At 43.4% G+C, this 576,716-nt stretch overlaps 1 protein-coding gene across 7 annotated transcripts; it reads left to right on the top strand.

The window, feature by feature from the left end:
• The first annotated feature begins 107,956 nt into the window (after positions 1–107,956).
• NLGN3 (neuroligin 3) lies at positions 107,957–436,191 on the top strand. 7 transcript variants are annotated; one of them, XM_056540336.1, is made up of 10 exons: positions 108,027–108,104; positions 168,912–168,970; positions 203,810–203,967; positions 315,475–316,083; positions 351,636–351,695; positions 418,784–418,843; positions 420,137–420,286; positions 421,432–421,617; positions 430,458–431,247; positions 434,774–436,191. In XM_056540336.1, exons 4-10 carry the CDS (start codon positions 315,645–315,647, stop codon positions 435,618–435,620), a joined length of 2,532 nt encoding a protein of 843 aa, XP_056396311.1. In that variant the 5' UTR covers positions 108,027–108,104; positions 168,912–168,970; positions 203,810–203,967; positions 315,475–315,644; the 3' UTR covers positions 435,621–436,191. The 7 variants fall into 7 exon arrangements, with proteins under 7 accessions (XP_056396312.1, XP_056396310.1, XP_056396316.1 ...); XM_056540335.1 differs by lacking the exon at positions 168,912–168,970 and having other exon boundaries at positions 107,963–108,104; XM_056540339.1 differs by lacking the exon at positions 203,810–203,967 and having other exon boundaries at positions 108,019–108,104.
• The last annotated feature ends 140,525 nt before the right edge of the window (positions 436,192–576,716 follow it).

Raw genomic sequence — 576,716 nt, 5'->3', positions numbered from 1 at the left:
AACCATTATCGCAACTCAAAACTCACAGTATGGTATACTAAGTTTACTCATGAGTTTTAAATGGGCACTGTCACCAACTTTATTTTTTGATATGTTGTAGTACTTATGTACTACAACATATCTCTAATAAACTTTTATTCTTTTTTTTTTTTTTATTTTATTAAAAAGGTTTAATTTACATTTAAAAACCGGCCACTGAAAAAGGACTGATTTTGGAGTGGCAATCAGTCCTTTTTCAGTTAGGCTGCACTCGCTCCCTGCCTGTCAATCAGACAGGCGGGAGCGAGCGCATTGGCTCCCCAGCCACTGGCTGGGAGATCACTCCTCCCGCACATCGCCGCCGCTACCTCTTTGCCGCCGCTGTCCCTGCACGCCCGCTGCCGGACTCTGCAGTAGCTGCAAGTGTAATGAGGGAACGAGGTATGCGGGGGGGAAGGGGGGTTAGGAGGGGAGGAGTGAACGGGCTAGTGCCATAGCGGGAGGGGGGAAACGGGCTAGCAAAAAAAAAAATAGGATGGTGGGAGCTACCCTTTAACTATTTTGATGTCATGAAGTTTTTATGTGTTTTTATTAAGTAGGACAATGCGAAACTTTTGTGTTCATCACTGGCCTGGAGTTGGCGGCCACACCCAGGAGGCGGGGCTAACTACTCTTTGGTGCAAATTTTGAACATAAAGAGCACTCTTTCACCCAGTACTGTCATACTGCCATGTTTACCTGACGAAGGAGCTCCAAAGCTCTGAAACGCGTTGTTTTTTTGGCAAATAATAATTCTTTTGAAGAAACTGTGACCCATCCTTGGTGGATTGCGCCAAAAACCTGGTAAATTTTTACCCTCATATTTACCATTCTACCAATCGGCCAGGAGCATTCCAAGATCCGGAACCAGGAGGCTGCACCACCTACATGATTATCCAAGCGCATGTGTAGTTGTGTCAATATACACAACTAAGCAAGGTGAGTGGTTTACTAACACCCACTACACATTACTTGCTTGACAATATATTGTGTATCAAACGATACTCATCCCATGAGGAGCTCTGCCGTTTCTTCCTCTCCAGATTTACGCTTTGAGAAGCAGTGTCAGTTCCGCAAGGAGTCAACAGACCTTGTGCTTAGACTCTGCTGCCCCCCCCACAACTCCACCAAACCTCCCGACCCCCCCTTATCACTCCCTGTACATAGTTTTAAATTATTTTTATAAAAAAAAAAAAAAACAGAATTAAATTTTTATTCTATTAATAATATTCATTGACTTTGTCTATTTTTTACAGAAATCAAGGGTTTGCTTTCAGGATAGTAAAGGTCTTCTACCACCCAGTGTTTAATTCACAATGGTGTGGTAGAAGGTACTACTGTACTATCTTGAAATCAAAATTTACACAAAATGGGGATATAAGCACATTGCTAGCATCATAGGGGAGGTGGCATTTTGTACGCTACACCCTCTACCATCTACACCCTCCAACATCATGCAAGCAATGTGTATAAACATACAATGATATATACATAAGCACAAAAAAAAAATCCTGCCAGCTTCTGTCAGGAAATACTGTGAAAATCGTCTCTGAGACACATGATGGCCTGGTAGATCTTCTGCATGTCTTCTGTAGTCCAGGCAGAGCTGATTCAACTTCTTCTGGATCACTGGGGGAAGGCTCCTTGGTTAGGATGAAGTTGTGGAGAACAACAGCTGCCTTAACAACCTGATCAACCACGTCCGTGTGCAATTGGATTGGCTGTGTGAAGATCAGCCATTTGCCAACCAAAATTCCAAAGGCACACTTCACATAGCGTACTGCACATGACAGTCTGTAGTTAAAGATTCGCTTGCGGTGGTCGAGTTTTCGCCTGGAGAAAGGCTTCAGCAAGTTGCCACGCATCTTGAAGGCCTCATCCCCAATTAAAACAAAAGGCATTGGAGGTACATCAGTCCCAGGAAAGGCCCTTGGTTCAGGAAGTCCCATCTCACCAGAGTAGATCCTCATCCCCATGACAGAGTTCCTGAACACATTGGAGTCGTTGGTTCCACAGCGATGAATCTGTACTGCGCTTCCGCAATGGCCATAGGTATGGTGGAGAAGAACTTCTTGTAGTTGAAATACTCCAACCCTGTGTGCGCTGGCTTCTGGATCCTGATGTGCTTCCCATCGATTGCTTCTGCACAGTTTGGAAACTGTGGTACTTCCTGGAACTTCTCTGCTATGTGAAGCCAAAGTTCTGGAGAAGGTTGTGGGAGAAATTCTTCTAGAAGGCAATCCCACAGGGCATCACAGGTGGTCCGTACAATCCCAGAGATGGTGGAAATTCCCAGGCAAAAATGGAAGTGGAGCGACGACAAACTCTCACCGGATGCTAGGAACCTAAACAATAAAAAAATAAATAAAAAAAAAGGGGTTTAGTATTTTGTAGAACACAATGGAAAAAAAGCCAATTTTTTTTTATTATAATACATACCTCAGGGTTACCATGAGGCGTTCCTCTGGTGAGATGCTCCTTCTGAGGTGGGTGTCTTGGCGACGGATCCGTTCACTGATGCATGCTAGAAGTTCATCGAATGTTGCTACAGACATCCGTACGTAGCTTGCAAACTTCTCGGGGTGCTGGTAAAGCTCCACATACAAAGTGCTGTGAACCCCATGGGTCATCTGTGCCACAGTGATGGGATGGATCAAATATCTTCGGCGACGTTGTCGACGTCTTTCATCATCTCGTATTCTTCTTCTCATTCTTTGGGCACGCCACAGCAGAACAGCGTAACTGTAGGAAAGGTAGGTGGGAAACATGGTGAAATTCAATATGGTCAAGTCTGACAGTACTCACCCTCTCAGTGCTGAAATTCAGACTTCTGCCAGATCATTGTAGCACCCTTTTTATACCCTACACTTTGAATAGGAGGCGGAGCTTCAATTGTTTCAAGGTGTGAACAGGTAGGAGAGGTCGAAAAAGGGTGAAAGGGTTTTAACCTCCTGAGCGGTATTCCCGAGCGTCACTCGGGGTTAATTTTCCCTGCCAGGATCGGTAACCCCGAGTCACGCTCGGGGTAGAATTGCAGAGTTCCCGGCCGGGCTGCACGATATATCGCAAAAGCAATGCGATATAGCGATGCGGCCCCCGGGAAAACATGCGATTATCTGCTCTGGTCGGCTCCCGTTGCGGGGGCCGGCCAGAGCAAGTAAAGAAAAATACTAAAAGTCAGTGTTTCCCTACCAGGGGGCCTCCAGCTGTTGCAAAGCTACAACTCTCAGCATGCCCGAACAGCCAAAGGCTGTCCGGGCATGCTGGGAGTAGTAGTTTCACAACAGCTGGAGGCCCCCTGGTAGAAAAACACTGAGCTAAGTGTAAAAGGAAGAAGTAGTAAAATAAAAAAAACTTTTGCTCACCTAGTCCCGGTCCCTGCAGATGCCGTTCCCCTCCGTGCGGTCCGGGGTGTCCTCTCTTCACTATTCATCTTCTAGGACCTTTCACTTTTCAGCCAATCACAGGCCGCAGTGGTGTAAAGCCTGTGATTGGCTGAAGGGGAAAGGGCTTGTTCTGCAGCAAATACACTAGGTTTGAAATCTGCCGGCAAACCTAGTGTATACTGCTGCAGGACAAGGTGACAAAGGGGGGAATGTGACAGGGGGGGAATGTGACAAGGGGGGAATGTGACAGGGGGGGGGAATGTGACATGAAGGGGGGATGTGACAGGGGGGGAGGGGAATGTGACATGAAGGGGGGATGTGACAAGGGGGGGATGTGACAGGGGGAGGGGAATGTAACATGAAGGGGGAGAATGTGACAAGGGGGGAAGAATGTGACAAGGAGGGGGGAGAATGTGACAAGGAGGGGGAGAATGTGACAAGGAGAGGGGAGAATGTGACGGGGGATGTGACAAGGGAGAGGGGAATGTGATGGGGGAGATGTGAAATGGGCGGAGGGAGATGTGAAATTCAGTTAAAAAAAATTGTACCGCTTTTGGTACAAATTTCCAGACAGAATCATACCGCCAGGGAGGTTAATAACGGACATTATAAATACATGCTATAACGGATGTTAACGGATAAACAATTATTTACAATAACAGAAGAATGAAAAAATATTCATCCGTATGTATCCGTTAATTCATCCGTTAATAAACATCCGTTTTTAGATTTTAAAATACTAAAAATGGATGTTTAAAAACGGAAGAACACTCATAGTGTGAAGGAAGCCTTACAGGGAAGACAATCCGGTGGCAATAGATGCTTGGTCAATCCTGTGGAGCCTGGCCTACATCATCCCTCCAATTTCCTTGATTCTGAGGGAATTCATTATAATCAGACAGGATCAAGAATCAGTCATCACCGTTATTCCAAATTGGCCGAAAAGAACTTGGTTTACCCAAAACACAGATGAGTCAGGGACAATTTTGGAGGCTTCCCCCAGAGCTGAGTACTGGTGTCGGGGACACTCTCTCCTAGCCTGGAGGTTGATGAGTTCCTTCCAAAATTAGAAGGGCTTTTAAGGCCAGTCTTCAGAACGTTGTCACACACAACATCTGAAGCCGCCAAAACATCTTACAAGAGAATCTGGAAGATTTTTTTTTTCTCATGGTGCTCGAGTCATGAGCTACCGTCTATGAATCCTCCTATGTAGGCTATGCTTCAGTTCCTACAGGACAACTTGGTTAAAGAGTTATCACCATCTACCCTAAGATATAAGCAATTTCAACCTTCCTCAACAGGTCAGTTTCTCAGTTTCTCTTGTCAAGTGATTCCTGAAAGGAGCCTTAAATGGGCACTGTCCTCAAAACAAATGTTTACTATTGCACTCCTTATGGTAAATAAAAAATCTTTCTAATGTAGTTTGTTTAAAAAAAAAAAAGTTTTCTGTTTTATTTGTGTTTAAAAAAGCTGGCATGACTTCCGGTTTAGGTGTGGACTGACTGGCCCCTCACCACTGCCCTTCCTTCCCCCTCACCTCAGGGTTGATGGACCAATACGTGGTGCGCAACAGCCAGGGTCTGGCGTTCCAGCTCCTCTTCAGTGCTGAGGAAGCTCCCTCAGCTACAACAGGCAGCCTGTAGTTAAATAAGCAGGCTGCTAGAGGTGCAGACCCCTGGCCTGCGTATCTGCAGGCACTGGCAGCTAAAATGGTGCAGCTCATCCTGCCAGATATCCAAACTGCCATTGAGAACACCATGAAGGCCACAGTACTGCAACAGCAGAAAGATATGCAAAGCCATGCTGGCCATCTAGATAAGGTGGAAATCGCATAGTGTCCCTGGAGGATGAGAAAAGCGGTCTGGCAATCTGTTTGTGCCACGCAGAAACCAATTTGTCATTGTGAATGAGAAATTGGAGGACCTGGAAAACCGCTCTCATCGCAATGACTAGTGTTGCTCACGAATATTCGCAATTCGAATATTATTCGCGAATATCGCATATTCGCGAATTCGCGAATTTCGCGAATATAGCGCTATATATTCGTAATTACGAATATTCGTTTTTTTTTTGTTGTTTTTTTTTCACAGTACACATCACAGTGATCACCCCTCTCTGCTTCCAGCTTGTGTGGTGTAAAGAAGGCTGTAATACTACTGTGTGAGACTGGCGGGCGAAAATTCGCATATGCGAAATTTCGTGTATGTGTAAATTCGCATATGCGAATTTCCGCGTATGCTAATTTTGTATATGCTAATATTCACATATGGTAATTTTCGTATACGCGAATTTACGCATATGCGAAAATAAAACGAGAATATGCGAATATTCGCGAATATATGACGAATATTCGTCCACATATTCGTGAATATTCGCGAATTCGAATATGGCCTATGCCGCTCAACACTAGCAATGATCTACACATTGTGGGGGTGAGTGAATCGGTCCCCCACTCTGAACTGCAAAGGTTCTGTGAACATGACCTGCCGAAAGCCCTGGGACTGTCGCACCTTTGCCTGGTGGAGCGAGCACACCATCTGGGCCCCAATCCACCCTCTGAGTCGCACTCCAGTCGCCATGACAGTGGGCAGTCTCGGCCGCTGCAAGTGATTTTCAAGCTTCTGGATTACATGAAAAGCTGGACCCTCTCCGTGCTTTCTGCAAACACACGTCACCACTAGAGTTCCACAACAGGTGTCACCTGCTGTTTGAAGATTTCTCTGTGGAAGTGGCGAAAAGGAGGCGTGCGTTCAGCAAGGTGTGCTCGTCATTATACAAGGCAAAGCAACGTTTCCAACTGTTGTATCCAGCCACGTTGAAGGTTCACGACCTTGATGGAAGATAAGTAAAAAAGATATGCGCTCCTAGTGAAGTACTTTGGGTAGAAATGTTCGGGTGTGCAGGTAATTGCACCTTACCGTGTAGGGTTGTACTTAGAGTACAATACCTTAATGCGCATGTAGACTCGCTTAAGGAGTGGTGTAGAAAAGGTGGCAGCCTTGGTGTACTTGCCGTGACCTCCAGGTACGGTAAGAAATAGGGTAAAAGTAAAAACTGGACTGTCCGGATGGCGCCTTCCTTGCAAAGATGAAAGATTGCCTGTGTGTTTAAAAGGCAATTTCATTCAAATAAAAGGGTGCCACTTAAAAGTTTCGAACCCGGACCGGATTCTTCATCAGGCAGTGTATGTTACAGAAAGAAAATGTGCCAACTTTAAATGTACAGGGCTGAAGTGCCGCCGGGTCACAAGGTCATGGGGGAGGGTCCATGTACTGTATAATGAAGAACATTAAAAACAAAATTTTTAGGATTATAAATTTACAGATGGTTATTAAAAGAACAATGTATGTATAGGGTTAATACTAGTGTTGAGCGGCATAGGCCATATTCGAATTCGCGAATATTCGCGAATATATGGACGAATATTCGTCATATTCGCGAATATTCGCATATTCGTAATGTTCTCGTTTTATTTTCGCATATGCGAATATTCGCATGTGCGAAAACTAACATATGCGAACATTTGCATATACAAAATTAACATACGCTAAAATTCGCATATGCGAAAACTATCATATGCAAATTTTCGTATATGCGAAAATTCGCGCACCAGTCTCACACAGTAGTATTACAGCCTTCTTACACCACATAAGCTGGAAGCAGAGAGGGGTGATCACTGTGATGTGTACTGTGAAAAAAAAAATAAAAATAAAAAATAAAAAAACGAATATTCGTAGTTACGAATATATAGCGCTATATTCGCGAATAAAATTCGAATTGCGAATATTCGCGAGCAACACTAGTTAATACATGAGAAGCGCATTAGGATCGGGTACATTAGCATGTTCGGCAGCGCTGGAGACCATTATTTTGCTGCCCACTATGCTCGATGTTGTGCTTTTTTATTTAGTTTTTTGTAGTTGGTCTGTGTAGTTCCCGGTTGATAAACTTAGTGAAATCAGTCTGTTTGTCCGCAGTTCAGTGACAGGGTGCACGGAGTTCACAGAGCGAACACGGTGTCTAGGTTATTAGCAGTCATGCTCAAGGTTCTTCTCGATGCCGTGCACACAGGGCAAACTCAGGACAGGGTATGTTTCCAGTTTGTTATTATTTAGATTTATTTAGGTTTGTTTGTTGCTTGTGGTTTGAAGAATAATTACTGTTACAATACTGTAATCGGTGGTTCACTCTTGGAGCAATAAGAGGAACGGGCACCCTTGTTAGTGACTCTGAGTGAAGCGCTGGAGACGCATTTTCCTGGGACCTCTTTTTTAGATATATATATTTTTCTTCATTGCACTATAGTGCTGTGCATCCGTGAGTGTTGCCGAAATTGGGCAGACCCTTGGGTTATTCCTGATGCCGTTGTGTGATGTAGCTGGTCACAGTTGGTTACATAGGGTTCATTTAACAATGGGTATGTGTTTTAACCTGTTGCGTTCTGGTACTTAAGGACGAAGGGCGAAGGCATAAGCCCGTGGGAATTTCGTTCCCTGCCGAGCGGGGACCGGACCGGCGTGACTGCTGATATCGATCAGCAGGCACCCTGCCCAAATGCCCAGGGGGGTCATCAGCCCCCCCCCCCATGTCGGCGATCGGCCCAAATCGCAAGGGAATTCACACTGCGCCGTTTCCGGGTCATACGGGATCTATGGTGACCCGGAATATAAGGGGGATCGCGGTTGTCTAAGACACCTACGATCCCCCTGAAGGGATAGGAGTGAGGTGGCAGGGGTGCCACCCCTCCTATCCCTGCTATTGGTCATCAGAAGCGACGACCAATAGCAGATCAGGGGTGGGGGGGGGGGTTAACTTTCATTTTCCCCGTCCTGCCCACCCACAATAGGCGGGGCAGAACTGGGAAACTGAAGAGGACCTACAGCAGAAGATCCACTTACCCATCCAGAGGTATTGGGCGACTGTGATCGGCTGACGGCGATGTCGTGCGGCAGAAGAGGATGGCTCCCTGGATCCTACGGAAGCCGGTAAATTGCCTAGCAACATCTGGAGGGCTACAGTCTGAGACCACTATACAGTGGTCTCTAACCTGTAGCCCTCCAGATGTTGCAAAACTACAACTCCCAGCATGCCCAGACAGCTGTTTGGGCATGCTGGAATATGTAGTTTTGCAACAGCTGGAGGGCTACAGTTTGAGACCACTATACAGTGGTCTCTAAACTGTATCCCTCCAGATCTTGCAAAACTGCAAATCCCAGCATGCCCAAAGAGCAAAAAGCTGTCTCGGCATGCTGGGAGTTGTAGTTGCGTACCTCCAGCTGTTCCCAAACTACATCTCCCAGCTTGCATTTCGATGATCAGTACATGCTGGGAGTTGTAGTTTTGCAACAGGTGGAGGTTTGCCCCCCCATGTGAATGTACAGGGTACATTCACACAGGCAGGTTACAGTAAGTTTCCTGCTTCAAGTTTGGGCTGCGGCAAATGTTTCGCTGCAGCAGGAAACCGTAACACGCCAGTGCGAATGTACCCTAAAAACACTACACTTCACTACACAAACACATAATAAAGGGTAAAACACTACATATACACCCCCTTACACTGCCCCCCCCCCCAATAAAAATGAAAAACATATTGTACGCCAGTGTTTCCAAAATGAAGCCTCCAGCTGTTGCAAAACAACAACTCCCAACATTTCTGGAAAGCCACTGACTGTCCAGACATGCTGGGAGTTAAGCAACAGCTGGAGGCACCCTGTTTGGGAATCACTGGCATAGAATACCCCTATGTCCTCCCCTATGCATTCCCTAATTTAGTCCTCAAATGTGCATGGCGCTCTCTCATTTCGGAGCCCTGTCATATTTCAAGGAAACAGTTTAGGGCCACATATGGGGTATTTCCATACTCGGGAGAAATTGCACTACAACTACAAAATATTTTCACTAAAATGCTGGTGTTACCCTAAATTTTTCATTTTCACAAGGAAAAATAGGAAAAAGCCCCCAAAATTTGTAACCCCATTTCTTCTGAGTAAGAAAATACCCCATATGTGGATGTAAAGTGCTCTGCGGGCGAACTACAATGCTCAGAAGGAGCGTCATTGGGATTTCGAAGGGAAAATTTGTCCGGAATTGAAGGCCACGCGTGTTTAAAAAGCCCCATAGTGCCAGAACAATGGACACCATTTTGGAAACTGCACCCCTCATGTAATGTATTAAGGGGTGAAGTGAGCATTTACGCCCCACAAGTGTCTGGCAGATTTTTGGAACAGTGGTCTGTGAAAATGAAAAATGAAATTTTTTTTATGAGGTATTTCCTTACTCGAGAGAAATTGGGTAACAAATTTGGGGGGGGGGGCTTTTTCTCCTATTACCACTTGTAAAAATTCAAAAACTGGGTCTACAAGAACATGCAAGTGTAAAAAATGAAGATTTTGAATTTTCTCCTTCACTTTGCTGCTATTCCTGTGAAACACCTAAAGGGTTAACACACTAACTAAATGTAATTTTGGATACTTGGAGTGGTGCAGTTTTTATAATTGGGTCAATTGTGGGGTATTTCTAATATGAAGGCCCTTCAAATCCACTTCAAAACTGAACTTGTCCCTGATTTAGAAAATTTTGTGAAAAATTGGAAAAATGCTGCTGAACTTTGAAGCCCTCTGATGTCTTCCAAAAGTAAAAACATGTCAACTTTATGATGCAAATATAAAGTAGACATATAATATGTGTGAATCAATATATAATTTATTTGGAATGTGTAGTTTCCTTACAAGCAGAGAGCTTTAAAGTTGGAAAAATGCAAAATTTTCAAATTTTTCATCAAATTTTAGAATTTTTTTACCAAGAAATGATGCACGTATCGACGAAAATTTACCACTGCCATAAAGTAGAATATGTCACGAAAAAACTAACTCTGAATCAAATTTAGAAGTAAAAGCATCCCATAGTTATTAATGCTTAAAGTGACAGTGGCCAGATTTGCAAAAAAAAAGCTCCTATCCTTAGGGTCATAATGGGCTCCGTCCCCAAGGGGTTAATGAGGAATTGTCGGTCCGACTTTGTTTTGTAGAGGGGCCTTATTAAAAATTGGGCAGGTAGTGTTAGCTCGTCCGGTATTAAGAAATGGCATTATGAAATAGCATTATAAAATATTATGAAGAAAAATTGTGGTAGATTAAGAGTAAATAGGTAAATAGGGAGTAGGGAATTAGGATAAAACCATTGATGGCATTATAAAATAGCTTTATAGTATATGAATAAAAATGTATATACAGATATGCAAACTTTTCAAGATGGGTGGTTACCATGGCAGCCATTTTGAAGTCGGCCACTTTGAATCCAACTTTTGTTTTTTCAATAGGAAGAGGGTCATGTGACACATCAAACTTATTGGGAATTTCACAAGAAAAACAATGATGTGCTTGGTTTTAACGTAACTTTAGGGTGCGTCCACACGGAGAAATTCAAGAGGAATTTACTCGATTAATTCCTCTTGAATTTTCCACTACAAATTAATGCACATCCCTTCTGCCCATTGACTTTAATGTTATTTCTGCTGGCCTGTTCACACTGCGGAAATTCTGCTAACAGAATTCCGACACTGAATTCCATTCCGCTTGAAGAAAGAACATGTTCATTCTTCAAGCGGAATCCGCTAGCAGAAATCAATTGAAGTCAATGGTAAAAAAAAATTCCGCCCAACATCGTTTTCACGGGGAATTCACGCGCAATTTGCGCGGAAATGGCTGAAAAACCCTTCACTTCTTTCTCCCCCATGTCCCCTCGCAATTACGCGCGCAATTCCGCACAAATTGCGTGCGAATTTCCCACGAATTTTGCGCGAAATAAAAATTATTTTTTATGCCCGTAAATTTTTCAGCGTGAATTACTCTTCATTTACTCCGTGTGAACGCACCCTTATACTTTCATGAGTTATTTACAAGTTTCTGACCACTTATATAATGTGTTCAATGTGCTGCCCATTTTGTTGGATTGTCAATGCAACCCTCTTCTCCCACTCTTCACACACTGATAGCAACGCTGCAGGAGAAATGCTAGCACAGGCTTCCAGTATCCGTAGTTTCAGGTGCTGCACATCTCGTATCTTCACAGCATAGACAACTGCCTTCAGATGACCCCAAAGATAAAAGTCTAAGGGGGTCAGATCAGGAGATCTTGGGGGCCCCCGATGACCAATCCACTTTCCAGGAAACTGTTCATCTAGGAATGCTCAGACCTGACACCCATAATGTGGTGGTGCACCATCTGGCGGGAAAAACTCAGGGAACGTGCCAGGTCCGAGCATTCCTAGATGAACAGTTTCCTGGAAAGTGGATTGGTCGTCGTGGGCCAGTTGAATGGCCCCCAAGGTCTCCCGATCTGACCCCCTTAGACTATCTTTGGAGTCATCTGAAGGCAAATGTCTATGCTGTGACGATACGAGATGTGCAGCACCTGAAACTACAGATACTGGAAGCCTGTGCTTGCATTTCTCCTGCACTGTTGCTATCAGTGTGTGAAGAGTGGGAGAAGAGTGTTGCATTGACAATCCAACACAATGGGCAGCACATTGAACACATTTTATAAGTGGTCAGAAACTTGTAAATAACTCATGAAAGAATAAAGTTACGTTAAAACCAAGCACATAATTGTTTTTCTTGTGAAATTCCCAATAAGATTGATATGTCACATGACGCTCTTCCTCTTGAAAAAACAAAAGTTGGATTCAAAATGGCCAACTTCAAAATGGCCGCCATGGTCACCACCCATCTTGAAAAGTTTCCCCCCTCACATATACTAATGTGCCACAAACAGGAAGTTAATATCACCAACCATTCCCATTTTATTAAGGTGTATCCATATAAATGGCCAATCCTGTGTGTGTGTGTGTGTATATACATATATATATATATATAGATATATAGATATATAGATATATAGATATATATAGATATATGCAAATATATGCGTGAATTATACACATTACACACATAATGTATTTATAGAAAAACACATATATCTATGTAATGTAAAGTATGTGTGTGTGTGTGTGGGGGGGGGTTAAAAGAACTGAAATGGAAAATATAAGGAGAGTTCAGATGATTATCTCCACGAGTTTGTTGAGCCCACGAGGTGAAACTGTCCTGAGTTTGAACATCCAGTAAACTTCACGCTTTTTTAGAAGTTCGAAGCGGTTAGAGGTGTCTTCACTGATGTGGTCAACGGGAGTAACTCTGATGGAATTGTGGTCGTTAGGGTGGTGAGTTTGGCAGTGTCTGGATAATCCATGGAGTAGAAACTGTTTTCTGATGTTTTGGCGGTGTTTATTGATTCTACAGTGCAGTGGTTGGATTGTTCGCCCTATATATTGTAATCCTCAGGTACAGTCAATGAGGTAAATGAGATATGAGGACTGACAGGTAAGTCAGCATTTTAATTGAAATTTTTCTTTGGTGGTGTTTGATGTAATCTCATAGGGGGAGATTTATCAAAACCTGTGCAGAGGAAAACTTGCCCAGTTATCCATAGCAACCAATCAGCTTGCTTCTTTCATTTTTATGAAGGCCTGTGAAAAATTAAAGAAGTAATCTGATTGGTTGCTATGGGCAACTTGGCAAGTTTTCCTCTGTACAGGTTTTGATAAATCTTCCCCATTAAGTTTATGTCTAATTTCTTAGCAGCACATACATCGCTTCAAACCACACTTGTAGCTTCCCGGTGGTAAGTCATGGTCATGGTTTTGTGTTGCCAAATTTGGCTTGCAGCCAGTAGATTTTTGAGGGTGAGGCCCTCCGAAATGTTATCTGTGGGTGGTTTGGTATCTTCCCTTTGAGATTTACATCATTCAGCAGAATATGCCAGTTTTTATTCAGGACTTCTCTTATTCTGCTTGCCGCATTGCTGTAGGTAGTGACGAAATTCGTTTTTTGCTTATGTATCTGTTTCTCGAGTAACTCTTGGTTTGTTGTTTTTCCTGAGTTCAGGCATTCTTTTTGTGTTTTTGTCTTTGCTCGTGTATGCTTAACTATCATATTTGGGTACTTTTTTTCTTTGAACCGCCTTTCAAGAATTTCTGCTTCCTTTTTGAATGTGTCTTCTTCCATGCAATTTTTGCGAATTCTTTGGAACTGGCTGTAGGGGACATTTTTGAGCCATTGCTTGTAGTGGGCACTGTTAAATTCTAAGTAGCTGTTCACATCAACAGTCTTGAAGAAAGTGGAGGTGATGAATTCCGTGTTGTTATGAGAGACAGAGAGGTCTGGGAAGTAGATTTTCTCATAGCTGGTTTCCAAAGTGAATTGTAGGCCCCAGTCATTTGCATTTAGTGTCTTCAGGAGAATTTCAGATGTGCCTTCTGGTCTGTCCCATATGAAGAATAAATAATCTATATATCTTTTATATAAAATAATGTGGGGTATTAGACTGGAGTTTTGCAAAATATGATGGGACTCAAAGGCGCCCATAAATAAATTAGCATAAGCAGGTGCGACCTTCGAGCCCATCACGGTGCCTTTGCACTGTTGGTAGACTTTCTTGTTGTAGAAGAAGAAATTATTTTAAAGAATTAACTCTAAACTTTTAATCAAGAACTCTTTGTATAGAGGGGAGTTTTGCATCATTTTCAAGGTAGTGTTGTACACATTTTAAACCCAGGTTGTGAGAGATATTCATATATAGTGATGTAACATCGCAGGTAATTAGTTGATAACCCGATTTCCAAGGTATTTTCACTAGTGTGTGTGGAGTGTGTGGAGTCACGTAGGTAGCTTGGCAGGTCCAGAACATAAGGTAGTAGAGAGAGGTGAATATAGTGAGCCAGGTTACTACTGAGGGAGTTGGTGTTTGAGATTATGGGACGTCCGGGGGGGGGGGGGGGGGGGATGGGGAGGGGTTGCTGAGGGATTTGTGAATTTTGGGTACAAAGTAGAAGTATGATTTGTTGGCATTGGAGGTTTTCAAATATTCTCCCTCTTCTTTGTTGAGAATATTGTTCTGTATCCCTTCCTCAATCAGGATATGCAGGTTCTTTTTGATTTGTGGGAAGAGGTTGTAGGTGATGACCTGGTAAAATATTTTATCTGACAGTATTCTGCTTGCTTCTTTTTCATAGTATGCATAGTCAAGTATGACCAGACCTCCCCCTTTGTCAGCACATCTGATAACAATTTTGAAGTTATTTTGAAGTTCTTTTATTGCCATATGTTCTTTTTTGGTAAGGTTGTGGTTCTTGTTTCTTTCTGGTTTCATGAGTTCCTGTGAAACAAGTTCATGGAACACTTCAATGTTTGGGCCTCTTGCATGGGTCGGGTAAAAGGTGGATGGTGGCTTGATTGCTTGGTGTATTATTCCATCTTCATTGTTCGTCAGTTGATCTGGATTTGTATCTGTTTCCTGGTTTTTCATGGCGAAGAACCTCTGGAGGGTTATTTTTTTGATAAACCTGTTGAGGTCTAGGAAGAGTTTCAAGTAATCCCCTTTGTTAGAGGGGCAGAAGGACAAACCTTTTTCAAGTAATGATGTTTCATATGGAGTGAGATGATATTTTGAAAGGTTGAAGATTTTTATTGCTCCACTGTTAGTAATGTCTGCTCCTCTGTTACTTCTTTTTTCTCTCTTTCCTTTGCCCCCTCACCTTCCTCTACATCTTCTATTTTCCTTTTGTTCTTCTTTTTTCTGAAATGTTATCGGGACGCTGTGTTGTTTGGTTCTGCCCATCTGCCCATCTGCCCAAAAAGAAGAGTCCAAGGGGGTTGTGCTGGTTCCAGCTTGAGTTGCAACACTTGGTAAGTCCTGTTCCTGGTTTATTCCGTCTCTTTGTAAGTCCTGCTCCTGTTTTTTTTTCTGTCTTTTAGATAAAGAGCCAGGGAGCATCTGTTGTCTGTGTTATCAATGATAACTATATTCTCATCTCCATGGATCCCATTGGGGGATGTTCCTGGGGGGATGATGATTTTTGGGGGGGAGATTGCTTTATGGATGGAGAGGTCAAAATTTATCAAATCCGATATGCCCCATTTTTTTTGTGGGTGGCGTATCCTGGGTAAATGGAAAATTCCATGATTGGCCTTCCCTTTTTTTCAAAATTTTTGGCACTTCTTTACTGACATTTATGTATTTCTTGAATAAATTTTGGCTGGTATGGATAAAGAGGGATTTCGGGGTGCTTAGGAATACCTGTCTGTTGTTCCCTGTTTTTCTTTCAGGGGTTTGGAACAGCATTCCGTTTTTTGGCAATGGAGATATGTCTGTGTGGTCATATTCTCTTTGGGTAACGGGAACTTGCTTGCTCTTCTGAGTGTTGCTGTGTAAGAGGGGGCGTGAAAGAGGAGTTTCAAAAACTGCGATTATCTGTTGTGCAGAGTGAATCTGTGGAGTGGGTGCGACTGCCTATAGCCCACATTCATATTTTGGGTAAGTTTTTCTCTTTTGCACATAGTGGGATAACTGTTAGAGTTTAAACACCCTTTTTCATTTTTTTTTTCTCTGTTCCACCTCTAGGGGAAGGAGGAGTAGATTGGGCACAGGTGTATAAATCTTAGCTTGGGACTCTTATTGAGAGCTTGCTCTTCTGAGTGTTGCTATGTAAGAGGGGGCGTGAAAGAGGAGTTTCAAAAACAGGAGTTTGAAAGCAGGAGGTTGAGATCGCTGTGAGTGTTAATTTCTAAACCCACAAGGTCTACAAAAAATTTTAAGTGTAATTTTGACTGTCTGTTTTTTCCTATACATTTGTGAAATCCCCATAACAAGATGGCCTCCATGTTGGAAAATGCAGTCCAATGTACATCCTGTTCAATGTATGCAATCCTTGAACAACAGTTTGAGGGTGCATATTGTTGTGCGAGATGTGTGCTAGTTGTCAGTTTGGAAGCCCAGATCCTGCATCTAGAGGGGCGACTGCCAACAATGAGAAGCATTAACAACATGGAGAGGAGTCTCCTGCTCAATGAGCAGGCACTCTCGGGAATAGAGGTGGGGGAGGACAGTGGGACGGAGTTGCAGGACAGTCAGGCAGTTAGCTGGGTTACAGTTAGAAAGAGGGGTAGGGGAAAAAGTGTCAGGGAGGCTAGTCCTGAACTGGCACACCCCAACAAGTTTGCCCGCTTGGCAGATGAGGGGGATGCCATTACAGAGCTAGCAGAACTGCAGCAGGATACCGCCTCTGACCGCCAGGGGGGTGTCTGCTCCAGTAAGGAGGGAGGGAGGAGTATAGGGCAGGCCAGACAGGTACTAGTGGTGGGGGACTCAATTATTAGGGGGACAGACAGGGCAATCTGTCACAAAGACCGGGATCGCCGAACAGTGTGTTGTCTGCCTGGCGCACGAGTTCGGCACATCGCGGATCGGGTTGACAGGTTGCTGGGCGGGGCTGGAGAGGACCCAGCAGTCATGGTACATATTGGCACCAATGACAAAGTAAGAGGTAGGTGGAGTGTCCTTAAAAATGATTTCAGGGACTTAGGCCGCAAGCTTAAGGCAAGGACCTCCAAGGTAGTATTTTCTGAAATACTACCAGTACCATGAGCCACACCAGAGAGGCAGCAAGAGATCAGGGAGGTAAACAAGTGGCTCAGAAGCTGGTGTAGGAAGGAAGGGTTTGGGTACATGGAGAACTGGGCTGACTTCGCTGTCGGTTACCGGCTCTACCGTAGGGACGGGCTGCACCTCAATGGGGAGGGTGCAGCTTTGCTTGGGGAGAAGATGGCTAGAAGGGTGGAGGAGTGTTTAAACTAGGGACTTGGGGGGAGGGAACCTACAGCAAAGAGGGGGAAGATAGTGTAGATAGAGAGGTGGGAATTATAAATGTACCTGGGGGTGGAGCGGAGGGAGGGGTTAGAATAGTTAATAGGAATAGGCTTCATAGGAAAATAAAACTTACACCCTTGAATCCCATTAAGCCCAATAACATAAAGGATGGAAATGTAAAGTGTATGTTCACAAATGCCAGAAGCCTAGCAAATAAAATGGGGGAGCTTGAGGCCTTGATACTGGAGGAACATATTGATATAGTTGGGGTCACTGAGACATGGCTGGACTCCTCGCATGACTGGGCTGTCAATCTGCAGGGGTTTACATTGTTTCGCAAGGATAGAATGAACAGAAAAGGTGGTGGAGTCTGTCTTTATGTAAGAAGTGGTATGAAAGTCAGTGTGAACGATGCCATAGTGTGTGATGATTTTGAGGAGGTGGAATCACTGTTGGTAGAATTACAAAAGGAGGGAAATACTGAAAAAATAATATTTGGGGTAATCTACAGACCCCCTAATATCACTGAAGAGATAGAAGTTCGGCTTCATAAACAAATAGAGAGGGCCGCCCGGGCAGGTACAGTGGTAATAATGGGAGATTTTAACTATCCAGATATAGATTGGGTTCCGGGGTTGGCTAAAACTACAAAGGGGCGACAATTCCTAAATTTATTGCAGGATAATTTTATGGGCCAGTTTGTGGAGGACCCAACAAGAAGTGATGCCTTGTTGGATCTGATCATTTCCAACAACGCAGAGCTGGTTGGTAATGTAACTGTGCGGGAAAACCTTGGTAATAGCGACCACAATATAGTTACTTTTGACTTAAAATGTAGAAAACAAAGACAGGCGGGGAAGGCAAAAACATATAACTTTAAAAAGGCAAATTTCCCTGGGCTGAGGGCTGCACTACAGGACATAGACTGGGGGGAGGTGTTCTCAAATACTGATACAGAAGGTAAATGGGACATCTTTAAATCAACTCTAAATAACTATACAACTAAATATATACCAAAGGGGAACAAATATAAACGATTAAAACTAAATCCTACATGGATGACACATGATGTTAAAAGAGCAATAAACAACAAAAAAATAGCCTTCAAAAAATACAAATCTGATGGGTCAGCTATAACATTTAAACAGTACAAGGAGCTTAATAAAATCTGTAAAAATGTAATAAAAACAGCAAAAATTCAAAATGAGAGACAGGTGGCCAAAGAAAGCAAAACTAATCCTAAATATTTTTTTAGATATATAAATGCAAAAAAACCAAGGACAGAGCATGTAGGACCCCTTAATAATGATAATGGGGAGGTTGTCTCAGGCGATCAAGAGAAAGCGGAGCTACTGAATGGGTTCTTTAGTTCTGTATACACTATGGAAAAAGGAGCTGACATTGGCCAGGTCAGTGCTGGTAACACATCATGTAATGTACTGAACTGGCTTAATGTAGAGATGGTACAAGGTAAGTTAAGTGATATAAATGTAAGCAAATCCCGAGGGCCGGATGGACTACACCCAAGAGTTCTTAGAGAGGTAAGTTCAGTAATATCTGTACCCCTGTTCATGATATTTAGAGATTCTCTGGTGTCTGGTATTGTGCCAAGGGACTGGCGCAAGGCGAATGTGGTGCCAATCTTCAAAAAGGGCTCTAGGTCTTCCCCAGGAAACTATAGACCGGTAAGTTTAACGTGCATTGTGGGTAAATTGTTTGAAGGACTTATAAGGGATTACATACAGGAATACATAGGGGATAATTGTATTATAATTGATAGACAGCATGGGTTTACTAAGGATAGAAGTTGTCAAACCAATCTAATTTGCTTTTATGAAGAGGTGAGTAGAAGCCTTGACAGAGGAATGGCTGTGGATATAGTGTTTCTGGATTTTGCTAAAGCGTTTGATACTGTCCCTCATAGACGTCTGACAGGTAAGTTAAGGTCTTTGGAAATTTTAGTTTGTAACTGGATTGAACACTGGCTCATGGATCGTACCCAGAGAGTGGTGGTCAATGATTCATACTCTGATTGGTCCCCGGTTATTAGTGGTGTACCCCAAGGTTCAGTACTGGGCCCGCTGTTGTTTAATTTATTTATCAATGATATAGAGGATGGTATTAACAGCTCTGTTTCTATCTTTGCAGATGACACCAAGCTTTGTAGCACGGTACAGTCTATAGAGGATGTGCATAAGTTACAAGATGACTTGGATAGACTAAGTGTCTGGGCATCCACTTGGCAAATGAGGTTCAATGTGGATAAATGTAAAGTTATGCATCTGGGTACTAATAACCTGCATGCATTGTATGTCTTAGGGGGGATTAAACTGTCAGAGTCACTGGTAGAGAAGGATCTGGGTGTACTTGTAGATCACAGACTACAGAATAGCATGCAATGTCAGGCTGCTGCTTCCAAAGCCGGCAGGATATTGTCATGTATCAAAAGAGGCATGGACTCAAGGGACAGGGACATAATACTCCCCCTTTATAAAGCATTGGTACGGCCTCACCTGGAATATGCTGTTCAGTTTTGGTCGCCTGTTCATAAAAGGGACACTGCGGAGTTGGAAAGGGTGCAGAGACGCGCGCCTAAACTAATATGGGGCATGGAACATCTTAGCTATGAGGAGCGATTAAAGGAGTTACAATTGTTTAGTCTTGAGAAGAGACGTTTAAGGGGGGATATGATAAACGTATATAAGTATATTAATGGCCCATACAAAAAATATGGAGAAAAACTGTTCCAGGTTAAACCCCCCCAAAGGACGAGGGGGCACTCCCTCCGTCTGGAGAAGAAAAAGTTTAGTCTCAAGGGGCGACATGCCTTCTTTACCGTGAGGACTGTGAATTTATGGAACGGTCTACCTCAGGAACTGGTCACAGCAGGAACAATTAACAGCTTTAAAACAGGATTAGATAAATTCATGGAACAAAATAACATTAATGCTTATAAAGAAATATAAAATCCCATCCCTTCCCCAATATCGCGCCACACCCCTACCCTTTAATTCCCTGGTTGAACTTGATGGACATATGTCTTTTTTCGACCGTACTAACTATGTAACTTTGGTCCTGTCTGTTTCGTCTGGTTTGGTGGTGTCCTTTTTTGGGGTTTGATCCCTAATTTTGTTTGTGATCTCCTTTGCACCTCCGTTTTTATCCGGATTTACAGTGATTTGTTTGTGTTCTTTTCCCATCTTATTTTTAATTTCTGGTGCATTTCTCCTTTTTTCCATCTCTGGTTTGACCCCTCCTTTATTCCTGTATAGAGTGTTGCTGAAGTGCTTGCTGTTATATGCGGTTGCCATTGTTTGATGATTCCTGGGAGTCCCTTCTCTTTGTGTTGTTTTTTGGTTTGTTTTATTATTGTTTTTACCATTCTTCTCATCGGTGTGTTTTCCCCTCCTGGGGTAATTGTTAATCCAAGACCAGGGGTCCCATTGCGCATAATCCTGTCTATCTCTGTGTAGTTTTCCGGCCAGGTGACCCCCCCCGTGTAGTCTGAAAGATAAGTGAAAAAGAGGTGCGCTCCTAGTGAAGTACTGTTGGTAGAAAGGTTCGGGTGTGCAGGTTATTGCACCTTACCGTGTAGGGTTGTACTTTGAGTACAACACCTTGATGCGCATGTAGACTCGCTTATGGAGCGGTATGCTTCGCAAGTATTAAACCCATACATACATTGTTCTTTTAATAACCAGCTCTGTCTGTGAGTGGGCCTTGCAAAGTGTGGTATTGCTAAGAGAGTTATCATTCTGAAATATCTCTGCTGTATGGAGTGAATATCTGCTGTGCGGAGTGAATTATGAGTAAAGTTGCACATAAGGGATCACTGCTAGAATCTAAACAGTCTTCTGACCTTTAACTTTTTTTTTTCTCTTCAGTCTACCTCTAGGGGGAGGGGTAGTCACACACAGGTGCATAAATCTTAGCTTGGAACTCTGTGTGAGCGAGCTCTGTCTGTGAGTGGGCCTTGCAAAGAGTGGTATTGCTAAGAGAGTTATAATTCTGAAATATCTCTGCTGTATGGAGTGAATATCTGCTGTGCGGAGTGAATTGTGAGTAAAGTTGCAAGATCAAGGGGGACAACGGACAGCCCTGCCTGGTGCCATTGCAGATAGTAATAGGAGTAGAGGAGGGAGAGGGCAGTTTAAGAGAAGCAGTAGGGGATGAATAAAGACCCCGCAGCACAGTGAGAAAGCTAATGGTGATTCCAAATTTCTGGAGCGTAGCAAACATGAATGGCCAACCCAGCCTATTAAAAGCCTTTTCAGCATCTAGACTCAAAAGTAAGGCCTGTTCGGAACGTTTGTTGACCAGGTCAATGAGGTGGACCACACTTCTCGTATTGTCACCCCCCTGATGACAGGGAATAAAACCAACCTGGTCTTTATGGATAAGAGCAGGCAAGAAATTACAGAGGCATGTAGCCAACACCTTGGTGAACAATTGTAGGTCTGAGTTCAGCAGGGCAATAGGTCTATAGCTAGCGCAATCATGGGGGTCTTTATTCAGCTTCGGAATCAGCGTAATCAGAGAATGCAATAAAGTCTGCGGGATCCCCTCCCCCCATAAAGGAGTTGTACAGAGGGACAAGTTTAGGAAGAGGAGTAAGTCTTATAATACAGGTAGGTAAACCCATCAGGGCCCGGAGAGTGTCCCGGCGGAAGTGTCTTAAGGACCTCGGAGAGCTCTTCAGGAGTAATAGGAGCGTTCAAGATCTCCCTGTCAGATGCAGAGAGAACTGGAAGGCTACATCGAGATAGGAAAAAATCCAGAGCCTCAGCACGCTCCCCAGGGTCCAAAGGAAGCTGGGATGGGAGGGAGTAAAGTCTTGAGTAATTGTCATGAAAAAGGTGAGAGATAGAATCAGGATGATAATGTAGAGTCCCCACAGTGTCCCTCAGAGCGGAAGGGGTCTGGGCCGCAGCACGGTCACGCAAGCGTCTAGCTAGCATGGTGTGAGCCTTATTGCCCTTTTCATAAAACCGTTGCTTAGCATGAAGCAGTTGACGCTCCACTTTGTGGAGAGCCAAGTCCCCTAAGTGCGCCCGTGCAGCGACCAGACGCCTCAATATGGAAAGGGAAGGGGTAGTAAGTAGGAGAGCCTCCAGGGATGAAATCTGAGCCTTAGTTCCCGAGAGCGGATCAGCATAGACCTCTTCAGTCCAGCGCCCAATGCAATACAATGGTTTCTGATCATCGCTTTGTGAGCCTCCCACAGAACAGCCGGGGAAGACACAGAGCCCTCATTATCCGCAAAATAGTCCGTGATACAAGTCAGGATCGAGTCTCGGGAAGTAGGGCTCTTCAGTAAAGAATCATTAAGCCGCCAGTGGCAGCGTCGTAAAGAGGAAGTAAAAGGAGAAAAGGAGATAAGTACAGGACTATGATCAGACCAGGAGATAGGCTCCATAGAGGCAGATGAGAGCATACGCACCATCGGAAGGTTGACAAAAAAATTGTCTATACGCGTGTGGAGTTTATGGGGGTGCGAATAAAAAGAGAAGGATCGGTCTGATGGGTGGTTAATGCGCCAGAGGTCATAAAGCACAGCCGAACGCACCAGCTGCTGAAAAAGCATGGACAAGCGCACCTGGGCAGAGGGAGGCAAAGCATCGTTCAGGGAGTGTCGATCGGCAGCGGGGGAAAAGACTACATTAAAATCACCCCCTAACAACCAGGCTGAAGGAGGGTGTTTATGAAGACGTGCCAAAACCCTGCGAAGAAAGGGGATCTGCGCAGAGTTAGGGGCATAAACATTACAAAGGAGCATGGGCTTCCCCCCAAGTGATCCCTGGAGAATGACAAATCTACCCGATGGGTCTAAATAGGAGGAAGAAGCCTGGAAGGGGCAGGTCCTTAGGATCGCTACTCCCGTGACCTTCCTATCAGCAGAGGCAACAAACGCCTGGGGGTAAACATGGTGTATGAAATCAAAAGTGCCTGTCCTGTCAAGTGCGTCTCCTGAATATAAACATTATCAGCCCTAAGGGCCACCAGTTCCCGCTGCAGCAGACGCCGCTTAGTGGGGGTCTTAAGACCCCTCACATTCAGAGAGGCGCACTTAGCCATGAGAGGTCCAGGAAATGTAGAACAGGTGCAATACACAGTACTCACTCAACAAATCGGGCGGCATACAGGCCATTAGTTCTGAGATAGGAGACCACCACAGTTTGCCACTAGACCTGAAAGAAAAGAAAACAAGAAGAAAAAGAAACATACCACAGAAGAGGCCAACAAAACCATAAACAGTAGTAGCAGAGAGACAATAGACAAACGGACATAAGAGGAGAGAGACAAGGGGTAAACAATGCCAAAAACAAACCAATGGCACATAGGCCAAAGCAGAGACCAATACGGCAACAAAGAAGTATAGAAATAAAATAATCAATAACATCCCTACAGTATCCATGGCCCCAGAGGGGGAGGTGGAAGAACGCATCAGAGAGGACCTCCCGTAATACCAGAGTCCCCCTCAGAGGCAACGCTAAATGGCAGCCCTAAATAAAATACCCCATATTATCAACCCACACATAGGAGAAGTCAACAATGCATGCAAACATGGGTAGGCAATAAAACAGTATAACATGGCAAATGGGAGAGGAAAGAAAATCCCGCCAATCAACTGTAACATTCAGGGGCACCCCACATCAGAGTTCTCACGAAGGGTTCAAGTCCCGACCCAAAGGGCTAGAAGGAAAGGCCACTCCCCGTCTTCCAGAATGCCTCCCACGGACCGGCTGCCAAACTTGCGGTAAAGGGGGGGAGGAATAAGACCGCAGTCCTGAAGCCGTGGAGGTGGAACATCCAGAGTGGCACAGAAATCCGGTAGATCAGCAAAGGTGTGAAGTACAGCAGAATGTCCATCTCTCCTGGCTTGCAAGACAAATGGGAAGGACCATCTATATGGAGTCTGTGCAGAACGCAGAGTAGATAACAGGGGCTGTAATAATCACCTTTTACACAGCGTCCATCACAAGTCCTGGAAAAACTGGATAGGAGCACCATCAAAGTCAAAAGACTTCAGGGAGCGAGATTTAGCCATGATCCTCTCTTTCAGTTGGAAGTCCGCCACACAACAGACAACGTCCCGAGGAGGACCATTTGCAGGACGAGGGCGCAGAGCCCGATGGGCGCGGTCCAGTTTGATCTTGTGTGAGGAGGGTTCCCCCAGAATCATGTTAAAGATGGCCTCCAGGGTAACATGTAGATCCTCAACCTCAACCCCCACCCACGGATGTTGTTGCGCCGACCCCTATAATCCAGGTCTTCAACATCCGAATAGAGATCATTAAGGAAGTCAGTTTGAGAGAACATGGTATCCTGAATCTTCGCTATGTAGGACCTGGTAGAGTCATGCGCTCCCTCAAGATCATCAACCTTTTGTGAGACATGCTGGAGGTCTTGGCGCATCTGGGCACTTTCAGCGCGGCAAGCATCCTTTACCTCCTCAATAAGCACCTTGAAGTCCTCCTTAGAGGGGAGATGAGCGAGTAGCTGGCCAAAATCCATGGGAGGCAGAGCTATGGTGGGCAACCCGGAACACGCTACGTCCATATTCGGACCCTCAGCCCAGGCAGTGTCACTGACCCCCGGTCGGGGAGCACCCGGAGAGCCCAGCAGCGAGGGAGAGTCCCTCAGCAGTACCACCCCAGGGGGTTCCACAGCAGACTTATGGGTGGACATGTCCCTTCGAGGCTTAGGGGGAGCAACAGTGTGGTTATCAGGGGGTACTGAGGCCCAATCACACATCTCCGCAGGGGACAAATGCACAGCTGGAGACAAGGCAAGAGGGGACCCAGGAGCACTCGAAGGAGGGGGGCCCCCACTACAGCAGACCCCTTAATAAGAGAGGAGGGGTAAACAGGAGTCCCATCAGCAGGATGGGCAAGCAGAGCCCCGGTGGAGTAGAGTGGAGGACGGCCGTATACAGGGCTTTGGTGGCAGTGGGCTCAGGAGAGGGTGCCTCCAGCTGTTGCACCTTATGCGGCTGTATAGGGCTAGCCAGACAGAGGGGAGAGGAGGTACACACCGTTGTACCTGACTGTATTCCGGAATCCGGGTCCTGCTACAGCAGCAGGGGACTGGCGGGTAGGTCTTGCAGGGTGTCAGAGGCCATCCACTGCCGGACCGCTGCAAAGGTATGTTCCGTAATGGCCGCCGCTCCGACTGAGAGGGAGTGCAGGCCTCACACTGGAGTTGGAGATGCCGGAGGGAAGGCCGGGCTGAAGAATAAGTCCTGAGCAGGTACCTGGTGATTCCTCCAATCGCAATCTGAGCAGGTAATTCAGGAGCGGGCACCTTCCGGCGCTTGCGGGTACCCCTCAGCATGGGGTAGAAGACTTAGGGCAGCAAATGTAGATTAAAGGGGTATTCCAGGCCAAAACTTTTTTTATATATCAACTGGCTAAGGAAAGTTAAATAGATTTGTAAATTACTTCTATTAAAAAATCGTAATCCTTCCAATAGTTATTAGCTTCTGAAGTTGAGTTGTTGTTTTCTGTCTAAATGCTCTCTGATGACTCATGTTCCGGGAGCTGTGCAATTCCTATGGGGATATTCTCCCATCATGCACAGCTCCCGGGACGTGACATCATCATTGAGCAGTTAGACAGAAAACTTCAGAAGCTAATAACTATTGGAAGGATTAAGATTTTTTAATAGAAGTAATTTACAAATCTGTTTAACTTTCCGGAGCCAGTTTATATATATATATATAAAAAAAAAAGTTTTTGCCTGGAATACCCCTTTAACCCCTTGGGGACGGAGCTCATTATGACCCTAAGGACGGGAGCATTTTTTGCAAATCTGACCACTGTCACTTTAAGCATTAATAACTCTGGGATGATTTTACTTATAAATTTGATTCCGAGATTGTTTTTTCGTGACATATTCTACTTTATGTTAGTGGTAAATTTTCGTCGATACTTGCATCATTTCTTGGTGAAAAATTCAAAAATTTTATGAAAAATGTGAAAATTTAGCATTTTTCTAACTTTGAAGCTCTCTGCTTATAAGGAATATGGATATTCCAAATACATTATATATTGATTCACATATACAATATGTCTACTTTATGTTTGCATCATAAAATTGATGAGTTTTTACTTTTGGAAAACATCAGGGGGCTTCAAAGTTCAGCAGCAATTTTCCAATTTTTCGCAAAATTTTCAAAATCAGAATTTTTCAGGGACCAGTTCAGGTTTGAAGTGGATTTGAAGGGTCAGGTTAGAAATACCCCATAAATGACCCCATTATAGAAACCATATATATGTAGAAACAGACATAGACTGGGAATTGCACTTAAAAAGTTCTTTATCTCCAAATTTATCCATGTACAAAATAGCAGAGAGATATACAGAACATAATCACCCGGTGCTCAATAGACTGCTTAGAGGTTATTCCACTCGGTGTCTTCAGAACCTTCCATCCCAGACTTGCTGCTTGCTGGACGGTGTGTTCCTGGCCATGTGGACGCTAATTCTGAGGGGGTGTGGAAACGCTCGCTAGCATGCGAGCTGCTGGACGTTTCAGGAGTCTCCTCCCTTTCTCAACATGTTTCTCAAGATGGTGAGAAAGGGAGGAAACTCCTGAAACGTCCAGCAGCTCGCATGCTAGCGAGCGTTTCCACACCCCCTCAGAATTAGCGTCCACATGGTCAGGAACACACCGTCCAGCAAGCAGCAAGTCTGGGATGGAAGGTTCTGAAGACACAGAGTGGAATAACCTCTGAGCAGTCTATTGAGCACCGGGTGATTATGTTCTGTATATCTCTCTGCTATTTTGTACATGGATAAATTTGGAGATAAAGAACTTTTTAAGTGCAATTCCCAGTCTATGTCTGTTTCTACATATATATGGTTTACTGCACTCAGGAGACGGAGCCCTGAGATTAGACATAGGGAAGCCACCCATTACGTGCACACCTGTGGTCTGATTATGTTGAGAAGTTGATGCCCATTATAAAAACTGCACCCCTCAAAGTATTCAAAATGACATTCAGTAAGTGTGTTAACTCTTAGGGTGTTTCACAGGAATAGCAGCAAAGTGAAGGAGAAAATTCAAAATCTTCATTTTTTACACTGGCATGTTCTTGTAGACCCAGTTTTTGAATTTTTACAAGGGGTAAAAGGAAAAAAATCCTCTCAAAATTTGTAACCCAATTTCTCTTGAGTAAGAAAATACCTCATATGTGTATGTCAAGTGTTCGGCGGGTGCACTAGAGGGCTCAGAAGCGAAGGAGCAACAATGGGATTTAGGAGAGTGAGTTTTTCTGAAATGGTTTTTGGGGGGCATTTTGGGGGGGCCCATTTAGGAAACCCCTATGGTGCCAGGACAGCAAAACCCCCCACATCGCACACTATTATGGAAACAACACCCCTCAAGGAACGTAACAAGGGATACGGCGAGCCTTAACACCCCACAGGTGTTTGACAACTTTTTGTTAAAGTCGGATGTGTAAATGAAAAAAAAAAATTCCATTAAAATGCTGGTTTTTCCCCAAATTTTACTTTTTTACAAAGGGTAATAGGAGAAAATGCCCCCCAAAATTTGTAACCCCATTTCTTCTGAGTATAGAAATACCCCATGTTTGGACGTCAAGTGCACTGCGAGCGAACTACAATGCTCAGAAGAGAAGGAGCGCCATTGAGCTTTTAGAGATATCATTTGTTTGGAATGGAAGTCGGGGGCCATGTGCATTTACAAAGCCCCCCCGTGGTGCCAGAACAGTGGACCCCACCACATGTGACCCCATTTTGGAAACTACACCCCTCACGGAATGTAATAAGGGGTACAGTGAGCATTTACACCCTACTGGCGTTTGACAGATCTTTGGAACAGTGGGCTGTGCAAACAAAAAAATTACATTTTTCATTTTCACGGACCACTGTTCCAAAAATCTGTCAGACACTTGTGGGGCGTAAATGCTCACTGTACCCCTGGTTACATTCCGTGAGGGGTGTAGTTTCCAAAATGGGATCACATGTGGGTATTTATTTTTTGGGGTTTATGTCAGAACCGCTGTAAAATCAGCCACCCCTGTGCAAATCACCAATTTCGGCCTCAAATGTACATAGTGCGCTCTCACTCCTGAGCCTTGTTGTGCGCCCGCAGAGCATTTTACCCCTACATATGGGGTATTTCCGTACTCAGAAGAAATTGCGGTACAAACTTTGGGGGTCTTTTTTTTCCTTTTACCTCTTGTGAAAATAAAAAGTAAAGGGCAACACCAACATGTTAGTGTAATTATTTTTTTTTTTTTTTACACTAACAGGCTGGTGTAGACCCCATCTTTTTTTTTCATAAGGAGTAAAAGGAGAAAAAGACCCCCAAAATTTGTAGTGTAATTTCTCCTGAGTACAGAGATACCCCATATGTGTCCCTAAACTGTTTCCTTGAAATACGACAGGGCTCTGTAGGGAGAGAGCGCCATGCGCATTTGAGGACTAAATTAGAGATTGCATAGGGGTGGACATAGGGGTATTCTACGCCAGTGATTCCCAAACAGGGTGCCTCCAGCTGTTGCTAAACTCCCAGCATGCCTGGACAGTCAGTGGCTGTCCGGAAATGCTGGGAGTTGTTGTTTTGCAACAGCTTGGGGCTCCGTTTTGGAAACACTGCCGTACAATACGTTTTTCCTTTTTATTGGGGGGGGACAGTGTAAGGGGGTGTATATGTAGTGTTTTACTCTTTATAAGGTGTTAGTGTAGTGTAGTGTTTTTAGGGTACAGTCACACTGGCGGGTTACGGTGAGTTTCCCGCTAGGAATTTGCGTTGCGGCGAAAAATTTGCCGCAGCTCATACTTGAAGCAGGAAACTTGCTGTAAACCCGCCCGTGTGAATGTACCCTGTACGTTCACATGGGGGGGGGGCAAACCTCCAGCTGGTTCGAAACTACAACTCCCAACAAGGTACTGACAGACCGTGCATGCTGGGAGTTGTAGTTTTGCAACAGCTGGAGGCACACTGGTTGGAAAACCTTCAGTTAGGTTCTGTTACCTAACTCAGTATTTTCTAACCAGTGAGCCTCCAGCTGTTGCAAAACTACAACTCCCAGTATGCACGGTCTGTGAGTACATGCTGGGAGTTTTAGTTTTGCAACAGCTGGAGGCACACTGGTTAGAAAACCTTCAGTTAGATTCTGTTACCTAACTCAGTATTTTCCAACCAGTGTGCCTCCAGCTGTTGCAAAACTACAACTCCCAGCATGCACGGTCTGTCAGTACATGCTGGGAGTTGTAGTTTTGCAACAGCTGGAGGCATACTGGTTGGAAAACCTTCAGTTAGGTTCTGTTACCTAACTCAGTATTTTCCAACCAGTGTGCCTCCAGCTGTTGCAAAACTACAATTACCAGCATGTACTGATCACAGAAGGGAATGCTGGGAGATGTAGTTATGCAACAGCTGGAGGTACACAACTACAACTCCCAGCATGCCGAGACAGCTGTTTTCTGTGTGGGCATGCTGGAATTTGTAGTTTTGCAACATCTGGAGTGCTTCAATTTAGAGACCACTGAACAGTGATCTCCTAACTGAGGACCTCCAGATGTTGCAAAACTACAACTCCCAGCATGCCCAGACAGCAAACAGCTGTGTGGGCATGCTAGGAGTTGTAGTTTTGCAAGATCTAGAGGGCAGTATAGAGATCACTGTGCAGTGGTCTCTAAACTGCAGACCTCCAGCTGTTGCAAAACTTCAAATTCCAGCATGCCCACACAGTAAACAGCTGTCTGGGCATGCTGGGAGTTGTAGTTTTGCAACATCTGGAGGGCTACAGTCTAGAAACCACTATAGTGGTCTCAGACTGTAGCCCTCTAGATGTTGCTAGGCAAATACTCACCGGCTTCCGTCGCATCCAAGGAGCTGTCCTCATCTGCCGCACGCCGCCCGCCGCCCGCCGTTGCTCCGCTGCCTCCGGACGGGTAAGTGGACTCCGGCGCCGCTCCTCTTGGTTTTCCCCGTCCTGCCCCGCCTATTGTGGGTGGGCAGGACGGGGAAAACTAAAGTAACCCCCCCCCCCCCCCGCCCCAGATCTGCTATTGGTGGTCGCGTCTAGACCACCAATAGCAGGGATAGGAGGGGTGGCACCCGTGCCACCTCACTCCTATCGCTTTAGGGGGATCGTGGGTGTCTTAGACACCCGCGATCCCCCTTCTATGCCGGGTCACCGGGTCACCATAGACCCGTAATGACCCGTAATCGGCGCAAATCGCAGTTGTGAATTCACTAGAGATTTGCGCCAATCGCCGACATGGGGGGTCCAATGACCCCCTTGGGCATTTGCACGGGGTGCCTGCTGATGGATATCAGCAGTCACCCCAGCATGGTCCCCGCCCGGCGCGCGGCGGGGACTGAAATTCCCATGGGCGTATGGATACGCCCTTCGTCTTTAACCTCTTCAGGACATAGGGCGTATCCATACGCCCGTGGGAATTCTGGCCCCCACTGCTAGCCGGTTGGGGACCGGAGCCGGATGCCTGCTGAAATCGTTCAGCAGGCATCCCGGCATATCGCCCAGGGGGGTCATTATGTCCCCCCATGTCGGCGATCGCCGCAGATCGCTGGACAATTCAGTCCAGCGATCTGCGGCGATTCCGGGTCAATCGGGTCTCCAGTGACCCGGTGACTCGGAATTACTGGCTGTTCGGGGCCGTCTCTGACGGCCCCGAACAGCCAGAGCCTGCAGGGGTGAGGTGGGACTGGTGCCACCTCACGATCGCCCTGATTCGTCGGCCGGATTACCGTCCGACCAATCAGGGCGCCTGCTGCGGGTGTCACTCCCGCACCCGCTCCGCCCCTCTTCTGGAGGACGTGAGCGGGTGCGGGACGTGCACCCCGGGTGCTGGGGACCCCGATCCCCGGTGCCCCTGTTGGGATCGGGGCCCCAGGAGCAGCTGCGGCGGCGGAGACGACGAGGGACTGACCTGTGCGGCTGGATCGTTGGAGGTGAGTGACAGCCTCCTGCTGTTGCTTAGCAACAGCTCCCAGCATGCAAAAAGGGCATGCTGGGAGCTGTAGTTATGCAACAGCAGGAGGCAGACCACCACAACTCCCAGCATTCCCTTATGGGCATGCTGGGACTTATGGTTTTGCAACAGCTGGAGGCACATTCTTTCTATGGAAAAGTGTACCTTCAGCTGTTGTATAACTACAACTCCCAGCTTGCACAAACAGCTAAAGTGCATGCTGGGAGTTGTAGTGGTGCATCTGCTGGTTGCATAACTACAACTCCCAGCATGCCCGTTGGCTGTCGGTGACTGCTGAGAGTTGTAGTTTTGCAACAGCTGAAGGCACACTGGTTGTGAAACTCAGAGTTTTTTTTTACCTAACTCAGTGTTTTACGACCGGTGTGCCTCCAGCTGTTGCAAACTACAACTCTCAGCAGTCACCGTACACCATGCACCGTACATGCTGGGAGTTGTAGTTTTGCAACAGCTGGAGGCACACTGGTTGTGAAACTCTGAGTTAGGTCACAAACTCAGTGATACATAACCAGTGTGCCTACAGCTGTTGCAAAACTGCAACTCTCAGCAGTCACCGACAGCCAACGGGCATGCTGGGAGTTGTAGTTATGCAACAGCTGGATGTCCCCCCCAATGTGAACGTACAGGGTACACTCACATGGGCGGAGGATTACAGTAAGTATCTGGCTGCAAGTTTGAGCTGCCGCAAACTTTCTGCTGCAGCTCAAATTGCCAGCGAGAAACTACTGTGAACCCCCGTCCGTGTGACTGTGCCCTAAAAACACTATACTACACTAACACAAAAAATAAAATAAAAAGTAAAAAACACTACGTATACACATACCCCTACACAGCCCCCCTCCCCTCCCCAATAAAAATGAAAAACGTCTGGTACGCCACTGTTTCCAGAACGGAGCCTCCAGCTGTTGCAAAACAACTCCCAGTATTGTCGGACAGCCGTTGACTGTCCAGGCATGCTGGGAGTTTTGCAACAGCTGGAGGCACCCTGTTTGGGAATCACTGGCGTAGAATACCCCTATGTCCACCCCTATGCAATCCCTAATTTAGGCCTCAAATGCGCATGGCGCTCTCACTTTGGAGCCCTGTCGTATTTCAAGGCAACAGTTTAGGGCCACATATGGGGTATCGCCGTACTCGGGAGAAATTGTGTTACAAATTTTGGGGGGTATTTTCTGCTTTTACCCTTTTTAAAAATGTAAAATTTTTGGGAAAACAAGCATTTTAGGTAAAAAAAAAATATTTTTTTTACATACGCAAAAGTCGTGAAACACCTGTGGGGTATAAAGGTTCACTTAACCCCTTGTTACGTTCCCCGAGGGGTCTAGTTTCCAAAATGGTATGCCATGTGGGTTTTTTTTTTCTGTCCTGGCACCATAGGGGCTTCCTAAATGCGGCATGCCCCCAGAGAAAAATTTGCGTTCAAAAAGCCAAATGTGACTCCTTCTCTTCCGAGACCTGTAGTGCGCCAGCAGAGCACTTTTCACCCCCATATGGGGTGTTTTCTGAATCGGGAGAAATTGGGCTTCAAATTTTTAGGGGTATTTTCTGCTATTACCCTTTTTAAAAATAAAAAATTTTTGGGAAAACAAGCATTTTAGGTAAAAAATTTTTTTTTTTTTTACATTTGCAAAAGTCGTGAAACACCTGTGGGGTATTAAGGTTCACTTTATCCCATGTTACAATCCCCGAGGGGTCTAGTTTCCAAAATGGTATGCCATGTGGTTTTTTTTTGCTGTTCTGGCACCATAAGGGCTTCCTAAAGGTAACATGCCCCCCAAAAACCATTTCAGAAAAACGTACTCTCCAAAATCCCCTTGTCGCTCCTTCCCTTCTGAGCCCTCTACTGCGCCCGCCGAACACTTTACATAGACATATGAGGTATGTCCTTACTCGAGAGAAATTGGGCTACAAATACAAGTAAAAATTTTGTCCTTTTACCCCTTGTAAAAATTCAAAAATTGGGTCTGCAAGAACATGTGAGTGTAAAAAATGAAGATTGTGAATTTTCTCCTTCACTTTGCTTCTATTCCTGTGAAACACCTAAAGGGTTAAAACGCTGATTGAATGTCATTTTGAATACTTTGGGGGGTGTAGTTTTTATAATGGGGTCATTTATGGGGTATTTCTAATATGAAGACCCTTCAAATCCACTTCAAATTTGAACTGGTCCCTGAAAAATATTGAGTTTGAAAATTTTGTGAAAAATCGGAAAATTGCTGCTGACCGTTGAAGCCCTCTGGTGCCTTCCAAAAGTAAAAACTCGTCAATTTTATGATGCAAACATAAAGTAGACATATTGTATATGTGAACCAAAAAAAAATGTATTCGTAATATCCATTTTCCTTACAAGCAGAGAGCTTCAAAGTTAGAAAAATGCAAAATTTTCAAATTTTTCATCAAATTTACGGATTTTTCACCAAGAAATGATGCAAGTATCGACAAAAATTTACCACTATGTTAAAGTAGAATATGTCACGAAAAAACAATCTCGAGAATCAGAATGATAACTAAAAGCATTCCAGAGTTTTTAATGTTTAAAGTGACAGTGGTCAGATGTGCAAAAAACGCTCCGGTCCTTAAGGCCAAAATGGGCTCCGTCCTGAAGGGGTTAAGTACCAGGACCCAAGGGCGTATGCATATGCCCTTCGTCCCCAACAGGTTAAGAGGCCATGAGTGACGGAGCTCCGGACTCAGGCAGCCATTCTCCCCAGCAGCAAGCCACGCCCCCACACTGTACACTTTACGGTAGAAATGACATGTGTTCTTTATTCTGTGGGTGAATACGATTAAAATGATACCCATGGCTAGATACTTTTATATTTTTGTACCGCTTAAAAAAAATCTAAAACTTTTTGTACAAAATCAGTAATCTAAAATTGCCCTATTTTGACCACCTACAACATTTTTCCGTATATAGGGCAGTATGAGGGCTCATTTTTTGCGCCATCATCTGTACTTTTTATTGATACCACATTTGCATATATAAAACTTTTAGATAATTTTTTATAATTTTTTTTTAAATAAAATGTGACAAAAAAAGCAGCATTTTTGGACTTTTATGTTTATGCCGTTCACCGTACGGGATCATTAACATTATATTTTCATAGATCGGACATTTATGCACGCGGCGATACCAAATATGTTTATAAAAAAATTATTTGACTCTTTTTGGGGGTAAAATGGGAAAAACTGACAATTTTCATTTTTATTGGGGGAGGGGATTTTTCTCTTTTTTTTTTTTTTTTTTTTCATTTTTACAACTTTTTTGTACACTTTTTATGTCCCCATAGGGGACTATCTATAGCAATCATTTGATTGCTAATACTGTTCAGTGCTATGCATAGGACATAGCACTGATCAGTATTATCGGTGATCTTCTGCTCTGGTCTGCTTGATCTCAGACCAGAGCAGGAGACACTGGGAGACGGACGGAGGCAGGTGAGGGGACTTCCGTCTGTCATTACAGATGATCGGATCGCTGCGGCAGCGCTGCGGGCAATACAATCATCTATTTTAACGTGCGCTTTGCCGCAGATGCCGTGATCTGTACTGATCACGGCATCTGAGGGGTTAATGTCGGCCATTACCGGCACATCCATGGCTGCTAATAGCAGCCGGAACCTGCCGTGTATGACACGAGCACCGCTCCGATGCTCGTGGTCATACCTGGGGGTGTCAGTAGCGCCCTCTCACATCCAGTATTTAGGCATCAAAATCTGTAAGACACCTGATTCCCTGTATTCCCTTAATTATCCACCCTTCTTCTCTAAAATCATCTCCGAATTGCATAAATGGCAGACCTTGCCACTGACATTTTATTGGCTGTTGTCACCTTTTGAGGATGCCACAAAAAACTCCCCTAGGGGTCTCTGGGCCAACTTAATATACAACAACCTACTGGGGAATGAATCCCCTCAGGGAAACCCTGACTAAAGAACCCCTACAGAAATAAAGTTAAAATTTTAATTTTATTAATTCAATTTAAAATGTGTACTTTTTCATATTAGCCACAAGATGGCAGTGGTGCTTTGAAATTACTCAACACTGTGCACTAATATGTTCCATGTACTGAAAAATGTTTTTGTGTCATGCCTAATTTTTTGAGAAAGCCATTGTAATATGGCGAAACGTTAAAGAGGAGAGGTGTAATGTTTTAATTTCACATTGTGCTACTGTTCCATGTAGTTAGAGCATTTCTGGTGCTGAGCTGCAGCTGCATCATATTTGAATAAACGTAGTCTGGATGCAGACACAAAAAAAAATTTCAGTACATGGAACATATTAGTGCACAGTGTTGAGTAATTTAAAGCACCACTGCCATCTTGTGGCTAAAAAGTAAAAGTACACATTTTAAATTTAATTAATAAAAGTTAAATTTGTAACTTTATTTCTTTCTATAGGGGTTTTTAGTCAGGGTTTCCCTGAGGGGATTCATTCCCCAGTAGGTTGTTGTATACCTTTTGAAGATGGTTACTTTCCCTAGATTGGTGTACCCTCTCCAGACCCTCCCCAACCTACTCAATCACGTCGATGTGAAAAGCCTCAAGTTAGTGATCACATGCTTTATTTGGCAGGGAAAGCACCATTGCATTGCTTTGCAGAAGCTAATGTTATATAAGGCTGAGGGTGGCCTTAACTTGCCCAATGTGAGGGGCTATAACCTGGTGTGCTTGTTTAGGCATGTGATGGACTGGCTTCATGGATCCTCCTTTTACTCTAATGTGCTGCTGGAATGAGAACTGGCGTCCCCGTGGGATTTGGTGTCCCTACTTCATACGCCCTACTCAAAGTTCCCCCCCCCCAAGGTGAAACGGTCAGTTCTACTGTGTGATACTATTGTTTCTTGGAAGGAGACACACAAGTTTTTTGGCCTTCCCTTTCTCCTTTCCAAAAGGATGCCTCTGCTACATCACTCCGAATTTCCACAAGGGGGCTCCTCTTCTTGGTTATCTCTCTGGAAGGAGAAAGGTGTGTTGGTGGTGGGGGACCTTAAGAATAGGGAGGATCGTCGGTGGTATTCGCCCGCTGAAATGTTGTCCAAGTTAGCTCTCCCCGATTTTCATATGTTCTATGCTAACCAGGTGCACACATTGGCCCTGATTTACTAAAACCCGAGTGTTTAATGTTTAAAAAATTTCTCTTTTTACTCTGTTTTTTTCCCCTGATTTACTAATCTGTCACCCCCCTCTTCTTTTTTTTTTTTTTTTTTTTTTTTTTTTTTTTTTTGTGTCGCATAGGTTTAAATCTGTCTGACGAAATTTATTCTGCCCTGACAGACGGTATTTTATCAAGATGATTACAGAAACATCCAATTAAAGATAGGAAAGTAAGAAGCAAACACACAGAACAGATTAAGATATATGGGTCAAAAAGAATTTTAAAAAGTTGTAAAATGTAGCATGTTGAAAGGCTGCATTCACACAGCCATCTGTCTCTGTAAATTCAGACAAAATTAGTGTTTGTACTACTACCCCCATCATGGAACAAGGTCTGTTCCATGTAGGGGGCAGTAGTAGAGGGGCTGAGAGATTGATCGCAGCGGGTCTCACTTCTGAGACCCAATCTGATCAGAAGTTATTAAGCAGGGGAGCAGGCGGCATGCTCCTCCCCAGCGATGTACAGTGTACTTTTACTTTCATTTGTAAATTCCCCACCGGGAGCCCTGAATGGCCGGTACTGAGGAGCCATTCAGGGCTCCTGACGGGGTTTTCAAATAGAAGTGCTGCAGCAGGGAAAGATATATAGATGAGCTCTTCTATTTGAAAACCCCACCAGAATTCCTGAATGGCCATTCAGGGCTCCCGGTGGGGAATTTAAAACGAAAGGAAAGTAGAAGTACTCTGTACATCACTGGGGAGCGGAGCATGCCGCCCGCTCCCCTGCTTAATAACTTCTCTTCGGATCGGGTCTCAGAAGTGAGACCCGGTGAGATGAATTCCTCAGCCCCTGTACTACTGCCCCCAACAGACCCTGTTCCATGATGAGGGTAGGATTCACTTGGTTTTGAGTAATTTCCCAACAGCTCAGGATGTCGAGTTTTGGTGAAGCAAAATTCACACGTTTTCCTGTGCGTTTTTCATCGTACTCGGTGTGTTTTTTCTTTTTTTTTTTTTCTCGGGAACACGCCCCTTTTTCGTCTATCCCCGCCTATTTTGACGGGTTTAAGAAACACTCTGAGTAATGGTATTTTGTGTCAGGATATTGTTGCACAAAGTGTCGCATGACACAAATTGGGTTGACATTAGTATATCAGGGTCATTCTGTACTAGCAAGCTCTGCGATCCCACACGTGAATATCAAACTCACACTTTAGATGATGTGATCGGTATGGGACCTAGACATTCTTCCATCTCACTCCCATATTTAGCCTGTAGTAACAGGTTCCTGAAAGTTGACGCTAAAAAACTGTTCTGTACGTGGGAGAGATGAACTGGTGATGGGGATCTGAGTCAGGTCATCCTCTCTGGGTGGATGATGGTGCGTAAATGTGTCACAATTGAACGATTGAGAGAGACGTACTTTAATATGGCTCACGCTGCACTGTATGTATTAATATTATTCCCTCCCCAGACTTTCCAGATAGAATAACGAGCTGCCCTAAGTGTCAGACCCCCTGACTAATCTGTATCATGAAGTATGGACATGCACACATTATAGGTCCTTGGCGTATTAGGGTCCCTGTCACTCAGAGGGGCATGCTTTTCCATCAGCTTCACCCACCGGGGTGGAGAGGGAAGGAAGCCCCCTAGATTGTCCATGTGGCCTTGCTGGTGGCATTCCACTGCCTCTTAGCCAGATGGCTCTCCAACACAACACCAAACTTGCCTATGATGATCTCTCAAATAAAAGTCTTGCTGGGGGAGGATAGGTTCGATGTGGAACTGCATAAACTCATTGGCACTAAGAATTTCTTCCAGAAGTGGATGTCGTTTATAGTGACGCACTTTAGTGTGTGGGAGAGCCTACATAGTAAGCCCCTTTTATTACACTGAATGTTATAGTATGGAGGCTCTCATGGGCTCTTTGGGTCTGCTGAGGTTGCCTAGACTTTTTCTCCCTTCGGGTGTACCTGCAGCTTCTCTCCCTACACATCACAGTTCGTCTTCCTAGCTGTCCCTTTAGACTTAGACTTTTTCTACTTAAACCTCTTAAGGACGCAGGGCGGACCTGTACGCCCTGCACCCGGTCCCGGTATATAAAGTGGGGTCACGCTGTGACCCCGCGTCATACCGGGTCGGTCCTGGCAGCTAATGACAGCCGGGACCCTGGGCTAATAGTGATCAGCACCGATCGTTGTGCCGCCCGCTATTAACCCTTTAGATGCAGCGTTCAAAGTTGATCGCCGCATCTAAAATGAAAGGGAAAGCTTCCGTAAGCTCAGTCGGGCAGATCGGGACCATGGCTGTGAAATCGTGATGTCCCGATCATCTAGTAGGTCCCCTTACCTGCCTCCGTCGCGTCGGATCGGCGATTGATTGCTCCAAGCCTGAAATCCAGGCTTGAGCAATCGACTTCTGATAACACTGATCTTTGCCGTGTCAATGCATGGCAATGATCTGTGTATGAGATCGGGATGTACAGTGTAAAAGCCACTAGGGGGGCTATAACACTGCAAAAAAAGTGTGAAAAAACAGTTAATAAAGATCATTTAACCCCTTCCCTAATAAAAGTAAGAATCACCCCCCCCCCCTTTTCCCATTTAAAAAAAAACTGTGTAAATAAAGATAAAAATAAACATATGTGGTATCGCCACGTGTGGAAATGTCTGAACTCTAAAAATATATAATTAATTAATCGGTCAATGGCGTACGCGCAAAAAAATTCAAAAGTCCAAAATAGCGTGTTTTGGTCTCTTTATAGCATGAAAAAATGAATATAAAGCAATCAAAAAGTCTGATCAATATAAAAAGTGTACAGATAAAAACTTCAGAGCACAGCGCAAAAAATGAGCCCTCATACCGGCCCGTACGTGGAAAAATTAAAAAAGTTATAGGGGTCAGAAGATGACAATCTTAAACATAAATTTTCCTGCATGTAGTTATGATTTTTTTCAGAAGTAATACAAAATCAAACCTATATAAGTAGGGTATCATTTAAATCGTATGGACCTACAGAATAAAGATGTAATTTTTACCGAAAAATGCACTGCGTAAAAACGGAAGCCCCCAAAAGTTACAAAATGGCATTTTGTCTTCAATTTTGTCGCACAATGAATTTTTTTCCCACTTTGCCGTGAATATTTTTGTAAAATGACTAATGTCACTGCAAAGTAGATTGGGGTGCAAAGAATTAGCCATAATATGGAATCTTGAAAGCGTTATGATTTTTAAAATGTGATGAGGAAAAAATTTAAACAGAAAAACCCTGAGTCCTTAAAGGGGTTATCCAGGAAAAACCTTTTTTTTATATATCAACTGGCTCTAGAAATTTAAACAGATTTGTAGATTATTTCTATTAAAAAATCTTAATCCTTTCAGTACTTATGAGCTTCTGAAGTTTAGGTTGTTCTTTTCTGTATAAGTAATCTCTGAAGACACGTGTCTCAGGAACCGCCCAGTTTAGAAGAGGTTTGCTATGGGAATTTGCTTCTAAACTGGGCGTTTCCCGAGACACGTGTCATCAGAGATTACTTAGACAGAAAAGAACAACCTTAACTTCAGAAGCTCATAAGTACTGAAAGGATTAAGATTTTTTAATAGAAGTAATTTACAAATCTAAAAAAAAATTGGGGTATGTGCAGCTCACAATATAAATTAATCGAGGCTAAATGGAAAGTATTTACACCAAAAAAATACTAGTACAAGATAATATATAAGGAAAAAAAGGGGGGGGGGGGGTACCAAATGCCTCTAGACTAATACCATAAAATGGTACATGATGATGGAATTACAGAAAAAATTAATAAATCGGACTGTGCTTCACTTTAAATGATGTACAAATTTAATATAAAAAATAAATAAGACATAAAATAAATAATACATAAAATAAATAATGCAAATCTAATACATAAATGCCTCCTACCACAGGGCCCTTGTGGGGAGGTATGATATTTGAATACAAAGCATATATTAAAAAATTTTAAAATATAGCATGTGAATTACGTTCTACCGCTATCCCAATATATTGCAAACCGACATAGTGTACTTTTGTGCGGTACACTCCGTTCTCATGTGATTTAGAACAGTTCACAAAGTGATATAGTTACCAACTCCTAAGGGTAGTTTTGGCTGGACGTCCGAGAGATGGATATGTGAGGGCTGTGTCCAGCGCTAGCGTGCGCATACGGTGACGGGCCCGGATGCCACAGGCCAAAAAGGTCACCGGTCACGGAGTAATTGCAGGCTCGATGGCAGATGTAGTGGAGGCTGTGTCCAGCGCTGGCATGCGCTTGCGGTGACGGGCCCGGTTGCCGCAGGCCGAAGAGAAGTCACCGGTCACGGAGTGGCTCCGGAGGTGGAGATATACTCGGAGATAGATGGATCTTGCTCCGGAAACAAGGAAAGGAAAGCCTCGTGGAAGATCTCTCGGCGTCTGGTGGAATGGCGGATGAATTACAGCCAGGTGTAAAATCAGCAGATGATGGAGTTGTGTCGGAGGTAAATGATGGCGGTTTGTGGATTGCGGTGGTCATGCGGTAAATATTTATTTCTCTAGACGCGTTTCAGGGTACTTTATTTATGACCCTTTCCTCAGTAGAGATATCTTTAACAGTGAAGCTCAAAGTCCTTTTATACATGTTGCCTGTCTAATTGTTACAGGTGTGTTTCTGTTTAGATCTTCCGCAAATAGCGGAATGGAATGGGAAACATGGGGTTGTTTCATCTTGATAAAGCAGTGTTCACATTTAGAATCAGTATGTATGCGTTCTTATTTAAATATAGTATTATATATATTGTAAACATTGGAATGGTACATATAGCATACAGTAAGATGTACAGATAAAGTGTATAATACTGAGATAGAGATATTGACAAAAATAAAAATAAATAAAAATAATAATAATAATAAATATAAAAATAAAAATAAAAAATAAATAAAGAATAATAAATGTAAAAATAAGGATGATAAGAATATAAAAAAATAAAATATAGAAGTAGAAATAAAAGAAAATAAAAATAAGATTAGAAATAAAATAGAAAAATACAAAAAATGGGGTAATAAATAAAAGGATGTAAAATAAATATAAAATAGGTGCATAAGTAAAATAAAATGCTATAGATTTACGTGAAAATAATTAGTGTACAGGAAGGTTGAAGGATGGCCAGTCTGCGTGACTGGCCATCCTTCAACCTTCCTGTACACGGTGACTTCTCTTAGGCCTGCGGCAACCGGGCCCGTCACCGCAAGTGCATGCCAGCGCTGGACACAGCCTCCACTACATCTGCCATCGAGCCTGCAATTACTCCGTGACCGGTGACCTTTTTGGCCTGTGGCATCCGGGCCCGTCACCGTATGCGCACGCTAGCGCTGGACACAGCCCTCACATATCCATCTCTCGGACGTCCAGCCAAAACTACCCTTAGGAGTTGGTAACTATATCACTTTGTGAACTGTTCTAAATCACATGAGAACGGAGTGTACCGCACAAAAGTACACTATGTCGGTTTGCAATATATTGGGATAGCGGTAGAACGTAATTCACATGCTATATTTTAACATTTTTTAATATATGCTTTGTATTCAAATATCATACCTCCCCACAAGGGCCCTGTGGTAGGAGGCATTTATGTATTAGATTTGCATTATTTATTTTATGTATTATTTATTTTATGTCTTATTTATTTTTTATATTAAATTTGTACATCATTTAAAGTGAAGCACAGTCCGATTTATTTATTTTTTCTGTAATTCCATCATCATGTACCATTTTATGGTATTAGTCTAGAGGCATTTGGTACCCCCCCCCCCCCCTTTTTTTCCTTATATATTATCTTGTACTAGTATTTTTTGGGTGTAAATACTTTCCATTTAGCCTCGATTAATTTATATTGTGAGCTGCACATACCCCAATTTTTTTTCGATTTAATCTATTACACCTTTGTGAACGTGCTCCACTATTTCATGATGAACATTTGGTCACATTTAGAGAATAAGAAAAAATCAATAGATAATTTTACATTTTCAAACATTGACAAAAATTCTATAAAACCAGATGAAGGTATAGATTTACAGACAATTCAAAATTTCAAAAGGTTGGAGAATGTCTTGTCGCGCAGATTAAGAAATCAGTGGGAAATCAAAAGTTTGTCCCACCTACTAGAGATAGACCATATCCCAAAAGGTCTATATCTAAACAAAACCCCTGCAGGGGACTTAGAAAGTGAACAGTTTAATTCCAAATGGGATAAAACCCTCAAAGAATATTCTAGGGGACTGGTCAGATTGGTCATAGAAAGAAGAAAAGAACTTATAGTCACCCAAGATAATGAAATCAATCAAATCAAAATACTACTAGACCAATATGACCAATCCCCGGAATATCTTAAACAACAAGAATATTTATGTAAAAAATTGGATAGATTAGAAGAAGAAATTATCAGTAGAAAAACAAAAAAACTCTTATGGCAAACCACGATTAAACCTTCTAGATCAGCCACATCAGAGAAAGTAACCACTTACAATATCAATACTCAGAACAGATATGCCCCTTTGACAGATAAAAAACATTTTTTTGGGGAAGAACACCCTCAGACCAATCTCAATTACACACAAAACCCAACTCCATACACCAGAAAGAAATATCCTCCTTATACCAACCATCACCAATCTCACTACACTTATCAAACACAACACTACTCCCCCAAGTGGAGAAAATACCCACAATCTCCATACAGACACAATCAGTACCAAACACACCGACCACAACCAACAGGACCAACACAGAGAACACAGACAGTAACAGTGGAGATGCATCCCATACCTGGGAAAAACCACATAGAACCAATTGCAACACCGAACCCCCCCAAAAAAAGAGGACACGAAGAAAATTTAGAACTAGAAAATCTATCACAACCACCTCAGAAAATAGGAAAGACACATCCACACCAATAGACAATGTCATTATTAATTTAAGTAATCATACTTTAACTCCTGCCCAGACTAAATTGTTGAATAAGGGCTTAAAATTTGCTCCATCTTATCCTTTAAAAAAATTCGACACATATGTCGGTCTTGAAAAATTTATTAGAACTATTTGTTTAAAAAAATACTTCATTAAACACCCTTTTCAATATGAATCCAAACCTACGGAATTTGTACACACGAATCTTAAACCACAATCTTGGTTCTATCCCAAAAATATGATGGGTCCAGATATTGTGACTTTTAAAAATCTAGTAGAAAAAGATATTAGACAACTAAAATATAGCCACAAACAAAAATCTAATATCAATTTTTCAGAAAAGAAAGCAATTCAAGAACTACAGGCCAATAATGAAATCACAATACGTCCCGCCGACAAGGGGGGAGGTATTGTGATTTTAAATACAAAAGACTATATAAACGAATGTCAAAGACAGTTGAATGATGATACGACATATAAAAAATTAACAAAGGATCCCACTGCAGAATACAGTGCCCAATTATTAAATATCTGTAAAAAAGCTTTAGAGGAAGATATCCTCAATGACAACGAATATAAATTCATCTTGAGCACTCATGAGAGACTTCCTGTTTTTTACTGTCTACCCAAGACACATAAGAGCTTAATTAGCCCTCCGGGTAGACCTATCATATCTGGGATCGGGTCTATGACTTCAAACCTGTCCCAATATGTAGACAAATTTTTACAAGATATGGTACAAAGTACCAAATCTTATATTAAAGATACCACCCAAATTGTCAAAATTATTGAATCATTTAACTGGTCTGATAATCATATTTTAGCCACTCTGGATGTATCATCTCTCTATACAAATATACGTCACAATTTAGGTCTGGCAGCAACTCAGAAATTTTTACTCAAACACAATCACAAACCCCCACAGATTGAATTTATCCTCACAGCTATTAATTTTATTCTTACTCACAATTATTTCTACTTTAATGGTGATTATTTTTTACAGTTAATCGGTACCGCGATGGGCACCAGATTTGCGCCAAGTTATGCTAATTTGTTTATGGCATCTTGGGAAGAGGATACCATCACCCCCCACCTTGGCGCAAATCTGGTGCTCTGGAGACGTTACATTGATGATATTATTTTAATTTGGGATGGGTCCATCACAGATTTAGAATTATTTATTAATAATTTAAACACTAATAGTCACTTTCTCAACTTTACCTCACACATTAGCACACAATCTATCACCTTTCTTGACTTAGAGATCAAAGTGAGTCCGGATAAAACTAGATTAAATTGCAATACTTATAAGAAACCTACTACGAAAAACAGTTATATCGACTATACAAGTTGCCACCTGTCTAGTTGGCTTACAAATATCCCTAAAGGACAGTTTCGCCGTTTAAAACGTAACTGTACATCGAACAATACTTTTTTGGAAGAAGCAGAAGATATGACTTCTCTTTTCAAAGACAAAAATTATCCGGACACACTTTTAACCCAGTCCCTTAATCATGTTAAACTTCTAGATAGAACCACATTTTTTACACCAAAAGATAATGACACTATATCCACTGAACATTCAATTAAATAAATTTTACCTTATAATTATGAATATAAAAAAATTGAACAAATCATCAATAAGCACTGGTATATGGTTAAACAAGATAAGGATATAGGAGGATTGCTGCCAGACCGAGCCCCCATTGTATATAAAAAGGCCCCCAATTTGGGGATAACGATTGCACCAAGTATAAAACCACCCATAAAAATTCATAATATGTCTGAGACGTGGCTAAACACAAAAGGCTTTTTTAGATGTGGAATATGCCCCAACTGTATGAAAGTGAAGGGCCCTAAAAAAACGACAGAAATTTCATCATGTACTACTGACTTTAAATGGATCATTAAAGAACACATTTCGTGCCACACAAGTGGAGTACTATATTTGATACAGTGTGGATGTATGAAACAATACATTGGGAGAACAAAAAGACCATTAAAGACTAGAATTGCTGAACACCTAACAAACATAAAAAATGGAAACCTAAAACACCCTTTATCAGCCCACTTTGCAAAATTTCATAATAAAGAAATTACTACCTTCTTCTACACAGGCTTACAAACTATTAAGAAAGATTGGAGAGGAGGCAGCTTCATTGTTAAAATGTCTAAGGCTGAAAGTCAGAAGATTTATGAATTTAATTCTCTAGAGCCGAATGGCCTGAACTCGAATTTTGAACTTTTTGGATTTCTGTAGAGTGTGTCCCGCTCTCCCCATGGAGGCCCCCTTTTTTACTTGGGGGCCCCCATGGAGGGGTCGGACCCACTCTATCTTTGTTCTGCGTGACTGGCCATCCTTCAACCTTCCTGTACACTTATTATTTTCACGTAAATCTATAGCATTTTATTTTACTTATGCACCTATTTTATATTTATTTTACATCCTTTTATTTATTACCCCATTTTTTGTATTTTTCTATTTTATTTCTAATCTTATTTTTATTTTCATTTATTTCTACTTCTATATTTTATTTTTTTATATTCTTATCATCCTTATTTTTACATTTATTATTCTTTATTTATTTTTTATTTTTATTTTTATTTTTATATTTATTATTATTATTATTTTTATTTATTTTTATTTTTGTCAATATCTCTATCTCAGTATTATACACTTTATCTGTACATCTTACTGTATGCTATATGTACCATTCCAATGTTTACAATATATATAATACTATATTTAAATAAGAACGCATACATACTGATTCTAAATGTGAACACTGCTTTATCAAGATGAAACAACCCCATGTTTCCCATTCCATTCCGCTATTTGCGGAAGATCTAAACAGAAACACACCTGTAACAATTAGACAGGCAACATGTATAAAAGGACTTTGAGCTTCACTGTTAAAGATATCTCTACTGAGGAAAGGGTCATAAATAAAGTACCCTGAAACGCGTCTAGAGAAATAAATATTTACCGCATGACCACCGCAATCCACAAACCGCCATCATTTACCTCCGACACAACTCCATCATCTGCTGATTTTACACCTGGCTGTAATTCATCCGCCATTCCACCAGACGCCGAGAGATCTTCCACGAGGCTTTCCTTTCCTTGTTTCCGGAGCAAGATCCATCTATCTCCGAGTATATCTCCACCTCCGGAGCCACTCCGTGACCGGTGACTTCTCTTCGGCCTGCGGCAACCGGGCCCGTCACCGCAAGCGCATGCCAGCGCTGGACACAGCCTCCACTACATCTGCCATCGAGCCTGCAATTACTCCGTGACCGGTGACCTTTTTGGCCTGTGGCATCCGGGCCCGTCACCGTATGCGCACGCTAGCGCTGGACACAGCCCTCACATATCCATCTCTCGGACGTCCAGCCAAAACTACCCTTAGGAGTTGGTAACTATATCACTTTGTGAACTGTTCTAAATCACATGAGAACGGAGTGTACCGCACAAAAGTACACTATGTCGGTTTGCAATATATTGGGATAGCGGTAGAACGTAATTCACATGCTATATTTTAACATTTTTTAATATATGCTTTGTATTCAAATATCATACCTCCCCACAAGGGCCCTGTGGTAGGAGGCATTTATGTATTAGATTTGCATTATTTATTTTATGTATTATTTATTTTATGTCTTATTTATTTTTTATATTAAATTTGTACATCATTTAAAGTGAAGCACAGTCCGATTTATTTATTTTTTCTGTAATTCCATCATCATGTACCATTTTATGGTATTAGTCTAGAGGCATTTGGTACCCCCCCTTTTTTTCCTAATTTACAAATCTGTTTAACTTTCTGGAACCAGTTGATATATATAAAAATAAGTTTTTTTCCTGGAATACCCCTTTAAGGCAGTGGTTCTTAACCTGGGTTCGATCGAACCCCAGAGGTTCGATGAGTCAGTCCCGGGGGTTCGGTGGGGAAGTCGCAACAGGACAGGCAAACCAAGCAATTGCTTGGGGCCCCGAGCAGAGCTGGTGTTTACCCGTCCTGTAGCGACGGGGCAATTCCCCCCATCACTATTAACTCCCTGCGGCCCCGCGTTAAGTTTAAAAATGCAGGGCCGCCGGGACATAGCGCACACCGGGACGTCACTCTGTCTGCCTAATGTGGGGGAACACTGCCTGCCTAATGTGGGGGAACACTGCCTGCACCTAATGTGTGGGGGAACACTGCCTGCACCTAATGTGGGGGGAACACTGCCTGCGCCTAATATGTGGGGGAACACTGCCTGCGCCTAATGTGTCTTAATGGTTTTGTTTGTTAATGGTTTTGTTCATTTTGTGCACCTATGTATAAATATATACAGTGGTCCCTCAACATACGATGGTAATTCGTTCCAAACGACCCATCGTTTGTCGAATCCATCGTATGTTGAGGGATCCGTGCAATGTAAAGTATAGGAAGCTGTACTCACCTGTCCCCCTCGCTCCGGACCAGGTCCTCACCGCTCTCGATGGTGTCCCAGAGGCTCCCGATGCTGTCCCGCTGCTCCGGTGTCTTCTTCACGATCCTCCGGTGTCTTGCGCATCTTCTGCAGGGTCCGGGCCTCGCTTTCTGGTGACGTTATTACGCTGCTGCGCCGGCGCGGCGTGCGTAGTGACGTAATAACGACGCCGGAAAGCGAGGCCCGGACCCTGGAGAAGATGCGCAAGACATCGGAGGATTGCAAAGTGGACCCGGAGCAGCGGGAATAGGTAAGCGAACCTGCCAGGGATGCTTAAACTGCTATCCGACAGCAGCTTAAGCATTTTGCGCTGTCGGATAGCAGTTTATGCGATGGCCCCGACATATAAAAGCATCGTATGTCGATGCTGACATCTACATGCGATGGCCTCTGAGAGGCCATCGTTTGTCGATTTTATCATATGTCGGGGCCATCGTAGGTCGGGGGGTTACTGTACTTAAATATATACCTCCTATGTTTTGAATTTGAAAAAATCATATTTTATTTTTCCAATTAAGAGGGGTTCGGTGGATGCGCATATGAAACTGATGGGGTTCAGCACCTCCAACAAGGTTAAGAACCCCTGCCTTAAAGGGGTTGTGCGCTGCCCTGCAGTTCGGAGCTCCACTCACAGCATCCGGAAGTTCATTACTCCGAACGCTGTGTGCGGGCTTCCATGTTCGTAGCCGCCGGGTGTGACGTCATGCCCGGCCCCTTCGTGACGTCTCGCCCGCCTCAACGAAAGTCTATGGGAAGGGGGCGCGACCGCTGTCACTGTCCCTTCCCATAGACTTTGGTAGAGGGGGCAGGCGAGCCGTCACGAAGGGGCCGGGCGTGACATCACGCCCGGCGTCTGCGAACACGGAAGCCCGCACACAGCGTTCGGAGTAATGAACTTCCGGACGCTGTGAGCGGAGCTCCAAACTGCAGGGCAGCGCACAACCCCTTTAAGGGGTTAATGTTTTGGATTGAGTGGGTCATTGGTGGGTGGGGGCGACCTGCTGCCCTGGTCCTACCTTGCCTGGCCTTGCTGTTCAACTATTCAACCTTCCCTGGCTCCCTGGGGGTTGGGCTGACTTGCCTGCCTCACTTTTTAATAGTCAAACCATGAAGCTTCAATGAACAGCACCGCTCCAGAGACCGAAGTAACACAATACAAAATATACAGTGGTACACTTACATAACAATCATAGAGAAATGGCTCCCATAAAAAAAACACAAGAAGGGTAATAGTAGCATAAAAGAGTAAACCAGCTGGCTAACCCCCCACACAACTGGAAAAGATGCTCCCTCAATAAAGGTTCAGACAGTGAGTCATGGTAGGACTATGTGGGGATAGCAAACACGGCTCCCACACGATATTAAAGTTATCAACCTTATCATCCCTAACTGCTGACAGCTTTTCATTAAGCATAATAAGGTTAACCTCGAGATCACGGTGCCCAGATGTAAACTTGATTGTTTCCACTGGGAAGCGAGGTGAATCCTAGCTGCCATCAGGATGTATTGTGCCAAACAAAAGGTTTTATAGCGCTTTCTAATGGGGCGGACGCCAAGTAGGCAAAAGGCAGGAGTCCTCGGGACATGACTAGGTAGAATGGAGTCCAGCAGATCCAGTACACGTGTCCAGAAAGGGGAAGCTACAGGACAAGACCACCATACATTGTAGAAGGTGCCGAGCATGCCACAGGAACAAAAACAGAGCGGTGAAACTGCTGGAAATATGGAATGTAACCGTACTGGAACTAAGTAAGTCCTGTGTAGGACTTTCAAAGCAGTCTCAGCTAAGGATACCTGCCAACTACCACGGCTCAATGCGGCACATCCGTCTCGCCATTGGGACATAGACATGTTCACATGTAAATCAGTTTCCCAAGCGAGCATAAACTTCAATTACGTGTCAGATGGAGGTGCATTTAGTTGGGAATACAGTAAAGACAAAAGACCAGGGAGGAGAGGAGTGTAGAAAGAGGGAGCTTCAAAGAAAGGGGGATGAACAGTCTGAGAGGAGGTAACATATGAGCGGAAGAAAGAAAATTTCTAATGAGCTCTAAAGAGTTCAGAAGTAGGGACAGAGTGAGACAAACAAAAGGATTCAAAGGAGGGTAATCCCTGTCGAGTAAGGAAATCATATAGCCTAGTAAGCTTGGCCGAGGTCCACCAATGGAAGTTCGACGGAGTCAAGCCCGGAGGGAAGAGAGGATTAGACAGAATAGGCAATAGAGGGGAGACAGGAGACTGAAGGTGAAACTTAAAGCCAAACTGACGCCAAAGAGACAATGTTCCCTGCCTCACTTTTTGTTCTATACCCCTGGATTCCCTTCGTATTTGTGATTGATTTTACAACCTTTTTATGCTTGCTTAGTTTTGTATTTTCTGTATTGTTTGGAAAATCCTAATAAAAAGATTTGACAAAGAAAAAAAAAATACTGCCACTAGGTGTCTCCCTACTTGTCCAGAGCACAAACCTCCCAACCAATTCCTCGCACAGACTTTGGACTCCTCCTGGCCTGGCAAAAGTCCAAAATCAGGAAATGCAGTTTCTAGTGTGCAGCCTTAGCCAGTCATCCCTCATCTCACACTGAAACTCTTTTATTATAAGATAAAAAACAAAACAAAAAAAACAACACAAAAACAAGTCCAATTGACTGTAACTAAAAGGAGAAAAACTGAACATAAATACAGACTTTCTGTCTCAAAATAAGCACTTAAATTTTTCTAACAGGCCAGCCCAGGTAATCTAACACATAATGACCTACCGATAATGTTCAAAACACCCACACCCACACACACACTTTGCTTATAAACATAAATAAAGCTTTCCTCGCCATAACAAAAAAAAAAAAAAAACTTAGAAACATTACCTCACATTCAACTTTATATATATATATATATATATATATATATTTGTAGTCAGTGCTCAATCGTATAGCGAGCCTACCTAACTGAACCTCTTGCTAAACTCCTGTTCCCTACTATCCTGTAACCTATCTAGGCAGTCTGAGTTATGCTATATACTGCCACGTAGGAGTACACCTGAAAAATAGAGGGCATACCCTGATGTATAATGATAGTCATGGCATAAAAAATTAAGTTGAGGGAGGGTTGGGTGGGACATGACGAACCCACAGCGTCAAGCACAGGTACTGCTGCGGGTTCTTATAGCGAAATCCCGCCCCTCCCACAAATACAGGCTTAATAAATTAGCCTTAACAATTGTAGTCAGTGCTCAATCTTATAGCGAGCATACCTAACTGAACCTCGTGCTAAACTCCTGTTCCCTACTATCCTGTAACCTATCTAGGCAGTCTGAGTTATGCCATATACTGCCGCGTAGGAGTACACCTGAAAAATAGACGGCAAAACTCATAATGAGAACAAAGCGCTATTAACTCGTGCAACAACCCCGTGATCAATGACTGAAATGCATCGTGCGTTACCGACTATGGAATGGAGGTATAGCGCATGTAGGTACTGGCTCCCCAGCACCCCTATTACCTAACCACGTATGCTGGCACACCATGATGTGACGCCGGTGCAGCAGGCCTAATGCTAAGGGAATGACTGGATATAATGGGCGGATTGCTATAAAGAATTAACAAGAATACGAACATGCTTGACAAACAACTTGCAATGAGTGCCGCCCCCTAAACTATGGCATCTGCTGACCCCATTGGACCCTTGACATGTGGAAGCGAAGATTGCAATACTCAGCTGAGCATCACTCGTGGGACTTGAGAAAATGCCGTATGATAGTAACCTGCCAATAACATTCATCTGCTATACAATTTCAATAAGTAATTATTTTCATCCCTGTAAAGTTATTGTAACTACGGCCATGCACCTGCATGTAATTCCTCTAACCTTAGGAAACCATGACAACTGAAGGACAGCGCGTTAAGCTGTCCTGATGTCCCAATGAGGAATTACCTAGATGTCAGCTAGCCAACTAATTAAGCCAGCTGCCAGGGCTGACGGCTAGAGGGGCTGGATTCAAAGAAGAGTGGCAAAACTCAATAAATGCAAGTAAGAACGAAACGCAGTTGAGACATCCTCTGAGTGTCTGTCGTAAACATAGTGTAGGTATTCCAAACTGCGTGTTAGAAGATCTCTGTGGCTGTGGACGTGAAAAAGTCTCAACAGGGAACAACCCTATGCCCGTATGCACAACTCCAAGTGCTACCAACATGCATACACAAATGACCACCAAGTCACTTACCTAAACTGTGTGAGGTTACCTCTGTAACCAGCCTGTGGATGTGACCGGCAATGAAACCACTAACGCAGCAAACATGACGATGAAACTCGATCAACACGTGATCCCTAACGTCAACCTGAAGCCGAGACAACATGACCAACCACACAGAGCCAAGTCACTGTATGCACAACCCAAATGTTAAGTAAACCTATGGACCCATAACGACGTTTCCGCCAACCTGAAGTCGTGTCAGGTTGCGACTGGACCAACCTGTAGACGTGACAGGCCGAAAATAATTGGCAATCAACAACGAAAAATAAAGCTATATCCCTGTGCATAACCCAACGGGTGAATAACATGACGCATATAATGACACTGTCGCCAACCTGAAGTCGTGTCAGGTTGTATCCGGACTGACCTGTAGACGTGACTGGTCCAGCCGAATTTAAAGCCTCAACCAAAGTATATGACTAACCTGAAGCCAAGAGAAGACGTAAACATACTTAACCTGTCGACTAGGCAAATAACAAATCGAAACCCAGATATGTATACGTATGCGCAGCTAAAAAGGGTGACCCACCAAATTATCCGTGCACAGATTCACCCAATGCCATGAAACCTGCGCAGAGTCAAAGACATAGATGAATGGTCTAAACACCATAACATAACAAAACATCATGAAACATATGTACCTAATGAACCTATGAATGTATGCCGAATATGAATACCATAAATGTAAGCCTAGCATGACCCCTATGCAGACCATGACCATGTGAACGTAGGTCCAGCACGACCAACAAGGCCATATGCACCTTACTAACACCACGACCGCATGCTCAATAATCTACGACCATATGCACAGACAAACTATATGGACGTATGTACAAAACTGAGCGTGCGCCCCGAACAACTTATGAACGTATGGCTAGAATGAACTACATGAGCGAATATGCACTGAACCAACTATATAAGCAGATACACAGACCAACTTGTCTACACATATGGCCCGAACGAGTAAAATAATTGCATTAAGCACTAATCTATAACACAACACATGAATTTAAATATCCGATGTCTGTCGCACTGTACAATAACTACACCTATGTGTTGTGTTATTATTGTTCTGAAAACGTGTCAGTAACAACAATTATGCAATGTATCCCCCTACAGATGTGGCAGGTATAATGGGTATATGCCGCCTATGTGTCGTGTTATCGTTGTTCTGAAGACGTGTCCGTAACAACAATTACGCAATGTACCCCCCCCAGACGGGGCAGGTATAATGGGTTTACACCTCCTATGTGTCGTGAGGCTGTTGCTCTGGAAATGTGTCAGTAATAACTACTGAGCCCCATCCCCTGCTGACATGGTAGATATGAGGCCCCGACTGCCACAGCTGTATAAACACTAAAGTGAGGAACGCATGTGCCCCAATGCTATGCAACTATACACTGCAGAAACTACAATGCACCTACAAAGTGCATCGTAAACACTATAACGTATGAACTACATGAACTAATCATTAGCATGAAACCCTGAGCGTATAGCCCAAATGAACTGTGTGTGCGTATATACCAGTGATTCCCAACCGCGGTGCCGCGGCACACGTGTGTGCCGTTCAGCACTGCCCGTGGTGCCGCAGGATTTTGCCGTGATTTTTTTAAAAATTATTATTATTATTATTTTTTTTAAATGTCCCGCCCCGGCCTGACGGCGCAGGGGGGAAGGGAAGTCTGCGTGCGCAGTGCGCACACAGCGTCCCCCTGCGTCTCCTGCGTTTCCTGCGTTTCCTGCGTTTCCTGTGTTTCCTGTGTTCCCCTGCGTCTCCTGCGTCCCCCGTGTTCCCCCTCCTTCCTCCTCTGTTCCCTGTGTACCCTGCGTCCCCCTCCTTCACCTTCGATCTCCTGCGTCTCCCTCCGTCCCCCTATCCCTTACGGTGCAGTGGGCCGAAAATGGGTCCCTGTGGCGGAACGAGCTGCACCTGCGCCGGACTCCCGTGTCTGCTGTGGAACTGCAAGCTGCGCCGGCTTGCTTAAGGTACCGTACCCTTTCCACCCCTCTGTTCACCTTCTCAACCCTATCTAAACCCCCCACCGTCACCCAGGTCCACCCTCTACCCCCCCCGTCACTCATATCCACCCCCCCCCCTGTCAGCCATGTCCGCCTTGTCCACCTCCCTGTCCATCTCTATCACCCATGTCCACCCCCCCCCCCCTGTCACCCATGTAATCCCTCCCTTTCACTCATGTCTACCTCCCCGTCACCCATGTCTACCCCCCCTGTCACCCATGTCTACCCCCCCCTGTCACCCATGTCTACCCCCCCCTGTCACCCATGTCTACCCCCCCCTGTCACCCATGTCTACCCCCCCTGTCACCCATGTCTACCCCCCCCCTGTCACCCATGTCTACCCCACCCCTGTCACCCATGTCTACCCCCCCTGTCACCCATGTCTACCCCCCCTGTCACCCATGTCTACCCCCCCTGTCACCCATGTCTACCCCCCCTGTCACCCATGTCTACCCCCCCCTGTCACCCATGTCTACCCCCCTGTCACCCATGTCTACCACCCCCCCCTGTCACCCATGTCTACCCCCCTGTCACCCATGTCTACCCCCCCTGTCACCCATGTCTACCCCCCCTGTCACCCATGTCTACCACCCCCCCCTGTCACCCATGTCTACCCCCCCTGTCACCCATGTCTACCCCCCCCTGTCACCCATGTCCACCCCCCCTGTCACCCATGTAATCCCTCCCTTTCACCCATGTGTACCCCCCCTGTCACCCATGTGTACCTCCCCCGTCACCCATGTCTACCCCCCCCCTGTCACCCATGTCTACCCCCCCTGTCACGCATGTCTACCCCCCCCTGTCACCCATGTCTACCCCCCCCCCTGTCACCCATGTCTACCCCCCCCCTGTCACCCATGTCTACCCCCCCCCGTCACCCATGTCTACCCCCCCGTCACCCATGTCTACCCCCCCCGTCACCCATGTCTACCCCCCCCCCCCTGTCACCCATGTCCACCCTCCCCCTGTCACCCATGTCCACCCTCCCCCTGTCACCCATGTCCACCCTCCCCCTGTCACCCATGTGTACCCCCCCCCGTCACCTATGTCTACCCCCCCTGTCACCCATGTCTACCCCCCCTGTCACGCATGTCTACCCCCCCTGTCACCCATGTCTACCCCCCCCGTCACCCATGTCTACCGCCCCGTCACCCATGTCTACCCCCCCGTCACCCATGTCTACCCACCCCCCTGTCACCCATGTCCACCCTCCCCCTGTCACCCATGTAATCCATCCCTTTCACCCATGTCTACCCCCCCCCGTCACCCATGTCTACCCCTCCCCCCATCACCCATGTTCCCCCCCGTCACCTATGTCCACCCTCCCCCTGTCACCCATGTAATCCATCCCTTTCACCCATGTCTACCCCCCCTGTCACCCATGTCTACCCCCCCCTGTCACCCATGTCTACCCCCCCCTATCACCCATGTCTACCCCCCCTGTCACCCATGTCTACCCCCCTACACCCATGTCTACCCCCCCTGTCACCCATGTCTACCCCCCTGTCACCCATGTCTACCCCCCCTATCACCCATGTCTACCCCCCCTGTCACCCATGTCTACCCCCCTACACCCATGTCTACCCCCCCTGTCACCCATGTCTACCCTCCGTCACCCATGTCTACCCCCCCCTGTCAGCCATGTCCACCCCCCCTGTCAGCCATGTCCACCCTCCCCCTGTCAGCCATGTCCACCCTCCCCCTGTCAGCCATGTCCACCCTCCCCCTGTCAGCCATGTCCACCCTCCCCCTGTCAGCCATGTCCACCCTCCCCCTGTCAGCCATGTCCGCCATGTCCGCCCTCCCCCTGTCAGCCATGTCCGCCCTCCCCCTGTCAGCCATGTCCACCCCCTCTCACACATGTCCCCCACCTGTCATCCCCGTCACCCATGTCCACCCTCCTGTCATCCATGTCTGCCTTGTCCACCCCCTCAGTCATCCATGTCCACCCCCTCAGTCACCCATGTCCACCCCCTCAGTCACCCATGTCCACCCCCTCAGTCACCCATGTCCACCCCCTCAGTCACCCATGTTCACCCTCCCTGTCACCCATGTCCACCCCCCTCTCACACATGTCCCCCCACCTATCATCCCAGTCACCCATGTCCACCTCCCCTCTCACCCATGTCCACCCTCCTGTCATCCATGTCTGCCTTTTCCACCCCCCTGTCCATCCCTGTCACTCGCTTACCCCCCTGTCTACCCCCGTAGTCTACCCTGTCACCCATGTCCACCCTCCTGTTCACCCATCTGTCCCTTTGTCACCCCAGTCCACCCCTCTCTGTCACTCCTGTCCCTCTTTTACTCCCTTGTCCACCCCCCCACCCCCTGTCACCCATGTCCACCCCCCTGTCACCCATGTACACCCCCCCGTCACTCATGTCCACCCCCTCTCACACATGTCCCCCCACCTATCATCCCAGTCACCCATGTCCACCTCCCCTCTCACCCATGTCCACCCTCCTGTCATCCATGTCTGCCTTGTCCACTCCCCTGTCCATCCCTGTCACTCATGTTTACCCCCCCAGTCTACCCCCGTAGTCTACCCTGTCACCCATGTCCACCCTCCTGTTCACCCATCTGTCCCTTTGTCACCCTTGTCCACCCCTCTGACCCCCTGTCTCCCATGTCCACTCTCCTGTCATCCATGTCCACCCCCATCCAACCCTCTGTCACCCCTGCCCATCCCTGTCACCCACGTTCACCCTCCATTGTCCACCCCTCTAACCACATCCTTGTCACCCATGTCCACACCCCCTGTCACCCATGTCCACACCCCCTGTCACCCATGTCCACCCCCCCTGTCACCCATGTTCACATTCCTGTCACCCATGTCCACCCCCCCATCACTCATGTCCACCCGCACTAACACATGTTCCCCCACCTATCATCCCCGTCACCCATGTCCACCCCCCCTCTCACCCATGTCCACCCTCCTGTCATCCACGTCTGCCTTGTCCACTCCCCTGTCCATCCCTGTCACTCATGTTTACCCCCCTGTCTACCCCTGTAGTCTACTCTGTCACCCATGTCCACCCTCCTGTTCACCCATCTGTCCCTTTGTTACCCCAGTCCACCCCTCTGTCACTCCTGTCCCTCTTTTAGCCGCTTGTCCACCCCTCTGACCCCCTGTCCACCCTCCTGTCACCCATGTCCACCCCCTGTCCACCCCTCTGTCACCCCTATGCCCCCGTCACCGATGTTAACTCTTCTACACCCATCTATCACCCTTGTACACCTCCCTACACCCCTCTGTACACTCCTCTACACCCCTCTGTCACCCAGGTACACTTCTCTACACCCCTCTGTCATCAATGTACACTCCTCTACACCCCTCTGCCACCCATGTACACTCCTCTACACCCCTGTCACCCATGTACACTTCTCTACACCCCTCTGTCATCCATGTACAGTCCTCTATACCCCTCTGTCACTCATGTACACTCCTCTACACCCATCTGTCCACTCCTCTACACCCCTGTCACCCATGTATGCTCCTCTACACCCCTGTCACCCATGTACACTCTTCTGCACCCCCTCTGTCACCCATGTACACTCCTCTATACCCCTCTGTCACCCATGTACACTCCTCTATACCCCTCTGTCATCCATATACCCTACTCTACACCCCTTTGTCACTCATGCACACTCCTCTACACCCATCTGTCCACTCCTCTACACCCGTCACCCATGTATGCTCCTCTACACCCCTGTCACCCATGTACGCTCTTCTGCACCCCCTCTGTCGCCCATGTACACTCCTCTATACCCCTCTGTCACCCATGTACACTCCTCTATACCCCTCTGTCATCCATATACCCTACTCTACACCCCTTTGTCACTCATGCACACTCCTCTACACCCATCTGTCCACTCCTCTACACCCGTCACCCATGTATGCTCCTCTACACCCCTGTCACCCATGTACGCTCTTCTGCACCCCCTCTGTCACCCATGTACACTCCTCTATACCCCTCTGTCACCCATGTACACTCCTCTATACCCCTCTGTCACCCATGTACACTCCTCTATACCCCTCTGTCACCCATGTACACTCCTCTATACCCCACTGTCACCCATGTACACCCATCTGTCACCCATGTACACTCCTCTATACCCCACTGTCACCCATGTACACTCCTCTACACCCCTCTGTCACCCATGTACACCCATCTGTCACCCATGTACACTCCTCTATACCCCACTGTCACCCATGTACACCCATCTGTCACCCATGTACACTCCTCTATACCCCTCTGTCACTCATGTACAGTCCTCTATACCCCTGTCACCCATGTACACTCCTCTACACCCCTCTGTCACCCATGTACACCCATCTGTCACCCATGTACACTCCTCTACACCCATCTGTCACCCATGTACGCTCCTCTACACCCCTGTCACCCATGTACACTCCTCTACACCCCTCTGAACGCTCCTCTACACCCCTCTGTCACCCATGTATGCTCCTCTAAACCCCTCTGTCACCCATGTACACCCCTCTAAACCCCCTGTCACCCATGTACACTTCTCTACACCCCTCTGTCATCCATGTACAGTCCTCTATACCACTCTGTCACTCATGTACACTCCTCTACACCCATCTGTCCACTCCTCTACACCCCTGTCACCCATGTATGCTCCTCTATACCCCTGTCACCCATGTACGCTCTTCTGCACCCCCTCTGTCACCCATGTACACTCCTCTATACCCCTCTGTCATCCATATACCCTACTCTACACCCCTTTGTCACTCATGCACACTCCTCTACACCCATCTGTCCACTCCTCTACACCCGTCACCCATGTATGCTCCTCTACACCCCTGTCACCCATGTACGCTCTTCTGCACCCCCTCTGTCGCCCATGTACACTCCTCTATACCCCACTGTCACCCATGTACACTCCTCTACACCCCTCTGTCACCCATGTACACCCATCTGTCACCCATGTACACTCCTCTATACCCCACTGTCACCCATGTACACTCCTCTACACCCCTCTGTCACCCATGTACACCCATCTGTCACCCATGTACACTCCTCTATACCCCACTGTCACCGATGTACACCCATCTGTCACCCATGTACACTCCTCTATACCCCTCTGTCACCCATGTACACTCCTCTATACCCCTCTGTCACCCATGTACACTCCTCTATACCCCTCTGTCACTCATGTACAGTCCTCTATACCCCTCTGTCACCCATGTACACTCCTCTATACCCCACTGTCACCCATGTACACCCATCTGTCACCCATGTACACTCCTCTATACCCCACTGTCACCCATGTACACTCCTCTACACCCCACTGTCACCCATGTACACCCATCTGTCACCCATGTACACTCCTCTATACCCCACTGTCACCCATGTACACCCATCTGTCACCCATGTACACTCCTCTATACCCCTCTGTCACTCATGTACAGTCCTCTATACCCCTGTCACCCATGTACACTCCTCTACACCCCTCTGTCACCCATGTACACCCATCTGTCACCCATGTACACTCCTCTACACCCATCTGTCACCCATGTACGCTCCTCTACACCCCTGTCACCCATGTACGCTCCTCTACACCCCTCTGAATGCTCCTCTACACCCCTCTGTCACCCATGTATGCTCCTCTAAACCCCTCTGTCACCCATGTACACCCCTCTAAACCCCCTGTCACCCATGTACACTTCTCTACACCCCTCTGTCATCCATGTACAGTCCTCTATACCACTCTGTCACTCATGTACACTCCTCTACACCCATCTGTCCACTCCTCTACACCCCTGTCACCCATGTATGCTCCTCTATACCCCTGTCACCCATGTACGCTCTTCTGCACCCCCTCTGTCACCCATGTACACTCCTCTATACCCCACTGTCACCGATGTACACCCATCTGTCACCCATGTACACTCCTCTATACCCCTCTGTCACCCATGTACACTCCTCTATACCCCTCTGTCACCCATGTACACTCCTCTATACCCCTCTGTCACTCATGTACAGTCCTCTATACCCCTCTGTCACCCATGTACACTCCTCTATACCCCACTGTCACCCATGTACACCCATCTGTCACCCATGTACACTCCTCTATACCCCACTGTCACCCATGTACACTCCTCTACACCCCACTGTCACCCATGTACACCCATCTGTCACCCATGTACACTCCTCTATACCCCACTGTCACCCATGTACACCCATCTGTCACCCATGTACACTCCTCTATACCCCTCTGTCACTCATGTACAGTCCTCTATACCCCTGTCACCCATGTACACTCCTCTACACCCCTCTGTCACCCATGTACACCCATCTGTCACCCATGTACACTCCTCTACACCCATCTGTCACCCATGTACGCTCCTCTACACCCCTGTCACCCATGTACGCTCCTCTACACCCCTCTGAACGCTCCTCTACACCCCTCTGTCACCCATGTATGCTCCTCTAAACCCCTCTGTCACCCATGTACACCCCTCTAAACCCCCTGTCACCCATGTACACTTCTCTACACCCCTCTGTCATCCATGTACAGTCCTCTATACCACTCTGTCACTCATGTACACTCCTCTACACCCATCTGTCCACTCCTCTACACCCCTGTCACCCATGTATGCTCCTCTATACCCCTGTCACCCATGTACGCTCTTCTGCACCCCCTCTGTCACCCATGTACACTCCTCTATACCCCTCTGTCATCCATATACCCTACTCTACACCCCTTTGTCACTCATGCACACTCCTCTACACCCATCTGTCCACTCCTCTACACCCGTCACCCATGTATGCTCCTCTACACCCCTGTCACCCATGTACGCTCTTCTGCACCCCCTCTGTCGCCCATGTACACTCCTCTATACCCCTCTGTCACCCATGTACACTCCTCTATACCCCTCTGTCACCCATGTACACTCCTCTATACCCCTCTGTCACCCATGTACACTCCTCTATACCCCTCTGTCACCCATGTACACTCCTCTATACCCCTCTGTCACTCATGTACAGTCCTCTATACCCCTCTGTCACCCATGTACACTCCTCTATACCCCACTGTCACCCATGTACACCCATCTGTCACCCATGTACACTCCTCTATACCCCACTGTCACCCATGTACACTCCTCTACACCCCTCTGTCACCCATGTACACCCATCTGTCACCCATGTACACTCCTCTATACCCCACTGTCACCGATGTACACCCATCTGTTACCCATGTACACTCCTCTATACCCCTCTGTCACTCATGTACAGTCCTCTATACCCCTGTCACCCATGTACACTCCTCTACACCCCTCTGTCACCCATGTACACCCATCTGTCACCCATGTACACTCCTCTACACCCATCTGTCACCCATGTACGCTCCTCTACACCCCTGTCACCCATGTACGCTCCTCTACACCCCTCTGAACGCTCCTCTACACCCCTCTGTCACCCATGTATGCTCCTCTACACCCCTCTGTCACCCATGTACACTACTCTACACCCATCTGTCACCCATGTACACCCCTCTAAACCCCTCTGTCACCCATGTACACCCCTCTAAACCCCTCTGTCACCCATGTACACCCCTCTAAACCCCCTGTCACCCATGTACGCTCCTCCACACCCCTGTCACCCATGTACACTCCTCTACACCCCTCTGTACACTCCTCTACACCCCTCTAAACCCCTCTGTCGCCCATGTCCACCCCTCTGTCACCCATGTCCACTCTTCTACACCCCTCTGTCACCCATGTAAACAAAAAAAAAGAAAAAAAAAGTTTGGCGCCTAATAGGTTCGTTTTGCAGGTTTAAAGGTGAAGAACTGTGTGTGGAAGAAATCGTGATGATGGCCCGGACCAGATGGAGAAGAGAAGGCAACGATGCAAATTAGAGAAGACGTCATTGGTGAGTTACTGTATAAAGCAGCACTTTAAACTACATAAATAGATATAGTGCATTGCATTTTTTACCGTCTTTCCTTTTTTTTTTTTTCTTTCTTGTCAACCTCGGTAGCGGTGTCCCTTGGAAAAAAAAATTTCCGAGGTGTGCCCCGACCCGAAAAAGGTTGGGAAACACTGGTATATACAAACGAACTATATGAATGAATGCCCACTATAAATGCTACCATGGCAATAAATACTTATCCATAGTATCAAAGTAACAAGCGGATATAACGTGTAACAGCACCAGCGGATCTGTGAGCGTACGTATGTGAGAGTGTTATGTACAGTATACTTCCTATGAGCGTATGAGCGACATGAAACCTACAAGTGTGTGTGCAGCATAAGTACTACCAGCGAGTGTACAGCATGAACCCTCTGAGCGAATGTACAGTATAAACCTGCGGGCGTGTATACCGCATAAATCATACAAGCAAGTATACTGTATAACCCCTACGAGCGTGTATACTGTATAACCCTACGAGCGTGTGTAAAGTATGAATACTACCAGCGAGTGTACCGTATGAACCCTGAGCGTATGTACGATATAAATCCTACAAGCATGTGTACAGCATAAACACTACCAGCGAGTGTACAGTATAAACCCTCTGAGCATATATATGTACAATGTAAATCCTATGAGCGTGTATACTGTAAAACCTATGAACGTGTGAACAGTATAAATCCTGCGAGCATGAATACAGTACAAATCCCACGAGTGTGAGTACAGTATAAACCCTGCGAGCGTGTGTACAGTATATATCCTGTGAGCGTGAGGACAATATACACGTACCCTTGAGTGACCCTTCAACTACCATGGACCAACCTTGCTGACGAAGTGTTTGTCACGGAGGATCGGTAAAGCCTAGATGGGGACCGTAGCACCTAAGGAAATAATTTATCTAAATTTCACATAAACACAATTTATTTATTTTTAATGCTTCCGCATAATTATATCTGTACACGGGTGGCAGAAGAATGCTAGGCATAACACACACCCAATACGTAAAACACGCTAAAGCTGAACCTACCTAAACACCCTGACACGAATAATTAAGTACGTGTATGATGTGCTCGATCATCTGATACCTTGAAGAAACCCTCCCCTTTTTCTTTTATTTTAATTTAAACCTGTAAAGAGAATATATATCACTAAACTTTCATAGCATAGCCATGCATTCGCTGCATGTATCTAACAAAGCCCCTGCAGTCAGGAAGTGTGCCGGCATATAATTAACCCTTACTTGTAATGTGCAGAGCGGAGCAGCCAGAAAACGCGCTGGCATATGATTAACCCCTTAGTTAAATGTGCAGAACGGAGCAGCCAGAAAACGTGCTGGCATATGATTAACCCCTACTTGTCAAGTGCCGAGCGGAACGGTCAGAGAGCGTGCTGGCATATAATTAACCCCTACTGTAATACGCAGAGCGGAGAAGTCAGAGAACGTGCTGGCATATAATTAACCCCTACTGTAATATGCAGAGCGGAGCAGTCAGAGCGTGTCGGCATGTGATTAACCCCTACTGTAATATGCAGAGCGGAGCAGCCAGAGAGCGTGCTGGCATATAATTAACCCCTTACAGTAATGCGCAGAGCGGAGCAGTCAGTGAGCGTGCTGGCATATAATTGACCCCTAACAGTGATGCGCAGAGCGGAGCAGTCAGAGAGCGTGCTGACATGTAATTTACCCCTACTGTAATATGCAGAGCGGAGCAGTCAGTGAGCGTGCTGGCATATAATTAACCCCTACTGTAATGTGCAGAGCAGTCAGAGAGCGTGCTGGCATATAACTGACCCCTTACTGTAATGTGCAGAGCGGAGCAGTCAGAGAGCATGCTGGCATGTAATTAACCACTTACAGTAATGTACAGGGCAGAGCAGTCAGAGAGCAAGCTGGCATATACTTAACCCCTACTGTAATGTGCAGAGCGGAGCAGTCAGAGAGCGTGCTGTAAAATAATTAACCCCTACTGTAATGTACAGAGTAGTCAAAGAGCATGCTGGCATATAATTAACCCCTACTGTAATGTGCAGAGCGGGACAGTCAGAGAGCGTGCTGGCAAATAATTAACCCCTATTGTAATGTGCAGAGTAGAGCAGTCAGAGCGTGTCGACATATAACTAACCCCTTGCTGTAATGTGCAGAGCAGTCAAAGACGTGCTGGCATATAAGTAACCCCTACTGTAATGCACAGAGCGGAGCAGTTAGAGCATGCCGGCATATAATTACCCCTTGCTGTAATGTGCAGAGCAGTCAGAGAGCATGCTGGCATATAAATAACCCCTACTGTAATGTGCAGAGCAGAGCAGTCAGAGCGTGCCGGCATGTAATTAACCCCTTGCTGTAATGTGCAGAGCAGTCAGAGAGCGTGCTGGCATATAAGTAACCCCTACTGTAATGTGCAGAGCGGAGCAGTCAGAGCGTGCCGGCATGTAATTAACCCCTTGCTGTAATGTGCAAAGCAGTCAGAGAGCGTGCTGGCATTTAAGTAACCCCTACTGGAAGGTGCAGAGCGGAGCAGTCAGAGCGTGCCGACATATAATTAACCTCTTACTGAAATGTGCATATCGAAGCAGAGTATGAATAATATGGGTACAGGTACGGTACTACCAGCGTCCACGCAGCACTGGTACTACAAGCGCATGCGCTGAACGCTACTAGCACAACATTGTAGCGTGGCCTGAGCTGGCCCATATGTAAATTGCATGGCCCTAGCTGGCCATATCCAGCCCCAGGCCCTACCATATAACAAAACATAATAGCGTGGCCCGAGCTGGCGAATACCCCATAAAAATGCCGCGTTTCTGTAACGTGGCCCGAGCCGGCAGTTACCTACTTGCTAAATACCGCTCTATGTAGCGTGGCCCGAGCAGGCACATCCGTCAAAACCTGTGTAGCGTGGCCCGAGCCGGCTGCAGTATGGGCCGGGCTGAACGGGGGGACCCCTCCGCTCTGACTTACCTCCAGAGCAAGGGAAGATCAGGATTCGCTACCCCCGCACAGTCCGGCCACTTACCAGCTCCCACGCCGACCATGTCTGCAACTTCCGGGTTCGGTCAGCTGACACAACAAGTCAGCTGATCGGAAGCACGTGACGAACCCGCGGCGTCAAGCACAGGTACTGCCGCGGGTTCTTATAGCGAAATCCCGCTATAAGTTATATATTTTTTTATGTATATATTTTTTATTGTTATTATTTTTTCCCCCTCTCTAAGATAACAAAAGAAAAACATGGCTAACTGCCTTAACTAAAATTAATCCAACTTGAAAAATGAAAAATATTTTTTATTTTTTTGATTATAAACATAAATACAGCTTTCCTCGCCATAACAAAACAAAAAAAATTAGAACCATTACCTCACATTCAACTTGGTACCACTGGTATTGGAGGTTGTACTCATGTGTCCCCGCCGCTCCGGACCGTCACCGCTCATCACCGCTGCCCTGGATGTCGCCCTCCATCGCTGTTGCCGCGTCCCCGGGGTGTCCCCGACGCTCCGGCAAGCCCTCTGCTTCCCTGGCATCCTCGCTCTCCGTTGCCGACATCACATCACTACGCACGCCGCTCCTATTGGATGATGGGACGGCGTGCGCAGCGTCGTGATGACGATGATTAAGAGCGCCGACGATGCAGGGGATCCTGAAGAGGACGCGCAAGAGCCCCGAGGACAGGTAAGGGATCATCAGTGGACTACACGGGGCACCGTAAACAGCTATCCGGTGGCAGCTGAAGCAGTCTGCGCTGCCGGATAGCTGTTTATGGGATGGCCCCGACATACAAAAGCATTGTATGTTGATGCTGCCTTCAACATGCGATGGCCTCTGAGAGGCCATTGTATGTTGAAATGATCGTATGTCGGGGCCATCGTAGGTCGGGGGTCACTGTGTGTGTGTGTATATATATATATATGTATATTATATATTTATTCTTTTATTATTATTATTTTTTCCCCCTCTCTAAGATAACAAAAGAAAAACATGGCTAACTGCCTTAACTTAAAATAATCCAACTTGAAAAATGAAAAAAAAAAAATGTTTTCCTCCCTTCTTTTCTCTCCTTTCTTCCCAATAACAAAAGTAAAATATGGCTAGTTGCCTTAACCTAAAATAATTCCAACTTAGAGAAAAACAATTTACACTAGGACATAAAAAAAAAAAAATACCATAGAACTATGAAACTGAAAACTGGCCTTCCTCTCCCAAAATAACCATAACAATGCACAAAATACTCAAATACCTATACAAAAATACATATACATAAATACTTATACACAAGAACCTAAAATATACATATAATGTGGTGAACAACAAGAAGAAAAAAAAAAAACAAAGAACAGAATTACAACCTATACAAACAGCAAACAGAGAGAATGTTCAGCTCACTCCCCAAGCCTGCAGCGCCCGGACTGGCCTTCAATGCAGAAATGTAGAACAGACGAATGTCCAGCGCAGGTTATTGGTAAGGGAATGCTTGATTTCTGAAAATTCAGCACATGGATGACAAAGACACAAGTGACGCGTGTCGGCCCTGGAGTCGGGCCTTAGTCATACACAGGTATAAGGTATGTACAGGCTTTATATATGGAGTACCTCTCATGACCCTCCAATCACAGGCCATGACCATGAGGTGAACTCCCCCCTTTAGTTCCGGACAGGTGTGATGCAGCCTCCAATTCTGGCACAACACACCTGTACAGTAGGGGACAGCACAGGACTTAGATCATGCGATAAAATACAAGGTGGCAAAAGAAAAAAACTATTGTTCTGCAACTATCCTTGTACATGTTAAATACATAAATGATTTTAAAAAAATGCAGTGAATTTAAAAGAAAAAAACATGTTATGATAGGAGACTTTCTGGGGACAAGGCAAGAAAAGAGGGTTGCATTTATATCCATACATATATTTGTTTTAAATAGCACATTGATCATATAGATGGAATTGCAATTGACCCCAAACAGTGTACTGTACATACAAATGTAAAAAGAAGATATGTGAGCACAGAGGAGGTAAGATATATCTATAACAACAATATAACTATGTAAATATTAAATACTAATAGCTAGGAGGACACAAAACCTGAGGGGTACAAGAGAGCATAGGGGAAGGGGCAGTGATCGTCTTCGTCATCCATGTTCTGAAGTTTCTGAAATGAAGCATTCCCTTACCACTTACCTGCGCTGGACATTCGTCTGTTCTACAACCTATACTGATCTATCCTATCACCCACCACCCACTCTGGACATGGGTCAGAGTCCATAGAACCCTGTATGTCCACGTTTTGTCCATAACTGACCTATACCAGACCACCACCACACCCCAAAAACCCCCGTCCAACCTAAAATACACCCCTACACACCTAATGCAAACAGAACAATATATACAAAACAATATATACATACTCTACAACAAAACAATATTAACAATACAATTGACAAAAAAAACACAGGCCCAAGTTTGGTTGCCTGCAAGCCCTTTACAATCTATCCATAAAAAACAAAACAAAAGGATAAGGGGACATGAATTACCCCCACACCAGGAAGAAGGATTGCAATCCTGATAAAAAAAAATAATAATTACTTCCTCTCATCAACCTCTAACCCTATCGCTATCCCTTCATGAAACTGACCCTATACTCACCATAACATATACCATATTTATCGGCGTATAACACGCACTTTTTAGGCTAAATTTTTTAGCCTAAAGTCTATGTGCGTGTTATACGCCGATACACCCCCAAGAAAGGCAGGGGGAGAGAGGCAGTCGCTGCCGGCTTCTCTCCCCCTGCCTTTCCTGGGGTCTAGAGCCCTGCTGCCGGCCCTTCTCTCCCCCTGGCTATCAGCGCCGCTGCCCGTTCTGTCCCCCTGACTATCGATGCCGGCGCCCCATTGCCGGTGCCGCTGCCCCGTTGCCTCCCCCCCATCCCCGGTTGCATAATTACTTGTTGCCGGGGCGGGTGCGCGCTGCTTCAGGCCTCCGGTGTGCGTCCCCTGCGTCGTTGCTATGCGCTGGACGGCGCGGCGCATGATGTCAGTGTGCCGCGCCGTGCATAGCAACGACGCAGGGGACACACACCGGAGGCCTGAAGCAGCGCGGTCCCGACCCCGGCAACAGGTAATTATGCAACCGGGGATGGGGGGAGGCAACGGGGCAGCGGTGCCGGCAATGGGTGCCGCTTCCCCTTCTCTCCCCCTGGCTGTCGGCGCCGGCAATGGGGCGCTGGCACCGATAGTCAGGGGGACAGAACAGGCAGCGGCGCCGATAGCCAGGGGGAGAGAAGGGCCGGCAGCAGGGCTCTAGACCCCAGGAAAGGCAGGGGGAGAGAAGCCGGCAGCGACGGCCTCTCTCCCCCTGCCTTTCCTGGGGGTGTATCGGGGTATACACGCGCACACGCACCCTCATTTTACCATGGATATTTGGGTTAAAAAAAAATTTTACCCAAATATCCTTGGTAAAATGAGGGTGCGTGTTATAGGCCGGTGCGTGGTATACCCCAATAAATACGGTATATACACTATCCCTGGCCAAAATTAAGGTACTTCAACTTAAGGGCCTAGTACCTAGGGCACATTAAAAGAAAAACCTCTCCATAGGAGAGAAGCCGTACTGGTACCAAGACTGCCATACTCCAAAGACCTGATCTTCCCAAGGTCACCGGTGATATTCCTACAGACCTCCACCACAGAGAGGATTTTCTGTTGGGTCGACACTAAACGCTGTGCATTCCATGTGTAGTACCTAACCATTAAACTAAGAATAAAGTGCCCCGGTCTCGGCCACACAGGGTCCTGAATGCCCCATAAGCCCACTCCGGATAGGTAAGGCCAGCAAGTTGACTGTAGCCGATGTAAGCACCCATGCTGTTGTAAACTTATATTAAAGGGACAATGAAGCAGGAAGTGGTCCATGCTTTCCAGCGTATCCCCGCACTCTTCTCGGGGACATCCTCAGTCATCAGAGTTCCTGTACTTCAGGTTGTCCCTTACATATAGCTTCCCCTGAAAGCAGCGCTAGGCCAAGTCCCAAAACTTCTGGGGGAATCTTTTCATGTTTAAAAGGTACAACCCTGACCTGGAGGCTTGAGCGCTAGAGGCTTCTGGAAGTGGGTCAACAGAACCCGTTTGTCAAGGAACAGCCTTGACTGGGTCCTGATCTCCCCACAGACGTAACGCCTTCAGAGTCGGGGTAGCTTAAGCCGCAAGATATCCAGGGGGCGTACGGAGGTCCTTCATTCACCCTCCTCTCTCCCATTCCTGGAAGAAAGGCCGAAACCATTCCCTGCTGGAGAGTACCCATGGAGGAGCCCTCTCTTTCCAGAGGTTTGGGATGTTAGCTTTCAAGAAGGTGTTCGTAAAGAACACCACCAGGTTTACCATAGATAAACCCTAAGATGGTTCTTTGTGTCTGTGGCAATTTAAATAGGAGGTACCCTGACTAGATCAGGAGAAGCGTAACTGCCTCACTGCCAGTGTAAAGAGTAAGTCACAGTATATTGTGTAAAGTTGTACCACATAGTCAGTCTAAGTATAACTAATTTAGTCTAGCCATATGTCATGTCTAGATTAGGACTGTAGCAAAACATATATTCCCAGTCCACAAGTATCAAATGTGTGTATACATGTCTAACATTTCTTCCTGTCCACGTGTACAAGGTACTCTACTGGCCAGAGGGTTCCCCTGCAATTTAAGTAAAGGAGGTAGAGTGAAAGAAATGCTGTATATAGAGTTAACCAGGGTATGTTGTATAAAGTATGTATGGAGTTCTGGGGAGTAGTGTTTAGTGCCGATGGGCCCCAGCAGCCAAAGCATTGGGTGGAAAGCCTCTGGCAGCCCAATCCGCAACCTATGTGTTTTAGTAACCAGATTGTGTTATTAATGCAGTTCCAAGGTTCGTCAACCCCACATGTTTACTACCCTAAAATACAGGAGCATGTATGGACACTTTTCGTAAGATGCTACATGGACTCATTATTGCTTTGTTTACCTCAATCAGACCTGTAACGGACATTACACCAAATGCACCAGGAACTGTTGTCACTAGGCTCAAGTGGCCACTGTTAGTCATCCGCCCTCCCTGACTGGGCACTGAGGACGACTGTGCTAAAGAGGGAAAGTTTGTGGTGGCCCAGTATGGGAGGTGTTACCCCGTACCCTTGCTGCCCTGTCAGGCAGCCTCCCTTCAGTGTCCCCTGGGCCCCCTTGCATCTGCTCCCCATGTACGTATATGTTTATTATTTAGTATACTGTATAAGATGTATAAAAAGTGTTGTCACTTTAACTCCTTAAGGACGTAGGGCGTACCTGTACGCCCTACGCCCGGTCCCCTGGGCCAACAGCGCACGGCATCGATCGTTGTGCCACGCGCTGTTAACCCTTCAGACGCGGCGATCAAAGTTGACCGCCGCGTCTGAAAATGAAAGTAAACGCTTCCCGGCAGCTCAGTCGGGCTGATCGGGACATCCCAATAAAATCGCGATGTTCCGATCAGCTGGGACGCAGGCGAAGGTCTCTTTACCTGTCTCCGCGGCATCCGATCGTCGATTGATTGCTCCAAGCCTGAGCTACAGGCTTGAGCAATCGAGCCCCTATCTGACTGATCCATGCAGTGCTATAGCTCCCTATGGGAGTTATAACACTGCAAAAGAAAGTGAAAAAAAAAGTTAACAAAGGTAATTTAACCCCTTCCCTATTAAAAGTTTGAATCACCCCCCTTTTCCCGTTAAAAAAAAATTGTGTAAATAAAAATAAACATATGTGGTATCGCCGCGTGCGAAAATGTCCGATCTATAAAAATATATTGTTAATTAAATCGCACGGTCAATGGCATGCGCGCAAAAAAATTCCAAAGTCCTAAATAGTGCATTTTTGGTCACTTTTTATATCATGAAAAAATGAATAAAAAACGATCAAAAAGTCCGATCAATACAAAAATGGTACCGATAAAAAAATGAGTTCTCATACCGGCCCGTACGCGTAAAAATAAAAAAAGTTATAGGGGTTAGAAGATCAGAATTTTTAACATATAAATTTTCCTGCATGTAGTTATGATTTTTTTCCGAAGTACGACAATATCCAACCTATATAAGTAGGGTATCATTTTAATGTTATTTTTACCGCAAAATGCACTGCGTTCAAACAGAAGCCCCCAAAAGTTACAAAATTAAATTTTTTCTTCAATTTTGTCGCACAATTTTTTTTCCCCCATTTCCCCGTGAATTTTTGGGTAAAATGACTAATGTCACTGCAAAGTAGAATTGGTGGCGTAAAAAAATAAGCCATCATATGGAATTTTATGTGCAAAATTGAAAGCGTTATGATTTTTAGAAGGTGATTAGGAAAAAATGAAAATGCAAAAATGGAAAAACCCTGCGTCCTTAAGGGGTTAATACTGTTAACATGGGAGTTGTCATGTGATTGTTACCCAGGAGGTATCAGTGACCATGTGACTTAAAGGTGACCAATAGGACCCCTGCTAGCCTCCCCTATAAAAGCCCTGGGGGGAGCAAGCTCTCTCTCTCTTTGAGCTTAGAGCCCTTGTTGTCAGGTCCAGTGCAGTCAAGTCAAGCCTAAGTGTGTGTGTCCAGAGTCAAAGGAGGTCTCAAGTCCAGTCTGCAAAATCTGCCTCAAATCCATCTACAAAATCTGCAAGTAAGCCACAGTCAGTGTTGTCAGTCACCAGTCAAGTCAGTCACAGTCATCATTTGTCAAGTCAATGTGGCCTGCATTTAATTCACCCCATCTACTACAAGTCCCAGGAAGCCCTTAAGGTCTCTTAAGTCACTGGTCACCTGAACTGTATAGACTTTTCTGGCTGAACTGTATAGACTTTTCCACTTGTCTAACCTCAGTAAAGCTACAGTTGTCTGTAACTTGGCGTCGGAGTCATTATTGCCCCCCGTGCCTAGCCCAGGATCCAGCGGTATACCTTTGGGTGGTATTGAGGATAAACCACGCCCTGGCGTCACGAATACAAGAGGTTAATGCCATCTGCCCCTAGGGTAATTCCATCTGCCCTTTGCAACACACCCTCTACTGCATTTTGTTCTTGGAATTTATCTAACCCTGTTTTGAAGCCCTCAACTGTTTCTGTTGTGACCAGTTCCTGAGAAAGACTGTTCCATAAATTCACAGTTCTTATGGTAAAGAAGGATTGTCATCCCTGAAGACTAAACCTTTTTTTCTCAAGACGGAGGGAGTGCCCCCTTGTCTTTTTAGGGGTTTTACCTGGAACAGTTTTTCCCCATAATTTTTGTATGGTACATTTATATATTTCAATAAGTTGATCATGTCCCCCCCTTAAACGTCTCTTTTCAAGACTAAACAAATTAAATTATTTTAATATTTCCTCATAGCTAAGATATTCCATGCCCCTTATTAGTTTAGTTGCACATCTCTGTACCTTTTCCAGCTCCAGAACATCCCTTTTATGAACCAGTGCCCAAAACTGAACAGCATAGTCCAGGTGAGGCCATACCAATGCATTATGAAGCTGAAGTATTATGTCCCTATCCCAGGAGTCCATGCCTCTTTCAATACATGACAATATCCTGCTGGCCTTAGTAGCAGCTGCTTGACATTGCATTGTATTTTGTAGTCGATGATATACAAAAACATCCAGATCCTTCTCTACCAGTGACTCTCCCAGTTTTAATCGCCTTAGGACATATCATGCATGCAGGTTTTTTTTTGTACCCAGAGGCAAACTTTACATTTATCCAAATTAAACCTCATTGTATAAGTGGATGGTCAGACATTCAGTCTGTCTAAGTCAGCTTGTAACTTATCCATGTCTTAAATAGTCTGTATTGTGCTACAAAGCTTGGTGTTATCTGCAAAGCTAGAAACAAAGATTAGTCCCAACTTCTATATCATTAATAAGTTAAACAAAAGCGGGCCTAGTACTGAACCTTGGGGTACACCACTAATAACCGGGGATTAATCAGAGTACGAATCATTGACCACCACTCTCTGGGTAAGGTCCTTAAGACAATTTTCAATCTAGTTACAAATTAAAATTTCTAAACTCAAAGACCTTAATTTACCAGACGTCTATAAGGCACAGTGTCAAATGCCTTTACAAAATCAAAAAACACTGCAGGGGACATTTATCAAGGTATTTAGAGCCTTTTTTTGCTTACTCTGGGTACACAAAAAGTTTTTTGTGCAACTTTTGTGGGTAAGCAAAAAGTTACAAACTTCCTTACCTACGCAAATTTCATCTTTCACTTTGCAGTGGTCACGAATTTATGATGTGCGAAAGTCCCACCTAGGCAAAAAAAAAGTTGCAAACCCCTAACAAAAAGTTGCAAGTCTGCTCCAGGTCTGGCCTGGAATACAAAACTCCTGTACATGAGTAAATTTAACCCCTTAACGACGCAGGACGTATATTTACGTCCTGCGCCGGCTCCCGCGATATGAAGCGGGATCGTGCCGCGATCCTGCATCATATCGCGTCGGTCACGGCGCTCATCAACGGCCGGGACCCGCGGCTAATACCACACATCGCCGATCGCGGCGATGTGCGGTATTAACCCTTTTGAAGCAGTGGTCAAAGCTGACCGCCGCTTCTAAAGTGAAACTGAAAGTGACCCGGCTGCTCAGTCAGGCTGTTCGGGACCGTCGCAGTGAAATCGCGGCGTCCCGAACAGCTGATCCAACACCGGGAGGGCCCTAACCTGCCTCCTCGGTGTCCGATCGACGAATGACTGCTCCGTGCCTGATATCCAGGCAGGAGCAGTCAAGCGCCGATAATGCTGATCACAGGCGTGTTAATACACGCCAGTGATCAGCATAGGAGATCAGTGTGTGCAGTGTTATAAGTCCCTATGGGACCTATAACACTGCAAAAAAAAGTGTTAATAAAGGTCATTTAACCCCTTCCCTAATAAAAGTTTGAATCACCCCCCTTTTCCCATAAAAAAATAAAACATATGTGGTATCGCCGCGTGCGTAAATGTCCGAACTATAAAAATATATAATTAATTAAACCGCACGGTCAATGGCATACGCGCAAAAAAATTCCAAAGTCCAAAAAACCATATTTTGGTCACTTTTTATACCATAAAAAAAATGAATAAAAAGTGATCAAAAAGTCCGATCAAAACAAAAATCATACCGATAAAAACTTCAGATCACGGTGCAAAAAATGAGTCCTCATACCGCCATGTACGTGGAAAAATAAAAAAGTTATAGGGGTCAGAAGATGACATTTTTAAACGTATAAATTTTCCTGCATGTAGTTATGATTTTTTCAAGAGGTGCGACAAAATCAAACCTATAAAAGTAGGGTATCATTTTAACCATATGGACCTACAGAATAATGATAAGGTGTCATTTTTACCGAAATATGCACTGCGTAGAAACGGAAGCCCCCAAAAATTACAAAATGGCGTTTTTTCTTCGATTTTGCCGCACAATGATTTTTTTTTTCGTTTCGCCGTGCATTTTTGGGTAAAATGACTAATGTCACTGCAAAGTAGAATTGGCGACGCAAAAAATAAGCCATAATATGGATTTTTAGGTGGAAAATTGAAAGGGTTATGATTTTTAAAAGGTAAGGAGGAAAAAACGAAAGTGCAAAAACGGAAAAACCCTGAGTCCTTAAGGGGTTAAAGTCGCAAAAACAAGTCTCATCTATGACTGAAAAGTCTGTATATCTGTAGTTTGCATAGTTTGCTTTTGGTCCTGTTCAGTCATTAGCTTGTGTCTGAACAGTTTCCTGTGTTAATTTCACCCTGGGATGAGAAGAGTTAACCTTCTTCTACTTCAGCACTGGGAGGATTTATAAGACCTATTCAGGTGCTGTTTTCTGCTGGTAATTAGACTTGTATTCCGGCCATGTTGGCATGATTTTAACTTTATCTCTGTGCACATATCCTGAGTTTTAACCATGGTTATCTGCCCTGTTTGATTTATAGATAGATTAGCCTGCTTTGTTTTAGTACATTTGTCAAGTTTTAGTATTTGTGTATGTTTATCCTGCATTTGCATTGTGTTGCCTTAGTCTGTATTCCCACTGTGTGTTATGTCAGTCCTGTTTTGACCTTGTTGTCCTGCAACTCCAAGGATAGAATCCTGATAACTCGGTGGAGAGTGACCACTGGCTCGGAGCCTATTTGTCTTTGGTATTGGTGTCCCTCCATGCTTAGATTGGGGTGTCTGGTGTGTTCCTTGTCTTGAGTCCAGTGTGAACAGTGCTCTTGATTTCCTGACCCATTTAGTGTTCTTGCATTCAGCTTACCTGTTCATCCCCTGCATCTCCTGGTTTTGTCTGCTATAAACTTATCCTTATATCTAGTCTTGTTCATATTATCATATCTGCCGTTAATCTTGATTCCGGTTTCTGAACTGTACGTTAGTATGCTATATCCTGCCTTGTTTGTATTTATATATGTTTTTTGGTTATTGTATTACTGGTATTTTCCTTACTTGTTCCCCAACATGTACAATTCTGTTTGTTTTGTTGACTTCGACGCCCATGCACTTTAGCGCTAGGAAGGGACCGGCTCCAAGTTCTCGATCTGTCATTTAGAGCAGATGGGCGAGTAGGCAGGGAGAGTGGTTTATAGGGACAGCTTTAGGGCTCACTTCTCCCTGCCCACCCCTGTTCATGACAGTGACTTCTTTTGTTTTGCTTATGTGCTCGAAATGTATCAACCCCTTGTGATAGTATGATAAATATGTAGCACATAAGCAAAACTAAAGCAATAATAAAAAAAATGCCTTCAGAACTTGCTTACCAAAGCCAACAATGATAAATGTCATCCTAAATCCACAGCCACCACTGTGTCGAGGCTTCTGCTTACATATTCATAAAAACAAATTTGGTTGGTTTGACAACTTCTATCCTTACAACCATGCTGGTTATCACATATAATACTATTACAATTATGTATTCTGTATGTAGTCCCTTATAAGCCCCCATTAACTGGAGAAGATCTAGAGCCTTTTAAAAGATTGATATTTCAGTGCGCCAGTCCCTCGGCACAATCCCAGACACCAGAGAATCTCTAAATATTATGAACAATGATACAGAAATAACTGAGTGCTCGAAGAACTGGATTGTGAGATAATTCTTACAGCGGTTCTCTTTCATCATTGGCAGCATATGCCCTGTTTAGACAAGATGTGGTGTCAACAGACTATAATTTATAGGCCTCTACAATACTGCGACTAGGTGAAGATCAAGTGTTTGCTCAATCATAAGCTGACTGCTGTACAAAATAGAAAATCATAAGCTCACTCTACAAAATAGTAAAATCAAGTAACTAGAGTAAGTAACTAGGAGTAAGTAACTAGAACTACATAAGGAAAAAATAAGTAGCAACAAAGTTTTCATTTGCTCATCTTTCACAGACACACCCTGTAACAAGTTGTCCAAAAAGGAATACACATCCCATGTGACAAAGGTTGCCTGTACTAAACAAAATCAAAATGACATTGCTTTGTGATATCTGCGCTATTATCTACCTCTAGTATTATATATCTCATTTAAAGGTGTTTTCCCATTTAAATGGGCACTGTCAGATACCAAAACTTTTTATGTTGTACATCTTGGCAAAACATTAACCTTTCTAATATACTTCATAAGAAAAATATATTTCATTTTTTATAGAAATCATGGCTTTGTCCAAGCTGAAGCACAGGCATGGACAAAGTCCAGTAAGGGATGGTGGGCTAGCACTCCTATGGTCTCTCTTCTGTCTGATAGTACTCCTCTGTCCTCTCTCCTGTCTGATAGTACTCCTTTGTGCTCTCTCTTGTCTGATAGTTCTCCTGTCCTCTCTCCTGTCTGATAGCACTCCTCTGTGCACTCTCCTGTCTAATAATACTTCTCTGTGCTCTCTCCTGTCTGATAGTACTTCTCTGTGCTCTCTCCTGTCTGATAGCACTCCTCTGTGCTCACTCCTGTCTGATAGCACTCCTCTGTGCTCTCTACTGTCTGATAGTACTCCTCTGTGCTCTCTCTTGTCTGATGTACTCCTCTGTCCTCTCTCCTGTCTGATGGTACTCTTCTGTGCTCTTTCTTATCTGATAGTACTCCTCTCTCCTGTCTGAAAGAACTCATCTGTGCTCTCTCCTGTCTCATATTACTCTTCTGTGCTCTCTTCTGTCTGATAGTACTCCTCAGTGCTCTCTCTTATCTGATGGTACTGCTCTGTCCTCTCTCCTGTCTGATTAACCTTTCTAATATACTTGATAAGAAAAATATATAAAATTTTTAATAGAAATCATGGCTTATAAAATAATGGCTTTGTCCAAGCTGAAGCACAGGCATGGACAAAGTCCAGTAAGTGAGGGTGGGCTAGCATTCTTCTGTTCTCTCTTCTGTCTGTTAGTACTCCTTTGTGCTTTCTCTTGTCTGATAGTACTCCTCTGTTCTCTCTCTTGTCTGATAGTACTCCACTGTCCTCTCTCATATCTGATGGTACGCCTCTGTGCTCTCTCCTGTCTGATAGTACTCCTCTGTGCTCTCTCTTGTCTGATAGTACTCCTGCCCTCTCTCCTGTCTGAAAGCACTCTCCTGTGCACTCTCCTGTCTAATAATACTCCTCTGAGCTCTCTCCTGTCTGATAGTACTCCTTTGTTCTCTCTCCTGTCTGATTGTACACCTCTGTGCTCTCTCCTGTCTGATAGCACTCCTCTGTGCTCACTCCTGTCTGATAGCACTCCTCTGTGCACTCTACTAACTGATAGTACTCCTCTGTACTCTCTCTTGTCTGATAGTACTCCTCTGTGCTCTCTCCTGTCTGATAGTACTCCTCTGTGCTCTCTCCTGTCTGATAGTACTCCTCTGTGCTCACTCCTGTCTGATAGCACTCCTATGTGCACTCTATTGACTGACAGTACTCCTCTGTGCTCTCTCTTGTCTGATAGTACTCCTCTGTCCTCTATCCTGTCTGATTTGTACTCCTCTGAGCTCTCCCCTGTCTGATAGCACTCCTCTGTACTCACTCCTGTCTGATAGCACTCCTCTGTGCTCTCTACTGTCTGATAGTACTCCTCTGTTCTCTCTCTCTTGTCTGATAGGAGAGAGGACAGAGGAGTACTATCAGACAAGAGAGAGCATAGAGGAGTACCATCAGACAGGAGAGAGGACAGAGGAGTACTGTCTGATGGTACTCCTCTGTGCTCTTTCCTGTATGATAGTACTCCTCTGTGCTCTCTTCTGTCTGATATCAATCCTCTGTGCTCTCTACTGTCTGATAGTACTCCTCTGTTCTCTCTCTTGTATGATAGTACTCCACTGTCCTCTCTCATGTCTGATAGTTTTCCACTGTCCTCTCTCATGTCTGATGGTACTCCTCTGTGCTCTCTCCAGTCTGATAGTACTCCTCTGTGCTCTCTCTTGTCTGATAGCACTCTTCTGTGCACTCTCCTGTCTGATAATACTCCTCTGTGCTCTCTCCTGTCTGATAGTACTCCTCTGTTCTCTCTCCTGTCTGATAGCACTCCTCTGTGCTCTCCTGTCTGATAGCACTCCTCTGTGCTCACTCCTGTCTGATAGCACTCCTCTGTGCACTCTACTAACTGATAGTACTCCTCTGTGCTCTCTCTTGTCTAATAGTACTCCTCTGTCCTCTCTCCTGTCTGATAATACTCCTCTGTGCTCTCTCCTGTCTGATAGTACTCATCTGTTCTCTCTCCTGTCTGATTGTACTCCTCTGTTCTCTCTCCTGTCTGATTGTACTCCTCTGTGCTCTCTCCTGTCTGATAGCACTCCTCTGTGCTCACTCCTGTCTGATAGCACTCCTATGTGCACTCTACTGACTGACAGTACTCCTCTGTGCTCTCTCTTGTCTGATAGTACTCCTCTGTTCTCTCTCCTGTCTGATTTGTACTCCTCTGAGCTCTCTCCTGTCTGATAGCACTCCTCTGTACTCACTCCTGTCTGATAGCACTCCCCTGTGCTCTCTACTGTCTGATAGTACTCCTCTGTTCTCTCTCTCTCTTGTCTGATAGAAGAGAGGACAGAGGAGTACTATCAGACAAGAGAGAGCATAGAGGAGTACCATCAGACAGGAGAGAGGACAGAGGAGTACTGTCTGATGGTACTCCTCTGTGCTCTTTCCTGTATGATAGTACTCCTCTGTGCTCTCTTCTGTCTGATAGTACTCCTCTGTCCTCTCTCCTGTCTGATAGCACTTATCTGTGCTCTCTCCTGTCTCATATTACTCCTCTGTGCTCTCTTCTGTCTGATAGTACTCCTCAGTGCTGTGCTCTCTCTTATCTGATAGTACTCCTTTGTCCTCTCTCCTGTCTGATTAACCTTTCTAATATACTTCATAAGAAAAATATATTTCATTTTTTATAGAAATCATGGCTTATAAAATAATGGCTTTGTCCAAGCTGAAGCACAGGCATGGACAAAGTCCAGTAAGTGAGGGTGGGCAAGCATTCCTCTGTTCTCTCTTCTGTCTGTTAATACTCCTTTGTGCTTTCTCTGGTCTGATAGTACTCCCCTGTCCTCTCTCCTGTCTGATAATACTCCTCTGTGCTCTCTCCTGTATGATACTACTCCTCTGTGCTCTCTCCTGTCTGATAGTACTCCTGTGTGCTCTCTCCTGTCTGATTGTACTCCTCTGTGCTCTCTTCTGTCTGATAGCACTCCTCTGTGCTCTCTCTTGTCTGATAGTACTCCTCTGTGCTCTCTCTTGTCTTATAGTACTCATGTCCTGTCTCCTGTCTGATAGCACTCCTCTTTGCACTCTTCTGTCTGATAATACTCCTCTGTGCTCTCTCCTGTCTGATAGTACTCCTCTGTGCTCTCTCCTGTCTGAGTGTACTCCTCTGTGCTCTCTCTCCTGTCTGATAGCACTCCTCTGTGCTCACTCCTGTCTGATAGCACTCCTCTGTGCTCACTCCTGTCTGATAGTACTCCTCTGTGTTCTCTCTTTTCTGATAGTACTCCTCTGTCCTCTCTCCTGTCTGATAGCACTCATCTGTGCTCTCTCCCATTTCATAGTACTCCTCTGTGCTCACTTCTATCTGATAGTACTCCTATGTGCTCTCTCCTGTCTGATAGTACTCCAAAAAGTTTGAGATTTTTTTCAGCAGTACAAATGATATATGATAACTAGTTAGCCTGCATTTGTGGAAGGAGCGGGAGGTACATAAGAACCCACGGCTTACCTTCTCTGCATGCCGTGGGTTCTTCACTGACTTCTGATCAGCTGACTAGTCGGCTCAGCTGATCACTTCCGGTAGCGACGAGCGCAGGCGGCGTGCAAACAGGTAAGTGGCAGGACTGAGCGGGGGGGGGGGGGCACGTGTATTACTTTCCCTCGTTCCGGAGGTAAGCCGGGAGCTAGACGGATCCCCCGTTCAGTCCAGCCTGGTCTTTACACTTATTTGCTTGATTTATGCTGCGAGGCAGGCCGGCCTCGGTTCACGCTACTGGGAGAGAATTCCGTTGTACGCTACTGCCACTTTACAATTTGTTGCTCCTTTAACAGGCCAGCTCGGTCACGCTACGGAGGGGGGTTTTCTTATGTTTATGCGGCAAGCCTGCTCGGTGCACGCTACAGGAGGGGGGTCACATTGTGGCCAAACAGCAGGCCAGCTCGGTGCACGCTACAGGGGGGGTGTTTTTGTGTACTCTCTATTGTAGGGCAAGTCGCAGGCGTTTGCTATGTTATATCAGGGGGTGGGGAGAGGGGGAGGGGGGGCTTGCCAGAATGAAGTGGTTCTCGGCCGGACCATGCTTCAGTGGCCATTACCTCAGGCTTGGCTGGTCTCCTCCCCCTCCCCCACTCTCACACACTCTTATCAAGTGATATAAGTGAGGGTGTGTGTCAATATGTGAGAGTACACATAAGTACATAAGTATCTGTATATCGTGGGTTGTGTTCCTTTGTGTACGTATGTATATATATGTGTATATATATGTGCATATTTATACATGCTTTTAAAAAAAAAAGAAAGAAAAAAAAAGAGAGCAGGAGTGTACAGTGAGAGTTAATTTAGTCATGTTTCTGCAGGATCAAGCTCATCATTGTTGTCTACGTTCGGGACATCAGATAACTTTCGGTACGTTTGATAATCCGCTTAGTTAAGTTGGATATATTAGAACAGGTTGTTAACATATATTTTTATAGGCATAGCTTCTTGTGTTAATCGTTCGGCACAAATAGACCAGTTGCAGTCTTCGTTCCAGCACACACTTATTATTCAGTTGTCGGTACGTACAGCTTGATCACATGCAGTATCAAGTAATTCACTACAGAGTTTTTAGTATGTTCTCATGTCTTGTCATGTTTGCTCCTATCAAATAGGTATTCTTCCGTCCTTTCAAGTACTTAGTGACTGGTTACGTCTTCTCGCATGTTTTGTTCGGTACGTATGTGGTAGCTTTGGTTTAGGTAGGGTCATATGGTATATTAAGTTGTGTGTTTATGTCATAGGTTGCCTCTTTGGTCGTGTGAATTGGAGTCATCCAGTTATAGTGTTGTCGGCTAGTTTTGTCTACTGGTTACAGGTGGGTACACTGTAGGTAGTTTAAAGTGCTTATTTTCTGTTTTATCAATAGTATGTATAGCAAGTTTCTTGTCTATTTCAGAGATTCGGTATTCCGGCAGGTTGCTGTTTCAGTTCATTTAGGCCATCGTAGCTGGTGTTTACAGCTCTCTGTTTTTAGGTAGGTACGCTGGGGTTGTTATGTCGTTAGTTCGATTTCTCGTTAAATTTGTTTTGTTATCTCCAGGTTTAACGGTTGGTCAGTTTGTATCTGTGCAAGGATCTACATTCGTTCCGTTTTTCAGTCGGCTCATCTTTTGCTGGTACGTCCATAGGGCAGTCCCTTGTAATCGCCTCATGAACCTGACACGCCTTCGGGTTGCGATTACCTCAGGGATTTCGGTTTTCGCTTCAGTCACGAGTTTATGTTTTTGTTTTTCAGGTTGGTCAGTCAAGTCAGCTAGGTGTCCGTAACACCTGAAGTTTGTGTGGTCATCATATTGACTCGTCTTCAGTTGGTATGTATTCAGGCCTAACGATCATGTTTATATTTTCTTTCTCTTGATAACCTCAATGTCGTTTGGTTGAAGTCCAAGTACAGGTGAGGTAGTTCGGATTATGTTTCTAATGTCAAGTTATTTTGTTGTTTTAGCTTCAGGAGCTTCAGCTTCGTCTTTTCCCGGGTAAGATTTCTTGTTCATTTCCTGGTAATCAACTCATGAACCCAACACGCCTTTGGGTTGCGATCACCTAGTTGGTTTCGGGCACGTCAGTCACGGTTACAGTCACTAAACGTCTCTTTTGATTATAAGGTATGGTTTGGGGTAATTCACAAGCATGCATGGTCACCTGCGGCGCTCAGTTACGTCACAAGATTGTCTTTCAGTATTTGTTTGGTAGTTGCTTTGTCTTAGGTGAGTAAGCAGGTGAGTATTTCAGGTAAGGGTAGTGATCTGGTGGTGGTCACTAGTTTACATATTTATAGTCAGCAGTAGTTTTTCCTTATGGTTTTTGGGGTTATTTTTTTCAGTATGTCGCATGCTTCAGACATAGAGGAATCGGCATCGGTCATGGAGAATGGGGCTAGATCTTCTGAGCAGGACAGCGTGTCATCTCTGTGGAATTGGACTATTCTGAAGATCACGGCCGAACTCGTTAAGAGGGGGATCCCCTTCCCAGCGACTGCAAGGAAGGCAGAACTTTACAGACTCATGACGGCTGATACCACTGGCCCCTCTAATGAGGAGGTCTCCATGAACACGATACATACTTCATTAACGCAGCTTCATGCTCTCATTAACAATATGTCCAACAGCATGTCAGATATGCAAACTAGAGTCAAAGCATTAGAAAGCCGCAACATGTCGAGTCCTACAGCTCCTCCCACCACTCAGTTGCCAGCGCAGCAAGTTAGCTGTCCAGGTACAGTGGCAGTCATTCCTAATATAGCTCCAGTTCATTTTATACCGGCGTATATCAGGAAAGATATCATAGAAGGCAAAGATGTGAACCTAGCTTCCCTGTTGATAGCCACACATGACTTGTCTGAAAACAAAACTATAGCTTGTGGTGAGGTGTCAGTCATCCTGAAATCCAAGGATGTAAGGCTTAACAGGAAGTTAACGCTGTCTGAGTTCATAATGTCTTTCAGTATTTATAGAGACATTATCTGCACAGTCAAGCCGGGTAGGAGGGAGGAGTTAGACCAGTATCTGTACAAAATGACTGAATTCTATCATAAGTATGGGGGTCACACCTTTTATGATTATCAGAAATCTTTTTCTGCCAAAGCTGCAGCAGCATTGAGTGAGTTTAACTATGAAGTCAATTAGGCAGTGGTGGACACTGAGATCTACTGCAATCATTTTGCGGGTCTTAAAGGGGTTGTGCGCTGCCCTGCAGTTCGGAGCTCAGCTCACAGCGTCCGGAAGTTCATTACTCCGAACGCTGTGTGCGGGCTTCCGTGTTCGTGGCCGCCGGGCATGACGTCACGCTCGGCCCCTTCATGACGTCTCGCCCGCCCCCTTCGTGATGTCTCTCCCGCCCCCTCGTGACATCACGCCCGCCCCCTCTACCAAAGTCTATGGGAAGGGGGCGTGACAGCGGCCGCGCCCCCTTCCCATAGACTTTCATTGAGGGGGCAGGCGAGAGGTCACGAGGGGGCGGGTGAGACGTCACGAAGGGGCCGGGCGTGACATCATGCCTGGCGGCTGCGAACACGGAAGCCTGCATACAGCGTTCGGAGTAATGAACTTCCGGATGCTGTGAGCTGAGCTCCGAACTGCAGGGCAGTGCACAACCCCTTTAAAGCCCCGGCATGCGCTAGATGTCAGTCTACCACCCATTCCTCAGAGTGGTGTCATCTGGCAAATTCTGACACAGCAGAGAGTCAGCCCAGCACTTCAGGTTCCTATTTTAAGAGTTTTAAAGTGTCAAGTTTGACAGATAAGCTGGAATGGCCCATCCGTTTTTTGGGAAAGTCACAAATATGCAATAACTTCAATTATACATCATGTAACTTTGGTCAATGCAGGTTATTGCATATTTGCACAATCTGTTTCCGTATTCACCCTAAGACCTCTTGTTCCAAAAAAACTGAGAAGTCTTGACTAGGCGTGGCAAATACGGAGTTCTTAGGTTTGTTCTTATAAGATCACCCTGACCAGCACTTTGTTCAATTCCTGCTCAATGGGTTCCGCGCTGGATTCTACATAGGGTTGGTGACGCTCCCCCAGGCAACTTATGAGTGTGATAATCTGTTGTCATCCCTGGCGGATCCAGATACTGTTTCCCTTCTCATACAGGCAGAGTTGGACAAAGGCTTCATTATAGGCCCCTTTTCCCGGCCCCCCCTTTGACATGTGGAGAGTAAGTCCCATTGGTTTGGTTACGGGCAAATTTTCAAATAAAAAAAGATTGATTTATGATTTGTCCGCGCCATATTCTAAGCTCACTCCTAGTCTCAACTCCCTCATACCTGCAGAAGAGTTTTGGTTAAAGTATGCATCCATTGATAGTGCCATTGCTATCATCCTCAGCATGGGGTGGGGAGCTTGGCTTGCAAAGGCAGACATATCTGATGCTTTCAAGCTCCTGCCTATACAGCCTCAGTTGTGGAAATGGCATGGCATCATATGGATGTCTAAATATTATTTTGCAGTCAAGCTCACTTTTGGGGCTAGGAGCAGCCCGTGGTTATTTAATAAGTTTGCGGAAGCGCTTCATTGAATTCTGGAAAATAGGTTTTCGTGTGGTCACGTTATTCATTATTAAGTTGATTTTTTGCTTATTGAACCAGCGCATAAACCTCCACGAGAACTAGACATGTTATTAGCAGTTTTTGAACATTTGGCAGTTCCAGTTTCCCCTAAGAAAGTAGAGAGCCCATTGAAGGTTATCACATTTTTGGGGGTTGTGCTAGATTCACAAAAAATGGAAGCCAGATTACCTCAGGAGAAATTGCAGAGAGTCAGAGCAGTTATTTCCAGATTTAAAGACAATCCACACATACCGAAAGTCGAACTTCAGTCAGTTTTAGGAATGTTGAATTTCGCAATGTGAATCATTCCACAGGGTCGCACTTTCATTTCCCGACTCTTAGAACTTCTGCCTACAGTCCCAGAACAGCACAGTATTCAGTTAGACCAGCATGCTATATCTGATTTAAATATGTGGGAATTATTCTTACGTGACTGGAATGGTGTGTCTTTTTTCATTCCGCAAGTAAGTGATCAATCTCCCGTAGTTATTTCAGATGCCTCTGCAATTTCAGGGTTTGCTGCTATCTGTGGCAGAAAATGGTTGGCGGGCTCTTGGCCCCCAGAAGTTAGCATGCTGCCAGGCTTTCAGCGCAGTTCAGCATTCTTTGAGTTGTATCCTATAGTGGCGGCAGCCCAAGTATGGGGTCAATAATGGAAAAAGACCACGGTATTGTTCGTGTCTATTCGTGCCATTGTGGAGGTGCTTTTGAAGGGCAGGTCAAAATGTCCTCTGATAATATCTTTCGCTAGAAGATTAGTGTGGTTATCGTTAGTATGGATGGATTCAATTTTATTGATTCAATTTTACTTGCGCTCACATTAGTGGTATACAGAATGTGGCTGCCGATGCTCTCTCTAGAAGTAATCTCTCACTTTTATTTCAGGTGATGCCAGAAGCAGAGCAAACAGGGTCTCAGATCCCAGCGCTGCATACACTGATGTTCGATTAGAGGGACACTGGCAAGTAGCCAAACAACTTATCGTTAATTCATTGTCAGCTAATACTCGCAAAGTTTATGACACAGCTTGGAGAGCATTCTCCAAATTCCATGGTGATTTTCCAGAAGGGGACGTCAGATCAGTGTCTTTTATTTTAGCATTCATTGGGTTTTGCCACACTGAATTACATCTTACCCATAACACCATAAAGTTATATCTGACGGGTATCCAACATCATCTGTCTTTAACTGACCCAGATAGGGGGTCATTGTTTTCCTCCCAGTTAGTCAGGGCAGCGTTGAAGGGTGTTGTTAAAGGGGAAGTTCCTAGGGCACCAGTTAGGCAGCCTATTTCTGGTGATGTCTTTAGGAAACTTTCCGATATATTAGATAATGCCCCATTTGGTTTAATTAATAGTCTAGCTTTAAAAGCGGCTATGTATCTGGGGTATTATGGATTTCTAAGACCTGGGGAGTTTACCAGTCGCAATTCCGGTAGCTCCTATCTGAAGTCTAGTCAGCTTGTACATGAGGCAGAGCATTATGTACTGTCCTTGACCATGACTAAGACATCTCTTCCAGGTCAAGTGGTAAAGGTCCGGTATTTCCCCACTACTCACAAATGGTGCCCTTTGAAAGTTTTCGACACGCTGTTGGGACAATGTCAATTTAGTAGGCCTGACACTCCTCTGTTATTGTTTAATAATTATTCTTTAACCATGTCTGTTTTTATTAAGTACTTACGTGTTCTGATCAGGTCTATGGGAGGTGATCCAACTTCTCTTTCAGGTCATTCATTTCGTATAGGGGCAGCCACCTCAAAACGAAGTTCCGGCACACGTCATTAAACAACTCGGTCACTGGAAATCTGCTAGTTACATGAAATACATACCTAATCCTCGTAAGGAGATGGCATCCGCTTTTCAGTCTCTTGCCATGTGATGTTATGTAAATAAAGTATTATGATTTACATTTCTGAGTTTTGCCCTCTTTATTCAGGCTTACTCTATACGCTGCAGTATGGGCACATTTCAGACTGCTTAGATTTCAGTTAGGTAGGGGTTGTTGTCAAGGTAACTGAATACGCTCACGGCATTGGTGAGCTCCGACCACAAGTATTAAGGCTAACTAGTTAGCCTGCATTTGTGGGAGGAGCGGGAGGTACATAAGAACCCACGGCTTACCTTCTCTGCAGGCCGTGGGTTCTTCACTCCCACCCACCCTCCCTTAATAACACATATTTACTACAGGGTATGCCCTCTTTATTCAGGCTTACTCTATACGCTGCAATATGGGCACATTTCAGACTGCTTAGATTTCAGTTAGGCAGGGGTTGTTGTCAAGGTAACAGAATACGCTCACGGCATTGGTGAGCTCCGACCACAAATGAAAATAAGCCATGGGTATAATTTTAATTGTATTGACAGAATTTTCACTGTGAAGAACCCACGGCCTGCAGAGAAGGTAAGCCGTGGGTTCTTCACTCCCACCCACCCTCCCTTAATAACACATATTTACTACAGGGTATGCCCTCTTTATTCAGGCTTACTCTATACGCTGCAATATGGGCACATTTCAGACTGCTTAGATTTCAGTTAGGCAGGGGTTGTTGTCAAGGTAACAGAATACGCTCACGGCATTGGTGAGCTCCGACCACAAATGAAAATAAGCCATGGGTATAATTTTAATTGTATTGACAGAATTTTCACTGTAAAGTGTACAGTGTGAAAACAAAACTTTCAAAAGTGTGCAAAATTGTGGTTTTCACTTAAATTTCCTCCCTAAAAAAATTATTCTTTGGGTCCGCCATAAATCTTCTAGTAAAATTAGAGGTTTCATTACAAAGTACAATTGGTCAAGCAAAAAACAAGCTCTTATATGGGTCTGTAGATGGAAATATAAAAGAGTTATGGATTTTAGAAGGCGAGGAGGAAAAAACGAAAATGCTAATATAAAATTGGGCTGGTCCTTAAGGTTAAAATGGGCTTTGCCCTTAAAGGGGTACTACCATGGAAAACTTTTTTTTTTTTTAAATCAACTGGTGCCAGAAAGTTAAACAGATTTGTAAATCTTAATCCTTTCAGTACTTTTTAAGGGCTGTATACTAAAGAGAAATCCCAAAAAAGAAATGCATTTCCTGTGATGTCCTGACCACAGTGCTCTCTGCTGACCTCTGCTTTCCATTTTAGGAACTGGAGAAAATCCCCATAGCAAACATATGCTTCCCTGGACAGTTCCTAAAAGGGACAGCAGAGGTTAGCAGAGAGCACTTGTGGTCAGGACATCACAGGAAATACATTTCTTTTTTTATTTATCTTTAGTATACAGTCCCTAAAAAGTACTGGAAGGATTAACATTTTTTAATAGAAGTTATTCACAAATCTGTTTAACTTTCTGGCACCAGTTGATTTAAAAAAAATAATAAGTTTTCCACGGTAGTACCCCTTTATTTTTAAAGAATTTGTGTGATGTTTTTTCTAGTTTTCCATTTTGCTATCTATATTTTACAATAATCATGAAATCTTGCTATTTCTATTCTGGCCATTAAGTCTTAAACTAAGCCGAGACTTCCTGTTCTGTAGAGATCACTTCCTTTTAATGCTTTTTTTCCACAGTAGAGACAGGAGTACAGTGAAAGGTGACACAAGTAGAGAGATAACTCTGGATCCACTGCCATTCACAGCAGAGATCAGCATCCCTCTCCCTGTATGGCCTTTTGAAAATGTCATAGAGAATGCTTAGTGCTGTCTCCATTTTATTTAAATAGGACAGGTCCAGTCCATTGTTGTCTATGGTCCATGGGTCACTAATGTCACAAAATGCTGATAAAAACAGTCCAAGTAAGATGGCAGCCACCATAATAATGTACAAAAAAAGTTATAAAAAAACTTGGATAGCTGTTACAGTATTAAGGAAAACTGACAGATGAATCAACCCTAATAACGTTAATATACAGGTGGTTAGTAAGGGTGATCCTGAGTAAAACTATGTATAGCACAATCTTGCACTATGCAAATAAATTCTTAACTGCACTGGCGGCGGGTTTGAAGACTAACTGCACATCTGATGCCATCCACTATGTCCCAATTGCGCCAACCCGCTTATCAAGGAGATGAACACTGATGAGCATCGCAAATAAGACCCAGGGGATGGCGTCATAAGTGGAGATAATCTTCCAACTCGCCTCTGGTGAAGTAAAATTTATTTGCATATTGCAACATTGTGCTATATCTAAGGGACTTCAAAACGAATTAGGGTAAGGAATACATTGTGTTACTCAGGATCACCCACACCAACCGCTGATAGTGGTTGGCAAACATGAAACTGCCTTTCTATTTCTTAGCTAAGTGTCAGGGATACAGGGCCGAGCTGCTTGTGAGACAGCTTGGCACACCTCCTCGCTCGTCCACACCTTCCAGCCCCTTGATGATGGACATACAGGGCTTTTTACATTCTCCTGATATCCTCATTGATACTGCGCAGAGCACACTAGGTCCCGATCTGCCCACTCACAACTGATTGGCAGCTGCCTGTCTATATTGTATAAAGACAGACTGGTGTAAATTAGCTGCCAGTAGGCACGGACGCAGCATGACCCTTTTCATTCTCCTTTTTCAGGAAAACGACAGCACAGAGCAATGTAAATGATACATCATTCTGTTCGGCAGCTCTGTCACTAGCTTATGTTGCATTCTTGTTTGCCCAACAAATGATTCACTTGTGATATCTTCCCCAATGTTCCTTCCTGGCTTGGCCAGGTGTGCATATGTCTGAAATGAGTAGTGCTGGCCATATGCTTCAGATAGCACAGATATCACAGTACATAAAGCTATCTCTGTGATAGCTGCTGTAAGCATATTCCTCCAGCAACAGCTTTTTTCTCTCCTGACCTGTAAGGACTGGGCATGTTGAAATCCAACTGCATGATCCTTCTCTGCTCCAATATGTACATTAGGGGGGAATCAGTAGGCCCCTAAACACATACATTGTCAGCGAGTATCGCCAAAATCATCTGGATTAGCTGACCTTAAAGGAAAACAGTCATCTGTTCACCCACTCTAAACCCAATACACTGGGTTATAGTGTGGGTGAACAGGAGACTGATGAGAGGTTAACCTATCAATTACGCAGGGCGTACCTTTACGCCCAGCACCCGGTTCCGGTATATAACGCGGGGTCACGCTGTCGATCCCGTCGGCTAATGACAGCCGGGACCCTGGACTAATAACGTGAGGCACCGATCGATAAAGCATATATGGTATCAATAAAAAGTAAAGATCATGGCGCAAAAAATGAACCCTCATACCGCCGCTTATACGAAAAAATGAAAAAGTTATAGGTCTTCAAAATAGGGGGATTTTCAACATACTAATTTGGTTAAAAAGTTTGTGATTTATTTTAAGCACAACAGTAATAGAAAAGTATGTCATCATGGGTATCATTTTAATCGTATTGACCCAAAGAATAAAGAACACATGTCATTTTACCGTAAATTTTACGACGTGTAAACGAAACCTTCCAAAATTAGCAAAATTGCGGGTTTCTATTTAATTTCCCCACACAAAGTATTTTTTTGGGTTGCGCCATACATTTTATGGGAAAGTGAGTGATGGCATTACAACGGACAACTGGTCGCACAAAAAACAAGCCCTCATACAAGTCTGTGGATGAAAATATAAAAGAGTTATGATTTTTTGAAGGCGAGGAGGAAAAAACTAAAACGTAAAAATAAAATTGTCTGAGTCCTTAAGGCCCAAATGGGCTGAGTCCTTAAGGGGTGAAAGAGGACCTGTCAGCAGTCAAACAGGGGTAAAAATAAGTCCACAGATACATAAGGATCAAGAGTATCACTACTATCAGAAAGCCAAAGTTTCAGCCGTTTGCGGCATCTCATAGATTCTCTTTGATGATAACTCTATTTAGTCATACTGAGAAGTAATGAGGGTACGGACTGTATAGGTACCATACTATTGCCTTAGTAATTTTTCTGTTGACCTAACCATCAGTGTGCAGGACATTACGCTACATAGATGGGAAGCATGTATGCTGGCTATATGGGTCAATATGTAATATGTTCATTTTTAAGTACATGGTACTGACTAATTCTTCTAAGGTATCATGGGCTTTATTACATCACTTACCGCCCACTTACCCGCGTACTGATTAATTCTGAATAACTACCAATATGGTACTGCCGGACTCTGTGTGTACCCAATTATAAATACAAGATATAACCTCTCTGCAGTAGTGTCTATAATATCCACCTCTACATGTGCCTTTATTATCTTGATGTACAGTAGAACAGGTGTTAGGGTAAGATAGAGAGTTTTTTTCTAAGTAAGAGAGGTACCGTAGTTCATGATAGGGCAAAACAGCACAATAGGGGAGGTTCCAGTGCAGGGCCGTCCTTATCAGGACGCTAACTTCATAATTGAAAGAGCTTTATTGATCGTTCAGTCATTACAAGTCATACAATAAATTACAATCATACAAAGTATGACAGTACGATACACAGCAAAGGTTCCCTAAGCTATACATCGCACAGCATGCTACTCTAACACTCCACTCAATCCTGTAAGAGAAAAGCACAAGAGATCGATAAACCAAACAATACGATCTATGATCGGGTAGGGGCGTGGGCTATGGGGCGGGGCTGGGGGCATTGGGGAGTGGGCAAACTACTGGGCTATAACTTCAGGGGGACATGGGGAAGGAGAGGGGTCTTCACTCCTCTTGTTCATCGAATGCCAGGCTGTCCAAGATGGAATAGTCTCTGAGAAGGCTCCGGATGAACCTGTGGCAGCTCCGGACGAACATGTTCGTTCTCCCTGTTGATCATGATGGTGGTTCCTGGCAAGCCACACAGTGTCCTTAAAACAGTTCATAAGGTGCCAGGCCTGGATGGCCTCCACGTCGTGGGTCCCAGGGAACAGACTGTAAAGCACCGAATGGTATGATAGGCAGTTCCTGGGTACAGAGTTTCTGAGTTCATGTTCCAGGGCATCCAACAGACCCTGTGCAAAGGGGCACTGCCAAAGCAAGTGTAAAGATGTTTCCTCTACATAGGGGCACCGCGGGGCAGTACCGGGTTCTGCACAGGTCGCAGGCATGCATGAACAACCTAAGAGATAGTCCTCCCTTAATGGCCATCCATGACGAGTCCTTATGTCCATTGGTAAGCCGTCTTGAAGCCACATTAGTCCAAGCAGTCTCTGCCGTGGCTGCGGGGAGCCCCGAAACAATCTCCAACAAGTCCTTAGCTCGGATGAACTTGTAGATGGTCTTTGGCTTCCACAGGTCGGGTGTCAGTCAATCCAGCTGGTGCTCCCTCACAAACAGGACAACATCGCCATAGAACCAGGGAGTGTTCCAGTTGTAAGGGATGGAGCTGTCCCACTTGTCCCAGCCGAGCTGTCTCTAGAGGGGCAAGAGAAACAACAACAAAGACGTGGTCTCAAATGGCAAGAGTTGCTCAACTCCAAATGCAGTTGTGCATATATACTGGGGAAGCAGATCCTGCCCTTGTGGTCTGTTGCTAAGGGTGATCCCCAGCATAAAAATGCATATGTGGTGTCCTGGTACCGTATGTTATCCGGTACCTTTTATTGTGGGTCCCCATAGCCAGAGTCCATAGGACGTCGGGGTCTCTATTGTCTTATCCACCCCTAATCACCTCTCATCCCTATAGTGCTTATCCAGTAGCCATTTAGGATTTGTATGTGTAAGATTGTATAAATGTAAATAAATAGTTAATTACCTGTCCATAGCGTAGCGGGACCTGTGGGTCACGTGGTCAGGTGAACTCTATGGTATTTCTGCTTGAGGACCTTTGGAGGTCCTTGTGATGTAGTCAATCCCATCACACTGTGTAACGGTGAGTGACGGGTGTTCGGACCAATCAGATTAGTCCCGCCCCCTGCCCATATAAGGGAGCGGCGGCCATGTTCTCGCTCTCTTGTTCCTGTGCAGCCAAGCTGTAAGCATCTCTCTTGTTCCTGTGCAAGCAAGCGAGAAGCATCTGCGCTGCTGAGATCAGTGAGTCTAGGCCTGAACCTTGTGGCGACAGCCGATAACTTCTAAATTCTGAGTGTATCAATCCCCACGCACTCTGCAATATCACCGGACCATATCTATCCCCTAAATCCGGACGGATCTGCAATAATTACCCTAAATTCAGAGACTTTAGTCTATTTAAAGGTCCGCAACAATTGTCAGTCATTGAGCTATATAAAGACTGCATTCCTGAGACTGTCATTGTTCACTGGATGTATCGCAAGCACTTAAGTAAAGTTACCCAAGTTCAAGTACCTTGTGGACCTTCAGTCATTTTATTACATGCACCTATCGTTTCTGGGAAGGGCGGCGATAGGCCGGAGAATTACCTCAGTATACTAGCCCTCAGCCTGGCGTCACGAACTATAGGGTTAACATTAACCCCTTATCTACTACAACATCCCAACTACCCTACACCCCCCAAGGCTACCACACATACAATGGGGGATGCCTGCAACAGACTACAAGTGCCACAATGGCATCCTACACCAGATAAACAGTGTGGATGTATAACAATTAGAATACAATACAGGAGTTTAGGTGTACTACTGTGGTAGATGTATACAATGATATTGGCTATCCCTCAACACTGATGTTAAAATTGAGACATTTGCCAGTATATCCTTAGATGAAGGACATACCAGAGCCCGCACACCAACGCCAAGGTTTCTCAAGTGGCACAGGACTTAACACTAAACCTACCTGTGCGTGATAAGCAAAACCAGGGGCCAGTGGGCAATTACGGTAGCATTAGGTCCACTCACAGAGTCCTCCCAGGTACCCTCCAGCGTGGCTAAACACACATACAATGGGAGGAGGGAGGCAGACTAAAAGCCCCACCCAAGTTGGATAGTATGTTGCCAGCCTCACAGGTGGACCTTAATGCCGCCTTAAAGGGGTACTCCGGTGTTTTTTTTGTTTTTTTTTACTATATGGCATCTTCTTAAATTTTTTTTTTCTTTTTGCAATATACATGTGTTATATGTTTTGGCAGCATGTGTGTGTTTTGCTTACCTGTTTGTTGGGCAGGAAGTTCTGTAGTTCAGAGTGTTTTCTTTAACTGTTGTCCAGATGTCATAGCTTTTTTTCCCTCTTTGTCTGCATGAGAGAAAGAAGCCACGCCCCCTCATCTCCCCCTCCCGAGGTCTGCATGAGAAGCCATAGTACACAGCCCCTCACCTCCCCTCCCCCTGCACTGCTTCTGAGGACGCAGGTCTGCATGAGAAGCCAGAGTGCACAGCTCCTCCCCTCCCCCTACTCTGTATTCTAAGGACACAGGTCTGCATAGGAGAAGGATCACAGAGAAGATAAGTGTGTTGTCTGAAGGGGAGGATGACAAGGTTCACAGGCTGAGGATGTATGGACTGCAGGGGAATAAATCTCATACTGGGAATGATCTCTATATGTGAAGGGGAGGGGGGGGGACTCCTGAATGACACATGCTGGGAGTTGTAGTCCCTGTTATGTGTGTATGCTAGTGATTACAAACCAGTGTGCCTCCAGCTGTTGCAAAACTACAACTCCCAGCATGCCCTGACATACTTTGGGCATGCTGGGAGTTGTAGATTTGCAACAGCTGGAGGCACACTGGTTGGGAAACACTGTTCTAGCCTATTCAGCATACACATCATGTTACACCAGTGTTTCCCAACCAGTGTGCACCCAGCTGTTGCAAAACTACAACTCCTAGCATGCCCAAAGGCTGTCAGAGCATGCAGGGCATGCTGTTTTTCAACACCTGGAGGCACCCTGGTTGTGAAACACTGGTGTATGCCCTACAGAGGTGTGGTGAACTACAACCCCCAGGAGACTACAGAGGCAACATACTGAAGTTATACAACAGACTGAAGACTCCTGAAGGACACATGCTGGAAGTTGGAGTCCCTTTTGTGTGTATGACAGTGTATCGCAACCAGGGCTGATTATATTAGTGTGCTGTGTATAAGAGGGCCGACCCGGGAAAATAGTAGGGTGGGTAAAGGGCGGAACAAACAAACAAAAAAGGGAGCTGCCCCAAACCAGCAAGGCATGTGGCATGCTGGGATTTGTAGTTTTCAGCACAACAAGAAACAGGAAATAGAAGCAAACATAGGAAAACAAAGTGGGGGATAAAAAGACAAAAGAACGGAAATAGAGTAGCTTAAGCAACAAGAATAGAAATGAAACAAAACAAATAGGGTAAGTCAAAACACGTTGCCCACTGGAGTACCCCTTTAATAGTGATCAAGGCGCATTAAATATGGAGTTTATACACCTCCAAGTATAAGATTTAAACAACAACAAAGACTTGGTCTCAAATGGCAGGAGGTGCTCAACCCCAAATGCAGTTGTGCATATATACTGGGGGAGCAGATCCTGCCCTTGTGGTCTGTTGCTAAAGGTGATCCCCAGCATAAAAATGCATACAATGGGGGATGCCTGCAACAGACTACAAGTGCCACAATGGCATCCTACACCAGATAAACGGTGTGGATGTATAACAATTAGAATACAATACAGGAATTTAGGTGCACTACTGTGGTAGATGTATACAATGACACACCAAAATTCCTGCATTGTATTCTAATTGTTATACATCCACACCGTTTATCTGGTGTAGGAGGCCATTGTGGCACTTGTATGCATTTTTATGCTGGGGATCACCCTTAGCAACAGACCACAAGGGCAGGATCTACTCCCCTAGTATATATGAATAACTGCATTTGGGGTTGAGCACCTCCTGCCATTTGAGACAACATCTTTGTTGTTGTTTAAATCTTATACTTGGAGGTGTATAAACTCTATATTTAATGTGCCTTGATCACTATTAAGGCAGCATTAAGGTCCACCTGTGAGGCCGGCAACATACTAGCCAACTCAGTTGGGGCCTATAGTCTGCCTCCCTCCTCCCATTGTATGTGTGCTCAGCCACACTGGAGGTCTCTGGAAGCAGGCTGTAAGTCGGGCCTTATGCTGCTGTAATTGCTCACTGGTCCCTGGTTTTGCTTATCACGCACAGGTAGGTTTAGTTTTAGGTCCCATGCCACTTTAGAAACCTTGGCGTTGGTGTGCGGGCTCTGGTATGTCCTTCATCTAAGGATATACTGGCGAATGTCTAAATTTTAACATCAGTGTTGCGGGATAGCCAATGTCATTGTATACATCTACCACAGTAGTGCACCTAAATTCCTGTATTGTATTCCAGAGGGGTAAGAGAAACAAGCGAGACATGGACCTTCCCGCTGAGCCAGTCTTTTCAACAAGAGTTCGCTACAAGCTGACACATGCAAAGTGGGGATATCGGGAAGTCCTTTCCCACCCTTGCTGGGCTCCTTATACATCACAGTCCACTTGACTCTGTCCATTTTGCCCCAGATGAAGCGAAACACGGTCCGAATTATGGCCTTGCAAACTGTGGCATGGGGAGGCAAGGCCTGTGCGGTCTATTGGAGCACCGGAAAAAATTCACTCCGCAAGACTTTCTGGAGCTCCACAGTCCAATCTTAGAGTTCATCTTTGCCAGTCGGTCTTGCCAAGACTTAAGGGCCGCTCCTTCCTTCCCGAACCAGACTCCCAAGATTTGGATGAGGTCTGGTTTAACAGTAAAGGGGAAGGGGCGGAAGAAGCCAGATGAAATTCCTCAAAGAGCATAGCTTCCGACTTCCCGCAGTTGATTTTTTCCCCCAAAGCTTTGCTAAAGTCTTCATAGGTCTGGATGAGTACAGTCACTGAAAGCTGGTCAGCGCAGAAGACGGTCACATCGTCCATGTTGAGTGAGCACCTCGTGGTGATCTTGTCCTGGTACGGTGCTTCCTCTGATCTCTCCATTCTGCCAGATAGACTCAGCGAACAGCTCTTTAACACAAACAAAAATAAGAGGTGAAAGAGGGCAGCCTTGTCTGACCCCTGAATGGATGGGGAAGGGGTCAGTCCTCCAGCCGTTCACCAACACGAGCTGAAAAGTACAAGATGTTAACAAAAGAGCAAAACATCTTCCCCAGACCCAGCCTGTGCAAAGCCCTGCCCAAGAAAGCATGGGAGACACGGTAAAACACCTTCTCCTGATCCAGACTGACCAGGGCGGCACGAGCACGACGGTCCTGGAAGTAAAAGACCATGTCTCTCACTAGGGCAAGGCTGTCGGCGATCCTGTGACCAGGAATGCCGTAGGTCTGTTCCGGATAGACGATCTGCTTGATGACAGATTTCAGCCTGTTGTCTAGCACCTTGGTGAGGATCTTGTAGTCCACGTTCAGGAGAGAGATGGGACGACAATTTTTTAAGTCACATCTGTCCCCCTTCCGCTTATACAAGATCATGATCATCCCTTCCCTCAATAACAGAGGCATTCTTCCCCCCACCACCTTCTCCTCGTACACCTCCAACAGGTCCAGACAGATCAGGTCCCCCAGCATTACATAGAGCTCGGCCAGGAGACTGTCACTGCCTGGGGTCCTGCCAGGCTTAAAGGATTGCCGCGGCACCTCTGGGATCAACAACATTAGTGATATTTGACAGGAACCTCTTGATGACTTTGGGGCATATAGATTGCTGTAGAAGTCCGAGACAACCCCCATCACCTCCTCCTTGCCCCTCCTCAAGTCTGGCCTCATCTCGCAGTTCAGTCAGGGCGTGTGGCCAGTATGGAGCTTCCTGAAAAAGAAAGAGTTACACTTCTCACCCCTTTCCAGATTCTCCACCTTGGAACAAAAGACAATTTGCTTGGATTCCTCCTTAAAGTGTCTTTTTCAACCTCTTTTTGGTCTCCTCCAGCTCCTCCCTGACATCCCAGCCACACTGGAGTAGGTCTTGCAGTGACCGCAACTCGTGCTTCAGCCTCCTGAAGTCCCACTTCTTCTCACACCTGTTGTCTGCCTTTTGCCTGAAAGAAGCAACTAACTCAACTTTAACATATTCCAACCAATCGCTGATGCAGTTAAACAGACATTTATCATTACACCATCCCTAAGTTCCTCCATGACCTCTGCACCAACAGGACACAATTCAACTTCCAGGAGCCTGGGCCAGATGGAAATCAATGGCCCAGAGTCTCGCAACATCGAATGGCCCTGTGGTCAGAGAAGAACCAGGGGACCATAGAGTACAACACCTTTCTAACTGCTCTTGAAGTGAAGATGAAGTCTATCTGCCTTCTTACCCTCCTTGGTCCGTTTGGCCTTCTGTGCCGCTGGCTCCGGAGCTGGGGCTGGCTTCGGTGCTTTCGCTGCCACAGATGCCCATGTTCTCTCCCTCTGGGGGCAGTCCTTGTAGCTGTGGGCTGCCAGTCTGCAGAGGTTGCAGGTCTTGCTCTTCGGGCAATCCTTCGTCATGTGACCTGTCACTTGGCAAAACCTGCAGGCATCTTCCTTACAGTCCTTACAGTCCTTACTCTCGTGGCCCTTCTTGCCACATCTCCTGCAGGTCAGCGGCATGACCGGGTTGAAAATAAATCCTGTGGCGTTGCCCAAGGAGAATGTTGGTGGCAGGTGTTGCAGTCCGTCTGGAGAGGCAGGGTCCTTTTGAGTCTGATGACCACAGACCACTGGCAGGTCCAGAATCCGAGGGAGTTCAGGATGTGAGTGGGCTCCCTCACCACGGTGCAGAAGCACCTCAGGAACGTCGAGATGTCCTTGCTTAGTGTGTGGGTTCTGCATTGAGACCATCACCCACCTCTCCACTCTTTGGATAGGGCAGTGAGTGAGAGAAAGGGGATTCAGGACTCGTCGCATTTACCGCCTCCCAGTATCTTCTACAGGTGTTGATGCTAGCAAAGGTGATGTACAAGATCTCGGACATAAAGGTTGCAATGCCGAGGGTGTCCGCTGAGGAGAAGCCCTGTTCCACCAGCATCTTCTTACAGAACACGTCGTGGGACATGTCCTGCACCCTTCCATCCACTGACTTGAGCTTCAAGGCAACAGTCTGCCTCATCCAGGGCTCCAGGGCTGGAGCTTCTTGATTCAGAGTTCTGCTGCCCTTCTGCCTTGCTGGGGTGGAGGTTGAAGCTTGCTTGGGTTGGGGCTGGACCATTATTAAAAGAGCTCTATTGTCCGTTTAGTCATTACAAGTCATACAATAAATTACAATCACACAAGGCATGACAGTACAATACACAGCAAAGGTTCCCTAAGCTATACATCGCACGTCATGCTATTCTAACACTCCGCTCAATCCTGTAATAGAAAAACACAAGAAATCGAAAAACAAAACAATACAATCTGTGATCGGGGTAGGGTAGTGGGCTATGGGCCAGGGCTGGGGGGCGTGAGGTAGTGGGCGACTATGTGGGGGTAGGGAGGGGGCGGATCACAGGGCCAAACTGCTGGGCTGTATCTTCAAGGAGACATGGGAGAAGGAGTGGGGTCTTCACTCCTCTTCTTCATCGACGGCCGGGCTGTCCAAGATGAAATAGTCTTTGAGCAGGCTCCTGATGAACCTGTGGCAGTCCCGGACGAACATGTTTTCCCTGTTGATCATGAGGCGGTTCCTGGCAAGCCACAAAGCGTCCTTAAAACAGTTCATAAGGTGCCAGGCCTCCTGGATGGCCTCCACATTGTGAGTCCCAGGGAACAGACCATAAAGCACCGAAAGGTACGACAGGCAGTTCCTGGGTACAGAGTCTCTGAGTTCATGTTCCAGGGCGTCCAACAGACCCTGAGCAAAGGGGCACTGCTGTTATTGAAAGAGCTTTATTGTCTGTTCAGTCATTACAAGTCATACAATAAATTACAATCACACAAAGCGTGACAGTACAATACACAGCAAAGGTTCCCTAAGCTATACATCGCACATCATGCTACTCTAACACTCCGCTTAATCCTGTAATGGAAAAACACAAGAATTTGACAAACAAAACAATACAATCTGTGATCAGGGTAGATGCGTGGGCTATGGGGCGGGGCTGGGGGGCGTGGGGTAGTGGGCGACTATGTGGGGGTGGGAGGGGGGATCACAGGGCCAAACTGCTGGGCTGTATCTTCAAGGAGACATTGGAGAAGGAGAGGGGTCTTCACTCCTCTTCATCGACGGCCGGGCTGTCAAAGATGGAATAGTCTTTGAGCAGGCTCCTGATGTACCTGCGGCAGTCCCGGATGGACATGCTCTCCCTGTTGATCACAAGGCGGTTCCTGGCAAGCCACACTGCGTCCTTAAAACAGTTCATAAGGCACCAGGCCTCCTGGATGGCCTCCACGTCGTGGGTCCCAGGGAACAGACCATAAAACACCGAATGGCATGATAGGCAGTTCCTGGGTAGAGTCTCTGAGTTCATGTTCCAGGGCGTCCAACAGACCCTGAGCAAAGGGGCACTGCCAAAACATATGCAAAGATGTTTCCTCCCTGTAGGGGCACTGGAGGCAGTACCGGGTTCTGCACAGGTCGCGGGCATGCATGAATGACCTGAGAGACAACCCTCCCCTTGATGGCCATCCACGACAAGTCCTTATGTCCAATGGTAAGCCACTTTGGCTGCGGGGAGTACTGGGACCTGCCCAATCAAGTCCTTAGCTCGGATGAGCTTGTGGAAAGTCTTTGGCTTCCACAGGTCCGGCTTATGTCCCTCCAGCTGGTGTTCCCTCACAAACCGGAAAACATCCCCATAGAACCAGGGAGTGTTCCAGTTGTAAGGGATGGAGCTGTCCCAGCCCGCTGAACCAGTCTTTTCAACAAGAGTTTGCTGCACGCTGATACATGCAAAGGAGGCCCTCAGCAGAGTGGTGATATCGGGCACGCCCTTCCCACCCTTGCGGGGCTACTTGTACATCACAGTCCTCTTGACTCTTTCCATTTTGCCCCAGATGAAGCAAAACACTGTCCAGGTGATGGCCTTGCAAACGGTGGCATGGGGAGGCCAGGCCTGTGCGGTGTATTGGAGCACAGGCAAAACTTCACTCCGCAAGACAAGTGTTTTGTCCTCAATCGAGAGCTTTCTGGAGCTCCATAGTCCAATCTCAGAGTTCATCTTTCCTAGTCGGTCTTGCCAAGACTTAAGGGTCCCTCCTTCCTTCCTGAACCAGACTCCCAGGATTTGAATGAAGTCTGATTTAACAGTGAAGGGGAAGGGGGAGGAAGAAGCCAGGTGCCACTCTTCGAAGAGCATAGCTTCCGACTTCCCGCAGTTGACTTTTGCCCCCGAAGCCTTGCCGAAGTCCTTGCCCAGGTCTGGATGAGTGCAGTCACCGAGCGCTGGTCAGCACAGAAGACGGTCATGTCGTCCATGTAGAGCGAACACTTGACCTCGTCGTGATCTGGTCCTGGTGCGGTGATCCCTCTGATCTCTCCATTCTGCAGGATAGTCTCAGCGAAGAGCTTTATAACGCAAACAAAAAGAAGAGGTGAAAGAAAGCAGCCTTGTCTAACCCCTGAAAAGATGGAAAAGAGGTTAGTTTTCCAGCCGTTCACCAACACTGTGCTGTAAATATCAAAGTACATGACGTTAACAAACGAGCAAAACATCTTCCCCAGACCCAGCCTGCGCAAGGCCCTGCCCATAAACGCGTGGAAGACACAGTCAAATGCCTTCTCCTGATCCAGACTGACCAGGGCAGCGCGGGCTTGATGGTCCTGGATGTAATAGACCACGTTTCTCACAAGGGCAAGGCTGTCGGCAATCCTGCGACCAGGAACGCTGCAGGTCTGGTCCGGATGGACGATCTGCCCGATGACAGATTTCAGCCTGTTGGCCAGCACCTTGGTGAGGATCTTGTAATCCATGATCAGGAGAGAGATGGGACTCCAGTTTTTCAGATCACATCTCTCCCCCTTCCGCTTATACAAGATCTTGATCATCCCTTCCCTCAACGACGGAGGCATTCTGCCTCCCACCACCATCTTTGCGTACACCTCCAACAGGTCCGGACAGATCAGGTCACCCAGCGCTACATAGAGCTCGGCCGGGAGACCGTCATTGCCGATCACGATCCCATGATCCCTTGACGGTGGGGGAGCTGCTCTCTGCCGCTAAATCATTTAAGCCCGGGGTCCTGCCGGGCTTAAAGGATTTAGCGACAGAGAGCAGCTCCCCCACCGTCAAGGGATAGTCCATAGCTGCCACACCTGTGGGATCAACAACTTTAGGGATACCTGACAGGAACCTCTTGGCAGCTTCGGGGTCGGATGACTTGGGGGCGTAGAGGTTGCTGTAGAAGTCGGAGACGACCCCCATCACCTCCTCCTTGCCCCTCCTCATGTGTCCTGTCTCATGTCGCAGTTCAGTCAGGGGCGTGTGGCCGGCATGGAGCTTCCTAAAAAAGAAAGAGTTACACTTCTCACCCTTCTCCAGGTTCTCCACTAGTGTTGCTCGCGAATATTCGCAATTCGAATATTATTCGCGAATATCGCATATTCGCGAATTCGCGAATTTCGCGAATATAGCGCTATATATTCGTAATTACGAATATTCGTTTTTTTTTTTTTTTTTTTTTCTTCACAGTACACATCACAGTGATCATCCCTCTCTGCTTCCAGCTTGTGTGGTGTAAAGAAGGCTGTAATACTACTGTGTGAGACTGACGTGCGAAAATTCGCATATACGGAAATTCGCATATGCGAAAATTAGCATATGCTAATTTGCGCATATGCGAATTTACGCGCGTGTTAATTTTGTATGCCAATATTCACATGTTAATTTTCGCATACGCGAATATTCGCATATGCGAAAATAAAACGAGAATATAACGAATATGCGAATATTCGCGAATATATGACGAATATTCGTCCATATATTCGCGAATATTCGCGAATTCGAATATGGCCTATGCCGCTCAACACTATTCTCCACCATGGAACGAAAGACAATTTGCTTGGATTCCTCCTCAAAGTGCCTTTTCAAGTTCTTTTTGGTCTCCTCCAGCTCTTCCCTGACGTCCCAGCCGCACTGGAGCAGGTCCTGCAGTGACCGCAGCTCGCGCTGCAGCTTCCTGAAGTCCCACTTCTTCGCACACACCTGTTGTCTGCCTTTTGCCTGAAAGAAACAACGAAACTCGACTTTAACATATTCCCACCAATCGCTGATGCAGTTAAACAGACATTTGTCATTACGCCATATAAGGTACGCATCCCTAAGTTCCTCCATGACCTCCCTCTGCTCCAACAGGGCACAATTCAACTTCCAGAAGCCTGGGCCCGGTGGGAATTGATGGCCCAGAGTCCCCCGAAATCGAATGGCCCTGTGGTCAGAGAAGAAGCAGGGAACCATAGAGTATGACACCTTTCTGACTGCTCTCGAAGTGAAGATGAAGTCTATCCAAGAAGGGAGCGAGCCATATGGGCGGCTCCACGTATAGTTTATGGAGCCGTTCCCGATAGACCGAACAATGTCCTGCAAGGATGCCTCTGTCACCATCTCGATCGGCAGCTTAGACGTCACGTCAAGATTGGCGGATATGCCAGAACTGCGCCCGTCCACCTCAATGGGGCAGTTGAAGTCACCACTCAACACTACTGCCCTAGTGGTGGCGAGCTGAGCCTGCAGGGCCCAGAGAGCCTCCAATCGGACATTCTTCTCAGGGGAGGCATAAACGTTGATGAGCCGCACGGGCTCACCCGCCCAGGAACCGTCTGCGACAAGAAGTCTGCCACAGACGAGCTCCTGGACAGAATCAAGTGCAAAGTTACCTCCCCTGATCAGGTGGCCCCCCACAGACCTACAGTCACCCCCACAAGACCAGCAGGAAGGGCCGTGAGACCACCGCCTGGCCAGATGGTTGTAAGACCTAGAAGAAGACAAAGCACATTCCTGCAGCATGTAAACATCACACCTCTGAGAATCTAAGAACAGTCTGAAATCTAAACCTATCTCTAATACTCCTCACATTAATTCTAAAGATGTTAAGATCAGCCATGGGAATAAAAAGAAAGGTTAGTTCAGATACTAGTTACCACTACGGTCGGGGCGGATCCTCTTCTCTGGTGCCTGTCAGCTCCTGTGGCTTCTCAGAGCACCCTTCCAAGAACACGTCGTAGACCGGATTGGCTGGTGTGTCCAAGATTTCCTTGACCTCTGGGTCCTGCAGCAGCTTCTCCATAGACTGTGCTTGGACTTACTCCACTTGGACCTGCTCCATTTGGGCCTGCTCCATCTCCTCCTCTTCATCTGAAGCTTGAGGGTTCTCGCAGGCATAAATGATCTTTCTCTTGTAGGACTCAGCTGATGCATTGTCCCTTCCTTTCCTCTTCCTCTGTATGGTACATGGGGGAGGAAGCACAGGAAAATCCTCCAAAGAGCGGGCACCAGCAGCTGGAGGGGGGTAAGGTGCTGCTGAGCCCGGAGAGAAAGGACTCAGACGGATCCCTCCAAGGAACAGCCCAGGATAAAAGCAGCACACAGGACTTCAAAGGTAAAAATGGTTTATTTACCCGGCATGCAACGTGTTTCGCTGGATGACCAGCTTCATCAGGCATGTTAGGGGTAGAGACACATGCGGTATTTATACATAATTGTTAACCCGTACATTGCTGGTATAGAAGCAATGTGCAGGAGCACATAAAAAACACACATCAAAACTAGTAGATTAATGATAACAAATACCACATACATAGCTAAAAAAGATTAGATATAGATATAAAAGATATTCAAAAGAATATATATATATATATATATATATATATATATATATAAAAAACAATAATAATATATTTATATAATATGATAGTAGAAGGCCGGTCATGCTACACAGCGTTCTCGATCATCTCATTTAAACCACCAGGAAAAAGGGAACCAAGTGGAAAAATCCAATAAGATTCTCTATTAATTAACCTTTGGAAACAATTTTTTATAGTGGATGGTATAACTTCAATAATTTTTTATTTTAAACAATCAAAATTCCCTGCATGGATCTGACAAATATGTCGTGAGACACTGTGTAGCATGAATTGCCTTCCCATGCTAGATCGATGTTTATTCATTCGAAACCGCACCGTCTGAACGGTGCGGCCCACATACTGCAGACCGCAAATACAAGATAAAAGGTAAACCGCATAGCTGCTTTCGCAACCATGCGCTCCCTTGATCCAAAAGTTTTTTTGCCGAAATATTACAAACAAAGTTATCACCCTTTTCTATCATGATGCAACATTTACATCTCATTTTCCCACATGGAATAGTGCCATTATCCTGCACTACACAATTGGATGTGACAAATCGGTTATTCTTCAAACCATCACTAGGGGCCACCAAATTCTGCAGATTTTTTGATCTGCGTAATGTGACACCCTGGTGGTCAGACAAAATATCTTTAAGAATCGGATCACCTTTTAATATATAGTATAAATTAAAACTCCAATGGTGGCAAAGGTGATGTAGAAGATTACAGACATGAAGGTTGCAATTCCAAGGGTGTCAGCCAAGGAGAAGCCATGATCCGCCAGAATCTTCTTGCAGAACACGTTATGGGACATGTCCGGCACCCTTCCGTCCACAGACTTCAGCTTCAAGGCAACAGTCTGCCTCATCCAGGGCTCCAGGGCTGGAGCTTCTTGGTTGGGGATTCTGCCGCCCTTCTGTCTTGCTGTGGTGGAGGTTGAAGCTTGCTGTGCTTGGGGCTGGACCTCCAGGCCTTGCCCTGCAGCCTCCTGGGTTGACTTGCTGGTTGAGGCCATGACTTCTTCCACCAGGCTCTTAATCCGCTTCCTTGCTTGTGGAGAGTCTTCACAAAGTCTTCTTTCCTTGGTGGGAGGAGCTATGCAGATCTGTCCCGGTGGAATGAGCCATGCAAATCTTCTCCAGAGGCAGCGAGTTTCTGCGCCGCTTTTGTCTTCGCCGAAGTTCCGGAATTCACTGCCGATTCCCTTCTTCCAAGTTCTTCGTTGGCTTCTTCCGGAGCTGCAGTCTTCAAGATCTCTACAATCTTCTCCTTCAGATGTTCCGAGGCAGTTTCAGGAGATGATCTTCAGGTGGTATGCTCTCGAGAATTGTGGTTCTAATAAGAATGAAAAGTACTGCAATCATACTATGCAAAATCTCTACAATGCTGGGAGTTCTTCAGATCGCCTTGGTGATCACGGTATTTCCCCTGCCTGGTGGTCCAGCCCTGGGTTGGGGCTGGACCTCCAAGCTTTGCCCTGTGGCTTCCTTCTTGGTTGACTTGCTGGTTGAGGCCATGGCTTCTTCCAGCAGGCTCTTTTCCGCTTCCTTTCTAGCTTTTGGAGAGTCTTATATAGTTACATAGTTACATAGTTACATAGTTAGTACGGTCGAAAAAAGACATATGTCCATCAAGTTCAACCAGGGAATTAAGGGGTAGGGGTGTGGCGCGATATTGGGGAAGGGATGAGATTTTATATTTCTTCATAAGCATTAATCTTATTTTGTTCCAGGAATGTATCTAATCCTGTTTTAAAGCTGTTAATTGTTCCTGCTGTGACCAGTTCCTGAGGTAGACCGTTCCATAAATTCACAGTCCTCACGGTAAAGAAGGCGTGTCGCCCCTTTAGACTAAACTTTTTTTTCTCCAGACGGAGGGAGTGCCCCCTCGTCCTTTGGGGGGGTTTAACCTGGAACAGTTTTTCTCCATATTTTTTGTATGGGCCATTAATATACTTATATACGTTTATCATATCCCCCCTTAAACGTCTCTTCTCAAGACTAAACAATTGTAACTCCTTTAATCGCTCCTCATAGCTAAGATGTTCCAAGCCCCATATTAGTTTAGTCGCGCGTCTCTGCACCCTTTCCAACTCCGCAGTGTCCCTTTTATGGACAGGTGACCAAAACTGAACAGCATATTCCAGGTGAGGCCGTACCAATGCTTTATAAAGGGGGAGTATTATGTCCCTGTCCCTTGAGTCCATGCCTCTTTTGATACATGACAATATCCTGCCGGCTTTGGAAGCAGCAGCCTGACATTGCATGCTATTCTGTAGTCTTTGATCTACAAGTACACCCAGATCCTTCTCTACCAGTGACTCTGCCAGTTTAATCCCCCCTAAGACATACGATGCATGCAGGTTATTAGTACCCAGATGTATAACTTTACATTTATCCACATTGAACCTCATTTGCCAAGTGGATGCCCAGACACTTAGTCTATCCAAGTCATCTTGTAACTTATGCACATCCTCTATAGACTGTACCGTGCTACAAAGCTTGGTGTCATCTGCAAAGATAGAAACAGAGCTGTTAATACCATCCTCTATATCATTGATAAATAAATTAAACAACAGCGGTCCCAGTACTGAACCTTGGGGTACACCACTAATAACTTATGAAAGTCCTGGTGGGAAGAGCTATAGAAATCTTCTCCAGAGGCGGCGAGCTTCTCTGAGAGTATTTTGCGCCGCTTTAGTTTTCGCCAAAGTTCCGGAATTCACTGCCGATTCGCTTCTTCGGAGGTCTTTGTCGGCTTCTTCCGGACCTGGATACTTCAAGATCTTCTCCTTTTTCCAATGTTCCGAGGCAGTTCCAGAAGATCTTCAAGTGGTATGCTCTTGAGAAATGTGGTTCTTATAAGAACGAAAAGTACTGCAATCGTACCAAAGTTCTTCAGACCTTGGTGATCATGGTATCTCCCCTGCCAGGTAAGATAATTTTTGGTTTTGTGTGGTATCACTACCTTTTTTTTTAATTTTTGCGCACCTGTTATTGCATTTTGTTCTATTTACAGATTTGCGAGGACATTTTTAGAGTACTTATTAGATGTTTAGTTTTATTCTACAAATAAGCTATGATTTTGTCTTTAGACTATATTCATCTACTATTGAAGTGTCTACATAAGGATTCTCATCAGGATTCCAGGCATACCTTTTCTTTTTTGCATAGTCCTTTCCAGCTCTGAGACAGAAGCCTTTTTAATATTCAAATGAGGCTCAAGAGCACAAGGTTAGCTCCTCATTCACCGCATCCGTGTGTAAATAGGAGAAAATGAAATGGCTAACCCTAAGCCCTTGCCAGTCTGGGGAATAGCCCCATGGCACATAATCCTTTGACATAATAATAATAATAATTAAAAAAAATTCATATCTCATGGCTTCAATAAGAAGCCCTTTGTAGCCATAGTCTTATTTATACTCCTATTTAGCTGCTGACAGGACCGCCACCATGCACCAGTCCTGCCATCAGCCGCTTTGACCAATTTTGCCATTATTTGTACAGCACCTCATGTCATCCATTTTATTGGACCCTTTACTTACAAGTAACCTAACTCTTGTACTTTAGGTACCTGCTGCTGCTGCATTCTGGCCACTCATTTGTATTATCTACTTCTACACAGATCATCACTAAAAACCTTTTGGAACCAAGGGTAATAGACACTGAGGGTCTCTCATTTTCTCTCTACCCCCCCTCAAATACCACCAGGACAAAGTCCACAGTAGAGGATGTAACCACAGCACATAGCTGACGGCTGCCCCTTCCAGTCAGCTCCAGCATCCAGTCTACATTCTCAGCATCCCCAACACAAGAGCTCTGTATGAGGCAGCCCAGTAACCCCGCCCCTCGCCGCGCGCCCCCGCATCCTCCGGTCCCTCGTTCTCCTCATCCTTCTGTGCGCGCTCCCGGGGCTGCTGCTGCTGCTGCTGCGGGCGGCGGGAGGCGAGGGAAATCGGCGAGGCCCGGGGCCGGACACACCCGGAGGAAAGACACAACCGGGTGAGAAAACCTTCTGCATTCATAGACTTTACACTGGTTGGATTCTGTGCAGTTTCTTACATGTGTATGCACTGTCTATATGCATCACCGCTATGAACATCAATATTCTTCCGTCCTCCCCCCACCCATGCATACATGCACACGGACACACCGAGGACATCACAGCCCAGACTCTCGCTGTATATAGCTGTATACACTGTCACTGACATCATCCTGCTGGGCACATACTGGATCATTTAGTATTACTGTATACACCATACGAAAGCGTCTTTGTATATTTGCTAGCCCATAGAATAAGGGAAAGCATGGCATATATGGGGGAGGGCATGCTGCACCATAACTCCATTGGCACTGCATTTATAGCACATCTATGGAGAACTAGAGGTGACAAGAAGCAGGGGGAGGTAATGTCTTCCATCTTCTGGGAAGCTTAGAACACATAGGAGCCTGAGCCCTATAGCTGCCTTCTGTCTAGAATCAGGTTTTCCCTCTAGTACTGGAGGAATCCTATACAGATCTGTGCCCCTTTCAAGTAATGGTGCGCTCACCCCACATACACTGTCATCCTCCATTTGCAGAGCTAGACCTCATCTAGTTTATCTCACTTCCAGATATATTCCTAGATAATCCCTGTAAAGTCTGTATTCATATGCTTAACCTTCTCTACCTCTTTTGAGACATCCATCAATTCGTGCTTTTTTCTTTTCATTTCCGCTTTTTTATATCTTTGCTGGAGCCGTTTAAATCTCAGTTTTTTTTGTTTTTTTCCTTTCGAGGATATTTGTGGAAATTTCCTTTTTTAGATTTCCTAATATGATCCATTTTTGCTTTAGATTACATCATAGATTCCTCTGATTTACATGCATCACTGTACAATACCCCAACGTGCATCTTTTCAATGACACAGCCACAGTACCAATAAAGGTAATTGAAGTGTCCCTGTTCTAGAACAGATCCCAGGGGTACTCCATTGCTCTATGTCCATCTTTGACTGTATCTTCCTTTCATCAATCTTTCCTTCCATGTCCTTAGTCTACTCTTGAAAGCATGCCTGTTTCCTGAAGACTATACAAGTGCAATATTAACTACTATTCTCAGCGGGATAAAACAAACTATGCATAAAACTATTTCATGTTCAGTATTTTATATAAAGATGTTCTGAATTTTGAGCACATGGGTGATCTTCACACTGTCACATTTAAATTGTCTTCCCATGATCCTCTAAATGTCTCATGAAGTTCAATTTATTATTGGATTATTCCAAGCTATAACACATATGACTTTTCGACTGATCTTGAGAACTGGGACCTTTGGAGTTACACTTTGGAATGGAGTGGTTGGTTGCAACTCTCCTCATGCCCCAGTTATTGGCTATTGATAGCCAAGTATAGCACTATGCATCAGTGTTATACCATAAGGCCATGTTAACATACTGTAAAATCAGACTTTATTTTAACATCAAATCCTAAGTTTTTTGTCTACTAACGTGTTATATTAAAATCTTTGGATGGACATAATTATTCCAATTGTTATTCATTTTTTTTCAGTTTGTAGGTAATTTGTATAATTTTTTTTTTTTTTTTTACAAAAGTAGATAATTTTTTTTAAGGTTACACAAATGGCTAAAAAACTGCTGCCTAAGGGTATGTTCACACTGCAGAATTCCAGCAGAATTCCGCACTTGGAATTCTGCGCAGTGAACATTACCATCAGTGTGAACGGGTCTTCCGTAAGACCCGTTCATACTGCAGAATTTCAGCGGTGGACAATTCCATCGATGAAATTGTTCCACGCAAAGAAAGAACATGTTCATTCATTGCCGGAAGTCCGCAAGCACTGCATAGCCTTCAATGGTGACGGCACAGTGCCGTGCGGTCCTACCGCCGAAGTATTTTCAGCGGCGGTCGCCAGACAGAACCTCCACTCGCTGAATTAAGTGAGCAGAGATTCAGCAGTGTGAACATACCCTAAGTTTTATAGCCTGGAATAGTCATTTTAAGTCTATTGATTCCTTTGTAGTGATTTTTTTTTTTATTGTTGATTTTTTTCAACAATAAATGAAGTAACCCTCTAGTCTTTATAAATAATATCCTGCCATTTAGCATCTACTCCTAAAAATAAAATCTATAGCCATCAGATGGACTTTTTGCTCGCTTAGTGTTAGTGAGAGCAGCAGCAGGGAGGGGGCTACACACCAGTTAATTATGTAAACAGGGGGGAGAGATTCCTGGAGGACAGCTCACACAGACTGGAGAAGGGAGAGTAGATACAAGGCAGTTTGCAGGGGAGAAGCACACTAGCTTTCTATTCGTATCGACGCAAAGTAGGGCTCATGTAGTACACTGTGGATGCTGTAGAAGCAAAACAAAATAAAATTTTTTGAGAAAGGCCTAAGGACAAATTACTTACGGGCTGCCTTACTTTTTTTTTTTTTTTTTAAGCATTACTATCATTAGTAAGAAAAAAAAAAGAAGCTTAAATCAGTGTAAGAATGTGCCCTAAGACCTGTATACATAATAATATACATGTGTTAACCACTTAAGGACACAGGGCATACAGGTACGCCATGGCTCCCTGGTACTAAAGTACCTGTACGCCCGTGGTAATTCCAGTCTGCTCCGCTCACCAGGCGGGGAGCGAACCGGGATGCCTGCTGAAATCATTCATCAAGCCCCCTGTGCAAACCCCTGGGGAGGACCCCCCCCCCCCTGTGTTGGCGATTCCATGAGACCCCCCATGTCAATTCAGACCGGCGATCTGCGGCGATTCCGGGTCATACGGGTCTCCGGTGACCCAGAAAATAAGGGGGATTGGGGCTGTCCAAGACACCCCCGATCCCCCTGAAGGGATAGGAGTGAGGTGGAAGGGGTGCCACCCCTCCTATCCCTGCTATTGGTCAGTCAGAAGGGACCAACCAATAGCAGATCAGGGATGGGGGGGGGGGGTTAAAGTCCGGTTCCCCCGCTCTGCCCACCCACAGTAGTCCAGGCAGAATGGGGGACTGTACTGTGACCGGTCGCGATCGGCGGCAGAGGGCGGCAACGAGGTATGGCTCCCTGGTGCAGACTACGGAAGCCGGTGAGTTGTTGCCTAGCAACATCTGGAGGACTACAGTTTGGACTATACAGTGGTCTCTAAACTGTAGCCCTCCAAATGTTGCAAAACTACGACTTCTAGCATGCCCAGACAGCTGTTTGCTGTTTGAGCATGCTGGGATTTGTATTTTTGCAATATTTGGAGGGCTACCGTTTGGAGATCACTCTGCAGTGGTCTCCAAACTGTGGCCCTCTAGATCTTGCAAAACTACAACTCCCAGCATGTCCAAACAGCAGTTTTCTGTTTGGGCATGCAGGGATTTGTAGTTTTGCAACATCTGGAGGGCCACAGTTTGGAGATCACTGTGCAAAGGTTTCAAAACCATGGCCCTCTAAATCTTGCAAAACTACAACTCCCAGCATGCACGTACAGCACAGCTGTCTCGGCATGCTGGGAGTTGTGGTTGCGTACCTCCAGCTGTTGCATAACTACATCTCCCAGCATGCCCTTCGGCGATCAGTACATGCTGGGAGTTTTAGTTTTGCAACAGCTGGAGGCACACTGGTTAGAAAATACTGAGTTAGGTAACAGAACCTAACTGAAAGTTTTCCAACCAGTGTGCCTCCAGCTGTTGCAAAACTACAACTCCCAGCATGCCTGGTCTGTCAGTGCATGCTGGGAGTTGTAGTTTTGCAAAACTGGAGGTTTGCCCCCTCATGTGAATGTACAGGGTACATTCACCTGGGCGGGTTTACAGTGAGTTTGCTGCTTCAAGTTTGAGCTGAGGCAAATTTCCCGCTGTAGCGCAAACTCCTATCGGGAAACTCACCGTAAAACCGCTAGTGCAAATGTACCCTAAAAACACTACACTACACTAACACATGATTAAGGTTAAAAAATCCATATACACCCCCTTACACTGCCCCCCCCCCCCCCCCCCAATAAAAATGAAAAACGTGTCGTACGGCAGTGTTTCCAAAATGGAGCCTCCAGCTTTTGCAAAACAACAACTCCCAGCATTTCCGGACAGCCACTGACTGTCCAGGCATGATGGGAGTTTAGCAACAGCTGGAGGCACCCTGTTTGGGAATCACTGGCGTAGAATACCTCTATGTCTACCCCTATGCAATCCCTAATAAAGTCCTCAAATACACATGTCGCTCTCTCACCTCTGAGCCCTGTCGTATTTCAAGGAAACAGTTTAGGGCCACATATCTGGTATTTTCCTACTCGGGAGCTATTGTGTTACACATTTTTGAGGGCTTTTTCTCCTTTTACCCCTTATGAAAAGGAAAAGTTGGGGTCTACATCAGCCTGTTAGTGTAAAAAAAAAAATAAAATAAAATAATGTTACACTAACATGCTGGTGTTGCCCCATTCTTTTTATTTTCACAAGATGTAAAAGGAAAAAAAGACTCCCAAAATTTGTAACGCAATTTCTCCTGAGTAGGGAAATACCCCATATGTGGGCATAAAATGCTCATCGGACGCACAACAAGGCCCAGGAGTGAAAGCACATGTACATTTGAGGCCTAAATTGGTGATTTGCACAGGGGTGATTGATTTTACAGTGGTTCATAAACACGAAAAAATTAATACCCATGTGTGACCCTATTCTGGAAACTACACCCCTCACGGAACGTAACAAGGTAACACCCCACAGGTGTTTGACAAATTTTCGTTAAAGTGTGATGGTAAAATAAAAAATAAAATTTTTTTTTAACTAAAATGCTGGTGTTACCCTAAATGTTTCATTTTCACAAGGGAAAATAAGAAAAAAAGCCCCCCAAAATTTGATTTGTAACCCCCCTTCTTCTGAGTAAGAACATACCCCATATGTGGATGTAAAGTGCTCTGCGGGCAAACTACAATGCCCAGAAGAGAAGGAGCGCCATTGGGCTTTTGGAAAGAACATTTGTCTGGAATGGAAGGCCAGTACAGTGAGCACAGTGAAGGGGTACAGTGAGCATTTATGCCCCACAGGTGTCTGACAGATTTTTGGAAGAGTGGTCCATGAAAATGAAAAATGTAATTTTTCATTTGCACAGCCCACTGTTCCAAAGATCTGTCAAATGCCAGTGGGATGTAAATGCTCACTGCACCCCTTATTAAAACCTGTGAGGGGTGTAGTTTTCAAAATGGGGTCACATGTGGGGGGTCCACTGTTCTGGCACCACGGAGGGCTTTGTAAACGCACATGGCCCCCGACTTCCATTCCAAACAAATTCTCTCTCCAAAAGCTCAATGGCGCTCCTTCTCTTCTGAGCATTACAGTGCGCCAGCAAAGCACTTGACGTCCACACATGGGGTATTTCCATACTCGGAAGAAATGGGGTTACAAATTTTGGTGGGCATTTTCTCCTATTACCCCATGTAAAAATTTAAATTTTTTTGGGGAAAAAAGCGACTTTAACGAAAAGCCGTCAAACACCTGTGGGGTTCCTTGATGGGTGTAGGTTCCAAAATAGTATGCCATGTGTTTTTTATTTTTTTTGTGCTGTCCTGGCACCATAGGTGCTTCCTAAATGGGACATGCCCCCCAAAAACCATTTCAGCAAAATTTGCTTTCCAAAAGCCAAATGTGACACGTCTGAGCATTGCAATGGGTTATTTCCATACTCTGAAGAAATGGAGTTACAAATTTTGGGGGCATTTTCTCCTATTACCCCTTGTAAACACCATTTCAGCAACATTCACTCTCCAAAATCCCATTGTCGCTCCTTCCCTTCTGAGCCCTCTATTGCACCCACAGAGCACTTTACATCCACATATGAGGTATTTCCTTACTCGAGAGAAATTGGGTTACACATTTTGGTTGTGCTTTTTCTCCTAATACCCTTTATAAAAATTCAAAAACTGGGTCTACAAGAAAATGCGAGTGTAAAAAATGAAGATTTAGAATTTTCTTCTTCACTTTGCTGCTATTCCTGTGAAACACCTGAAGGGTTAACAAACTTTGTGAATGTCATTTTGAATACTTTGAGGGGTGCAGTTTCTTTAATGGGGTCATTTATGGGGTATTTCGAATATGAAGGCCCTTGAAATCCACTGCAAAACTGAACTGGTCCCTGAAAAATTCTGATTTAGAAAATTTTGTGAAAAATTAGAAAATTGATGCTGAACTTTGAAGCCCTCCGATGTCTTCCAAAAGTAAAAACATGTCACCTTTATGATGCCAACGTAAAGTAGACATTTTGTATATGTGAATCAATGTAACATTTATTTGGAATGTCTATTTTCCTTACAAGCAGAGAGCTTCAAAGTTAGAAAAATGCAAAATTTTGCAAAATTTTCACATTTTTCATGAAATTTTCAAATTTTTCACCAAGTATTTTACCACTATGTTAAAGTAGAATGTGTCATGAAAAAACTATCTCGGAATCAAATTCATAAGTAAAAGCATTCCAGAGTTATTAATGCTTAAAGTCAGATGTGCAAAAAATGCTCTTGTCCTTATGGTGAAAATGGACTTGGTCCTTAAGGCGTTAATATGTAAAATTCCATTTGATCTATGTATTACTGTAATGAGTCTGCATTCCTCTCAAAGGCTGGGGGGCATTTCCCATGGAGTATGATAAACTTCTCTCCTCCCTCCTCTCCTCCCCCCTACCTTGTCATGTGGTCTGCACAGACATATTTAAATTTTCTGTCTAAATGCATGCTCTATATTTACACAGCCATATGAAACTATATGGTGCAAGGACAGAAGAAAAATCAGCATGTTGAGGCAAAAAATAAAGATTTTTATATTTTCACAGCTTTGTGGCCAAAGTGCATGCTTTTTATAACCCTAAAGCAGCCATTGTAACCTATATGGTGCAAAAACACAAGTTCATAAAATGACCAAAGAGAAACCATTTTGCATACAATAGTTTAGCACCTTGTATTGCTTGTCACTGTGCATGTGAATGCTTCTCATGAGAAGAGGCTGCAAGCTGTCTGCATAGGTGTTCTCCTCACACAATTCAAAGCTAGATTATACACTGTACTAAGTGAGCAGAGGAGAGAGAAAACCACACCCCACTCCCCCTCACTTCAGAATTTTGGTCTTTTTCTTTATAGTCAGGACCAAAGAGCCCTAGATACAAGTTTTTTTTTTTTCAAAATTAAAGAGTCAGAGACAAAAATTCAAAAGTCCAAAATAGTTCAATTTTGGTAACTTTTTATATCATTTAAAAATGAATAAAAAGCGATCAATAAGTCCTATCAATGCAAAAATGGTACTGTTAAAAACTTCAGATCACGGCGCAAAAAATTAGCCCTCATACCGCCCCATACGCGGAAAAATAAAAAAGTTATAGGGGGTCAGAAGATGACAATTTTAAATGTATTCATTTTCCTGCATGTAGTTATGATTTTTTCCAGAAGAACGACAAAATCAAACCTATATAGGGTAGGGTATCATTTTAATCGTATGGACCTACAGAATAAAGATAAGGTGTCGTTTTTACCGAAAAATGTACTACGTAGAAACGGAAGCCCCCCCAAAAATTTTCAATTTTGTCGCACAATGATTTTTTTTTCCGTTTCACCGTATATTTTGGGGCAAAATGACTGACGTCATTACAAATAAGAATTGGTGGCGCAAAAAATAAGCAATCATATGGATTTTTATGTGCAAAATTGAAAGAGTTATGATTTTTTAAAGGCAAGGAGCAAAAAACGAAAATGCAAAAACGGAAAAAACCCCGGTCCTTAAGGGGTTAATCTATATCCCTATTGTGTCCCTACTGTGCTAATCCAGATGGAGCCAATAACCCCTTATGAGGCAGATGCTTTCAGAAAACCCTTTTTTTCTAGCTATGAACAATAGCTAAATTCATCTCCGAATAAATTCAGATATCTATACAAAGGCCACTCCTGCTCATTAAGACAAAGTCAATATTCTCACTGCTCCTACAGTATAAAACCCCTCTGTGCTGGTTTAGAAACCTTCTTTCCTCTAGATGTAGAGGATGCCTTCTTGTTATAGATGGTTATAAATGGACTATTAGAGAGATCTCTGTACCGCCCCCTGATATTTTTTGGTTGCGCTGTAGCCATCTTTTTAAAACTAAATAACCACAATTCTGATAAGATAAGTTACAACTTCCTGTTCTGTAAAGATCTATTTCCAGCAATGTCCTCCTAATTATCACATTACAGACAGGATTACACAGAAACGTGTCACCAGAATTTAGATAGGATGCCTCCATTTACAACAGGAGATGGCCAGAGCTCAGCTTTTTCCCCTCCCTGCACAAAGACCTCTGCACAGGTCATAGAGCATGCCTAGAAAACTCTCCCATACAAGTCTCTAATTCTCCACCAGTCTGTTGGGACATGCTATAAAGCATATCTCTAAATGCTGTTAAAGGCTTCTCAGGCATGGCTGCCCTCATAATAATATATTAGAATGAAATAAGCAAATCACAATCATAGAATGTAGCAGATTAGAAAAATGCCTTATCTGTCTTTTATCTGTTATGGGTCGGGTGAGGGGAATATGGCGCGGGCCTGCGCGTCGAGTCCACCAAACCAAAACCAAACCGTCATAACCAAAAGCTGACCGCTGCTATCAGTAATTACAGACATTGGAGATTGCTCTGATAGCCATCATTTAAGTGGTTAAATGCGTGATCAACTGCGATCACGACATTTAAACGCTAAATACCAGTAATCCCTGGTGTCTAGTGGCATCCAAGCAATGTAATCCCGAGGTGATGGGTTGTAGTGGAAGCCCAGGGCCTTACCTCTGCTCCCCGGGCTTCCACAGATCGGTGATTGCTAAAGGCTGCCTTAAGCAGCCCTTAGCAATCGAGCGCAGATTACATGGATCAATGTAATGCAGTAACATTAAATTGATCTATGTAAGCCATCAATAATAATAGGCTCCTAGGGAAAGGAGGCAAAAAATTTATAAAGTAAAAAAGTTTTAAAAAATATAACCCCCCCTAATAAAAATGAACATCATCCCCTTTTCCCATTTTTCTAATGAAATAAACATACTTGGTGTCACCACATGCGTAATTATTTGAAATATGAAATTATTTAATTTCTGACCCTGCTCAGTCAACAGTGTATATGCAAAAAAAATATATATAAATAAAATCCAAACACCAGAATTGCAGATTTTTGGTCAAATCACATCCCACAAAAAGTGAACAAAAGTGGTACTGTAAAAAACTACAGCTCATGGGCCAAGTTTTCAAGTTTTCAGTTTTTTTTACCTCTTGGGCACGTAGGACGTATGCATACGCCCTGCATCCCCGATCCTTAAGGACTCAGGGCGTACCTTAAGGACTCACGGCTAATGCCTTTAGACGCTGCGATCAAAGTTGATCATTCATCTAAAACGTAAGTAAAATTATTTTAATATATAAATAAATACCCAATTTAATATATAAATTGGGTATCCTTGTAACCGTATGGACCTACAGAATAAAGATAAGGTGTCATTTTTACCAAATATTGCACTGTGTAGAAACAGGAGCCTCCAAAAGTTACAAAATGTTTATTTTTTATTTTTATTTCATCCCACAAATTATTATTTTTTGATTTTCACCGCAGGTTATATTATAAAATAAGTGATTTCATTGCAAAGTACAATTGGTGACGCAAACAACAAGCCCTTATATGCGTCTGTAGGTGCAAAATTGAAAGCGTTATGATTTTTAGAAGGGAAGGAGGAAAAAGCGAAATGCAAAAATGAAAATTTGCTGAGTCCTTAAAGGGGTACTCCGCCCCTAGGCATCTTATCCCCTATCCAAAGGATAAGGGATAAGATGTCAGATCGCCGCAGTCCCGCTGCTGGGGACCCCCAGGATCCCCGCTGCGGCACCACGCTATCATTACTGCACAGAGCGAGTTCACTCTGCACGTAATGACGGGCAATACAGGAGCCGGAGCATCGTTACGTCACAGCTGCGCCCCTCGTGACGTCACGGTCTGCCCCCCTCAATACAAGTCTGTGGGAGGGGGCGTGACGGTCATCCCGCCCCCTGCCATAGACTTGCATTAAGGGGACGGGCCGTGATGTTACGAGGGGCAGAGCCATGACGTCACGCTGCTCCGTTCCCTGTATCGCCCGTCATTACGCACAGAGCGAACTCGCCAGCTCCGGGCAGCGGGACCGTGGCGATCTGACATCTTATCCCCTATACTTTGGATAGGGGATAAGATGTCTAGGGGCGGAGTACCCCTTTAAGGGGTTAACCATAAAACAAAACAAGAATTATTCAAGTTTGGTATCATTTTAATCATACTGATTCATAGAATAAAACTAAGCCAGAAATCAAAATTCAACAGATTATGAAGGGGTTAAAGAGAACCTGACAGCTAGTTCCCCCACACTATACCCAGTATAATGCACTCTCAGGTGTGTGGATATCCTATCGTCCAATGTCCGGAACATACAGTTCCGGGTGCCGAGCATGTGAATTCTTCAGGCATTTAGCCCTGTTTCGGGCAAGCAGGTCTAATTACATGAAGAAGTCACATATTACTCTTGCCCCGTCACTAGCTGCAGCCTCGTCGCACAAGATGTCAGCGTCCCGACGTAGGCACGTGCGATGATGTCACTGATTGCATGCACCTCCGTCAGGACTGAGGTGCTCTGGAGTACCAGATGCTCCCTCTTTTTCTGCACTAGGCGCCCCCTCTCCTGGCCATCATCATGTTTGCCCTCTCTACCCAGAAATGTCTTTTATGGCCTCTGGCACTGCGTGTGGCAGCAGTGGGGAGCTGAGTGCAGCGGTTATCAGCTGCACATATTTAGTTCTTTTGCTGGGCTGCCCTGCTGTATGTAGCCGGTTTCTCAATCCGAGCTGTCTTGGGGGTATATGTATACCTGCTATATGGGTCTCATAAGCTTTCCTTCAAGTCACGTCCCCCCACAGACACACCATTCACGCAACCCTTCACAGGCACACCATGCATTTACCCCCCCGAAAGGTGCACCATGCACGTGTCCCCCCCCAGAGGCATACCATGCACACGTCCCCCCCCCAGGCACACCATGCACGTGTCCCCCCACAGGCACACCTTGCACGCGTCCCTCACAGCCACACCATGCACATGTGGCCCCATCTACCTACTGGGGGAGCCCTTCCTGCCTACCTGATGGGTGATATATATATATCTGGGTCTCTTTCTACCTACTGGGGGGACTTGCCTTCCTAACAACTGGGGAACATATCTATCCGGGGCCCTATTCACCTAGTGTGGGAGCTCTACCTGCCTTCTTACTTGATGAGGGGACGTTGGTTGAAATTATTTTGTGTACCAGTGGATTGTCATGAGGGACAAGTAAATTGTGCTCCGATTTTGATCCCTTGGACAAATAGCAGGGCACTCACCTCCAACTGCCAGCTCTCACGTCCTAGTGATGTGAGAGTAAAGAATTTTAATAATCAAGCCGGGGCGGGCTGGGGAGTGAATATAGATGTGGCAGGGGAGCTCGGTTAGCCAGCTCCTCACCTCCAGTGCTCCCTCGGGCGCATTAGGAATAAAACGATTTACAAGCATAACTCTAAGGAATGGAATTCAGTGAGTAACCTCTTATTTTACAGCTGTTCATCCACAATATAACCAGTATACTGTTAGTGTGGGTGAACTAGCTGTCAGATTTTCTTTCACATGGGGATACTCTTTTAATAGCTGTTGGACAAATGTTGGAAGTGATCCTCCCATACACATGTATGTTTGCATAACAAATTATTCATGTGACCTCTGTTGGGTAAGCTGCAGCCAAATAGCTCTGGTGGTCGCATAAATCTCTCAGAACAATAAGGTTGTGCAGTTTAAATCCAATGTCCAAATCTTTTCTCTCTGACATCATCTGTCGGGAGATAGTCGGAAGGCTAGAAAGTCAGCTGGTACCGCAAAAGTTACGCAAACTTTTATCAAAATGTATGGGGACCTGTTTCTTTGCAGAAATTCCAAAGGAATTGCATGTATGTACAATCAGGTCTATAAACATCTCCTGACACACTGTTTATATAAGCATCAGTATACAGACCATCGATAGACTATAAACAGTAGAGGGAGGTTTATTATACTCACAACTCTTAACGTTAATGCAGCTTGGATTTTAAGCAAGAAAATCAACATCTACACATTTACTGTGTACTTTTTGTGCCATTTTTTGTCCTAAAATGTTGACGTATGGTCATTGGCCATGTTTCCCTCAACTAAACCCTACCAGGTTGTCACAATTTGTAGTGCATTTTACATAATTTGCAACTTATTTATACCCAAAACTAGCTCAAATAGTTAAATTTCTCCTTGGTACACAGTGGTTTTCTATGGCCTCTCTGCTTGAAGACTATAATGTGGTGTTCAACATCTTGAAGATACAATGTTCATATAAGATTCAAATAATGTAATGAGTTCTCTATGGTACTTACCATTAGAACAAGCAAAAATCCTTTATTGCGATGAAGGGGTCATAGGAAAACAGCAAACCTTTAGGATGCTTTTAGTTGCCATTTATTGGTCAATATAGATTTCTTCCTTGTGGCTATGAATTAGGGCTCTGCCACATTTTTTTTTAGTCCAGCAATAAAACTGATACGGTTCAAAAATGAGCCGACCAGAATCACTATCTGACCCCGTCTGGCTCATTCATATAAATGGAGTGCGACGCAGGTATTGACGCAGCCTGGTGTGAATGAGCCCATAGTCACATATTTGGAAAATATTCTGCCTGTTAAAGGGTAATGTCAATGGCACCTGGGATTCCCAGTCAGTCTCCCATGCTAGTACTTGCCGGGCCCTAAGCTGGGTAGCAGTCTGTGATCTGAGGAGAGCAGGTGCGTTCAGCTTAGGATAGCTTTTAACCATAATGTCAACAGCACCCAGGATTCCCAGCCAGTCTCCCATGTCGGTACTTACTGGACCCTAAGCTGGGTAGCAGTCTGCGATCGGACGAGAGCAGGCCCGTTCAACAAATTGGTAAACTGTTAAAGGGTTAGAAGATAACTAGCTAATTTTTGGGGCGTTGGAACAAATGGAACTCTGGCTGTGCATGCACGCAGTTGCTACATTTATTTGGGGGACAGTTGACCTCCGTGCTCAGATAAGTGGTGGTTTCAGTGGTTCCACCTTAAGTGATGAGGAATTATCCCTTAATTCTGTGCATAGGGGATAACTCTTTAAAGTGTCATGGACCTCAAAGGGTTGTTAAGAGGTTTATAGTAGAGCTGCAACTAACGGTTATTCGTCAAATCGATTGATTGATTGATTACTTGTTTGATTAATTGACTATTTGGATAAATATGCAAAATTAAAAAAAAGGAAATTTTTTAATTTTCTTTACAAGAATACATACACTAACCTTTACAAAAAAATGGACGAGTCTCATCATTACAAAAACCTTGCATTGCACTGTAAAAAGATAGCATGCCCACAAGCTCTTTTTCTTCTTACTTGCTATTTTGCCTGCTGCAGAGAAGTGGCGTTCTGATGGGTTGGAGGTTCCTGGTATACACAAGTAGGATCTTGCTAGTTTTGCCAAAGTAGAGTATTTTTCCTTGTTACTTTTCTACCAGCTATGTTGCCATCCAAAGGATTGCCATTCTTTCAAAGAGGCTTTTCAGCAAAATCGGACTGGACTTATTCCTTAGTTGTGTTAAGTTGTGTATATCCTCCTGCACATGTTGCCCCTCTGTGTCTTCTTCACTGCTCTTACCAGACTTCTATCTGTCTCACAACCATGTCTCTGGAGTAGAGACACACAGCTGCACACATTGCAGAATGGTTAGAGGAGGTTGCTATAAAATTTGACATTCCAGCAAAAAAAAATAATTGCCCTTGTGCATAACAATGCTGCAAATATTGCTGCTGCAAACATCCTGGAGGAGAAGCATGGATGGGCCAGTATCTGCCGCACTGGCCACACTTTGCAGCTGGTTATTAATTTTGGGTTAAAGAATCCAGGCATTGAAGGAGCTGTCAGTGCTGCAAGAGGAATAGTTGAACACTTTCGATCGAGAGAGTTCTGAGGAACTTTATACTGTGCTTAAACACTTAAGAATCCAGGGCATACAGGTACATCCCTGACGACCTGGTACTTAAGGACCCCCACGTACCTTGACGCCCGTGGGAATTTCGGTCCCCGCCGAGCGGGGCTCCCCGTGCAAATGCCCAGGGGGGTATTGTGACCCCCCCATGTAAGCGATCGCCGCAAATCGCCGGTGAATTCACACCAGCGATTTGCGGCGATTCCGGTCATATGGGTCACGTGTGACCTGGTGACCCGGAGACACATGGTGATTGGGGATGTAGAATACACCCCCAATCACCTCCTATATCTATGAGGAGGTGGCAATTTCGACCCCCCCAGGAGCGCTGTTATTGTTCGGACGGTCGAGCCAGGGACCCCCCCTCTGTGAAGATCAGAGCCCTTCAGGGCTGAAGAAGGGTCCTTTAGTCAGGGTGAGTTTGTATGCAGGGACAGGTAGGAGGTTAAAAATAGAAAAAAGTTTAAAAAAAATCCCCCCCCCCTGACCCATAATAGGTCCTCAAGTTTCCACCGCAGTTTTTTCAGCATGACCCGGGCCCTATTAGGGGTTCAGGGCACTGCATTTGGCCCCCCATTTTTTTTTGGGGGGGGGGGCATATTTTTTAGTTTTGGCTATGCTCTGGGTCATCATTCTGGGAACATATAATTTTTTATGATTTTACGTCCGACTGTACCCCACTTTAGTAACTTAGTGTACCCCATTTTTGTAATTTAACAAAGTATTCAAAATGACATTCAGAAAGTTTGTTAACCCTTTAGGTGTTTCACAGGAATAGCAGCAAAGTGAAGGAGAAAATTCAAAATCTTAATTTTTTACAATCGCATGTTCTTGTAGACCCAGTTTTTGAATTTTTACAAGGGGTAATAGATGAAAAATCCCCCCAAAATTTGTAACCCAATTTCTCTTGAGTAAGGAAATATGTGGATGTCAAGTGTTCAGTGGGCGCAGTAGAGGTCTCAGAAGGGAAGGAGCGACAATGGGATTTTGGAGAGTGAATTTTGCTGAAATAGTTTTTGGGGGGCATGTCACATTTAGGAAGCCCTTATGGTGCCAGAACAGCAGAAAACCCCCACATTGCATACCATTTTGGAAACAACACCCCTCAAGGCACGTAACAAGGGGTCCAGTGAGCCTTAACACCCCACAGGTGTTTGACGACTTTTCGTTAAAGTCGGATGTGTAAATGAAAAAAAAAATGTTTTCACTAAAGTGCAGTTTTTTCCCCCAAATGTATCCTTTTTACAAAGGGTAATGGGAGGAAATGCCCCCCAAAATTTGTAACCCCATCTCTTCTGAGTATATAAATACCCCATGTTAGGACGTAAAATGCTCTGCGAGCGAACTACAATGCTCAGAAGAGAAGGAGTCACATTTAGCTTTTGGAAAGCAAATTTTGCTGAAATGGTGTTTGGGGGGCATGTCGCATTTAGGAAGCACCTAGGGTGCCAGAACAGCAAAAAAAAAAAAAAAAACACATGGCATACTATTTTGGAAACTACACCCCTCAAGGAACGTAACAAGGGGTACATTGAACCTTAACACCTCACAGGTATTTCACGACTTTTTGTGAAAGTTGGATGTGTAAATTAAAAAAATTATTTTTTAACTAAAATGCTGTGTTTTCCCCAATTTTTACATTTTTACAAGGGGTAATAGGAGAAAATTACCACCAAAATTTGTAGCCCCATTTCTTCTGAGTAAGGAAATACCCCATGTGTGGACGTCAAGGGCTCTGCTGGTGCACTACAATGCTCAGAAGAGGAGGAGCGCCATTGAGCTTTTTGAAAGAGAATTTGTTTGGAATGGAAGTTGGGGGCCATGTGTGTTTACAAAGCCCCCCGTGGTGCCAGAACAGTCGACCCCCCCACTTGTGACCCCATTGGAAACTACACCCCTCACAGAATTGAATAAGGGGTGCAGTGAGTATTTACACCCCACTGGCGTTTGACAGATCTTTATTTTGACAGATTTAATTTTTCATTTTCACGGATCACTGTTCCAAAAATCTGTCAGACACCTGTGGGGCGTAAATGCTCACTGTACCCCTTATTACATTACGTGAGGGGTATAGTTTCCAAAATGGGGTCACATGTGGGGAGGGGTCCATTGTTCTGGCACTATGGGGGCTTTGTAAACACACATGGCCTTCAATTCCGGACAAATTTTCTCTTCAAAATCCAAAAGGCGCTCCTTCTCTTCTGAGCATTGTAGTGCACCCGCAGAGCACTTTACATCCACATATGGGGTATGTTCTTACTCAGAAGAAATGGGGTTACAAATTTTGGGGGGCTTTTTTCTTATTTTCCCTTGTGAAAAAGAAAAATTTAGGGTAACACCAGCATTTTAGCAAAAACATTTTTTTTCCTCATTTTCCCATCCAACTATTTTGTCAAACACCTGTGGGGAGTAAACGCTCACTATACCCCTTGTTACGTTCCGTGAGGGGTGTAGTTTCCATAATGGGGTCACATGTGGTTATTAATTTTTTTGTGTTTATGGAAGAAACGCTGTAAAATCAGCCACCTGTGCAAATCACCAATTTAGGCCTCAAATGTACATAGTGCGCTCTCACTCCTGAGCATTGTTGTGCATCCGCAGAGCATTTTACACCTACATTTGGGGTATTTCCGTACTCAGGAGAAATTACGTTACAAATTTTGGGGGTCTTTTTTTGCTTTTACCGCTTGTCAAAATAAAAAGTATGGGGCAAAACCAGCATGTTAGTTTAAAAAATAATTTTTTTTTTTACACTAACAGGCTGGTGTAGACCCCAACTTTTCCTTTTCATAAGGGGTAAGAGGAAAAAAAGCCCCCCCAAATTTGTAGTGCAATTTCTTCCGAGTTCGGAAATACCCCATATGTGACCCTAAACTGTTTCCTTGAAATACGACAGGGCTCTGAAGTGAGAGAGCGCCATGCGCATTTGCGGACTTCATGGGGATTGCATAGGGGTGGACATAGGGGTATTCTACGCCAGTGATTCCCAAACAGGGTGCCTCCAGCTGTTGCTAAACTCCCAGCATGCCTGGACAGTCAGTGGCTGTCCGGAAATGCTGGGAGTTGTTGTTTTGCAACAGCTGGAGGCTCCGTTTTGGAAACACTGCCGTACGATATGTTTTTAATTTTTATTGGTGGGGACAGTGTTTTACTCTTTATTTTGTGTTAGTGTAGTGTAGTGTTTTTAGGGTACATTCACACTGGTGGGAGTTTACAGTGAGTTTACCGCTAGGAGTTTGTGCTGCGGCAAAAAATTTGCCGCAGCCCAAACTTGAAGCAGAAAACCAAATGTAAACCTGCCTGTGTGAATGTACCCTGTACGTTCACATGGGGGGGGGGGGGGGGCAAACCACCAGCTATTTCAAAACTACAACTCCCAGCATGTACTGACAGACCGTGCATGCTGGGAGTTGTACTTTTGCAACAGCTGGAGGCACACTGGTTGGAAAACCTTCAGTTACCTAACTCAGTATTTTCCAACCAGTGTGCGTCCAGCTTTTGCAAAACTACAACTCCCAGCATGTACTGATCGCCAAAGGGCATGCTGGGAGATGTAGTTATGCAACAGCTGGAGGTACACAACTACAACTCCCAGCATGCCGAGACAGCTGTTTGCTGTTTGGGCATGCTGGGATTTGCAGTTAGTTTATAGAGACCACTGCACAGTGATCTCCAAACTGTGGACCTCCAGATGGTGCAAAACTACAAATCCTAGCATGCTCAGACAGCAAACTGCTATGTGGGCATGCTGGGAGCTGTAGTTTTGCAAGATCTGGAGAGCGACAGTATAGAGATCATTGTGCAGTGGTCTCAAACTGTAGCTCTCCAGCTGTTGCAAAACTAAAAATCCCAGCATGCCTAAACAGCTCTCTGGGCATGCTGGGAGTTGTAGTTTTGCAACATCTGGAGGGCTACAGTTTAAAGACCACTCTATAGTGGTCTCAGACTGTAGCCCTCCAGATGTTGCTAAGCAACTCACCGGCTTCTGTAGGATCCACGGAGCTGCGTCGCCGTCCTCTTCTTCCCGTTTTCTCGTTCTGCCCCGCCTATTGTGGGTGGGCAGGACGGGGAAACCGAAAGTAAAGCACCCGCCCCCAATCTGCTATTGGTCATCGCGTCTTGATGATCAATAGCAGGGATAGGAGGGGTGGCACCCCTGCCACCTCACTCCTATCGCTTCAGGGGGATCATGGGTGTCTTGGACACCCGCGATCCCCCTTCTATTCCGGGTCATCGGGTCACCATAGACCCCGAATCGGCGCAAATCGCAAGTGCGAATTCACTTGCAATTTGCGCCGATCGCCGACATGGGGGGGGTCTGATGATCGATATCAGCAGGCACCACGGTCCGGTCCCCGCCCGGCGCGCGGCGGGGACAGAAATTCCCACGTGCGTATGGATACGTCCTGGGTCCTTAAGTACCAGAAAGCCAGGGCGTATCCATACGCCCTAGGTCCTTAAGGGGTTAAAGGAGTATTCCAGGATTTTAGGATTTTTTTTAATTTGACTATGCTACAGGGGCTGTAAAGTTAGTGTAGTTCATAATATAGTGTCTGTACCTGTGTGTGACGGTTTTCTCACAATTCTTATGTGATTTTCACCTCAATATGTATTTTTAACAGCATATAAAATGACTGTTTTCTCAGATTTTTCCCAGGTTGCAATGCGGCCGAGACCTGACTCACTAGTCAGCTGATGACAGGGAGCCTGTCTGCTTCAATGGGTGGAGGGATTGCTTGGTGGGAGAGAGATCATTCTGCACCTAATGCAAAAGCTGTAGGCACCCTGATTGAAAACCACAGGTCTTTAAATGGATACAGCTCATTTATGTTTCAATGGGTGGGGTGGCTGATGTGTGGGAGGGAAGAAAACGGAATTGTGGGATTTGTAGGCAAAAAAGGAAAAGTCAAACAGGAAATATCAGTTCACAAAAAGCTATCCACAGTATTATGGTAATCTCACAACATAGCCATTTAGCCCCAAGACAAGTGCAGATCCTTCATAAGCATGTCCATTACTGTCTGCCAGGTACAGACTAAAATCACCCTATGGTGGAGAACCCCTTTAAGCCTTTTGAATGTGCAACTGTGTTCATGAGTGACCGAGAATATACAACTCTTCTGTGCCTTAAATTTTAACCCCTTAAGGAACGGCGTATTCCGGTCCCTGCCGCTCGCCGGGCAGAGATCGGAAGCAGATGGGGGGGGGTTACTTCCTCCCACCCTGCCCGGCCCCTGGAAGTTCGGAGAGGACGGGAGGAAGACAGGAGGACGCGGCGGGGGACGGGTGAGTGCTGGGGCCCGGCCCCGATTCCTCTTCAGCTGCGGTCGGGCCCTTTACAGCAATGCACGTCGCTGTAAAGCGATATGCATTGCCGGAATGGGGCCCCTATATACTACAACTCCCAGCATGTCCAGACAGCCCTTGGCGTCTGGGAATGCTGGGAGTTGCAGTTTTGCAACATCTGGAGGTCCGCAGTTTTGGGACCACTGTGCCCTTCCAGATTTTGCAAAACTACACATCCTCAGCATGCCCTTACTGTCCAGGCATGCTGGGACTTGTAGTTCTGTAACATCTTGCCCTTCATATGTTGCAGAACTACAACTCCCAGCATGCCTGGACAGTTTTGGCATACTGGGAGTAGTAGTTTTGCAACATCTGGAAGGGCACAGATTGGGAACCACTGTATTAGTGGTCTGCAAACTGTAGTCCTCCAGATGTTGCTAAACTACAACTCCAAGCATGCTGGGAGTTGTAGTTCAGCAACATCTGGCTCTAAAGATGTTGCCGAACTACTACTTCCAGCATGCCTGAGAATGTTTGGGAGTTGTGGTTTTGCAACAACTGGAGGCACACTGGTTGGGAAACATTGTTTCCTAACTCAGTGTTTCCCAACCCGAGTGCCTCCAGCTGTTGCAAAACTATAACTACCAGCATGCACTGATAGACTGTGCATGCTGGGAGTTGTAGTTTTGCAGCAGCTGGAGATCCCCCCCCCCTCCTGTGAATGTACAGGGTACATTCACATGGGCAGGGGCTTACAGTGAGTATCAGGCTACAAGTTTGCAATGCAGCAAATTTTGCGCGGCAGCTCAAACTCGCAGCGGGAAACTCGCTGTAATCCCCCGCCCGTGTGACTGTACCCTAAAAACACTACACTACACTAACACAAAATAAAATAAAAAGTAAAAAAACACTACATATACACATACCCCTACACAGCCCCCCTCCCCTCCCCAATAAAAATTAAAAACGTCTGGCACGCCACTATTTTCAAAATGGAGCCTCCAGCTGTTGCAAAACAACAACTCCCAGTATTGCCGGACAGCCGTTGACTGTTCAAGCATGCTGGGAGTTTTGCAACAGCTGGAGGCACCCTGTTTGGGAATCACTGGCGCAGAATACCCCTATGTCCACCCCTATGCAAATCCCTAATTCAGGCCTCAAATGCGCATGGCGCTCTCACTTCGGAGCCCTGTCGTATTTCAAGGCAACAGTTTAGGGCCACATATGGGGTATCTCCGTACTCGGGAGAAATTGCCTAACAAATTTTGGGGGGCTTTTTCTCCTTTCACCCCTTATGAAAAGGTGAAGTTGGGGTCTACACCAGCATGTTAGTGTAAAAAAATTATTTTTTTACACTAACATGCTGGTGTTGCCCTATACTTTTAATTTTGACAAGAGGTAAAAGGGAAAAAAGCCCCCCAAAATTTGTAATGCAATTTCTCCCAACTACGGAGATACCCCATATGTGGGCACAAAGTGCTCTGGGGGCGCACAACAAGGCCCAGAAGGGAGAGTGCACCATGTACATTTGAGGTGATTTGCACAGGGGTGGCTGATTGTTACAGCGGTTTTGACAAACGCAAAAAAAAAAAAAAACCCACATGTGACCCCATTTCGGAAACTACACCCCTCACGGAATGTAATGAGGGGTGCAGTGAGAATTTATACCCCACAGGTGTCTGACAGATCTTTGGAACAGTGGGCTGTGCAAATTATAAAGTTTCCCAAAGATCTGACAGATACCAGTGGGGGGGTAAATGCTCACTGTACCCCTTGTTACGTTCCTCAAGGGGTCTAGTTTCCAAAATGGTATGCCATGTGGGGGTTATTTTGCTGTCCTGGCACCATAGGGGCTTCCTAAATGCGACATGCCCCCCGAGCAAAATTTGCTCTCAAAAAGCCAAGTATGACTCCTTCTCTTCTGAGCATTGTAGTTCGCCCATAGTGCGCTTCAGGTCAACTTATGGGGTACCTCCATACTCAGAAGAGATGGGGTTACAAATTTTGGGGGGTATTTTCTGCTATTAACCCTTGCAAAAATGTGAAATTTGGGGGGGGGGGGGGGGGAACACACATTTTAGTGAAATTTTTTTTACATATGCAAAACACCTGTGGGGTATTAAGGCTCACTTTATTCCTTGTTACGTTCCTCAAGCGGTCTAGTTTCCAAAATGGTATGCCATGTGTTTTTTTTTTTTGCTGTTCTGGCACCATAGGGGCTTCCTAAATGCAACATGCCCCCAAAAACCATTTCAGAAAAACGTACTCTCCAAAATCCCCTTGTCGCTCCTTCGCTTCTGAGCCCTCTACTGTGCCCGCCGAACACTTTACATAGACATATGAGGTATGTGCTTACTCGAGAGAAATTGGGCTACAAATATAAGTAAAAACACAGTTACAAACACAGTAAAAATTCTAAAATTGGGTCTACAAGAACATGCGAGTGTAAAAAATTAAGATTGTGAATTTTCTCCTTCACTTTGCTGCTATTCCTGTGAAACACCTAAAGGGTTAAAACGCTGACTGAATGTCATTTTGAATACTTTTGGGGTGCAATTTTTATAATGGGGTCATTTGTGGGGTATTTCTAATATGAAGACCCTTCAAATCCACTTCAAACCTGAACTGGTCCCTGAAAAATTGTGATTTTGGAAATTTTGTGAAAAATTGGAAAATTGCTGCTGAACTTTGAAGCCCTCTGGTGTCTTCCAAAAGTAAAAACACGTCAACTTTATGATGCAAACATAAAGTGGACATATTGTATATGTGAATTAAAAAAAAAATTATTTGGAATATCCATTTTACTTACAAGCAGAGAGCTTCAAATTTAGAAAAATTTTGGGATTTTTCATCAAGAAAGGATGCAAGTGACCAAAAAATGTTACCACTATGTTAAAGTAGAATATGTCACGAAAAAACTATCTCGGAATCAGAATAATAACTAAAAGCATTCCAGAATTATTAATGTTTAAAATGACAGTGGTCAGATGTGCAAAAAATGGCTGGGTCCTAGGGTGTAAAATGGCTGGGTCCTTAAGGGGTTAAAGGGGTTGTTGAGTTTAGGTGAGTGTGCTTCTTCGGCCATGAGGAGCTTTCAAGACACTACAAAGGACCAGCTTCACAGCAACTACTCAGTTTTAATTTGCTGTAGTTTTTCCTTTCCCTTAAAGGGCAATTTTAAACCTCCAGTGGTGCATGAATGACAACATATAAATTTCAGATCTTCAGAATCTGAGACTGCAGGGTGAGGAAGTGCTGCACAACAGTAGTGAGTGTTGTGGGGAGTCAGTAGTGACGTATATAGTTTAGGTGAAGATAGAATTCAGAATCTAAAAAATTCTATCTGTTCTCTCAACCGCACCACTGAAAGTTAATACTTGCCATGTTAGGCACAGGGAAAACAACAGCAGGCTAAAAAGCTTAAATTATAAGCCACTACTGACTCCTTACACTACTTGCCTATGTATTGCAGCACTTCCTCCCCTTGCAGTTTCTCAGGTGCTGGAGGTTTTTAGAGCTAATAGGGACAGGAAAAACAGAATATTAACCCCTTAAGGACCAAGGACGTACCGGTACGTCCTTGGTCCTGCTCTTCTGATATAACGCGGGGTTACACAGTAACCCCGCGTCATATCATGGCGGGCCCGGCGTCATAGTGAAGCCGGGACCCGCCTCTAATAGCGCGCAGCGCCGATCGCGGCGCCGCGCGCTATTAACCCTTTAGCCGCGCGCTCAAAGCTGAGCCGCGCGGCTAAAAGTGAAAGTGAAAGTTCCCGGCTAGCTCAGTTGGGCTGTTCGGGATAGCCGCGGCTAATCGCGGCATCCCGAACAGCTGACAGGACAGCGGGAGGGCCCCTTCCTGCCTCCTCGCTGTCCGATCGCCGAATGACTGCTCAGTGCCTGAGATCCAGGCATGAGCAGTCATCCGGCAGAATCGTTGATCACTGGTTTCTTATGAGAAACCAGTGATCAACATAGAAGATCAGTGTGTGCAGTGTTATAGGTCCCTATGGGACCTATAACACTGCAAAAAAAAAGTGAAAAAAAAAAGTGAATAAAGATCATTTAACTCCTCCCCTATTAAAAGTTTGAATCACCCCCCTTTTCCAATAAAAAAAAAAAACACAGTGTAAATAAAAATAAAAATAAACATATGTGGTATCACCGCGTGCGGAAATGTCCGAATTATAAAAATATATCGTTAATTAAACCGCTCGGTCAATGGCGTGCGCGCAAAAAAATTCCAAAGTCCAAAATAGTGCATTTTTGGTCACTTTTTATATCATTTAAAAATGAATAAAAAGTGATTAATAAGTCCTATCAATGCAAAAATGGTACCGTTAAAAACTTCAGATCACGGCGCAAAAAATGAGCGCTCATACCGCCCCATACACAGAAAAATAAAAAAGTTATAGGGGTCAGAAGATGACAATTTTAAACGTATTAATTTTCCTGCATGTAGTTATGATTTTTTCCAGAAGTCCGACAAAATCAAACCTATATAAGTAGGGTATCATTTTAATCGTATGGACCTACAGAATACATATCAGGTGTCATTTTTACCGAAAAATGTACTACGTAGAAACGGAAGCCCCCAAAAGTTACAAAACAGCGTTTTTTTTTCAATTTTGTCGCACAATGATTTTTTTTCCCGCTTCACCATAGATTTTTGGGCAAAATGACTGACGTCATTACAAAGTAGAATTGGTGGCGCAAAAAATAAGCCATCATATGGATTTTTAGGTGTAAATTTGAAAGAGTTATGATTTTTTAAAGGCAAGGAGCAAAAAACGAAAATGCAAAAACGGAAAAACCTCCGGTCCTTAAGGGGTTAAAGATACTGCTGAGTTGCTAACTATGGGCACAGTAGAAGTGGCTGAACAAACAAATACTCACTTCTCCCTTAAATTTCAGTGCCTATGATATTCTTTTTGAAAGCTAATCCTTGGATTACTTCTCCTAAAGCCACTTCTGGTTGTGCTGCAAGAGTTCAGCTACAGTGCAAACTGAGTGATTGTTAGCCAAATCACTTCACCTGCAGTATCTAGTTCTGGTCAATCCTCATTCTAGTCAGTCCTTTTTCTTTAGACTAGGAAAAAAAAGGAAAATATAAAATCCATCTATTTTGCAGCCATATACATTGCATATACAGTGGTCCCTCAACATACAATATCAATTGGTTCTGGGAGGACCATTGTATGTTGAGTCCATAACTCTATGGAAAACTGGTAATTGTTTCCGGATTGCTGAAACCATTGTATGTTGAGTCCATAACTCTAATGAAAACTGGTAATTGTTTCCCGAGTGCCCGAAATTTCAACCCAAAGTTCGAAAATATGAAGAATGAAGGTAAAAATAACCAAAACAAGAGTACAGATAAACCATGTCCTTACTTCTATTATTCAGAAGGAGCAAGTGAAAACAGTTTAATCAGTACGGTGCTGTATATAGTACAGTTCAGTACTGTATACATTGCTGACCTCACACTCTGTCCCTATATACAGTACTGTACAGAACTGTATTGAATGAGGGGCAATACTGAATAGGGGCAATGTTGTGAATGTGTGTATACTGTTTTGTGCACATTACTGTACTGTACTTACTGCCTCGCCAGAGAACCGTTTTCCAGGATGGGCCCGAATTTCAGATGCATCGTAAGTCGATGTGGTACTTAACATACAATGTGCTCTCAGAGCTCATTGTATGTTGAAACCATCGTATGTCGGGGCCATCGTATGTCGAGGAACCACTGTACTATCTATTTACTAGCCTACAGTGCAATAAGCCCTATATGTCTGCAGTCCTCTTAACCTCCCTGGCGGTATGATTCTGTCTGGAAATTTGTACCAAAAGCGGTACAATTTTTTGCATTGAATTTCACATCTCCCCCCGCCCATTTCACATCTCCCCCGTCACATTCCCCCCCCCCCCCCATTATCACATTCTCCTTCCCCTTCTCACATCCCCCCTATTGTCACATTCTCCCCCCTCCTTGTCACATTTCCCCCCCTCCTTGTCACATTCTCCCCCCCTCCTTGTCACATTCCCCCCCTTGTCACATTCCCCCCCTTGTTACATTCTCCCCCCTCCATGTTACATTCCCCTCCCCCCCATCACATCCCCCCCTTGTCACATTCCCTCCTCTGTCACATTCCCCCCTCTGTCACATTCTTCCCCCCGTCACATTCATCCCCCCTTCTCACCTTGTCCTGCAGCAGCATACACTGGGTGTGCCGGGCAGGTTTCAAACCAAGTGTATTTGCTGCAGAACAAGCCCTTTCCCCTTCAGCCAATCACAGGCTTTACACCACTGCGGCCTGTGATTGGCTGAAAAGGGAAAGGTCCTATAAGATGAATAGTGAAGAGAGCAGGGACCAGAGCGCACGGAGGGGAACGGCATCTGCAGGGACCAGGAGTAGGTGAGCAAAAGTTTTTTTTTATTTTACTACTTTTTCCTTTTACACTTAGCTCAGTGTTTTTCTAACAAGGTGCCTCCAGCTGTTGTGAAACTACTACTCCCAGCATGCCCAGACAGCCTTTGGCTGTTCGGGCATGCTGAGAGTTGTAGTTTTGCAACAGTTGGAGGCCCCCTGGTAGGGAAACACTGACTTTTAGTATTTTTTTTACCTGCTCTGGCTGGCCCCTGCAACGGGAGCCGACCCGAGCAGATAATCGCATGTTTTCCCGGGGGCCGTATCGCTATATTGCACTGCTTTTGCAATATATTGTGCAGCCCGGCCGGGCGTGACTCGGAGTTACCTATCCTGGCAGGGAAAATTAACCCTGAGTCACGCTCGAGATAACCGCTCAGGATGCAATACAGTATGCAATAAAGTATATATTCTGAATCAGGAGCATATAAACTTTATGATTACTGTACTGTCCCTATGAAGATTGGAGACATAGGGTTTATTTATTGCACATTTAATCACTTGATTTAAAGTACTTCTACTACTATCTTGCTCCTGATCACTATACAAAATACAGATTAAGTATGTGGAAAGAGTGAAGACATATAGTGCTCATTCCACTAAGTCTAATAGATAGATAATATATGCAATGTAAAAAAGAGTGAGTGTGGTGCGCACTGCGCAACAGCCTAGAGTCGACTCTCTTCCATCATCTTCTCACATCTGATCTGACTTACTGTTAAAGGAAAACTGTCACATGTTTTGTCCCGCACTATCCACAGGTACCTGTGGATAGTGCGGGAGACGCTGAACAATTTGAGTCCTACCTTGCCCGGATCCGCTGCGCCGTTTACCCGTTACAGGTCTTCTTCTGTGTATTAAAATTAGCACTTAACTGGCAAAGGCGGGGTTACTGCCTTCAACTGCCACTGTGTTGTAACCGCCGCCCTGCCCGCAGCACCGCCCGGCTAATGAATATTCATATATTGCCTTACTATCTCCGTCTCATCTCGGCCGAGTCCCGGACGCTATTGCGCATGTGTGGGATTTCTCACTACACCCGGAAGCGGTCTTCAGCGCTCCTTCATTCGTCCAGAGCAGCGCTGAAGTAAGGATGTAGGCAGTTTGAGACTCGGACGATATGAGACAACATAGTAAGGCAATATATGAATATTCATTAGCTGGGCGGTGCTGCGGGCAGGGCAGCGGTTACAACACAGTGGCAGTTGAGGGCAGTAACCCCACCTTTGCCAGTTAAGTGCTAATTTTAATACACAGAAAAGACCTGTAACGGGCAAACGGCGCAGCGGATCCGGGCAAGGTAGGACTCAAATTGTTCAGCATCTCCCGCACTATCCACAGGTACCTGTGGATAGTGCGGGACAAAACATGTGACAGTTTTCCTTTAAGTGCAGAGCTATAGCCTCAATGCCTGATCCTGTACGATCAGTAGTGAAGAGGACACTGAACAGGGATGGGTCCTGCAGTCTTTCCTATTAACCCCTTAAGCACTCAGCCCATTTTCACCTTAAGGACTCAAAACAATCTGCATTTTCGCACTTTCATTTTTTCCTCCTCATCTTCTAAAATTCATAATGCGTTCAATTGTGCACCTACAGACCCATTTAAGGGCTTGTTTTTTTGCATCACCAATTGTACTTTGTAATGACATTATTTATTTTATAACATAATCTGCGGTGAAACATAAAAAAATATTTGTGGGGTGAAATGAAAAAAAAAAAAAACGCCTTTTTGCAACTTTTTAGGGCTTCTTTTTCTATGCAGTGCACTTTTCGGGGAAAATGACACCTTATCTTTATTTTGTAGGTTACATATGGTTACAGGGATACCCAATTTCTGTAGGTTTTATTTATTTTACTACTTTAAAAATATTATAACTACCGTACATGCACCAAAATTAGTATGTTTAAAATTGTCATCTTCTGACCCCTATAACTTTTATATTTTTCAGTGTATGGGGCTATATGAGGGCTCATTTTTTGAGCCGTCGGCTGTAGTTTTTATCGGTGGCGGTACCACATATGATTATTTTTTTATTACATTATTTTATTTAAAAAAAAAAGAAAGGGGGTGATTCAAACTTTTATGGGGTGGGGGGGGGGGGGGGATTCAAATTTATTCTCTTATTTTTTTTTTACCACTTTTTACTTTTTTTTTTTTAGCCCCCTTAGGCATAGCACTGATCAGTGTTATCGGTGCTCTGCTGCTCCAGGCATGGAGCAGTAGATTGCTGATCGGACAACGAGGAGGCAGGTGAGGACCGTCCTGTCGTCCAGTAAGCTGATCAGGACAACCCGATTCTGTCGCGATAGTACCGATCAGCTCCGCTGAGCTGCTGGGATAGTTTTACTTTCACTTTAAATGCCGTGATCAACTTTGATCGTGGCATCTAAAGGGTTAATGCCTGGCATCGGCCTGATCAGTGGTGCCCGGGATTAGCTGTGGGGCCTGGCCTCTTAACCTGTTCTCTGCTCAGTTTAAACCCCGTTAGCGGGAGCCAGGACCTTAAAAAGGGCAGGCTGCACAATACCACAGTGCCCTTCACTTCTTCACTTTTTTCTCTCTCTTTATGGCTTGACTTTAGAGACTGGAGGCCCAGGACCTCTGTTCTTATGATCAGTGAAGGGCCAAGTGCTCATATGTTCATCCTAAAACACGCCGGTTAATCATAACTGGGGGACAGTATCTGAGATCCACATTAACACCCATAGGTGTTTCACTATTTGGAATCATAGGTAGTATTTCTGTAGGTTGTGTTTAAATTAGATGTAAAGCTTAATAAAAATAAAATGTTCTGCCATTGTTATAAATTGGCATCCATGGGGAGTTCCAGAGAACATTATACACACTCTTCATTATATCTGTCTGTATGTCTTTCCATCTTTATGTCCCTTTTGCACATTCTGGTAAATTTACGTTTTAGACTTTAGTAGACCAGTTCATTTGGTGTTTTTAGGCTGTGATTGTTCACTTTCAACAGAGAGGTTGAATAAATAAAAAATTACCAAAGTTTCACAACATGTAAAATACATTCATGCATACGATGTCACTATGTAAAGGCACATTATTTTATGGCAGTTTTGGTCCACTTTGTTTTGTTCTGCTTTTTGTTTCTAGGTTGTAGTTTTTTTTTGTTCTAGTTTCCAGTTTTTCTGCATTTACCAGATAACCTCTTTAAGACCTTGTTCATACAAAGAAATTTGGTGCAGTTTGTGATTTGTGAAGTTTAAAAAATTACTCCGGTGGAAAAAAAAATTTCAAATCAACTGGCTCAAGTTAAACAGATTTGTAAATTACTTCTATTAAAAAATGTTACTTATTAGCTGCTGTATACTACAGAGGAAGTTGAGTTGTTCTTTTCTGTCTGACCACAGTGCTCTCTGCTGACACCTCTTTCTGTGTCTGGAACTGTCCAGAGTACAAGCAAATCCCCATAGAAAACCTCTCCTGCTCTGCACAGTTCCTGACATGGAAATAGGTGTCAGCAGAGAGCACTGTGGTCAAGCAGAAAAGAACAACTCAACTTCCTCTGTAGGATTTTTATAGAAGAAATTTACAAATCTGTTTAACTTTTTGGCACCACTTGATTTGAAAAACAAAATAAAAAATGTGTACCACCGGATTACTCCTTTAATTGGTACAATGAACTGCTAGTGATGCCAGGCCAATTTGTGTCTTGTTGATTCCTCTCTAAGCGTGCGTTCCCACAGGGCGTATACGCAGCGTATTTCACGCTGCGCAAAATTTACGGCAGCAGCGGGAAATACGCTACGTATTCCTTGCTCACTATACACACAGGGTTTTCCGGCGGCAGCCCTATGCGTGTAGTGAGATTTGGAGGCAGAGCCGTGCGTCGCAGTCACGCCGGCACACGGCTCCGCCTCCAAAACTCACTACACATGTAGGGCTGCCGCCGGAAAGCCCTGTTTGTATAGTGAGCAAGGAATACGCAAAGTATTTCACGCTGCTGCCGTAAATTTTGCGCAGCGTGAAATATGCTGCGTATACACCCTGTGGGAACGCACACTAAGGCTATGTGCACACCAGAATGTTCACCTGGAAAATCTCATAGACGGCTATGCAGTCCATGTGGACAGATTCATTCTTTCTGCAGACATGGAAATTTCCATGCCAGAAACATCAGGCTTGGAAATTCGCCGTGTGCACAGTGCAGCAGAATCCCATTAAGTTCAACGGGACTCGGCTGCAGCGGAATCTCCGTGCAGAAGTCCAATGCACAATTCTGCACAAAAATTCTAATGTGTGAACATGGCCTAACAGTAGTATAGTAGAGCTGACCAATGAATTTTGGGGAGATTTATTGAAACCTTTGAAAAGGAAGACTGTTGCAGTTGCCCAAAGCAACCAATCAGATTGCTTCTTTCATTTTTCAGAGGCTCTTTTTTTAAATGAAAGAAGCAGTTTGATTGGTTGTTATGAGCAACTGCACAACTCTTCCTCTACACAGATTTTAATAAAACTCACCATGTGACAATGCTACTTCATTCTAGTTATGTGCGTGGGTACAGTCATCTCAATAAGGCCACTTTCACACTACCGTTATTTTCCTGCAAAAACTCCCGTCATGAACTCCCATCAGAAAGTCCATAAAACATACGTCAAAAAATCCCATTAATGTCAATGGGATTTTTGTACCATCCTTTAGCATTAGTTATGTCCCGTTATGACTAATGTCTGCTATTTTTGAAGGTGCAAATAATGGTACATGCACAAATTTTTGCCCCATCAAAAATAACGGTGGAATATTGGACGTTTAAATTTTAACATTGAAGTCTATGGCTAACGGATGTTCACAAAGAACATCCGTTAGTGCCTGTTATTTTCCCCTTCCGTTATGATCCGTTATTGCTACTGAGCATGCTCAGTACAGCATCACAACCAAAAGGGGTTAAAATGGACATAAAATAACGGACTCTAACGGTGCATGACTGATTAAATAATGGGTGATAACGGATGGAACATGTCCGTTATTTTGACAGAATGCCCGTTAAAATAACGGACATTGGTCTTCCATTAGCATCCGTTATGTTCAGTTATAATTTTGTCTATTTTTTCATGACCTCTTTCAGCAGGAAAACGGCTGTCAAAATGCAGGAACATGACAGTACTAATTCAACAGGTATGGCATATCTGATGCCACAGCACGGAATGTGCTAGATGACACAGTGTAACTGTATACTAAATTCGTTTGATACTACTAAGTTAGGCCTCTCAATTTGGAATACTGCTGTTGCAGTTGTGGAAGATAATGTTACTTTTTCTTTCCCCTATGGTCTCTTAATGCTTTTTTTGGGTTTTACATTGCATTTCACTTTTTATTTAAAGGTGTGAAAAATTTGTTTTACATTGTGCCCTGCACTCTATCAGGGAGAAGGAATTGTATTTTCTGACACAAACGAAGTGAAAAAGGAACTACTGTATCTAAAGCTACTTCAGTAACCCGACATGTTCTCTTTGATCCAACTGTGCTCTCAGTGAGCTTCTCTGATGGCCAACTGTATTTCCACGAGATTGTTAATGAGTCAAGGTAATTTCAAGAAAAATAAAATTATTCATTTCTGTGAGAGGTGATCTCACCGATTCTTACATCCGCACTCTGATTAATGCAAACATAGTTAAATCCAGTAAATGAAAGTTTGTGAGCAGTGTCTACTGCTTTGTGGTAGTAATCAAAATGTAACTCCTTATATTGTTATTTTCAGACCATTGGTGGGCAACAATTTGTAGACTGCTTAGCCAAGTGTCTGTTTTGGATTGTTATTAAGTAATTATGCTACTTCTACAATTAGTACTATTAATGTTATTGTTGTTATTCAAATCTGCAAATATATGGTAACAAAAAACAAAAACAAATAAATACATGAGAAAATAAAATGGGTTAGGTAAATATGGTAAAAATGTAAAAGTTTCACTGTGATTTAGAATAACTTTTGACATGTTGCCCAGGTTTGTCAAAAGTTTAGATCAAACTGCTACCATTACAAGTTATAGTGAAGTAAAGTGAGCAGCAGCACGTACCTTACTCACCGAATGCCAATCTAATCCAACCCTTTCACTGCGTAAGTCCATGGAGTGAAAAAGGTTGGAATTGCCAGCCGGAAGACAGTGTAACTGGTGACTGCAACAGGTCTTAGGAGAAAAACTTGGTGCAATCAAAACTTTTGACATGTCTTGACATTATGTGGATGTGGAAATACTATCGCCCGACACCTGAGACATGCAGTTCTGGGTGTCTGGCAGATGAATTCTTAACCCCTTAAGGACCAAGGACGTACCGGTACGTCCTTGGTCCTGCTCTTCTGATATAACGCGGGGTTACACAGTAACCCCGCGGCATATCATGGCGGGCCCGGCGTCATAGTGAAGCCGGGACCCGCTTCTAATAGCGCGCAGCGCCGATCGCGGCGCCGCGCGCTATTAACCCTTTAGCCGCGCGCTCAAAGCTGAGCTGCGCGGCTAAAAGTGAAAGTGAAAGTTCCCGGCTAGCTCAGTCGGGCTGTTCGGGATAGCCGCGGCTAATCGCGGCATCCCGAACAGCTGACAGGACAGCGGGAGGGCCCCTTCCTGCCTCCTCGCTGTCCGATCGCCGAATGACTGCTCAGTGCCTGAGATCCAGGCATGAGCAGTCATCCGGCAGAATCGTTGATCACTGGTTTCTTATGAGAAACCAGTGATCAACATAGAAGATCAGTGTGTGCAGTGTTATAGGTCCCTATGGGACCTATAACACTGCAAAAAAAAAGTGAAAAAAAAAAGTGAATAAAGATCATTTAACTCCTCCCCTATTAAAAGTTTGAATCACCCCCCTTTTCCAATAAAAAAAAAACACAGTGTAAATAAAAATAAAAATAAACATATGTGGTATCACCGCGTGCGGAAATGTCCGAATTATAAAAATATATCATTAATTAAACCGCTCGGTCAATGGCGTGCACGCAAAAAAATTCCAAAGTCCAAAATAGTGCATTTTTGGTCACTTTTTATATCATTTAAAAATGAATAAAAAGTGATCAATAAGTCCTATCAATGCAAAAATGGTACCGTTAAAAACTTCAGGTCACGGCGCAAAAAATGAGCCCTCATACCGCCCCATACACGGAAAAATAAAAAAGTTATAGGGGTCAGAAGATGACAATTTTAAACGTATTAATTTTCCTGCATGTAGTTATGATTTTTTCCAGAAGTCCGACATAATCAAACCTATATAAGTAGGGTATCATTTTAATCGTATGGACCTACAGAATACATATCAGGTGTCATTTTTACCGAAAAATGTACTACGTAGAAACGGAAGCCCCCAAAAGTTACAAAACAGCGTTTTTTTTTCAATTTTGTCGCACAATGATTTTTTTTCCCGCTTCACCATAGATTTTTGGGCAAAATGACTGACGTCATTACAAAGTAGAATTAGTGGCGCAAAAAATAAGCCATCATATGGATTTTTAGGTGTAAATTTGAAAGAGTTATGATTTTTTAAAGGCAAGGAGCAAAAAACGAAAATGCAAAAACGGAAAAACCTCCGGTCCTTAAGGGGTTAAAGTGGTGGTCCGGGTGAGTTAAGAAAAAGAAAAATGCCCCAAAGCCTACGCAATACCTGTTCTGTGTCCCCTGTAGTTATCCATGTGATTTTGCCAGCCCCTGTGGCCCCTGTTGTCTCCTAAATATTATTTTTCCTTGCTTGCAGCCCAGACTACAACTCCCAGCAGTCAGTGTGGCTCTGTGTAATGGCTGCCAGCCAATTGCTCTTACGATCTGTGTGCATGGTGGGTTGCTGTCAGCAGCACACACTGTACATGTCTTTTCTTTCAAACTATCCTCCCCCCCCCCCAGTAATAAATCATGCTATGCTTTGAATGGCAGCAGTTAGTGATTAGATCTACAGCAGGAAAAGAGCAGTGTTATGTGCTAAGGAGACTGGGCTTCTCTGCCGACAAGATCCTCACGCAGGGAGAGGGAGGGGGAGGGGAGGTGTGGCTGTGAAGATAGAAATCACGTGGTGTTTCTCTTCCAGTGGGGACTAGTCTTACTAATGGGTTTGCACAGAGATAAGCAGGATCTGATTATGACATCTTTCTCTCACTCCTTGTATGTGACAGCTGAAAGAGGGAAACTGCTCTATATAACTAATTAATTATATTTAGGGGGAGCAAGCCACAGACAGGCACTTTCTGCCCGTCTGTGGCTTTGGGATTGATAGAGCCTCTCATCAACAGGCTCAATCAATCAAGTGCACAGTTTTATTGAATTGCATTGATCTGTATGAGGAATCTAATGATTCCTCCTTAAAGTCCCCTAAGGAAAAAAAAATTATAAAGGTTTAACCCACAGACATTAACCTCTTCCATACTAAAAGTTTAAATTAACCCCTTTTTCCATTTTCCATACAAAAATATGGAAACAAATAGCGAGAAAGAGTAAAAGAAGGCACTCACGGTTAAGATGGCGTGCAGGTTTCTTTATTCGGGGTGCATAAAATCTCCAGCAACAGTACGCCGGGCAAGGATTAAACAAGTATCATGTCCCGGCGTCCCGCTGCTGGAGATTTTATGCACCCTGAATAAAGAAACTTGCACGCCATCTGAACTGTGAGTGCCTTCTGTTACTCTTTCTCGCTATTGGATTGTACTCTATGCCATAGAGAATGAGAACCACCGTATAGTGCATACACCTGTGTTTCCTTGCCTCCACGTGAAGTTTGGCTTTTGTGGCAATATAGTGCATATTACCATCAAGTCAGTGCCGATCACTGTATCTACTTTGCTATATAATAAAAATCAACATGTTTGGTATCACCGTGTGCGTAATTGTCCAAACTATTAAAATACATAAATGTAAAGGCAAAAAAGTAAAATATACTAAACCCCAGAATTGTGTTTTTTTTTAGCACATCATATCCCAGAAAAAATTTGGTTAAGTTTCCACTTGTTTTTTTTCGGGCAGTTTTTGCATATCTGCCACTGCAGTTTTTGAACCAAAGCCAGAAGTGTATTCAAAAGGAACAGGCCATATAAAGGAAGGACATACACTTCTCCTCCCTGATGGATCCACTTCCGACTTTGGCTCAAAAACTGCATTGGAAATATTCCAAAAACTGCCAGAAGAAAAACCAAGTGGAAACTTAGCCTAAAAGCGATTAAAAAGGCTGATCAATACTACAATAATTAGTCGGAATGTCCCTTTAACCCCTTAAGGAACAAGCCCATTTTCACCTTAACCCCTTAAGGACCAAGGACGAACAGGTACGTCCTTGGTCCTGCTCTCCTGATATAACGCGGGGTTACTCAGTAACCCCGCGTCATATCAAGGCGGGCCCGGCGTCATAGTGAAGCCGGGACCTGCCTCTAATAGCGCACAGCGCTGATCGCGGCGCCGCGCGCTATTACCCCTTTAGCCCTAAAAGTGAAAGTGAAAGTTGCCGGCTAGCTCAGTCGGGCGATTCGGGATAGCGGCAGCTAATCGCGGCATCCCGAACAGCTTACAGGACAGCGGGAGGGCCCCTACCTGCCTCCTTGCTGTCCAATCGCCGAATGACTGCTCAGTGCCTGAGATCCAGGCATGAGCAGTCATGCGACAGAATCGTCGATCACTGGTTTCCTATGAGAAACCAGTGATCAATTATAAAGATCAGTGTGTGCAGTGTTATAGATCCCTATGGGAGCTATAACACTGCAAAAAAAAAGTGAAAAAAAAAAAGTGAATAAAGATCATTTAACTCCTCCCCTATTAAAAGTTTGAAAAAAACACAGTGTAAATAAAAATAAAAATAAACATTTATGGTATCACCGCGTGCGGAAATGTCCGAATTATAAAAATATATAATTAATTAAACCGCTCGGTCAATGGCGTGCGCGCAAAAAAATTCCAAAGTCCAAAATAGTGCATTTTTGGTCACTTTTTATATCATTTAAAAATGAATAAAAAGCGATCAATAAGTCCTATCAATGCAAAAATGGTACCATTAAAAACTTCAGATCACGGCGCAAAAAATCCGCCCCATACACGGAAAAATAAAAAAGTTATAGGGGTCAGAAGATGACAATTTTAAACATATAAATTTTCCTGCATGTAGTTATGATTTTTTCCAGAAATCCGACAAAATCAAACCTATATAAGTAGGGTATCATTTTAATCGTATGGACCTACAGAATAAAGATAAGGTGTCATTTTTACCGAAAAATGTACTACGTAGAAACGGAAGCCCCCAAAAGTTACAAAATTGCGTTTTTTTTTCAATTTTGTCGCACAATGATTTTTTTTTCCGTTTCACCGTAGATTTTTGGGCAAAATGACTGACGTCATTACAAAGTAGAATTGGTGGCGCAAAAAATAAGCCATCATATGGATTTTTAGGTGCAAAATTGAAAGAGTTATGATTTTTTAAAGGCAAGGAGCAAAAAACGAAAATGCCAAAATGGAAAAACACCCGGTCCTTAAGGGGTTAAAGGGGTACTCCGGTGGACAATGTGTTTTTTCAGTTTCTACTTACCCTTGCAGGTGAGTTTTCTTCTTATCTCTGGTCTTGTGCTTGCTCTTTTTTTGTCTCTCTTTTCATTTCTTTTAGGGCTGGGCGGTATACCGGTTGATACCGAATACCGAAATTTTTGGGCTCCACGATATGAATTTTAGCCCATACCTCAATACAGGTTGGGCCCCTCCCCCTTGGGAATTAAATATCAGCCCAGCGCTGCGCTGTCCCCACATCGGGGAACTAATCATACGTGATCCACGTGCGCTGTTCTGCTCCCCCCCAATTAATTATCAGCCCAGCCAGCGGGGTACTACTCACATATGTCAAGCACTGCCCTCCTCCTCTTTGTTGCAGGCCGACACCGGCGCTGGAACTCTATACTGAACGCCAGTGGTCTCCAACCTGCGGACCTCCAGATGTTGCAAAACTACAACTCCCAGCATGCCCGGACAGCCAACGCTGTCCGGGCATGCTGGGAGTTGTAGTTTTGCAACGGCTGGAGGTCCGCAGGTTTGAGACCACTGCTGTACGCTGTATTCCTATGCCCGGGCTGCAAAAGATATAGAAAATAAACTTTTAACTTACCTACGTCGGCCCTGGAACGTTGGACAGCCGTCAGCCTATCACCGGCCGGAGCGATGTCCCGCCCCTGCCAGTGATAGGCTGAGCCCACTGTCATGTAAGAAGCCGGCTTCTTACATGACAGTGGGCTCAGCCTATCACCGGCCGGGGTGGGACATCGCTGTGGCCAGTGATAGGCTGACGGCTGTCCGACGTTCCAGGGCCGACGTAGGTAAGTTAAAAGTTTATTTTCTTTATCTTTTGCAGCCCGGGCATAGGAATACAGCGTACAGCAGTGGTCTCAAACCTGCGGACCTCCAGCTGTTGCAAAACTACAAAGCTACAAAAGCGTTGGCTGTCCGGGCATGCTGGGAGTTGTAGTTTTGCAACATCTGGAGGTCCGCAGGTTGGAGACCACTGGCGTTCAGTATAGAGTTTCAGCGCCGGTGTCGGCCCGCAACAAAGAGGACTTGACATCTGTGAGTAGTACCCCGCTGGCAGGGCTGATAATTAATTGGGCGGGAGCAGAACAGCGCAGGCGGGTAACATGATTTGGTGGGGGGGGGGGGGGGGTGAGAAATACCGTTATATACCGTGGAACCGCCATAAGTTACAAAAATACTGTGATACACATTTTTGGTCATACCGCCCAGCTCTACTTTCTTTGCACAAGTGTGTCCATGTAGTGTAGCATCTATTTCCGTTTTGCCTTCAAAAACTACAGCTCCCAGCATGCCTTGTAGACTGTCTCCTCTTTCAGTGCCCTGCCCAACTTGTTTTGCGTTGCCGCTGAGCCCTGTTTATGGGTGTTTTTTTCTCTCCCCATTAGCACTTCCTTTCCTCGCCTGGCTCATTAGTATAGTCCTCCCACCCTCATTGTCAGCTTCTTACCCCACAGTCCCCACATCAGGGCATGAATGAATTTCCTGTCGCAGCGCGCTTTCCCCACTTTGTGACACGCGGGCGCTACTCTGCTTCCTGACCCCCCACCACCCCAAGCGATGTCCCCTCAAGGGTTAACTGGGAATTAATGAATTGCCAGCTGCTGCGCTGTCCCCCGACAGGGAACTAGTCATATGTGACCCGCTGGCGCTGCTCTGCTTCCTGATAAAACTACCCGCCCCACCTCCCCAAGTGAAGTCCCTTGAAGGGTTAACTGGGAATGAATTGCCAGCCGCAGCACTGACCCCACGTTAGGGAACTAGTCATATGTGACCCACGGGCGCTTTTCTGCTTCCTGATAACTCCCCCCCCAAGCAATGTCCCTGCAAGGGTTAAAGGGGTTCTCCGCTGCCCTGCCTTTCGGAGCTCCGCTCGCAGTGTCCGGAAGTTCATTACTCCAAACTAGGGATCGACCGATTATCGGTATGGCCGATATTATCGGCCGATAATCACGATTTTGGGCATTATCGGTATCGGCAATTATCTTGCCGATAATGCCCCGCCCCCCGCACCTCCCCCACCGCACCGCGACCGCCACCCCCCCCGACCCGCCGCACCGCGTCGCACCCCCCACCGTGATGCTGGGCGGTATACTGGTATGGATTTTTGCCCATACCGCTATACCGGTCGGGCCCCTCTCCTTAAACTTACCCGTAATGGGGGTGGTCCGGGCCATCCATCCATCGTTCCTGTAGTGTCCGGGGGCGTTCCGGGTGAAGAGTGAACCGGTCCGGGCTGTCCTTCTCTGGGGGTCCTCTTCTCCACTCCGGGCAGGCTCCGGCCTAGTACACTGCATAGACGTCACTACGCCGTGACGTCAGGTGCATCGCTGCGCACGGGCGTCACTGCGCAGCGGCGTCTATGCAGCGTACTAGGCCGGAGCCTGTCCGGAGTGGAGAAGAGGACCCCCAGAGAAGGACAGCCCGGACCGGTTCACTCTTCACCCGGAACGCCCCCGGACACTACAGGAACGATGGATGGATGGCCCGGACCACCCTGACAGGTAGGGGGAGAGAAACGGGTGGCGGCGGCGGCCTATGGCCCCGCAAAAGCCACTGCAGATCATTAATTTAAAGCGCCAGCTTTAAATCAATGATCTGCAGCGGTGTCGCAGGGAGTTAAATAGCCGATAATTTATACCGGAATATCGGTATAAGTTATTGGCTATCGGCCCTAACCTGCACCGATTATCGGTATCGGTATCGGCCCTAAAAAAATGATATCGGTCGATCCCTACTCCAAACACTGTGTGCGGCTTCCGTGTTCGAGGCCGCCCCCTCGTGAGGTCACGCCTGCCCCCTTGTGACGTCACGAGGGGCAGCCTCAAACACGGAAGCCCGCACACAGCGTTCGGAGTAATGAATTTTACCATAAAATGTACAGTGAACCCCAAGAAAATTTTTTTAGGGAGGAAATTTAAATAAAAACCACAATTTTGCACATTTTGGAGGGTTTCGTTTTCACACTGTACAATTTACGGTAAAAATGACGTGTTCTTTATTCTGTGGGTCAATATGATTAAAATGATACCTTATTATCGCGGTATCATGGTATTACCGCCTGTACCCCTCCCTCCCCGCGAGCGGGGTCCCTGTGCCCACTAGCGGTGTCAAATGTGCCCCCCGCGAGCGTGATCGCTACCATCACCGCTAGCGGGGTCCCTGTGCCCACTAGCGGTCACACAAGAATGCCGAGCGCGGCTCTGTTCCCCGTCCTTGTCAGCTCTCAGGGTACGGGAACAGATTTAAAAGTATTGCGCGCATCTAACATAGTACTGCGCATGCGCAGTACTAAGCAAATAGCATAGGGCTAACGCCTGGCTCCTAGCGCTGCCTACATTAGCCCTACGCTATTTGCAGTACTACGTTAGCCGCGTGCGAGGCTTTTAAATCTGTTCCCGTACCCTGAGAGCTGACAGGAACGGGGGAACAGAGCCGCCCTCGACATTCTTGTGACACCGCTAGTGGGCACAGGGACCCCGCTAGCGATGATGGTAGCGCTCGCGGGAGGCATTCTTGTGACACCCCTAGTGGGCACATGGATCCCACTAGCGGTCGGGATTGATCGTGCCCGCGGGGACACTGGCTGACGGGCGCAGCGGGGGGACACAGTAAATGGATTAGCTTCTGCGAATCGGGCCACAGAAGCACACCGGGACAAGTGAGGGCACCGCGTTGGGCTCTACAATTCATCCGGAGGGTGGGGGAGGGGCCCGACCGGTATATCGGTATGGGCAAAAATCCATACCGTGGGAGAAAAAAAAAACGGTATCCGGTTCATACCGATATACCGCCCAGCACTAATGATACCCATGGCTAGCTACTTTGATATTTTTGTACCGCTTAAAAGAAATCTAAAACTTTTTGTACAAAATCAGTAATCTAAAATCCCCTTATTTTGACCACCTATAACTTTTTCCTTTTTTCGTATATAGGGTGGTATGATGGCTAATTTTTTGTGCCGTCATCTGTACTTTTTATCGATACCACATTTGCATATATAAAACTTTTATATCATTTTTATTCATTTTTTTTGGATCATTAACATATTTTCATAGTTCGGACATTTACGCACGTGCGATACCAAATATGTTTATAAAAAAAAAAAAATTCACGCTTTTTGGGGGTAAAATGGGAAAATGCGGACCGCCCACCAACTTTCCCCTTATTCATTTGTATAGGCAGTGCCAGACTGCCCATCGGACATAAAGTTTTTTTGTCAATGCTCCCCTATTCGGCCGGTCCCCCGTCCCCAAGTAAAGTAAGCTGGGGTAAAGACGTTGCCGCTTTAAGACGTCCGCGCGTATGCTCGCCTGACGTCACGGATGCGTCCTTACCCCGGCTCCTACGTCGCACAAGGAGATCCTGCCGCCGCCGAGAGCTGCAGCTTCTGCAAGGTGAGTTCACTAGGGAGGTGTACAGAGGGATGGGGTGGCACGGCACTGCAGGAGTGTGGAGAATGATGGGAGAGAAGGGGCACTATAGGTGTGTGGAGGATGGGGGGCTGTAGGAGTGTGGAGGACGGGGGGCTGTAGGAGTGTGGATGATGGGGGTGCTGCAGGAGTGTGGAGGATGGGGGGCAATAGGAGTGTGGAGGATGGGGGGCTATAGGAGTGGAGGATGACGGGGGGGGGGCGCTGTAGGAGTGTGGAGGATGATAGAGGGGCTCAGAGAGAGGGGGTCAAGAAAGTGGAGGAGAAGGGATCCGGGGCAAAGGAGTTTGGAGAAGAGGGGTCTAAAGGAGGACTTAGGGCTCTAGAGGAGGACTTAGGAAGCAGGACTAAGAGGTCTGGGGGGACTTAGTGCTTGTCCACACTGCAGAGATTCGACCTGTAAAATTACATTGCAGAATTTTACTTGCAGCAGAGTCCCATTGTTTTCAATGGGATTCTGCTGCTCTGTGCATATTGTGGAATCACAGCAGCAGAATTCTGCTGTTGGAATGGATGTCTAAAGAATAAACATGGGCATTCTAAAGCTGGGTTCACACTACGGAACCTCTGGGCAGAATTTCTGCCGGAGATCTAGGAGAGCACTAGGACCACATGGACTGCATTGCCGTCCCCATAGATGGCAATACATTTCTGAGCAGATCACCCAAAAGATCCACCCAGAAATGCATTGCCGTCTATGGGGGCAGTAATGCAGTTTGCTCGGTCTTAGTGCTGCCCACGGGATCTCCTGCGGAAATTCCACCCAATTTCCTGCGGAAATTCTGCATTGTGAACCCAACTAGAGGTGTCTAAAAGGTGGCGCACGTCCGCATGGTCCTATTTGGTGGCGCCTGCTGCAAGGAGACATTCCCCCTGCTGAATGTTTGCAGTTTGGACGAGCCCTTAGGGGTCTGGGGGAGGACAGTACATGGGTGGGATCCTCCCAAACAGACAAAACAGTAACTGGCAGGGTTGTGTTCAGGGGGCACAGTGTGTGGTAGTATTATATTCAGGGGGTACAGTATTTGACAGTATTATAATGATTATATTCAAGGGTACAGCAGGTGGCAGTATTATATTCAGGGGTGCAGTGTGTGGCAGTATTATATTCAGGGTTACAGTATGTAGCAGTATTATATTCAGGGGTACAGCATGTAGCAGTATTATATTCAGGGGTGCAGTGTGTGGCAGTATTATATTCAGGGTTACAGTATGTGGCAGTATTATATTCAGGGGTACAACATGTGGCAGTATTATATTCAGGGATACACAATGCTGCAGTATTATTTTCAGGGGTACAGTCTCTGGCAGTATTCAGAAAATACAGGAAACTTTAGGTTTACATCCGCCAGACTCCAGTCGTTTTGCCTATTTCCTTCATGGCACTGCGGCCACTAAGTGTGAACCAGGCCTCAGCGCTTTGCTCGGACCTTCACCGGATGGCAGACCTGGATAAGCAGACCTTCACTAAAAATAGTTGAGTACCCCTGATCTATAGCAATAATTTGACGCTCGCGGTCATACATAGGACGTAAATGTAGTTCCTGGTGCGCGAAGTACCGCCAAACCAGGACGTACATTTACATTCCGTGGTATATGGAATCACGGTATATGGAAAAATAAAGGAGGTATAGGAATCAGAAAAGGACAATTTTAAGCATACTTAACTTAATACAAACAGTAATATTTTTTTTAAGTAGTAAAATAAATTAAAACCTATACAAACTGGGTATTATTGTAATCATATGGACCTACAGAAAAAAGATAAAGGGGGTTATTTATCATTGTGTTCAATTCCCTTTTTTGGTCTAAATCTGCAAATTTTCTTTACTTTCGCGCTAATCACGTTTTATTTTTTTACATTTTTTTAACCCCTTAAGGACGCAGGACGTAAATGTACGTCCTGGTGCGGTGGTACTTAACGCACCAGGACGTACATTTACGTCCTGTGCATAACCGCGGGCATCGGAGCGATGCCCGTGTCATGTGCGGCTGATCCCGGCTGCTGATCGCAGCCAGGGACCCGCCGGCAATGGCCGACGCCCGATATCTCGCGGGCGTCCGCCATTAACCCCTCAGGTGCCGGGATCAATACAGATCCCGGCATCTGCGGCAGTGCGCGATTTCAATGAACGATCGGATCGCCCGCAGCGCTGCTGCGGGGATCCGATCATTCAGAACGCCGCACGGAGTTCCCCTCACCTTCCTCCTTCCGGCTCCCGGCGTCTTCTGCTCTGGTCTGAGATCGAGCAGACCAGAACAGAAGATCACCGAAAACACTGATCTGTTCTATGTCCTATACATAGAACAGATCAGTATTAGCAATCATGGTATTGCTATGAATAGTCCCCTATGGGGACTATTCAAGTGTAAAAAAAAATGTAAAAAAATGTAAAAGTAAAAAAAAAGTGAAAAATCCCCTCCCCCAATAAAAAAGTAAAACGTCATTTTTTTCCTATTTTACCCCCAAAAAGCGTAAAAAATTAATTTTATAGACATATTTGGTATCACCGCGTGCGTAAATGTCCGAACTATTAAAATAAAATGTTAATGATCCCGTACGGTGAACGGCGTGAACGTAAAAAAAAAAAAATAAAAAAAGTCCAAAATTGCTACTTTTTTAATACATTTATAAAAAAAAATTATAAAAAATGTATTAAAAGTTTTTTATATGCAAATGTGGTATCAAAAAAAAGTACAGATCATGGCGCAAAAAATGAGCCCTCATACCGCCGCTTATACGGAAAAATAAAAAAGTTAGAGGTCATCAAAATAAAGGGATTATAAACGTACTAATTTGGTTAAAAAGTTTGTGTTTTTTTTTTAAGCACAACAATAATATAAAAGTATGTAATAATGGGTATCATTTTAATCGTATTGACTCTCAGAATAAAGAACACACGTCATTTTTACCGTAAATTGTACGGCGTGAAAACGAAACCTTCCAAAATTAGCAAAATTGCATTTTTCTTTTTTTAATTTCCCCACAAAAATAGTGTTTTTTGGTTGTGCCATACATTTTATGAAATAATGAGTTATGTCATTACAAAGGACAACTGGTCGCGCAAAAAACAAGCCCTCATACTAGTCTGTGGATGAAAATATAAAAGAGTTATGATTTTTAGAAGGCGAGGAGGAAAAAATGAAAACGTAAAAATTAAATTGTCTGAGTCCTTAAGGCCAAAATGGGCTGAGTCCTTAAGGGGTTAGGTTCTAAATGTCATCATTTTGACCTTTTGGTCTTGCAAGACCAGTTTTTGAAGTGACGGATGCATTGGTAACATATTTATTATCTGTGTGTTTTTAATTTTTGCGCAAAATTTCCTGAAAATGGCGCAAAAAACCCGCAAATCTAGACCACCTCCTGACCAGGTCTAAAAAATATTACTACTCCTGTCTGTTTGCCAAAAGATCTAAAAACATCAGCCAAAGTGAAAGAGAGGGAGATAGAGACTTTAGCGATCCAAAAAAGTGATGAAGATACCTTTTTTTAATTACATTTCGTAGCGTACCATTAAAAATAATAATAAAAAAGATGCAGTAGTGATAGAAAATATTGTATTTAATTAAATTAATCTTTTTATAACAACATTTTTATAAATTTTTAGACAGGGATCAATTTATGTGTGGGGGCAGGACACTAAAATGTAGCCGACAATAATAAAAATGTAGTGTGTGTGTTTTTCACTTTTTTCCCCTTTCTTAGGTAGTACTACTACTCCCAGCATGGAACACACTGTTCCATGATGGGAGTAGTAGTACCTGTACTAATTGACAGATCAGATCGCCCTGGGTCTGCTGAGATCCTTCTGTATAATTTATAGATGCGACTGGCCGCTCTTCTATGGTCCCCTGCACGTATACATACACTTATTCATATTTCCTGCAGAGAGCTGTGATTGGCCAGATGGTTCCAGCCAATCACAACTCTCTGTGGGAAATATGAATAGGTGTATATATACGTCAGTGCAGGGGACAATAGAAGAGCGGCCGGCCGCATCTATACATTATACAGGAGGATCACAGTGGGTGTCAGGAGTGACATCAGCTGTGATCTTTCCTTAAATGAAGGTACTACTGCTCCCAACATGGAGAACATTCTGCTCCATGCTGGGAGCTGTAGTACCTGCATTAATAGACCAATCGCAACAGGTGTCAGAAGTTACACTCGCTGCGATCTGTCTATTAATGCAGGTACTACAGCTCCCAGCATGGAGCAGAGTGTGCTCCATGTTGGGGGTAGAAGTACCTGCAGTAAGGGACAGATCGCAGCGGGCATCACTCCTGACATCCGCTGCGAATGTCCTTTCTATTGCAAAGATGCGGAGCGGCTTTCTTCTGCACTCCGCATCTCTGCACTATACTCCGGCTGGCCACTCACTCATTCATATTTCCCTCTGAGAGTGGTGATTGGCTGCCACCATCCGGCCAATCCCCACTCTGGGCGGAAAATATGAATGATGTTCTATTCATATCACTGGCCAGAGTGTAGTGCAGAGATGCAAGAGCTGTATAGAGCCGCACCGCATCTCTGCTATATTATGGACGATCGCATCGGGTGTCACTGCACCCAGGGCGATCTGTCTATTAGCACAGGTACTACTACTCTCATCATGGAACAGTCTGTTCCATGCTGGGAGTTGTAGTACTACCTAAAAAATGTAAAAAAGAGAGAGAGAAAAAAGTGAAACACACACACTTTATTAAAAATGTATTAAAATGTAGTTAAAAAAAAATATTTGTTAGATATATTTTTTTTACCATCCCTACTGCATCCTTTTTTTTTTTTGTACCCCAAAATGCAAACTCCACTCAAATGCAAAAACGCCAGAAAAAACGTCAGACGCACTGGCGTTTTTTTCTGTGGAAAAAAACGCCTGAGAAAAAAGTGGAATCCTAGCCTTAGAAGCAGGATAGACATGATCTTAAAAGCAGGGTAGAAAATTATTTAGGTGCAGATCTGCACAAAATTGATCATGGTCACTGCAACAATATGATAAATTTAGAGCAGCACCACCAAAAGAAACACATCAAGACAAACCACAAAAATTATCTAGCCAAGACCATAATTGATAAATCTCCCCCAAAGTCTTGTTTTTACTGAAAAGTGCACTGCGTAGAAACAGAAATCCCCAAATTTTATCAAATGGTTAATATACCTCATTTACATATTATTTTGGTTGAAATTATTTTGTGTACCAGGACAAGTAGATTGTCATGAGGGACAAGTAGACTGTGCTCCAATTTTAGTCCCTTGGACAAGTATTTTTTTTTTTTTTTTTCACACTACTGATTAAGAGAAACAAATCAATCCAGTCATATATCAGTCAATCAATCAATCAATCATTCCAAATCAATCAATGTTAAACTTAGTCATTTATTTATAGAGGTAAATTATCCACATGAGTGTCAAAAATATGTGAACCTTTGCTTTTAGTAGCAACAATATCTGCATCTAAACATTTCCAGTAATTGTTGTTGATAAATCCTATCCATTGGTGTGGTGTAATGTTTTCCCGCATCCATGCCCACTTACCCACACCTACTGCTCCTTTGATTGACAGAGGTCATGGAGGCAGTGAATAAGAGTAGAGGGACTGGCTTACCTTGAGCTCTTTCTGTTCTGTGGAATACCCTATGGACACTTAAGCCTCATAAACATGTAAGCAAAAAAAAAACATGTCTCAGGGTTTCAAATGGCTATGAGGATAAAAAAGGTATGCTCATAATCCTGATGAGAAGCCCTTTCTAGCCAGAGGTTTATTTTTGCCCCTTGTTTAGCTGCTGACAGGTGTGCCTCAAAGTCTTTGGGGCCTGTGCTAGTCGGTGGACTCTGTTTTTTCAACCTTACAAATTATGTTACTATGTTACATGCACATGTATGTCGGCATTCCATTTTAACAGGTTGCTGATGTATATTTGAAACATTACAGAATCATTATGTGAACCCAACCTAGGAATGTGGAACACATAAATGTACAGGAACTTTTTCTGATTAGAATTATTTCTCATCTTCTGTTCATGAAGTTTTTAATATTCAATAATTTACTTGTAGTAAGAGAACTTGGTAATATGTTGTTTTGTTCTTTACCTAATCATTTTAAACGGGGGGGGGCCTGAATGTTTTTTTTTTTTTTTAAATATAATATAACAGGTTATGAATAGAGATGAGCGAACTTACAGTAAATTCGATTTGTCACGAGACTTTTTCCTAGGACTGTATCGACCTTTTCCAGCCCACCGGAGCACCGGAAAGCTGAACTAATTTATGCAGGAAAAGTCATCAACTGCCGAGCTGAGAAGTTCGTGACGAATCGAATTTACTGTAAGTTCACTCATCTCTAGTTATGAATACTAGAATTATATAGATAGAATGTTGATTCAGGGATTTATGCTGTTCATATTGGTGTCGGGAAGGAATTTTTCCTCTGGACGATTGGCATCAGCCTCATGTTTTTTTTTTTGTTTTTTTTTCCTCTGGATCAACACAGTAGGGTTCTAGGTTGGACTTGATGGACTCTTGTTTTTTTTTTCAACCTTACAAACTATGGAGGAGATTTATCAAAACCTGTGCTGAGGAAAACTTGCCCAGTTGCCCATAGCAACCAATCAGATTGCTTGTTTCATTTTTAGGAAGGCCTGTGAAAAATGAAAGAAGTGATCTGATTGGTTGCTATGGGCAACTGGACAACTTTTCCTCTGCACAGGTTTTGATAAATCTCCACATATGTATCTATGTAACTAGTGTAGCTGCCCTAAATGTGTTCCAGCCTTTTAAAGATTAAAGGGATAACCCCCCCAGATATCTTATCCCCTATCGAAAGTATATGGCATAAGATGTATCATCGCAGGGGTCTGGCCACTGGGATCCGCCGCAAGCTGGGATTCCCCCAACACAGCATTCTAAAAAAATATATATATTCAAAACGCCAGGGTGGCGCCTGTAGGTCACGAAGATCTCAGCGTCTGGTCCCCGTGTTCAGAGATCTTATCCTCTATCCTTTGGGCAGGGAATAAATAAAATAGCTATACTGTTACTCCTTGCGCTCCCTGGCCATGAGTGCACTGTTCCCCTCTCCCCTGCTGCCGGTGGGGCTGGGATTCGCATTGCGGGACGCGCCTGCATGTGAATCCCAGGACGTCACTTACCTCGCTCCTCTGCTGCTTCTTCCTCTGCCTCTTGGCTCTGGCGTGTGCGTACGCCCATAATTATGTGAAACACCTGACACTATTCTATAAGTCCCTGTACCTCCCACTCTTCCCTGCCAGATCTTCAGTACCATTTTCCTGAAATTTAGCGTTCCCTACAGTCTGTTTGCCTTGCCTGAGTTCTGACCCATCCGCTACGTTATTTGACTCTGCACCTTTGCCTCCTGCCTTGACCTTCTTCTAAGTCCGACTACGCCTCGGCCTCATCCTACTGTACTTCGCCTCGCCCAGCTACCTGTGTGGTCGAGTCGTATCGGGGGTAGTGACCTGGGTGTCTCCTGCTGCAGCAAATCCATCCTGCCTGACGGTGGGCACTCTTGAAGACCAGCTGCACCTTAGACTCCGATCCCCGATATGGCCCTTGTCATCAGCCACACAGGTCAGTGGATCCACATCCAGCACCGTTACACCGTTCTCTGCCCGAGAATCCGGATCTCGCCACCATAGTGGCTCTTCAGTCACAGCAGTTGGCCCAGCAGGCACAGCAGTTAAACCAGTTGTCTGCCATGATGCAGCAGCTGCTTACTGCCCAGCAACAACCGCAGCAGCCACAGCCTCCTCCTGCTTCGGTAAGGCCTCCCGCTCTAGCAGTCACCGTGGAATCCAAGCTCAGTTTGTCTCTTCCCGAGAAGTATGAAGGGGATCCCAAATCCTGCTGTGGAGTTGTAACTCAGTGCTTCATGCACATAGAGCTTATGGCGGAACAGTTCCCTATGGAACAAGCGAAGGTGGCCTTTGTAGTCAGTCTGTTAACTGGAAGGGCTCTGGCGTGGGCAACTCCGTTATGACCCACTCACAGCCAGTCTTCAGGCTTTCCTGACGGAATTCCGAAGTGTTTTCGAAGAACCTGCACAAGCTTCTTCTGCTGAAATGGCCTTGCTGAGCCTTTCTCAGAGTAACTCCTCTGTGGGCGAATATGCCATCCGATTCCGTACCCTGGCTTCGGAGTTATCCTGGAATAATGAAGCTCTTTTGCGCCACTTTCAAAAGAGGACTCTGTAGCCATATTAAAGATGTTCTTGCTGCCCGGGAATTGCCATCTACCTTAAAGGATATTATACAGCTGGCCTCCCGGATTGATATCTGTTTCTCTGAGCCATGTGAGGAGCAACATCAAGAAAGGGAGTCTGCATGACCTCGGCGCTTTCCTCGCCTGGCACCAGTCTTCCAGCAACCACCACAACCTTCTACGTTGCCTCCCACAGTGAAGGTTATGCAGGTGGATTGGTCTCACCTGACTCTGCAGATCATTTCTTCAAAGATTGTCCAGTACGTCCTCAGTCACAGGGAAGCGCTCGCACCTAAGGTTTGTGGGAGAGGCCTCCCTAGGTGTGAACATGACCTCTCCACGCTTGAATATATCGGTCCAGCTTTCTCTACCCTCCAAAGAGATTATTTCCGTTCTTGCCTTCATAGATTCTGGTTCCACAGGAAATGTTATTGATGCCTCCATAGTACATAGGTATCATCTGCTGGTGTCTCGCCTTTTGAAGCCCTTGTACATCTCTACGGTTAACAGTGGAAATCTGGACTGTACCGTGCTATACCGCACAGAACCGATATTAACCCCTTAAGGACCAAGGACGTACCGGTACGTCCTTGGTCCTGCTCTTATGATATAACGCGGGGTTACACAGTAACCCCGCGTCATATCATGGCGGGCCCGACGTCATAGTGAAGCCGGGACCCGCCTCTAATAGCGCGCAGCGCCGATCGCGGCGCCGCACGCTATTAACCCTTTAGCCGCGCGCTCAGAGCTGAGCCACGCGGCTAAAAGTGAAAGTGAAAGTTCCCGACTAGCTCAGTCGAGCTGTTCGGGATAGCCGCGGCTAATCGCGGCATCCCGAACAGCTGACAGGACAGCGGGAGGGCCCCTTCCTGCCTCCTCGCTGTCCGATCGCCGAATGACTGCTCAGTGCCTGAGATCCAGGCATGAGCAGTCATGCGGCAGAATCGTTGATCACTGGTTTCTTATGAGAAACCAGTGATCAACATAGAAGATCAGTGTGTGCAGTGTTATAGGTCCCTATGGGACCTATAACACTGCAAAAAAAAAGTGAAAAAAAAAAGTGAATAAAGATCATTTAACTCCTCCCCTATTAAAAGTTTGAATCACCCCCCTTTTCCAATAAAAAAAAAACAGTGTAAATAAAAATAAAAATAAACATATGTGGTATCACCGCGTGCGGAAATGTCCGAATTATAAAAATATATCATTAATTAAACCGCTCGGTCAATGGCGTGCACGCAAAAAAATTCCAAAGTCCAAAATAGTGCATTTTTGGTCACTTTTTATATCATTTAAAAATGAATAAAAAGTGATCAATAAGTCCTATCAATGCAAAAATGGTACCGTTAAAAACTTCAGATCACGGCGCAAAAAATGAGCCCTCATACCGCCCCATACACGGAAAAATAAAAAAGTTATAGGGGTCAGAAGATGACAATTTTAAACGTATTAATTTTCCTGCATGTAGTTATGATTTTTTTCCAGAAGTCCGACAAAATCAAACCTATATAAGTAGGGTATCATTTTAATCGTATGGACCTACAGAATACATATCAGGTGTCATTTTTACCGAAAAATGTACTACGTAGAAACGGAAGCCCCCAAAAGTTACAAAACAGCGTTTTCTTTTCAATTTTGTCGCACAATGATTTTTTTTCCCGCTTCACCATAGATTTTTGGGCAAAATGACTGACGTCATTACAAAGTAGAATTGGTGGCGCAAAAAATAAGCCATCATATGGATAATTAGGTGTAAATTTGAAAGAGTTATGATTTTTTTAAGGCAAGGATCAAAAAACGAAAATGCAAAAACGGAAAAACCTCCGGTCCTTAAGGGGTTAATGCAGGTCAGAGTCTCGCATAAGGAGAACTTGTACCTCTATGTACTTCCTCACTGTACCTCTCCTCTCCTGCTTGGCCTTCCTTGGTTGCAACTCCATGCCCCGCAGCTGGATTGGAAAACTGGAGAAGTTCTCCATTGGGGACCTTATTGCAACAATCACTGCATTCATACTCGTCCGTTTAAGCGGGTGCCTCCTTCTACTCCTCTGCCTGGTTTGCCTTTGTTTCTTCAGGACTATGTTGACATCTTCAGTGAGAAAAAAGCTGAAGTATTGCCTCCTCATCGTCCCTATGATTGCCCTATAGACTTATTGCCCGGGACCACTCCTCCTCGGGGAAGAATTTACCCTCTGTCTGTGCCTGAAACTCAGGCCATGTCTAAATATATTCAAAAAGACTTTATCAGGAAGTCATCTTCCCCTGCCGGAGCCAGATTCTTCTTTGTAGAGAAAAGACGGTTCTCTGCGACCCTGCATTGACTATCGCGGACTGAATAAAATCACAGTCAAGAACCGCTACCCTCTTCCCTTGATCTCTGAGTTATTTGACCGTCTCCTTTGGGCGAGGATCTTCTCCAAACTATACCTTCGAGGTGCCTATAACCTGATTCGCATAAGAGAAGGTGACAAATGGAAGACTGCATTTAACCCCTTAACCTCTTAAGGACTCAGGGCGTAGCGGGCGTACCGAACGATAGCCGGGACCCTGGGCTAACAGTGTGTGGCACCGATCGTTGTGCCGCGCGCTGTTAACCCTTCAGACGCGACGATCAAAGTTGACCGCTGCGTCTGAAAACTAAAGTAAACGCTTCTCGGCAGCTCAGTCGGGCTGATCGACATCGCGATAAAATCGTGATATTCCGATCAGCTGTGACGCAGGTGGAGGTCTCGTTACCTGTCTCCGCGGCGTCCGATCGTCGATTGATTGCTCCAAGCCTGAGCTACAGGTTTGAGCAATCAAGCTCCTATCTCACTGATCTGTGCAAAGCTATGGCTTTGCAGGGATCAGCATAGGAGATCAATGTGTTCAGTGTTATAGCTCCCTATGGGAGCTATAACACTGCAAAAAAAAAGTGAAAAAAAAAGTTAACAAAGGTCATTTAACCCCTTCCCTAATAAAAGTTTGAATCACCCCCCTTTTCCATAAAAAAAAAGTGTAAATAAAAATTAACATATGTGGTATTGCCGCGTGCGTAAATGTCCGAACTATAAAATTATATCATTAATTAAACCGCACGGTCAATGGCGTACGCGCAAAAAAATTCCAAAGTCCAAAATAGCGTATTTTTGGTCACTTTTTTATATCATAAAAAAATTTATAAAAAGCGATCAAAAAGTCCGATCAACACAAAAATGGTACTGATAAAAACTTCAGAACACGGCGCAAAAAGTGAGCCCTCATACTGGCCCGTATGCGGAAAAATAAAAAAGTTACAGGGGTCAGAAGATGACAAATTTAAACGTATAAATTTTCCTGCATGTAGTTATGATTTTTTCAGAAGTACGACAAAATCAAACCTATATAAGTAGGGTATCATTTTAACCGTATGGACCTACAGAATAAAGATAAGGTGTAATTTTGACCAAAAAATGTACTGCGTTGAAACGGAAGCCCCCAAAAGTTACAAAATGAAAATTTTTCTTCAATTTTGTCGCACAATGATTTTTTTTCCGTTTCGCCGTGGATTTTTTGGTAAAATGATTAATGTCTCTGCAAAGTAGAATTGGTGGTGAAAAAAGTAAGCCATCATATGGATTTTTAGGTGCAAAATTTAAAGCGTTAATGATTTTTAGAAGGTGATGAGGAAAAAATGAAAATGCAAAAACTAACAAAACGCTGAGTCCTTAAGGGGTTAATGACCAAGCCCATTTTAACCTTAAGGACCAGGCCAATTTTTATTTTTGTGTTTTTGTTTTTTCTTCCTCGCCATCTAATATCCATAACTCTTTTATATTTCCATCTACAGGGTGAGCCATTTATATGGATACACCTAAATAAAATGGGAATGGTTGGAGATATTAACTTCCTGTTTGTGGCACATTAGTATATGTGAGGGGGGAAACTTTTCAAGATGGGTGGTGACCATGGTGGCCATTTTGAAGTCGGCCATTTTGAATCCAACTTTTGTTTTTTCAATAGGAAGAGGGTCATGTGACACATCAAACTTATTGGGAATTTCACAAGAAAAACAATGAATGTAGTTTCAGGTGCTGCACATCTCGTATCTTCACAGCATAGACAATTACCTTCAGATGACTCCAAAGATAAAAGTCTAAGGGGGTCAGATCAGGAGACCTTGGGGGCCATTCAACTGGCCCACGACGACCAATCCACTTTTCAGGAAACTGTTCATCTAGCAATGCTTGGACCTGGCATGTTCCCTGAGTTTTTCCAGCAAGATGGTGCACCACCACATTATGGGTGTCAGGTCCGAGCATTCCTAGATGAACAGTTTCCTGGAAAGTGGATAGTCACACATTAAAAAATGAAGTAAAAACAGACCGCCAGTATTATCCTTAACTGTCATTTTCTGACCCCCAATAACTTTTTTTTTTCTGCACACTGGAAAAATAAGATCGCTGCAGTTTTTATGGGTATCATTATGGTATTGATCAGGCTTTTTGGGATTTTTTTTGCGATGTGATAAAAAAAAAAAAAAAAAAAAAATTATGGGGTTTGGTATTATTTTACATTTATGCCATTCACTATGTAGATAAATAATTCTATATTTAACAGTTAGGCAATTCCGCACAAGGGAAAACCACATATGTCTATTTATTTGTATTTGGAAAATGGGAAAAGGGACATGCTTTAAACTTTTTGGCATGTTAATTTATATTTTTATTTGTATACTTTATTAGTCCCCCTCGAGGACTATTATGAGCAATGGTTTGATTGCTCATAGAGATGATTGCAGTATGTCTAATCTGTACTCTATTGGTAGAGCCTGCTTCAGACAGACTCTATCAAAAGAAGAGGATCCGCAGCCAGAAATGGAAATTTCCATTAGAGCATTGCCCTTTTTTTTTTTTTTATGATTTCCCACATCTCATCTTGCTTGACATGTAATGCAACTTTGTGCTTACATGTGCAGCTGCTGCACATGCTTCATAAGCATTTAATGATCCAGGGCGTATAGGTACGCCCTTGGTCTTGGTCGTTAAAAGGGTACTCCGCTGCTGCTATGACGTCACGAGCTCCCAGTGCCGGCTCCAGCATTCGGAACAGTTTGTTCAAAACGCTGAGCAGCTGGGTACCCCTTTAAGTCCCAAGCAGCAAGAGTGTATGCCCCGATGTCGCCTAGGGGTAAAGAAAATGCATGGCTCTCACTTATGTGAAAAGAAAATCTGACTTAGGCTAAGTTTCCACTTGGTTTTTCTTCTGGTAGTTTTTGGAAAACTGCCACTGCAGTTTTTGAGCCAAAGTCAGAAGTGGATCCATAAGGGAGGAGAACTGTAAATCCTTCCTTTATACTTCCTGTTCCTTTTGAATACACTTCTGGCTTTGGCTCAAAAACTGCAGTGGCAACTTTCCAAAAAAAGCCAGAGAAAAAAACAAGTGGAAACTTAGCCTTAGGCTAGGTTCAGACTACGGAATTTCCAACGGAAATTTCCGGCAGAAATTCCGCTTACTATAATGCATAGTGTAGTGAATGGTTTTCCGTTCACAAATTCACACTTCGGAATTTGTGATGCGGAAAATCCGGATGAAAAATCCGCTAGAAAATTTCTGCCTGAAGAAAGGGGTTGCTCTTTCTTCAGGCGGAAATCCTAGCGGAACACATAGCAGTCTATAGGAGACTGCAGTGTCCGCGCGGTCCTAGCGCCGACTAATTTAGTCGGCGCAGGTGGAACTCGGAATTTCCGGGCAGAAATTTTCTGCCCGGAGATTCCGTAGTCTGAACCTAGCCTAAGGGTCTAGTCACACGGCAGAATTTCCTCTTGCGGAATTCCACCTCAAATTAAAGCCCATAGATTTCTATGGGATTCCGAACTCCTATTCACACTTCTGAATTTCTGCTTGCAGAATTCCGCAAGCGGAAAATCTGAAGTGTGAATGGGAGTGCAGAATCCCATAGAAGTCTATGAGCTTTAATTTGAGGTGGAATTCCGCTAGCGTGAATAGACCCTTACTACCTTATAATACTGTGTACAACTTCCTCTGTAACATACAGCAGTTTATAAGTACCGGAAGGATTAAGATTATTAAATAGAAGTAATTTACAAATCTGTTTAACGTTATGGCATCAGTTGATTTAAACATACGTTTTCCAATGAAGTACCCCTTTAATGTCGGGCATCGCCAACCATTTAGACGCCACAATCAGAGTTGATTGCGGTGTCTAAAACTAAACTAAAATGAGCGGAGCTGATCAGGACCATCACGGTGAAACCGCAATGTCCCGATCAGCTGAAAGGATGGCGGGAGGGCACTTAGGCTGGGTTCAAACCACGTTTTGTTAACTACGGTTCCCGTATACGGCTGGGAGGAGGGGGCGGGGCTTAATCACGGCACCCGCACTCAGCCGTATAGGGGGACTGTATTTAATGCATGTCTATGAGCCGACCGGAGTAAACCGCAGCCTCCGGTCGGCTGCGTTTTCGGCCGTATGCGGTTTCTCTACCGCAGACAAAAACGTGGTCGACCGCGTTTTTGCCTACGGTCGGGAAACCGCATACAGCCGAAAACAAAGCCGACCAGAGGCTAAGGTTCACTCCGGTCGGCTCATAGACATGCATCAATTACAGTTCCCGAATACGGCTGAGTGCGGGTGCCGCGATTTAGCCCCGCCCCCCTCCTCCCAGCCGTATACGGGAACCGTAGTTACAAAACGTGGTGTGAACCCAGCCTTACCTGCCTCCGATCGGTGATCTGCTGGTCCAGGAATCTTCAACAGGCTGGCGCAGCAGAGCACCGATAACACTGATCAATGCTATGCTATGGCATAGCATTGAACAGTATATGCAATCTTCAGATAGCATGGTATAGCCCCCTATGGGGCAAAAAAAATTATAATAAAGTGTTAAAAAAAAGTTAATAAAAGTTAAAATCTCCCCGTTTTCCCATTTTTAAAATTAAATAATGTATTAAAAAATAAAAATAATCATATATGGTACCTCCGCGTGCATAAATGTCTGAAATATTAAAATATAAGGTTAGATAAACTGCACGGTCGATGGCGTACACGTAAAAAAAAAAAAAAAACCAAAGTCCAAAATTGTGCATTTTTGGTCACTTGATATGCCATAAAAAAAATTATTAAAAAGCGATCAAAAAATCCAATCAAAATAAAATGTTAGCGATAAAAACTACAGAACACGGCGCAAAAAATTTGCCCTCATATTCCCCTGTATGTGGGAAAAATAAAAATGTTATAGGGGTCAGAAGTGATAAGTATAAAAGCAAGAGAGAGCGCTCCATAGCGTAATACCACCTGGGTAAATGTATATGTAAGAGAATAGGTTGTGCGAGTCTCTTACCCCAGGTGGTTGTGCGAACTCACACACAACAATGGTAAGCGTGAATGAGCAGATAGGTCCGGTCTGCAGCCTCCCATCCAGGTATACAACAACTGGGGATTGACTTCCAAGGAGTGGCGGGTATCCACGGCGCTGCCCAGGAGCGGACACGTCAGGTAGGTATAGAGTAGCTTTATTTGGATAATGCAACACGTTTCACCGCACTTGCGCGGCTTCATCAGGCATGGTAATCCCCACAAGGGGGGGAGCTTTTATACAACATACAATTAACTCTTTAACGACTTGCATTGTATCTTTGTAAAATACAATTCAAGTCGTTAAAGAGTTAATTGTATGTTGTATAAAAGCTCCCCCCCCCCTTTTGGGGATTACCATGCCTGATGAAGCCACGCAACCGCGGTGAAACGCGTTGCATTATCCAAATAAAGCTACTCTATACCTACCTGACGTGTCCGCTCCTGGTCAGCGCCGTGGATACCCGCCACTCCTTTGAAGTATATCCCCAGTAGAAGTGACAAGTGACATGACAATTTTAAACATACTAATTTTGGTGCATGTAGTTTGATCTTTTTTTAAGTAAATGATAAAATGCAAGAAACAGATTGGAGCCGTTCAGTTTTTTTAGAGGATTTTTTTCTTTTTTTACTGTTTTCCCTATTTTGGGCTGTACCTATGTATCCTGATCTCTATATTATTATTTTTTAAGTAGTAAAATAAAAAAACTACATAAATTGGGTATCCTTGTAACCATATGGACCAACAGAATAAATATAAGGAGTATTTTTTATCGAAAAGTGCACAGCGTAGAAACGGAAACCCCCAAAAGTTTTTTTTTAAATTTCCTCCACAAATAATTTTTTTTTTTGCTGCAGATTATATTATATAAGAATGTCCTTACACAGTACAATTGGTGGCACAAAAAACACACCCTTAAATGGGTCTGTAGGTGCAAAATTGAAAGTGTTATGATTTTTTGAAGGGAAGGAGGAAAAAAACGAAAATGCAAAAGAGCCCTTAAGGGGTTAATCTGTGTGTGGCTTCATTCCTTTATGCACTTTACCTGACAAAGGGTCTTGTCCAGACCAGAAACACATTGGCCCTCATTTACTATTCTAAACCCGACCTCTTTTGTCGGTTTTTTTTGTCGCATCTTTGTCTGCGCCATGTCGCAGACATCGTGCGCCAGTCTGCGACACGATGCAACATTTTTTCCCGACGGACCCGATGTGGATTCTCCCAAACCCGAAAAAGGGGCGTAACCCGACATTTCTGAGCTTTTCCACGTATTTATAAAGGTTTCCAACACGAATTTGTTGTATTGTTGTGGATTTTTTCCCGACAGCTCAGAGGAGTTGGAAACCAAAACCAACAAAACCCACGTGCGACAAACAGGATGCAACATAATAATAAATACCAGGGGAAAAAAGCAGTCGGGTAAGAAAGCAAGATAGACTTACAACCCAATTTTCTTAGTAAATGAGGGCCATTGTTTGTGCAATTGCATATGGTAAACACTGTGCATCCATTGGGAAACTAGGGCTAATAGAATATCCAGAATTTCTCAGTTTTTTCTCCTTCAAGGGTCTTCTTTATGACAGATTTATCCATTTCTAAGAGCATTTTGTCTTACAAAACTTTAGTGGACCCTATTTAAATTTTAGTTTAACTGGAAGCTGACAAATGTTCTCCCAGTATTCAACATGGATCTTACTGTATGATTTGTACCTGATTTAAAAACCGGGATGATTGTAAGCATGGGATGACTGTGGACAGAACAATATCCCATCGCTCTGCAGCTAACTTTAGAAATGGCTGGTTCATGTATATACAGCTGTTATAGGGATATTATATATACATGAAGGACTTTTTTGGTATGGAAACATTTGTTAAGTTAACCTTTTATTCATCAAGCCACAACTATCCCTCTTTGAATTTTTCCAATGGTAGAATGCTTAGAATTATTAGCAACCAAGTGTTGTTTTAGGACACTAATATATTGGAATATTGGGCTATTCAGTGTTGTCATATGTGGATGGCATTACTGTGCTAAATAATAGGACTGATATAAGTGTATTATTGCAACTGAATCCATACACCATGCTGTCTTTTTCATCCCCTGCCTTACATTTGTCATAATTGAATAGCATCGTAAGATCAATTAAAGGCACTTTTTTACATTAGTATATATCAAAGCCTGTCTGTTACTGAATTAATAATATGCATGAAATAACAGGAGTGTTTAGACTGAACTCGGATCTGCCAAGATCCCAAATTGATTTTTTGAGAAAAATAGACAACTTCTCTTTTTGAAACTGTAAATTGTTATTATAGTTCTTTTATTTATTATCTTTAACATATAAAGTATTACGAAATATCCCTGCTCCTGGTGCTTTCAGATCAAAGAAGTGTTCCAATATTAATTTTTGTAGGCTTATATAGTGCAGTGTAGGCTATTGTTAGAGAATAATGTACTGCTTCAAGTGTGTGCATTGTGTATACCCATTTTAGTTGATATTGCCTGCATGGATTGTCTGCCATCTTGCCATCTAGAGGGAGTGGAGTCTCATCACACTATATGTGGGTCCTCTGGGTCCTAAGTGTAGCAAGTGATAAATCTGTGATGTAAACTTTCTGTTCTGTAACTCAAGTATAGAGTATCATGTGTGATACAGCTGTAGTGTTTCCTTCTCTCCCTGTCAACTCTTACACACAGGAGAGATCAGTGTCAGGCTCCAGTGTATATAGTAACCAGTATATATATAGAAACCAATCAGATCGCTTCTTTAATTTTTAACCACTTAGGGATGCAGGGCGTACCTGTACGCCACCGATTCCGAGTCCTTAAGGACTCAGGGCATACAGGTACACCCTGTGTTTCTCCGTTCCCCGCCGCTCACCGGGCGGGGACCGGACCGGGATACCTGCTGAAATCGTTCAGCAGGCATCCCGTGCAACCCCTTGAGACCCCCCCATACGGGTCGAAAAATAAGGGGGATCAGGGCTGTCCAAGACACCCCGATCCCCCTGAAGGGATAGGAATGAGGTGGCAGGGGTGCCACCCCTTCTATCACTGCTATTGGTCGGTCAGAAGCGACCAACCAATAGCAGATCGGGGGCGGCGGTGGGCGGCGATGACGTGCGGCTCCCTGGTGCAGACTATGGAAGCCGGTGAGTTGTTGCCTAGCAGCATCTGTAGGGCTACAGTTTGGAGACCACTATAGGTCTCTAAACTGTAGCCCTCCAGATGTTGCAAAACTACAACTCCCAGCATGCCCAGACAGCTGTTTGCTGTTTAAGCATGCTGGGATCTGTAATTTTGCAATATTTGGAGGCCTACCTTTTGGATATCACTGTGAAGTGGTCTTTAAACTGTGGCCTTCTAGATCTTGCAAAACTATAACTCCCAGCATTCCCACACTCTGGGCATTCTGGGATTTGTAGTTTTGCAACATCTGGAGGGCCACAGTTTGGAGATCACTAAGCGGTGGTTTCTAAACCGTGGCCCTCTAAATCTTGCAAAACTACAACTGGGAATTTTAGTTGCGTACCTCCAGCTGTTGCATAACTACATCTCCCAGCATGACCTTTGGCGATCAGTACATGCTGGGAGTTGTAGTTTTGCAACAGCTGGAGGCACACTGGTTGGAAAATACTATAGTTAGTAACAGAACCTAACTGAAGGTTTACCAACCATGGTGCCTCCAGCTGTTGCAAAAGTAAAACCCCCAGCATGTACGGTTTGTCAGTGCATGCTGGGAATTGTAGTTTTCAGCTGGAGGTACATTCACACAAGTGGGTTTACAGTGAGTTTCCTGCTTCAAGTTTGAGCTGTGGCAAATTTTCCGCCACAGCGCAAACTCCTACTGGGAAACTCATCGAATGTACCCTAAAAACACTACACTACACAAAATAAAGGGTAAAACACTACATATTCACTCTCTTACACTGCCCCCCCCCCCCAATAAAAATGAATAACGTATCATACGGCAGTGTTTCCAAAACGGAGCCTCCAGCTGTTGCAAAACAACAACTCCCAGCATTTCCGGACAGCTACTGACTGTCCAGGCATGCTAGGAGTTTAGCAACAGCTGGAGGCACCCTGTTTGGGAATCACTGGCATAGAATACCCCTATGTCCACCCCTATGCAATCTCTAATATAGCCCTCAAATGCGCATGGCGCTCTCTCACTTCGGAGCCCTGTTGTATTTCAAAGAAACAGTTTAGGGCCACATATGGGATATTTCCATACTCAGGAGCAATTGCGTTACACATTTTGGGGGGCTTTTTCTCCTTTTACCCCTTATGAAAAGGAAAAGTTGGGGTCTACACCTAAATTTTTCATTTTCACAAGGGAAAATAGGAAAAAAAAGCCCCCCAAAAATTGAAACCATATTTCTTCTGAGAAAGAACATACCCCATGTGTGGATTTAAAGTGCTCTGCGGGCAAACTACAATGCTCAGAAGAGAAGTAGTGCCATTGGGCTTTGGAGCACACCCCATTTTGGAAACTACACCACTCACGTAATATAATAAGGGGTACAGTGAGCCTTTACTCCCCACAGGTGTCTGACAGATTTTTCATTTGACAGGTGAGGACTTCCAAGTGGCGGTGGGGGGTATCAGCGCTGGCCAAGATTGGACATCTCCAGTGAGTAAAAGATTTTTAATTCAAATGCAACGCGTTTCACCGCACTTAGGCGGCTTCATTTGCACAGTCCACTGATCTAAAGATCTGTCAAACGCCAGTGGGGTGTAAATGCTCCCTGCATCCCTTATTAAATTCTGTGAGGGGTGTAGTTTCCAAAATGGGGTCACATGTGGGGGGTCCACTGTTCTGGCACCACGGGGGGCTTTGTAAATGCACATGGCCCCCGACTTCTATTTCAACCAAATTCTCTCTCCAAAAAAGCTCAATGGTGCTTCTGCTCTTTGTAGTGCACCAGCAGAGCACTTGATGTCTACACATGCAGTATTTCCATACTCAGAAGAAATGGGGTTACAAATTTTGGTGGGCATTTTCTCCTATTATCCCTTGTAAAAATGTAAAATTTTAGGAAAAAACTGCATTTTAGTGGGAATTTTTTTTTTCATTTACACTTCTGATTTTTAACAAAAAGTCGTCAAACACCTTGTTACGTTCCTTGAGGGGTGTAGTTTCCAAAATAGTATGCCATGTGTTTTTTTTTTTTTTTTTTTGCTTTTCTGGCACCATAGGGGCTTCCTAAATGCGACATGCCCCCCAAAAACCATTTCAGCTAAATTTGGGGGGCATTTTCTCCTATTACCCCTTGTAACACCATTTCAGCAAAATTCACTCTCCAAAATGACATCTTTCCCCTCTGAGCCCTCTAGTGCACCCACAGAGCACTTTATATCGACATATGAGGTATTTCTTTATTCAAGAGAAAATGGATTACACATTTTGGGGGGCTTTTTTTCCTATTACCCCTTGTACAAATTCAAAAACTGGGTCTACAAGAACATGCGAGTGTAAAAAATGAAGATTTTGAATTTTCTCCTTCACTTTGCTGCTACTCCTGTGAAACACTTAAAGGGTTAACACACTTTCTGAATGTCATTTTGAATACTTTGAGGGTGCAGTTTTTATAATGGGGTCATTTATGGGGTATTTATATTATGAAGGCCCTTCAAATCCACTTCAAAACTGAACTGGTCCCTGAAAAATTCCAATTTAGAAAAATTGCTGCTGAACTTTGAAGCCCTCTGATGTCTTCCAAAAGTAAAAACATGTCAACTTTATGATGCAAACATAAAGTAGACATATTGTATATGTGAATCAATATTTGGGATGTCAATTTTACTTATAAGCAGAGAGTTTAAAAGTAAAAAAAAAAAAAAGAGCTACATTTTCACATTTTTCATCAAATTTTGGATAGTTTTTTTTTAACCAAGAAATAATGCAAGTATTGACGAAAATTTACCAATAACATAAAGTAAAATATGTAATAAAAAACATTTTTGGAATCAGAATGAAAAGTGAAAGCATCCTAGAGTTATTAATGCTTAAAGTGACAGTGGCCAGATGTGGAAAAAAGCTTGGGTCCTTAAGGTGAAAATGGGCTGAGTCCTTAAGGGGTTAAAGAGGACTGTAAAAAAATGAAAGAATCAATATGATTGGTTGCTATGGGCAACTAATCAACTTTTCCTCTGCACAAATTTGATAAATCTCCCCCTAGGAGTGTGAGTCAAGGAAGGTGTATAACTTTTCATGTGGTCTTTGCGAACACGTTATATCACTACACTCCTGGTCTGCATTCGCATCTCATTTTTGCAATATGGTTCCCGTATCAGGTTTTTTGTAAAAAATAAAATGTATGTCTCATTACTGGATTGAACCGTATACAACCGTATATATACCTCTGTATGTTTTTAAACCGTAGACGGTTTGAAAACGGATGTCCGGTTGCATACGGTTTAATACGTTTTTTGAAAATAAAACGGATACGGTTTTATGTTTGTGCTTAATTAAATAAAAGTTCTTCTTGTTTTATTTGTGGGAAGAATTTACGGTGTGCACTGCACGTGTGCAAACTGAAAAACTGTATTTTGCAAACCGGATGGATCCGTACGCACATACAAAAAACGGATAAACAGTAAATGATGCAAAACGGACACAACAGTGCTACGGTTGGCATACGGTTTTCTATGAAATGTCTATACATACGGTTTGAAATACGGTTCCATAGGTTTTTTCACTGAAACCGGATATGGGAATCGTATTGCAAAAACGAGATGTGAGTGCAGCCTTAGAGAGATCAGACATTCTATCTTCAGCAGCATTCTGTGCCTGGGGGGCATACAGAGGCAAACATAAAGTGTGGAGCTGGTTTGGGGGGAAAAGGGGTCCAAGGGCTGACAAATAGGACCTGATAGGTGTTGATGCAATCATGAGGTTGACAGGAAGACAGTGATAAAGTAGAGACTGACATCATATTTACACACTAGAGCATGTAATGTTCTGGTTATCAGATCCTGCTGCTGCCATGCAACAGAGCACACACTTTCCCAAAAACCTCCTTTCTTGCATACACAGAGACAAACAAGTCTTCAGCTGTCCTGGCATGATGGGAATTGTAGTTTTGCAACAGCTAGAGAGGCACAGGTTGGGAAACTCGGTGATAGAGTTTAAAATGCATAGCCTAGTTTTAGGGACTTGACTGAATCAGTCCCATGATGCACCACTGAAGCAAAGAATTTATTTACTGCCATGGGGGTTTTAACCCCTTAAGGACAAAGCCCATTTTATTTTTGCATTTCAAAATGACATGTTTTATTTATTCTGTGGTTCAATACAATTAAAATGATACCCATGGCTACATACTTTTCTATTATTGTACCGCTTTAAAAAAAAAAATCTCATACTTTTTGTACAAAATCAGTATGTTTAAAATCGCCCTATTTTGACCACCTATAACTTTTTCATTTTTCCTTATATGGGGCGGTATAAGGGCAAATTTTTTGCGCTGTGATCTGTCATTTTTATTATTACCACTTTTGTGTATATGAAACTTTTAAAATCACATTTTATTAATTTTTTTTAATAAAATTTGACAAAATGTGACATTATATTTTGATAGTTTGGACATTTACGCACGCGGCGATACCAAATATTTTTTTATAAATGTTCTTTTACGCTTATTTGGGTATAAAATGGGAGAAAGGGACAATTTCCATTTTTTTATTGGGGAGGGGATTTTTCACCTATTTTTTTTACTTTTTATTTTTACATTTTTAAACTTCTTTTTTTTTTTTTTTTACACTTTTTATAACTCCATAAGGGACTATCTATAGCAATCACTTGATTGCTAATACTGTTTATTGCTATGATTAGGGCATAGCACTGCTCAGTATTATCAGCAATCTTCTGCTCTAGTCAGCTCGATCTCAGACCAGAGCAGAAGAGCGCAGGAGACGGCTGGAGGCAGGTGAGGGGACCTCTGGCCGCCATTTTAGATGATCGGATCCCAGCGGCATCCGAGGGGTTAATGGTGGACATCAGCGCAATCGCGTTACCAGCGTTACCTGTAGTGCATGACGTGAGCACCGCTCCGATGCTTGCAGTCATGTACAGGACGTAAACGTACGTCCTGGTGCACAAAGTACCTCCGCACCAGGATGTACATTTGTCTGTGGTCATTAAGGGGTTAAATAGTAAAAAATAAAATAAATACATAGTACTAACTCTTTACAGCAAAAAGATAAAGAAATGATCCCAAAGAAAAAAATATGTTGCTCTTCTTAAAGGGGTACTCCCGTGGAAAATGTTTGTTTTTAAATCAACTGGTGCCAGAAAGTTAAACAGATTTGTCAATTACCGTATTTATCGTGGTATACCACGCACCGACCTATAACACGCACCCTCATTTTACCAAGGATATTTGGGTAAAAAAAGTTTTTTACCCAAATATCCATGGTAAAATGAGGGTGCGTGTGCGCGCGTGTGTACCCCGATACATCCCCAGAAAAGGCAGGGGGAGAGAGGCCGTCGCTGCCCGCTTCTCTCCCCCTGCCTTTCCTGGGGTCTAGAGCGCTGCTGCCGGCCCTTCTCTCCCCCTAGCTATCGGCGCCGCTGCCCGTTCTGTCCCCCTGACTATCGGTGCTGGCGCCCCATTGCCGGCGCCGACAGCCAGGGGGAGAGAAGCGGCGCCGACAGCCAGGGGGAGAGAAGGGGCAGCGGCACCCATTGCCGGCGCCGCTGCCCCGTTGCCTCCCCCCATCCCCGGTGGCATAATTACCTGAGTCCGGTCCGCGCTGCTCTAGGCCTCCGGCGTGCGTCCCCTGCGTCGTTGCTATGCACAGCGCGGTGCACTGACGTCATGCGCCGCGCCGTTCAGCGCATAGCAACGACGCCGGGGACGCACGCCGGAGGCCTGGAGCAGCGCGGACCCGACTCAGGTAATTATGCCACCGGGGATGGGGGGAGGCAACGGGGCAGCGGCGCCGGCAATGGGTGCCGCTGCCCCTTCTCTCCCCCTGGCTGTCGGCGCCGCTTCTCTCCCCATGGCTATCGGCGCTGGCAATGGGGCGCCAGCACCGATAGTCAGGGGGACAGAACGGGCAGCGGCGCCGATAGCTAGGGGGAGAGAAGGGCCGACAGCAGCGCTCTAGACCCCAGGAAAGGCAGGGGGAGAGAAGCGGGCAGCGACGGCCTCTCTCCCCCTGCCTTTCCTGGGGGTGTATCGGCGTATAACACGCACACAGACTTTAGGCTAAAAATTTTAGCCTAAAAAGTGCGTGTTATACGCCGATAAATACGGTACTTCTATTAAAAAATGATGAGGAAGAAATTATAAACGGGGATCAGGAAAAAGCAAATATATTAAACATTCTTCTCCACTGTATTCACCGAGGAAAATGAAATGGCAGGTGAAATACCTTGTGATAAGGTAAAATCCCCAGTACAGGTCACCTGTCTAACCCAGGAAGAAGTAGAGTGCCGCCTACAAAAAAATCTAAACAGACAAATCACCAGGTCCGGATGGCATTCACCCCCGTGTTCTAAAGGAATTAAGTAATGTAATAGACAGACCCCTATTTTTAATATTCCGGGACTCTATAGCAACAGGGACTGTTCCCCTGGACTGGCACATAGCAAATGTGGTACCAATATTTAAAAAGGGAACAGAAGGTGACCCAGGGAATTATAGACCTGTTAGTTTAACCTCTGTTGTATATAAATTGTTTGAGGGTTTTCTAAGAGATGCTATTTTGGAATATCTTGATACAAATAAATGTATGACTCCATATCAGCATGGCTTTATGAGGGATCGGTCCTGTCAAACTAACCTGATCAGCTTCTATGAGGAGGTGAGCTCCAGACTGGACCAGGGGGAATCGTTGGATGTCATATATCTGGATTTTTCCAAAGCATTTGATACGGTGCCACATAAAAGGTTGGTGCATAAAATGAGAAGGATTTGGCTGGGGGACATTGTGTGTAAGTGGGTAAGTAACTGGCTCAGTGATAGGAAACAGAGGGTGGTTATTAATGGTACTTATTCTGATTGGGTGACTGTTACTAGTGGGGTACCACAGGGGTCCGTCTTGGGTCCTGTTCTGTTTAATATATTTATTAATGACCTTGTAGAGGGGTTGAATAGTAAAGTAACAATCTTTGCAGATGATACTAAATTTTGTGAAGCAGTAAACACAATAGAGGACAGTGTACTGTTACAACTGGATCTGGATAGGTTAGAGGTTTGGGCTGGGAAGTGGCAAATGAGATTCAACACTGATAAATGTAAGGTAATGCACATGGGGAGGAAAAATCCGGGCTGGGATTATGTATTAAATGGGAGAACACTTGGGACGACTGACATTGAAAAGGACTTAGGAGTCTTAGTTAACAGTAAATTTAGCTGTAGTGACCAGTGTCGGGCAGCTGCTGCCAAGGCTAATAAAATCATGGGGTGCATCAATAGGGGCATAGATGCCCATCACAAGGAAATAATTCTACCACTGTACAAATCACTAGTCAGACCACACATAGAATACCGTGTACAGTACTGGGCACCAGTGTACAAGAAAGATATAGTGGAGCTGGAGAGGGTTCAAAGACGGGCAACCAGAGTAATATGGGGAAATGGGAGGACTACAGTACACAGAAAGATTATCAGAATTAGGGTTATTTAGTTTAGAAAAAAGAAGGCTTTGGGGAGACCTAATAACTATGTATAAATATATCAGGGGCCATACAGAGATCTCTCCCATATACTATTTATACCCAGGACTGTATCTATAACAAGGGGGCTTCCTCTACGTTTAGAGGAAAGAAGGTTTCCACACAAGCACAGACGGGGGTTCTTTACTGTAAGAGCAGTGAGACTGTGGAATTCTCTGTCTGAGGAGGTGGTTGTGGTGAACTCTGTGAAAGAGTTCAAAACGGGTCTGGATGCATTTTTGGAGAGTAATAACATCACTGGGTATGTATACTAGATTTATAGGGACAGAAGGTTGATCCAGGGATTTATTCTGACTGCCATATTTGGAGTCGGGAAGGAATTTTTACCTCCAGTATGAGGGTTTTTTGCCTTCCTCTGGATCAACTCAGTAGGGACTCAGTAGGGATATAGACTGAACTTGATGGACTCTGGTCTTTTTTCAACCTCATGAACTATGTTACTATTAGGGATCGACCGATATAGTTTTTTTAGGGCCGATACCGATAATCGGTGCAGGTTAGGGCCGATAGCCGATAACCGATACCTTATACCGATATTCCGGTATAAGTTATCGGCTATTTAACCCCCTGCGACACCGCTGCAGATCATTGATTTAAAGTGGGCGCTTTAAATCAATGATCTGCAGTGGCTTTTGCGGGGCCATAGGCTGCCGCCGCCACCCGCTTCTCTCCCCCTACCTGTCATCCATCCATCCTTCCTTCCTGTAGTGTCCGGGGGCGTTCCGGGTGAAGAGTGAACCGGTCCGGGCTGTCCTTCTTCTCCGGCGGTCATCTTCTCCACTCCGTGCAGGCTCCGGCCTAGTACGCTGCATAGACGCCGCTGCGCAGTGACGCCCGTGCGAGGCGACGCACCTGACGTCACGGCGTAGCGGCGTCTATGCAGTGTACTAGGCCGGAGCCTGCCCGGAGAGGAGAAGATGACCGCCGGAGAAGAAGGACAGCCCGGACCTGTTTACTCTTCACCCAGAACGCCCCCGGACACTACAGGAAGGATGGATGGCCTGGACCACCCCCATTACGGGTAAGTTTAATTTTTTTATTGACTCTGAGGGTGGGGGAGGGGCCCGACCGGTATAGCGGTATGGGCAAAAATCCATACCGGTATACCGCCCAGCATCACGGTGGGGGGTGCGACGCGGTGCGGTGGGTCGGGGGTGCGGTGCAGCGGGTCGGGGGGGTGGCGGTCGCGGTGCGGTGGGGGCGGTGTGGGGGGCGGGGCATTATCGGCTTATCGGCAAGGTAATTGCCGATACCGATAATGCCCAAAATCGTGATTATCGGACGATAATATCGGCCATACCGATAATCGGTCGATCCCTAGTTACTATGTTACTATGATTTAAAAACAAAAGGTTTCCATGGGAGTATCCCTTTAAAGAGGTTATTGAGTATCTAAAAACGTATCCCGGGGCCCCGGCTCTATGCATTAATGGAGTGTGTCGACCCTGGCCAACACATTCCCTTTTATGCATCGCTAAAGCAGAGCCGGAGATACCTGAACACTGTATCTCTGGCTCTCCCATAGAGATATATGGAGGGGACTTGACAGCCACAGCTTTGTGCGGTGGTCAACATACCTCCATTCAATTTCCTTTCGTCATTTGTTCATTGAAACCTGCATGTAAATCAGGGATTAGTTCTCCATACTTTGTTAGGCTAAATTTACATTGCCATTGTACTCCATCCCTTTAGGTTCCATTTGGCTCTTGTTTTGTGCTGAATGGCCTCAAAAATGAGTCGGAGCACAATGAACACCACTGGGTCACCACCGAGTCCCAACGGATCCCACTGACTTGAATGGGGTCTGTTGGAGAAGATCTGGTATTTTACTGGAATTTCGGGGAGAAAAAAAAATACTGCATGTACTATTTTTTTTCTCTGCTAAAATCAACGGAATTGCCGGCAGAGCTCCACATAGCATAGCCTGACAGCATTGTGAACTTAGCTGTACAAATTGTAACATTGATTAAAATGTGTCTACAAAATAAAGAGAAAAAAACAAAGAAAAAATATTTCTGTCGAATATGTAATCCTTTGGATAAAAGTTTTAGCCTATAATGTTTAAAAGGGATGTATAGTTTGATCTAATGGTCATTGAGCAGAGCACATAGCGTTCTATGGTTTTTGTAATTGCTATGTGTTTCTAAGTGGCCTTTGAGAGGAGTCCTCAGAACCACTACTTGTAGCGTGTGTGTGATTGCTTCCCCAGAGGAGCAGGCCATGATACGTGTTGAGATTTTCTATGCCCTGTGCCTGGACAAGAAACATGCCAAGTAGTAGTTACTGTAATCTCTTCTTTTGTACCTATTTAGGGCTGCATGATATATCGTCATTGCATATTGATTAATGCTTTTTGTGATATGTCGATTTTACTCTTTGAAAAATGTTGCCTCTATCTGTAACAGTCGACCACTCCATGCTGCTTTGAAGCCGACAATCAGGTGAAGCACTGCTGAAGGATCGGCGCCTATGCAGCACAGCCTGGTAATCACCGTCCCCTCCAATGTGGGTCCCACTGTTTCTCCTCCCAGCAATGCCTAGCGCTGGGAGTAAGTGACTTAACCCTGTTTCGACTGGCCACCGTTAATAAAGCAGCTGTGCGGGATGTCTATAAAGCGAGCTCAGGAGCTGAGCTCTCTTCATACTGGCTAATACAAGAAATCGCTGGACATGGTGATATCTGGCATTAACCTTTTTGATGCCACAATAAAGGTTGATTGGCGGCATCTAAGATGCGAAAATCAAGTGCCGGTAAAGCGTTGGAGCGGATTGGGAAACCCTGAGCTAGGAAAACAGGCGGAGGTTCCCTACCTGCCTCCTTCCCGTCCCATTGGCACTCCAATAATGCAGGCAGCCTCAGCAGCCCGTAGTAATGTAACGCCGATAACACTTATCAATGCTGGGCTATAGTACAGCCTTGATCAGTGTCCTCACTTAAAATATTGCATCTAATAGTCCTCTATGGCAATGCTTTCCAAGCAGTGTGTCTCCAGCTGTTGCAACACTACATGTAAATATTCTAATTAATAAAATATAACATGAATAAAACCTCACGGTCAATGGCGTAAGCGTTAAAAAAGAAATAAAAAAAATACCAGAATTGCAGATTTTTTGTCACTACATAATACCAGAAAAAAATGATAAATATTCCTCGCTCACTATACACACAGGGTGCAGGAAAGCCCTGTGTGTATAGTGAGGGATGAATACGCAGCGTATTTCCCACTGCTGCCGCAAATTTTGCGCAGCGTGAAATACGCTGCGTATACGCCAGGTGGGGACGCACCCTAGAAAGTCCTATCAAAACAAAAATGTTACCGATAAAAACTACAGATCATGGTGCAAAAAAATTACCTTCATATATCCCTGTATATGGAAAAATAAAAGAGTTACGCTAAGTTTCCACTTGTACAGTACAGTATTCAAAGTACAGTATTCAAAGAGAACAGGACATATATAGCAAGGACTTATACTTCTCCCTTATGGATCCACTTCTGACTTTGGCTTAAAAACTGCAGTGGCAGTATTCCAAAAACTGCCAGAAAAAAAAAAAACTGTGGAAACTTAGCCTTATAGGGGTCAGAAGATAACAATTTCAAGCATACTCCTTTTTTTTTTTTTTTAATCATGTTTTACTTTACTGGGCAAGAGCCATATAGGCCAGGCTAAACTACAGCATGCTCAATCCCTGCTCTAAATGAATGATGTACAGGGTTTGGCTTCCAGCACTGAGCCTTGTGTATCAATCATGCAGGGCAGGGAGGGGTGGTGGAGGGAGACGGCGGCATGTTGCAGCTTAGCCAAACTCTGGAGATATAATTTGTTTTCTCAACAATGTTGGAGCTTTTTTAAAATCTGTGCAGAAGAAAAGTGGCGCAGTTGCCCATAGCAACCAATCAGATTGCTTCTTTCTTGTTTCAGAGGCCTTTTATACAATTAAAGGCAAAAACTGATTGGTTGCAGGGATGGGGAAATCCTATCGCCTGATGCCGGACATGTAGTTCTGGGCGCTGGGCAGGTTACATTTTCAAGCCTTTAGCCCTGCTTAGGACAAGGAGAGGCAGACCTGAAAGCCCCCGACAAGTACAGTGGCGCTCAGGGTGTATCGTGCAGGCTCCTGACTCGAGCCAACTCCGTACCCGGCGACCCCAGCTGATTTTAGTAAAATTGTTTTACTAAAATCAGCTGGGGGCTGCCGCTAATAGCCGGCTTGCTGCGATCAACGCTGCCTGATACTAACCCCCTAGATCACCGCTGTGAAAGATGACAGCGGCATCTAAAGGGACATATAAATGCTCCCTGGTGGTCTAGTGGGGTGGGTAGCATGAATATTATATATCCCGTACAGTAAATTACCTAAATGTAAATAAAATACCAAACCCCAAAATTGCATTTTTTTTATAATATCATACCCCCAATAAAAAAAAGTTAAAAGCAATGAAAAAGTCTGATCAAATCCAAAACTGATAAAAACAGATTACAGCGCAAATAAAAATGAGCCATCAAAAAATGTAGATTTTTTATTTTTATATGTAAACGTGACAGAAACTATACAAATTTTGTATTGCTGTAATCAGCCGAACTAAAGTATTAAAATAACGTTAGTTTGACCACAAGGTAAATAAATGGCATAAAATAAAACCACCAAATTTGCAAAATTATATATATTTATTTTTATTTAACCTCACAAATATTTTTTTTCTTTTGGTTTCGGAGTATAACTAAAAAAATAAAAGGTGTCATTACAAAGTGCGATCATCCTTCAAAAAATGAGCCCTCATATGGGTCTGTAGAGGGAAAAATAAAAGATTTATGGCTATTATTGGGGAGGAGGAAAAAATGAGCGTGCAAAAAAGAAAATTGGCCCAGACAAGTGGATTGTCATGAAGGACATGTAGATAGTCCCTTGTACAAGTATTTATTATTTTTTTTCAACACCCCTGGGTTGCTATGGGCAATTGCCCCTTTTTTCCTTTGCACAGGTTTCGATAAATCTACCCTGATATTTGCTACTTTTGGCGCATAGTCTCCCTTTAAAAGTAATGGTCCCCTATCAACCACTATAGCTATATGCATATACAGTGTAATCTTAGGTTTGAGTTAATAAAGTGCATTTAAAAAGCATTTATCACTACTTTTTAACATTTTTGATTGCCCCACAGTTGCACTTGTCATAACTCTTTTATATTTTCAGCCACAGACTAGTATGAGGGCTTGTTTTTTGCGCGACCAGTTGTCCTTTGTAATGACATAACTCATTATCCCCTTCAGGACCAAGCCCATGTTGGCCTTAAGGACCAGAGCGTTTTTGCACATCTGACCACTGTCACTTTAAACATTAATAACTCTGGAATGCTTTTAGTTATCATTCCGATTCTGAGATTGTTTTTTCGTGACATATTCTACTTTAACATGGTGGTAAAATTTTGTGGTAACTTGCATCCTTTCCTTGTGAAAAATCCTAAAATTTGATGAAAAATTTTGCATTTTTCTAACTTTGAAGCTCTCTGCTTGTAAGGAAAATGTATATTACAAATAAAAAAATTTTTTATTCACATAAACAATATGTCTACTTTATGTTTGCATCATAAAAGTGACGAGTTTTTACTTTTGGAAGACACCAGAGGGCTTCAAAGTTCAGCAGAAATTTTCCAATTTTTCACAAAATTTTCAAACTCACTATTTTTCAGGGACCAGTTCAGGTTTGAAGTGGATTTGAAGGGTCTTCATATTAGAAATACCCCACAAAAGACCCCATTATAAAAACTGCACCCCCCAAAGTATTCAAAATGACATTCAGTCATCATTTTAACCCTTTAGGTGTTTCACAGGAATAGAAGCAAAGTGAAGGAGAAAATTCACAATCTTCATTTTTTACACTCGCATGTTCTTGTAGACCCAATTTTTGAATTTTTACAAGGGGTAAAAGGAGAAAATGTATACTTATATTTGTAGCCCAATTTCTCTTGAGTAAGCACATACCTCATATGTCTATGTAAAGTGTTCGGCGGGCGCAGTAGAGGGCTCAGAAGGGAAAGAGCGGCAAGGGGATTTTGGAGCGTACGTTTTTCTGAAATGGTTTTTGGGGGCATGTTGCATTTAGGAAGCCCCTATGGTGCCAGAACAGCAAAAAAACCCTCACATGGCATACCATTTTGGAAACTAGACCCCTTGAGGAACATAACAAGGAATAAGGTGAGCCTTAATACCCCACATGTGTTTCACGACTTTTGCATATGTAAAAAAAAAATTATTTTTTTTCACTAAAATGTGTGTTTCCCCCCAAATTTCAAATTTTTCCAAGGGTTAATAGCAGGAAATACCCCCCAATATTTGTAACCCCTTCTCTTCTGAGTATGGAGGTACCCCATAAGTTGACCTGAAGTGCACTACGGGCGAACTACAATGCTCAGAAGAGAAGGAGTCATATTTGGCTTTTTGAGAGCAAATTTTGCTCGGGGGGCATGTCGCATTTAGGAAGCCCCTATGGTGCCAGAACAGCAAAAAAAAAAAACACATGGCATACCATTTTGGAAACTAGACCCCTTGAGAAATGTAATAAGGAATAAAGTGAGCCTTAATACCCCACAGGTGTTTCACGACTTTTGCATATGTAAAAAAAAAAAAAAAAAAATTTTCACTAAAATGTGTGTTTCCCCCCAAATTAGAAACTAGACCCCTTGAGGAACGTAACAAGGGGTACAGTGAGCATTTGCCCCCCACTGGTGTCTGACAGATCTTTGGAACAGTGGGCTGTACAAGTTTTCATTTTCACGGACCACTGTTCCAAAGATCAGTCAGACACCTGTGGGGGGTAAATTCTCACTGCACCCCTCATTACATTCCGTGAGGGGTGTCGTTTCCGAAATGGGGTCACATGTGTTTTTTTTTTTTTTTTTTTGCGTTTGTCAAAACCGCTGTAACAATCAGCCACCCCTGTGCAAATCACCTCAAATGTACATGGTGCGCTCTCCCTTCTGGGCCTTGTTGTGCGCCCCCAGAGCACTTTGCGCCCACATATGGAGTATCTCCGTGGTCGGGAGAAATTGCGTTGCAAATTTTGGGGGGCTTTTTTCCCTTTTACCTCTTGTGAAAATGTAAAGGATAGGGCAACATCAGCATGTTAGTGTAAAAAATTTAAATTGTTTACACTAACATTCTGGTGTAGACCCGAACATTTCCTTTTCATGAAGGGTTAAAGAAGAAAAGACCCCCCCAAACCTTGTAACGCAATTTCTCCCGAGTACGGCGATACCCCATATGTGACCCTAAACTGTTGCCTTGAAATACGACAGGGCTCCAAAGTGAGAGCGCCATGTGCATTTGAGGCCTAAATTAGGGATTTGCATAGGGGTGGACATAGGGGTATTCTACGCCAGTGATTCCCAAACAGGGTGCCTCCAGCTGTTGCAAAACTCCCAGCATGCGTGGACAGTCAACGGCTGTCCGGCAATACTGGGAGTTGTAGTTTTTCAACAGCTGGAGGCTCTGCTTTGGAAACAGTGGTGTATCGGACATTCTTATTGGGGGAGGGGGGCTGTGTAGGGGTATGTGTATATGTAGTGTTTTTAACTTTTTATTTTATTTTGTGTAGGTGTAGTGTAGTGTTTTTAGGGTACAGTCACATGAGCGGGGGATTACAGTGAGTTTCCCAGCGCATAATTTGCTGCATCTCAAACTTGCAGCGAGAAACCCACTGTAAAAGCCGTGCCCATGTGAATGTACCCTGTACATTCACAGGGGGGGGGGGGGGGGGGGGGGTGCACCAGCTGTTGCAAAACCACAACTCCCAGCATGCATGGTCAGCATGCCCAGTGCATGCTGGGAGTTATAGTTTTGCAACAGCTGGAGGCACACAGGTTAGGAAACACTGAGTTAGAAACAGTGTTTCCCAACCAGTGTGTCTCCAGTTGTTGCAAAACTACAACTCCCAGCATGCCCAGACAGCTGAAGGGCATGCTGGGAGTTGTAGTTCGGCAATATCTGAAGGGCCAGATGTTGCTGAACTAAAACTCCCAGCATGCCTGGACAGTCAGTGCATGCTGGGAGTTGTAGTTTTGCAACAGCTGGAAGAGCACAGATTGGAGACCATTATACAATGGTCTCCAAACTGGGGCCCTCCAGATGTTGCAAAACTACAACTCCCAGCATGCCCAGACAGCCAAAGGCTGTCTAGGCATGCTGGGAGTTGTAGTTTTCAGACTCCTAGAAGCAGCAGTGAAGTTCTTCACTGCTGCTTCTGAGGACCATATACTCACCTGCCGGTCCCGTCGCTGCTCGTCCACGTGGCCGGTCCCGCGCTGCTCCTCGGTCCCGCCGCTGGTTCGGGTAAGGCTGCCGGTCCCCACGTGTTCCCCCACCTATGCCGCGAGCCCCCGCAGCCATCGTCCCCCGTTCTGCCCGACTTCCAGGGGCGGGCAGTGCGGGGGATCTGAACTTTCACCCTAGATAACTGTGATTGGTCCACAGGGACCAATCACAGTGATCGCTGACCAGGACCATCAATGGATGGTCCTGGGGGTGAAGCAGAAGTTGTCCCCTGCTGGAAACAGCGGGACTTCTGCCAGTTAACCCGTGCGATGCTGCGCATCGCCGGGTTAACTGAATGTCATTTATAAACGCCGGGATGCGCGAACGCACTGCACAACCCGCCGTTTATATATGACATTCTGCGGGAAGGGGTTATATCATAAAATGTATGGCGCAACCAAAAAACACTATTTTTGTGGGGAAATTTAAAAGAAAAACGCAATTTTGCTAATTTTGGAAGGTTTCGTTTTCACGCCGTACAATTTACGGTAAAAATGATGTGTGTTCTTTATTCTGAGGGTCAATATGATTAAAATGATACCCATTATTACATACTTTTATATTATTGTTGTGCTTAAAAAAAATCACAAACTTTTTAACCAAATTTGTACGTTTATAATCCCTTTATTTGATGACCTATAACTTTTTTATTTTTCCGTATAAGCGGCGGTAAGAGGGCTCATTTTTTGCGCCATGATCTGTACTTTTTTTTGATACCACATTTGCATATAAAAAACTTTTAATAATTTTTTTATACTTATTTTTTAATAAAATGTATAAAAAAAGTTGCAATTTTGGACTTTTTTTTTTTTTTTTACGTTCATGCCGTTCACCGTACGGGATCATTAACATTTTATTTTAATAGTTCGGACATTTACGCACACGGCGATACCAAATATGTCTATAAAATTTATTTTTTACGCTTTTTTGGGGTAAAATAAGGAAAAACGGACGTTTTACTTTTTTATTGGGGGAGGGGTTTTTTCACTTTTTTTTTACTTTTACTTTTACATAAAAAAAAAAATTTTTTTACACTTGAATAATCCCCATAGGGGACTATTCATAGCAATACCATGATTGCTAATACTGATCTGTTCTATGTATAGGACATAGAACAGATCAGTGTTATCGGCTATCTTCTGTTCTGGTCTGCTCGATCTCAGACCAGAGCAGAAGACGCCGGGAGCCGGAAGCCGGAAGCAGGAAGGTGAGGAGACCTCCGTGCGGCGTTCTGAATGATCGGATCCCCGCAGCAGCGCTCATTTAAATCGCGCACGTGTTTTTGGCGATTGATTGCTCAAGCCTGGATCTCAGGCTTGAAGCATTCAATCGGCGATCGGACTCCAGGAAGGAAGGTAAGAGACCTTCCTCCTGTAGTACAGCTGTTCGGGATGCCGCGATTTCACCGCGGCGATCCCGAACAGCTCCCTGAGCTAACCGGCACTTTTTACTTTCACTTTTAGCCACGTAGCTCAGCTTTGATTGCGCGGCTAAAGGGTTAATAGCGCGCGGCACCGCGATCAGTGCCGCGCGCTATTAGCGGCGGGTCCCGGCTTCACTATGACGCCAGGCCCGACGTGATATGATGCGGGGTCACCGTGGGACCCCGCGTTATATCACGGGAGCGGGACCAAGGACGTACTCATACCTCCTTGGTCCTTAGGGAGTTAAGCTAGGTTCACATGACCGTTTATTCTCCTGTTATTTCTGCTAAAGGAACAATACTAACAAACGGATGCAAAAGGATGCAAACTGATGCAACAGGATGCCATATGTCTGTTATTTTAAGGCTAAGTTTCTACTTGTTTTTTGGGGGGGGGGAAATGCATAGAAAAACACCAATTCTGTCGCATGACTTTTTTTCGGGCAAACAACGCTGCGGACAGATGTTAGCTGTAAATCAATGAGAAATCGCTAAATTCTTTTTCCACTTGCCGTTTTTTCAGTTTGACGTTTTTTCTAATCCTTTTGCCGTTTTTTTGCTCTTTTTTTTCTTTTTAGCTCCTTGGCGGTTTTCCAAAGTGGCAGCATGTTGAGCCAATGGCGTTTTTTCCCTGAAATCATGGCGTTTTTCTCCCATAGAAGTCTATGAAAGTGAAAAAACGCAGAGAAAAACGACATGTGGGTTTTAACTTTGGCATTTTTGCAGGCGGTTTTTATTCTTTTTTGGACTTTAGCGATCAAAAAAAGTGATGGAGATACCTTTTTTAATAAAATTTCATAGGGTACCATTAACCCCTTAAGGACATGCACTGTAAATGTACGGCTCTGCATAGCACCTCTTAGCACATAGCGCCGTACATTTACGGTGCAGCTGTGATACGAGCGCAGGAGCTGCTCACTCTATTACCGGCGGGTCCCCGCGGCTTTCAGCTGCCGCAGGCCTGCCGGTAATGGCGGACATCAGCGATCGGGCTGATGTCTGCCATTCACCCCTAAGGTGCTGTGATCAATACAGATCACAGCATCTGCGACAGTGTGGCACTTATAATGGCTGATCTGATCGCCCGTTGCACTGCCGCGGGGATCAGATCAGCCAAGATGGCGGACGGAGGTCCCCTCACCTGCCTCCGTTCGTCTCCCGGGGTCTTCTGCACTGATCTGCCTTCCAGCAGACCAGAGCAGAAGATCACCGATAATACTGATCAGTGCTATGCATATCCTATGCATAGCACTGAACAGTATTAGCAATCTAAGGATTGCTATAAATAGTCCCCTATGGGACTAAAAAAAAGTGTAAAATAAATGTAAAAAATAGTTTAAAAAAAAGTTTAAACAAATTTGAAAAATCACCCTTTTTCCCGATATTAATACATAAAAGCGTAAAAAAAGATAAATAATAAACATATTTGGTATTGTTGCGTGCGTAAATGTCCGAACTCTAAAAATATAATGTTAATGATCCCCTACGGTGAACGGCGTAAACATAAAAAAAAATATCAAAAATTTCAGCTTTTTTGTCACCTCAAACTGCAATTTTTTTTAAATAAAAAGCAATCAAAAAGTCATATATAGGCAAATCTAGTACCTAAACAAACTTCAGATCATGATACAAAAAATGAGCCCTCAAACATTCCAGAATACTGAAAAATAAGGAAGTTAGAGGTGGTCAAAATAGGGCAATTTTAAACATACTGATTTTGTAAAAAAAAGTTTGAGATTTTTTAAAAGCAGTACAATAATAGAAATGTACGTAACCATGGGTATCATTTTAATCGTATTGACCCAGAAAATAGAGAAAACATGTATTTTTTACTGTAGAGTGTATAGTGGGAAAACGAAACCCCCAAAATTAGCAAAATTATGATTTTTGTAAAAATTTCCTTACACAAAATTTTTTGGGGGAAGTTTACCATACATCCTAGGATAAAATGAGTGATGTCATTACAAAGTACAACTGTTCACACAAAAAATAAGCCCTCATATGTTTCTGGGAATGGAAATATAAAAGAGTTATGAATTTTAGAAGGCGAGGAGGCAAAAACAAAAACGCAAAAATAAAATTGGCTGCGTCCTTAAGGTAAAAATGGGCTGAGTCCTTAAGGGGTTCAAAACTAAAAAAAAATATACAGTAGTGAATGAAAAAATTGGATCTAACGAAATTTATCTTTATTTTAACAACATTTTTATTAATTTTTAAAACAATGATCAATTTATGTGGGCGGGCGGGGATCTAAAAATGTAGTGGACAATAATAAAAATGTAGTGTGTGTGTTTTTCACTTTTTTTCTTTATTTTTAATATTTTTTTTAGGTAGTACTACTACTCCCAGCATGGAACACACTGTTCCATGATGGGAGTAGTAGTACCTGTACCCAATCACCCGAGTCTGTTGCGATCCTTCTGTATAATTTATAGATGCAGCCGCCGCCCTTCTATGTTGGGAGTAGTAGTACCTGCAGATAAGGAAAGATCACAGTGGATGTCACTCCTGACACCCGCTGTGATCCTCCTGTATAATGTATAGATGCGGCCGGCCGCTCTTCTATGGTTCCCTGCACTGACGTATATATACACCTATTCATATTACCCACAGAGAGTTGTGATTGGCTGGAGCCATCTGGCAATCACAGCTCTCAGCGGGAAATATGAAAAAACGTCATGGGGACTGTTTTGGCGTTTTTGGGGGGAAAAACGCACACAAAAAAAACAAGTAGAAACTTAGGCTTACCCATAGACTTCAATGTTAAATTTATAATATCTGTTTCTATCCCGTTATTTTTTATGGGAGAAAAAATACTGTATGCAACGTCTTTTCCTCGTAAAAAAATATAAAGTGTCGTAAAAAAAATCCCATTGACATCAACGGGATTATTTTACAGCCGTTTGCAACCCTTTTGAGGAATCAGGGCAAAAACCAGAAGTCACAAACACAGCCCGGATAAGCCGTACAGTGTACCAACTTGCTATTGTTTGACTGTATGCTGATTAGTTCAGTGAATAGTAGGGATACTGGAACTGTAAGCATTTATGTTGGATCGGCATTCTATACAAGGAACTTTTCTCCTAGCGCTACTGAGTTTATGACATTACTCCATTGGGCACAGCGCTTCTCTATTTAGAATTCTGCCATATTGTGAGATACAAGTAGTCCTTGTGCATTTAGGTGTATTGCATTTTAAGTCACATATTTTTTATTTACATTTGGATATGATACGTTTTTTTATGCCTATTTTTTTAAATCTATTATCGTGTGATAACCTGTCCACAAGGGCCCTGTGGATGGATACACAGTGTAGCACTTCATTGTATCTATACTCCGGTGTCAATAAGTTTCATATATATATATATATATATATATATATATATATATATATATATATATATATATATATCTATATATATATATATATATATAGTAAATTTGAGTAGCCGTATTAGTCCAGTGATGCAGATGCAAATCATAAAATGTTGCAGTATCTTGTAATACCTTTTTTTATTAACAGCATTTTGTAGAGACAAGCTTTCGGGATTCCTCCCTTTTTAAGTCCAAAGCAAATCTAAGCTCACAAGCAGAAGACACAGGTTACATCTCACAAATATGCAGGGGTTAAGACAATAGGTGTGGAGAATTCATACTTCAACAGTGACATATATCTACAAATGATGGGCACTGCAATGGGGATCAGGATGGCACAACAATATGCCAACCTATTCATGGCTCACCTTGAATAACGATTTCTAGACACACAACTTCACAAACCCTACAGATACTACCAGTACATTGATGATATTTTCATCATTTGGACAGAAGGAAAAGAAAAACTCAGGACGTTTCATGATGCCTTTAACACATTCAATCCATCTATCAAACTCAAAATGGACTTCTCTACAGAAAGTGTGAACTTCCTGGACACTACTGTCACAATAAACCAGAACACACTACAAATATCTGTATACAGAAAACCCACAGACCGTTCCAGCTATCTACATAAATCCCGTTTCCATCCATCACACACAAAGAAAGGCATCATATACAGCCAAGCTACCAGGTACCATCGCATCTGCTCCAACCCTGATGACAGACACTGTCTGAGAAATTCAAACAAAAAGGATACAAACCTAGGACAATCAATAGGAAAATACACTCCACCCTTCAAACACCACGGGAACACCTGCTACAATACAGACAGATACAACCATCACCATGCGTACCACTGGTAGCCACATACAATCCGGCCCTTGAAGAAATACACAAAATTATCAGGAACCTACAGACGATATTGGCGGAAGATGAGATGCTAAAAGAAATCTTCCCTGAACCTCCCATCTTGGCCTTCAGACAACCACACAATTTAAAACAAAAGCTGGTCAGCCGAAAAGTACCTACAGAAAGAACAGACACAGACAATGGGATCAAACCCTGCACCAAACCTCGCTGTAAACTCTGCCAACATTTCTGCACCAAGAGGGAAGCCCCCACAACAACAAGACACATAACATTAAGGAACTATTCTCCTGCACATCTCCAAATGTGGTCTACATGATACAATGCGCCAAGTGTGACATGGGATGCTACATTGGTGAAACCAGCCAGAAACTCAACAAAAGGATGAATCTACACAGACATTCCATCAACCGCCATAAAGAAAAGGACTACTGCACCCCAGATGGACACCATTTTACCCAATCAGGCCACTCCATACATGACCTTACAATCAAGATACTGAGAGGGAACTTCAAAAACACACAAGAAAGAAAGACATTTGAAGCCAAAATGATACTGTTTTTTTACTCCAAAAACAGGGGACTTAATGTGGATTTGAGCTTCTTATCTCATTATCAATATTTCTTATAACCTGTACTGTACTGGATTTTCTTTTGCATCTCACTTTGTCATGCTTAATTATCAGTCTCTCCCCTGTCCCCCCCCCCTCCCTCCCCCTTTTTCTCATCCTTATCTATTTAGTCTATGTTCCCATAACAGGACAATTTATGGCCACATCTATTGTCTTAACCCCTGCATATTTGTGAGATGTAACCTGTGTCTTCTGCTTGTGAGCTTAGATTTGCTTTGGACTTGATAAAGGGAGGAATCCCGAAAGCTTGTCTCTACAAAATGCTATTAGTCCAATAAAAAAGGTATTAGAAGATACTGCAACATTTTATGATTTGTATATATATATATATATATATATATATATATATATATATATATATACAGTGGTCCCTCAACATATGATATTAATTGGTTCCAGGAGAACCATCATATGTACTCGACAAATGATGGTTTCAACATATGTCTATGTAAAAATGGTAATTGGTTCTGGGGCCTCGGAACCATTGTATGTTGAATACATATCTCTATGGGAAACTGCTAATTGGTTCTGGGATGACCATTGTATGTGGAGTGTATGGGGAGTGTTTAACAAACCAGGGTGCCTCCAGCTGTTGCACAACTACAACTCCCAGCATGCATGTACAGCCATTGACTGTCTGGGCATGCTGTCTGGGCACACTGATAGGGAAACATTGATGTAAGGGGTGTATAGTGTGTATATGTATTGTTTGTGATGTGTGACATCGCATACAGTACTGTACAGTTCTTTAAATACCTTCAGGGGGGACAGAATGTCCTCCATTACGATCCTGCCGACTACAGCTCTATAGGAAAGGAAGGGGAGGGCAGCCAGCAGCTCATTGGATGCCTGCAGCAAGATGCTGCAGGCTATTGGCTATGGCTGCACTGGGGGGGCGGGGCTTACACGGAGCTCACAGTGGAAGCCTGCGTGAGTTAGCAGGACAGCATGTGAGTAACAGGAGGCAGAACGGGGCACACGGGCACATTAAACAACTATCTGTCAGTTGCTGAAGTTGTCAGCGCTGTCAGATAGCTGTTTGTACGATGGCCCCAACACACAGCAGCATCATATGTCGATGCCGCCTTCAACATACGATGGGCTCTGAGAGGCCATCATATGTTGAAATGATCATATGTCGGGGCCATCATAAGTCGGGGGGTCACTGTATATATTTTTTATTTAATTTTTTTATATTTATAAAATATATATAAATATATTTACTATATTTTCATAAAAAAAATTTTTTTACAATTACCACCAGGTGTATTTATTAGCTATATCTTCAGGATCTTGAGCACCAGTTCCCTTTTGTACACAATTTCTTATTTTTCTGCACCACGGGTATAGGTGCCCATCTATAGTTAGTGTCTTTGAAGTGAGAGACAGTCCTAAAACATTTGGTTGACATTTTTTTTTTTTTTTAAATGAACTGATGCCATAAAGTTAAACAGATTTGTAAATGACTTAATCCTTCCAGTACTTATTAGCGGCTGAGAGGAAATTCTTTTCTTTTTGGATTTTTGGGATTTCTATTCTGTCATGACCACAGTGCTTTCTGTTGACACCTCTGTCCATGTCAGGAACTGTCAAGAGCTGGAGAAAATTCCAATAGCAAACATATGCTGCTCTGAACAGTTCCTAAAATGGACAGAGGTGACAGCAGAGAGCACTGTGGTCGTGACAGTAAAGAAATCACAAAAGAAAAGAATTTCCTCTGTAGTATACAGCCGTCAATTACTGGAAGGAATAAGAGTTTTTAATAGAAGTAATTTACAAATCTGTTTAATTTTCTGGCACCAGTTGATTTAAAAAAAAAAGTTTTCCACCGGAGTACCCCTTTAACCCCTCAACCTCTTAAGGACCCATGACGTACGCGAATGTCATGAGTCCGCTCCCGATCTATAACGCGGGGCCGTGGCTAATCCGCGGCATTGATCGCGGTGCCGTGTGCTATTAACCCTTTAGACGCAGCGTTCAAAGTTGAACGCCGCGTCTAAAGTGAAAGTGAAACCATGCCGGTTAGCTCAGGGAGCTGTTCGGGATCGCCGCGGTGAAATCGCGGCATCCCGAACAGCTTACAAGACAGCTGGAGGATCCCTACCTGCCTCCTCGCTGTCCGATCGCTGAATGACTGCTCAGTGCCTGAGATCCAGGCATGAGCAGTCAAGCTGCAGAATCATCGATCAGTGGTTTCTTATGAGAAACCACTGATCAATGTAAAAGATCATTGTGTACAGTGTTATAGGTCCCTATGGGAGCTATAACACTGCAAAAAAAAAAGTGAAAAAAAAGTGAATAAAGATCATTTAACACCTCCCCTATTAAAAGTTTGAATCACCCCCCTTATCCCATGAAAAAAAAAACTGTGTAAATAAAAATAAACATCTGTGGTATCGCCACGTGCGGAAATGTCCGAATTATAATTATAAGGGTTTGCACTTTCGTTTTTTCCTCCCTACCTTTTAAAAATCGTTACCCTTTCAATTGTGCACCTAAAAATCCATATGATGGCTTATTTTTTGCGCCACAAATTCTACTTTGTAATGACATCAGTCATTTTACCCAAAAATCTACGGTGAAACGGAAAAAAAAAATCATTGTGCGACAAAATTTAAGAAAAAATGCCATTTTGTAACTTTTGGGGGCTTCCGTTTCTACTCAGTACATTTTTTTTGCTAAAAATGACACCTTATATTTATTCTGTAGGTCCATATGATTAAAATATTACCCTACTTATATAGGTTTGATTTTGTCGTACTTCTGGAAAAAATCATAACTACATACAGGAAAATTTATACGTTTAAAATTGTTCTTCTGACCCCTATAACTTTTTTATTTTTCTGCCTACGGAGCAGTGTGAGGGCTCATTTTTTGCGCAGTGATCTGAAGTTTTTATCGGTACCATTTTTGTATTGATCAGACTTTTTGATCACTTTTTATAAATTTTTTCATGAAATGAAAAGTGACCAAAATACACTATTTTGGACTTTGGACTATTTTTTTTCGCGTACACCATTGACTGTGCGGTTTAATTAACAATATATTTTTATAATTCGAACATTTTCGCACGCGGCCATATCACATATATTTATTTTTATTTACACAGTTTTTGTATTTTTTTTTATGGGAAAAGGAGGGTGATTCAAACTTTTATTAGGGTAGGGGTTAAATGATCTTCGGCAATCGGACACCAGGACTCAGGTAAGGGGACCCTCCTCGTGTCCTACAGCTGTTCGGGATGCAGCAGCGATCCCGAACAGCCCCCTGAGCTAACCGGCAGCAGTTTAGTTTCACTTTAGAAGCAGCGATCAAATTTGACTGCCGTGTCTAAAGGGTTAATAGCACGCGGCACCGCAATCAGTGCCGTGCGCTGTTAGCCACGGGTCCCAGCATGGCCCCGGCGTTATAGTAAGGGAGAGGACTCAGGATGTACCGATACGTCCTTGGTCCTTAAGGGGTTAAAGGCTCATCCATTTTCCATAGACTTCAATATTAAATTCATAATATCTGTTTCTCTTCCTGTTTTTTTTGACGGGGAAAAAAATACTGCATGCACCGTCTTTTTTCCTGTAAAAAAACAGAATAGGAACCAAATGTATGCAAAAGGCCTGAACGGATTTAATGACAGGCATGATATAACGGGGACAGACAGCAGTGTGAACAAGCCCTTACAGATAAACCCCATACACTTAAGATGAGCTTAGCTGCAATATCAGACACACCACATGACTAGGTGTGGTGATGTTTTTGGGAAGAAAGCAGCTGTCTTTCTAATCCCGGACAGGAGTCCTGCGTAAGACTGTTTTTTAATCCTGCTTCCACTGGAGTTCTGACCATTACCGCCCACTCCCGCTACATCTGTGTTCTATTCTCACCTGCTCCTGCAACGTGTGTCCAATCCCGCCTGCTCCCGAAAGCATTTCGTCCCAGCTTTTAGAAATAGTACCCCGGTGCCATTTCATTACCCCCCGTGCCATTTTATTACCCCCTCATGCCATTTCTTCAATCCCTTGTGCCATTTCTGAGCCCCCTGTGGCACTTCAGAGGTTTGTGGTCTGTGTGGAATTTTGCAGGACTTGCTATATGTTCTGTGAGCACCTGCTCCCTCCAACCTTATTACTTTCCGCAAGTTTTTTTATTGGTCCGGCAGGATCAAAATCCCATTGAAGAGCTCTATTCTGGACCTTCCCTTTACTTTCTGTTTTATCAGATTACTATTTTCTGCTGGTTCAGCCTTTATGTGAATGGAATCAGATAAAACTGTCATACAGTAAAAAAGGAAGCCACAAAGTGTAAGGCTGGGTTCACACTACGGTTTGTATTTACGGTTCCCGTATACGGCTGGGAGGAGGGGGGGCGGGGCTTCATCTCGGCGCCCGCACTCAGCCGTATTCAGGAACCATATTTAATGCATGTCTATGAGCTGACCGGAGTGAACCGCAGCCTCAGGTCGGCTGCGTTTCGGCCGTATGTGGTTTCCCGACCGTAGGCAAAAAACGCGGTCGACAACGTTTTTGCCTATGGTCGGGAAACCGCATACGGCCGAAAACACAGCCCATGCACATGCTGCGGTTCACTCCGGTCGGCTCATAGACATGCATTAAATATGGTTCCCAAATATGGCTGAGTGCGGGCGCCGCAATTAAGCCCCGCCCCCTCCTCCCAGCCATATACGGGATCCGTAAATACAAACCGTAGTGTGAACCTAGCCTAAGGCTCTATTCACACAATGTTTTTGTGGTGTCCGTTAGGGTATACAATAAGGGATCTTTCCCCATTGGATACCTGGATACACTCTAGCCAAGAATTCAGCCAATTCATATCCCTCCCGCAATGTGGGAGCTGTTTTAATTGGAGATTTTCCTAGTCTTATGGCTGAAAATATGGATTTTATTAAAAACAGGAGGCAAGCATTATGCAGATCTTTCTTTTATTGCTTAAAGGGGTACTCCACTGGAAAACATTTATTTTTTATCAACTGGTGGCAAAAAGTTAAACAGATTTGTAAATTACTTATATTTAAAAATCTTAAACCTTCCAGTCCTTATCAGCTGCTATATGTTCCGGAGGAAGTTCTTTTCTTCTTGAATTTCCTTTCTGCCTGATCACAGTTCTCTCGGCTGACACCTCTGTCCATTTTAGGGACTATCCAGAGTAGGAGCAAATCCCCATAGGAAACCTCTACTGCTTTGGACAGTTCCTAAAATGGACAGAGGTGTCAGCAGAGAGCACTGTGGTCAGACTGAAAGGAAATTCTAAAAGAAAATAACTTCCTGTGAAGCATACAGCAGCTGATAAGTACTGCAAGGATTATGATTTTTAAATAGAAGTAAACAGAACAAATCTGTTTAAATTTCTGGCACCAGTTGATTAAATATTTTTTTTTTCCAGGGGAGTACCCCTTTAAATAATTCTCATAAATAGCAGCAATAGTTTAACAATAAAGATATTGAGAAAAAAAAATGTACATATGTAAAATAGGTATTACAGTCAACCAATCAACTGACAGCACAGGTGATATAAGGAGCAGACCAATAGACTACTCCCTCTTTCTCTGATGTAATAACCATAATATATTTAGAAACAGCTTATTATAAAGTTCACTAAATAATATAAACAAGACTGTTAAAATCGTAGAACAAAAGTTGATGAAGAAAATCAGGAATCAATGTTGAAATCCTCTCACAAGGTGAAGTAGAAATCCGTTTCCGTCAAGATGAAGGATCGGAAAGGTAATTCCTTAAGAAGTCAATGAAAAACGAAAAACTTGAAGTAACAAATAAAGAAATTTTTCAGAATCCGACGAGAAGTTGAAAAAGATCATCCTATTGTAGCATTATCAAAGAGAAAGTACTAGACTGAAAGAAAAAATATATATTAATAATTAAAGGGGTTGTGCGCTGCCCTGCCTTTCGGAGCTCCGCACGCAGCGTCTGGAAGTTCATTACTCCGAACGTTGTGTGCGGGCTTCCGTGTTCGCGGCCGCCGGGTGTGACGTCACGCCTGGCCCCCTCGTGACGTCACACCCGCCCCCTCTACCAAAGTCTATGGGAAGGGGGCATGACAGCGGTCACGCCCCCTTCCCATGGACTTTTGTTGAGGGAGTGGGCGTGACGTCACGAGGGGGCCAGGCGTGATGTCACGCCCGGCGGCCGCGAACATGGAAGCTCGCACACAACGTTCGGAGTAATGAACTTCCAGACGCTGCGCGCGGAGCTCCGAAAGGCAGGGCAGCGCACAACCCCTTTAAGGGTAGGGATAATGGGGGGAATTTATCATTGGTTTTATCCTGGTTTTGTAGTGTACATTTGTCTCACAGTTTGTCTCAGATGCTATTTTGAGACTTTTCATTGCGACTTTTGCTTTAGACGGTTTCTCTAAAAGAACATCCAAAGTCATGATTTCAGTTGATATCATGCAGTGGTAAGGAATTCATGAAATCAGACTTTTCAGTTAGTCGCATCTTTTGTCGCAACTGCTCTCAATTAGGCACAAATCTACACCAGCCCTAACTTGGCTTACAAAACTGACTGTTAACAGCATTATTAAAAAGTCACACGTTTTGTCGCACGGGATAAAAAGTCGCACAAAAAGTCGCAGAGGAATCACCATACAAAGTGGAGTACTGAACTAAGAAATGTGATCAGCACCAGATTTATCACATGCTCTGCACCCTGTAATAAATCTGGTGCAGGTACACAGTTTCCACCCCTTGAATTAATGGGATAAAAAGACGTTCAGCTCACTACTCTTGATGAATACCCCCCAATGGGAGGGATAATGCTTGCCTCCTGTCTTTAATAAAATCCATGGCGGGAATTTATCATTGGTTTTATCCTGGTTTTGTAGTGTACATTTGTCTCACAGTTTGTCTCAGATGCTGTTTTGAGACTTTTCATTTGCTTTAGAAGGTTTTTCTAAAGGAACATACAAAGTCATGATTTTAGTTGATATCATGCAGTGGTCAGGTATTCATGAAATGCAACTTTTCAGTTTGTCGCAACTGCGCTCAGTTAGGTGCAAATCTACACCAGCCCTGACTTAGCTTACAAAACTGACTGTTGACAGCATTATTAAAAAGTCACACATTTTGTCGCACAGGATAAAAAGTCGCACAAAAAGTCGCAGAGGAATCACCATACAAAGTGGAGTACTGAAGTAAGAAATGTGATCCGCACCAGATTTATCACATGCCCTGCACCGTGTAGTACATTTGGTGCAGGTACACAGTTTCCTCCACATGAATGAATGGGGTAAAAACACGTTCACCTACACCAATCTCCAATTTTATCACAAGACAGGAGGCCCGCATTATCCAGGTTCAAAGCTGTAAATATCATGAAATATATATAAAAAAAATGTAAATATATACTAAAAAACAATATATATTATATAATAACTTTAGAAACAGGAGGATCAGGTCTAAAATAGAAGGTTTTGAAAGTGGATTCAGGAGACCAGTCTGCCGCTTTCATGATCTCATGAAGAGAATCTCCTGCTTGACAGACTTTAGTAGACATCACTCCTCTAGTGGAATGAGCTCCAAATAGGGAAATGTCTATGCCAGCTAAGGACATTGGGGGAGATTTATCAAAACCCTTCCTGAGGAAAAGTTGCTGAGTTGCCCATTGCAACCAATCAGCTTGCTTCTTTCATATTTGAAAAGGCCTCTGGAAATTAAAAGAAGCAATCTGATTGGTTGCTATGGGAAACTTAGGAACTTTTCCTCCGGACAGGTTTTGATAAATCTCTCCCATTGTGTGTCTAACCCATCTAGCCAGGGTGGCGGTGGGAACTGGGAGAAATGGTTTACAAAAGGAAATCAATAATTTATAAGAAGAGGATTGTCTAAAAGGTGCAGTTAGTTTTTCATACATTTTTAAACAGTGAACAACAAAGTTTATCTTGTTGTGGAAAAGATGGATAAAAAACTGAATGAATATTTGTTTTGGTACGTCTATGAATAGGGAATTGTACTTCATTTGGGTAGAATTGTCTATGGCAGGGCTCTCAGCCAGGGGTACACCACGGGTTGTCCAGGGGTACAGAGTTCGCTGACAAATAGCGGGCATGCATTGGCCAGTATTTGTCAGTGCAGAGCGGGGATTGGACGCCGAAGTCACTTTATGTGCGCTGCAGTGGCTGCCGGGCCTGACGTGTGACGTCCTTGACGTTGTGTGTAGGTGCCGTCACAGCGCAGAAGGATGTCACCTGTCAGTGCAGCCCTCTGACTTCCGCCGAATGGGGTAGACACATGCCTGGTAAGCATGTTAAACTAAGTGTAACCCCGCAGTATGGTAGGCAGGGAGGGTGTTATTGTATGTATCTCATATATTGGCCCAGGGGGATCAGGGGGGAATAATGGCACAGGGGGATCAATATGGAGGAGGTAATCATTATCCCCCCCCTCTATCTTAATGTGTGCCATTTTTCCCTCCTACCTCTGATTCCCTTTTCCCATTATCCGATTATGGCAAATGGGGATCAGAGGGAGTGGGGAATAATGGCACAAGGGGATTAAGTATCGCATTAAAATCGCATTAGAAAGGTAAGCACACGCCATTATGAAATTAAGTACTTTTGACTTATTTTGTCCATGAAGATTTCGCGCGTGGGGTACTCTCGGACATATTTTCACCCTTTGGAGGTACAGTCGCAAAAAAAGGTTGAGAACCACTGGTCTAGGGGATATATCCAGGGCTCTAATGTCTGAGATTCTTTTGAAAGAAATAAGACATAATAGGACTGTAAGCTTTAAGGATAATAGTTTTAAAGGAAGACAGTCATTGTCTTCCCAAGATAAAATGTAATTGACAATGACATTAACGTCCCAAGTGGAATTGTAAAAGAGAGCTTTTTGTTTTTCTTGGATGCTGGGACGACGCCTCTGTGCTCTGGGTGTGTTTCTGTTAGAGCTGCAACGATTAATCGATAAAATCTATGAGGTGGATACAATCCAATTTAAAATGGTGGTATACTACAAAATTGTTGAGAGTTTTTAGATTCATCACAATCTGAAACCTCTCTCTTTCTTTTTCACCAAAACAGGTTTCTCAGGAAACCTGATGAATAAGGGGGGACCTGAATAATTGTGCCTTTGGAACATAGGGGGGCATTTTTTTTTTGCGTACATTTGGCACAATTTTTTGGCGCAGTGGTTTTTTGCGCCAAAACTTTGCGCATTTAAACCACTGTGTTTTTTATGACTGGTTTACAATCACATGTTGGTATGTGTGATTTCAACTTTAGTAAGGTATTTACTATCTGCGCCATTGCTGTTTTGGCGCATATATGCGGCAAAGCTGTTTTTAAAGGTGCAAATCAACGCCATAACATTTTAAACATGAGAAATCACTATGGTAAATTAGAATGTGTAAAAGGAGCAGTGTGCTGTTGAATCCACCGTTTGCGACAAAATTACTAACGCCATGCTCCAATGATAAATTTGGCCCAGATACGAATAAACCAAGTAGAAAAGAAAAGGGTAAAATCAAACATTCAACAGACACAATTGATAAATACCCCCCATAGTTCCTTGATTTCTTGTATTATGAGATTTTGATCTGTCATTGAAAAATGTATTGGGTGAGGATGTTGGGTTTTAAAGGGTTGACAAACAAACTCTATTTGAGAACCTAAAACTGTATTTAAGACCCAGGTGTCCGAAGTAATCATATCCCAAACATCGCTAAAATGAGCTATTCTCCAGGGTCTCCCTCCTGTGGGGGGAGAAAGGGGTGGGTTGGAAAGGAGCAGAAGGAAGGGAAAATCTGTCAGGATGGGGAGGGGCTCTGGACTGTTGTCCCTCAAAGCTTGGGTGGCTGGGAAACCGGCCCCTTCGTTTGCCAGCCTTGGAAAAAACACGTTGCTGAAAAAATTATGTAAGGAGCATTGGGCTTTGTCTAAACTGGAGAATAACTCCACATATTTATTGATCTCTTTAATGAAAGAGTTTCCATCTGTAGGGATAGTAGAATCAGTGGTGGCAAGGTGGATTAGCTGTGGATCCAGTTTCATTAAAACTGATCTCTTCCTTTCAGTACATATAGAAGTATTAACATTTCCAAATAAACTTATGGCCCTTTGTGCCCATCCCTTCAAAATGTCATGGTTAATTGGATTCCCTTCAGACATATCGAGGATTCTATTTAAGGGGCCCAATAAATCTAGAAGTCTATCCTGAATCACTCTAAAAGAGCGATCAACCCCTTTTTTGGGGTTCTTTCCAGACTTGTTCAAGTACTTAATTAGAATGGGGTCAAGATCGGGGTATTGGCCAACTTGTGGGGGAGGGTAAGACAGGGGTATTCTGAACAGAGTTTATTCCTAGCCGCCTTGTCCATCAGTTTCTTAACCCACATATTAAGAAATGTAGTAATTTGTGGGTGTGGCACCCACTCTCCGGATCTCGGGTGTTTAATTGAGCCAGGATCAAAATATGGTATGCCAGCACTATCTAAATGTAGAGATTTAGGGTCCTCAATAACCAATCGTTCATCCCCGTCATCCGACACATCCTCATATTCTGAGTTATCCTCCATACCTGGAAAAATTACAACCTCATCTGAGGAAGATTGGTCAGGGGATGTATTATAAGAATCAGGCTTTGATCTGGCAGAAGCCTTAGAAGCCTTATAATCCCATAGTGTACTAGTTTCCTCACGGGCAGAGGGTATGGGATGCGATGCAGCATCTTGAATGTCAAAAGACACCTGATCCTTAACTCTTTTGGATTTTTTGTGTTTTTTTAGACACAGAAGGATCAGTAAATTAAAATTGCCTTTTTTTGGGAGGCTTTCCCTGAACCTTTCCACCGTTCAGCCATTTTAGAGGACAAATCCTCAGCAGACCAGAAATGGTCTGAGGGGGTGGAAGGACCTGTTCGGGGAGATTTTGGAGACTGGGTACGTGCCATAGTCATGGCAAAAAGATCTGGCAACATCCTCCGGAATGGAGGACCTGGCAGATTGAACTGCGGACTGCACAGATTTGGAAACTGAGTGATCTACCATAGATTGGATCAAAGTTTCGTCAACATACTAAAAACCTTGAGGTATGGATAACTTGACAGCCTCCTCATTAGCCATGATAGATATATATATAGGCAGAGGGGTAATATAACAATATTGAATAGTAGTAGTGTATATATGAATTAATCAGAATATATATTTATATATATATATATATATAAATGTATATATATATGATTATTATAATAATGAAATAATTATTATTAATTATTGGTAGTAGGGAAATAAAAAAAGATAATGAATATTGGTAAAAATTAAGGAAATATTAAAGGGGTAATCCGCCCCTGGCATCTTATCCCCTATCCAAAGGATAGGGGATAAGATGTCAGATCGCCACGGTCCCGCTGCTGGGGACACCGGGGATCGCCGCTGCGGCACCCCGATCTCATTACTGCACAGAGCGAGTTCGCTCTGTGCGTAATGACGGGGGGTACAGGGGCTGGAGCAGCGTGACGTCATGGCTCCGCCCCTCATTACATCACGGCCCGTCCCTTTAATGCAAGTCTATGGCAGGGGGCGTGACGACCGCCACGCCCCCTCCCATAGACTTGTATTGACGGGGCGGGCTGTGATGTCACGAGGGGCGGAGCCGTGACGTAACGATGCTCCGGCCCCTGTATTGCCCGTCATTACGTGCAGAGCGATCTCGCTCTGCGCAGTAATGATAGCGGGGTGCTGCAGCAGCGACCCCGGCGATCTGACATCTTATCCCCTGTCCTTTGGATAGGGGATAAGATGTCTAGGGGCGGAGTGCCCCTTTAAGGGAAGAGGACATAAAATGAATTGAGAATGTAATAATAGAAAAAGGCCACATGGTGGCGCTGTAAGAACGTGAGAAGAGACTACAGAAAAAGCTGAACAGTGTAATGAGAAGCCGTTACTCCTTGTGAGAGAAATCCCGCCTCAGAGCCATGAGGTAAGATCACTGAGAGACCGCCCAGACAGTTGGTCACCAAAATGCCAGTAAGATATAGGAGAAAGGAGAAAAGAATTGAAGGGTATATAGAGAAAGTATATATATATATATATATATATATATATATATATCAATAAGGTCAATAAGAACAGAACATATAGAAATGAGAAATAATATGGGATAAATAATAATAGTAAATACAGTAATGGCCGTAAATGTTTTTTAATGGAAGTAATTTACAAATCTGATTAACTTTCTGGAGCCAGTTGATATGAACATTTTTTTTTCCACCGGAGTACCCCTTAAAGGACAAATGACATCAATGTACGTCCTGATGCACTGGGACTTAACGCACCAGGACTTACATTCACATCCTGTACATGACGCAAGCACCGGACCAGTGCTCGCATCAAATGGCGGACATCAGTGATCGCATTACCCCCTCAGATGCCGTGATCAATACAGATCTACAATGTGGGCGTTCTAATGGATGATCGGATCGCCCGCAGCTCTCTCGCGGGGATCCGATTATCCAAAAAGGTGGATTAAGGTCCCCTCACCTGCCTCCGCCACTCTCCCGGGGTCCTCTTCTCTGGTCTGACATTGAGCAGACCAGAGAAAAAGAGAGCCGAGAATACTGATCAGTGCTATGCAGTGCTGCAGTGCAGTGCTATGCCTATGCATTTTGACAGTGCTATGCCTATGCATAGCACTGAACAGTATTAGCAATCAAATTATTTCTATAAATAGTCCCCTATGGGGACATAAAAAGTGTAAAAGAAAAAGTAAAATACAGTTTTTTTTTTATGTGAAAAATCCCCTCCACCAATAAAAAGTAAATCACCCCTTTTTCCCATTGTACCCCCAAAAAGCTAAAAAAAAAACTAATAAACATATTTGGTATCGCTGTGTGCATAAACTTCCAAAATATAATGTTAATGATCCCATACGGCGAACGGCATAAACGTTAAGAAAGTCCAAATTTTTTTTGGGGTCACATCACAATCCAAAAAATATATAAAAAAACATGTGATTGTATTGACCAACAGAATTAAGAAACCATGTCATTTATACTGTAAAGTGTACAGCGTGAAAACAAAACCCTCCACTGATTTTGGCAATACATATGATATGGAAGGGTTTTATCAACTGCGCCTTTTTGTGAAAAGGCGCAAAGCCACTGAAAAGTCTCTAAAACTACACCAGCCCAGACTTGGCTTAGCTTTTTGGTGTATGTGAAGTGAGAAATTTCAGAAAATGTGACCTGCACAAAATCTATCAAATGCTCTTTGACCATTTAATACATTTGGTGCTCCTACACATTATAGCACATAAAAAAAAAAGGTGTAAAAAAAATGCTTCACTTACACTACAATGATAAATGCCGGCCAATGTATTTAGGCATGTAGACAAGTTTAAACCGAGCCACAGAATGAAGAAAGGGGATTTAAGTGACTTTAAACGTGGCATGGATGTTGGTGCCAGACAGGTTGTTTTGAGTATTTCATAAACTGCTGATCTGCTGGGATTTTCACACACTCATTTCTACGGTTTACAGATAATGGTTAAAAAAAAAAAAAAAAAAGAAAAGAAAAAATACAGTAAAGCGGCAATTGTGTGGGCACTCTGGTATGAGATTACAAAAAGGCATCACAAACTCAAATAACTACTTATTACAATCCAGGTGTGCAGAATAGCAGAATACCATCTCTGAACGTATAACATGTCGAACCTTGAAGCAGATGGGCTACAGCAAAAAGATGACCACACTGGGTGCCACTCTTGTCAGCTAAGAACAGGAAACTAAGGCTACAATGTGCACATGCTTATCAAAATTGGACATGCGAGAACTGAAAGAATGTTCCTGCCTGGTCTGATGAATCTCGATTCCAGCTGACACAGTCAGATGGCAGGGTCAGAATTTGATGTAAACAACATGAAAGTATGGGACCATCTTGCCTTTTATCAACAGTTCAGACTGGTGGGGTGGCAGTGTGATTGCGTGGGGGACATTTTCTTGGCTCACTTTGGATCCTTTAGTGCCAGTTGAGCATTGTTTAAATGTGACAGTCTACCAGACCATGTATATCCCTTTATGACCACATTGTAACCATTTTCTGATGGTTACTTCCAGTAAGATAATGCATCATGTCACAAAGTTCCTATTATCTCAAACTGGCTTCTTGAACATGAAAGTGAGTTTACTGTACTCCAATTGCCTTCACAGTCACTAAATCTAACTCCAGTAGAGCACCTTTGTGATGTGGTAGAATGGAAGATTTGCATCATGGATGCGCAGCCGACAAATCTGCAGCAACTTTGTGAAGCCATCATGTCCATATGGATCACCCATTTCTGAGGAATGTTTCCAGCACCTTGTATAAGGTATGCCAATGTACCAAATAAAATGGCCAGTGAGTGTAAATGACAGACCGCTGAAATGAGCATGTTTTTAGCTACTTTGTGCTACTCTCAGGTGCAGGCAGGTTCCCTTTAAGTAGTTTTCTTCCACACATGTGATCATTAATAAAGATTACATGTTCTCTGTCAACACAGAGTTTATAAAAACAAAAAACACAGATCAAAAACAGATCAATCAATAAACAGGAAGTACTGTAATGGATTGATTTTGCATGGAAGTACAGATTAAAGAAAATACCAATCCAATTAGATAGACAGCTCTACAAACGAAATGACGTAGGAAATGTTATTGAAAACTGTGACCTCTCTTATATAAATCTACATGTGAGTAGCTAGGACACAAATGTGGTCAGATCGTCATCGCTATTAATTGGCCAAGGTTTTTCTATAATGTAACACAAATCTTACTGATTTGTACAAATATTAAAGGAGTTACACTCAGTTCACACTATGTTTTTTTGCAACCAGTGAAAAGGTGTTTTTATTTTTTTAAGATTAGAAAAAAGATACTCTTATGTTGTATATACATATTTGATGCACAATATTTGAAGCTGTAGCTTTGATGCTAAATGTCATTTAGTTCCAATGATATATATCTACATAATACTGTATGTGTGAATACACCCTTAAAGGGAGCCTGTCACATTAAAATACAGTCCAATCTGCAGGCATCATGTTACAGAGCAGGAGAAGCTGAGCAGAGTGAGATATACATATTAGATATGGACACAATTGTTGGTACACTTGGTTAAAGGGGTTGTCGGAGCTCCGCTCACAGCGTCCGAAAGTTCATTACTCCGAACGCTGTGCATGGGCTTCCGTGTTCGCGGCCGCCGGGCGTGACGTCTCGCCCGCCCCCTCGTGACGTCATGCCCGCCCCCTCTACCAAAGTCTATGGGAAGGGGGCGTGACAGCGGTCATGCCCCCTTCCCATAGACTTTCGTTGAGGGGGCGGGCGAGACGTCACGAGGGGGCGGGCGAGACGTCACGAGGGGGCGGGCGAGACGTCGCGAGGGGCCAGGCGTGACGTCACGCCCGGCGGCTGCGAACACAGAAGCCCGCACACAGCGTTCGGAGTAATGAACTTCCGGACGCTGTGAGCGGAGCTCCGAACTGCAGGGCAGCGCACAACCCCTTTAAATGGGCAATGTCAGATCCAAACATATTTTATATATTGTTATTGATGAAAATTAAAGACCTTTTATTGGTTTTGACCTTTTTTGAATATTTAATAAGTGGTGCTAAAAATCCCACCACTAGGGGTCCCCATACCTACTAGGACACTAGCAAGTCCTGCAGCAGCATCAGCTTGTCCATGAGTCATGGACAAGAGCTGGCTCATGGGCAAAGCTGCATGAGCAGATGCACCAATCACCTCCCATCAAGCAAGGAGGGATTCACCCCCTTCCCCTGAGAGGATTTCTAACACTACATGATCAGTATTAGGTTAACCCCTACAGGACCCATGACGTACCGGTACATCATGAATCCGCTCCCGTTCTATAACGCGGGGCCACGGCGGGTCGGGCCCGGCCTCTAACAACGGCCGGAAACTGTGGCTAATAGCGTGCGGCACTGATCGCGGTGGCACGCGCTATTAACCCTTTAGACATGGCTTTCAAAGTTGAACGCCGCGTCTAAAATGAAAGTAAACTAATGCCGGTTAGCTCAGGGAGCTGTTTGGGATGCCGCAATGAAATCGCGGCATCCCAAACAGCTTACAGGACAGCCGGGGGGGTTCCTACTAGGGATCGACCGATTATCGGTATGGCTGATATTATCGGCCGATAATCACGATTTTGGGCATTATCGGTATCGGCAATTACCTTGCCGATAAGCCGATAATGCCCCGCCCCCTGCACCGCCCCGCGACCGCCCCCCCGATCCACCGCACCGCACCGCGATCGCCCCCCGTAGTGCTGGGCGGTATACCGGTATGGATTTTTGCCCATACCGCTATACCGATCGGGCCCCTCCCCCACCCTCCGAGTCAATAAAAAAAAATTAAACTTACCCGTAATGGGGGTGGTCTGGGCCATCCATCCTGTAGTGTCCGGCGGCATTCCGGGTGGAGGGTGAACCGGTCCGGGCTGTCCTTCTTCTCCGGGGGTCCTCTTCTCCACTCCTGGCAGGCTCCGCCCTAGTACGCTGCATAGACGCCGCGACGCCGTGACGTCAGGTGCGTCGCTGCGCACGGGCGTCACTGCGCAGCGGCGTCTATGCAGCATACTAGGCCGGAGCCTGCCCGGAGTGGAGAAGAGGACCCCTGGAGAAGAAGGACAGCCCGGACCGGTGCACCCTCCACCCGGAATGCCGCCGGACACTACAGGAAGGGAGGATGGATGGCCCGGACCACCCTGACAGATAGGGGAGAGAAGCGGGTGGTGGTGGTGGTGGTGGCGGCGGCGGCCTATGGCACCGCGAAAGCCACCGCAGTGCATTGATTTAAAGTGCCCGCTTTAAATCAATGCTCTGCAGCGGTGTCAAGGGGGGATAAATAGCCGATGACTTATACCGGAATATCGGTATAAGTTATCGGCTATCGGCCCTAACCTCCACCGATTATTGGTATCGGCCCTAAAAAAACGATATCGGTCGATCCCTAGTCCCTACCTTCCTCCATGCTGTCCGATCGCCGAATGACTGCTCAGTGCCTGAGATCCAGGCATGAGCAGTCAAGCGGCAGAATCATTGATCAATGGTTTCCTATGAGAAACCATTGAACAATGTAAAAGATCAGTGTGTGCAGTGTTATAGCCCCCTATGGGAGCTATAGCACTGCAAAAAAAAAGTGAAAAAAAGTGAATTAAGATCATTTACCCCTTCCCTAATAAAAGTTTGAATCACCCCCTTTTCCCATTTAAAAAAAACTGTGTAAATAAAAATAAACATATATGGTATATATGGTAATATATTGTAAATAGCACATTAAATTACGTATGCGTGAAAAAATTCCTATCAATGCAAAAATGGTACCGCTAAAAACTTCAGATGATGACGCAAAAAAATTAGCCCTCATACTGCCCCATATGCGGAAAAATAAAAAAGTTATAGGGGTCAGAAGATGACAATTTTAAACGTATACATTTTCCTGCATGTAGTTATGATTTTTTCCAGAAGTACGACAAAATCAAACCTACATAAGTAGGGTGTCATTTTAATCGTATGGACCTACAGAATAAAGAGAAGGTGTCATGTTTACCGAAAAATGTACTGTGTAGAAACGGGAGCCCCCAAAATTTACAAAATTGTTTGTTTTTTTTCTACTTTGTCTCACAATGATTTTTTTTTTCTGTTTTGCCATACATTTTTGGGTAAAATGACTGATGTCATTACAAATTAGAATTGGTGGCGCAAAAAATAAGCCATCATATAAGCCATCCTTAAGGGGTTAAAAATAATAAACCCACAATTCTCCAATGCTCCCTGAAATAACTTGAAATTAACAAATTTTATAATGAATAATAATCTATTAAAATTAACTGATGAAAATCAGATTTTGCTTTTTGAATTGTGGTTCAACAGAATCATTTTGAAAAACAAAATAGTGAAAATGGCATGGACAAAAATGATGATACCCTGAACTTAATATTTTGTTGTACAACCTTTAGAGGCAGTCACCTCAATCAAGTGATTTCTGTAACTCTCAATAAGACTTTTGTCTCCAGGTATCTTGGCCCACTCCTTATAAAATACTGCTCCAGCTGTCTCAGGTGTGAAGGATGCCTTCTCCAGACTGCAGGTTTCAGCTCCTTCGACCAGTGTTCAATAGGATTCAGATCAGGACCCATGAAAGGCAACTCCAGAGTAGTCCAATGTTTTGCTCTTATCCATTTTTGGATGTTTTTATCTGTGTGTTTTGGGTCATTATCCTGTTGGAGGACCCACGGGCTGCGACTGAAACCAAGCTTCCTGACACTGGACACTACATTATGCTCCAGAATGCCTTCATAGTCCTGAGATTTCATTGTACCTGTACAGATTTAAGATACTCTGTGTCAAATGCAATAAAGCAGCCCCACAGCATAGCCAAGTCTTCTTCATGCTTAACCCCTACAGGACCAAGCCCATTTTGGCCTTAAGGATCGGAGCGTTTTTTGCACATCTGACCACTGTCACTTTAAGCATTAATAACTGTGGGATACTTTTAGTTATCATTCTGATTCCGAGAATGTTTTTTCGTGACATATTCTACTTTAACATAGTGGTAAATTTTTTCGATACTTGCATCCTTTCTTGGTGAAAAATAGGTAAATTTGATGAAAAATGTTAAAAATGTGTCATTTTTCTAACTTTGAAGCTTTCTGCTTGTAAGGAAAATGGATTTTACAAATAATTTTTTTTTTGTTCACATATACAATATTTCTACTTTATGTTTGCATCATAAAATTGATGAGTTTTTACTCCACCAGAGGGCTTCAAAGTTCAGCAGCAATTTTCCAATTTTTCACAAACTTTTCAAACTCGATATTTTTTAGGGACCAGTTCAGATTTGAAGTGGATTTGAAGGGTCTTCATATTAGAAATAACCCATAAATGACCCCATTATAAAAACTGCACCCCCCAAAGTATTCAAAATTACATTCAGTCAGTGTTTTAACCCTTTAGGTGTTTCACAGGAATAGCAGCAAAGTGAAGGAGAAAATTCACAATCTTCATTTTTTACACTCACATGTTCTTGTAGACCCATTTTTTGAATTTTTACAAGGGGTAAAAGGAGAACATTTTTACTTGTATTTGTAGCCCAATATCTCTCGAGTAAGCACATACCTCATATGTCTATGTAAATTGTTCGGTGGGCGCAGTAGAGGGCTCAGAAGGGAAGGATCGACAAGGGGATTTTGGAGAGTACGTTTTTCTGAAATGGTTTTTGGGGGGCATGTTGCATTTAGGAAGCCCTTATGGTGCCAGAACAAAAAAAAAAAAAAAAAACACATGGCATACCATTTTGGAAACTAGACCCCTCGGGGAATGTAACATGGGATAAAGTGAGCATTTATACCCCACAGGTGTTTCACGTCTTTTGCAAATGTAAAAAATAATTAAAACATTTTTACCTAAAATGCTTGTTTTCCCAAAAATGTAACATTTTTAAAAAGGGTAAAAGCAGAAAATACCCCCCAAAATTTGTAACACAATTTCTCCCGAGTACGGCGATACCCCATATGTGACCCTAAACTGTTACCTTAGGATACAAGAAAGAAAACGGTGCGCACCTCGTGCAGGTAACCAAGATAACTTCGTGTGTAGATGGTTAGATAAATGGGCCAGCAGGGTGGTCCCTTACCTTACGGTGTTATGCTCAGAGCATAACACCTGTAGTCACTTAGAGATTGGAGAGGGGTCGCAGCATCCAGGTTCCTCTGGGCTCTGGGTAACAGGGTCCAGCACATCAATAGAAAGGTGGAGCGGATAATCCGATCACAAAAAAGGGGAACTTCTGAAGGAGCGCAGACCTCTTTAGTAGGACTCTTGGTGCTGCTTGGCAACCGTTGCTCTTGGTTGCCAAGCAGCACCAAGAGTCCTACTAAAGAGGTCTGCGCTCCTTCAGAAGTTCCCCTTTTTTGTGATCGGATTATCCGCTCCACCTTTCTAAACTGTTACCTTGAAATACGACAGGGCTCCAAAGTGAGAGCGCCATGCGCATTTGAGGCCTAAATTAGGGACTTGCATAGGGGTGGACATAGGGGTATTCTACGCCAGTGATTCCCAAACAGGGTGCCTACAGCTGTTGCAAAACTCCCAGCATGCCTGGACAGTCAACGGCTGTCCGACAATACTGGGAGTTGTTGTTTTGCAACAGCTGGAGGCTCCGATTTGGAAACAGTGGCGTACCAGACGCTTTCATTTTTATTGGGGAGGGGAGGGGGGCTGTGTAGGGGTATGTGTATATGTAGTGTTTTTTACTTTTTATTTTATTTTGTGTTAGTGTAGTGTTTTTAGGGTACAGTCACACGGGCGGGGGTTCATAGTAGTTTCTCGCTGGCAGTTTGAGCTGCGGCAGAAAATTTGCCGCAGCTCAAACTTGCAGCCAGATACTTGCTGTAAACCTCCGCCCATGTGAGTGTACCCTGTACATTCACATTGGGGGGTGGGGGGGGGAACATCCAGCTGTTGCAAAACTACAACTCCCAGCATGCGCTGACAGACTGTACATGCTGAGAGTTTTAGTTTTGCAACAGCTGTAGGCACACTTGTTATGTATCACTGAGTTTGTGACCTAACTCAATGTTTCACAACCAGTGTGCCTCCAGCTGTTGCAAAACTACAACTCCCAGCATGTACGGTGCATGGTGTGCATTGACTGCTGAGAGCTGGAGTTTGCAACAGCTGGAGGCACACCGGTCGTGAAACACTGAGTTAGGTAAAAAAAACCTCTGAGTTTCACAACCAGTGTGCCTTCAGCTGTTGCAAAACTACAACTCTCAGCAGTCACCGAGAGTCAACCGGCATGCTGGGAGTTGTAGTTATGCAACCAGCAGATGCACCACTACAACTCCCAGCATGCACTTTAGCTGTTTGTGCAAGCTGGGAGTTGTAGTTATACAACAGCTGAAGGTACACTTTTCCATAGAAAAATGTGCCTCCAGCTGTTGCAAAACCATAAGTCCCAGCATGCCCATTGACGCCGGGGATCGGGGTCCCCAGCACCCGGGGTCCACGTCCCGCACCCGCTCACATCCTCCGGAAGAGGGGCGGAGCAGGTTGCGGGAGTGACACCCGCAGCAGGCGCCCTGATTGGTCGGCCGGTAATCCGGCCGACGAATCAGGGCGATCGTGAGGTGGCACCAGTGCCACCTCACCCCTGCAGGCTAGGGCCGTCAGAGATCAGCGATCAGCCTTTAATTCCGGATCACCGGGTCACTGGAGACCCGATTGACCCGGAATCGCCGCAGATCGCTGGACTGAATTGTCATAATGACCCCCCTGGGCGATATACCGGGATGCCTCCTGAACGATTTCAGCAGGCATCCGGCTCCGGTCCCCAACCGGCTAGCGGTGGGGACCGGAATTCCCACGGGCGTATGAATACGCCCTCGGTCCTTAAGGACTCGAAATGCAGGGCGTATCCATATGCCCTATGTCCTGAAGAGGTTAAAAGTTGGTACAGTATTTTTTTTTAATGCTTCATTTTTGCATTTGTGAACATAGAACTGATGTTACTTGCCAAGAGCTTCAGTTTTGTCTCAAATATCCAAAGGACATTCTCCCAGAAGTGTGGTGGCTTGTCATTATGCATTTTGTCAATTGGTGTTCTCCCCGGTCATCTTCCATTAACCCCTTGGGGACGGAGCCCATTATGACCCTAAGGACGGGAGCATTATTTGCAAATCTGACCACTGTCACTTTAAGCATTAATAACTCTGGGATGCTTTTACTTATAAATTTGATTCCGAGATTGTTTTTTCGTGACATATTCTACTTTATGGTAGTGGTAAATTTTCGTCGATACTTGCATCATTTCTTGGTGAATAATTCAAAAATGTCATGAAAAATGTGAAAATTTAGCATTTTTCTAACTTTGAAGCTCTCTGCTTATAAGGAATATGGATATTCCAAATAAATTATATATTGTTTCACATATACAATATGTCTACTTTATGTTTGCATCATAAAGTTGACATGTTTTCACTTTTGGAAAACATCAGAGGGCTTCAAAGTTCAGCAGCAATTTTCCAATCTTTCGCAAAATTTTCAAAATCTGAATTTTTCAGGGACCAGTTCAGGTTTGAAGTGGATTTGAAGGGTCTTCTGGTTAGAAATACCCCATAAATAGACCCCATTATAAAAACTGCACCCCTCAAAGTATTCAAAAGGACATTCAGTAAGTGTGTTAACCCTTTAGGTGTTTCACAGGAATAGCAGCAAAGTGAAGGAGAAAATTCAAAATCTTAATTTTTTACACTCGCATGTTCTTGTAGACCCAGTTTTTGAATTTTTACAAGGGGTAAAAGGAAAAAAATCCTCTCAAAATTTGTAACCCAATTTCTCTCGAGTAAGAAAATACCTCATATGTGTATGTCAATTGTTCGGCGGGTGCACTAGAGGGCTCAGAAGCGAAGGAGCAACAATGGGATTTAGGAGAGTGAGTTTTTCTGAAATGGTTTTTGGGGGCATGTCCCATTTAGGAAGCCCCTATGGTGCCAGGACAGTAAACCCCCCCACATCGCACACTATTATGGAAACTACACCCCTCAAGGAATGTAACAAGGGGTACAGTGAGCCTTAACACCCCACAGGTGTTTGACAACTTTTTGTTAGAGTCGGATGTGTAAATGAAAAATACATTTTTTTCACTAAAATGCTGGTTTTTCCCCAAATTTTACTTTTTTACAAGGGGTAATAGGAGAAAATGCCCCCCAAAATTTGTAACCCCATTTCTTCTGAGTATGGAAATACCCCATGTTTGGACGTCAAGTGCACTGCGAGCGAACTACAATACTCAGAAGAGAAGGAGCGCCATTGAGTTTTTAGAGAGATAATTTGTTTGGAATGGAAGTCAGGGGCCAAGTGCATTTACAAAGCCCCCCGTGGTGCCAGAACAGTGGACCCCCCCACATGTGACCCAATTTTGGAAAATACACCCCTCATGGAATGTAATTAGGGGTACAGTGAGCATTTACACCCTACTGGCGTTTGACAGATCTTTGGAACAGTGGGCTGTGCAAACAAAAAAAATTCATTTTTAATTTTCACTGACCACTGTTCCAAAAATCTGTCAGACACTTGTGCGGCGTAAATGCTCACAGTACCCCTTATTACATTCCGTGAGGGGTGTAGTTTCCAAAATGGGGTCACATGTGGGTATTTATTTTTTTGGGTTTATGTCAGAACCGCTGTAAAATCAGCCACCCCTGTGCAAATCACCAATTTAGGCCTCAAATGTACATAGTGTTCTCTCACTCCTGAGCCTTGTGCGCCCGCAGAGCATTTTACGCCCACATATGGGGTATCTCCGTACTCAGGAGAAATTGCGCTACAAATTTTTGGGGTCTTTTTTTTCCTTTTACCTCGTGTGAAAATAAAAAGTAAAGGGCAACAACAGCATGTTAGTGTAAAATTTTTTTTTTTACACTAACAGGCTGGTGTAAACCCCAACTTTTCCTTTTCATAAGGGGTAAAAGGAGAAAAAGCCCCCCCAAAATTTGTAGTGCAATTTCTCTCGAGTACAGAAATACCCCATGTGTGGCCCCAAACTGTTTCCTTGAAATACGACAGGGCTCCGAAGTGAGAGAGCGCCATGCGCATTTGAGGACTAAATTAGGGATTGCATAGGGGTGGACATAGGGGTATTCTACGCCAGTGATTCCCAAACAGGGTGCCTCCAGCTGTTGCTAAACTCCCAGCATGCCTGGACAGTCAGTGGCTGTCCGGCAATGCTGGGAGTTGTTTTGCAACAGCTGGAGGCTCCGTTTTGGAAACACTGCCGTACAATAAGTTTTTCATTTTTATTGGGGGGGGGGGGGGGGACACACAGTGTAAGGGGGTGTATATGTAGTGTTTTACTCTTTATTAGGTGGTAGTGTAGTGTAGTGTTTTTAGGGTACATTCACACTGGTGGGTTACGGTGAGTTTCCAGCTAGGAATTTGCGCTGCAGCGAAACTTTAAGCAGGAAACTTACTGTAAACCCGCCCGTGTGAATGTACCCTGTACGTTCACATGGGGGGGGGGGGGGGGCAAACCTCCAGCTGTTTCAAAACTACAACTCCCAGCATGTACTGACAGACCGTGCATGCTGGGAGTTGTAGTTTTGCTGTTCTGGCACCATAAGGGCTTCCTAAATGCGGCATGCCCCCAGAGCAAAATTTTTCAAAAAGCCAAATGTGACTCCTTCTATTCTGAGACCTGTAGTGCGCCAGCAGAGCACTTTTCACCCCCATATGGGGTGTTTTCTGAATCGGGAAAAATTGGGCTTCAAATGTTGGGGGGTATTTTCTGCTATTACCCTTTTTAAAAATGTTAAATTTTTGGGAAACCAAGCATATTAGGTGAAAAAAAAAAAATTTTTTTTATATATGCAAAAGTCGTGAAACACCTGTGGGGTATTAAGGTTCACATTACGTCTTGTTGTGTTCCCTGAGGGGTCTAGTTTCCAAAATGGTATGCCATGTGTTTTTTTTTTTGCTGTTATGGCACCATAGGGGCTTCCTTAAGGTGACATGCCCCCCAAAAACCATTTGTCACTCCTTCCCTTCTGAGCCCTCTACTGCGCCCGCCGAACACTTTACATAGACATATGAGGTATGTTCTTACTCGAGAGAAATTGGGTTTCAAATACAAGTAAAAAATGTCTCCTTTTTACCCCTTGTAAAAATTCTAAAATTGGGTCTACAAGAACATGCGAGTGTAAAAAATGAAGATTTAGAATTTTCTCCTTCACTTTGCTGCTATTCCTGTGAAACACCTAAAGGGTTAAAACACTTACTGAATGTAATTTTGAATACTTTGGGGGGTGCAGTTTTTATAATGGGGTCATTTGTGGGGTATTTCTAAGATGAAGACCCTTCAAAACCAATTCAAAACTGAACTGGTCACTGAAAAATAGTGAGTTTGAAAATTTTGTGAAAAATTTAAAAATTGCTGCTGAACTTTGAAGCCCTCTGGTGTCTTCCAAAAGTAAAAACTCATCAATTTTATGATGCAAACATAAAGTAGACATATTGTATATGTGAACCAAAAAAAATATTATTTTGAATATCCATTTTCCTTACAAGCAGAGTAAGCAGAGTTAGAAAAATGCAAAATTTTCTTTTTTTTCATCAAATTTTGGGATTTTTCACCAAGAAAGGATGCAAGGTACCACAAAAATTTACCACTATGTTAAAGTAGAATATGTCACGAAAAAACTATCTAGGAATCAGAATGATAAGTAAAAGCATTCCAGTGTTATTAATGTTTAAAGTGACAGTGGTCAGAATTGCAAAAAATGCTCTGGTCCTTAAGGTGTAAAATGGCCTGGTCCTTTAGGGGTTAAAGGGTTACTCTGGTGGAAAACTTTTTTCTTTAAATGAACTGGTGCCAGAAAGTTAAACAGATTTGTAAATTACAAAGTATACGAAGAGGAAAGAAGTCGCACTCACCACTGGTAGCAGTATAAAAAGTCTTGTCCTTTATTCACACCGGCAGAGTGGAAAGGTAAAATGCGGTCACACACGCGGGGAGTGAGAGCAGCCGCTCTCAAGATGCGGGGGCACACCACCAACGGTACACCTTGTTGGCCGGAAGAAGCGTCAGGTCTGTGACGCGAAACTAGTTGCCGTTGGTGGTGTGCCCCCCCATCTTGAGAGCGGCTGCTCTCACTCCCCGCGTGTGTGACCGCATTTTACCTTTCCACTCTGCCGGTGTGAATAAAGGACAAGACTTTTTATACTGCTACCAGTGGTGAGTGCGACTTCTTTCCTCTTCGTATACTTTGTTATTTGAACTACCTACCTGTTAGGTCTGCACCTCCACGTAGCTAGGAAGATCTGCCTGTAAGGTCACAGCAGCGCTTTTCACCCCATGCATTGAGGCTGATATATTGGACTAGCAGTGCCTGGTGATATACTTGTTCTTGCAAACTTCACAGATTTGTAAATTACTTCTATTACAAAATCTTAATCCTTTTGGTACTTTTTAGCAGCTGTTTGCTACAGAGGAAATTATTTACTTTTTGAATTTCTTTTTTGTGTTGTCAGCTCTCTGCTGACACTCTTTTTTATTATAAAAGTACAAAACTTATACAAAAACACAAAACAAGCTTAACCAGCTATAACATAAATAAGAAATATACTGGTACCAAAGAACAAAAACAAAACCCTGCCTAACCGGCCAGCCCAGCTTTACAAAAACCTAAAATATGCCAACCCACCTAACCGAACCAAACAACACACTCACACACATACCATAAATGAACATAAAAATAGCACGTGGCTTATCAAAATATGAAAATAAAATTTAGCTTATCAAAATATGAAAATAAAATTTAGCACTACCTGGCTACAACTCAAAACCATCCATATTCGGGAAACACAACAAGAAGAGAAAAAAAAAAAAAAAAAGCACAACTTGGCTTAGCAAAATATAAACATAAACATAAAATTTAGCACTACCTGGCTACAAAATAAATAAAAAAAAATAAAAATAAAAAAAAATAAAAAAAGAAAAATAAAAATAAATGAAAATAAATAAATAAAAAAAAAATATATAAATAAATAAAAAAATAAAAAAAAATAAAAAAACACTAGACCAAATAAACTCAAATAAACAACGTAACGACATAATAAACTCAAATTAACCACGTAATTGAATAACTGGTCCGACTGCCATAATTACTGTAATGCTGTAATATAAAAAAAAAAAAAAAAAAAAAATAATTATATATATATATATATATATATATATATATATATATATATATACATACAAACAATATACATACAAAATCATATGAACATAATATAGTATTTCATTAAAAATAAATATATATACACTACAGAAAACCTACAAAAACAATAGAAAACCCTACCAAAATCCCTACACTAAAACTGTACCCTATCCCACACCACCCCTCCTGCACAAGGGTCAGAGTCCATACCGTTCGTACACAAAGTCCTGTCCCTAACTGACCCATGTCAGGTCCCCAAAAGAAAAGCAAAACACCACCACCCACAAATACACCCTCCCCATCTAGCACTCCTCCCAACCAACTTACACACAAACTTATACATACTAACATATACACACTGAACCAAAGCTACCTTAGGCCCAAGTTTGGTCGCCTGTAAGCCCTTCATACCATATCAGCTTAAAACAAAACAAAAAGCTAGCGTGCACATGCATTAGCCCACCACCAGGAAGAAGGATGGCAGACCTGATACATGAAAATTATTTTAAACTCTTTCCCTAACTCCCCCCTACAATTTTCCCTAATTCTATCCCTCCATTAAAACTGACCCTGCTCTCACCCTATCACTATCCCTATAACACTGCCCCTAACCAAAATAAAGGTACTCTACCTAAAAAGGTCTAGTACCTAGGGCACATCAAAAGAAAACCCTCTCCACAGGAGAGAAGCCCTACTGGTACCAAGACTGCCATACTCCAAAGACCTGATCTTCCCGAGGTCACCGGTGATGTTCCTACAGACCTCCACCTCGGAGAGGATTTTCTGTTGGGTTGACACTAAACACCGTGCATTCCACGTGTAGTACCTAACCACTAAACTAACTAAGAATAAAGTGCCCCGATCTCGGCCACCCAGGTTCCTGAATGCCCCATAAGCCCACTCCGGATAGGTTAGGCCGGCAAGTTGACTCCAGCCGATGGAAGCACCCACCCTGTTGTAAACCCCTATATTAAAGGGACAATGAAGCAGGAAGTGGTCCATGCTTTCCAGCGTGTCCCCGCACTCTTCTCGGGGACATCCCCGGTCATCAGAGTTCCTGCACTTCAGGTTGTCCCTTACATATAGCTTCCCCTGAAAGCAGTGCCAGGCCAAGTCCCAAAACTTCTGGGGGATCCTTTTCATGTTTAAAAGGTACAACCCCACCCTCAGATCCCGACCTGGGCAGTCCCTGAGCACCAGAGGCTTCTGGAAATGGGTCAACAGAACCCGTTTGTCAAGGAACTGCCTTGATTGGGTCCTGATCTCCCACACTCGCAGACCCCACCGACATATCGCCTTCAGAGTCGGGGTAGCGTAAGCCGGAAGATATCCATGGGGCGTACGGAGGTCCTTCACTTGCCCTCCTCTCTCCCATTCCTGGAAGAAAGGCCGAAACCATTCCCTGCAGGAGAGTACCCACGGAGGAGCCCTCTCTTTCCAGAGGTTTGCAATGTTAGCTTTCAAGAAGGTGTTCGTAAAGAACACCACAGGGTTTACCATAGATAAACCCCCTAGTCTCCTTGTGCGGTACGTAACCTCCCTCTTGACTAGGTTCATCCTGTTCCCCCATAACAGTTGGAAAAACAGGCTGTAGATCCTAGTGTAGTAAGCCTCTGGCAAGATACATACGCTGCCCAGATAGATAAACAAGGGGAGCAGGTACGATTTGATCAGGTGTACCCTTTCCCTGAGGGTCATAGACCAACCCTTCCACTGGTCCACCTTCTGAGCGGCATCCTGGAGCTTACCATCCCAGTTTTTGGTGGGATAATCATCCTGGCCGAATGTGATGCCTAAGACTTTTGCTGATTCTTGGGGCCCTGGAAGGGTGTCCGGGAAATCAAACGTGGGATCCCCCCCTCCCAGCCAGAGACTCTCACACTTATCCCGGTTGATCTTAGACCCGGATGCCTCCGAGTAGCGGTCCACCTCCGACATCACCACATCGACCTCCTCTCTCGAGGAGACAAAAATAGTGACATCGTCAGCGTATGACACCACTCTCTGGGTGACATCCAGCTCCGCCAGACTCATCCCGACTCCAGCCAACGGCCCACAAACAACCCTCCGGACGAAGGGATCGATTGCGAACACGTATAAAAGCGGGCTCAAAGGACAACCCTGACGGACTCCGGACCCCACCTCAAAAGAGTGGCCAGACCAACCGTTCACCAGCGGGAAACTCTCTGCCCCTGCATACAAGATCTTAAGCCAATTAACAAAAGTACTCGGTAAGCCATATCTCAGGAGGACGGACCAGAGGTACTCGTGGTTCACCCGATCAAATGCCTTGGCCTGATCCAGGGACAGCAAGTACCCATTCCAGAAACCCGCACTACTCCGCTCCACTGCCTCCCTGACACTAAGGACAGCACTTAAGGTGCTTCGGCCTGGAACAGAGCAGTGCTGAGTCCCCGAAAGGAGCCGGGTGCAAACTTCACCAGCCGATTAAACAGTATCTTGGCCAGAAGCTTCCTGTCCGTATTGAGAAGAGCTATGGGCCTCCAATTCTCAATTCGGCTGGGATCTTTACCCTTTGAGAGAAGAATCAGGGCTGACCTCCTCATTGACTTCGGCAGAGTGCCCGAGGAGAGACACTCATTGAATACCTCAGTCAAGAGGGGAGCTAAAGACTCCTTAAAGGTCCTGTACCACTCGGATGTTAAGCCATCCGGACCTGGCGACTTCTTAGGGGCGAGCTCCTCGATCGCCAGTCTCACTTCCTCTTCCCTGATTTCTTCTGCCAAAGCATCAAGAGAGGGGTCTACCCCTGGCTCAGGAATGGTTTCAGCCAGGAAAGCCGACATCCTTTCTCGATCTAGATCCTTCCTTCCCAAGAGGTGCGAGTAGAAGGATCTGACGACCTCCAAGATCCCTGATCCGGACCGATTCAGAGATCCCGTACTATCAATCAGTCCTGAAATGACTTTACTACTCACTGACATCTTACAGTTTCTGTAAGGGTCGGGCGAGCGGTACTTCCCGAAATCCCTCTCAAAAACCAAAGATGCGTGCCTATCGTACTGACACCCCATCAGCAAGGATTTCACTCTGGAGATATCCTCTCGGCTACCTCCAGTCGAGACGAGAAGCTCGAGTTTCCTCCTCAGACCCTGATACAAGCGGTACTTGTTCAGGGACCTGAAGCTCGAGAGCTGGCGGAAGAACCCCGCAACCCGCTTCTTGAATATCTCCCACCACTCTGACTTACTACTACATAGGTCCAGTAAAGGTACCTGACTCTGAAGAAAATCCTCAAAGGACTGTCTTATCTCCGCTTCCTCCAGGAGGGACGAATTCAGCTTCCAATAACCTTTTCCCATCCGGGGGGTCTCTGAAACATTCAGGGAAAACGAAATCATACAGTGGTCGGAGAACTCCACCTCAACCACGGACACTGCGTAAGAGACGGATTCCTCCTTTAAATAAAACCTATCTATCCTAGACCTGCGACTACCTTGATGATAGGTGAAACCCGCGTGGCCCGAGGGGCTCCGGATGTGGGCATCCTCCAGGCGAGCTTCTCTAGCTATGCTAATCAGTGCCACACTATCGCAAGTCAGCGGACCATTGGAGCCTCTCCTTTCTTGGGACCTCGTGACATTATTGAAGTCCCCTCCAAAGATCACTTGCCGACTCGTAAAAAGAAAGGGCTTAATCCTCATAAAGAGATCTTTACGGCCCCTCTTAGTTTGCGGGGCATAGATGTTAATGAGCCGGAGCTCTTGTCCCTTCATGAAGACATCTAAGATCAGGCACCTCCCCATTTCTAATTCAATAACCCGTCGGCATTCAACAGAAGCGGTAAAAAGGACCGCCACCCCACTATACGGCTCAGCCGCAAGAGACCAGTGGGAGGGACCACGCCTCCACACACTTCTGGCTTTTACCAGAGAGGCTAGATCTGACAACCTGGTCTCCTGTAAAAAGAAAATGTCAGCTTCAACACGGCCGAGAAAATCAAAGGCTGCAAATCTAGCCGTATCTGACTTAATGCTGGCACAGTTAATAGATGCCAGCGTCAATGGGGTGAGTGCCGCCATACAGGGTGATTGAATTAGATGGCCTCACCCTTTATTTCTTTTTCCCCTTCTTTTTAGCCCCCTCATCCCCCGAAGACGACGAGAGGGCAGGACCACTCTTACATCTTTTTTTTTTACTCTGATTGGTCCATAAGGTCCCTGTCTCCGTCCGGCCCCGGTCTAGCCCTGCCCTCCGAGTAAGGTGCCTCAACAGGACAGGGCCCAGTTCCCCCCAGAGGCTCCTTCTCCCGAGGCACCCCGCCCTCACCTTCCCCCTCCAAGGAGGGGGAGGAGATGGTATCGAGGACGAGGTACCGGTTTGACAGGTCAATCAGAGGGGGGGCAGTCAGGCTTCTGTTTTGGATCTGGCCCGCAGTACAAGGAACAGAGGGCTCTGACCTCTTCTTTCTCTCTTTCCTTTTGCCCTTGTCTTTCTTTTTGGGCCTCTTCCCACTATCCTCATCCACACTTTCATAGTGGGAGGAATCGGAAGGGTCGGCCATATTGCCTTCTTCTCTGTGAAGTCTCCCGATCTCCTCATCCAGCACGTTCTCCTCCAGGGCTTCAGCAGTTACAGGGCCAGCTTCAGGAGCAGGGGCTGAAGCTACCCCCGCCACCTGGGCACTCTCCAGCTCCCTACTCCTTCTACGATTTTCCTCCCGCCTTAGTTTGGCGGGGCCCTTTTTCCTCCTCACTAGCCCTGTTGCGCCCCCATCCCTGCCCGTACCCTCCCCAGCCGAGGCAACTTCACAGCTCTCTTCAGCCGGAGCGGCCGCTGCACGGGCGAAGGCGCTAGGACAACGGCTGAAAGGGTGCCCGAGGACACCACACAGGTGGCACCGGATCTGCCGACAGGATGCGGCCAGATGACCCACCCCACCACACAAGGCGCAGACCTGCACAGTACTGGGTGCTCTAAAGTGGGTGGGGCTGCCACACCTGTGACAGACCTTAGGTTGCCCCTGATAGAAGACCTGAATCCTATCACATCCAAGGAAGGCGGCTGACTGAATGTGGGCAACCGTACTCCCTGAACGTTTGAGTTTGACGGAAAACGTCCAGGCCCCGGACCAGATCCCGTGCTCATCAAAGTTTTTCTTGGGCATGTCCGTCACATCCCCATACCGTCCGAGCCAGGTCATAATGTCATAACAAGAAAGCGACTCGTTACGGGTCAAAACGGTCACTTTCTTGACAGAGTTGTGACGGGAAATCGCCTTTACGGAGAAATCCCGCCAGCCGGGCTCGTTCTTCTCCACTTCGTAGTTTGACCAGAAGAGTTCAAGACCCTCTGGCCGAACGAAACTGACGTCAAACTCAGACGAACCATAGGGGTGAATCAGGGCAAAGATGTCACTCGCCCTGAATTCCATCTGAAGGAGGAGCTCAACCACTTTAGCGCGAGGTGGACACGCATCCTCGCCCCTCCAAATCAGACGGACCACATTCCTACGGTTATTGTCAGGCCCGGGTGTCGGGAGGGACCACACCACCTTCCCATTCTGCTCTCGGAAAGCCCCCAAACCTTGCCTCTCTATCCAGAAAGACAGATCGACCTCACCCCTTCCCTCTACCTGGATCGACCTGTCGCCCCTGCGTAGAGCCTCCAGGAGGCGCTGTTGCAAATGGCCTCCAGAGCCGGATGGAGACGGGGACCCCCCTGAAACCCCGGCAGTGACATTGGCATAGCTCCTAGGAGCAGTCACTACCGGGGAGGCAGCCAGATCAGACACACACCTAGACCCAGAACCAGACCCAGAACCATTAATACCACCATTCACACCACTCCTCTCATCATCTTTATTTCCTTTCATGCTAGACTTCCCATTCATACCTCTACTACTACCACCAACATTCATTCCACTGACACTCCCACATACACTCCTCTCATCCACAACACTACTACACCCATCATTCTCACATCTTGCACCCATAGCATCCTGCCTAACAAATTCTGGGCTGGCTGGGACTTGTAGTGTTGCTGGCTTTAAATAGATTTTCTGTTCTGGCTTAGCTGCTGGGGTCGACGCTAATGGCTCCTTCTCCATGAGTGATGTGACTTCCGAAGTCTGGGGCTGCCCCTCCGAGTGCACCTCAGCTCCTCCCACAGTGCCTGGACTTAGTTTGCCCAGCTGCATGGGCTCTGCCGCTGATCCTTGCGCCCGGACACTCCCCCCCCCCTCACAGAGGAGTGCCCCACAGCGCCCGCAGAACACTCAGTACTCGGGGGACTGCCCACCGAGCTCATGGACCCACCGCTCTCTGCCACCGGCGCCCGAACACTCCCCCCCCTCACAGGGGAGTGCCCTGCAGCGTCGGCAATGCCCACGGCACTTGGGGAACCGCCCCCCGAGCACACGGCAGCATACCTTGCCTCGCCACTGCCCACCATGAGCCCATCCTGCCCCTCCCTACCGGCAGGATGAGTGGGCTTCACATCTATTGCGTCCACAGCCTTTCCCGACACCATGCTGTATCCCCCATGCTGGCTCCGTTCCACCACAGAAAAGGAGTCTGGCAGTCTGGGGGGCCCAGCAGCCTGAACCAGCTTTGCAGCTGGCCCAGACTGCTGGAAAGGAACAAACACATATTTCACTGATTCTTGTGTCTTTTGCTTTTTCCTCTTCACTGCCACATCATCACAGAGATCATCACCAAAGGTGAAATGCTGGAGGTGGGCTGGGGACTCCTGCATGACTATCGCCCTTAGCAATCCCCCAGCCTCACTCTCCACATCATCCTCCTCGCTCTCACTTGAAGGAAGAGCCACCTGGGCCGGTTCAATATAGCTGTCCTGGGTGTCACAGGGAGCAGCCACAGGTACAGCGTCTTCCTCCACCTTCTCATCCTTTTCCTCATCCATCCTCACTTTCTTCACCGCCACTACTCTCCCCACCATCCACCTCCACCTTACCTGGGGATTTCATGGCGGCAAACCGGTCCTTATTCATCAGCTTTTCCTGGAAGAGACCGCTCCCTACCAGGATTTCTGCCCTCCGCTCCTCCAGCTTCACGATCTTACTTTTCAGCGCCGTGATTCTTTTCTTCAGCTCAGGCCGGTTCTTTTTGGTCGCCGTGTTTGCCAGATTCTGAGCCCCACGCAGGTCGTCTCTGGCCAGCCTGAGCTCTTTACCACACTGCTCATACTCTGCAAACCGCGCGGTCATGCGGGAGCAGTATGTCGCACTGGACTCCATGGCTCCTCTTTCAGCCCACATCTCCAGACTCTTTCTCCCCACCTTCCTTCCACTGGATCTCTGGCTTGCACCCATTGCCGGAGGAGCAGAGCCTGCATTGCTGCAGACTCTGCTAGATCTTCTTCCTCCGGCTGAAAAAATGGCTGTTGCTGTTTTCTCTCCATCCCCCGCCAGCCTGGAAGAACGGGGAATGGAGGCCCTGGGCTCCATGCAGGGAGGCTCTCCCCAGGAGCCTGACACACTCCTGGGAAGGCTGATGGATCACCTGCTCTGGTCTGATCTGCTGGAAGTTTGTGGAGCTCAACAAATAAAGATTTTCCTCTGTAACAAACAGCCGCTAAAAAGTATTGAAAGGATTAAGATTTTTTAATAGAAATAACTTACAAATCTGTTTAACTTTCTTGCACCAGTTCATTTTTTTTTTTTTTTTAAGTTTTCCACCGGAGTACCCCTTTAAGTCTTTTCCTCTTGTCAGGACAGCCAGGTTCACACTTTATTTTTGTTGGAATACTTGTCCTGTGTTGTCAACAGGCTAAATGGGCAAATTATATTCTGTGCCTCTCTAGAGACAGGGACTAATTTTAATGTATTTTATATGGAGAATTGCAGAATATGTTGGGTCTGTGAAAAAATTGCTATAATTAATAATCTGTTGTGCTTGTCAACATGCCAAGAATCTACATTACATACCTATGCTTACAGATTGTTAATTAGTACTGCCACACATCGTTTCTTTTGGTGGTCAAACAAATTGAGATATCTTGTCATGTGTCATCCTTCTAGCTATGCATTATGCATTAAGATATGTACTGGTATACTACAAATACGCCTGGAAGAATTCTATTTTTTAGATATAAGAGATAAGCTGAGATTTGTTGTGGGAACATCACTCCAGTTTGTCTTGGACTTATTGATAAATCTGGGTCACAGATTTGCCATTATTTTGTGATATAAAGATTTTTTAATTTTTTTCAAAGATGATCTATTATAAGACTATGGGTCATATTCACTGCAAATGCATCAGAATTCTTGCACAATTTGTGCAAAAAAATATTTTACATGACTTTCATTTCATTTATTATGTGACACTTTGAAAACACTGACACTATTAAAGTCAAAACAAATTGTACCACAATAAAAAAAAATGCAGTAGACAAAGTGATGTTTCGGAGGATGTTATGAAGAAAAAAACAAAGCAACATAAAAAAAGGACCATAAGCAATTGTATGCAAACCCCAACCTCTATAGGAAACAACCACAATAAAAAGATGCAGTAGGGAGGGGAAAAAAAATTATTTAAAGAGATTTATATTTTTTATAACAAAATTTTAATTAATTTTTAAACAGGGACCAATTTATGTGGGTGGGCAGGGACCTAAAAATGTAGCAGACAATAATAGAAATGTATAAAAGGATAAAAGGGCCATTTAATTGTAAAAATAATATATTTTTTTATAAATACGGTAATTTCGTTAAATAGCACCTATCATCAACAAAAACTTTTAATATGTTGTTCCTAATCATTAATGAAGACATATTGTAATATATCTTCATTAAAAAATATTAATATTTATTAATTTTTTTTCATTTTATACTTTTGGCCACTAGAGGTCACTCTTCTATGCCTGGTCTGCAGGCAGCATCCTATGCTTTGCATAGTAAATGTACAGCTCTTAGGACTAAATGCTGAAGGGCACTGGTCCTTCCACAGGAAGTTCAGTGCCTGTCAATCATGCATGAGCAGCACTGTGAGCTAGAAGCCTGCACGTGCCTCTCAGAGCCCAGTCACCTCCCCCGCCCCTCAGCACCTGTTATCTTATACATTGTATCCTCTCACTGCACTCCCTGCTCTGTGTTCCCGTGTCATCTTACTTCTGTCACTGTAATAGCTTCTTCCCCTGGTTCTTCTCCCCGACCCTCACATTATATTTGTCCAGCCATCAGCATTGACTTTTTAGTGCAGCGCTGATGGTCTGAGGAGAGAGTGTGGCACTACTTTTGTTGGCTCTGATCGGCTGCCGTCCCTCCCCTGTACATTGCTTTTATGCGCGCTCCTGGTAGGGAGCGCACAATACAAGAAGAGGGCGGAAGCAGTCACGGCCTGGCTTCATGTGACGTCGCGCCTGCCGGGACACGCCTCCTTCCGCTCCTTTGTGAAAGAGCGCTCCTGAGCTACCGAAGATGAATATATAAAGGTATTTACATGCGGTTTACAATCGCAATAAACACAGGGATAGGCTTAGTTAGAGTTAGGGACAGATGGGCAGGGGGATTAGGGAAAGTTTAGTTGATGACAGGTGCTCTTTAAACTTTTTATTAGTAATGTATTTTAATAATGAGTTTGATAAAGTGTGTGTTGTTTACTTTTTTCACTTTTTTTCTTAATGTTTTACATTTTTTGGGTAGTACTACTACTTCTAGCATGGAACAGACTGTTCCATGATGGGAGTAGTAGTAACTGTACTAATAGGAAGATTGCCCCGAGTGTCACATCTGACACCCGTTGCAATCTTCCTTTATATTGCAGAGATGTGGAGCAGCTTTCTCCTGCGCTTTCTGTTCTCCGGGCCGGCCAGTGATGTGCATAGAATTCACATCACTGATTCATATTTTCTGCCCAGAGTGATGATTGGCCGGATGGTGGCAGCCAATAACCACTCTTAGCAGGAACTATGAATCAGTGATGTGAATTTATATTCACATCACTAGCAGGCCTGAGTATAGTGCAAAGCATCTCAGAAGGATGAAGGATGATCGCAGCGGGTGTCAGGAGTGACATTTGTCCTTAACTGCAGGTACTACTGCTCCCAACATGGAGCACACTCTGCTCCATGCTGGGAGCTGTAGTACCTGCATTAATAGACAGATCACAGCAGTGACACCTGTTTCTCTTCTCATGACCCACTGTAGTATGGTCGGTAGTAAATGCCGTATATATACCTCAGGGGTGTGGACATTTTATAAAAAACTACTTGTCCACGGGACTAAAATGGAGCAAAATCTACTTGTCCCTCATGACGATCCACTTGTCCGGGCCAATTTTCGCTTTTATGCTCTAATTTTTTCCCTCTCGCCCTATAATAGCCATAACTACTTTCTATAATGATACCTTTTAATTGTTCCATAACATATTCTCTGGACCAAATATATATATATATATATATATATATATATATATATATATATACAGTAGTAATATGCAGCACACCGAAATGTCATGCAAAGTGCTTTATTCCATGTGGTACAAAAAGCTTTTTGTACCACATGGAATAAAGCACTTTGCATGACATTTCGGTGTGCTGCATATTACTACTGTAATTACCAAGGAACCAGAGGACCGTGGCTCCAGCATGCCTACAGACCTTCATTTTTCTTGATGTGCTGCTTATTTTTGGAATATATATATATATATATATATATATATATATATATATATATATATCCATAAGAACAGACGGCAGCACACAGGAGTAAATAAATCCAGGTGAAATTTTATTCCATCCCCAGGCACAATACAAAAGTGCTACCTGCATTGTGCCTCGGGATGGAATAAAATTTCACCTGGATTTATTTACTCCTGTGTGCTGCCGTCTGTTCTTATTGATATCTGTGTATGGAAATCTCTAACCAAGACCCAGTTGACAGCGTGCACCGATGAATGGTTTAACAATTTTTTTGGATGTGCTGTACTTTTCCTGTATTATATATATGTATATATTAGGTGAAGTGAAATTGAAATAGTAAAAGATAATTTTGCAGATTTGGTGGTTTTTCTTTTCTACGCCATTTACCTTGTGGTTGAGATAGCATGTTAGTTTCATACTTTAGGCCGCCTGATTACAGCAATACCAGATTTTATATAATTTATGTCATGTTTTACTCATTTAAAAAAAATTCAGAACTTTTTAGAATTTTTTTAATTGCCATTTTTTGACCCCTGTAACTATTTTTTTTCCCCATACTAGACTGTATGAGGGCTCATTTTTTGTGCCATAATCAATTTTTTGTATCGGTGCCATTTTGGTATTGATCTGACTTTTTAATCGCTTTTTAACTTTTTTTCTGGGGATATTATAAAAATTGCAATTCTGTGTTTTGTTTTTTTTCTTTCATTTACCGTACGAGATACATAATGTTACATTTTAATAGGTCGTACAATTACGCACGAAGCGATACCAAATATGTTTATTTTTATTATGTTCGCATGTTTTTATATAGCAAAAGGGGGTCATTTGAACTTTTAACATGAAAGGGGTTTAATGTGTTTTTTTACTTTTATTAAAAACACTACTGAGAACAGCCGGGGCTGCAGAGTATGGAGCGGGCAGGAGTCCGGAGCCCGCTCCATACACCCCTCTGAGCGCCGCATGCCGGGCTATTATCGGTGGTGTTAAACTTGCGCCCCGTGCAGACGTGCGACCGCTCCTCCTCTCAGCTCTCCGAAGCTAGAGCTGGGGGGAGCGAAAGCAGAGGACACAGGTCTGCACGGGGAGCAAGAAGCCGTGCCCCCTCATCTCCCCCCGCAGGTCTGCATTGCAGAAAGAAGGCAGAGCAGGGGAAATAGGACGTACACAGCTTCTCATCTCCCCCTGCTCTGCCTTCAGAGGATGCCAGTTTCCACAGCCGGGGGCTGCAGAGTATGGAGCTCGCACCAGTCGGTAGCCCGCTCCATACAGACTGCAGAGCGCCGCTTTGCTTGTCAGGTCCGGCTCTGCTTGCCCGAAGCCGAGCTATGGGCCGGAAAAATTCACCTGCCCGGCGCCCGAAACTGCTTGTCCCGGGCATCGGGCGATAGGAATTCCATATCCCTGTACCTATTATTCATATATCCCGCAGAGAGTTGTGATTGGCTGGAACCATCTGGCCAATCACAGCTCTCTGCAGGAAATATGAATCTGTCATGTGAAGAACTTCACATCATAGAACACAGTGCAGGGGAGTGGAGAAGAGCGACAGTGCGGCCTGCTTCTATAAATTATATATTAGGATCGCAACGCATGTCAGAAGTGACACCCAGGGCGATCTGTCTATTAGTACATGTACTACTACTCCCATCATGAAACAGTCTGTTCCATGCTGGGAGTAGTAGTACTACCTAAAAAATAAAAATATTATAAAAAAAAATGGTAAAATACAATTTTTACCATCCCTACTGTATCTTTTTTTTTTTTTATGGTACCCTACGAAATATTATTAAAAAGGGTATCTCCGATCTTTTAGGACACAGGGATGTCCCGAATGTGACGGGGGAAGTTAATCTCGGCCAGGACGCCCGGGGTATGGATAATCCATACCTCAAGCATCCCGGCCGACTGCAGCACCTGGCGTATAAGACGACCCCCGACTTTTGAGAGCATTTTATGGGGTTAAAACGTCATCTTATACGCCGCAAAAAAACGGTAAGTCCTATCGACTGGATATATTAACCCCTTCATTACCCAAAATGATATGGAGTGCAAAATTGAAAAAAATATAGAATTGTGTAATTTTGTTGGGCAATAACTTTTTTCAGTATTAACAATACGGTAAAACTGATGTGGACATATGACATGTGTCCTCTCTATTTATGAATCACTTTGGAACAGCACCTGTCAGCTCAATTTTTGTTTTGCCTGCCTAGATTTGCGTATATATGACTTTTATGATCGCTTTTTATTCAAAAAAATGCAGTTTTATGTGACAAAAAAACTGAAATTTTTTTTTTTCAACGTTAACGCCGTTCGCCGTAGGGGATCATACGCATGCAACGATACCAAATATGTTTATTATTTATCTTTTTTACGCTTTTCTGTATTAATATGGGGAAAAAGGGCGATTTAAAACTTAATTGGGGGAGGGGATTTTTCAAATTTTTAAAAACTTTTTTTTTACATTTATTTTACACTTTTTTAGTCACCATAGGGAACTATTTATAGCAATCATTAGATTGCTAATACTGTTCAGTGCTATGCATAGGGCATAGCACTGATCAGTATTATCGGTGATCTTCTGCTCTGGTCTGCTGGAAGGCAGATTAGTGCAGAAAACCCCGGGAGAGGGACGGAGGCAGATGAGGGGACCTCTGTCCGCCATCTTGGCTGATCTGATCCCTGCGGCAGTGCCGCAGGCGATCAGATCAGCCATTATTAGTGCTGCACTGCCGCAGATGCCGTGATCTGAATTGATCACGGCACCTGAGGGGTTAATGGCAGACATCAGCGCAATTGCTGATGTCCGCCATTACTGGCAGGTCCGCGGCTGCTGACAGCTGCGGGGACCTGCTGGGAATGAAGCAAACGTAGCTCCAGCTCTCGTATCATAGCTGCACCGTAAATGTACAGCGCTGTGTGCTAATAGGTGCTATGCAGCGTCGTACATTTACAGCGCATGTCCTTAAGGGGTTAACATCAACTTTAGCAACTGTTCTTGTTCTGCATCATGAAACAAAGCTACTACAATAATATTAATTATATATATATATATAAAAAATAATTATATAACTAATAACTCTTTTAATTTTAAGGTTGAAAATACACACTGCACACCTTGTTAATTTTAGGACATGTACATGCTGGCGTACCCACTAAATTTTAAAATGAATGTTGTGTTAAAATGGAATAAGGCACAAAATAATTGTGTAAGAATTTTTACAGACTGCATAAATAACCCATATGTGGCACAAAAAAACAGAAGCCACAAAAAAAAAAAAAATTACTATAAATCCATAGTAATACAGCTTCATGCACATTTTGGGGTGGGTAACATACCAAGCCGTTTTTTTTTTTTTTTTTTTTGTGGCTTCAGTATTGTTTATGCGCCTGTTGGTGCTGCGCTGTCTTCCTTCCCGACATAAACTCTGGCAGCAACGTAAAACTCCGCCCACCAACATCACAAAGTACAGGCTCAAAATTACGTATATTCATGGTGCGGCATAGTATGTTTTTAATATTTATTAATGTCTAAGGAAGGTGGATGGGATGTTGCGGAATAGTTGGAGTGCAGCTATTTAGTGCCAGGCCGGCCAGTCAGGGTGTCACCCGATGCAGTACGCCCCCCTCCCTGTCACTCTCTAGCAATGCTACTGGTTATAAAGGGTAGATAGAGAACTTCGGCTATTAACATAAGGGAAAACTTTTCTGCTTTAAGCGTTCATACGCAAGTAAGGCTGGGTTCACACTACGGTTTGTAACTACGGTTCCCGTATACGGCTGGGAGGAGGGGGGGCGGGGCTTAATCGCGGCGCCTGCACTCAGCCGTATTCGGGAACCGTATTTAATGCATGTCTATGAGCTGACCGGAGTGAACCGCAGCCTCCGGTCGGCTGCTTTTTCGGCCGTATGTGGTTTCCCGACCGTAGGCAAAAACGCGGTCGACCACGTTTTTGCCTGTGGTCAGGAAACCGCATACGGCTGAAAAAGCAGCCGACCGGAGGCTGCAGTTCACTCCGGTTGGCTCATAGACATGCGTTAAATATGGTTCCCGTATACGGCTGAGTTCAGGCGCCGTGATTAAGCCCCGCCCCCTCCTCCAAGCCGTATACGGGAACCGTAGTTACAAATCGTAGTGTGAACCCAGCCTAACTACCAGCGGGTTTCCTGCTGGGGGAAACCCGCTGCGAGTTACACTACCATTCATTTGAATGGGTCTGCAGACAGTCCGCAAATCTGACACTATTGCAGACTGTCTGTGGACCCATTTATATCAATGGTAGCGTAACTCGCAGCGGGAAACCCGCTGCTAGTAATAGTGTGTGAACGCACCCTAAAAAATGCTTTTGTAAGTGGGTTTCCCAGGTTTTGCTTATGTGTGATTTATTTATCAAGGCCTTGTGACTATTTGATAAATAGGTTGCACGTAAGCAAAAGTAAGTTAAACCAACAAATTGTCATATAAAAGCCATATGTTTGAAAAGAATGATAAATCAGATTACCTAAAGTATATGTTCATTGTTTATATAATCAGTATACAGCTGTGTCTCTTACGGTGACGGACGTGTTAGCAGTCAGGTAGTGGTGGGGAAGCCTAGTCATTTTGTTTTGTTTTGCAGTGTAAATAGCTACAGAAATCTGCACTTATATACAGAGGTATGGATCAGAGCAATGTTCCCAGGTGATTATTAGAGCAGATGTATTGGAGCTTTGTGTTTTCAGAATAGACTTGGTCAGGCAGCTCATTTACATAAATATTGCGCATCCAGGCAGGGCTTAGGCAGAACACATTAGGGCAGCTCTTTACTGTCTCTCAAGGCGCTCAGTGCTTCTCTCATGGGGGTGGGTAGATTATAGCAGGTGAGCTCCATTGGAACAGAGATGCCCTTTATCTCAGGGTAGTTCCCTCTGTGTTGGAAGAAACTATTTTATTAAATGCTAGCAGGTGCCATCCAGCCACAATGGCCTATTTTATCCACCATCGCTGAAAGGACAACCTGACTCTGGGGTCCCGGTGTTGTATACAGCATTGTGCATTCTCTTGTGTTGCTCTCCTGCAGTGTAGCTACTGCTCGGCTGTGTTGCTGCATTCAGATCATCTGCCTGTTGATGCAGAGAATGGCACCTGCATTCGGCTGTGTTGCCTGTTGCTGCAGAAGGGCTCAGTCAGGAAAGTGTTACTGAAGGGTTGGGGGAGGAAAGCGGGGCTGAATGGAGGCGCGCGACAGGCTGCAGTTTCCTTGGCAACGGCGTGAATGAGTGAACATGAAAATGAGCCGCAGACCCTCACTGCAGGAGAGAAGAGGTGGGGAGAGGGTGCTCCTGTGATAGAAGGGGGAGGGGCACCATAGATGGTCTTGTCTGAAAAGGTGGTGGTGGGTAGAGATATGTTCTGTATTTTTCTCTATTTCTGCACCTTTCTATTCCAGTGCCCATGTCTTCCTTATCACTTTCTTTACTGTAGTCCTCAGTGCATGTATTTGGATACACACTGTCCTCTTCCTCATTCTGCACCTCCATCTTTAGCCTGCCTAGGTATTACTGTACCATAATAATACAATATACATCTTACTATGCAATATACTTTTTATATTCATAAGGCATGGATGATAGTTATCCATCGTCCATTTCCTCATGTGCCGTGCTGCAGAACAACCTTGGTTTTTAACCTCCTTTTCATATTCCAATCGTTACCTCTTTCTTTATTTTGCTCTTTTCTGTCACTGTCCTATTATACGTTCTCGCCTAGGGTTATTCACTCCTCGCGCACCTCTGCTCCCACTTTTCCAGAGCCCTCTTTACTAAGTCTGTTTACTCAGTGTGTTCTTGTTACTGCTAAAGCACATCCTGCCCCCATATCTCATCCTCTTCCTTGTTATATTCTCTGTGGCACACTCCTATTCTTCTTCAAGCTATGCCTTCAGCTCTGTGTCTCGCCTCCTCAATCAATTCAGTTTTTATGCCTTCCTTAAAGTTTTTTCTCTCTGCTTAGTTTCTTTTCTGTACATATTTTTGTTTGCATTACTGTGCATTTTGTCCTGTTTCTCCCATCTTTACACCTTTACATTCTTATTTATTCAATGCATGCTGCTAGCATCTCCTCGCCTGTGCCTCCATGCCCTCCCTTTCTGTGATACACTCAACATCCATTTACATTCTGCTGTTGTATCTCTTCTGTCACCATCTTAAAGCAACAGAGTTCCAAACCCTGTTGGAGATATATATATATATATATATATATAATTTTTTTTTTCTGAGTGTGAAGAAGAAACAACACATTCAGATTTTAGCCCCTTTTAAAGAAGTAAACCATCCAGCAGATGTCACCCTTTAAGTATGTCACTTCAGCTTCTAGAAAAAAAACGTATGTGGTAAATCAGAGACATCGCTAGGTATTGAAGGAATAAAATGGGGATGCCAATACACTGAGACACTCGGCAATATATTAGCAATGAATTAGTACAATCCCTGGTAAACATTGTGTTCATACAAATGTTGGCATTAAATCCACACTTATCTGCACAATTGTGTCATATTGACTTGGTTTCTGCACATATTCCGTGTCCAAATCTACCAAACTATACCATGGATTTCTGCTGAGGATTCCACTGTGATTTTTTTAAACGAACAATCTGTGTTGTGAATTGTGCCCTTGGGGCATGTTCACCTATCTTTTTTTTCTTCATGGCAAATACATAGATACCAGACATGAAACAATATTCTGGCATCATGAAGCATACCTCAAACATTAGAAAGTCAATTAATGTAATAAATGGCATGTTTTTCCAGATCAAGTATATGAAAATCATTTAGTGTTAGGGAAGTAATTATAGAATCACTTTTTAATTTCTAAACAAATCTTAGCACAGGTCTAAAAATACAAATAAATCTGCAGTTTAACCAGTTTAACGCATAATCGGGTACATGTACGTGGTGATTTGGGATGACTTCCCGCATCACCACGTACATGTACCTGATGAATTTAAACTGTCACAGCGCTGCCGGGAGCTCCCTCTGTCACTGATCAGTGCTCTGCAAAGTGAAAGCAGAGTGCCTCTGGTTGCCATGGCAACCAGAGGCCTGCCAGTGGCCTACGATGTTACGATGTCATGGCAAGGAAGCTGATCAGACTATACCTAGGTATAGTCTGATCCTCTAGCCTATGCCTTTCAGTGTAAAACTGACAGACATAGGCATGTGTATTCCATTGAATTATATTTATATATAAAAAAAAAAAGTAAAATGTTAAAAAAAAATTAAAATGTGAAAAAGAATAAAATACATTTTTTTTAATAATATAAAAAACTACACACACCCAAAAATAGTTCCCCCAAAAAAGTCAACATGTCCCGCAAAAAAATTATTCCTCACACTATTGTGTCAGTGAAAAAATAAAAAAGTTATGGCTCACAGAATATGGCGACTTACAGACAAAAATAGTTTTTATGCTATAAATGAACTAAAATATAAAAAAGTATATAAATTTAGTATCGCCATAATCGGATCACCCTGCAAAGTAAAGTTAACATGTCATTTATACAGCATGACGACCGACCTAAAATAATTTATAAAAAAAACAACCACAGAATAGATTTTTTTAAATTTATACCACCCCATAAAATAAAAAATAAAATAAAAAAAAGATCACGTGTCAGATGTACCCCAGAATGGTACCAATGAAAGCGTTAACTTGTCTCCCAAAAATATTTTTGAACCCCAAGGCCTCTGCAACTTTATATGATGCCAACAAAATATCCTAAACAAAAAGGAGGCCCCAAATTCCACACAGCACGCCTTCATGTGTGAGGCCTGTGTAAGACACACACACCATAAGACCATAACAAAGGCCATATATTGGTTATTTCAAAATACGTCAAATTCGGGGAATAAATCTTGAGTTGTATTTCTTTGTCAACACCTACTGTGTTACAGAAAAAAATGTATTAAATGAAAAATCTGCAAAAAAATTACCCTAAATTTTAAAATTCAACCTTCACTTTGCTTTCACTTCTTTGAAGCGCCTCAAGGGTTAATAAACTTCTTTAAATGGGCACTGTCACCAACTTTTTTTTTTTTTTGATAAGTTGTAGTACTTATGTACTACAACATATCTCTAATATACTATTATTATTATTTTTTTCATTAAAAAGGTTTAATTTACATTTAAGAACCGGCTACTGAAAAAGGACTGATTTTGGAGTGCCAATCAGTCCTTTTTCAGTTAGGTTGCACTCGCTCCCTGCCTGTCAATCAGACAGGCGGGAGCGAGCGCATTGGCTCCCCGGCCACTGGCTGGGAGGCCACTCCTCCCGCACATCGCCGCCGCCGCCTCGTTGCCGCCGCTATCCCTGCACGCCCGCTGCCGGACTCTGCAGTAACTGCAAGTGTAATGAGGGAACGGGGTATGCGGGGCGGGGGGGGGGAGGAGGGAACGGGCTAGTGCCGTAGCGGGGGGGGGGGGGAACGGGCTAGCAAAAAAGAAAAAAAAATAGGATGGTGGGATCTACCCTTTAAAGGAAAGCTGTCATCAGAATCACCTGCACTAAACCAGGCTTGTAGTGCGGGTGATTAAAACGCTTCTTACCTGGTTAAAAACGGTTCAGCGGTTCTTCAGATATCTTTATTTTTAGTTTTCTGTTATTCCCTGGCTTGGGACTCAGTGGGAGGTGTTATCATCTGGGACTCGGCCACACGTCATTCTAGCTGGGCGGAGCTGCCGCCCGGCTCATGAATATTCATGAACTTATCCTCGTAGTCTAACTCCTTTTTCTAGGTCTGGTGGGGAGGACCGCGCATGAGGATAAGGTCATGAATATTCATGAGCCGGGCTGCCGCTCCGCCCAGCTAGAATGACGTGTGGCCGAGTCCGAGATGATAAGACCTCCCACTGAGTCCCAAGCCAGGGAATAACAGAAAGCTAAAAATATAGATATCTGAAGAACCGCTGAACCATTTTTAACCAGGTAAGAAACGTTTTAATCAGGATCACCCGCACTACAAGCCTGTGTAACAGGTTTAGTGAGGGTGATTCTGATGACAGATTTCCTTTAATGTCATTCTGACTACTTTGAGGGGTGCAGATTTAAAAATGGGGTGATTTATGTGGATATCTAACATACAGGCCCCTCTATTCCACTACAAAACTGAACTGATCCCTGAAAAATCAAATTTTTAAATTCTCTTGAAAATCTGGAAAATTGCTGCTAAACTTATAAACCTTCTAACATTCTTAAAAAGTAAAAAAAAATGTTTATCAAATGATGGGAACATAAAGTATACATATTGTACATGTGAATTAACCTGTTCGGGACGGAGGGCATACAGGTACACCCTCGCTTCCTTTTACTTAATTTTGGTTCCCGCCACGCGGCGACCGGACCAGGATGACTGCTGATATGTTGCAGCGATTCCTGGCCACTCGGGTGACCTTATCGCCCGGAAAAAAACTGTGATCGGAGCTGTCACAGAAAGCTCCGACCATGCTAAACGATAGGAGTGAGGTGGCAGTGCTGCCACCTCCTCCTATCCCCTGCCATTGCTCGATCAGCCTGACCGACCAATGGCAGTTGGGGGCGGGAGGGTTAAAGTTCATTTCCACAGCTCTGCCCACCGATCGAAGTTTGGGCAGAGCGGGGGAGAAACAAGTGTGGGGGAGAACCTGCTTACCAGAGCAGCGGTGACAGAAGAGACCATCGGGCGGCGGTGATGGAGAAATCAGGAAGAGGGTGGCTGGAAAGTGCGGTGGAGGAGGCTGCAGTGAAAATCACTGGTAAGTGATCTTCACTGTGGCCTTCTAAAAGTTTCAAAACTACATCTCAGCCAAAGGCTGTCTGGGCATGCTGGGAGTTGTAGGTTTGCATTATCTGGAGGGCCAGAGTTTGGAGACCACTGTGTAGTGGTCTCCAAACTGTGGTCCTCTAGATGTTGCAAAACTACAACTTTCAGCATGCACTGACTGTCTGGGCATGCTCGGAGTTGTAGTTTTGCAACATCTGAAGTGGCACAGTTTGGACACCACTATACGGTGGTGTTAAACAGATGTTGCACAACTACAATTCCCAGCATGCTCAGACAGTCAGGGATGCTGGGCGTGTAGTTCTGCAATATCTGACCCTTCATATGTTGCAGAACTACAACTCCCCGCATGCCTGGACAGTCTGGGCATGCTTGGAGTTGTAGTTTTGCAACATCTGGAGGGCTACCGTTTGGAGACCACTACTTAGCAGTCTCCAAACTGTTCTTCCCAAGTTGTTGCATAACTACAACTCCTAGCATGCCTGTCCAGGCATGCTGGGAGTTGTAGTTCTGTAACATCTGAAGGGCCAGATATTGCAAAACTACACCGCCCAGCATCCCTGACTGTCTGGGCACTCAGGGAATTGTAGTTTTGCAACAGCTGTAGGCACACTGGTTGGGAAACACTGAGCTAGAGTCTGTTTCCTAACTCAGTGATTCCAACCTGGGTGCCCCCAGCTGTTGCAAAACTACAACTCCCAGAATGCACTGACAGACCATACATGGTGGGAGTTGTAGTTTTGCAACAGCTGGAGGCACACGGGTTGGAATCACTGAGCTAGAGTCTGCTTCCTAACTTATTGGTTCCCTACCAGTGTGCCTACAGCTGTTGCAAAACTACATGTATGGTCTGTCAGTGCATTCTGGGAGTTGTAGTTTTGCAACAGCTGAAGGTTTGGGGTGCCCCCCCCCATGTGAATGTACAGGGTACATTCACACGGGCGGTGGTTTACAGTGGGTTTCCTTCTACAAGTTTGAGAGTTACACATATGGGGTATTTTCATACTCAGAAGAAATGGGGTTACAAATTTTGGGGGGCTTTTTCTCCTATTACCCCTTGTGAAAATGAAAAATTTGGGTTAACACAAAACACATTTATTTTTTTTACGTCCCATTTTAACGAAAGTTCGTCAATTACCTGTGGGGTATAAGGGCTCACTTTACCCCTTGTTACCATCCTTGAGGGGTGTAGTTTCCAAAATAGTATGCCATGTGGTTTTTTGTTAACTGTTCTGGCATCATGGGGGCTTTCTAAATTCCACATGCCCCCCAAAAAACATTTCAGCAAAATTCGCTCTCCAAAAGCCAAATGTCGCTCCTTCCCTTCTGAGCCCTCTAGTGCACCCACAGAGCACTTTACATCCACATATGAAGTATTTCCTTACTCAAGACAAATGGGGTTACAAATTTTGTGGGGCATTTCTCCTGTTACTCCTTGTGAAAATGAAAAGTTTGGGGGTAACACCAGCATTTTAGTGTTAAATTTTTTTTTTTTTCATTTTCACGTCCCTTTTAACAAAATTTCGTCAATCACGTGTGGGGTATAACGACTCAAGCCCTTGTTACGTTCCTTGAGGGGTGTAGTTTCCTAAACAGTATGCCATGTGTCTTTTTTTATTACTGTTCTGACATCATTGGGGCTTCCTAAATGTGACATGCCCCCAAAAAAACATTTCAGCAAAATTCACTCTCCAAAATCCCATTGTCGCTCCTTCCCTTCTGAGCCCTCTAGTGCACCCACAGAGCACTTTACATCCACATATGAGGTATTTCCTTACTCAAGAGGAAATGAATTACAAGTTTTGGGGGGCCTTTTTAACTTTTACCCCTTGTTAAATGAAAACAATGGGGCTACAATAACATGTTAGTGTAAAAAATGGAGATTTAGATTTTTCTCCTCCATCTTGCTGCTATTCCTATGAAACACCTAAAGGCTTAACAAACTTTTTGAATGTCATTTTGGGGTACGGTTTTCATAATGGGGTCCATCATAGGGGATTTCCAACATAAAGACCCTCAAATTCACTTCTAAACTTAACTGGTCCCTGAAAAATTCTGCTTTTGAAATTTTCGTGAAAATTTGGAAAATTGCTTCTATGCTTTGAACATGTCAACTTTATGATGCAAACATAAAGTTAACATATTGTATATGTGAATCAATATGTAATTTATTTGACATGTCCCTTTTCCTTACAAGCAGAGACCTTCAAAGTAAGAAAAATGCAAAATTTTCAAATTTTTCCTTAAATTGATGCAAGTATCGCCGAAAGTATCACCGAAAATGTACCACTAACATAAAGTAGAATATGTCACGAAAAAACTAAACATTCTCAGAATCAAATTTATAGATAAAAGCACCCCAGAGTTATTAATATATAAAGTGATAGATATCAGATTTGAAAAAAAAAAAATGCTCCCTTCCTTAGGGTCATAATGGGCTCTGTCCCCAAGGGGTTAATCATTAATTTGGTGCATATTTTTTGTACGAGCAGAAAATGTAAAAAAAAATTGGCTTAATTTGGTATTTTTTTTATTACAAAAACTGGTTAATATATCAACCAAAATTTACCACTAACGTAAAGTACAATATAGAGAGAGGGAGGAAGGCGCCTCATGTGCGGGATCAGTAGATCTTGTAGGTGGGGGTAAGGGACGGTAATTCCCAAGCCGCTTACCAAAGTTGGTTGTGCGCCCACACACAACAAGGTAAAGAGCAGAAGAGATATAGAAGAAGGTCCACTGCAGCCCTCCTGGGTAAGAGTAAAATCAAAACGGAATGACCAGGGAGTCAGGAGTTTGTCTGGCGCAGAGAGGAACCATCAGGCAGCCAAGTAAAATCAATGGATTTATTAGATGCAACGCGTTTTGCTGCGCATGCGCAGCTTCATCAGGCAATGTCGCCTGATGAAGCTGCGCATGCGCAGCGAAACGCGTTGCATCTAATAAATCCATTGATTTTACTTGGCTGCCTGATGGTTCCTCTCTGCGCCAGACAAACTCCTGACTCCCTGGTCATTCGGTTTTGTAAAGTACAATATGTCATGAAAGAACAATCTCAGAATCGCTTTCATGAGTAAAAAGCATTCCAAAGTTATTACCAAATAAGTGGACACATGTCGGATTTAGAAAACCTGCGTTGGTCATCAAAGGGGTACTCCGGCACTAATACATCTTGTCCCTATCCAAAGGATAGGGGATAAGATGTCTGATCGCGGGGGTCCCGCCGCTGGGAACCCCCGCAATCTTTCATTCTGCACCCACCTTGCTCTCCACAGCGCTGGAGGCTCCGAGTGTGAAACGTTACGACCACGGTGCCGGAGTATCGTGACGTCACGATTCTGCCCCGTGTAACATCATGCCCCCTCCCATAGACTTGCATTGAGGGGGTGGGGCATGATGTCACACGGGGGCGGAGTCGTGACATCACGAACCGCCGGCCCCTGTATCGTGAGTCATCAGGCACGGAGCAAACTTCAGCTCCGTGCTGAAGATTCCTAGGGGCTGCAGGAGAGATCGCGAGGGTCCCTAGCAGTATCTTTGGATAGGGGATAAGATGTCTAGGGGCAGAATACCCCTTTAAGGCTCCATCCTGCAAAGCTGATCTTTTAATTGCTTTTCAACAAAGTTGGTGTAATATCCGTTTATCTGTTTTTGCATTTTTTTCGTTTAAGGCCCTGTTCAGACCTTGTTTTTTATTTATTATATGTTTTCTATGCTTTTCTTTGCAGGCATGGAAGAGTTAAGCCTTTCACCCATGTGCTAGGCTGGTGTGGCTATATAACTTCAGCTCAGTCTGAGGAACAAATTGCTGATTTGCTCATAGCAACCAATCAGATCGCTTCTTTCATTTTTAAAAAGGCCTCTGCAAAATGGAAGAAGCGAGCTGATTGGATGTTATGGGCTACTCAGCAACTTTTCCTCAGGACAGGTTTTGATAAATCTCCCCCTATGTCTGTTTGTGCTATTCACTTCCAAGTCTGCTTGAGCATTTGCCTTGTATTTACCTTGCGATATTTTATTTGAGTTTTTTGCTATGGTTAATTAGTCTTGTTTAGTAGATGTCTGTGTTTCATTATTCGTTTTTTAGGATTATGTTTGTTCGTTCTGCTTTGTCTGTGTTCACACTGAGTTAGTCTTGCTAGTGTTATCCGTGCTCTGTATTTTATAATTCCTGTTTGGTGTCCTGGAGTCTATTAAGACTCCTCCAGTTCTAGTCTTGTATCTTGAGAAATATCCTGTCTTGTATCCTGACCAGTGTTCCTCTACGTTGTAGAGTTTGGTGTTCTTGTATCCATTTTTATGAAATTCTGTGTTTTATATTTCTGTTTCTTACTGGTTCAGCATCCTGACCACACTGTGGAGTGTGCCTGCTGGCTAGTAGTCTATTTGGCTTTATTATTAATGGCTACTCCTTTTGTGAATTGGGGTGTCCAGTTTGTTTGCTCTGTGTCCCAGTGTGAACAGTGTCCTATGTTTCTTTATTAGTTTGCTTTTCATATTCTGCCCTGTTAGTATTTGTATCCTGTTTGGTATATCTGATTGTCTAGTAGTTTTCTGTTTATGTTCTGGCCTGTGACCGACTATGTATATTATGTGTTTTTACGCCACTGCACTTTAGTGCAGGCAGGGACCGGCTCCAAGTTGTCGATTCATCCCTTAGGATGGATGGGCAAGTAGACAGGGAGAGTGTTTTTAGGGTCAGTTTTGGGCTCACTCTTCCTGTCCCCCAGTCGGTCATGACAGTTGGATCAAGCTTGATGTAAAATAATGTAATCATTGGGGGCCTTTATTCTATTAATTGATAAAAGCCAGAGAAAAAAATGACAACAATGTTAACAAGATTTTTTTTTCATGATTTCCCAATTTTAAGTTTATATAACTCACATTTATAGTTAGAAGGTTTAGCTACTAACCCCTTTTCTCAGATTGATGTGTAAATACTTCCATTTTAGGTATGCCTTGCTGCATATTAACATATATATATATGTCCATTCCTGTTACTGTGTGCAGCTGCATTCTGATCCTGACAGTTAACCCCTTTATTGCTGGGTCTGTGTGACCACAGCATTGATCAGGACAAAATGGTGGGAGCTCCCTCAGTTTTCCATCAGGATTTTGCGATTCGATTGCTGGGTCCCAATCGTAGCCATGGCAACCAGAGATCTCTGAGTTGGCCTCTGGTTACCTGACTACGGAAGCAGATCAGGCTCTGCCCAAGGCATAGTCTGATCTGCTTTGCCTATCAGTGTGCCACTGATCAACTCAAAAAGTTTCTACGCAGTATATTTTTCAGTATAAATGACACCTTATCTTTATTCTTTAGGTCTATACGATTAAAATGATACCCTACCTATATAGGTTTGATTTTGTTGTACTTCTGGAAAAAAATCATAACTACATGCAGGAAAATTTATACGTTTAAAATTGTCATCTTCTGACCCCTATAACTTTTTTTATTTTTCCGCGTATGGGGAGGGCTCATTTTTTTGCGCCGTCATCTGAACTTTTTAGCGGTACCATTTTTGTATCGATCTGACTTTTTGATAGCTTTTTATTCATTTTTTCATGATATAAAAGTTGATCAAAAATACACAATTTTGGACTTTGGAATTTTTTTTGCCATTGACCGTGCGCAAATAACGATATATTTTTATAACTCGGACATTTCCGCACGCGACGATACCACATATGTTTATTTTTATTTACATTGGTTTTTTTTATGGGAAAAGGGGGGTGATTCAAACTTTTATTAGGGAAGGGGTTAAATGACTATAACACTGCACACACTGATTTTTTACATTAATCAATGGTTTCTCATAGGAAACCATTGATCAATGATTCTGCCGCTTGACTGCTCATGCCTGGATCTCAGGCACTGAGCAGTCATTTGGCGATCGGACACCAGGAGGCAGGTAAGGGGACTCTCCTCGTGTCCTACAGCTGTTCGGGATGCCAAGATGAAATTCCCGAACACTCTGTGGCCCCCGTGTTATAGAGGGGCGGACTCAGGATGTACAGGCCTTAAGGGGTTAATTTTTTGGATTAATAAACTTCTGAAATGTCATTTTGATTACTTTGAGGGGTGCTGTCTTTAAAACGGGGAGGGGGGGTGTTTATAGTGTCTTCTAACATTTAGGCATCTCAAATTCACATCAGCACTGAGCTGGACCCTCTAAAATATCAGATTTTGAAATGTTAAAAAAATTGCTGCCAAAATTCTATACACCTTTACATCTTAAAAAAGTTAAAGGACAAATGATGCCAACATAAAGTAGACAAATTGTAAATGGGAAAATGTGAAATGAATAACTAATTTATGTGACTATCTTTCTTATAAGCAGAGAATCTAGAATTCTGAAAAATGCTAACTTTTCCAATTTTTCATGGAATTTTGAATGTATCCAAACCGAAATTTATCACTAACATTAAGTACAATATGTCACGAAAAAACTGTCTAATGTCCCTAATTTACCACAACATAAAGTGGGACAGGTCAGATTTGCAAAATGGGGCTTGGTCCTTAAAGGTGTACTCCCGTGGAAAACTTTTTTTTAAAATCAACTGGTGTCAGAAAGTTAAACAGATTTGTAAATAACTTCTATTAAAAAATCTTAAAGGGGTTCTCCGGTGCTTAGACATCTTATCCCCTATCCAAAGGATAGGGGATAAGATGCCTGATCGCTGGACGCCCGTGATCTTGCACGCTGCACCCCGTTTGTAATCAGTCCCCGGAGCGTGTTCGCTCGGGGTCTGATTACGGGCGACCACCGGGTCGGCGGCGTGTGACGTCACGCCTCCGCCCCTCAATGCAAGCCTACGGGAATGGGCATGATAGCTGTCACGCCCCCTCCCGTAGGCTTGCATTGAGGGGTGGAGCGTGACGTCACACGGGGGTGGAGGCGTGACGTCACACGCCGGTGGTCGCCCGTAATCAGACCCGGAGCGTAGGATAGGGGATAAGATGCCTGATCGCGGGAGTCCCGCCGCTGGGGACGCCCGTGATCTTGCACGCGGCACCCCGTTTGTAATCAGTCCCTGGAGCTTGTTCGCTCCGGGTCTGATTACGGGCGATCACCGGCGTGTGACGGCACGCCTCCACCCCCGTTTTCAAATAAAATAAGCGTTCTGATTGGTTACTATGGGCAACTATGTCACTCTTCCCCGTTTTGATAACTCTCCCGCATACATTTAGAGTTGTGTAAAATACTTTTGTGCCCCTTCATGGTGTGAACATGTTATTTCACATAGGCCTTACATTTGACAAGGGTTCAGTAAGTGAAATATATTGCCCATCAGGTTTCTATGAACTGTTGGAAAAGATACAGTGACAGTTATCACTGCATTTATTATTACTGTACTTTAGTTGTATTGTGATGACATTTGAGTATCATCCTAATAGTTCTGCTTTTACATTTACATGATGTAAAGCACCAAAATCAAAGCCCTGTCTGATTTGTGTGGGGAAAAAAAGCTATAAATGTAAAACAGACATTGGAAAATTGCAAAGATAGACTGAAAACCAGAGGGGCACATTTGACACCAACATTTGTTGATGCCAGAGGCTGAAGTCAACACAGATTATGTCAGAGCACTTTCACTTTTAATGATCTCTTCTCATAACCAGCAGTGTATGGAAATAAGTCATCAGTAGTAGGGAAAAACTGATAAAGGAAAACTTGTCATTGTTAGCATATTGCTACCATTTCATTTGTGATCTTTGTTAGGAACTTTTGCTTTAATTAAATGATTACATCTACCTCAGAATATCATGGTCATAACATTCTGATTTGTGGGGCCTTACCCTGAGTATAAACGGACCAGAATCCTTTCAGCTTTTCTCCTACAAGCGGTACTCTTGGCCACTTGTGTTGTAGGGAATTACAAACATTCCTATTCAAGTAATTATGACCATGTTTTAGTTTCCTGCATAGTGAGCGCTACAAGGAGAAAGGCTGAAGGGACTCCGGTCACTCAATTTGTACTGTAAAGTAGGGCTGGACAGTATGTCCAAATATGTGTATCACGGTATTTTTTTAACTTACAGCGGTTCCATGGTATATAGTAGTGTTGCTCACGAATATTCGCAATTCGAATATTATTCGCGAATATCGCATATTCGCGAATTCGCGAATTTCGCGAATATAGCGCTATATATTCGTAATTACGAATATTCGTGTTTTTTTTTTTTTTTTTTTTTTTTTCACAGTACACATCACAGTGATCATCCCTCTCTGCTTCCAGCTTGTGTGGTGTAAAGAAGGTTCTAATACTACTGTGTGAGACTGGCGGGCGAAAATTCGCATATGCGAAGATTCGCGTATACGAAATTAGCATATGCAAATTTTCGCATATGCAAATTTTCGCGTATGCTAATTTTGTATATGCTAATATTCACATATGTTAATTTTCGCATGCGCGAATTTACGCATATGCGAAAATAAAACGAGAATATGCGAATATTCGCGAATATATGACGAATATTCGTCCATATATTTGCGAATATTTGCGAATTCGAATATGGCCTATGCCGCTCAACACTAGTATATAGCGGTATTTTCACCCCCCCAAATCATGTGACCTGCGCGGTGTTCGGCTACCCCCCAAATCATGTGACCCGAGAAGGGACTCCGGTCACTCAATTTGTACTGTAAAGTAGGGCTGGACAGTATGTCCAAATATGTGTATCACGGTATTTTTTTAGCACTCCCTCAGCACTCCAGGCTGCACTGTGTTTGGACTTCGGTCCAAAGTCTGTGTATAAGATGGGGGAAAATGTGCTCTTGAGCTTTTTAAGCACAAATAAAAAATAGAAAATAAAAAAAAAACATTTAAACAAAGTATATTAGATATATTTTTTATTTACCATAAGGAGTGCAAGAGCAAAAATTGGTTTTAATGAGAGTTTCCCTTTAACAACTTAGGGACCACGGGCATACAGGTATGCCCTGACACCCTGGTAATTGAGGACCAAGGGCATACCTCTACGCCCGTGTGAATTTCGGTCCCCATCGCGCCCCAGGCGGGGACCGGGGTGACTGCTTATATGTATCAGCAGGCACCCTGTGCAAATGCCCACCCCCCTTCCCCCATGTTGGCGATCACCGCAAACCAAACTTGCGGCAATTCCGGTCATGCGGGTCACGGTGATCGGGGGGTACGGAATACACCCCCAATCACCACCTGTATCTATGGGGAGGTGGCGATTTCGTCAACCCCCCCCCCCCCCAGGAGCGCTGCTATTGGTTGGATGATCGTCCGACCAATAGCAGCCAGCAGGGGAGGTGTCCCCTTCTCGCAGCTCTGCTAGCCCACTGAGATCAGTCAGCGGGCAGAGCTGTGAGAAGAAGCCAGGGACCCCCCCCCCCCCTCAGTCGAGATCTCCTGTGTCCAGTAGTGCAGGGTGAGTTTTATCTGCAGGGACTGGTAGGAGTTAAAAAAAAAAAAAGTAAATAAAATTAAAATTCCCCCCGACCCCCTAATGGGTCCTCACGGGTCCGCTGCAGATTTTTCAGCAAGACCCGGGCCTTATTAGGGGTTCATGGTGCTGCATTTGCCCCCCCCCCCCCCCATTTTTTTTATTTCTTTTGGCCTGGCCGCAGCATTTCTTTCCCCATATAATGGTGTGTGGTTTACAATCAGACACCATTATATATAAAGGTTACACCGAGCACACACACTACATACTCCCCCTTCCCCCACAGGGTGGAACAGACAAATCTGTTCGTCCAGCAGTTCATCGCCCACCACCCAGATTCACTTTTGGCTAGGCCCAATGAATGGTAGCCGAAATGAGGACATTTTGGGGCCTTGTGCTGCATATGGGCCTGGTCAAAAAACCCAGTGTCCGACAGTACTGGAGCGGGGACATCCTCTACCAGACCCCACTTTACAGTATGGTAATGGCACGGAGGTGGTTCGAGGCCATTCGGAAATGGCTCCATTACACTGATAATGAGGCAAGTCCCCCCAAAGTGATCCTGCCTATGACCGGCTTTACAAAGTGAGGCCGGTCATCAATCACTTTGGGGCCAAATTTTTGGAGGCCTATGTACCCCTCAGGGAGCTTTCGGTAGATGAGTCTCTTATCAGTTTTAAGGGGGGACTCATCTTCCGCCAGTATATTCCCTCGAAGCGGGCGAGTTATGGCGTGAAACTCTACAAACTTTGTGAGAGTACCTCCGAGTACACTTAAAATTTTAGAGTATATGAGGGATGAGATTCCTGTATTGATCCCCCAGGATGTACCCCCACTCTGGGTGTTAGCAGGAAAATCATTTGGGACCTTGTGCACCCATTGCTGGATAAGGGTTCCAACTTTTAGACCAGCATTCCTCTGTTCACATCCCTTGCCGCCAGATCCACGTCCGATTGTGGGACCGTGCGGAAGAACCAGAGAGGCCTCCATTTAAATTTTGTTCAGACACTTATGCCCAAGGGTGAGTCCCTTGCCCTTACCCATAAAAACCTGTTGCTGGTCAGGTATAAGGATAAGAGGGATGTCCTTATATTGACCACAATTCATGGTAACAGCAGCTCACCTTTCCCTGTGCGAGGTACCACAACAATGGTCCTCAAGCCTGATTGTATTCTGGACAACAATCAGTATGTGGGGGGAGTTGACCTCTCTGATCACGTCCTCCAGCCATACAACGCCATGCGCAAAACACGGGTATGGTACAAAAAAGTTGCAGTCTACTTTGTACAGGTTGCCATGTACAACTCTTTTGTACTGTCCCAGCTCGCTGTTCCAAAAAGAAGTCCTAAAGGCCCTGATCTTTGGCGACCGGGAAAGAGCAGGGCAGAGTTTCCAAAGAACTGAAGTTATAGGTGCCAGGATCGTCCCAGGCCAACACTTTCGAGGTGAAGTCCCACACACTGGAAAGAAGGGACGATCCCAGAAAAAATGCAGAGTGTGTCACAAGAGGGGGATACGGAAGGACACCACCACTCAATGTGACACTTGCCCCGATCATCTGCATTAAAAACTGCTTCAGAGAGTATCACACTTCCATGGAGTACTATATTTTCCCTTTTCATTCTAATTTTCCATAATTTGGCGCCAATGTACCAAATCCAGAGTACATTCCAAATTTTAACCCCATAAAACCACTAAATTGCCCCAAAAAACTCTTTTATAAAAAAAAAAAAAAAAAAAAAAAATGATAAGACCTCTGGGGGTATATTTTCCAAAAATGGGTCATGGGTCACTGAGTCACCATCATCGGGGACTTTTTTTTATGTAGCCTCACACAGGGACAGCCACACACATCACATTCCCAGAATGATGATTCAGAGCATGGGTTTGGGATGGGCATATTTTTTAGTTTTGGCTATGCTCTGGCTCATCATTCTTGGAACATAACCTGTTTTAAAATTTTATGTCCCACTGTACCCCATTTTAGTAGTTTACCTCTAATGCTAAGTACTCCTAATGCTAAGTAATGCTCCTTGAGGGGGGTCCTGCTGTTCTGGCTCCGTAGACAGCTATGTAGAAGCTCAATGCCCCGACTGCGCTCCTGCTCTTCCGTGACCAGTGTGCACCCGCAGAGCTGTTTACGCACAGATATGAGGTATGTCCTTACTCCAAAGAAATATATTTACAAACTTACGGTGACATTTTCTTCTTTTACCACTTGTGAAAATGAAAAATTTGGGGTAACCCGAGCATTTTAGTGTAAAAAAATCTAATTTTTCCTTTTCACATCCCACTTTTATGAACATTTATCAAACACCTGTGGGGTGTTAAGGCTCACTGTACCCCTTGTTACGTTCCATGAGGGGTGTACTTTCCAAAATAGTATGCCATGTTTTTTTTTTTTTTTTTGCATAGGGGCTTGCTAATCAGCTATCAGCAAAATTTGCAAATGTGACTCCTTCTCTTCTGAGCATTGTAGTGTACCCGCAGTGCACTTGATGTCCACACATGGGGTACTTCCATACTCAGAAGAGATGGGGTAACACATTTTTGGGGGCACTTTCTACTATTAGCCCTTGTTAAAATGTAAAATTTAGAAAAAAAAAATGTATTTTAGTAAAAAAAAAAAAAAAAAAAAAATTCATTTACAAATCCAAAGTCGTCAAACATCTGTGCGGTGTTAAGGCTTACTGTACCTCTTGTTATGTTTCTTGAGGGGTGTAGTTTCCAAAATAGTATGCCATGTGGGTTTTTTTTTGCTGTCCTGGCACCATAGTGGCTTCCTAAATGGGACATGCCCCCAAAAACCATTTCAGCAAAATTTGCTTTCCAAAAGCCAGACGTGACTCCTTCTCTTCTGAGCATTGTAGTGCGCCCGCAGTACACTTGACATCCACACATGGGGTATCACCATACACAGAAGAGATGGGGTTACAAATTTTGAGGGGCATTTTCTCCTATTACCCCTTGTAAAAATGTAAAATTTGGGGGTAAACCAACATTTTAGTGAAAAAAGAACAAACATTTACACATCCAACTTTAACGAAAAGTCTTCAAACACCTGTGGGGTGTTAAGGCTCACTGTACCTCTTGTTATGTTCCTTGAGGGGTGTAGTTTCCAAAATAGTATGCCATGTGTTTTTTTTTTTTTTTGCTGTCCTGGCACCATAGGGGCTTCCTAAATGGGACATGTCCCCCAAAAACCATTTCAGCAAAATTTGCTTTACAAAATACAAATGTGACTCCTTTTCTTCTGAGCATTGTAGTGCGCCCGCAGTGCACTTGACTTCTACACATGGGGTATTTCCATACTCAGAAGAGATGGGGTTACAAATTTTGGGGGGCATTTTCTCTTATTACCCTTTGTAAAAATGTAAAATTTGGGGGAAAACCAGCATTTTAGTGGAAAAAAAAATCATTTACACATCCAAATTTAACGAAAAGTTGTCAAACACCTGCGGGGTGTTGAGGTTCGCTGTAGCCCTTGTTATGTTCCTTGCAGGGTATAGTTTCAGTATGCCATGTGGGGGGGGGGTGCTATTCTGGCACCATAGAGCTTCCTAAATGGGACATGCGCCCCAAAAACCATTTCAGCAAAATTTGCTTTACAAAAGCCAAATGTGACTCCTTCTCTTCTGAGCACTGTAGTCTTCCCGCAGTGCACTTGACTTCCACACATGGGGTATTTCCATACTCAGAAGAGACGGGGTTACAAATTTTGGGGGGCATTTTCTCTTATTACCCCTTGTAAAAAAAAAAAATTTTGACATCCAACTTTATCGAAAGGTCGTCAAACACCTGTGGGGTGTTAAAGGGGTACTCCCGTGGAAAACTTTTTTTTTTTTTTAAATCACCTGGTGCCAGAAAGTTAAACAGATTTGTAAATGACTTCTATTAAAATATCTTTATCCTTCCAATACATATTATGGGCTATAAACTACAGAGGAAATGCTTTTCTTTTTCGATTTCTCTGATGTCACAACCACAGCGCTATCTGCTGACTTCTGCTGTCCATTTTAGGAACTGTCCAGAGCAGCATATGTTTGCTATGGGGATTTTCTCCTGCTCTGGACAGTTCCAAAATGGACAGCAGAGCCCTGTGGTCATGACATCAGAGAAATCAAAAAGATAAACATTTCCTCTGTAGTATACATCCCCTAAAAAGTGCTGGAAGGATTAAGATTTTTTAATAGAAGTAATTTACAAATCTGTTTAACTTTCTGGCACCAGTTGATTTAAAAAATATGTTTTACACAAGAGTACCCCATTAACCCCTTAAGGACGCAGGACGTAAATGTACGTCCTGGTGAGGTGGTACTTAACGCACCAGGACGTACATTTACGTCCTAAGCATAACCGCGGGCATCGGAGCGATGCCCGTGTCATGTGCGGCTGATCCCGGCTGCTGATCGCAGCCAGGGACCCGCCGGCAATGGCCGACGCCCGCGATCTCGCGGGCGTCCGCCATTAACCCCTCAGGTGCCGGGATCAATACAGATCCCGGCATCTGCGGGAGTTCGCGATTTAAATGAACGATCGGATCGCCCGCAGCGCTGCTGCGGGGATCCGATCATTCATAACGCCGCACAGAGGTCCCCTCTCCTTCCTCCGTGCGGCTCCCGGCGTCTCCTGCTCTGGTCTGTGATCGAGCAGACCAGAGCAGAAGATCACCGAAAACACTGATCTGTTCTATGTCCTATACATAGAACAGATCAGTATTGGCAATCATGGTATTGCTATGAATAGTCCCCTATGGGGACTATTCAAGTGTAAAAAAAAATGTAAAAGTAAAAGTAAAAAAAAAGTGAAAAATCCCCTCCCCCAATAAAAAAGTAAAACGTCCGTTTTTTCCTATTTTACCCCCAAAAAGCGTAAAAAACATTTTTTATAGACATATTTGGTATCGCCGCGTGCGTAAATGTCCGAACTATTAAAATAAAATGTTAATGATCCCGTACGGTGAACGGCGTGAACGAAAAAAAATAAAAAAAAGTCCAAAATTCCTACTTTTTTAATACATTTTATTTAAAAAAAAATTATAAAAAGTGTATTAAAAGTTTTTTATATTCAAATGTGGTATCAAAAAAAAGTACAGATCATGGCGCAAAAAATGAGCCCCCATACCGCCGCTTATACGGAAAAATAAAAAAGTTAGAGGTCATCAAAATAAAGGGATTATAAACGTACTAATTTGGTTAAAAAGTTTGTGATTTTTTTTAAGCGCAACAATAATATAAAAGTATGTAATAATGGGTATCATTTTAATCGTATTGACCCTAAGAATAAAGAACACATGTCATTTTGACCATAAATTGTACGGCGTGAAAACAAAACCTTCCAAAATTAGCAAAATTGCGTTTTTCGTTTTAATTTCCCCACAAAAATAGTGTTTTTTGGTTGCGCCATACATTTTATGATATAATGAGTGATGTCATTACAAAGGACAACTGGTCACGCAAAAAACAAGCCCCCATACTAGTCTGTGGATGAAAATATAAAAGAGTTATGATTTTTAGAAGGCGAGGAGGAAAAAATGAAAACGTAAAAATTAAATTGTCTGAGTCCTTAAGGCCAAAATGGGCTGAGTCCTTAAGGGGTTAATAACTCTAGGATGCTTTTACTTATGAATTTTATTTTGAGATTGTTTTTTCATGACATATTGTACTTTATGTTAGTGGTACATTTTTGTCGATACTTTCATCATTTCTTGGTGAAAAATTCAAAAATGTCTTGAAAATTTTGCATTATTCTAACTTTGAAACTCTGCTTGTAAGGAAAATTGTCATACCAAATAAATGAGATATGTCTACTTTATGTTGGCATAATAAAGTTTACATGTTTTTACTTTTTGAAGACATTAGAGGGCTTCAATGTAAAGCAGCAATTTTTCAAATTTTCCTGAAAATTTCAAAATCTGAATTTTTCAGAGCCCAGTTCAGTTTGAAGTGGATTTGAGGGGTCTTTCTGTAAGAAATCCCCCATAATGGACCCCATTAAGAAAACAGCACCCCTGATATTATTCAAAATGACATTCAGAAATCAGGAATAGCAGCAAAGTGAAGGAGGAAAACAAAATCTCAAATTTTTACACTAACATGTAGCCCCATTTTTTACATGGGGTAAAAGGAGAACAATCCCCCCAAAATTTGCAACCCAATTTCTCTCGATTAGGGCAATACCCCATATGTGCATGTAAAGTGCTCTGCGAGCGCACAACATGGCTCAGAAGGGAAGGAACAACTTTGGGGTTTTGGAGAACGAATATTTCACTTAATTTTTTGGTGGGTATGTTGTATTTAGAAAGCCCTCATGGTGCCAGAATGGCAAAAACCTCTGCATGGCATACTATTTGGGAAACTACACCCCTCAAGGAATGTAACAAGGGGTATTAGCCTTTTGAACAGTGGGTCGTAGAAATGAAACATTTGATTTTTAACACTAAAATGCTGGTGTTACCCCAATTTTGTCATTTTCACATGGGATAGTAGGAGAAAAAGGCCCCAAAATTTAAAGCCCAATTTCTCCCAAGTAAGGAAATACCCCATAAGTGGTTGTAAATTGCTCTGCTGGTGCACTACTGGTCTCAGAAGAGAAGGAGCGCCATATGGCTTTTGGAGAGAGAATTTGGTTGGAATGGTTTACAAAGCCCCCATGGTGCCAGAACAGTGGACCCCCTCACATGTGACCCCATTTTAGAAACTACACCCCTCACGGAATGTAATAAGGGGTGAAGTGAGCATTTACACCCCACTGGCATTTGACAGATCTTTGGAACAGTAGGCTGTGCAAATGAAAAATTAAATTTTTCATTTTTACGGAAGACTGTTCAAAAAATCTGTCAGACACCTGCGGGGTGTAAATGCTCACTGCACCCCTTATTACATTTCAGCCAAATTATCCATCCAAAGGCCCAATGGTGCTCCTTCCCTTCTGATCCCTGTAGTGCGCCTGAAGAGCACTTTACATCCACATATGAGGTATTTTCTTACTCAAAAAAAAATGGTATTACAAATTTTTTGGGGATCTATTACCTCTTGTAAAAATGAAAATTTGGGGTAACACCAGCATTTCAGTGAAAAAAATTAGAATTTTTATTTTTTAATGTACATGGCGCTCTCACTCCTGAGCCCGGTAGTGCGCCCGCAGAGCACTTTACGTTCATATATGGGGTATTTCCATACTCATGAGAAATTGCTTTACATATTATGGGGGTCTTTTTCTCATTTTACCTCTTGTGAAAATGAAAAGTATGTCCAACAATTAGTGTGGACTGTTGGTGGTAAAACCAGCATGTTAGTGTAAAAAAATATTTTTTTAACACTAACATGCTGGTGTAGCCCCCAACTTTTCCTTTTCATAAGTGGTAAAAGAAGAAAAAGACCCCCAAAATTTGTAGCTCAAATACCCCATATGTGGCACTAAACTGTTGCCTTGAAATAAGACAGGGCTCAGAAGTGAGAGAGCGCCATGCCCATTTAAGGCCTAAATTAGGGATTTTCATAAGGGTGGACCAGAATGCAAAAATTGTGCTTGCCTCCTGCACCACAAATACCCTACGGTAGTGATTCCCAAACAGGGTGCCTCCAGCTGTTGCTAAACTCCCAGCAAGCCTGGACAGTCAATGGCTGTCTGGCAATACTGAGAGTTGTTGTTTTGCAACAGCTGGAGGCTCCGTTTAGGAAACAGTGGCATACAAGGTTTTTTTTTCATTTTTATGGGGGGGGCTGGGTTAAGGTGTGAATATGTAGTGTTTTACTCTTTATTTTATGTTAGTGTAGTGTAATGTTTTTAGGGTACCTTCACACGGGCTGGGGGTTCACAGCGGGTTTCCTGCTTGGAGCATGAGCAGCAATGGTAAATTTGCCGCATCTCTAACTTGCACCCAGAAACTCACTGTAAACCCCAGCCCATGTGTGTGTTTGAGTAGGGGGGGGGGTGCAAACCTCTAGCTGTTGCAAAACTACAGACCATGCATGCTGGGAGCTGTAGTTTTGCCACAGCTGTAGGTACACTGGTGGGGAAAAACCGAATTAGGTGACAGACTAACTGAGTGTCTTACCACCAGTGTGCCTCCTTCTGTGGCAAAACTATAACTCCCAGCATACATGGTCTGTCAGTGCATGCTGGGAGTTGTAGTTTTATAACAGCTGGAGGCACACTGGTTGGGAAACTTTGAGTTAGGAAACAGACTCTATCTCAGTGTTTCACAACCAGTGTGCCTACAGCTGTTGCAAAACTACAACTCCTAGCATGCACCGACAGACGAAGGGCATGCTGGGAGTTTTAGTTATGCAACAACTGGAGGAGAACAGTTTGGAGACCACTGTTTAGTGGTCTCGAAACTGTGGACCTCCATATGTTGCAAAAGTACAACACATGTTGCAAACGTAAACAACGTACAACATAAAGTTTTGGAAGGTGAGGAAAGGCTGGATAAAAGAATGAAGGTAGATTAGTCTTGGTACGTCGATAGATAGTGAAAAGAACGCCCTGAGGAGAATATTGTCTTCTAGAGATGTCAAGAGCTCGAACATCTGAAACAAGTTTAACAGAAATAAGACAAAGGAGAACCGTGAGTTTCAAAGAAAGAAATTTGAGCGACAATGAATCATTATCATCCCAATATGTAAAAAGATTTAGAAGAATATTTACATCCCAGGTGGAATTATATTTGGGTAAAGGAGGACATCGAAATCTAATGCCCCGTAAAAGTTTGCAAACTAGGGGGTGTTTGCCAATGGGAATGGAATCAAGAGGAGGATGTCTGGAGGAAATGGCAGAATGATATAGATTAATTGTTCGATAAGCTTTACCAGCGTCGAAAGATGATGAGAGAAAATTTAAGATGTTAGATATTGATGCTTGTAAGGGATCCAGATCCCATTGAGAGCACCAATGAAGCCAAAGTTTCCAGGCTGATCTGTAAGCAGATCTGGTACCTGGAGCCCAAGCGTCTGATAAGAGTTCTCTAGTTGAGATAGAAAATGGTGAGATAGATTCGGAAGAGCTGAGATTAAATATATTTAAAAAAATTCTTCTCCACTGTATTCACTGAGGAAAGGAAATGCCAAGTGAAATACAGTGTGATAAGGTAAATTCCCCTTTACATGTCACCTGTCTAACCCAGGAAGAAGTACAGTGCCGCCTACAAAAAATCAAACTAGACAAATCACCAGGTCGAGATGGCATTCACCCCCGTGTTCTAACGGAATTAACAAATGTAATTACATTTAAACAGACCCCTATTTTTAATATTCAGGGACTCTATAGTGACAGGGACTGTTCCCCAGGACAGGCGCATGCCAAATGTGGTGCCAATATTTAAGAAGAGGTCAAAAGGTGACCCTGGAAATTATAGACCTGTTAGTTTAACCTCGGTTGTATGTAAATTGTTTGAGGGTTTCCTAAGAGATGCTATTTTGGAATATCTTGATAAAAATAAATGTATGAGTCCGTATCAGCATGGATTTATGAGGGATCGATCCTGTCAAACTAACCTGATCAGCTTTTATGAGGAGGTGAGCTCCAGACTGGACCAGGGGCAATCGCTGGATGTCGTATATATGGATTTTTCCAAAGCATTTGATACGGTTCCACATAAAAGGTTGGTGCATAAAATGAGAAGGTTTGGGCTGGGGGAGAATGTGCGTAAGTGGGTAAGTAACTGCAGGGATGTGGAAATTATATCGCCCGACGCCCGGGACATGCAGTTTTGGGCGCTGGGCAGGTGGATTCTTCCGGCATTTAGCCCGGCTTCGGGCAAGCAGCTCTAAATGCCAGAAGAATTTGAAAAATGTGCGCAGCATTTGTATTGTAGCTGCAGCCTCCTTCCTGAAGCGGTGCGCACTATCCGTGATGTCATAGGAAGCGCAGGACGCCGGGACACATAGGCAGCGGCGTGACGCTGACGTCCCGCGCGGCGCCTGGGATGACGTCACCTGACGCGCGCATCGTGCATCCCCGGGCCCGCGCATCGTGCATCCCCCGGCCTGCGCATCGTGGATCCCCCGGCCCGAAAGCAAGGTCCTGCGATCTTTACAGGCAGCAGTAAGTGTAAAACTTCCATAGAGATATTTTTGTAAGGGGGTATACTTGTTTAAATAGGAACCCTACCTGGGTGATCATGTATATCTGGGGGCCTGTACACCAATTTGGAACCCCTATCTCTTTATCAGGTGGGGCTTCAGCTGTTGCAAAACTACAAATCCCAGCATGCTCGGACAGCCAATGGCTGTCTGGGTATGCTGGGAGTTGTAGTTTTGCAACAGCTGGAGGCTCCCTGGTTTCTAAAAACAGCGGTATACTGGTTGCACAGAGTGTCACAGCTCACTCCCCCACTGTGACACACAGGTCCCAGCACATAGAAGATGCCCTATAATTCTTATGTGCGGGCGGCGAAAATGCACGTTTATATAAAAAAACATACCATTATTCGGTATGAATAGGTATACCGCCCAGCCCTAGGGGTCATATATATCTGGGGGCCTGTACACCAATTGGGAACCCCTATCTCATCATCATCGCCAACCCCCACCCCCCCACAGCGCGATCGCGGGGGGAGATCCACTATAGAGGTAGCCGGAGGGCTTACCTCTGTTCCCTGCTGTCCCGCTCTGTCATTGATAGATCCTGGCTGGACCAGGCTCTATCAATGGATCACAGAGCACTCAGATCAATAGAGTTCAATAGAACTCTATTCATCTGTATGAGGAATCTAATGATTCCTCCTATAAATCTAATAAAGTGTAAAAAAAAAAAATAATAAGTTTTAATAAAAGTTTGAAAGACACACATTAACCCAGTGGTCTTCAAACTGTGGCCCTCCAGATGTTACAAAACTACAATTCCCAGCATGCCAGGACAGCTGTTTGCTGTCCGGGCATGCTGGGAGTTGTAGTTTTGCAACATCTGGAGGGCCACAGTTTGAAGACCGCTGCATTAACCCCTTCCATGTTAAAAGTTCAAATCACCCCCTTTTCCTATATAAAAACACGTAAACATAATAAAAATAAACATATTTGGTATTGCTTCGTGCGTAATGGTACAACCTATTAAAATATAACATTATGTATCCCGTACGGAAAATGTAAAAAAAAATACCAAACCACAGAATTGCAATTTTTATAATATCCCAGAAAAAAAAGTTAAAAAGCGATTAAAAAGTCAGATCAATACCAAAATGGTACCGATACAAAAAACTGATTATAGAAATTTGCCCGTGGGTGAGATGATTCGTGCGAGACGTAATTGTTCTAAAGAGGAGGACTTCGATCGTGAGGTCGGAGTCATCTCATCTCGTTTGAAATCAAGAGGCTACCACGATCGGCACATTCAACGGGCGATAAATATTGCCCGCGACCGTGATCGCCCAAAACTCCTATCTGGTGGTAAGCGACTATCCTGTCCCACCAATGACAACATTGCGGGGATGCAAAGACGTCATCCCATTACGTTCGTGACCCAGTATAGTGATGATTTCCATGCTATCCGCAATATAGTACAGAAATATATCCCTATGATTTCAGGTGATCCGTCCTTTTCTGAAATATTCAGTGGCGGCTTCAGATGTATTTCTAAGAAAGCCAAAACTATATCTAATAAAGTGTCTCCCAGTCTCTTTTTGAACACTAGATGTCACAAAACTAATTGGTTGCAACACCGGGGCTCGTTTAGATGTGGTCATAGCAGATGCACTTGCTGTTCTATTATGCTTAATAGCACGAGCTTCGTATCAGCATCCAATGGTGAACAATTTAATATGACACAATTTGTCAATTGCAGCACACACCATGTTGTTTATCTCATCACGTGCCGGGAATGTAATATCCAATATGTGGGATGTACGACGGGTGCACTGAAAGTGAGAGTTCGCAGGCACCTGTCAGACATCCCCCATTTTAACTCCCGGCACGTGTCCATGGTGAGTCGACATTGTGCAGAGATACACTCTGGATCTACTCGTAGCTTATATGTTCAGGGCATAGAGAAAGTGACTATGCCTCTGCGTGGTGGAGACCACAGAAAAAAGTTACTTGACCGTGAGGTGTTTTGGATTTTGAAACTCGACACTAGGGCTCCCAGGGGTTTGAACAAAAGGCAGGACACCATGTTATATTATTAGGCTGATATACAATTTAGTATATTACTTGTTAGTTCGTCTTATCTTTCGAACTTCCTTGATGTCCTGCCTTTGTCCCTACCCCCTTACCAAACCTATCTATATAGGGTTGTTATAACTTAATATATAATATAGTTATTTCATAGTCCCCTTTCCGTACAGTATACTATACAATTTGGTCTAGTCCTCCTGTCCCATTGGTTGACATTTCCCATAGGTCTACATCTACCACTATATATGTTTTCTTTATATACATATTCTAACTTTTACATAACTCATATTCAATTACTTGTGGTACTATAGACTTTGGGTGTGCAGCCCTTTTTCCTTCCTCCCTTTTTGTCTTTTCTATAGAACCTAGATATCTTCCCACGGATCGTCCCACACCCACCTATACAAATAGCCAGTGTTTATATCATATCTATATTAACTTATTTCTATTTTTTGTTATTTCTGTGGCTATTGCTTTCGGATGTGGGATATATCCAGGGGATTGGATCTTAATTTATTTATTTATTTTTTAGTACATTTGTACCAAGTCCTTCCCTCTTTTTCTAATACATCAATATTATTTATCATACCTGAAGTGACTTGTGTTTGATATTTCAAAAATGATTACGGTTCTGGTTCTATACTGTGTTTTACACTGACTAATCTAAACACACCTAGGATATGACTGACAGTTTATATTACCATGTGGTTTTAAACTATTGATTTATTATGTTTTTTATATATGTTGGTAAAGTCCCCATCCCTGATATTTTTGATCATGTACACTATTAACTTTTGTCTATGTAATTTCACTGCCAATTTCATATGTGAGTTATGTACATTTTGTTTAGTGTTCCTTTCCTCCCTCCCCCATTTGTGTCTAGTGTGAGCACAGACGTCAGTCTGGCCCTTGTGTGTGGGTGTGCGCCGCCCAGTCCCACTCAGGTGTTTCACCTGGTGAGGTGGGCGGTGCCGCCTACTATAAGAACCGAACTGATCTGAGTATACCATTGTATGACTAAGGCGACCAAGGTTGCTGAAACGCGTCACTTTACTCCATGATCCGTGTTGCTGTTTGCTGTGTGTATCTTCAATAAATTTACACCTTGCATCGTGCTTTGTGCTGGACATTCCTCTATTTCTAAAAAACTGATTATGGCGCAAAAAAATTACCCCTCATACAGCCTGGTATGCGGAAAAAACTAAAGCTACAGGGGTTAAAAAATGGCAATTAAAAAAATTTGAAAAAGTTCAGAATTAGTAAAACATGACGTAAACGATACAAATCTGGTATCGCTGTAATCAGGCGCCTAAAGTATAAAACTAACATGTTATCTGACCACAAGGTAAATGGCGCAGAAAAGAAAAAGAACCAAATCTGAAAATTATCTTTTACTATTTCAATTTCACTTCACCTAATATATATTTTTTGGTCCAGAGAATATGTTATTGAAAAATTTAAAGGTATCATTATAGTAGGTAGTTATGGCTATTATAGGGCTAGGAGGAAAAAATCTGAGCGTAAAAGAGAAAATTGGCCGGGACAAGTGGATCGTCAGGAGGGACAAGTAGATTTTGCTCCATGTTAGTCCCGTGGACAAGTAGTTTTTTTTATAAAATTTCCACACCCCTGAACTGGCTCAATGATAGGAAACAGAGGGTGGTTATTAATGGTACTTATTCTGATTGGATAACTGTTACTAGTGGGGTACCACAGGGGTCCGTCTTGGGTCCTGTCTTATTTAATATATTCATTAATGACCTTGCAGAGGGGTTGAATAGTAAAGTACCAATCTTTGCAGATGACACTAAACTCTGTAAAGTGGTAAACACTATAGAGGACAGTGCACTGTTACAAATGGATCTGGATAGGTTAGAGGTTTGGGCTGGGAAGTGGCAGATGAGGTTCAACACTGATACATGTAAAGTAATGCACATGGGGAAGAAAAATCCGGGCTGGGATTATGTATTAAATGGGAGAATACTTGGGATGACTGACATGGAAAAGGATTTAGGAGTCTTAGTTAACAGTAAATTTATCTGTAGTGACCAGTGTCGGGCAGCTGCTTCCAAGGCTAATAAAATCATGGGGTGCATTAATAGGGGCATAGATGCCCACGACAAGGAAATAATTCTACCGCTGTACAAATCACTAGTCAGACCACACATGGAATACTATGTACAGTACTGGGCATATGTGTACAAGAAAGATATAGTAGAGCTGGAGAGGGTTCAAAGACGGGCAACCAGAGTAATACGGGGAATGGGAGGACTACAGTACCCAGAAAGATTATCAGAATTAGGGTTATTTAGTTTAGAAAAAGAAGGCTTAGGGGAGACCTAATAACTATGTATAAATATATCAGGGGACAGTACAGAGATCTATCCCGTGATCTATTTATACCCAGGACTGTATCAATAACAATGGGGCATCCTCTATGTCTAGAGGAATAGAGTTCAAAAAGGGGCTGGATGCATTTTTGGAGAGTAATAACATTACTGGTTATGTAAACTAGATTTATATGGACAGAACGTTGATACAGGGATTTATTCTGATGCCATATTTGGAGTCGGGAAGGAATTTTTACCTCTATGAGGGTTTTTTGCCTTCTTCTGGATCAACTCAACTCAGTAGGGACTCGCTAGGGTTATAGGTTGAATTTGATGGACTCTGGTCTTTTTTCAACCTTATGAACTATGTTACTATGAGATCAACCAAGCAATTAGAGGCATCTGGTTCGATGTGATTAAAGGATGAAAGGGTCCTGGAGGAGATCCGGAATAGAAGGGAGAATGCGAGGAAAATCTATGAGTAGATGAAGAATTTGAGGAAACCATGATTGAGTTGTCCACCATGGAGTGATGAGGACTAGTGTGGATTTCCGAATTGTTATTTGAAGAAATAGGCGAGGAATAAGATTGAATGGAGGAAAAGCGTAAAGGGTTTCCGGAGGCCAAAATTGGAGGAAAGCGTCCACACCCAGAGCTTCCGGGTCTGGTCTCCAACTGAAGAATTGTGTAATTTGGCGGTTCGAGCGAGAAGCGAACATGTCTATGTGGAGTGGACCCAATATTTGGTTTATATGGTGAAAGACATGAGGATGAAGTCTCCAGTCGCTGAAGTCTGTTAGAAAATGGGAGTTCCAATCTTCGATTGTGTTGGAAATTCCCGAAAGGTATTCCGCTTTCAGCGTGATATGCCTCTCCAGACAAAAATGCCAGAAGGGTTTTTGAGGTCGTTCCTCCCAAATGATTTACTGTATTTATGGGGGTATACCACGCACCGGCCTATAACACGCACCGTCATTTTACCAAGGATATTTGAGTAAAAAAAGTTTTTTACCCAAATATCCATGGTAAAATGAGGGTGTGTGTGTGCGCGTGTATACCCCGATACAGCCCCAGGAAAGGCAGGGGGAGAGAGGCCGTCGCTGCCCGCTTCTCTCCCCCTGCCTTTCCTGGGGTCTAGAGCCCTGCTGCCGGCCCTTCTCTCCCCCTCGCTATAGCTGCCGCTGCCAGTTCTCTCCCCCTGACTATCGGTGCCGGCGCCCCATTGCCGGCGCCGATAGCCAGGGGGAGAGAAGCGGCGCCGGCAATGGGGCAGCGGCGCCGACAGCCAGGGGGAGAGAAGGGGCAGCGGCCCCATTGCCTCCCCCCATCCCCGGTTGCATAATTACCTGTTGCCGGGGACGGGTCCGCGCTGCTTCAGGCCTCCGGTGTGCGTCCCCTGCGTCGTTGCTATGCATGTGCGTGCAGCGCATATCAACGACGCAGGGGACGCACACTGGAGGCCTGAAGCAGCGCCGACCTGACCCCGGCAACAGGTACTTATGCAACCGGGGATGGGGGGAGGCAACGGGGCAGCGGCGCCGGCAATGGGTGCCGCTGCCCCTTCTCTCCCCCTGTCTGTCGGCGCTGCTTCTCTCCCCCTGGCTATCGGCGCCGGCAATGGGGCGCCGGCACGATAGTCAGGGGGAGAGAACGGGCAGCGGCGCCGATAGCCAGGGGGAGAGAAGGGCCGGCAGCAGGGCTCTAGACCCCAGGGCAGGCAGGGGCAGAGAAGCCGGCAGCGCTGGCTGTCTCTGCACCTGCAAAGCCGCTGCAGTTCATTGATTTAAAGCGCCCGCTTTAAATCATTGAACTGCAGTGGCTTATCGGCGTATAACATGCACATAGACTTTAGGCTAAAAATTTTAGCCTAAAAAGTGCGTGTTATACGCCGATAAATACGGTATTTATTGGATAGCTGAAATATTGTCCATGTGTAAAAGGATACAGCAATGGGAGGAATCTTTGGCAAAACTCTTAATGCAAAGGATCTGACCAAAAGCTGAAAGCAATTGTTGTGGAGGAGGGATTCTGATGGAGACCATTTTCCTCCAGTAGAAAGAGTACAGCAGCAGGCACCCCATCTCAAGAGACTTGCGTCTGATTCTATGACAATGTCCGGATTCGGATGGCAGACTGTTTTTCCATTCCAAGATTGAATGTGTGAGAGCCACCAATGAAGTTCCTCTTTCGCGTCTGAAGAAAGACAAACTTTGTCTTAATAGCCTAGGCCTTCTCTGAGGTGAGAGATTTTTAAGCGTTGAAGAGCTCGATAATGAAGAGGGGCTGGAAAAATTGCCTGAATGGACGCAGAAAGAAGGCCCACAATCTGAGCAAAGGATCTGAGAGCTATAAGATCCTTGCGAAGAGTTTGCCGAATCCCTTTCCGGATGGTTTTCAAACGTCTGGGAGGTAGACTCAAAGTGGTTGACCGAGTATCGATCAAGAAACCTAGAAATTCTAGCTCCTGAGATGGTAGGAGAACAGATTTTTTGTGAATGATTAGAAAACCTAAGTTTTCTAGAAGGGATAAAGTCCAATTCATGTGACAAAGAAGGAGAGACTCTGATTGAGCCATGATGAGAATGTCGTCGAGGTATATGATAAAACGGACCCTGCGACTCCGAAGAAGAGCAATTACAGGCTTCGAAAGTTTTGTGAAGCACCAAGGGGCGGATGACTGGCCGAAAGGAAGGCAAGTGAATTGCCATTTTAGATTTTTCCATAGAAATTGGAGAAAGATCTGGGAGGAAGGCTGAATTGGAATTGTCAGATATGCATCTTTTAAGTCTATCTTGACTAACCAATCGTTTTTTAGAAGTAAATCTCTTAAGAGATGAATACCTTCCATTTTGAAGTGTCTGTAAACCACTAAGTTGTTTAGGATTTTCAGGTTTATTACAGGTCTGTGACCTCCGTCTTTCTTTTTTTACTAGAAAGAGATTGCTGATGAAACCTGAAGAATTGGTCGGAACTGGAATAATGGCCTGTTTTGAAACTAATTCTTTTATTTCCGAGTCTATTAAAGTTTGGTCTGGTATTGAGAATTTTATGGGATGAGGAAGGCAATATTGAACAGGAGGAAAGGTGAACTCTATTTGGTAACCTGATACAACATTTAGTATCCATGAGTCTGCAGTAATCATACTCCAGTTTTTCAAAAAATGAATGATTCTTCAGCCTAATGGAATGTTCTGGGAAGAGTGAGGGTGACTTACCTGAAGATGGTCTGGAACGTGGTACACCTCTTTGACCTCTGGTGCACCATGGTCTCGACCGATAAGGGAAGAAGGGTGCAGTGTATGTGGGAGGACCTGAGTAGGCGGGTTGATAAGGTTGGTAGGAGCCTTTAAATTGTTGTCTATTTTGACTTGAGCTCCGGGGAAGCGGCTCCTGCCTTTCCCGGCCCAACCAAAATTTTTTTTGGGGAAAAACTTTTTTCAAAGATGACTGAACCTTGGTGATGGTGGAAAACAGGCCCACATATTTTCCCATATCTCTAATGAAGTCCTCCCCGAACAACATTCCCTCAGTAGGGTTGGGAGGTTAATTGGAAGCAGGATTCATTAACTGGGGATCGATCTTCAACAATATGGAACGTTTACGTTCCGTAGTTAAAGCAGAGTTGGCATTCTCGAAAAAACAAATGGCTCTATGAGCCCATCCTTTAAGGACTTCCGTCTCAACGGGTCTGTTATTTTTATCTGCCTCCTCAACCAAATCCAAAATTTTTGTCAGGGGACCTAAAAGGTCCATAAGTTTGTCTTGACAATTTCTAAAACTACTATCAACCCCTTTTTTAGGGTTTTTAACTGATTTCATTAAGAATTTTGTAAGAATAAGATCTAGCTCGAGTGTGAATGTAGAGCTATGATGGAGGGTAGGCCTAGGGCACTCAACTTTGAGCTTATTTTGTGTAAACTTATCTAAGCTCTTTTGAACCCTGACAAACATGAATTTGGCGACTTTAGAATCCGGGATCCATTCACCTGACCTAGGGTGGTGGATCAGAACAGGATCAAAAATTTCAGAATCAGAGTTTTCTAAGTAGACTTCTTGAACTTCAGGGTCATCGTGCAATTTTCCACTTTCATTGGAGGAACTTCATCCTCATCATCAGAATCATCAGAAGATGGTTCTCTGAAAGAATTAGGTTTTGTCCACTGTGCGGATATCTTAGCCCTTTTAGTAATAATCTCTTCTTGGGCAGAGGGTAAGGTGTGTGCTGGTACGACACGGGTATCATGATCAATGTGCGATCGTTTTTTAGGATATTTATCCTGGCAAAACTTTTTAATGTTTTTGGATTGGTTGCCGTCAGAAATATGGTGTCTTTTACGGACAGATTTTTTAGGCATTTTATGGCCTCTGGCTAGTGCTGACACAGAATTGTCAGGGGACCAATATTGCTCATTTGGAGTAGAAGGTCTTGCCAAATTAGGGTCAATTTGAATATGGTGGGATAGTGCCAGAGAAATTGACTTATTGAAGCTATCTTGTAGCATAGATACAGCGGATTGAACCGCAGATTGAACTGACTTTGCGACCGATTCATCAACCAGAGATTGTATGTGATCCTGGTTGGCGGTATCAGATGTCAGGGATGAGGGACGAGAATCCCTAGGAGGAGCTCTATTATTCTCAGACATATTTAATGAGATGTGAAAATTAAATTAAAATGTACATAAGTTAAGATAATTTTATGAAGGAAATAACTGACCTAAACTAAATCTAATAGATAGGCCTATTTAAACTATGGGAGCACAGTTGAGCTGAGGTAAAATATTTTTTACAATCCGTGTAATGAGAAAAAATCGCCACAAGGTGGCAGCATAGGATCACAAATTAATTAATAAAGGGAGTAAATGGGCTACAAAGCGCAAAACAGTATAATTTTTAAAGATTTCACCACAGAAATGGATAGAAAGGCGATGAGAGAAGGTGTGAATACAGTCCTGCTTCGCTGCCGCTCTGGAGAGACTGACAGGAATTACTCCGGCGTGAGACAGGTGATCACCACTCTGTCAGCGGGAGATTTCGCGAGATGCCAACTGTCAGCGCTTAGAGAAGAAGAAAGAAAATGACCGCGGTGATGCAGCAAGAAAAGGAAGAGAAGCCGGAGTGGGAAGAAAGAAGACTCCGGATCCTGAAAGGAGGATCGGAAGATAGAGGGAGACCGTGGGTAAGTACAATAATTAAAGGAGGCTATATTAACCCCGGAATGAATTTGAATGTAAAAGAGAAAATATGAATAAGGGGCCGAAATAGGAAAAAATGGAAACAAGAATGTAAAAGGCTGAGAATATTTTGAGAAACCAGGGGTACAGTAACAAATATTAAAATACTAGATGAATACCCGGCGTTGCCCGGTTTTTCCTTCCTCATCCTTGTTGGGGAGGAAAATCAACAAAGGAGGAAGCTTTTGACTTCAAATCCCATCCCCATATATTGTCATATCCCGTCCTCATACCCCGACCTTCTATCCCGACCGCCTATCTTGTCCTATCCCGTCCTCCTATCCCGACCTCCTATCCCATCCTCCTATCCCGTCCTCCTATCCCGTCCTCCTATCCCGACCTCCTATCCCGACCTCCTATCCCGTCCTTGTATCCCATCCACCTATCTTGACCTCCTATCCCGTCCTCCTATCTCGACCTCTTATCCCGTCCTCCTATCTCCACCTTCTATCCTGTCCTCCTATGCCGACCTCCTATCCCAACCTCCTATCTCAACCTCCTATCCCGTCCTCGTATCCCAGCCTCCTATCTTGACCTCCTATCTCGACCTCCTGTCCTGTCCTCCTATCCCATCCTCCTATCTCGACCTCTTATCCCGTCCTCCTATCCTGTCCTCCTATCTCCACCTTCTATCCTGTCCTCCTATCCTGACCATCCCGTCCTCCTGTCTTAACCTCCTATCTTGACGTCCTATCTCGACCTTCCATCCCGGTCTCATATCCCGACCTGTAATATGTGTACCAGGTATTGAAATATCTCCAGCCGAACAGAAGTTATGTGAGAACATACATTTCCCATTGATTTGCATGGTACTTTAAACAAAACCCCCGACTCTCACAAATGGGGGTAGTTAAGGGTTAAATTAACTATATTTTAAGTGGACATATAAGTAACATGTGACCAAGTATTATTAAAATATCTCCAGCCGTTTGGAAATTATGCAGTAACATATATTTTCCATAGACTTGTATAGGACTTTAAACATAAACCCCGCCCCTGGCAAATGGGGGTGAGTAAGGGTTAAATCACCTATCCTATGTTTGTTGTTGACATAAAAGTAACATGTGTGCAAAGTTTCATGTTAATATCTTTAGCCATTTGGAAGTTTTTGTGGAACATACCGTATTTATCGGGGTATGCCATGCACCGGCCTATAACACGCACCCTCATTTTACCAAGGATATTTGGGTAAAAAAAAGTTTTTTACCCAAATATCCTTGGTAAAATGAGGGTGCGTGTGTGTGCATGGGTATACCCCGATACACCCCCAGGAAAGGCAGGGGGAGAGGGGCCGTCGATGCCCGCTTCTCTCCCCCTGCCTGTCTTGGGGTCTAGAGCCCTGCTGCCGCCGCTTCTCTCCCGCTGGCTATCTGCGCCGCTGCCCGTTCTCTCCCCCTGACTATCAGTGCCGGCGCCCCATTGCCGGCGCCGATAGCCAGGGGGAGAGAATCGGTGCTGGCAATGGGGCAGTGGCACCGATAGCCAGGGGGAGAGAAGGGGCAGCAGCACCCATTGCCGGTGCCGCTGCCCCGTTTCCTCCACCATCCCCGGTTGTATAATTACCTGTTGCCGGGGTCGGGTCCGCGCTGCCTCAGGCCTCCGGTGTGCGTCCCAATGCGTCGTTGCTATGCACTGCACAGTGCGGCGCAATGACGAGTGATGTCATTGCGTCTCGCAGTGCATAGCAACGATGCAGGGGACGCACACCGGAGGCCTGAAGCAGCGCGGACCCGACCCCGGCAACAGGTAATTATACAACCGGGGATGGGGGAGACAACGGGGCAGCGGCGCCGGCAATGGGTGCCCCTTCTCTCCCCCTGTTTGTCGGCGCCACTTCTCTCCCCCTGGCTATCGGCGCCGGCAATGGGGCGCCGGCACTGATAGTCAGGGGTAGAGAATGGGCAGTGGCACCGATAGCCAGGGGGAGAGAAGGGCCGGCAGCAGGGCTCTAGACCCCAGGACAGGCAGGGGAAGGGAAGCCGGTGTGAGGTGTTTTTTTGCGCCCCCGTAGATCCATGCGTCCGCTCCTCCCCCAGCTCTCCGAACATTTCCGAAGCTAGAGCTCGGGGAGGGCAGAGCAAGGGGAGGTTCACACCCCCTCCCTCATCTCCCCTCCCTGAGCTCGGCTGGACGCAGATCTCTATGACACGCCCCCTCCCTGAGGACATAGATCTCCACGGCAGGTCCCTCCCTCATCTCCCCTCCCTGAGGACGTAAATCTCCACGGCAGGTCCCCTCCCTCATCTCCCCTCCCTGAGCTCGGCTGGACGCAGATCTCTACGGCACGCCCCCTCCCTGAGGACATAGATCTCCACGGCAGGTCCCATCCCTCATCTCCCCGAGCTGAGGACGTAGAGCAGTGCTCCCAATGAGCTCTATGTGTACATACTGCAGGGGCTAAAGGGGGACATACTGCACGGGGTAAATGTCCCCCTTTAGCCCGTACAGTATGTCCCCCTTTACACATAGAGCTCATTGGGAGCACTGCTCTATGTCCTCAGGGAGGGGAGATGAGAGAGGGGACCTGCCATGGAGATCTATGTCCTCATGGAGGGGGCGTGTCATAGAGATCTGCGTCCAGCCGAGCTCAGGGAGCAGAGATGAGGGAGGGGGCGTGGACCTTCTCTCTCCCCTTGCTCTGCCCTACCCCAGTTCTAGCTTCGGAAATGTTCAGAGAGCTGGGGAGGAGCGGACGCATGGATCTACGGGGGCGCAAAAACCACCTCACACCGGCAGCGGTGGCGGTCTCTGCACCTGCAAAGCCGCTGCAGTTCATTGATTTAAAGCGCCTGCTTTAAATCATTGAACTGCAGCAGCTTATCGGCGTATAACACTCAGGTAGACTTTAGGCAAAAAATTTTAGCCTAAAAAGTGCGTGTTATACACCGATAAATACGGTAAATATGGCAATGAATAACACAATACTTATCTGCTGAGCAGCAAAGGAAGAAGGAGGATTTGATAGTGTCAGTTAATTATATATTGTACGCTGTTACATGATTGGTTAATAGCATAGCAACATGTTAGGTTGCACTATTCTTATGTATTCAAAGGTTTTTTCTTTCTGTAATATTTAAAATACGTATTTTTTTGCTTTTGCTGCTGATAAGTAAAAAGAAGTTAAAAAGCATAATAGGAGCGTTTTATCTTGTTATAAAATCAATAATGTAAATTGTTGTTGACGAGTTCCATGTTCAATTAATTGGTTGTTAGGGGTCATGGCCTTGGTTACATAGTTACATAGTTACATAGTTAGTATGGTTGAAAAAAGACATACGTCCATCAAGTCCAACCAGGGGATTGAAGGGAAGGGTGTAAGGGGATAAGGGAAAGGGATGTAGTTTTATAATTCTGCATAAGCATTAATGTTATTTTGTTCCAGGAATGTATCTAACCCTGTTTTAAAGCTGTTAATTGTTCCTGCTGTGACCAGTTCCTGAGGTAGACCGTTCCATAAATTCACAGTCCTCACGGTAAAGAAGGCGTGTCGCCCCTTTAGACTAAACCTTTTCTTCTCCAGACGGAGGGAGTGCCCCCTCGTCCTTTGGGGGGTTTAACCTGGAACAGTTTTTCTCCATATTTTTTGTATGGGCCATTTATATACTTATATACGTTTATCATATCCCCCCTTAAACGTCTCTTCTCAAGACTAAACAATTGTAACTCCTTTAATCGCTCCTCATAGCTAAGATTTTCCATGCCCCATATTAGTTTAGTCGCGCGTCTCTGCACCCTTTCCAACTCCGCAGTGTCCCTTTTATGAACAGGCGACCAAAACTGAACAGCATATTCCAGGTGAGGCCATACCAATGCTTTATAAAGGGGAGTATTATGTCCCTGTCCCTTGAGTCCATGCCTCTTTTGATGCATGACAATATCCTGCCGGCTTTGGAAGCAGCAGCTTGACATTGCATGCTATTCTGTAGTCTGTGATCTACAAGTACACCGAGATCCTTCTCTACCAGTGACTCTGACAGTTTAATCTCCCCTAAGACATACAACGCATGCAGGTTATTAGTACCAAGATGCATAACTTTACATTTATCCACATTGAACCTCATTTGCCAAGTGGATGCCCAGCCACTTAGTCTATCCAAGTCATCTTGTAACTTATGCACATCCTCTATAGACTGTACCGTGCTACAAAGCTTGGTGTCATCTGCAAAGATAGAAACAGAGCTGTTAATACCATCCTCTATATTATTGATAAATAAATTAAACAGCAGCGGGCCCAGTACTGAACCTTGGGGTACACCACTAATTACCGGGGACCAATAAGAGTACGAATCATTGACCACCACTCTCTGGGTACGATCCATGAGCCAGTGTTCAATCCAGTTACAAACTAAAGTTTCCAAGCCCAAGGACCTTAACTTACCTGTCAGACGTCTGTGAGGGACAGTATCAAACGCTTTGGCAAAATCCAGAAACACTATATCCACAGCCATTCCTCTGTCAAGGCTTCTACTCACCTCTTCATAAAAGCAAATTAGATTGGTTTGACAACTTCTATCCTTAGTAAACCCATGCTGGCTATCACTTATAATACTATTATCCCCTATGTATTCCTGTATGTAATCCCTTAGAAGTCCTTCAAACAATTTACCCACAATGCACGTTAGACTTACCGGTCTATAATTGCCTGGCGAAGACCTAGAGCCCTTCTTGAAGATTGGTATCACATTAGCCTTGCGCCAGTCCCTTGGCACAATACCAGACACCAGAGAATCTCTAAATATCATGAACAAGGGTACAGATATTACTGAACTTACCTCTCTAAGAACTCTTGGGTGTAGTCCATCCGGCCCTGGAGATTTGCTTACATTTACTTTACTTAACTTACCTTGTACCATCTCTACATTAAGCCAGTTCAATACATTATATGATGTGTTACCAGCACTGACCTGGCCAATGTCAGCTCCTTCTTCCCTAGTATATACAGAACTAAAGAACCCATTCAGTAGCTCCGCCTTCTCTTGATCGCCCGTGACAACCTCCCCATTATCATTATTAAGGGGTCCTACATGCTCTGTCCTTGGTTTTTTTGTATTTATATATCTAAAAAAATAGTTAGGATTAGTTTTGCTTTCTTTGGCCACCTGTCTCTCATTTTGAATTTTTGCTGTTTTTATTACATTTTTACAGATTTTATTAAGCTCCTTGTACTGTTTAAATGTTATAGCTGACCCATCAGATTTGTATTTTTTGAAGGCTATTTTTTTGTTGTTTATTGCTCTTTTAACCTCATTTGTCAGCCATGTAGGATTTAGTTTTAATCATTTATATTTGTTCCCCTTTGGTATATATTTAGCTGTATAGTTATTTAGAGTTGATTTAAAGATGTCCCATTTACCTTCTGTATCAGTATTTGAGAACACCTCCCCCCAGTCTATGCCCTGTAGTGCAGCCCAGGGAAGTTTGCCTTTTTAAAGTTATATGTTTTTGCTTTCTCCGTCTGTCTTTGTTTTCTACATTTTAAGTCAAAAGTAACTATATTGTGGTCGCTATTACCAAGGTTTTCCCGCACAGTTACATTACCAACCAGCTCTGCGTTGTTGGAAATGATCAGATCCAACAAGGCATCACTTCTTGTTGGGTCCTCCACAAACTGGCCCATAAAATTATCCTGCAATAAATTTAGGAATTTTCTCCCCTTTGTAGTTTTAGCCAACCCCCGGCCCCAATCTATATCTGGATAGTTAAAATCTCCCATTATTACCACTGTACCTGCCCGGGCGGCCCTCTCTATTTGTTTATACAGCCGACCTTCTATCTCTTCAGTGATATTAGGGGGTCTGTAGATTACACCAAATATAATTTTTTCAGTATTTCCCTCCTTTTGTAATTCTACCCACAGTGATTCCACCTCCTCAGAATCATCACACACTATGGCATCGTTCACACTGACTTTCATACCACTTCTTACATACAGACAGACTCCACCACCTTTTCTGTTCATTCTATCCTTGCGAAACAATGTAAACCCCTGCAGATTAACAGCCCAGTCATGCGAGGAGTCCAGCCATGTCTCAGTGACCCCAACTATGTCAATATGTTCCTCCAGTATCAAGGCCTCAAGCTCCCCCATTTTATTTGCTAGGCTTCTGGCATTTGTGAACATACACTTTACATTTCCATTAAGTTTTACACATATAGTCTCACTAATGGGATTTTCAGAGTTATTGGGGTTAATGTTATTATTTGAGTTATAAGGGCTAATTGTACTATTTAAGTTATTGGGGCTAATGGGATTTTTTGCGTTATTGCGTCTAACGTTGTTATTTAAGTTATTGGGGCTAACAGTATTTTTTGAGTTAATGGGGCTTATTGTAGTTATTGAGTTATTGGGGCTAATGGAATTTTTTGAATTATTGGGATTACAATTTTTCGGGCTACATTTATTTTTACAGCTGGTTTGTAACGCATGAATCTCCTTATCCACTGCTCTTAACCTCCCCCCACAGGACTCCTCTCCACCCACCATTATGTCCTGACCCCTCTCTAACCTATCCATCCCACTGTCTGCTTTCTTTGCTTTATTATCCTCCCCCCACTCACCTAGTTTAAATACTCGGCCACCCCTTCCAGGATTCTCTCCCCCAGCACAGCAGACCCCCTTCCATTTAGGTGCAAATTATCCGTAGAATAGAGTTTGTACCCCAATGAAAAGTCAGCCCAGTGCTCTAAAAACCCAAACCCTTCCCCCTCACACCACGACTTAAGCCATGCATTTAACTCCCTAAGCTCCCGCTGTCTTTCCTGCGATGCGCATGGCACAGGAAGTATTCCAGAGAACACAACCTTAGAGGTCCTTCCCTTCAGCTTGGCACCTAGTTCCTTGTAATTATTCTTCAAGGACCTCCACCTACCATGTATTCTGTCGTTGGTTCCCACATGGACCACGACAGCTGGGTCTTCCCCAGCCCCCCCTAGTAATTTGTCCACCCTTTCCACCACATGCCGAACCCTGGCACCAGGGAGACAGCAAACCATTCGGTTGAGGTGGTCTTGGTGACAAATTATTCTATCAGTCTTCCTGATTATAGAATCCCCTACCACAACTAACTGTCTTGGCCTACCTGCGTTACCATCCCCCACACTACTAGTTGAGCTGTTCCTCCGGCTGTTAGGGAGACCAGTATCCACTAGGGTTGCCATCTCTGATACTGAGGCCCTCGCATCATCGCCCAACTTGGCAATTTTACTTGGGAGATCAGAAGCAGAAGTGACCTTCCTTTTCCTTGCCCCCTTTCCAGTCCCTCTAACTACATTAACCCAGCTCCCTACTTGGGCCTCCTGGCTAGTTTCTCCAACCTTCATTTCTACCCCACTAACTTCTTGCTCTGTAAGATTGTCAATCGCCCTCAATGTTGCATTTTGCTCCTCTAGATCTCTAATACGAGCTTCCAGGTGGGCAACATGCTCACATTTGTCACAGCGGTATTCACCCTGAAGCTGCTGCTCCATAGATGTATACATGTGGCACAATGTGCACCGAAGAAAACCTCCAATCCTGCTGTCCATATCCTTGGTGACAAACAGCTGTTAAAAACTACTTTTATCAAGGGAGTGTAATACTTACAGTTACAGTGGGTCCTGCTTACAACTCCTGCTTTTTAAACTTCTGCTTATAAAACTTCTCAAATGTAACACTTAATAATACAACACTTTAGAATACAGACCCAGCTTCAGCTAGACTCAGTCAGAGCAGGGCTCACAGAGTTTGTTGGGGGCATGGCCTAGTAACATAGTATACCTACTATTGTTGCTATATACCCTGCCTTTTAGCCCCTCAGTCTTTCCCTTAATGTCTACCTCTGTCTCCCCTCACCCTCTGGTGCCTTTGGATGCCTTTTTGAAGATGCTGCTGGATCTGCAGCCTACCTCCACTAAGAACTTGGCCTTTAGTGCCGTCCCAAAGTCAGTGCTGTCTCCTTGCCCTCTGTACCTCCAGTGACAAGAAGCTTACAGTCCTGACATTGCAGGAGCCCCTCTGTCCGGCCAAAAGCTTCATTCTACATTCTCTGTGCAGTGAGATATCTTCCTTGTGCAGGGCGGATGGCCAACTCTATTGTCTGTGAACTGCTTCTTCTCCCCTGCAGTGAGGCTCATAGGTTACCCTTTCAGGTACTGTCCCCTTTCTTTTCACCCCTGTTAACTCTTCAGTTGCTGTCCCTTTATTCCTACCCTCTGTTAACCCTTCAGGTACTGTCCCCTTTTTCCTCTGTTAACTCTTTACAGTGCGGTCCCCACTTCCTCCCGTTAAAGGGGTACAACCGTGCTGACAACTTATCCCCTATCTAAAGGATAAGGGATAAGTTGCCTGGTCCCGCCGCTGGGGACACCCTGCGATCTCGCACACAGCACCCCGCTCTCATCAGGCCCCAGAGCCAACATCCACTCTGGGCCTGACGACGGGGCCGGTGATCGTGATGTCAAAGCTCTGTCCCCATGTGACGTCACGCTCCACCCCTCAATGCAAGTCTATGGCAGAGGGCGAGCCATGACGTCACGATACTCCGGCCCCGTGATCGGCAGTCATCAGATCCGGAGCGGATGTTCACTCCGGAGCCTGATGAGAGTGGGGTGCTACGTGTGAAATCGCGGGGGACCCTGCACGATCAGGCAACTTATCCTCTATCCTTTAGATAGGGAATAAGTTGTCAGCACGGTAGTACCCCTTTAACCCTTCCCTGATCCCCTAATCCAGTTTTGTTTTTTTAGCCAATTAATCAATTACATAGTAACATACCGTATATACTCGAGTATAAGCCGAGTTTTTCAGCACGATTTTTCGTGCTGAAAACACCCCCCTCGGCTTATACTCGAGTGAACTCCCCCACCCGCAGTGGTCTTCAACCTGCGGACTTCCAGAGGTTTCAAAACTACAACTCCCAGCAAGCCAGGGCAGCCATCGGCTGTCCGGGCTTGCTGGGAGTTGTAGTTTTGAAACCTCCGGAGGTCCGCAGGTTGAAGACCACTGCGGCCTTCAACATCATCCAGCCCCCTCTCACCCCCCCTTTAGTTCTGAGTACTCACCTCCGCCACCGGACCACCTCCTCACCGGACAGCCCTGCAGGACCGGACCAGCGCCGAGCGGAGGTGAGTACTCAGAACTAAAGGGGGTGAGAGGGGGCTGGATGATGTTGAAGGCCGCAGTGGTCTTCAACCTGCGGACCTCCGGAGGTTTCAAAACTACAACTCCCAGCAAGCCCGGACAGCCGATGGCTGCCCGGGCTTGCTGGGAGTTGTAGTTTTGAAACCTCTGGAGGTCCGCATGTTGAAGGCCGCAGTGGTCTTCAACCTGCGGACCTCCGGAGGTTTCAAAACTACAACTCCCAGCAAGCCCGGACAGCCGATGGCTGCCCGGGCTTGCTGGGAGTTGTAGTTTTGAAACCTCTGGAGGTCCGCAGGTTGAAGACCACTGAGGGCGAATGATGAGAAGAGGATGATGAAGGGGGAGTGTGGGGATGATGAAGGGGGGTGGGGATGATGACAAGGGGATGATGAAGGGGGGGTGTGGGATGATTACAAGGGGATGATGAAGGGGGGATGTGTGGGATGATAAGGGGATGATGAAGGGGGGATGTGTGGGATGATGACAAGGGGATGATGAAGGGGGGATGTGTGGGATGATAAGGGGATGATGAAGGGGGGATGTGTGGGATGATGACAAGGGGATGATGAAGGGGGGGATGTGTGGGATGATAAGGGGATGATGAAGGGGGGATGTGTGGGATGATGACAAGGGGATGATGATGAGGATGTTAATGACGGGTCTGGATGATGACAGGGGGGGATGAGGTATTTCCCACCCTAGGCTTATACTCGAGTCAATAACTTTTCCTGGGATTTTGGGTTGAAATTAGGGGTCTCGGCTTATACTCGGGTCGGCTTATACTCGAGTATATACGGTAGTTCAGAAGGTTGAAAAAAGACCAGAGTCCATCAAGTTCAACCTATAACCCTAATAAGTCCCTATTGAGTTGAGTTGATCCAGGGGAAGGCAAAAAACCCTCATACTAGAGGTAAAAATTCCTTCCCGACTCCAAATATGGCAGTCAGAATAAATCCCTGGATAAACCTTCTGTCCCTATAAATCTAGTATACATAACCAGCAATGTTTTTACTCTCCAAAAATGTATCCAGACCCTTTTTGAACTCTATTACAGAGTTCACCATGACCACCTCCTCCGGGAGAGAATTCCACAGTCTCACTGCTCTTACAGTAAAGAACCCCCGTCTGTGCTGGTGTAGAAACCTTCTTTCCTCTAGACATAGAGGATGCCCCCTTGTTATTGATACAGTCCTGGGTATAAATAGATCATGGGAGAGATCTCTGTACTGTCCCCTGATATATTTATACATAGATATTAGGTCGCCCCTAAGCCTACTTTTTTCTAAACTAAATAACCCTAATTCTGATAATCTATCTGGGTACTGTAGTCCTCCCATTTCCCGTATTGCTCTGGTTGCCCGTCTTTGAACCCTCTCCAGCTCCACTATATCTTTCTTGTACACTGGTGCCCAGTACTGTACACAGTATTCTATGTGTGGTCTGACTAGTGATTTGTACTGTGGTAGAATTATTTCCTTGTCGTGAGCATCTATGCCCCTATTGATGCACCCCATGATTTTATTAGCCTTGGCAACAGCTGCCCGACACTGGTCACTACAGCTAAATTTACTGTTAACTAAGACTCCTAAGTCCTTTTCCATGTCAGTCGTCCCAAGTGTTCTCCCATTTAATACATAATTCCAGCCCGGATTTTTCTTCCCCATGTGCATTACCTTACATTTATCAGTGTTGAACCTCATCTGCCACTTCCCATCCCAAACCTCCAACCTATCCAGATCCATTTGTAACAGTTCACTGTCCTCTATAGTGTTTACCGCTTTACAGAGTTTAGTATCACCTGCAAAGATTGCTACTTTACTATTCAACCCCTCTGCAAGGTCATTAATGAATATATTAAATAGGACAGGACATTTATTTTTATCAAGATATTCCAAAATACCATCTCTTAAGAAACCCTCAAACAATTTACATACAACCGAGGTTAAACTAACGAGTCTATAATTCCCGGGGTCACCTTTTGACCCCTTCTTAACCCCTTAAGGACCCAGCCCAAATATACCTTAAGGACCCGGCCATTTTTTGAACATCTGACCACTGTCACTTTAAGCATTAATAACTCTGGAATGCTTTTAGCTTTCATTCTGATTCCGAGATTGTTTTTTCGTGACATATTCTACTTTATGTTAGTGATAAAATTTTGTCGATACTTGCATCATTTCTTGGTGAAAAATTCCAAAATTTGATGAAAAAATTGAAAATTTTGCATTTTTTTTACTTTGAAGCTCACTGCTTGTAAGGAAAATGGATATTCCAAATAAATTATACATTGATTCACATATACAATATGTCTACTTTATGTTTGCATCATAAAATTGACATGTTTTTACTTTTGGAAGACATCAGAGGGCTTCAAAGTTCAGCAGCAATTTTCCAATTTTTCACAAAATTTTCAAAATCAGAATTTTTCAGGGACCAGTTCAGTTTTGAAGTGGATTTGAAGGGCCTTCATATTAGAAATGCCCCACAAATGACCCCATTATAAAAACTGCACCCCTCAAAGTATTCAAAATGACATTCAGTAAGTGTGTTAACCCTTTAGGTGTTTCACAGGAATAGCAGCAAAGTGAAGGAGAAAATTCAAAATCTTCATTTTTTACACTCGCATGTTCTTGTAGACCCAGTTTTTGAATTTTTACAAGGGGTAATAGATGAAAAATCCCCCCAAAATTTGTAACCCAATTTCTCTCGAGTAAGGAAATACCACATATGTGTATGTCAAGTGTTCGGCGGGTGCACTAGAGGGCTCAGAAGGGAAGGAGCGACAATAGGATTTTGGAGAGGGAATTTTGCTGAAATGGTTTTTGGGGGGCATGTCACATTTAGGAAGCCCCTATGGTGCCAGAACAGCAGAAAACCCCAACATGGCATACCATTTTGGAAACTAGACCCCTCAAGGCACGTAACAAGGGGTCCAGTGAGCCTTAACACCCCACAGGTGTTTGACGACTTTTCGTTAAATTCGGATGTGTAAATGAAAAAAAAAATTTTTTCACTAAAGTGCAGTTTTTCTCCCAAATTTACCATTTTTACAAAGGGTAATGGGAGAAAATGCCCCCCCAAATTTGTAACCCCATCTCTTCTGAGTATGGAAATACCCCATGTTAGGATGTAAAATGCTTTGCGGGCAAACTACAATGCTCAGAAGAGAAGGAGTCACATTTGGCTTTTTGAAAGCAACTTTTGCTGAAATGGTTTTTTGGGGGCATGTCGCATTTAGGAAGCCCCTGTGGTGCCAGAACAGCAAAAAATACCCACATGGCATACTATTTTGGAAACTACACCCCTCAAGGAACGTAACAAGGGGTCCGCTGAGCCTTAACACCCCACAGGTGTTTGACGACTTTTCGTTAAATTTGGATGTGTAAATGAAAAAATTTTTTTTTTTTACTAAAATGCAGTTTTTCCCCAAAATTTTACATTTTTACAAGGGGTAATAGGAGAAAATGACCCCCAAAATGTGTAACCCCATTTCTTCTGAGTATGGAAATACCCCATGTTAGGACGTAAAATGCTCTGCTGGCGAACTACAATGCTCAGAAGAGGAGGAGCGCCATTGAGCTTTTGGAAAGAGAATTAGTTTGGAATGGTAGTCAGGGGCCATGTGCGTTTACAAAGCCCCCCCGTGGTGCCAGAACAGTGGAACCCCCCACATGTGACCCCATTTTGGAAACTACACCCCTCACAGAATTTAATAAGGGGTGCAGTGAGTATTTACACCCCACAGGACTTTGGAACAGTGGGCTGTGCAAATGAAAAAGTTTATTTTTCATTTTTACGGACCACTGTTCCAAAAATCTGTCAGACATCTGTGGGGCGTAAATTCTCAATGTACCCCTTATTACATTACGTGAGGGGTGTAGTTTCCAAAATGGGGTCACATGTGTCGGGGGTCCATTGTTCTGGCACTATGGGGGCTTTGTAAACACATGTGGCCTTCAATGCCGGACAAATTTTCTCTACAAAATCCCAATGGCGCTCTTTCTCTTCTGAGCATTGTAGTTCGCCCGCAGAGCACTTTAAATTCACATATGGGGTATGTTCTTACTCAGAAGAGATGGGTTTACAAATTTGGGGGGGCTTTTTTCCTATTTCCCGATGTGAAAATGAAAAATTTAGGGTAACACCAGCATTTTAGTGAAAAAATATAATTTTTTTCATTTTCCCATCCAACTTTAATGAAAATTCGTCAAACACCTGTGGGGTGTTCAGGCTCACTATACCCCTTGTCACGTTCGGTGAGGGGTGTAGTTTCCAAAATGGGGTCATATGTGGGTATTATTTTTTTTTGCGTTTGTCAGAACCGCTGTAAAATCAGCCACCCCTGTGCAAATCACCAATTTAGGCCTCAAATGTACATGGTGCACTCTCACTCCTGAGCCTTATTGTGCGCCCGCAGAGCATTTTACGCCCACATCTGGGGTATTTCTGTACTCAGGAGAAATTGCGGGGGTCTTTTTTTCCTTTTACCACTTGTGGAAATAAAAAGTATGGGGCAACACCAGCATGTTAGTGTAAAAAAATAAAAAAAATTTACACTAACAGGCTGGTGTAGCCCCCAACTTTTCCTTTTCACAAGCGGTAAAAGGAAAAAAAGCCCCCAAAATTTGTAGTGTAATTTCTCCTGAGTACGGAGATACCCCGTATGTGGCCCTAAACTGTTTCCTTGAAATACGACAGGGCTCCGAAGTAAGAGAGCACCATGCGCATTTGAGGACTAAATTAGGGATTGCATAGGGGTATTCTACGCCAGTGATTCCCAAACAGGGTGCCTCCAGCTGTTGCTAAACTCCCAGCATGCCTGGACAATCAGTGGCTGTCCAGAAATGCTGGGAGTTGTTGTTTTGCAACAGCTGGAGGCTCCGTTTTGGAAACCCTGCCGTACAAGACGTTTTAAATTGTTTATTGGGGGGGGGGGGGGACAGTGTAAGGGGGTGTATATGTAGTGTTTTACCCTTTATTAGGTGGTAGTGTAGTGTAGTGTTTTTAGGGTACATTCACACTGGCGGGTTACGGTGAATTTCCCGCTAGGAGTTTGCACTGCGGCAAAAAATTTGACGCAGCCCAAACTTGAAGCAGGAAATTTACTGTAAACCCGCCTATGTGAATGTACCCTGTACGTTCACATGGGGGGGGGGGGGGGGCAAACCTCCAGCTGTTTCAAAACTACAACTCCCAGCATGTACTGACAGACCGTGCATGCTGGGAGTTGTAGTTTTGCAACAGCTGGAGGCACACTGGTTGGAAAACCTTCAGTTAGGTTCTGTTACCTAACTCAATATTTTCCAACCAGTGTGCCTCCAGCTGTTGCAAAACTACAACTCCCAGCATGTACTAATCACCGAAGGGCATGCTGGGAGATGTAGTTATGCAATAGCTGGAGGTACCCAACTACAACTCCCAGCATGCCGAGACAGCTGTTTGCTTTCTGGGCATGCTGGGAATTGCAGTTTTGCAACATCTGGAGAGCTACAGTTTTTAGACCACTGCACAGTGATCTCCAAACTGTGGACCTCCAGATGTTGCAAAACTACAACTCCCAGCATGTCCAGACAACAAACAGCTATGTGGGCATGCTAGGAGTTGTAGTTTTGCAACATCTGGAGGGATATAGTTTAGAGACCACTGTATAGTGGTCTCAAACTGCAGCCCTCCAGCTGTTGCAAAACTACATATTCCAGCATGCCCAAACAGCTGTCTGGGCATACTGGGAGTTGTAGTTTTGCAACATCTGGAGGGCTACAGTTAGAGACCACGGTCTCAGACTGTAGCCCTCCAGATCTACTTACCGGCTTCCGTAGGATCCCGGCAGCCGTCCTCTTCAGAAGCACGTGACGCCGCCCGCCGATCAACGTCGCCGCAGCCTCCGGACGGGTAAATTGGACGTCGGCGCCGGTCCCCTTCGGTTCCCCGTTCTGCCCCGCCTATTGTGGGAGGGCAGGACGGGGAAAACGAAAGTTAACCCCCCCGCCCCCGGTCTGCTATTGGTCGTCGCCTCTGACGATCAATAGCAGACCAATAGCAGGGATAGGAGGGGTGGCACCTCTGCCACCTCACTCCTATGCCTACAGGGGGATCGTGGGTGTCTTGGACAACCGCGATCCCCCTTCTGTTCCGGGTCACCGGGTCACAATAGACCCGTATGACCCGGAATCGGCGCAAATCGCAAGTGTGAATTCACTTGCGATTTGCGCCGATCGCCGACGTGGGGGGGTCTGATGACCCCCTGGGCATTTGCACGGGGTGCCTGCTGATAGATATCAGCAGTCATCCCGGCCCGGTCCCCGCCCGGCGCGCGGCGGGGACCGAAATTCCCACGGGCGTATGGATACGCCCTGGGTCCTTAAGTACCAGGACGTCAAGGCGTATCCATACGCCCTAGGTCCTTAAGTGGTTAAATATTGGCACCACATTTGCCATGCGCCAGTCCTGGGGAACAGTCCCTGTCACTATAGAGTCCCTGAATATTAAATAGGGATCTGTCTATTACATTACTTAATTCCTTTAGAACACGGGGGTGAATGCCATCTGGACCTGGTGATTTCTCTATTTTCATTTTTTGTAGGCGGCACTGTAATTCTTCCTGGGTTAGACAGGTGACCTGTACTGGGGAGTTTACCTTATCTTACTGTATTTCACCTGGCATTTTCATTTTCCTCAGTGAATACAGTGGAGAAGAATTTGTTTAATATATTTGCTTTTTCCTGATCACCGTTTATAATTTCTTCCTCATCATTTTTTAAAGGGCCTACATTTTCATTTTTGACATTTTTGCTATTTATATAGTTAAAGAGCATTTTGAGGTTAGTTTTACTCTCTATGGCAATGAGTCTTTCTGTCTCAATTTTTGCGGCTTTTATCTGTTTTTACATATTTTACATTTTTCTCTATAGCTTTTTAATGTTTCTTCAATGCTGTCCTGTTTTACTAATTTAAATGCTTTATTTTTTGTCATTTATTGCCCCCTTAACATTTTTATTCATCCATATTGGTTTTCTTTTATTTCTAACCCTTTTATTCCCATAAGGTATATACATCTTACAGTGAAAATTTAAGATATTTTTAAAAGTCTCCCATTTAGTGTCAGTATTGTTCTTTTTGAGGACATTATCCCATTTTATATTGTTAAAGGAGATATCCAATAGTGAAAAATCTGAAAATAAGTACCTGCCACAGGTTAAACCTTGACTCCATGATGCCACTGCACTTTTCATTATATGTCTGCCCCATCCCGTTTGTATGCTATGCCACTGTGAATATAGCAGCACTTCCTGGTTATGGAGCCTGAGCTCCCATCATCCTCTTCACTCTGAAAAAAATTACTTCCTCTCAAGTCTGTAACATAATGTACGCCTCCAAAGCCATCCCATATCACGCCCTTCTTTGCTAAATCTCAGCCCTTCTTATTGCTTACAGCTCCCCCCCCCCTGCTCTGTTTACACAGGACCTAACTTATCATGGGGAGGTTTCAAGTTTGCACAGGGAAAGCACTGAGCAGGAGATGTGTGAGGAGACATACTGCACTGCACGGGCTGGGGATGATTTCTATATGTGAGGAGACCTACTGCACTGCACGGGCTGGGGATGATTTCTATATGTGAGGAGACATACTGCACTGCACGGGCTGGGGTTGATTTCTATATGTGAGGAGACATATTACACTGCAGGGGCTGGGGATGATTTCTATATGTGAGGAGACATATTACACTGCAGGGGCTGGGGATGATTTCTATATGTGAGGAGACATACTGCACTGCAGGGGCTGGGGATGATTTCTATATGTGAGGAGACATACTGCACTGCAGGGGCTGGGGATGATTTCTATATGTGAGGAGACATACTGCACTGCAGGGGCTGGGGATGATTTCTATATGTGAGGAGACATACTGCACTGCAGGGGCTGGGGATGATTTCTATATGTGAGGAGACATACTGCACTGCAGGGGCTGGGGATGATTTCTATATATGAGGAGACATTGCACTGCAGGGGCTGGGGATGATTTCTATATGTGAGGAGACATACTGCACTGCACGGGCTGGGGATGATTTCTATATGTGAGGAGACATACTGCACTGCACGGGCTGGGGATGATTTCTATATGTGAGCAGACATACTGCACTGCAGGGGCTGGGGATGATTTCTATATGTGAGGAGACATACTGCACTGCAGGGGCTGGGGATGATTTCTATATGTGAGGAGACATACTGCACTGCAGGGGCTGGGGATGATTTCTATATGTGAGGAGACAAACTGCACTGCAGGGGCTGGGGATGATTTCTATATGTGAGGAGACATACTGCACTGCACGGGCTGGGGATGATTTCTATATGTGAGGAGACATACTGCACTGCACGGGCTGGGGATGATTTCTATATGTGAGGAGACAAACTGCACTGCACGGGCTGGGGATGATTTCTATATGTGAGGAGACAAACTGCACTGCACGGGCTGGGGATGATTTCTATATGTGAGGAGACATATTACACTGCACGGGCTGGGGATGATTTCTATATTTGAGGAGACATTGCACTGCAGGGGCTGGGGATGATTTCTATATGTGAGGAGACATACTGCACTGCAGGGGCTGGGGATGATTTCTATATGTGAGGAGACATACTGCACTGCACGGGCTGGGGATGATTTCTATATGTGAGCAGACATACTGCACTGCAGGGGCTGGGGATGATTTCTATATGTGAGGAGACATACTGCACTGCAGGGGCTGGGGATGATTTCTATATGTGAGGAGACATACTGCACTGCAGGGGCTGGGGATGATTTCTATATGTGAGGAGACAAACTGCACTGCACGGGCTGGGGATGATTTCTATATGTGAGGAGACATATTACACTGCACGGGCTGGGGATGATTTCTATATGTGAGGAGACATACTGCACTGCAGGGGCTGGGGATGATTTCTATATTTGAGGAGACATATTACACTGCAGGGGCTGGGGATGATTTCTATATGTGAGGAGACATACTGCACTGCATGGGCTGGGGATGATTTCTATATGTGAGGAGACATACTGCACTGCAGGGGCTGGGGATGATTTCTATATGTGAGGAGACATACTGCACTGCACGGGCTGGGGATGATTTCTATATGTGAGGAGACATACTGCACTGCAGGGGCTGGGGATGATTTCTATATGTGAGGAGACATACTGCACTGCACGGGCTGGGGATGATTTCTATATGTGAGGAGACATACTGCACTGCACGGGCTGGGGATGATTTCTATATGTGAGGAGACATATTACACTGCACGGGCTGGGGATGATTTCTATATGTGAGGAGACATACTGCACTGCAGGGGCTGGGGATGATTTCTATATGTGAGGAGACATACTGCACTGCACGGGCTGGGGATGATTTCTATATGTGAGGAGACATATTACACTGCATGGGCTGGGGATGATTTCTATATGTGAGGAGACATATTACACTGCAGGGGCTGGGGATGATTTCTATATTTGAGGAGACATATTGCACTGCAGGGGCTGGGGATGATTTCTATATGTGAGGAGACATACTGCACTGCATGGGCTGGGGATGATTTCTATATGTGAGGAGACATATTACACTGCACGGGCTGGGGATGATTTCTATATTTGAGGAGACATATTGCACTGCAGGGGCTGGGGATGATTTCTATATGTGAGGAGACATATTACACTGCACGGGCTGGGGATGATTTCTATATTTGAGGAGACATATTGCACTGCAGGGGCTGGGGATGATTTCTATATGTGAGGAGACAAACTGCACTGCACGGGCTGGGGATGATTTCTATATGTGAGGAGACATATTACACTGCACGGACTGGGGATGATTTCTATATTTGAGGAGACATATTGCACTGCAGGGGCTGGGGATGATTTCTATATGTGAGGAGACATACTGCACTGCACAGGCTGGGGATGATTTATATATGTGAGGAGACACATTACACTGCAGGGGCTGGGGATGATTTCTATATTTGAGGAGACATATTGCACTGCAGGGGCTGGGGATGATTTCTATATGTGAGGAGACAAACTGCACTGCAGGGGCTGGGGATGATTTCTATATGTGAGGAGACATACTGCACTGCACGGGCTGGGGATGATTTCTATATGTGAGGAGACATACTGCACTGCACGGGCTGGTTGTGTATAGACTACAGGGAATAAATATCATACTGGGATGATTTCTATGTGTGAGGGGGGGGGGGGGGCGGGGAACTCCTGAATGACACATGCTGGGAGTTGTAGTCCCTGTTATGTGTGTGTATGCTAGTGTTTCCCAACCAGGGATGCTGGTAGTAGTAGTTTTGCAACATCTGGAGGCACCCCGGTTGGGAAACACTGGTGTAACATGATGTGTATGCTGAATAGGCTAGAACAGTGTTTCCCAACCAGTGTGCCTCCAGCTGTTGCAAATCTACAACTCCCAGCATGCCCAAAGTCTGCCTGGGAGTTGTAGTTTTGCAACAGCTGGAGGCACACTGGTTTGGAAACACTAGCATACACACACATAACAGGGACTACAACTCCCAGCATGTCATTCAGGAGATCCCCCCCTCACACATATAAATCATCCCCAGTATGATATTTATTCCCCTGCAGTCTATACATCCCCAGCCTGTGTAATATGTCTCCTCACACACGTCCTCCCTCCCTCCCCTCCCCCCATGCAAACTTGAAACCTCCCCATGATAAGATAAGTACTATGAGGAAAGGAATGAGGAGCTGACCACAGGCTGTAGAAGTGTAGGTCGAGATGCAGGATTATGCAGCGCTTCCTGTCTAGAGAGAAATCACTGAAAAAGGTACTTTCCGTTCCAGATGGGTTATGCGAGTATATTACAAAGTTATATAACTTTTTAAACTTTTGCTAACTGTATAGAATTTTTCACCATTGGACTACTCCTTTAAGGGCTTCTCTGAGTTGATCAAACTTTGCCTTCCTAAAGTGCATTGTTTTTGTGGCCCCTCGAGAGATTCCCTTATTGAAGAACAAGTTATAATGTATTATATTCTGATCACTATTTCCTAGGTGTCCATCTACTTGTACATTAGTTACTCTGTCAGGTATGTTGGTTAATATTAAGTCTAGTAGGGCGCCCCCTCTGGTAGGGCCCTGCACCATTCGGGACAGATAATTGTTTTTAGCTATAGTCAGAAACCTATTTCCTTTATGAGATTCACAGGTCTCAGTCTCCCAGTTTATATCAGTATAGTTATAGTCCCCCATTATTATCACCTCATTTATTGCCTTGTTTATTTGCCTCAATAATTGATCTTCTGCCTCTTCCATTATGTTTGGTGGCTTAAAACAAACCCCTATTAGAATTTTTTTATTTGTATCTCCATATATTTCTACCCATAATGACTCCACATTATCGTTTCCCTCCCAAATATCCTTGTTACGCCGAGCGCTCCGGGTCCCCGCTCCTCCCCGGAGCGCTCGCTTCACTCTCCCCGCGGCAGCGCTCCGGTCACGTCCTCTGACCCGGGGCGCTGCGATTCCGCTGCCAGCCGGGATGCGATTCGCGATGCGGGTAGCGCCCGCTCGCGATGCGCACCCCGGCTCCCCTACCTGACTCGCTCTCCGTCTGTTCTGTCCCGGCGCGCGCGGCCCCGCTCCCTAGGGCGCGCGCGCGCCGGGTCTCTGCGATTTAAAGGGCCACTGCGCCGCTGATTGGCGCAGTGGTTCCAATTAGTGTTTACACCTGTGCACTTCCCTATATCACCTCACTTCCCCTTCACTCCCTCGCCGGATCTTGTTGCCTTAGTGCCAGTGAAAGCGTTCCTTGTGTGTTCCTTGCCTGTGTTTCCAGACCTTCTGCCGTTGCCCCTGACTACGATCCTTGCTGCCTGCCCCGACCTTCTGCTACGTCCGACCTTGCTTTTGCCTACTCCCTTGTACCGCGCCTATCTTCAGCAGCCAGAGAGGTGAGCCGTTGCTAGTGGATACGACCTGGTCACTACCGCCGCAGCAAGACCATCCCGCTTTGCGGCGGGCTCTGGTGAAAACCAGTAGTGGCTTAGAACCGGTCCACTAGCACGGTCCACGCCAATCCCTCTCTGGCACAGAGGATCCACTACCTGCCAGCCGGCATCGTGACAGTAGATCCGGCCATGGATCCCGCTGAAGTTCCTCTGCCAGTTGTCGCTGACCTCACCACGGTGGTCGCCCAGCAGTCACAACAGATAGCGCAACAAGGCCAACAGCTGTCTCAACTGACCGTTATGCTACAACAGTTACTACCACAGCTTCAGCAGTCATCTCCTCCGCCAGCTCCTGCACCTCCTCCGCAGCGAGTGGCCGCTCCTGGGATACGCTTATCCTTGCCGGATAAATTTGATGGGGACTCTAAGTTTTGCCGTGGCTTTCTTTCCCAATGTTCCCTGCATCTGGAGATGATGTCGGACCTGTTTCCCACTGAAAGGTCTAAGGTGGCTTTCGTAGTCAGCCTTCTGTCCGGAAAAGCCCTGTCATGGGCCACACCGCTCTGGGACCGCAATGACCCCGTCACTGCCTCTGTACACTCCTTCTTCTCGGAAATCCGAAGTGTCTTTGAGGAACCTGCCCGAGCCTCTTCTGCTGAGACTGCCCTGTTGAACCTGGTCCAGGGTAATTCTTCCGTTGGCGAGTATGCCGTACAATTCCGTACTCTTGCTTCAGAATTGTCCTGGAATAATGAGGCCCTCTGCGCGACCTTCAAAAAAGGCCTATCCAGCAACATTAAAGATGTTCTGGCCGCACGAGAAATTCCTGCTAATCTACATGAACTTATTCACCTAGCCACTCGCATTGACATGCGTTTTTCCGAAAGGCGTCAGGAACTCCGCCAAGATATGGACTCTGTTCGCACGAGGCGTTTCTTCTCCTCGGCTCCTCTCTCCTCTGGTCCCCTGCAATCTGTTCCTGTGCCTCCCGCCGTGGAGGCTATGCAGGTCGACCGGTCTCGCCTGACACCTCAAGAGAGGACACAACGCCGTATGGAGAACCTCTGCCTGTACTGTGCTAGTACCGAACACTTCCTGAGAGATTGTCCTATCCGTCCTCCCCGCCTGGAAAGACGTACGCTGACTCCGCACAAAGGTGAGACAGTCCTTGATGTCTACTCAGCTTCTCCACGTCTTACTGTGCCTGTGCGGATGTCTGCCTCTGCCTTCTCCTTCTCTACAGTGGCCTTCTTGGACTCTGGATCTGCAGGAAATTTTATTTTGGCCTCTCTCGTCAACAGGTTCAACATCCCGGTGACCAGTCTCGCCAGACCCCTCTACATCAATTGTGTAAATAATGAAAGATTGGACTGTACCATACGTTTCCGCACGGAGCCCCTTCTTATGAGCATCGGATCTCATCATGAGAGGATTGAACTTTTGGTCCTCCCCAATTGCACCTCGGAAATTCTCCTTGGACTTCCCTGGCTTCAACTTCATTCCCCTACCCTGGATTGGTCCACTGGGGAGATCAAGAGTTGGGGGTCCTCTTGTTCCAAGAACTGTCTAAAACCGGTTCCCAGTAACCCTTGCCGTAACTCTGTGGTTCCTCCAGTAACCGGTCTCCCTAAGGCCTATATGGACTTCGCGGATGTGTTCTGCAAAAAACAAGCTGAGACTCTACCTCCTCACAGGCCTTATGATTGCCCTATCGACCTCCTCCCGGGCACTACTCCACCCCGGGGCAGAATTTATCCTCTCTCTGCCCCAGAGACTCTTGCCATGTCCGAATACGTCCAGGAGAATCTAAAAAAGGGCTTTATCCGTAAATCCTCCTCTCCTGCCGGAGCCGGATTTTTCTTTGTGTCCAAAAAGGATGGCTCCCTACGTCCTTGCATTGACTACCGCGGTCTTAATAAAATCACGGTTAAGAACCGCTACCCCTTACCCCTCATCTCTGAACTCTTTGATCGCCTCCAAGGTGCCCACATCTTCACTAAATTGGACTTAAGAGGCGCCTATAACCTCATCCGCATCAGAGAGGGGGACGAGTGGAAAACGGCATTTAACACCAGAGATGGACACTTTGAGTATCTGGTCATGCCCTTTGGACTGTGCAACGCCCCTGCCGTCTTCCAAGACTTTGTCAATGAAATTTTTCGTGATCTGTTATACTCCTGTGTTGTTGTATATCTGGACGATATCCTAATTTTTTCTGCCAATCTAGAAGAACACCGCCAGCATGTCCGTATGGTTCTTCAGAGACTTCGTGACAACCAACTCTATGCCAAAATTGAGAAATGTCTGTTTGAATGCCAATCTCTTCCTTTTCTAGGATATTTGGTCTCTGGCCAGGGACTACAGATGGATCCAGACAAACTCTCTGCCGTCTTAGATTGGCCACGCCCCTCCGGACTCCGTGCCATCCAACGCTTTTTGGGGTTCGCCAATTATTACAGGCAATTTATTCCACATTTTTCTACCATTGTGGCTCCTATCGTGGCTTTAACCAAAAAAAATGCTGATCCCAAGTCCTGGCCTCCTCAAGCAGAAGACGCCTTTAAACGACTCAAGTCTGCCTTTTCTTCGGCTCCCGTCCTCTCCAGACCTGACCCTTCCAAACCCTTCCTATTGGAGGTTGATGCCTCCTCAGTGGGAGCTGGAGCTGTTCTTCTACAAAAAAATTCTTCCGGGCATGCTGTCACTTGTGGTTTTTTCTCTAGGACCTTCTCTCCAGCGGAGAGGAACTACTCCATCGGGGATCGAAAGCTTCTAGCCATTAAATTAGCACTTGAGGAATGGAGGCATCTGCTGGAGGGATCAAGTTCTCCTGTTATTATCTACACCGACCACAAGAACCTCTCCTACCTCCAGTCTGCCCAACGGCTGAATCCTCGCCAGGCCCGGTGGTCTCTGTTCTTTGCCCGATTTAATTTTGAGATTCACTTTCGTCCTGCCGATAAGAACATTAGGGCCGATGCTCTCTCTCGTTCCTCGGATGCCTCAGAAGTTGAACTCTCTCCGCAACACATCATTCCACCTGACTGCCTGATCTCCACTTCTCCTGCCTCCATCAGGCAGACTCCTCCAGGAAAGACCTTTGTTTCTCCTCGCCAACGCCTCGGAATCCTCAAATGGGGTCACTCCTCCCATCTCGCAGGTCATGCGGGTATCAAGAAATCTGTGCAACTCATCTCCCGCTTCTATTGGTGGCCGACTCTGGAGACGGATGTTGTGGACTTTGTGCGAGCCTGCACTATCTGTGCCCGGGATAAGACTCCTCGCCAGAAGCCCGCTGGTTTTCTTCATCCTCTGCCTGTCCCCGAACAGCCTTGGTCTCTGATTGGTATGGATTTTATTACTGATTTACCCCCTTCCCGTGGCAACACTGTTATTTGGGTGGTCGTTGATCGATTCTCCAAAATGGCACATTTCATCCCTCTTCCTGGTCTTCCTTCTGCGCCTCAGTTGGCTAAACAATTTTTTGTACACATTTTTCGTCTTCACGGATTGCCTACGCAGATTGTCTCGGATAGAGGCGTCCAATTCGTGTCTAAATTCTGGAGGGCTCTCTGTAAACAACTCAAGATTAAATTAAATTTTTCTTCTGCATATCATCCCCAGTCCAATGGACAAGTGGAAAGGATTAACCAGATCTTGGGTGATTATTTGCGACATTTTGTTTCCTCCCGCCAGGATGACTGGGCAGATCTCCTCCCATGGGCCGAATTCTCGTATAACTTCAGGGTCTCTGAGTCTTCCTCCAAATCCCCATTTTTCGTGGTGTACGGCCGTCACCCTCTTCCCCCCCTCCCTACTCCCTTGCCCTCTGGTCTGCCCGCTGTGGATGAAATTTCTCGTGACCTTTCCATCATATGGAGAGAGACCCAAAATTCTCTCTTACAGGCTTCATCACGCATGAAGAAGTTCGCGGATAAGAAAAGAAGAGCTCCCCCCGTTTTTTCCCCTGGAGACAAGGTATGGCTCTCCGCTAAATATGTCCGCTTCCGTGTCCCTAGCTACAAGTTGGGACCACGCTATCTTGGTCCTTTCAAAATTTTGTGTCAAATTAATCCTGTCTCTTATAAACTTCTTCTTCCTCCCTCTCTTCGTATCCCTAATGCCTTTCACGTCTCTCTTCTCAAACCACTCATCCTCAACCGTTTTTCTCCCAAGTCTGTTCCTCCCACTCCTGTTTCCGGCTCCTCGGACATCTTCTCGGTCAAAGAAATTTTAGCTGCCAAAAAGGTCAGAGGGAAAAATTTTTTTTTAGTGGACTGGGAGGGTTGTGGTCCTGAAGAGAGATCCTGGGAACCTGAGGACAACATCCTAGACAAAAGTCTGCTCCTCAGGTTCTCAGGCTCTAAGAAGAGGGGGAGACCCAAGGGGGGGGGTACTGTTACGCCGAGCGCTCCGGGTCCCCGCTCCTCCCCGGAGCGCTCGCTTCACTCTCCCCGCGGCAGCGCTCCGGTCACGTCCTCTGACCCGGGGCGCTGCGATTCCGCTGCCAGCCGGGATGCGATTCGCGATGCGGGTAGCGCCCGCTCGCGATGCGCACCCCGGCTCCCCTACCTGACTCGCTCTCCGTCTGTTCTGTCCCGGCGCGCGCGGCCCCGCTCCCTAGGGCGCGCGCGCGCCGGGTCTCTGCGATTTAAAGGGCCACTGCGCCGCTGATTGGCGCAGTGGTTCCAATTAGTGTTTACACCTGTGCACTTCCCTATATCACCTCACTTCCCCTTCACTCCCTCGCCGGATCTTGTTGCCTTAGTGCCAGTGAAAGCGTTCCTTGTGTGTTCCTTGCCTGTGTTTCCAGACCTTCTGCCGTTGCCCCTGACTACGATCCTTGCTGCCTGCCCCGACCTTCTGTTACGTCCGACCTTGCTTTTGCCTACTCCCTTGTACCGCGCCTATCTTCAGCAGCCAGAGAGGTGAGCCGTTGCTAGTGGATACGACCTGGTCACTACCGCCGCAGCAAGACCATCCCGCTTTGCGGCGGGCTCTGGTGAAAACCAGTAGTGGCTTAGAACCGGTCCACTAGCACGGTCCACGCCAATCCCTCTCTGGCACAGAGGATCCACTACCTGCCAGCCGGCATCGTGACAATCCTCCTGCAGTGCGGCCTTCAAATTGGACTTTACATAAAGACAGATTCCTCCCCCTTTCTGTTTTGTCCGATCCTTCCTGAATAGACTATAATCCTGTATGTTGACCGCCCAGTCACAGGTATCGTCCAAGTCTCTGTTATACTGACTATGCCATTTCCTATGCTGCCTATCCCTATTAACTATTCTAACCCCTCCCTCCGCTCCACCCCCAGGTACATTATTAAGTCCCCCCTCTATCTACACTATCTTCCCCCTCTATGTTGTAGGTTCCCTCCCCCAGTCTCTAGTTTAAACACTCCTCCACCTTTCTAGCCATCTTCTCCCCAAGAACAGCTGTACCCTCCCCATTGAGGTGCAGCCCGTCCCTACGGTAGAGCCGGTAATCGACTGCGAAGTCGGCCCAGTTCTCCATGAACCCAAATCCCTCCTTCCTACACCAGCTTCTGAGCCACTTGTTTACCTCCCTAATCTCCCGCTGCCTCTCTGGTGTGGCTCGTGGTACAGGTAATATTTCAGAAAATACTACCTTGGAGGTAGTATACTACCTTGCCTTAAGCTTGCAGCCTAAGTCCCTGAAATCATTTTTAAGGACACTCCACCTACCTCTTACTTTTTCATTGGTGCCAATATGTACCATGACTGCTGGGTCTTCTCCAGCCCCACCCAGCAACCTGTCAACCCGATCCGCGATGTGCCGAACTCAAGCGCAAGGAAGACAACACACTGTTCGGCGATCCCGGTCTTTGTGACAGATGGCCCTGTCTGTCCCCCTAATAATTGAGTCCACCACTACCAGTACCTGTCTAGGCTGCCCTGCACTTCTCCCTCCCTCCTTACTGGAGCAGACACCCCCCTGGCGGTCAGAGGCAGAGTCCTGCTGCAGTACCGCTAGCTCTGAAATGGCATCCCCCTCATCTGCCAACCGGGCAAACTTGTTGGGGTGTGCCAGTTCAGGACTAGCCTCCCTGACAATTTTCCCTCTACCCTGTTTGCTAACTGTAACCCAGCTAACTGCCTGACTGTCCTGCACCTCCGTCCCACTATCCTCCCCCCCCCCCCCTCTACCCCAGAGAGTACTTGCTCAGTGAGCAGGAGACTCCTCTCCAGGTTGTCAATGCATCTCAGTGTTGCCAGTTGCTCCTCTAGATCCAGGATCTGGGCTTCCAAATGAACAACTCGCACACATCCTGCACAAAAATATGCATCCTCAAATTGCTGTTCAAGGATTGCATACATTGTGCAAGAAGCACACTGGACTGCCTTTTCCAACATGGAGGCAATACTAGATTTGGGGATAGCAAAAATTAACAGAAAAGAAAAAAGAAATCAAATATTTCAATTTAAAGTTACTGAATTTAAAGTCCCTTAATTTTAAGTCCCCTCACTTTTATACTCATTTAATCAAACCAATATTGCTAACTAATCAATTTAACAAATAATCGTTAGTTGAAGCTCTAATATAATGCCTTCTGTCCAACTCGTTTCAACCTTGTCACGAATAGCATGAGAAACAGACCTAGCCTTATAAAATTTGTGAATGTCATTCTCTTGTAGTACGATACACTCTTTAACACATTTAAGCTTTCTAATATCATTTTGAAACACATTTACTGATTCATCTAACAATTTTTTATGCAGTTTCAACAGTTTTGGATATTGAGAGGACATCGTGTAGATCTAACTTTACCTTTCTTAGCCAGACTCGCCCCAACAAGGCTGGTCCATTTGTATGAACAATATACAACTTCAAGTTATGATGGTCTTCCATATGATAATTCCCTATTATAGGTAGAATCCCAATAAGTAGAATCTTTTCACCGTATGTTTTTAACTGAATTTTAGTTTAAAGACAATCTGAAAGCTGGTTCACACACACTAAACCCATGATACTGGGTTATAGTATGGATGAAGAGCTGTAAAATGAGAGGTTACTTACTTAAATATGCAGCGTTATGGTAGTAGATAGTTTTATGCATAATGCGCTTCAGAATGCATTGGAGGCGGGGAGCAGGTTTGCTAAGTTCCCCTTTCTCATCTACTGTATACTCCGTCCGTGGCACGCCCCATTCTTGATTATTTAAATTCTTCACTCTCAAGTCACTTGGATGTGTGAGCCAGCGGGGGTGAACACGTCTCTTTACGTGCGCCACTGAAGCCTCCCTACTCCCGACTTATGGATGTAGCGAGGCAGGGGTGCCACCTTTCCCCACAGACTTTCATGTCCTAGTGACATGAGAGTGAAGAATTTGAACAATCAAGATGGGGGCAGGCTACAGGTGGTCGGAATATAAATGAGGCAGAGGAGCTGGACAAGCTGGCTCTCTGGCTCCAATACGCTCTAAATAAAACTATTTACTACCATAACACTGCACCTAACCTTTAAGTAAGTGACCCCCTCATTTTACAGCTGTTCACCCTCACTACAATCCAGCCTGGGTTTAGTGCAGCTGAACTAGCTGTCCGATTTTCTTTAAGATCTTTAATAATGTCATCATTATTATTATTAAAGAAGTATCCTGGGATAGGGTTTTAATTTTTGTAGCAACATTCACATTCTGCCCGTTATAAAAAAAAATAAACTACTCACCTCCCACCGCTCGCTCCCCTGATGCCTTGGCTGTCCCGCTGCAGTCCCCGGTATGCTCCTTTTCCTGGTTCCCTTTGCTCAACTCCTTATGCTGCGGCTTAGCGATTTGGCTGCAGTGATGTCCCTCCACTGTTAGTGATTGGCAGAGTGGCAATGTGACGTATTGAGCCTTGGCATCTGTCTTCTTCCTGGTGTTGGGGCTCAGTATGTCAGATTGCCACTCAGCCTGTTTTTCATTATTACAGGCAAAATGGAGATGCTGCTATGTTGTTGTTTTCTTCAGACTCTGAATATGTATAGCTGTGCTACATTTGTTGCATATAGCCCCTTTAACCTTTTAGGCACCCATTTTCACCTTAAGGACTCGTTTTTTGATTTTCTTTTTTCCTCCTTCCCTTCTAAAAATCATAATGCTTTCAATTTTGCACTAATAGACCCATATAAGGGTTTGTTTTTTGCATCACCAATTGTACTTTGTAATTACATCACTTATTTTATAATATAGCCTGCGGCGAAACAAAAAAAAATATTTGTGGGATGAAATAATAAAAGCCATTTTGTAAATTTTGGGGGCTCCTGTTTCTACCCAGTGCACTTTTCGGTAAAAATGACAACTTATCTTTATTCTGTAGGTCCATACAGTTTCAAGGATACCCACTTTATGTAGGTTTTATTTTAATACTTAAAGGGGTACTCCGGCGCTAAGACATGTTATCCCCTATCCAAAGGATAGGGGATAAGATGCCTGATCGCAGGGGGTCCCGCCGCTGGGGACCCCGTGATCTTGCACGCAGCACCCCGTTACAATCAGTCCCCGGAGCATGTTTGCTCCGGGTCTGATTACTGGCGATCACGGGGGCCGGAACATTGTGATGTCATGGCCCCGCCCCCTGTGATGTTATGCTCCATCCCCTCAATGCAAGCCTATGGGAGGGTACAATTTTTGTTTTGATGGGACTTTTTGATTGCTTTTTATTAATATTTTTATGGTATATGAAGCTATCAAAAATGCACAATTTTGGACTTTGGTATTTTTTTACCTGTACGCCATCGACAGTGTGGTTTAACTAACCTTATATTTTAATAGTTCGGACATTTAGGACGACAGAGAGGCAGGTAAGCACCCTCCCGTCATCCGGTAAACTGATCGCGACATCGCAATTTTATAATAATCCCGATCAGCTCAAATTTGTACCCGGTGTCTAAAGGGTTAATGCCGGGCATCCGCCCGATCGGCCATGCCCGGGATTAGCAGTGGGTCCTGGCTGCCCGTAGCGACCGGGACCCACCGGGTTTAACCCGTTCTCTGCTGGTGAGAAAGGTTTAAACCCGGTAAATGGGACCAGGGCATACAGGTACGCCCTGCGTCCGTAAGGACAGGGGATGCAGGGCGTACCTGTGCATCCTGCATCCCCAAGAGGTTAAATCTACATTAGGCAGGTCTGTAATAACTCCCTTATTAACGATAACAGAGTTAATATTACCTCTACCACGAGCCACACCAGAGAGGCAGCGGGAGATAAGGGAGGTAAACAAGTGGCTCAGAAGCTGGTGTAGGAAGGAGGGGTTTGGGTTCATGGAGAACTGGGCCGACTTCGCTGTCGGTTACCGACTCTACCGTAGGGACGGGCTGCACCTCAATGGGGAGGATGCAGCTGTGCTTGGGGAGAACATGGCAAGAAGGGTGGAGGAGTGTTTAAACTAGGGACTGGGGGGGAGGGAACCTACAACATAGAGGGGGAAGATAGTGTAGATAGAGGGGGGGACTTAGTAATGTACCTGGGGGTGGAACAGAGGGAGGGGTTAGAAGAGTTAACCCCTTAACGACGCAGGACGTATATTTACGCGCCGTGATCCTGCATCATATCGCTTCTGTCCCGGCGCTCATCAACGGCCGGGACCCGCGGCTAATACCACACATCGCCGATCGCGCCGATGTGCGGTATTAACCCTTTAGAAGCGGCTGTCAAAGCTGACCGCCGCTTCTAAAGTGAAACTGAAAGTGACCCGGCTGCTCAGTCGGGCTGTTCGGGACCGCCGCGGTGAAATCGCGGCGTCCCAAACAGCTGATCGGACTCCGGGAGGGCCCTTACGTGCCTCCTCGGTGTCCGATCGACGAATGACTGCGCCGTGCCTGAGATCCAGGCAGGAGCAGTCAAGCGCCGATAATGCTGATCACAGGCGTGTTAATACACGCCGGTGATCAGCATAGGAGATCAGTGTGTGCAGTGTTATAACACTGCAAAAAAAATTTAAAACAGTGTAAAAAAATAAATAAATAAACATATGTGGTATCGCCGCGTGCGTAAATGTCCGAACTATAAAAATATATCATTAATTAAACCGCACGGTCAATGGCGTACGCGCAAAAAAATTCCAAAGTCCAAAAAAGCGTATTTTGGTCACTTTTTATACCATTAAAAAAATGAATAAAAAGTGATCAAAAAGTCCGATCAAAACAAAAATCATACTGATAAAAACGTCAGATCACGGCGCAAAAAATGACATACCACCCTGTACATGGAAAAATAAAAAAGTTATAGGGGTCAGAAGATGACATTTTTAAACGTATAAATTTTCCTGCATGTAGTTATGATTTTTTCCAGAAGTGCGACAAAATCAAACCTATATAAGTAGGGTATCATTTTAACCGTATGGACCTACAGAATAATGATAAGGTGTAATTTTTACCGAAATATGCACTGCGTAGAAACGGAAGCCCCCAAAAGTTACAAAATGGCGTTTTTTTTTCCGATTTTGTCGCACAATGATTTTTTTTCCGTTTTGACGTGAATTTTTGGGTAAAATGACTAATGTCACTGCAAAGTAGAATTGGCGACGCAAAAAATAAGCCATAATATGGATTTTTAGGTGGAAAATTGAAAGGGTTATGATTTTTTAAAGGTAAGGAGGAAAAAACGAAAGTGCAAAAACGGAAAAACCCTGAGTCCTTAAGGGGTTAATAGGGATAGGCATCATAGGAAAAAAAAAACATACACCATTGAAGTGCATGTTGTCTAATGCCTGAAGTCTGTCCAATAAAACTGACGAACTGGAGTTGAAAATTTCAGAGGAGGATTATGACATAGTAGGTATAACAGAGACTTGGTTGGACAATAGCTTTGACTGGGCGGTCAACATACAGGGTTATAGTCTATTCAGGAAGGATCGGACAAAATGGAAAGGGGGAGGAGTCTGTCTTTATGTAAAGTCCAATTTGAAGGCCGCACTGCTGGAGGATATTTGGGAGGGAAACGATAATGTGGAGTCATTATGGGTAGAAATATATGGAGATAAAAATTAAAAAAATTCTGATAGGGGTTTGCTATAAGCCACCAAACGAAGAGGCGGAAGATCAATTATTGAGGCCAATAAACAAGGCAGCAAATCAAAATGAGATGATAATAATGGGAGATTTTAACTATCCTGATATAAACTGGGAGACTGAGACCTGTGAATCTCATAAAGAATACAGGTTTCTGACTATAGCTAAAGACAGTTATCTGTCCCGAATGGTGCAGGGCCCTACCAGAGGGGGTGCCCTACTAGACTTTATATTAACCAACGTACCTGACAGAGTAATTAATGTGCAAGTAGATGGACTCCTAGGAAATAGTGATCATTATATAATACATTATAACTTGTTCTTCAATAAGGGAATCTCTCGAGGGACCACAAAAACAATGCACTTTAGGAAGGCAAAGTTCGATCAACTTAGAGAAGCCCTTAACAATATAAAATGGGATAATGTCCTCAAAAAGAACAATACTGACACTAAATGGGAGATTTTTTAAAAATATCTTAAATTTTCACTGTAAGATGTGTATACCTTATGGGAATAAAAGGGTCAGAAATAAAAGAAAACCAATATGGATGAATAAAAATGTTAAGGGGGCAATAAATGACAAAAATAAAGCATTTAAAGTTCTAAAACAGGACAGCAGTGAAGAAGCATTAAAAAGCTATAGAGAAAAATGTAAAATATGTATTAAAAAAAAAAACAGATAAAAGCCGTAAAAATAGAGACAGAAAGACTCATTGCCATAGAGAGTAAAACTAACCTCAAAATGTTCTTTAACCCCTTAAGGACCAATGCAAATAAACCTGTACGCCCCTGAAAGACCAGGTCTGTTTTTTCAAATCGGGGATGTCTGTCTTTATTAGAGAATAACTCTGGTAACGTTTTGCCAATCACGATAATTCTGACATTGTTTTTTTGTCACAAGTTGTCCTTCATGTACATAGTAAAATTAAGCCGATATCATTTGTATTTTTTTTTTTACAATGCAAAAAATCATGAAATTTTTACAAAAATTACGATTTTTTGCTATTTTAACACTAATTGGTTGCATATATTTATACTTACTGACCAAATAGTTCATGAAACTTATACTTTCAGATGTCTACTTTATTTTGACGTCATTTTTTAGTTTTTAATTACCGTAACATTTTAAATTAGTTAGAAGCCTAACAATTTAACTTGAAATGTGAAATGTGAAAAGTACATATTTTTTTATGTGCTATGCAAGGTTTGCAGAAATTAAAAGGTAGTAGAACATAGGAACACCCCCCCCCCCAAATGACCCCATTTTAAAAACTAGACCCCTCAAGGTATTCGCTAGGGGGTACAGTGAGTATTTTAACACCATAGTTTTTTGGCAGGAATTATTACAAAGTCAGTGTTAAAAATTCGAAAATTGCAATTTTTCACAAATGCATCATTTGGGGGGCATATTTTTTGTACATCACTTCTGATATTGAAAGAAATGCACCCTATATTTTATTTAGCTGCTTGTCTCATGTTCGGAAATACCCCCGCTTTGGCCATATATGGTTCCTTGGCCGCGTGGTAGGACTCAGAAGGAGAGGAGCGCCATTTGGCTTTCAGGGCAGAACAGTACCCCCACCCCCAAAAGTGACCCCATTTATATACCGCACCCCTACAAGTTATTGGCTGGTCGGCTGGCAGTATAACGCGTCTGTCTGTGACAGTTAAGGCTCCTGATGGATATATCCGCCATGTTGTGGGAATAAGCACCCGCTCATGGCGAATATATCCATGACTGCTGCGGCTGGGTAGCTCAGTGTGTCCGCTCATGACTGCTGGCGGAAAATCCGCCGCTATGAGTGGACGCACAAAGCTACCCAGCCGCAGCAGCGAGCTCATTACCGTGACTGCTGCATAATGTGTAGGATCACGTGGCGGACATCCGCAGCATATTACATGCTGCGGATGTCCGCCAATGCGATCCTACACATTATGCTTTTTTTTTTATTAGATTCATTTAATAAATGTATTTTTAATATTATATTTTTTTTTACACTTTTATTACATTTTTATTTATTTTTACACTTTTATTTTATTTATTTATTTATTTTTACACTTTTTAATGCTTTGGAATACTTCGTATTCCAAAGCATTGCAGTTATATGCTGCCTGCCAGTTTTTACTAGCAGGCAGCATATTTCACTAGCAGGCAATACCAGGGCAGACCTGGGGGTCTTTGTAGGACCCCCGGCAGCCCAGGTATGCAGCAGCACCCCGCGATCGCGATGCGGGGTGCTGCAGGAGAGACAGAGGGAGCTCCCTCCCTCTGTCAGAACTCCTTACAGCGCGCGGTCACTTCTGACCGCGGCTGTAAGAGTTAAACTGTCGGGAGTGAAGTGAACTTCACTCCCGGCAGTGCGGCAGGCCCCGGCCAGCCGCGTATTACACACAGCACCCCGCGATCGCGATGCGGGGTGCTGCAGGAGTGACAGAGGGAGCTCCCTCCCTTTGTCATAATACTTACAGCCCGCGGTCACTTCCGACCGCGGCTGTAAGGGTTAAAACTGCCGGGACCGAAGTTTACTTCGGTCCTGGCAGTGCAGCAGGGTCCCGGCTGTGGGATACAGCCGAGTCCCTGCCGCAATCTCGTGGGTGCACTGGGCAGCACCCACGAGAAGAATGGACGAGTATAGATGTCCAGGTGCGGGAACGCCCGCCAACCTGGACGTCTATACTCGTCCGTGGTCGTTATCGGGTTAACTATATAAATAGCAAAAAGGTCAAAAATGAAAAAAATGATGAGGAAGAAATTATAAACGGGTATCAGGAAAAAGCAAATATATTAAACAAATTCTTCTCCACTGTATTCACTGAGGAAAATGAAATGCCAGGTGAAATACAGTGTGATAAGGTAAACTCCCCAGTACAGGTCACCTATCTAACCCAGGAACAAGTACAGTGCCGCCTACAAAACATGAAAATAGACATATCACCAGGTCCAGATGGCATTCACCCCCGTGTTCTAAAGGAATTAAGTAATGTAATAGACAGACCCCTATTTTTAATATTCAGGGACTCTATAGTGACAGTGACTGTTCCCCTGGACTGGCGCATGGCAAATGTGGTGCCAATATTTAAGAAGGGGTCAATCGGTGACCCTGGGAATTATAGACCTGTTGGTTTAACCTCGGTTGTATGTAAATTGTTTGAGGGTTTCCTAAGAGACACTATTTTGGAATATCTTGATAAAAATAAATGCATGACCCCCTATCAGCATGGATTTATGAGGGATCGGTCCTGTCAAACTAACCTGACCAGCTTTTACGAGGAGGTGAGCTCCAGACTGGACCAGGGGCAATCGCTGGATGTTGCATATCTGGATTTTTCCAAAGCATTTGATACGGTTCCACATAAAAGTTTGGTGCATAAAATGAAAAGGTTTGGGCTGGGGGAGAATGTGTGCAAGTGGGTAAGTAACTGGCTCAGTTATAGGAAACAGAGGGTGGTTATTAATGGTACTTATTCTGATTGGGTGACTGTTACTAGTGGGGTACCACAGGGGTCCGTCTTGGGTCCTGTCTTATTTAATATATTAATTAATGACCTTGCAGAGGGGTTGAATAGTGAAGTAGTAATCTTTGCAGATGACACTAAACTCTGTAAAGCGGTAAACACTATAGAGGACAGTGGGGGGCATCCTCTATGTCTAGAGGAAAGAAGGTTTCTACACCAGCACAGACGGGGGTTCTTTACTGTAAGAGCAGTGAGACTGTGGAATTCTCTCCCGGAGGAGGTGATCATGGTGAACTCTGTAATAGAGTTCAAAAAGGGACTGGATGCATTTTTGGGGAGTAATAACATTACTGGTTATGTATACTAGATTTATAGGGACAGAAGGTTTATCCAGGGGTTTATTCTGACTCCCATATTTGGAGTCGGGAAGGAATTTTTTACCTCTAGTAAGAGGGTTTTTTGCCTTCCTCTGGATCAACTCAACTCAATGGGGACTCATTAGGGATATAGGTTGAACTTTGAACTCTGGTATTTTTTCAACCTTATGAACTATGTTACTATGAACTATGTTACTATATTTTTTCTTTATATATTTTGTTTGTTTATTTCTGTCAGCTTATTTACACTGACTTTAATTTCTGACTTAAACTACTGCGCATCTCTCTCTGCATCTACATTCATGTTGCTATCGCCAGCATCCTTTTAAATGTTCAGTTGGGCTCAAACTGTTCAGACAGTCTTTTCAATTCAGCCACATAGGCCACAATAGATTCATCATCCATTTATTTACATTCGTTAAATCTGAAACGTTCATCGATCACTATGGGTTTAAGTGGCAGGTGCTCCTGCATGCTTCAAAGCTACATTCAATCGGCTTTATAGCTGTTTATAGCCGTCTGTCTCTATTTTTCCAATATAGGCAGACATTTTATAATGGTGGTATGATGACAGAAATATTTCAGGCAGAGAGAAATTAACAATGAAAACTGTCTCTTCGGGCTCATTTTGGGGATACCCGCACTGTACCCCATTTATATGAATGAGCTGGATGGAGTCAGATAGTGACTCCGGCTGGCTCATTTTTGGACTCTGTCCGTTTTTTTGTTGCCAGACTGAAAATCAGGGTCTGGCACGCAAATTGAGACAGTAATATTGTTTATCATACAGCAAAGAATAACAACAGTCCCTTGGGGATCATATATTACTCGAATTAGAGAAAAAATGACAGTATTTTTTAACTGCTATAATAACTTCCCTAGTTTTAGAAGTAAAACGAGCCTGAAAAAACAGGAAAAAAACAGATGGTTCACTCTATGCGCTTCTTGCTGAAGAATGTGTGACTCCTGGTTGCAGAAAAACATTATGAGCAAGAGACACAGCCTTCTTCCACAATAGCAACCTTTTAAATGGGCTATTTAAACCATTACTATTTTTGCTTGCAAATTTAGTGACCATTTGTAAAATGTTGATTACTGAAAAAATCATCAAAAATCTCATACATTACACAATAACCCAGTACTGTTCAAATATTTTCAGAAACCCAGACTAGATCCTATTTTTAACCTATTCCAGAGACCATGTAGCATTGACACTAAAGCACAAAATATTTTTTTTTTACAAAAGAAAAAACACAAGAAAAATACATTAAACATGTGCAAGTTAAAAGAGTTGCTTTTAGGAGAAAATTAACATATCCCACTATTGCTAATTGGGCAGAAGATTTAGGGGCACCACACAGGTTAATGTTATTGCTCCTGTAGCTCCTGTTTATCAGATCAGCCACCTTGTTTTTTACCATAGAGATCCCCCCTTCCTATGGTGGTCGTCCACAAGGTCATTATGAGACATTACATAGTCCTCCATATTATGTTCAACCAGGTTCACTCTGTTCCCCAATTCCAACATATTTGATTGTAATGGCTTAATGAGCATAGATATCATGGTGAAAAGATCTCCTTAAAGCCGGCAGCATATCCTTCAGATAGGCATCTGTTATTGATTTATCTAACACTGGCATTTCCTACAAAGCATCATCTTTAGTTTGTGTATTTACCTGACAGTTTAACGTGCACTCACCTATAACATGGATGCCTCGGGGCCATGTGCCACCTGTCACTCTGCTGCCTCAGATACCACAACAGGCTGCAGAGTCACCTGAAAAGTAGAGCACCACTGCTGTATTAATGGTAGCTCCTCTGTAATGCCTAAATGCCATACATATTCCGTCAGTTCTAATTTTGCCCTGAAACTTAATTAGATGTTGATCCCCATACATCTTGTAGTTTCACAGGTGGATTTTCCTGAGCCCTCACAAGACAAGCTCACACTGCTGCGGGGACTGAGAATCGCAAACAGAATAACAGCAAGTTGCTATTTAACATAATTTTTATTGGGTTTTAAATTTTAAGAAGTATAACCAAGCAATGTATTATGTATGCAGTAATTGTGTTTAAATCAAGTATTGTTACATCACAATTACCCAAATGTGAAATTATTTTCCATCAATCTTGAACAATAGCTCTGTTCAAATAATAACATTTAAAACAAAGAAACAGAGCATCAGTGCATAGAAAGTGCAATTCAACAGTTTTAGTTTATTTCTGAGATGTTAGGCCGGTATTTTGCCATTTTGGTAATTTTTGTACTATATGCGGAAGTGATATTACCTCTATTAAGTTGATGCAGTCTCCAGGGCTGTTTCTTCTGATCAAACGTAGTGTATCCGGCTGTATCCTTCTCCTTCTCTCTCTCTTCCCACTCTAACACCATATGTATATTTGTGTATCTAAGTACACCAACATTCTTATTTTCAAATCCATCCAGGAGATCTGGATTATATAGTCATGTCAGGTCCTGAATCACTTTTTAGGGTAGTGCATTAACCATCGTTCCCACATTTTCACACATTTGGTACCCCTACCAGATTGCCATGAGAAGGTTTACTCGTATAATTGGGCAGTAGAAACTTTTACAATGATTTCTACAATTAAAGGCATCTCTATGAATTTCCACTTTGCCAGAATACTTATTCACAGAACTATAAAAATGTGACATATCAGTGTTCTAATGTCGGTTTTGATTTTGTCTAGCCAATATTCAAAATGTAAAGTTCTGGTATAATAGTGAATCTGTCACCAGTTAGTAAGTTAATTAGTTAATGTACGTCCTAATTTATATAACTTAATTTATATCACAAAATATATGGCGTATTGAACCCCTGCCTCCACAGTAGCTCCAACATGAAATATGGTAATCAAGAATGAAATTGTGCAGTTTGACTGCACCTCGTAAGCAATTTGAGATGCTGTGATTTAATCGCGTTAGCCCACTCACAAGGAGTACATTTTTTTAACCTAACTTTTGTTCCCATTTCGCGCGCTATGGTAGGTCTGTTCTAAATCTATCCTCATTGAAAAGTTGTATATTTCTTAAAATGTTAGCTTATCTATAGAATCGGCAGGAAGTTTACTTAAATGGGCACTGTCAGATAAAAAACTTTTGATAATGCTGTAAAGCATGCAAAACCAATAGGTTTTGCAATTGCTTTCATTAGAAACTTTTTGGTATTTCATACTGAAAAAGCTAGTCAAACAACTGCCTGATTGGACAAATATAGTCATGCTGTGTCCATGCATCATTACCTACGTCATTGATACACTTCCTTGATTCCCTTTAAGAGGAATTCAGACTAGTGAGCTAAATTAAGTGTAATAAAATAAATAAATAAAGGTGCTAGACCCATAAAAATTAGATGTACATGGTCAGGATCTGACAAGTACACTTTAAGTCAGAAAGAAATTGTGGAATTTTGGCTTTGAACAATGCACTGTGTTTTAAAAGTGGTATCAAACATTTAAATTTTTTCTTGTTGCTTTTGGGTAAGTTATATTTTGTTTGTAGGATTTTAAATAAGGCCAGTTCATCGTTCACAATCAAGTCTGACACGCAAGTTGCTAATTTAGTTGCTGGTGTTGGCGTGGAGCGGGAGTTCCCCACATTCATTTGGTCCAGCAGCCAGACACTCTTTTAACTTTGTCTACCTTTCTCTACCACATATGGTAATGAGGTGTGGCTTTGGCAGAGGTTTTGGATTGTTTCAGTAAAACGGGGTATGACCTAAATGCAACACCATGGGCCAAAATTGTACCAACATTTTGCTGCAAAATTCTACCACAAATTAAGCCAACCAATAGGTGGTATAAACTTCCAAATTCCAAACAACTCAACATTTATTGCCCTTCAATACTGATAATACTACAGCACTCCGGGAGATTGGAGGTGCACCAGTAGGGTCCAACAGTGTACACAAAATAATCATAATAATGATAACTTGCCACTCTGTATTACTTTTTTAAAGGGGTTTTCCAGGATTTTTTTTATTTGACTATGCTAGAGGGGCTATAAAGTTAGTGTAGTTCACAATATAGTGACTGTACCTGTATGTGATGGTCTTCTCACAATTCTTCTGTGATTTTTACTCCAATATTTTTTTTATCAGCATACAAAATGACTGTTGTCTCAGATTTTTCCCAGCTTGCAATGCGGCCGAGACCTGACTCACTAGTCAGCTGATGACAGGGAGCCTGTCTGCTTCAATAGGTGGAGTGATCGCTTGGTGGGAGAGGGATCAATCTGCAACTAATGCAACAACTGTAGGCACCCTTCTTGAAAACCATAGGTCTTTGAATGGATGCAGCTCATTTATGTTTCAATGGGTGGGGTGGCTGATGTGTGGGAGGGAAGAAAATGGAATTGTGGGATTTGTAGTAAAAAAAAGACAGGTCAAACAGGAAATACCAGTTCACTAAAAGCTAGCCACAGTATTATGTTAATCTCACAACATAGCCATTTAGCCCCAAGACAAGCACAGATCTTTCCTAAGCATGTCCATTACTGCTGTCTACAGGTACAGACTACAGGGTGAGGGGTTGCTAAGACTGGGGCCGAGGAAAGGTCTCTTTTCAGGGTTGAAAATGTATCTTCCTGTGGTTCTGACCAGTCTTTCAAGGAAGGTTCTTCCCCTCTGAGAAGTTCATAAAGCGGCTTCGCTTTCGCAGCAAAATCCTCATTGAACTCTCTCATAAAGTTGGCTCTCCCCAGGAACTTGCACAGGTCCTGAAGAGTGCCTGGTCTGGGTAGTTTCACCATGGCTTCCACGCGGGCAGCCATGATGCCTTTGACTTCATGGGAAATTTGGAGGCCAAGAAAGGTTACTTCTGACCTAGCCAAGTTTGCTTTGTGAGGGTTCAGTTTGAGCCCTGCTTGTACCAGGAGTCTTACCAGTTCCCTCAACAGAGCCAAGTGCTCTTCCATGGTCTCTATGTGAAGGAACAAATCTACATATCTACATATCTATAACGTCTACATATTGCAGCAGACATTCTGGCCGTGAAAACACACTTAGTACGCCAATGCCTGGTGAAAGTATGTAGGGCTGCTGTGAAACCCCTGAGGGAGTACACAAAACATGTACTGCTTGTTGCCCACCGTGAAAGCAAATTTGTACCTACAGCTCACTGTCAGTTCGATGGAAAAGAACCCGTTGGCAACATCAATGGTCAAGAATACACAACTTTTGCTGCTTATTCTTCCCATTATGTCAGGAGTCTGTGCAACTACTGGGGCAGACATGGGCGAGAATTTGTTTAGGACTCTTAGGTCCACAGTCAGTCTGAAAGAATTAGCCCTTTTTCACGGGCCTGAGGGCATTTTTGCATTTAGAATTGTCCTCCATGACCATGCCCCTTTCTTTCAAATCCTGGACTGTGTTCAGTATTGACTCCATTGCCTCTTGTGGAAAGCGGTATTGTCGTTGAGGTGGTGGGTTTGGCCTTTGGATGTCCACCTGAACACCTACTATTTTCCCGCAGTCATTTTTACTTTGGGCCCACAAATCTGGATGCTCATACACAATGGGTTCAAGGTCTATGTTATGTGAGACCTCTGGCCATTTGTGTTCCAGCATGTTGACAGAATTTTCAATTGCAGGCAGGGGTGGTCCCAGACACTGGCGTTGTATGACACACACCTTTGCTTGACTAGGGCCCTTCACCATAATGCAGTTTGCCAAATCAATGATCCAACCATTCTGTGTCATTACATCGGTACCAATGATGTTATTGGGACTTGGATAATACCACATTGGGATCTTCAGTGTCATATGTCTGGCAATCTGGATGACAACATCCTCTATTCTGTGGGCTCTCACCCCCCCTTGTTGGTGATCAAATCCGATCACCGCACACTGAGGGCTGTCGGGGTGAAGATCATGTTTCATATTAGTGATGGAAATTTCGGCACCAGTATCAAGCATGATCTTCGTGTCCTGTTTTTTTTTTTTCTGGCTTTAATGTGGGGTCTCCCTGAAGAATTCAATATGATGTGACATATTGGAGCCAGATGTTTAGGCATCCCTAACCTTCAGTCAATGTGCTCCAGAATCCCAGTAGGTACCTCTGTGGTACATACTGCCACTTGAGAATGTTCAGCTAGAACATTCTGCATAGCTTCTACCCTTAATTGTTTTTCAGCTGGTTTGCTTGAGACATTTACAAGTGCAACATGTTTAGCTTTCCATTGTAAATGCTCCGAATTCTTTTCTGTATGTACCCCATGTTGTTTGGCATAATTGGGTTTCACTTTGAAACCGTTATCATTGCCAGTTTTATCTTGGATAATTGTTTTGTAGGAACCTTGTAGACAGTTTCTTTTCATGTGCCCATATTGCAGACACATGAAACAACGAGTGTGTCCAAACTGTTTTCCAATGGTGGAGCTGTAGGGTAGACAGGTCTGTATGGCTTAGCATGGTGTCCACGTTCTTCTAAAGGCGATCTAAAGGTGACATTCCCACGCTCCCTAACTTTTACAGACTTTCTATTGTGCAGCAGATCTCGTCTGTACTGCTCAATAATCATAGCTATTTTAAATCAACTGGTGGCAGAAAGTTAAACATATTTGTAAATTACTTCTATTAAAAAATCTTAATCCTTCCGGTACTTATTAGCTGCTGCAGAGGAAATTCCTTTCTTTTTGGAACACTGATGACATCACGAGCACAGTGCTCTCTGCTGACATCTCTGTCCATTTTAGCAACCATGCATAGCAGATGTATGCTAAGGGCAGTATGGTGGCTCAGTGGTTAGCACTGCTGCCTTGCAGTGCTGGGGACTTGGGTTCAAATTCCACTAAGGACAACAGTAAATAAAGCATTATTATTATAATAATAACGTCAGCAGAGAGAACTGTGCTCGTGATGTCATCAGAGAGCATTACAAAAAGAAAACAATTTCCTCTGTAGTATTCAGCAGCTAATAAGTACAGGAAGGATTAAGATTTAATAGAAGTAATTTACAAATCTGTTTAACTTTCTGCCACCAGTTGATTTAAAAGAAAAAGGTTTTCACCGGAGTACCCCTTTAACTAGCAGTCTCCAGGTAAGGGAATCTTTCCACAAACATACGCACCATGCCGTGTTGAACTCCTATACCTTGATCTTTTGTTACCTTCCTGTACATTGCTTCAAACCACCCACAGAGAGAGAGACAAGGGCTCATCATGGATGGTGGGTTTGAATTTAGTCAGGATATCCGGGGTAACATCCCAATGGTCTGTTGCTAATTTCATAAGTATTGAAAGGCGTTCTTCCTGGTTATGAAATTTGCCATTTTTTGGTTCCTTTTCCCCTGTTGCCTCATACCTCTGGATAAAGTGTGTAGGCAACCACAATTTAAACAACTCCATACGATTTTGTGGGGCCACTAAAAACTTGTTGCAGTGCCCCTCGAAAATGTTGCATGAGGTAAATGGATCTACATTGGGATCATAACTAGGGATCTCTTTGCAGATCTTCAACAGGAAATTTATCCTTTCCATACCATTGTGGTTGGGATAAAATTCTGGCACCCTTCTTGTTTGCTTTGGTAGTCTGGAAGCTGAGTTTACAGTTTCCCATCCACTACCAAATAGCACACTTGTTCCCTCCCTATTACAGGGACTGTTATGCATATTCTCCATAGGTGTTGGAGATAACCCTTTCTCCACCTGCCGCCTATCATCCAGACGTGGAGTTTGAGGTATTCGATACCCATTAGGCACTAGAGCCATTGCTCCTGTCTCCCCCTCGGCCAACTCCATAAGACAGACTTGTTTCTTGGCAAGGGCAACTTGCTATGTGCACTGGGCCGAGACAGATTAGTGATGATCTGCTGCAGGTTTGCAATCATCTGCAACTTTGCAGCCAGATCTTCCCTAAGTGTTGCATCCATGGCATCAGTAGATGCCATTCTAGTTCTATACTGGTTGATCTCAGTGTACAATTGAAGAATCTCTTTGTCCATGTCAGAGAAATACCCCTCTTGGTCAGAGAGTTTTGATTCCAACATACAAATTTCCTTACCTCTTTCAATTGTACACTGGGCTTCTTCTTCTAACTGGTATTCCAGTGTACATACAGTGCTTCCAAATTGTGTCCTCAAAGCAATACACTAGCTTTGATAATATCTTAAGCCATTTAGAAGTTTTGTTTAGTACACATCTTTTGCTAATATGCATTTTGTCACATTTATATGCTTGATCTAATAAAGGGGACCATAACATTTCTGCTGATTTGTATGTGCTGGGGGGTATAGGGTCAAAACGACTATGTTTTGCTAAATGTTTTAGCGTGGAAAAGTCCATACTCACGTTTTCCTTGGCCATCTTGGTCAGTGTTGTCCTTCTCGTCCCTTTCGTGCTGCTTGAAAAAGGTCCTTTTCTGCCGGAACGCCTCTTCCCGACCAGCTGGACGTCACCTTAGGAACACTACCGTCTATGCTTGAAAGTATGTGTATGAAAGTCTTTTACTTAGTGAATTGTTTGCCGTTTAGCCGCAAAGGGGAAAAAAATTGTAGAAGAAAATAAATCAAATAGGTTCGTTGTTCCTAAATATATTCCGGTGTCCTGTTTTAAACAAAACTACGCTATTTGTCCAAACTTCAAGGTCTAGATGCACAGTATAACATAACCCTTCACCTTGTACGTATGTTTCCTGTCCACGGCTCTCCACCTATCTTAGTTCACAATATAACACAATCCTACTAAAACAAAAACACATAGAAAGAAATAAAAAACAGTTGGGCCTGGTTTGCCAATGTAAAAGGATATCCTTCCTTTTCCAAGTGTTAACAACTTACTATTGCTTCCCTTTGTAAAGTGTATGGTTTAACCCCTTAAGGACCGGGGGTTTTTCCGTTTTTGCATTTTCGTTTTTTGGACCTTGCCTTTAGAAAATCATAACTCTTTCAATTTTTCACCTAAAAATCCATATGATTGCTTATTTTTTGCGCCACCAATTCTACTTTGTAATGACGTCAGTCATTTTGCCCAAAAATCTACGGTGAAACGGAAAAAAAAAATCATTGTGCGACAAAATTGAAAAAAAAAACGCAGTTTTGTAACTTTTGAGGGCTTCCGTTTCTACGTAGTACATTTTTCTGTAAAAACGACACCTTATCTTTATTCTGTAGGTCCATACGATTAAAATGATACCCTACTTATATAGGTTTGATTTTGTTGTACTTCTGGAAAAAATCATAACTACATGCAGGAAAATTAATACGTTTAAAATTGTCATATTCTGACCCCTATAACTTTTTTATTTTTCCGTGTATGGGGTGGTATGAGGGCTCATTTTTTGCGCCGTGATCTGAAGTTTTTAACGGTACCATTTTTGCATTGATAGTACTTATTGATCGCTTTTTATTCATTTTTAAATTATATAAAAAGTGACCAAAAATGCACTATTTTGGACTTTGGAATTTTTTTGCGCGTACGCCATTGACCGAGCGGTTTAATTAACGATATATTTTTATAATTCGGACATTTCCGCACGTGGTGATACCATATATGTTTATTTTTATTTACACTGTGTGTTTTTTTTTTATGGGAAAAGGGGGTTGATTCAAACTTTTAATTGGGGAGGAGATAAATGATATTCATTCACTTTTGTTTTTTCACTTTTTTTTTGCAGTGTTATAGCTCCCATAGGGACCTATAACACTGCACACACTGATCTTTATCATTGATCCCTGGTTTCTCATAGGAAACCAGTGATCGATGATTCTGCCGCTTGACTGCTCATTCCTGGATCTCAGGCACTGAGCAGTCATTCGGCGATCGGACAGCGAGGAGGCAGGTAGGGGCCCTTTGTGGTCCTGTAAGCTGTTCGGGATGCCGCGGCTATCCCGAACAGCCCACTGAGTTAACCGGCAGCTTTTACTTTCACTTTTAGCCGCGCGGCTCAGCTCTGAGCGCGCGGCCAAAGGGTTAATAGCGCGCGGCGCCGCGATCGGCGCTGCGCGCTATTAGCTGCGGGTCCCGGCTTCACTATGACGCCGGGCCCGCCGTGATATGATGCGGGGTTACCGTGTAACCCCGCGTTATATCACGGGAACAGGACCAAGGACAGGACCAAGGATGTCCTTAAGGGGTTAAGGGGTTCACTAATACACTATGAATACACTATATAACTTTAGCAAATATATACATACATATATATATATATATATATATATATATATCCATATAATATCAATGTTTCTCAGTATATGCAACAATGGCTAAGACAACGTCAATACATTAACATTATACTGGTTGCATTACAATTTAACCCAATACAATATCTTACCCACCTAATTACACACCAATACACTCACACAAGCACACACAAGCACACATCCAGAACAGCTTTCTGTCCCTAAGGCTATAGGAGTTTGTGATAGCAATGAGAGGGTAAATGCTTGATACAGTTAACAGGGATGGAAGGGGTTAATGCAGAGTCTCGGCCTTCGGATAGGCGGGTAAAGGATAGCGTTAGACTGTGGAAGCCTAGAGAGAGTGGAGGTTACTAAGAGAGGGAAGTTGGAGAAAAGGTAGAGATTATACTTAGCAGATTATCAGGGTGTTGGGATCCTTGGTGCAGCAGATGAGGCAGGACAGCAGTTTGAGGATGGTCTCTCTCTCTTTGGTCTGGATCCTCACTGCCTCATAGAGTTGCTCCCTGTTAGGGTGACTGCCTCTCAGGATGACTCCCTACTTAGTTTATATAGGTAACTTCATGGAATGTCCTCACACCCTCCTTCCTGGCCAGATATCCCCAGAGAATGTTTGTAGACAATGCCACCTGTGCTTTGGCCTCTCTATGACCTGGCCAGAGGTTCCAAGGCTACCATGATACCTGCATGAGGCAGGATGTTTTACAACACATCCCAAAATATGCCCCTGGTCTAATGGCCATTATATTGCGTTTTATGACATGCCCCAAGTCATGTAGAAATATTCCTGTTTGTGCAACATTTCTATAGACATTCCTATAGGTCTTTTATAGGGCATAGGTTGATATGAGATAAATCAATATAAATATGATTATATGATGCTTCCCTTCACAGGGTGACATACTGGTCTGCCTTTTAAGTTTCTATTAATAAAGACCTTATTTACGGACTATTTTGGTTGAAATTATTTTATGTACCAGGACAAGTGGATTGTCATGAGGGACAAGTAGATTGTGCTCCGTTTAAGTCCCTTGGACAAGTATTTTTTTTTTTACATTTCCACACCCCTGCACCTAGTCCGTGTCTTTGGCCGGCAGCGACGCCTCCTCCGCTTGATTGACGGGCAGCGTCCCCCACTGCTTTTTCTCTGGCCAGTATTACCCCCGCCTACATAGGCTAAAATCAAATTAACAGTTTTAATAAAAATTTGAATCATAATGGATTTAAATGGCAAATTAAACAAATTAATTTATTAATTGCCCACTTCTACTCCTATACTATTTTGTGTTTTGGAAACACGTGACAAGGTATTTTATGTCCAGTTGATGTTTTAGAAAGCATTTACATATTTGTTTCTCTTTGTGTCTCATAGTTTCTGAAAGTCCCTAATACAGCTGTCAAAATATCCCATTCATGTCAATGGGATTTTTTGACCATCCTGATTAACAGCCATTATATTTGACAGCACGAAAGATGGTGCATGCAGTAATTTTTGTCCCGTCAAAAATAGCGGTATACACATTTTTTTTAGCATTGAAGTCTATGGATGATGGATGTTCACAATTGACATCCGTTAGTGCCCGTTATTTTAACGTCCGTTATGATCCATTATTTGTACTGCGCATGCTCAGAACATAGAAATAAAATAACGGACATAAAGTAAGGGACTATAACGGATGAAATAACGGGTGATAATGGATGGAACATGTCTGTTATTTTGACAGAATGCAAGTTACAATAATGGTCATTGGTTCTTCGTTATCATCCGTTATTTTCAGTTATTTTGTCTATTGTTTCATGACTTCTTTCAGCAGAAAAACAGCTGTCAAAATGCAGGAACATGATGGTAGTGTGAAAGAAGCCTTAGTAATAGATTGCCAGTTCGCAAGAAGTGCCCTGCCATCCCCAGCAGGAAGCTGCGGCAGACACACCCCCTCCATCTATCTCTATGGGGTACATGGAGTGGGCGTGTTGGCAGCCACGTCATGTAGGGTCGGAACGCCCCCTTCCTGCGGACTGCCGCAGCCCCGAGGATATTGCAGGGCGATCCCAGCGGTCGGACCCCCTGCGATCTATAACTTATTCTCTATTCCTCTACAGTATTCCTTTAAGCTCAGAATGAGCAAGGATTTCAGTCGTTAAGTTATAATTTTTACTGGGTCATTGTACACAAAACATAAATTTATACATGACTGTGTGAAATTCAGATCACCAAGCAACAAAAATCAGTTATAGAAGTGGCGGTGACTTTTTTTTAACTAAAAAAAAAGGTGTAGAACCTATTATACTAAATGTAAGGGTTGTAATGGAGCGCTGCCAAAAAATGAATAGTAGGATAACATGTAATAACAATTTATTTCATGTAACACGTTTTATGATCGATCTGACCCTTTCATTCAGACACGATCGAATGACAGACAATACACACAATGGGGGACATGTATTATTATTGTAGAAGCAGTTTACCCCTTTTCCCCGAATTCTAAATTATGTGCAGAAGCGCTAAATTTATCAATCAAGCGCAATGAGTTTCATAAATTGCGGGCAAATATAGTAATCTCCTCAATCCACTCTTTGGAAAATAGAATCGATGATTTAGAGCATCTTGCTACGTTAAGTCCAAGACGGCTTATAGTTGCGCAAAATAAAAACTCTTGCGGCCAAATTTTTGGTGTAAAGGGAAAGTACGCAATTAATAAATCCATGCGTACTATAGATGTCACTCCAAGGTACCCTGATTCGGCCACATCTGGAGGACATGCTCTACCAAAAAAGGCCTTGGGCAAAATTTGGCGCAAAAATATACACACAAAATGGGTAAAATCTTTCATACATGTCCCCTAATAAATATTTATTGTGTGTAATATCTGACATTCTATCATGTCTGAAGAAAGGGTCAGATTGATCCTGAAACGCGTTACATGAAATAAATTGTTATTACACGTTATCCTACTATCCATTTTCAGGCAGTGCTCCATCCCAATCCTTACATTAAGTATCTTAGATACTACACCTTTTTTTTTTACTTAATTTGTATTGTTTGCATGTTTACGGGGTAAGGGGGAGCTGCAGCCTTGTCTTCTTGGTGAATAAAGACTACTACCACCACCGTGGTTGAAGTTAGCAATAGAGTACATGCTACTGAATTGAACCATATTGAGAGTTGTGCCTCGTACCTGCACAACAGGATCCGGTGAGTTGCTCCCTATTACTAGGGAGTTGTCTTCATTTGGATTAGTGGATCCTACACATTGGAATGCTTGTTGGTGTTTTTTTTTTTTTTTTTTTATGTAATCCTTCCTTGACTGTTTTTACTTTTTTATTTAAAAGAGAACTTTATTCGGCAGACTTCCCCTTTAAGAAGCAGAAAATGATATCATGTTCTAATCCATGGAGTTTGTGAAGCATTACATGTTCGTACAAATCTAGTTATGAGAGTTTGAGTTTAATGCTGCTGTTGTATGTTTTGTTTTTTCTTCTAAATTTTACTGACAATATTTATTTTCTCTGTAGGTCGAGCGGATGCTGGTTGTGCCACCTGTCTGCTGCTTGACTGTCGTGGCCTTAGATTTTGGGATACAGGATGTGACTGAAGTGCCCTGTTCGGGAGACCTTGAATTTCTGTAACACCCTTACTTCCTTGGTGCTTACACTCTGGATGCTAGGACTGTATTGTTCATACCATGCATGTGGTTGGGCTTGGTGTCGCCCCTGGGAAGCTGAGTCTGGCCCTGTGGGTTCTGAGTGTGACTGCTCGTGTACTCATCTCTCATGCACAGGTATATTCACAGACTGTGAACACACACTACGGCAAGCTGCGTGGCACGCGAGTTTCTTTGCCCAACGATATATTGGGCCCTGTGGATCAGTACTTGGGGGTGCCTTATGCTGCACCACCTGTGGGAGAGAAACGTTTCCTTCCTCCAGAGCCTCCTCCTTCTTGGTCTGGGATACGAAATGCCACACATTTCTCACCTGTGTGCCCACAGAATATACAGAATGCAGTACCAGACATAATGATGCCAGTCTGGTTCACTTCAAATCTTGATACTGTGACTGGATATCTTCAGGAACAAAGTGAGGATTGCCTATATCTGAACATCTATGTTCCTACAGAGGATGGTGAGTAAAGAGGGGTACGGTAAGATCCCCTCACCAAACCTGGGATCCAAGCTGGTTTGCGTGTTTTCCCTCCAGTGTTATGTCCACAGCATGGAGGGGGGAGGTGTGTGTTTGGGTGGGGTTGGGGGGGTGTGCCTGCTGCATGCCATGTATCAGCAAGAATTAGTGCTGTCTGCTGGTCATGCCTTCAGCACTGTCTCCTTTCCCTTCATTCAGTCAGTGTTTTTTAAAGTCCTCCTCAGATTGGATTTCTCCTAATATTTTTGACCTGTGCCCTCTTTAATAGAGAGAGGGTTTTTCCCCATGTCTGCTTCCTCCATGTCTTTTCTTTGTAATGTATAATCATATTACTCCATTGCTCAACTTTTTTCAATTACAACACAGCAAAAAAAAAAGTTTTTTCTTTCATTGGAAAAATGTTATCTTATTAGTGCCCAATTCTTATTCTCCATTACATTTCTTTTTATTGTTAGATGACAGGTTCTGTTCACACTAAGGCTAAGTTTCTACTCATTTTTGTGGAAATTGCACCTTGGCAGTTTTTTTTGGTACCCAAAATTTGTTGGGTACCAAAAAATAAAAATAAAAAAGGTTGCAGTAGTGATGGAAAAAAATGTATTTAACGAAATTTATATATTTTATAACAACACTTTAATTAATTTTTAATAAAGTGTGTGTGTGTTTCACTTTTTTCTCTATTTTTAAAATTTTTTAGGTAGTACTTCTACTACAGATTGTTCCATGATGGGAGTAGTAGTAGTACCTGCACTAATTGACAGATCGCCCGTTGCGATCCTTCTGTAAAATGTATAAATGCGGCAGCCGCTCTTCTATGGTCCCCTTCACTGACGTATATATACAACTATTCATATTTCCCGCAGAGAGCTGTGATTGTCTGGAATTTCCCTCTCTGAGGGAAATATGAATAGGTGTATATATACGGCAGTGCAGGGGACCATAAAAGAGCGGCCGGCCGCATCTATACATTATACAGGAGGATCGCAATGGGCGATCTTTCAATTAGTACAGGTACTACTACTCCCATCATGGAACAGTGTGTTCCATGCTGGGAGTAGTAGTACTACCGGAAAAAAATGTGAATAATAAAGGAAAAAGGGAAAAACATGCACTCACTACATTTTTATTATTGTCAGCTACATTTTTAGGTCCCTGCCCGCCCACATAAATTGATCCCTGTTTTAAAAATTTTGTGGCCCAAAAAAACACAAGAAAAAACACCATAGCATTTTCCTGTGTTTTTAGCGTTTTTTTCTTGTGTTTTTTTCTGGCGTTTTTTGCATTTGAGTGTAAATTTGGCCCCTTTTGAGTTTTTTTTTGTACCCAAAATTTGTTGGGTGCCAAAAAAAATAAAAATAAACAAGGGATGAGGTAGTGATGGTAAAAAAATGTATTTCACGAAATTTAGATTTTTTATAACGAAATTTTAATACATTTTTAATAAAGTGTGTGTGTTCCACTTTTCTTTCTCTATTTTTATTTTTTTTAGGTAGTACTACTACTCCCAGCATGGAACAGACTGTTCCATGATGAGAGTAATAGTACCTGTACTGTTAGACATATCGTCCCGGGTGTCAGTCGTGACACTCGATGCAATCGTCCATAATATAACAGAGATGTGGAGCGGCTCTATACAGTGCTCACATCTCTGCATGTGTGTATATATACGGTAGTGCAGGGGACCATAGAAGAGCAGCCGGCCGCATCTATAAATTATACAGAAGGATCGCAATAGACTCGGGTGATCTGTCAATTAGTAAAGGTACTACTATTCCCATCATGGAACAGTGTGTTCCATGCTGGGAGTAGTAGTACTACCTAAAAAAAATTAAAAACTAAAGAAAAAAAGTGAAAAACACACACACACTACATTTTTATTATTGTCGGTTACATTTTTAGTGCCCTACCCGCCCACATAAATTGATCCCTGTTTTAAAAATGTATAAAAAGATACATTTCGTTAGATACAATTTTTGCATTCACTTCTGTATCTTTTTTTATTTTATTTTTTAATGGTACCGTACGAAATGTTATATAAAAATGTATCTCCATCACTTTTTTGGATCGCCAAAGTCCAAAAGAGAATAAAAAACCGCCTGCAAAAACGCCAAAGTTAAAAGCCTCATGTAATTTTTCTTGGCGTTTTTTCACTCCCATAGACTTCTATGGGAGAAAAACGCCACGATTTCAGGGAAAAAAACGCCATTGGCTCAACATGCTGCAACTTTGCAAGACCACCAAGGAGCTAAAAAAGAGTGAAAAAATGGCAAAAGGATAAAAAAAAACGCCAAACTGAAAAAACGCCAAGTGGAAAAAGAATTTTGCTATTTCTCATTGATTTACATCTAACATCTGGCTGCAGCGTTTTTTGGCCGAAAAAAAATGCCATGCGGCAGAGTTGGCCTTTTTCTTGACGTTTTCCCCCCAAAAATACAAGTAGAAACTTAGCCTTAGGGTACATTCACATGGGAAAATTTTGGTGCATGTTTTGCTGCAGATTTTCAGCTGCTTTTTTTCTACTGCTTTTTATTTTTTTATTTTTTTTTTGCTGCTTATTTTTTGCTGGTAAGTCAATGATAAAATAAGCAGTAGAAAATAAAAAGCAGCAAAATACACAGCAAAATTCGCTCATGTGAATATATCCTTAGACCAGGTTTACACATCAGGAAAGTGTGTGGAATGTCCACACAGAAAACACGTGTGGACATTCCACACATTTGCCCGATCTGGTGGGTGCTAGGACCACTCAGAAATGTGCTGTCTCATAGACGGCAATGAATTTTCTTGTGGACTCCGCAGAAAGAATAGACTTTCTACCGTCATACCGACATTTTACTGTGTGTACAGTGCAAAAAAATTTCCATTGAAATTAATGGTACTCTGCTGCAGCGGAATGTCCGTGCGGAATATTGGGTGCATACATTCCACACAACTTCCGCCCGTGTGAACATATGTTTAGGATAAATTCATGCTGCAGAATTTCTGCCGAAATTCCATTCAGCAAAGATTGCTGAACAGAATTGCAGAACACAAAATTCAGCTAAAATTCAAGCCCCATTGATTTCAATGATATTCCACTGCAGAATTCAGCAAAATTTAGAAATTCAGAAATTCTGCTGTCTGAATCGGACAGCGAAATCCCGATTAAATCAATAGGCATTAAATTATGGCAGAATTCTTCCGGGGAATTCCGCCATGTGAACATAACCTTAGGGTTCATTCACACTGGTGGATTTGATTTCAATCTCGCATGTTTCCCACTTTGAGTTTGAATGAGGGCGGCACATTTTTTTCAGGGACTGTGGCAGATTTTCCACAGCAAAAATTCTGCTGCTGAAAATATGCTGCGGACAATTCGCCCCCATTCAAACCTGCAGTGGGAAGCACACAAATCCGCCCATGTGAACGTACCTTTAGGGTCTATTCACACGTACAGTATTCTGCGCAGATTTCATGCGCAGAATTGATGCGCAGGATTTGAAGCTGTGTTCAGTCATTCAGTTTACATTGAAATCTGCAGCAGAAAATCCTGTGCTTCAAATCTGCGCAGAATACTGTACGTGTGAATATACCATTAAGCAGGATTTTTTTACAATTAAATTTAATGGCATCTATATAGATTAAAATGTATTAATTATACATTGCATAAGCCATAATGCTAGTGTGAACTGAACCTTAACCCTGCCAGCCATTTTCCTGTATTTGCTCTTAGGCGAAGTCTCCACTTTTTTTTTTTTTTTTGCAAATGCCAAGAAAAACGGCAATTCTGCCGCATGGCGTTTTTTTGGTCAGTTTTTGGTCAGTTTTTTGGGCCAGATGTTAGCTTTAAATCAATGAGAAATCTCAAATTTCGAATTCCACTTGGCGTTTTTTCACTTTGGCGTTTTTTTTAATCCTTTTGGCGTTTTTTCACTTTTTTGCATTTTTTTCAGCTCCTTAGCGTTTTGAAAAAAATGCTGTATGTCGCTCAAACCGGCGTTATTTTGCAAAATCATTGTGTTTTGCTCCAATAGAAGTCTATGGGAGTGAGAAAACGCCAAGAAAAACGATATGTGAATTTTAACTTTGGCGTTTTTGCAGGCGGTTTTTAATCTTTTTTGGACTTCAGCGATCCAAAAAAAAGTGATGGAGATACCTGTTTTTAATAAAATTTCCTAGGGTACCATTAAAAAATTAAACAAAATATATACAGTAGTGAAGGAAAAAATTGTATCTAACGAAATTTATATTTAAAAAAAATAATTTTTTAAATTACTTTTTAAACAGGGATCAATTTATGTGTGAGGGGAAATAAAAATGTAGCCGACAATTATAAAAATGAAAAATGTATTGTGTGTGTGTTTTTCACTTTTTTGCTTTATTCTTTACATTTTTTTTAAGTTAGTACTACTACTCCCAGCATGGAACACACTGTTCCATGATGGGAGTAGTAATACCTGTACTAATAGACAGATCGCCCATTGCGATTCCCCTGTGTAATATATAGATGCGGCCGGCCGCTCTTCTATGGTCCCCTGCCCTGATGTATATTTACACTTATTCATATTTCCCGCAGAGCTGTGATTGGCCAGATGGTTCCAGCCAATCACAGCTCTCTGTGAGAAATAGGAATATGTGTATATATACTGCCATGCAGGGGACCATAGAAGAGTGTCGGCCACATCCATACATTATACAGGAGGATCACAGCGGGTGTCAGGAGGAGTGACATCTGCTGTGATCTTTCCATAACTGCAGCTACAACTACTCCCAACATGGAGCACACTGTGCCTCATGCTGAGAGCTGTAGTACCTGCATTAATAGACAGATTGCAGCGGGTGTCAGAAGTTACACTCACTGTGATCTGTCTATTAATGCAGGTACTACAGCTCCCAGCATGGAGCAGAGTGTGCTCCATGTTGGGAGTAGTAGTACTTGCAGATAAGAACAGATCGCAGTGGGTATCACTACTGACACCCGCTGTGATCATCCTGTCTATAGCAGAGATGGAGCGGCTGTACACATCGCTCCCATCCCTGCTCTGCACTATACTCCAGGACTGGCCACTCATTCATTCATCTTTTCCTCAGAGCTTTGATTGGCTGCAACCATCCGGCCAATCACAGCTCTGGGCGGAAAATATGAATGAGTGATATGAATTTCTATTGACATCACTGGCCGGAGTATAGAGAGGCGAGCGCTGTATAGACCCGCTCGCTTCTCTGCTATATTATGGACGATCGCATCGGGTGTCAGGACTGACACCCGGGGCGATATGTCTATAGTATAGGTACTACCACTCCCATCATGGAACAGTCTGTTCCATGCTGGGAGTAGTAGTACTACAGAATAAATGTTAAAAATTGAGAAAAAAAAAGTGAAACACACACACTTTATTAAAAAATAATAAAAAAATTGGGTTATAAAATATATACATTGCGTTTAATAAATTTTTTTCCATCACTGCTGCATCCTTTTTTTTTTTTTTTTTTCAGTACCCAACAAATTTTGGGTACCAAAAAAGCGCCAAGGTGCAATTTCCACACAAATGAAAAAAACGCTGGAAAAAACGCCAGAAAAAACGCATGATGACGTACATTGCACTGGCGTTTTGATCCCTAAAAACGCAGGACAAAAAACCAAGTGGAGACTTAGCCTTAGTCTTACTTCGGTTCCCAGCTTCTTACCAGCAAATTTGCATATTTGACAGCCTCCTTACTGTAACCAATGTGGCCCCAGGGTATCATCAGCCTCCACTTTTTGTCATTCTGTTGAGTTCTTGCATTTAAATGACTTTTCATTTTCATTGTCATTATCACGATAGTTCCTGTCAGTCATCAGCATGACATCCTCCCTTCAAGCACCTGGATAAAATTGCTGCCAATCTATGTTTTGCAATCATACGCATTCAGATTTACATTTGTATACTGGTTTTTGAGTAGTTGATGTACCCCACATTATTAGGGTTATCTAATATAAAAGATGTTGCAGCCATACTATGTATTCATGTATGGTTTCTCAATTAGAATGTACTTCCATCAATTATTCAGCTTCTTGATAGAAAATGAAAACAGCAACAACACAGTTTGGTGGCCATGACTTATTTTAATTTCCTTCCACTGCTCATTTTCTGTATTTTAAGTGCTGGGGTCAATCATTCTGCAACACTCAGTTAGGTTCTAAAACCACTTTAATTTTACATTTTTGCTGTGTTTGTTTATTTGTGCTTTCTTCGTTGTTGATTTTACATTCTTTCATTCTTTTCCCTCTTTCTAAGCATTGAAAAATAGTTTTCCTCTTGGCAAACGTTTAGGATACATGCACAAGTACAGGTTATGCTGCATATTTTTTCTGCATATTTGTGCAGCTGATTTTGCTACCCATTAGCTGCAATGGGTAGCAAAATCAGCTGCAGACAATATGCAGAAAAAATATGCAGCATAACCTGTACGTGTGAACATACACCTAAACATACAATTAATTTTTATAAATATTTTTTTATAATTACCTCCATTTAGCACATATATTATGCATTACAAACATGAACATGTACTGGAAAAATATATGAATATATTCTCAGCTTTCACAGCCACAAATTCAAATAAACTTGAAAATGACTGCTGGATGCCACTGTCTGCTCTCTATGCAAACATGGTTACAAGGTAACAGGCTGAAAACGAACTGTCGGGTTGTCATCTGATCTGGCATAGGAGTGATAGCAATATCAGATGTTTAGTGTGTCACTCAAAGCTTGGATTTTTGTTTAAAGGATTTGGCTGTATATCTCCAGCGTTAGAGTTATCTTAATTACTTGGTACCAGAGGTTAATAGAAAATCCATCTACTAACATTATACACTGAATTGATGGTTCTTTGTTGTAAAGATAACATTATCACCAACATTTTCAGTGTTTATAGATAATTTTACATAGTTTATTGGAATTTGTCGTCTAATTTTAGGCAAAGTACCCTTAAAGGGGTACTCCACTGAAAAAACATTTTTCTTTGAATCAACTGGTGCCAGAAAGTTAAACAGATGTGTAAATTACTTTTATTTAGAAATCCTATTCCTTCCAGTACTTATCAGATGGTGTATATAACAGAGGAAGTTCTTTTCTTTTTTTTTATTTCCTTTCTGTATGAACACAGTGCTCTCTGCTGACACCTCTGTCCATGTCAGGTACTATTCAGAGCAGAAGAGGTTTGCTATGGGAATTTTCTCCTAATCTGGACGTTCCTAAAATGGACAGAGGTGTCAGCAGAGAGCACTGTGGTCAGACTGTGGTCAGACAGAAAAGAACTTCCTCTTTAGTATACACCAACTGATAAGTACTGGAAGGATTAAGATTTTTAAATAGAAGTACCGTATATCCCGGCGTATAAGATGACTTTTTAACCCCGAATTTTCTTCTGCAAAGTCGGGGGTCGTCTTATTCACCGAGTACTGGGGTCCGGCATAGGAATACCTATGATCATCTGCCCGGCCCGGCTCCCGTGTGCGGCTGCAGGCGGGGACCGGCCATAGCATGTAAAAACTAATTACTGATACTAAAAACCAGGGGGCCTCCAGCTGTTGTGAAACTACAACTCCCAGCATGCCCGGACCGGCAAAGGCTGTCCAGGCATGCTGGGAGTTGTAGTTTCACAACAGCTGGAGGCCCCTGGTTTTTAGTAGACAGCATTAGTTTTTACCTGCTATCCCTGTGTCCGCCGGTCACTTACCATTCTCTGGCTAACGCGCGTCCTCCTGTGATGATCCTCCGCCTCTATGGTTGTACGTCAGTGACGGCCCGTGCGTACAACCATAGAGACGCAGGAGGACCAGGGGGACCGCAGGATCATCGCAGGAGAACGCGTGCTGGCCGGGGCCTGGTAAGGCGGCGCGTTATCTTCTTCAGTGTTCCGGTCACCGCTCCCCTGGTACTGGCACCTCCTGCTATGGTCCATAGGCCATAGCAGTAGATGTGACCCCGGGCCGGAGGAGCGGTGACCGGATCACAGTGGGGGCAGTACAGACATACAGCCTCCAGCCATACACTTTATATGGCTGGAGGCTGACGCTGTATGTCTGGGGGGAAGGGGGGGGGGGGTGGAGCTGACAACCTAATGTGGGGGGAGCTGCCTACTATTATGGGGGGAGCTGCCTACTATTATGGGGGGAGCTGCCTACTATTATGGGGGGAGCTGCCTACTATTATAGGGGGAGCTGCCTACTATTATGGGGGGGGGAGCTGCCTACTATTATGGGGGGAGCTGCCTACTGTTATTGGGGGGAGCTGCCTACTATTATGGGGGGGAGCTGCCTACTATTATAGGGGGAGCTGCCTACTATTATGAGGGGAGCTGCTTACTATTATGGAGGGAGCTGCCTACTATTATGGGGGGGAGCTGCCTACTATTATGGGGGGAGCTGCCTACTATTATAGGGAGAGTTGCCTACTATTATGGGGGGAGCTGCCTACTATAATGGGGGTAGCTGCCTACAAATGTGGGGGGAGCTGCCTACTATTGTGGGGAAACTGCCTACTATTGTGGGGAAACTGCCTACTATTGTGGGGGAGCTGCCTACTATTGTGGGGAAACTGCCTACTATTGTGGGGGAGCTGCCTACTATTATGGGGGGAACTGCCTACAAATGTGGGGGAACTGCCTACTATTGTGGGGGGATCTGCTACTAATGTGGGGGAGCTGCTTACTAATGTTGGGGAACTCCCGACCTAATGTTGGGGAGCTGGCAATCTAATGTGGGGGAACTGGCAACCTAATGTGGGGGAACTGCAACCTAATGTGGGGGAACATGCTGCCTACCTAATGTGGGGGGGAACTATACTGCCTACCTAATGTGGGGGAACATGCTGCCTACCTAATGTGGGGGGAACTACAAGGTACTGTACATTGCGGTAGAAGGATAGTCTTATATGGCGAGTATATCCCAAACTCTACATTTTAACTGTAAAAGTTGGGGGTCGTCTTATACACCCAATCGTCTTATATGCCGGCATATACGGTAATTTACAAATCTGTTTAACTTTCTGGCACCAATTGATTTAAAGAAAAATGTTTTCCAGTGGAGTACCCCTTTAAAGTGGCAAAAGATTTGCTGATGTCATAATTTTATTTTTCTGCTTCATACTTTGTTTTTATATTCAAATTGTTTGTCTTTTGATATTACACATTTAAAATGCAATTTTACTTTAAAATGAATTGTAACATATAGCTGGTGAACCTAAAAAATAACAAATGTACAGTCATGAAAAAGTACTACCTCTTGGAATTCTTTCGTTTTAAATATCATGACATAAAAAAAAAAATATATATATATGTATATATATATATATATATATATATATATATGGTCCTTAAGAGCTAAATACAAGCTCAAATGAACAAGAACACACAACAGATTGCACTGTGTCATTATTTATTTGTCAAAAATTAAGTCAACATGGAAAGGATGTGTATGGTAAACTAAATACAGCCCATGAATCAATAGCTTGTAGATCCACCATTAGCTTTTTTGTTTTATTTTATTTTTTTTATTTTTTTATTTTTTGCATGTCTTTATCACTCTCTCTCAGGCTGTTAACACATCGGAATGTCCCCGCAGAAAATCTCCATGCAGAGATTCTGCAGACTGTAGGCAATGGCATAAAGTGCTCGGGACCACCCCATTTTGGCCAAGCTATAGCTGTTGGAAAAATTGCCTTATATTTAAATAGAGAATATTTTGGTATACACAGGGGTTTATGGTTAACTCCATAACGCTAAGGTATTGTGGCTATAATGCAATCTGAAATCATCACCTCTCCACCACCATGCTTGACAGTTGCTATGAGATGTTTGTGCTAATATATTGTCAGGTTTTTGCCAAATTTGGTGCTGTGCATTACAGCCAAACACCTCTACTTCGACTGTCTGAACAAAGGAAAATGTTCCAGAAGTCTTATGGTTTGTTCAGATGCAACTTTGCAAACTTAACCCCTTAAGGACGCAGCTCATTTTCACCTTAAGGACGCAGCCCTTTTTTGCAATTCTGACCACTGTCACTTTACGCATTAATAATTCTAAGATGCTTTTACTGATTATTCTGATTCTGAGACAGATTTTTTCGTGACATATTCTACTTTATTTTAGTGGTAAATTGTCGTCTTTACTTTTAAAATTTAAAAATTGTAAACATTTTAAAAATTTAGCATTTTTCTAACTTTGAAACTCTCTGCTTGTAAGGAAAATGGATATTCCAAATAAATTTTATATTGATTCACAAATACAATGGCCCTCATTTACTTAGAAAATCGGGTTGTAAGTCTATCTTGCTTTCTTACCCGACTGCTTTTTTCCCCTGGTATATATTATTATGTCGCATCCTGTTTGTCGCACGTGGGTTTTGTAGGTTTTGGTTTCCAACTCCTCTGAGTTGTCGGGAAAAAATCCACAACAATTCAACCAATTCGGGTTGGAAACCTTTATAAATACGTGGGAAAGCTCAGAAATATCGGGTTACGCCCCTTTTTCGGGTTTGGGAGAATCCACATCGGGTCCGTCGGGAAAAAATGTTGCATCGTGTCGCAGACTGGCGCACGATGTCTGCGACATGTCGCAGACAAAGTTGCGCAAAAAAAAACCGACAAAACAAGTCGGGTTTAGAATAGTAAATGAGGGCCAATATGTCTAATTTATGTTGGCATCATAAAATGGACATATTTTTACTTTTTGAAAAAGTTAGAGGGCTTCAAAGTATGGCAGCAATTTTCAAAATTTTCATGAAAATTGCAAAATCTGAAGGGACAGTGTTACAGAACTACAACTCCCAGCATGCCTGAGCAGTCTAGGCATGCTGAGAGTTGTAGTTTTGCAACATCTGGAGGGCTACCATTTGGCATCACTGTAATAGTGGTCTCCAAACTGTGACCCTCCAGATGTTGCAAAACTACAACTCCCAGCATGCCCAGACAGCCTATGGCTGTCTGAGCATGCTGGGAGTTTCAGTTTGGCAATCACTAGAAGGGCAGCAGTAAATATCGCTCTACTGACACCTTCCTTTCCCCCCCCCCCACCGTCGCTTCCCTTCCTGTGCCGCTGATCTCCGCTGTTGTCACCGATGATCGGCGGTCCCCACGGGATCTTCTCTTCAGTTACCGGCTGCCATCTTCTTCCCCCCCCCCCCCCCCCCGTTCTGCCCGACATCCAGGGGTGAACACACAAAGAGAAGAAAAAAAGACCGAAGGAACGGCGCCTCGTGTATTACCCTTGGTGCTATGGAAGATATAATATGGTGAATGATCCACCGCTCTTATGGATGGGTGCTCACCAGAAAAAATAGAAGAATACGCATATCACCCCACAATGGGGTACTCACTGGTGTCCAAGTGGCTGCTGTGCCGGAGGTCGCAGGAAGCAAGAGGACCCTTGTCTAGGAACAGGAACGGAAAAAAGACCTATGGATTCCAGGCGCTGCCAGCTTCGTTTCCAGTGAGGATACTACAGATTTAGATGAACACAGTAGTCTTTATTACATATAAAAACAAAAAACAGTGATGACGCATTTTGAGGGGATACCCCTCTTCCTCACATCAGGCATACACAAGGTGTAAACAGTGTCTGTTTTATATGCACCGAAATTGGCGCCAAACTGTAAAAAGGGGCGTGGCCCAGATGTGGGCCGTCATAAATGTGTAATGTAAACAAACCATTAATAGTTATTATACATACAAAAAAAACATATTTAAATTGAGCCACAATACAATATATGGCTAAACTTTAAATGCATCCTTCAATAAAGTTATTACTATAAAGGGGAAAGCGTTTTAGTGTTAGAACTCCCTTGCTGAACGCTGTGCCCGCAAGCGTCACTAAAGACGTGTTGCTAGGCAGAGCGCTCGGCCTCAGGAAGTTACACAGCAAGAACGCTGTGCCCGCAAGCGTCACTAAGGAGGCGGTGCTAGGCAGAGCGCTCGGCCTCCGGAGGTTAAACAGAAAGATTACGTTGTTAAGGTAGGCACCAATCAGGCAACTAGGGGCCTGTCCGGACTCCAAGCGCTGCTGTGGTGGGGCTTTGTTAGCACGCATGCGCTGGCGATGTTAAGGACGTGTGATCAGTGCAGTGAGCAGTACCAGTAGGGAAACAAGGGGCGTGCCTTCTTCCCGAGAGCTGTCAGGAATGTAAACAATAGATATCACGGCCAGTACGTATACTAAAATGAGTGGCTATGTCTAGGACCGCACCAAGGGAAGTTCAAAAATTATTAAAGTGATTGAAATGGGGAAGGACATAAGAAGGGCTAGAAGGAACCAGGTAGGTGGATAAAACCTATATAGATACATGTATTAATAAAGGAACTATATGGGTATAATAGCATAACTGACTAAATGAAAAATGGATCAATGTATAAATAGGGGAATATGAGTATAGAGCAAATCCATGACTCCAAGGATACACAAGAGACTATGAATAAAACAATCATGCATAATGAATTAAAAATAGGAAATAAATAAAATAGTAATGCATCAGTCCATGAGTAATAACTATTTAAATATCTAATATAGTGAGCAAATCAATAAATAGAAGGAAATATACTAAAAACAGGTCCATGAGGAATTTTGAAGCCAACACGTTAATGGGATAAAAGGATGAATAAATAGGTATAAATATATAAAGTGTATAAAAAAGGGGACTCCACTTAGAAATCTCGATCATCTAATTTAGACTGCCGGTACTAGTGTATGAAGTTTGTATATCCAAAAGTTCTCTCTTTTTCTGAGTGTAGAAAATCTTTGATGATCGTCCTTAGATATCATCTCAATAGGGGTCAGACGAATGCATTCAAAGTTCTGGTGGTGGTGTTCTGTGATGTGCCTAGAGACGCTGTGTAGAAGGAAGCCATTTGTTGTATTGCTTCTGTGCTTATTTATCCTTTCCCTTAGGCATCTGGTGGTTCGGCCCACATATTGAAGTCTGCATGGACATTCAAGAAGGTATATAACATATTTGGAGGAGCAGTTCATAAAAGATTAAATGCTAAATGTTTCCCCTGTACTTTTTGATGAGAAGTGCTTACATTTGTTATTAATTATAGAACAACTTTTACATCTAGCAGAGGAGCATTTATAAGCTCCCGTAAAGGACAGAAATGTAGGTTTTATTGTTGTTTTAGAGGTTTTAAGTTTGCTCGGAGCAATGATATTGCGAAGCGTTCTTCCTCTTCGAAACGTAATTGCAGGTTTGAAGGGAAGTATATCTTGTAGATATGGGTCGGTTCAGAGAATGGTCCAATATTTATGTATGATGTTCTTGATTTTTTTGTGTTCTTTAGTAAAAGTTGTAATGAAATTGAGAGACCATTTTTCATTTGCGGTGTTGTTTTTGCGTTCAGTTTTTTTCAAACATTCTGTTTGTGACAGTTTGTTAGCTCTCTCATAAGCTTAATCTGCTAGTACCTTGGGGTACTTTTTGGCTTTAAATCTAGTTTTAAGTATCTTACTTTGCTCACTAAAACCACAGGAAGTTGTACAGTTACGTCTTATGCGTTTGAATTGCCCAAATGGAACATTTGTTAACCACTTCTTATAGTGGGCACTTGAAAAATCCAAGTACCTGTTACTGTCCACTTTTTTGAAAAAGTTTTTTGTATTGAGAGAGCCACTCTCATCCACAAAAACAACTACATCCAGGAATTCAGCATTATTAGTAAAAATAGATTGTGTGAATTGAAGGCCAAATGAATTGTCATTAATAGAGCTTAAAAATTAATTTAAAAGATCCTGAGGTCCTTGCCAGATAAAAAATATATAATCGATAAAACGTTTTTAGAAAGTACAATGCTTAAATAAAACATGGGGATAAATCAACTGTTCTTCAAATAAACCCACAAATACATTTGCAAAGCTGGGCGCCACTTTAGAGCCCATTGCGGTCCCAGTATGTTGGTAATAAATTTGCCCCTGGAAATCAAAATAATAATGCGTTAGAATATACCTCAAACCTTTAAGAATAAAATCACGTTGAATTTGGGGCATATTTGGGTCTTCTTGCAGGAAGTGTGCCAAAGCTTCAATACCTTGATCGTGGTTAATAACTGTATAAAGAGACAAAATGTCCATGGTCACTAGTAAACAGTTGGATGACCAATTGGCCTCGAGAATAGAAGTGATAAAATCCGTAGTATCTTTAAGATGTGACTTTAAGTTAAAAACATATTTTTGTAATCATTTATTTAGGTAGTGGGATAAGTTAGCAGAGACCGAATTGATGCCTCAAACAATCAGGCGTCCAGGAGGTTTTTCTATGTTTTTATGTACCTTTGGTAAAAAGTAGAAAATAAGTAAAGCTGGTTCTGTAACTAAAATATAATCATGTTCCTTTTTGTTTAAAACTCCACTTGTGAGACCGTCTGTTACTAGGGTTTTTTAATTCTAGCATGTATTGAGCGGTAGGGTTAAAAGATAGTTTTTATAAAAATGAATATCTGAGAGAAGACGGTTTGCTTCATTAATATAATCACTGTGATTTAAAACCACAATTCCTCCTCCTTTGTCCGCCGAACAAAATACCAGATCTTGGTTGTTCAATAGATTTTTCATGGCTTCTAACTCATTCTTAGTGAGATTATTTCGGTGGGTATGTTTAGACCTGGTAAGCTCCTCCAGATCATGTGAAACTAAGTTAGAGAAGGTCTCAATAAAGTTGCCCTTAGAATGTAGTGGATAAAAGTTGGATACTGGTCTTAAATCTGTGTGTAATACCGGAGGGAGATGCGATTCAGCACTCTCTAATACGTACCGTATATACTCGAGTATAAGCCGAGTTTTTCAGCACGATTTTTCATGCTGAAAACACCCCCCTCGGCTTATACTCGAGTGAACTCCCCCACCCGCAGTGGTCTTCAACCTGCGGACCTCCAGAGGTTTCAAAACTACAACTCCCAGCAAGCCCGGGCAGCCATCGGCTGTCCGGGCTTGCTGGGAGTTGTAGTTTTGAAACCTCCGGAGGTCCGCAGGTTGAAGACCACTGCGGCCTTCGACATCATCCAGCCCCCTCTCACCCCCCTTTAGTTCTGTACAGTACTCACCTCCGCTCGGCGCTGGTCCGGTCCTGCAGGGCTGTCCGGAGAGGAGGTGGTACAGTGGTTCCGGGTTGCTATCTTCACCGGGGAGGCCTCTTCTAAGCGCTTCGGGCCCGGCCTCAGAATAGTCACGTTGCCTTGACAACGACGCAGAGGTGCGTTCATTGCCAACGTACTTCTGCGTCATTGTCAAGGCAACGCCTCTATTCCGGGCCGGAAGCGCGGAGAAGAGGCGCCCCCGGTGAAGATAGCAGCCCGGAACCACTATCCCACCGGACCACCTCCTCTCCGGACAGCCCAGCAGGACCGGACCAGGGCCGAGTGGAGGTGAGTACTGTACAGAACTAAAGGGGGTGAGAGGGGGCTGGATGATGTCAAAGGCCGCAGTGGTCTTCAACCTGCGGACCTCCGGAGGTTTCAAAACTACAACTCCCAGCAAGCCCGGACAGCCGATGGCTGCCCGGGCTTGCTGGGAGTTGTAGTTTTGAAACCTCTGGAGGTCCGCAGGTTGAAGACCACTGAGGGCGAATGATGAGAAGAGGATGATGAAGGGGGGGGGGGTGTGGGATGATGACAAGAGGATGATGAAGGGGGGGGGGTGGGATGATGAAGGGGGGTGGGGATGATGAAGGGGGGTGTGTGGGATGATTACAAGGGAATGATGAAGGGGGGATGTGTGGGATGATGACAAGGGGATGATGAAGGGGGGATGTGTGGGATGATGACAAGAGGATGATGAAGGGGGGGTGGGATGATGAAGGGGGTGGGGATGATGAAGGGGGGTGTGTGGGATGATTACAAGGGAATGATGAAGGGGGGATGTGTGGGATGATGACAAGGGGATGATGAAGGGGGGATGTGTGGGATGATGACAAGGGGATGATGAAGGGGGGATGTGTGGGATGATGACAAGGGGATGATGAAGGGGGGATGTGTGGGATGATGACAAGGGGATGATGAAGGGGGGATGTGTGGGATGATGACAAGGGGATGATGATGAGGATGTTAATGACGGGTCTGGATGATGACGGGGGTCTGGATGATGACAGGGGGGGATGATGTATTTCCCACCCTAGGCTTATACTTGAGTCAATAACTTTTCCTGGGATTTTGGGTTGAAATTAGGGGTCTCGGCTTATACTCGGGTCGGCTTATACTCGAGTATATACGGTAGTTGGATTTTACTCCATCCAGATCCTTCATACTAAAGAATCTCTTCACTGTAAGTTTCTTTATATATTTATTAAGGTCCAAAAAGAGTTCAAAACTGTCAGCACTATTAGTTGGACAGAATGAAAGTCCTCTCTGAAGTAGTTTGGTCTCTATGTCGTTTAAGACATAGGACGATAAATAAAAATTTTTAACTGTATCTAAATCGCTGGATTTCAGTTTTGTCTTTTCCCTCTTCCTCTTTCTTCCTCCTCTGCATCCTCTTCGCTGCGTAGTTTTCTTTTTGTGCTCAAACAGGGGGCGATGTGAACTGTCTCTACTGTTGGTGACTCCAATAGAGGGGGGAGCGTAGGCTGTTTGATTATGTTGGTGGGTAGCTCTAAAAATGTAGTAGCATTATGTGAAACAGAAAAATCTATAGTGGGAGGGTCACCTGAGGGAGGGATAAGCATGGTATTAGAATGGTGTCCTATTGGAGTATAGATCAGATTGTCTACAGATCGTACAGCAGGGCTAGGTGGAGAATGGACATGTATCTTCAAAGGATGAGTTGGAGAATGAACCATAACGACCTGAAGGTAAATGGTTAATATGTGGTGCATGGTTGGAAAGATCTTTAACGAAATCTATGAGCTCTTGGGGTAGATTATGATTGATAGTGGATGGAGTATCAGACGCTCTGGTTGTAGTATTACAAGGCTTTTTGTTGGTAGAATGTTTGAGGAGTTCTGATGTTGATGATGTGGGAGCTAGTAGCGTAGGCGGTCGGGGGTTGGTGTAATCAGGTCTGGCAGAAGACTTGAATTCTTTAGAGAGAGCAGAAGAATGGACCGGCCTATTGTTGTTGTGATTATTGGTAGTGGAATTATTAGAATTTAGAGAAAGAACAGATGCGTGGACTGGTACATTTCTGTTATTATAAGAGGTTGGTTTATTGTTGTAATTGGTATTAGTTTTACTGTAATTATTAGAAGATCTAAATGTAATAGATGAATCCTTTGAGTGGCGATAGTGATGAGTGTTGGCATTAGATGTGCGATCTTTATTTTTATTCCTGTTGGGATATTTAGGATTGTAGGTAGGTTTAGATGTAGGACTAGCATTGATGGTGTTCGTATTTTGGTTAATGGGCTTGACCCAAAATTTTACATTATTGTTTTGGTAATCGCAGCGATCTCTATTTAGTTTTTTTTTTTTTTTTTTTCTGCATGATCTCTTGTTCGAGTTTTTTAATTTTAGTGGTATATGAGGAGTGCCATTCACCATTCATTATATTCAGCAAGATGTTGAAATTGAGAAAGTGTAAAAATATAGGCATCAGTCTTATCTGAGACGGAGTCCACAATTTTATCCCTTTTTTCTGACAGTAGTTTAAGAAGGGTAGTGGAACAGATGTCAAGGGCTTTTTCCCATTCCATACAGAATTCTCGGTTATCCTTAAAAGAGGCTAATGATTCTTTCTGTTCTTTCTGATTTTCAAAAAAGAGCTGTCTAGATGATGTTCAGTTTCTTCTGCAGAACGTTTTTCTAGTTAAAAAAATTAAGCTTTCATCAGATCAAAATCACTTACACAGATGGTATCTGAAGTATGATCCGTAAGTCCTTCATTGGTATTGTTCACCGGCATGGAGGATATAAGAGTGTCGAACCACATGGATCTCTTATTAAGTCATGTGTTCTTAAGATCCATGGTAGCAAATGTTATCCGGGTATTACTGGTCGCCTCGGTCATACCACGTTTCTGCGAACGGCCCCTAGAGCTAAACACACAAAGAGAAGAAAAAAAGACCGAAGTAACGGCGCCTCGTGTATTACCCTTGGTGGTATGGAAGATTTAATATGGTGGATGACCAACCGCTCTTATGGATGGGTGCTCACCAGAAAAAAATAGAAGAATATGCTATCACCTCACAATGGGGTACTAACTGGTGTCCAAGTGGCTGCTGTGCCAGAGGTCGCAGGAAGCAATAGGACCCTTATCCTGGAGAAGACGTCTAGGAACAGGAACGAAAAAAAGACCTATGGATTCCAGGCGCTGCCAGGTTCGTTTCCAGTGAGGATAAAGGCCAAAGATGCTACAGGTTTAGATGAACACAGTAGTCTTTATTACATATAAAAGTGATGACGCGTTTCGAGGGGATACTCCTCTTCCTCAAATCATGCATACACAAGGTGTAAACAGGACTCCTCAAACATTCTACCAACAATAAGCCTTGTAATACTACAACCAGAGCGTCTGATACTCCATCCACTATCAATCATAATCTACTCCAAGAGCTCATAGATATTTCCAACGATCCCCAAAGATCTTTCCAACCATGCATCACATATAAACCGTTTACCTTCAGGTCATGGTTATGGTTCTTTCTCTAACTCATCCTTTGAGGATTCTCTCTTTACAGTACATGTCCATTCTCCACCTAGCCCTGCTGTACGATCTGTAGACAATCTTTTCTATACTCCGATAGGCACCATTCTAATACCACGCTCATCCCTTCCTCAGGTGTGCCTCCCACTATAGATTTTTTCAGTTTCACATAATGCTACTACTTTTTTAGAGCTATCCACCAACATAATCAACCAGCCTACACTCCCCCCCTCTATTGGAGTCACCAACAGTAGAGACAGTTCACATCGCCCCCTGTTTGAGCACAAAAAGAAAACTACGCAGCGAAGAGGATGCAGAGGAGGAAGAAAGAGGGAGAGGGAAAAGACAAAACTGAAATCCAGCGATTTAGTCACAGTTAAAAAATTGTATTTATCGTCCTATGTCTTAGAGACCAAACTACTTCAGAGAGGACTTTCATTCTGTCCAACTAATAGTGCTGACAGTTTTGAACTCTTTTTGGACCTTAATAAATATATAAAGAAACTTACAGTGAAGAGATTCTTTAGTATGAAGGATCTGGAGGGAGTAAAATCCAACTACGTATTAGAGAGTGCTGATGCGCATCTCCCCCCGGTATTACACACAGATTTAAGACCAGTATCCAACTTTTATCCACTACATTTTAAGGGCAACTTTATTGAGACATTCTCTAACTTAGTTTCACATGATCTGGAGGAGCTTACCAGGTCTAAACATACCCAGGATCTTTTAAATGAATTTTTCAGCTCTATTAATGACAATTAATTTGGCCTTCAATTCACACAATCGATTTTCACTAATAATGCTGAATTCCTGGATGTAGTTGTTTTTGTGGATGAGAGTGGACATCTCAATACAAAAAACTTTTTCAAAAAAGTGGACAGTAACAGTTACTTGGATTTTTCAAGTGCCCACTATAAGAAGTGGTTAACAAATGTTCCATTTGGGCAATTCAAACGCATAAGACGTAACTGTACAACTTCCTGTGGTTTTAGTGAGCAAAGTAAGATACTTAAAACTAGATTTAAAGCTAAAAAGTACTCCAAGGTACTAGTAGATTCAGCTTATGAGAGAGCTAACAAACTGTCACAAACAGAATGTTTGAAAAAAACTGAACGCAAAAACAACACCGCAAATGAAAAATGGTCTCTCAATTTCATTACAACTTTTACTAAAGAACACAAAGAAATCAAGAACATCATACATAAACATTGGACCATTCTCCGAAATGACCCATATCTACAAGATATACTTCCCTTCAAACCAGCAATTACGTTTCGAAGAGGAAGAACGCTTTGCAATATCATTGCTCCGAGCAAACTTAAAACCTCTAAAACAACAATAAAACCTACATTTCTGTTCTCTATGGGAGCTTATAAATGCTCCTCTACTAGATGTAAAAGTTGTTCTATAATTAATAACAAATGTAAGCACTTCTCATCAAAAAGTACAGGGGAAACATTTAGCATTAAATCTTTTATGAACTGCTCCTCCAAATATGTTATATACCTTCTTGAATGTCCAATATGTGGGCCGAACCACCAGATGCCTAAGGGAAAGGATAAATAAGCACAGAAGCAATACAACAAATGGCTTCCTTCTACACAGCGTCTCTAGGCACATCACAGAACACCACCACCAGAACTTTGAATGCGTTCGTCTGACCCCTATTGAGATGATATCTAAGGATGATCATCAAAGATTTTCTACACTCAGAAAAAGAGAGAACTTTTGGATATACAAACTTCATACACTAGTAACGGCAGTCTAAATAAGATGATCGAGTGTAATTTCTAAGTGGAGTCCCCTTTTTTATACACTTTATATATTTATACCTATTTATTCATCCTTTTATCACATTAACGTGTTGGCTTCAAAATTCCTCATGGACCTGTTTTTAGTATATTTCTTTCTATTTATTGATTTGCTCACTATATTAGATATTTATATAGTTATTACTCATGGACTGATCTGTTACTATTTTATTTATTTATCGATTTCCTATTTTTAATTCATTTTGCATGATTGTTTTATTCCCCATTTCAATCACTTTAATCGCTTTAATAATTTTTGCACTTCCCTTGGTGCGGTCCTAGCCACTCATTTTAGTATACGTACTGGCCGTGATATCTATTGTTTACATTCCTGACAGCTCTCGGGAAGAAGGCACGCCCCTTGTTTCCCTACTGGTACTGCTCACTGCACTGATCACACGTCCTTAACAACGCCAGCGCATGCGTGCTAACAAAGCCCCACCACAGCAGCGTATGGAGTCCGGACAAGCCCCTAGTTGCCTGATTGTTGCCTACCTTAACAACGAGTCCATAGTGACGCTATCACATGCGCTGCTATAGGCCTCAGAGCTGCACGTAATCTTTCTGTGTAACCTCCGGAGGCCGATCGCTCTGCCTAGCAACGCGTCCTTAGTGACGCTTGCAGGCACAGCGTTCTTGCTGTGTAACTTCCGGAGGCCGAGCGCTCTGCCTAGCAATGCATCCTTAGTGACGTTTGCGGGCACAGCGTTCAGCAAGGGAGTTCTAACACTAAAACGCTTTCCCCTTTATAGTAATAACTTTATTGAAGTTTAGCCATATATTGCATTGTTGCTCAATATAAATGTTTTTTTGTATGTATAATAACTATTAATGGTTTGTTTACATTACACATTTATGACGGCCCACATCTGGGCCACGCCCCTTTTTTTACTGTTTGGTGCCAATTTCGGTGCATATAAACCACACACTGTTTACACCTTGTGTATGCCTGATCTGAGGAAGAGGGGTATCCCCTCAAAACGCCTCATCACTGTTTTTTGTTTTTATATGTAATAAAGACTACTGTGTTCATCTAAAACTGTAGTAGGCCTTTATCCTCACTGGAAACGAAGCTGGCAGCGCCTGGAATCCATAGGTCTTTTTTCCGTTTCTGTTCCTAGACATCCAGGGGTGGGCAGAGCAGGGGGTTTCCATGGCAACCCCCCCGTCTTCCACTGCCATTGGTCAGCATTCACTGACTAATGGCAGGGGATAGGAGGAAATCGCAGCACTGCAACCTCACTCCTATCCCTCAGGATGAACGGGGCTGTCACTGACAGCCCCGATCATCCCTATTTTCCAGGCGAGCGGGTCACCAGAGACCCGATCAGCCCAGAAATAGCAGAAAATCGCATGTCTGAATTGACATGCGATTTCCTGTGATCGCAGACATGGGGGGGTCTCAGGACCCCCCTTGGCGATGTGCCGGGATGTCTCCTGAATGATTTCAAAAGGCATCCCGGTCCGGTCCCCAACCGGCTAGCTGCGGGACCGTAATTCCCACGGGCATATCCATACGCCCTACGTCCTTAAGGACTCGGGATGCAGGGCATATGCAAGGGGTACTCCGGTGCAAAACATCTTATCCCCTATCAAAAGGATAGGGGATAAGATGTTAGATCGCGGGGATCCCCATGATCTCCGGTCCGGCAGCAGCAACTCCACGCTCCCGTGTTTGTGACGTCACACCATGCCCCCTCCATTCATGTCTATAGGAGGGGGCGTGACGGCTAGTATGTAGCCGTCACGCCTCCTCCCATAGACCTGAATGGATGGGGCACGATGGCTGTCGTCTCCAGTCATCCGGCACGGAGCAGAGTTCGGGTCCACACGATCTAACTTCTTATCCCCTATCCTTTTGATAGAGGATAACATATTTTGTGCCAGAGTACCTCTTTAAACTGTGCGGCTATTTTCTTTTTAGAAAGAGTCTTCCTCTTAGCAACCCTTTCAAATAAGCCATATTTGTTCAATCTTCTCATTCCTGTCAACTGTCCAGAATGTTTTCAAGTTCAAATTGTTTAGAAATTGCTTTATAATCCTTCCCTGATTTATCTGCAGCAGCAATTACTTTCCCAAGATAATTGCTGACGTCTTTCCTCATTGGCATTGGATAAATACTTGAATGCTCCAGATCTGCACTTATTTACCCTCTAACATACTTGCCCTCTTACATACTTACCCTCTTAATTCCTTCTAATGCTGTAAGGGCATGCGTACGTTTTTGCACAGTGCTTATGCATTTTGGGCTAGGTTTTGTTAAATAAATAAATAATGACAAAGTGTAATCTGTTTTATATATTAAGTGGAGGTCCTGACATCACAACCAGACTGCAGTTGTATGGGTGATCCAAACTACACATCCATAGGTTGAGGACCAGATTTCACAGCCAGACTGCTAATAAAGGTGGAGGTCCAGACTTCACAGCCAGACTGTTGTTATAGGCGATAGTCCAGAATACAAAGCCAGTCTTCTGGTATAGATGGAGATCAAGACTTCACTGCTAGACTGTTGATATAGGGCATGGTCCAGACAAAATCACCAGTCTGCTGTTACAGGGTTTGTTCAGACTTCCCAGTGAGGGTGCTGTTATAGGGGATAGTATAAACTGCACAGCCATACAGTTGTTATAGGGTCTGACTCATACTGAGCAGCCAGATGGCAGTTACAAGAGGCAGTCCAAACTACACTGCTGGACTGTTATCTAAGGTTGCTCTCCGGACTACCCAGCTGGAATGCTGTTTTAGTGTAGGGTCACACACAGCGCATGCTCAACTTGCAGCCTCGGGGTAGCCCTGTTTCTGCTCGTAGCTGCGGATTTCCCCCTGCAAATCTGCAGAAACACAGGGCTATCCGGCAGCAGCAGGGAGCTTACTCTAGTGACTGGCGTCAGCCCTCCGCAACGTGAAGTACGATGATGTTCGTGTGACCCTACCCTTAAGAAGCTTTACAGACTACATAGTCAGAGTGTTGTTATAGGTCAGGCCTGTACAACTTGGCAGTAGGTGGGAGCCTACATTAATATAGGCTACACTTCACAGGGCCACACATACATTTTAAGCAGGGTATTTAGTTCATGTAGTTAAACTGTAGGGCCAGTCCAGGTAAATGGTTTTGCAAATCCATAAGATTTGTAATTTACTTCCTGTAAAAAATTAATTTTTATGTCACTTCCATGGCCTTATAAATCTGGCCACTAGGGGTCTCCCTTCTGGTCCAGACTGCATTCCGTCTGTTCAAAAACACAGACTTTGGTCTCCTGCTGGACTGGCAGGAGACAAAACTCAGGAAGTGCTATCTGGCCATATAAAGCATTCACTCTGCCTGTGTATGAAACAGGGACAATCATTGCTCTTCACTGCCTATGGCCAGACCGCACTTCCTGGTCCAGTCCAGCTTTTTAGGAGACAGAGTGCAGCCTCGACTAGAAGGGAGACCCCTAATGGACAGATTTATAATGCCATGAAAGTTTTTTTTTATTTTTATGCAAAAAATAATTTTAATGACAGTGCCCATGTAACACTTATGGTTCAGTAGACAGGAACACTGGAGGTAGTAGATCCGCTGGACCTGTGTGGCAGATGACACGGGCCGTACCAGGAAGCGGAGTCTAAGGGGCCACTGGTTTTCACCAGAGCTCGCCGCAAAGGGGGATGGACTTGCTGCGGCAGGCGGCACCCATGTCGCTACTCCTGGCACGACTCAACCACACAGTCGGCTGAGGAGATTCGAGGTACAGATGGGAGACAGCAACTCGTCTGGATAGCAGAAGGTCAGGGCTGACAGCACAGGTGCGTAGTCAGGAACGAAACAGGAGGTCAGTAGGCAGACGGCACAGGAGCAAGGTTAGAAACATAGCAGGAGGTCAGTAACAAGGCAAGACAAAACACAGTAAAGCTTTCCCAATGGCACGAAGCAACAAATATCCGGCAGGGATGTGGGGGAGGAGCAAAAACTAATAGAGGAGACACAGGTGTTGCACATAATTTTGGAGTACTGGCCCTTTAAATCTTAAAGCTCCGGCACGTGTGCCCTAGGAGACGGGGAAATGCGTGCCAGACCTGAGAGGCAGAAGAGGAGGTAGCAGGCGACCGAGGTGAGAGACTGGCTGGGATTCGCATGCGGACGCGTCCCGCGATGTGATCCCCAGCCCTGCCGGCAGCAGGGGAGAGTAGGGAAATGCGCTCATGACCAGCACTGGTGGCCGGAGCGCAAACCGTAACAGTACCCCCCCCCCCTTTGGTCTCCCCCTCCTTTTGCAGTTCAGAAATTTCCTGAGAAGGTCACAGTCCAGAATATTCTCCTCTGGCTCCCAAGATTTTTCCTTAGGATCATAACCTTCCCAGTCAACCAAGAAGAATTGTTTACCTCTCACGATCTTGGTGGCAAGAACCTATTTGACCTTAAAGACATCAGAAGAGCCGGAGACTGGCATGGGGACAAGATTATTTTGTGAAAACTGGTTTATGACAAGGGCCTTGAGGAGAGAAACATGAAATGAATTAGGAATACGTAAAGTAGCAGGCAAACTGAGTTTGTAAGAGACAGGATTAATTTTTTACAAGACTTAGAAAGGACCAAGATAGCGCGGACCAAGCTTGTAGCAGGGTATCTTGAAGCGAATATATTTGGAGGAAAGCCAAACATTGTGACACCAGGATAGAAGGACGGAGGAGATCTTCTCCTCCTATTGGCTTGTGCTTTCATGCGTGATAAAGCTTGAGACAGAGACTGACGATTTTGTTGCCAAATGGAAGTGAAGTCCCACACAAGCTCATCAACAGCTGGCACACCGGAAGGAGATGGAAGAGGAGAACGGAGATGGAGATCATAAACAATAAAAAATGGAGAAGACCTTGTAGACTCGAATCCTTATGATTATATATGAGAATTCTGCCCAAGAGAGAAGGTCAACCGAATCGTCCTGGCAAACAAAAACAAAATGACAAAGATAAGTTTCAAGAATTTGATTAACCCTCTCCACCTGACCGTTGGACTGAGGGTGGTAGGCAGAGGAGAAGTCCAGATTGATGTCAAGACGGGTACAAAGAGCTCGCCAGAATTTAGAAATAAACTGAACTCTGCGATCCAAAACAATATGCTGTGGAAGACCATGTAGACGAAAGATATGAACAAAGAAATACTTCGCCAGCTGTGGAACAGATGGGAGGCCAGGAAGAGGGATGAAATGTGGCATTTTGGAAAACCAATCGACTACAACCCAAATGATCGTGTTATTATTGGAAAGAGGCAGATCGGTGATAAAATCCATAGCGATGTTGGACCAGGGAGTCTCTGGAATGGGCAAAAGCTGCAAGAGTTCAGCTGGTTTCTGCCGAGGAGTTTTGTCACCTGCACAAGTATCACAGATGTGGCTCCAGGAGTGCCGAGAAATTAGGAGTATAGTCTTGTGTACAACAGGATGACCTGCCAACAGAGAAGAATGACTCCACTTCAGTACCTTGTGTCTCAGTCTGGCGGGTACAAAGGATTTTCCAGGAGGAACTTGCTGAATAACTGCAGGAGTGACAGAAATCAAGCGATCAGGAGGAATAATATGTCTTGGCGTAGAGTCCAAACCTATGACATCAGAGGACCTGGAAAGAGCATCAGCTCTGACGTTCTTGTTAGCTGGACAGAAGTGAATGTAGAAATTGAATCTAGAAAAGAACAAAGACCACTGTGCCTGACGAGGATTCAATCGCTTAGCAGACTGAAGATACAGATGATTGTTACGATCTGTGTAGATGCTGACCGGATGAGAAGACCCTTCCAATAAATGTTGCCATTCCTCCAAGGGAAGCTTAATAGCGAGGAGTTCTCGATCTCCAATGGAGTAGTTCCTTTCAGCAGTAGTTCCTTTCTGGGTAAGAACAGCATCGACTCCAACAGAAGAGTTATCAACCTCCAAAGTGAAGGGCTTCTCCAGATCAGGTCTTGAAAGCAGGGAAGCAGAGGAAAATGCAGATTTTAATTGGGAGAAAGCCTATTTGGCCTCAGGAGGCCATATCTTGGGATTAGAGCCCTTTTTGGTGAGAGCCACAATCGTAGCAACCAAGGAAGAGAAATGTAGCATAAACTGACAGTAATAGTTTGCGAATCCCAGAAAGCGTTGAATAGCCCGTAGGCCAGAAAGACGAGGCCAATTCAATACCACAGACAGTTTATCTGGATCCATCTGTAGGCCTTGATGAGAAACAATGTAGCCGAGAAACGGGAGACTAGAGTTCTCAAATAGGCATTTCTCCAGTTTGGCATAGAGATGATTCTTCCGAAGGCGTTGAAGAACCTGACGAACATCAGTACGATGCTCCTCTAAGTTGACAGAGAAGATCAAGATGTCATCTAGGTACACAACAACACAGGTGTAGAGAAGGTCCTGGAAGATATCATTGACAAATTCTTGGAAAACGGCAGGAACGTTGCAGAGACGAAAAGGCATCATAGGATACTCAAAATGACAATCAAGAGTATTGAAGGCCGTTTCCCATTCATCTCCCTCATGGATACCAATAAGGTTATATGCACCCCGTAGGTCCAACTTGGTGAAGACCCTGGCTCCTTGGAGACGGTCAAAAAGTTTGGAGATAAGAGGAAGTGGATAATCTTGTCAAGTCCCCTGTAGTCAATACAAGGTGGTGAGAACATCCTTCTTCCCCACAAAGAAGAATCCTGCTCCGGCAGGACTTACGGATAAAACCCTTTTTGGAGGTTCTCCTGGATATACTTTGCCATGGCTTGGGTCTCAGGAACCGATAATGGGTAAATTTTTCCACGAGGAGGTGTGGTACCCGGCAGTAGATCAATGCCTAAGGACGATGTGGAGGCCTGCTTCATGCAGAATACGTCCGAAAAATCTTGGTAAGGTAGAGGTAGACCAGGTAAAGGAGGAGGACGAGCAACAACTTTAGGCTGAACTGGCCTGAGACAAAGATTTTGACAGTGCTGTCCCTAGCGAATAATTTCACTAGTTCTCCAATCAAGCTGCGGAAAATGACGTTGAAGCCAAGGTAGACCAAGAAGAAGCTCAGAGGTACTTTGAGAAAGCACATAGAACTCAATCTTTTCTTTATGCAAAACTCCCACTTTTATGATGAGAGGCTTAGTACGGAAAAGCACTTTACAGTCCAGATTTTGTCCATTAACAGTAGAGATGAACAAAAGCTTGGCAGGCCGAGTAACAGGAAGATGATATTTATGGACCAAAGAGGGATCATTGAAATCAAATGCAATAGCGCTGAAAGAAAACTTGACAGAAGCACAGACTTGTAGAGGGATGGTCAAGCAAGGAGAGGTAGTATTCACATCTAGGGACACCTCTCCCATGTGCCCGAGGTGCAAGCGTTTCCCGGATACTGTGGACAAACTGAACAGTCTTTGAGGAAGTGTTTCAGGCTAGCACAATACAAGCGCAAATTCTTACTGCATCGTCTTGACCTCTTCTGTTGCGTAAGGCGAGAATGATCCACTTGCATAGCCTCTTTGGCTATGGACATTGGAACACAGGTGCCAGGCGAGGATATCTCTGTGTTTGGGCAGGTTCCCTCTCTAAGCATAGTTTTTCCTGCCTCTCAGCAAAACGCACATCAATACGTGTGGCCAAGTGGATAAGTTCAGTCAAAGAAGACGGAGGATCACGGGCATCTTTATTCCTGCTTGACAGTCCTTTTTTGAATGTGGCACACAAGGCCTCATCATTCCATGCTAGTTCTGAGGCTAGTGTGCGGAATTGTAGCGTGTAGTCACCAACGGAAGAATTCCCTTGACAGATGTTCAGCAAAGCCGTCTCAGCTGAAGAGGCACGTGCGGGTTCCTCAAAGACACTGTGGAATTCTGCCAGAAAAGCCGCCAAGTTGGAAGATACCAGATCACCGAGGTCCCAAAGGGGTGTAGCCCAGGCCAGGGCTTTTCCGGACAGTAGGCTAATGACAAAGGCCACCTTAGCACGTTCCTTCTGAAACTGTTCTGTTCAAATGCATGGAGCACTGTGTAACGAAGCCTCTGCATAACTTGGAATCACCATCATACTTAGAGGGTAAAGGTAGACGTAGCTGTGAACCAGAGGACACTGCAGGCACTGGTGGAGAGAGTGGTGCTGTTGGGGGTGCTGCTGCTGTTATTGCTACATGGCCAATAGCTGTTGCATCATAGCAGATAGCTGAGTGAGTTGCTGCGCCTGTCGGGCCAACTGCAGCGACTGACGTACCACAACGGAGGGAAGATCTGCAACTTCGGGCAGGGGTACCTCAGCGGGATGTATGGCCGGATCTTACTGTAACACTCACGTTTCAGTAGACAGGAACACTGGAGGTTCTAGATCCGCTGGACCTGTGTGGCAGATGACACGGGCTGTACCAGGGAGCGGAGTCTAAGGTGCCGCTGGTTTTCACCAGAGCCCGCCGCAAAGCAGGATGGAATTGCTGCGGCAGGCGGCATCCAGATCACTACCCCTGGCACGACTCTACCACACAGGTGGCTGAGGAGATTCAAGGTACAGATGGGAAGCAGCAACTTGTAGTCTAGATAGCAGATGGTCAGGGCTGGCAGCACAGGTGGGTAGTCAGGAACGAAGCAGGATCTCAGTAGGCATGCGGCACAGGAGCAAGGTCAGGAACATAGCAGGAGGTCAGTAACAAGGCAAGACAAAACACAGTAAAGCTTTCTCAATGGCACAAGGCAACAAAGATCCGGCAGGGATGTGGGGGAGGAGCAGAAACTTATAGAAGGACACAGGTGTTGCACATAATTATGGGTGTAGTGGCCCTTTAAATCTTAAAGTTCTGGCGCACGTGTGCCCTAGGAGATGGGGACACGTGTGCCGGACTTGAGAGGCAGAAGAGGACGCAGCAGTGGACCGAGGTGAGTGACGGGCTTGGATTCGCATTCCGCGATGCGAACCACAGAACCTCCAGCAGCAGGGGAGAGCAGGGAAATGCGCTCACAGCCAACACTGGCAGCCGGAGTGCAAACCGTAACAGCCCATTTAAGCAAACTTGCCTCCTTGTAACTAAGACAACAAGCAGTCAACAAGGAGAAGAAAGGAGCAGAAATATCGGGAGAAGGAGGGAACATTGGTAAATATTTACCTTGATGTTCCCATAAGAGTTTAGCTATGTTAGTTCAGATGGGAATGTACCTTTAACCTATTTTGCAAACTGTTTTGCTAAACAGTACAAGTTGCAGGTTTTCTTATCATTAATGGGATTCTTGTCAGCAGTCAATTTATTGTACTCAGGAGTACAGTACCTTCCAAGTGTTTATTAGTTAGAGTTGATCATTATTTGTTATGCACAAGTTCATAATGTTTATAAAGTTTGTTGACATGTATACAGCTCTCCTAAATATGGCGAAAAAAACTGAAAAAGCATCATCTTGCAGAACGCGGCACTCACTGATCACACTACTGTATCACTGCACTCACTGACTGCACTACGCTATGGCTGTACTCACTGATTTCTCTGCTGTATCGCGGCACTCACTGACCACACTACTGTATGCTGCACTCTCTGTTTGCACTGCTCTATGACTCTGTGTGGCTGCAATCACTGACCACACTGCTGTATAACTTCTGTATAACACTGATTGCAATGCTGTATGGCTGCATTCACTAACTTCACTTCTGTATAGCTGCACTCACTGACTGCACTATTTTATGACTGCACTTACTGGCTCTACTGCTGTGTGGGCCACAAACAGCAAACATGTCTTCTTTATGATTAAGTACCCTGACCGTGCTGTCTGTGTGCAAGTCGGTCTGACAATGTTAGAGTTGTTAAACTATCATGGCCTGCTCATATGGCTTCAGTTATGTGACCAGTGGTAGGCCCTTATTTGACATCAAGGACAGGGATAGCTGATGTCAGCTGTGTGTGAAGCCAGTGCAGGAATAGGCTGCAGCAACATGATCCTGTTTGCCTCAGTGTCAAGTAAGGTCCTACTGTAGTCACTAGACTAGGACCTTTCTTGACATCACAGCAAAATGACCTGGCAGGCAGGCTGTCCTGTTATGGGTGGAAGTCCTGACTATACTACCAGACTGCTTGCAGAATACTCTTTAAGAAGCAAAACTTGTTCTATTTTTAGTTTTACCAGCTATTTGTTAAAAGTAATTTTCAAAGTAAACTTAAAGTTTTAGTTAGAAGGAATCTCACTGATTTTGTGGCTTAAAGTGTTGCTGACATTAAATAGAGCTAAAACATTAATTTATTAAATTCCTTAAAACTCCCATAATTATCAAAAACAAAACAAATACAGAAAAAATAGGAAAAATTTATATAGGTTCTCCTATGATAAGCACCTGTATATCCCCATGTGTTTCCCCATGTACCCTGTGATATACAGTGGTTCATCAGGGATCACAAAAACAGTGTGTGTGGGGGGGGGATATATATATATATATATATATATATATATATATATATATACAAATGCACATGGAATGGGGAATGATGTGACAAGATGGTAAAAAGATTATTACGCGCAACGCTGACACAAATACACTGTATGCATGCGACAATACAGACTTAGAGTAGCGAAGATATGCACATAACATCAAGCCATCAATAAATCACACAGAAGCAGGCAAATAGCTGAACAAGGTGCTGATCCACGCCGCATCTGTGTGTGGATTGTCAGCCGCGGAACTGGTTATCATCTCGTGAAATGCTGGACTGGGGATTAGTATTCCACTAGTGACAGCTTATGGTGGACTCACTGTATCTGCCCTGTATCTAAATTTATGCACCATCTAGGTGGCATTGTGAACTGTCCTTGGTCATCTAGCCTTTGAATACTGTGAGTTATCATATCAGCACTGTTCTGGACTATCTGCTTGTGGTATTGAGGGAAATTGGTTGCATCAGGTTCCCTTTAGCATACAGAGGGATTTTGCCAATTTGATCCATATGATGGTGCTCATCTATCAGTGAATCACCTTTGTTGATATCTTTTTCTGATATCTTGTTCTGGAGCATATCATTGTCTGGAGGACTGGCAACCTTAAAGATGCAACAAGCACCTTGTTCAGCTATTTGTCTGCTTCTGTGTGATTTATTGAAGGCTTGATGTCATGTGCATATCTTCGCTACTCTAAGTCTGTATTGTCGCATGCATACAGTGTATTTGTGTCAGCGTTGCGTGTAATAATCTTTTTACCATCTTGTCACATCATTCCCCATTCCATGTGCATTTGTATATATATATATATATATATATATATATATATATATATATATATGTATATATATTTTTTTTTCCCACTGTTTTTATATATATGTATATATTTCCACTGTTTTTGTGATCCCCTGATGAACCGCTGTATATCATAGGATACACGGGGAAATGTGTCGGGATATACAGGTGTTCATCATAGGAGAACCTAAATACATTTTTCCTATTTTTTCTGTATTTGTTTGGTTTTTGATAATCATGGGAGTTTTAACGAATTTAATAAATTAATGTTTTAGTTCTGTGTGATTTTAGTATTTTTGGTAAATTAGCTAAATTGACACAGGTGTGTCTAATTGTCAGTGATAACACTATCACTGACAATTAGACACAATTACTGTCATTAAAAACAACTTTTGACATGCTGCTCAGACATGTCAAAAGTTGTTGATCGCACAGGTTTTAACTACTATGAGAGAAAAGGTCAGATCGGCTGGCTGGGTTCTGTGCAATTCTGCCTGCTTCCGTGGGTTATAACTTATGATTGCAGTGTGTCTCAGAAGTAAGATCCTATGGGATCAAAAACTTTTGACATGTCTGAGCAACATGTTAAAAGTTATTTTTAACAACAGTAACCCTTTAAATTCCCCATTTATCATATATGTCATTTATCTAATCATTTCTTGCCATGTTTTAGATTACATAAACGTTCGGTTATCATTCACCTCTCCATTCTTATTTTCTAGTTTTCTCTATTCCTATTATAAGTCTTGACTTAAAATATGTAAAGTATGTGTTATTTAATCCTGCAATGTTACTAATAACATTAATACTAGGCTATTGTGATGTATTTTTGTTTTTATAACATCTTCTACTTTTATTGTCCATTCTCAGCTCTTGTCCATTAATTTCCCCATTGACCATCCATCTGACTTATTTGAATCAGTTTCCTCATGTTATTATTATGGCTTCATTTCCATTCATCATCCATGATGTGTGTATTTTTACATTAGTTTCAAGAGGAAGTATTTCAACCTTTTTTTGTAGCCATAAAAAAAATATCTAATGTTTTTGTAAATGAAGGTGCCCCATCACTTCAATTCACAATTTCTCCATAATAATCAGACGGATTAGTGGAATTCCCATAACGGAGGTTTCATAGACTTGCATGGGACCTCCAGCATTCAAGGAATCCATCTGATTACAGGAATCTTAGGCGACAAGTTTGCCAGCAAAGTTTGAATGTATCCTGCTGCTAAAGCGACACTTTAAACATATTTCCAATGTGCAAGCATTTCTGTTTGAGATTTATATACTTACTAATCTCCCATGTGCCTTCTTTGTTTGCCCTGTTGCCCTTAGTTACGACTGTGTTAGGGCATTCATTGAGATGGACAAGCATTCTCAGTTCAACTGCATATTATTCGTTAGTCTGTACTGTATATGCAAGAAAGGGGGGGGGGGGGAGACAAGGAAGTGATCAGATCCATGGGGGAGAAGAACAGTAAAGGGATGTAGGTCATTTTACCTAAAGCCGGCACTTGTGGTACCCTTTACATATATGTTTTGGGTACAAATCTGATTTTATCATCTTTTGTACATGCACCAAATTTTAGTCAGTTAAGTGATGACATTTTTCAAATAGAAAAAGCAAAACAAGATATGTGATACTTCCACTTTAAACTGTGGGATTTGATCCATTAATTTAATTGTGCTCCTAATCATATACTTTAATTTACATAAATTGAATTGCCATATTATGTTGTATAATTTTGTTTTGTTCAAGTTCTTATTTCTGCATTTAATTAACTGATGATTCAGTTTCCACTTTTGTATTACATTTTTTCACCTGTCCACAATCTTTAACTTCATATTTGCCCATATGTTTAAGCCATGCTTTCTTTATGATCTTGGTGTTCACATTTTTTTTAACCTTGTTTGAATATTGTATATAGTATTTTTGTAGGTATGTTAGTTTACACCTATTATTGTAATTTCTTTCCTGCTGGTTTATTGTTTAAAGGGGCACTAAAGTAAACCAAATCAAAAATACAGTGCTTGTCTTAAAGGGTGTCCACTTTACCTCCCCTCATCTGTCCAGTGCTACTGCATGTGAAGCAAATTATTAGTGAAAATGTATGGTTAAGTTGTTCTGTCTGGTAAGTGGTAGTTTATTGTTGAAAACAAACCTTCCCCCTGTTCTGTCTGCAGTGGAGAAATATCAAGTTATCATAACCCTTTAGCAAAGTCCCTTCTCTCTTGCAGACTGACAAATCCGATTTCTGTTTGTTAATTATTTAGTTACCTGTTAGTTATTTAGTGCTCCGTTAATTAGTTTGTATATTTCCCTTCACTATTCATTGTCCTATTTTCTTCTACATACATTTTATATCATATCCCACTGTTTTACACTCAAGCATTGTTTTGTTTTGTTTTTATACTCCCTCCTTTTTGTGTTTTTATTTGCATTCTGCCAATAAGAATGATTCCTTATCTTTAACATCTTAATGAAGTTTACATATGATTTTTATCTTCATAGCCTTCGCCTTATCTGGTAGCCATATCAAACTTTTTGTTTACTTACCTATCTCTGTTTTTGTTTCCTATGATTTCCCAATTTTGTATTACATAACTGGTGATATATCTTTTAGTACATTACACAATGCATGAATTTTAGCTATTTAGTTTTCTCTTTGTGTTTTTTCTTACCTTTAAGGCTGCTTTCACACTATGAAATGTATTCGTATTATAGATCCGTTTAATGTTCCTAAAAAAAAAATGAAAATCGTCCGTTAAACGGCCATTGCAAAATCCCATACCGCCGTTAGAAAATCCCATTATAGTCTATGGGATTTTTACATTATCCGTTTTAACCCGTTATAGCCCGTTATTAATAACGGACGTTATTTTGTGACAGATGAATGAACGGAAGAAATAGTGCATGCACTATTTCTCCCATTACTATCTTCCGTCATAAAATAAAGTCTGTTATCAATAACGGGCTAAAACGGGTTAAAACGGATAATGTAAAAATCCCATAGGTTATAATGGGATTTTCTAATGGCTGTATGGGATTTTGTAACAGCCGTTTAACGGCCGATTTTCAGTTTTTTTTTACAAATGAACATTGAACGGATCTTTAAAACGGATACATTTTGTTCCATGTATGAACATCTGGAATTAAAACTCTTCTGTATGTTCTTTTTGCAGTTCTTTTTGGATCCCCATGCTATTATCTTTAATTGTTTTTTTTCTTTAGTTTGTTTTGTCTCTTGAAATAAGTGCCCCCTTAATTAAATTAAGCTTCCTCTGCTTGGCTACCCAGTTCTCATTGTTACCTCTACCTGTTGTTTCTCTTTTATATTCGTTTAATACCTCATTCATTTTTTTCTTTTGTTTACTTCCATTTATTGATCACCTAGACTCTGCTTCACTCTCCTTATCCAAGTCTTGCCTCACAACCCCCCCCCCCCCTTCCCCTCACCCCAAAGTGTATGGTACCTTTTTCTTAGGTTTGAAAAAGTTTCAACTGTAACTTACATTCTCCCATTGATTTCAAGTATTTTGATTCCATAAAACCCTTGGTGGGGATAATTTTTCTGTTTTTGGCGGGTTCTGTTCAAACTATTTATTTATATAATTGTGGGAAATGTAAGATGGACGTATGTCATGTCCTTCAGATTACCACTCAGCATCTCTCACATTATGTGAAATATAGAGCTGCTCAGTGTTAGATCTAGTACCTTGTAGCCCCCATAACCCAGTTTCATTAGTTATTTGCTCTACATGAGATGGGAGGAGACTGCATGGGGCAGGGACTCACTAGGGTCACCTGGTACATGAAAGTTCTATTCCTTTCTCTGAGTAATTTGAGGGAGAGCACAGCCACTTGGGCTTGCATGACCGCCCCCCCCCCCCTCCCCCCCCAAGGGTGGAACCTCCTGTTATTTTGGAGTCTTTTATTCATTTTACAGTAAAACGGATTTCCAAGGAGTGTGTCCGAAAACCCAACAAGAAAATATGTAGGAAAGGAGGTATGTAATCCCAAGGTGTGTGGCAAAAGCAAACACCCACCAGAAAAGTTAGAGGGGTGCAATATCAACCCTTGACTTAAGAGAGCTGTTTTATTTGTTGGTGATGCTCATGAAAAACATTATTGTAAGAGTTACACTTAACTGAAAAATAGAAAGAAAAAAGCTGATCAAATTATTTTGAGGAGACAAAAAGTCTACACAAATGAACTAGTATTCAAATATTAACATTTCTATCACAGCGATATTTACATCACGATAAACCTTAGCTGAAGGAACATAGGGACAACAAACTGTGAAAATATACAAATTTTTTAAGCAAAAACCTAAATATAACAGCAATCAAATCACTAGTAGCTTTGAATTCACACAGAAAAATAAAAGAAAAGATACAACAAATTATTTTGTCAACATTCTACCAACCATATGGATGGATTTATTGACTTCCCAGTGTAATGGATTACACTAGAGTTTTCTATTACTGTAACATTGACTAGCTGTAGGATATGCTCTCCCTTTGCCCTCAACTTTTATGACAAAAATGAAAGAAAAATTAGTGCAACTGTCACCTAGAATAGGCTTGTAAAGCAGCACAAATAGTGCACAAGGGCTTCACAAGCCTATTCTAGCCATACATGCATTCAGGCTGCTTTTTACTTACAAATAATGCCTTTGTAATTGGACAACAGTCAGAGAAGCGGGCAAGCTCCGGGACCACACTGTCTCTCTCCGGCTACATCTCCCTGGTGATTGACAACCGGCATGCACATGCAAGAGAAGCACCCAGGGCTACCATAGGCAGGTGAGTGCTAATTGTCAATCACCAGTACAATGTAGCCAGAGAGAAGCGGTGTGCTTCTGGAGCATAGCTGGCCTAGTTCCTACCTCTTCAACTGGCCCAACTCCCAAAGGAATTACAGAGGCATTATTTGTAAGTTAAAGTAGCCTCAGTGCAGGTATGTATAGAATAGGCTTGTGAACTTCTTTTGCACTGTGTGCAGCTTTAGAAGCCTATTCTACGTGACAGTCTCACTTGTAATTGACAGGTGATATCTAAGGACTTGTAATATCTATTTATTATGTGATAACCCAACAACTTTTACTTTACCTTACCTTACTTACCTTATACTAGTATATTTCTAGTATTATAGCCCTTTCTCGTGTAATATTAACCCCTTAAGGACCACGGGTTTTTCCGTTTTTGCACTTTCGTTTTTTCCTCCTCACCTTTTAAAAATCATAACCCTTTAAATTTTGCACCTAAAAATCCATGGTTTTTAGCGGTACCATTTTTTGTATTGATCAGACTTTTTGATCGCTTTTTATCAATTTTTTCATGATATAAAAAGTGACCAAAATATGTTATTTTGGACTTTGTTTTTTGGACCTACACCATTGACGTGCGGTTTAATTAATGAAATATTTTTATAGTTCGGACATATACGCACGCGGCGATACCACATATGTTTATATTTATTTTTATTTACATGGTTTTTTTAACAGGAAAATGGGGGGGATTTGGACTTTTATTAGGGAAAGGGTTAAATCACATTTAATATCTTTTTTTTTACTCTTTATTTGCAGTGTTATAGCACCCATAGGGGGCTATAACATTGCACATACTGATCTTTTACACTGATCACTGCAAAGCCATAGCTTTGCATTGATCAGTGTTATTGGCGGTCGATTGCTCAAGCCTGCATCTCAGGGTTGGAACAATCAATCGCTGAACGTACTCGCCGGAGGAAAGTAAGAGGGCCTCCGCTAGTGTCCTAGCTGATCCGGACACCGCATTTTCACTGCGGTGGCCCTGATCAGCTCCACTGAGCAGCCGGGAAGCTTTTACCTTTGTTTTAGATGAGGCCTTCAACTTTGAACACCGCGTCTAAACGGCTAATAGTGCGCAGCACCACGATCGCTGCCTCACGCTATTAGCCCCGGGTCCCGGCTTCAGTTACTGCGTGACCCCGCGTTATATCGCGGGAGCCGGCCAAGGACGTAAATATACGTCCTTGGTTGTTAAGGGGTTAAACTGATATAGCTTACTTTTTTTTTTTTTTTTTTACTTTTTGACTGTCTTGTGATAAATACTGTCATCTACAGTCTCAATCTTATTCAGTTCAAATATTTAAATATGATCTGCAGTCAAGTATTTACCTTTATACTAAGATGGTTAAAACTAACATGTAATTATGTTCTGTTTTCTACGGCACGTCTAAATATATGTACTTGTAATTCCCTCACTCCTCAATGAATCAGTACTAGCTGCACACACATATATAGTGATCCCTCAATTCCAATGTCCTCAGGTTAAACTATTTTCAACACACGTTGGCTTTTCTTGGACCATGTTCAATATACTATTGCTACAACCAGTACAATCAGTAACATATGCCTAAATGTATACTTTACTGTGTTTTCATGTGTGCATTTTAATTGTGGCCCGTGGAAATTACAACCTTAAATACAGGGAGGGCTTTTCTTTGCCTAAACTGTATTAGTTAATAAGCTTTATGCTTAATATTTGTTGGGTCTAAAATGTCGCCAAACATAGTGCATATCTGAGTGTTTGTTAATCCCTTAAAAAATTATTTACATTAACATTCTTATTTTAAATATACTAACTAAAAGGTTTGACTATCCTTGTTATTTCCTTACTATCATAATAACAATTTTGGTTAAAGATCGCTTCTTGTCTAATGTTGTTAAGAAGGTTTTTTTTTTTTTTCTTAGAATGTTTTAAAATTAAAGCTTATCCATTGCCTGGAATCCCTGCTCTGTTCATTGTATAGTGGTGTTGTGAGATAACCTTAGCTTGGCTCTAATTTCACTGTATAGTATTCTGTAGCCCAACTGCTGCTGTGGCTCAGACTCACAACAGGAAATTTGCTGTAAATCCTCCCGTGTGAACATACCCTTTGGGTGTAATTTGACTTTATGCAGCTTAAAGGAGTACTTCGACATCAATTAAAAAATAAAATAAAATACTGCTCAGGGGTGTGGAAATTAAAAAAAAAACTACTTGTCCTAGGGACTAAAGCGGAACACAATCTACTTGTCCCTCAAGAAAATCCACTTGTCCTGGTAGATAAAATAATTTCGACCAAAATAGTACGATCCACCCCACTAGACCACCAGGGATGGATATAAGATCCTTTAGACACTGCTGTCAACTTAGACAGCGGTGATCTAATGGTTTAATAGCGGCCACGGTGATCGCAGTATGCCAGGCTATTAGCGGCGGGAGAGCTGTAGCTCCTTTTACGCCCAAGACAAGCACAGAAAAGTCTAGATGTAACTTTGTGATCACCATAAAACATTTCTCATAAGAAGTGACCAAAAATGAACAATTCTGGACTATTTTTTACATTTACACCATTCACCATACGGTTTAATTAACATTATATTTTAATAGCCTGGACATTTCCACATGCAGCAATACCACTTATGTTTATTTTTGTACATTATTTTTATTTAAAGAAAATTGGAAACTTAGTAAGAAAGGGGCTTATTCACATGTATACACCCTTTTTAAAATATTTTAATCACTATTTTTCAGTCTCAAAAGGGACTTATGTGTTACTGGGGTTGTTCTGCTTCTCCAGTTTGTGTGGTGCATTTTGTGTCAGAAAATGCTGGAAGTTGCATTTAGTTACTAGATAACTACAACTCCCAGCATGCCCTGATGCAGCCTATGGTTATGTGGGTGTTGTAGCATGTTGCACTGTATAGTAGTACAGTTAAGGTTATTGTGTAACATGCTGGGAGTTGTAGTTTTGGTTTGTGTCAGCTGCAGAGCCATAGGCTGTGTCAGGGAATACTGGGGATTGCAGTTAGTAACTACAACACCCAGCATGCCCTGATACAGCCTATGGCTCTGCAACTGACCCGAACCAAAACTACAACTCCCAGCATGTTGCACTTTATAGTTCTACAGCAGGTTATGGTGCAACATGCTGGGAGTTGTAGTTTTGGTTCAGGCGTGTTTGCGGGCATCCGTGGGGCTCTTGGTTGGCGGGTGCGTATGAAGGGTGGGATAGACATCATACACACATTATCCATTACATACACATCACACACAGAGACATCATACACACATTATACATTACATACACATCATACACAGACAGACATCATACACACATCACACATAGACAGACATCATACACACATTATACATTACATACACATCATACACAGACAGACATCATACACACATTATACACACATTATACATTACATACACATCATACACAGACAGACATCATACCCACATCACACAGACAGACATCATACACACATTATACATTACATACATATCACACACAGACAGACATCATACACACATTATACATTACATACACATCATACACACAGACATTATACACACATCACACATACACTCACACCCTACATATACAACCACCCTTCCTGTCACCTGCATTCTCAGCCTCCTCACCTGAGCTGGCCATGAGTGGACATCAGAGCTGTAGTCCCGGCCGGTGTGACGGGGAGGTTGCATGGATTTGAAAATCTCCCCTCACACCGGACGTCCTCTCCTCTCTCCCCCCCCCGCTCTGTGTTTTCCCCATGCAAACATGCACCCTCCCCGTGGTGGATTAGTTCCTATGGAGACAGAGCAGGGGGAGGGATAGAGCTGTGTGCGGGGGAGGAGCTGTGTGCTGAGCTGTGGACATCCTTTCTCTCCCCCTGTCTTCTTGTGTTCTGTGTTGCTGCGTCATCCATCCTCCTGGAGGATTAGATAAGGGGGCGTGGCTCAATTATGTAATGTGAACGTGCGACCTCGGGCTCTGCGGTCAGCTGGGGGCCGCCGCCGCCCCCTCCATACACTCTGAGCGCCGGTGTGAGGTGCAGACTTGCATCCGCTCCTGCGCCTCACACCGGCAGTAAAGAAAAATAAGGGGGAAGTCAGTCTGTCCCTGCTAGCCCGATACAGGGCTAAATCTATAAACAATTCACCTGCCCGGCGTCCAAAACTACTTGTCCCGGGTGTCGGGCAATAGGATTTCCACATTCCTGCTGCTGAAGTATAAAGTATTGCTCACCTGTCTGCTTTAGTTCTAAAACCACCAAAAATCTATTAGTTCTGTACTTCCTAGCTTAAATAGTTGCTCACTACTACAATTCCCAAAGTGCATTGCTTTTCCTCAGCTCTTCATTCATTCTCAATCATCTACCGCCATACCTCTGCATATTTACAACCCCTCCCCCTCTCCCTCTTATTTAACACAGTGAGGTAGCAGCATCTGCTGCACTCATTGGCCCTGATTTACTAAGAGTGGAGTGTAGGTTTCTTTGTGGGATTTAATTTCATTTTCCATGGTATTTACTAAGGTTTCCCTACATTTTGCACTTTTCCCTACATTTAGCTTTTTTTTAAACATGCTCTGATCTGTCAGGTTTTCCTGAGCTCAAATCCACTAGATTTTCTGTGGAAACCTAAGTAGATATGTTGTTTTTTTGTGAAAATGTCGGGAACCCACCCCTTTTCTGTGACCATGCCTTCATTTCCATATGGCCACGCCCCCTTTTCGGGTTTTCTCAGTAGAATGGAGAGTTAGTCAGGTTTTTCTCAATTCTGGCGCAAATGTCGGGCTTGCAATAGTAAAAGAGGGCCACTGTCTCTTTGCTTCTCTGATTGTTGCATTGTTCAGCAGCACAAGTCAGCATGCTGTTAACACAGCATATAATACTGGTGACATCAAGAGTGTGGCTAGACCTCAGAGACAAAATCTAGCTAAGCCTCCAGAGATAGAAGATATTGATGATCAGGAGAAGTCAGGAAACTGGAAACAGAACTACACAACTTAATGTCAGGAAAGCACACTGAAATCAGTACAATTTGCGATAACACTATATTAGTATTTATGTATTTTGGGGGAAAGTCTTATTTAAATACACTTTTCTGAAACTGGAATACCCCTTGAACCCTACAAGGACAAGTCCATTATGACCTTAAGGACCAGAGTGTTTTTTGCATATCTGACCACTGTCACTTTAAGCATTAATACCTCTGGGATGCTTTAACTTAATTTTATTCCGAGAATGTTTTTTGGTTACATATTCTACTTTATGTTACTGGTAAATTTTTGTCTATACTTGCATCATTTCTTGGTGAAAAATTCAAAAATGTCATGCACAATTAGAAAATTTAGCATTTTTTTTTTTTACTTTGAAGCTCTCTGCTTGTAAGGAAAATGGACATGCCATATAAATGAAATATTGATTCACATATACAATATGTCTACTTTACGTTTGCATCATAAAATTGACATGTTTTTACTTTTTGAAGACATTAGAGGGCTTCAAAGTTTAGCAGCAATTTTCAGATTTTTCATGAAAATTTAAAAATGGGAATTTTTCAGAGACCAGTTTAGTTTCGAAGTAAATTTGAGGGTATTTATGTTAGAAATATCCAATAATGGACCCCATTATGAAAACAGCAACCCGCAAAGTATTCAAAATGACATTCAGAAAGTGTGTTAACCCTTTAGGCGTTTCACAGGAATAGCAGCAAAGTGGAGGAGAAAATTCACCTTTCATCTCCAGTTTTTTACACTAAGGCTGGGTTCACACTACGTTTTGTCCCATACGGGACCGCATACGGCAGGGGGAGCTGAAAACTTGCACTCCCGTATGCCTTCGCATGCGATCCCGTATGTAATTCATTTCAATGAGCTGACCAGAGTGAAACGCTGACTCAGGTCGGCTAATTTTTGCCCCGTATGCAGGTTTTCCCACCGCACCTAAAATCGTGGTCGACTACGATTTTAGGTCCGGTGGAAAACCGCATACAGGGCAAAAATGAGCCGATCGAAGTCAGCGTTTCACTCCGGTCAGCTCATTGAAATGAATTACATACGGGATCGCATGCGAAGGCATACGGGAGTGCAAGTTTTCAGCTCCCCCTGCAGTATGCGGTCCCGTATGGGACAAAACGTAGTGTGAACCCAGCCTAACATGTTCTTGTAGACCCATTTTTTTCACTTTAACAAGGGGTATGAGGAGAAAAAGCCTACCAAAATCTGTAACCTAATTTCACTCGAGTAAGGAAATACCCCAAATGTGGATGTAAAGTGCTCTGCGAGTGCACTACAGGGCTCAGAAGGGAAGGAGCGACAAGGGAATTTTGAAGAGCGTTTTTTGCTGAAATGTTTTTGGGGGGGCATGTCGCACTTAGGAACTTAGGGACTTGCCAGAACAGCAAAAAAAAAAAAAAAAAACACATTCCACACTATTTGGGAGACTAAACCCCTCAAGGAACATAACAAGGGGTATAGTGAGCTTTAACGCCCCACAGGTACTTGACAAACCTTTGTTAAAGTGGTACGCAAAAATGAAAAATTAGATTTTTTTTAACTAAAATGCTGGTGCTACCTCAAATTTTTTATTTTCACAAGGGGTAATAGTAGAAAATGTCCCCCAAAATGTTTAACCCCTTTTCACTCACATAAGGAAATACCTCATATGTTTATGTAAAGTGCTTTGTGGGTGCACTACAGGGCTCAGAAGGGAAGGAGCGACAATGGGATTTTGGAGAGCGAAATTTGCTGAAATTGTTTTGGGGGGGGGTGGCATGACGCATTTAGGAAGCCCCATGGTGCTAGAACAGAAAAAAAAATCCCACATGGCACACTATTTGAGAAACTACGCTCCTCAAGGAATGTAACAAGGGGTACATTGAGCCTTAAAACCCTATAGTTGTTTGACGAATTTTTGCTAAAGTTGGACTTGAAAATGAAAAATCAGATTTTTTTTCACTAAAATGCTGGTGTTACCCCAAATTTTTCATTTTTAAAAGGGGTAATAGGAGAAAAAAACTCCCAAAATTTGTAACACCATTTCTTCTGAGTATGGAAATACCCCATATGTGGACGTAAAGTGCTCTGAGGGCGAACTACAATGCTCAGAAGAGAAGGAACACCATTGAGCTTTTGGAGAATTTGTTTGGAATGGAAGACGGGGCCATGTGCGTTTACAAAGCCCCCATTGGTGCCAGAACAGGGGACCCCACCCCCCACATGTGTCCCCATTTTGGAAACTACAACCCTCACGGGATGTAATTAGGGGTGCAGTGAGCATTTACACCCCACTGGTGTTTAACAGATCTTTGGAACAGTGGGCTGCGCAAAGGACAAATAACATTTTTCATTTTCATGGACCACTGTTCAAAAAATTGGTTTAGACACCTGTGGGGTGTAAATGCTCATTGCACCCCTTATACATTTCGTGAGTTGTGTAGTTTCCAAAATTAGGGCACATGGGTCCACTGTTCTGGCATGCTGGGGGCTTTGTAAACACATATGGCCTTCAATTCCGGACAAATTCTCTCTCCAAAAGCCCAATGGCACTCTTTCTTTTCTAAGCATTGTTGTGCGACCGCAGTGCACTTTATATCCACATATGGGGTATTTCCAAGAAATGGGGTTACAATTATGGGGCGCTTTTTTTTCCTAAATGGGGTCCATGTGGGTATTTCTTTTTTTGTGTTTATGTCAAAACTACTGTAAAATCAGTCACCTCTGTTGAAATCACCAAAATGTAGTTTCCAAAATGGGGTCACATGTGGGTATTTCTTTTTTTTGTGTTTATGTCAAAACTGCTGTAAAATCAGTCACCTCTGTTGAAATCACCAATTTAGGCCTCAATAGTACTGTTGTCCGCCCGCAGAGGACTTTATGTTCATATGTGGGGTATTTCCGTACTCGAGAGAAATTGCATTACACATTTAGGGGGTCTTTTTTTCCTTTTACCTCTTGTGAAAATGAAAAGTATGGGGCAACAGTCTAAGACCCCTGGTGTAGACCCCAACTTTTCCTTTTCATACGGGCTAAAGGGAGAAAAAGACCCCCAAAATTTGCAAAGCAATTGCTCCCGAGTACAAAAATACCCCATATGTGGCCCTAAACTGTTGCCTTGAAATACGACAGGGCTCCGAAGTGAGAGAGCGCAATGCGTATTTGAGGCCTAAATTAGGGATTGCATAGGGGTGGATTCAGATGCAAACATGGCGCTTGCCTCCGCTACTAAATATGTTCTTCACCAGTGATTCGCAAACAGGGTGCCTCCAGCTGTTGCTAAACTCCCAGCATGCCTGGACAGTCAGTGGCTGTCCAGAAATGCTGGGAGTTCGTTTCAACTTCACAATGAAGTCTTTTTCAAGCACCTAAATTGCCAAAAATATTTTCTCAGTAGTTCAACTGATTTGCTTGATTCCTGATCAGCTTGCCCCCTTCCTGGCCAATCGGTGCTACAGTTCTGCATGCAGCCTCAGCAACCTGTAGCAATGGAGCGCCGATAACACTGATCAATGCTGTGCTATGGTACAGCATTGTTCAGTGTTTGCAATCAGATGGAAAAAAAATGTTAATAAATATGAACAAGTCAATTCCCTAATAAAAGTTTATTCATACCTGCTTTTCTAGTCTTTTTTAAAATAAAATAATGTAAACAAAAATAATCATATGTGGTTTCACCACGTGCATAAATGTCTGAACTATTCAAATATAATGTTAGTTAAACCACACGGTTAATGGTATGTACGTAAGAAAAATACCAAATTCCAGAATTGCATAATTTTGGTTACTTCATATACATTATTATTAAGAAGGGATCAAAAATTCTTATCATACCAAATATGATACAGATGCAAATTACAGATCACTGCGCAAAAAATTAGCCCTCATACATCCTCGTATACATAATAATAAAAGAGTTATAGGTATCAGAAGAAGAACATTTTAAAGAAGTATCATACAAGAAAACATATCCCCTATCCTAAGCTTTAGATCTCCTGCACGGGGCCCTGATAAAGCTGCGGCCGACATGCCACCTCCATGTACCTCTATGGCAGAGCCGGAGATAGCCAAACAACTTTCCCATAGAGATACATGGAAGAGTCACTGGTAGAGAAGGATCTGGGTTTATTTGTAGGTCATTCACAAAAACCTGGGGCACTAGCCCAGGGCACTAAGCTCCCTATAAAGAGATCTAATCCTAAAACGTAACTTTTATTGTTTAATGGTAAAAAATTATTATGGTGACACAAACCTCATTTTTAAAATTCTGTTGTTGCATACAGTATTAGTATATGTTAAAGGTGACTACCATAAGCCACAATTGTACTGGCGTTAAACTAATTGAGGCTGCAGTCCTCAATTGAAACAGCACACTGAATTTATAGACACTCCACCGTGCCCCCTCAACACGTTTCAGCGGATAACCAGGTATTACGTGTATGCACGTTTATGTGTTCTGGCAGGGGTTATTTATATTTCCCAGTGCCATGCACTCGCCTATCAGCATCTTGGTTAAACTTACACCAAACCCCACATGTAATACTTAATCCATCATGTTCATTTATCAATCGAAAGGCTACATCTCTGAACTGGAACGTCACGTCTGCACCCATGTCTTACATCAGATGTCACATGTCCCCCACTGTCACATTGTGTCGCATATGACAGACCGATCCGATGAACTCCGTCAGGTGTCATGTTACTTACAGTTTCACATGATGTTCTGACACATGGCTCCGCCCGCCCCGCTTCTCTTATAGTATTACACATGCTCCAGCAAAAACCTCCAAGCCACTAAGGGATTCTCCAGGTATAGCAGCAGTAGATATAAATGGCGATCAGTGGCAATAAAACCAAGGGGATTTATTAAGAACAACGCGTTTCGACGCCAGGACAGGCGTCTTTCTCAATTTCATACAACATAATGAAACATATTAAATATATATACACAAAGACATACCGTATTGCAAACCACAATTGGCCTGCATCACACCATGAGACCGGGTTCCAGGAGATGGGCGGAAGTGAACCACAGGTGAGATGGACAAAGGGGAAGTTGTCATCAACACAAAAAGTAAGTAATATAAAACATACAAAAAAACTAATAATAATTATTAATTATAACCAAAATATTTCATTAATATATAATAAAAAACGGCATGGTTGTAGTCCATAAAAAATGCTCAGATTATGCGGTATGCAACAAGAAATACTAGAATTAACCATTTATGCTGTATTCTCGATGGTTTCATTTAACCCATCGGGGTACAAGCATTTAAGCTTGTATATCCAATATGATTCTTTGTTGATTAGCTTTTGATAGCCCGTTCCAACTGCAATATGTGGGCCGCACTGTTCAGACGGTGCGGTCCCGCATGAATACCCACCGGTTCAATATTCGGAAAGGGTTTCCTTTGCATAGTGTGTTACGACACTTTGCGTTAAAACATATGAATAATCCCGAATTGTTGAAGCTTAGTATAATCGACGTGATACCCAAAGATATTCGAAACCACTTTCAAAAGCTAATCAACAAAGAATCTTATTGGATATACAAGCTTAAATGCTTGTACCCGAATGGGTTGAATGAAACCATCGAGAATACAGCATAAATGGTTAATTCTGGTATTTCTTGTTGCATACCGCATAATCTGAACATTTTTTTATGGACTACAACCATGCCGTTTTTTATTATATATTAATGAATTATTTTGGTTATAATTAATAATAATTATTAGTTTTTTTGTATGTTTTATATTACTTACTTTTTGTGTTGATGACAACTTCCTCTTTGTCCGTCTGACCTGTGGTTCACTTCCGCCCATCTCCTGGAACCCGGTCTCATGGTGTGATGCAGGCCAATTGTGGTTTGCAATACGGTATGTCTCTGTGTATATATATTGGATATGTTTCATTATGTTGTATGAACTTGAGAAAGACACCTGTCCTGGCATTGAAACGCGTTGTTCTTAATAAATCCCCTTGGTTTTATTGCCACTGATCGTCATTTATATCTACTGCTGCTATACCTTTTGCTGTTGCTATCCGCTGCTTGCACCTGGAGAATCCCTTAGTGGCTTGGAGGTTTTTGCTGGATAATTGAACACCACGAGGTGGTGGAAGGGATTGGCTGCACGTTGGAGTCTATACACACCTACACCAGTGTTGTGCCTGTCTGTTTGCACAACTATTTTGGGTATGCGCACGACATTAGCCCATATGTGGTTTACCCTGTTAATTGCACTATGGAGCGCTCTTTTTGTGTTTTATGTCAGTATTACACATGCGTCAGAGTCTAAAGTCTGCACGTGACAGAAGTCTTAAACTCTGAAAACTGTAGTGAATTGTCAAGTGAATAGCTGAAACCGGGATAAATATTGAGATAAAGCTCCATTAATGCTAGTCAGCACATAAATCACTAAATCAAAGATGAATCTCCATAATTGCTACTAAGTACATTGATTACTAATAGATTTGGGCAAATCATCTTTATCTTTAGTAGAATATCAGAATTGGAAATGTACACCGAAGGAAATATTAACATTATAAGAAACTAACAATTATATAAAAAATAAATAAATAAGCATACCCAATCAATCCACATAAACTTTGACAGTTAAATATGCTATTATAGATCCCTAAACACCATTTAGATTTGAGTACTTTAATTACAATAATACATGTTTAAGTGAAGCGACAACACTACACCCATGTGCAATAAACAAAAAAGTAAGTACAATAAGATGTTAATAGGATAGCAGATATGACATGAAATGTTATTATCCATATAAAAGCAATAAATATTAATGTACAAATACATATAATTAATTCCAATTCTAGGATATTTAAATACATAATTTATTACCTCATAGACTACATAAGAACTGCAATTCTTAGATGAACTCTTGAGAGTGTGGATAAGACAAAAATACTTAAAATATTTAAACGGGACACTCCCTCTGTCTAGAAAAAAAAAGTTAAGCCTCCAGGGACGACAGAACTGTGAATTTATGGAACCGTCTGCCTCAGGAACTGGTCATAGCTGGAACAGTTGTGGGCTTTAAAACATGGTTAGATTCATTCCTAGAACAAAATGACATTTATATATGCAGAAATATAGAATCACATCCCATTTATCCAACCCGTGCCCCTTCCTTTCACCTCCTTGTTTGAACTTGATGGACATGTGTCTTTAATTAACCATACTAACTAGGTAACTATGTAAGGTGGATCCAGGGATTAATTGAAATTTGGAGTCGGGAAGGAATTTTTCCCCCTTGGATGGGGCAATAGGCTTCAGCCTTTTAAGAGCTTTTTGCCTTCCTCTAGATCAGCACATTAGCAAAACAGTAGGGCTATAGGTTGAACTTGATGTACTCTTGGCCTTTTTCAACCTTACGAACTATGTAAAAATAATGGATCTAAAAAAATAGAATGCAGTTAAATGTAATTTGCCTACATTTAAAGGGGGTATCTCAACCCAAAACATTCTTCTCTTTTTCATTGAATAAGTGATTAATGTTAAAGGGGTACTCCGTTATCTTGCTGTCGGCGCTCCGATTTCCAGCATCCGGAAGTTATTGTTCCGAACGATGTGTGTGCTGACTTCCGTGTTCAGGGCCGCCCCTCGTGACGTCACGCTCACCCCCTCGTGACATCATGCCCACTTCCCATAGACTTTTGTTGAGGGAGGCGGGCGTGACATCACATCGTTCGGAACAATAACTTCCAGATGCTGGAAAGCGGAGCTCCGACAGCAAGGTAACGGAGTACCCCTTGAAGACTTGATTTCCACACAGGTTTTTTTTCTGGCGTCTTTTGGAAAAAGGCCACTGAAGTTTAAGAGCCAAAGCCAGAAGTGTATTCTAGAGGAATGGGAAGAACAATATAAACTTTCTTTCAATAATTGTCAGTCTGCAGGATTTTCTGTATGTTTCTAAAACAAATACTCTTCTATAAATCTTGCAGAAATCAAAGGTTTTTTTTTTATTTCCTGCTAATTTATTTCAGCTGGCAGATATTGAGGGTGTAGGACTTAGCCATGAGGCAGGGTATAACATTCATGATCTCCTATTACAGAAAAAGCAATGGGAGGAGTCTCCTGCTGCAGTAATTTGTTATATAACCAGACACCACAGAATTGTGGGGAAGAGAAAGGAAATTGCTGATCTCCTGGGGCACACAGTGAAGAGTTCTATATAGAGAGAGCTGGATTGTCTGTTTGGTTTTCCTTTAATGGACTTCAGGGCTTTTACCACTAGATGCTTTATATAAAAAATAAAAAAAACTATTAATATGGATGACTGTTGTATGTATTACATTTTGAACGTACCTATATGATAGTGATGTTGCAAAATCCCTGGTAGTACAAATTATAATTTAGAAAAGATTTTAACTATACCTAATAAATACATTAAAAATGGCAAAAGAAAAGGGGAGAATTATTAAAACCTGTGCAGAGGAAAAGTTGACAAGTTTCCCATACATCCAATAAGCTTGCGTCTTTCATTTTTAAAAGGGCATCTGAAAAATAAAAGAAGCAATCTAGTTGGTTGCTATGGGCAACTGCTCCATTTTTCTTCTTCACAGGTTTTGAAAAATCTCAAGAAATAGGAAAGATTTTTCTGTAATATTTTTGCCATAGAAAAATATTTGTAACAAACATTATATACAGTTTTGTTTGTTGTTTTCAGTGAACAGAAATATATTTGTTCACAAAAACATATACAACTTACATATAAATTACAATTCAGTCTATGCCGACTACTAAATCTTTCAGCATATATGCAACACAAACTCTTTTTAGTTTAGATTTTTTTTTATAAATCAATCATTTTAATTAAATAATCATTTAATTAAAATGTATTAATATAGGTAAAGGGTGGAAATTTTAAGCTTTGATCGTTTTTTCAAATTTTTTTTCTGCCAAAAAATGCATTCTGGAATTTGGTTATTCATTTACAGAAATCACTGTGTAAGATTAATAATATTATATTTTTAAATATTGAACAATTCCGCATGTGGTTATATCAAATATGTTTTTGGGGGATAATGTGAAGGGGGGTTGATTTCAATTTTTATTATGTGAGTTTATTTATACATTGTTTATTTATACTATTTTTTAAATACATATGTACTGATTTGATCTATGAGAGCAGATCTGGACCACTGCACCAACAAAGGCAGTTACATTTTGACAGCGGCATCTAAATAGTTAATAGCTGACAGCGGAGATGCTCTGCGTCAGCTATTAGCAGAAGCCCTCTCCACTCTCCTGAGCCCTCTCCACACTCACTTATATATAAAAAGATAACTAAAAACATATCTGTACTGTCCATTCATATATGTACAGTAATTTCTGAACATAATGTAACCCTGTATATTAACTGCCCAGTCATAGCTCACATTCAGCCATGTATCACTTATCCCCACAACATCATAGTCTTCTTTCAACATTAATAGTTTAGTTCCTCCATCTTATTATTGAAGCTTCTGGCATTAGTATACAGACAATTAATGTTTTTATTCCTATTTCCTTTCCTCTTATCACTTATGACTGTTATAATCCCTCCTGCTGCCCCACCCCCAGTTTTATTACTATCCCCAGCTTTCTATCTACACTGTCCTCTCCTTCTATATTGTAGTTTCCCTCCCCCAGTCCCTAGTTTAAACACTCCTCCACCCTTTTGGCCATCTTCTCCCCCTGAGCACAGCTGCACTTTTCCTATTGAGGTTCAGGCCATCCCTACCATAGAGCATGTGTCCAACAGCGAAGTCTGCCCGTTTTTTCATGAACCCAAACCCCTTCTTTCTACACCAGTTTCTAAGCCACTTGTTTAGCTCCCTAATCTCCCACTGCCTCTCTGGTCTGTTATAGGGTACAGATAATATTTTAGAGAATATTACTTTGGGAGTCCTTGCCTCAAGCTTGCTGCCTAAGTCCCTGATATTATGTATAAGGACACTCCACCTACCTTGTGATTGGTGCAAAAGTTCCTGAAATAGTTTTAAAGGACACTCCACCTACCTTGTCATTGGTGCCAATGTGCATCATGACCGCTGTGTCTACTCCAGACCCTCCCTGTAATTTGTCAACCCGATCTGCAATGTGCCGAACGAGGAGCAGCGCGGGATCGTCCACGCGGACGAGCAGCGACGGGACCGGCAGGTAAGAATATGGTCCTCAGAGGCAGCAGTGAAGATCTTCACTGCTGCTTCTAGGAGTCTGAAAACTACAACTCCCAGCATGCCTAGACAGCCTTTGGCTGTCTGGGCATGCTGGGAGTTGTAGTTTTATATAGCCAAAAACAAAGAGACCCACAATACTAATATTATTTCAAAAAGTATAACAATCTTTATTAGACAATAAAAAACAATTTTAAAAATTAGTAAAAGGCAGAGGATGACCTTACGCAGGAGACAACAGGTGCCAGTGGACCTGGTATGGGTAATGTAGGTATTCAGTCAAGAGCATACATAATATAAGGCTGGCGTAGCTGCATACTTATGATGTCGTAACAATAGATATAATATCTAACATACATTGAGGTAACATAGGGAGCAGCAATGCAATACAGCAAACATAAATAGGAAATACCTAAAAAAGACTACCTGTCATATACCCAAAAGCCAGGAGCACCAAGCACCAACACCCCAACGCACGTTTCGCGTATGGGCTTCGCCCCCTGACGAAGCCCATACGCGAAACGTGCGTTGGGGTGTTGGTGCTTGGTGCTCCTGGCTTTTGGGTATATGACAGGTAGTCTTTTTTAGGTATTTCCTATTTATGTTTGCTGTATTGCATTGCTGCTCCCTATGTTACCTCAATGTATGTTAGATATTATATCTATTGTTACGACATCATAAGTATGCAGCTACGCCAGCCTTATATTATGTATGCTCTTGACTGAATACCTACATTACCCATACCAGGTCCACTGGCACCTGTTGTCTCCTGCGTAAGGTCATCCTCTGCCTTTTACTAATTTTTAAAATTGTTTTTTATTGTCTAATAAAGATTGTTATACTTTTTGAAATAATATTAGTATTGTGGGTCTCTTTGTTTTTGGCTATATATTGGTACCCCCGGGACCTACATACGGCACGTATTGTTTTGCCGTTTTTGTTGTTTGGCTAAATTGAGTTGTAGTTTTGCAACATCTGGAGGGCCCCAGTTTGGAGACCATTGTATAATGGTCTCCAATCTGTGCTCTTCCAGCTGTTGCAAAACTACAACTCCCAGCATGCACTGACTGTCCAGGCATGCTGGGAGTTTTAGTTCAGCAACATCTGGCCCTTCAGATGTTGCCGAACTACAACTCCCAGCATGCCCTTCAGCTGTCTGGGCATGCTGGGAATTGTAGTTTTGCAACAACTGGAGACACACTGGTTGGGAAACATTGTCTGTTTCTAACTCAGTGTTTCCTAACCTGTGTGCCTCCAGCTGTTGCAAAACTATAACTCCCAGCATGCACTAACAGACCATGCATGCTTGGAGTTGTGGTTTTGCAACAGCTGGTGCACCCCCCCCCCCCCCCCTGTGAATTTATAGGGTACATTCACATGGGCGAGGGTTTTACAGTGGATTTCTCGCTGCAAGTTTGAGATGCAGCAAATTTTGCGCTGGGAAACTCGCTTTAATCAACCCCGCCCGTGTGACTGTACCCTAAAAACACTACACTACCACAAAATAAAATAAAAAGTTAAAAACACTACATATACACATACCCCTACACAGCCCCCCTCCCCCAATAAGAACGTCCGGTACACCACTGTTTCCAAAGCAGAGCCTCCAGCTGTTGAAAAACAGCAACTCCCAGTATTGCCGGACAGCCATTGACTGTCCACGCATGCTGGGAGTTTTGCAACAGCTGGAGGCACCCTGTTTGGGAATCACTGGCGTAGAATTCCCCTATGTCCACCCCTATGCAAATCCCTAATTTAGGCCTCAAATGCACTTGGCGCTCTCTCACTTTGGAGCCCTGTCGTATTTCAGGGCAACAGTTTAGGGTCACATATGGGGTATAGCCGTACTCGGGAGAAATTGCGTTACAAGGTTTGGGGGGCTTTTTCTCCTTTTAACCCTTCATGAAAAGGAAATGTCGGGGTCTATACCAGAATGTTAGTGTAAAAAAAATTTTTTTTTTACACTAACATGCTGATGTTGCCCTATACTTTACATTTTCGCAAGAGGTAAAAGGGAAAAAAGCCCCCCAAAATTTGTAACGCAATTTCTCCCGACGACGCAGATACCCCATATGTGGGCGCAAAGTGCTCTGGGGGCGCACAACAAGGCCCAGAAGGGAGAGTGCACCATGTACATTTGAGGTGATTTGCACAGGGGTGGCTGATTGTTACAGCAGTTTTGACAAACGTAAAAAAAAAAACACATGTGACCCCATTTCGGAAACTACACTCCTCACGTAATGTAATGAGGGGTGCAGTGAGAATTTACCCCCCACAGGTGTCTGACGGATCTTTGGAACAGTGGTCCGTGAAAATGAAAACTTGTACAGCCCACTGTTCCAAAGATCTGTCAGACACCAGTGGGGGGCAAATGCTCACTGTACCCCTTGTTACGTTCCTCAAGGGGTCTAGTTTCCAAAATGGTATGCCATGTGTTTTTTTTTTTTTTTTTTGCTGTTCTGGCACCTTAGGGGCTTCCTAAATGCGACATGCCCCCCGAGCAAAATATGCTCTCAAAAAGCCAAATATGACTCCTTCTCTTCTGAGCATTGTAGTTCGCCCGTAGTGTACTTCAGGTCAACTTATGGGGTACCTCCATACTCAGAAGAGAAGGGGTTACAAATATTGGGGGGTATTTCCTGCTATTAACCCTTGGAGAAATGTGACATTTGGGGGGAAACACACATTTTAGTGAAAAAAAATAATTTTTTTTTTACATATGCAAAAGTCGTGAAGCACCTGTGGGGTATTTAGGCTCACTTTATTCCTTGTTACGTTCCTCAAGGGGTCTAGTTTCCAAAATGGTATGCCATGTGAGGGTTTTTTGCTGTTCTGGCACCATAGGGGCTTCTTAAATGCAACATGCCCCCCAAAAACCATTTCAGAGAAACGTACTCTCCAAAATCCCCTCGTCGCTTCTGAGCCCTCTACTGCGCCCGCCGAACACTTTACACAGACATATGAGGTATATGCTTACTCAAGATAAATTGGGCTACAAATATAAGTATACATTTTCTCCTTTTACCCCTTGTAAAAATTCAACAAATTGGGTCTAGAAGAACATGCAAATGAAGATTGTGAATTTTCTCCTTCACTTTGCTTCTATTCCTGTGAAACACCTAAAGGGTTAAAACGCTGACTGAATGTCATTTTGAATACTTTGGGGGGTGCAGTTTTTATAATGGGGTCATTCGTGGGGTATTTCTAATATGAAGACCCTTCAAATCCACTTCAAACCTGAACTGGTCCATGAAAAATAGTGAGTTTGAAAATTTTGTGAAAAATTGGAAAATTGCTGCTGAACTTTGCATCATAAAATTGATGAGTTTTTACTTTTGGAAGACACCAGAGGGCTTCAAACATAAAGTGGACATATTGTATATGTGAATAAAAAATGTTTTTATTTGTAATATACATTTTCCTTACAAGCAGAGAGCTTCAAAGTTAGAAAAATGCAAAATTTTCAATTTTTTCATCAAATTTTAGGATTTTTCACAAGGAAAGGATGCAAGTTACCACAAAAATTTACCACCATGTTAAAGTAGAATATGTCACAAAAAAACAATCTCGGAATCAGAATGATAACTAAAAGCATTCCAGAGTTATTAATGTTTAAAGTGACGGTGGTCAGATGTGCAAAAAACGCTCTGGTCCTTAAGGCCAAAATGGGCTTAGTCCTTAAGGGGTTAAGCACCATGAAGACAACACACTGTTCAACTATCCCAGCCTTTGTGACAGTTTGCCCTGTCTGTCCCCCTAATAATTAAGTCCCCCACTAGCAGAACCTGCCTAGTCTACCCTGCACTGCCCCTAGACACCCCCTCATCTGCCAAAAGGGAAAATTTGTTGGGGTGTGCTACGTCAGGGCTACCTCTCCTTCAGGGCTACCTTATCCCTCTACCACATCTTTCATAACAAATCTACCTAGCTCTTTCTCTTGCACCTCTATCCCACTTTGCCCCCTCCCCCCTCTGCCCCAGAGACTGCTGATTTGGGGAGCAGCAGACTCCTCTCCATGTTATCCCTGCTTCCCAATGCTGCAAGTTATTAGTTTAGATACAGGATCTGGGCTTACAAGCGCACAAGCTCACATCTCATACAGCAGTATGCCTCCTCAAACGGCTGATCAAAGAGCGCATATGTAGCACAAGATGTACATTTGACTGCATAGTCTAACATAGGTGACAGTGTTTATTTATGGGGATAACAGAATCTTAAACACAGTTATCTATAGAAACAGGTGTAAATAAATATAAGTTACTCTTCTAAATTCCCAGAATCTAAAGTCACTGAATGTCAAGTCACTCTTTCAAATTGCACACTTCTAATTGGACACTTCACGCTTACTCACTTTGCTATCTAAGTTGCTTTTAACTCTTTTGAAAAATCATAACTCTTAAAATTTTGCACTTAAAAATCCATATGATGGCTTATTTTTTGCGCCACCAATTCTACTTTGTAATGACGTCAGTCATTTTACCCAAAAATCTACGGCGAAACATGAAAATAAAATCATTGTAAAACAAAATAGAAAAAAAAACGCCATATTGTAACGTTTGGGGGCTTCCGTTTGTACACAGTAAATTTTTCGGTAAAAATTACACCTTATCTTTATTCTGTGGGTCGATATGATTAAAATGATACCCTACTTATATAGGTTTGATTTTGTCGTACTTCTGGAAAAAATCATAACTACATGCAGGAAAATGTATTCGTTTAAAATTGTCATATTTTGACCCCTATAACTTTTTTAACTTATTTTTCCGCGTATGGGGCGGTATGAGGGCTCATTTTTTGCGCTGTGATCTGAAGATTTTAGCGGTACCTTTTTTTGCCTTGATAGGACTTATTGGTCGCTTTTTATTCATTTTTTCATGATATAAAAAGTGAGCAAAAGTGCACTATTTTGGACTTTGGAATTTTTTTGCGCATACGCCATTGACTGTGCGGTTTAATTAACAATATATTTTTATAATTCGGACATTTCTGCACGCCGCGATACCACATATGTTTATTCTTTTATTTACACTGGGTTTTTTTTTTATGGGAAAAGGGGGGTGATTCAAACTTTTATTAGGGGAGGTGTTAAATGATCTTTATTCACTTTTTTTTAAACTTTTTTTTGCAGTGTTATAGCTCCCATAGGGGCTATAACACTGCACACACTGATCTTTTACATTGATCAGTGGTTTCTCATAAGAAACCACTGGTCGATGATCCTGACGCTTGACTGCTCATGCCTGGATCTCAGGCACTTAGCAGTCATTCGGCAATCGGACAGCATGGAGGCAGGTAGGGATCCTCCAGCTGTCTTGTAAGTTGTTTGGGATGGCACGATTTCGCCGCGGCGATCCCGAACAGCTCCCTGAGCTAACCGGCATGGTTTCACTTTCACTTTAGACGCGGCGTTCAACTTTGAACGTCGCATCTAAAGGGTTAATAGTGCACGGCACTGATATCAATGCCACGTGCTATTAGCCACGGGTCCCGGCCCAGGCCGGGCCCGATCCGCATTATAGATCAGGAGTGGACTGATGACGTATGCATACATCATGGGTCCTTAAAGGAGAACTCCAGAATATAAAAATTGTCCCCCATACTGCCGGCAGTAAAAAAATAAAAATGTACATACCTCCCTTCGCTCCCCCCGGGCCTCCGGTAACCGGCTCCGGTCTCCGTTGCGATCCTCTTCCTGGTTGCCGGTTGTCGGAGAGTCATGCTGCGCTCAGCCAATCACCAGCCGCAGTGAAGTCCCGACTCGGCCGGCAATAGGCTGACCGGCAGCGTGACGTTTTCGGCCTCGGCAGCAGGTGCCAGTGTAGTGAAGAATTTTGTGTCCTGAAGCGTTCTCACACTGCCGCTCAGCCTATTGCCGGCCGAGTCGGGACTTCACTGCGACTGGTGATTGGCTGAGCGCAGTATGACTCTCCGACCACCGGCAACCAGGAAGAGGATCGCGGTAAGTAAAGTAAAAGTAAAAAAGATAAAGTAGAAGTAAAAAGGTAAAAGTAAAAAAGATAAAGTAGAAGTAAAAAAGATCCATTCCTGGGGAGATTTGTATGTGGTTTAATGGAGGGTGCTGTGCCCTCCCTGCAGCAAGGGGGCGCCACTTACCCTGTCATTATCTGCCATTTCTCTGCTTCTCTCCACACGGAGGAGACAGGAGCAGAGGAGGCAGAGAAAAGCCCTGCCCACTGTCTGTCCCGGCCAGAAACTTCAGTCTTTGCAGCCCTTACTGTAAGTAACTGTAAATATATGTGAGTGATTGTATGTCAGTGTGTGTGTGTAGGATACAAGAAAGAAAACGGTGAGCACCTCATGCAGGTAAACCAGGTAACTTCGTGTATAGATAGTTAGATAAATGGGCCAGCAGGATGGTCCCTTACCTTACGGTGTTATGCTCAGAGCATAACACCTACAGTTGCTTTAAGATTAGAGAGGGGTCGCAGCATCCAAGTTCCTCTGGACTCTGAGTCCAGTGCATCAATAGAGGAGTGGAGCGGATGATCCGATCACGAAAAAAATTGGAACATCTGAAGGAGCGCAGACCTCTGACGGTATTAAGCAGTTCTTTATTTAAATTTGCTCTGTTGACTGACAGGATATATTGCTCCCGTTCTGATCTTATCTTGTCCTTGCTTATGACAGCTTCTTTCTGCTGATGGAACAATCTTGCACTGTGCCTTTATGTTATGTGTTTGTATTAATTGTATGAAGCACATTATTAGGGAATTATTGGAGGAATGTAAGCTCGTAAATGAAAGCACAGTATATAGGGAATTTATGGAAGCACAGTATATATTTCATTATATTGGAACATTATATTTTTTATGTATGCTGGCGCTGTGTATAGATCCTTAGGGTGCGTTCACATTTGCCTATTTTTGCTGCAGATCTGCTGCAGATTTTGCTGCTGCAGATTTTGCTTCCCATTGACAATGGGAAGAGAAATCTACTAAAACAAATCTGCAGCAGATCTGCAGCAGAAAATACGCACGTGTGAACGCACCCTTAGTGGTGGCACAGTATAGTTAAATAATAGTGGCACAGTATATAGTTCATTAATAGTGGCACAGTATATAGTTCATTAATGGTGGCACAGTATATAGGGAATTAATAGATGAATGGTGGCACAGTATATAGGGAATTAATAGATGAATGGTGGCACAGTATATAGGGAATTAATAGATGAATGGTGGCACAGTATATAGGAAATTAATAGATGAATGGTGGCACAGTATATAGGGAATTAATAGATGAATGGTACCACAGTTTATAGGGAATTAAGGGGGGTACGGTATATAATTAAAGGGAAACTGACAGGCTGTTTACTCGCACTAAACCCAATACATTAGGTTACAGTGCATGTATACAAAAATTGGTCTTTCCATTTTCTAGGTATTGCCCCACATTGCTAGTATGCAAAGTCAGTCTTGTGGGCAATGGAGGCGGAGCTTCCCTGCCTCCATCCTGTATGCTGTGCTATGCCTGGCCGTCTTTGTATATTTATAATTCTTTTTTTTTGCCAACTCTAGTATATTGTAGAATGTAAGCATATATTAGTGTGGTGCCCATTTCTTCAGTGTAAGAACCAGAGCTGTGTGGAGATTCCTGCATAAGGTGGGTGATTGGTGATTGGTGATGGGCGCTGGGTGATTGGTGATGGGTGCTGGGTGATTGGTGATGGGTTCTGTCATATAGAGCTCAGGTGGGGGCATATAGGGGGAGGTTTATTAAAACCTTTGCAGAGGAAAAGCCCTCTGCAAAACTATCTGATTGGTTGCTATGGACAACTGCACCACTCTTTCTCTGCACAGGTTTTGTATAAATCTCCTTTATAATACAGTATATTATAGGGCAGCTGTCACATGTTTTCTGTAAATTAGACTGACAGCACAGCCAAAGTGTATATACACATGGCAGACCTTCATAGAAACTGTTCTTGACTCGATTTTACAAAAACACCAACTTTTATGGGGGATAGGAATGTCGAGGAGGCCCGGCGGGAGTCCACTGTGTCCCTGGGCCGCAGTACATCTGCCCATTAAGTCTGGCAGACGTTTTTTAAATTATTAAAAGTGCCCTTCAAAATGTCTGTGCACGTCCCTGCGGAGGAAGGTATGTACATCTTTATTTTTTTACTGCTGGCAGTATGGGGGACAAATTTTATATTCTGGAGTTCTCCTTTAAGAGGTTAAAGCAGTCTTATCTAGGGCAAAATGTTGCAGCTTCAGTTCAGGGTCTGAAATCTGGTGCAATTTTCACCTCCTAGATACTTGCCACTATCCTCAGCTATGCAAATTCAACTCAACTGTGCAACACAAAGAACACACAACAAACCTCTGTGTTTTAAAAGGCACACTTCCAAATGCACACTCCGCTCTCACACACTCGCTATCTGAGTTGCTCTGAAAGGAAAACTGTCACTTAACTTCCCCCTGCACTAACCAGAGGTACTGGCTGGAAGTGCGGGGGATATTATTATGCCTACCATGCACGGATCTGTCCAGCCGTTTGCCCGTTATCTTCATTATTCCTGATATGCAAATTATCTAACTGGCATGGGTGGGGTTACATGCCTCCATCTGGCACTGTGACATGAGCGCCACTTGTATGCAGCACAGCTTATGACTATTCATCCCCTCCCGGCGCCTCTCCCTCTCATCCTCACTCTGTATGTGACTCCACTGCGCATGTGCCGCTTTCTGTGTACATCCGTAAGCGGCCTCAGCACAGTGGAGTCCTGTACAGAGCGATGAGGGGAGGGAGAGGCATCGGGAGGGGATGTATATTCATAAGCTGGACGGTGCTGCGGATGAGCGGCGCTGACGTCACAGTGCTAGATGGAGGCATGTAATCCCTCCCGTGCCAGTTAGAAGATCATTTGCATATCAGGAATAATAAAGATGACGGGCGAACGGCTGGACGGATTCGGGCATGGTGGGCAGCATATTGATCAGCGTTCCCTGCACTACCAGCCAGTACCTCTGGCTAATGGGAGGGGGTTAGTGACAGTTTTATTTTAAAGCAGTCTTATTCCCAGGCAAAATGTTGCAGCTTTAGTTCAGTACTTCTCCTTGCAAAAGTATATATTTTAACCCCTTAAGTACCTTGTGTCCTGGTACTTAAGGACCAGGGGCATAACTGTACGCCCTGGTCCTGTTACCGGTGTTCAAAGCATGCTCACTGGCTAAGCGTGCTTCAAATCTGGTGAGTCCTGACTGCTATCAGCAGCCAGGACCCAGGGTTAATGACGGGCATCACTGATCGGGCTGATACCTGGCATTAACCCTTTAGACGCCGCAATCAAAGTTGATTGCAGCATCTCAAATGAAGGTAATGCGATCCAGGCAGCTAAGCGGAGCTGATCAAGATGATCAGCTGAGATGGAGGGCCCTTACCTGCCCCTCACCGTCCGGCTGGAGCAGCACAGCACAGATAACACTGCTCAATGCTAAGCCAAAGCTCAGCATTGAACAGTGTATGCAATCGCATGGATTGCATGTTATAGCTTCCTATTTGGGCAACAAAAAAAAGTAAAATTAATAAAAAAGTTAATAAATGTGAATATGCCCCTCCCCTAATAAATGTTTGAAACACCCCCCTTTTCCCATTTTTTTAAATAAAATAATGTAATAAAAAATAAACAAATGTTGTATCGCTGTGTGCATAAATGTCTGAACTATTGAAATATAAGGTAAGTTAAACCGCACGGTCGATGGCGTACACGTAAAAAATACCAGAGTCCAAAAGTGCTGGAAGTTGTAGTTTTGCCACATAAACTGATAAACTGTTTGGAAACCACTGCTGTGATATGTTGAGTGCAGGCGCAGAAGCCCGCAGCTTCATCATAGCGGTACCAGCATTGATTATTGTAGTAAATATGTAATTGTAGTAAACATACCTGGACAGCCTTTATTTTCATTTATTTCACATTTATTTATTTTTTTATTTCCACATATTTTTTTTCCATCAGCCAAAGGCTGTCTGGGAATGATGAGGTTGTAGATTTGCAACACCTGGAGGCTCCCTGTTTGGGAAGACACTGCTTTATGGGTGTCCTCCCCAGGGGAGATCGCCCAAATTGTAATAACCCATTTTTCAGATCCGTGTATCCTGTGGACTACTATGGATTCGGGGCCTACGTCAATGACCAATGTTTTAAAAAAATCTTTTAATAAAAGGGTTAATGAGGGCTTGTGGGGGAGTGTTTTTGGAGTTAAACATTTTTAAAATGTGTTGTGTTTTTTTTATTTACTTTACATGCTTAGTAGTGGAAGCAGTCTTATAGACGTAATCCATTAATAAGCCGGGCTTAGCATCAGCCCCAAAAACAGCTAGCACTGACCCCCAATTATTACCCTGGTACTCACCGCCACAGGGGTGCCGTGAAGAGCCATTACCAACAGGCCTGGAGCGTCAAATATGGCGTCATCAAGTTCAACCTATAACCCTAATGAGTCCCTACTGAGTTCCTGGACCCAGGCGGTAATAGGCTGGCATTATTTAGGCTGGGGTGGGCCAGGAACAATGGTCCTAGACCACCCTAGTAACGTCAGACTCTTGCTGCTTGGTTGGTATCTGGCTGGGTGAAAATAGGGGGAACCCTATGCGTTGTTTTTTTTTTTCAACAATAAATAATAAAATTAAAAAATAAACGTGTGGTTCCCTGTATTTTCATTCACAGCAAAATACCAACCAAGCAGAAACAGCCTGACGTTACCAAGGTAGGCGAGGACCATTGTTACTGGCCCTACTCAGCCTAAATAACACCAGCCTGTTACCACCTAGGCCCAGGACCGCCATATTTGATGCTTTGGGCCTGTTGGTACCGGCTCTTCCCGTCACCTCTGGGGAGGTGGGTACCGGGGTAATTATTGGGGGTTAGCACTAGCTGATTTTGGGGTTAACGCTAAACCCTGCTTAATAATGGATTCCATCTATAAGACGGCTTCCACTACTAAGCCTGTAAAATAAATAAAATAAAAAACACAACACATGTTTTAAAAAAAAATTATTCCAAAAACACCCCCACATGCCCTATTAAAAGATTAAAAAAGCGCTGGTCATCGACGTAGTCCACTGAATCCAAATAAGTCCTCCGCATACACGTATCTGAAAAGAGAAGAAAAGAAAAACATGAAAAAGGGTTAGTACATTTGGGTAGAATACCCATAAAAACAGTGATTCCAAATAGGGAGCCTCCAGATTTTGCTAAACTACAACCCCCATCATTCCCAGATATAATTTGCCTATCTGGAAATGATTGGAGTTGTAGTTTAGCAACAGCTGCTGGCTGTCACTCTGTGCTGGTAATGCTACTCCCATCATGGGAGTTGCTAAACTACAACTCCCATCATTTCCAGACAGACAAACTATATCTGGGAATGATGGGAGTTGTAAGACAAGCGCTGCAAAAGACTCCTGCAGCCAAAGGATGTGCAGGAGCCATTCCTCCCATCCCTCAGCGCTGTGTTGTTACTACAACCACCATCTTGGACCTGACTTTGGTCCATGATGGCGGTAGTAGTATCACTGCAGCACTGAGGGATGGCAGGAATGGCTCCTGCACATCCCTCAGCTTTTGCAGTGCTTGTACTACAACTCCCATGATGGGAGTTGTAGTACCAGTGCAGAGGGACAGATCGCAGCAGATCTCACATCTGAGATCCGCTGCAATCTTCACTTATCAGGCAGGGAAGCGGGCAGCATCAGTGGGCGATAATACAGGGGCTGCAGAGCTCAGCCTATCAGGACAGACTGTATAATGAAGGAATGAATATTTATTAGGAGCAGATCGTCTAGCTGGAAGAACAGAGTGAGGGGAGGGAGAAACTCTCCTGTTGCATTGTGGGCAGTAGTGACGTTCCGATGCAGCTTTATGGGCTTGAAAGTAATGCTAGCAGTAAGAACTACTGAGATTCCTGTACAGAGTTCAGGAATTAATTACAGATGAACAGCAAAAGAAAGGAAATGCAAGTATATTGGAAAGTTATATATTGTTTATGCTGTATCTCCTTTAAGGCCAAAATGGGCTTTGTCCTTAAGGGTTTAAAGATCCAAAATGGATTCTCTATTTACCAATCTTTGTATTCTGTTTGGGCACTGGTCAGAAGTTGATTCAATGACACAAAATGAGATACAATCAGTATCTCCAACATGTGTTACAGTTATATGTCTGAAGACGTTGCATGAATTTTATACTTATATTGTAACAGTAGTTATTTATCCTTGCTTGTGAAGTTTAAACAGTCCGACTCACATACTGCATACCACATTTCCAGGTTATCAAATAAACCACAAAGGAACAAGAATAATTGTGGAATTCCCTTAAAGTTACAAGTTCACTGGACGATCATGAGTGAAAGGATTTAATTCCCACCAGCGGGATCCAGAAACAAAATATTTGGTTTGGGCAATTTTTTTGAGAATAGGATCCATTAACCCCTTAAGGACTCAACCCATTTTGGCCTTAAGGACTCAGACAATAACATTTTTAAGTTTTCATTTTTTCCTCCTCGCCTTCTAAAAATCATAACTCTTTTATATTTTCATCCACAGACTAGTATGAGGGCTTGTTTTTTGCGCGACCAGTTGTCCTTTGTAATGACATCACTCATTATATCATAAAATGTATGGCGCAACCAAAAAACACTATTTTTGTAGGGAAATTAAAACGAAAAACGCAATTTTGCTAATTTTGGAAGGTTTTGTTTTCACGCCGTACAAATTGTGGTAAAAATGACATGTGTTCTTTATTCTGAGGGTCAATACGATTAAAATGATACCCATTATTATATACTTTTATATTATTGTTGTGCTTAAAAAAAATCACAAACTTTTTAACCAAATTAGTACGTTTATAATCCCTTTATTTTGATGACCTCTAACTTTTTTATTTTTCCATATAAGTGGCGGTATGGGGGCTCATTTTTTGCGCCATGATCTGTACTTTTTTTCGATACCACATTTGCATATAAAAAACTTTTAATACATTTTTTATAATTTTTTTTTTTAATAAAATGTATTAAAAAAGTAGGAATTTTGGACTTTTTTTATTTTTTTTTTCGTTCACGCCGTTCACCGTACGGGATCATTAACATTTTATTTTAATAGTTCGGACATTTACGCACGTGGCGATACCAAATATGTCTATAAAAAATGTTTTTTACGCTTTTTGGGGGTAAAATAGGAAAAAACGGACGTTTTACTTTTTTATTGGGGGAGGGGATTTTTCACTTTTTTTTTACTTTTACTTTTACATTTTTTTACATTTTTTTTTACACTTGAATAGTCCCCATAGGGGACTATTCATAGCAATACCATGATTGCTAATACTGATCTGTTCTATGTATAGGACATAGAACAGATCAGTATTATCGGTCATCTCCTGCTCTGGTCTGCTCGATCACAGACCAGAGCAGGAGACGCCGGGAGCTGCACGGAGGAAGGTGAGGGGACCTCCGTGCGGCGTTATGAATGATCGGATCCCCGCAGCAGCGCTGCGGGCGATCCGATCGTTCATTTAAATCGCGAACTGCCGCAGATGCCGTGATCTGTATTGATCCCGGCACCTGAGGGGTTAATGGCGGACGCCCGCGAGATCCGGCGGGTCCCTGGATGCGATCAGCAGCCGGGATCAGCCGCGCATGACACGGGCATCGCTCCGATGCCCGCGGTTATGCTTAGGACGTAAATGTACGTCCTGGTGCGTTAAGTACCACCTCACCAGGACGTACATTTACGTCCTGCGTCCTTAAGGGGTTAAAATTATTGGCCAGTGCTTATGTAAAATTTAATGGATTTTTGCACTAGTTGATTTGTAATTTGTAATAAAATGTAATTTGTGTTATGTGGGAATTTTATTACTGTTTGCATTTTGTGTCTTTTTTTTCTTTTTGTTACAAGATCATTTAATTGCAGAGAATTATCTTTTATAAAAGCCATTGTCCATATGTTCTTGAGTTATCCCCTTTTATAAGACACTCATATAAAATCTCAGCTTGTGTATGAAAGTCAGAATCAGAGCTGCAATTTTTTCTGATCCATTAGTACTGTCCAAACTGTTTGTTTTTAATCCATTTAGGAAAGTGACAACTATTGAAATTTACAAAGCTATTTACATCTACCATTCTATTTTGCCTATAATTATTAATGTCTTTAAAAGAAAAGCATTTTTCCCAAAATTTGGGGTGAAACTGAAGCCCAAGTCATTTGGATTTAGATGTTGTGCAAACTGATTGGCCTCATCCTTACTTCCATCCCAAATTATAAACAGGTCTTTAACCTCTTCAGGACATAGGGCGTATGGATACGCCCTGCATCCCGAGTCCTTAAGGACCGAGGGCGTATCCATACGCCCGTGGGAATTCCGGCCCCCACCGCTAGCCGGTTGGGGACCGGAGCCGGATGCCTGCTGAAATCGTTCAGCAGGCATCCCGGCATATCGCCCAGGGGGGTCATTATGCCCCCCCATGTCGGCGATCGCCGCAGATCGCTGGACAATTCAGTCCAGCGATCTGCGGCGATTCCGGGTCAATCGGGTCTCCAGTGACCCGGTGACCCAGAATTATTGGCTGTTCGGGGCCGTCTCTGACGGCCCCGAACAACCAGAGCCTGCAGGGGTGAGGTGGCACTGGTGCCACCTCACGATCGCCCTGATTCGTCGGCCGGATTACCGTCCGACCAATCAGGGCGCCTGCTGCGGGTGTCACTCCCGCACCCGCTCCGCCCCTCATCCGGAGGACGTGAGCGGGTGCGGGATGTGCACCCCGGGTGCTGGGGACCCCGATCCCCGGCGTCAATGTTGGGATCGGGGCCCCAGGAGCAGCGGCGGTGGCGGGACTGACTCTCCGGCGCTGGATCGTTGGAGGTGAGTGACAGCCTCCTGCTGTTGCTTAGCAACAGCTCCCAGCATGCAAAAAGGGCATGCTGGGAGCTGTAGTTATGCAACAGCAGGAGGCAGACAACCAGAACTCCCAGCATTCCCTTATGGGCATGCTGGGACTTATGGTTTTGCAACAGCTGGAGGCACATGTTTTCTATGGAAAAGTGTACCTTCAGCTGTTGTATAACTACAACTCCCAGCTTGCACAAACAGCTAAAGTGCATGCTGGGAGTTGTAGTGGTGCATCTGCTGGTTGCATAACTACAACTCCCAGCATGCCCGTTGGCTGTCGGTGACTGCTGAGAGTTGTAGTTTTGCAACAGCTGAAGGCACACTGGTTGTGAAACTCAGAGGTTTTTTTTTACCTAAATCAGTGTTTCACGACCGGTGTGCCTCCAGCTGTTGCAAACTACAACTCAGCAGTCACCGTACACCATGCACCGTACATGCTGGGAGTTGTAGTTTTGCATCAGCTGGAGGCACACTGGTTGTGAAACACTGAGTTGGGTCACAAACTCAGTGATACATAACCAGTGTACCTACAGTTGTTGCAAAACTACAACTCTCAGCAGTCACCGACAGCCAACGGGCATGCTGGGAGTTGTAGTTATGCAACAGCTGGATGTCCGTCCCCCCCCCCCCCCCCAATGTGAATGTACAGGGTACACTCACATGGGCGGAGGATTACAGTAAGTATCTGGCTGCAAGTTTGAGCTGCCGCAAACTTTCTGCTGCAACTCAAACTGCCAGCGAGAAACTACTGTGAACCCCCGCCTGTGCGACTGTACCCTAAAAACACTACACTACACTAACAAAAAATAAAATAAAAAGTAAAAAACACTACATATACACATACCCCTATACAACCCCCCTCCCCTCCCCAATAAAAATGAAAAACGTCTGGTACGCCACTGTTTCCAGAACGGAGCCTCCAGCTGTTGCAAAACAACTCCCAGTATTGTCAGACAGCCGTTGACTGTCCAGGCATGCTGGGAGTTTTGCAACAGCTGGAGGCACCCTGTTTGGGAATCACTGGCGTAGAATTCCCCTATGTCCACCCCTATGCAAGTCCCTAATTTAGGCCTCAAATGCGCATGGCGCTCTCACTTTGGAGCCCTGTCGTATTTCAAGGCAACAGTTTAGGGTCACATATGGAGTATCGCCGTACTCGGGAGAAATTGTGTTACAAATTTTGGGGGGTATTTTCTGCTTTTACCCTTTTTAAAAATGTAAAATTTTTGGGAAAACAAGCATTTTAGGTAAAAATTTTTTTTTTTTTTTTTACATATGCAAAAGTCGTGAAACACCTGTGGGGTATAAAGGTTCACTTAACCCCTTGTTACGTTCCCCGAGGGGTCTAGTTTCCAAAATGGTATGCCATGTGGTTTTTTTTTTGCTGTCCTGGCACCATAGGGGCTTCCTAAATGCGGCATGCCCCCAGAGAAAAATTTGCTTTCAAAAAGCCAAATGTGACTCCTTCTCTTCCGAGACCTGTAGTGCGCCAGCAGAGCACTTTTCACCCCCATATGGGGATTTTTCTGAATCAGGAGAAATTGGGCTTCAAATTTTTAGGGTTATTTTCTGCTATTACCCTTTTTAAAAATTAAACATTTTTGGGAAAACAAGCATTTTAGGTAAAAATAATTTTTTTTTTTTTGACATTTGCAAAAGTCGTGAAACACCTGTGGGGTATTAAGGTTCACTTTATCCCATGTTACATTCCCCGAGGGGTCTAGTTTCCAAAATGGTATGCCATGTGGTTTTTTTTTTTTTTGCTGTTCTGGCACCATAAGGGCTTCCTAAATGCAACATGCCCCCCAAAAACCATTTCAGAAAAACGTACTCTCCAAAATTCCCTTGTCGCTCCTTTGCTTCTGAGCCCTCTACTGCGCCCGCCGAACACTTTACATAGACATATGAGGTATGTGCTTACTCGAGACAAATTGGGCTACAAATACAAGTAAAAATGTTGTCCTTTTACCCCTTGTAAAAATAAAAAAATTGGGTCTACAAGAACATGCGAGTGTAAAAAATGAAGATTGTGAATTTTCTCCTTCACTTTGCTGCTATTCGTGTGAAACACCTAAAGGGTTAAAACACTTACTGAATGTCATTTTGAATACTTTGGGGGGTGTAGTTTTTATAATGGGGTCATTTATGGGGTATTTCTAATATGAAGACCCTTCAAATCCACTTCAAACCTGAACTGGTCCCTGAAAAATACTGAGTTTGAAAATTTTGTGAAAAATCGGAAAATTGCTGCTGACCGTTGAAGCCCTCTGGTGTCTTCCAAAAGTAAAAACTCATAAATGTTATGATGCAAACATAAAGTAGACATATTGTATATGTGAATAAAATAAAAAAAATATTTGGAATATCCATTTTCCTTACAAGCAGAGAGCTTCAAAGTTAGAAAAATGCAAAATTTTCAAATTTTTCATCAAATTTACGGATTTTTCACCAAGAAAGGATGCAAGTATCGACAAAAATTTACCACTATGTTAAAGTAGAATATGTCACGAAAAAACAATCTCGGAATCAGAATGATAACTAAAAGCATCCCAGAGTTATTAATGTTTAAAGTTACAGTGGTCAGATGTGCAAAAAACGCTCTGGTCCTTAAGGCCAAAATGGGCTCCGTCCTGAAGGGGTTAATAAGCCTCTTGTAATATAAAATATGAGACCCCGACCACCGGGACTGTGCAATGTAAAAGATCTCGAGGAACCACATATACTAATTAGCCTAACTTGGGGAAAATTGAGTCTCCATCGCACAGGCCATCTCCTGTTTGTTAACAAAACTGTAAAAGGAAAAAAGGTAATGTTACAAAATAAATTTAATAAAATGTAATTAAAACTTGATAAACAGAAAGACCCTTGTCCTCTAAAATATTCAAATAATGTGCCCTTACATTCAGATTTAGGAAACAAAGATTAGATTCAAAAGATAGGGTTTGTACCGTAGTTAAAAAATTTGTTGTATAGAGACCTTCAAAAATGCTGGTGAATTTTGTAAAGATAAATCAATTTTGTGAGAAAGATGAGAACTAATTGCACCTATTCCTAAGACAATGGGTCATCCTGGAGACTTTTCCTCATCCTTGTGTACCTTAGGTAAATAATAAAATGTAGGTAGCTAGTTCTAATTATTTACTTTAAAAAAATCCTGTTCTCTTATGTTTAGAATAATAAGCCTGCGATTCTCAGTCAAAAATCATGAACAAATCCACAATTTTTCCCCCTGTTTCAGAACTCAACTCATTGTCTTATTCCCTCTCCCCAATTGTTACAGGGAAGTCAATAAAAGAAAACTCAATCACAGGGATGTGTGTGTTTTGGGGTCAACCATAGCAGAAAAATATAAAGATATTTAATTTATCCTAACCCTAGCTGAGTACTCGGCGCTGCCTGGTTTTTCCTACATTGTGGGGGAGGAAAAGCAACAAAGATGAAGCTTTTGTCCTCATATCCCATCCTTAAACACTGACCCCATATCCCCTCCTCATATTCCGACCCCAAATCCCCTCCTCATATTCCGACCTCATTTCCTGTCCTCATATTTTGTCCTTATATCTCGACCTCATATCCCGTCCTCATATCCTGTCCCCATATCCCAACGTCGTATCCCCATATTCCGTCCCGATATCCAGTCCCCATATCCCATCTCCATATACAGACCTCATATCCAGTCCTCATATCCTGTCCCCATATCCCGACCTCATATCCCATCCCTATATCCTGTCCCCATATCCCCACCACATATCCCATCCCTATATGCCGTCCCCATATCCTATTTCCAAATCCTGACCTCATATCCCGTCCTCAAATCCCGATCTCATATCCCATCCCCATAGACTAATCCTCATTTGTAATCCTCATATCCCATCCTCAGGTGGGGCTGTGTTGTGAGGAAGATATTGTAATCTGAAAATAAAAGGGGTGGGGCTTAAATGGTGGGCATGTCTTTGTAATATGGGCCATGGAATGTGTGGAGGGTGTGGCTTGCCAGCCGGACTGACGCATTCACCCGAGATACAGAGAAGAGCTTGTGGAGTAAGGCACCACAAGTCCTGTATACTTGCATGGGACTTGAAACAAAAACCCCATCCTTCACATATGGGGGTAGGTTAGGGATTAATTTAACTATTGTATATTTTTATTTGACATATCTCCAGCTGTACAGAAGTTATGCTGGAACATACATTTCCCATAGATTTGCATTGGACAAAAACCCTGACCCTCGCAAATGAGGGTAGGTTAGGGTTAAATTAACTATCCTATATTTTTAGTGGACATATAAGTTACATGTGTTATTGAAATATCTCCAGCTGTTTGGAAGTTATGCAGTAAAATATACTTGCCATTTCCCCCTAGACTTGTATGGGACTTTAAATAAAAACCCTGACTCGTAAGGGTTAACCCCTTGAGGACCCGGGGTTTTTCCGTTTTTGCATTTTCATCTTCTGACCCCTATAACTTTTAAATTTTTCCTCATATGGGGCGGTGTGAGGGCTAATTTTTTGCGCTGTGATCTGAAGTTTTTAGCGGTACCATTTTTGCATTGATAGGACTTATTGATCAAAATTGATCAAAATATCACTATTTTGGACTTTGGAATTTTTTTGCGTGTACGCCATTGACCGTGCGGTTTAATTAATGATATATTTTTATAATTCGGACATTTCCGCACGCGGAGATACCACATATGTTTATTTTTATTTACACAGTTTTTTTTTTCTGGGAAAAGGGGGGTCATTCAAACTTTTATTAGAGAAGGGGTTAAATGATCTTTATTCCCTTTCTTTTTTTCACTTTTTTTGCAGTGTTATAGCTCCCATAGGGACCTATAACACTGCACACACTGATCTTTTACATTGATCACTGGTTTCTCATAAGAAACCAGTGATCAATGATTCTGCCGCTTGACTGCTCATGCCTGGATCTCAGGCACTTAGCAGTCATTCGGCGATCGGACAGCGAGGAGGCAGGTAGGGATCCTCCAGCTGTCATGTAAGCTGTTCGGGATGCCGCAATTTCGCTGCGGTTATCCCAAACAGCTCCCTGAGCTAACCGGCATGGTTTCACTTTCATTTTAGACGGTCCCGGCCGTGGCCCCGCGTTATAGATTGGGAGAGGTTAAATGACCTATCCTGTTTGTTGTTGACATATAAGTAACATGTGTAGCAAGTTTCATGTTAATATGTTAAGCCGTTTGGACGTGATGCTGGAACATACACACATGCATTCATACATATACACACACATTGAGTGTTATATATATAGATTTGTTGCAGCAAAATGAAATTTCCCTTTTAGCTATAGGGTTATTTCAATGTTTTCTTTGACTTAGAAATGTTTATGACATTTTTAAAGACACTAATAATTTTATACAAACTAGAAATTATTTCAAAAAGGTAGATGTTAATAGCTTTTTACATTTTAGTAGGTGTCACTTTCCCATATGGATTAAAAACGGACCATTTGGACAATACCAACGATTAAGAAAAAATTGCATGCACCAACAGTGAAAAAATGGCCATACACCAACAGTGTCTTGTAGATATTGTTGGTGGCAAATAAACTGTAAATGCCAGCCTTTCCTTTTCAAAATTTTTGTTACACACTGCGCTCCAGCTCCGGCCGTGAGCGCAGTGTCCCTGGGTCCCCGTCTGCCGGCGGAGCTGGGATTCTCATTGCGGGATGCGCCCCGCATGCGAATCCCAGCCCGTCACTCACCACGCTCTGCTGTCCCTCTGTCTCAGCTCCGGCGTGCGCTTCCCCGTCTCCTAGGGTGCGCGCCGGAGCTCTAAAATGTAAAGGTCCAGTGCGCCCATAATTAGTGTTTGCACCTGACACCACATTATAAATCCCTGCACCTCCCACACTTCCCTGCCGGATCTTCAGTGCCCCAGCTTGAGATTAAAGGGGTACTCCGGTGGAAAACCTTTTTTTTTTTTTTTATCAACTGGAGCCAGAAAGTTAAACAGATTTATAAATTACTTCTATTAAAAAATCTTAATCCTTACAGTACTTATTACCTGCTGAATACTACAGAGGAAATTCTTTTTTTTTGGAACACAGAGCTTTCTGCTGACATCATGACCACAGTGCTCTTTGTTGCCATCGCTGTCCATTTTAAGAACTGGCCAGAGTAGGAGAAAATCCCCATAGAAAACATATGCTGCTCGGACAGTTCCTAAAATGGACAGAGATGTCAGCAGAGAGCACTGTGGTCATGGTGTCAGCAAAGACCACAGTGTTCCAAAAAAAAAAAGAATTTAATCTGTAGTATTCAGCAGCTAATAAGTACTGAAAGGACTAAGATTTTTTTAAAGAAATAATTTACAAATCTGTTTAACTTTCTGGCACCAGTTGATTAAAACAAAAAAAAAAAGTTTTCCACCGGAGTACCCCTTTAACCCCTTAACCCCTTAAGGACACATGACGTACTGGAACGTCATGTGTCCACTCCCGATCTATAACGCGGGGCCACGGCGTGGCCCCGCGTCATAGCGGGTCGGGCCCGGCCTCTAACAACGGCCGGGACCCGTGGCTAATAGCGCGCGGCATTGATCGCTGTGCCGCGCGCTATTAACCCTTTAGACGCGGCGTTCAAAGTTGAACGCCGCGTCTAAAGTGAAACCGAAAGCATGCCGGCTAGCTCAGTGGGCTGTTCGGGATAGCCGCGGTGAAATCGCGGCATCCCGAACAGCTGACAAGACAGCGGGAGGGCCCCTACCTGCCTCCTCGCTGTCCGATCGCCGAATGACTGCTCAGTGCCTGAGATCCAGGCATGAGCAGTCATGCGGCAGAATCATCGATCACTGGTTTCTTATGAGAAACCAGTGATCAATGTAAAAGATCAGTGTGTGCAGTGTTATAGGTCCCTATGGGACCTATAACACTGCAAAAAAAAAGTGCAAAAAAAAAGTGAATAAACATCATTTAACCCCTTCCCTATTAAAAGTTTGAATCACCCCCCTTTTCCCATAAAAGAAAAAACACAGTGTAAATAAAAATAAAAATAAACATAAATGGTATCGCCGCGTGCGGAAATGTCCGAATTATAAAAATATATCGTTAATTAAACCGCACGGTCAATGGCGTGCGCGCAAAAAAATTCCAAAGTCCAAAATAGTGCATTTTTGGTCACTTTTTATATCATGAAAAAATGAATAAAAAGCGATCAATAAGTCCTATCAATGCAAAAATGGTACCGTTAAAAACTTCAGATCACGGCGCAAAAAATGAGCCCTCATACCGCCCCATACACGGAAAAATAAAAAAGTTATAGGGGTCAGAAGATGACAATTTTAAACGTATTAATTTTCCTGCATGTAGTTATGATTTTTTCCAGAAGTCCGACAAAATCAAACCTATATAAGTAGGGTATCATTTTAATCGTATGGACCTACAGAATACATATCAGGTGTCATTTTTACCGAAAAATGTACTACGTAGAAACGGAAGCCCCCAAAAGTTACAAAACAGCGTTTTTTTTTTTATTTTGTCGCACAATGATTTTTTTTCCCGCTTCACCATAGATTTTTGGGCAAAATGACTGACGTCATTACAAAGTAGAATTGGTGGCGCAAAAAATAAGCCATCATATGGATTTTTAGGTGTAAATTTGAAAGAGTTATGATTTTTTAAAGGCAAGGAGCAAAAAACGAAAATGCAAAAACGGAAAAACCTCCGGTCCTTAAGGGGTTAAGGACAAGGCCATTTTACACCTTAGGACCAGAGCGTTTTTTGCACATCTGACCACTGTCACTTTAAACATTAATAACTCTGGAATGCTTTGGGTTATCATTCTGCTTCCTAGATAGTTTTTTCGTGACATATTCTACTTTAACATAGTGGTAAAAGTTTGTGGTAACTTGACATGCCCCCCGATGTGCATCATCGGGGGGCATGTCACATTTAGGAAGCCCCTATGGTGCCAGGACAGCAAAATAACCCCCACATGGCATACCATTTTGGAAACTAGACCCCTTGAGGAACGTAACAAGGGGTACAGTGAGCATTTACCCCCCCCCCCACTGGGGTCTGTCAGATCTTTGGAACAGTGGGCTGTACAAAATTTTTAATTTGCACAGCCCACTGTTCCAAAGATCCGTCAGACACCAGTGGGGTGTAAATTCTCACTGCACCCCTCATTACATTCCGTGAGGTTTTGTTTTTTCTGTGCAAATCACCTCAAATGTACATGGTGCACTCTCCCTTCTGGGCCTTGTTGTGCGCCCCCCAGAGCACTTTGCGCCCACATATGGGGTATCTCCGTAGTCGGGAGAAATTGCATTACAAATTTTGGGGGTCTTTTTTCCCTTTTACCTCTTGTCAAAATGAAAAGTATAGGGCAAACTTAATTTTTTTACACTAACATGCTGGTGTAGACCCCAACTTCCCCTTTTCATAAGGGGTAAAAGGAGAAGAAGACCCCCAAAATTTGTTAGGCAATTTCTCCCGAGTACGGCGATACCCCATATGTGGCCCTAAACTGTTGCCTTGAAATACGACAGGGCTCCAAAGTGAGAGAGCGCCATGCGCATTTGAGGACTAAATTAGGGATTGCATAGGGGTGGACATAGGGGTATTGTACGCCAGTGATTCCCAAACAGGGTGCCTCCAGCTGTTACTAAACTCCCAGCATGCCTGGACAGTCAGTGGCTGTCCAGAAATGCTGTAAGTTGTTGTTTTGCAACAGCTGGAGGCTCTGTTTTGGAAACACTGCCATACAATATGTTTTTTTTTTTATTGGGGGGGGGCAGTGTAAGGGGGTGTATATGTAGTGTTTTACCCTTTTTTATGTGTTAGTATAGTGTAGTGTTTTTAGGGTACATTCACACTGGCGGAGGTTTACAGTGAGTTCCCTGCTAGGAGTTTGCGCTACGGCGAAAAATTTGCCACAGCTCATACTTGAAGCAGAAAACTTACTGTAAGCCTGCCCGTGTGAATGTACCCTGTACATTCACATGGGGGGGCAAACCTCCAGCTGTTTCAAAACTACAACTCCCAGCATGTACTGACAGGCCGTGCATGCTGGGAGTTGTACTTTTGCAACAGCTGGAGGCACACTGGTTGGAAAACCTTCAGTTAGGTTCTGTTATCTAACTAATATTTTCCAACCAGTGTGCCTCCAGCTGTTGCAAAACTACAACTCCCAGCATGTACTGATCACCGAAGGGCATGCTGGGAGATGTAGTTATGCAACAGCTGGAGGGATCGCAACTACAACTCCCAGTATGCTGGGATTTGCAGGTTTGCAACATCTGGAGAGCTACAGTATAGAGACCACTGCAAACTGTGGCCCTCCAGATGGTGCAAAACTACAAACCCCAGCAGGCCCAGACAGCAAACAGTTGTGTGGGCATGCTAGGAGTTGTAGTTTTGCAAGATTTGGAGGGCTATAGTTCAGCGACTACCATATAGTGGTCTCAAACAGTAGCCCTCCAGCTGTTGCAAAACTACAACTCCCAGCATGCCCAAACAGCTGTCTGGGCATGCTGGGAGTTGTAGTTTTGCAACATCTGGAGGGCTACAGTTAGAGACCACTGTATAATGGTCTCAAACTGTACCCTGCAGATGTTGCTAGGCAACTCACCGGCTTCCGTCGGATCCAGCCGCACGTCATCGCCGCCCGCCGTTCTCCGTCGCCCGCCCGGATCGGTAAGTGGATCTTCGGCACCGGTCCCTGTCGTGTTTCCTCATCCTGCCCCGCCTATTGTGGGTGGGCAGGACGGGGAAAACGAAAGTTAACCCCCCCGCCCCAATCTGCTATTGGTGGTTGCATCTAGACCACCAATAGCAGGGATAGGAGGGGTGGCACCACTGCCACCTCACTCCTATGCCTTCAGGGGGATCGTGGGTGTCTTAGATAACCGCGATCCCCCTTATATTCCGGGTCACCATAGACCCGTAATGACCCGGAATTGCTCAATTCGCAAGTGTGAATTCACTTGCGATGTGCACCGATCGCCAACATGGGGGGGTCTGATGACCCCGCTGGGCATTTGCACGGGGTGCCTGCTGATCAATATCAGCAGTCACCCCGGTCCCCGCCCGGCGCGCGGCGGGGACCGAAATTCCCACGGACGTATGAGTAGGTGCCTGGTCCTTAAGACCCAGGGCACAGGGATGTACTCATACGTGCCTGGTCCTTAAGAGGTTAAGGACCCTTGACGTACGCGTACATCATGACACTCTGGTACTTAAGGACCCATGGCGTACGTCATGGAGAATTCCGGCCCCCGCCGCGCATCGGCGGGGATCGGACCGGGATGCCTGCTGAAATCATTCAGCAGGCATCCCGTACAAAGGCCCAGGGGGGCCCAGCTGTTTGCTGTCCGGACATGCTGGGATTTGTAGTTTTGCAATATCTGGAGGGTCACAGTTTGGAGATCACTTTGCAGTGGTCTCTAAAACTGTAGCCCTCCAGATGTTGCAAAACTGCAAATCCCAGCATGCCCAAACATCTGTCTCGGCATGCTGGGAGTTGTAGTTGCGTACCCCCAGCTGTTGCATAACTGCATCCCCCAGCATGCCCTTTGGTGATCAGTACATGCTTTGAGTTGTAGTTTTGCAACAGCTGGAGGCACACTGGTTGGAAAATACTGAGTTAGATAACAGAACCTAAATGAAAGTTTTCCAACCAGTGTGCCTCCAGCTGTTGCAAAACTACAACTCCCAGCATGCACGGTCTGTCAGTACATGCTGGGAGTTGTAGTTTTGAAACAGCTGGAGGTTTGCCCCCCCCCCCCCCCCATGTGAACGTACAGGGCACATTCACACGGGCGGGTTTACAGTAAGTTTCTTGCTTCAAGTTTGGGCTGCAGCAAATTTTCGCCGCAGCGAATGTACCCTAAAAACACTACACTACACTAACACTAAATAAAGGGTAAAACACTACATATACACCCCCTTACACTGTCCCCCCCCCAATAAAAATTAAAAACGTATTGTACGGCAGTGTTTCCAAAACGGAGCCTCCAGCTGTTGCAAAACAACAGCTCCCAGCATTTCTGGACAGCCACTGACTTTCCAGGCATGCTGGGAGTTTAGCAACAGCTGGAGGCACCCTGTTTGGGAATCACGGGCGTAGAATACCCCTATGTCCACCCCTATGCAATCCCTAATTTAGTCCTCAAATGCGCATGGCGCTCTCTCACTTCGGAGCCCTGTCGTATTTCAAGGAAATTTTTTTATTTGTATTTCAAGTTTAGGGCCACATATAGGCCGTACTCGGGAGAAATTGCACTACAAATTTTGGGGGGCTTTTTCTCCTTTTACCCCTTATGAAAAGGAAAAGTTGGGGGCTACACCAGCTTGTTAGTGTAAAAAAATTTACACTAACATGCTGGTGTTGCCCCATACTTTTTATTTTCACAAGCGTTAAAAGGGAAAAAAATTTTAAATTTGTAACGCAATTTCTCATGAGTACAGAAATACCCCATATGTGGTCGTAAAATGCTCTGCGGGTGCACAACAAGGCTCAGGATTGGGAGCGCACCATGTACATTTGAGGCCTAAATTGGTGATTTGCACAGGGGTGGCCGATTTTACAGCGGTTCTGACATAAACGCAAAAAAATAAATACCCACATGTGACCCCATTTTGAAAACTACACCCCTCACGTAATGTAATAAGGGGTACAGTGAGCATTTACGCCCCACAGGTGTCTGACAGATTTTTGGAACAGTGGTCCGTTAAAATGAAAAATGTAATTTTTCATTTGCACAGCCGACTGTTCCAAAGATCTGTCAAACACCAGTGGGGTGTAAATACTCAATGCACCCCTTATTAAATTCTGTGAGGGGTGTAGTTTCAAAAATAGGGTCACATGTGGGGGGTCCACTGTTCTGGCACCACGGGGGGCTTTGTAAACGCACATGGCCCCTGACTTCCATTCCAAACAATTTTTTTCCCAAAAGCTCAATGGCGCTCCTTCTCTTCTGAGCATTGTAGTGCTCCAGCAGAGCACTTGATGTCCACACATGGGGTATTTCCATACTCAGAAGAGATGGGGTTTCAAATTTTGGGCGGCATTTTGTCCTATTATCTCATGTAAAAAATTTAAATTTGAGGGAAAACTAGCATTTTAGTGAAAAAAAAATCATTTTCACATCCAACTTTAACGAAAAGTTGTCAAACACCTGTGGGTTGTTAAGGCTCACTGGACCCCTTGTTACGTGCCTTGAGGGGTGTAGTTTCCAAAATATTATGCCATGTGGGTGTTTTTTTTTTTTGCTGTTCTTGCACCATAGGGCTTCCTAAATGTGACATGCCCCCCAAAAACCATTTCAACTCACTCTCACTCTCAAAAACTCTCTCCTTCCCTTTTGAGCCCTCTACTGCGCCCTCTGAACACTTGACATACACATATGAGGTATTTTCTTACTCGAAATTGGGTTATACATTTTAGGAAGATTTCTCTCCTTTTACCCCTTGTAAAAATTCAATAACTGGGTCTACAAGAACATGCCAGTGTAATAAATGAAGATTTAGAATTGTCTCCTTCAATTTGCTGCTTTTCCTGTGAAACACCTAAAGGGTTAACAAACCTTTTGAATGTCATTTTGAATACTTTAAGGGGTGCAATTTTTATAATGGGGTCATTTGTGGGGTATTTCTAATAAGAAGGCCCTTCAAATCCACTTCAAAACAGAACTGGTCCCTGAAAAATTTCGATTTTGAAAATGTTGTGAAAAATTGGAAAATTGCTGCTATGCTTTGAAGCCCTCTGTTGTCTTCCAAAAGTAAAAACATGTCAACTTTATGATGGAAACATAAAGTAGACATATTGTATATGTGAATCAATATATAATTTATTTGGAATATTCATTTTCCATATAAGCAGAGACCTTCAAAGTTAGAAAAAAAATGCAACAAATTTTTTCATCAAATTTTGGAATTTTTCACCAAGAAATGATGCAAGTATCGACAAACATAAAGTAGAATATGTCACGAAAAAACAATCTCGGAATCAGAATGAAAGGTAAAAGCATCCCAGAGTTATTAATGTTTAAAGTGACAGTGGACCGATGTGCAAAAAATGGCTGTGTCCTACAGTGAAAATTGGCTGGGTCCTTAAGGGGTTAAGCATTCCCTATTGCCTGATGTCTTTCCCGTGTATCCAGACCTTCCACTACGCTACTAGACTCTGCACCTTTGCCGCCTGCCTTGACCTTCTGCTACATTTGACTACGCTACTGCCTTATATTTCGGTACCTCGCCTTGCCCAGCTACCTGTGTGGTCGAGCCATGTCGGGGGTAGCGACCTTGGTGTTGCCTGCTGCAGCAAGCCCATCCTGCCTTGCGGAGGGCTCTGTTGAAGACCAGTGGCACCTTAGACTCCGCTCCCCGATACGGTCCAAGTCATCAGCCACATAGGTAAAAGGATCCACATCCAGCTTTGTTGCAATTTTTATAAGATTTTTAACCCCTTAAGGACGAAACCTATTTGGGCCTTAAGGACACAGACAATTTTATTTTTACGATTTCGTTTTTTCCTCCTCGCCTTCAAAAAATCATAACTCTTTTATATTTTCATCCACAGACTAGTATGAGGGCTTGTTTTTTGCGTGACCAGTTGTCCATTGTAATGCCATCACTCACTTTACCATAAAATTTATGGCGCAACCAAAAAAATACTATTTGTGTGGGGAAATTAAAAAGAAAACCGCAATTTTGCTAATTTTGGATGGTTTCGTTTTCACGCCGTACAATTTATGCTAAAAATGACATGTGTTCTTTATTCTTTGGGTCAATACAATTAAAATGATACCCATGATAATATACTTTTCTATTACTATTGTGCTTGAAAAAAATCGCAAACTGTTTAACTAAATTAGTATGTTTAAAATCCCCCTATTTTGAAGACCTATAACTTTTTCATTTTTCCGTATAAGCGGCGGTATGAGGGCTCATTTTTTGCGCGCGATCTGTACTTTTTATTGATACAATATTTGCTTATACAAAACTTTTAATACTTTTTTAATAAATTTTTGGGGAATAAAATTTTATAAAAAAGCAGCTATTTTGTACTTTTTTTTTTTACGTTCACTCCGTTCACCGTACGGTATCATTAACATAAAATTTTATAGTTGGGATATTTACGTACGCGGCGATACCAAATATGTATATAAAATATTTTTTTTTAACACTTTTTGGTGGTGAAATAGGGAAAATGGGACAATTTATGTTTTTATTGGGGGAGTTTTTTTTTTACATTTTTTACTTAAATTTTTTACTTTTATTTTTACACTTTAGTAGTCCCCATAGGGGACTATTTATAGCAATCATTTGATTACTAATACTGTTTAGTTCTATGTATAGGACATAACACTGATCAGTATTATCGGTCATCTTCTGCTCTGGTCTGCCCGATCGCAGACCAGAGTAGAAGACCCCGGGAGATGGCCGAAGCAAGGTGAGGAGACCTCCGGCCACGATGCTGGATGATCGGATCGCCGCAACAGCGCTGCCGGCGATCCGATTATCCATTCAAAGTACCGCAATGCTGCAGATGCTGTGATCTGTATTGATCACGGCATCCGAGGGGTTAATGGCGGACATCCGCGCGATCGCGGATGTCCGCCATTACGGGCGGGTCCCTGGCTGCTATCAGAAGCTGGGACCTGCCATGCATGATGCGAGCATCGCTCCGATGCTCGCGGTTATGCATATTACATAAGTGTACGTCCTGGTGCATTAAGTACCACCTATCCAGGACGTACATTTACGTCCTGCGTCGTTAAGGGGTTAAATACATTAATAATTTTATACAAACTAGCTTTTTAAATTTTAAAAACATACTGTTTGGACAGTACCAACGAATACTAAAAAATTGCAGCTCTGATTCTGACTTTGTACACAATCTAAAATTTTATATGAGCATTTTATTGAAAAGGGATAATTCAAAAAGATTTGAACAAAAAAGCTAATTCTCTGCAACAACATAATCTTGTAACAAAAAAACGATGCAAAATAAGAACAGTTATAAGATGCCTGCACAAAGCAGATTTATTTTTATTATAATTCAGGTACTGCAAAAATCCATAAAATTTTACATGAGCACTGGCCAATAATTTTAATGGATCATATTCTCAAGCAAAAATTGTCCCCCTAAACTTTTCGGTGGGCTAGAACCCAGCATTTAAAAAAATGTAGAATACTATGAGTTCTTATCTAAAAATAATGTAAAAACTAGGGATTTTTTAAAACTTTTGTTTTTCTATATCAAGTTTACAAAATTTAACAATTAAATCTTTCTACAATTAACTATTATTGTTACAACATTCCCCCATCCCCCACCCCAAAAATAAATAAAATTAGGTAAACAAAACAATTTAAAATGTATTTGTAGTCTCCCTTTTTCTCTCTTCCAACACACTCCTAGAAATCCTTTAACATTCAATAAACGGGCATAAAAGAGTAATCTACACAAATTCCTCCTCTCTTTTTCTTTGACAGTCATCATCCAGAATTACCAACACTGTAGAGAGACTTCCTTAAATTTATTGTTTTTTCTACTTACCATAATACAGTACATCTCTTCAAAATTTTTGAATGTTTGCACAGTACCACAAGTGTAAATCACCTGCAATCTCTCTCCCGCATCTTTGGCATCTACTGTCTTTACGTTTCCCTACCCTGTACAGAAATCTTGGGGTATAATACAACTTGAGTTGAATCAGATTGTAGTTATTATTTGGAGAGACTTGCTTGATTCTGAGGTTCGTTCTTCCCCACTGTTTAGTTACGATTAGTCCTTCTTCCTCTTACCATGTCTGCAAACTTCTATGTTTTAACTCTTGTCTGGGGATCTTTTGTAATGTACCATAGATGTCAGCCATCACTTTTTTTTTTTTTTTATTTTACCCCATTTTACCACTTATTCCAGGGTGGAGGAAGTTCTTTTCATTTTGAATTTCTTTTCTGTCTGTCCACGGTGCTCTCTGCTGACACCTCTGCCCATGTCAGGAACTGTCCAGAGCAGGAACAATTCCCCATAGCAAACCTATACTGCTCTGGACAATTCCTGACATGAACAGAGGTGTCAGCAGAGAGCACTGTGATCAATTAAAAAAGAAAAGAACTTCCTCTGTATTTTTCAGCAGCTGATAACTACTGCAAGGATTAAGATTTTTAAATAGAAGTAATTCAAAATCTGTTTAACCCCTTAAGGACGCAGGGTTTTTAGGTTTTTGCACTTTTGTTTTTTTCCTCCTTACCTTTTAAAAATCATATCCCTTTCAATTTTCCACCTAAAAATCCATATTATGGCTTATTTTTTGCGTCACCAATTCTACTTTGCAGGGACATTAGTAATTTTACCCAAAAATTCACAGCGAAACGGAAAAAAAACATTGTGCGACAAAATCGAAGAAAAAACGCCATTTTGTAAATTTTGGGGGCTTCCGTTTCTACGCAGTGCATATTTTGGTAAAAATGACACCTTATCATTATTCTGTAGGTCCATACAGTTAAAAGGATACCCTACTTATATAGGTTTCATTTTGTTGTACTTCTGTAAAAAATCATAACTACATGCAGGAAAATGTATAAGTTTAAAAATGTCCTCTTCTGACTGCTATAAATTTTTCATTTTTCCACGTACAGGGCGGTATGAGGGCTAATTTTTTGCGCCGTGATCTGAAGTTTTTATCGGTACCATTTTTGTTTTGATCGAACTTTTTGATCACTTTTTATTCATTTTTTAATGCTATAAAAAGGTACCAAAAATACGCTCTTTTGGACTTTGGAATTTTTTTAAGTGTACGCCATTGACCGTGCGGTTTAATTAATGATATATTTTTATAGTTCAGATATTTACGCACACGGTGATACCACATTTTTTTATGGGAAAAGGGGGGTGATTCAAACTTTTCTTAGGGAAGGGGTTAAATGACCTTTATTAACACTTTTTTTAAACTTTTTTTTTTTGCAGTGTTATAGGTCCCATAGGGACCTATAACACTGCACATACTGATCTCTCATGCTGATCACTGGCGTGTATTAACACGCCTGTGATCAGTGTTATCTGCACTTGACTGCTCCTGCCTGGATCTCAGGCACGGAGCAGTCATTCGTCAATCGGACACCGAGGAGGCAGGTAAGGGCCCTCCCGATGTCCTGTAAGCTGTTTGGGACACCGCGATTTCACCGCGGCGGTCCCGAACAACCCGACTGAGCAGCCGGGTCACTTTCACTTCAGACGCGGCGGTCAGCTTTGATCGCCGCATCTGAAGGGTTAATACATGGCATCACCGCGATCGTTGATAGCCGCCGGGACCGACCCGATATGCCGCGTACGTCCTTGGTCCTTAACAGGTTAAACCATGCATTTTCTTTTATTCATCTACTTTTTGTTAAATCTACTTTTTTAGGACATTGCGTTTACTGTACAGGACCCTGAAGATCTCCTGTCCCCTACATAGACAGTGATTTACAGCTTCCAGCAGATCTTTCTTACTTTTCTATGTAAGGACTTGCTTTATCTGTATTAGGTATCTACTTATTTTTGTTTAATCCTCACTTTTTCCTATTTTTGGATGACATTTTCTGGAGCTTCAGAACCAATTACCAACATACACTTGTCGCCCTGGAACCAATTAATATTGTAACTTGAGGGACCACTGTATATCAGACATCTCTTAGTGTCGTGCAACCTACACTCACAAGTGATTTAATTTCCCCTGTTTTCATTTCTTATGCAAAGTATGAGTTATACATTATTGGTGCTGTGTCTAATAAGCCCTCATTCCCCAACTTTCTTTTAAATATTTTCCAGGACTTAACCAAAATTTATAATAAATTAATACTTTAACTCCTTGGGGAGGGAGCCCATTATAACCCTAAGGACGGGAGCATTTTTTGCAATTCTGACCACTGTCACTTTAAGCATTAATAACTCTGGGATGCTTTTACTTTTCATTCTGATTTCGAGAAAGTTTTTTTTATGACATATTCTACTTTATGTTAGTGGTAAATTTTTGTCGATACTTGCATCTTTTTTTGGTGAAGAATTACAAAATTTTATGAAAAAATTGAAAATTTAGCATTTTTCTAACTTTGAAGCTCTCTGCTTGTAAGGAAAACAGACATTCCAAATAAATTATAGATTGATTTACAAATACAATATGTCTACTTTATGTTTGCATCATAAAGTTGACGTGTTTTTACTTTTGGAAGACATCAGAGGGCTTAAAAGTTCAGAAGCAATTTTCCAATTTTTCACAAAATTTTCAAAATCGGAATTTTTCAGGGGCCAGTTCAGTTTTGAAGTGGATTTGAAGGGCCTTCATATTAGAAATACCCCATAAATTTCCCCATTATAAAAACTGCACCCCTCAAAGTATTCAAAATGACATTCAGTAAGTTTGTTAACCCTTTAGGTGTTTCACAGGAATAGCAGCAAAGTGAAGGAGAAAATTCAAAATCTTCATTTTTTACACTCGCATGTTCTTGTAGACCCAGTTTTTGAAATTTTACAAGGGGTAATAGGAGAAAAAGCCCCCCAAAATTTGTAACCCAATTTCTCTCGAGTATGGAAATACCTCATATGTGTATGTCAAGTGTTCGGCGGGCGCAGTAGAGGGCTCAGAAGGGAAGGAGTGACAATGGGATTTTGGAGAGTGAATTTTGGTGAAATGGTTTTTGGGGGGGCATGTCACATTTAGGAAACCCCTATGGTGCCAGAACAGCAAAAAAAAAAAAAAAAAACACATGGCATACTATTTTGGAAACTAAACCCCTCAAAGCACGTAAAAAGGGGTCCGGTGAGCCTTAACACCCCACAGGTGTTTGACGACCCCACAGGTGTTTGACGAAATTCGGATGTGTAAATGAAAAAAAAAAATTTTCACTAAAGTGCAGTTTTCCCCCCAAAATTTACCATTTCTACAAAGGGTAATGGGAGAAAAATCCCCCCAAAATTTGTAACGCAATTTCTCCCGAGTACGGAGATACCCCATATGTGGCCCTAAACTGTTGCCTTGAAATACGACAGGGCTCTGAAGTGAGATAGCGCCGTGCGCATTTGAGGCCTGAATAAGGAATTTGCAATAGTGGTGGACCTGGTTACAAGGATAGGGCTTGTCTCCTCCAAAACCCTACAGCAGTGTTTCCCAAACAGGGTGCCTCCAGCTGTTGCAAGACTCCCAGCCTGTCAGGACAGTCTATGGCTGTCTGGCAACACTGGGAGTTGTGGTTTTGCAACAGCTGGAGGCGCCGTTTAGGAAACACTGCCGTATGAGACGTTTTTCATTTTCATTGGGGGGGGAGGGGGCCGACGTGTAAGGGGTGTATATGTAGTGTTTTACTTTTTATTATTTGTTAGTGTAGTGTTTTTAGGGTACATTCACACAGGCAGGGGTTCACAGTAAGTTTCCTTGAAGGAAACCCACTGTAAACCTACCCGTGTGAATGTACACTGTACATTCACATGGGGGGGGGGGGGGGGGGCCAAACCTTCAGCTGTGGCAAAATGACAACTCCCAGAATGCACTGACAGACCGTACGTAGTTTTACAACAGCTGTAGGCACACTGGTGGGGAACCACTGAGTCAGAGTTAGAAAACAGACTCTAGCTCTGTGATTCCAACCCATGTGCCTCCAGCTGTTGCAAGACTACAACTCCCAGCATGTACGGTCTGTCAGTGCACTCTGGGAGTTGTAGTTTTGCAACAGCTGGAGGCACACGGGTTGGAATCACTGAGTTAGGAAACAGACTCTAGCTCAGTGTTTCCCAACCAGTGTGCCTACAGCTGTTGGAAAACTACAATTCCCAGCATGGCCAGACAGTCAGGGATGCTGGGCGTGTAGTTCTGCAATTTCTGTGCCTTCAGATGTTGCAGAACTACAACTCCCAGCATGCCTGGACAGTCTGGGCATGCTAGGAGTTGTAGTTATGCAACAACTGGGGAAGAACAGTTTGGAGACCGCTAAGTAGTGGCCTCCAAACTGTAGCCCTCCAGATGTTGCAAACCTACAACTCCAAGCATGCCCAGACTGTCCAGGCATGCTGGGAGTTGTAGTTCTGCAACATCTGAAGGGCCAGATATTGCAGAACTACACGCCCAGCATCCCTGACTGTCTGGGTATGCTGGGAGTTGAAGTTTTGCAACATCTGAAAGGCTACAGTTTGGAGACCACCATATAGTGGTCTCCAAACTGTGCCTCTTCAGATGTTGCAAAACTGCAACTCCCAGCATGCCCGGACAGTGAGTGCATGCTGAAAGTTGTAGGTTTGCAACATCTGGAGGACCACAGTTTAGAGACCACTACACAGTGGTCTCCAAACTATGACCCTCCAGATGTTGCAAAACTACAACTCCCAGCATGCCCAGACAGCCTTTGGCTGTGTGGGCATGCTGGGAGTTGTAGTTTTGCAGCTTTTAGAAGGCCACAGTGGAGATCACTTATCGCGATCTTCATTGCAGCCTTCTCAGCCGCACTTCCTGCTTGCGCCGCTGCTCCGTGGATGCCGCCGATGCCGCCTCCGAAGGTCCAGGTAAGCCGGGCCATGCTCCCCCCTCTCTGCCCGTGTTCCCCCGCTCTGTTCCGACTTCCGATCGGTGGCCAGAGCGGGGGAAATGAACTCTAATCCCCCGCCCCCCTCCTGCCATTGTTGGTCAGCCTGACCGACCAATGGCAGGGGACAGAAGGGGGTGGCAACACTGCCACCTGGCTCCTATCCTTTAGGCTGGTCGGAGCTGGCTCTTACAGCTCCGATCAGTCTTATTTTCCGGGAGATTGGTTCACCAGTGACACGATTTGCCCGTATCGCGGCAAATCGCAGGTCTGAATTGACCTGCGATTTGCTGCGATCGCCGATATGGGGGGGGGGGGGGGGGGTCTCAGGACTCCCCTAGGCATTGCCACGGGATGCCTGCTGATAGATATCAGCAGTCATCCCGGTCCGATCACCGCCCTCCGTCCTTAAGTGACGGGACGCGAGGGCGTATGCATATGCCCTTTGTCCCCAAGAAGTTAAGGTACGTTCACACGTACAGTATCCTGCGCAGTTTTGATGCACAGGATTTGTAACTGCAGATTAGAAGCTGTGCTCAGTCATTTAGTTTACATTGAAATCTGCAGAAAAAAATCCTGTGCATCAAATCTGCGTACGTGTGAACTAAAACTTTTAGATTATGTAAAAACTAGGGATGTATGAAGGGCTACTCAGCGCTGCAAAAGATCCATCGGGGACATTTATCATCGTTGCTTTGGTAAGCGAGTTCTGTAGGCATTTTTTTCTTGCTGTTGGTTTTGCTTATGTGCCACATATTTATCATACTATCACAGGGGGGTTGATAAATTTGGCTCACATAAGCAAAAAACAATAAATCACCGTTGAATACCATTTTTTTAGCACAAAAGCCAATAAATAACTTCAGAACAGCACTTTGTCCACCCACCTCAAGTCGCAGCTGTGAAAAAATATGTGCAATATATAAATATATATATATATATATATATATATATATATATATATATATATATATATATTAGAGATGAGCGAAGTTACAGTGATTTGATTCGTGACAAACCTCGCAGCTCAGCAGTTGCTGACTTTACCCTGCATAAATTAGTTCAGCTTTCAGGCCCTCCAGTGGGCTAGAAAAGGTGGATACAGTCCTAGGAGACTCTCTTATAGGACTTTATCCACCTTTTCCAGCCCACTGGAGCACCTTAACCCCTTAAGGACTGAGCCCTTTTTCACCTTAAGGACTCGGCCATTTTTTGCAAATCTGACCACTGTCACTTTAAACATTAATAACTCTGGAATGCTTTTAGTTATCATTCTGATTCCGAGATTGTTTTTTCGTGACATATTCTACTTTAACGTAGTGGTAAAAAATTTTTGTAACTTGCATCCTTTCTTGGTGAAAAATCCCCAAATTTGATGAAAAATTTAAAAATTTTGCATTTTTCTAACTTTGAAGCTCTCTGCTTGTAAGGAAAATGGATATTCCAAATAATTATTTTTTTTATTCACATATACAATATGTCTACTTTATATTTGAATCATAAAATTGATGAGTTTTTACTTTTGGAAGACACCAGAGGGCTTCAAAGTTCCGCAGCAATTTTCCAATTTTTCACAAAATTTTGAAACTCGCTTTTTTTCAGGGACCAGTTCAGGTTTGAAGTGGATTTGAAGGGTCTTCATATTAGAAATACCCCATAAATGACCCCATTATAAAAACTGCACCCCCGCAAGTATTCAAAATGACATTCAGTAAGCGTTTTAACCCTTTACGGGTTTCACAGGAATAGCAGCAAAGTGAAGGAGAAAATTCACAATCTTCATTTTTTACACTCGCATGTTCTTGTAGACCCAATTTTTGCAAGGGGTAAAAAGGAGAAAATTTTTACTTGTATTTGAAACCCAATTTCTCTCGAGTAAGCACATACCTCATATGTCTATGTAAAGTGTTCGGCGGGCGCAGTAGAGGGCTCAGAAGGGAAGGAGCGTCAAATGGTTTTTGGGGGGCATGTCACCTTTAGGAAGCCCCTATGGTGCCAGAACAGCAAAAAACCCCACATGGCATACCATTTTGGAAACTAGACCCCTCGGGGAACGTAACAAGGGGTAATGTGAACCTTAATACCCCACAGGTGATTCACGACTTTTGCATATGTAAAATAAATAAATAAATTTTTACCTAAAATGCTTGGTTTCCCTAAAGTTTTACATTTTTAAAAAGGGTAATAGCAGAAAATACCCCCCAAAATTTGAAGCCCAATTTCTCCCGATTCAGAAAACACCCCATATGGGGGTGAAAAGTGCTCTGCTGGCGCACTACAGGTCTCAGAAGAGAAGGAGTCACATTTGGCTTTTTTGAAGGAAATTTTGCTCTGGGGGCATGCCGCATTTAGGAAGCCCCTATGGTGCCAGGACAGCAAAAAAAAAACCCACATGGCATACCATTTTGGAAACTAGACCCCTCGGGGAACGTAACAAGGGGTAAAGTGAACCTTAATACCCTACAGGTGTTTCACGACTTTTGCATATGTAAAAAAAAATTAAAAAAATGTACCTAAAATGCTTGGTTTCCCAAAAAATTTACATTTATACAAAGGGTTAAAGCAGAAAATACCCCCCAAAATTTGAAGCCCAATTTCTCCCGATTCAGAAAACACCCCATATGGGGGTGAAAAGTGCTCTGCTGGCGCACTACAGGTCTCAGAAGAGAAGGAGTCACATTTGGCTTTTTGAAAGCAAATTTTGCTCTGGGGGCATGCCGCATTTAGAAAGCCCCTATGGTGCCAGGACCGCAAAAAAAAAAACACATGGCATACCATTTTGGAAACTAGAGCCCTCGGGGAATGTAACAAGGGGTTAAGTGAACCTTAATACCCCACAGGCGTTTCACGACTATTGCATATGTAAAAAAAATAAAAAAAATGTTACCTAAAATGCTTCTTTTCCCAAAAACTTTACATTTTTAAAAAGGGTAAAAGCAGAAAATACCCCCCAAAATTTGAAGCCCAATTTCTCCCGAGTACGGCGATACCCCATATGTGACCCTTAACTGTTGCCTTGAAATACGACAGGGCTCCAAAGTGAGAGCGCCATGCGCATTTGAGGCCTAAATTAGGACTTGCATAGGGGTGGACATAGGGGTATTCTACGCCAGTGATTCCCAAACAGGGTGCCTCCAGCTGTTGCAAAACTCCCAGCATGCCTGGACAGTCAACGGCTGTCCGACAATACTGGGAGTTGTTGTTTTGCAACAGCTGGAGGCTCCGTTTTGGAAACCGTGGCGTACCAGACGTTTTTCATTTTTATTGGGGAGGGGAGGGGGGCTGTGTAGGGGTATGTGTATATGTAGTGTTTTTTTACTTTTTATTTTATTTTGTGTTAGTGTAGTGTAGTGTTTTTAGGGTACAGTCGCACGGGCGGGGGTTCACAGTAGTTTCTCGCTGGCAGTTTGAGCTGTTGCAGAAAATTTGCTGCAGCTCAAACTTTCAGCCCGATACTTACTGTAAGCCTCCGCCCATGTGAGTGTACCCTGTACATTCACATTGGGGGGAGGGGGGGGGGAACATCCAGCTGTTGCAAAACTACAACTCCCAGCATGCGCTGACAGACTGTACATGCTGAGAGTTTTAGTTTTGCAACAGCTGTAGGCACACTGGTTATGTATCACGTAGTTTGTGACCTTACTCAGTGTTTCAAAACCAGTGTGCCTCCAGCTGTTGGAAAACTACAGCTCCCAGCATGTACGGTGCATGGTGTAAGGTGACTGCTGGGAGTTGTAGTTTGCAACAGCTGGAGGCACACCAGTCGTGAAACACTGAGTTAGATAAAAAAAAAAACTCTAAGTTTCACAACCAGTGTGCCTTCAGCTGTTGCAAAACTACAACTCTCAACAGTCACCGACAGCCAACGGGCATGCTGGGAGTTGTAGTTATGCAACCAGCAGATGCACCACTACAACTCCCAGCATGCACTTTAGCTGTTTGTGCAAGCTGGGAGTTGTAGTTATACAACAGCTGAAGGTACACTTTTCCATAGAAAAAATGTGCCTCCAGCTGTTGCAAAACCATAAGTCCCAGCATGCCCATAAGGGAATGCTGGGAGTTGTGGTGGTCTGCCTCCTGCTGTTGCATAACTACAGCTCCCAGCATGCCCTTTTTGCATGCTGGGAGCTGTTGCTAAGCAACAGCAGGAGGCTGTCACTCACCACCAACGATCCTCGCCGCGGAGGTCAGTCCCTCGTCGTCGTCGCCGCGGCTCCTGGGGCCCCGATCCCAACATTAACGCCGGGGATCGGGGTCCCCAGCACCCGGGGTGCACGTCCCGCACCCGCTCACGTCCTCCGGAAGAGGGGCGGAGCGGGTTGCGGGAGTGACACCCGCAGCAGGCGCCCTGATTGGTCGGCCGGTAATCCGGCCGACGAATCAGGGCGATCGTGAGGTGGCACCAGTGCCACCTCACCCCTGCAGGCTCTGGCTGTTCGGGGCCGTCAGAGACGGCCCCGAACAGCCAGTAATTCCGGGTCACTGGAGACCCGATTGACCCGGAATCGCCGCAGATCGCTGGACTGAATTGTCCAGCGATCTGCGGCGATCGCCGACATGGGGGGGCACAATGACCCCCCTGGGCGATATGCCGGGATGCCTGCTGAACGATTTCAGCAGGCATCCGGCTCCGGTCCCCAACCGGCTAGCGGTGGGGACCGGAATTCCCACGTGCGTAAGGATACGCCCTGCGTCCTTAAGGACTCGGAATGCAGGGCGTCCTTAAGAGGTTAAAGGGGTACTCCGGTGAAAACCTTTTTTTTTTTTTTTTTTTATCAACTGGTGCCAGAAAGTTGAACAGATTTGTAAATTACTTCTATTAAAAAATCTTAATTCTTCCTGTACTTTTTAGCTGCGGAATACTACAGCGGAAATTCTTTTCTTTTTGAAAAACGGGACTGTCTTCTGACATGACGCGCACAGTGCTCTCTGCTGACATCTCTGTCCATTTTATGAACTATCCAGAACAGCATATGTTTGCTATGGGGTTTTCCTTTTACCCTGGACAGTTCCTAAAAATGGACAGATATGTCAGCAGAGAGCACTGTGCTCATGATGTCAGCAGACAGCTCTGTGTTTCAAACGGGAAAGAATTTCCACTGTAGTATTCAGCAGCTAATAAGTACAGGAAGGATTACGATTTTTTTATAGAAGTAATTTACAAATCTGTTTAACTTTCTGGCACCAGTCAATTAAAAAAAAAAAAAGTTTTTTACCAGAATACCCCTTTAAAGTTGAACTAATTTATGCAGGCTTAAGTCAGCAACCGCCCATCCGAGAAGTTCGTGACAAATCAAATGACTGTAACTTCGCTCATCTCTCATCTCTAATATATATATATATATATATATATATATATATATATATATATATGTGTGTGTGTGTGTGTGTTTGGTGTGTGTTTATTACATTTTTTTACAACCTTTTTCCCCCTGACTGTACTAACCCATTTTTTGTATGTTTTTCTTTTCTTCTCATTTCGGATCTGTGTATCCTGTGGACTTCTTCAGAGTCAGTGGACTACGATGAACCACTTTTTCGTTTAAAGAGTTACTCCCGTGGAAAACCTTTTTTTTTTTTTTTTTTTAATCAACTGGTGCCAGAAAGTTAAACAGATTTGTCAATTACTTCTATAAAAAAATCTTAATCCTTCCTGTACTTATTAGCTGCTGAATAATACAAAGGAAATGGTTTTCTTTTTGGAACACAGAGCTCTCTGCTGACATCATGACCACAGTGCTCTCAGCTGACATCTCTGTCCATTTTAAGAACTGTCCAGAGTAGGAGAAAATCCCCATAGCAAACATGCTGCTCTGGACAGTTCCTAAAATGGACAGAGATGTCAGCAGAGAGCACTGTGGTCATGATGTCAGCAGAGAGCTCTGTGTTCCAAAAAAGAAACCAATTTTCTCTGTAGTATACAGTCCCTAAAAAGTACTGGAAAGATTAAGATTTTACAAATCTGTTTGATTTTCTGGCACCAGTTGATTTAAAAAAAAAAGTTTTCCACGGGAGTACCCCTTTAATATTATTTAAAATAAATGTATAAAATGTTTAATGATGGCTTGTGGGGGAGTGTTTTATGGAATTAGATTTTTTTCGACGTATTGTGTTTTTTTTTTATTTACTTTATAGGCTTAGTAGTGGAAGCTGTATTATAGACTGAATCCATTACTAAGCCGGGGCCCCAAAAACAGCTAGCGATAACCCCCAAATATTACCCCGGTACCCACCGCCACAGCGGTGTCGGGAAGAGCTGGTACCAACAGGCCTGGAGTATCAAAAATGGCGCTCCTGGGCTTAGGTGGTAACAGGCAGAAGTTATTTAGGCTGGGGAGGGCCAGTAACAGTGGTCCTCGCCCACCCTGGTAATGTCAGGCTGTTGCTGCTTGGTTGGTATCTGGCTGATACTGAAAATACAGGGAACCCTATGCATTTTTTTTTAAATTATTTTATTTTGGGAAAAAAAATGCATAGGGTTCCCTGTATATTCAGTATCAACCAGATACCAACCAAGCAGCAACAGCCTGACGTTACCAGGGTGGGCGAGGACCATTGTTACTGGCCCTCCCCAGGCTAAATAACACCAGCCTGTTACCACCTAGGTCCAGGATCGCCAAATTTGATGCTCCAGACCTGTTGGTACCAGCTCTTCCTGACACCCCTGTGGCGGTGGTTACCAGGGTAATAATTGGGGGCTTAGTAATGGATTCTGTCTATAAGACAGCTTCCACTACTAATCCTGTAAAGGAAATTAAAAAACAACAACACTTTTTAAAAACTTTTATTCCAAAAAAACTCTCCCCCTCGTTAACCATTTTATTAATATTTAACAAAAAAAAAAAAACTGCTGGTCATCAACATACTCCAAATCCGAAGAAGTCCTCTGCATACACGGATCTGAAATGATAAGAAAAAAACACGGAAATTGGTTTGTACGTTTATGGCCCATTCCTTTGGGAAAACATCCATAAACCAGCGTTTCCAAACAAGGGGCCTCTAGCTGTTGCTAAACTACAACGCCCATCATTTGTAATTTACAGCGAGCCTCCAGTTTAGCAACAGCTGGAGTCTTGCTGTTTCTAAACTACAACTGCCGTGATGGGAGTTGTGGTTTTGCAACAGCTGGAGGCACCCTGTAGCTAAACTACTTCTCCCATAATGGGAGTTTTAGGTTAGCAACAGCTGGAGGAACCCCCGACTGCCAGCTCATCTCCCCTCCAGCTCATCTCTTCCCCCCAGCTCATCTCTTGCCCCCCCGGGGGGGTGGTTGAGAGAAGACCAGGGGGAGATGAGGGGGTAGGGGGAGTTGGCAGGAGATGACCGTGGGGTGGGGGTTAAGACTGAGCCCGGGCGGCTGCACAGTGATGCCACCCTGGGCTCCTTTGTTCGGCTGTGATTTCATATTTCCCGCCAGAGCTGTGGTCTCGGCTTCCAGCTGGAAATAAGAAATCCCACTCTCCAAAGTAAGTTTTGGGAGGGCTTCCAACTTTTTGTGCGACTTTTGCACATGATAAATCCCTGACCACTGCAAAGTGAAAACTGAAATTTGCTTCGGTAAACTCTTTTGTTCATTTTTGTTTACAGCCAAAAGTCGCACAAAGATTTGCTTAGGCGCACCTGCCACTTTTTGTGCGACTTTTGTAAGCTAAAAAACTGCTCTAAATCCCTTAAAAAACTGCTCTAATCCCTTGGATTCCGCTGGGGGGGGGGGGGGGAATTAAATTGTTTCTCTCGTCATCCACCAGTGAACTTGTAACTTTAAGGGAATTCTTCTTCCTTTGTGATGTATTTGCTAACTTGTAAATGTGGTATCCAGTATGTGGGTCTGACTGTTTTATCTTTACAAGAATAGATGAATAAACATTGTTACAATATAGGTATAAAATTCATGCATCATAGCATCTCAAGACATATAACTGTAGCGCATGCTGGATATACTGATTGTATTTCAGTTTGTGTCATTCAATCAATTTATGACCATTGACCAAACAGAATGCAAAGATTGGTGAATAGATTCTTGTGGCCAGAAGATCTAAATGAAACTATTGTAAAAATAAACATTTAGGTTGTTTCTCTGGTTTTGTTTTTAACCGGGATTTCTCTATATACGTCTTATTTATGTAATTTGTATTTTTATGTCATTTGAGTATTAATTGCATTGTATATTGTTTTGTAACTAGTGTTTTTTTGTGTTGTTGAAAATCAGGTGAGGCTTGGAGTCTAATCACTTCCATTAGGATGTACTACTCCCTGGCTTATTTATTGTGCTGTTTGATATTGTTATTCACGTTTGATGAAAGGGCTAATGCAGCCCAGAAACACTTTACGTAATTAAAAAACATAGTTTGTTTGTGTCAGGATCCGGACTGGTATGCGGAGAGGACACGGGTGGTGGATCCTCTGTGTCAGTGAGGTGATGGCGTTGGCCGTACCAGGGGAACAGAATCTAAGGGGTTACTGGTTTTCAGCGGCAGGTAACCCCCAGGTCATTCCAGCCGATAGTGACTCAACCTCACTGACAGCTGAGACAGGCGCGGTACACAAGGCAAGAGCAAGGTCGGACGTAGCAGAAGGTCTGGGCAGGCAGCAATGGTTCGTAGTCAGGGCAACGGCAAGGGTCTGGATACACAGGCAATGGAACACACAGAAACGCTTTCTCAGGGCACAAGGCAACAAGATCCGGCAGGGACAGGAAGGGGAAGTGGGTTTATATAGTGTAGGGAGTGTTAGGGACTAATTGGGCCAGGCACCAATTAATGGTGCACTGGCCCTTTAAATCTGAGCCCTAGAGAGCGGGGCCGCGCGCGCCGGAACTGAGCAGAAGGACGGGGCCGGTGAGTGACACGGGATGCGACCCGCGGGTGGGCACGTCCCGCCACGGGGATCGCATCCCCGCCGAGGGACACAGAGCAGCACTCCCAATCAGACTCGCTGACCGGGGCGCTGCAAGCCGGGAAGTGACGCCGCGAGCGCTCCGGAGGGGAAGCGGGGCCCGGAGCGCTCGCCGTTACAGTTTGAAATCCTTTCTCTGCATATTTAAATACTGGTAGCGCAAAAGAAGCTCCCACCCTTCTGTCTGGTTGTCTTTTGTCCTAGTGTGGAAAGCCTGATTTTAGTTTGATAAGCCTATTTTACATTGTGCCTCTGTTTATACAACGTATAGGGGTGTGTGCAATACACATCCTCTAATACTTATTTTGAGCAAAATACAAAGCACTTCTTGTCCCATGTTTTTTTTTTTTTTTTGACCATTTGGTTGAAGCAATAGGGTAAAGATATAATGAGATTTAGATGTTAGTAAAAACAATTTTAGTAATTTTTTTATATATATTTATTGAGATTTTTCACCTTAATACATTTAACAGTGAAGTTAACAATATTACATATAAAATGTGTCACATTAATCTAATAATTTCCACAACCCACTCAACATCCCTCCCTCCTCCCCTCTGTGTCCTCCCTGGGTAAAAAACAAAACAAATTCAACCATATTCATTTAATCAAACCGCTTCCACTTGTTAATCAAACTGCCAATACAAATGTTTTCGTATGTTTTAACTCTAGCAACCAAAGCCAGAGAGTGTTCTACCTTTGGACCACTAGGATCAAACCATATATAGTTCTTTATAAGCCAAAACCACATAATTCCTCACTTCCTCGGGGCAAAATACAACATTCCCCTCAGAACTCCCCTTCTGTGCTTTAAGGGTTTTTGCCAGTAACCAACCTGGCCTTCATCCCTTTATAAACTTTTTCTGTCCCATAAAAAAAGACCTCTGCTGAACTTTTTCTGCTAGTAAATATGCTAATTTTAATCGTACGTTTCTCATATAATCATAACATTCCGGTGTAGGGTTGTTAAACGAATTCTGTTTCAGTACTGAGAACATCCTCCTCTAACCATCTTCTCTCTCCCAACAAATTCTTTTTTTCTTGTAGCTAACTTTCCTATATAAAAGCCCCAGTAAGTAAGCTTTCAGAGAGTCCCAGACCATTTGAGTCAAAGATGTATTTCTATTTAATTCCCCAAATTCTTTAATTTGTTTACCAACCAACTCCTTCCTCTCAGTATTATTCAAACAATGTGCATTGAACCGAAAGTTCCTTCTAATTATATTCTTGCATCCTAATTTAATTTAAAAAAGCTATAGCAAGTGATCTGAGATTGTTCTAGGTTCATAACACAATTTTCCAATTAAGCGCCCTCTCTCAGTGTTAGTTATAACCATATCAGTATGGGAAGCCATTTGATAGATCAAGGAATAACACAAGAATGTTTTCTTCTCAGGGTACAAACTCCTAAATATATCAATTCACCCCATTTCTGTGACGATTTTCTATAGTGGGGTCTGCAAACAACTCCCCATTTCCAATAATATCAGAATGTACAAGAAATTCTGCACTCACTGCAGTAGTATAGGTCAAACAGCACCTCTTTGGGACCTACTGTAGACAAGGTTAGCGTGGGGCGCTCAGAGGCGACTGCCGGCGGTTACGGGCAGCGTGATGCGCTACTTCCGGCCTCCATTTCCTTCAACCCCCAACACTCTGTCTATCCATGGCTGGATTTATAACACAATTAAAATCTCCACATAAATATCTAAACATTTTCTTTCCCATTTAAAAATTTAACCAAAGCCATTATCGCTTGTAAGGAGAATGGAGGCGGTATATAAAAAAGAGCAACAACTAACTCTTTTCCCCCAGTTTTCGCATGTAAAAAATATATTTGCCTTTCTGATCAATATGATTCCCAAGAAGTTTCTATGGGATATTTTGATGAACATAGACTGACACACCCACTGAAAAGCTGGAGAAAAAGGCATGATATTCGCTTTGGGCCCATTTCCTTCTTCTAGGTAACTCATTTTCATTTGTAGCATGGGTCTCTTACAGACACACAACCGCTGGAAGAAATCTATTTATTCTATCAAATACCGCTACACATTTGACACATTCCCCATTTTCCTCACATTCCATGTAATTACACGAACACTATCCATATATCCATATCGGGCAAAAAAGTATTTAGTCAGCCACCAATTGTGCAAGTTCTCCCACTTAAAAAGATGAGAGAGGCCTGTAATTGTCATCATAGGTATACCTCAACTATGAGAGACTTAATGAGAAATAAAAGTCCATGAAGTCACATTGTCTGATTATTAAAGAATTTATTTGCAAATTATGGTGGAAAATAAGTATTTGGTCACGTACAAACAAGCAAGATTTCTGGCTCTTACAGACCTGTAACTTCTTATTTAATAGTCTCCTCTGTCCTCTACTCGTTACCTGCATTAATAGCGCATGATTGAACTTGTCATCAATAACAAAGACACCTGTCCACAACCTCAAACAGTCACACTCCAAACTCCACTATGGCCAAGACCAAAGAGCTGTCGAAGGACACCAGAAACAAAATTGTAGACCTTCACCAGGCTCGGAAGACTGAATCTGCAATAGGCAAGCAGCTTGGTGTGAAGAAATCAACTGTGGGAGCAATTATTTGAAAATGGAAGACATACAAGACAACAGATCTGTGACTCCATGCAAGATCTCACCCTGTGGTGTCAAAATGATCACAAGAACGGTGAGCAAAAATCGCAGAACCACACGGGGAGACCTAAGTGAATGCTGGGACCAAAGTAACAAAGGCTACCATCAGTAACACACTACGCTGCCAGGAACTGAAATCATACAGTGCCAGACGTGTCCCCCTGCTTAAGCCAGTACATGTCCGAGCCTTTCTAAAGCTTGCTAGAAAGCATTTACTCTAGCAAATGCTTTGCTTTGGGACTTTTTTCCTGCAAAGGGACTAGGATGACTGATCTGTGTAAAGGAAAGCCATGTATCATGAGATTTTGAGTGAAAACCTCCTTCCATCAGCAAGGACATTGAAGATGAAACGTGGCTGGGTTTTTCAGCATGACAAGGATCCCAAAAACACCGCCCGGCAACAAAGGAGTGGCTTTGTAAGAAGTATTTCAAGGTCCTGAAGTGGCCTAGCGAGTCTCCAGATCTCAACCCCATAGAAAACCTTTGGAGGGAGTTGAAAGCCCGTGTTGCCCAGCGACAGCCCCAAAACATCACTGCACTAGAGGAGATCTGCATGGAGGAATGTACCAAATTACGAGCAACAGTGTGTGAAAACCTTGTGAAGACCTCTGTCATTGCAAAAAAAAAGGGTATATAACAAAGTATTGAGATGAACTTTTGTTATTGGCCAAATACTTATTCTCCACCATAATTTGCAAATTAATTCTTTAAAAATCAGACAATGTGATTTTATGGATTTTTTTTTTCTCATTATGTCTATCATAGTTGAGGTATACCTCAACTTTGAAAATTACATCTCATCTTTTTAAGTGGGGGAACCTGCACAATTGGTGGCTGAATAAATACTTTTTTGCCCCACTGTGTATATATATATATATATATATATATATATATATATATATGTATATATATATATATATATATATATATATATTCAAAAGAAGAAGAAAAAACACAATACACCCTAGGCAGGACCCGAGCCATCCCCACCCCACCTCTCCTCTGCCTCCTCCCCCGGTCCAATATAATACCACTATGCAACCATTACGCAGCTTCATCAGGACTGCTAGAGAAGTACACCCTATCACGATGTGCCACTCGAAGATGTTAGTAAGCACAACAGTGTCTTGTAGATATTGCTGGTGGCATATAAACAGTGAATGCCATCCTTTCCTTTAAAAAAAAAAAAAAAAAAGTTTGTGTTCATTGGACAAATATTATATGGCCCTTACATACCCCTGTTTTTACCACTCATGGAATAAAATTTAGTTTTAGAGGTAGGTGTGTTCCTTTATGTGTGTCTTGTCTAAAGCCTGCTATTTATAGATATTTTGTTGGATAAGCATAATATTAACCATACCTACAAGAAGGTACAAACATTTTAATGCCCTGTACTATTCTGATATGAATCTGTATAACAACCACATTCTCACACATGTATAAAATTTGCCATTGATATGGACATATCAATAAAATGTAGAACTCTCTCAACTTCACAAAAAAAGAAAGCTGTCTATTTAGAGAAGCACTTTTTTTATTTTGCTTATATAGTACAACATAGGCTTTAAAGGGGTTATCCACGAAAAAACTTTTTTTTATATATCAACTGGCTCCAGAAAGTTAAGCAGATTTGTAAATTGCTTCTATTAAAAAATCTTAATCCTTTCAGTACTTATGAGCTGCTGAAGTTGAGTTGTTCTTTTCTGTCTAAGTGCTCTCTGATGACACGTGTCTCGGGAACCACCCAGTTTAGAAGCAAATCCCCATAGCAAACCTCTTCTACTCTGTGCAGTTCCCAAAACAAGATGTCAGCAGAGAGCACTGTTGCCAGACAGAAAACAACAACACAACTTTAGCAACTGATAATTATTGAAAGGATTAAGATCTTTTAATAGAAGTAATTTACAAATCTGTTTAACTTTCTGGAGCCAGTTGATATAAAAAATATTTTTTTTCCTGGAATACACCTTTAATTAGAGAATAAGATAAACTCTAGTCATTCAATTGTGTGCCTTGTGTCATTTTAGTTAAGAGAAGTAGTTAGCCATCATTATATCATGCTTTTTTTCTCTCCTTTAATATGGTGTCCTAATGGAGCCTGAATTTCCCAAGATAACTTTGACTTTGCAGAGATAGAGTGGTGGAAATATCATCACTGCACTTGCTCTAGGTCCCATCTAAGTACAATAAGTGATAGTTTAGTGACATAGAACTTCTGTCACATAACTCACACTATAGAGTTTCATATAAGACAGCTGAAATCTGTCTACTTGTGAGGGGTTTCAGCTTTTACACACGCATGAGAGCAGTATCAGGCTGTACAACTAGAGAATCTGTAGATACAGAAGAGACAGGCAGTATGGTAAGGAGAGTGTATATATCTGTGACCATTGGCTCTATAGACTCACTTATATCACTACAATCCTTGCCTCTTAGGGCAGATAAATCATCTTCAGTTGCAATCCGCACACATGTAAGAGACATATAAACAAGGAGTGTGTATCTGGGTGAGCAGGGGAGAAGGCTGAGCTTCCAGGAGTAATCTTATGAGGGTGTAACCGTGCAGTTTACAGGACATCAGCTGTCACAGGACAGACCCCTTCCTGTGACACACAAAGCCATGTAATTTTTGATTATCAGACTGGTGGTCACATGAGTTACAGTAACGAAATCTATGGATGCAGCTGAGCTGAGATGAAACAGATAACGCTGCAAGAATATTGGTGGTAAGTTAGGTTTATATGGGGAAAAACAGAGTGTGTCTTTAAAAGTGTACCTGTCACCTAAAAAAATGTATGTTCATACAACAAACGATCACTAGAACAAGTGGGGAGAAATGCACAATTGAGCATGTGACAAAAATAAGTCCCATAGACTTTGTTTATGGGTGTATCTCTGTCACATGCAAAGAGATAGAGAGATAGGAGAGAACATGCTTAACATTCGCTTGAACCCATCTAAAGTGACAGTGCCCATTTAAAAATTTGAGTTTGAAGAGGATGTCAACCTCAAGCTTTATACCTGTTTACTGCTTTAGACTTGTCTAATTTATGTTTACTACTAGATTAGTGTGTGGTTGTAACTTGTAGTTGAATATATAATGCTTCTCCTTTCATATATCTACTTAGAAATACTCCTTAATCATAGTAAATTATTTCTATATATATATATATATATATATATATATATATATATATATATATACACATACATACATACACTGAGAATTATGCCAATTAGCATGGTAGTAAATGACCAAAGTCATAACAACCTGGTAACTGGCACTAAAATCATGTGATGCTTAGTTAAGAGAAACCACTGATTATTCTAACCCAAAGATAGTTCCATGGTGGTCATCCAGAACCAATACACATTTGATATTTCCAGCACCACCAAGTGTACTTTTGCAGGTTTTTTTTTTGCCATTAACACAAGATAAAACTGTATGGCAGATCACTTACATTGTCTCTATGTTATATCTCTAAATTTGCGCATTATTATATTAAAAGTACATAATGGAAGAATTATCTTTACTCCCATGGCAATCTATACATACAAATTTATAAATACCAAGGATAACGATAAATGTGTAAATTGAAAACAAATTCTCAGGTTACAACCCACAATTTCCTTTAATCATACAACTGATCCAATATTTTCATGAAACAAAGCATGCTTTAATAGACTTTACATGTTCAGCTTTACCATTAATGCCAAGTAAGTTCTCTGGGAACTACCGCAGATAGGAGATATTGTACATTTTAGATACCACCCATATTAAATAGTGCAGACTGGAGTAACTACATTTTACACAATTTTTCACACAATTATTTTAAAGACCTGAAGTTGTTGTTGTAAAAGTTATAGCTTAATATCCTAAACACTGTTGACCTACCCCATAAAATGCCCTGTTAAAGTTTGTGCAGAATCTACCCCCCAGGGGTATTGCAGTGTAAAGATCTGACCTTTCTTTTGTAAACTAAACCCTTGTTCTAAGAGCTTTCGTTCCACCCCCAGGGTAAGAGCTCCTATTCTTTCCGCTCTAGACCTGTTATCTCTTGAATTCTCTTGTTTGTTTCTGTTTGTTCGGCTCGGTCTCCTGCTCTGCTCAGGACCCAGTGCTAAGAAACAGGGGGAAGAGGTATCGGATAATGACGAAGACGAGGAAGGAGGTATTTGCTGGCTGAGGCTGATGCATGGAACTTGTTATCGTACTTTCCTTCCATCACTCCTTCCCTTCTTCCATCCATCCATAAAAACAAATGTCAACAGGGTATTCATGTACCTTTTATGCACTGCTCATCTCTTAAACTTCACATCTTTCCCAATTCCTCCATGACTTCTGGTTTCTATTCTTACTGAGTCCATTTGTCAAGTCAGATTTGCACCTGTTCTTTCTAGCTTTTTTCTGTTCCATTTAGGAATAGTTTTCTTTCTGCCTTGGTAAGCTTGCAGAGTTATTATTGTTCTAGATAGAGCACTGAAGCATAGATTACTATTGCCAGTGTGCTGGGGTGGGGGGGGGGGGGGGGGGCTAGTAAAGTGTATAATGTGGATGCAAGGTATGCAGCATTCTGTTAAAAATATAATCAGTTTGCAGAACTGGTGATGAATAGGTCCAGGGATAGACACTATGAGGTAAAATAATCAAAACTTGTGCAAAGGAAAAACTAGGCAGTTGCAGATAGCAACCAATCAGATTACGTCTTTTAAACTTTAAAAAAAGAAAAAAAAAGCCTATGGTCACTATGGACAACTGGTTAGCTTTTCCTCTGCACGAGTTTTAATAAATCTTCCCCAATATGGCCCTGACATGAGATCATTACATGAGTATGAGATTATTACATTTTGGGTTAGTTTAATAATCCTCATTACTATATTTAAGCCTCTTTACCCCTTCCTTGTAAACATTACATATATCTTTGATAGACTGAACTAAGGTGACACATTTGCCTGCTGTAAAAACATGTTTTTGTCCATCCATATTAATATATCCATATTCTTTGCTTGACGTCCATGGCTTTCGCCTGTAATTAGGACAGTGCCATGTGTTTTTTTATTATTATTATTATTTACTGGGGAATTCATTTCATTTCTTCTTTCACAGGACTGTGCATACCCCACTAAGGTGCTGTCATTCTTACAATGGTCAGATATCATAATGGACACAGTCCTGAGAAAGTGCTTGTTTAGTCTTTGTCTTGAAATGCATGCTTTATTTGCTTGTGCATTCAAAGCTATGGAAGGTGACTGTAGAGCAGCAGAGGGGTTATCCCCTTGTATGTGATGGTCTGGTGGTCTGTACTACATTCCCCTTAATGTTTTGTCCAAAGTATGGGAACTAAGGCTGTTGTAGTGTTCCTTGTTCCTTTGGATGACTGTGTCAGCTAACTTGACATTAGAAATGTTTTGTACTAACTCAGCAACTTGATTAAGCTTTGATATTTTTATTTTTCCCATTGTAGATATCCGTGACACGGGTGCCAAACCAGTCATGGTGTACATCCATGGAGGATCCTACATGGAGGGCAGTGGAAATATGATTGATGGAAGTGTACTGGCCAGCTATGGCAATGTGATAGTCATCACCCTAAACTATCGTGTGGGAGTCCTGGGTCGGTAACTATTTTGAAAATATATTTATTACATCTTTATATTTGTACCACTTATTCAACCTCCATATTTTGCTTTTATCTGTACCTTTTCTTTTTCAACTATGTTGCTAGCACTCTGTATATAGAATTGTTGAACAAAATGCAATAATTAAAAAGTCTGTTCATTCATCATCTCCAGGGCACCATCAAATGTAATGGTTTCCCTGAAGCATTTAATATTAAAATTATGAGATAGCAATGGGGATCTCATTTCATTAATGTTTTGCCCCCTCTTGCTTTTGTATTAATTCCTTCCCTGGTTTTTCCAAACTGTGTGCTATTTTTACGTATGCAAGTTGTCACAGTGTCAAGTTGTAATTCTGTAATATACAGAAAAAAGGCTTGCAGTACAATGCTCAATTTCTAATTATGTGTTTCATTCTGGATACCCTGCAAAGGATAATAAAAATAAAAAAGAAGGCCGATACTGCCTTCAAGCTAACAATGTGTCTCTATTTTACAAAATGTGACTATATGTTTATATTCCAGCATGCATTTCTTCTACTTCACAAAAAACTACAGATACATTTCTTGTTTGTTAACAATTGGCTTACTGCCAGAGAAGTCGGCAGCTGCACATCTACCTGTGCAGCTGCAATAAGGGTTGCTGGGTATCCTAGAAACCCAAATAATACCTGAATTCTCCTGTAGAAAATTCAGGTATTATTTGTTACCTTTTTGATCACTGAATACACTTGCTGCATTAGGCTGTGTTTCCACTTGGACATTTTTTGGGAAAGCTGCCACTGCAGTTTTTGAGCCAAAGCCAGAAGCATATTCAAACGAAATGGGAAATATAAAGAAAGATATGATACTTCTCCATCCTTATGGATACACTTCTGGCTTTGGCTCAAAAACTGTATTGGCAGTATTCAAAAAAAAGTGGCAACTAGGTCCTAGTAATTGTTTGAGCTTGGTGTTCACATGCAGCAGATTTTTTACAGAACTTTTTGAAAGTTGCAAAAATCTTGCCCATATAGGTTTGTAAAAATCATACCTCTGTCAGAGCTAGATTAGCGAATCTGTGAATACAAACCTAGGTTTTCAGCTTTGTATGTTAACAAGAATGTATCCATTCCTTAATTATATTGTAATTATCTTTGCAGGATTCCTAAGTACTGGAGATCAAGCAGCTAAAGGAAATTATGGACTTCTTGATCAAATTCAGGCACTTCGCTGGGTGAGCGAAAATGTGGCATTTTTTGGTGGGGACCCTCGCAGGATCACAGTCTTTGGCTCAGGCATTGGAGCCTCTTGTGTTAGTCTCCTCACACTTTCTCATCATTCTGAAGGTATATTGCATTTACATTGATGTTTGACTAGACATTATAGCAGGATTACAGAATGATTATTTCATAGTAATATAGTTAATATTTGTGTCTCCTGTTTACTCCTCAATCACCATCCAGTAATCATCAGACAATACCATTGTTTCATGTTTACACTGTGTAACTCCATGTCTATATGTCTGTTCCACAACATTGAAGGTCTTTGGATCACCTGACATTATTCCATGATTCCATCACCAGATGTCTCTGTTTGGTCCAACTTTTAAGGTACTGAAATTCCTGAAAAAAGAGCAGCCTTTTGTTTTGTCTACCGTTTCATGTTTTAGTTTCACTGAACGGCCTTATATCTTAGGCTATGTTCCCAATTTTTCTCAGTCACTTTACAGTTTAAAAAATGTCTAGAAATACTGTGTGAACATAGCCTAACAGATTTTCTCTGAGTGTTCCTAAGTAATTAAACTGCACACACCAGTCATTAGTAATTTCACATATAAAGTACATTTAGAAAGTCTTCAAACCCTTTCACAGACCTTTTTTTTTAATGCTGCAGCCTTCCTCTAAAATTAACAAAATTCAAGTTTCCCCCTATCAATGTGCACTCAATACCTCATAATGACAAAGTGAAAAGAGAATTAAAAAATGTTTCCAAATATATTAAAAAAGAAAATTTTAATTTTACATGGATTTACGTATTTAGACCCTCTTCACAGTACTTAGTTAAATCATCTATGGCAGAGATTACAGCCTCCAGTCTTATTTTTTATGACGCCGCAAGGTTTGCATACTTAGATTTGGGGATTTTATTTCATTATTCTCTGCATATCATTTCAAGCTCTTTTAGGTTGGATTGGGACCATCAGTGGAAAGCCATTTTCAGGTCTCCAGAGATGTTCGACTGAGTTTATGTCAGGGTTCTGTCTGGGCCACTTAAGGACTTTCACAGATTTGTCTCTAAGCCAATCCTGTGTTTTCTTGGCTATATAATCGGCAGACATCTTGCGGCCAGTCACATCAGTGTTCTATTACAGAGAGAGACAGACAGCAGTGTATGCTGCACAGAAAAACATTTTTCCAGCAGCGATCCACCTCCCAGTCACATCAGCGTTCTATTGCAGAGAGAGAGGGACAGAGAGCAGTGTTTGTTGCACAGAAAAGCATATTTACAGCAGCGATTCACCTCCCAGTCACATCAGCATTCTATTGCAGGGAGGGACAGAGAGCAGTGTGTTGCACAGAAAACTTGTTTACAGCAGCAATTCACCTCAAGCCCAAATCCAGCCTAGAAGCACTGATAAAGAAGGAGTGAGATATAGAGAGAAAGTGCAATTTTAGGTGTAGTACACAGTGCTGCAGCACTGTGTGCTGCAGCACTGGTGTGTACAACAACTGAAAAACTAATAGTAGCCAGCCAGTTAGGGTGAGCAGAGCACTGAAAGCATATTGTCCTCTATTAAGTGTAACCTGTGTGTACATCTAAGTGGTGTACCATTTTGTTCCTGTTTAAGTCTTAAGGGCCTAGATACTGTGAAAGACCAGGCAAGAGTACACACCTGCTGTCGTTGTAGACAAATACTGTTTTAAGCATACTGGAGCACATTGTCCTCCCTTCATAAGTGCATACCACATACATACATCTAAGTGGTGTACCATTTTGTTCCTGTTAAAGTTTTAAGGGCCTAGATACTGTGAAATGCCAGCCAAAAGTACACACCTACTGGTGTTGTAGACAAATAAGCATACTGGAGCGCATTGTCCTCCCCTCATAAGTGCACACTTGCTGGTGTTGTAGACAAATACTGTTGTAAGCATACTGGAGCGCATTGTCCTCCCCTCATAAGTGCATACCACATACGTACATCTAAGTGGTGTACCATTTTGTTCCTGTTAAAGTCTTAATGGTCTAGATACTGTGAAAGGCCAGCCAAAAGTACACACTTGCTGGTGTTATAGACAATTACTGTTTTAAACGTACTGGAGCGCATTGTCCTCCTTCATAAGTGCATACCACATACGCACATCTAAGTGGTGTACCATTTTTTTCCTGTTAAATTCTTAAGGGCCTAGATACTGTGAAAGGCCAGCCAAAAATACACACCTGCTGGTGTTGTTGGCAAATTCGGTTTAAGCATACTGGAGCGCATTGTCCTCCCCTCATGAGTGCATACCACATATGTACATCTTAGTGGTGTACCATTATTTTCCTGTTAAAGTCTTAAGGGCCTAGATACTGTGAAAATCCAGCCAAAAGTACACACCTGCTGGTGTTGTAGACAAATACTGTTTTAAGCGTAGTGGAGCGTATTGTACTCCCCTCATACACACACTAAGTATGTCAGGCAGAGAAGTGCCAGGATGTGCACAGAGGAGTGGCAGAGGCCTAAATTCATCAGGCAGAGGTCGCAGCAGACTAGGGGCGAGTGGCAGCAGGAGTCGCAACAAGAGACCTGAGCTCCCTTTATCAGCTAGCGGTCGTGTTTCGACCAGCAACCCATCTGCCGTCATCGATTGGTTAACATGGTAATCCACTTCATCACAAGTGACATATGATACCCCCAGTCAACAGCCGGTGGGTTCCTCAGACACAACCCTCAGTTAGCATGGCCCGGGAGCAGTCCCTGCCTTCCCATTGCCTCTGCCCTATGCTTTCCCTCCCCCACAGAAGTATCTTATGCCGTGGGTTAAGCTCCACTATTTAATGAGGACGATATACTAGGGGACATTCAACAGCTACTGCCCAGCCAAGAAGTGGAGGAGGCATCTGTCGCTTCTTCTGCTAGGCGGGCAAGTAGTGATGAGGAGAGTGGCGTCGGAGTTAGTGTTGCGAGCGTTCAGGCTCCTGAAGCAGACACTGTTGAGAAACCTGAAGATGACATCAGTGACGTGCAGACACAACTCGATGATGAAGCTTATCGCACTTGGGAGCCAGGTGCAGAAGGTGCTTCATCATCATCATAAGAAGAGGGTTGCAGGTTGCCTGTGAGGCAGCAGCTGAGCCAGCAAGGTGGTAGCATGGTTGGCAGTCAGCATGGTGGCAGAAGTGGAAATTCTGGAGCCAAACGTGTCTGGGGTAGACCACCTTTCCGGGAGGTAGTGGCAGCCTACCTTCCCGGGAGGTAGTGGAACAGGAGTTTCTGGAGTCAGCGGCAGTAGCCGTCAATCAGTGCGGATTGTTGGTGGGAAAATCAGCTACTCGGTGGTGTGGCAATTTTTGATCAAGCATCCGGAGGATGTTAACCTGGCCACATGCAAGATGTGTCGGCAGAAGGTGAAGAGTGGCAAGGGTCCCAATGTTGGCACCATGGCCCTGCATCAACTTATGCAGCATCACCATGAAGCAGCCTGGGAGAACTGTGGTTCTGATGTGGTGGTCCAGCCTGCTGCATTCCCCAGTGACATGCCGCTCCCTCTTTCAGCCAGCAAAGGCTCCACTACCTCAGTGTTATACCCATCTTCTGTCACCTTAGATGCTCCTGCTCCTCTTACTTTGAGTCAGTCATTCCGCCAGCAATCCATCGGCGGAGCCATGTGCAAGAGACAACAGTATGTGCCCACTCATCCAACACCGCAGAAGCTGAATGTGCTCCTCTCCAAGTTGCTGGTGTTGTAGTCCCTCCCTTTTCAAGTGGTGGACGCTGCACCTTTCAAAGAACCGATAGCTTGTGCCGAGCCGAGGTGGAGAGTCCCAAGCCTTAATTTCTTTTTGAAGAAGGCAGTACCAGCCCTGCACAATTTTGTGGAACACAAGGTGGGCCAGTCCTTGAGCCTGTCAGTGTGTACCAAAGTGCACGGCAGCGCCGACGTGTGGAGCTGTAACTACAGTCATGGATAATACATTTCCTTTCTGACCCACTGGGTAAATGTGGTTCCTGCACAGCACAACAGCAACTTGAACAGGTCATGCCTCTTCCGCCTCCACGCTCTCAGGCCGTTGGTCCTGTGACAGTAGTGGACTCCACCTCCTCATCCTCCACCGTGTCCACAGCACAGACAAGTCACAGTACCCCTCCAGCATACCATGTGTGCAGGGCACGGCGGTGTCACGCTGTTCTTCACATGGTTTGCCTTGGCGAATGGAGTCACACAGGGGAGGAACTGCTAAAAGTCATTCATCAAGAAATCGAATCATGGCTTACTTCACGAAAACTGGAAATGGGAACCATGGTGACCGACAACGGGAAGAACATCTTGTCTGCGCTGTGACAAGGAAACCTGAGACATGCGCCCTGCATGGCACAAGTGTTCAGTTTGGTTGTCAAGCGGATCCTGAAGTGTTCCCCCATCTGCAAGACATCCTAACAATGGGAAGAAAACTTTGCATGCACTTCAGCCATTGTACACCGCAAAGCACACCCTCCTTGAGCTACAGTATCAGAACGGTATCCCCCAACATAGTCTGATTTGCAACGTTTCCACACATTGGAATTTCACCCTCCATATGTTGGACCGACTATATGAACAGAGAAAAGCCATCACCGATTTCTTGATGATCCAAGCAGATAGGGGGACCCACTCCCCTGTGTAACTTCAATGTCAACCAGTGGCAGCTCATACGTGACACCTGCCGTTTGCTCAGGCCCTTTGAGGAAGCCACATTATTAGTCAGTCACCAGGATTACGGGATGAACGACGTCATTCCACTGCTTCATTTACTACAACACGTTTTGGAAACGATGGATGGTCAGGGCACTGGAGACGTGGCGCCTATATTTCACGGCCTCATGAGCCCTGTGGGGGCTGAACTGGAGGAGGAGGGGGAGGGGCAGAGTGGAGCACAGTTTAGGTTTCACGTGATGGGTGGTTTTTCTAGTCATCTGACAAGAGAGGAGGAGCAGGAGCAGCTAGAGGAGCTAGAAGGTTATGATAAAGGCGAGACAGAGGACCCAGACACATCGTGGCAGTATGCAGTGGAGATGGAGGCAGGGAGTCCCTCTGAGTCACTTGCACAAATAGCACGATGCATGCTCACTTGCTTGCATAGTGACCGCCGAATTTTCACCATTCGGCAGCAGGATAACTTCTGGCTCTCCACCTTATTGGACCCTCGCGACCGGCACAAAATGGGGGCCTTTTGTACACCTACTGAGTGGGAGGACAAACTGACCTACTGCAGAGACATCCTACGTAGTCAGTTGACCAATGCCTATCTGCGCCATCGTCCATCCTTTCACAGGTCTGACTCAGAGGGCCCTCTGTGCTCACCTTCCACTGCCATGGCTGCTGGGGAGGGGTGGGGTGGCATGAGCAGTACCAGCTCCATACAGGAGCCTGAGTCTACAGTTGCTGATGAGTAGCTTTCTTCCCGCATAGTGAAGCAACTCATCAGCAACAGGTAGACCTGGAGCAGGTCCTGAACTAGCAGTTGCTGGCATACCTTGACGTGCCCATGCCAACACACCTTCAAGATCCGCTGGACTTCTGGGCAGCCAAACTTGATTTGTGGCCACAACTAGCAGAGTTTGCCCTGGAAAAGCTGTCCTGCCCGGCCAGTAGTGTGCCATCAGAGCAGGTGTTTAGTGCGGCGGGGGCCATAGTAACCCGAAGGAGAACTCATCTGTCCACGAAGGAGACTGACCTTTGTGAAGATGAATCAGGCATGGATCAGCTAGGATTTCCACCCACCAATGCCTGATTCATCAGAGTAGATTGACCATGGTGCCACACCAACACTTCACAAATATGGATAGTGCAAAACATATCTAAGGTGCTGCTCCCCAATTATAGACATTCCTCGGCATCAGACCACAAATATATAGGATATGCATTAGCTAAAATGTAACTTTTCCTAGGATAAAATATATGTACCCAAATTTTTTTTTTTTAATCAAACAAAAGTAAAGGTGTGCAAAAAAACACCATGTGCCACCAAGTATTAATGTGATGCAAAGACCTCTAAAAGGTGGAAGGAAAGAACGTATGGTCTATTATAAGAGGTGGGGGTAAATGCTTCCCCTGTTAGGCCCTACTCCCGCATTATTAATTCCCTCCTTGACCCCACACAGGAACCTCTCCCTATTTCCACCTAAAATCCCTGGGAAATGGCAGTGTTTGCAGGTGGAAATAGGGAGAGGTTCCTATGTTGGGCCACCTTTTTTAGGGCGAGTAACACTTGCCAAGAAGGGAATTAATAATGTGGAATTTTTTACCCCCACCCGTTACAATGAACCATACGCTGTTCCCTTCCACCTTTTAGAGGTCTTTGCATCACATCAATACTTGGTGTTGTAGGTGGCACATGGTGTCTTTTGCACACCTTTCCTTTTGTTTGATTTAAAAAAAATTTGGGGTACAAATATTATTCAAAGTTAAGTTTTACGTAATGCATATCCTCAATACTTACATGGGCACATTAACACATTTAGAAAATAAACCGTTTTCTTCTGCCTACCTGCCTCAGCTACTATTCTGCTCCTGCCACCCACCTGATGCCAGACATCTGATGCCAATTTCTCCTTTTTTCACCAACCTTCGTCATCGGGTACTGGTATTGCCACCCACCACCCCACTATGTCACCGGGTCACTTTCAGGACTCCTGATGCTGCTGATGCCACCTCCAGGCTGTCTAATACTGCCACCATATGGTCTCCTCATGCTACCACCAACTCCAGGCTGTGTCATTCAGCCACTATATGGTCTTCTTATGCTGCCGCCAACTCCTGGCTGTTTCATTCAGCCACTATATGGTCTGCTCTTGCTGCCGCCAACTCAAGGCTGTGTCGTTCAGCCACTATATGGTCTCCTCATGCTGCAACCAAATCCAGTCTGTTACATCAGCCACTATATGGTCTCCTCATGGTGCCGCCAACTCCATGTTGTGTCATTCAGCCACTATATGGTCTCCTCATGCTGCCGCTAACTCCAGGCTGTGTCATTCAGCCACTATATGGTCTCCTCATTCTGACGCCAACTCCAGGCTGTGTCATTCAGCCGCTATATGGTCTCCTCATGCTGTCGCCAACTCCAGACTGTGTCATTCAGCCCCTATATGGTCTCTTCATGCTGCCGCCACCTCCAGGCTATGTCATTCAGCCACTATACAGTCTCCTCATGCTGCTGCCAACTCCAGGCTGTGTCATTCAGCCACTTTATGGCCCCCCATGCTGCCGCCAACTCCAGGCTGTGTAATTCAGCAACTTTATGGTCTGCTCTTGCTGCCACCACCTCCACGCTGTGTCATTCAGGCACTATATGGTCTCCGCATGCTGCCGCCACCTCCGCACTGTGTCATTCGGCCACTATATGGTATCCTCATAGATGCCACCTCCAGGCTCTGTCATTGTGCCGCTCTGCAACAGTGATTCCAATAGCGATGCCTCTAATCTGCATATCTTGCTGAATAACAGTATTATTTCACTAACCCAGCACACACCATATGCATGTTACAGGAAGGCCAAGTGTTCTACACCCCTACTGATGCTCTCTGTAGGCCAGAAATAGCCATTTTTAATACAGATTCACTGCGAATAAATTTGGACAGAAACAAATTTTTTCGTAAAATTTGGCAAATCGGCCGAATCAAATTTTTCCAAAAATTTGCTCATCTCTAGTCAGGGTATATAAAGCATGCAAAGCTGAGCGCACCTTATTTGCTGAGCATCGGCATACCTGCCATTAACCCTTCAGATGCCGAAAAGTTGATCAAGGCATCTTAAAGGGGATAAATTGTGTTGCTGGTTCTTTGGGGATTCTAATTAAGACCTTTGCAGAGTGCTTGCAGGGTCTAGATTAGCCTGCATGATGGCCGGAGGGTCCCGTTCCGCCTCTGTGCAGTCCCAATGGTGCTCTGCTTCTTTAGCCTTGTTCTGCAGGCTAGAGAAGCAAATTGCCAATAACACTGATCAGTGCTGTTCTGTTGCTCAGCATTGAACAGTGTATACAATAGAAAGATTGCAGGTGAAAGTCTCCTATTGGAACAAAAAAAATTGTGGATAAAATGTAAAAAAAAAAAAAAAAAGTGTTAATAAATGTGAATAAGCCCCTTCCCTACTAAAAGTTTAAACCATCCTCCTTTTCCCATGTTGTTTTTCAAAGGATATCTTAGGAACATATTTTATTTGTCTCTTATAAAAATAAGATAACATGTCATTTTAATTATAAACCCCAAAAAGTTGCAAAATTGTGTGGGTTTTTTTCTTCAATTTTGCCCCAATTTTTTTGGCCTTCACCATAAAATGGCTGCTGTCATTGGCCTTCACCATAAAATGGCTGCTGTCATTTTGCCCCAATGTTTTGGCCTTCACCATAAAATGGCTGCTCTCATTACAAAGTACAGTCGGTTATGCATAAAACAAGCCCTTAAATGGCCATGTAGGTAAAAAATTATAGAATTATGGCTAATAAGCATTGTCGCTGTTTCCTCTAAGGGTTAAAAACTATTCCCATGGGCTATAGGAGTATAGTTTCAAAGTTGACCTATGATATAAATTACATTTTGTAATACTACATACTTCTTTTCAATATAACCCATATCATATCTTCTATCCTTTTTTAACCTTTGTACACCCTTTTCTCACTCTTTTCCTTTGCCTGATTACATCTTCTCCATCTTCCCTTTATAGAAAGATCCTCTTGTGCTGTGTTTCCCTGGCACACACTGAGACCAGCTGCACAGGAAGTTGAGCTGCTGATCTCTTTATATCTGTCTTTCTGCCTCACAGTGTGTGATGCTGAAACACCCACTTCAAGGGCAATACTGTATGCTGTACTGTATGGAGGTTACCTCAGTATTTATAGATAGATAGAGATGTGTAGAGTTTAGAAAAATATTAGCGCTATGTAATTTGAACGGTAATTGTACCATTATTAGGTATATGTAGTTTCACAAGTTTATCTGGTCTCTTGACAGGTCTGTTCCAGAGAGCTATCATACAGAGTGGTTCTGCTCTTTCCAGCTGGGCAGTTAATTACCAGCCTGTTAAGTACACACGATTGCTTGCGGAAAAGGTGGGTTGTAATGTACTAGACACTGTGGACATGGTTGACTGCCTTCGCCAGAAAAATGCCAAAGAGTTGGTGGAGCAAGATATCCAACCAGCCCGGTATCATGTAGCCTTCGGTCCAGTTATTGATGGAGATGTAATTCCAGATGACCCGGAGATTCTTATGGAGCAAGGCGAATTTCTCAACTATGATATAATGCTGGGGGTCAACCAAGGTGAAGGACTAAAGTTTGTGGAGAATGTGGTGGATGCAGAAGATGGTGTTTCTGGGAGTGATTTTGATTACTCAGTTTCAAACTTTGTGGATAACCTGTATGGATACCCAGAAGGAAAAGACACACTTCGTGAGACCATCAAGTTCATGTACACAGATTGGGCAGATCGAGACAATCCTGAAACTCGTCGAAAAACACTGGTTGCTTTGTTTACTGACCATCAGTGGGTAGAGCCATCTGTGGTAACTGCTGATTTACATGCCCGTTATGGTTCACCAACATATTTTTATGCCTTCTATCATCACTGCCAGAGCCTGATGAAGCCAGCATGGTCTGATGCAGCCCATGGAGATGAGGTGCCCTATGTATTTGGTGTCCCTATGGTGGGCCCAACAGATTTATTTCCCTGCAATTTCTCCAAGAATGATGTGATGTTAAGTGCTGTTGTCATGACTTTCTGGACCAACTTTGCCAAAACAGGGTAAGGAAATAGAGCAACCATATATTTTGTTATATCTTTAACAAAGAATAGATGATTGGTTTAAAATAGAAAATGAAACAGATTTATCGGAACAATGCAAAGGAACAGTTATCAATGTTAACCAGATTCCAGCTTTCTTTTTTGAAGACCATTTTGAAAGTTAAACCTAAGTAGTTGCTATGGCCAGTTGCTCTACTATGGTTTTGTACTCATTTTTATAAATCTCCCCTGATGTCTGTACTTTTTTGTGAAATAAAAATTACATTTAGATATGTCATTAACCTGTTAAGGATGCAGAGCATAAATTTACCCCCTTGACATTCGGGACTTAACGCACCAGGGCACCGGGACTTAATGCTTCAGAGCAGTGAGTGTTGGCTACATTCTGTAGCCAGACACTCACTGCTAATAACGGGAAGCAGCATTCCCTCGGCCACCTGTTATTTAATCCTTTAGACACCCTAATCAATGCCGTTCACAGCGTCTAAAGTGAAAATGTTGGTATCTCAGTGGAGCTTATCGTACCCCCACGATGTGATCACAGGGGTACGATAAGATAGATTGGCGTAGGAGGGTCCCCTTACCTGCCTTCTGCTGCCAATCACAGACTCATTTTACAGAAATAAAAAAAATAGAAAAAAAATTACATATTTGGTATCACAGTGTGCCTAATTGTCCAAACTATTAAAATATTGTTTTTGATCTTGCAAAGTAAATGGCATAAACGTAAAAAATACCAAATCAAAAATACAGATTTTTATTCACTTCATATATCAGAAAAAAATATTAACCTGTTGGGGACCAAGGGCATACCTGTACGCCCTGGTCCTGCTCCCCTGCTATGATGCGAGCTGACCCTGCATCATAGCCGGGTCGTCCTATCAGGACCCGTGTCTAATGCTGTGATGCTGTGGTGATGCCCGGCATTAACCCCTAAGACGCAGCGATCAAAGTTGATCACTGCGTCTAAAGTGAAAGTAAACGGTTCCCGGCAGCTTAGTCAGCCTGTTCGAGACCGAACAGCTGAGAGAATGGGGGGAGAGTCCCTACCTGCAGGCTGGAGCAGCAGAGTGCCATTAACACTGGTCAGTGCTATGCTATGGCATAGCATTGAACAATGTATGCAAACAGAAGATTGCATGTAATAGTCCCCTATGGGGACAAAAAATGGTGTAAAGAAAAGTAAAAAAAAAAATAAGTTAATAAATGTGATTTAACCCCTTCCCTAAAAAAAAGTTTGAATCACCCCCCTTTTCCCATTAAAAAATAAATAATTTGAACAAAAATAAACATATGTGGTATCGCCACGTGCATAAATGTCCAAACTATAAAAATATAACGTTAATTAAACCGCATGGTCAATGGCCCCTATGGGGACTATAACATTGCAAAAAACAGTTTAAAAAAAGTCTTAATAAAGATCATTTAACCCCTTCCCTAATAAAAGTTTGAATCACCCCCCCCCCCCCCCTTTCCCATTAGAAAAAATAAAACTGTGTAAATAAAAATAAACTTTGTGGTATCGCCGCGTGCGTAAATGTCCAAACTATAAAAATATATCGTTAATTAAACCGCACGGTCAATGGCATGCACTTTAAAAAAATTCCAATGTCCAAAAAAGCATATTTTTGGTAACTTTTTATACCATTAAAAAAGTACGATCAAAACAAAATAAAAAAACGATAAAAACTTGAGATCACGGCGCAAAAAATGAGCCCTCATACCGCCCTGTACGTGGAAAAATAAAAAAGTTATAGGGGTCAGAAGAGGACATTTTTAAACGTATAAATTTTCCTGCATGTAGTTATGATTTATTCCAGAAGTACAACAAAATGAAACCTATATAAGTAGGCTACCATTTTAACCGTATGGACCTACAAAATAATAATAAGGTGTCATTTTTACCGAAAGATGTACTGCGTAGAAAAGGAAGACCCCAAAATTTACAAAATGGCGTTTTTTCTTTGATTTTGTCGCACAATTATATTTTTTTCAGTTTCGCCGTGGATTTTTGGGTAAAATGACTAATGTCACTGCAAAGTAGAATTGGTGACGCAAAAAATAAGCCATAATATGGATTTTTAGGTGGAAAATAAAACAGTGTAAATAAAAATAAACATGTGGTATCGCCGTGTGCGGAATTGTCCGAACTATAAAAATATATCATTAATTTAACCGGACGGTCTATGGCGTACACGTTAAAAAATTTAAAAGTCCAAAATAGTGTATTTTTGGTCACTTTTTATACCATAAAAAAGTGAATAAAACGATCAAAAAGTCCGATCAATACAAAAATGATACGTCATAATAAATAAATAAAAACGTCAGATCACGGTGCAAAAAATTAGCCCTCATACTTTCCCATATGCGGAAAAATAAAAAAGTTATAGGGGTCAGAAGAGGCCATTTTTTAAACGTATACATTTTCCTGCATGTAGTAATGATTTTTTCCAGAAGTACGACAAAATCAAACCTATATAAGTAGGGTATTATTTTAACCGTAAGAACCTACAGAATAAAGACAAGGTGGAATTTTTACCGGAAAATGCACTGCATAGAAACGGAAGCCCCCAGAAGTTACAAAATAGCAGTTTTGTCGCACAATGATTTTTCTTTCCGTTTCGCCGTGGATTTTTTTGGTAAAATGACTAATGTCACAGCAAAGTAGAATTGGTGGCGCAAAAAATAAGCCATAATATGGATTTTTAGGTGCAAAATTGAAAGCGTTATAATTTTTAGAAGGTGATGAGGAAAAAATGAAAATGCAAAAACGGAAAATACCCTGCGTCATTAAGGGGTTAATATAAGGGAAAACTTTTCTGCTTTAAAAAATGCTTTTGTAAGCGGGTTTTCCAGGTTTTGCTTACGTTCGATTTATTTATCAAGGTCGTGCGACTATTTCATAAACAGGTCGCATGTAAGCAAAAGTAAGTAAAAAAAAAAATTGTCATATAAAAGCCATACATTTGAAAAGAATGATAAACCTCCTTCATAGGGGTCAGAAAAGGATAGGGGTCACCAAAGGTTTGCATTATTTTTGTTTTTTTTAAGTAATAGAGTAATAGAAAACTATATCACTTGAGTATCATTGTAAACACATTGACCTACAGAATAAAGAAAACATATATTTTTACCATAAAGTGCACTCCGTAAAAACCATAACATCCTCCACCCCCGGTGGTATATTTTATGGTAAAATGAAAGGTGTCATTAAAAAGTATGATTGGTCATGCAAAAAAAACAAGCTCTCATATGGGTTAGTAGGTGGAAAAATAAAATACTTATGCCTCTTAAAAGATGAGTAGTCAAAAAATGAAAATTGGCTTTGTCCTCTAGGCCAAAATGGGCTGTGTCCTTAAGGGTTAAAGTCAAGTCAATGTGGTACCTAAAAGTTTCCATAGCTGGTGGCCATCCTAGTGGCACTATAATTGACATATCAGTGGGTGTTTCTTTTGTTTTTTTAAACCCGTGGTTAGACTTTGGTTTATAAAACTGATTTTACAACTTAATCTCTGTTTTTTTCCAGGGACCCCAACAAACCTGTCCCACAAGACACCAAATTTATCCACACAAAAGCAAACCGCTTTGAGGAGGTGGCATGGTCTAAATACAATCCACGAGACCAAGACTATCTACATATTGGTTTAAAACCACGTGTACGTGATCACTACCGTGCTACCAAAGTGGCATTTTGGAAACACCTGGTTCCACACCTATACAATCTACATGATATGTTTCATTATACTTCAACTACCACCAAGGTGCCACCATCCGACACTACCCAGAATTCACATATCACTCGCCGGCCCAAGGTGTGGGATCCTAAACGACCAGCTATTTCTCCAACACTCAATGGTCCTGCAGCTAAATGGAACCCAGACCTGGACCCAGTGGATCCTGTTGTCATACAGGATCCAAGAGACTATTCTACAGAACTTAGTGTCACTATTGCAGTTGGAGCCTCTCTTTTGTTTCTTAATGTGCTGGCTTTTGCTGCACTGTACTACCGTAATGATAAACGTCGTCAAGACACGCAGCGGCAACCTAGTCCACAGCGTGCCTCAGCCACCCGCGATCCAACACACAGTCCTGTACCTCCTGAGGAACTAAATTCTCTACAGATAAACGCTGGACACCCCGATTGTGAGGGAGGAGGGGTCTCCAGCCATGATAACCTGCGTATGGCCACTCTTCCTGACTACACACTTACTTTACGTCGTTCGCCAGACGATATTCCACTCATGACACCCAACACCATCACCATGATTCCAAATTCTCTGGTGGGACTGCAAAGCCTTCATCCATACAATACATTTTCTGCAGGCTTCAACAGCACTGGCCTCCCCCACTCACACTCCACGACTAGAGTATAGCACCCCACCATGTTGCACTTCCTTCTTGCCTGGACATTAGATCTATATTAAGTGTCTGAGGCAAGGGAGAAGTCATTGAAATGACACATTCCATACCCCCAAAGAGGAAGGGGGACCAGTGTGGGGCTCTGCTTCTATGATAAAAGGGTCTGTTCTGCCAAGACCCATCAAGAACACCTTTCTTCTGTGCTCTTGTTTTCTAAAGTGCTTTACCCTTGTGGAGGCACGTAGAGAGTTAAGGAAGCTTAGCTGTGGAAAGGATTTGACCTTACAGATAATGGTCTGCAACTAAGAATATGTATAAGGAGGAGCAGGGGATTGTGGGTGAAGAAGAGGCAGTAGGGAGACAAACCTAGCATATTTTCCTATCCCTCCCCAGAATTAAATGTCATCTAAGTTGTACTATAAAGCTATACTGGCTTTGAAATTGTTTGGAGAAACAGTATAGAGAAGCTGCTGTAGATGAAATGTCTTCTTTACTAGCCTAGGTACGATGTAAAACAAATAAAAAAAAAATGTGTTAAAATAAGCAGAAAAACAATACAATTAGTTGCAAAAAAAAAAAAAACAACATCCTCACTGACCTAATGTTTTTACCTCCCTCAGCTGTATCCCAAATGTGTGCCAAATTCCTATATCAGCTGTGGAATGGGGTTCAAAATCTCCCCAAGTTATATACTACCTTAATCCTCCCAGTGCCATATATTAAAAGCCAGCCATCTTTAAAAGATTGTAACCATTAGTCTCTACTTCCAGCTTAGGCAGTCTCTATAGCTATTATTGAACTTAAAGTCCTAGCAGATGTTTCCAGTCATTAGCTGTGTGGGTTACAAATATCCTACCACTGAATGAAACCTTTGAAACTGGTATGCTGAGTTTGATTTTCACGTACTGGAGAAACAATTTAAGTCTGCCAATTTCCACAAACCTTTTCTTCAGTGGGCATTCTAGTAAGACATATTAGTTTGGTCAGACTGTCTTTCTGACTTTGGGTATATTCTTTACGGAGATACTTATTTTGTTATTCTCTTTATTACCTTTTATTCATAGATGTGAATGGGAATTAGAAGTAATGCGATTTCTATATTAAAAAACAACATAAGGGGTTTGCTCTTAAATCCCCCTGGAAGTGATGTGTACAATATATTGTCTGTTTGGATTTCAACTCATTGAGTTAAAGCCTTTAGCTTAATATGTATCTGAGATCTAAATCTTGGGTGGGTACATTGACTGACATGGCAGCAGACACCTTATACTATTTTTACATAAAAAAATATGTATTTCATACACAAAGCTTCCCACCTCTGCTTCCTTGGGTATGTTTGTAAATGGGTGTAGAACAAATTGTTTGTGCATGTATGTGGGTATATGTATGAGTATATACCTGTGTATGTGTGTGTGTATATGTATATACATATGATATATATATATATATATATATATATATATATATATATATATATACATACATACACAGGAACACTAACAAACTGTTGTACATATGAATACTCACATAGATGTTTGCTCCCCCTCCCACTTTTTCCTCCAACTGGGATTTGACACCTTTTCAGCTTTTCTACCATTTGCCATGATTTTTGGACATGGGTTTTGTGACATGGAGAGACGCCATGGGTTCAAGTGACAGTTTTGTGACACAGAGGGGCACCTGGGGTCAGTATTTATAGAATGTATTTATACTGTATCACAGGAGAGTAGAAAACGTATTCCAAATAAAGAAAACTCATATTTTTATATGCTGGTCAATTAATTTGTTACATGTATTAAGGTTTGTTTTCAGTAAAGATTTATAAGAATCAACGAGGAGTGTTCAAAAACATCCCCACGGCATACTCCACAGAAATTTGTGCAAGTCGTGGCAACTGAGCTACTTGGGTTGGTTTAAGCCACCATAACAATCATAATACACAAACTCCTGAGTGGCTCATCACGTAATGCTCTGTTGAGCTGTAATAGAGCAGCAGGAAACGCTAGCAGAATGCTTGGATGTATAGGGAGAGGTATAAGCAGTAGAAAGAGAGAAGTGCTCATGCCGCTGTACAGAACACTGGTGAGACCTCAGTTGGAGTATTGTGAGCAGTACTGGAGGCCGTATCTCCAGAAGGATATAGATACTTTAGAGAGAGAGTTCAAAGAAGAGCTACTAAACTAGTACATGGATTGCAGGATAAAACGTACCAGGAAAGGTTAAAGGACCTTAACATGTATAGCTTGGAAGAAAGAAGAGACAGAGGGGATATGATAGAGACTTTTAAATACATAAAGGGAATCAACATGGTAAAGGAGGAGAGCATATTTAAAAGAAGAAAAACTACCACAAGAGGACATAGTTTTAAATTAGAGGGGCAAAGGTTTAAAAGTAATATCAGGAAGTATTACTTTACTGGGAGAGTAGTGGATGCATGGAATAGCCTTCCTGCAGAAGTGGTCGCTGCAAATACAGTGAAGGAGTTTAAACATGCATGGGATAAGCATAAGGCTATCCTTCATATAAGATAGGGCTAGGGACTATTCATAGTATTCAGATTATTGGGCAGACTAGATGGGCCAAATGGTTCTTATCTGCCGACACATTCTATGTTTCTATGTTATTGTCAGTACATGCTTCAGCTGCAGCCGCGAAAAAGACAGCAGAAGATCTCTGAAAGGTAAGCAAAACTTTAGATGCATGTAAAACTCTATAACATAAGGTGTTTTACCCTGGATGGATGCCTAAAGCTAGTATAGGATGCTCTGTAGATTCCAGACAGGGATGCAGCTCTACCTACTAATGACAAAGAAATTCTCAAAACTTAAGCTACCATTTATCAGACATTAAAAAAAACTACACATGCATTTTACCGCCTTTCCTTCCTACCTATCTGCACCATTTCCCCCCCAGGACTCCCTTTAAGTTATTGTTTTTGCCATTGTTACATTCTTATACTGGTCAAATTTCATTTGACACAGTCACCATTGGAGAGGAATAAATTACTCACTTTACGTCAAATTAAGTAAACAATCATACATTTATTTTAGGCTCATAGACAAATATGACAAACAGAACAAACTAGTAAATCTTATGTAAATAACAGTTCTTGCTTAAGTATTACAATAATAACAGTAGGAAGTGTAGGCATGTTCTCAGAACCATCTCACCAACTGAGGGTTATGTGGGCTGGATCCATCATGGAAAGTTCATCTAAGATGGCTTCCTCCTTCATCAGACTGGTCTGGCTCCACCTCCTTCCTCTTAGCTTGGCTTACTTCAATAGTCTTGCTTCATAATGCCCTCCTCGTCCTCCATGAATGAGTGAGGTCTCCTTAATTATGCTTCCTTAATGATGCTTCCATAATAATACCTTAATGATCCTGCACCCTATTGACGCAGTCTTCTTAAATACCATACTTATGGGTCTGTTCTTTACATATGTGGGCGTGGTTATACTACGCCTTATATCCATAAATATACTTATCTCTATATATCTCCTCCTAGTGGGTTGGTTTGAGTATATCTTTAACCAATGGGTGTATACATTATGTCATGCTTAACTTACATACTGATTGGACATTAGTACCCTTCCTAGAATAGTATAGTTATGCATACCTCAGCAATTCTATCTATAGTATTCAGCTATAGCTTAACTTTACTAAAGGTCATGGCATCCATTTTAGGTTTGACTTTTGTCAGCCATCTTGTATACCCTTGCATAAGTTATATTGTATATTAATCATTTTAACATTTCCCCCTGTTATGAGTTTTTTTTAAATTACTCATAATACAGTTGTTTTATTATACAATTACCATATATAGTATTAGTAAAAAAATCCTTACTTTGTAGTCAATTTATAAATTAATTAGACAATCCCCTTTAAATTAGTATATATCATTTTAGAATATCAGTGTTAATTAAATTAATCAATTCATGGTATACATTGGTATTATTATCATTATTCTAATAATTCCATGTCATAGTATATCATGATATGTAACAAATCATGTTATACTAGTCCATACAATAATACATTATCATTTTCCCATATTGTGTTATATTATATTATGTTATGTTGTGTTGTGGTATACTGTAATTTATTTCTCATAAAAAACATTTTAACCAATACCTAAATCTAATCTAAATCTTTGTCTTCTTGGGCCTTGGAAAAAATCAAAATCTAGAAGATCAATGTAACTTTTGACTCAGTCCATAACACAGTCCATAAAAAATCCTTGAAAAAACATAAAGTCATTGTCCTTTGATTATTTTTACCAATAATAACGAATTTTCTTTCTTTGCTCCAATTCTATGATCATTCTTTTGTCAGTTGGTTCCTTGAATTTTACTGTAATAGGAAACATTATTTTTAGTCCTGGACAACCAAGGGTTAACATCCCTTGATGATAAGTCACTTCCACGAAGACTCTGCATCAACACTGCAATGGTTAACTCTAACTCTTTTTTTTCTTCTTTGCTGGTACAACAGCTGGTGATAAGAAAACAGTACTTTTTCAAATAACTTTTTTCTTCACCTTTTGGCTCCTGGACTTATGTTTTAGCCCAATTTGTAGAAATACATTTCTTTAACTCCTTTGCTTGAGACAGAAGCTGATGGTCAAATACCTCACTCTGTAACTTGACTCAGGCGGTGAATTGCACTCAGGCCTTTTTCTCTTAGTCATCTGTAGAACTAGAAGTCCTAGCAAGTCCTCTTTACATTTCTTTAATACAGGTAAACCTTACCATTGGTTACCTCTGGACTTCAGACTCCTATTCATCTGTAGGCATAAAGTCTTTTTCCTGAAACATAGTTCATCATATCCTTGATCCTCACAGCAAGTGAAGTCCTTTCCTCATGGGAGTACTTTAAAATAATTTTAACAGAGTTCTTTTTGAAAACAATCTGTAGTCAGTCCCAGCAATGATGCTCATCAGCTGTTCTTGTCCATCAATTGTCCAGCAAATATCCTTTGGAAAAATAGTCAATTAAAAAATAACAGATAGTCCAATAGTCCAAAAACTTATCTTTTTCTTCATCTCTTTTACTTGGATATCCCACTTGATTTTGGAAATATCAAAAATAATCAAAAAACAAAAACTCTTCTTTTTCCCTAAACTATACCCAAAATATTGGTAACTTTTCCTATAATATATTCATTACAATATACCACATCATTTCATATCATATATACCTTATAATTTTAAATATGAAATAATTTTAAATATTACTTATGATTATTATGACACATATGCTAAACATTACTCTATGACTATTCATAATATTATTATTATTATATTATCCATATCTGACTGTGAATTCTAAATATCTTAAAATAATACAACAGTATAATAGTAAACAAGTCTTAACTCATAAGTTATTCTCATATGTCATTTAAATCATATCATACTATCTAAGCATTCTTCATAACATTCTTATTTTATTTCATATTAATAATTACTTTAAATATAACCTTAAACTTAATTAATTAATTACCCATGTATTCCACCATGTTATTCATTACATAAAATTGACACTTTTTAAAATAATCTTTATTACGCAATTTTTTTATTATCCCACATGACACCATAAAATGTGTATAGAACCTTATATTGTGTGTATTTAATTTTTTTTTTTTTTTTTTTTTAGAAGTTATAGTGATGAATTATATCACTTTCCCAATACCAGACTTTGTCTTAACAGCTGTCACTCGCCCCATTCAGCTTATGAGAGCTGAAGCACTCTGTGATTATTGTTGTTGGGAACACCACAATATATTTCAAAGTGCAGGGTTACTGTTTGTAAGAGAGATGGAATTGCCCTCTTCCTTGTTACTGTATTTGTAATACCATTTAATAAAGAAACCCAGTGAAACCCAGTATATATTTGTCACCAGCCTTGTTATAGTAATGGACTCCATTAAAATGAATAAAACAATTCCCCACATTTTTAACTATGTGAATTACATAAAGATTTACTTGTGTAAACATTTATACAACACAAGACATTCACAAACACACATCATATATGAATTTGTGTATATACTTGAACTAATTCCCATATGAATATTCATGTATACTGAACATAGAAAACAAAGAACAATGAATAATTGAACCTACATTATGTCAGTGTGTAATTACCTTAAAATTTCTTCATATGAAAATAACCATAATGTAACCTAAACTTTCTTAAGAATAACTGGAATAAAATAAAATACAATACCCCTAGAACCTTTAATCACAATAATATTTGAAATCATGTGATTCACCAATTTCTCCATATTAACATAGAAATATATGTATTTTCATGTCAATATGTAATTCTCTCTATAATTTGGTATAGAATGAAATATTGTGCACTCATATTTTATTCCATATAAGACCAATCATTATTAACCCTTTATCTTTTGAATTTCAAACATTATTTTATATTTCTTAGAACATAGCATACTCCAATCACTTCACTATATTCTCCGTACTCAGCATACATTATTCACTCACTGAATACACCTTTTTCATACATTTAATTATAAAATGTTGATCAACATATGCTTTCTTACATTTAATAATTTGAATTTGGTACCATAAAAATATTCAATTTATATGAAGTACTTCCCAAGAATTCAATTAATTAATTAATTAATTAAATAATATATGTATTAACTAAATTAATGAATTCAAGACATGTATTTGAAAATATTCAAAAGGCCTTATCTTTTCAATATTTTTAACTCACTTCTTACAAACACTGCGGTGTCATCACTCACATCACACTCTGGTTTCAGTCTTCCAAAGACACATTCCTTAATTTACTTAACCATACCTATGGTCACACATGGTCCCTGTCAATCACAGATACATGCATACATTGCAACAAATGCTCGTACCCAAGGTTTCACATGCCCGTGCCCATTTTGTCCTTCACTTACACATGTGCATTTACAATGGCGACAGATACATGGACTCAAGGTTACTTAAATGGAGGAAACAGAGAAGAAGCATGCTTACTTTACAAAGCAAAATGGATAACTTTATTCTTCATGCTTTTTAAACATATACAAGATGCAATTATATATGTAAGTACATACAATATATTATTTAAACTCCATTAGCCAATGTTAGTCACAAAACGTATAGCTAATCAGCTCTTGTCCTGCATCTCTGTTAACCATATCCTTGGGACAAAATAACTTTTATTTGTTTTCCAACATTTACTTCTACTAAGAGATAAAAGCAGATATTATTAGTTACATATTCCATTATCATTGCAGAATAATAACAATAACAATGGTCTCCAGATTATGACACTACAGCTGTTTCAAAGAAACATGATCTTTCTCTATCTTATTAATATTGTATATGCATACAAACATATCACTATACATATCTATATATGTAAATAGCTATACACAGATATATATATATATATACACATCTAATCTGTCTTTCTCCATAGAGTATATATATCTCTACTCTTTACCATAAAAAACGTAGCAAAGAGTAAAAACATATAACATTAGTTAATCTCTCACTACCATATAATATAACTAACATTTTTTTTTACATAATATTGCCAAAATCATTAGACTAGCCAAAAATCATTTACCATATAATCTATACTTAAGATTATTTAAAACCTTTTTATCCAATTTCTATTTTTGGTTTAATCATTTCTTTCATAAGAAAATCAGTAAACAATCCCATTAACCCTTTAATTTCTCTATGCTCTACTCTCTGTAGTAATTTCCCATATGTGCTTTTGAAACTGTCATTCAAAGACCTTGTTAAAGCTGGGATGTCATTTTTCTCTACAGTTGTCTTAGCTTCACTACCAACAGCTGTGTTTTGATTGGACAGTGCAGATTGAATTCCTTCAATCTTGCCTTCTAACACTTTTACTGGATTACTTTCAAAATTAATTGTTTCATTATAGGATTTAACATTTATATGTAGTAATCTCCTTCGCTGTTCATAGATTGCATCCTGATTTTTGTAACTCTTTTTAGACAATGTTGGGGTTACAATTCCTTTTGATATAGGTTTACTCAGATTATGTGTTTTCTGTAGCTGTGGAATCTCTGTCATGTGATCTCTCAGTGGTCCGTGTCTCTTCTGAGCTACCATTTTCTCCCTTGGCTTGTGTCTCACTTGCCTGATGTCTGACACTGGTTCTGGCTTTGTCTGCCTAATGTTCTCCTGTATGTTGGACTTTTTACAAGTGTGCCTAGCCATGTTGCTTTGTGATATGTTAGAAGTCTGACAATTCTTATCTTTTTGTTGCTTCCTGGCTACATCAATTAGTTTAGCGACTTCGATTAACAAATTTTTCTTTGACGCTATTGCTAATATTACTTTATCCATGAAAGGAAACTTTTTAATAAATGTACTTATCATAATCAGATTTTTATCAATTGATGTGTTTTTGTCCATAATCACCTTGAACATTCGTTCAAAACTTTTCATGTACTCAAAAACACATAGTTTTTTTCCGATTTGATAGGAAGTTAACATATCTATGTTTGGAATGTCCTTGTTGACACCTGTACAGAGCATTGTCAGCCTGTCAACATCATCACATTCCAACCATTCTTCTCCCTGTACATTGTGATGTAACTCTATAATTCTCCAAATATCTACAGGAATATATAATCGGAAAGTTTTATTGATTTGAGACTTGGTTAAACCAAACTTGGCTACGTGTACCTCAAAAACTTCTAAGCTTCTCGCTACATGAAATTTCTTATTAAATGTAGGGATTTCTTTTTTAAGTTTACTCAAATAATGTAATTCTGTTAACAAATGCATTGACCTGTCACTTTGACAGATGTCAGCAGCCGACTCCCTTAAGTCTTCACTACACTGAGTAGTAAACTTTCCTTGTGACTCTGTATCCAAATCAGATATCAACACATTTTGACTCTGACTTGTTACGTCACAATTACATTGTATACCACAATCTTTTTTGGATCCAATTCTATCATTTCCATGTATCAAAACTTGATCATGGAAAACTTGTGATAGATGTACCAGATTTGCTACCTTACATTTCTCTTTATTTACAAATAGTTTACCATCTATTTCCTTATTCTTAGTTTCATATTCTGTAACTAATTTAAACCATAACTGTTTTAAGTCTACTTTAGATACACCTGACTTAAAACTAGACATGTCTGAAACCTGCATTTTACATTTGTCTACCATAATATAGAGTAATTAAAACAATACTCACAAGATAGCCTCTTGTCTCTCAGTCTGCTTTGCTGAAACGTCCTTTAGCAATTTCCCGCAGCTGAATTCTTTTCCTGGCCTTCTCCAATGGTCGTCAGATTCTTAGGGTCTCGTCTTTCTGGAAGCTTGTATCATCCGTACGCGTCTCTCCCCCTGTACAAGCTGAACAAAGACGAATGGCTGGCGTCGCCAAAATGTTACATTCTTATACTGGTCAAATTTCATTTGACACAGTCACCATTGGAGAGGAATAAATTACTCACTTTACGTCAAATTAAGTAAACAATCATACATTTATTTTAGGCTCATAGACAAATATGGCAAACAGAACAAACTAGTAAATCTTATGTAAATAACAGTTCTTGCTTAAGTATTACAATAATAACAGTAGGAAGTGTAGGCATGTTCTCAGAACCATCTCACCAACTGAGGGTTATGTGGGCTGGATCCATCATGGAAAGTTCATCTAAGATGGCTTCCTCCTTCATCAGACTGGTCTGGCTCCACCTCCTTCCTCTTAGCTTGGCTTACTTCAATAGTCTTGCTTCATAATGCCCTCCTCGTCCTCCATGAATGAGTGAGGTCTCCTTAATTATGCTTCCTTAATGATGCTTCCATAATAATACCTTAATGATCCTGCACCCTATTGACGCAGTCTTCTTAAATACCATACTTATGGGTCTGTTCTTTACATATGTGGGCGTGGTTATACTACGCCTTATATCCATAAATATACTTATCTCTATATATCTCCTCCTAGTGGGTTGGTTTGAGTATATCTTTAACTAATGGGTGTATACATTATGTCATACTTAACTTACATACTGATTGGACATTAGTACCCTTCCTAGAATAGTATACTTATGCATACCTCAGCAATTCTATCTATAGTATTCAGCTATAGCTTAACTTTACTAAAGGTCATGGCATCCATTTTAGGTTTGACTTTTGTCAGCCATCTTGTATACCCTTGCATAAGTTATATTGTATATTAATCATTTTAACAGCCATGGCCAAAGGGTAGACTCTAGTGTTACAGAAAGTGATGTCTTGGATAGGACTGAAGTATATTCTGTGTTTATTGTTGTTTTTTAACAAAATAGGATTTCAGTTTAATTTAATTTTAAAAATTATAATTCAGTGCTGTGGCAGCACTATACAGTAGAGAGGACCAAGATCTACATCTTTTTTTTTTTTTTTTTTGTCATTAGTATAATACTATTCCTAGAGTGAAGGCTGATGTTTGGCTGCTGGAGTCAGTAAATGTAACCTTACACAATAAGTACTCATTCACACAAGTTGATTTTGTTTCAAACTCGCAGTGTGTTTCCCGCTAAGACTTCAAATGTGGCAGGCTGTCCGCAGCAGATTTTCAGCAGTGGAATCTCCTCTGCAGAAAATCCACTGCAAACCCCTTTGAAGTCAATGGGGTCTGTGGCAGATTTTAATCAGCGAAGATTCCGCTGCTGAAAATCTGCTGCGGAGAGCCTGCCACTTTTAAACTCGCAGTGGGAAACACGCTGTGAGTTTGAAACAAAATTCGCTCATGTGAAAGCAGAGTTATATACCAATTAGGAATAGGAGCGCATTCGGGGACAGGAGTGGGACACTCCCTCTGGAAAACCCCTTTAAGTGATTAACATAGATCATACTGTGACAATGGCACCTGTCAATGCCTGGGATGTGTTAGGCAAAAACTTAATGTGTCCCTGTCATTTAACAAAATGTTTGATGTGTCACAAAAACATTTAAAAGGTTTTGCCTGGGTCTTTCAGTCGGTGTCTGACTTATCTTTGAGAGATCAATTTGACATTGAGATGTCAAAAGTTTTGTTTAATGACATAGACATTGAAGGTCCTTGAAGATGATGTGTTTGAAGCTGTATAAATTGGCAAGTGTAAAGGGGTACTCCGGTGTCAGAAAGTTAAACAGCTTTGTAAATTACTTCTATTAAAAAATCTTAATCCTTCCAGTAATTATTAGCTGCTTAATACTACTGAAGAAATTATTTTCTTTTTGGAACACAGTGGTCTTGATATAGATTTTATCAGTGCTCTTGTAACTGTAATCTTACTTCCGGCCAAATCTGTATACAGAATCTATACCGAAGTATACCAAATTAAATCAAACGGAGCCATTGTCAGTTTCAAATGCTTCAAAGTTCTGTGTGCTCTTCTGAGCTTTATTTCAAACCGTTCAAGCTTATATCACCTATGTAATTAACATAGGTTTCCACCCTCACTAGTGGGATGTTCTTAGTCTTAGCATATGATATGAGGTATAGTCCTTTGTTAAACTTCAGGAACATGCTGGGAGGGGGGGGGGAGACAGGATGGAGCAAAATAGCATTAGGGGATGGGCCTTGTCCTTCTAGGTGTTGGTAACTTCCTCCAGTCATTTCGATGGTGTGGGCCAGACAGGAAGGAGCAGAAGGACTTTAGGGGGAGGGGTAGCTTTGTCCAAATGGGCATTTTACCAAAGGATAGGGGATAAGGTGCCTGATCACGGGGGTCCCGCTGCTGGGGACCCCCGTGATCTTCCACGCCACACCCCGTTAGAATCAGCCCCCGGAGCGTGCTCGCTCCGGGTCTGATTACTGGCGATCACGGGGACGGAGCATAGTGACGTCACGGCTCAGCCCCCATGTGACATCATGCTCCGCCCCCTCAATACAAGCCTATGGGTGGGGGCATGACGGCTGTCACGCCCCCTCCATAGGCTTACTTTTTGATAATGTCCTTCAATTTAGAAAGTCTATCTGAACAGTCCTCTACATTTTTGAGGATATGTCCTGATCTGAGTCCAGACACAGTAGCTCCTCCATTACCGGAGAACATGGTAGCCACTGAGCTGAATAGCACCTGTGTAGTAGGATATACAGAAGGGAGCAGCCAATCCCAGGAAAAAATGTGGAAACAAAAAAACTAAGAAAATAGGAAGCGCTCACCTTCTCCGTGCACGTGTAATCAGTCCTCCTTCACTGCCTCCAAAGTAGAAAAAATTCACGTGTAGTCACAGCACCGGTAAAATATAAATTTATTAGAAATCCATAAAAAAATTCAGGAGATACAAAAAAGGTGCATCCAGCATGTTAGAGGTCGAAACCTCCCCCTCTGACACATTTCCGCCCTACTGGGCCTTAATCATAGATACAAGGGGTAGCATTGCCTGGTATTTAAAGGAGCCACAGCTCCGCCCCAACATAGGGAGTGAATATACAATTAAACAAAAATACACAGTGCAAAAAATCTGAAAAAAAAAGCAGAAAAAAACATATACCATAAAGTTTAAAATTATTATATATATATAAAAGAGTATGATAGAAGAAAAAGGAATTTTCAATAACTCATAACCAAATTGAGCCTATGATTCATGCCCTTCGGGTGAGCGGTATTAAGCATCAATATTCAATAACCTTCACGGTTTAACAATTTGGAACGTCTGTCTTCTCCTCGCTGTGGCATTGTAACCCTTTCTATTCCAGTTATTTTAAGGGTAGTAATATTGCCTGTGTGAACAAGGGAAAAGTGTTTGGAAACGTTGTAAGGATTTCTCATAGTGTGAGTTGCTCCATATATATGTTCTCGTAATCTATCTTTAATACGTCTGGTAGTACATCCAACGCAACCCAAATTACAGGTGGTGCAATCTATGTAATAAATCGCCCATGTTTTATTACAATTAATGATATATAGTATATACAGAGCCTACAATATTTTAATGTATTTCCTTGATCTGATTCATAAACGCACAGCAACCGCAACGGTTGCGGCCACATTTAAAGCAACCTTTTAAATGAAGCCAGGTATACTGAGAGTTATAATTCTTATTATCCTGTACATGTGAAGGTGCTAAAATAGTTTGTAAATTAGGGGGACGTTTTGCAGATAATCTTCAGCCTTTGTGAACAATATTTTTCAGAATATTATCTTGTTCTAGTATCGGGAGATATTTTGTAACTATATTTCTAATACAATTATATTGTTTACTGTATGTAGTTACAAAAGTAACCATTGGATCATTTGTATTTTTGGTTTTATTATTATTACTATTGTGTTTCCTAATTTTGTTTTCCAATAGTAAATGTTCCCGATCTAAGTTTTGTGCTTTATGAATCGCTGAATTAATTAAACCTACAGAATAATTTCTTTGTTTTAATCTTTCCGAAATTTTTATACTTTCAGCTTCGAAAAGTTCCAATGAGGAACAATTTCTTTTGCTTCGGTAAATTTTTAATTATGTGTCTAGGATGACAAGATTTAGCGTGCAACACTGAGTTGCCAGCAGTCGGTTTCCTAAAAGTAGATGTAACAATCTTTTGGCCCATAATATCCAGTTTAACATCCAAATAAGAAATGGTAGTCGGATGAAAATCATAGGTGAATTTAAGTGCACAAGGGTTACTATTAAGATATTGGATGAAATACCACAGTAAGATACTATCAACGAGTGAAGGGCAAATACAAGCAGAAGTAAATGTGGTGAATTTATCCTCCTATATTGTGTCTAACTCTCAGATCAGTTTATTATCCAAAGGTCTTTCTTACGTTCCTACATATAATTTTGATCTTTACCAAACTATCAAAGATATCAATCGGTTTTCCAGACTTCTGACGGTAAAAATAAATTTTTTTGCAGAAAACGCACAAGAAATGCAATCAGTCCCTTCACAATCTGAATTGTCTCCTAATGTAACATATGGAAACTCTGATCCTTGTTTTTTTTCAAGACTATATAGTGCTGAATTCTCTTATGGCTTTAAATGAAGAAACATCGGTTGAAGATAAGATTGAGGAAGTAAGATCTATAGACTTTAAAAATCCGACATTTTATCCAGTACAATCCAGATGTGAAGCGTTGGATCGTTTCCAAGAATTAATCTATGAGGAACTTGTTACTTTGCACCATAAAACAAAAATGGATGCTTTATCTGGAGAACAACACAGAGCAAATGTATCCAAGTCGGAAAGAAAAGCCATGTCAGAATTAAAAGCTAATGACGATCTGCTGGTACGCTCAGCTGACAAGGGCGGAGCTGTGGTGCTTTATATTAAACAAAATGAAAATATGCTGGGTGATACAAGAACTTATCACATTTTACTAGAAGACCCTACCACAGAATACCAACTCATCTTAAAAAACCTCTTGGATGAAGGGCGAGCATTGTCTGTTCCAACACAGAAGGAATATGATTTTTTGTACAATAATCCTTTTACGCCAATTTACCACTCTTTACCTAAGATTCTTAAGAGCCAATTGCCGCCACGCTTACGTCCTATTGTGGCGGGGATTGGCTCTATAAATGAATCTTTGTGTGAATGGGTGGATCAGTTCTTACAACCGTTGGTGAAACGATCGTACGGTTACATTAGGGATACTAAACATTTGCTGGATACATTTGCTAATGTTCAGTGGCAATCACATTACAATTGGCTAACATGTGATATAGAAACGTTATACACATGCATCCCTCATAGTTTAGCACGGATAGCCATTTAATTCCACATGGATAAATATTCTAATTATAATTCTGATTTGAAATTGTTTATTATCTCTGCTATACATTATCTTTTGGCACATCATTTTTTTGTGTTCAATTCTAAATATTATTTGCAGTGTGTTGGAGCTTCAATGGGTGTAAAATATTCTCCATCTTTAGCTATCCTTTTTGTTGCTTGGTGGGAGGAGTTATATTTGTTTGAAGCTATTAACTCTTTTGCTTTGGACATAGTCTGGTACGGTCGCTACATAGATGATATTATCATCATATGGGCTTCGGATGCGGCGACCGTACCAGACTTCATCCAATATCTTAATAGTAACCCTTGTGCACTTAAATTCACCTATGATTTTCATCTGACTACCATTTCTTATTTGGATGTTAAACTGGATATTATGGGCCAAAAGATTGTTACGTCTACTTTTAGGAAACCGACTGCTGGCAACTCAGTGTTGCACGCTAAATCTTGTCATCCTAGACACATAATAAAAAATGTACTATATAGCGAATTTATTAGAAGCGAAATAAATTGTTCCTCATCTGAACTTTTTGAAGCTGAAAGTATAAAAATTTCGGTAAGCAATTATTCTGTAGGTTTAATTAATTCATAAAGCACAAAACTAGTGTTGCTCGCGAATATTCGCAATGCGAATTTTATTCGCGAATATCGCATATTCGCGAATATTCACGAATATAGCACTATATATTCGTAATTACGAATATTCGTTATTTATTTATTTTTTCTTCACAGTACACATCACAGTGATCATCCCTCTCTGCTTCCAGCTTGTGTGGTGTAAAGAAGGCTCTAATACTACTGTGTGAGACTGGCATGCAAATTTTCGCATATGCGAAAATAAAACGCTAATATTACGAATATGCAAATTTAGCGAATATATGACGAATATTCGTCCATATATTCGCGAAATATTGCGAATTCAAATATGGCCTATACCGCTCAACACTACACAAAACCTAGATCGGGAACATTTACTATGTGACAACTAAATTAGGAAACACAATAGTAATAATAATAAAACCAAAAATACAAATGATCCAATGGTTACTTTTGTAACTACATACAGTAAACAATATAATTGTATTAGAAATATAGTTACAAAATATCTCCCGATACTAGAACAAGATAATATTCTTAAAAATATGGTTCACAAAGGCTGCAGATTATCTGCAAAACGTCCCCCTAATTTACAAACTATTTTAGCACCTTCACATGTACAGGATAATAAGAATGTTAACTCTCAGTATACCTGGCTTCATTTAAAAGGTTGCTTTAAATGTGGCCGCAACCATTGCGGTTGCTGTGCGTTTATGAATCAGACCAAGGAAATAAATTAAAATATTGTAGGCTCTGTATATACTATCTCCTCCTTCATTAATTGTAATACATTTATTATATACATTGCACCGCCTGTAATTTGGGTTACGTTGGATGTACTACCAGAAAGATAGATTAGGAGAACATATCTATGGAGCAACTCACACTACGAGAAATCCTGCCAACGTTTCCAAACACTTTTCCATTGTTCACACAGGCAATATTAATACCCTTACAATAACTGGAATAGAAAAGGTTTCAATGCCACAGTGAGGAGGAGACAGACATTCCAAATTGTTAAACCGAGAAGGTTATTGGATATTGATGCTTAATACCTCTTACCTGAAGGGCATGAATCATAGGCTCGATTTGGTTATGAGTTATTGAAAATTCCTTTTTCTTCTATCATACTCTTTTATATATATAATTATTTTAAAGTTTATGGTATATGTTTTTTTCTGCTATTTTTTCAGATTTTTTTGCACTGTGTATTCTTGTTTAATTGTATATTCACTCCCTATGTATGGGCGGAGCTGTGGCTCCTTTAAATACCAGGCAATGCTACCCCTTGTATCTATGATTAAGGCCCAGTAGGGCGGAAACGCGTCGGAGGGGGAGGTTTTGACCTCTAACATGCTGGTTGCACCTTTTTTGTATCTCCTGAATATTTAATGGATTTCTAATAAATGGATATTTAATTGCATTTCCTTATACATTTCAATTTTATTTTATAAAAATTTTTTTCATTCATCTTGCAAACCTGTGAAAACAAAACTTTTTAAGAAATTAATAAAATATAATCAAATAGGTTCATTACGACATAAACACTTACATACACAGCTTCACCAGAAACCATTCACTGATCATACTCCATATATTCCTAATTCATTTAATCTACATCATACATACTTCACTATACTAGGTGTGCAAAAATGGCTGGTAGGGAGTGGAGTTGGGAACTAATTGGGTGAGCTAAAATGGCTGTTTGGGAAGGAACTTCACTTCTGGGGGTGGTAACATGGCTGCCCCCATACGGAGTATGCATGTGGCAGAGACTAGCAGCCTCATGGCTATCTCCAGAGAGAGAGAGCATGGGATGAATAAAGGTAAAATCTTAACATTATCTGGGGTAGTGATTTTAGGGTGTAGTTGATGTGCATCACAGCTGTAACAAATATCCCTCCATAAAGGATTTTTAAGCACCACAAGGGAAACATGACCAATAAGAATATGGCTGTGGCTGGTTACGTTACTCCCTCCAACATTGGATACAGATGTCAGGAAAGGTATTTCATCTGTATTTTCACACTCCCCCCCCCCCCCCCCCTCACATTCCTTTTGCTTCCCTCACTCAATCTCCATTTTCCATTCACGATATCCCACACCCTAAAACAAAGGCTTTCTTCATTGAATATATATATTTCTCACTATCCTATCAAAAGTTTATAAAAATGTATGTCTGTACATCGGTGTTAATTTCATTATCTAAATATTTTCATCATACTTTCAGGCAAAACAACTTCTGCCTATCTAAACCCATTCAGATGACTACAATATAACTAAGTTAAAGGGGTACTCCCATGGAAAACTTTTTTTTTAATCAACTGGTGCCAGAAAGTAACAGATTTGTAAATCACTTCTATTTAAAAATCTTAATCCTTCCAGTACTTTTTAGGGGCTGTATACTAAAGAGAAATCCAAAAAAGAAATGCATTTCCTCTGATGTCATCACCACAGTGCTCTCTGCTGACCTCTGCTGTCCATTTCAGGAACAGTCCAGAGCTGGAGAAAATCCCCATAGCAAACATATGCTGCTCTGGACAGTTCCTAAAATGGACAGCAGAGGTCAACAGAGAGCACTGTGGTCATGACATCAGAGGAAATGCATTTATTTTTCTGATTTCTCTTTGGTATACACTTTCTGGCACCAGTTGATTTAAAAAAAAAAGTTTTCCACGGGAGTACCCCTTTAAATCACAATTGTTCTTAAGAATCACACTGCTGCATATGACTGTATATAACCCTGCTATATATATATATATATATATATATATATATATATATATTTATATATATATATATATATCCATCAACCGTTAGTATATTTCAAACTTGCAACTGCCTTAATATCTATAATTCATCCATTCCATTCTGAACTCACCAAATGTTTTCCATAAAAATTTCACTTATTTTTCCCTTACTCTAGTACAACTCTCTGCATTTCCCTTCCTGTCAGCAACTCTATCAGTGAGGTCAGGTTACATCTGCAAACTCCACAGCCCCCTACTTGTCCCTGACTACATGTAGAGCCCACAGCCCCCCTACCTGGTGGGACCTATTCATGGGCCTCCAGCTGTTGCACAACTAAAACCCCTCTTAATCCCTGTACCTTAAGAGATATCTTTTAAACACTAATACATTTAAATGCAGTTTTGGTCTAGTATTAGAAAGGGGAAGTCGACTCCCTCTCTTCGTCTGAATTAGTTAATTTAACAATAATCCATGGACACATTAAGACATGACGTGATGCATATACCACATATTCAGTCAGTTGCAATGGGACAGGTCCCAGGAATATTTCAGAAAAGTCCCGTGTATACACTCTGTCCTAGGCTCACATCCAGCGTCTATTTATAACAGCATCTGGCATCCTGGGCCACGCCGTTCTAGACCTGTCGCCTACTTATAACAGACTCTGTATACACCTTGTCCTAGCCATGCGTCCAGCCTTTGTCCAATCTATCCGCTCTGTGCATTGCGACTTGCACATGAGTCCAAAACCCAGGCCCCACGATGGGCGCCACCTGATATAGATTTAATCAGTGCTCTTGCTCCTGGCCAAATCCGTATACAGAATCTATATACCGAAGTATACCAAAGTAAATCAAACGGAGCCATTGTCAGTTTCAAATGCTTCAAAGTTCTGTATGCTCTTCTGAGCTTTATTTTAAACCATTCAAGCTTATATCATCTATGTAATTAACATAACTTCCCACCCTCACTAGTGGGATGTTCTTAGTCTTAGCATATCATATGAGGTATAGTCCTTTTTTAAACTTCAGGAACATGATGGGAGGGGGAGACGGGATGGAGCAAAATAGTTCCATCAAAAATGTCCTTCTAGGTGTTGGTAACTTCCTCCAGTCATTTCGATGGTGTGGGCCAGACAGGAAGGAGCAGAATTACTTTAGAGGGAGGGGTAGCTTTGTCCAAATGGGCATTATACATATACAATACATAAACTTACACATATATATATATATATATATATATATATATATACATACACACACTTATACATCTATTACACACTCTGCTGACATCACGAGCACAGTGCGCTCTGCTGACATCTCTGTCCATTTTAGGAATTGTCCAGAGCAGCATGTGTTTGCTATGGGGATTTTCTCCTACTCTGAACAGTTCTTAAAATGGACAGAGATGTCAGCAGAGAGCACTGTGCTCGTGATTCAGCAGAGAGCTCTGTGTTCCAAAAAGAAAATAATTTCCTCTGCAGTATTCAGCAGCTAATATGTACTGGAAGGATTAAGATTTTTTAATAGAAGTAATTTACAAATCTGAGAATAGAAAAGATCACTAGCGCTGGATGAGTCTGGTTTGATGTGTGATTGTACTGCTGCTTTACTATAAATGTGCTCCCCTATAGATGCACACTGTGTAGAAAGTATTATACTGAAAAATAATTGAATAGTAAGCGCTGTATTGTACACACAAGTTACAAACTGACCTGTAGATAGTATGGTTGCTGATAAAGATCGGTGGTTGCGGTGCAAGTGTAATGATCCCACAGCAATGCTGTTACAGCGTGATCGCTGTGTATTGCAGTGAAGGAGGTACCGCTCTGCAGATACGTGGGCTCGTCTGCATCCAGACGAAGGAAGCCGAGACTTCCGAAACGTACGTCGATAGCCTTGTGGACTACTGAGGATACCATAGTGACGTCACTCACAACATACTCAGTCGGAACCTTAACACGATCGTAGCGTGCGTGCAAGTTGGTAGAGGCGCCACCGGCCGGGGCGCGCTCCCACTGCAATCCATGCTCCTTCCTAGAGACCGGACCCTTCATGAAGTAACACTCTGGGAAACAACATTAAAAGAAGTAACCCGCTACATCCGGGAGTCAATTCAGTAAGAACCACTTGCAACCTCTGGAACACCACTTCAGGGAGCCCACCTATCTGCAGAGCGGTACCTCCTTCACTGCAATACACAGCGATCGCGCTGTAACAACATTGCTGTGGGATCATTATACTTACACCGCAACCACCGATCTTTATCAGCAACCATACTATCTACAGGTCAGTTTGTAACTTGTGTGTACAATACAGCGCTTACTATTCAATTATTTTTCAGTATAATTTACAAATCTGTTTAGCTTTCTGGCACCAGTTGATTTAAAAAAAGAGTACCCCTTTAACCAGAGTACCCCTTTAACCAGAGTACCCCTTTAAGGAGGGCTAAATGTGAGTCAGGATCAGTATATGTCTGATCAGAGGCGTAGCTTGTAGCTTCTGGGCCCTGATGCAAAATCTGCAACAGAGCCCCATATGCCATTTATAATACTGGTCTCTTATGGGGAAGATGTGCTTTGGGGCCCTCTTAGGCACCAGGGCCCCGGAGGGACTGCTATCTCTTCTATCTCTATAGCTATGCCCCTGTGTCTGATAGGGAAGTGTGTGTGTTTGGGCTGGGGCAGTGTGTGTGTGAGCTGATAGCAGTGTGTGGGGGCTAAGGGCAATATTTTCTTAAACGGAGAAGATCAAACTACATCAGCTTTTTATTTATTTATTTATTTACTTATTTATCTTCTTCAATAACATGGTGATAAGGTTTTTTTTCACTGCTTAAGTACACAGCCCATTTTGGCCTTGAGGCACAAAAGATTTTAATTTTTGCATTTTCGTTTTTTCCTTCTAAGAGCCATAACTATTTTATTATTTTATCCACTGACCCATATGAGGGCTTTTTTTTTTTTTTTTTTGCACAACCAAAATTGCTAATTTTCAGTAACACCACTACCAAACTACAGGACAAAAAAAATAAGCCCTCATACTGCCACATATATGGAAAAAATATGGCAGAATAGGGCAATATTAAATATACTTCTTTTGTTAAAGAAGTTTGAGTTTTTTCAAAAGTAGTACAATAATAGAAAAGCGTGTAAACATGGTTATTACAAAATAAAGATTAAATTTTAACCATAAAAGGTGCTGCGTAAAAACCTTTATTGCCACATAAGGCCAACAAAGGAACTGCGTAAAACTATTTGTTGCCATAAATAGTCCCCTGTGATGGCTTAAATATAAAAAAAAAAAGTAAAAAAAAAAAAAAAAAGATTTCAATGATCCTGTACAAACAATGACGTAAATTATTTATGGTGGCAAATTAAAAAGTAAACCACAATTTTGCAACATTTGGGATCCCGCTGGGGGAGGGGAATACCTGGCGCTCCCGTACCCCAGCCGGACCGGCACTGAAATCCATTAATTTTAATGAGCCGACCGGAGTCAAACAGTGACTCTGGTCAGCTCATTTCTGCCCCATATCCGGTTTTGTGACCTAACCTGTCACTGTTTGACTCCGGTCAGCTCATTAAAGTGAATAAATTTCAGCACCGGTCCGGCTGGGGTAAGGGAGCGCCTAGTTTTCCCCTCCCCTAGCCGGATCTGGCAACCGTAGGCTGCAATCATGGTGTGAATACTGATCAGTGCTATGCATAGGCAGTAGTTTGATCAGTGTTATCTGTGATCTACTTCTGGCAGATCGTAGGAGCAGGCCAGAGAAGATGAGTGCAACTCTTGCACCGATCTTTACCTATCAGACCCCCGCAATTGCACCGCGGGTTATCTGATGAGTGTTTTTGTGCCCCCTGTAATACTTCAGATGCCGTGATCAGTATTGATCATGACATCTGAAGGGTTAATGGCAGGCATCAGTGTGATCACTGATCTCCGTCATTACGGGCTGGTCCTCGGCTGCTGGTTAAACAGGTTTAACTTTTGTGTGTGTGTTTTTTCTGACTAATGTGTAGCTTAGTAGAGAAAGCTTCATGAGGCTTAGTATAAGCCTGTAAAATTCTTATTACCCCAGGGCCGACCAACACTAGGCCTGTATTTTTTGAGTACCAAAAAATAGACACATCAGGTCTGGGGCAGTAGCAAGCTAGAATTAATAGTCTGGCAACATTCAAAAGAGATGGCCCTTGCCACCCTGGTAATGTCCGGCTGCTGCTGTTTGGTTTGTAAAGGTAAAGGTCCTTTATTTTTGCTGTTGCCAAGCTGATATTGCCAGCCTGCTACGCACCTGGCTCTTCACAGTACCTCTGGTGACGGTGACTTTTGGGATAATAAGAGGGTGGGGAGTGCTAAGCCCCGACTTAGTAAGGGACACCGTCTATCAGACAGCTTCCGCTCCTAAGCCACAAATTAGTCAGAAAAGATATACACAAATTTAAAAAGAACTTTATTAAAATAAAAACACCCAGAGACCCCTTGTTAGCCCTTTTATTTGAAAAAAATCTTCTTTCTGACGTCATTCGGTCTTCTCCTAGTAACATGACTTGACTACACTCAATAACAGCAATTATATTGATTATAAAAATTGTAGAGCAAAGTTCGTAACAGCTCACCCTCAGAGCAGGCGCACGGACCAGATGTGGACTCCGCCTCAACAATATGCAAGAAGAAGAAGGATCGTCCAGCGCTTGACTCAGGGAACAGGTACTTTATTTAGGATAACATGGAGAAGTATCAGGTACACGAAGACACGTGACGTGTTTCGGCTCGAGTCACCATGCCTTAGTCATATAATAAAAATGTCTCAAAGGTTGCTTCTTATATGTGGGTCGGATGGGTGAGTAACGCCCACCAGGGCCGTCTCACCTGACCCAAACCACACACAATTACAAGGTGCAACAGAATCCACAGGTGAATGTGCCATTTGTAATTTCCAAAAATTGTGTATGTGTCTATTCAGATATAGACACTTGGAGAAAGGCCTTTCTCCCAGTGGTAATCTCAAACATGTGGTTTGAGTCATGTGAGACGTGGTTTCACATGTGAGTTTCACATTTGAGTCATGTGAGACGGCCCTGGTGGGCGTTACTCACCCGTCCAACCCACATATAAGAAGCAACCTTTGAGACATTTTTATTGTATGACTAAGGCTCGGTGACTCGAGCCGAAACACGTCACGTGCCTTCGTGTATCTGTTACTTCTCCATGTTATCCTAAATAAAGTACCTGTTCCCTGAGTCAAGCACTGGATCCTTCTTCTTCTTGCATAATTATAAAAATGTTGTGAAGATTTTGTAATTTGTTGGCTGATTGTTTGCACATTTCTACTTGTCAGTTATCGGGAAAAAGCATTCCTATGAATGTGCAATCAGCCAATATTCAGCCTTTACTGTAGCACAAATTGTTCTACCCATCCATGCTTACCCCTATTCATCACTGGAAGTGCCTATAATATCCACACAAACCTGTGGACTTGCCTAGATGGATTACCTATTACTTTACATTTGACTGGAATGTAGTATGGGAGGCAGTGTGGTACTCTGCACATTGTTGTACAGGAAAACAGTAAGACATGGCATTTGTTTAGATGTTACTTTAAGATATAACACTTATCTAAAATGTGTATCCTTGGCAGCTGTACTTTTTAACCCTTTAACCTGTTGGGGACCACAGGCGTATGGATACCTGGTACTTAAAGACCAAGGGTGTACCTGTACGCCCGTGGGAATTTCGATAACCGCCACTAACCGGATGGGGATCAGAACGGGATGCCTGCTGAAATCATTCATCAATCATGCTGGGAGTTGTAGTTTTGCAACAGCTGAAGGCACATGGGTTGGGAAACACTGAGTTAGGAAACAAACTGTGGTGTGGAAACCCAACCTGTGTGCCTCTAGCTGTTGCATAACTATGACTCCCAGCATTGTCTGTCAGTGCATGCTGGGAGTTGTAGTTTTGCCCCCCCCCCCCCCCCCCCACATGAATGTACAGGGTACATTCACATGGGTGGGGGCATACAACATGTTTCCGCTTCACGTTTGAGATGCAGCAAATTTTCCGCTGCAGCGGGAAACTCACTGTAAACCCCCACCCATGTGAAAGTACCCCAAAACCACTACACTAACCCTAAATAAAGAGAAAAAAAGACTACATATACATTACACCCTTACGCTGCCGCTGCCCCTCCAATAAAAATTAAAAACGTGTTGTACATCAGTTTTTCCAAAACGGAGCCTCCAGCTGTTGCAAAATAACATCTCCCAGTATTGCCGGACAGCCATTGACTGTCCAGGCATGTTGCGAGTTTTGCAACAGCTGGAGGCACCCTGTTTAGGGAAAACTGCCGTACAGTATTTTTGGTGGAGGAGGCAAGTGAAACGCTTGCATCCTGGTACACCCTTATGAAAATCCTTAATTTAGGCCTCAAATGCACTTGGTGCACTCTCACTTCAGAGCCCTGTCGTATTTCAAGGCAACAGTTTAGGGTCACATATGTGGTATCTCCGTACTAGGAAGAAATTGCGCTACAAATTTTGAGGGCTTTTACCCCTTATGAAAAGGTAAAGTTGGGGTCTACACCAGCAGGTTAGTGTAAAAAAATTAATTTTTTTGCACTAACATGCTGATGTTGCCCCATACTTTTCATTTTCATAAAATTTAAAAGGAAATAAAGACGCCCAAAATTTGTAACACAATTTCTCCCAAGAACGGAAATTCCCCATTTTCCCATGTGGGCGTAAAATGCTCTGCAGGCGCACAACAGGGCTCAGGAGTGAGAGTGCACTATGTACATTTGAGGCCTAAATTGGTGATTTTCACAGGGGTGGCTGATTTTACAGTGGTTCTGACATAAACGCAAAAAAATAAATACCCACATGTGACCCCATTTTGGAAACGGCACCCCTCACGGAACATAACAAGGGGTATAGTGAGCCTTAATACCCCACAGGTGACTGACAGATTTTTGAAACAGTTGTCTGTAAAAATGAAAAATGTAATTTTTCATTTGCACAGCCCACTGTTACAAAGATCTGTCAAACACCAGTGGGGTGTAAATGCTCACTGCACCCCTTTTTACATTCCTTGAGGGGTGTAGTTTCCCAAATATTGTGCCATGTGGGGTGTTTTTTTGCTGTTCTGGCACCATGGGGACTTCCTAAATGGGACATGCCCCCCCAAAAACCATTTCAGCAAAATCTGCTTGCTGAACCCCTTCTGAACCCTCTAGTGCACCCGCAGATCACTTTACATCCACGTATGAGGTATTTCCTTACTCGAGAGAAATGGGGTTTAACATTTTGGGGGACATTTTCACCTATTACCCCTTGTAAAAATGAAAAATTTGGGGGAACATCAGCATTTTAGTGAAAAAAAATTAATTTTTCATTTTCATGTCCAACTTTATTGAAAATTCGTCAAACACCTGTTAAGGCTCACTGTACCACTTGTTACGTTCCTTGAGGGGTGTGGTTTCCCAAATAGTATACCATGGGGGGGGGGGTTCGCTGTTCTGGCACCATAGGGACTTCCTAAATGCGACATGCCCCCCAAAAACCATTTCAGCACATTTCGCTCTCCAAAATCCCACTGTCGCTCAAAAGAAATTGGGTTACATATTTTGGGGGGCTTTTTCTCCTTTTACTTCTTGTAAAAATAAAAAATATGGGTCTACAAGAACATGTTAGTGCTGCTATTCCTTTGAAACACCTAAAGGGTTAACAATCTTTCTGAATGTCATTTTGAATACGTTGAGGGGTTCAGTTTTCATAATGGGGTCCATTATAGGGTATTTCTAACATAAAGGCCCTCAAATTTACTTCAAAACTGAACTGGTCCCTGAAAAATTCAGATTTTGAAATTTACTTGAAAAATTGGAAAATTGCTGTTATACTTTGAAGCCCTCTGATGTCTTCAAAAAGTAAAAACATGTCAACTTCATGATGCAGACAAAGTAGACATATTGTATATGTGAATCAATATATAATTTATTTGGTATGTCTATTTTCCTTACAAGCAGAGAGCTTCAAAGTTATAAAAATGCAACATTTTCAAATTTGAAAATGTACCACTAACATAAAGTAGAATATGTCACGAAAAAACAATCTTGGAATCAAATTCATAAGTACAAGCATCTCAGAGTTATTAATGCTTAAAGTGACAGTGGTCAGAATTGCAGAAAATTGTCTGGTCCTTAGCGTCAAAATGGGCTCGGTCCCAAGGGGTTAAGGATGTGGCCCATTTTGGCCTTAAAGGGGTTATCCACCATAAGGTGATTTTAGTACGTACCTGCCAGACAGTAATGGACATGCTTAGGAAGGATCTGTGCTTGTCTTGGGGCTAAATGTGTATGTTGTGAGATTACCATAACGCTGTGGCTATCTTTTTGTGAACTGGGTATTTCCTGTTGGATTTTGTACTCAAACTCCACATCCCATAGTTTCTGGTTTGTAAGTTTGAGGTCACTTTCCTCCCACCCCACCCACTGAAACACAAATTAGCTGCCATTCAAAAGACCAGTGTGCCTACAGTTGTTCAAAATAGAATCTCTCTCACACTCAGTGGTTGCTCCACCTATTGAAGCAGAACAGGCTTCCTTTGCACACCTGACTAGTGATTTCACCTCTCGACGCACTGCAAACTGGGAAAACCGGAGACCTGAGTGATTTTGCTGTTAAAAATAAATATTGGGGTGAAAATCAAAGAATTCTTGGAATATCCCTTTAAGGATCATTTACCATTAGATGTACCATGAAACCCAAAAAATTATATTTGCGGGCAGACATTTATTAGAAAACTTCAATTTTACATACTTTGGGGGGTTTGGGTTTTATACAGTTCACTTTACAGTCCATTAGCTTTATTCTGTTGGTCAGTGCGATTAAAACAATAACCAATTTCTATAGTTTTTCTATAATTGTACTACTTTAAAAATGCTAACTTTTTTTAAACAAAATTCATATGCATGAAATTGTCATTTTCTTACTACTATAACTTTGTATTTTTCCGTATATGGTGATATATGAGGGCAAATTTTTGGCCCCTTGATCTATAGTTTTCATTGGTACCATTTTTGCTTTGATTGGACTTTTTGATCACTTTTTATACATTTTTTTTCTGATATATGATGTCATTAAAAATATTAGTATTATTGGTCTTTGATATATTTTTTATATGTTTACACTGTTTACCGTGCAGGATCATAAACATTATATTTTAATAGTTTGGGCAATTATCCACGCAATGATACCAAATGTGTTTGTTTGTTTGTTTTTGTTTATTGATTTTTTTTTGTAAAATGGGAAAATTAAGAGTAGGCAGATGTTTCACTTTATAACTTGTTCTTCAATAAGATAAACTCTTGAGGGGCTACAAAAACAGTGAACTTTAGGAAGATAAGGTTTGATCAACTAAGAGAATCCTTTAACAATACAAATTGGGATAATGTCCTCAAAAAGAAGAATACAGACACTAAATGGGATACTTTTACAAATATTCAAAATTATCCCTGTAAGTGGTTTATACCTTACGGGAATAAAAGGGTCAGGAATAGGAGAAAACCAATGTGGATGAATAAAAATGTTAAGGAGGCAGTAAATGGCAAAAAAAAAAAAAATGCATTAAGGCTAAGTTTCTACTTGTTTTTTTTGTCCTGGGTTTTTTGGGTTGAAAAAAACACATAAAAAAAAAAAACACCTGAAAAAATGGCAGTGCAATTTCCTGCATCTGGCATTTTTTCTGTAATAGTAGTAGTACTACCTAAAAAATTTAAAAAAAAATTGAGAAAAAAAGTGAAACACACACACTTCATTACCCAAAATTTTTTGGGTACCTAAAAAAAAAAAAAAAAAAAGTATATATTTTATAACAAAATTTTTATAATTTTTTTATAAAGTGAGTGTGTTTAACTATTTTTCTCTATTTTTTTTTACATTTTTTAGGTAGTACTACTACTCCCAGCATGGAACAGACTGTTCCATGATGGGAGTAGTAGTACCTGTACTAATAGACATATCGCCCCAGATGTCAGTCGTGGCACCCGATGCGATCGTCCATAATATAGCAAAGATGGGAGCGGCTCTATACAGCACTCACGCCTCTGCTCTGTACTCCGGCCAGTAATATGAATAGAACATCACTCATTCATATTTTCCGCCCAGAGGGGTGATTGGCCAGATGGTTGCAGCCAATCACCGCTCTCAGAGGGAAATATGAATGAGTGAGTGGCCGGCCGGAGTATAGTGCATAGATGCAAGCGCAGCAGAAAGCCGCTCCATCTCTGCAATATCTAGGACGATCGCATCAGGTGTCAGTAGTGATTCCTCATGGGATCTGTTCTTACCTGCAGGTACTACTACTTCCAACATGGAGCACACTCTGCTCCATGCTGGGAGCTGTAGTACCTGCATTAATATACAGATCACAACGAGTGTAACTTCTGACACCCACTGCGATCTGTCTATTAATGCAGGTACTACAGCTACCAGCATGGAGCAGAGTGTGCTCCATGTTGGGAGTAGTAGTACTTGCAGTTAAGGAAAGATCACAGTGGATGTCACTCCTGACACCCGCTGGGATCCTCCTGTATAGATGCGGGCGGCCGCTCTTCTATGGTCCCCTGCACTGACGTATGTATACACATATTCCTATTTCCCACAGAGAGTTGTGATTGTCTGGAACCATCTGGCCAATCACAGCTCTCTGCGGGAAATATGAATAGGTGTATATATATATATATATATATATATATATATATACGGCAGTGCAGGGGACCATAGAAGAGCGGCCGCATCTATACATTATAGAGGAGGATGGCAACAGGCGATCTGTCTATTAGTACAGGTACTACTACTCCTATCATGGAACAGTGTGTTCCATGCTGGGAGTAGTAGTACTACCTAAAAAAATGTAAAAAAAAATAAAGAAAAAAAAGTGAAACACACACACACACACACTACATTTTTATTATTGTCAGCTACATTTTTTTTTTAATGGTACCCTACGAAATTTTATTAAAAAAGGTATCTCCATAATAATAATGAATAAAAACCGCCGGCAAAACCGCCAAAGTTAAAACCCACATATAGTTATTTTATGGGAGAAAAACGCCACGATTTTGACTAAATAAGCTGCCAAGGAGCTGAAAAACACCAAAAAAGAGTGGAAAACGCCAAAAGGATTGAAAAAAACGCCAAAGTGAAAAGCGCCAAGTGGAATAAGAATTTTGCGATTTCTCATTGATTTACAGCTAACATCTGGCCGCAGTGTTTTTTGGCCGAAAAAACGCCATGCGGCAGAATTGGCATTTTCTAGGCGTTTTTTCAAAAAAAACAAGTAGAAACTTAGCCTTAAAGGGGTACCTTAAAGGTGAAAACCTTTTTTCTTTTAAATCAACTTGTGCCAGAAAGTTAAACATATTTGTAAATTACTTCTATAAAAAAAATCTTAAGGCTTCCAGTACTTATTAGCTGCTTACTACAGAGTAAATTCCTTTCTTTTTGGAACACTGACGAGATCACTAGCACAATGCTCTCTGCTGACATCTCTGTCCATTTTAGCAACCGTGCATAGCAGATGTTTGCTAAGGGAAGCATGGTGGCTTAGTGGTTAGCACTGCTGCCTTGCAGTGCTGGGGCCTTGGGTTCAAATCCCACTAAGGACAACAATAAATAAATAAAGACTTCTTATTATAATAACGTCAGCAGAGAGCACTGTGCTCGTGATGTCATCAGAGAGCATTCAAAAAAGAAAAGAATTTCCTCTGTAGTATTCAGCAGCTAATAATTCAGGAAGGATTAAGATTTTTTAATAGAAGTAATTTACAAATCTGTTTAACTTCCGAAGCCAGTTGATTTAAAAGAAAAAAGGATTTCACCGGAGTACCCCTTTAAGCTACCTAAAGAGGATGTCAGTGAAGAAGCATTAAAAAGCTGTAGAGAAAAATGTAGAATATGCAAAAGAGGAGACAGAAAGACTCATTGCCAAGGAGAGTAAAACTAACCCCAAAATGTTCTTAAACTAGTTATGGTCATAAATGTTGGCACCTAAAATTATTCAAGAAAATGAAGTGTTTATCACAGAAAAGGATTGCAGTAACACATGTTTTGCTATAAACATGTTTATTACCTTTGTGTGTATTGGAACTAAACAAAAAAAAAAAGGAGGAAAAAAAGCAAATTGGATATAATGTCACACCAAACTCCAAAAATGGTCTGGACAAAATTATTGGCACCCTTAACTTAATATTTGTTTGCACACCCTTTGGAAAAAATAACTGAAATCAGTCGCTTCCTATAACCATCAATAAGCTTCTTACACCTCTCAGCTGGAATGTTGGACCACTCTTCCTTTGCAAACTGCTCCAGGTCTCTCTTATTGGAAGGGCACCTTTTCCCAACAGCAAGACCTCTCCAAAGGTGTTCAATGGGATTTATATCTGGACTCATTGCTGGCAACTTCAGAACTCTCCAGCGCTTTGTTGCCATCCATTTTTGGGTGCTTTTTGATTTATGTTTGGAGTCATTGTCCTGCGGGAAGACCCAAGTTCTCGGACACAAACCCAGCTTTCTGACACTGGGCTGTACAGTGCGACCCAAGATCCGTTGGTAATCCTCAGATTTCATGATGCCCTGCACACATTCAAGGCACCCAGTGCCAGAGGCAGCAAAACAACCCCAAAACATCATTGAACCTCCACCATATTTCACTGTAGGTAGTGTGTTCTTTTCTTTGTAGGCCTCATTCCATTTTCGGTAAACAGTAGAATGATATGCTTTACTAAAAAGCTCTATCTTGGTCTCATCTGTCTAGAAGACAAGACAAGTTTTCCCAGAAGGATTTTAGCTTACTCAAGTTCATTTTGGTAAAATGTAGTCTTGCTTTTTTATGTCTCTGTGTTAGCAGTGGGAACCTCCTGGGTCTCCTGCCATACCATTTCATTTAAATGTTGACGGATAGTTCGCACTGACACTGCTGCTCCCTAAGCCTGCAGGACAGCCTGAATATCTTTGGAACTTGTTTGGGGCTGCTTATCCACCATCCGGACTATCCTGCGTTGACACCTTTCATACATTTTTCTCTTCCGTCCAAGCCAAGGGAGATTAGCTACAGTGCCATGGGTTGCAAATTTCTTGATAATGTTGCGCACTGTGGGCAAAGGCAAATCTAGATCTCTGGAGATGGACTTGTAACCTTGAGATTGTTGATATTTTTCCACAATTTTGGTTCTCAAGTCCTTAGACAGTTCTCTTCTCCTGTTTCTGTTGTCCATGCTTAGTGTGGCACACACAGACACACAATGCAAAGACTAAGTGAACTCATTTCCTTTTTATCTGCTTTCAGGTGTGATTTTTATGTTGCCCACACCTGTTACTTGCCCCAGGTGAGTTTAAAGGACCATCACATGCTTGAAACAATCTTATTTTTCCACAATTTTGAAAGGGTGCCAATAATTTTGTCCAGCCCATTTTTGGAGTTTGGTGTGACATTATGTCCAATTTGCTTTTTTTTCCCCTTAGATTCAAGGACTCTATAGTGAGAGGGACTGTTGCATAGCAATTGTGGTGCCAATATTTAAAAAGGGGTCTCCATGACTATGACTCCATATCAGCATAGGTTTATGAGGGATCGGTCTTTTCAAACTAACCTCATCAGCTTTTATGAGGAGTGAACTCCAGACTGGACCAGGCGAAATCGCTGGATGTCGTATATCTTGAATTTTCCAAAGCATTTAATACAGTGCCACATAAAAGATAGGTTCATAAAATGAGAATGCTTGTCTGGGGGAAAATGTGTGCAAGTGGGTACCTGGCTCAGTGATAGGAAACAGAGTTTGGTTATTAATAGTACTTATTCTCATAGGGTGACTGTTACTAGTGGGGAACCACGGGTCAGTTTTGGGTCCTATACTATTCAATATATTTATGAATGACCTTGTCGAGGGATTGTATAGTAAAGTAGCAATCTTTGCAGATGATACTAAACTCTGTAGAGTGGTTAACACAATAGAGGACAGTGCACTGTTACAAATGGATCTGCATAAGTTGGAGGTTTGGGCTAAGAAGTGGCAGATGAGGTTCAACACTGATATATGTAAGGTTATGCAAATGGGGAAGAAAAATCCAGACTGGGATTATGCATTAAATGGGAAAATACTTGGGACGACTGACATGGAAATGTTGTCTTAGTTAACAGTAAATTTAACTGTAGTGACCAGTGACCAGTGCTGCTGTCAGGGCAAATGAAATCATGGGATGCATCAATAGGGGCATAGATGCCCATGACAAGGAAATAATTCTACCACTATAGTACACACTATGTACAAATCACTAAATCAGACCACACATGAAACAGTGTGTACAGTACTGGGCACCAGTGTACAAGAAATATATAATGGAGCTGGAGTGCGTTCAGAGATAGACAACCAGAGAAATAAGGGGAATAGGAGGACTGCAGTACCCAGAAAGATGATCAGAATTGGGGTTATTTAGTTTAGAAAAAAAGAAGGCTAAGGGGTGCCCTAATAACTATGTATAAATATATCAGGGTGAAGTACAGAGATCTCTCCTATGGCCTATTTATACTGTACTGATACAGGACTGTATCTATAACAAGGGGGCATCCTCTATGTTTAAAAGAAAGAAGGTTTCTACACCAGCACAGACAGGGGTCTTTACTGTAAGAGTAGTGAGACTGTGGAACTCTCTTCCAGAGGAGGTGGTCATAGTGAAATCAGTAAAAGAGTTCAAAAGAGGCCTGTATGCATTTCTAGACAGTAATAACATTACAGGTAATGGATACTAGATTTATAGGGACAGAATTTTGATCCATGGATTTATTCTGATTGCCATATTTGGAGTCGGGAAGGAATCTTTACCTCCTAAAATGTTTTTTTTTTTTTTTTGCCTTCCTGTGGATCAACTCAGCAGGGACTCATTAGGGAAATTGTTACGCCGAGCGCTCCGGGTCCCCGTTCCTCCCCGGAGCGCTCGCCTCATCCTCGTTGCTGCAGCGTCCCGGTCAGATCCACTGACCGGGTGCGCTGCGGCACCGCCTCCAGCCGGGATGCGATTCGCGATGCGGGTGGCGCCCGCTCGCGATGCGCACCCCGGCTCCCGTACCTGACTCGCTCTCCGTCGGTCCTGTCCCGGCGCGCGCGGCCCCGCTCCCTAGGGGGCGCGCGCGCCGGGTCTCTGCGATTTAAAGGGCCACTGCGCCGCTGATTGGCGCAGTGGTTCTAATTAGTGTGTTCACCTGTGCACTGCATATATATACCTCACTTCCCCTGCACTCCCTCGCCGGATCTTGTTGCCCTTGTGCCTAGTGAAAGCGTTCCCTTGTTTGTTCCTAGCCCGTGTTCCAGACCTCCTGCCGTTGCCCCTGACTACGATCCTTGCTGCCTGCCCTGACCTTCTGCTACGTCCGACCTTGCTCTTGCCTTATCCCTTGTACCATGCCTATCTCAGCAGGCAGAGAGGTTGAGCCGTTGCCGGTGGATACGACCTGGTTGCTACCGCCGCTGCAAGACCATCCCGCTTTGCGGCGGGCTCTGGTGAAAACCAGTAGCTACTTAGAACCGGTCCACCGACACGGTCCTCGCCAAACCCTCTCTGACACAGAGAATCCACCTCCAGCCTGCCGATCCGTGACAGTAGATCCGGCCATGGATTCCGCTGAGGTGCCGCTGTCAAGTCTTGCCGACATTTCCACGGTGATCGCCCAGCAAGCCCTAAAGATCACCCAACGAAATCACCAGCTGGCATACTTGACCACCGTGACACTGCAACTTCAGTCACAGATACAGCAGCTTCAGTCACAATTTCAGTCACAGCTACAGCTGCAACAACCATCTCCTCCGCCGGCTCCTGCAACTCCTCCGCAGCAACCGGCCGCTCCTAACCTCTGCTTGTCCCTGCCGGAAAAATTTGATGGGGACTCTGGACTCTGCCGTGGTCTCCTTTCTGGAAAGGCCTTGTCTTGGGCCACACCGTTCTGGGACCGCAATGATCCTGCCACAGCCACAGTCCAGTCCTTCTTCGCTGAGGTCCGTGGTGTCTTCGAGGAGCCTGCCCGAGCTTCTTCTGCCGAGACTGCCCTGCTGAACCTGGCCCAGGGTGTTTCTTCCGTTGGCGAGTACGCCATTCAGTTCCGTGCTCTTGCTTCCGAGTTGTCCTGGAATAGTGAGGTCCTCTGCGCGACCTTTAAAAAAGGCCTATCCAGCAACATTAAAGATGTTCTGGCCGCACGAGAAACTCCTGCTAACCTACATGAACTCATTCACCTTGCCACTCGCATTGACATGCGTTCTTCCGGATGGCGTCTGGAGCTCCGCCTGGATATGGACCTTGTTCGCACGAGGCGTTTTTTCCCCCCGGCTCCTCTCTCCTCTGGCCTCTGCAATCCGTTCCTGTGCCTCCCGCCGTGGAGGCTATGCAAGTTGACCGGTCTCGCTTGACACCTCAAGAGAGGACACGACGCCGCATGGAGAATCTTTGCCTGTACTATGCTGGTACCGAACACTTCCTGAAGGATTGTCCTATCCGTCCTCCCCGCCTGGAAAGACGTACGCTGACTCCGCACAAAGGTGACACAGTTCTTGATGTCAACTCTGCTTCTCCACGCCTTACTGTGCCTGTGCGGATATCTGCCTCTACCTTCTCCTTCTCTACTATGGCCTTCTTGGATTCCGTATCTGCAGGAAAAATTTTTTTGGCCTCTCTTATCAACAGGTTCAACGTCCCTGTGACCAGTCTCGCCAGACCCCTCTACATCAATTGTGTTAACAATGAAAGATTGGACTGTGCCGTGCGTTACCGCACGGAACCCCTCCTAATGTGCATCGGACCTCATCACGAAAAAATTGAGTTTTTGGTCCTCAGGTTCTTTGGCCCCAAGAAGAGGGGGAGACCCAAGGGGGGGGGGGTACTGTTACGCCGAGCGCTCCGGGTCCCCGTTCCTCCCCGGAGCGCTCGCCTCATCCTCGTTGCTGCAGCGCCCCGGTCAGATCCACTGACTGAGTGCGCTGCGGCACCGCCTCCAGCCGAGATGCGATTCGCGATGCGGGTGGCGCCCGCTCGCGATGCGCACCCCGGCTCCCGTACCTGACTCGCTCTCCGTCGGTCCTGTCCCGGCGCGCGCGGCCCCGCTCCCTAGGGCGCGCGCGCGCCGGGTCTCTGCGATTTAAAGGGCCACTGCGCCGCTGATTGGCGCAGTGGTTCTAATTAGTGTGTTCATATATATACCTCACTTCCCCTGCACTCCCTCGCCGGATCTTGTTGCCCTTGTGCCTAGTGAAAGCGTTCCCTTGTTTGTTCCTAGCCCGTGTTCTAGACCTCCTGCCGTTGCCCCTGACTACAATCCTTGCTGCCTGCCCTGACCTTCTGCTACGTCCGACCTTGCTCTTGCCTTATCCCTTGTACCATGCCTATCTCAGCAGTCAGAGAGGTTGAGCCGTTGCCGGTGGATACGACCTGGTTGCTACCGCCGCTGCAAGACCATCCCGCTTTGCGGCGGGCTCTGGTGAAAACCAGTAGCTACTTAGAACCGGTCCACCGACACGGTCCTCGCCAAACCCTCTCTGACACAGAGAATCCACCTCCAGCCTGCCGATCCGTGACAGAAATAGGTTGAACTTGATAGACTCTGGTCTATATTATCCTGTGGATAGGGAATAAGTTAGTTTTGGCTGGAGTTCTCCTTTAAGTAGGATAATGCACCTTCAAACTACAAAAAGTTCAACCTTTTGTACTAACCTTTTGTGTGGCACAGTATAAAATGCCTCAGAAAAGTCCAGATACACAACATTCACAGCTTCGCCGGGTCCAATCTATAACTGACCTCCTCATAGAAGCTGATCAGATTAGTCTAGCAGGAGCAATCACGCAAGATATTTCAGAATAGCATCTTCCAGAAAATCTTACCCACAGCAGATGTTAAACTTACAGGCCTAAAGTTTCCAGGATCCCTTTTTGAGCCCTTTTTGAATATTGGTACCACATTTGCTAAGTGCCAGTCCTCTGGAACAACCCCTGTCCTTATAGAATCTTTAACCCCTTAAGGACCAATGCAAATAAACCTGTACGCCCCTGAAAGACCAGGCCTGTTTTTTCAAATCGGGGATGTCTGTCTTTATTAGAGAATAACTCTGGTAACGTTTTGCCAATCACGATAATTCTGACATTGTTTTTTTGTCACAAGTTGTCCTTCATGTACATAGTAAAAGTAAGCCGATATAATTTGTAGTTTTTTTTTACAATGCAAAAAATCATGAATTTTTTACAAAAAATTACGATTTTTTGCTATTTTAACACTAATTGGTTGCATATATTTATACTTACTGACCAAATAGTTCATGAAACTTATACTTTCAGATGTCTACTTTATTTTGACGTCATTTTTTAGTTTTTAATTAACATTTTAAATTAGTTAGAACCCTAACAATTTAACTTGAAATTTTGAAAATTTGAAAAGTTAATTTTTTTTATGTGCTATGCAAGGTTTGCAGAAATTTGAAGGTGGTAGAACATAGGAACACCCCCCCAAATGACCCCATTTTAAAAACTAGACCCCTCAAGGTATTCGCTAGAGGGTACAGTGAGTATTTTAACACCATCGTTTTTTGGCAGGAATTATTACAAAGTCAGTGTTAAAAATTCGAAAATTGCAATTTTTCACAAATGCATCATTTGGGGGGCATATTTTTTTACATCACTTCTGATATTGAAAGAAATGCACCCTGTATTTTATTTAGCTGCTTGTCCCATGTTCGGAAATACCCCCGCTTTGGCCATATATGGTTCCTTGGCCGCGTGGTAGGACTCAGAAGGAGAGGAGCGCCATTTGGCTTTCAGGGCAGAACAGTACCCCCACAAGTGACCCCATTTATATACCGCACCCCTACAAGTTATTGGCTGGTCGGCTGGCAGTATAACGCGTCTGTCTGTGACAGTTAAGGCTCCTGATGGATATATCCGCCATGTTGTGGGAATAAGCACCCGCTCATGGCGAATATGTCCATCACTGCTGCGGCGGGGTAGCTCAGTGTGTCCACTCATGACTGCTGGCGGAAAATCCGCCGCTATGAGTGGATGCACAAAGCTACCCAGCCGCAGCAGCGAGCTCATTACCGTGACTGCTGCATAATGTGTAGGATCACGTGGCGGACATCCGCAGCATATTACATGCTGCGGATGTCCGCCAATGCGATCCTACACATTATGCTTTTTTTTTTATTAGATTCATTTAATAAATGTATATTTAATACATTTTTTTTTACACTTTTATTACATTTTTATTTATTTTTACACTTTTATTTTATTTATTTATTTATTTTTACACTTTTTAATGCTTTGGAATACTTAGTATTCCAAAGCATTGTAGTTATATGCTGCCTGCCAGTTTTCACTAGCAGGCAGCATATTTTACTGGCAGGCAATACCCAGGGCAGACCTGGGGGTCTTTGTAGGACCCCCGGCTGCCCAGGTATGCAGCAGCACCCCGCGATCGCGATGCGGGGTGCTGCAGGAGAGACAGAGGGAGTGAAGTGAACTTCACTCCCGGCAGTGAACTTCACTCCCGGCAGTGCGGCCACACACAGCACCCCGCGATCGCGATGCGGGGTGCTGCAGGCGAGACATAGGGAGCCCCCTCCCTCTGTCAGAACTCCTTACAGCCGCGGTCACTTCTGACCGCGGCTGTAAGGGTTAAACTGCCGGGAGTGAAGTGAACTTCACTCCCGGCAGTGCGGCAGGTCCCGGCCAGCCGCGGCCACACACAGCACCCCGCGATCGCGATGCGGGGTGCTGCAGGAGTGACAGAGGGAGCTCCCTCCCTCTGTCATAACACTTACAGCCCGCGGTCACTTCCGACCGCGGCTGTAAGGGTTAAAACTGCCGGGACCGAAGTTTACTTCGGTCCTGGCAGTGCAGCAGGGTCCCGGCTGTGTGTTACAGCCGAGTCCCTGCCGCGATCTCGTGGGTGCACTGGGCAGCACCCACGAGAAGAATGGACGAGTATAGACGTCCAGGTGCGGGAACGCCCGCCAACCTGGACGTCTATACTCGTCCTTGGTCGTTATCGGGTTAAAGGGGTTATCCAGGAAAAAACTTTTTTTTTTATATATATATCAACTGGCTCCAGAAAGTTAGATTTGTAAATTACTTCTTAAATTACAGATTTGTAAATTACTTCTATTAAAAAATCTTAATCCTTTCAGTATTTATGAGCTTCTGAAGTTAAGGTTGTTCTTTTCTGTCTAAGTGCTCTCTGATGACACGTGTCTCGGGAACCACCCAGTTTAGAAGAGGTTTGCTATGAGTATTTGGTTCTAAACTGGGCGGTTCCCGAGACACGTGTCATCAGAGAGCACTTATATAGAAAAGAACAACCTTAACTTCATAAGCTCATAAGTACTGAAAGGATTAAGATTTTTTAATAGAAGTAATTTACAAATCTGTTTAACTTTCTGGAGCCAGTTGATATATATGTTTTTCCTGGATAACCCCTTTAAATATAAGGAAAAGGGTCTGTCTAGCATGGTACCTAATACTTGCAAAACCCTGGGATGGATGCCATCTGGGCCTGGTGTTTTGTGTGTTTTAATGTTACTAAGGCGGCGGTGCACTTTTTGTTAGGGTAATCAGGCTAGATTTGCTGGAGAATTTACTTTATCCCTTCCCCTGTTATCTGACATTGGGTTTTCCTGTGTAAATAAGGTAGAGAATGCATTTAGTAGATTGGCCCTTTTCTCATTACAGACAGATTATTTCTTAAGGAAACAATATTTTTAGTTTTAAGTCTTTTAATATTTATGTAGGGGAAGAAGATTTGTGTTTTTTTTTTTTGGACTATTTTTTACTCTCTTCTTTTGTACAGAATTTATTCCTTTCCTTATATTTTTTTATGTTTCTTATTGTGTTAGTAGTCTGAACGCTTTTCTTCTATTATTTATCACATCCCTTACTATTTTGGTTAGCCAGTTTGGTTTTCTTACCATACGGTAATTGTTGTTCACAAGATCTATTCAGGATGCTCTTTAAAATGTCCTATTTAGCTTGTATACTTTTATTATTGAGGGCAAAGTCCCAATCTGTGTTACAGAGGTCCTCTCTTAGTTGGTGAAGATTGGCCTTCCTGAAGTTTAATGTTTTTATAGCCCCACTAGTAGACATCCTTTTATATGATAACTGAAAACGTATTATGGTGTGATCACTATTGCCTAAATGAACCCTTACCTTTACTTCAGCTGCTATGTCTGGCCTATTGATTAGTACAATGTCCAGAAATGACTGCCCTCTCGTTGGGAAACTAGTTGGGAAAGGTAATTGTCCTTTATTATTGCCAACAATATACAGTACGCTGCAATACTATTGAATTGCAGTATAGTCTCAGATTGGTTATCTGCTAGTTCAGTCTGTTTGTGACAGGCTCAAATAGCACAACTACCATGACAGACCCATAGGCCCTCAGAAGGCTCTGGCTGCCATGGTAACTTATCGGCATCATTTAATTGCATTGCAGGGTTGTTAATTGGAGCTCTGAAAGGACAGACATATGTTCAATAATCACTTAAATGCTGTACCACTGCATCTAGGGGTTAAATTACTGGAATCAGAGTGAAGTCTCATCATGACAGCTGACCACAGTTTCGACCGTAGTACACAGCTGGCAACTGCCCCATATGTAGAAGGTTCAATTGTTAAAGGGGTATTCCAGGCAAAACCTTTTTTTACATCTATCAACTGGCTCTGGAAAGTTAAACAGATTTGTAAATTACTAGAAGTAAAAAAGAAACAACAGTGGCACCGATACCTTAAGCCTCCTAAGACCACGAGATGGAGACGGCGTTCCGCTAGTCTGGAAATCCACCCTGGCAGCGGAGGTGCTAGGACAATAAAGACCGTAGTCACCAAATAGTAGTAAATAAAGAAAAAAGGTGTCCTGCACTCACCACTTCAGTCCAGGTAATCCTGCTCCCATCTCGGGTCACGACTCGAACACGGAGGACATGGATAGTGGAGCGCTCAGAGGCGACTGCCGGCGGTTTCACGCATAGTAATGCGCTTCATCCGGCCTCGTTAACGTCATCGCGCTGTGCGAATTATAAAGGTGCAGCTGGTGAGTCACGTGATTCCAGGTGAACTCTCACCCCGTGTTGCATTAAGAAATAAACGGAACAAAAACCACATAAGGAAGCAAAAAGCAAGTTAGGTAAGTACATCAATACTAATAAACCTAAAACTGCCCTGAAGAAAGAGAAACTTATAAAAAAGGGGAAAAGTCTAATTTATCATTTAACCCTAACGGCCCCTGCGCGTCAAGGCGCAATATCCATCGCGCCTCAGAACGGAGGAGCAGACGGCGTCTATCTCCTCCAGAAGGGTGACAAGGGATTGTTTCAAGACCTCCAAATTTTAGAGAGGTGCAATTTCCACCATGTATGGATTGCATATGTTGAACAAATCTTGGGGACCCTCCTCCTTTTCGAACTGAATAAATATGCTCTCGGGCCTGGAGCTGTCTCTCGGTTTTTCCAATATAGAAGAATTGGCAACTACAAAATAAAAAATATACAACAAAGGTGCTCTGGCGGGTGATAAGGTGTTTTATTTCAAAAACGTAACTCCCTAATTTAATGGAAATCGCATTGATATTATGAGGGCATTGAGGACAGAAACCGCACTTCTTATTCCCTTTCGGGGCTATACTAGACAACCAAGTCTCCTTGGGATGTGCTTCTCTATTCAACTTCTGACCCTTCAATAAGTCAGCGATCGTCTTGTTTTTTCTGAAGGTCACTATAGGTCTATTCTGGGCTGTATTCACAATATCTGGATCTGCCATGAGTAGATGCCAGTTCTTGGTGATGGCAGATTTAATGACATGATTCAATGGACTGTTTTTAAAAGCAAACATAAATCTTGAATTTTGATCAGTAGTAGACTGAAAATCTTTTTTCTTCTTTTTTGAATCTGTAAGTAGGTCCTCTCTGTTTTTTGTTGCAGCTCTCCTGTAAGCTCGTGCCAATACTTCATTAGGATACTGTCGCTGTCTAAAGCGTGTAAGTAATTGTCCTGCTTGTTCCTCGTAATCAGACTGCTTACTATTATTTCTCTTTAGACGTAGAAGCTGGCTATAGGGAATAGAATTTTTAGTTTCAATAGGGTGGGAGCTCTTATAGTGCAAAAGAGCATTTCTTGCCACTTCTTTCCTATAGCCTCGTGCCAGAAGCTGATTATTCTCCACGTATAATTTAAGATCCAAAAATTCGAGGCTATCTCCCCCAAAAACACTCGTAAAAACCATGTTCATGGCATTGACATTAAGATAGGCTACAAAATCCTCGAACACACTGGGGGGCCCATCCCACACCACCAGAATATCATTCATATACCTCCAAAATGCCCGAATGTATCTCGAAAACAGATTGGAGGTACTGAAGACATACTCCTGTTCAAACGCGGCTAAAAACAGATTCGCGTATGAACAGGAGGTGGGACTCCCCATTGCGGTTCCGACTTTCTGTCGGAACCATTGATTGTTGAGTTGAAAAGTATTGTTGTTAAGAATGAACATGAGGGCATCACAGATAAATTGTACAAAACTATGTGACTTGTCAGTCCTACTCAGGATGTTTTGAATGGCTTGCACACCCGCATTATGGGGAATGCGGGTGTACAACGCCTCAACATCTATAGATGCCAGAGAGAAAGAGGGTTCCCAATAAAAGTCGTGAATGAACCTTAGTACGTCTCCTGTATCTTTAAGATACGTTGGGATGGAGGAAAGGAGGGGTCTAAGGGCCCAATCTACATATTTCGATAAGTACTCGGTCACCAAACCCACCCCCGTTACAATAGGTCGCCCGGGGGGGTGGGTGCGGGACTTATGTACTTTGGGCAACAAATACCAATTGGGGTATTGGCTTAAGGTATCGGTGCCACTGTTGTTTCTTTTTTACTTCTAGTACTTTCTCTGCACATTTTCTTAAGTTGAGCACGTTACCTAGCCTTGTACCAGCTATGGAGACAGATAATAGTTCCACAGATGGAAATCCGATTCCGGACACAGGAAGACAGGACGCCGGAGCGTTTTTTTCATCCTGCAATTTGCAGGATGAATTGCAGCTTATTAGCACACGAGCACTTGAGCACAGAATTGTTTCACTCACTGAGAAGGAAGCAAGATCCTTTTGGTCTATTAATTCTCTGCAGGCTTATGTTGACTCAGGCAGAGCTCCTAGGGGTTTAAGGAATTATAAATTCCCGTCCCAATTCTTGGAAAGCAATGAGTTCATGCATGCTTGGAAATCTGCACATGTGCAACATGCTCTGAAATTGGTAGAGATAGTCCTGGAACAACATCAGAGAGACTATGTTAAAATTACTGAAGATTTGGAAAAGTCTAAAAGCGAATTTCGCAAACGAGTATCTGAAATACAAGCAACCACTTTTCTTAAAAATCTTGAGAAAAAGATTGCCCTCCTCCAGATTGAGATAAAAGAAGTAAAACGCGTCAAATTTGTGCGCGATAAGCGCGATTATGACAACGACAATGTATTTTCTTGGAGTATCAATAATAACAAAAATGGTAGAAGAAATGCAGGTAGAAGATTTAGAAGAAGAAATTTCAAGGGTTGCAGAAGTCAAGACTTCTGGACCACTGAATCAGACACGAGCGCCTCAGATGAGGGTAATAGAGATTCTAGTCAGGTAAACTCCTCTACTCAGCAACCCCCTTTAGAAAAAAGACCAGAGGGGGGGCAGAAAGAGGCACGTTCAGAGGAAAGTGGGCACAGAAACGTAAGGAGGTCACTTGGAGAGATTAGCAGGTGAGACTCTGGTGGAGAACCTGACAGATGTTGTCCTCCCCCAGAATACTCTGACTGCTTTGTCTAAAGGTCTCAATTTTGGATTGGTTGAAGGTTTTGATTTTGTTTCTTTTGAAGTTGATTTGTTTAGGGCTGTCCGTAAAATGAATCTCAATAAGTTTTTTTTCCAGTTCCATTAAAAAACCTCCTGTATTAGTTGATTGCAACACACCTTGCCATATAGGCCCTTTATGCTTCATTCCTGTTAAAGGCTTTGATGCTAATGACATGGAGTTCACGAATATGTTAGCTGACCTTGCGTCAGATGTTACCACTCAGGTTTGGTGTGCAGGAGACTCCTCCCCTTTTTTAGGGGGGGTCCCCTCCACATTTAACCCTCCCTTGGCACCGGGTGGCCCTATCGATTTGTTCATGAAGACAGTAAAAAATGACATGAAGGCACTCATTTACCCCCATCCACTGAGTAATTTATCTAATGATGAATTTGAAGGTTTGAGTTGGTTAGCTAATAGAGAGGATCTTGTCACCTCAAGAGCAGATAAGGGAGGTAGTATTGTTGTTTGGTCTAGAGCTGATTATAACCAAGAGGCTCAGCGTCAATTATCTATGGTAGATACCTATGAAAAGTTGTCAGAGAATCCTACGGGCCGTATTAAAGAGAAGTTGAGATCGTTCCTCCGCCACTATGTAGAGGTTGGAGTGTTGGATTTAAAATTAGCAGAACGTCTTATTCCTGTGGCCCCCAGTGACCCCAATTGGTATTTGTTGCCCAAAGTACATAAGTCCCGCACCCACCCCCCCGGGCGACCTATTGTAGCGGGGGTGGGTTCGGTGACCGAGTACTTATCTAAATATGTAGATTGGGCCCTTAGACCCCTCCTTTCCTCCATCCCAACATATCTTAAAGATACAGGAGACGTACTAAGGTTCATTCACGACTTTCATTGGGAACCCTCTTCCTCTGGCATCTATAGATGTTGAGGCGTTGTACACCCGCATTCCCCATAATGCGGGTGTGCAAGCCATTCAAAACATCCTGAGTAGGACTGACAAGTCACATAGTTTTGTACAATTTATCTGTGATGCCCTCATGTTCATTCTTAACAACAATACTTTTCAACTCAACAATCAATGGTTCCGACAGAAAGTCGGAACCGCAATGGGGAGTCCCACCTCCTGTTCATACGCGAATCTGTTTTTAGCCGCGTTTGAACAGGAGTATGTCTTCAGTACCTCCAATCTGTTTTCGAGATACATTCGGGCATTTTGGAGGTATATGGATGATATTTTGGTGGTGTGGGATGGGCCCCCCAGTGTGTTCGAGGATTTTGTAGCCTATCTTAATGTCAATGCCATGAACATGGTTTTTACGAGTGTTTTTGGGGGAGATAGCCTCGAATTTTTGGATCTTAAATTATACGTGGAGAATAAACAGCTTCTGGCACGAGGCTATAGGAAAGAAGTGGCAAGAAATGCTCTTTTGCATTATAAGAGCTCCCACCCTATTGAAACAAAAAATTCTATTCCCTATAACCAGCTTCTACGTCTAAAGAGAAATAATAGTAAGCAGTCTGATTACGAGGAACAAGCAGGACAATTACTTACACGCTTTAGACAGCGACAGTATCCTAATGAAGTATTGGCACGAGCTTACAGGAGAGCTGCAACAAAAAACAGAGAGGACCTACTTACAGATTCAAAAAAGAAGAAAAAAGATTTTCAGTCTACTACTGAACAAAATTCAAGATTTATGTTTGCTTTTAAAAACAGCCCATTGAATCATGTCATTAAATCTGCCATCACCAAGAACTGGCATCTACTCATGGCAGATCCAGATATTGTGAATACAGCCCAGAATAGACCTATAGTGACCTTCAGAAAAAACAAGACGATCGCTGACTTATTGAAGGGTCAGAAGTTGAATAGAGAAGCACATCCCAAGGAGACTTGGTTGTCTGGTATAGCCCCGAAAGGGAATAAGAAGTGCGGTTTCTGTCCTCAATGCCCTCATAATATCAATGTGATTTCCATTAAATTAGGGAGTTACGTTTTTGAAATAAAAGACCTTATCACCTGCCGGAGCACCTTTGTTGTATATTTTTTATTTTGTAGTTGCCAATTCTTCTATATTGGAAAAACCGAGAGACAGCTCCGGGCCCGAGTACCAGAGCATATTTATTCAGTTCGAAAAGGAGGCGGGTCCCCAAGATTTGTTCAACATATGCAATCCATACATGGTGGAAATTGCACCTCTCTAAAATTTGGAGGTCTTGAAACAATCCCTTGTCACCCTTCTGGAGGAGATAGACGCCGTCTGCTCCTCCGTGCTGAGGCGCGATGGATATTGCGCCTTGATGCGCAGGGGCCGTTAGGGTTAAATGATAAATTAGACTTTTCCCCTTTTTTATAAGTTTCTCTTTCTTCAGGGCAGTTTTAGGTTTATTAGTATTGATGTACTTACCTAACTTGCTTTTTGCTTCCTTATGTGGTTTTCGTTCCGTTTATTTCTTAATGCAACATGGGGTGAGAGTTCACCTGGAATCACGTGACTCACCAGCTGCACCTTTATAATTCGCACAGCGCGATGACGTTAACGAGGCCGGATGAAGCGCATTCCTATGCGTGAAACCGCCGGCAGTCGCCTCTGAGCGCTCCACTATCCATGTCCTCCGTGTTCGAGTTGTGACCCGAGATGGGAGCAGGATTACCTGGACTGAAGTGGTGAGTGCCGGACACCTTTTTTCTTTATTTACTAAGATTTGTAAATTACTTCTATTAAAAAATCTTAATCCTTCCAATAGTTATTAGCTTCTGAAGTGTTCTGTCTAACTGCTCAATGATAATGTCACGTCCCGGGAGCTGTGCATGATGGGAGAATATCCCCATAGGAACTGCACAGCTCCCGGGACTTGAGTCATCAGAGAGCAGTTAGACAGAAAACAACAACTCAACTTCAGAAGCTAATAACTATTGGAAGGATTAAGATTTTTTAATAGAAGTAATTTACAAATCTGTTTAACTTTCCGAAGCCAGTTGATTTGGCCTGGAATACCCCTTTAACCCGATAACGACCATGGACGTCTATACTCGTCCAATGGCCGTTACAGAGGTATGGCGCAGGCTCCCGACTCAAGCCCGCATCATACCGGCCAGCCCCCAGCTGATTCTTGTAGCTGGGGGCCGACGTTAATAGCCGACATGCGGCGATCGCCGCGGGCGGCTATTAACCCTTTAGATTGCCGCTGTCAAAGTTGACAGCGGCGTCTAAAGGTGCCTGTATACAGTCCCTGGTGGTCCAGTGGGGTGTATCGCTACCCCGCAGCTCGATCGCGGGGGAGCGATCCACTACTGAGGTAGCCTGAGGGCTTACCTCTCCTGCTGCGGCGGCTCCGGCTCTCTGAATGATAAAGCCAGGCAGGGCCAGGCTTTATCAATCGAGCGCAGAGCACGCAGATCATTGTGGTTTTATGAAACCACAATGATCTGTATGAGGAATCTAATGATGAAAAAGTTTAAAAACACACACATCAACCCCTTCCTTATTAAAAGTTTAAATCACCCCCCTTTTCCCAAATTCCATATAAAAAATATGTAACCATAATAAAAATAAACATATGTGGTATCGCCACGTGCGTAAATGTCTGAACTATAAAAATATATCATTAATTAAACCGCACGGTCAATGGCGTAAACGCAAAAAAATTCCAAAGTTCAAAATAGCGTATTTTTGGTCACTTCTCATACCATAAAAAAAGGAATAAAAAGCGATCAAGAAGTCCAATCAAAATAAAAATGGTACCGATTAAAACTTCAGATCACGGCGCTAAAAATTAGCCCTCAAACCACCCTGTACGTGGAAAAATAAAAAAGTTATAGGGGTCAGAAAAGGACAATTTTAAATTTATAAATTTTCCTGCATGTAGTTATGATTTGTTCCAGAAGTACGATGAAATCAAACCTATATAAGTAGGGTATCATTTTAATCGTATGGACCTACAGAATAAAGATAAAGTGTCATTTTTACCGAAAAATGTACTGCCTAGAAACAGAAGCCCCCAAAATTTACAAAATGGTGTTTTTTCTTCAATTTTGTCGCACAATGATTTTTTTCCGTTTCGCCATAAATGTTTGTGTAAAATGACTGATGTCATTCCAAAGTAGAATTGGTGGCGCAAAAAATAAGCCCTCATATGGATTTTTAGGTGCAAAATTGAAAGGGTTATTGATTTTTAAAAGGTAAGGAGGAAAAAACGAAAGTGTAAAAACAGAAAAATGCTTGGTCCTTAAGGGGTTAAGCCAGCTTCATTTGTCCCCACAACATTTTGGACTCTCTATGCATTCCTATTTTTAAAAATGGTTAAAAGTTAGTATGGGAGCAATAAAAAAGAACCACTCTTGTGTTTGCATTGTGTCTGGATTTCCAACTCAGCCCCTTCTGCCTGAAAAGCACAAGAATTGCAGTGTTTAGTGAAAAACACGCATAGAAAATTGTCCAATAGTTTTTAATGGTGTGTTTATCAAGCAGCACCATTATTTTCTGTCAGTGGATCTAATTAAAAACATAAATTTTATGTACTATACTAGGGTTCAAATGGTCTATCTAGCAAGTATCCCATATCAGCTAGTTCAACTTGCTCTTTCCTTACATTTGTTTCAAGACTGTCACCAGAACAGATTCCTGGATGAATATCCTACCTTAACCCCTTAAAGTAACACTCTATTTTGCCTTAAAGGGATAGTCCAGTGGAAAAAAATATTTCATATCAACTTGCTCCAGAAATGGGCAATCGTTGCTAATCGCTGATCAATTCAGATCGGTGATTTGCCGTGATTCCGGGCTGATCAGGTCTCTGATGACCCGATAGCCCAGAAAATAGGGATGATCAGAGATGTCAGAGACATCCCCGATCATCCTGAAGGATAGGAGCGAGGTGTCAGTGATGCCACCTCCTGCTATCCCCTGCCATTGGTTGCTTAGGAATAACTGACCAATGGCAGATGGGGGCGGGGGTTATAGTTGAAATCCCTGCTCTGCCCACCCCTGGATGTCAGGCAGAGCAGGGGGGAAGATGGCGGCATGTACCAGAGCAGTTGAGTATGAAGCGGTGGAGGCAGCAGTGAAGATCAGTGTTAATTGACCTTCACTGCTGCCTTCTAGGGGTTGCCAAACTACAGTTGTAGTTTTGCAACATCTGGAGGGCCACAGTTTGGAGACCACTATACAGTGGTTCCCAAGCTGTAGCCCTACAGATGTTGCAAAACTAAAACTCCAAGCATGCTCAGACAGGCAGGCTGCTGGGAGTTGTAGTTCTGTAACATCTGGCCCTTCAGATGTTGCAGAACTACAACTCCCAGCATGCCTGGACAGTTTCAGCATGCTGGGAGAAGTAGTTTTCAACATCTGGAAGAGAACAGTTTGGACACCACTATACAATGGTGAACAAACTGTAGCACTCCAGATGTTGCAAAACTACAACTTCAAGCATGCTCAGACTGCCCAGGTATGCTGGGAGTTGTAGTTCGGCAACATGTGGCCCTTCAGATGTTGCCGAACTACAACTCCCAGCATGCCTGGGAAGTCTGAGCATGCTTGGAGTTGTAGTTTTGCAACATCTGGAGGGCTACAGTTTGGACACCACTACACAGTGGCCTCCAAACTGTTCTCCTCAAGTTGTTGCATAACTACAACTCCCAACATGCCTTCGGCTGTTTTGCCACAACTGGAGGCACACTGGTTGGGAAATACTATCTGTTTCCTAACTCAGTGTTTCCCAACCCGTGAGCCTCCAACTGTGTCAAAACTATAACTCCCAGCATGCACTTACAGACCATGCACGCTGGGAGTTGTAGTTTTACAACAGCTGGAGGCACACAGGTTGGGAAACACTGAGTTAGGTAACAAACTCAGTGTTTTTCAACGAGTGTGCCTCCAACTGTTGCAGAACTACAACCCCCAGCATGCACAGACAGACAAAGAGCATGCTGGAAATTGTAGTAGTATGTGAATGCTGGGGGTGGCAGTTTTTGCAACAGCTGAAGGCACACTGGTTGCGTAACACTGAGTTTGTTACCTAACTAAGTGTTTTGCAACCAGTGTGCCTCCAGCTGTTGCATAACTGCAACCCCCAGCATGCACAGACAGCCAAAGGGCATGCTGGGAGTTGTAGGTTTGCAGCAGCTGGGCGTTTGCCTTCCCCCTCCCCCCCCCACATGTGAATGTACAAGGTACATTCACACGGCGGGGGTATACAGTGAGTTTCTTGCTGCAAGTTTGAGATGCAGCAAATTTTCCGCTGCAGCTCAAGCTCCCAGTGGGAAGCTGGCTATGAACCCACCTGTTTCAATGTACACTAAAAATACTACACTAAACTAACACAAAATAAAGGGTTAAACACTACATATACATATACCCCTACACACTTACCCCTCCCCCAAATAAAAATGAGAAACGTCTGGTATGACACGGTTTCTAAAACAGAGCCTCCAGCTGTTGCAAAACAACAACTCCCAGTGTTGCCGGACAGCCATTGACTGTCCAGGCATGCTGGGAATTTTGCAACAGCTGGAGGCATCCTGTTTGGGAAACACTGCTGTAGGGTTATTTTGGTATAGGAGGCAAGTGTAATGCAAATCCCTAATTTAGGCATCAAATGCGCATTGTGCTCTCTCACTTCAGAGCCCTGTCGTATTTCAAGGCAACACTATACCCCTTGTTATGTTCCTTGAGGGGTGTAGTTTCCAAAATAGTATGTCATGTGTTTTTTATTTTTTATTTTTTGCTGTTCTGGCACCCTGGGGAGTTTCTAAATGCAACATGCCCCCCCAAAACTATTTCAGCAAACTTCTCTTTCAAAAAGCCAAATTTTGCTCCTTCTCTTCTGAGCAATGTAGTGCGCCAGCAGAGCACTTAACGTCCACATTTGGGGCGTTTTCTTAATCGAGAAAAATTGGGCTTCAAATTTTGGGGTCCATTTTCACCTACTACCCCTTGTGAAAAAGAAAAAATTGGAGTAAAACCATCATTTTAGTGTTAAAAATCTAATTTCCATTTTCACGTCCAACTTAAACTACTTAAACAGGACAACAGTGAAGAAGCATGAAAAAGCTATAGAGAAAAATGTAAAATATGTAAAAAAAAAACTGATAAAAGCTGCAAAAATAGAGACAGAGAGACTCATTGCCAAAGAAAGTAAAACTAACCTCAAAATGTTCTTTTACTATATAAATAGCAAAAAGGTCAAAAATGAAAGTGTTGGCCCTTTAAAAAATGATGACAAAAAGGTCAAAAATGAAAGTGTTGGTCCTTTAAAAAATGATGAGGAAGAAATTATAAACGGGGATCAGGAAAAAGCAAATATATTAAACAAATTCTTCTCCGCTGTATTCACAGAGGAAAATGAAATGCCAGGTAAAATACAGCGAGATAAGGTAAACTCCCCGTACAGGTCACCTGTCTAACCCAGGAAGAAGTACAGTGCCGCCAACAAAAAATCTAAATAGACAAATCACCAGGTCCAGATGGCATTCACTCCCGTGTTCTAAAGGAATTAAGTAACGTAATAGACAGACCCCTATTTTTAATATTCAGGGACTCTATAGTGACAGGGACTGTTCCCCAGGATTGGCGCATGGCAAATGTGGTGCCAATATTTAAAAAGGGGTCAAAAGGTGACCCCGGGAATTACAGACTTGTTAGTTTAACCTCCGTTGTATGTAAACTGTTTGAGGGTTTTCTAAGAGATGCTATTTTTGAGTGTCTTGATAAAAATAAATGTATGACTCCACATCAGCATGGCTTTATGAGGGATCGGTCCTGTCAAACTAACCTGATCAGCTTTTATGAGGAGGTGAGCTCCAGACTGGACCAGGGGCAATCGCTGGATGTCATATATCTGGATTTTTCCAAAGCATTTAATACGGTTCCACATAAGAGGTTGGTGCATAAAATGAGAGGGATTGGGCTGGGGGAGAATGTGTGTAAGTAGGTAAGTAACTGTCTTAGTGATAGGAAACAGAGGGTGGTTGTTAATGGTACTTATTCTGATTGGGTTACTGTTGCTAGTGGGGTACCACAGGGGTCAGTCTTGGGTCCTGTTCAATTTAATATATTTATTAATGACCTTGTAGAGGGGTTGAATAGTAAAGTATAAACCTTTGCAGATGATACTAAACTCTGTAAAACGGTAAACACTATAGAGGACAGTGCACTGTTACAAATGGATCTGGATAGGTTGGAAGTTTGGGCTGGGAAGTGGCAGATGAGGTTCAACACTGATAAATGTAAGGTAATGCACATGGGGAAGAAAAATCGGGGCTGGGATTATGTATTAAATGGGAGAAAACTTGGGACGACTGACATAAAAAAGGACTTGGGAGTCTTAGTTAATAGTTAATTTAGCTGTAGAGACCAATGTTGGGAGCTGCTGCCAAGGCAAATAAAATCATGGGGTCCATCAATAGGGGCATAGATGCCCACGACAAGGAAATAATTCTACCACTGTACAAATCACTAGTCAGACCACAAATGGAATACTGTGTACAGTACTGGGCACCAGTGTACAAGAAAGATATAGTGGCGCTGGAGAGGGTTCAAAGACGGGCAATCAGGGTAATATGGGGAATGGGAGGACTACAGTACCCAGAAAGATTATCAGAATTAGGGTTATTTAGTTTAGAAAAAAGAAGGCTTAGGGTCGACCTAATAACTATATATAAATATATCAGGGGGCAGTACAGAGATCTCTCCCATGATCTCTACATACCCAGGACTGTATCTATAACAAGGGGGCATCCTCTACGTTTAGAGCAAAGAAGGTTTCTACACCAGCACAGACAGGGGTTCTTTACTGTAAGAGCAGTGAGACTATGGAACTCTCTGCCAGAGGAGGTGGTCATGGTGAACTCTGTAAAAGAGTTCAAAAAGTGTCTGGCTGCATTTTTGGAGAATAATAACATCGCTGGATATGTATACTAGATTTATAGGGACAGAACGTTGATCCAGGGATTTATTCTGACTGCCATATTTGGAGTCAGGAAGGAATTTTTACCTCTAGTATTTTGCCTTCCTCTGGATCAACTCAACTCAGTATGGACTTATTAGGGGTATAGGGTGAACTTGATGGACTCTGGTCTTTTTTCAACCTTATGAACTGGCGTATCACCGGCCACAGCGATGTCCCGTCCCGGCCGGAGATAGGCTGAGCCCACTGTCATGTAAGAAGCCGGCCAGAGCTCCTTACATGACAGTGGGCTCAGCCTATCACTGGCCGGGGCGGGACATCGCTGCGGCCGGTGATACGCCGACGGCTCTGCGGCATCCCCGTCCCCTGGAAGTGGAATGAGGTTAGCACTGCCAGACCGTGAGGCCTGTGCTGGACCAACGGGGGCTCGTAGGAAGGTATGTATAAGTTTATTGTGTTTGTTTTTGAGGCCCGGACACAGGAATATATAAAAGTGTTCCACTACAGTTGTCCTTTAAGGTTCACTATACCCCTTGTTACGTTCCTTGAGGGGTGAAGTTTCCAAAATAGTTTGCCATGTGGGGGTTATTTTGCTGTTCTGGCTCCATGGGGGCTTCCTAAATGCAACATGGCCCCCAAAAACCATGACAGCAAAATTTGTTTTAAAAAATCCTACAGTTGCTTTTTCCCTCTTGAGACATGTTGTGAGCCCGCAGAGCACTTTATGTCAACATATGAGGTATTTCCATACTCAAGAGAAATTAGGCTAAAAATTTTGTGGGGCTTTTTCTCCATTTATCACTTTTAAAAATTAAAAAAAATGGGGCTACAAGAACATGTTAGTGTAAAAGAAATGCAGATTTTGATTTTCTCCACTTTGCTGCTATTCTTGTGAAAAGGGTTAACAAACTTTCTGAATGTCATTTTGAATACTTTGAGAGGTCTAGTTTCTATAATGGGGTCATTTATGGGATATTTCTCACAGAAAAGCCCATCAAATCCACTTCAAACTTAACTGGTCTCTGAAAAATTCTGATTTTGAAATTTTCGTGAAAATTCTGAAAATTGCTGCTATACTTTGAAGTCCTCTAATGTCATCAAAAAGTAAAAACATGCAAATTTTCTGATGCCAACATAAAGTAGACATATTGTATTTGTGAAGCAATATAAAATGTATTTAGAATATCCATTTTCCTTACAAGCAGAGAGTTTCAAAGTTAGAAAAATTATACATTTTCTAAATTTTCATACATTTTGGGGATTTTTCACCAAGAAAGGATTCAAGTAACACCGAAAATTTACCACTATGTTAAAGTAGAATATGTCATGAAAAAATTTTCTCGGATTCAGAATAAATGGTAAAAGCATCATAGAGTTATGAATGCATAAAGTGACAGTGGTCAGAATTGCAAAAAAAAAGTCCTTAAGGTGAAAAAGGGCTAAATCCTTAAGGGGTTAAAATATAATGTTAATGATCCCGTACGGTGATCGACGTGAAGGTAAAAAAAAAATCCTAAATTGCTGCTTCTTTGTAACATTTTATTTTAAAAAATTGATAAAAAATGTATTAAAAGTTTTATATATGCAAATGTGGTATCAATAAAAAGTATAGGAAAAATTGAGCCCTCATGCCGCCGCTTATCCGGAAAAATTTAAGAGTTATAGGTCTGCAAAATAGAGGGATTTTAAACATACTAATTTAGTTAAAAAGTTAGCAATTTTTAAAAGTACAATTATAGAAAAGTATGTAATCATGGGTATCATTTTAATCGTATTGACCCACAGAATAAAGAAAACATGTCATTTTTACTGTAAATTGTACAGCATGAAAACGAAACCTTCGTTTTCTTTTACATTTTCCCACACAAATAGTATTTTTTTGGTTGCGCCATACATTTTATGGTAAAATGAGCGATGTCATTACAAAGGACAACGGGTCGCGCAAAAAACAATCCCTCATAATCGTCTGTGGATGAAAATATAAAAGAGTTATGATTTGTAGAAGGCGAGGAGGAAAAAACAAAAGCGTAAAAATAAAATTTGCTGAGTCATTAAGGCCGAAATGAGTCTTTTCATTTTCATTTTTTCCTCCTCGCCTTCTAAAAATTATAAATTTTATATTTCCATATACAGACTGTGTGAGGGCTTGTTTTATGCGTAACCAATTGTTCTTGTAAGGACATCACTCATTTTACCATAAAATTTACTGCAATCCCTAAAAATTGAAATTTTCGATAGGGGATAAGATGTCTGGGGGCGGAGTACCCCTTTAAGGTGAATCCTTAAGGGGTTAAAAAACAACAACTTTTTTTCCACAAAATAAGTATGTTTAAAATTGCCCTATTTTTTACCATCTATAACTTTCAAATGTTCCCGTATATGGGAAAAAAGGGGCGATTTACCTTTTTAGGGGGAGGGGCTTTTTTACCTTTTTTTTTTTAATCAATGTTTTATTAAAGTTTTCATAGAGACACCAGAAAAATGTACAGACAATATAGCAAAGTCACTGAGCAGAGCAGAACATCACAGAAGTAAAAAAAAAGTACAAAACAGTTGTCGGAGCACATCAGTATCGGCCACGCAATACTTGTAACACATATTCAGACATAGAAATGCATGCTACCATACACTACGATGGATCTACGTCTATGACTCATGGAACTAAGCATTATCTTCCTCGAGTTATGATAAGCCCATTGGTATCCATTTGTGAGCACGATAAGCTGGTATCGCCAACCAGGTATTAGCATAACGCCCCAGTACCAATGGAACAAACTTATCCCGTGCTAATACAGGAATATCGCAATCCATGTCTATACAGGATATTAGTCGCTGCTCCGCGAACTACCCAACCACAAGAATCTCCCCACTCAGTCATTTCGAGATCACCTGACCTCATGTACCATCTGGACTACAACAGACAACACTATAGACAAACACCACAGGTAAAGGTAGAAATAAGATCCCATGATGAACATAGAACAATTACCTTGGGAAAAAGAGGTAGAAAAGAAGTAGTGAAAAAGAAAGTAAGAAAGCAAAGAAAAGATAGAAGAGATGAAGAAGAACCTTTCAGCATGTCCGCCCCTCCACCGACTATGTAACTTTAAGACCACCCAGCGAGCCACTAATGTTTGCCCTGCAATACCATGAGGAGTCTACAAACTCCTTCATCAGATCAGGCAGCTCACTGGGTGCGTATGCATACTCCATGAACGGTTGCCAAGTTTTGAAAAATTTGCCTGCTCTCTTTTCCGTATCCCTCAGTGTATCCAATCTATCAATAAACAATAGGGTTTTCATAATTTCAATCACCTGCGTAAGTGTCGGACGATCCCTCTGCAACCATTTTCTCAATAGACTTTTCACTGTGGCCAATAACATAAGATGAACCCCTCTAATTGCCATTATCGGACCCCCAGAGTCCTCTTGAGAGGAAAGAGGCACATAATGAAATATCATAGCTAAGGGGGTAAGGGGGATATCCACATCCCAGACCCTCGCAATATAAGCCCTTACTTCTTCCCACAACGTTGTCAAGAATGGGCATTCCCAAAGAGCATGCAGGAGAGAGGCCTTGGCCAGACCACATTTGGGGCAACTTCTAAGATAATGTGCAGGGGCGTCACTATAGGAAAGGTTAAAGGCATATGTGGCCCTATGTAAAATGCGGAAATGCATCTCCCTCCAGGACTCATTTATAATAGCTTTCCTCACTTGCGTCAAGCCTGCCAATAATTTGTGTCGTGCATCACTGATGCCAAGCTCCTTCTCCCATGCTGTGAACAAGGAATTGGCCAGAGCATGTAAGGAGGCCTGTTTGAGTGTGAGGTATAATGTTGACAGAGAAAGTCTGCCCGAATGCAAATTCAGCAAGGTACGGAAAACCGCTTCCCTGGATACATATTCCTCACTCCTGGGGAGGCTGGTCACATAGGAGCGCACCTGTAGATACTGCAGGTAATGCCCATGTGGGAGATTAAAATGATGTTTCAGGGCCTCCCATGTGAGCACACCTCCTCCGTCTCCGGAAAACAATTGGTCCACAAGCAAAATACCCCTAGTCTTCCATACCTGAAAAGCACCTCTGCCCACACCCTGAGGGAATGAAGGTGAGTCCCAGAGAGGCAATAGGCTGGACATAATGTAGGGAAGGCCGTATATTTTTCTGATCGCCTTCCACGCCGCAACAGTGTCTTTGAGGAGAAGATTTGTCTTAATTGGGTTCGGGAGAGCTGAGTATGGTACATGCAACAGAGCGCTAAGATCCCAAGGGGCTGCCAAGGCCCGTTCAAGTCTCATGTTAGAGAACCAAGAGGTACCCAGCAGCCAGTCTCTGGAGTGGCGTAACAACGCCGCTAGATTGTATAAGCGCAGATCGGGCAACTGGATACCTCCTTCATGAAGTGGTAGGCACAACTTTCTAAAAGCTATTCGCAGTCTTTTCCCCCTCCAAAGAAAATTGGTAAAGGCCGACTGCAACCTGGATACGTCCACATGTCTAAGTAACAGGGGTATCATTTGTAAGGGATAGAGCAATCTTCCGAAGCTTACCATCTTAAGGAGATGAGCTCTGCCGAAGAGGGTCAGCGGTAGAGACTGCCATCTAATTAGTTCCTGCTCTATACGTCTAAAGAGAGGCATATAGTTAAGTTTATATAGGGAAGACGGATTATTACCTACCTTAACTCCTAAATATGTGATGTAGTTATGCGCCACCTCCACCCCCAAATCGCTCGTAGATTTGTGATTGCCCGTTCCCAGATACAATAACTGGCACTTGGACGCATTAACCTTATAGCCAGAGTATCGGCCAAACTTGCGCAGAAGATCCAGGACCTTCCCTAGTTGGGAATTGGGGGACCCCATAAATAATAGCATATCATCAGCGAAACACGCTAATTTCACCTCTAGATCCCCTACCCCGATACCCGTATAGACAGTGGACTGCATGAGATAGACTGCCAATGGTTCTAGGGCCAGATCAAATAAAAGGGGCGACAGGGGGCACCCCTGTCGTGTCCCCTTCTCTAACCTGACATTATCAGATAAAAAACCCGGTGTGTAGATTCGGGCCTTTGGTTCTGCATATAAAGAAGACAAGAAGGTCCTGAATGCCCCACTAAACCCAAATTTATCAAGAACACTGTCCAGCCACGCCCAGCTGACATTATCAAATGCCTTTTTGGCGTCTATGGCTAGGAGACCGGGCGGGTCTGGACAATATTCCCTCCTATGTGTAATTTCCAATGCAGCCAGGATTGATCTGATATTTGCCACCCCCGAACGGCCCTCAACAAAGCCAGTTTGGTGTGAGTCTAACAAGGAGGGCAAGAACCGAGCCAGACGGTCCGCCATTATCTTCGCCAACAGTTTAAGGTCTTGGTTGATTAAAGAAATGGGTCTGTATGAACCTGGGTTCTCTGGGGCTTGCCTAACTTTTAAAGGACCTTTATATATGCAGTATTGCTAGATGGAATAACGGGATCTCCCCCTAAAATAGCATTAAATAAGGAGGTGAAAGGTTGAGCAGTGTCCTCCACCAACGCCTTATAGAATTCACTGCCAAAACCATCGGGTCCTGGGGCCTTGCCACTTTTCAGACCTTTAATACAGGCAACCACCTCCTCCCGGGTGATGGGTGAGTTAAGCATTTCATTATCCTCAGGGGACAAAGTAGGTAGCTGCAAGCCTGTCAAGAATCTACGGCCGCCCTCATTATCTGTATCCTCCCTGGCATATAAGTCCGCATAAAATCGCTGGAGGACAGAATTTATCTCCTTGGGTCCCGTCTGTAGCTGTCCCTCTCCGTCCACCAACGATTTTATATATTCGCCCTGTCTATGTGGCCTGGCCAACCTCGCTAACAGCTTCCCGGACTTATTCCCAAACTTAAAAAGGTCCACCGTCTTCTGATTCCTATGAAGAATATCCCATGCCTCCATGCTAGCCTCAAAAGACTGTTTAGCTGCCACCCAAGAGTCCTTATTAAGCTGAGAGGGGGACCGAAGAAACTCATTGTAAGCCGCTCGCAGTCTATGGGAGTGTTCTGTATAACGTGCCCTGCACTTCTTCTTCCTTGCCGACACATAAGCTATGATTCTGCCCCTGATGACTGCCTTGGCCGCATCCCAATATAGCGATGGCCTATCCAGCGAAGCAGCATTGGTCGCTGCATACTCCATCCACCACCCCCTTAGATTGTCTAGAAAATCTGTATCTGACGCCAAGGAACCCGGGAAACGCCATATAATATCTGAGCCCTTAGGAGTGACCTCCAGCAACGTCATACACACCGGGGCAGGATCCGACACCACTATGTCTTCTATACTGACGTCGTCCACCCTAGCCAGCAACCCCCGGGATATTAAAAAGTAATCTATACGGGACCATGCTTGTTGTGAATGTGAAAAATGTGTGAATTCCCTGCCCATCGGGTTAAAATATCTCCAGACATCTGTCACAGCCGTGGAAGTAATCATGTCACGCAATGTGTGTACCTCTCTGGTGCCATCAGGATGTGGGCAGCGAGTACGCCTCTTATCTTCACTTGTGGACACCACCGTGTTCAGATCCCCACCAACCAAGATGTTGGGAGAGTCATCCTGCAATAGTTGCGATTCAAGGGAGGAAAAGAAAGATGTATTAGAAGCATTAGGGCCATACACATTGTAAATAGTCAGAACACCAGCAGGCGTGTCCATCACAACCCTAAGAAAACGTCCCTGTTCGTCCGCCTCCTGTGACTGTGTACTATGCTGCAACCTCTTATGAATAAGCAGTAAGACCCCGGCTTTCCCGTTATCAGCGGGAGACCCCATAACCTCGCCTACCCACATCTGTCTCATGCAGATAAAATCATTCTCAGCTAGATGCGTTTCCTGCAGTAATGCTATATCAACATCCAGCTTCTCAAGGTGCTTCAGGATCATCCGGCGCTTCGCTGGGGACCTAAGTTCCTTAACATTCCAGGACACCAATTTCATACTGGGTACAATTTGTCATGTGATATGGTAGCAGGCATTATCCGTGTGGAGCGAGCAGAGCAGAAATGCCCAGAGGCCGAGAAAAAGACTAACAGTAGAAGCCGAGAGAGAAAGATAGGAGGAAAGAACAGCAGACGAGACGCAAGGGGACAAACAGACAGAAAACAAACATAAAACAAAACTAGTAGAAACCTATGTATTAGCGCAATAGTACACCCAAAACCCACCTCCTCCTCCATAGTGCTACCACCCCTCTCTGGACTTCACTTCTTCCGCGTATCAATGGAGGCGCACTAACCCTCGCTATCCAACAGCCGCTCCCGAACCTGAAGCTCACCGTCCCTCCCTCCCCACCCCTGCTACCTCCTTATACAGGTGTAATAGAACCCGCAACCTTCCCCCCTCCCCCACAGACTAACTAACCCAACTGTGCAATAACACATAACCGCCCTGGTGACATATGGGATAGCAGGTCCCCACCCGGCACACATATAAATCTGAACAGGGGTACCTTATATCAGAGCATAGCATCTGTGTACAGTAGAGAAGTATGCAGTTAAAATACAATATAACATTCCTGACTGCAATAATGAAAGTAACTACTGCAAAATGTTAATAAGTACTATATACACAATAGAACCTTGATGTGAATATGAGGCCTATCCCAACGTAAATGACATATAACGGCAGTATATATGTGAAACAACTGTGGAACAATAACTCCCAGTGTCCATGGATCGAACTGGAACAGAAATAATCCCATGACCCCACTAACTCTCCACGGGGCCAGTCACTTCTCTTAAGAGCCATAGAAATATAAACCTGGTGCACCATTACGTGGCTAACAATGGTACATCACCGGGAAAAAAAACCTTAGCAAAATAGAAGAACGGTGAAGGAGATCAGGTCGGTGGGTCAGGAACACTGCTTTCCTTGTCCGTCCTGTGCCTCTTCTGCTGGGTACGTGGACTGCAGTCTTGCAGCTGTAGGGATGCCAGCTTCGCAGCAACAGCTTCTGGTGAAGAGAAAGTCTCCGAGTTTCCATTGGGGAAAAATATCTTGAGTTTCACGGGATACTGGAGAATAAAACAAATCTGTTGTTGTACCAGGAACGAGCAAACTGCAGAAAAGGCTTTACGCCGCTTTGCCACCTCCATGGAATAGTCCCCGAATAAGAGTACCTTGATACCCCTGATCAGCAATGGAGATTGCGCTTTCTTGAAGGTACAGAGAATCACCTCTTTGTCGGCATAATTAAGGTATTTGATAATGACTTGATGGGGTTTTGATTACTCCATAGGGGACTGCCCAGACAAATGCAGCGGAGGGCCAATTCTGTGAGCCCTTTCAACAATACAGGGCCCCGGCAGCCCTAGAGCTTCTGGTAGCTCCCTGGCACAGAGTTGTGACAACTGATTAGGCATAATGGATTCAGGTAGTCCCACAATCCGTAGGTTGCTCCTCCTGGAGCGATTTTCTAAGTCCTCAACTTTCTCTTTAAGGGCAATATTAGATCTGGTAAGTGATCTTACTGTTGCATTACTGGCACCAACCTCGTCCTCTAAGCGGCTCACTCTCTGCTCTAGCTCTGTGAGCTGTGAGGCATGTGCTGTGACCTCCTTCTGCAACTGCTGCACGGTGCTGGATATGGCCGCCTCCACTGAGGCTCTGATCTCCGGCAGGAGAATGCGGGCGACAACTGCAACCATGTCAGTGTACGGGACCACCTCCACTCCCCTCTGTTCAGGTAAGGATGCCTGCTCCTCCATTTCCACCGGCCCCTCAGCCTGCCCGCTGACCTGAGTCTGTGGTAAGTCCTGGCCGTGTTCAGGAGCCGCCGCCATTTTCTGGGACTCCATGTGCTGTGAGCCTCGTGAGGCTGGGGGGTCCCGGGTCCCGGGTCTCCGCTCCGGCGGAGAAACTTCTCCATGTGCTGCTGATATATTCCGACACCGGGGCGCAGGTTTTGCCCCCTGTGTCTTCGATATGGAAGCAGTGAGGGAGAGTTGGTAGCGGTGGCGGGCGCGGAGCTCTCCTAAGTGCGACCACTCATACGCGCGCCGGAAGTCCTTTTTTACCTTTTATGTAAACTTTTTTTTTTACACTTTTTATGTCCCCATGGGGGACTATTTATAGCAATCATTTAATTGCTATTACTGTTCAGTGCTATACGTAGGAGTAACACTGATCAGTATTATCTGCAATCTTTTTCTCTGGTCTGCTCAATGTCAGATCAGAGAAGAAGACTCCCAGGGATGAACGCAGGCAGGTGAGGGGACCTCCGTCCACCATCTTGGCTGATCTGATCCGTGCAGCCTTGCTGCAGGCAATCAGATCAGCCATTTAAAGTGTCACATTGCTGCAGATGCCATTATCTGTATTGATCACAGCATCTGAAGGGTTAATGGTGGATATCAATGTGATCACTGATGTCCACCAATGCTGGCACGTCCCTGGCTGCTGATGATGATGTACATTTACATTCTATGTCCTTCTGTGTCAACTTTAGTTAATATATACCTTTTAGATAGGGTCACATATGCAGTATTTTCCTGCCCTTTGACTTCAATGGGTAGGAAAATATGCAGCAAAATACGGTATGTGTGACCCAACCCTTAACAAGAAAGTCTCTTGTAGGTGTGTACCCTAGGTGTTAGGGTAGAATGGTACTAGCAACAAGAGTATTAAAAAAGATAAGTAAAATTATTAAACGGTTGTCTAGTCCCACCAAAATTGGTAGGTTTGGCCAACATTAATGCATATGCAGAACTTTACTCTTAACTCAATCCCCACATCCTATAGAGATCCATAGTGTCACTGTTTTTACATTTAAAAAAAACCTTTGCTGATCCTGATTTCTTCCCTCTAGATGTAGAGAATGCATCTTGGTTGTGTTAACCCCTTAAGGACTGGTTGGTAATGTATCTGTGAGGGAAAACCTTGGTAATAGCGACCACAATATAGTTACTTTTGACTTAAAATGTAGAAAACAAAGACAAGCGTGGAAGGCAAAAACATATAACTTTAAAAAGGCAAACTTCCCTGGGCTGAGGGCTGCACTACAGGACGTAGACTGGGGGGAGGTGTTCTCAAATACTGATACAGAAGGTAAATGGGACATCTTTAAATAAACTCTAAATAACTATACAGCTAAATATATACCAAAGGGGAACAAATATAAACGATTAAAACTAAATCCTACATGGCTGACAAATTATGTTAAAAGAGCAATAAACAACAACAAAATAGCCTTAAAAAAATACAAATCTGATGGGTCAGCTATAACATTTAAACAGTACAAAGAGCTTAATAAAATCTGTAAAAATTTAATAAAAACAACAAAAATTCTAAATGAAAGACAGGTGGCCAAAGAAAGCAAAACTAATCATAAATATTTTTTTAGATATATATAAATGCAAAAAAAACAAGGACAGAGCATGTAGGACCCCTTAATAATGATAATGGGGAGGTTGTCACAGGCGATAAAGAGAAAGCGGAGCTACTGAATGGGTTCTTTAGTTCTGTATATACTAAGGAAGAAGGAGCTGACATTGGACAGGTCAGTGCTGGTAACACATCATGTAATGTACTGAACTGGCTTAATGTAGAGATGGTACAAGGTAAGTTAAGTAATATAAATGTAAGCAAATCTCCAGGGCCAGATGGATTGCACCCGAGAGTTCTTAGAGAGGTAAGTTCAGTAATATCTGTACCCCTGTTCATGATATTTAGAGATTCTCTGGTGTCTGGTATTGTGCCAAGGGACTGGCGCAAGGCGAATGTGGTGCCAATCTTCAAAAAAGGCTCTAGGTCTTCCCCAGGAAACTATAGACCGGTAAGTTTAACGTGCATTGTGGGTAAATTGTTTGAAGGACTTATAAGGGATTACATACAGGAATACATAGGGGATAATTGTATTATAAGTGATAACCAGCATGGGTTTACTAATGATAGAAGTTGTCAAACCAATCTAATTTGCTTTTATGAAGAGGTGAGTAGAAGCCTTGACAGAGGAATGGCTGTGGATATAGTGTTTCTGGATTTTGCTAAAGCGTTTGATACTGTCCCTCATAGACGTCTGACAGGTAAGTTATGGTCTTTGGGTTTGGAAATTTTAGTTTGTAACTGGATTGAACACTGGCTCATGGATCGTACCCAGAGAGTGGTGGTCAATGATTCGTACTCTGATTGGTCCCCGGTAATTAGTGGTGTACCCCAAGGTTCTGTACTGGGACCGCTGTTGTTCAATTTATTTATCAATGATATAGAGGATGGCATTAACAGCTCTGTTTCTATCTTTGCAGATGACACCAAGCTTTGTAGCACGGTACAGTCTATAGAGGAGGTGTATAGGTTACAAGATGACTTGGATAGACTAAGTGTCTGGGCATCCACTTGGCAAATGAGGTTCAATGTGGATAAATGTAAAGTTATGCATCTGGGTACTAATAACCTGCATGCGTTGTATGTCTTAGGGGGGATTAAACTGGCAGATTCACTGGTAGAGAAGGATCTGGGTGTACTTGTAGATCAAAGACTACAGAATAGCATGCAATGTCAGGCTGCTGCTTCCAAAGCCAGCAGGATATTGTCATGTATCAAAAGAGGCATGGACTCAAGGGACAGGGACATAATACTCCCCCTTTATAAAGCATTGGTACGGCCTTACCTGGAATATGCTGTTAAGTTTTGGTCACCTGTCCATAAAAGGGACACTGTGGAGCTGGAAAGGGTGCAGAGATGCGCGACTAAACTAATATGGGGCATGGAACATCTTAGCTATGAGAAGCGATTAAAGGAGTTACAATTTTTAAGTCTTGAGAAGAGATGTTTAAGGGGGGGATATGATAAACGTATATAAGTATATTAATGGCCCATACAAAAAAATATGGAGAAAAACTGTTCCAGGTTAAACCCCCCCAAAGGATGAGGGGGCACTCCCTCCGTCTGGGAAAGAAAAAGTTTAGTCTCAAGGGGCGACATGCCTTCTTTACCATAAGAACTGTGAATTTATGGAACAGTCTACCTCAGGAACTGGTCACAGCAGGAAAAATTAACAGCTTTAAAACAGGATTAGATACATTCCTGGAACAAAATAACATTAATGATTATGAAGAAATATAAAATCCCATCTCTTCCCAAATATCGCGCCACAACCCTACCCTTCAATTCCCTGGTTGAACTTGATGGACATATGTCTTTTTTCGACCGTACTAACTATGTAACTATGTAAGGACGCAGGATTTTTCCGTTTTCGCATTTTCATTTTTTCCTCATCACCTTCTAAAAATCACAACGCTTTCGATTTTGCACATAAAGCCATATGATGGCTTATTTTTTGCGCCACCAATTCTACTTTGCAGTGACATTAGTCATTTTACCAAAAAATCCACGGCGAAACAGAAACTAAATCCATTGTTCGACATAATTGAAGAAAAAATTTCATTTTGGAACTTTTGGGGGCTTCTGTTTGTACGCAGTGCGTTTTTCGGTAAAAATAACACCTTATCTTTATTCTTTAGGTCCATATGGTTAAAATGACACCCTACTTATATAGGTTGGATATTGTCGTACTTCGGAAAAAAATCATAACTACATGCAGGATAATTTATACATAAAAAATTCTCATCTTCTGACCCCTATAACTTTTATTTATTTATTTTTATTTACACAGTTTTTTTTTATGGGAAAAGGGGGGTGATTCAAACTTTTATTAGGGAAGGGGTTAAATGACCTTTGTTAACTTTTTTTTTTCACTTTTTGTTTGCAGTGTTATATCTACCATAGGGGGCTATAACATTGCACACACTGATCTCTTACCTTTATCCCTGGAAAGCCATAGCTTTGCATGGATCAGCGAGATAGGGGCTCGATTGCTCAAGCCTGTAGCTCAGGCTTGGAGCAATCAAATGCCGATCGGACACGATAGAGCAAGGTAAGGGGGTCTCCGCTCTCGTCCTAGCTGATCGGGACATCCCGATTTTATTGCGATAGTCCCGATCAGCCCGACTGAGCTGCCGGGAAGCGTGTACTTTCATTTTTAGACGCGGTGATTGCCACATCTAAAGGGTTAATAGCGTGCGGCACAACGATTGGTGCTGCACGCTATTAGCCCAGGGTCCCGGCTATCGTTAGCAGCCGGGACCGACTCGGTGTGATGCTGGGTCTTGGTGTGACCCCGTTTTAAACACCAGTATCGGGCGAGGGGCGTACAGGTACACCCTTCGTCCTGAAGGAGTTAAACAGTCCAACGTAAAAAAAATCCTATTTTTGTGCATAATAGTAAACCTGTAGCATATCGATAAAGGTTTTTATCCTGCTTATTCTATGAAATTATACTTATAGATACAGCATTATTTTACACAATAGTTTCAGCTCTCATAATGGTAACAATCAAACTCTAAAATAATAAGATGCAATAATTCTGTGAATCCTTGGAAACATTTTGCAAATGAAAACATGTTGATTTCCTGTGATCAATCAATGTAAATACTGGTTAATTTATTTTTTTCAGTACATTATGACTATGGAGAGAATCATTGTTAGAGTTAATTATATCATTGATAGAATGCTTGGTTATATTGTGACAATCATGTGAAAGCTGTAATATCATTACATTATTTTGTCCTTGGTCAACTTAAAGAGATTCTCCAGACTATTGCTTACTTAGGTTTATTTCCCTCAGGATGTTTGAGAATGATCTAATATTGTTGTTTTTCTCATTCATTATGCCCCTGCTTTAATAGAAACCATCTCTGCGTGAACTGGCTTCCTGGTGATAGAATTGTGCTTATACACAGCAGCCAAACTAAAGAGGCAGAACTGTGGGCGTAGAGACTGCTCCAGAACCTCTATATAGACAATGCAGTGAAGTTGTAGTCATGAAAAATAACTGTGCCCTAATTTACAGATGTGGACAAAATTGTTGGTACCCTTTCACTAAAGACAGAAAAAACCCTTAATGCTCACTGTAGTAACTTGAAACTAAAAAAGCTATAATGAAGAATTCGTTTTTTGTTTACATGAACATTAAAATACACTAAAAAGCATGAGAAGGATGTCAAAGTACCAGACTATCTCAAAATATAGTGTTATACATCTCATATGATTAAATAGACAGTAAAAGAAATGCAACAAAAGGAACAAGATCAATATATCTCATTCCTTCATATAAGTATGAATACACTAGTGTATTAAACATCAACTACAAAGAAATAGAAGTGGATTATCCAAAAGCAGAGAAAAGACGATATCTATCAAGTACTTTGCCGACCACATACGTACCCATTGTTCGCTTCACCCACACAACTGCTTGATCAGGGGGCATACCACATTGTTGTCTCTGGTGATTAGAATGAGAAGTATGTTAAAGGTAAAGGCTATAAGACCATTACCAAGCAGCTTGATATTCCTGTGACTACAGTTGCACATCATAGGTTTAAAGGTCCATGGGACTGAAGCCAACCTCTCTAGATGTTGTTGCAAAGGGAAAATTGGAAAAAAAAATGAGACTGGAAGTTTCCAAAGTGCATACTGTTAAGCCACAAAGTTTCTGGGAGAATGTCCTTTCAAAGAACAAAACTGGAGCTTTTTTGGCAAGTTACATCAGCTTTATGTTTGCAGGTGCAAAAATGAAGCATACAAAGAAAAAAACACTGTACATACTGTCAAGCATGGAGGAGGATCTGTTATAGTTTGGGTTTGATTTGTTGCATTTGGCACAGGGTGTCTTGAACAGGGCCGGACTGGGACTGAAAATAAGCCCGGGCATTTTAGACTAAGCAGCCCATTTCGTTCATGGGTGTGGCTGTATGAAGGTGGAGCCACAAAGGGGATAGGACAAATGTCAATCATATTTGGGTATAATAGTCTACATAATGGAAAGAAGAAAAAAATAATAATTACATAGTTTCTCACAATACACTGGTGCCCCAAGAAGGGGGGTACAACCTGTAGATAGCTGCCCCCTATAAATAGTTACTCCCTGTAGGCAATAGAAGCCCCCTATAAGTAGTGGTTACTCCCTAAAGGTAGGTATATAGTAGTCCCTTTTATATAGTTGCAGTCCCCTGTATATAGCAGAAGCAGCCCCTCTTTAGGTATTAGCAGCACCCTTTAGATAACAGTAGTTACAATCCCCTTTAGGTGGTAGTAGTAGAAGCGGCAGCAGCAGCCCCTTTAGCCAGCAGTAGCAGTGACAGCCCCCTTTAGGTAATAGTAGCAGACTCCTTTAAAGGGGTTATCCAGGAAAAAACTTTTTTTTATATATCAACTGGCACCAGAAAGTTAAACAGATTTGTAAATTACTTCTATTAAAAAATCTTAATCCTTTGAGTACTTATGAGCGGCTGAAGTTAAGGTTGTTCTTTTCTATCTAAGTGCTCTCTGATTACACGTGTCTTGGGAACCGCCCTGTTTAGAAGCAAATCCCCATAGCAAACCTCTTCTAAACTGGGCGGTTCCCGAGAGCACTTAAAAAGAAAAGAACAACATTAACTTCAGAAGCTCATAAGTACTGAAAGGATTAAGATTTTTTAATAGAAGTACAAATCTGTTTAACTTTCTGGAGCCAGGGGGCGTGTCCTGCAGCGCATGGCGGCGGTCGCATAATTCTGTGCTCCGCTCTCCTCTGGGCTTGCTAGCGGCTTCATAGCATCTGTACCTGCCTAATCTGCTCCTCAAGGACTGCCACCGGTTGGGGAATTACCTGCCAGCGAAACCATGACTCGTACGAGAGGAAACAGGAAGAAAAGCCCCATGAAACTTACGGCGTTCTTCCCCGCTGCCGAGATCTCCCAAGATGGCGCGGCGGTATTCCCGCCTCGGCAGGCCGGAGTGCCCTCTGCAAGCGGATCAACATCACCGTCGGCGGGGAATGCCTCTCCGGCTTCGGCCTCCTCCAGGGCAAGCAGCGATCATCACCTGGCTCCAGCATCCACAGCTCTGTCCGCTCCCGGTGGCTCTGCAGCGCGGACCGGCTCGCCTCAGGTACGACTCTCCCCTGGGCCTTCAGATAAGCAACCGCCAGGGGGTCTGCCTGTGAGGGATTCTGAGGGGGGTGCCCAAGCCCCGCTCACAGAGCAGGTCATGAGAGGCTTACTATCAGAACTGAAACGCTCCATACAGGCTGACCTGAATACGGCGGTTACAAGCATACAGACTGAGCTGGCTAATATAGGGCACCGTACCTCTCATATTGAGACTAAAATGGCGGAGCTCACGGCCTCTCATAATGCAGTGGTGGATGTGACTAGCTCCTTGGAGGATGAGGTGCTGGCCCTTAAACTAAAGCTCGCGGATGTAGAGGACCGCTCCCGCCGCAACAATCTTAGGGTTAGAGGGGTGCCGGAGTCTGTCAAAACGGATGATCTTCATGACTACCTGACCGACTTTTTCACCTTGCTTCTTCCTCACTCCACTGCTCTTGATCTGCTCATAGACAGGGCGCACAGACTGCCTAAGCCGAAGTCTCTCCCCGGCTCTGTGCCGCGGGATGTGATTCTCCGAATGCACTTTTACCACATTAAAGACCAACTTATGCAAGCTGCCCGTACTGCCTCGGGCCTCCCTGAACGATTTGCTGCATTGCAATTATACACGGATCTCTCGGCGGCCACCCTTGCCAGGCGACGGGAATTCAGTGCTGGTACTAAAGTACTGCGGGAGCGGGGGATTCCCTACAAATGGGGGTTTCCTGTCAAGTTGATTGTTACTCATGAGGGCACTAAGAAAGTGGTGTCCACGCCAGCCGAGTTGGAGCGCTTATGCAGTGAATGGAACTTACCTGCTACCTCACCATCCCAGAAGGCCTCTGGAACTTCTTCCATTCCTGCAGTGGAGGAGGAGTGGAGTGTGGTCACTAACCGCAAACGAAAGAGCACTAAGTGATGTGAGGGTGCTGTGTTCTCTGGTTTTTCCCTATGCTGTGTGGACTACTTGCTACTGGTTGCTGCGTCTGGAACTGGTACAATTTTCCTGGTCCTGTTTAACCTCTTTGTGCCTTGTGCTAGGTACCTCCTAGACAGAATATTTTTTTTCTGCAGGCCCAGCTGCGGACATTACGATTTCTCCTGTCCCCCATTGAGGCTTACCACATGGCCTTCATTGTTCTTTGTGTTTTTGTGGTTTCCCTGTTTTTGTTCTCCCCTTGTTGGTGTTTTACCCCTGTATGTTGGTCTGTCCTGTCTAGGTCATTAAGGTACATGTTCTCAAGTCCTGACGGTTGTTTTTGCACAAAAGTGACGAAGTTCCTAGTACTGATGTTTATTACTGTTAAGAAGTTATTAGCGGTGACTGTGAATTTTTCTATGCCTTGCAATGGTACTTAACTTGGTCTCTATTAATGTTAGAGGATTGAACTCGCCATTCAAGCGTTCCCGAGTATGGCATGAAGCCAAGCGCTTGCATGCCGATGTTCTCTCCCTGCAAGAAACTCATTTAAATGTAGAAGACGCCGGGCGTCTAAAACATCATAGGTACCCCCACATGTTTAACTCTCACGCCCAACACAAAAAGAGGGGGGTGGTCATTGCCATACGGGACTCGGTGGCTTTTTCTGTACAACATACTCAGATTGACGCTGATGGCAGATACATAATTTTGATATGCACGCTTAATGGTGTGCTATACACGCTGGTGGCTCTGTATGCACCTAATCGCCGTCAATGTATGTTCCTTAAGTCAATCCTACGTCAGGTGGAGAAAATAGCAAAGGGACACACGGTACTGTTGGGCGACTTTAATATGTCTATGTGGCCGCAGGTAGACACTACAGCTCCATCCTCTAGGTCGGGCCCGACTGGCTTTTTTTCTATGATTTCTGCCTTTGGGTTGTATGATGCGTGGAGGGTGACTCATCCTACTGAGAAAGACTTTACATTTTATTCTACTGCGCATGGGACCTACTCCCGCATAGATTATACCTTGGTGTCTAGATCTCTGCTCCCTTTAATAGCACAAACTAAGATCATGCCGCTGGAGTGGTCTGATCACTCCCCCATTAGTATTTCCATCAGGGAAGCGTACACACACCACCCAGCTTCGGTCTGGCGACTTAACCCCATGATCTTGCATAATCCTGAGTATGCTGAAGCCACAGCTGCAGTTGTCCCTGCCTTTTTCCAGATTAATGACGATAGATCGGTGACCGACACTACCTTGTGGTGTGCCTTTAAGGCTACCATTAGGGGCCACTTCATTAGCCAGACGTCACATGAGCGAAAGGTGAGAGTGTCCAGGACTTTGCAACTGCAACAGAGGATAGCTGAGTTACATAGACATAACAAAGAATGCTTCTCACCTGCTGCTGCTGCTGACCTCACACGGCTGCATGCTGAACTACACGCCTTGTCTTTACACTCACACGAGTTGGCACTTAGAAGGCTTAAAATGACGTACTATTGGCAGGGAAATAAGACGAGCTCTACATTGGCTAAGCAGTTGAAGAAGAAGATGGCTAGGTCTAGAATAGCTTACCTGACTAACCCACAAGGTGTCAAGCTTTCTGATCCGAAGGGAGTGGCCGATTGGTTCGCTGGTTACTATAGCAACTTATACAACCTATGCCAGGACCCCTTGACACACCAACCATCTGCTGACACTATCTCTTCATTCCTTTCTTCTGTATCTCTGCCCACTCTGTCACCTGACCAGGCAGAAGAACTTAGTAGGCCTTTCTTGGAGGAGGAGGTGATTTCTTGTATCCGCTCCCTCAAGAAGGGCAAGTCGCCGGGACCTGATGGTCTCCTGAATGATTTTTATAAGAGGTTCGACACGCTAGTTGCCCCCTATCTAACCAGGGTCTTTAACAATATTAGTGACTCCGGTCAGCCCCCAAAAGAGATGTTAGAGGCCTTGATAGTCACCATCCCTAAGGAGGGTAAACCCCCTGATGACCCGAGTAGTTATAGGCCCATTTCGTTGCTTAACAGTGACATCAAGCTATACGCTATGGTGTTGGCATCCCGACTTAACGCTTATCTCCCTTCCCTTGTGAATAGAGATCAGGTAGGCTTTGTGCAGAGACGTCAGACCCTAGATGGCACGAGACGCCTTCTGAGCCTGATTACTAAGGCCCACACTGATCGGACGCCTTCTCTGCTCCTTTCCTTGGATGCGGAGAAGGCGTTCGATCGGGTTCATTGGGGATATCTGCAAGCGGTTCTACTTAAGTTTTGCATTCCTCCCGCATTTGGGCGAGCGATCATGGCCCTCTACACCTTACCTTCGGCGAGAGTGTTCTCGTCCGGTGCCCTCTCCGAGGGATTTTCCCTGACCAACGGGACGAGACAGGGGTGCCCCCTGTCCCCAATAATTTTTACCCTTGTTATGGAGCCGTTTGCACAATGGATTAGAGAATCTTCCGTTGTCACCGGCATTAGAGTGGGCCCCACGGATCACCGAATCGGCCTCTTTGCCGATGACGTTATCCTGTGCCTCTCCCGCCCTCAGATCTCCCTACCGGCTGTGATGGAGATACTTGAGAACTTCAGCCACGCTAGCTATTATAAACTGAATGCGTCTAAGTCCAATATCCTGGCACTTAACGTACCTATAGATTTGGAGAATACACTGAAAACGCAGTTTCCCTTTAGGTGGGCTTCAGAGAAGATACCTTACTTGGGCATATCATTAACCCCCCATCCCAACAACCTAGTGGCAGTGAACTTTTCCACCCTGAAGGCACAACTTGGGAAAGATATGGAACAGTACGGTTCCCTCCCTATCTCATGGGCGGGGCGGATAGCCACGGCTAAAATGATGATATTACCCAGAATCCTATACTTCCTTAGGAATTTGCCGGTAATAGTACCAGCGTTCTATATAGCACAACTCCAGAGGATGGTACTCCGCTTTATATGGGCAGGGAAGAGATCCAGGGTTAGAGCAGCCTTATTGTATCAGTCTGTGGAGAGGGGGGGTATGGGAGTCCCAAATATTAGGGCTTACTACCAGGCGGTTATATTAGATCAATTGAAGAAGTGGTGGTGGCAGGTGGAATCACCGCATTGGGTGGAAATTGAAGCATCTCTTCTGTCCTCTCCTTCACTTTTCTATTTCCTATGGACTCTCCGCTTCAACCCTACCTCTTCGCCCTCTTCTCCATACACTACGATAGCAGCTGCAATCAGACAATGGAGTAGGTCTGCAATATGCAATAGATTACTCCCCCCTAGAATAAACCTGGTTCCTGTGGAGGCAATCGGTCTGCACCTTCCTGACATTGACTTTCGACACTGGGTGACTAGAGGTATCAGATTCCTTTCTGACGTAGTCGATGGGGATGGCTTGCTTCCTTTCTCCACGATAGTTGCTAGATATGGGATCCCTAATAAGGACTTTTTTCTATATCTTAGATTGAGACATTTTATGCACTCCCTGCAGTGGCCGGTGGTTCCCCTTAAAACGACTTACGAATCCCATTTCCTGGATGGGGGGACGTTTCGGAAAGGCATTACTATCGGATACTCTGAGATAGTGAAATTAGATTGCCCGGAGCGTTACCCCTTCCAGGACAAGTGGGAACGGGACCTGAATATGACATTCTCCTCAGAACAGTGGGAGTTAGCATTTTCTTTACCTAAAAAACACTCTAGGTGTGCTTCTCACTTTGAGGCGTCCCGCAAGCTCCTGTATAGATGGTACTACACCCCTGTCAGATTGGCTAGAATGTTCCCATCGGTTCTCCCATTGTGTTGGAGATGCAGGGCAGCAGAGGGGTCGTTGTTGCATGTCTGGTGGTCCTGCCCTGAAGTGCGACCGTTCTGGGAGCAAGTGAGGAGCCTGCTTGACTCCTTACTCATGGTTCCCTTCCCTTGGGGTCCGGAGGTGGCCCTGTTAACTCTGGGTGTAGAATTGTTGCTTCCTACACACATTACGATCTTGTTCCAGGTTCTCACTGTGGCTCGAACGGCGATTGCTAGGTGCTGGAAGTCAACAGACGTTCCTGCCCTCCCAGCCATTAAAGCAGAAATACGCAATAATCTCACCCTTGAGGGCCTCATAGCTAAGCGGTTAGGACTTTCTAAACAACGTATTGATGTGTGGTTTACTTGGATCGAACAGTTGTAGTGCCTTACATTACGATTTTTGTATTGCTTTCCTGTAATCCTATGTTTTTTTTCTGTACCTTATTATGTATATTTGCATAACTGCATACTCCTTGAAGACTTGACACTGGATGGACCGTATGACTTTCCCTGTTTTTTTTTTTTTTTTGTTTATCTGTGTTCCTTGTTGGAAATAATAAAACTAAAATAAAGTTTAAAAAAAAAAAAAAAAAAAAAAAAAACTTTCTGGAGCCAGTTGATATATATAAAAAAGTTTTTTCCTGGATAACCCCTTTAACTAGTAACAGCAGCAGTCCCCTTTAGGTAGTAATAGCAACAGCCCCCTTTAGGTAGTAGTAGCAGAAGCCCCCTTTAGGTAGTAGTAGCAGCCCCCTATAGGTAGTAGTAGGATCAGAAGCTCCTTTAACTGGTAAAAGCAGAAGCCCCCTTTAGGTAGTAACAGGAACAGCCCCTTTCAACTAGTAAAAGAAGCCCCTATTGCCAAAGACACCTGCCCCTTCAATGGCAATATCCTCTTCTTCTGCTGGAGTCTGATGGCTCTGCCACTTACAATGGCCGATGTGAGGGGCTTGGTAAGTAGATGTGCCTGCGCGGCACGTCTTTAGTCATTAGCCACCTCACGTCATATGACTGAGCTCTTAAAGCGATTGCAGCTCTTCAATACTATGGTATCAGCACAGATGGTTGGCCCGGCCTAAACACGTCAACTCTGCCCTAGTTTCTTTAGACACAGTAACCATTGGCCAATTCACTAAAAAGCGCCAGCCGCAACGCGTGCCTCCTTGTGCAAATACCTGTTGTGCCCGATGGGCAGTCCAGCCCTGGTCTTCAATTTGTATAAGGTACAATGAAACTCAAGTTATTTCAAGCCATTCTGGAATGAAATGTGCTGTTCAGTGTCAGGAAGCTTGGTCTCTGCAGCAGGTCATAGGTTCTCCAACAGGATTATGACCCAAAGCAAACAGCTAAATAATGACTAAGACCAAAACATTAGTGTAATGCCCCAATGTGTGTGGCTAACCAAAACAGTTAGAGACTTGATAAATGATAAGAGAAAAGTGTTCAGACTACTAAAACAAGTCCTGTCAAACTAACCTGATCAGCTTTTATGAGGAGGTGAGCTCCAGACTGGACCAGGGGGAATTGCTGGATGCCGTATATCTGTCTTTTTTCAAAGCATTTGATATGGTGCCACATAAACGGTTGGTGCATAAAATGAGAAGGATTGAGCTGGGGGAGAATGTTTGTAAGTGGGTAAGTAACTGACTCAGTGATAAGAAACAGAGGGTGGTTATTAATGGTACTTATTATGATTGGGTGACTGTTACTAGTGGGGTGCCACAGGGGTCAGTCTTGGGTCCTGTCCTATTTAATATATTCATTAATGACCTTGTAGAGGTAGAAAACTGTGATTATCTGTTGTGCGGAGTGAATCTGTGGAGTGGGTGTGACTGCCTATAGCCCACATTCATATTTTGGGTAAGTTTTTCTCTTTTGCACATAGTGGGATAACTGTTAGACTTTAAACACCCTTTTTCATTTTTTTTTTTTCTCTGTTCCACCTCTAGGGGGAGGAGGAGTAGATTGGGCACAGGTGTAGAAATCTTAGCTTGGGACTCTTATTGAGAGCTTGCTCTTCTGAGTGTTGCTGTGTAAGAGGGGGCGTGAAAGAGGAGTTACAAAAACTGTGATTATCTGTTGTGCGGAGTGAATCTGTGGAGTGGGTGCGACTGCCTATAGCCCACATTCATATTTTGGGTAAGTTTTTCTCTTTTGCACATAGTGGGATAACTGTTAGACTTTAAACACCCTTTTTCATATTTTTTTTTCTCTGTTCCACCTCTAGGGGGAGGAGGAGTAGATTGGGCACAGGTGTATAAATCTTAGCTTGGGACTCTTATTGAGAGCTTGTTCTTCTGAGTGTTGTTGTGTAAGAGGGGGCGTGAAAGAGGAGTTACAAAAACAGGAGTTTGAAAGCAGGAGGTTGAGATCGCTGTGAGTGTTAATTTCTGAACCCACAAGGTCTACAAAAAATTTTAAGTGTAATTTTGACTGTCTGTTTTTTCCTATACATTTGTGAAATCCCCATAACTAGATGGCCTCCATGTTGGAAAATGCAGTCCAATGTACATCCTGTTCAATGTATGCAATCCTTGAACAACAGTTTGAGGGTGCATATTGTTGTGCGAGATGTGTGCTAGTTGTCCGTTTGGAAGCCCAGATCCTGCATCTAGATGGGCGACTGGCAACAATGAGAAGCATTAACAACATGGAGAGGAGTCTCGTGCTCACTGAGCAGGCACTCTCGGGAATAGAGGTGGGGGAGGACAGTGGGACGGAGTTGCAGGACAGTCAGGCAGTTAGCTGGGTTACAGTTAGAAAGAGGGGTAGGGGAAAAAGTGTCAGGGAGGCTAGTCCTGAACTGGCACACCCCAACACGTTTGCCCGCTTGGCAGATGAGGGGGATGCCATTACAGAGCTAGAAGAACTGCAGCAGGATACCGCCTCTGACCGCCAGGGGGGTGTCTGCTCCAGTAAGGAGGGAGGGAGGAGTACAGGGCAGGCCAGACAGGTACTAGTGGTGGGGGACTCAATTATTAGGGGGACAGACAGGGCAATCTGTCACAAAGACCGGGATCGCCAAACAGTGTGTTGTCTGCCTGGCGCACGAGTTCGGCACATCGCGGATCGGGTTGACAGGTTGCTGGGCGGGGCTGGAGAGGACCCAGCAGTCATGGTACATATTGGCACCAATGACAAAGTAAGAGGTAGGTGGAGTGTCCTTAAAAATGATTTCAGGGACTTAGGCCGCAAGCTTAAAGCAAGGACCTCCAAGGTAGTATTTTCTGAAATACTACCAGTACCACGAGCCACACCAGAGAGGCAGCGGGAGATCAGGGAGGTAAACAAGTGGCTCAGAAGCTGGTGTAGGAAGGAAGGGTTTGGGTTCCTGGAGAACTGGGCTGACTTCGCTGTCGGTTACTGGCTCTACCGTAGGGACGGGCTGCACCTCAATGGGGAGGGTGCAGCTTTGCTTGGGGAGAAGATGGCTAGAAGGGTGGAGGAGTGTTTAAACTAGGGACTTGGGGGGAGGGAACCTACAGCAAAGAGGGGGAAGATAGTGTAGAAAGAGAGGTGGGAATTATAAATGTACCTGGGGGTGGAGCGGAGGGAGGGGTTAGAATAGTTAATAGGAATAGGCTTCATAGGAAAATAAAACTTACACCCTTGAATCCCATTAACCCCAATAACATAAAGGATGGAAATGTAAAGTGTATGTTCACAAATGCCAGAAGCCTAGCAAATAAAATGGGGGAGCTTGAGGCCTTGATACTGGAGGAACATATTGATATAGTTGGGGTCACTGAGACATGGCTGGACTCCTCGCATGACTGGGCTGTCAATCTGCAGGGGTTTACATTGTTTCGCAAGGATAGAATGAACAGAAAAGGTGGTGGAGTCTGTCTGTATGTAAGAAGTGGTATCAAAGTCAGTGTGAACGATGCCATAGTGTGTGATGATTTTGAGGAGGTGGAATCACTGTGGGTAGAATTACAAAAGGAGGGAAATACTGAAAAAATAATATTTGGGGTAATCTACAGACCCCCTAATATCACTGAAGAGATAGAAGTTCAGCTTCATAAACAAATAGAGAGGGCCGCCCGGGCAGGTACAGTGGTAATAATGGGAGATTTTAACTATCCAGATATAGATTGGGGTCCGGGGTTGGCTAAAACTAAAAAGGGGCAACAATTCCTAAATTTATTGCAGGATAATTTTATGGGCCAGTTTGTGGAGGACCCAACAAGAAGTGAGGCCTTGTTGGATCTGATCATTTCCAACAACGCAGAGCTGGTTGGTAATGTAACTGTGCGGGAAAACCTTGGTAATAGCGACCACAATATAGTTACTTTTGACTTAAAATGTAGAAAACAAAGACAGGCGGGGAAGGCAAAAACATATAACTTTAAAAAGGCAAACTTCCCTGGGCTGAGGGCTGCACTACAGGACATAGACTGGGGGAGGTGTTGTCAAATACTGATACAGAAGGTAAATGGGACATCTTTAAATCAACTCTAAATAACTATACAGCTAAATATATACCAAAGGGGAACAAATATAAATGATTAAAACTAAATCCTACATGGCTGACACATGATGTTAAAAGAGCAATAAACAACAAAAAAATAGCCTTCAAAAAATACAAATCTGATGGGTCAGCGATAACATTTAAACAGTACAAAGAGCTTAATAAAATCTGTAAAAATGTAATAAAAACAGCAAAAATTCTAAATGATAGACAGGTGGCCAAAGAAAGCAAAACTAATCCTAAATATTTTTTTAGATATATAAATGCAAAAAAAACAAGGACAGAGCATGTAGGACCCCTTAATAATGATAATGGGGTGGTTGTCACAGGCGATCAGAGAAAGCGGAGCTACTGAATGGGTTCTTTAGTTCTGTATACACTAAGGAGCTGACATTGGCCCAGTCAGTGCTGGTAACACATCATGTAATGTACTGAACTGGCTTAATGTAGAGATGGTACAAGGTAAGTTAAGTGATATAAATGTAAGCAAATCTCCAGGGCCGGATGGACTACACCCAAGAGTTCTTAGAGAGGTAAGTTCAGTAATATCTGTACCCCTGTTCATGATATTTAGAGATTCTCTGGTGTCTGGTATTGTGCCAAGGGACTGGCGCAAGGCGAATGTGGTGCCAATCTTCAAAAAGGGCTCTAGGTCTTCCCCAGGAAACTATAGACCGGTAAGTTTAACGTGCATTGTGGGTAAATTGTTTGAAGGACTTATAAGGGATTACATACAGGAATACATAGGGGATAATTGTATTATAAGTGATAGCCAGCATGGGTTTACTAAGGATAGAAGTTGTCAAACCAATCTAATTTGCTTTTATGAAGAGGTGAGTAGAAGCCTTGACAGAGGACTGGCTGTGGATATAGTGTTTCTGGATTTTTCTAAAGCGTTTGATACTGTCCCTCATAGACGTCTGACAGGTAAGTTAAGGTCTTTGGGTTTGGAAATTTTAGTTTGTAAATGGATTGAACACTGGCTCATGGATCGTACCAAGAGAGTGGTGATCAATGATTCGTAGTCTGATTGGTCCCCGGTTATTAGTGGTGTACCCCAAGGTTCAGTACTGGGCCCGCTGTTGTTTAATTTATTTATCAATGATATAGAGGATGGTATTAACAGCTCTGTTTCTATCTTTGCCGGTGACACCAAGCTTTGTAGCACGGTACAGTCTATAGAGGATATGCATAAGTTACAAGATTACTTGGATAGACTAAGTGTCTGGGCATCCACTTGGCAAATGAGGTTCAATGTGGATAAATGTAAAGTTATGCATCTGGGTACTAATAACCTGCATGCATCGTATGTCTTAGGGGGGATTAAACTGTCAGAGTCACTGGTAGAGAAGGATCTGGGAGTACTTGTAGATCACAGACTACAGAATAGCATGCAATGTCAGGCTGCTGCTTCCAAAGCCTGCAGGATATTGTCATGTATCAAAAGAGGCATGGACTGGAGGGACAGGGACATAATACTCCCCCTTTATAAAGCATTGGTACGGCCTCACCTGGAATATGCTGTTCAGTTTTGGGCACCTGTCCATAAAAGGGACACTGCGGAGTTGGAAAGGGTGCAGAGACGCACGACTAAACTAATATGGGGCATGGAACATCTTAGCTATGAGGAGCGATTAAAGGAGTTACAATTGTTTAGTCTTGAGAAGAGACGTTTAAGGGGGGATATGATAAACGTATATAAGTATATTAATGGCCCATACAAAAAATATGGAGAAAAACTGTTCCAGGTTAAACCCCCCCAAAGGACGAGGGGGCACTCCGTCTGGAGAAGAAAAAGTTTAGTCTCAAGGGGCGACACACCTTCTTTACCGTGAGGACTGTGAATTTATGGAACGGTCTACCTCAGGAACTGGTCACAGCAGGAACAATTAACAGCTTTAAAACAGGATTAGATACATTCATGGAACAAAATAACATTAATGCTTATGAAGAAATATAAAATCCCATCCCTTCCCCAATATCGCGCCACACCCCTACCCCTTAATTCCCTGGTTGAACTTGATGGACATATGTCTTTTTTCGACCATACTAACTATGTAACTATGTAACTATTATTTGTCCTTCTCCCTACAATTATAACTATACTGCACCTAATGTGGGGGAACTGTACTGCACCTAATGTGGGGGAACTATATTGCACCTAATGTGGGGAACTGTACTACTAACCTAATGTGGGGGAACTATACTGCCAACCTAATATGGGGGAACTATACTACTAACCTAATGTGGGGGAACTATACTGCCAACCTAATGTGGGGGAACTGTACTGCTAACCTAATGTGGGGGAACTATACTCCACCTAATGTGGGGGAACTATACTGCCAACCTAATGTGGGGGAACTATACTGCCAACCTAATGTGGGGGAACTGCACTGCACCTAATGTGGGGGAACTATACTGCACCTAATGTGTGGGAACTATACTGCACCTAATGTGGGGGAACTATACTGAACCTAATGTGGGGGAACTGTACTACTAACCTAATGTGGGGGAACTATACTGCCAACCTAATGTGGGGGAAATATATTTCCATCCTAATGTGGGAGATTTATACTGCCAACATAATGTGGGGGAACTATGCTGCCAACCTAATGTGAATACAAAAATATAAAATTGTACTATTCTGATCCCTATAGCACTTTTATTTTTCTGTATATGGGGATGTATGAGGGTCATTTTTAGCGCTGTGATTTGTAGTTTTTATCGGTACCATTTTTTTTTGCTTTTTAGATATTTTTTATGGTATTTGAAGTGACCAAAAATGTGCTAATCTGATTAGTGCACTATTACAACTTTTGGGACCCCACTTCTGATTTTGCCCAGGGCCACGCTAAGCCTAAAACCGGCCCTGGATCCAATCCTCCTACACTATGCAAGCAAGAGTGAGTGTGTGTGTGTATATGTATGTATGTGTATATATATATATATATATATATATATATATATATATATATATATATATATATATATGTATATATATAAACACAAACACACACGCGTGCGCGGAGTGAGTTTGTGCTTTAGGGTGCACACCCTAATGCAATAGGCTGCGCACGCCTATGGGCAGCAAATCAGAATGTGATAATAATGGGGGACTTTAAGTATCCTGATAAACAGTGCTTCAAGTTACACAGTGCTGCAATTTGAAGAGAGTGTGGAAGAGACAGAAAGATATGGGCTAAACCCCCACATGTTGAGCTCAATTCTGGCAGGTGTGGATAGATGCAATAAGGCCCTGAAGGACTTAACAGAAAAATTTAGCTTCATGAGTATGGACGTAACTCTGATCAGAGAGGACACAAACAAAATTAAAGATAGAATAAAACAGATTGAGAAAGCTGTCCCACGGATAGAGAAGGAAGTTGGGGAAATGAAGAAAGAAAGAGAAGCTATGTTAGAAGATAATAAAAAGCTGAAGGAGAAAATAATAGACTTGTAAGACCGATCGTGTCGTGATAATGTCCGGATAGTAGGCCTCCCCGAAGGGGACGAGACGGAAAAACCAGCACAATTCGTGGAGAGTTGGCTTAGAGATATTTTTGGAAGTGAAGAACTCTCTGCGCTCTTCCATGTGGAATGAGCACATAGAGTTCCAGCAAAAAAAACGCCTCCCGGTCTGCCTCCAAGAACACTACTGATCAAGATGTTATGCTCACAGGACAGGGATAGGCTCCTGAGACTGTCCAGGGAAAAAGGAGTAATTATGGTAGGGAATGCAAAGGTCTTTCTCTATCCAGACTTTTCCAGGGCCACTCAACAGGGAAGAATGGCTTTCTCTGTGGTAAAAAAAAGACTCAGCATCAGACGGGCATCCAATTCTCACTACTAAAATGAGGATTGTGTGTGTGGGGAGTAAGTGAAGTTAGGAGATTCACGTCGAAGACGTGGATCAACATTGAGGGGGGATGGGAAATGGGGTTTAGTGGGGGGGGAGGGGGGAACCAGACGCTTCATATCTCCAGATAGGTGGGTTCTTGGTAGGAGGAATGGACAAAATAGAAAGGGAATGTCGACGAGGAAGGAAAATAAGATAATAGTTTGGAATATACGTGGGATTAAGGAAAGGGGAAAACATGTTGAAATGTTTAATAGGATTAATAATTATCTTCCCACAATTGTTTGCATAATCGAGACCCACCTTACAAAAGAGACAGAGGACTTACTTACACGAAGATGGGCGAAGGAGATATTCCATTCTACCTTTTCAAATTACTCCTCGTGGGTCTCAGTTATAATACATAAGGGGATGGATATTCAAGTTCTAAGGTCTGTAATAGATGGGAGAGGAAGATTTATATTTTTACAAACTATCTGAGAGGGAAAAAAAATGGTCTTTGCATTTGTATATATTCCCCCGCCCTTTACAGTAGAGGTTTTTGGGAAATTAATAGAGTTTGTTAAACGTATGGATAATTACTGCCTATATATATACTGGGAGACCTAAATGGAGTGATGGATAGAGAACTGGATTGGCAGGGGAAAAAAATTACCAGATAGAGAAACCCAGTTGAAAGGATGGTGTCAAGAGATGGGATGGCTGGATGCGTGGCGTGAATTACACCCATACGAGAAAGTATACTCATGTTTTAATGCCACGCATAAAACAGCTTTGTGGTTAATAAAGATGCAATTAAGAAATAAAGGAGATAACATATGAGCCTAGATGCTTGTCAGATCATACTTTGATAGTAAGTTAAGTACGTAGGAGGGTGAAAGAGATTGGCAAAAAGTATGTACATTAATCCACATTGGTTGACAATAGACAAGGTGGTATGTGGAATTAACCCCTTAAGGACAATGGACGTACTCCTACGCCCCCTTTTCTGAGTCCTTAAGGACCGAGGACGTAGGAGTACATCCTGTCCATTCCCGTCCCCCCACCGCTAGCCGGAGGGGAGCCGGTGCCCGATGCCCGCTGAAATCGTTCAGCAGGCATCGCGGCATATTGCCCAGGGGGGTCATGATGACCCACCATGTCGGCGATGGCCACAGATCGCTGGACAATTCAGCCCAGCGATCTGCGGCGGATTCCGGGTCAATCGGGTCTCCAGTGACCCAGTGACCCTCTCCACGCACTACCTATCTAAATACCTACTGACGTCTGTGTTTTGGCCACTTCTCAATCTAACCGACATTTCCTATCTCTGTCACTTGGGTTAATTTATCCATGTGCACCCTGGTAGTTCCATTCTGGTAGGCGTCTATGCGTCCAGTAGTGCCAAGTGGTATATCCAGAATTCCTTCTTGGTTCGGCTCCATAACAGCTGAGCCAGCTTCTGGGTAGGGGCTTCTCTTTGTCAGTTATCACTTAGATGTTAAGTAAGTTAGGGCACTTTTATCACTCTGTTCCATTGACACGTTCCAACCCCCGGCTGTTAACTGGAGCATTTTGTCTATTTCGGGTTCATATGACGTAGGTTATACTTAACCATTAATTCATGCATTACCTAACTGATGTATTTTTGCCCCCTTTCTATAGGATACCCTTCACGTCCGGCCAGGCACACCCCAGGGCGAATTATCCATGCAAATGGTACCTTACTTACGGTACATATAAGAATCGGTCCACAAATGGAGGTTAGCTGAAACAGTTAACCTAATTTGTGGGAGGAGTCTGGTCCTTAAATACCCACCTCATCCACACAGGTGCTGTCGGCAGCATGCAAGGCGTCCCCACCCTCCCTCCCCTTTTTTTTCTACAGTTACACTCAGGGTATCCCCCTTTCTATAGGATACCCTTCATGGCCGGCCAGGCACACCCCTTCCCGAATTATCCATGCAAATGGTACCCTACTTATGGTACATATAATAATCCGACCACATATATATATATATATATATATATATATATATATATATTTTTTTTTATATATAATTTTCTAAATATATTTTTTACCTACATGGAATCCATACTATAACCACCAAGGCTTTATGATAATCCAGTGAGAAACTGTGCCATTAAGCCATATGATCACTCACTGAAGCAAGTAGTCGACTCCTGAATGAATTGCTTTTTCTATCACCACTTGATTATTTTAATTCCTGTATTCCATCTATTTACATATGATATAAATATGATTTTTAGTGTACCCCACATCATTTTAATGATTTATTGTTAGGATTCGGCAGGCTGGATGTGGATCCTCTGTGTCAGCGAGGGATTGGCGTGGACTGTGTCGGTGGACCGATTCTAGGTTGCTGCTGGTATTCACCAGAGCCCGCCGCAAAGCGGGATGGTCTTGCTGCGGCGGTAGCAACCAGGTCGTATCCACCGGCAACGGCTCAACCTCTCTGACTGCTGAGATAGGCGTGGTACAAGGGATAAGGCAAGAGCAAGGTCGGACGTAGCAGAAGGTCAGGGCAGGCAGCAAGGATCGTAGTCAGGGGCAACGGCAGGAGGTCTGGAACACAGGCTAGGAACACACAAGGAATAGCTTTCTCAAGGCACAATGGCAACAAGATCCGTGGGACAGAAGGACTAGGCAGAGGCAAGGTCAGACGTAGCAGAAGGTCGGGGCAGGCGGCAAGGTTCGTAGTCAATAGCAATAGCAAGAGGTCAGGTACACTGGTAAGGCAAACACTGTAAACGCTTTCTCTGGCACAAAGGCAACAAGATCCGGCAAGGAAGTGAAGGGGAAGTGAGGTTAAATAGACAGGGAGCAGGTGGAGGCTAATTAGACAGATTGGGCCAGGACAGGTGAGAGACTTGGGATGCGATTCGCGAGCGGGCGCGTCCCGCTATGCGAATCGCATCCCCGCCGGCAGTGTCAGTGCAGCGCTCCTGGTCAGCGGGTCTGACCGGGGCGCTGCAGAGAGAGGAACGCCGCGAGCGCTCCGGGGAGGAGCAGGGACCCGGAGCGCTCGGCGTAACAGTACCCCCCCTTAGGTCTCCCCCTCTTTTTGTCCGGATGTCGCTCCACATGGTACGAGGACATTGGGGGCGATTATAGAGTCTCCTTCTGGAGGACAGTGAAGTCCTGGGTATGCTCATCAATGGCAGGCAGTTCAGAAGGAATGGGAATGGGGAGGGGGGGCAGAGTGTTACCAGGACGGGGGCTATGAGGAGGCACGGCATAGTCCTGATAGGCCTTGGGGAGACCAGGTATAGGGGGAGACACTGAGGTTTGACAGACGGGACTGGGGGCAGACGTGAGGCATCTTTTGTGGCAAGAAGCACCCCAGGTCTTGATCTCCCCGGTGGTCCAGTCAAGGGTAGGAGAGTGGCGTTGGAGCCATGGCACACCGAGGAGGATTTCAGAGGTGCAGTTGGGCAAAACAAAAAGTTCAATTTTTTCGTGATGCAGTCCAATGCTCATGAGCAGGGGTTCTGTGCGGTAACGCACAGTGCAGTCCAATTTCACTCCGTTGACTGAGGAAATGTAGAGCGGCTTGGCGAGACGGGTCACAGGGATGTTGAACTTATTAACAAAAGAGGCCAAAATGAAATTTCCCGCAGAACTAGAGTCCAAGAAGGCCACAGCTGAGAAGGAGGAGTTGGCAGAAGGAAAAATCCGTACGGGCACAGTGAGACGTGGAGAAGCAGACTTCAGACCAAGAGACGCCACTCCCACATGAGCTGGGTGCGTGCGTGCATTTCCCAGACGTGGAGGACGAATAGGGCAATCCACCAAGAAATGTTCGGTACTAGCGCAGTACAGACATAAATTTTTATCTCTGCAGCGAGTCCTCTCTTCATGGGTCAGGCGAGACCGATCCACTTGCATAGCCTCCTCGGCGGGAGGCACAGGGGTAGATTGCAAAGGATACTGTGAGAGAGGTGCCCAGAGATGAAGGTCTTTTTCCTGGTGGAGCTCCTTGTGTCTTTCGGAAAAACGCATGTCAATGCGGGTGGCCAAATGGATAAGTTCATGCAGGTTGGCAGGAATTTCTCGTGCGGCCAGCAAATCTTTGATGTTACAGGATAGGCCTTTTTTAAAGGTCGCGCAGAGGGCCTCGTTATTCCAAGATAGTTCTGAGGCGAGGGTACGAAATTGGATGGCGTATTCGCCTACCGAAGAATTTCCCTGGACCAGGTTCAGCAAGGCAGTTTCGGCAGAAGAAGCAAGGTTTGTAGTCAATAGCAATAGCAAGAGGTCAGGTACACTGGTAAGGCAAACACTGTAAACGCTTTCTCTGGCACAAAGGCAACAAGATCCAGCAAGGAAGTGAAGGGGAAGAGAGGTTAAATAGACAGGGAGCAGGTGGAGGCTAATTAGACAGATTGGGCCAGGCACCAATCATTGGTGCACTGGCCCTTTAATCCTTAGAGAGCTGGCGCGCGCGCACCCTAAGGAGCGGAGCCGCGTGTGCCAGGACGAGACAGCCGGGGACCGGGACATGTGAGAGACTTGGGAAGCGATTCGCGAGCGGGCGCGTCCCGCTATGCAAATCGCATCCCCGCCGGCAGTGTCAGTGCAGCGCTCCCGGTCAGCGGGTCTGACCAGGGGCGCTGCAGAGAGGAACGCCGCGAGCGCTCCGGGGAGGAGCAGGGACCCGGAGCGCTCGGCATAACATTTATTTTCTCTCTACATTGGGTCATATATATATATGTATATTTTTACCTGCAAGTTGTATATATATTTATATGTATTTTTACAGTTATTTTTGTGGACCTGAGGAAGGAATGAAAACACGCCGAAAAGCGTTGTCCTGTGTCCTGTGTCTTTTCTGCAGGGCCGGACTGGCCTACCGGGATACCAGGAAATTCCCGGTAGGCCGCTCACCCTGGGGTCGGCAGTGGCCGGCCTGTGCTCAGTTACCGACCTGGCCCATTCTTATAGATTGGAGCGCAGTCGGGCCGCCCATGCACACTAGCATACAAGGGCCTGATACTAGTATCAGGACCTTGTATGCAGCCAGGGCCGTCGTTAAGGGGGTACAGCCAGTACTCCAGTAAGGGGCCCGGGCCCCCGCTGCACCCCCCTGCAGCTGCCGCAGCACAGAAGCAGGGGACGCCTGTATACACAGCAGTCTTCGCTTCCATGGCTGGTCCAGGACGCGTTGAACTATAAGCGTGTCTTACAGAAGCGCCTATAGTTCAATGCGGCGCTCTGGCTTGGCTGATTGACAAAGTGAAGAGCCATTGGCTCCTCGCCCTGTCAATCACTCTTGTCGGCCGCCCACGTTGTGCAGGCGCCGACAAGAGGCCCGGGCTTCCGTCCTCTGCGCTCCAGCACATGAATAACGTCATCATCATGTGCCGGATCAAAGACTGGTGAAGAAGACAGAAGAGAAGAGGCCATGGACCACGCGGGAGCCAGGTAAATTTTTTCTTCTTCTATTTCTTCCTAAGGGGCCTACTTATAATGACCTAAGGGGGTTCTGCTGGCTATCACTGCCTAAAGGGGGCATTGCTGGCTATCACTACCTAAAGGGGGCACTACTGGCTATCACTACCTAAAGGGGGCTGCTTCTGGCTATGACTACCTAAAGGGGGCTGCTGCTGGCTATCACTACCTAAAGGGGGCTTCTTCTGGCTATCACTACCTAAAGGGGGCTGCTGCTGGCTATCACTACCTAAAGGGGGGGATGCTGCTGGCTATCACTACCTAAAGGGGGATGCTGCTGGATATCACTACCTAAAGGGGGATGCTGCTGGCTATCACTACCTAAAGGGGGATGCTGCTGGCTATCACTACCTAAAGGGGGATGCTGTTGGCTATCATTACCTAAAGGGGGATGCTGCTGGCTATTACTACCTAAAGGGGGCTTCTTCTGGCTATCACTACCTAAAGGGGTCTGCTGCTGGCTATCACTACCTAAAGGGGGCTGCTGCTGGCTATCACTACCTAAAGGGGGGGATGCTGCTGGCTATCACTACCTAAAGGGGGATGCTGCTGGATATCACTACCTAAAGGGGGATGCTGCTGGCTATCACTACCTAAAGGGGGATGCTGCTGGCTATCACTACCTAAAGGGGGATGCTGTTGGCTATCATTACCTAAAGGGGGATGCTGCTGGCTATTACTACCTAAAGGGGGCTGCTGCTATCACCTAAAGCGGAGATAATACTGTATATTGGGGACTGCAACTATATACAGGGGGATATATATAGGGAGTAACCCCTACTTATAGGGGGCTGCTACTGTATACTGGGTGTAACTATCTACAGGGGGCAGCTGTCTACACGGGGACCTACCTACAGGTGGTACCTCCCTACTCCTGTGTAATGAGGGAAACTATGTGAAGGGATCTGTCTACTTTCTTGAGCGACCTAACTACCTAATGGGTGGTGGACGGACCTACCTACTCTTCCCCAGCACACTTATTTAGCCACTCTAATATTACTGTATAGAACGTTATAGGTGCCGGAAATGTGTGGAGCCTAAAATTTTTGTCTGGCAGGTTCTGTGGAGAGTTGTGAAAGAAAGAAGTCGTCATGATGGCCTGGGCCGGAAGGAGAAGAAAACGGAAAGTGAACGACTTCAATCAGAGAAGACGTCATCTGATGTAACTGTAAGTATTCCCTTATATGGTCTGCAGAGCCTGGGTAGAGCTAATATCTACCACTATATGGTCACTGTATGGGGGGAATATTTCCTCCTTGTATACTGGTAATATTGGTCTAAGTATACAGGATTTGGTCAGTAACAGTATGATGGTAATATGTATAGTGGTAATATTCCTCCTTGTATACTGGTATTATTAGTAATATTGGTTTCAGTATAAAGGATTTGGTTAGTAACAGTATGATGGTAATATGTATGGTGATAATATTTCTTCCGTCTTTCTCCATTGAACTAAAGGGCTCTTGTTTTTCTTGTCCTGTGGTTTACATTTTTTTTAATTGATAATTGGGAAAATAGTGGGCAGGCCCTTGGGAGGGGGGTCAAGTGGAGGGGCCCATGCCTTAAGCTGTGTAAGGGGCTCCAAAATTTCTGATGGCAGCTATGCCAGCGGCTGCCACAGTGCTGCAATGCTGTGGGGCTGGTAATAAATTACTTCCAGGGCTGCTTTTTATCCCCAGTCTTGCCCTGCTTTTAGGTAGCAATAAAAAAAAATCCTGTGTATCTATTGGCATCTCGATCTCAGTAGTGCTTGGAAGACAGAACCCCCGCATTTTCTGTGCTTCCCCTTCCTTTACTATGTACATACGCTACATTTTTGTAAACCATGCTGTTCTCGTGTGCTCCACTGATCGCTGCCTGCCAGAGCTGCCACTGACACAAGGAAGGTGAAAGAGCCTGCAGCAAGCACAGATTTGGAGGTATAAAAATGCTTCTGCCTCCACTATTAGATAGAAGAGTAACTTTGTTGTGAAATTGTGTTAAGCTCAGGACACTGCTGTTTTACACTGACTGCACTGACTACAACCCTACTGACTACAATGGTATGATGGTAACATGTATGGTGATAATATTCCTCTTTGTATACTGGAATTATTGGTAATATTGGTCTAAGTATACAGGATTTAGTCAGTAACAGTATGATGGTAATATGTATGGTGAGAATATTCCTCCTTGTATACTGAGAAAAACCTATGGAGTCAGTTGAATAACTATATAAAAATTTTTTTTTATATACATTAAAAAGACCAAAAATAGTAGTAAAAAGGAGGAATAGCATCAATAGCGACATCACAGGACACACTGCATGAAAATGATGATGTCATGTGAGTTAAAATAACACTTATGATACATATAAAATCTATAAGGCAGTACGCCGCATATAAGTAGAGTAAGTACATCAATGTGCTGACAAGTAAATTGCCGCATGCAAGTGCAGAGAAGACCCAAAATATAACAATGTAGGACTAGAAGCATATAATACCCACTAAAGCACGATGGTGGAGATACAATGCAGGGACCGGGATGATGCCACTCTAACGCACGTTTCGGCACACTGACCTTCGTTCACTTCCGGACGAAAGTCAGCGTGCTGAAACGCGCGTTGGAGTGGCATCATCCCGGTTCCTGCATTGTATCTCCACCGTCGGTGTTTAGTGGCTGTACTCTGGAGTTGTAGAAATATAGAGTCCTCAAGGGTACGATTACACAACTACGCAGATCTGATGCACAGGATTTGATGCACAGGATTTTCTGCTGCAGATTTCAATGTAAACTAAATGACTGAGCACAGCTTCTAATCTGCAGTTACAAATCATGTGCATCAAATCTGCGCAGGATCCTGTACGTGTGATTGTACCCTAAATAGGAAAAAGTGATGTGTCAGGGCGAATTGCAATAGTTGCAAAATCAACTCACCCAATTCTGGGTCCAGGTCTGACATGGATAGGAAGAATTGTGTGGTGGACAATCCATCTGTGTGTTTAATCAATGTGCAAGTGTTCATGTGCCGAGTGTAAGTCTGTAAGCTTGGAGTGTTTGAATTTAGTCTAAAACAAGTTTGGGTTGGTGCAGATACTGTGGATCATTGTTTTCCAACCAGGGTGTCTCCAGCAGTTGCATAACCTTGCATTTTTTTCCCCCTCTGGTCTGTAGCACACCTGGGGGAGGGGTTAATTGATTAACTACTCTCAGGTGTTTAAAACTAACTGGGATACTCTGTGAGCCCTGCTCTGGCTGAGTCTAACTGAAGCTTTGGTTTGTATTCTAAAGTGTTAACATCTGAGAAGTTTTATACGCAGAAGTTTAAAAAGCAGGAGTTGTAAGCAGGACCCACTGTAACTGTAAGTATTACACTCCCTTGATAAAAGTAGTTTTTCTTAATAGTTAATAACAGCTGTTTGTCACCAAGGATATGGACAGCAGGATTGGAGGTTTTCTTCAGTGCACATTGTGCCACATGTATACATCTCTGGAGCAGCAGCTTCAGGGTGAAAACCGCTGTGACAAATGTGAGCATGTTGCCCACCTGGAAGCTCGTATTAGAGATCTAGAGGAGCAAAATGCAACATTGAGGGCGATTGACAATCTTACAGAGCAAGCAGTTAGTGGGGTAGAAATGGAGGTTGGAGAAACTAGCCAGGAGGCCCAAGTAGGGAGCTGGGTTAATGTAGTTAGAGGGACTGGAAAGGGGGCAAGGAAAAGGAAGGTCACTTCTGCTTCTGATCTCCCAAGTAAAATTGCCAAGTTGGGCTATGATGCGAGGGCCTCAGTATCAGAGATGGCAACCCTAGTGGATACTGGTCTCCCTAACAGCCGGGGGAACAGCTCAACTAGTAGTGTGGGGGATGGTAACGCAGGTAGGCCAAGACAGTTAGTTGAGGTAGGGGATTCTATAATCAGGAAGACGGATAGAATAATTTGTCGCCAAGACCGCCTCAACCGAATGGTTTGCTGTCTCCCTGGTGCCAGGGTTCGGCATGTGGTGGAAAGGGTGGACAAATTTCTAGGGGGGGCTGGGGATGACCCAGCTGTCGTGGTCCATGTGGGAACCAACGACAGAATACATGGTAGGTGGAAGTCCTTGAAGAATAATTACAAGGAACTAGGTGCCAAGCTGAAGGGAAGGACCTCTAAGGTTGTGTTCTCTGGAATACTTCCTGTGCCATGCGCATCGCAGGAAAGACAGCGGGAGCTTAGGGAGTTAAATGCATGGCTTAAGTCGTGGTGTAAGGGGGAAGGGTTTGGGTTTTTAGAGCACTGGGCTGACTTTTCATTGGGGTACAAATTCTATTCTACGGATAATTTGCACCTGAATGGAAGGGGGTCCGCTGTGCTGGGGGAGAGAATCCTGGAAGGGGTGGCTGAGTATTTAAACTAGGTCAGTGGGGGGAGGATAATAAAGCAAAGAAAGCAGACAGTGGGATGGATAGGTTAGAGAGGGGTCAGGACATAATGGTGGGTGGAGAGGAGTCCTGTGGGGGAGGTTAAGAGCAGTGGATAAGAAGATCCATGGGTTACAAACCAGCCGTAAAAATAAATGTAGCCCGAAAAATTGTAATCCCAATAATTAAAAAAATTCCATTAGCCCCAATAACTCAATAACTACAATAAGCCCCATTAACTCAAAAAATCCCATTAGCCCTAATAACTTAAATAATAACGTTAGACCCAATAACTAAAAAAATCCCATTAGCCCCAATAACTTAAATAGTACAATTAGCCCCTATAACTCAAATAATAACATTAACCCCAATAACTCTGAAAATCCCATTAGTGAGACTATATGTGTAAAACTTAATGGAAATGTAAAGTGTATATTCACAAATGCCAGAAGCCTAGCAAATAAAATGAGGGAGCTTGAGGCCTTAATACTGGAGGAACATATTGATATAGTTGGGGTCACTGAGACATGGCTGGACTCCTCGCATGACTGGGCTGTTAATCTGCATGGGTTTACATTGTTTCGCAAGGGTAGAATGAACAGAAAAGGTGGTGGAGTCTGTCTGTATGTAAGAAGTGGTATGAAAGTCAGTGTGAACGATGCCATAGTGTGTGATGATTCTGAGGATGTGGAATCATTGTGGGTAGAATTACAAAAGGAGGGAAATATTGAAAAAATTGTATTTAGTGTAATCTACAGACCCCCTAATATCACTGAAGAGAGAGAAGGTCAGCTGTATAAACAAATAGAGAGGGTCGCCCGGGCAGGTACAGTGGTAATAATGGGAGATTTTAACTTTCCAGATATAGATTGGGGCTGGCTAAAACTACAAAGGGGAGAAAATTCCAAAATTTATTGCAGGATAAATTTATGGGTTCTCAAATACTGATACAGAAGGTAAATGGGACATCTTTAAATCAACTCTAAATAACTATACAGCTAAATATTGTCACGATGCCGGCTGGCAGGAGGTGGATCCTCTGTGCCAGAGAGGGATTGGCGTGGACCGTGCTAGTGGACCGGTTCTAAGTTACTACTGGTGTTCACCAGAGCCCGCCGCAAAGCGGGATGGTCTTGCTGCGGCGGTAGTAACCAGGTCGTATCCACTAGCAACGGCTCAACCTCTCTGACTGCTGAAGATAGGCGCGGTACAAGGGAGTAGACAAAAGCAAGGTCGGACGTAGCAGAAGGTCGGGGCAGGCAGCAAGGATCGTAGTCAGGGGCAACGGCAGGAGGTCTGGAACACAGGCTAGGAACACACAAGGGAACGCTTTCACTAGGCACAAGGGCAACAAGATCCGGCGAGGGAGTGCAGGGGAAGTGAGGTATACATAGGGAGTGCACAGGTGAACACACTAATTAGAACCACTGCGCCAATCAGCGGCGCAGTGGCCCTTTAAATCGCAGAGACCCGGCGCGCGCGCGCCCTAGGGAGCGGGGCCGCGCGCGCCGGGACAGGACCGACGGAGAGCGAGTCAGGTACGGGAGCCGGGGTGCGCATCGCGAGCGGGTGCCACCCGCATCGCGAATCGCATCCCGGCTGGAGGCGGTATCGCAGCGCACCCGGTCAGTGGATCTGACCGGGGCGCTGCAGTAGCGAGAGTGTAGCGAGCGCTCCGGGGAGGAGCGGGGACCCGGAGCGCTCGGCGTAACAAATATATACCAAAGGGGAACAAATATAAACAATTAAAACTAAATCCTACATGGCTGACAAATGATGTTAAAAGAGCAATAAACAACAAAAAAAATAGCCTTCAAAAAATTCAAATCTGATGGGTCAGCTATAACATTTAAACAGTACAAGGAGCTTAATAAAATCTGTAAAAATTTCATAAAAACAGCAAAAATTCAAAATGAGAGACAGGTGGCCAAAAGACAGCAGAACTAATCCTAAATATTTTTTTAGATATATAAATACAGAAAAAACCAAGGACAGAGCATGTAGGGCCCCTTAATAATGATAATGGGGAGGTTGTCACGGGCGATCAAGAGAAGGCGGAGCTACTGAATGGGTTCTTTAGTTCTGTATACACTATGGAAAAAGGAGCTGACATTGGCCAGGTCAGTGCTGGTAACACATCATGTAATGTACTGAACTGGCTTAATGTAGAGATGGTACAAGGTAAGTTAAGTAAAGTAAATGTAAGCAAATCTTGAGGACCGGATGGACTACACCCAAGAGTTCTTAGAGAGGTAAGTTCAGTAATATCTGTACCCTTGTTCATGATATTTAGAGATTCTCTGGTGTCTGGTATTGCGCCAAGGGACTGGAGCAAGGCTAATGTGGTACCAATCTTCAAGAAGGGCTCTAGGTCTTCGCCAGGCAATTATAGACCAGTAAGTCTAACGTGCATTGTGGGTAAATTGTTTGAAGGACTTATAAGGGATTACATACAGGAATACATAGGGGATAATAGTATTATAAGTGATAGCCAGCATGGGTTTACTAAGGATAGAAGTTGTCAAACCAATCTAATTTGCTTTTATGAAGAGGTGAGTAGAAGCCTTGACAGAGGAATGGCTGTGGATATAGTGTTTCTGGATTTTGCCAAAGCGTTTGACACTGTCCCTCACAGACGTCTGACAGGTAAGTTAAGGTCTTTGGGCTTGGAAACTTTTGTTTGTAACTGGATTGAACACTGGCTCATGGATCGTACCCAGAGAGTGGTGGTCAATGATTCGTACTCTGATTGGTCCCCGGTTATTAGTGGTGTACCCCAAGGTTCTGTACTGGGACCGCTGTTGTTTAATTTATTTATCAATGATATAGAGAATGGCATTAACAGCTCTGTTTCTATCTTTGCAGATGACACTAGCATAGCACAGTCTATAGAGGATGTGCATAAGTTACAAGATGACTTGGATGAACTAAGTGTCTGGGCATCCACTTGGCAAATGAAGTTCAATGTGGATAAATGTAAAGTTATGCATCTGGGTACTAATAACATGCATGCATTGTATGTCTTACAGAGTCACTGGCAGAGTCACTGGTAGAGAAGGATCTGGGTGTACTTGTAGATCACAGACTACAGAATACCATGCAAAATCAGGCTGCTGCTTCCAAGGCCGGCAGGATATTGTCATGTATAAAAAGAGGCATGGACTCAAGGGACAGGGACATTATACTCCCCCTTTATAAAGCATTGGTACGGCCTCACCTGGAATATGCTGTTCAGTTTTGGTTGCCTGTTCATAAAAGGGACACTGCGGAGTTGAAAAGGGTGCAGAGACGCGCGACTAAACTTATATGGGGCATGGAACATCTTAGCTATGAGGAGCGATAAAAGGAGTTACAATTGTTTAGTCTTGAGAAGAGACGTTTAAGGGGGGATATGATAAACGTATATAAGTATATAAATGGCCCATACAAAAAATATGGAGAAAAACTGTTCCAGGTTAAACCCCCCCCCCCAAAAGGACGAGGGGGCACTCCCTCCGTCTGGAGAAGAAAAGGTTTAGTCTGAAGGGGCGACACGCCTTCTTTAACGTGAGGACTGTGAATTTATGGAACGGTCTACCTCACGAACTGGTCACAGCAGGAACAATTAACAGCTTTAAAATAGGGTTAGATACATTCCTGGAACAAAATAACATTAATGCTTATGCAGAATTATAAAACTACATCCCTTCCCCTTATCCCCTTACACCCTTCCCTTCAACTCCCTGGTTGGACTTGATGGACATATGTCTTTTTTCAACCATACTACCTATGTAACTATGTATAGAAATTCTACGTCACATGTTTCCAATCTTCATCAAGTTGAACATAGCTCATTCTCTTCAAGATGTCTGTAGTGTCTTTTATATATGAAGATAACGACTCCACTATGGGTTTCAGAAAAAAATGAACAAATCTGCAAATTGGTTCAGAAAGTTATTGCCAGATACAATCGGTCATCTGGGCAGATTATCAAGCTGTTTATGAATTTTGGGCAATCACTAGGAATCAGTAGGAAACAATTGAATAGTTTTTTTTTGCCATAATTTCTATCTGCAGCAACCCTGTATCTTTTGTCCAAAATGAATAAACAGCTTGATAATCCGCCTGGACGATCAATTATATCTGGCGATAAATCTCTGTCTGAACCAATTTGCAGATTTGTTGATTTTTTTCTTATTATTTTCTTATTTTTTCTTATTTTTCTATTACCTTCACATATAAAAGACACTACAGGGGAGGGAATTGGAAGCAAATACTGGCCAAGAAGGAGACGAAGTGGATTTTTAGATTGAAAACCACCATTCCTTGAAGCCTGAATGAAAATTATAGTTTTGTTCCTTTTTTATAGACTGGGTTGTAGTTCACCCGTAAAATTATATTGCTTTACTGATCCGTTTCTTAGGTTGGTTTAATTTTTTATTTTAACTTGGCTTTTAAATATTTTTGTGTATAAGTTTCATACAGGTATCACTGGGCGAGTTAAATCTAAAGTCTCTTTTGCAGTGGCATATACAAGAAAATACGTATTGGATGCTTATGGGGCAATTATTTGATTGACTTTTTTTTATTTGTTTATTAACGGAGCCACCAGTTCTTGGTTGCATCATGTTCATGTTTGTGAACCATTTTGGTGTTTATAATGATTTGCCAACATGATTTGCTATCCAGAAATTATCCACTTTTATGAAGTCTGGTTTAGGCATTGTGGTATATGTGTTATTTTCTGTAATAAAATCATCTATCTTGTAAGTGTGATCTCTACATTTATGTGTTTACACAATAGTGTTTACTATACAGTAGATTATCAGTAAAAAAACTATTCTCACCTTTTTTCACACATATTAGGTTATTCATAATATATGTTTTATATTTTTCACATATTATATATCTACTAGCTGAGTACCTAGCATCTTCATATATTAAATAAATCACTGATATATAGATAAATTATAGCTAGCTCGAACTAACAAATCAAAATCTCCAATAGCTAAAATATCTTCCTTTTATTACAAATAGCATATTACAGTATACAGTATATAAATCCCCATAAAAACAGTAATTCACAGTCAATACACAAAGTGCGATATTTGTAGGGACAATCCCCAATATTACATCCTCACCCAACGTGTTTCCCCATAACTGGGTAATTTACAGTAACATACGGTTCATCAGGGGTAAAAAGATGGTTGTGGTCGCTTTAGAGCAAAAAGTTACATGTGAGCAGCATATAAAACATATAGGCAGCAAATAACGCAAGTACATAGATAAACAATACTAGACTCTGCTTATATAAGAGATAATCAAATGGTCTGTTCGGGTTTTGGAGCTGAAAACCGCAGTGATGTATCCTCAGACCTAAAAGAAAGAAAAAACACAAACAGCAAAAGCAGGCAACAAACAGAGCACATAGATAAAGCTAACAGACAGGGCACATAAGGTACAACAATGTAACATAGAGGCAAGATACTGTAGCAGGCTAGCAACATAGATGTAGCATAAAGGCGAGACAGCATACAGGCGGGACAGCATATAAAACATACAGATATATAGGACCACAGATGACACATTAGATAAAGTAAATTATGATAAAATAAAATAAATTAAATGTGATGTGATATAAATTGATATAAAGAGGTAAACAGATCTATGATCCCAAAGACAAGGGAGGTGATACCCAATAAATAGCCTTTAAATACCTTCATCATTGTCTCAATACAATCACAGTAGTCAGAGTATGTTCCTTTCTATAGCTGACCTCAAGGATATATAGATTGTACTGTATAAAAAAAGGTAGTGGGGGGGGGGGGAGGTTTTAATAATCTATAGGACAAACAAACAAACAAAAAAAATATATATATATATATATAAATATGTGTATATATATATATATATATATATATAGATCCCATAGTAAATATATCCATACCTCAAAACATATCCTCCAGGGATGCCACTACAATAGTGTAGACACATAACGGTACAGCCATCCAACTAGAGAACGGAGCTATAGAGCAGAGCTGTCACTACAAAGCAACAATATAGATAGTATCTAGTATCCCATAACTCTCAACAGATATAACGCAGTGCTATAATAAACCACCACTTATAGGTATAAAGAAGAGGTGAGGAGGAACTCTTCATAGAGGTGTAGGTCCCCTCCACAGTAAAGAAATCCGCCATAAAGCCATATAATTCAGAGCCAGATATACCTCTATACCTGATAAAGATATATATCAAGTAAGGTAACTCATAAAAATAAATCACAAAAAGGGTCCATCAATACAACTTACTTAATAGGGGGTAAACAATATATAGTATCAACCAGCTGCACTCAAATCTCCTCCATACCCAGTCCGCTGCTGACCGTCGCATAAACTAAAATCAAGAAAGAGATAGTATGATAGCACCTACTACTAGTACCTCTGTAAACACAATTACATTAAAGATTTGCTCACCTTATTACAGCGACCACTTAAGCACATGACCACTGCTCCTGATGCCGAGGGATGTGGAACTAGTCTGATGGCTAAGTCAGTTATATATAGTGCCCTCCATTAAGCACAATCTACACATGCTGGATCGGACACCAACTGCGTCACTTCCGGCCGTGCGTGTCAGAAAAACCTAGTAACTCAGAGGCTTGTGTATCATAGGAGAGGTATAATCCCTGGACTTCCGGTTAGGGCGCATCACGTGGTCACGTGATGCGTTCCACCACTCACTATCACATGCGTTCCACACATACCAATACACTGAAGTTTATGAATCGCTGATACAGATCAACGCGCACCCACTGCGTTCCAAGCAGAACCCAATGCGTTCCACATATATTATACATTATACTGCAAAGGAAGCAGTTAGTATATCAAGATAAGAAGTCATTTATACCTATGCATCCCTGGAGGAACACGTAAGTTAAGCTATTGAGGTAATACTGAGGGGCAAGATCAAAAAGTAACATATAAAGGTTGTCCAAATTAGATACCCCTATATATAAAATACCCCCTCGGTATAGAGAAAAATGGGAGGGTATATCAATAGATATAGACCCTCATTTACTATTCTAAACCCAACCTCTTTTGTCGGGTTTTTTTGGCGCAGCTTTGTCTGCGCCATGTCGCAGACATCGTGCGCCAGTCTGCGACACTATGCGACATTTTTTCCCGACGGACCCGATGTGGATTCTCCCAAACCCGAAAAAGGGGCGTTACCCGACATTTCTGAGCTTTCCCACGTATTTATTAAGGTTTCCAACCCGAATTAGTTGAATTGTTGTGGATTTTTTCCCGACAGCTCAGAGGAGTTGGAAACCAAAACCAACAAAACCCACGTGCGACAAACAGGATGCGACATAATAATAAATACCAGGGGAAAAAAGCAGTCGGGTAAGAAAGCAACATAGACTTACAACCCGATTTTCTTAGTAAATGAGGGCCATAGAGTTGCAATATGGGACCTCACTACATCATGAAGGCAGCTATCAAAGACACATATAACATCTAGATATACCTCCCAATTAATCCCCATTACAGCAGTAGCATATCATGACATACCAAAATTAAGGATATTAATAAGTTGTCAATCATATATTATCAGTACATCTAATGAAAAACAAATCTGTAAAAAAAACGATACAAATGTAGTTTGTCCAATTTGGAATAAACTACAAACGGGACAATACCCTACTTTTTACACTCTATAGAGTATATGAAAAGGACAACTGACATAATAAGGGTTCCTATATTATGTTGGGTAAGTGACCAGACAGAGCTATCAATCAACCCTATCCCCTCACTACCCCTTAACATATAGCCAATACCAAGAGCCGCTTCCACTATAGATAATAGAGTAAGACACTTAATAACACCCCACAGATATTTATATGAAACAACAAGGTCAGTCTTTCATTAATGCCCAAAGGGGCCACAGTTTTAAGTCTATGAATCCATTCAGATTCTTTTTGTATAATTCTTCTGTCCCACTTGCCTTTTCTGGATGATTTGCGAACAACTTCGATAACACAAAAAGAAATCTCACTCGAATTACCCCCGTGCTTCTCTACAACGTGCTTTGCTACGGGAGTATCCCTTTTGTTCTGTATATCACATACGTGTTGTCTTACACATTTCTTGAAAGCATGCTTCGTCTTACCCACATACTGTAGTGGGCACGTGCAAGTGCAAAGATAAATCACGCCGTCCGTCTCGCAGTTTGTGAAATCTCGCATGGTATAGGTTCTGTTTGTACTCACACTGGTGAAAATTTTAGTCTGCTGGACGTTTGCACATGCCCTGCACTTTCCACATCGGAACGTGCCTAAGGGGCGTCTATCCAGCCATGTGCCCTCCTTCTTCTCCCCCACAAAATGACTTCTTATAAGTCTATCACGTAGCGATCTCCCCTTCCTAAAGGTGATGGAAGGTTATTGAGTCACCACATCAGTCAGATCGCTATCACATAGTAAGAGGGGCCAATATTTACTTAGGATATCCTGCACTCGTCCCACTTGGTTGTTGAATGTGCCAATCAACCTCGTTTGGTTGCTAGGCATCTCCTTAGGCTTAGGGGTGAGTAATTCCCTCCTATCGGCCCTAAGGGCTCTCTGATAGGCAGAGGTTAAGGTCTCCCTAGGGTAACCTCTTTGGATAAACCTCTCTCTTAATTCCCTGGCCTGATGTCTAAAGGCACGTTGGGAGGAACAGTTACAGCGAATTCTTAAGTACTGCCCCGTTGGGATACCCTTTTTCAGGGGAGATGGATGATAGCTTTCCCAACGGAGCAGACTATTCGTGGCCGTAGATTTTCTGTATGTAGTTATTTCCAAATATCCTCCCTCACCTCTAGTAATCAAGACATCAAGGAAGGATAGTTTATTGGCGTTGATTTCATAAGTGAAACGTAAGCCAAGGGGGTTAACATTTAGCTGATTCACAAACCCCCTAAAGAGTTCTTCAGTTCCGGACCACACAATGAGAACGTCATCAATATATCTCCCCCAATAGATGATATGTGGGTTTCACCTGCTGTCCTCCTCAGAAAAAATGATAGTACTCTCCCACCAGCCCAGGGTTAAATTAGCATATGAGGGAGCCACTGGGCTCCCCATTGCTGTTCCCCTGAGCTGGTGGTAGTACTTTGAGTCAAACAAAAAATAAGTATGGTTTAACAAAAAATCTAGCAGGAGGACGACGTACTCATTGTGTGCCCAGAACTGAATCCCTCTGGCCTGTAGGAAATATGAGACTTCTCTCAGACTGTCCTGATGGTGAATGGAACTGTATAAAGCCTCTACATCAATAGATGCTAGAAACATATTAGAATCCAACTGTATCCCATCAATCTTCCTTAGGAGTTCGCTAGTGTCCCTAATATGTCAGGGAAGGGATGACACATGGTCCCTCAGAATGCGGCACAAATAGATCCCCACATTCTGAGTGATAGAATCTACCCCTGACACAATGGGCCGTCCCTTAAGAGGGGACAGCCCTTTGTGTACTTTGGGTAGAGCATAAAACGTTGGTATCAAGGGGTCAGTAGGATACATAAACTTAAATTCGTTGTGAGAAATAAGGAGTTGTTCTAAGCCAAGAATTAGCAATTGTTCCAATTTTTCACAGAACTCTTTTGTGGGGTCCCTGGGTAAAACCCTATAGGTTTCCCGATCTCTGAGGAGGGACTGGACCTAGTCTCTGTATTGCGAGGTGTCCATCAGCACAAGATTCCCCCCCTTATCGGAGGGTTTGATTGTTATATTAGAATCTTGTTCAAGATCAATCAGAGCCCTTAGTTCATTATCAGATAAGTTAGTTTTTAAATAAGGATTTTTAGGAGGAATTTTTTCAAGCTCTAAAGTAACCAGGTCTAGAAACACATCCAGATGTGGGGTATCCATGGGAGGGTGTCCCCGAACACTCTTAGTCTTAAGATCAGTAATATCAATATCTATATTGTTGCTTTGTAGTGACAGCTCTGACAGCTCTGCTCTATAGCTCTGTTCTCTAGTTGGATGGCTGTACCTTTATGTGTCTACACTATTGTAGTGGCATCCCTGGAGGATATGTTTTGAGGTATGGATATATTTACTATGCGATCTATATATATATATATATATATATATATATATATATATACATATTTTTATATATATATTTTTTTGTTTGTCCTATAGATTATTAAAACCTCCCCCCCCCCTACTACCTTTTTTTTTATACAGTACAATCTATATATCCTTGAGGTCAGCTATAGAAAGAAACATACTATGACTACTGTGATTGTATTGAGACAATAATGAAGGTATTTAAAGGCTATTTATGGGTTATCACCTCCCTTGTCTTTGGTATCATAGATCTGTTTACCTCTTTATATCAATTTATATCACATCACATTTAATTTATTTTATTTTATTATATTTTACTTTATCTAATGTGTCATCTGTGGTCCTATATATCTGTATGTTTTATATGCTGTCCCGCCTGTATGCTGTCTCGCCTTTATGCTACATCTATGTTGCTAGCCTGCTACAGTATCTTGCCTCTATGTTACATTGTTGTACCTTATGTGCCCTGTCTGTTAGCTTTATCTATGTGCTCTGTTTGTTGCCTGCTTTTGCTGTTTGTGTTTTTTCTTTCTTTTAGGTCTGAGGATACATCACTGCGGTCTGCAGCTCCAAAACCCGAACAGACCATTTGATTATCTCTTATATAAGCAGAATCTAGTATTGTTTATCTATGTACTTGCTTTATTTGCTGCCTATATGTTTTATATGCTGCTCACATATAACTTTTTGCTCTAAAGCGACCACAACCATCTTTTTACCCCTGATGAACCGTATGTTACTGTAAATTACCCAGTTATGGGGAAACGCGTTGGGTGAGGATGTAACATTGGGGATTGTCCCTACAAATATCGCCCTTTGTGTATTGACTGTGAATTACTGTTTTTATGGGGATTTATATACTGTATTCTGTAATATGCTATTTGTAATAAAAGGAAGATATTTTAGCTATTGGAGATTTTGATTTGCTTGCATCTTCATATATTGTTGTCATATCTCAGCCCCATATCCTGACCCCTTATCCTATCCCGCCCTCCTATCCCGTCCTCATATTCCGTCCTCCTATCTCGACCTCCTATCTCGACCTCCTTTCCTGTCCTCCTATTTCGACCTCCTATCCCGTCCTCATATCCCGTCCTCCTATCTTGACCTCCTATCCCGACCTCCTTTCCCGTCCTCCTATCCTGCCCTCCTATCCCGTCCTCATATCCCGTCCTCCTATCTCGACCTCCTATCCCGACCTCCTTCCCCGTCCTCCTATCCCGACCTCCTTTCCAGTTATCCTATCCCGCCCTCCTATCCTGTCCTCCTATCCCATCCTCATATCCCGTCCTCCTATCTCGACCTCCTATCCCAACCTCCTTTCCCGTCCTCCTATTTCGACCTCCTATCTCGTCCTCATATCCCGTCCTCCTATCTCGACCTCCTATCCCGACCTCCTTTCCTGTCCTCCTATCCCGACCTCCTTTCACGTTATCCTATTCCGCCCTCCTATCCTGCCCTCCTATCCTGCCCTCCTATCCCGTCCTCATATCCCGTCCTCCTATCTCGACCTCCTATCCCGACCTCCTTTCCCGTCCTCCAATCCCGACCTCCTTTCCCGTTATCCTATCCCGCCCTCGTATCCTGCCCTCCTATCCCGTCCTCATATCTCGCCCTCCTATCTCGACCTCCTATCCCGACCTCCTTTCTTGTCCTCATATCTCAACCTCCTATCTCGACCTCCTATCCTGACCTCCTATCCCGACCTCCTATCCTGACCTCCTATGCTGTCCTCCTATCCCGACCTCATATCCCGACCTCATATCCCGTCCTCATATCCCGTCCTCCTATCTCGACCTCCTATCTCGACCTCCTATCCCGACCTCTTATCCCGACCTCCTATCCCAACATCATATCCTGTCCTCATATCACGACCTCCTATCCCAACCTCATATCCTGACCCGTAATATGTGTACCAGGTATTGAAATATGTACAGCCGTACGGAAGTTATGTGGGAAAATACATTTTCCATTGATTTGCATGAAACTTTAAACAAAAACCCAACCCTCACAACCCAACCCTCACCAATGGCGCTCCTTCTCTTCTGAGCATTGTAGTGCGCCAGCAGAGCACTTTACAACCACTTATGGGGTATGTTCTGTAAGAAATGGGGTTACAAATTTTGGGGGGCTTTTTTCCTATTTTCCCTTGTGAAAATGGAAAATGTAGGATAATACCAGCATTTTAGTAAAAAAAATTTTTTTTCCCAACTCCAACTTCCAACTCCCAGTTCCAACTTTAATGGAAATTCGTCAAACCCCTGTGGGGTGTTACTGTGGGCTCACTATACCCCTTGCTACGTTCCGTGAGGGGTGTAGTTTCCAAAATGGGGTCACATGTGAGTATTTTTTTTTTTGCGTTTATGTCAGAACCGCTGTAAAATCAGCCACCCCTGTGCAAATCACCAATTTAGGCCTCAAATGTACATAGTGCGCTCTCACTCCTGAGCCTTGTTGTGCGTCCACAGAGCATTTTACATCCACATATGGGGTATTTCCGTAATTGAGTTACAAATTTTGGGGGTCTTTTTTTCCTTTTACCTCTTGCTGGAGGTATGCAACTACAACTCCCAGCATGCCGAGACAACTGTTTGCTGTTTGGGCATGCTGGGATTTGCAGTTTTGCAACATCTGGAGGGCTACAGTTTAGAGACCACTGCACAGTGATCTCCAAACTGTGGCCCTCCAGATGTTGCAAAACTACAAATTCCAGCATGCCCAAACGGCTGTCTGGGCATGCTGGGAGTTGTAGTTTTGCAACATCTGGAGGGCTACAGTTTAGAGATCACTGTATAGTGGTCTCCAAACTTTAGCCCCCCCCAGATGTTGCTAGGCAACTACTCACCGGCTTCCACACGAGGGAGCCGCATGTCACCGTCGCCCACCGCCACCGGTCAGGTAAGGGACCTTCACCGCCGCTGCCTCCGGTCACGCTACAGTTCCCCCGTTCTGCCCGGATTACCATCAGTGGGCAGAACGGGCGAACTGAACTTTAACCCCCCTGCCCCGATCTGCTATTGGTCGTTGCTTGATCACCAATAGCAGGGATATGAGTTGGTGGTACCCCTGCCATCTAACTCCTATCCCTTCAGGGGGACTGGGGGTGTCTTGGACTCCCCCGATCCCCCTGATTTTCTGGGTCACCGGACACCGATATGACCCAGATCTGCCGAAAATTGCTGGTCATCCCGGTCCAGTCCCCGACCGGCTAGCGGCGGGGAACGGAATTCCCACAGGCGTATCCATGCGCCCTACGTCCTTAAGGACTCAGGATGCAGGGCTTATGCATACGCCCAGCGTTCTGATGAGGTTAAACAAAAAACCCAACCCTCACAAATGGGGGTAGTTAAGGGTTACATTAACTTTCCTATATTTTAAGTGGACATATAAGTAACATGTGACCAAGTATTATAGAAATATCTCCAGCCGTTTGGAAGTCATGCAGTAACATATATTTCTATATCTAAATATGTGCGACTTTTCCTTTAGAGGATTTTTAGAACATGATGCATTCCAGTCTATTTTAGACGGAAAAATGCATTGGTGCTGAATTTATCAAAAGCGACTTTTCACCGGCAAGTCGCATTGGCTGAAAGTACGCTGAAATGTCAGACCATGCTGGAGCAGCCGCTGTCATACAGTGACTGAGAGCCTCTGAATAGGAGACGGAGTATCACCAATAGTAGGTGCTCAAAGCAGATGGTAAATGTACCTGTAGGTATGTTGTTGGTGATGGCTAATGTGGATTTTAATGAGTGAATGGTTGGTTTAATGAGTGGATGGATAGAAGGCACAAGTTCATAGGCATATCTAGTGGATGGGGGAAATAAATAGGTGGGGAACATACATTATATTTGGAATTCATATATAACATTTAAAAATATTTTAAAATAGTTCAATATACACCATTTAAAAATGGATAATAAATAATAATAAATAATAAAAATAATAAAAGTAAACAAATATTTCCACATAAAAACATAGAGGGTGATGGGCAAGGTGGTCAGGTGCCTGTCCGAAAGGATCACAAAACATAGAAATAATGCAGAAAACGGTTTTACACTACATAGTGTATCCAGGCATCTGACCGAACATCACTAACAGGATTTTAAATGTATTACTGTTACCCCAATTGAAAGTATACCCAAAGATAACCCTGAGCATTTTAACACCCTCTGCAGACGTGAGAACTACTGGATATATAAATTAAAAACATTGGTTCCATCTGATCTTAATGAACTTATAGAATGCTCATTGTGATTCCTGTTAATTATGTACCCCCGATATATCCATTTTATAACAGTTTTTTTTTTTATAAATATTTTGTATACATTTTACACATTTTTATACATTTATACCAGTTTTATATATATATATATATATATATATATATATATATATATATATATATATATGCGTTTTATTACTTTAGCAGTCCTCTCCCTTTTTTTAAGACCCGTTTTATTTGGATATCATATTGCCCATCACCCTCTATGTTTTTATGTGGAAATATTCATTTACTTATCCCATTTATTATTATTTATTATCCATTTTTAAATGGTGTATATTGAACTATTTTAAAATATTTTTAAATGTTATATATGAATTCCAAATATAATATATATTTTTATATCTGTTTACAATTTGCTCTTACCAATGCTATTCATGCTCTTATCCATTTATACGCATAGCAATGTATATTATGTTATCTATATCATCTATGTTCTGGCCGGATCTGCCCACCTACCTAATGCCCACTTTTCTACATCTTGACTGTAGGGCCCACCTTTATGGTACCCGCACTGCCCTATCATTATAGGGACGGATTGTATGTTCCCCCACCTATTTATTTCCCCCATCCACTAGATATGCCTATGAACCTGTGCCTTCTTTCCATCCACTCATTCAACCAACCATTCACTCATTAAAATCCACATTAGCCATCACCAATAACGTACCTACAGGTACATTTATCATCTGCTTTGAGCACCTACTATTGGTGATGCTCCGTCTCCTATTCAGAGGCTTTCAGTCACTGTATGACAGCGGCTGAAACCCTCACTATGTTGTGACAGCGTGGATCGCACTGTTTACATTGGCGATCCACGCTGGCGTCTATTGGCTATGCACGGTCAGGTGCCCGCCGCGCATAGCAACACGTCTATAGCAACTGTGTGCTGGGAGGCTCCCGGAAGCTGCCGCCTGCTCGTTCTTACTGACAGGCGCGCACTTCCGGCCCTGCGTCCCCCACACACATTAATTAATGAATCTAAAAGGAATTTTAATAATATATGTGTGCGTATCCATAAGTTTTCTCCTGGTACATATGTATTTAACATGTGGAACAAGTATTTAAATTGCATACACTGTCTAGTGCGTATGCTCTCCTTATGATGTCACTAAGCCATGCCACCTTATCTGTATCTTGGCAGTCTTTCTGTTCACTGAACTAACTGTAAGCATCCTGATCTGAGGAAGGGAGGGCACCTCCCGAAACGTGTCATCCCCATATATATCTAGCCAATCTCCTTCATTTCAAAGGAAGCTGCAGCGCCATCTCTAAAGGGTTATTTTTTCTCAAGCTTCTCCTCCATTGCAACAGGACAGCAGTGCAGCTGTTTCCTGCAACCCAGAAGGCCAGCAGCAACTCCACCTAAACTAAGTACCCCCTTTTCACTGGGGTTATAGGCTTATATCTATCCTACTCAAGGTGAGCGGCCATCTATATGGTCTCTTCTGCCAATCCTTGAACTGACAACTCTTGTTATCAAGGGTAATGCGCTAGGGGCCGGTATCGGTCTTCTCTCTTTTTTCTCCCACAGAATCCTTACATAAAAGATGGTTTTTGTTTCAAGTCCCATGCAAGTATATGGGATTTCCAGTACCTTTCTCCACAAGCTCCGCTCTGCATCTCCTGGTGAATGTGTAAATCCGTCTTGCAAGCCACATCCAATCTCACAAAGAGAGGAGGTTGGGATATGAGGTCGGGATATGAGGACAGGATATGAGATCAAGATAGGATGAGGGGATAGGAGGTCAGGATAGGAGGTCGGGATAGGAGGTCAGGATAGGAGGTCGAGATATGAGGTCAGGATATGAGGACGGGATATGAGGACAGGATATGAAGTCGAGATAGGAGGATGGGATAGGAGGTTGGGATATGATGACGGGATATGAGGTCAGGATATGAGGACGGGATATGAGGTTGAGATATGAGTACAGAATAGGAGGATGGTATAGGAGGACGGGATAGGAGGTTGGGATATGAGGTCAAAATATGAGGACGGCATATGAGGACAGGATAGGAGGTCGAGATATGAAGTCGAGATATGAGGTCGGGATATGAGGTTGAAATATGAGGTTGGGCTATGAGGACGGGATAGGAGGTCGAGATCTGAGGTCGGGATATGAGGATGGGATATGAGGTTGGGATATGAGGACGGGATATGAGGTCGGGATATGAGGATGCGATATGAGGAGGGTATATGAGGACGGTATATGAGGACGGGATAGGAGGTCGAGATATGAGGTTGGGATATGAGGACGGGATATGAGGTTGGGATATGAGGACGGGATATGAGATCGGGATATGAGGTTGAGATATGAGGATGGGATATGGGGACGGGATATGGGTTCGGGATATGACAGCAATATATGGGGAGGGGATATGAAGTCAAAAGCTTCCTCCTTTGTTGAGTTACCTCCCCAACAAGGATGAGGAAGGAAAAACCAGGCAAGGCCAGGTACTCAGCTAATATGATATATATAGGAGGTCGGAATAGGAGGTCGAGATGTGAGGTCAGGATATGAGGACGGGATATGAGGACAGGATATGAAGTCGCGATAGGAGGACGGTATATGAGGTCAGGATATAAGGTCGGGATATGATGACGGGATAAGTGGTCGGCATAGGAGGTCGGGATATGAGGTCGAAATATGAGGACGGGATATGAGGACACGATAGGAGGTCAAGATATGAGGTCCACATATGAGGATGGGATAGGAGGTCGGGATATCAGGACGGGATATGAGGACAAGATATGAAGATGGGATAGGAGGTCGGGATAGGAGGACGGGATAGGAGGTCAAGATATGAGGTTGGGATATGAGGACAGGATATGAGGTCGGGATATGAGGACGGGATATGAGGTCGGGATATGAGGTTGAGATATGAGGACGGCATATGAGGATGGGATATGAGGATAGGATATGAGGACGGGATATGAGGTTGCATTTGTATTGTCTGTTATTATTATTTCAGCCTTTGGGCCCTTGACCAATATGGCTCCCCTATGTCTGTTTATATGTTTCCCTTTACGGTCATGGCTGCGCAGCACTAAGTGTGCAGACGCGGCTCCAATCAGCCTCCTGACCGAGCGGCCGCGATTTTCTCCCTTCTGGTCCAGTACAGTCTTTGTTTACAAACAGTGGGACGGCATGTTATAGTGAATATGAGCCCTTCCTGGATTGAGGTAACTCTGTATTATTATTATTATAAGATTTTCTACACTTATGACACATTTTTATTCCAATCAATTTATGGAAGCTGTTATATATTAGAAACTTGTTCACTATACATGCATAATCTTTGCTCTCATATCATTGATTACACTTCATATTCAATACATTATTCTTTGTTTACATTTGTGATGCCACTTTTAGAGATGAGCGAATCGAAGCTGACGGGCCCGAATTCGTTGCAAACTTCATGAATGTGAATATCGCCGCGATTCTATCATGTGAATCGCTTCATTAAACTCCATATACTGCAGTCAAGGCTCCAGGGCATCTAAAATGGAAGATCCACATGTCAGTACATGGGGCAAGGAACGCTGCGAAGGTGGGAAGGCAAGGCGGGAAGGGAAGTAGGCAGGATGACCCTGAATCACATGCAGGATGCAGATGTTGGAACATGCAGTCAGGTGTACATCCTGTTCAATGTATGCAATCCTTGAACAGCAGTTTGAGGGTGCATATTGTTGTGCAGGGTGTGTGTGAGTTGTTCATTTGGAAGCCCAGATCCTGGATCTAGAGGAGCAACTGGCAACACTGAGACATAGGGACAACATTGAGAGGAGTCTCCTGCTCACTGAGCAAGTACTCTCTGGGGTAGAGGTGGGGGAGGATAGTGGGATGGAGGGGCAGTACAGTCAGGCAGTTAGCTGGGTTACAGTTAGAAAACAGGGTAGAGGGAATAGTGTCATGGAGGTTAGTCCTGAACTGGCACACCCCAACAAGTTTGCCCAGTTGGCAGATGAGGTGGATGCCATTCCAGAGCTAGCAGTACTGCAGCAGGACTCTGCCTCTGACCGCCAAGGGGGGGGGGGGGGGGGGGGGGGTTCTGCTCCAGTAAGGAGGGAGGAGTGCAGGGCAGGCTAGACAGGTACTCGTAGTGGGGTACTCAATTATTAGGGGGACAGACAGGGCCATCTGTCACAAAGACCGGGATCGCCGAACAGTGTGTTGTCTTCCTGGCACTCGAGTTCGGCACATCACGGATTGGGTTGACAGATTGCTGGGTGGGGCTGGAGAGGACCCAGCAGTCATGGTACATATTGGCACCAATGACAAAGTAAGAGGTAGGTGGAGTGTCCTTAAAACCGATTTCAGGGACTTAGGCTGCAGGCTTAAGGCAAGAATATTTTGTGAAATATTACCTGTACCACGAGCCACACCAGAGAGGCAGCGTGAGATTAGGGAGATAAACAAGTGGCTCAGAAGCTGGTGTAGGAAGGAGGGGTTTGGGTTCATGGAGAACTGGGCCGACTTCACTGTCGGTTACCGGCTCTACCGTAGGGACGGACTGCACCTCAATGGGGAGGGTGCAGCTGTGCTTGGGGAGAAGATGACTAGAAGGGTGGAGGAGTGTTAAAAATAGGGACTGGGGGGGAGGGAATCTACAACACAGAGGGGGAAGATAGTGTAGATAGAGAGGGGGAACTTATAAATGTACCTGGGGGTGGAGCGGAGGGAGGGTTTAGAATAGTTAATAGGGATGGGCTTCAAAGGAAGAAAAACCATATGCCATTGAATTGCATGTTGACTAATGCCAGAAATCTGACCAATAAAACTAATGTCCTGGAATGATTGATGTCTGAGGAGGATTATGACATAGTGGGTATAACAGAGACTTGGTTGGATGATACCTGTGACTGGGCGGTCAACATACAGGGTTATAGTCTATTCAGGAAGGATCAGACAAAACGGAAAGGGGGAGGAGTCTGTTTTTATGTAAAGTCCAGTCTGAAGGCCGCGCTGCGTGAGGATATACAGGAGGGAAACTATATTGTCGAGTCATTATGGGTAGAAATATATGGAGAAAAAAATAATAAAATTCTGATAGGGGCAAATAAACAAGGCATCAAATCAGAATCAGGTGATAATATTGGGGGACTTTAACTATCCTGATATAAATTGGGAGACTGAGTTCTGTGAATCTCATAAAGGAAACAGGTTTCTGATTATAGCTAAAGACAATTATCTGTCCCAAATGGTCCAGAGCCCGACCAGAGGGGGGACCGTACTAGACATAATATTAACCAACAGACCTGACAGAGTAAGTAATGTGCAAGTTGAAGGACACCTAGGAAATAGTGATCATAATATAATACATTATAACTTGTTCTTCAATAAGGGAATCTCTCGAGGGGCCACAAAAACAATGAACTTGGCAAAGTTTGGCAAAATTTGACCAACTCAGAAAAGCCCATCACAATATAAAATGGGATAATGTCCTCAAAAACAAGAATACTGACACTAAATGGGAGACTTTTAAAAATATCTTAAACTATCACTGTAAGATGTATATACCTTATGGGAATAAAAGGGTCAGAAATAAAAGAAAACCAATATGGATGACTAAAAAAATGACTAAAAAATAAAGCATTTAAGCTACTAAAAGAGGACGGCAGGGGAGAAGAATTAAAAAGCTATAGAGAAAAATGTAAAATATGTAAAAAACAGATAAAAGCCGAAAAATAGAGACAGAAAGACTCATTGCCAAAGAGAGTAAAACTTACCCCAAAATGTTTTTTAACTATATAAATAGCAAAAAGGTCAAAAATGAAAGTTTAGGCCCTTTAAAAAAAAATGATGAGGAAGAAATTATAAACGGGGATCAGGAAAAAGAATATATTATTTTGGAAAATCTTCTCCACTGTAATCACCGAGGAAAATGAAATGCCAGGTGAAATACAGCGTGATAAGGCAAACTCCCCTTTACAAGTCACCTGTCTAACCCAGGAAGAAGTACAGTGCTGCCTACAAAAAATCTAAATAGACAAATCACCAGGTCCAGATGGCATTCACCCCCGTGTTCTAAAGGAATTAAGTAGTGTAATAGACAGACCTCTATTTTTCATATTCATGGACTCTATAGTAACAGGCACTGTTCCCCAGGACTGGCACATGGCAAATGTGGTGCCAATATTTAAAAAGGGGACAAAAGGTGACCCCGGAAATGATAGGCCTGTTAGTTTAACCTCTGTTGTATGTCAATTGTTTGAGGGTTTTCTAAGAGATGCTATTTTGGAATATCTTGATACAAATAAATGTATGACTCCATATCAGCATGGCTTTATGAGATATCGGTCCTGTCAAACTAACCTGATCAGCTTTTATGAGGAGGTGAGCTCTAGACTGGAACAGGGCAATCGCTGGATGTCGTATATCTGGATTTTTCCAAAGCATTTGATACGGTTCCATAAAATGAGAAGGATGGGGCTGGGGGACAATGTGTGTAAGTGGGTAAGTAACTGGCTCAGTGATAGGAAACAGAGGGTGGTTATTAATGGTACTTATTCTGATTGGGTGACAGGGGTCAGTATTGGGTCCTGTCCTATTTACTATATTCATTAATGACCTTGTAGAGGGGTTGAATTATAAAGTAGCAATCTTTGCAGATGATACTAACTCTGTAAAGCGGTAAACACAATAGAGGACAGTGCACTGTTACAAACGGATCTCGATAGGTTGGAGGCTTGGGCTGGGAAGTGGCAGATGAGGTTCAACACTGATGAATGTAAGGTAATGCACATGGGGAGGAAAAATCCGGACTGGGATTATGTATTAAATGGGAGAACACTTGGGACGACTGACATGGAAAAGGACTTAGGAGTCTTAGTTAACAGTAAATTTAGCTGTAGTGACCAGTGTCAGGCAGCTGCTGCCAAGGCAAATAAAATCATGGGGTGCATCAATAGGGGCATAGATGCCCACGACAAGGAAATAATTCTACCGCTGTACAAATCACTAGTCAGACCAGACATAGACTACTGTGTACAGTACTGGGCACCAGTGTACAAGAAAGATATAGTGGAGCTGGAGAGGGTTCAAAGACGGGCAACCGGGGTAATACGGGGAATGGGAGGACTACAGTACCCAGAAAGATTATCAGAATTAGGGTTATTTAGTTTAGAACAAAGAAGGCTTAGGGGAGACCTAATAACTATGTATAAATGTATCAAGGGAGAGTACAGAGATCTTTCCCATGATCTATTTAGTATCTATAACAAGGGTGCATCCTCTACGTCTAGAGGAAAGAAGGTTTCTACACCAGCACAGACGGGGGTTCTTTACTGTAAGACCAATGAGACTGTGGAATTCTCTCCCAGAGGAGGTGGTCATGGGGAACTCTGTAAAATAATTTAAAAGGGGTCTGGATGCATTTTTGGAAAGTAAGAACATTGCTGGTTATGTATATTAGAATTATAGGGACAGAACGTTGATCCAGGGATTTATTCTGACTGCCATATTTGGAGTAGGGAAGGAATTTTTTTACCTCTAGTATGAGTTTTTTTTTCCCCTTCCTCTGGATTAACTCATTAGGGACTCATTAGGGATATAGGTTGAACGTGATGGACTCTGGTCTTTTTTCAACCTTATGAACTATGTCAGCAGCCAGTCACCCCTGTGGTCACAGCCCTATTTATTCGACAGCCATTTTGTGGCTCGTCAGATCCTTCATTACAATGCATAGAGATAGGTCGGACATCGCTGTGTGTGTGTGTGTGTGTTACACAGAAAAACTAATTACAGCAGCAATTCGCATCCTAGTCACATCAGCGCTCTGGTGGACAGAGAGCAGTGTTTTTTTTCACTGAAATTGATTTTTACTGCAGCCATTTACCTCCCAGTCACTTTCTACAGCATTGTTTTACAGAGAAAGGCAGATAGCTGTGTATTGCCTCATACATATCAACAAGCTGCCTCAACTTCATAAACCTTAGCAGAGGAGGCAGGAATAATTTTCAGCGTACTTCTGTGTCTTTGTTCCACTACAAATCATCAGCTGGTTATACTAGTCTGTAGACAGTATAATAACCAGCAGTCAATTCCTAATAGTCTTTGACAGAGTGCAATTTTGTGTTTAATACACAGCTTTTTTGTGCTACAGCACTGTTATGTGCTGCTGGTGTTGTGCAAAAATATGTTTTTTAAGCGTACTGTACTGCATTTTTCTGCCCTCATAAGTGCATGTACCACATTCGTACATCTAAGTAGTTTACTATTTTGTACCTGTTAATCTGTCAAGGGCATAGATACTGTGAAAGTCCAGGCAAAAGTAATCACCGGCTGGTGTTTTACTAAAATACGTTTTTGTAAGCGTACTGTACCGCATTTTTCTGCCCTCATAAGTGCATACCACATACATACATCTAAGTACTGTACTATTTTGTGCCTGTTAATCTGTCAAGGGCCTTGATACTGTGAAAGGACAGCCAAAAGTAAGCACCGGCTGGTGTTTTACTCAAATAATTTTTGAAGCGTACAGTAGCACATTTTTCTGCCCTCAGAAGTGCATACCACATAGCTAGAACTAAGAAGTGTACTATTTTATACCTCTTAATCTATCAAGGGCCTAGATACTGTGAAAGGACAGCCAAAAGTAATCACCGGCTGTTGCTTTACTCCAATACGTTTATTAACCGTACTGTAGCACATTTTTCTGCCCTCAAAAGTGCCTACCACATACCTACAACTAAGTAGTGTACTATTTTAAACCTATTAATCTGTCAAGGGCTTAGATACTGTGAAAGTCCAGGCAAAAGTACTCATCCGCTGGTGTTGCACTTTTTTAAGTGTACTGTAGTACCTTTTTCTGCCCTCATAAGTGCATACCACATACCTACATCTAAGTAGTATACTATTTTGTACCTGTTAATCTGTCAGGGGCCAAGATACTGTGAAAGTCCAGGCAAAACTAATCACTGGCTGGTGTTTTTACTAAAATATGTTTTTGTAAGCGTACTGTACCGCATTTTTCTGCCCTCATAAGTGCACACCACATACGTACATCTAAGTACTGTACTATTTTTTACCTGTTAATCTGTCAAGGGTCTGGATAATGTGAAAGGACAGTCAAAAGTACACACCTGCTGCTGTTCTAGACAAATACTTTTTTAACCCCTTAAGGATTTTTCCGTTTTTGCTTTCTCATTTTTTCCTCATCACCTTCTAAAAATCATAACGCTTTCAATTTTGCACCTAAAATTCCATATTATGGCCACCAATTCTACTTTGCAGTGACAGTCATTTTACCAAAATATACACAGCGAAGGAGAAAAAAATTCATTGTACAACAACATTGAAGAAAAAATGCCCTTTTGTCACTTTTGGGGGCTTCCGTTTCTACGCAGTGCAATTTTTGGTAAAAAATGACATCTTATCTTTATTCTGTAGGTCCATACGGTTAAAATGATACCTACTTATTTAGGTTTGATTTTGTCTTTCTTCCAAAAAAAACTACATGCAGGAAAATGTATATGTTTAAAATTGTCATATTCTGACCCCTATAACTTTTTTATTTTTCCGTGTACGGGCCGGTATGAGGGCAAATTTTTTGCGCCGTGACCATTTTTATATAGATCTGACTTTTTGATCGCTTTTTATTCCTTTTTTCATGATATAAAAAGGGACCAAAAATACGCTATTTTGGACTTTGAATTTTTTTTGCGCGTAAGCCACTGACCGTGCGGTTTAAGTAACAATATATTTCTATAGTTCGGACATTTCAGGTAAGGGCAGGTAAGGGCAGGTAAGGGGACCTCCACTCATGCTCTAGCTGATTGGGACATCGCGATTTCACCGCGATGGTCCCAATCAGCCCGACTGAGATGCCGGGAAGCTTTCACTTTCATTTTAGACGCTGCGATCAACTTTGAACATCAGTTCTAAAGGGTTTATAGCGTGCGGCACAACGATCGATGCTGCACGCTATTAGTCCAGGGTCCCGGCTGTCATTAGCTGCCGGGACCGACCCGGTATGATGTGGGTTCACGGCATGACCTCGCATTTTATACAGGGACCGGGTGCAGGGCATACAGGTACAGTACGCCCAGCGTCCTTAAGAGGTTAAGCGTAGTGAAGTGTATTGTACTCCCCTCATATATGCACTAAGTACGTCAGGCAGAGAAGTGCCAGCATGTGCCCAGAGGAGTGGCAGAGGCCTAAATTCATCAGGCAGAGGTCGCAGCAGGCTAGGGGCGAGTGGCAGCAGGAGTCGCAGTGAGAGGCCTGAGCTCCCAGTATCATCTAGCGGTCGTGTCTCAACCAGCAACCCATCTGCCGTTATCGATTGGTTAGCATGGTCATCCCCTTCATCACAAGTGACATCTGATACCCCCAGTGAACAGTCGGAGGGTTCCTCAGACACAACCCTCAGTTGGCATGGCCCGGGAGCAGTCCCTGTCCTCCCATTGCCTTTGTCCTATGCTGTTCCCTCCCCCACAGAAGTATCTTGTGCTGTGGGTTCAGCTCTACCATTCAGTAGAGTTAATAGAGGACAGTCCGTAGCTACTGCCCAGCCAAGAAGTGGAGGAGACATCTGCCGCTTGCCCCGCTATGTGGGCAAGTAGTTATGAGGAGAGTGATGTGGGAGGCGGTGTTGCCAGGGTTCAGGGTCCTGAAGCAGACACTATTGAGTAACCTGAGCAGGACATCAGTGACATGCAGGGACGTAATGATGATGAAGCCGATCGCAATTGGGAGCCGGGTGCAGAAGGGGCTTCATCATCATCAGGAGAAGAGAGTTGCAGGTGCCCGTGAGGCAGCAGCTGAGCCAACAAGGTGGTGCATGGTTGTCAGTCAGCATGGTAGCAGAAGTGGAAATTCTGGAGCCAAACGTGCCTGGGGGAGACCACCTGCTCCGCGGCAGCCTACCTTCCAGGGAGGCAGTGGAACAGGGGTTCCGGGAGAAGGCGGCAGTAGCAGTCAATTAGTGCGGACCGTTGGTGGAAAATCAGCTACTTGACGGTGTGGCAGTTTTTCATCAAGCATCCGGAGGAGGTTCACATAGCTACATGCAAGATGTATGGGCAGAAGGTGAAGCGTGTCCAGGGTCCCAATGTTGGCACCACGGCTCTGAGTCAACATATGCTTCACCACCATAGAGCGGCCTGGGAGAACCGTGGCTCCGATCTAGTGATCCAGCCTGATGCATCACCCAGTTGCACGCCACTCCTTTCAGCCAGCCAAGGCTCCACCACCTCAGCCGAAGGGAGCTGTGTGTCATACCCTCCTTCTGTCACTCCAGATGCTCCTGCTCCTCCTACTTTTAGTTAGCTATTCCGCCAACAATCCATCGGCGAAGCCATGTCCAAGAAACAACAGTAAGTGCCCACTCATCCAATGTCGCAGAAGCTGAATGTGCTCCTGTCCAAGTTGCTGGTGCTGCAGTTCCTGATTTTGTGGAAGAGAAGGTAGTCCAGTCCTTGAGCCTGTCATTGTGTACCAAAGTGCATGGCAGGTCCGACGTCTGGAGCTATAACTATGGTCAGGGACAATACATGTTCTTGGCGGCTCACTGGGTGAATGTGGTTCCTGCAAAGCCACAACACCAACTTGGACAGGTCACATCGCCTCCTCCTCCTCCACAGTTTGCAACTCTGCCGCCTCATCCTCCACTGTGTCCTCAGCCTCCACTGCCCAGACAAGTCTCAGTGGCCTTTTAGCAAACCATGTGTGCACAACGGTGTCACGATGTTCTTCACATGGTTTGCCTTGGCGAAAAGAGTCACACTTAGGAGGTGTCAGGCCAAGGCCTGATTATGAAACCATACATGTGTAATTACAATTGTATTTGTGTGGAATGTATAATTTAAAGCATGAGTGAGGGGGCATTAAGACTGTGTTTGCATTTTTGTGTATTTCAGTTTATTGGGGGGGGGGGTCTGTCTATGTCTCCTTTGAAGTCAGGCACTTTGGCCAACGTAAACAAGCCTTTGTAGCCGCAGTTTGAGATAAGGGTGCAGGAAAGGGGGATGGAGTTTTTCCCTTCAAAAATAAAGGACACTTATAAGGCTGAGATGCTACACAAAAACGTTGCTTCAAGCCTGTGGCAAAAGCTGACAAGACCATCCTAAGAACAGCTGGAGACTCACTCTCATGGACTGCTATACCATCATGCTGTAAGAACTTAATTTTTTGCTTTCTGGACTTGCCTTGCTAAATTCTTGCTGTATATCATTTGTTTATTCTATACTTAGGCACTGTGATACCTTTTATCAGATTAAATGTTTAATTAATCAGCCCTGGTCTTTGATCTCTAATTATAGGAGCTCACCTTTCTGAAGGAAGCTCTGGTGAAACACGTTTATCAAAGGGTTAATCTGATGACTTGCTGGGACTAGTAGTGGATAGTGTTGAGCGGCATAGGCCATATTCGAATTCGCGAATATTCGCGAATATATGGACGAATATTCGTCATATATTCGCGAATATTCGCATATTCGTTATACCCTCGTTTTATTTTCGCATATGCGAATATTCGCGTATGCGAAAATTAACATATGTGAAAAGTTGCATATACAAAATTAACGCATGCGAAAATTCGCATATTCGAAAATTCGCATATGCGAACATTAGCATGTGCTAATTTTCGCATATGTGAATTTCCACACGTCAGTCTTACACAGTAGTATTACAGCCTTCTTTACACCACATAAGCTGGAAGCAGAGAGGGATGATCACTGTGATGTGTACTGTGAAGAGAAAAAAAAAAAAAAAGAATATTCGTAATTACGAATATATAGCGCTATATTCGCGAAATTCGCGAATTCGCGAATATGCGATATTCGCGAATAATATTCGAATTGCGAATATTCGCGAGCAACACTAGTAGTGGACTAGTAGTGGAGATCTGGAGGCTTTAACCCTTGCACCAGCACACTCTCTCTAGCATCTTGGCTGGATCGATAGGGTGTGATCGTGACAGGAGGAACTGCTAAAAGTCATTTGTATAGAAATCGGAGCATGGCTTACTCCACGAAAATTGGAAATTGGAACCATGGTGACTGACAATGGGAAGAACATCTTGCATGCGCTGCAACTGAGAAGGCTGAGCCATGTGCCCTGCGTAACACACATGTTCAATCTGGTTGTGAAGCAGTTCCTGAAGTGTTCCCCCCATTTGCAAGACATCCTAACAATGGGAAGGAAACTTTGCAAGCACTTCAGCCAATCGTACACTGCAAAGCACACCCTCCTTGAGCTGCAGCGTCAGAATGCTATGCCCCAACATAGTCTGATTTGTGACGTTGCCACACATTGGAATTCCACCCTCCATATGTTGGACCGACTGTACGAACAGAAAAAAGCCATCATCGACTTCTTGATAATCCAAGATGATAGGGGTACTTCCCTGTGTAACTTCAATGTGAACCAGTGGCAGCTCATATGTGACACCTGCTGTTTTCTCAGGCCCTTTGAGGAAGCCACATTATTAGTAAGTCACCAGGATTACGGGATGAACAACGTCATTCCACTACTTCATTTCTTACAACACGTGTTGGAAACGATGGCTGGTCAGGGCAATGGAGACGTGGCACCTACATCTCATGGCCACATGAGCTCTGTGGGGGCTGAACCTGAGGAGGAGGAGGGGGAGGGGCACAGGGGAGCACAGTTTAGTTTTCACCAAAAATGCATTTTTACTAGTAATCTGACAGGAGAGGAGGAGCAGGAGCAGCCAGAGGAGCTAGAGGGTTATGAGGAAGGCGAGACAGAGGACCCAGACACGCCGAGGCAGTATGCAGTGGAGATGGAGGCAGGGAGTCCCTCCTAGTCACTTGTACAAATGGCACGATGCATGCTCACTTGCTTGCATAGTGACAGCCGAATTGTCACCATTCGGCAGCGGGATGACTTCTGGATCTCCACCTTATTGGACCCTCGCTACAATCACAAAAAATGGCCTTTTATACACTTATAAGGCTGAGATGCTACACAAAAACGTTGCTTCAAGCCTGTGACATAAGCTGACAAGACCATCCTAAGAACAGCTGGAGACTCACTCTCATGGACTGCTATACCATCATGCTGTAAGAACTTAATTTTTTGCTTTCTGGACTTGCCTTGCTAAATTCTTGCTGTATATCATTTGTTTATTCTATACTTAGGCACTGTGATACCTTTTATCAGATTAAATGTTTAATTAATCAGCCCTGGTCTTTGATCTCTAATTATAGGAGCTCACCTTTCTGAAGGAAGCTCTGGTGAAACACGTTTATCAAAGGGTTAATCTGGTGACTTGCTGGGACTAGTAGTGGACTAGTAGTGGAGATCTGGAGGCTTTAACCCTTGCACCAGCACACTCTCTCTAGCATCTTGTCTGGATCGATAGGGTGTGATCGTGACAGGAGTAACTGCTAAAAGTCATTTGTATAGAAATCGGAGCATGGCTTACTCCACGAAAATTGGAAATTGGAACCATGGTGACTGACAATGGGAAGAACATCTTGCATGCGCTGCAATTGAGAAGGCTGAGCCATGTGCCCTGCGTAACACACGTGTTCAATCTGGTTGTGAAGCAGTTCCTGAAGTGTCCCCCCCATTTGCAAGACATCCTAACAATGGGAAGGAAACTTTGCAAGCACTTCAGCCAATCGTACACTGCAAAGCACAGCCTCCTTGAGCTGCAGCGTCAGAATGCTATGCTCCAACATAGTCTGATTTGTGACGTTGCCACACATTGGAATTCCACCCTCCATATGTTGGACCGACTGTACGAACAGAAAAAAGCCATCATCGACTTCTTGATAATCCAAGATGATAGGGGTACTTCCCTGTGTAACTTCAATGTGAACCAGTGGCAGCTCATACGTGACACCTGCTGTTTTCTCAGGCTCTTTGAGGAAACCACATTATTAGTAAGTCACCAGGATTACGGGATGAACAACGTCATTCCACTGCTTCATTTCTTACAACACGTGTTGGAAACGATGGCTGGTCAGGGCAATGGAGACGTGGCACCTACATCTCATGGCCACATGAGCTCTGTGGGGGCTGAACCTGAGGAGGAGGAGGGGGAGGGGCACAGGGGAGCACAGTTAAGTTTTCACCAAATATGCATTTTTTCTAGTAATCTGACAGGAGAGAAGGAGCAGGAGCAGCCAGAGGAGCTAGAGGGTTATGAGGAAGGCGAGACAGAGGACCCAGACACGCCGAGGCAGTATGCAGTGGAGATGGAGGCAGGGAGTCCCTCCTAGTCACTTGTACAAATGGCACGATGCATGCTCACTTGCTTGCATAGTGACAGCCGAATTGTCACCATTCGGCAGCGGGATGACTTCTGGATCTCCACCTTATTGGACCCTCGCTACAATCACAAAAAATGGCCTTTTATACACCCACTGAGGTGGAGGAAAACTGACATACTACAGAGGCATCCTATGTAGTCTGTTGGCTGATGCCTATTGGCACCATCGTCCATCCTCTCGCAAGTCTTAATTGGGGAGCCCATAGAGCGCACTTTCCCCTTCCATGGCTACTGGGGAGGGGTGGCGTGGCAGGAGCAGTACCAGCTCCATCAGCAGCTGCCTGAGTCTACAGTCGCTGATAGTGAAGCAACTCATCAGCAGCAGGTAGACCTGGAGCAGGACCTGAACCAGCAGGATGGAGCATACCTTGACATGCCCATGCCAACACACCTTGAAGATCCTCTGGACTTCTGGGCAGCCAAACTTGATTTGTGGCTGCAACTAGCAGAGTTTGCCCTGGAAAAGCTGTCCTGCCCAGCCAGAAGTGTGCCATTAGATCGGCTGTTTAGTGTGGCGGAAGCCATAGTCACCCCAAGGAGAACTCGTCTGTCCACTAAAAATGTGGAGAGACTGACCTTTGTGAAGATGAATCAGAAATGGATCAGCCAGGATTTCCACCCACCAATGCCTGATGCATCAGAGTAGATTGACCATGGTGCCACCCCAACAATTCACAAATATGGATAGTGCCAAACAGATTTAAGGCACTGCTCCCCAGTTACTAACATTCCTCTGCATTAGACCTTTTTCACCTACCTTCATCACCGGGTATTGGTATTGCCACCCACCACACCACTCTATCACCGGGTCACTTTCAGGACTCCTGATGCTGCTGCTGCCACCTCCAGGCTGTGTCATTCAGCCACTATATGGTCTCCTCATAGTTACATAGTTACATAGTTAGTACGGTCGAAAAAAGACATATGTCCATCAAGTTCAACCAGGGAATTAAGGGGTAGGGGTGTGGCGCGATATTGGGGAAGGGATGAAATTTTATATTTCTTCATAAGCATTAATGTTATTTTGTTCCATGAATGTATCTAATCCTGTTTTAAAGCTGTTAATTGTTCCTGCTGTGACCAGTTCCTGAGGTAGACCGTTTCATAAATTCACAGTCCTCACGGTAAAGAAGGCTCCTTGAGACTAAACTTTTTCTTCTCCAGACGGAGGGAGTGCCCCCTCGTCCTTTGGGGGGGTTTAACCTGGAACAGTTTTTCTCCATATTTTTTGTATGGGCCATTAATATACTTATATACGTTTATCATATCCCCCTTAAACGTCTCTTCTCAAGACTAAACAATTGTAACTCCTTTAATCGCTCCTCATAGCTAAGATGTTCCATGCCCCATATTAGTTTAGGCGCGCGTCTCTGCACCCTTTCCAACTCCGCAGTGTCCCTTTTATGGACAGGTGCCCAAAACTGAACAGCATATTCCAGGTGAGGCCGTACCAATGCTTTATAAAGGGGGAGTATTATGTCCCTGTCCCTTGAGTCTTTGCCTCTTTTGATACATGACAATATCCTGCCGGCTTTGGAAGCAGCAGCCTGACATTGCATGCTATTCTGTAGTCTGTGATCTACAAGTACACCCAGATCCTTCTCTACCAGTGACTCTGACAGTTTAATCCCCCCTAAGACATACGATGCATGCAGGTTATTAGTACCCAGATGCATAAATTTACATTTATCCACATTGAACCTCATTTGCCAAGTGGATGCCCAGACACTTAGTCTATCCAAGTCATCTTGTAACTTATGCACATCCTCTATAGACTGTACCGTGCTACAAAGCTTGGTGTCATCTGTAAAGATAGAAACAGAGCTGTTAATACCATCCTCTATATCATTGATAAATAAATTAAACAACAGCGGGCCCAGTACTGAACCTTGGGGTACACCACTAATAACCGGGGACCAATGAGAGTACGAATCATTGACCACCACTCTCTGGGTACGATCCATGAGCCAGTGTTCAATCCAGTTACAAACTAAAATTTCCAAACCCAAAGACCTTAACTTACCTGTCAGACGTCTATGAGGGACAGTATCAAACGCTTTAGCAAAATCCAGAAACACTATATCCACAGCCATTCCTCTGTCAAGGCTTCTACTCACCTCTTCATAAAAGCAAATTAGATTGGTTTGACAACTTCTATCCTTAGTAAACCCATGCTGGCTATCACTTATAATACAATTATCCCCTATGTATTCCTGTATGTAATCCCTTATAAGTCCTTCAAACAATTTACCCACAGTGCACGTTAAACTTACCGGTCTATAGTTTCCTGGGGAAGACCTAGAGCCCTTTTTGAAGATTGGCACCACATTCGCCTTGCGCCAGTCCCTTGGCACAATACCAGACACCAGAGAATCTCTAAATATCATGAACAGGGGTACAGATATTACTGAACTTACCTCTCTAAGAACTCTTGGGTGTAGTCCATCCGGCCCTGGGGATTTGCTTACATTTATATCACTTAACTTACCTTGTACCATCTCTACATTAAGCCAGTTCAGTACATTACATGATGTGTTACCAGCACTGACCTGCCCAATGTCAGCTCCTTTTTCCATAGTGTATACAGAACTAAAGAACCCATTCAGTAGCTCCGCTTTCTCTTGATCGCCTGTGACAACCTCCCCATTATCATTATTAAGGGGTCCTACATGCTCTGTCCTTGGTTTTTTTGCATTTATATATCTAAAAAAATATTTAGGATTAGTTTTGCTTTCTTTGGCCACCTGTTTCTCGTTTTGAATTTTTCTGTTTTTATTACATTTTTACAGATTTTATTAAGCTCTTTGCACTGTTTAAATGTTATCGCTGACCCATCAGATTTGTATTTTTTGAAGGCTATTTTTTTGTTGTTTATTGCTCTTTTAACATCATATGTCAGCCATGTAGGATTTAGTTTTAATCGTTTATATTTGTTCCCCTTTGGTATATATTTAGCTGTATAGTTATTTAGAGTTGATTTAAAGATGTCCCATTTACCTTCTGTATCAGTATTTGACAACACCTCCCCCCAGTCTATGTCCTGTAGTGCAGCCCTCAGCCCAGGGAAGTTTGCCTTTTTAAAGTTATATGTTTTTGCCTTCCCCGCCTGTCTTTGTTTTCTACATTTTAAGTCAAAAGTAACTATATTGTGGTCGCTATTACCAAGGTTTTCCCGCACAGTTACATTACCAACCAGCTCTGCGTTGTTGGAAATGATCAGATCCAACAAGGCATCACTTCTTGTTGGGTCCTCCACAAACTGGCCCATAAAATTATCCTGCAATAAATTTAGGAATTGTCGCCCCTTTGTAGTTTTAGCCAACCCCGGAACCCAATCTATATCTGGATAGTTAAAATCTCCCATTATTACCACTGTACCTGCCCGGGCGGCCCTCTCTATTTGTTTATGAAGCCGAACTTCTATCTCTTCAGTGATATTAGGGGGTCTGTAGATTACCCCAAATATTATTTTTTCAGTATTTCCCTCCTTTTGTAATTCTACCCACAGTGATTCCACCTCCTCAAAATCATCACACACTATGGCATCGTTCACACTGACTTTCATACCACTTCTTACATACAGACAGACTCCACCACCTTTTCTGTTCATTCTATCCTTGTGAAACAATGTAAACCCCTGCAGATTGACAGCCCAGTCATGCGAGGAGTCCAGCCATGTCTCAGTGACCCCAACTATATCAATATGTTCCTCCAGTATCAAGGCCTCAAGCTCCCCCATTTTATTTTCTAGGCTTCTGGCATTTGTGAACATACACTTTACATTTCCATCCTTTATGTTATTGGGGTTAATGGGATTCAAGGGTGTAAGCTTTATATTCCTATGAAGCCTATTCCTATTAAATATTCTAACCCCTCCCTCCGCTCCACCCCCAGGTACATTTATAATTCCCACCTCTCTATCTACACTATCTTCCCCCTCTTTGCTGTAGGTTCCCTCCCCCCAAGTCCCTAGTTTAAACACTCCTCCACCCTTCTAGCCATCTTCTCCCCAAGCAAAGCTGCACCCTCCCCATTGAGGTGCAGCCCGTCCCTACGGTAGAGCCGGTAACCGACAGCGAAGTCAGCCCAGTTCTCCATGAACCCAAACCCTTCCTTCCTACACCAGCTTCTGAGCCACTTGTTTACCTCCCTGATCTCCCGCTGCCTCTCTGGTGTGGCTCGTGGTACTGGTAGTATTTCAGAAAATACTACTTTGGAGGTCCTTGCCTTAAGCTTGCGGCCTAAGTCCTTGAAATCATTTTTAAGGACACTCCACCTACTTCTTACTTTGTCATTGGTGCCAATATGTACCATGACTGCTGGGTCCTCTCCAGCCCCGCCCAGCAACCTGTCAACCCGATCCGCGTTGTGCCGAACTTGTGCGCCAGGCAGACAACACACTGTTCGGCGATCCCGGTCTTTGTGACAGATTGCCCTGTCTGTCCCCCTAATAATTGAGTCCCCCCACCACTAGTACCTGTCTGGCCTGCCCTGTACTCCTCCCTCCCTCCTTACTGGAGCAGACACCCCCCTGGCGGTCAGAGGCGGTATCCTGCTGCAGTTCTGCTAGCTCTGTAATGGCATCCCCCTCATCTGCCAAGCAGGCAAACTTGTTGGGGTGTGCCAGTTCAGGACTAGCCTCCCTGACACTTTTTCCCCTACCCCTCTTTCTAACTGTAACCCAGCTAACTGCCTGACTGTTCTGCAACTCTGTCCCACTGTCCTCCCCCACCTCTATTCCCGAGAGTGCCTGCTCAGTGAGCACGAGACTCCTCTCCATGTTGTTAATGCTTCTCATTGTTGCCAGTCGCCCCTCTAGATGCAGGATCTGGGCTTCCAAACAGACAACTAGCACACATCTCGCACAACAATATGCACCCTCAAACTGTTGTTCAAGGATTGCATACATTGAACAGGATGTACATTGGACTGCATTTCCCAACATGGAGGCCATCTAGTTATGGGGATTTCACAAATGTATAGGCAAAAACAGACAGTCAAAATTACATTTAAAATTTTTTGTAGACCTTGTGGGTTCAGAAATTAACACTCACAGCGATCTCAACCTCCTGCTTTCAAACTCCTGTTTTTGTAACTCCTCTTTCATGCCCCCTCTTACACAACAACACTCAGAAGAGCAAGCTCTCAATAAGAGTCCCAAGCTAAGATTTATACACCTGTGCCCAATCTACTCCTCCTCCCCCTAGAGGTGGAACAGAGAAAAAAAAAAAATATGAAAAAGGGTGTTTAAACTCTAACAGTTAGCCCACTATGTGCAAAAGAGAAAAACTTACCCAAAATATGAATGTGAGCTATAGGCAGTCGCACCCACTCCACAGATTCACTCCGCACAACAGATGATCACAGTTTTTGTAACTCCTCTTTTACGCCCCCTCTTACACAGCAACACTCATGCATCAGCAAATTCCAGGCTGTGCCATTCAGCCACTATATGGTATCCTCATGCTTCAGCCAACTCCAGGCTGTGCCATTCAGTCACTATATGGTCTCTCCTCATTCTTCAGCCACCTCCAGGCTATACCACACAGCTACTATATGGTCTCCTTATGCTGCCACAAACTCCAGGCTGTGCCATTAAGCCACTATATGGTCTCCTCATGCATCAGCCACCTCCAGGCTGTGCCATTCAACCACTATATGGTGTCCTCATGCTTGAGCCAATTCCAGGCTGTGCCATTCAGCCACTGTGTGGTATCCTCATGCGTCAGCCAACTCCAGGCTGTGCCATTCAGCCACTTTATGGTCTCTCCTCATGCTTCAGCCACCTCCAGCCTGTGCCATTCAGACACTATATGGTCTCCTCATGCTGCAACAAACTCTAGGCTGTGCCATTCAGCCACTCTATGGTCTCCTCATGCTTCAGCCAACTCCAGGCTTTGCCATTCAGACACTATATGGTCTCCTCATGCTGCCACAAACTCCAGGTTGCGCCATTCAGACACTATTTGGTCTCTCCTCATGCTTCAGCCACCTCCAAGCTGTGCCCTACAGCCAATATATGGTCTCCTCATGCTGCCACAAACTTCAGTCTGTGCCTTCAGCCACTATATGGTCTCTCCTCATGCTTCAGCCACCTCCAGCCTGTGCCATTAAGACACTATATGGTCTTCTCATGCTGCAACAAATTCTAGACTGTGCCATTCAGCCACTCTATGATATCCTCATGCTTCAGCCACCTCCAGGCTGTGCCATTCAGATACTATATGGTCTGCTCATGCTGCCACAAACTCCAGGTTGTGCCATTCAGACACTATTTGGTCTCTCCTCATGCTTCAGCCACCTGAAGGCTGTACCATACAGCCACTATATGGTCTCCTCATGCTGCCACGAACTCTAGATTGCGCCATTCAGACACTATTTGGCCTCTCCTCATGCTTCAGCCATCTCCAGGCTGTGCCATACAGCCACTATATGGCCTCCTCATGCTGCCACAAACTCCAGGCTGTGCCATTCAGCCACTATATGGTCTCTCCTCGTGCTTCATCCACCTCCAGCCTGTGCCATTCAGACACTATATGGTCTTCTCATGCTGCAACAAATTCTAGGCTGTGCCATTCAGACACTCTATGGTCTCCTCATGCTTCAGCCACATCCAGGCTGTGCCATTCAAACACTATATGGCCTCCTCATGATGCCACAAACTCCAGGTTGCTCCATTCAGACACTATTTGGTCTCTCCTCACGCTTCAGCCACCTCCAGGCTGTGCCATACAGCCACTATATGGCCTCCTCATGCTTCAACCACCTCAAGGCTGTGCCATTCAGACACTATATGGTCTCCTCATGCTGCCACAAACACCAGGCTGTGCCATTCAGCCACTATAATGTCTCTCCTCATGGTTCAACCACCACAAGGCTGTGCCATTCAGACACTATATGGTCTTCTAATGATGCCACAAACTTAAGGCTATGCCATTCAGCCACTATATGGTATCCTCATGCTTCAGCCACCTCCAGGCAGTGCCATTCAGACACTATATGGTCTCCTCTGGTCTCCTGATGCTTCAGCCACCTCCAGGCTGTGCCATTCAGACACTATATGATCTCCTCATGCTGCCACAAACTACAGGCTGTGCCATTCAGCCACTATATTGTCTCTCCTCATGGTTCAGCCACCTCAAGGCTGTACCATCCAAACACTATATGGTCTCTCCTCATGCTTCAGCCACTTCCAGGCTTTGCCATTCAGACACTATATGGTCTCCTCATGCTGCAACAAACTCTAGACTGTGCCATTCAGCCACTTCATGGTCTCCTCATGCTTCAGCCACCTCCAGGCTGTGCCATTCAGGCACTATATGGTCTCCTCATACTGCAACAAACTCTAGGCTGTGCCATTCAGCCACTCTATCGTCTCCTCATGTCTCAGCCACCTTCAGGCTGTGCCATTCAGACACTATATGGTCTCCTCATGCTGCAACAAACTCTAGACTGTGCCATTCAGCCACTTCATGGTCTCCTCATGCTTCAGCCACCTCCAGGCTGTGCCATTCAGGCACTATATGGTCTCCTCATACTGCAGCAAACTCTAGGCTGTGCCATTCAGCCACTATATGGAATCATCATGCTTCAGTCAACTCAAGGCTGTGCCATTCAGACACGATATGGTCTCTCCTCATGCTTCAGCCACTTCCAGGCTGTGCCATTCAGACACTATATGGTCTCCTCATGCTGCAACAAACTCTAGACTGTGCCATTCAGCCACTTCATGGTCTCCTCATGCTTCAGCCACCTCCAGGCTGTGCCATTCAGGCACTATATGGTCTCCTCATACTGCAACAAACTCTAGGCTGTGCCATTCAGCCACTCTATCGTCTCCTCATGTCTCAGCCACCTTCAGGCTGTGCCATTCAGATACTATATGGTCCCCTCTTGCTGCCGCAATCTCCAGGTTGCACCATTCAGACACTATTTGGTGTCTCATCATGCTTCAGCCACCTCCAGGCTGTGCCATACAGCCACTATATGGTTGCCTCATGTTTCAGTCACCTCAAAGCTGTGCCATTCAGACACTATATGGTCTTCTGATGATGTCACAAACTTCAGGCTGTGCCATTCAGCCACTATATGGTATCCTCATGCTTCAGCTACCTACAGGCTGTGCCATTCAGACACTATATGGTCTCCTCTGGTCTCCTCATGCTTCATTCACCTCCAGGCTGTGCTATTCAGACACTATATGGTCTCCTCATGCTGCCACAAACTCCAGGTTGCACCATTCAGACACTATTTTGTCTCTCCTCATGCTTCAGCCACCTCCAGGCTGTGCCATACAGCCACTATATGGTCTCCTCATGCTTCAGCCTCCTCAAGGCTGTTCCATTCAGACACTATATGGCCTTCTAATGATGCCACAAACTTCAAGCTGTACCATTCAGCCACTATATGGTATCCTCATGCTTCAGCCACCTCCAGGCTGTGCCATTCAGACACTTTATGGTCTCCTCATGCTGCCAAAAACTCCAGGCTGTGCCATTCAGCCACTATATGGTCTCTCCTCATGCTTCAGCCACCTCCAGCCTGTGCCATTCAGACACTATAAGGTCTTCTTATGCTGCAACAAATTCTAGGCTGTGCCATTCAGCCACTCTTTGGTCTCCTCAAGCTTCAGCCACCTCCAGGCAGTGCACTATATGGTCTTCTTATGCTGCAACAAATTCTAGGCTGTGCCATTCAGCCACTATATGGTATCCTCATGCTTCAGCTACCTACAGGCTGTGCCATTCAGACACTATATGGTCTCCTCTGGTCTCCTCATGCTTCATTCACCTCCAGGCTGTGCTATTCAGACACTATATGGTCTCCTCATGCTGCCGCAAACTCCAGGTTGTGCCATTCAGACACTATTTGGTCTCTCCTCATGCTTCAGCAACCTCCAGGCTGTGCCATACAGCCACTACATGGCCTCCTCATGCTTCAGCCACCTCAAGGCTGTGCCATTCAGACACTATATGGTCTTCTAATGATGCCAGAAACTTAAGGCAGTGCCATTCAGCCACTATATGGTATCCTCATGCTTCAGCCACCTCCAGGCTGTGCCATTCAGACACTATATGGTATCATCTGGTCTCCTCATGCTTCAGCCACCTTCAGGCTGTGCCATTCAAACACTATATGGTCTCCTCATGTTTCAGCCACCTCCAGGCTGTGCCATTCAGACACTATATGGTCTCCTCATGCTGCCACAAACTCCAGGTTGCACCATTCAGACACTATTTGGTCTCTCCTCATGCTTCAGCCACCTCCAGGCTGTGCCATACAGCCACTGTATGGTCTCCTCATGCTTCAGCCACCTCAAGGCTGTTCCATTCAGACACTATATGGTCTTCTAATGATGCCACAAACTTCAAGCTGTACCATTCAGCCACTATATGGTATCCTCATGCTTCAGCCACCTCCAGGCTGTGCAATTCAGACACTATATGGTCTCCTCATGCTGCCAAAAACTCCAGGCTGTGCCATTCAGCCACTATATGGTCTCTCCTCATGTTTCAGCCACCTCCAGCCTGTGCCATTCAGACACTATATGGTCTTCTTATGCTGCAACAAATTCTAGGCTGTGCCATTCAGCCACTCTTTGGTCTCCTCAAGCTTCAGCCACCTCCAGGCAGTGCCATTCAGACACTATATGGTCTCCTCATGCTGCCGCAAACTCCAGGTTGTGCCATTCAGACACTATTTGGTCTCTCCTCATGCTTCAGCAACCTCCAGGCTGTGCCATACAGCCACTATATGGCCTCCTCATGCTTCAGCCACCTCAAGGCTGTGCCATTCAGACACTATATGGTCTTCTAATGATGCCAGAAACTTAAGGCAGTGCCATTCAGCCACTATATGGTATCCTCATGCTTCAGCCACCTCCAGGCTGTGCCATTCAGACACTATATGGTATCATCTGGTCTCCTCATGCTTCAGCCACCTTCAGGCTGTGCCATTCAAACACTATATGGTCTCCTCATGTTTCAGCCACCTCCAGGCTGTGCCATTCAGACACTATATGGTCTCCTCATGTTTCAGCCACCTCAAGGCTGTGCCATTCAGACACTATATGGTCTTCTAATGATGCCACAAACTTCAGGCTGTGCCATACAGCCACTATATGGTATCCTCATACTTCAACTACCTACAGGCTGTGCCATTCAGACACTATATGGTCTCCTCTGGTCTCCTCATGCTTCATGAACCTCCAGGCTGTGCCATTCAGACACTATATGGTCTCATCATGCTGCCACAAACTCCAGGCTGTGCCATTCAGACATTAAATGGTCTCTCCTCATGCTTCAGCCACCTCCAGGCTGTGCCATGCAGACACTATAAGGTCTTCTTATGCTGCCACAAACTCCAGGCGGTCATTCAGCCACTATATGGTCACCTTATACTAATGCCACCATCAGGATCTGTCATTGTGCTGCCATGTGGCATGTGACTCTTTGTTAGATATGGTCCTTTGTACCCACACGCCGGGGCCTGGGACACTAAAACTTGGGAGTGTTAGCTAAAATTTCAATTTCAAAATCTTAAATTTCAATGGTCTATTAATGCTTCTGCCAACTTCAGGCTGTGCCATTCAGCCACTATATGGAATCATCATGCTTCAGTCAACTCAAGGCTGTGCCATTCAGCCACCATATGGTCTCCTCATGCTTCAGCCAACTCCAGGCTGTGCCATTCAGCCACTATATAGTCTCCTCATTCTTCAGCCAACCCAAGGCTGTGCCATTCAGCCACTATATGGTCTCCACATGCTTCAGACAACTCCAGGCTGTGCCATTCAGCCACTATATGGTCTTCTCATGCTTCAGCCACCTCCAGGCTGTACCATTCAGCCACTATATGGTCTCCTCATGCATCAGCAAATTCCAGGCTATGCCATTCAGCCACTATATGGTACCCTCATGTTTCCGCCACCTCCAGGCTGTGCCATTCAGACACTATATGGTCTCCTCTGGTCTCCTCATGCTTCAGCCACCTCCAGGCTGTGCCATTCAGACACTATATGGTCTCCTCTGGTCTCCTCATGCTTCATGAACCTCCAGGCTGTGCCATTCAGACACTATATGGTCTCATCATGCTGCCACAAACTCCAGGCTGTGCCATTCAGCCACTATATGGTCTCTCCTCATGCTTCAGCCACCTCCAGACTGTTGCATTCAGCCACTATATGGTCTCCTCATGCTTCAGCCACCTCCAGGCTGTGCCATGCAGACACTATAAGGTCTTCTTATGCTGCCACAAACTCCAGGCGGTCATTCAGCCACTATATGGTCTCCTTATACTAATGCCACCATCAGGATCTGTCATTGTGCTGCCATGTGGCATGTGACTCTTTGTTAGATTTGGTCCTTTGTACCCACACGCCGGGGCCTGGGACACTAAAACTTGGGAGTGTTAGCTAAAATTTCAATTTCAAAATCTTAAATTTCAATGGTCTATTAATGCTTCTGCCAACTTCAGGCTGTGCCATTCAGCCACTATATGGAATCATCATGCTTCAGTCAACTCAAGGCTGTGCCATTCAGCCACCATATGGTCTCCTCATGCTTCAGCCAACTCCAGGCTGTGCCATTCAGCCACTATATAGTCTCCTCATTCTTCAGCCAACCCAAGGCTGTGCCATTCAGCCACTATATGGTCTCCACATGCTTCAGACAACTCCAGGCTGTGCCATTCAGCCACTATATGGTCTTCTCATGCTTCAGCCACCTCCAGGCTGTGCCATTCAGCCACTATATGGTCTCCTCATGCATCAGCAAATTCCAGGCTGTGCCATTCAGCCACTATATGGTACCCTCATGTTTCCGCCACCTCCAGGCTGTGCCATTCAGACACTATATGGTCTCCTCAGGTCTCCTCATGCTTCAGCCACCTCCAGGCTGTGCCATTCAGACACTATATGGTCTCTCCTCATGCTTCAGCCACTTCCAGGCTGTGCCATTCAGACACTATATGGTATCTTCATGCTGCAACAAACTCTAGGCTGTGCCATTCAGCCACTCTATCGTCTCCTCATGTTTCAGCCACCTCCAGGCTGTGCCATTCAGACACTATATAGTCTCCTCATGCTGCCACAAACTCCAGGTTGCGCCATTCAGACACTATTTGGTCTCTCCTCATACTTCAGCCACCTCCAGGCTGTGCCATAGAACCACTATATGGTCTCCTCATGTTTCAGCCATCTCAAGGCTGCGCCATGCAGACACTATATGATCTTCTAATAATGCCACAAACTTCAGGCTGTGCCATTCAGCCACTATATGGTATCCTCATGCTTCAGCTACCTACAGGCTGTGCCAATCAGACACTATATGGTCTCCTCTGGTCTCCTCACGCTTCATGAACCTCCAGGCTGTGCCATTCAGACACTATATGGTCTCCTCATGCTGCCACAACCCCAGGCTGTGCCATTCAGCCACTATACAGTCCCTCCTCATGCTTCAGCCACCTCCAGGCTGTTGCATTCAGACACTTTATGGTCTCCTCATGCTGCCGCAAACTCCAGGCTGTGCCATTCAGACACTATATGGTCTTCTTATGCTGCCACAAACTCCAGGTAGTCATTCAGCCACTATATGGTCTCCTTATACCAATGCCACCACCAGGATCTGTCATTGTGCTGCCATGTAACATGTGACTCCTTGTTAGATTTGGTCCTTTGTACCCACACGCCGGAGCCTGGGACACTAAAACTTGGGAGTGTTAGCTAAAATTTCTATTTCAAAATCTTAAATTTCAATAGTCTATTAATGCTTCTGCCAACTCCAGGCTGTGCCATTCAGCCACTATATGGAATCATCATGCTTCAGTCACCTCCAGGCTGTGCCATTCAGCCACCATATGGTCTCCTCATGCTTCAGCCAATTCAAGGCTTAGCCTTTCAGCCACTATATGGTCTCCTCATGCTTCAGCCAACTCCAGGCTTTTCCATTCAGCCACTATATGGTCTCCTCATACTGATGCCACCTCCAGGCTCTGTCATTGTGCCGCCATGTGACATGTTACTCCTTGTTAGATTTGGTACTTTGTACCTACACGCTAGGGCCCAGGACACTAAAACTTGGGAGTGTTAGCTAAAATTTCAATTTCAAAAGCTTAAATTTCAATTTCATTGGTCTCCTCATGCTTTTACCAACTCCAGGCTGTGCCATTCAGACACTATATGGTCTCCTCATTCTGCCACAAACTCCAGACAGTTATTCAGCCACTTTGCAGTCTCCCCATACTGATGCCACCTCCAGGCTCTATCATTGTACTGCCATGTGACATGTGACTCCTTGTTAGATTTGGTCCTTTGTACCCAGGCGCCGGGGCCTGGGACACTAAAACTTGGGAGCTAAAATTTCAATTTCGAAATCTTAAATTTCAATGGTCTGGTAATGCTTCTGCAAACTCCAGGCTGTGCCATTCAGCTACTATATGGAATAATCATGCTTCAGCAAACTCAAGGCTGTACCATTCAGCCACTATATGGTCTCCTCATGCTTCAGCCAACTCCAGGCTGTGCCATTTAGCCTCTATATGGTCTCCTCATGCTTCAGCCACCTCCAGGCTGTGCCATTCAATCACTATATGGAATCCTCATGCTTCAGCCAACTCCAGGCTGTTCCATTCAGCCACTATATGGTCTCCTCATACTGATGCCACCTCCAGGCTCTGTCATTGTGCCGCCATGTGACATGTGACTCCTTGATAAATTTGGTCCTTTGTACCCACACGCTGGAGCCCGGGACACTAAAACTTGCGAGTGTTAGCTAAAATTTGTATTTCAAAATCAAATTTCTATTTCAAAATCTTAAATTTCAATGGTCTCCTCTTGCTCCTGCCAACTCCAGGCTGTGCCATTCAGACACAATATGGTCTCCTCATGCTACCAAACTCCAGACAGTCATTCAGCCACTATGCGGTCTCCTCATACTGATGCCACCTCCAGGCTCTATCATTATGCCGCCATGTGACATGTGACTCCTTGTTAGATTTGGTCCTTTGTACCCACATGCCTGGGCCTGGGACACTAAAACTTGGGAGTGTTAGCTAAAATTTCAATTTCAAAATCTTAAATTTCTGTTAATGCTTCTGCCAACTCCAGGCTGTACCATTCAGCCACTATATGGTCTTCTCATGCTTTAGCCACCTCCAGGCTGTGCCATTCAGTCACTATATGGAATCCTCATGCTTCAGCCAATTCAAGGCTGTACCATTCAGCCACTATATTGTCTCCTCATGCTTCACCAACTCCAGGCTGTGCTATTCAGCCACTATATGGTCTCCTCATACTGATGCCACCTCAAGGCTCTGTCATTGTGCTGCCATGTGACATGTGACTCCTTGTTAGATTTGGTCCTTTGTATCCACACGCTGGGGCCCAGGACACTAAAACTTGGGAGTGTTAGCTAAAATTTCAATTTCAAAATCTTAAATTTCAATTTCAAAATCTTATATTACAATGGTCTCCTCATGCTTCTGTCAACTCCAGGCTGTGCCATTCAGACACTATATGGTCTTCTCATGCTGCAACAAACTCCAGGCTGTCAATTAGCCACTATATGGTCGCCTCATACTGATGCCACTCTCAGACTTTGTCATTGTGCCGCCCTGTGACATGTTACTCCTTATTAAATTTGGTCCTTTGTACCCACACGCCAGGGCCTGGGACACTAAAACTTGGGAGTCTTAGCTAGAATTTCAATTTTAAAATCCTAAATTTCAATTTCAAAATTTTTCATTTCAAAATATGAAATTTCAATGGTCTCCTCCTGCTTCTGCCAACTCCAGGCTGTGCCATTCAGACACTATATGGTCTCCTCATGCTTCAGCCACCTCCAGGCAGTGTCATTCAGCCAATATATGGTTTACTGATGCTGCTGGGCCTAGGACATTCCCTACAAATATTTTATGGTAGCACTAGCTAACATAATTCTTCAATTTCAATTTTAAAATGAATCTTTTAATCTTAGGGATTGTGAAGCCCTAGTGTCTACTCATGCTGCCGCCTGCTCCAGGCTGTGTCATTCAGCAACTATATGGTTTAGTGATGCTGCTGGGCCTGGGACATTACCTTAATTTCCAATTCCAGGCTGTGTAATTCCATCAGATTATGGTCTCCTCATGCTACTGCCACCTTAAGGCTCTGTCATTGTGCAGCCATGTGACTATTTGTTAGATTGAGATTTTTAGTCATACAGTATTCGTTCAAAGTAAATACCGGGACATTAAACTGTGGAATCTAATATAAATCTTACATTTAAAAAAATCAATGTAATCTTTTCGAGACTGAGGACCTATAGTCGTCGACGTCATATTACCTGTGGAATTATCACAAGAATCCAATAAAACAGCTTGGAGCGATAACAATGAACCATAACTGATTAAATGAAACTTTCGCACTTTCATAGTGGGGTGCTGACAGGCAGGGTCTGGAACAGGTGGTATCTCGCCTGTCGGAGGACCGCCAGCTCGATGCTTAACAGAATGGGTACTCAAAAATTTTTAATAAATTCTAATTAAATTAAATAACAATGACATGAAAAAATCTCTTCATCCTCTTCCATTTTGACACCAAATGGTCTCCCTGCTGCCACATCGATGCTCTGCAGCAGTGATTCTAATAGCGATGCCTGTAATCTGCATGTCATACTGAGTAACAATTTTATTTCACTAACACAGCACACTCCCTATGCGTGTTAGGACAAAGCAATCTGTTCCACACCCCTATGAGGCTCTCTGTAGGCCAAAAATAGCTGTTTTTAATACAGATTCTCCGTGAATCGGCCGAATTACATTTTTCAAAAGTTCGCTCATCTCTAGTAATAGCGACCAAAATATATTTACTTGTGGCTTAACCCCTTAAGGACCCAGGGCATATGGGTACGTCCTGGCTCCCTGGTACTTAAGGACCCAGGACGTACCTGTACGCCCGTGGGAATTTCGGTCCCCGCCGTGTGCCGGGCGGGGACTGGATCGGGATGACTGCTATCTGCCATCTATCAGCAAGTATCCCGTGCAAATGCCCAGGGGGGTCCTGAGACCCCTCCTATGTAGGCAATCACCGCAAATCGCCTGTCAATTCAGCGATCTGCAGTGATTCTGGGTCCTAAGGGTCTTCGGTAGACATGTGCAATTTGTTTCGGCACGAATGTCTAATTTACCGAATTTTACCGTTTTCGGGCATTCGGACCGATCCGAATGCACGAAAACAAATTTTGAACATTCCCGAATAGCCATAATCATACATGCGGTAAATAACGAATGCATTCGTTATCCGTAAACGACCGTAAAGAATTCATTCTAATAAAAAAATAATAAAAATGATACAGTAGTGATGGAAATAATTGTATCTAACGAAATGTATCTTTTTTATTATGAAATATTTATTAATTTTTAAACAGGGATCAATTTATGTGAGCAGGTAAAGCACTAAAAATGTAGCCGACAATAACAAAAATGTAGTGTGTGCGTGATTTTCACTTTTTTATTTTTTAGGTAGTACTACTACTCCCAGCATGGAGCACACTGTTCCATAATGGGAGTAGTAGTTACCTGTACTAATTGACAGATCGCTGGGGTCCCTCTGCGATCCTCTTGTATAATGTATAGATGCGGCGGCCGCTCTTCTATGGTTCCCTGCACTCACGTATATATACACCTATTCATATTTCCTGCAGAGCTGTGATTGGCCAGATGGTTGCAGCCAATCACAGCTCTCTGTGAGAAATAGGAATATGTGTATATACACGGCCATGCAGGGGACCATAGGAGAGCGGCCGCCACACCCATACATTGTACAGGAGCATCACAGCGGGTGTCCTTAAATACAAGTACTACTACTCCCAACATGGAGTTCGCTCTGCTCCATGCCTGGAGCTGTAGTACCGGCATTAATAAACAGATTGCTGCGATCTGTCTATTAATGCAGGTACTACAGCTCACAGCATGGAGCAGAGTGTGCTCCATGTTGGGAGTATTAGTATCTGCAGTAAGGGACAGATCCCAGCGGATGTCACTCCTCCTGACACCCGCTGCGATCCTCCTGATGTGAATGTCAGGATCAGCTGTTCTCAAGGCTACAGAGCCGGGAGAACAGCTGACGCTGAGCCGTAGGTATACATCGTATATTTACTGCCCAGCAAGAACTTACAGTGAGCCTGCAATGTGTATACAGTATACACATCGCTGGCTCACTTAACCCCTTGCTGAGCTGTACGCTTTGTGCAAGCCCAGCAAGGAAAGAGTTAACCTACACTGCTGGACAGTGTAGGTTAACCCTTTGGGTGGTATACACTATATACAGCTATCTAAAGCTTACTTCCCTCAAGTCCCGGGCAGGTTTGTGTAGCTCCGCCCCCTAGTGATGACATCAGTAGGGGCGGAGCTACAGAAGGGAACAAGGCTAGTTAATCTGAAGCTCTGTTCACATTGTCCGTTTTGTATAATGTGAACAGACCCTTCTGGCTGTTGCTGTTTGGTTGGTATTGTGCTGAGAATGAAAATACGGGGAACCCTATACGCCTGTTTTATTTTTTTTATTTAAATAAATTAAAAAAAAAACATAGGGTTCAACATATTTTCCGGGCACCCCTATGGCGGTGGGTACCGGGGTAATAATTGGGGGTTAGCGCTAGCTGTTTTTGGGGCTAGCGCTAAGCCCTGGCTTAGTAATGGATTTCCTTACTAAGCCTGAAAATTCAATAAAAAGAAACACAACAAATTGGAAAAATTATTTTATTTTAAAAAACACTCCCTCACAGCCCTCGCTAACCATTTTATTAAAAGAAAAAAAAATCCGCCGTAATCCATCGAATCCGCAGTAATCCTCTGCATACACAGATCTGAAACGAGAAGAAAAAAAACACAAAAAATTGGTTATGAAATTTTTGGCGCTCTCCGCTGGGGAGAGCACCCATGATGCAATGTCTACCCAAACAGGGAGCCACCAATTGGTGCAAAACTACAACTCCCAGCATGCCCAGACAGCCAAAGGCTGGGAGTTGTAGTTTAGCAACAGCTGGAGTCTCCCTGCCTGGGTAGACACTGCCAGAAGGGTCTGTTCACATTATACTAAACGGACAATGTGAACAGAGCTTCAGATTAACTAGCCTTGTTCCCTTCTGTAGCTCCGCCCCCTAATGACGTCATCATAGAACCTGCCCGGGACTCGAGTGAAGTAAGCGGACTTCGTCTTCTGTATACACTATATACAGCTATCTATAGATGCCCAAAGGGTTAACCTACACTGTCCAGCAATGTAAGTTAACTCTTTCCTTGATGGGCTTGTGCAATGGGCGCTCTCCTTGGGCTTGCGCAGCGTCAGCTGTTCTCCCGGCTCTGTAGCCTTGAGAACAGCTGATCCTGACATTCACATCAGGAGGATCGCAGCGGGTGTCAGGAGGAGTGACATCCGCTGGGATCTGTCCCTTACTGCAGGTACTAATACTCCCAAGATGGAGCACACTCTGCTCCATGCTGGGAGCTGTAGTACCTGCATTAATAGACAGATTGCAGCGATTTGTCTATTAATGCAGGTACTACAGCTCCCAGCATGGAGCAGAGCGCAGTGGCGGATCCAGGGGGGGGGGGGACAACGGGGCAATTGCCCCCCCCTGAGATTGCTGCCCCCGGCTCCCTAGCATGGTGGAGCCGAAGCTGTAAGCTCCGGCTCCACCATTCACTAACCTTACACACACGCTGTGAGTACACAGCGTGTGAGCTGCGGGGACAAGATCCACTAAAGGCCGTCACATCATTGCGCCGGCGCCTGGAGGACCCGTCCCCGCGGCCTGCATACTGTAAGTAAGGGTATGCTCAGGGCCCAGGGGATTAGGGAAACAGGATATGCGCCACTGTTAGGAGGAGGGGGGTCAGAGAAAAGGGAATATTTAATGAGGGTCTGCAGAGCAAAGCACAGGGGGCATTATATGTGAAGAGCACATGACAGGGGGCATTATATGTGTGGGGCACAGCACAGGGGGCATTATATGATATAATACCCCCCTGTCCTGTGCCCCTCACATATAATGCCCCCTGTGCTGTTCCCCTCACATATATTGTCCCCGTGCTGTGTCCCACACATATAATGCCCCCTGTGCTGTGCCCTTCACATAGAATGTCCCCTGTGCTGTGCCCCTAACATAATGCCCCCTGTGCTGTGCCACACATATAAATTATATGTGTGGGGCACAGCACAGGGGGCATTATATGTGTGGGGCACAGCACAGGGGGGCATTATATGATATAATGCCCCCCTGTCCTGTGCCCCTCACATATAATGCCCCCTGTGCTGTGCCCCTCTCATATAATGCCCCCTGTGCTGTGCCACACATATAAATTATATGTGTGGGGCACAGCACAGGGGGCATTATATGTGTGGGGCACAGCACAGGGGGGCATTATATGATATAATGCCCCCTGTTCTGTGCCCCCCACTTATAATGCCCCCTGTGCTGTTCCCCTCACATATGTTGCCCCCTGTGCTGTGTCCCACACATATAATGCCCCCTGTGCTGTGCCCCTCACATATAATTCCCCATCATGCGCCCCTCATATATAATGCCCCCATCATGCGCCCCTCACATATAATGCCCTCTGTGCTGTGCCCCTCACATATAATGCTCCTGTCATGTGCCCCTCACATATAATGCCCCCATTCTTTGCCCCTCACATATAATGTCCCCATCATGCGCCCCTCATATATATTGCCCCCTGTGCTGTGCCCTTCACATATAATGGCCCCATCATGCGCCCCTCACATATAATGCCCCCTGTGCTGTGCCCCTCACATATAATGCCCCCATCATGCGCCCCTCACATATAATGCCCCCTGTGCTGTGCCCCTCACATATAATGTTCCTGTCATGTGCTCCAAACATATAATGCCCCCTGTGCTGTGTCCCTCACATATAATGCCTCCTGAGGGGACAGGACATGGGGCTTTATATGTGAAGGGCACAGCACAGGGGGCATTATATGTGAGGGCCGCATGATGGGGGCATTATATGTGAGGGGCACAGCACAGGGGGCATTATATGTGCGGGACACATGATGGGGGCATTATATGTGCGGGACGCATGATGGGGGCTTTATATATGAGGGGCGCATGATGGAGGCATTATATGTGAGGGGCAAAGAATGGGGGCATTATATGTGAAGAGCACAGCACAGGGGGCATTAAATGTGTGGGGCACATGACAGGAGCATTATATGTGAGGGGCACAGGACAGAGGGCATTATTATGTGGGGGGAACAGGACGGGTCATAATTATTATATGTAGGGGCACAAGATGGGGCATTATTACTATATGTGAAGGCACAGAGTGTTTTGCCTTTCAGAAGTATAGTGTATATGATGAGGAATTTCTGGGGTGGTACGTTTTTTAGGGGCCACAATACATTACGGTATTTTACTCAGAGGGTGCACTGCACAGCAAGTTATATTCAGAGAATGCCCTGTGTGGTAGTATTAGATTTAGAGGGCACAGTGTGTGGTAGTATTATATTCAGTGGATACAGTGTGTGATAGTATTATATTTAGAGGGTGCAGTGTGTGATAGTATTATATTTAGAGGGTGCAGTGTGTGATAGTATTATATTCAGAGGGTGCAGTGTTTGGTAGTATTAAATTTAGAGGGCACAGTGTGTGGTAGTATTATATTCAGAGGTTGCAGTGTGTGGTAGTATTATATTCAGAGAGTGCAGTGTGTGGTAGTATTATATTTAGAGGGCACAGTGTGTGATAGTATTATATTCA

Source organism: Hyla sarda, chromosome 9 (assembly GCF_029499605.1).
Source record: "Hyla sarda isolate aHylSar1 chromosome 9, aHylSar1.hap1, whole genome shotgun sequence".
Lineage (NCBI taxonomy): Eukaryota > Metazoa > Chordata > Amphibia > Anura > Hylidae > Hyla > Hyla sarda.
Note: the sequence above shows the minus strand (reverse complement) of the source record. Positions and strands in the feature narration are given on the sequence as shown.

Bases quoted from the DNA above. Each gene is read 5' to 3' on its own strand.
- NLGN3 (XM_056540337.1), top strand. From the start codon at position 315,645: ATGCATGTGGTTGGGCTTGGTGTCGCCCCTGGGAAGCTGAGTCTGGCC. The intron at 316,084-351,635 runs GTGAGTAAAGAG...TTCATTTTACAG, and splicing joins CTATGTTCCTACAGAGGATG to TAAAACGGATTTCCAAGGAG. The intron at 351,696-418,783 runs GTATGTAATCCC...TGCTCTGCTCAG, and splicing joins GAAAATATGTAGGAAAGGAG to GACCCAGTGCTAAGAAACAG.